A 497,178-nucleotide genomic window follows, 5' to 3' on the forward strand; every position below is an offset into this window, starting at 1 on the left:
GTTGTTCGTGTGGGGCTCCCGCTATATATGTAATATTTTACTCATTAATAAATTTTTAATCAATTTTAAACAATACTTCCCCTTCACCTCTCTTCTCACAATTCCTTGGTATTTCAAACCTTTGCTATCTATCATGTTAAGGCATGTCCATCTCATCAATCCAGGTAGAAAACAGAAAGAAAGTCATATTTTATCAATATATAATCATAGAGTCCAATATTGTTAAGAGAAATAGTAAAATAAAAATAATAAACCCCCCTCTTGTTAATATTGTTTAAATAATACACATGATTCCTCCCCTCTATTTTATGGGTTGTGGCCCAAGCCACAAATACACACATGGTTCGATAGAAATCAGTCCATATCAACTCCAACCTCTCCCCCCACCCCCGACCGATGTTCACTATTATTCTGAATCCATTATTCACTTAAAGAAATAAAGTAAATAGAAATTACTCTTTATTAATCAAAAAAAAGCTTCATATTCCCACTTGTTGAACCACCCCCTGTTCAGCCTCCTGTCGAATAGCCGGTAAAATGTCAGCATATTTTTGCGCATGAACAGTCTGCAAAGAACTTATTTGCTCCTTCTTGCACAAAAATCTTGAGAGTCACAGGATGGCATATGATAAATTTATAATCTTTTTTCCAGAAGGTGTTTTTCACTGGATTAAATTATTTTCTTTTCACAGTTCAAAACTTATTATCAGGATAAAAGTAAATCATATTTCCATGATATTCCATTGCACTTTTTCTCCATTTCCATACCAAGTTCCACATTTTTGACTCTTTTCTTCACAACTTTTTTGCATTATATTCTCCTTTTCATAATATTTTTTAATATTGGATCTTACTTGCTTCAACTCATTCATTAACATTAGTACATAACCCCTGTGTTCTTACTTGTATTTTAAATTTGCTACCTCCTTTAGTAGAAACCATTGTATCATTCCTTCTTCTTCTTCCTCTTGATTCTCTTCTTCTTCATCACCTTCTTCGCTGAGCTGAAGTTCAGCTTCATACTCTCCTTCTGTGGTAGCGTTTTGTAAAGGCTACCTTCTCCACTGAGTTCTTCATAGTCTTTTGATCTGCACATGAGCGACTGCTCAGGCATGTGCAGTACCTCGTCGACATCTCTCCATAACTGCAGCTGGGATGGCACTGCAGATCACTTGGTAGCAGTCTTAGGACCCCCCATTGTTCGGCTGGGAGCTTGTGGCACAGCGCCACGATCCATTTGTATGGTTGGCCTTACTTCTTGTTCTTGTCATTTTTCTTGTTGCGTTCCAAGTGGGCCAGTGATGTTTCTCCCCCCTCTTTGGTGACATCGAAAAAATACTTCCTGTTTGTTCTTAAACAGTTTCCGATACGCTGGTTTCGGTCTCTTTGTCAAATTTATACTTTTTTAACTAATTCTTGAGAGTCCAATTTCCACTTCCTGACTCTACCTCATCACGTGACATCCCCCGCCCCACTATATCCTGGTTTTTGAGTCTGTTTTATACCCAACCACCAGCTGGTTTATACTAGTGGTCATACTGTAATGGTTTATTCATGGACCAAGTCAGGTGTATATATTATGAAAGGTTATTTATGACCAGAGTCCAAAGAGTTAAATGAACCCAATGACCTGGCCTGCACAATGGCCTATGACAACAAATTCCATAGATTTACACCATCTGGCTGATGAAATTCCTCTGGATCTCAGTTCCAAGCAGATGCCCTTCAATCTAAAAGTTGTGCCGACTTGTCCTAAACTCTCCCACCATGGGAAACAATCTTTCTACATTTACTCTGTCCACTCATTTCAACATTCAAAATGTTTCAAAGAGTTAGCCCCTCATTCTCTTAAATTCCAATGAGTACATGCCAAGAGCTGCCAAATGCTTCATTTCCAGAATCATCCTTGTGAACCTCCTCTGAACCCTCTCCCAACATCAGCATGTCCTTACTTAAATGACAAGCCAAAAATAAGAAGAGCCCAAATAGGAAGAGGGCTGCTAAAGTTAATATGAGAATGACCAGAGAACGCTACACCACAGAAACAGTCTGTGATGAACTATTTTTCTGCCTAGTCCCACTGACCTGTACATGGACTATATCCCTCCATACCACTCCCATCCAAGTACCTGCCAAATTTTTCTTCAATTTCAGAATTGAGTCCATTTCAGTTCATGTTCAGGTTTTATCATCATTCAATTGTATAGTCCACAGTTGTTTTCATTTACAAATGAAACAGCGTTCTCCGCTTCTCTGTGAAAAAACATGCAAAGACATAACATACATACAGACAAGCAATACATATATTCAAATAAATAAATATTATTTTATAAATTCCAAAACTAGTAAAATAAATTATCAATTGAGCTGGCAGCTTATTCCAGACTTCCACCACTCTCTGTGTGAAGAAGTTCCCACTTATGTTCCCCCTAAAATTTTCCCCTTTCACCCTTAACCCACATCCTTTAGTCTTTATCGCACCTAACCTCAATGGATAAAAGCCTGCTTGCATTTACTTCATCTATACGTCTCATAATTTGTATACCTCCATCAAATTTCCCCTAAATCTTCTACAGGGAATAAAGTCCTAACCTGTTTAACCTTTCCCTGGAACTCAGTTATTTATATCCTTGCAAATCTCCTATGCAATCTTTCCATCTTACTGATAATCCTTCCTGTAGTTAGATGACCGAAACTGCACACAATACTCCAAATTTGGCCTCACCAGTGTCTTACACAACTTCACCATAACAACCCAACTCCTAAAGAACCATAGACCCATGGAATATTATAGCACAGAGACAGGCCCCTTCAGCCCTTCTAGTCTGTGCCAAACCATTTTTTTTGCCTAGTCCCACTGACCTGCACCCAGCCCACAGCCCTCCATACCTCTCCCATACATGTACCTGCCCAAATTCTTCTTAAATGTTAAAATTGAGCCTGTACTCAATGCTTTGATTTATTGTCCAAGATGCCAAAACCCCTCTTTACAACCCTATCTAATTATGATACCACTTTCAGGCAATTATGTATCTGTATTCCCAGATCTTTGTTCTACTACACATGTCAGTGCCCTACTGTTTATAATATATCACATTGTTCTACATTAAATTCCATCTACCATTTTGTAGCCCATTTTCCCAGCTGGAGCCAGATCTCTCTGCAAGCTTTGAAAGCCTTCCTCACTGCCCATGATTCTTCTGTTCTTTGTGTCATCTGCAAACTTGCTGATCCATTCTCATCCAGATCATTGATATAAATGAAAACAACTGTGGACCCAGCACCAATCCTTGAGGCACACCACTAGTCACTGGTCTCTAGACAGAGAGGCAGAGGCAGTCATCCACTACCACTCCCTGGTTTCTCCCATAAAGCCAATGAACCTTCCTGAAAAACTGTCCATATGAGGTCTTGTCAAAAGTCCTACTAAAGTCCATGTTGACAATATCCATGGCCTTTCCTTCATCAACTTTCCCAATAACCCCCTCAAAATCTCTAGAAGATTGATTATGGATCCATTCAAATTTGCCTACTGCAGCAACATGTCCACAGTAAATGCCATCTCACTGGCTCCCCATAAAGCCCTAGAACACATGGGTAGCAAAGATGCATACAACAGGAGGTTCTACAGCTTAGCATTCAACACCATCATCCCCTCAGAACTGATCAGCAAACTCTAAGGCCTAGGCCTCAATACCTCATTGTGTAATGGATCCTTCCTCACCTTCAAACCACAATCAGTGAGGTTCAGTAAAACATCTTTTCCACAATTTCCATCAGCATCGGAGCACTACAGGATGTTTTTTAGGCCCCTTCTCCACTCTATACCTACAACTGCGAAGCTTGGAAAGACAACAATACAATTTACAAATTTGCTGATGATACCACAAAAGTGGATTGTAAAAAAAGGGGAAATGGGTCAACATACAGAACGGAGATTGAAAACTTGGCTGAATGGTGTACTATCAATAACCCCTCATTCAATGTTACCAAAATCAAGGAGCTGATTGTAGACTTTTCGAAGGGGAAACCAGAGTCCGTATGATCCAATGATCATTATGGGAATCTAAGGTGGAGAGGATAAGCAAACTTAAATTCCTGGGAGTCATTATCTTGAAGGATTATTCCTGGACCAACATACTAATGTAATTGTAAAGAAAGCACGTCAGGGCCTCTACTTCTTCATGAGTTTTCAGAGGTTGAGCACATCATCAGAAATGTCGGCAAATTTTGACAGATGTGTAATGTGTGCCTGGAATGGGGGACCAAAACCTCTGAGTGGAAAGCCCTGCAAAAAAATTGTGGTCACAGCACAGTATTTCACAGACAAAACTTTCCCCACCTTTGAAAAAATCTACACGAAACACTGCCGTCAGAGAGCAGCAGCAGTCATCAAGGATCCACACCACCCATAACATGCTCAGTTCTCACTGCTGGCATCAGAAAAGAGGTCTAGGTACCACAAGACTCATACCACCAGGTTCAGGAAGATTTGCTACTCCTCCACTGTCAGACTCCTCAACCACAAAATCAGTCAGAGACTCATTTATTGACTCTTACTTTGCATATTATTTATTTTTTCTGTATTTGCATAGTCATTTTGTTTACATTTCTTTCTTTTGTAGACATATATTTTTCTTGAGTACAGTTTAAGTAGAAATTCTGCCTGGCCCACAGGAAAAAGAATCTCAGGGTTGTATGTAAAACTCAATGCTGGAGAAACTCAGCAGGTCAAACAGTGTACTTTATATAGCAAAGATAAAGATACATAACCACTTTTCAGGTTTGAACCCTTCAGCATTGTGTTTTTAAACCAACCACAGTGTCTGCAGAATTTTGTGTTTTACTCAAGGTTGAATGTGATGTTCTCTGACAATAAATTTGAACTTGAACTTGAAACACAACTCCTATGCATAAAGCAATGTGGATTATCCATATTCAGTCCTTGTCTATCCAATCTTTTACAACAACTTTCAATAATTTACCCACCACTGATGTCAGGCTCACCAGCCTATAAGAAATAGGAACAAGAGTAGGCCATAAAGGCTGCTCCACCATTCAATGAGATCATGGCTGATCTGATGATAGGCTCATCTCCATCTACCTGCCTTTTCCCCATATTCTTTAATTTCCCCAACTTTGTAAAAATCAATCAAATCAACCTTGTCTTAAATATATTTACTGAGATAGCCTTCACTGCTTCAATGGGCAGTGAATTGTATAGATTCACCACCCTCTGAGAAAAGCAGCTCCTCCTCAAATCTATCCTAATTTAATACCCTGGATCTTAGGGTTGTGTCCCCCAGTTCTAGTCTCCCCCGCAAATGGAAACAACGTATTTATTTATGCCTTTATTTATGCCTTTCATAATTCTATACATTTCTATAAGATCCCCTCTCATTTTTCTAAATTCCAGAAGACTCAATCTTTCCTCATAGGTTAACCCTTTCATCTCTGAATCAATCTGGTGAACCTCATCTAGACCACCTCCAAAGCCAGAGCATCCTTTCTCAAGAGACAAGAAATGCAAGCAATACTTCAGATGTGGCCTCACCAGCATCTTGTAAAGATGCAGCTTAACCTCCCTGCTCCTAAATTCAATCCCTCTAGCACTGAAGGCCAACATTCCATTTGCCTCCTTGACAGCCTGCTGCATTTGCAAACCAACTTTTTGTGATTCATGTGTAATCACATCCAAGTCTTTTAGCACGACAGCATGCTGCAATCGCTTGCCATTTATATAATAATATGATCTTCTATTTTTCCTTCCAAAGTAGATTACCTCGCATTAACCAACATTGTACTCCATCTGTCAGACCCTTGCCCATTCATTTAACCTATCCATATCTCTCTGCAACTTCTCCATATCCTCAGCACAATTTCTGGATTATTTCAAAGTCTTTTTAATCAACAGAACAACATGAGCTATCCTCCAATCCTCTGGCACCTCACCATGGCTAAGGGCATGTTAAATATTGTATATCTGCCAGGGCCCCTGTAATTCCTACTCTCACCTCCATTAAGTTCTAAAGGAATACTTGTTCTTGCCCTGGGAATATATCCACCATTTTTTTGCCTGAATTGTTGGTGAATTAATGACAAACTAGAAATAGTAAATATGTTGAAATTTTTTGCAGTATTCTTCACTGTGGAAATATTGCAAATATCCCTCAGATATCAGATGGTCTTTTTTTTAACAACTGACAAAATTCCCAATGGAGAATCTCAGAGAGTGAAAGATGTGGCTGGGGCATTCCACATTAAGGTTTTAAGGGATGTGGCTGTAGAGATCGTGGACCCATTGGTGAAATTTCTTTTATGATGGGGGAGGGTCCAAAAAGATTGGAAAATAGCCAACATGACTCATCTGTTCAGAAAAGGAAGATAGCAGAAGCCAGGGAAATGCAGGCCAGTCAGTTTAACAGCTTTTATTGGCAAGAAGCTAGAGTCAATAATCAAAGAGGAAATAGCAAATCATTTAGGAAAGCTGAATTTAGTTTAATCTAATCAACATGATTTTATGAAAGATAAATCACATTGAACAAATTTACTTAAATTCTTTGAGGATGTAACAATGAGAATTGAAGGAGAAGGATCTGTAGATGTAGAATATTTAAAATCCCTGAAGGAATTTCATAGTGTCACAAATGAGGCTGGTTTATAAATTAAAAGCCTGTGGTAGCAGAGCATGTGTGTTGGAATGGATGGAAAACTGGCTGTCTCAGAGAAAGCAAAGAAATAAATGGGTCCTTTTCTGCCTGGAAGGAGCTAAGTAGTGGTGTACCACATGGGATCAGTTTTTTGGCCTGCATTGTTCACCATTTAATTCATGTCCTGAAGGAAGGAATAGCATCCAAGGTTTCTAAAGTTTCCAAATATTCAAAAATAAGTGAAAAAGACATGTTATGATAAAGATACTATGATTTTGCAATGGGGTTGAGTGAGTGGCAAAAGATTTGCAAAAGGAATTTGGTAAGAGGAAGGCAGATTGTTACTTAAATAGACAGACTGAATGAAGTAATATGGGGTCTAGGTGTTCTAGTTCATGAATCACAGTAACCTAGAGAAAGGTTCAATAAATGGTAAAGAAGGCAAGTAGCAATTTGACTTTCATTTCAGAGGGGTTGAAGTTTAAAAATAGGGAAGTTTCATTGCAATCCGGACGGATACTTTTGAGGCCTCTCCTGGACTACTGCATAGAGTTTTGTAACTTTGTAGGCCAAATGTAAGCCTGGAAATTATAGACCTGTGAGTCTGACGTCTGTGGTGGGTATGTTGATAGAAAGTGTTCTGAGGGATGGCATTTACAAATATTTGGAAGAACAGTGATTGATAGGTGGTAGTCAGCATGGTTTTGTCAGGGGTAGATCATGCTTAACAAACCTTATAGAGTTTTTCGAGGGGGTTACAAAAAAGATTGATGAAGGGAAGGCTGTGGATGTTGTCTATTTAGACTTTAGTAAAGCTTTTGACAAAGTTCCCCACAGGAGGTTAAGAAAAAAGGTGGAGGCATTAGGTATAAATAAGGAGGTAGTGAAATGGATTCAGCAATGGTTGGATGGGAGGTGTCAGAGAGTAGTGGTAGAAAATTATTTATCAAATTGGAGGCCACTGACTAGTGGAGTTCCTCAGGGATCAGTCCTGGGTCCACTATTGTTTGTTATATATATTAACGATCTGGAAGAAGGGGTGGTGAATTGGATAAGTAAGTTTGCAGATGATACAAAGATTGGTGGTATTGTGGACAGTGAGAAAGATTACCGTAGCTTAAAAAGAGATATAGGAAAGCTAGAGGAGTGGGCTGAGAAATGGCTGATGGAATTTAATACGGATAAGTGTGAAGTGTTGCATTTTGGAAAGGCAAATCTAAATAGGTCATATAGATTGAATGGTAGACAATTGAGGTGTGCAGAGCAACAAAGGGATTTAGGAGTTATGGTAAATGGTACCCTCAAAGTTGATACTCAGCTAGATAGAGTGGTGAAGAAGGCATTTGGAATGTTGGCCTTCATAAATCAGAGTATTGAATTCAAGAGTTGGGATATTATGATGAAATTGTACAAAGCATTGGTGAGGCCATATTTGGAATACTGTGTGCAGTTTTGGTCACCAAATTATAGGAAGGATATAAACAAAATAGAGAGAGTGCAGAGAAGGTTCACAAGAATGTTGATAGGATGTCAGGGTTTGAGTTACAGAGAAAGGCTGAGCAGCCTGGGGCTTCTTTCTCTGGAGCGTAGAAGATTGAGGGGGGATTTGATGGAGGTGTTCAAGATTTTAAAAGGGATAGAGAGAGTCAACATGGATAGGCTTTTTCAATTAAGAGTGGGGGATATTCAAACCAGAGGCCATGGTTTGAGATTGAAGGGGGAAAATTAAAAGGGGAACATGAGGGGAAATGTCTTCACGCAAAGGATGGTTGGGATGTGGAATAAGCTTCCGGCGAAGGTGGTTGAAGCAGGAACATTATTTACATTTAAGGAAAGACTGGATAATTACATGGAGGGGAGAGGATTGGAGGGGTATGGACCAGATGCTGGTCAGTGGGACTAGGAGGGTGGGGATTTGTTCCGGCATGGACTAGTAGGGCCAAACTGACCTGTTCTGTGCTCTATATGGTTATATAAAAGAGATTCACCAGACTAATTTCTGGAACTAAGGAAGGATCAAGAGGGACAAAATAATTTGGGCCTGCATTCCTTGGAGGTTTAGAAAAATAAAGGGTGACATTATTTGCACATATAAGATTGTAAGGAGGCTTGAATGGGCAGATATTGGAATGTTTTCACTGGTGAAAGAGTCTTGAATAATGTGACTGTGACGCACTGTTAGCCAGAATCAGATACACACAAAGATAAAGATTGTACAACAGGCTTTAATCCACAAAGACTTGCACAGAGCCAGGCTGAATGTGGCTGCAGCAACTCTGAGTGAGGCCTCAGGAGGCCGGAACAGGCTTATAACCCAGAGGGTGATTGACACCCGACCAGGTGAGGCTTGATCCATTCAGGCTGACTGATTGACAGGTGGCCAGGTGTTGTCCTGTCCTCTTACACTCCTGTAGGTACAGGCATTACCCCCTGCAGTAGGCCAGTGATGTACCACCACATTCACCCCCTTCTTTAAAATTGTCCGAGGGCAGGGGGGCAGTAACAAGGATTCGCACCCACTATGTACATACAATATTTACAGGTTGAGATGACTCAGCGGCCACCGGGGTCACTGTGACTGTCGTAGGACTGGCTCCTGGTCACTGGTCAGAGGGGAAGTGAGGGGACTGGCGGCAGGGGTGTGTGCGGCTGGTGTGGTGCCGCTTGGAGGGGTGGCCAGGGGGGCCTGGGTCGACGTATGTGGGTCGTATTGGATGGGTGGGGGGGTGGGTTCATCTCCTAAGGCTGAAGCGGGCCCCTCGTGGTCAAGGAGGTCCTACGTGCCCCATAACTGCCTGGGAATGGGGATGTATGCCCAGTCAGCTTCGTCCTGGGTTGGAGGGCGGCGTGATGTGGTGGGTGCTTCTGATGGTGCCAGGTCCCTGGTTGAGATGGTGTCCCCCCTGCCACAGCTGAACCTAATGAAAGTGTAGTTATGGTTTACATGAAAGAGGAAAACCTACTCTACCAGGGCCATGCTGGGAGTGATATTCCATTCGCTAATCTCCTGGGGAATGAGAACAGGCATTCGTGAGGGGTCTCATTGGTAACTGTGCACAGCAGTGACCAAATGGCATGGACCGCATCGGGCAGGGCGTCCTGCCAGTACTTAACGGCCCACAATTTTGACCTGAGAGCCAGGAGGACTGCCTTCCAGAACACCCCATTCTCGTGTTCCACTTGCCCATTGCCTCTCAGGTTATAGCTTGTTGTGCGACTGGCGCGATGTCCCTCTCCATCGGGTACTGGCGCAGCTTGTCGCTCATGAAACTAGACCCCCAGTCGCTGTGGATGAAGGCGGGGTAGCCAAACATAGTGAAAATCTGCCCCAAGACCCTGATGACGATGGCCATGGAGGTGTCCGGACAAGGGATGGCGAAAGGGAAGCGTAAGTACTCGTCCACTACCATGAGGAAGTAGACATTTCAGTTCGTGGATGGCAGGGGCCCTTTGAAGTCCATGCCGAGATGCTCGAAAGGCTGAGTAGCCTTTACAATGTGGGCATGGGGGGGCTGGAAAAAGCAAGGTTTACATTCCGTACAGACCCGACAGGCCTCGGTCATGTCCCTAACATCCTTGATGGTGTACGGCAGATTTCGGGACAACGAAATGGTACAACCGGGTGATGCCCAGATGGCAGATGGACTCATGCAATGCCTGCAGCCTGTCATCATGCATAGACGTGCAGGTGTGAGTGAGGGCATCAGGGGAGTCGTTAAACATCCCGGGGCGGTACTGGATGTCATAGCTGTAGGTTGCCAGCTCAACTCTCCAGCGCAGGATCTTGTCGTTCTTGATCTTACTCTTGTGGGTAGTGTTAAACATGAACGCCACAGCCCGCTGGACTGTGAGAAATGGGAATCTCCTGCCAGCCAGCTAGTGGCGCCAGTGGGCGGACCACTTCCACAATCGCCTGGGCCTCCTTTTCAATGGCGGAGTGCCCTAGCTCGGACCTGTGGAGGGTCCTGGAGAAGAAGCCAACGGGGCGCCCCCCCTTGGTTGAGGGTAGCAGCGAGGGCCACCTTGGAGGCATCACTCTCCACCTGGAAGGGGGAGTCCTCATCCACAGTCTGCATTGTGGTGTCCGCAATGTCTTGCCTGATGCAGATGAAAGAGGAAAACCTGCTCTACCAGGGCTTCAGCCTTGTGTGTCCTTGGGTGGGTGGGGAAAAGATGTGGCTTGGGCCAGTGGGCGGACCTTGTCCGAGAAGCAAGGGATCCACTGTGAGTAATGAGAACAGGCCCAGGCACCTGCGGAGGGCCTTTAGCATGGGGGGGAAGGGTTAATTCCATTAATGGGTGCATCCTTTCTGGATCTGGGCCGACGACTCCATGGGCCACAATGTACCCCAGGATGGTGAGGCGGGTAGTGCTGAACACACACTTCTCCTTGTTGTAAGTGAGGTTTAGCTCCATGGCTGTCTGGAGGAATTTTTCCAGGTTAGCATCATGGTCCTGCTGGTCATGGCCGCAGATAGTGACATTATCCAGAAATGGGAACGTCGCCTTCAGCTTGTGCCAGTCTACCATGCGATCCATCTCCCACTGGAAAATGGAGACCCCGTTCGTGACCCCAAAAGGAAACCGGTGGAACAGGTACAAGCACCCATCCATCTCAAAGGTGGTGTAGGGCTTGTCCTTTGGGTGGATAGGGATTTGGTGATACGCTGACTTCAGGTGAATCATGGAGAAAACCCAGTAGCGGACTATTTCATTGACCATGTCAGCAATCCTCGGCAGGGGGTAGGCATCCAGCTGGGTGTAACGATTAATGGTCTAGCTGTAATCCACGACCATCCTCGGCTTACTTCCCCTTTTTACCACCAAGATTTGGGCTCTCCAAGGGCTGTTACTGGGCTCTATAATGCCTTCCGCCAGGAGTTCCCGCACCTCAGCCTTGATGAAGTCCCTGACTGCAGCGCAATAGCGCCTACTTCTGGCGGCGATCGGCTTGCAGCCTAGCGCAAGATGTGGAAAGAGCGCCGGTGGGGTGATGCGCAGTGTGGAGAGGCCGCAGGTTGGCTGGGACTGATAGGTTGGCGTGCTGTGCAATGTAAGTGGAGATTGGGGCCCCCCGAAGGCAAAGGTGACACTCTGCAGGTGGCATTGGAAATCCAGGCCCAGGAGGAGTGGTGTGCAGAGTTTGGGCATGACCAGGAGCCTGAATCCTGTGTAAGTCTCCCCTCCCACCGTTATATCGACCGAGCAGCGCCCGAGGGTACCAACAGTCTTATCCCTGGTGGCGAGGGCAATTGAGCAGGTCTTGGGGTGGACCTTTAACCTTAGGGAGTGGGCCACGCTCGGGTGAATGAAGCTCTCAGTGCTACCACTGTCCAACAGACACTTTGTTACCTGCCCGTTGACTCGCAAGTCCATCATCGAGCACCCGAGATCGTGGGGGATGTCCTTGGTCAGCTTGGTGGTGGCCAGGACTGTCTTGGAGTCAGAGTCATCACTATTCAGATGGTTGGGGTACATCGATAGGGCGGCCTGATCATTGCCCGTGTTGAGCACGTTGACATCGGTCGTGAGGTGCAGCGTGTGGCAGCCGATGGTCTCTGGAGGCATGGGGAGCATCGATAGGGCAGCCTGGTCATTGCCCATATTGACCACGTCGACATCGGTTATGAGGTGTGGAAGCTGATGGCACCCGGAGTCATGGGGAGCATCGATGGGGTGGTCTCGTCATTGCCCGTGTTGACCACATCAACATTGGTCGTAAGGTGCAGCGTGCGGTAGCCGATGGCCTCCGGAAGCATGGGGAGTGTCAATAGGGCAGCCTGATCATCACCCGTGTTGACCACGTCATTCTTAATGTCATCAGGGGCCCTCCGTGTCAGGCGCTGCCTGGCCCAAGATGGTAGTGGCATGTGGGGGGCCACTGCATAGCTGTCCTCCTTCCCCAGCTGTGTCTGTTGCACTGGGGGTAGTGACATCATCACAGCCGGCGGCAGTTACACCGTTACATCAGCCGGAAGTGACATCATGTTGTGAGCCAGAAGTGAAGTCACTGTAGTTCTCAGTGAGTGGCGTTAGTGAGGGAGAGAGCTGGTGCAGATGCTCGGGGCACACGCTGTGACGGTCGCTGGCGAGACCCGATGTTGTGCTGTCAAAGTCGGGGAAGGGGGAAGTCATCGCGGGGACAATGGCGCCGCCCAGCACGCGCACGTGGGGGGGTCTGCGGGGCAGGTTGGGATGTCATAGAGGGCAACTGAGCTGCCGGCAGGTTTAGAGAGGCACACTTTTGCAAAGTGGCCTTTCTTGCCACATCAGGAACAATACTGGTTCCTAGCTGGGCCGTTTTGGCACGGTCGTCGATCTGACCCACACCAGGACCCACAGTACTTACAGGGGCGCCGGGCGCTTGCTGGAGCAACCTTCACCTCCCCAGCTCAGCCTGGGGCTTCAGCTGCAGTGTGAGAGGATCATGAAAGAGCCTGGAGGAACCTGTAATTGAAGGCTTCAACGTGGAAGGCTGGTGCTTCCAGGGTTTGGACCACTTCCACAGTCCTCATTAGGGCATAGATATTGTCTTCCAGCAGCTTCTGCCGGATGGACCTCGAGCGTAGCCCTCGGACGAAGGTGTCCCGGATCAGCCTCTCAACCTCCCCCTGGTTCAGCCAGACACAGTCGGGCTAACTCTCGCAAGTATCCCAGGTAAGACTCAGCCGTCTCCCCAGGTTGCTGGGCTCAGGTGTTGAGGAGGTACCTGACACAGACCACATTCATGGGGGGCTTGTACAAGTTCTCGAGAGTGTCCATTGAGCTCTTGTACGTGGCGCAGCCTTTGGTTACCTGGAAGGTACGGGGACCCAGCTTTGACTAGAGTAGGACCAACCTCTTCCGATCGGAGTCTGGGATGTCACCCTCGTGTGCCTCGATGATTTCCTTGACTGCGTGCTGCCAGATCTCGAAGTGTGTCTGGGCTTCTGGGTGGCGTGCGTCGACCTCGAGGCTCCCTGAGCACAGGAGTTTTTCCATCGCCACCGTGGGAAAATTTTGTGGATTAAATTGTGGTGCACTGTTAGTCAGAATCAGACACACACAAAGATAAAGACTGTACAACAGGCTTTAATCCACAAAGACTTCCACAGAGCCAGGCTGCGCTGTGGCTGCAGCAACTCTGAGTGAGGCCTCGGGAAGCTGGTGCAGGCTTTTATCCCGGACGGTGATTGACACCCAACCGGGTGGGGCTTGATCCATTCAGGCTGACTGATTGACAGCCAGTCAGTGTTGTCCTGTCCCCTTACAGTCCTGCAGGGACAGAGGTTGCCTCCACAGTGACATAATTACAAGTCAAGGACTGAGTCATTTACAACATGTACAGAAATTTATTTTTGCAAAGTATGAAATTCTTTGAACTGGTGTGTGGTGGAAGCTGGGTCATTAGAAGTATTTCAAATGGAGGTAGATGAAGAGAGAGGTACAGAAAAATGGCAAAAAGAGGAGTTAAGGCCAGCATAGACAAGACATAGTCATGTTAAATGACAAGGCAGGCTACTCCTGCTCTAATTTTCTTGTGCTATTCTGTATCACTTCCTTAGATTACTAGGAATGCAACTTCAAATTGACAGAGTGGTTGCCATACTAGAAATATTATAGCTTGGAGAGGAATAATTTTATATTTGTGACTGAAAATAATTGCTGCAGGTGTTTGAATTGTAATTTTTTTTAAGAGTAGAAACTCATACAGCCATTTTTTTTCTCCAGTTATATTATGGGAAGAGCTGCTTTACAACTTGGTGCTATTAGAACACATTTAATTACATTGCTTCAAGCAAAGAATAGAGTTTTATAATATACATCATTATACAATTATAAATGATGCAGTTTAAAAGTATTACCTTTCTCACACAATATACGGTCAGCATATGCTTTGAGCAGCAGGTGCATAAACTGAATTTAAATATAAGTGAGGCAAATTAAATCTTCATTTGATAATAAAATATTAGGACTACAATTAAGTTTGGTTTTATTCCTGCTTATAAAGACAGAAATCATGTTACAACAGCAATTTCCCCATTGAAATAATGAAATTCTTAAGCAGACCACATTGTTTCTTTGTCATGTCGAAGCATGAGCCACCCTTGGTTTTGTGCTGGTCAAGTCCGAGGCTGCTCCTCTCAGACTGGATATATGGAGAATGTTTCCCCAGATGAGAAATCTAGAACCAGGGTCACAATCTATATATCAGCTGTTTAGTTTTGAGATAAGAGACATTTATTTGTCCTGAGGGTGGTGAATCTTGAAATTCCATCCTCTGGAGGCTCTGTCACTCAGTTGACTCAAAACAGAAATTGATTGCTTTTTGGATATTGGGAGATTGAGGGATATGGGCATGGTTCAGGAAACTGTGGCTGATGTCAAAGGTCAGCTGTGATCTTGAAGAATAGCGGTACAAGCTCAGAGTCAACTGACGAAATCCTACTCTTTTTTTCCTTTATTCGTGCATTTGTTGCACGAAGCATATTGGCAATGACTTGAAACATGAGCACATTCGAGCATCGTCAGTGCTCTGCAGCTTGACTCCTGAGGCCGGGGTGGACTTTGGGCCTCAACATGGTCTTGTAGGTTTGCTACTGTCCAGCAGGGAGCTTGTTGGATGTGAATAGTAGCGAGAAAGACTGAGAGAATTGTCAGGGCAGTGATGGAATTGGACTTACTGTGGAGCTGCTAGTTTTAATCATCCCTTCAATCCTATTATTAAGCAAAGATAATATGGAAATTTTTTTCAGGCTATTAAATACCAGAAGAAATTTAACTTTAATAATAGTTTATGCTGAAAGCTTTAATGCAAAATCCCAGTCAATTTACAACACATGGTTTCTTGATTACCATAAAGAAGCATGGCCATGAGTCAGTCAAATCTTTTGCAGTAACACTAGTTCCAGTATAAACAAGATTTTTAGCATACAATATCCCTAAAGAGAAATGTAAATAATTTACATAATAAATACAGCCACACTAATGTGTTAACAATCCTCTCAGATTTTCGAGCATAAACTTGTAGAACCCAATTCCAATGTACACAATTGTTATTAACCACAATCCAGTAAAATATACAGTTATTATGACAGTAATATTGGCATGTTTTTCTCTATAATGATTATATAGATGCAAGTTGGAATCGAACTGCACCTTTAGAATGTATGGTAACAGTGATCAAGTTATTGAACCATCAGTCAGAGTTCAGGGCTATTAGTATGGAGAATGGAGTTCAAATCTCATCAAGGCAGCCAGTCAGCATGGAAAAATGACAAAAATGCTGGTCTCGGTCATATAATACAGGTACATGATCCTTTATCCAGACACCTAAAATCTGGAAAGCTCCAAAATCTGGCAATTGGGGAGAGAGAAAGCAGCGCGAGTCAGGTGGCCAAGGTGGGGACGGACCGGCAGCACGAGTTGGGCAGGCGGGGGGGGGGGGGGGGTGGGGGGTAGACTGGGAGACTGGAAGAGGGTGTGGGTGGATATGGCAGCACAATTTGGATGGGTTTAAATCTGGCTTTCCGAAATTCGGAACACACTGTCCCCAAGGGTTCCGGATAAAGGATTGTGTATCTGTACTGAAATTATCAAATTGTGAAAGTAATTTGTCTGTTTTACCAGTGAAGGAAATCTACCAGGTGTACCTGGTATGGCCTATACTGATTCTGACCCAACAACTGCCTTCAACACGTCTGAAACAATTTGGAATGAACGATAAATGGTGCCATTGTCAATAAAGTCTACATCGGTCGTTCTCAATCTTTTTTGCCCTAGGCCCCACTATAATTTTTCAAAAAAATTGTGGATAGAAGTTATATATTCAAAAGAAGTTTTAATTAAATCATTTACTGCAAGAGTATTTTAAACGAATTAAGGTCGGGAATACACTGGAACACATATTACATATTACATATTCAACTACCACTTCAATATGTCAACCATCTCAAACACACATTCAACAATTGTTGTCACTTCAGTGGGAACCTTGCCCCTGACGCTGGCTGCAGGGAATAATTTTGTTAATTTCAACCTTAAATCTCCACGTTTTGTGATTTCCAGTTGGTTTCTCTTAGTTTGTAGCAAATCACTAACAGCACTGAAGCCACATTCTACTAAATAAAACGATGGAAAATGAATCAATAGTTCCCTTGCTAAAGTAGTCGAGTTTGGGTATTTCTTTTTGATCTCATTAGACAGCCACATCATGGTTCCTTTCACCTTGAACAGAGTTTTCACAGATTCATCATGTTGCAACTCAAGCCCCTTTCACACTTGCATCCCACTAAATCCCCCGATATAGGAATGGGGTTTGGCCTTTCACACTAGACCACTCCTAACTGAGACACTGAATGCTTTAACACTTGCAAGGGTTTATCCCCGGTATTTGGTTTGTTCTACCTTTAATCTGAATTCCCTGGCATGCAAAAGACGTAAGTGATGTATTCTCATTCTATACAATGGCAGAGAGATCACCTCAGACATCAGAAGATGTATGAATCCATCACCACACAATCAGGTCTAATCAGCCTCCTCATTTGCAAGTTGGTGCAAAGATTGACTGGTCTTACAGGCCAGTGAATTCCTGATCTCATGTGCCATAACTTTAATGATCTCTTGCATATAACCTGTGAAGTGTTGGAGGAAGAGAGATTGGCTGAGCTGAGAGCCCACTGTAAAAAGTGTTTGGTTTTAATGAAGTATCTTGAATGAATGCATGATAGAAGAAGGATGTGGAAGAGGGAAAGACCTTAGGGACCTGTATTCTTGGATCAAGTTTTTGAAAAATACGAAGATGCCCAGAGGCTTGAGAATCTACAAATGTCTTGTGCCACATTTGATTTCAGTCATGGCATACTGGGGCCACACCTGAGGTGTAAGAACACAAATTGCCGAAGACCTCAGAACCTCAGTCAGACTTGCACTAACATTGTAGTGGTATGCCACTCCTGGAGAATATTGCTCCATCAGTGTGCTTTTTGGTGTTGGTATCTCCACTATATTCACAGAGGTGAGGAAGGAAACTGCAGAGGTAAAAAAAGTTCCTCATGCCACATTTCATAGGGCTGCCAACTGGGAAGCTTCTTCAAGAGACTATCAAGGCATTTGAAAGAAGGGGTGGTTATCTAATGTGTTTACATATTCCCATCATTGCCCCACAGAATGATTCAGCATCCTACCACAATCGTAAAGGATGGCATTCCATCATTCTGCAAGCTGTTGTTGTCCACAACTGCTGATAAGGTTGATATTTCTATTATTAGCATTTATCCTCACTCAAAAATATAAGCATTAAGTGGTTCCAGCAGTGTTTACAGCTTCACAGATGTCTATGAGGACTGGTCAGGTTGCAACCATAATGCTTGCATACTTGTCAACTAACCGATTTACATAATTGCTGAAGATGCAGGTGGTCAGCTATTCCCCAGTGAAGCAAGTGATTTCTGACAGTGAATCATGATGCCTTAACAAGTGCATGTGACTCTTGTGAAATGTGTGATAAACCCCAGCTTTGCCACTGTTCCCTTCTGCTCCTTCTCACCCACACACTCCATTTGATTGTATCGCAGGTCTCCAGAAATGTAAATGGTGTGAAATACCATACATAAGGATCCTGCCTACCCACTGCAAAAATGGCTGATGAAGGAGTTCATGTAACATTACATCATTGATCACCGTAAGAGCACATTCAGCTTCAGCTAGAATGGTTGTAGAGAACGCATTTGGTCGTCACAAAGGTCGTTGGAGGCCTGTCAAGACGAATAGATATTAATACCACCTTTGTGACAGATGTAGCTGTTGCTTGCTGTGTCTTGCAAGCTTAACAAGGAGCACTTCCTGGAAGAGTGGAGGGCTGAAGTCTCCAACCTCCCTCTTCCAGAAAGTGTACCTTACAGAGGTGCCACAGGCCATGGTCTGCAGGCCATACATAAGACTATAATGACAGTCCTGTGTGGAAATGATGATACTGACTGAGTATAATCCTATAGAAATCTATAAAACTTTATTGCTCATCCTTGAACATAGTGCAACTGTTAAATCTGAACTTTAAAATAACAAAAGTATAAGAACCATTGGAGCATTATGTACAACATCAATGTCAACATGGACAATAATTTCAATAAAGGAAGTGCAAAAACATCTTTAAAACACATATTTGGAAGGGGAGTCATGTGATGGAGTAGTGGCTGGTAGGGTAAAACCAGCCCTCTCCAGAAAAAAAAGGAAAAAAAGTCAAGAAAAGACAAAGTTCAACAAATATAAAATATAAGAAATAAAAGATAAAGTTGCAGAGAAGAGAAAGAAGATGGCACCCAAGAAGGAAAAAGTAAAAACAATGGGAAAAAAAAGAAAAGTCACTGGAAAAGAAAGAAGAAGGCCTTACCTGCATGAAGGAACAGGAAGCCGTGGTGGCGAAGAACGCCCGTTCTCCGAGGTTGGTGTCGGCCCTGCGGAGTCGTGACCCCCCGACCGGTGGACTGCAAAAATGGCTCTCTGAGCCAAAATAAAAGTGCGCAACTGCGCAATCTAAGATAAAAGAAAACACAGATGGGAGGGGGGCCCAGACGAGGAGTGGGCAACCACGGCGCGACCAGCTGAGGGGCGCCTGACACCAGGGCTCTCAGCTGGAAGATGAGGAAGGCAGCAGGAGAGGGAGTGAAGTACCAGGCGAGAAAGAAAGTTGACAGGGTGAACAGCAAGAGAGGCAGCAGCAGGAGGCCCGACAGATGAGCAGCTCAGAAGGAGAGGACCAACAGCAAGAGGCCCACAAGAAGAGGCCCAACAAAGTGATACAAGCTATTCATCAGGAAAATCAGAAGAGACACAGATACGAAGAAGAGAAGAAGAAGACACAAACACAGGTACAGACACAGAAGAAGAGGAAGAAGACCAAGATCTTCACAGAAAAATAGAAGGTAAAACAGATGGACAGAATATAAATAAAGCTTTTTTTCAAGAACAAATGGTTGTCATTAGAATTTAGTGCAATTAAAAGAAAAATGAAAAGAACAGAAAATAAAAAGCAAAGATTAGAACTAGTCATGACAGAAATAGAGAAAAGAGTAGAAAATGTGGAAGAATGAGAAACAGCTGTAGAAATGTAAGTAAATGACAAGAGGAAAATTGGAAGAAAGTGACAAAAAAATTAAAGAGACACAAGAGTTGTTAGCTCAGAAAATTGATATGTTGGAAAATTATAGTAGGCGAAACAACATAAAAATAGTGGGCCTGAAGGAAGATGAAGAAGGCACAGATATAAAGGAATTTATAAAAGAATGGATCCCGAAGGTCCTGGGAAAGACAGAAATGCAGGAAGAAATGGAAATAGAAAGGGCACACAGAGCATTAGCTCCGAAACCACAGATACATCAAAAACCAAGATCCATCTTAGTAAAATTTTTGAGATATACGACAAGAGAAAATATACTGGAGCGGGCAAGGAATAAAATTAGAGAAGATAATAAACCATTGGAATACAAGGGTCAAAAAATATTTTTTTTACTCAGACACAAGTTCTGAACTCTTAAAGAAGAGGAAGGAGTTTAATACTGCAAAATCAATCCTATGGAAAAAAGGTTATAAATTCATGTTAAGACATCCAGCTGTGCTTAAAATATTTGCTCCCCGGGGAGCAAAACAGACTGTTCTCAGATCCGGAGGAAGCACAAGAATTCACAGAGTGTTTGCAGGACAGAAGGAGAGGTGAAGAGATGTAATAAGAATGAAGAACAGTGATAAAGAATATATATAAAGATGTAAAAACAATGTATATGTAAAGAACTAAAGAGGGAAAAGAGAAGGGAAGGAAGGAAGTAAGGGGAAAAAAATGGAGAACTTTGTTATATGTGTAAAAAGTAGTGTTTTTGGTGGGGGGGGGAGAGAATAACCGTCACTGCGAAATCAGTTGACGCTTGCAAATAGGATCCCAATCCAAATGGAAAGGGTAGTTGTGGTTGCCCGACAAGGGATAAGGGGCAACTCAGAGAGGGGGGTGCATTTGGGTTAAGGTAATATTGGATGTGGGAGGTGTTGGAGTATTTTATGTTTTAAATGTGTTGTCATACATTGAGTTTAAAAAGAGAAAACTGGGAGATGAAAATGGAGAAAATGGTGGTGAGGAAGCAGAAATGAGGTGTAAACAAGATATGAGATGGCCACATTGAACTATATGACAATAAACATTAATGGAATACATAACCAAATTAAAAGGAGGAGGCTATTAAATTTACTGAAAAAGGAAAAAAATAGATATAGCATTTGTGCAGGAAATGCATCTAACTGAAGTGGAACATAATAAATTAAAGAGAGACTGGGTAGGACACGTAGCAGCAGCATCATATAATTCAAAAGCTAGAGGTGTAGCTATATTAATTCATAAAAATGTACCAATCAAAATAGAGGAGGAAATAATAGATCCAGCTGGGAGGTATGTAATGATAAAGTGTCAGATATACTCAGAATTTTGGAATTTGCTCAATATATACGCACCTAATCAGGAGGATCAAAAGTTTATGAAGGATATTATTTTGAAGATTGTAGATACACAAGGAAATATATTGATAGGAGGGGATTTTAACCTTAATTTGGATCCAATGTTGGATAAAACTGGACAAAAGACAAGCAAAAAGAATAAAGTAGCCAAATTTATGGTTAAATCAATGCAGGAAATGAAACTTATGGATATATGGAGGAGACAGCACCCACGAGAGAAGGAATATTCATATTATTCAAGTAGGCATAAAACATACTCAAGGATTGATATGTTTTAGTTGTCGGCCCATATTCAAGGGAGAGTTAGGAAAACTGAGTATAAAGCTAGATTACTATCTGAACATTCATCCCTGTTATTAGCAATAGAACTGGAGGACATCCCACCAAGAACATATAGATGGAGGTTAAACTCCATGCTTCTTAAAAGGCAGGTATTTAGAGAGTGAATGAATGCAAAATTAAAACATATTTTGAAATAAACATGGAATCAGTGAAAGACGCAATGAAAGCCTTCATTAGAGGACAGATAAGTTATGTAACTAAGATGAAAAAGGACTACAATTGGGAAATAGAGCAGTTGGAAAGGGAGATAGTAAGTACAGAAAAGGAACTTGTAAAAAGGGATGATATAAAGAAAGAGAGCGAATTGGCGGACAAAAAAATAAAATACGAATTATTACAAATGTACAATGTGGAAAAGAACATAATGAAAATAAAGCAAAAGTATTACAAACTGGGAGAAAAAAACACATAAAATATTAGCCTGGCAACTTAAAACAGAACAAGCTAAAAGAACTGTATTGGCATCAAGGAAAAAGGACAAACAAATTACATATAACCCAATAGAGATTAATGAGAACTTTAAGGAATTTTATGAACAATTATACCAAACTGAGAATGAGGGGAAAGATGATAAAATAGAAGAGTTTTTAGCTAAAATTGAACTGCTGAAATTGCAAGAAGAGGAACAAAACAAACTGATAAAACCATTTGAGATAGAGGAAGTACAGGATATATTAAAAAAGCTGCCAAACAATAAAACGCCAGGAGAGGATTGATTGCCAATAGAATTCTATAAAACATTTAAAGAGTTATTAATTCCTCCTCTCCTGGAAGTAATGAACCAGATAGAAGAAACACAAAACTTGCCAGATTCATGTAAGACAGCAATAATGACAGTAACACCAAAGACGAGGAAGGATCCATTAACACCAGCATCATATAGACCAATATCTCTACTTAACTCAGATTATAAGATAATAGCAAAATTATTAGCTAACAGATTGGCTGATTGTATACCAAAAATAGTAAAACAAGATAAATCTGGATTTATTAAGAAAAGACGAACAGCGGATAATGTCTGTAAACTTATTAATTTAATTCACGCAGTTCAAAGAAATAAGAAGCCAGCAGTGGCTGTTGCTTTAGATGCAGAAAAAGCCTTTGACAGAGTAGAATGGAACTATTTATTTAAAGTATTACAGAGGTTCAATCTACCTGAAAAATATATTAATTGGATTAAAGCATTAGATATTGGACCATTGGCAAAGGTAACAGTAAATGGATATTCCCATTCCCAAGTCAATTTAAACAGAGATGTGCTAGACAGGGGTGTCCATTATCCCCCTCATTGTTCGCCTTAGCAATAGAACCATTGGCAGAACTGATAAGAATAGAAAATAAAATAAAAGGGATAAAAATAAAGGAGAAGGAGTATAAAATCAGCTTATTTGCAGATGACATCATAGTATACCTAATAGAACCAGAAATATCAATAAAAGAATTACATAAGAAATTGAAGGAGTATGAAGAAATATCAGGGTACAAGATCAACGCAAAGAAAAGTGAAGTGATGCCAATGAGTAACGCAGATTATACAGAATTTTAAAAAAGAATCACCATTTAAATGGCAAACACAAGCAATCTGATACCTAGATATCAGGTTAGATAATAACTTAAGCCACCTGTACAAACTAAATTATCAGCCACTAATAAAGAAATTGCATGAACACTTAGAACATTGGAAAGAATTATCGCTAATGTTGATAGGGAGAGTAAATTGCATTAAAATGAATGTCTTCCCAAGGATACAATACTTATTTTAATCTTTCCCAATTCCCTAACAGAGAAATTCTTTAATGAACTAAAAAAAATAATAAGGAAATTCTTGTGGAAAGGGGGGAAACCGAGGGTAGCGTTAGATAAATTAACAGAGAGGTATAAGCAAGGTGGTTTGCAGTTACCAAACTTTAAAAATTATCATAGAGCCGCACAATTAAAGTATTTATCAGATTTTTACCAGACAAGGGAAAAACCAGACTGGACTAAGATAGAACTAGATAAAATAGGGGAGAAGGTAGCAGAACACATACTTTATAAGTGGGATGAAAAGCTGGTGCAATATAAAAGCACACCAGTATCATTTACTTAATATATGGAAGAAGGTCCACTTAGAAAGGAAAAAAAACGAATTACCAAATACCAAAATTGTTATTGACACAAAACCCACTAATCCCTTTTACAATAGATAACCTTTCCTTTAGAGAATGGGAGAGAAAAAGAATCAAAAGAATAGAAAATTGTTTTTTGGGAAATAATTTATTAACATTTGAACAGTTGAAGTACAAATATGGAATAACTCATGGTACAATGTTTGCATATCATCAACTGAAAGCTTATTTAAAGGATAAATTGGGAAACAGACTGAGATTACCAGAAGGAAGCAGCTTTGAATATGTGATCACAAACACAATGATAATTAAAAGATTTATAACGAACATGTACATCAAGCTGCAAGATAAGGAAAATGATGAAGTAAGCTATAAACCTAAACAAAAGTGGGAAAAGGATTTAAACATAAAGATAAAAAATGAAGCATGGGAAAAGTTATGTTCTGGAACTATGAAGAATACAATAAACATGAGGTTACGCATGATACAGTATAATTGGTTACACAGGTTATCACGCCTCAAAAGTTAAAAGAATGGGATCCAACATTATCAGATAGATGTTTTCGCTGTAAGAAGGTAATGGGAACAACAGTACATACAATTTGGGCATGTATGAAAGTGAAAATGTTTTGGGAAGATCTTAATCAGATATTAAATAAAATCACAAAAAATAACATACCAAAAAAATCCATAGATATTTCTTCTAAGTAACACAAGAAGTAAGGAATTAGGCCTCAAATTGGATAAAGCGCAGAAAAGATTTATTATGATAGCCTTAGCAGTAGCAAAAAAAATGTATAATGCCAACTTGGAAAATGTAAGAGAGCATGAGAATACAGCAATGGTACATGGAAATGAATAAATGTATTCCATAGGAAAAAATAACATATAATTTAAAAAAATAAAGTCACATTATTTGAACAAATTTGGGAATCATACATGGAACATAACAGAGAGTGCTTGCCTCGGACCTCCACCCCTAAAATGATAAGAAGACAAAACGACTTGATTCAGTGTGTAAAAGTAGATGACACATTTTTCTTGTTTATTTTTCATTGTGTGAAGACATGGTTTTATTGTATTGTATATGTTGAATATTTATTGGTTTTGGAGGAGGGTGGGGAGTAAAAAAGGGTGAAAATGCCACTGTGTATATTTAATGAGAAACATTTGTATATATTTTGGTTGATATGGTTCACGGTGTGAAAAATTAAAAAATTATATTAAAAAAACACGTATTTGGCAACTTTTTGTTCATATTGATCTTCAACTTGACTTCCAACATACTACAGAATTGTAAACATTACAACTTTGGTGAAGAACAAAGGATATAAACTGATCATTCAACATCCTCATCATCTTGCAGGTGAATGTAGGAGCCGAGATAATAGCCAATAATGGCTTGATCAGCTGACCCCTCAGCACCTACCAGTGACGAGTGTATCCCACCTGAGGGGTTAATAAGGGTTGGGATGTTGGCTGGGTGTACCACTGGAACGGAAGATGGTCACGGGAAGGGGAATGCTGTGTAGGTCGACAAGAGGGAGGAGAATGGAATTGTGGGGTTGGGGCTGATGGCGGTGCATGGCAAGAGGGGTATGCAAAGAGGCACATGGCATCATGGTGGCAGAGATTGGTTGGAATGATTAGGAGGCTGGTGGGAAGGGGATGCAGGAGGCCTCCCAAGGGTGGAAGGAGACCAAGGTTAGACTTGCTCAATCACTTGGATTGAGGAGGCCAGTCTGCTTATAACTGCTGTCTGTGCCTGCATCTCCTGTCGAATCTCCGTTATCAGGCTTGTCAATCCTTCATTTTCAGCCTGGCACGCCTGTTGCAGTGCCATCCGTCGCTCCTGCATCAGCCTCTGTAACGTCTCATCCTGCCTCTACCATTCTCTTTCATGGTTCATCTGGTCTATTTCAGCTAAGAACACACGCATCTCATTTGCTGCCTCCTGCTGCTTCATGGGCTTCTTACGTCTCAGCCTCCTTCTCACACCGAGATATAGATGAGACAAGTGCGTGAAGTAAATGTCACGCCCTCACCTTTAATTCAAACAAGAAATTTCTTTGAACAGATTAATTACGAGTCTTACCCGCTCTTGGTACAGCAGGAGGTGTTATCCCTGTATTATTGCCAGTTGATGCCATGTCAGTTGCCATCTGCTGATCAGCTAAGGTAGTGGCAGGGGATGAGGCATCGGTAGAGCTTGAGGTTCTGGGGGAAGGGAAGGCACAAGGAGTAGATGAGGGATCAGGGTGGTTGATGGGTATGTGGGAGATGAGGAACAAGGGGCATACTGTTTGTGAATTTCACACTCCTCATGTGCCTCAGGTTGCAAACTGGGTTGAGGGCATTGCGCATCCCCTGAAAGCCTGAAGGTTGCCTACAATGGCAATTGGTATCGCCTGTCTGGTTGAACCCCAGATGTCATAAGCAAGATTAAAATAAAGCCAGTCCCAGCGGTCTGCGCCACTCCTCCCATTATGGTCCATGACCTGGTGCAGCCTCCTCCTGTGTGTTTTTAATTTGTTGATAACCTGTCTCTTGTCCTTTTTATACCCAGTTCCCTGAGCTTTGTGGAAATTCCCTCATAAAATTCGCCATCCTTAATTGTGCCTGTTAACTCATAACCTGATGCCTACTCCAACCTTAGTATTAGAAGCTGCTACACCTCCCCATCACCCCATTTGCAGAAGCCATTATTTTCGTTATATTTTATCCTTTTCCACTGATTTGAACTTCTTTAAAGTCAACCCAAATAAACTCTAATCTTGTGAATCAGCATTTAACAAGCCCAGCCAATGTGCCCAAGCCCAACAATAAAACTACAGAAGCAAATCGGCAGCAAGTCGGCAGCACACTTCCACCCAGACCTTGATTTAATCACACAAAAAATGATACCATTTCAATCCCACAATGCAATCACCCATTTCACACTTGCCTGATTGCACCGCTGGCGTCCGGAGACTCTGGGGATTGTACTGGGGTCAAGGCTGTCAATCCCCAGCGTGAGATGACATCATCTGATGCTGGTGTTGAGCAGATTTTGTTTTCACACTTGCCACTATGAAGGCCAATTGGTGTTTGATTCCTGGGATCACTTGCAAGTGTGAAAGGAGCTTCAGATAACTCCTCTTGGTATTGCACTGGAACGTCAGATAAGTCCACCAGCAATAGCTGAGTTAACCAAGAGAGAAAATCCATTGCCCTTAAAATCACAAAATCTATCATTGAAGTCAGTAACCAACATTTTCAAATGGTCAACAATGACTTTTGTAGCAGCATCAGTTACCTCACACTTATTCAACCAATAAAATTCACAGAAATTTCTTGCACTAGCCTCGTGCTTTACTTTCTGGGGTCCCTATTTTTTTTCTGATTTTTGGTGTCCCCCTCAGGCTGGCGCCTCGGGCAGACCACCCCCCCCCACCCCTGACCCCCCCCCCCCCCCCCATCAATATGCTAGTGCACAAAGATACATACAGATACAGGTCTCACTCATTACTGAACTGAAAAAGTAAAAGGGTATGGACAGAGACATGATTGTTGATATAATTTGGAATCCTCATCACCAATGAGATAATTTGGAATGGATGATAATAAGATTGGTCAGAAAAAATATAATTATAATGTTAACCAAGGATAACAACAGTTAAAAGAAACAATGGAGAAACCACAGAAAAACTTTGGAAGAGCAAATAAAAAGATTATGAAAATAAAAAGATCAGTGATTTTACTTGGAAGTTACCACAATTGTGTTGTACTGACCATGTTGCCAAGTCATATCTTTCACACCAACATAACGAGTTTACTTTTTCAAACTAACTTTTTAATTACTTTGCAAAATATTCCTTTGCCCCACTAAAATATTCTTAAGCCCCACACCCCACCAAAATATTTCCACGCCCCTCCTTGAGAATCTATAGGCCATTTCATGCCATGCCTCCGCCTGGAGGCCGGCTACAAGCACAGAGGGAAAACATAAAACTTACTTTTCAAAGAACAGCCCTAAAAGTCCACTCCAGCATCACATTCACATCAAGCAGCACCTCATCGTGCCCTCTCGATCCAATGGAAGCAGGGCGACTGGTGCTGTAGAGCCATCCATCATAAATACATGGCAGAGCAATGGCCGTCTTCCCTCCTCATAATCCCCCATGGAGCTGGAACCCTTCTGTTTCCCAGAACAGTTCCAGCTGTATAGGTGATTATGAGTAGGGAAGATGGCCATTACTCTGCAGTGTTTTGAGCGGCCCCAAAGGCCAAAGCAGTTCAGTGAGGCTGTCACAGCCTGCACCGGCCACCCCTGCCATGACGGTTCCAGCCAGCCCCTGCTGCCTGATGGCTCCTGCCTGCCATCCCTGCCTTGAGGGGGTCGTGGAAGGAGAGTGGTGTGTGGGGAGATGGGTCGCAGGCTGATGGCGTCATCAGCCTGGCTCTAACTAACCGCTTGCAGTTACTGTATATTCATGTTGGGTGGCGGAGCACTGCGCTCCGCTGATTATCCTTCCCCGAGAAGGGTTGCATTCGGCACCTCAGAGCCGGCTACGGCACATTCAGAAAGCTAAGTCTCTAGTTGTAAGGACAGAGAACCTCTGCCTGCCTTTACAGTTGGACATTTTCCTTGCTTGAAAGGGCCTAATGATGTAACCTGTGGGTTCAGCTAGCAGGTTTTAAGCTTTGGAATTCTCTCCCAAGTGTTTCTCTTCTTATTACTCCTTTACACCACCCTTGAAAAACTACCTCTTTGATGGAACATTTGTCATCTACCTACATATTTTATATTTATTCCTCAGTATTAAATTTAGTGCAAACCTCTTGTAATTTGCTGAATGAAAAAAAAATGTGTTCAGGTAAATCTTTGCTTCTCCTCTTGCTCAGGAGTATTTGAATGATGCAAGATCATTTGTTTCACTGCAAAGTGAAAACAATTCTGTGTCACTTTTAGCTCTATGAGAAATTTCATTTGCATGTGAATTGTAGGATTATCCAAGAGGTTTTTTTTTAACTTACATTGCACTGAGATAATCATGCACATTCTTGTACTATGGATAAAGAGGAAACTATTGCAAAGTACTGGCTGTACAAAAGCTTGATTATCCAGGGATTTGATGGCTACTCAACTAATTCACTAATGTAACAAACTTGAGTTTATGGCTGACAATTCATTGCTTGGATCTAGATTGATACCGGAAAAGCATAGTAAATGTATTTTGTTCTTGGAATATTACATAAATGTCTGTAAGCAAATATATGATAAAATGAAATCACATAATTTTATTCCTCCTTCATACTTGGAGGAGGGGCAGGACTGCCAGCTCCATGTTCTGAGATTCTGTTATTTCAGACTCGATAGAGCAGGAGGGATGAAAAGGGGAGGAATGGCTTTGCTTGTCATGGAAATTATTATTTCAGTGCTCATCTACTGAGGTTATATGGGTGGAGCTGTGGAATGAGAAAGTATGACCACACTCATAGGGTTGTATTATAGACTGCCTAATAGCGAGAATTGGAGGAGCAAATCTGTAGAGAGATAGCAGACGGCTGCAGGAAACATAAAGTTGTGAGAGTACCGGTCGGTACATTGGTTCTCAACCTTTTCGGTCTAAGGCCCACCTGACCTCCGGCCTAACATATCATAGCCCACTTGTGGCAATGTATTTTCAAGTCTGTAAGAAACACAACTTTACCTAATTTGAAGTATATTATTTAATACTTTAAAGAACAACAAAATACTGCAATCATACTCAGAATATAAAAACTCCCAATCAAAATCAAAGCCACTTTAATAAGACCCCTATTCCTGAAGTTTATTCACTAGCTTCCACATCCTTGGTTCTGTTGTGGATAATATACACCTGAGATCTTCCTCCACTTCAATGTGTTTCATGCCTTTGTCTTCAACTGCAGCAACATCGAAAAGCCTGATTCACAAAGATAAGTGGTCATGAAGGGCAAGATCTTCTGAAGACACTCCTTTGCACTGTTGCGGTAACTATCCATCATGTTGGGTCAAAACTCAGAGAGAGAGAGACAAAGTCTCAAACATATCTCTGCATCCAGAATCGTTTTGAAGGTCAATGAGTTCATCTTGCAGAAAATCAAGGACTTTGTTGACTTTCATAAAAAAGTACCAGTCCTTCTCAGATGATTTCTGGGAAATAGTGCAGGAATTCTTCTCAGAGGCAGCTGAGATGCGAGACAACTTCCTTTGTTATATCAGCATTCATTCCATTTACAGCTACTGCTGAAAGAAATTCAAACGTGGCAACATTCCCTCCCTCAGCCTTGTGTTTTCAGTTTTAAAGCTTTTATATAAATGCATTGAGACCATCACCAAACTGGATGATAGTTGTGTCCTTGCCTTACAGCCAGAGATTCAATTTGTTCAATTGATCAGAAATATCCACAAGGTTGGCAAGGTGAAATACTCACAACTTTTCATCAAAGTAGGTTTCCAGTTTGCACTTGTTTTGCATCTTCAAGAACAATGGCAACTCTTCTTATACATCAAATATTCACTCCACAATGTTTCCTGTTGATAGCCAATACACTTTGGTGTAGTAGACCAGGTTCTTGTGCTTTGAACCCATATCTTCAAACAATTGCTTAAACAGATAAGAGTTCAAGGTCCCACTTTTCACATCATCAACAATTTTAAAGACTTGACCAAGAACATCCTGAAGAGGAGGTGGAAGGGTTTTGAAGCAAGAGCCTGCCGATGTAACATACAATGAACATCAATGACTTTTGGAGATCAATCTCAAGCATGAGTTTGGAAGCCACATTTTGCTCCTCACATGGCAGAATCACTGTCAGTGCACACTCCACACAGACTCTGTCAGTTCAGACCCTCATGATCAAAAAATGTATCATCTCATCTACAGCTCTGGTATTTGTCTCCAATAAACAGCAAAATAGTATTTCTTCCTTGATGGATTTCCCCCTTTACATACTAAACAAAGGCAAGAAGCTGAGAACAAGATAAAACATTTGTGGATTCAGCCAGATGAAATGAGACGAACCCAAATGCAACATCCTTGTTTTCTACAATTACCCGTTCTTTTATATTGTTAGATAAATCAGCAATCCTCCTTTGCACTATAGAATTTGACAAGGTAATTTTTTCAGGTTCATTTCACTTTCCTTTCCAAGCACAATCTGAGCCATCTTTAGGGCACGTTGCTTGATCTCTGTGTGAGGTTGTGGTGGTACACCACCGGCCTACTGCAGGGGGTAACACCTGTACCTGCAGGAGTGTATCGCCGGCCTACTTCAGGGCGCAACCTCTGCACCTGCAGGAGTGTAAGGGGACAGGACAACACCTGGCCAGCTGTCAATCACCCTCTGGGATATAAGCCTGCATCGGCCTCCCGAAGCTCACTCAAAGTTACTGCAGCTTCAGCCAGCCTGGCTTTGTGGAAGTCTTTGTGTATTAAAGCCTGTTGTACAGTCTTTACCTTGTGGTGTCTGATTCTGGCTAACAGCGCACCACAATTTAATCCACAAAATTTTCCCACGGCTGCCATGGAAAAATTCCTGAGCGCAGGGAGCCTCGAAGTCGACCCATGCCACCCGGAATCCCAGACACGCTTCAAGATCTGACAGCACACGGTCGAGGCAATCATCGAGGGACACGAAGGCGGCATTCTGGACTCAGATTGGTTCTACTTTCAAAGCTGGGTCCCCATGCCTTCCAGGCAACCAAAGGCTGCTCCACATACAAGAGCACAATGGACACTCTCGAGAACTTGTACAAGCCACCCATGAATGCAGTCTGTGTAAGGTACCACCTCAACACCCGAGCCCAGCAACCCAGGGAGACGACTGAGTCTTACCTGGGACACCTGCGAGAGTTGGCCCGACCGTGTCTGGCTGAACCCAGGGTAGGTATAGAGGAGGTTGAGAGGCTGATCCGGGACGCCTTCGTCCGAGGGCTACGCTCGAGGGCCATCCGGCAGAAGCTGCTGAAAGACAATATCTACGCCCTAACCAAAACAGTGGAGGTGGTCCAAACCCTGGAAGCGGCAGCCCCGCACATTGAAGCCTTCGATTCCAGGTTCCCCCAGGCTCCTCATGGCCCTCTCACACTGCAGCTGCAGCCCCAGACTCCCCAGAGCTGGGGAGGAGAAGGTCGCTGCGGCAGGAGCCCGGCAACCCTGTAAGTACTGTGGGACCTGGTGTGGGTCAGACCGACGATCGCGCCAAAACTGCCCAGCTAGGAACAAGTATTGTTCCCGATGCAGCAAGAAAGGCCACTTCGCTAAAGTGTGCCTCTCAAAACTAGCTCGCAACTCAGTGGCCCTCTATGACCTTCCCACCTCCCCCGCGGACCCCTACATGTGCATGTGCTGGGCGGCGCCATTGTCCCCATTACGACTTCTGCCTTCCCCTACCTCGACGGTGCAACATCCGGCCCCACCAGTGACTGTCGCAGCGTGTGCCCCGAGCACCTGGACCAGCCCCCATCCTCGCCAGCGCTGCTCACCGAGAATTACAGCGACGTCACTTCCTGCTGATGGGGTGACGTCACTTCCGACTGATGTAATGATGTCACTGCTGCTGGCCCCAATGATGTAATTTCCCCCGGCACAACAAACATGGCTGAGGAAGGAGGCCAGCCACGCAGCGGGACCCACGTGCTGCCGCCATCTTCGGCCAGGCAGCGGCCAACACGGAGGGCCCCTGACGATGTTGAGAATGATGTGGTCAACACGGGCGGTGACCAGGCTGCCCTACCGACGCTCCCCATGCATTCGGGTGCCAATGGCTGCCGCATGCCGCACCCAATGACTGACGTTGACGTGGTCAACACGGGCGATGACCAGGCTGCCCTACCAATGCACCCCACACCTCCGAATGCCATCAGCTACCGCACGCCGCACCCCATGACCAATGTCAACATGGTCAACACGGGCGATGACCAGGTTGCCCTATCGATGCTCCCCATGCCTCCAGATGCCATAAATCACTGCGCACAACCGGAGAGCGATGACTCCGACACTGAGACAGTCCTGGCTGCCACCACTCTGACCAGGGACATCCTTCAAGACCTTGGGCGCTCTATGATGGACATGCAACTCAACAGGCAGGTAACAAAGTGCCTGTTCGACAGTGGCAGCACCAAGAGCTTCATTAACCCAAGCGTGGCCCACTCCCTGAGATTAAAAATCCACCCCACCACCTGCTCCATCGCCCTCACCGCCAAGGATAAGAATTGGTACCCTCGGGCGCTGCTCGGCCAATATAACAGTGGGAGGGGAGACTTACACAGGATTCAGGCTCCATGTCATGCCCAGTCCTCCTGGGCCTAGATTTCCAGTGCCACTTGCAGTGTCACCCTTGCCTTCGGAGGGCCCCAACCTCCACTCATGTCACACAGCACGACAACCTACCAGCCCCGGCCAACCTGCGGCCTCTCCACATTGTGCATCATCCCACTGGCGCTCTTCCCACATCTTGCGCTAGGCTGCAAGCCGATCACTGCCAGAAGTAGGCACTATTGCACTTCAGACAGAGACTTCATCAAGGCGGAGGTCCGGCAACTCCTGGCGGAAGCTGTCATAGGGCCCAGTAACGGCCCTTGGAGAGCCCAAGTCCTAGTGGTCAAAGGGGGAAGTAAGCCAAGGATGGTCGTGGATTACAGCCAGACCATTAACCTGTACACTCAGCTGGACGCCTATCCAATGCCGAGGATCGCTGACATGGTCAACGAGAAACCCGCTACCGAGTTTTCTCCACAATTGACCTGAAGTTGGCGTATCACCAAATCTCCAGCCACCTGAAGGACAAGCCCTACACTGCACTTGAGGCGGACGGGCGCCTGTACCAGTTCCGCCAAGTTCCCTTTGGGGTCAGGAACAGGGTCTCCCTCCTCCAGTGGGAGAAGGATCGCATGGTAGACCAGAACAAGCTGAAGACAACATTCCCGTATCTGGATAACATCACTACCTGCGGCCGTGACCAGCAGGACCATGACGCTAACCTGGAGAAATTCCTCCAGACAGAGGCCGAGCTGAACCTCACTTACAACAAGGAGAAATGTGTGTTTAGCACCACCCGCCTCGCCATCCTGGGGTACATCGTGGCCCATGGAGTCGTTGGCCCAGATCTGGAAAGGATGCACTCGTTAATGGAGTTACCTCTCCCCTCCCACCCTAAAGGCCCTCTGCAGGTGCCTTGGCCTTTTCTCTTATTACTCGCTGTGGGTCCCTCGCTTCTCGGACAAGGTCCGCCCACTGGCCCAAGCTACAACTTTTCCCCTCCCACCCGAGGCGCAGGCAGCCTTCACCCGCATCAGGCAAGACATCGCGGACACCACGATGCAGGCTGTGGATGAGGACACCCCCTTCCAAGTGGAGAGCAATGCCTCCGAGGTAGCCCTCGCTGCTACCCTCAACCAAGAGGGGCACTCTTCTCCAGGACCCTCTTCAGCTCTGAGCTAGGGGATTCTGCCATTTAAAAGGAGGCCCAGGTGATTTTGGAAGAAGTCTACCACTATCGCCACTAACTAGCCGGCAGGAGATTCACCCTCCTCACGGACCAGCGGGCCGTGGCATTCATGTTTAACACTACCCACAAGAGCAAGATCAAGAACGACAAGATCCTGCGCTGGAGAGTCGAGCTGGCAACCTACAGCTCCGACATCCAGTACTGCCCCTGGAAGTTTAACGACTCCCCCGATGCCCTCTCTTGGACCTGCGTACCTATGCACGATGACAGGCTGCAGGCACTGCATGAGTCCCTCTGCCATCCGGGTGTCACCAGGTTGTACCACTTCTTTAAGTCCCGGAACCTGCCGTACACCATCAGGAACATGACCGAGGCCTTTGGGGGTCTGTGCGGAGTGTAAACCTCGTTTCTTCCTCCCGCCCCAGGCCCATGTTGTAATGGCTACTTGGCCTTTCAACCGTCTCAGCATGGACTTCAAAGGGCCCCTGCCTTCCACAAACCGAAACGTCTACTTCCTCACGGTAGTGGACGAGTACTCACACTTCCCTTTCACTATCCCTTTTCCGGACACATCCATGGCTACTGTCATCAGGGCCCTGGGGCAGATCTCCACCATGTTTGGCTGCCCGTCTTCATCCACAGCGACCGGGGCTCTAGTTTCATGAGTGACGAGCTGCACCAGTACCTGACAGCGAGGGGAATCGCAACCAGTCACATGATGAGCTATAACCCAAGAGGCAATGGGCAAGTGGAACATGATAATGGGGTTGTCTGGAAGGCAGTCCTCCTGGCTCTCAGGTTAAAAGTGTACTGGCAGGACGCCCGTGCCGAGGAGCTTCATGCCATTCGGTCGCTGCTGTGCACGGCTACCAACGAGACCCCTCATGAATGTCTGTTCTCATTCCCCAGGAAGTGGGAGACTGGAATGTCCCTCCCAGCATGACTCATGTCCCCGGGACTGGTGCTCCTGTGTAAGCACGTATGGACACATAAGGCCGAAGCCCTGGTCGAGCAATTCATACAGCACGCATACATGTACTTTATGATGTATTGATCAAATCACTGTCCAAATGTTCCCGTTATCGTTTCTCTTCCATTACTGCGCTTCATTGAAACTCATTCCAACTATCACAAACTTTCACTTTCGTGATAATGCGGGCACGATTAGAAATATGGCACAAAATCTTCATATCGCTAAGGTGGTTTCCTGTCCCGTCTCGGCCTTCCTGCAATGCTACTGTCGCAATTTGGTTGTTCACCCTCAGCACCAGAAACACTGCTCGCAGCGGCCTCCGGTGTTTCTGGTACTCTGGCCACTTCATCGGAATGCTGGTAACGACCTCTGGAACATCATCTGGTCCCTCAGGTTGAGCATCTCGTATTGGACTTCCAACCATTTCACTCGGTGTCACTCTGGATTGGTACTTTTTGACACCAGACACGTTTCTTTTGTACAGGACTCCAGCTGGAGACTTGACCATCACCATACTGCCGCTTCTGGATACAACAATGTAAGGTTGATGGTAATAAGGTGTGTCTAGCTTACCACCACTCTCTTGCCTCACAAGAACATTATCTCCGGGCATGATGTCTGAATACCTGGCCCCACGTCTCGAGTCTGCATCCAGCTTTGCTGCTCCCTTCTTTTCAGCATCGTGGTCCCTCATCTCCTGGTCGTCCCTGATTTCCTTTATTTCGGGCATTTTTGTGCAGATTTACTCCAAAAAAGTACTTCTGCTGGACTTTGTCCTGTAGTTGCATGAGGCTTTGCCCGATAGACAGCTACATAGGATAGCAATGCTTCTCTCCAGTTCTGTCCGTCTGCATGAGCAATCCGTAATCATTTTTCGATGGACTGATTTTGTCTCTCAACTTCCCCATTGGCTTGCGGCCATTTAGGAGTTACTTTATGATGGTGGATACATGTGGTCCTCATATATTCAGCAAATGTCTCTGAAATGAACTGTGGACAATTGTCAGAGTATAGCGTAACAGGCAATCCATATCTCGCAAAGATCTCTGCCAATGCTTGTATTGTTTTTTCAGTGGTTGTTGACCTCATCACAGAGTACTCATAGTATCTGCTGTAGTAATCTACCACTACCATGATTGTCTCACCAGTTGATAAAGGTCCGAGAAAATCAACAGCTACATCGATCCATGGTCCTGTCGGGAGTTGCGTACTCCAGATCGGCTCTGGAGGATTACTCCTACTTGTGAGTTGACACCCATGGCAGGTTTTGACAACTTTCTCTACGTCTTTATCACAACCTGGCCACCATACTTTACTCCTGAGGTTTTGCTTGGTACCAACAATACCTAGGTGTCCTTCATGAGCTAATGATACGATCTTCGGTCTCAACCTCTGTGGTATCACCAATCTACACCCCCTCAATACAAACTGACCAATGCAAAAAAGTTCATCTCTAATGGGAATATATGCCTGTGAATGCACTTGTCCCATTGTCCACTTTGGATAACTTCCATGAGTTCTGAGTCATGTTCAGACTCTCTCTCGACTTCCCTCGTTGTCACAGCTTCCGGTGTCGACTGAATAGCTACGAAGCGTACAAAACTTTCTGCTTCTGTCCCCAATTCTGACTTGTATTGTGGGTATCCATCTTTCAACAATCTGGACAGCAGATCAGCAATGTTTTCTTTCCCGGCAATGTGAACTACTCTGTATTTGTACATTTGGAGTCTGAGCACCCATCATTCTATCCTTGCACACGGTTTGGACCTGGCACCATAAACCTCCAATGGTTTATGGTCCGTGATGAGTTCAAATTCAATGGCATACAAATATGCATGGAATCTCTCGCAGGCCCATACAAGTCCGAGTGCTTCTTTCTCTGTCTGAGAATATCTCCTTTTCACATCTGTCAAAGATCTGCTGGCATAGGCAATGATTCTTGGTCCCACATCACGCATCTGGACCAACACGGCTCCTAAACCAACAGGACTAGCATCCGCTATGACTTTGGTTGGTGCAGCCAGATCATAATACCCAAGAGTATCGGCATTCATCAGACTTTGTTTCAGAGCTGTGAATGCTTCCTTCTGCTCAGAGCCAAAATGGAATGGTACACCTTTCCTGGTTAGTTTCCTCAATGGTTCTATCAGTGTAGCAAAGTTAGGGATGAACTTTGCGCAATAATTAACCAATCCCAAGAAGCTCCTCATCTCCGTTGCATTCTGGGGTTCACGTGCATCTGCAACAGCTTTCACCTTGGCATCAGCTGGGTTCAGTCCTTCCCGTGTAAGCCTGTGTCCCATGAAGTCCATCTCTGAGACACCAAACTGGCACTTGTCTCCATTCACGGTAAGGTTTGCCCCCTGTAGTCTGGATAGCACACGCCTCAACCATCTGTCATGCTCTTCCTTTGTAGCCGCATGGACTATGATGTCATCAGAAATGTTGGCAACTCCAGGAATGCCTTGAATCACTCGATGGATTTCGTACTGGTAGATCTCAGGATCTGCATTGATGCCGAACGATAGTCTCTTGTACCGGTACAATCCACAGTGAGTCACAAATGTTGTCAGGTCCCTGGATTCTGGTTCCAGCTCTAATTGATGATAGCCCCATTTTAAATCAATTTTTGAGAACACCTGACTGGTAGTTAACTCCTGAAGTACTTCCTCCACTGTTGGTATGGGGTGTCGTTCTCAAATTATAGCTTCATTGGCCATCCTCATATCGACACACAGTCTTATGTCACCATTTGGTTTTGGGCACGATCACTACTGGGCTGACCCATTGTGTTGAATGTTCTACAGGTTCAATAATGTCTTGCTCGATCAACTCTTTGATTTTGGCCTCGACTTTCCCACGAAGTCCAAATGGAGTTCTGCGCACTGGTTGCGCCTTGGGTTTGACCATTTTGTCCACTGCTAGCTTTAGTTGTCGACCTTTCAGCTTTTTTCCTACTCCCTGAAAAACTACGGAGAATTCTTGCTTCATATCCTCGTATGACTGAACTGAATTAACACGAGCTCCAATATGAAGTATTGCCAGGTCTTGCGCCATGCGTCTACTCAGCAATGGTTCTCCCCTCTCGTCTATGACAACAAACTCTGCTTCGGTGTACTTGTCACCAGCTTCGACAATCGCAGTGAAACATCCAATCGTCTGCAATGGCTTGGTTGCTGTGTATGGATACAGTTTCTTTGAACTCTTCTTTGATGTACAAATGATCTTTTTTCTTTTCAATTTCTCCCATAAGTGTTGGTCAATTACATTACTGTCACTGCCTGAGTCTACAATGACCAGAACTGTCACACCACCAATTATCACTGGGACCTTCTCATGATGTACATCATTCAATGTAAACTGATAGTGTTTCTGCCCATCCTGGTTGTCATCATCATCGTCACTTTCTGGGTCACCTTCTATATGGCGAATAGTGCCTTTCTTTCCAGGATACTTTCCTTTCCTGCAAACTTTGCCCTTAGAAGCTGTACCCTTCCCATTCTGGTTTGCATTTGACTTGCTTTTGCAATTCTTTGCAAAGTGGTCCTTACCTCCACACTTCTACAAACTTTGCCTTTTACTAGGCAACATGGGTCTTTTCCAAAATGACCTCTGTTTCCACATCTGTTACACTCCAAGTCATATGTCGGCATATTTCTTGGCTGGCTATGAGCCTATTTACTTGTTGACCAACTTTGTCTTTACTGGGCTGGCTTGAGTTGTCTTTCAGTTTCATGGTATGAAATTGCCCCTCAACAGTCTCTAATGCAGCAGCCATTGTTAAAGCATTGGTAAGTTTCAACTCACCCCCTTTTTCCAGCAGTCGCCTTCTGAGTTTGTCTGATCTGCAGTGCTGCACAACTTGATCCAATAACTGGTTGTCCAAATCAGCTACCACGTAATTGCATCCCACAGCCAGTTGTCGCAATCTCGTCACGTACTGGGCAACCGTTTCTCCATCTTCTTGTTTTGTCTTGCGAAACAAATGGCGTTGAAATGTAGCATTCGGTGTCACCACATAGTGTGCATTCAATGCATCTACGGCTTTCTGGTATTCCTCCTTCCTTCCAGTATTCAAAAGTGTCTTAAAAGTTTCCCGAAATGCGGGTCCTGCAGTGAAGAGAAGTAACGCCCTCTGCTGCGCTTTCTGTTCCGCCGTACTGCTATCGAGAAATAGGCCATGTCTGTTGGCGTAGGCTTCAAATTCTTCCAGCCATACCTTCCACTTCACACTCACAGTGCTTGTATCACCCGTCGGGTCAAAATGAGGAACACCACGAAGTGCTAGAAATTCAGCTCCTGTGACTGCCATGAAGAAAACCTTCCAGCTCAAAGCCACCGATTCAAAATCCAAAATATTTATCACATTTAAAATCCAAAATGTTTATCACATTTAAAATCCAAAATGTTTATCCTTGTCGCCAATGTCACATTTGTGGCCCGAAATGTGAAATTAATAACACCATCACCACATGCTTTACCAGTTGAACCTCTCAGTGTCTTTATTTTCCTCCTTCCCTTATTTCATCATCCGGCACCTTCCACCTCCAGTGCATACCATCTGACTTCCGGTCAGGTTAATACATATCATGCATATTCATTATCATGACAAACCACACCAAAAAACCTGCCCCAATTTATCTGCCAAAAACATATCTATATACAATACAAACACAACATAATTTGTCACAATGGACTACAAGACATGTGCCTATGGACATTGCCCTGCATCACCTCACCAGACTTCATTCAAAAAAAGAGGGGTAAGTGTAGTGGAACACAGTACTGCAGGTATGTCCTCTCTGGGCTGGGCAGGCTGGCACGCCTATTGTACCCTTAGCTCCTCCCCATAAGATCCCCTAATAAAGGCTAAGTGTGCTAGACTCCTCCCTCATACCATTAAAGTTAATTATGGATAAGCAAAGGTCTGGATTCTAAAGTAGAGAAAGGCTCATTTTGAGGAAATGAGGAAGGACCTAGAATGCATGGATTGGGATAAGTTGTTTTCTGACAAGGATGTCAGAAGTGGAAGTCCTACAAAGGTGAAATTTTGAGAGTACAGAATTTGTGTGTTCCTGCCAGGTTTACAGACAAAGTTAACAGGCATAGGGAAGCTTGGTTTTCAAAGGATATTGGGGATCTGGTTTAGAAGAAAAGAGAGGGGTATAGCAGGTATAGGCAACAAATAGCAAATGAAGTTCTTGTGGAGCATAAAAAATACAAGAAAAAAACTTAAGATTCCACATGGAAGGTTACTCAGGAAGTGTAGAGCTTGTCGAAAGAACCAAAGACTTGTTGATCCAAACCAAAGCTTTTATTAGCAAAAGACAGGAGTTATTCACAGATGGCCGACCAGTCCGGAATGATCCGACTTGGCTAGGGACACAACCCTTTAAGGCCCAGACAGTAGGCGTGGCTAAGCTCTCAGCCAATCGCTGTAAGCACAGTCATTAAACTCTAGATACTGTAACTATATACATTGATGATAGGTCTGTACTATCACAGGAAGGTTCAGTCGCTAGGTATTCATGGTGAGGTAGTAAACTGGATTCGACTTTGGCTATAAAGGAGAAGCCAGAGTGGTAGTGGACAATTGCTTCTCAGGCTGGAGGCCTGTAACTAGTTGTGTACCTCAGGGATTAGTGCTGGGACCATTGTTGTTCATTATCTATATCAATGATCTGGATGATAATGTTGTAAGTTGGATTAGCAAGTTTGCTGATGACATTATGATTGGAGGCATTATGGACAGCAAGGAATGCTTTCAAAGCTTGCCGAGGGATCTGCACCAGTTAGAAAAATTAGCAAAAAAAAATGGCAGATGGAATTTAATGCAGAGAAGTATGAGGTGTTGCATTTTGGAAGGACAAACCAAGGTAGGACATACACAGTAAATAGCTGTTGGAAATACAGATGCATAATTCCCTGAAAGTGATGTCACAGGTAGATAGGGTTGTAATGAGAGCTGTCGGCATATTAGTCTTGATAAATCAAAGTATTGAGAATTGGAGTTGGGATGTTATGGTAAAGGTGTTTAAGACATTGGTAAGGCTAAATTTGAAGAATTGTGTGCAGTTTTAGACACCTAACTACAGGAAAGATATCAATAAGATTGAAAGAATGCAAACATTTACTGGGATGTCTCAAGACTTCAGGAACTGAGTTACAGGGAAAGATTAAACAGGTTAGGGCTTTATTCCCTAGAGCATAGAAGAATGAGGGGAGGTGAGATACAAACGTGGATTAAAGGTGAAAGTGAAAAAGTTTACGGTGAACTTGATCACACAGAGAATAGTTTGGAAACAGCTGCCAACTGAAGAGATGAATGCAGGTTCAATGTTCACATTTAAGAAAAATTTGGACAGGTACATGGATGGGAGGGGTATGGAGGGATATGAACTGGGTGCAGGTAACTGGGACTAGACAGAATAATATTTTGGCACAGATTAGAAGGGCCGAAGGGCCTATTTTCAATGCTATAATGAATGTCCTGTAGTTCTATGATTCTATACTGAGATTTTAATGTGAGTGGTTAGCTTGGCAGTTAATGCAAGTGACCCGGATTCGGCGCTCTCTGTTAGGAGCTTGTATGTTCTCCCTGTAATCTGCATCTGTTTCTTCCCACTCTCCAAAACATATGGGTTTGATACTTTAATTCGGAGTCATTGGGCTATTTGGGTTTCATGGAGTGGAAGGGCCCTCTACCACACTGTATCATTGATTTTTATTTTAAAATCTTAGCTTCCATTTAAAATGATACTGACATCAAAATATTAACTAAATTAATTAGCTGAGGATGCGAATCTTAAGAATGATGTTTGAAGTTCCTAATTATCATGTCTAGAACTGAAACATAGCACAACACAGTCCAAATTTCAGGTTGGTATTTAAAGTTATTACCTTGTTCCATTAGTCCCACAAAGGTGAAAAATGAAAAATACTGTAATTTTTAAAAAATATATAAATGGAATGGATTTTATGGTCACAGTGACTAAAGACTTGAACAATGTGAACTGATCAAAGCAAGACAAGGTGAATTTGTAAAAGCAGGTCTTATCTTGATAATCTAGTGAAATGATTTGCAAGCACCAACATGACAGAAAGAGGATCGTGGATATTGTTGGCAGAGATTTTTCAAATATTTAATGATTCACACAAGAACTTACAATGCAAACAAACTAGAAATTCAGCTAGTTGAAGGCTAAGTAGAATATAGAAAAATATCAACAAGGATAATTTAGTTGTATTTGAAGGAGTGTTCCTAGACAGCACTGCAAATTTCAAGATGAAGTATTAAAGGTTTTTCATCTACACGTGTAAAGAGTGAAATAGTGAATCAGCAAATTAGCAAATGTAGGCTTATGGTCAGCAATAAAAAGAGAAAGTTCACCAGTCGAGAAAATTTAAAAAAAAATCTGCAGATGATGGAATTCTAAAATAAAAAACAAAAATGCTGGAATGCATGCTCAGCCATTTTTAGGAGTTGACATGTGATATGCAAATGACTCAGCAATAACTCAGCAATAAAGCAAAACTCAAATCATGTCTCAGTTAAAAAATGTGGAGGGGGTTTATGATTGAAGACCTGTGGAGGGTTTTTGATATCTGTAAATGGTAATCATATAACTATATAACTGTTTACGGCGTGGAAACAGGTCATGTTGGCCCTTCAAGTCCACGCCGGTTCACTTGCCAATGCCCCGGGGCAGAGTTAGTCCCAACAGTGTTTACATAGAATGGCGGTCACTTCCGTGAGGCCTTGGCAGGCTGCAGGAGCCTTTGTGGAGTGCCCAGCAATGGGGGTCTGTGTGGCGGCTTTGGTGCTGGTTGATACTGCTGGCATTGTTCCATTTTTGTTAGCCAATTGTTAATGACTCATCAGGAAAGAGTATTACGGATGTCTACACTAACTGTAGCAGTTGCCATTTCATCTATCATCCATCTATGCATTATACATTTTCAATATTATTTCCAAAGATTATATTTCTTTAGTCATGGCGCTTTCCAGCAGAATTTTAAAACAATCCACTCCCAATGAGAATTACCATTATTTTCATGCAAATTGCATAAAGGAGGAGTAAGAGTAGATCATGTGGAATTTGAATGCAGTCCTTATCCTTCTTGATGGCCGAGGGTGCAGGTTTTGGAGGTACTGCCAGAGTTCATAGGGTAGGTTACAGAGTACATTTTAGAGATGGCGCACTGTGAGCAAATGGGTGAGGAATGAATATTTAGAGATGTTGATAGGGTGCCAATCAGGAGATTTCTTTGTCTTGCATAATGCCAAGGTTCTTGAATGTTCTTGATGTTATAATTGTGGAGTCCAGTGAAGTGTATTCCAGTGATATTTCTGACTTTTGCCTTGCAATTGAGGATAGGTTTCAGATGACAGGAGGTGAGTCATTCAGTGTAGGATACCCAGCCTCTGGCCGCCTTCTGTAAGCACAGTATTTATGCGCACTGTCTAATTTGATCTTTTGATCAAGTTCAAGTGCAAGTTTATTTATTGTCCAATTGTACAAGTACAACCCATCAAAACAGCATTCTCCAGTCATCAGTGCAAAAAATGTAAACACACATATAGACTTAACACCAACACAGCCAAACAATACACATGTACTGTACATATATACAAATATTTTAAAAAATAAATATTATAGTTTAAAAAATAGTAGATTCACAGAGGGTTTGTTGATCAGTTCATCAGTTATTTCTCAGCAGTCTCAACCTGGTGGTTCTGGCTCTGATATGCCTATATCTCTTTCTTGATGGGAATAGCTAGAAGATGCTATGTGGAGTGGCAGGGGCCCTCAATGATTTTGCGCACCCTATTCAGACTATGACCTAGTAGATCACATGAATGGGGGAGGGGTGTCATGGGAGAGTGACCCCAGTGATCCCCTCTGCAACTCTTATGGTCCTGTGCATTGACTTGTGATCTGATGTTGTACAGCAACTGTACCACACTGTGAAACAGTTGGCAGGATGCTCTCAATAGAGCTCCTGTAGAAAGTTCATAAGATGGTGGCGAGTGGCCTTGCTCCCTCAGTCTTCTCAGGAAGTGCAGTTGCTGTTGCTCCTTCCTGACAAGTTTATCTAGGATAGATCGCTTGTTAAGTGAACTCCAAGGAACTTTGTGCTCTCTACTGTCTCCACTATGAAGCTATTAATGTGTAATAAGTTGGTTGTCCCTTGTCCTCCTGAAGTTCACAATCATCTCCTTTGATTTGTCCATGTTTAGACTCAGGTGGTTATTCACACCATTTCACAAAATTTTCTTTTCTGTGACTCGTGGTTATTGCTGTGTCCATCCGCAGGATGGTGCTCAACGTTCTGGTACCAGCACAGACAGATTTGAGGTCTTTCCATTTGTAAGTTCAGAATTTAGTTACAGAAAGGGATATTGAGTCCCAGCTAGGACAGCTTCTCCACGAGCCTCTGGGTTATGATCTCATTAAACTGAGCTGAATTCAATGAACAATAGGCTGGCTTATGAGGGTTCATTCTCCAGGTGGGACAGGGCAGAGTGGAGGGACAAGGCTATAGCATCATGAGTGGAATGATTCTGTCTGAATGTGAATTGAAATGGATCCAGTGTCTCTGGGAGGTGCGCTTTGATGCATTCCTTTTCATAATGGTGGAGGTCAGTTACTTTGGGCAGTAGTCATTGAGGCCTGTTACTGCCACCCTCTTTAATACTGGGATAATGGTGGCTGTCTTGAAACCCACAGGGTTGATGGACTGCTGCAATGACATGTTGAAGATGTACTTAAGGACCTCTGTCAGCTAGTGTGAAGTCTTTCATTACTCAACCAGATATGTTGTCAAAGGAAGCCCATAACATGTGATGCCTGGATATTTAGTGATAGCAATACAATTGAATGTCAAGGTTAGGTGGTTGGCTACTGCTTGACACTTCTGTGGTATAAATGTAATGTGTATTTATTAGGCTGATTTCCTTGCTAACATGTCTGTCCATGGTCTCATGCACTGCCAGTCTGAGACCACCCACAAATTGGAGGAACAACACCTCATCTTCTGTCTGGCCACTGGATGGGATTAACATCAACTTCTCCCATTTCCGTTAACGCCCTCCCCCCAACTTCTCCTCCCGTCTACTTTCCTCTAGTTCTTTCTCTCTGTTTACTCATTTCTCTCTGTTTACTCATTTCTCTCTGTTTACTCATTTCTCTCTGTCTCCTTTCACAGAGCCAAAATTAATTCTCACCTTTCCTCATCATATGCAATTAACACCCTTTGTTGGTTGGTCTGGACTCCTCCCCTCACATTCCTCCCTCATTCTCTCCCCAGTCTTTAATTCAGACACATGGCTGTTTTCTGCTTATACCTTGAAGAAGGCCTCAGGCCCGAAATGTCAATAATTTATTGTGACAGAATATGTGTTGTTTTATATTGTATCTAGATATGATTTGGAGACAAAGTGTGGCAGGTTTTTTTTTAGTATAGATCACATACAAGCACTTCAAAACAGATCACATTTAAAATACTGGAGCTCTGCTCAAGCTAGACTGGCCAGCTCTGAAGGCCTTTGCAAAAGTTTTGGGGAGTGCCCAAGGGACTTCACTAATGGATTGTTGTTTTGAAAAGCAACAGATGAAAGAATTCGGAGGATTAGGTCTGGAGCTGTGGGCTGTCTGGAATGCAGCTTGCTGTTCTCAGAGGGTCATGTGCTTTTTGCTAGCAGAGAGAGAAAAAAAAACAGGCTTTTCTCTGAGAGAGAGAGAGAGAGAGAGAATTCAGTTCTGCAGTTCCACAGTCAGCAGCAGCAGCAGGTGGGACTGGAACAGGGCAAGCTGGCATGCTTGTAGAAAAACCCCATTTTGAAGATGTGTTGTGAGTGCTTAGTTCAGCCTGGTCAAAGCCCTTATGGTCCATACGTGAAGAGAGGACTGGCTGCCTAATGTTTCACTTGAAATAAGAGAAACAAAAAGGAACCCTGTGATGACCTGAAAGAAAGAGGTTATCATCTGGAAAACCAAGGTTGGGGCAGGTTTCTTCAGCAAGACACTGATGTGGCTGATTAAAAGGGATTAGTTTGTGTCCAGGAACAACAGATGTTTCTCTGAAAACCGACAAGAACCTTCCTGAGCAATAACCATTTATCTTTCAAGCACCAAAGTCTTGTGAACTTCATAAATGTTAAATTCTGTGGACAGGACAAGAATTGCCTGCAACCAGTGAACTTGGAGGAATGAGAAGTGAGATTGGACTGTGAATCAAATAACTTATTTGAACTTACATACTCGTGCACTTAGAATTAGAAGGGGGTTAAGTTAGGTTAGTTAATAGTAATAAGTTAAAGTGTGATCCTGTTTTCATGTTTAAATATAATTAAAAGCAATTTTTGTTTAAGCAGCCATTTGTCTTGATGAATATCTATTGCTGCTGGGTTTTGGGGTCCTTTGAAATCGTAACAATATCTTTACCTTCTATGGAAGCTGCAAGACTGGCTGGGTCCCTACAGCATTTCTGTGTGTGAACCTAAAGGTGATGGACCTCACGCTTCTGTATCTTCTTCCTGAAGGTCGCAGCAAGAGGAGGTTGTGAGCTGGGTGATAGGAATCCTTTTGGATCTTGGCTACTTGAAGCAGCCCCTCATGTCTTTGATGGATGGGAGATCAGAGCCCTTGATAGACTTGGCTATGTTAACTACTTACTGCAACTTTCTGTGTTCCTACAAACTCAAATTACCAAACCAGTCAGTATACTTTGCACAGTCAAAGTTTGATAGCATATTCATCAGCATGCCATTCTCCTCAGACTGCTTAGAAAGTGGAACCATTGATGTGCTCTCATAGTATTAATTATTTTAGCATATAACCTGAATTATATCTGCATTCCCTGTTGTATGTATTCTCCTTTAGCACGTTATAATTGAAAACTTAGATCTAATTATGGTTCCCTCTATATATTTCCTTGAGGCTTAAATAAACCACAACATTTGATGCTTTCTTTTGATTTGCTGCTATAATGGTAAATATCAAATATAATTTGTCATTTTATTGTTAACTGGGTGGGTCACGTCTCCACAATGGAGGACCATCGCCTTCCCAAGATCATGCTATATGGCGAGCTCTCCACTGGCCACCATGACAGAGGTGCACCAAAGAAGAGGTACAAGGATTGCCTAAAGAAATCTCTTGGTGCCTGCCACATTGACCACCGCCAGTGGGCTAATATCGCCTCAAACCGTGCATCTTGGCGCCTCACAGTTCGGCGGGCAGCAACCTCCTTTGAAGAAGACCGCAGAGCCCACCTCACTGACAAAAGACAAAGGAGGAAAAACCCAACACCCAACCCCAACCAACCAATTTTCCCCTGCAGCCGCTGCAACCGTGTCTGCCTGTCCTGCATCGGACTTGTCAGCCACAAACGAGTCTGCAGCTGACGTGGACATTTACCCCCTCCATAAATCTTCGTCCGCAAAGCCAAGCCAAAGAAGAAAGAATGAAGACACCATTGACCCTACCAATCAGTAAGACGTGTATATTGTTATTTTCTACCATCTAATTGCATTTACATACAGATAGTTATTTTAAAAAAGTGTAAGCATGAGGGATTTAAAAGATGGCTGGTGTGGCCAATCCAAAGGAGGACACGGTCATAGGTTACCATACATTACCATATTTTTTTTTTACATTTAAATGGTACTGCAAAAATAACAAATGTAAACACACACACACACACACACATGTTTATAGATTCATACACATATGCTAATATATAGTAACCTATGACCATGTAAAGGCCACCCGATCCATCTTGCTTGAAAACAAGCTTTGTTTTTGTATCCAAGAACAACATGACTAAAAACAAAACAGTTTAAGTTTAATGTACCACTTTAAAAAAATAAATGAAACAGGATTGTGAAGAAAGAAATAATTTATTTTAGAAATTTCAGCAATTTAATATCAGGAACAATCATGTTGTTGGGTTGATGCCGTTGACTGGAGCAAAAAATGAGGGCAGCAGGGGAGTGCAAAGTGTGCTGGCCTACAGGACTATGGCATAGACTCAGGATCAGTACCCATGGATTGGAGGGTAGCTAATGTTACCCCACTATTTAAAAATGGGGATAGAGAAAAAGCGGGGAATTATACGCCGGTGAGCCTTACATCAGTAGTGGGCAAAATGATGGAATCCATTATTAAGGATGTAATAGCGGAGCATATGACTAGCAGAGAAGGGATCGGACGGAGTCAACATAGATTTACAAAAGGTAAATCGTGCTTGACAAATCTATTGGAATTCTTTGAGATGGTGACAGGTAAAATAGATGGGGGAGAGCCAGTGGATGTGGTGTACCTGGACTTCCAAAAGGCCTTCGATAAGGTCCCGCATAAACGACTGGCTTACAAAATCAAGGCTCATGGGATTGGGGGCAAAGTATTGATGTGGATTGAGAACTAGCTGGCAGGTAGAAGACAGAGAGTTGGGACAAATGGCTCATTTTCTGAGTGGCAGGTGGTGACCAGTGGGGTGCCACAGGGATCTGTACTGGGACCCCAGCTGTTCACAATTTACATTAATGATCTGGATGAGGGGATTGGATGTGATATCTCCAAATTTGCAGGTGACACTAAGCTAGGAGGGGTTGTGTGCACGGAAGAGGGGGTCAGGAAGCTCCAGTGTGATTTGGATAAATTGAGGGACTGGGCAGATACATGGCAAATGCACTACAATGTGGATAAATGTGAGGTTATCCAACAATGTGGATAAATGTGAGGTTATCCACTTTGGTAATACAAACCGGAGGGCAGATTACTATTTGAATGGCAATAGATTAAGAGATGGGGAAGTGCAGAGAGACCTAGGGGTACTTGTACACCAGTCTCTGAAGCCAAGCATGCAGGTACAGCAGGCGGTTAAAAAGGCAAATGGTATGTTGGCCTTCATATCAAGAGGGTTTGAGTAGAGGAACAAGGATACCTTACTGCAGCTGTACAGGGCCTTGGTGAGACCCCACCTGGAGCATTATGTGCAGTTTTGGTCACCTTATCTAAGGAAGGATGTTCTTGCAATGGAGGGAGTGCAGAGGCGATTCACCAGGCTGATACGTGGAATGGCAGGAATGACTTATGAGGAAAGATTGCGCAAATTAGGATTGTACTCGCTGGAGTTTAGAAGATTGAGAGGGGATCTCTTAGAGACATATAAAATTCTGGCAGGACTGGACAGAATGGATGCACATGGGATGTTTCCAATGATGGGAAAATCCAGAACCCGGGGCCATGGTTTGAGGATAATAGGCAAACCATTTAGGACCGAGATGAGGAGGAATTTCTTGACCCAGAGAGTGGTGAATCTGTGGAATTCATTGCCACAGAGGGCAGTAGAGGCAGGTTCATTAAATATATTTAAGAGGGAAATAGATACATTTCTTCAGTATAAGGGTATTAAAGGTTACCGAGAGAAGGCAGGGACGGGGTACTGAACTTTAAGATCAGCCATGATCTCGTTGAATGGTGGAGCAGGCTCGAAGGGTCGAATGACCTACTCCTGCTCCTATCTTCTATGTTTCTATCTCTTTATGGCAAAATATCTTTGGAGCTCATTCTCTCAGAGTGGACAGAACTATTATGTATATTTGCATTATAGTTATTCAATTAACATGTTATCATGAGGCCCTTGCCTGACTGTGAAACAAAAAAATTCTGTTCCACATAAAATGGTAACAGACAGGAAAACCTAAATAATAGGAGACACACTACCTCCATTTGACAAGACCTGTTTTTGCACATGTGCAGGATTAAAATCAATCCTCAGGAAAATGATGGATTTGTTCATGTGTTGGCATAACTCAAGAATTTAATTACATAACTAGATTTCAGTTATTTTTCAGGACTCAATTATGTTTATGAATAAGAATAATCAATGCCATTTGCTTAATTACTTTATATAAAATACTCAGTTCATGACAAACCATGATGGGTGGAAGTGGTGGGCATCTGCTTCACTCCCCCACTTGATAACACCTAGATATCCAGTCATGATCTTGGCCATGTTTTTTTAAGACAAATGAGCTATTAATGTTGTTGACAGTCCTGGAATAGGGCTCAATATTTGAGAGAGGTTGGGAGCCAGCAATAGAACTACCATTTCAAAGCATAGGACAATGTGCATTTCCAAAGCTAATCAGCACAGAACATATTATTGAGACGGTATGAATTCATCCCCACCATAGGACATGAATTGTAGTGATAGGAAAAACTCTTTCTCTCTAATGAACTCTGAGCGCTGCATTAAATGTACTCACAGCAGTGAAAAGAAATAGAAAGACAGGATTAAATTGAAGAGATGAAATCAATTTAACAAGCCTACAATGACTGGTATCTCACTTGCTTGCCTCCCCCTCCCCCACATAGTTCAGCTTATCCAGCTGAGTTACAGAAATCCTTCCTTCGCAATCTTCCATGGCCTTCTTCCAGATATAATAGGACACTCACTGTACCTCATCCTACATGCAAAGACACAGGGAACACTTGATATTACCTTGGGAATTACTTTTTCCTTATTGCCCACACCTGCAGACCATCTCACAGGTCTTCAAACAGCTTCAAATGAGTACACACTTCCACCCACCTTGCAAGCACTTGTAAAGGGAAGTTACTGAGAATCACTTGAATCAGTGGAGGAGTCTCCCATCAACATCTTCCAATCCCTTCCTTTTCTTACTTTCTCTCTCATGCACATACACAGCATGACAACTTGCTACTGCAAAATAAAAACATTTACACTAGTTGGTATAAATGATGAGGTAGAGAGGCTTGCACAGTATGACTCATTGATAGTAAGCAAAAGGAGCAGGTAGCAAGAAAACAGCTCTGTGAAGTACAGTTTGTTTCTTGGGTCAGTGTGAGGTGCCAATGTGTAGATCTGAGGAAACCAGCCCTGGATCACCTTGCAAAACTCTATAGCAGGGGTGGCCAACCTTTTCATTTTCAAAATTTAATTTAGACATACAGCACGGTAACAGGCCATTTCAGCCCATAGGTCCATGCTGCCCAATTGACCCACACCCCCAGTACGTACTCCTGTGCAGAAATGGCCTGCTACTGTGCTGTGTGTCTAAATTAAAAATTAAAAGGTTGGCCACCCCTGCTCTATAGCATCAGGAATAGCATCTTGGCCTATTCATAGATTACTAACATAATTGGAAGATTTAAGTTGTCTGGATGCTCCAGAGGTTCCCTGTCTGGTGTCTGAAGGTTGCTATTCGATCCTTATCTTTACATCTTTACAAGTTAACCTTGGTTCGAGGGAGGGGTTAGATTAGTTTTAGTCTCAGAATTAGAATGTTTTTATTTTTTTAAGGCAACTACTGAAACACAAGTTGAATGGTGGTTTTTCATGGATCATATCCTTAATTAAAAGAGAATTGATCCTTTGTTTATATAAAGGGATTGTTAACTATTTTTCTACCCAAATCTTATTGGGATAACTGTTGAATATTACATTTGTAGAATTTGATATCATGAAGAAATAAGTGCAATAATTATGGATAAGCTTTTGACGTACATCATATGGTTAATATGTAATATGTATAAGATATGACCTATTGCTTGGTATTACTAGATTACTTCGTAGGTAGGAATTATATATTACACTCAATAAAATATTTTAAAAAGAAAGAAAGAAAGGAGTAACAATTTCATAGTGTTGATGTTGGAAGATTACATGCTTTGTGCTAGTACATTTAATGGAGAGTTGTGCAATCGGAATGAAAAGTGTTTCTTCTCTCAGAATGATGGCCTGCTTGGATCACTGTGCTCCCTTCAATCAATTATTATCCTGGTGCTGGCAAATGATGAGATACAGAGTGTTCTGGCAGTTGCTAAATGTTAGCATGCTGCAATCATTACTTTCCATGTTGTAAAACAGGAAAGTCTGCAGACACTGTGCAATTTGTAAAAGGGCTAGAGAAATTCAGCAGGTCAAGCAGCATTTATAGGAAGTAATGTTTTGGGCCTGAACTCTTCGTCAAGATATGAGCAAAATGCAGCCAGGCACCTGAATAATAAGGTTGGGGAAGGAAAATAACTTTCCACAATTTGTTTCAAGGCCCTTCGTGAAACTCTATTACTCAAGTCAAAATTACTGAACTGATTTAGTCCATTCACTTTGGCACATCAAGCACGTCAGTCAACAAAGAGTTGGTAGGGGTTGCTCAGATGGAGTGATCCTCAATTTTCAAAAGCTCTTTCTGATATTTTGGAGATGTTTATTGTTCAAGCTCAAGTTTATTATCATTTGACTGTACATATACAATCAGCCAAAACAGCATTTCTCCAGTCCACAGTGCACATACATACATACACAATACACAGCACATGATAATCACACAGATACATAAAGACATAATTGAAAATAAATATATATCAATATTTGGGGATTATTTACTTAGTAACTGGATACTGTTCATCAATCTCGAAGCCTGTGGTAAGAAGCTATTTCCCAGCCTGGCAGTCCTAATTTTAATGCTCCTGTACCTCCCTCTTCATGGTTGTGGGTCAAAGATACTGGGTGCTGGTTGGAAAGGGTCCTAAATAATTCTTAGAGCCCTTCTTAAGCAATGGTCCTGGTGGATGTCATCAATAGAAGCAAGAAACACCCCAGTGATCTTCTCAGCCATTTCTGATGCTTTGCAGCTACCATACAACACACTGATACAGCCAGACAGGATAATCTCAATTATGTTCCGGTAAAATGTCAAGATGGGTGCCAGTTGTCTTGCCCTCCTCAACCTCCTGAGGAAGTCTAGTGCTGCTTCATCTTCCTGACTAATGAGGAGGTGTGGTTTCAGGATAGGGTCATACTTTATATGCACACCAAGGAACTGTGTGATCTCCACGACAGAACCATTATTATGTAATGGAGAGTGGTTGTCCTTTATTTTCCTGAAGTCCACAATCATTTCCTTTGACTTTTCCACATTCAGACACAGCTGGTTGTTCTCACACCATTTTTTGAGCCTTCCAACTGTCTCTTTGTTGCTGATGAGACTAACTACTGTCCTATTATCCTCAAACTTGATGATTCTGTTTGAACTGAATCTGGCAGTGCAGTCGTGAGTCAGCAGCGTGAGACAATAAGATATAGGTGAAGAAGTAGGCCATTTGAACAGTAGTGAGCTGAGCACACTGCCCTGAAATACGCCAATGCTCAGCTGATGGGACTTATGATTTTGCTGCCAAATGAACAGACTGTCATCTTCAGTCAAGAAGTCCAAATTCTGTGGAGCATGGCAAGATGGCGTAGGGAGTAGATGTGTAATTCCACCTTTCCCCAGCTGAACAATTAATACCTGAAATGTAAAGAGGGTTTAATTTTTAAAATTATTTTAGACAAGGTTTTAAGGAGTTTGGAAAGCTACAATGAAGGGTAATAAAGCTCAAACTTCAAAAAAAAAGGCACAGTTTAAAAGAGCAGAAAGTGCAGAAGAATTGAGGCCTACCTCGTCAAAGGATCCACAGAAGTCGATTTTGGAGCAGCCAAATATCCAGAGGATGATCCAGGTGAAGTTAATGGCTACCCCGGCACCTGGCTTGCATCCCGCAATGCATGATGGCGCCGCTACATCCAGCTGCCCGACGGAGATAGACGGTGGCGCTCCCGACACCGATTGCACGCCCGTGGACACAGGGCCTTGCGGAGGCGAGAGCCCTGCCTCTGAAAGTGGTTGCAAGCTCATCGAACTGGTTGCTGACATGCTGAGCCCAACTGCCGAGGCAAAGGGCCTTCGAAACAGAGCCCTTGCTGAACTAGGCATGCATGAGGAGTTGCGCATGCACGTGACTCCCAATCGGGCCCAGACTGCCGGGGCGACTCTCTCCCGGCGGCCCGACCGTGGCGGGCCTGCATGGAAGAGGATGTTGACTCGGAGTCGAGGGGCCCGGGCTGAAGCTCTGGTCCGGGAGGTGGAAGAGGAGGAAGAAGAAGAATTAATGGCAGAATCTGAAGAAGAAACAGAAGCAATTTTGAGAGCAGCTAAAATTCTTCAATGTAGGCCTAAAAAATTGTTTTAAAGTTTCTAGAATTAAGTCTCCTACCCAGCAAATGTTCCAAACAGTGCAAGTGGAAGAAGAAACTACTTTATCTGTTTCTGAAGAATTTATGCAGCGTATGAATAATATGGCTGTTCAAGTTACTCAGGGTTTTAAAGAAAGTAAGCTTCAATTTATTGAATTGAGAGGAGAGGTGGAATCAATTTAGCAGGATGTGGTTAAATGTTTGAGAGCAGTAGATGTAGTTCAGTATGAATTTAAAGATATCAAACAGGCGTTTCGTGATTGTACGGATACTGAGCAAATGGATTACTTGGAACACTGTCTTACAGATTGGAATGTTCAGGAGTGTGAATTTTTGAAGAACATTGCTGGAAAATCAAAGTAGACATAATAATGTTAAAATAGTAGGTTTGCCCAAAGATTTTGAAGGTACTGATGAAGTGAAGTTTTTTTTCAGAAATGGATACAAGTGTTGGGAAAGGATGCTTTTCCAGAGGGATTGGAATTGGACAAAGCGCATAGAGCAATACAAAGAAAACTTTTTCCTGACCAGCCTCTGTGAACGGTCCTTATTCGTTGTTTAAGGTATCAAGACCGTGAGGTAATTTTGCGTTTGGCTGTTCAGAAGGATTCCCAGAATCAGGGCCCTATGATGATTCAAGGTAATAGAGTCTTTTTTAATGCAGATTTAAGTCAAGATGTGATACAACGAAGGAAAGAGTTTAGCCCAGCTAAGGCTGTGTTATGGAGGAAGGGTTATCAGATTGCCTTTAGGTATCCCGCTGCGCTGAAGGTGTTTTATGGAAATTTTCAGGCTCAGTTTTTTGATGATGAGGCCTTTGCTAACTCTTTGCCCAATTATCCACATAGTTCTGAGTTGCAGAGACAATCGAAATCACAAGGTTCTCCGAAGCGAAATGAGAATAGAAATGGCAGGAAGGATGTCGAAGAGCAATATTCGTCCCGGAAGGGAGATGACGATCAGTCTGCTGATGTTGTTGGTGCTGTTGGTGTTCAGGACCAACTGGTTGGAGTCATGGGTGTTGTAGATTGAATTATCAATGAGATATATGAATGTCAGCTGGGCGGGGGGGGGGGGGGGTGGTGGATGACACTGCATCTTCTGAAGTCATCTGCCACTAATGGTTTAGATCACACCCGGAATGTAGAGGTGGGGTACCACTTCGGTGTTTTTTTTTCTTTTCTTTTTTTATATATATAAAGGGTTGGGGGGGCAGTTTTTTAAGTTTTGTGTTAGAGAGGCAGGGTTTTTTTTGGTGCTTAAATTTGTGTGTGGGTTTGTGTTGGGCATTGTTTGTTAAGATAAAATGAGTAAATTGAATTTTGCAACATTTAATGTTAAAGGGATGAATCATCCAATAAAGAGGAAACGCGTGTTGGACTACATTAAGAAGATGAAGTTGGACATTGCTCTTTTGCAGGAGACAAATCTGATAGAAAAGGAACATTTGAAATTGCAACGAGATTGGGTTGGACATGTTTTGGCATCTTCTTTTAATTCTAAACCCAGGGGCGTGGCAATTTTGATACATAAAATCTTTTTCTGAGAATGCTGGAAGGGCTTTGAAAGTTAATTGTAAATTGTTTTTTGAAGCTTGGACTTTATTGAATTTGTACACACCAAATGAAGATGATGTACAATTTTTTTTACAGCTGCCTTTTTGCATTTGAATCAATCAAATGAAAATGTAATGGTAGGAGGGGATTTTAATTGTTGTTAGGATCCACTGTTGGATAAATCTCCAAAAATTGTTAAAAAAACTAAGATGGCGAAAAGGGTAATTGAATTGATGGAGGAGTTGAATTCATCTGACTAAGAAAGATTACTCTTTTTATTCTACTCATCATGAGTCTTTTTCCAGAATGGATTTTTTTTTAATGTCAGCTCATTTACAAGGTAGAGTTGACTGTGTGGAGTATAATAGTAGAGTCTTGTCAGATCATTCTTTGCTGATGATTTCTTGTGTGGTTACTGCTAAGGTGGAAATATCTTACCATTGGAGGTTTAATGAGATGTTGTTAAAAAGACCTGAATTTATTCCATATTTGAGAGATCAGATTAAATCTTTCTTAGATATCAATGAAGGGTCAGTACACAGTAAATTTACAATGTGGGATGCTTTGAAAGCATATTTGCAAGGTCAAATTATTAGTTATACAGCTAAAGTGAAGAAGCAATATAAGGCAGAGGTCTTGGAATTAGAAAAAGAAATTGCAGCTTTGGAGAAAAAGTTTCAGAAAAATGCAATGGAAGAGAATAAGATACAGTTATCCAATTTGAAACTTCATTATGAGAGATTGATTTTGAGATCAAAACAGCGTTATTATGAGTTAGGGGAAAGGGCACATAAGGTATTGGCATGGCATGGCAGTTGAAGACCAAACAAGTTTCTAGAAAGATTAATGCAATACGAGGAAATTCAGGTATTACCAATAAATCACAGGAGATTAATGCAGAATTTTGTGTCTTTTATAGTGATTTGTATGTATCTGAAGGGACTGTAGAAACTGAAAAGATTGATTCATTTTTGTCAAAGTTAAATTTACCTTTACTGGATGAGAATGATATAAAATTAATGGATAATCAATTTACGGATTTTGAACTCAAAGAAGCATTACAATCTATGTTGAGTGAAAAATGGGTTTACAACAGAGTTTTATAAAGAATTTCATGACTTGTTGCTTCCGGTGTATATGGATGTATTTTAAGAGGCTACAGATACAGGTTTATTTCCTGAGTTATTTTCAAGAACATTGATAACAGTTATACCAAAAAAAATAGAGATCCATTAAAGGTTGCGTCATAAAGACCTATATCTTTTACTCAATGTAGATTTTAAAATTGTAGCAAAAGTCTTAGCAAATAGATTAGCTAATTTTCTACCAAAATTGGTGCATACAGATTAAGCAGGATTTATTAAGAATAGATATTCGGCAGATAATATTACTAAATTGATTACAATAATCAATGTGTCAAGACAGCAACCCAACCAGCCAATGGTACTTGCACTAGACGCTGAAAAGGCTTTTGATCGTGTTGAGTGGGAATTTTTATTTAAAGTGCTGGAGAGATTTAAATTTAGTCCACTCTTTATTGGTTGGGTTAAGGCATTATATACTAATCATTCCGCATGGGTGGTGACAAATGATCAGGTTTCACAGGTATTTAATTTATTTAGATTAACTAGACAGGCTTGCCCATTGTCATCAGTCTTATTTGCATTGGTTATAGAATCTTTAGCTCAGGCAATTAGACAAAATGCAAATGTTAAGGGAATTATCATTGGGCAATGGGAGTATAAAATTAATTTATTTGGTGATGATATGTTGATATATCTGTCTCAACCTATAAACTCTTTAGAACCTTTACAGGAGTTATTAAAATTTCATGGATCAATGTCAGGTTATAAGGTGAATTTGGACAAGAGTGAAATGTTACCTATATCTGATGGAGATTATTCAGATTGTATGCAACCTACTAAATTTAAGTGGTCAGATAAGATTAAGTATTTGGGTGTAATTGTGGATAAGTAATATCAAAATTTATATGGTTTAAATTATTTGCCATTGTTAAATAAGATTCTTCTTTCTTCTTTGGCTTGGCTTCGCGGACGAAGATTTATGGAGGGGGTAAAAGTCCACATCAGCTGCAGGCTCGATTGTGGCTGACAAGTCCGATGCGGGACAGGCAGACATGGTTGCAGCGGTTGCAGGGGAAAATTGGTTGGTTGGGGTTGGGTGTTGGGTTTTTCCTCCTTTGTCTTTTGTCAGTGAGGTGGGCTCTGCGGTCTTCTTCAAAGGAGGTTGCTGCCCACCGAACTGTGAGGCGCCAAGATGCACGGTTTGAGGCGATATCAGCCCACTGGCGGTGGTCAATGTGGCAGGCACCAAGAGATTTCTTTAGGCAGTCCTTGTACCTCTTCTTTGGTGCACCTCTGTCACGGTGGCCAGTGGAGAGCTCGCCAAATAACACGATCTTGGGAAGGCGATGGTCCTCCATTCTGGAGACGTGACCCACCCAGCGCAGCTGGATCTTCAGCAGCGTGGATTCGATGCTGTCGGCCTCTGCCATCTCGAGTACTTCGATGTTAGGGATGAAGTCGCTCCAATGAATTTTGAGGATGGAGCGGAGACAACGCTGGTGGAAGCGTTCTAGGAGCCGTAGGTGATGCCGGTAGAGGACCCATGATTCGGAGCCGAACAGGAGTGTGGGTATGACAACGGCTCTGTATACGCTTATCTTTGTGAGGTTTTTCAGTTGGTTGTTTTTCCAGACTCTTTTGTGTAGTCTTCCAAAGGCGCTTTTTGCCTTGGAGAGTCTGTTGTCTATCTCGTTGTCGATCCTTGCATCTGATGAAATGGTGCAGCGAGATAGGTAAACTGGTTGACCGTTTTGAGTTTTGTGTGCCCGATGGAGATGTGGGGGTCTGGTAGTCATGGAGGGGAGCTGGCTGATGGAGGACCTCCGTTTTCTTCACATAACATTCATTGGTCGAGTAAATTGTATTAAAATGAATGTATATCCTCGTTTTCAGTATTTGTTTAAATCAATTCCTAGTCCCATACCGGGGAAATATTTTAAGGAATTAAATAAAGCGATACGTTATTTTTTTGTGGAAAGGAAAATTATCTCGAGTATCAATGTTAAAATTGACATGGAAGTATGATTTGGGAGGTCTTCAACTGCCACATTTTCAAAATTATTATCAGGCAGCACAGTTGAAGTTTATTAATAGATTGTTTGATATTGATTAACCACTGATGTGGGCTTATGTGGAAATGGATCAGATACATGAAGGATCAATATATAATTTTACATATAAATGGAATTCTTTGTTTTTACAAACATATAAGTTACCTGTATTGAATCATTTGTTGAAAGTATGGAGTAAGTGGAATCAATCTATAGGTTCAAAGGATGTATGTTCAATTAAATCCCCATTATATCAGAATCAATTAATTTATTTTTCTTATTTAAAGAATTGGGATTCTAAGGGTTTGGTATTAGTGGAAGACTGTTTCTTTCGTTTGATAGACTTAGAGAGAAGTTTGGTATATGTTGTTTGCTTATTATCAAGTACATGATTTTTTTAATGAAGTGTTATGGCCGAGAAATAATGTTGCCAAGCCAATCGAAGTTTGAGATGTTACTTACGGATAAGGGAAAAAAAGGGTTTGTTTCGGAAATGTACTCGTTGTTGCAGGCAAAAATGAAGAAGACAGGTGCATTGAGAATGAGAGATAAACGTGAGCAGGAGTTATCCATTTCTATTTCTGAGGAAGAATGGTCAGATCTGTGTTTGGAGAGTGTTACAAAATTAGTTAATGTACGTTATAATTTAGTTTATTATAATTTTCTACATCAGTTATATTTAACTCCTGAAAAATTAAAGAGATATGGTTTTAGTGATTCTGATATGTGTTTTTGATGTGACAATCAGACTTTTGTTCATTTGGTGTGGGATTGTGTGAAAGTTAAACCTTTTGGGAAAAGATCATTAAATTTTTGCAAGATTTATTTCAAATAGAATTTTATGTGGATCCATGGTTGTGTTTATTAGGTTATATGAATCCATTAGCAGTGCGTTTAGACCAACCTCAAATTGCATTTATTCGATTGAGTTTGGCAGTGGCTAGGAAATGTATAGCAGTAACTTCAAAAATGATGTGGAGTTATACAAATATACAAAGATGGCATAATGAAATTCAATCATGTTTACTTTCAGAGACAATTACATATAATTTACAAAATAATTACCCTTTTTTTGAGAAAATGTGGACTCCGTATTTGGGATGTATGAATTTAGATGTTCGATAATTTTTTTAATTTCTGCTTTGTGTGGGGAATTGGTAAATATTCTAATTCAACCCACTCTGACATTATATTTTATATTAATATTCTTTGTATGTATTTTAAGCTCCAAGTGGGGGGGGGGAGGTAGTTAGGGGTGGGATGGTGGAGTGGGGGGTGGGGGGTATAGGAGGTAGTTTAATTTTGTTTTCTTGTATTTTATTTTGTATTCTATATTTGTATTTTGTAAAATTTTAAATAAACTTTTCCAAAAAAAATGTCCAAATTCTTGGGGGAATCACATAATGCATGATTAGGGCTTAATGCACCCCTTAATAGTTCCGTTAAAATAATCTTTTCTTACCTTGTATTCACCAGAATGGGTAAAAAACAAGAAACTTACCTCAGATCCAAGCTCAACTGCTTGGCTAATGACTTCTCAGCAGCAGCGTCGAGATTCTGAAGAGGAGGAGGCCTGTATGTCAGAGAGAATCCAGAAGCCTGATTGGGTATTAAGAAATGATTCCAATGACTCCAGTGACAGCGACATTGTGGATGAGTTCCTGGGGATTTCCCCAGGATAAAGTGGAACCGACATTACAGACGATAAAAATACTGACTTAATACAGGCTGTCTAGGGTATAGCAAAAGCTGTGAGCTCTTTGATAAAAGATTTTGAGAAATTTCAAGGTTGACTGGACAGGTTTGATAATAGACTGGAAAGTATTGCTCGAAGATTGGAGGAGTTGAAACAAGTCGCTGAATACCCAGATAACAAATGTGGAGGACAATATGGAGGGCATAGAGTTCAGAGTCAAGAACTTAGAAAAAGATAAAGAAACATGGAGTGAAGGAAAGGGGAGATTATTAGAGAAAATACACCTACTTGAAAATTATAGTAGGAGAAATAATCCCAATAGAAGGCTTAAAAGAGGGCAAGGAGGGAAAAGATTTGATTGCTTTTCTTATGGATAGGATCCCTAAAGTCCCAGGTCAACATTATTTTACAGAACCTCTGATTATGGAGAGAGCTCACAGGACTTTGACACCTCAAACACCCCAGGACAAAGAAAGAGTGTTAAAAGCCACAGTTTCCAAAGCTAGAAAGAATAAAGGTCTCTTGGAATATGAAGGTCACAAAATATTTTTTTCTGATATGACCAGTCCATTGCTCAAAAGAAGAAAGGAATTTGATTTGGAAAAACGTACACTCAGAAATAAAGATGTACAATTTTTTTGTCATATGGTGGCCAAACATAAAAGTTATTTTATCGGATGGAGAATGGAAATTTTTTTAAATCAACCCTTGGGAAGCTTTGAACTTTGCTCAAAAATTACCAGACATGCACTAATTGTTGTTATTTAAATAGATTAAAACAAGTACACTTGTAATTTTTCACTAATAATTAAAAAAAAAAATCATAATTGACATATTTGTTCATTCCATTGGACAGGTAAAGTTTGTTGAATTTCCATGGATAAATTGATCTGAGATGATAAATTGGGAGGGTTAAAATTACCAGATTTATAAAAAATATTATTTAGCTGCACAAATTTGTTTTGTGGCTGCTTCTTTTAATGAGGTGATTCCTCCTTGGGCTATAATTGGCTTACACAATGGAGGAGAGGAGATGGCAGAAGAATTTATTTATAAATGGAATTTTAAATTAATTAAAGGGAAAACAAAGAACCCATTATTGAAACATATAATTTACATTTGGGATAAAATTAAACAATTTGTGGGATTAAAAGAGGGATTATCCTCAAAGACACCTCTACCTCAAAACAGTTTAATACTCATGACTTTCGGTAATAGAATCTTGGCTACCTGGGTACCAACATGATAACAGGTGCATTGAGGATTGTTATGATAAATAGAGCAATTTATGTCTCTTGAAAATAAATATAATTCACCATTCTTCTGCTATCTCCAATTGTGATCTTTCTTAAGAGAAAATTGGGGTCCATTAATGGTCCTACCAACCTGTTCAGTCATGGAAATTCTAATTTTAAAGGTGAATGCAACCAAATTTATTTTTAATATATATGCTCTGATCCAAGATCAAAACCCAAAATCTGGTCTACATAGATCAAGAGAGCGATGGAAATCAGATTTGGGCATTGTAATCGAAGCACAATGCTGGTCAGATCTATGTGTAGAGAGTATGACTACCTTAATTAATTCTAAGTATAGACTGATTCATTATAATTTTCTGTACCAATTATATCTCACACCTCAAAAGATACATAAAAATAAACCAGAATTTTCCAATAGATGCCTTAGGTGTGGTATAGATATTGGTATCTTTTTACTTTCCATGTGGTTATGCCTGAAATTAAGACCCTTTTGGATAGAATTGGGGGAAATGCTGACAAAAGTTGTGGGGTGAACTTCCCTCTAGACCCAGAATTGTTTCTTCTGGAGAATTTAGCAGTTATAAAAGTTAACTTCTCCAGAAGTAAATCAAAATTAATTAAAATTGCATTGTCAATAGCCAGGAAATATATAGAAGTAACATGGAAATCCGATTCCCTATTTCACATTGATCATTGGAATATAGAAGTGAAAAGTTGTATTCTCCTTGAGAAGATTACTTATAGTCTTAGGAAGAGATACAGTATGTTTGTCGAAATTTGGCAACATTATTTAGATTATTTAAATGCCCAGATTGTATAATTTATTTGATATTTGTCAATTAGTATACTCTTTATTAGAAATTTAATACTTTTAAAATGATGTGACTGTGAGATGTCAAACCTTGCTCCTGTTGCTTTTTCTTTTCTATTTTCTTTCCTTTTATCTCCCTCTGTTCCCTGCTCTCTGTCCTCTTTTTTGAATGTGGGGAGGGGAGCACTAGGAGAAGAGGGATTCTCCTTTCCTTTTTTTATTAGGACCTTATGAACTTTATGTTCAATGTATTATTGTTATTATATTAATTTAGTCCTATATCCTGTATTTTCTTAAATAAAATATTTTTTAAAAAGTCCAAAATCTGGTTGCAGAGAAGTGTGTTGAGTCTCAGCATGGGCCAACCTCTGAGGTCTGACAGTGTTAAACGCTGAGCCGATGTTAATTAACAACAGCCTGATATGTGAGACATCATTATCTAGGTGAGTCAGGACTGTGTGGAGAAAGCAGAGAGATTTAGATATTTTAGAAGAATGGGCAAAGAAATTGCAAATAAATTACAGTGCTGGAAAATATACATTCAGGCTCTTTGGTGGAAGGAATAAAAGGACACACTATTATTTGGATGGAGAGATAATTCAAAATTCAGAGGTTCTAGTTTATTTATATAGCACATTTAAAACAACTCAAGTTGACGAAAGTGCTGTACAGATCATAAATTACATCTTAACTTAAGCAGCTATTTAAAGTGCAGTATAAAATGGGTATCCCAGGTTCAGAATTATACATATAACATGGTAACAATCATTTTAAAACGCTTGAGAACAAAAATACAAATTCAGCCTAGATTTTAAAGAGTTAAGGGAAGGGGCTGATTTGATGGTAGGAGGAATGTTGTTTCACAGTTTGGGGGCTGCAAGTGATTTCCCCTGAGTTTGCGATTTGAGTGCAGAGCAACCAAGCGCCCTAAATTGGACGATCTCAGGGGACTTGAAGTGGAGTAGGGCGTTAGAAGATCGGTGATGTAGGAGTGGGCTAGTCCATTAAGGGCTTTGTAAACAAAGTAGAGAACTTTAAAATCTATTCTGAGCAGTATTGGCAGCCAGTGAAGGAAGGCCAGAATAAGGGTGATGTGGTCCCTCTTCTTGGCTCCTGTCAGGATCCTCGATGCAGCATTCTGAATCAGTTGTAGATGGGATAATGACTGACTGATTCCCATATCTCGAGAGTTAGAGTAGTGTAAATGGCAGGAAATGGGGGTGTGGATAACTTTCTCATGGTCTTTCAGTGACAGGAATGATTTGATTTTGGTAATAGTGCAGAGGTGGATAAAGCTGGCTTTTACTACTGCATTGACTTGTTTCAAAGGGACTTGGGAGTCCTCGTGCAGGATATCCTGAAGGTTTACCTCCAGGTTGAGTTGGTGGTTAAGAAGATGAATGTTATGTTAGCATACACATTTAGAGGAATAAGAAACAAGAGCAAGGATGTGATATAAAGGCTTTATAGGGCACTGGTGAGTCCTGACTTGAGTTCATAGTACAGTTTTGGGCTCCTTATTTACTGGCATTCAGAGAATATTTATAGGAATAATTCCTGGAATGAAGGAATTTGCATATAATGAATATTTGATGGCTCTTGGACTGTATTCCTTGGAGTTCAGATGAATGAGAGGGGACCTTATAGAAGTATTTAAAATAATGAAAGGCCTGGATATGGTAGGTATGGCAAAACTGTTTTCCAGGGCAGGGATACCAAAGACAAGAGAGCACAATTTCAGGATTGAAGGTGGGCCATTTAAAACAGAGATGAAGTGCTGAATCTCTGGAATTTGCTGCCACGGGAAGCTGTAGAGGCTAGGTCATTGAGTGTATTTAAGGCAGAGATTAATAGGTATTTAAATAGTAAGGGTATCAAAGGTTAGGTGAAAAAGCAGGGAAGTGAGGCTGAACATGAAAATGGATGTGTATAATAGAATGACAGACTCGATGGGCTGAATGGCCTATTCCTATTCTTATATCTTATGGTCTCATGGACCTGGCTAAGTGGAATGAAAATTGCCTTGGTGAGATGTGACACAGGATACTGTTGGTATGATTGATTGAAAGTCAATGGCCAGTAGTGTTCCACAGAGATAGCTGCTGGGGTGCTTGTTTGTGATATATAATTGACTCCTGGATATGAATGCAGAAGGTATGATTAGTACAGTATGCAAAAGGACTAGATGAACACAGCAAGTCATGTAGCATTCATGGAAAGAAATAGGAAACTGGCGTTTTGGGCCTGAGCCCTTGTTCAGCTATGCCAAAAATCAGGCAAACTTTCAAATAAGGTGGGAGGGGGAAAGGGAAGGAGCTCAGGTTAGCACACGATAGGTCAGTGATTCTCAACCTTTTTCTTTATACTCGCATAGCACTTTAAGTATTTAAGTGCTTGGTGATTAGTAAAGGATTGTTTAAGGTGAGATGTGAGTGGAAGGGAAGGTTGAGAATCACTGCTCCAGACCCAATTATTACTGAAATCTTTTTCTTGAGCAAAATTGTCATTGGCCCATTTCCTTTGGAGTTCTGAAATCATGCACATAACAAGCCAATGAGGTACGATTAAAACAGTGGTTTTCAAACTTTTTTCTTTCACCCACATAACACCTTAAGCAAAAAATATCAGCATGGAAATCATGGGACAAATACCCCATCTCTGCATTGTGCAGCATAAATTATATGACTCTAGTGCAGTAAGAGTGAAGGGCAGAAGACTCCTGCAAATTAAAACCATATACACTGTCAGACATAGAAATATATCTGGTTGATGCACTCCTGAACAGTCATGGAGTGGAACCCTTGGTAATGTTAGGCAAGGGAGTCTAGAAAGTGGCATGAGACCTCTGACTGGGGCTTGCAATTTGTATAAATGCCTGATGCCACATGTGCTTGTCAATATGGAAAGTGAACATGACAATGACCATTTGGGAAATGAACCAAACGACATTACTGAGTACCTTCGCTCTGTCTGCTGCAACAGCAAGGAACTCCCAGTAGCCAACTATTTCAATTCCACACACCAATGTCACACCGACATGTTTGTCTATGGCCTCGTATACTGCCAAACCAAGGCTACCTGCAAATTGAAGGAACAAGACCTCATGTTCCATTTTAGCACTCTCCAACCTGACAGCATTAACATCAATTTCTGTTAACTCCCTCCCCGTGTCTCTCTCTTTCCTTATCCCTCTCCTTTCCTGCAGCTCCCCACCCCTATCCTTTCCTTTCCTATGAGAGAGCTATCCTCAACCATCTTCCCCATCACTTGTTTTTTTCTCTTCTATCCTCCCATCTGTATCCACCTCAAGCCTATGCACCTCCCCTTCCTTCATCCTCCCATTTCTTCCTCCCCCTCCACCCATTTAGATGCCTGTCCATTTTTTCTTATACCTGACAAAGGGCCTAGCCCCGAAACGTTGGTTACCCTTTCCTTCCTATGGGTGCTGCATGACCTGCTGAGTTTTTCTCAGCATGTTTGTGTACTGCAGAAACATTCGTGTTTTCTTTATCTTAGCTGACTCTTAATTGATGAATAATAACTTGCTTCCATTCTATCCTGTCGGTCCTGATATAACTGATAGTTCTTCTGCAGGAACCATGGACTCTTCCATAAGTAGGGCAGGAGGTACTACAGGGGTTGATGAATTGCTTGGGAGGTTTTGCACAACTTGCATTTAACCAATATTCTGTGAATCCCTTATTGTTACAAAAGTTAAGATAGAGAAGAATACCTGTCTCAGGAGACTGATAATGTGGGTTACTAGTTGGGGCTGGCAGAGCAGAAATTCAGCTTCAGGTCATGGAATGTAGACCTAAGAGAGCATATCAATTCAGAGAATTTTTCCAAGATAGCACTCCAGTATCTCTCTGGTGTCTTGAAATGCCCACAGTGGATAGATCACATCTCCAAAGCATTAATGAGGGCTGATATCAATGCTGCCAGAAGATTGGAAACTTAGTGCAATGTTTGAGCTTTTGACCTACCAGCATTCTTTTCCTCAGATTATCAAAGAATGTGCTTGATGTGCTTGTGTACTGGCGCAAATGGTGAATTTATCATTATTGACTGTCTTTACTGAGGAGAAGATCCTGGATATGGAAATAATCTAGGATTTTGTCAAAGCCCTATATTGCTGAGGTTATTTTTTTCTCAGTAGAAGACCCTGGCCAATGGATGTTTATTGTAAGGTCAATTTTCTCGCATGTTTCCATGAACAAGTTGAGCTTGGCCTCTAAAGGAACTCATCTACAAGAACTAATTATTTGCATGCTATAACCTGAGTACGGGAGATGGAATAATAAGACTCTCGATGTTTGTTTTAACTGAAAACCTTACACCTCAATTATCAAGAATGACTCATAGAATCAGTCCATGTTAATATCAACAAATTATACTATTTTACCAACTGTAGGAAGCGAGGGAGGAGAATGCTGACCCACTGGTGATGAAGTAGCGGAGGATTGGAGAATTGCAAATGTTGTTCTACTGTTGAAGAAAGGGAGTAGAAATAACATAGGAAATTATATAATAGTGAATCTTACTTCAGTGCTGGACAAAATGTTAAAAATAATCCTGAGATTATTGGGGGAGTTTGAGGAGATTGATAGGTGTCTAATTAAGACTTTAAAGGATATGGGGAAAAGGCCAAAAATTGGAACTAGATGTGAGAACGGTTTAGCTCAGGGTGAAGATGCAGAGCAGACTCATGGGCTGAATAGCTTACTTCTGTTCCTTGATTTTGTGATCTTGTGAGATAGATTTACAAGCATTTAGAGAGGCATAATATGATTAAGGATAGTCAGCATAGCTTCATCAGGGAAAGATCATGTCTCACACATCTAATTGAATTATTTGAAGATGTAATAAAGAACATTGATGAAGGTAGAGCAGTGGATGTGGTATATATCGATTTCAGTAAGGAACATGATAAAGTTTCCCATGCAAGGCTCATTCATAAAGTAAAGAGGTATGGAATCCAAGGAGGCCTTGCTTTGTGGATACAGAACTGGCTTTCCCAGAAAGGCAGAGGGTGGTTGTAGATGATTTTTCTTCTGCAAGGAGGTCGGTGACCAGTGGTGCTCAGAAGTGATCTGTTCTGGGACCCCTTAGTGATTTTTTTTTTTGTAAATGACCTGGATGAGGAATTGGAAGGGTGGATTAGTAAGTTTATAGATGACACAGAAGTGGGTGGTGTTATGAATTAACTGAAGGGTTGCCAGATGTTACAAAGGGACAAAGGATAAGATGCAGAGCTGGGCTGACAAGTGGCAGATGGAGTTTAACCCAGACAAGTGTGAAGTGGTTCATTTCAGCAGGTCAATTTTGAAGGCAGAATACAATATTAATGAAAGGACTGAGTAGGGTGGACGACTGGGAGATCTTTAGGACACTCAAACCTGCTGCACAGGTAGAAAAGAAGGCATATGGTGTGTTGGCCTTGGGATTAAGTTCAAGAGCCATGAAGTAATGCTGGATCATGACAAGACCCCACTTGGAATATTTTGTTCAGTTCTGGTCACCATATTACAGGAAAGATGCGGATCCTATAGATAGAGTTCAGAGGAGATTAACAAGGATGTTGCATGGATTGGAGGGCATGCCTTATGAGGATAGGTTTAATGAACTTAGTCTTTTCTCCTTGGAGTGACACTGGATGAGGAGTACAAGATGATTAGAGACATTGATCGTGTGGATGATCAGAGGCTTTTTCCCCGAGACTGAAATGGCAAAATGAGGGGACATAGTTTTGAGGTGCTTAGAAGTAAGTATGGGGTGGGGGTGGGGGGATGTACACACTGTGGTAGGTGCATGGAATGCGATGCCAGAAATGGTAGTAAAGGCAGGTACAATAGGATTTTGGAAAGACTTTTAGATAGGTACATGGATCTCAGATAAATGGTGAGTTATGCAGTAGGGAAATTCTAGGCTGTTGTAGAAGTAAATTATTAGGTTGGTAAAACACTGTGTGCTGTAGATTTCTATGTTCGAAATTGACACATTTGGCAAATATTTCTTTTACATTCCAAGAGATGAGAGTGAAGAGTTATGGCAAGGATGCTAAGACTGACAATAGTGGTTTTTAAAGCAAATTTATCAGTACTAAGATTTTTCCGTGGGATAGTGTCAATATTCAAACTGTTAGTAATTGGTAAGTTAATTTTGGCTCAGAAATTCTACTGCATTGCATGACACCTATATTTATTGGAAAAGTGATCCCTAAACAACATTGGCTACTTACTATATTGTTAATATTCTACAATTTCTTCTAGGTCTTCTGTCCCCCTGATGCACTAATGCTCAGAGATACCCAGACAGATGCCTGTATGTTCAGATATTTTGATACTAGCAAACTTTTCTGCAACTCTAAGATCCATGGATGGCAAGATCACTCAAGCAGAATAGGAGGCCCAATGCAGTGATACAGTGAATATTTTCGAAGCCATGGAGTACACCTTCACCATTTGAAACTACTTCCTCAGGACCCTACTGGAGTACTGCAGATTGACAACTAGCACAACAAACAATCCCTGACCCCAGCACATCCTGATTGCAACCCTTTTTCATTCTGTCATGAGAAGACGTATCGTTTTGACACATGACCTTGATATTTGCAAATTGTAAATTCTGGCCATTACCAATCTGACTTCCTCTGTTCACTCCACAATGGTGAACCAGTGAAAGAGAATAAATTGGACACATTAACTATTGAATGCAATAGCATGATTCTCAAGAGAAAACAAAATTTTTAGCATAAATCGCTCGCACAAAGCATATCTCTGTATCTCTTCACTCACCTGATGAGTGCTTCCACAGTTCACCATCCTCTGAATCATCTCAGTCCTAAATAGCTTTCTTTTTTAATTGAGATATGAGCCCATGCCACTCAATTACACCCATGTGACCAATCAACCTACTAACCCCATATGTGTACGGAACATGGGAGGAAACTGAAGCACCTGGAGGAAGCCCACACAGTCACAGGAAGAACATACAATCTTCTTACGGACAGTAGCAGATTTGAACCCGGGTCGCTGGAGTTGTGATAGCATTTCACTAACCACTATGCTAACTGTGTTGCCCTTCTATTTTTCTAACTGGGCCTCCCATTTCTGCACTCCTCAGGCAGGGAAAAATATCCTTCCCACCTGTAGCTTGTCAAGCCCTTTCAGAACTTCATATATTTTCAAGAGATTTCCTCTCATTCTTCTGAACTCCACTTAATCACTCCTGAAGCAAACTCGCCATCCCTGGGACAAGTCTAGTGAATCAATGTTGCACTTCCTAAAGACAGGTATGTGGTGAACCGCGCCACTCCATTATCAAACCAGTGTCCACAGTTGCAGGCTGGGGCGCACAAAGCGTGGCTTTAGAGGTTGGGTGATTGTGATAGCGTGCCAACTGTAATTATTTAAACTCCTGCGAAGATTCCAAAAAAACAGTTCTGTTGGTTCATCTCACAGATAACTTCTGTTGTGCTTTATTCACTCTACCACTCACTACATTCAATTTCTTATGCCAGGCCTTTAGCCTTCATATGTACTTTTGGCCTTTCCCGATGCAACAGGAGAGTACAACTTCTCCAAATGGCCAGCTTGGGCAACTGCACTCCTTCCAAACTAACAAACGAGATGCTGGCGCTCATGGACAGACACAGGCCCTGTCTGCTTTTCAAGCAACTCTTTCTTGAGCAATGCCAGAAAACATCTGTTTGCTGCTTGCAGAAAAAGACTTTAATGACTCCATGGCATAGCAGTCTGTGCTGATGAGTTGTGGCATGCTAAGCAGCATGGTAGACTTTCAGTTGGGCATGTAGCCGTGTCTCAGAAAAGGGCATGAAGCCTGCCCACTCTGGATACAGTGTGGCGTCAGACTCAACCGGACGCAATGCAGACAGAGCAGTGGTGCTTGTAACATCAGAGATAGGGAGCTGCCACCTGCTGTTGCCATTCCCCCTGCATCAAAAGCAACCTCCTTTTCCTCTGGGATCGACACTCAGGCCATCGGTTCTTGGTCGACACTGGAGCAGAGTTTAGCGTGTTTCTCTCCTCCACCCCAGACACACGTTCAGGAAAAAAGGGCCCTCCTCTGATGGCCACCAAAAACAGCAGCATCCAGATGCACAGATCATGCACAATTCCATTCAATTTCGTCTTGACGCATTAAAGCTGGTCCTTCACCATTGATTATGTATCACAGCCAGTCCTGGGAGCTGATTTTCTTTGAGAGCACACTCCCTACTATCTTAATAGTACCTTGTATCTTAAAAGATCCCTACTAGATCTTAAAGGTCACCACCTAGTTAATTCGAGACTGCCAAAGTAGCGCTAGCGAGAGCCACTGTGCTCATGCACCCGAGGGTTGATGTGCCAACTGCACTGATGGTGGAAGGTCTTTTCATGATGGTAGGGAATTATGGCTCCATGTTATAGACATTGGCAACAGGCAGAAACTATTTTGGAAGATTGCCCAAGCTGGCACATGTAGTCAGATGATTTTGATAGCGTGCCAACTGTAATTATTTAAACTCCTGTGAAGATTCCAAAAGAACGTTCTGTTGGTTCAGCTCACAGACAACTTCTGTTGTGCTTTATTCACTGCACCACTCACTACAAGTACATCTTTTCTTGGAAAAGAAGCAAAAAAAACTACACAATATTGCTAATACATTCTCAGCTAAGCACTATAAGTTGCAATAAGGCATCTTGCTTCTCTAATCAAACCCTCTTGTAATGAAGAATAACATCAGTTGCCTTCCTAATTATTTGATGTACTGAATGTTGGCTATTAGTAGCTTGTTGCAAACATACCCATGTCCCTTTGAGTATCAACACTCTCTGATTTCTCACCTATTTTTCTCATGTGCTCCAAAGAGGACCTCACATTTTTTCCTATTATTTTCTGCCATGTTTTTGCTCAGTTACTCATCGTGTCCATATCCCCTTCAAGTTTTTTTACACATTCAACTTTACTCCCAATCTTACTTGGCTCAGTGTCATCAGCAAAAGTTAAAAATCTAACATTTTGAACCCTCAGACAAATATTGGTAGATTATGAATAGTTAAGTCTAAGCATCAAATCCACACAGCATCCAACTCATTGCGCTCTAAGACCGTGAAGGGACTACTTATTTCCACTTTGTTTTAAGTACCCAATAACCCATTCTCTACCCATGACAGTCAGTACATTCCCCACATATTCAATGTGCTTGGAGCTATAACCTCGTTAACCAACATCCTGCATGGCAAGCAAAAGCCTTGTAAAAATCTAAATACAATCCATTCATATATTTTCCCTTTTTCCACGTCAAAAATCTTCAAAAGATTTGACAACTGTGATGTTCCATTCATAAATTAATGCCAGCTCTGTTTAGTTTTATTATTTTCAAGATGCATGTTACTGCTTCATTATAGATACCAGTATTTTCCTTGCCTCTGACATTAGGAAGTGGTTCCCTAACTTTTTATTCTTTCTTCTTCAATTTGTTCCCCTTAAATCTATAGGAACAATTCCAGAATTTACAGCATTTTAGACGGTGATAACCCGAGCATCCATAATCTCTAAAACTACCTCTTTCAAAGCTGGGATGTAGTGTAATGGTGTAATGACATGGTGTAATGTTCTCATGCCATTATGGAAACATTCAGTATCCCCAAAGCTGGGATTTAAGTATACCAGAGTATTCAACATTTAGGAAGGACATTAAAGAGAAAAGAAGTGTTGTGGGACTGTTAGTAAAGGCAGGATATTAATTCAAGGGGAGGAAATAATTTTGGGTTGACATGTCATGAGATAGAATTGTAAATCAATTTTGGTGGAAATGGCAAAAGGCAGAATTCATTTGAAGTTATTTACAAGACACCAACAAGTGGTTGTAATATTGGACATGGCATAAATCAGGAAACTGGAAATCCATGTAACAGGGATAAAAGAGTAATTATGGGAGATTTTAACCTAAAATAAAGGCTAAACAAATCAAATTTATTTTGATGAGATATCTAAAATAAAACTTCTTTTGGATTTCAGTTTTGCATAGAGAAATAACTGAGTGATAATTCTGCTGTCAAGGAGACTTTGGGGAAGAATGATAATAATGCTGTATTTTTTTTTCTCGGGTTTGAAAGTGTCATGGTGTAATATGACATAGGGATCTTCCATGTAAACCAGTGGTTTTCAAACTATTTCTTTCAACTCACATGTGGTAATCACAGAGGGATCACCGGTACTTAAGGTGGTATGTGCACTGATCTAAACAAAAGAAACTGAAGGCATGAGATAAGAGTTGACTGTGGTGGACTGCATTAATTCATCAAAAGGTATTGCAAAAGATTGGCAAAGGTTATCATTCATAGAAATAATGCATCAGCTACAAAAAAAATCCTTCATGGTAGGAAAATCCAAAAGGACATGTGACTTATCCGTAGTTGGCCAGAGAAACAAAATAATTAGATGCAAAAGTTACCAAAAGTAGCAGTATTACTGAGGATTAGCAGCATTTTAGACTTCAGTTGAAGAGGACCAAGAGCATGATAAGGAAAGGCAAGGCAGATGCAAACTGGTGGGAAATATGAAAAAAAGGCTATAAGAGCTGTTCAGTTATGTAAAAAGGAAAAGCCAAGCAAGAACAAATGTGGTGTTCTTACAAATAGAGGGAGGAGAAATTATGAGAATAGAGAAACGGCGGAGGAACTAAGCAGTCATTCTGCAAATGTCTTCACAGAAGACACACATAACCTTTAACATACACTGGAGTAGCAAGGTACTAGTGGTCAATAAATAGAACCAGAGAAGATGCTAAAAAATGAAATCTGATGAATTCCAAGGTCTCGACAAACCCATTTGTCTTTATTTATGCAATATCCCTTAATATTGTCACTTTAACAGTTTTCTGCACTTCAACCACTATGTTACTCAACAGGTCTACTGTTAATTTATTTCACAAGCTAATTTTCAAACTTCTTCTTCTTGCTTTGTCTCTTTCCTTCCTAAATTCCCTTTGAGGTCAGTTCTTCTAGTTCACTCAGTGTATTTCCTCTTCTATTTTTCTGGTTAAACAAGAATAGTGCAAACACATAACCAAACGAAATACAGAAAAATAAAAGATGAAGGTCAGACACCTGTGCCAAAATGCATGCTGCAATTTTCTATTTGAATCTATTCACAATTATGAAAGTTTCTATACAATGTTACAAATGACATTATGGCCCCTTCTCAGTGCTACCATAAAAAAGGAGGTACAGGAGCCTGAAGATGAACACCCAATGATACAAAAACATCTACTTCCCCTCAGCCATCACATTTCTCAATGGATAATGAACCATAGAGGCTATCTCATTTGCACTAATTTATTTATATTTTGAATATCATTTATAGCAATTTTACACTTCTAATGCTGCCTCAAAACAACAAAGTTTGTGACACGTTCATGAAAATAAAATCTGATTCTGATCGAACATTGCTGACCAAGTGCAGTGCCTACCATATCCCTCTAAAATTCTGTGGTGCCAGTTCTGTGGGATTGCTCTGGGCCTGTGGATATGTTTCCCTTCACCTCCAACAATATATTTCCCACTTCACTCCACCTCATCATCCCTATGCCCATCTGACGCCTCCGCCTATCTAGCTTTGCAAAAAATGGCCACATGAGGCAATTACAAATAATACCTAAAATCATCAGAAAAACAACACAGAACCAAAATAATTCTTCTGTCTTGAATTCAAAATGTTTCCTAGAATATTTATTTCTTGATTATTTGGTGCATTCCCAAAAGTATTTCTATTGTGTGATCTTACTCATGTGATTCCCTGCACTTTTTGGAAAGTATTTCGATTTCTGATATTCTTTTTGTCATACCAAGAAAGGGTTCATTCAGGAGAAAGATTTTGATTTTCCAAACTGATATTTGCTTATTTTCCACCTCCTCTATTCATAGTTCTCCTGTATTCTTCATCCTTACCATATTCTGACAGTTTTCTTCATGCTGGCTGGCTGCATCATAGTCTGGCATGGGGACACCAATACCCTTGAGTGTAAAGCCCTGCAAAAGGTAGTGGACACAGCCCAGGAGATCACAGGTAAAACCCTCCCCATTATCAAGATCATCTACATTGCCATCAGAAAATAGAAGCCATAACCACCTAGTACACACTCTGTTTTCACTGCTACCATCAGGAAAAAAGCATAGGTACCACAATACTCACATTGCCAGGTTCAGGAACAGGTGGTACCCCTCCACCATTAGATTCCTCAACAACAAACTTAATCAGGAACTCATTTAAGAACACTTATGTACTTCATTGTTTGTTTTCTTCCCCTCTGTATTGCACACAGTTGTTTACATTTGTTTATGTGTACAGTTTTTTTTTGCACTGGTAATAAGTGGAGCTTTTGCCTGGTTTGCAGGAAAAAGAATCTCAGGATCGTATGTGATGTCATATATGTACTCTTGACAATAAATCTGAAAACTGAATCTGAAATCTAATATTCTTCTTATAATTACTGATTGACAAGGAAATAAAATTTATTAAAGATATCAGTATATGAATATGTGTGGCATCAAAGAGCCCTGTTAAAATAAAGTTAATAGATATCAAGAGAAAATACTCTAATGGTTCAGTAACACATCACACAAAGGATGATTGATTGGAAGTCAATCATCCCAATCCCAGAATGCTGGAATTCATCAGGCTGTTTCATCAAAGTCTTTCCTTCTAGATTAGAAGTGGGAATTTTTACTGATTACATAGTGTTTGATTCTGTTTGTAAGTTTTCTTCTATTTACATTCTATTCTTATCTGCAGCAAAATCTGGGCAATATGCAAGCATGTGTTGTCATGTGGCAAGTGACATGAGAGTCACTCAAATGACGTGATGGCCATCTCTAAAAAAGTCACTGCCTGCTTTTGACATTCATTAACATCATCATTGACCTAAAACTTGACTGTACCAGCCACATAAATATTGTGCCTCAACGGTTGAATATGTTGTAGTCAATGGCTCGTTTTCTCACCACTTAGTCTATCAGTCTTAGGCACAGATCAAAAATGTACCAGAATACTCTTCAATTGCCTGGATCTGTACATCAACAATTTTCAGGACAAAGCAGCCTATTTGAATGATAGTCTATCCACCACCTTAAAATTTCCTTGACATGTGGCACAGATTATCTACCAAATGAAGAGTATTTACCCCAACATCGCCTCCCAAATCCACAACTTCCATCATCATGGACAAAGGCAGAGGATGTATGGGAACACGACTACTCGCTTATTCCCATCCAAGTTGCACATCATCTTGACTTGGAATGTATCATCATATCTTCATGGTCCCTGGGTCGAGAGTCTCAATGTCATCATCCATTAAGCCAAAGCAGTACAGCTTCTGATTCAATTATCTCATGATGCTAATTTCCATGAAATAAATGTAAAGCATGCAAAATTTTGTCCTAATGTGTGGTTCTTGTGTTTCCTCTGTGGAATTGATAAGAAGCATCTTGTGCAAGATTTGTTTCTTATTGTGTTGATTCTCATCTTAAACAACTCTAGTTGCCTAAGCAGGCTCCAGGATCTCTAGGTAAAATGCTTACATTTTGGGATAAGAACAGAAAATGCCTGAAAGAAATACCAGGTCAGGTAGCATCTGTGGAGAGAGAAACTGCATCAAGCATCAAGTGATGATCTTTCATCAAACCAATGAAAAATCAGAAAACAAGATTGCTTTAAATTGCTTAATTTAAATTAACGTAAGATCCATGATCGGATGGAGGCTGCAAAATACCGAAAGACGCAAGTGGTGGTTGTAGCTCAGAAAAGCTGGTAAGGGCTTGTTGATCTCTGCATGAAATATCAACAGGAATCAGGGAAAATGCTGAGGAAAAAGCACTGGAACTGTACTTTTCTCCTGGAAAGTCAGTTCATCTTGCAGAAAAGGTTCACACGAATGTTGCTGGGTCTGGGGATTTGAATGATGAGCGACTATCTTGAAACTTTTCTCTTTAGAGTCGTGGGGGTAGGGTGGGGGGAGGGACCCTAAAATGTGTTTATATAATCATTAGTAAATAATGATAGTTATTTCCCCCCCCCTTCCCCCCCCCCCCCCCCCCTCCACCCCACGTAAGGAAGGAAAGCTAAAACCAGAGGGAGTTGATTCAAGGTGAGAGGAGAAAGATACAAAAGGGACCTTGGTCACACAAGACGATGGTGAAGGAACTACATAGGAAACGAGAGAAGTAGGGACAATTACAATGTTCAAAGACACTTTGACTGGAACATGGGGATGAAAAGGTTTAAAGGGATAGGAGCCAAATGCAGGTAAATGGGATTAGTTTGGTCAGCATGAACAAGTTGGGCTGAGCACTCGGACTCTAACAACTAGTAGCTGCTAGTTACCTCGATGAATCAGTTAAAATGTAATGAATTTAGCTAACCAAGGTACTCAGAATCAAGACGGGGGGGATGCAAATCAGCTATGAATTTGTGCCACAGGTTCCACACAACATGGCCCGCTTCTGCCCATGTTTTCTGTTTAGTCTCTCACAGTTAATTTACCATCTGTGGGGTTCCAGAGGGACCTTTGTTTCCACTCATTAAAAACCTCAGTGCATTTGTCGCGGGTTGCATCAGGATCATCTTTCATCGAACTGCTCCCACCTCTCAGCAAGCGCCAAACTTTCGAGAGGAGATGCCATGCCGAATAATAGAGCACCACCCAGAGAGTTGACTGCCACCTCCCCTTGTCAGGCACAGACGCGAGCCCAGCCCCTTTCCCACAATCCCCGCCGCGTGTCGCGGATGCAAGCGGCGCTCAATCAAGTGACATTTCCCACGGCCGCGGCGAAAGGGGGCGCTTTCAACACCCGCGTCGAGTGGAACATTCCGGAGCCCACGCGCCGCCGTGGAACGGCCCGGGGAGGAGCCCGGTGGCTGGTGCGGCTGCGCACTGAAACCCTGGCTTCCCTCGGAGACGGTGGGTGCGCGCAGGCTGCGGTCTCAGCCCTTCGCACTCGCCCGTTGCCCCCGGAGTTGGTGTCGTGCCGTGAGATGCGCTGAGGGACTCCGCCGGGATGCCGTCGGGTCGGAAGACCGTCGCAGATCTCCGCTCTCGGGCGGAAGGTAAGAGAACTCGTTCACTGGAAAGCTCCTCATCCGCACCTGTTCGTGTGTCCACTTTCGCACTCCACGGTGCCCGAGCTTCGTCGCTGTTTCTGGGACTGAAACCAAGGAGAATCCCGCTTCAGAAGGCGGAGGGGCTGGTCTGTGCCCGTGCTTGCTTCAAGAAATAGGTTCGGGTTTTGCTGCACTGCTTTGCAATGCAGCCAAAGCCATTGATTGAATTGGGGGGTGGGATGTCGATTTTAATTCCAATGTGGATGTACGCGTTTTACAGGTGTGCTCCCAAATGATGTTGTCCCCCTCCAAATCCGTCAAAGCCCCGCTACCTTCATTTGCTTTTATTTTGGTGTTCTCTTCCAAGGCTCTGACTGACTGGAAACCAATCGGGCAGGAAGCTTTTTCTCTCCCCCCCCCTCCCTCCCTCCTTTATGTTTCTGTTTGTTGGTTAACTACTTGAGTTCCAATCAATTATTGTCGGTAGAAAGAAAACAATGGGCATTGATGGCGTTCGTGCAGAACTCCGAGGAAATCATTACTTTAATAGACTCTTAATGGAAATGCATTTCGAGATCAGATCCCCCCCCCCATCTCTTTTTGAACCTTAATTAACGTCAAAACGGAGACTTCAGGTTTAGCAATTGCTCAATGTAACAAGTGGTTTGATACACCACTTGTATGTATGTATGATTTGAATATCAATTTGGGGTAATTAAAATACACTGATCTAAATTATTATTTTGTTTGCAATCGCACTAAAAAAGGCAAATTTAAGAAAGTAAAATTTACCTGTCAAAATATCTGTGGTTTATTATTGGAATCGACTGAAACGTGTCTTCTCGTTAAATCGGATATTATAATCTCAGGAGCTGAAGCGTACGAACTTGTCCATGACTTTGCAAAAGGCACAAGCGGGTGCCCAAGCTTAGAATTAACGCTGGCCATCCTGCTGTGACTTTAAAAAAAAACTTGGGGAGATAACAATATTGTTGTATAAAGCATACACCTGTTGCAGATAATGTTGGGTTTTTTTAATATCTTTTTGGACTTCGTAGAGAAAAAACACAGATCAGATGATTTTTGATGAATTTACACTCCAGTATTTCCAACTTGTATGATTGCAATGATACCATAAGAATTGTTTCTGGACTTCTCCGAGAGCTACCAGCAGCTGTTTCTGCTCCTGCTCCTGGTATTGAGCACAATTTGGTGAGAATATCACTTGTGTAAAAATTGCTTATTTGTCTTAGAAAAAAATACATGGATAGCACTGTGGAGACTTGCTTGAACACAAATTGTGTAACTAATTCTACTTTTGTTCCAACATTTAATGCAGTAGTTTGATGCTCTGAGCTCAGAACACGAATAGCAATGCATTCCTGATTCTGGTGTCAAGGTTCTGGCAGAGATTTATTCTATTTGAATAGAACACTGGTTTATTAAGCACTATTGGGAAGATGGCCAAGCATCTGAGTTGCCTAAAGTTAAAGTTCACTTTTTTTTGAAAATGAATGAATGGCATCTAATTTAGTAAGGCACAGGATAACTTGAAAGATGATGCAGAAGGAATAATCAAATTGACATCTAGTGGCACTGTTACTGCATTTATTCATGAACAATCTCTCTCTTAAATTCTGGCTCTGGCTTTCAAATTTGTACCTGGCCTTGTCCATTTACTATTTCTGCTGTCAAATCAGTACTGGAACCTCTTGCTCATCAATTCCTGGCCATTTGAGTATCTATGATTTTTGATCATTCATCCATCGGTTTCAGTGCCTTTAGATGCCAAGGCTGAAACCTCTGGAATTTTTCCCCCAAACATTGTGCTTCTTACTACCACATCCTCTTGAAACATAACCCTTTGACTAGCCTTTTGTCACATGAGACATACCATTCCATGTCAACCCAATGGTGTGGATTAACCAATTGTTGAAGCAATTCCACGATGCTTTGAATTTGGGATTCTTCCACAATGCAGAGGTCTGGTTATCAGAAGTTTACTTGGTAACCAAGTTAATTCTGCAAACCTGTTATTGAGGAGTGAAGAAAGGAAATGTTCCATAAGCATTGAAGACTTATACTGTTGCACTGAAGGTCACTGATAGTTTTAAGTGTACTGGAAGCCTTGGAATTGAAAGTTTCCTCAAAATGTTTGTAGTACATAAAAAAAATTAAAAATAGACCTAAACAAGAATGTCTGCAGACACTGTTGTTTAATACACTCAGAAAAGGTGAGAAACTCAGCAGGTCACACAGTGTTCTTAATGGCAAATGTACATAATTAATGTTTTGGGCCTGATCCCTTTATCAAAATATGATTTAGTAACTCAAGCAGTTATCTAAATGAAATCATGGGGAGGGATGCCAAGGGGGAGGGGCAGGTGGAGGAGCCAGACCAAAAGAGAAAAGGTTATAGGTCAAAATGGATGGGAGGGCAGAAGAGAAAAAAGCTGGGAAATGATGGGGGTAGGATAGCTCTCTGAATGGAGATGGAGGGGATAGGGAGCTGAAGGAAGGAGAGAGAGATGTGGGAGGAGCTTTACAGAAACAGGAGATCGATGTTAATGCCACCTGGTAGAAGGTGTCCAGATGGAATATTAGATCTTCTTCCTCCAATTTGTGGTGGCTTCTGTTTGCCAGTGCATCAGGCCATGGACGGTTCTGTGGGAGTGAGGCACTGAGAGGCTCCCACCATTGTAGAGGACAGAGCAAACAAACAATTCCCCAGTGTGCGTCTAGTTCCTCCAATGTAGAGGAGACCACAACCGGAGCACTGGATGCAGAAGATGACCCCTGCAGATTTGCAAGTAAAGTGCTGCTTCACTTGGAAAGTCATTTGGGGCCTCAAATGGTGATGAGGAAGGAGATGTGGGCACAAGTTCAGCATTTTCTGCGGTCATGGGTAGGTGAACATGAGGCGATTGGTGGGAAGGGAGGAGTACATGAAAGAGTCATTGAGTGGTCCCTGAAGAAGGTGCAGACGGGAAATTTTGATGGTGGGATCACGTTGGAGATGGTGCAAATTGTGGAGGCTTGTGGGGTTGTAGGTGAGGACAAGGGGAAACCGATCCTTGTTATGACTACGTGTGGAGAGGACCAGGGTAGATGTGCAGGAAATAGGAGTGCTGGTAAGGGTTAGGGTCATCACCACGATCAAACCACAAGACCATAAAATATAGGAGCAGAAATAGGCTATTCAGCCCATCAAATCTGCCCCACCATTCAATCATGAGCTGATCTATTTTCCTACTCCACCCCACTGCCCGGCTTTCTCCCCACAACCTTTGATGACTTGGCTGATCAAGAATCCATCAATCTCTCCCTTAAATATACCCAGTCTCTTGGCCTGTGCAACAAGTTCCACAGATTTGCCACCCTCTGGCTAAATAAAATCCTCATCTCTCTCTCTCTCCCTTTAATCTTGAAGTTGTGCCCTCTTGTCCTACATTCTTCCACCATGGGAACCACCTTTCTGCATCTACTCTGCCTTCACCTTTCAACATTTGACATATTTTGATGAGATTTCACCCTCCACCACCCCCCTACCCCCAACCATTCTCCTTAACTCCAACAAGTACAGGCCAAGAGCTATCAAACACTCTTTGTTTGATAACCCTTTTATTCCTAGAATCATCCTTGTGAAATTCCTCTGAATCCTCTCCATGTTAGCCCATCCTTTTTTAAATGAGCAATCCAAGCCGAAGTCTCACCAGTACCTTATAAAGCCTCAACATCACATCCTTGCTCTTGTATTCTATTCCTCTTGAAATGAATGTCAGCCTTGCATTTTGCTTCTTCACCACCAACTTAACTTGCAAGTTTATCTTCAGCCTATCCAACACAGGGACTCCCAGGTCACCTTGCATCTGGATATTTTCAGTTTTCTCCCCATTCAGAAAATAGTCTGCTTGTTTATTTTTTTCTACTGAAGTGCATGACTCTATAATTTCTGACATTGTATTTCATTTGCCATTTCTCGGCCTAGTTTCCTAATCTGTCCAAGTCCTCCATGTTTCCTCAACACTACCTGTTCCTCCACCTACCTTCATATCTGCAAACATGGCGACAAAGCCATTCATTCCATAATGTAAATCATTGATACACAAGGTAAAAAGAAGTGCCCCAACACTGACACTTGTGTGATCTTATAAAGTAGCCTCATGTGCAGCACCTTGTCAAAGGCCTTCTGAAAATCTGAATACACATCTTCTCCTGCATCTCCCCTATCTAGCTTGCTTGTTACTTTTTCCTAAGAATTTCCAACAGGTTTGTCAAGCAATATTTTCCCTTGAGGAAACCATGGCTGGGTTTGTCATGTACCTCCAAGAACTCCACAAGATGATCTTTGACAGTAAATGCTATCTTCACGACTACTGACGTCAGGCTAACCGATCTATAATTTCCTTTCTGCTGTCTCCCTCCCTTCTTGAATAGTAGGGTGACATTTGCACTTTTCCAGTCCTCTGGGATCATGCCAAAATCTATTGATTCCTGAAAGATCATTACCAATGCCTCCACAATCTCTACTACTACTTTCCGAACCAAAGGGTGCAATCTATTTGGTCTGCAACTCTTATCTACCCTTAGACAATTTGGCTTTGTGAGCACCTTTTGCCTTGCAGTAGTAGCTACACTCAGTTCCCTTCCCTGATACTCTTGGACATCTGGCACACTGCTAATGTCTTCCACAATGAATACTGATGCAAAATACTAATTTAGTTCCTCTGCCATTCCCATTATTATTTCTCCAGCGTCATTTTCTAGTGATCCTATATCTACTCTCGCCTCTTTTTATATACTTAAAGAAGCTTTCTGTGTCTCCTTTGTTATTTGCCATCCTACTTTCATATTTCATCTTTTCTCTTGAGATTTTTTTCTGTTAACTTTTGTAAGTTTTTTTAAAAACATCCCAATCCTTTATCTTTCCACTAAGTTTTGCTTCCTTGGGTGCCCTTTTTTGCTTTTATGTTAGCTTTGGCTTCAATTGTCAGCCACAGTTGACACATTTTTCCATTCAAATGTTTCCTCCTTTTTGATATGTGTTTATCCTGCAGCTTCCTCACTTCTTGCAGAAAGTCCATCTCTTGTTGCTTTGCAATTTCTCTATATTAGTGTCTCCTTCCAATCTATTTTGGCCAGTTCTTTTCTCATGCTACTGCCCCATGATGGCTCCCTTAACCTAACCTCTGCTGCATTACACAACATCCAATCCAGTTCATCTGATTCCCTGGATGGCTCATCAACAAGGTGCTCTAAAACACCATCTCATAGGTTTTATACAAATTCTCTCTTGAGGTCCAGTCCCCATCTGGTTTTCCCCAATGTAATTAGAACCAGAGAACATTACAGAAAACAGGCCCTTCAGCCCTTCTAGTCTGTGTCAAACTGTTATTCTGCCTCATCTCACTGTCCTGGACCCAGTGCATATCCCTCCATATGCATCCCGTCCATGTACCTAACCAAATTCTTCTTGAATGTTAAATCTGAGCCTGCATTCACTACTTCAACTGGTAGCTCATTCCACACTCCCACCACTCTAGGTTTCCCCCGATGTCCCCCTAAACTTTTACCCTTTCACCCTTAATCCATCTCCTCTGGTTTGTATCTCATTTAACCTCAAAAAAAAAACCCTACTTGCATTTATTAAATCTATACTCCTCAATTTTGAATACCGCTATAAAATATCCCCTCAATTCTTTTTTCATTCCAGGGAATAAAGTCCTAACCTGTTTATCCTTTACACATAACTCAGTTCCTGAAGTTTGGGTAACATCCTATTAAATCTTCTCTGCTCTCTCAATCTTATTGATATTTTTTCTGTAGTTAGCTGCACAAAATATTCTAAATTTGCCCTCACCAATGTTTTATACAACTTTACTATAATATCATAACTCCTATACACAATACTTTGATTTACAAAGGCCAATATGCCAAAAACTCACTTTACAACCCTATCTACCTTTGATGCACTTTCAGGGAATTATGTATCTGTATTCCCAGACTCCTCTGTTCTACCACACTCCTCAGCGGCCTGCCATTTACGGTGTTTGTCTTTCATCGGTTTGTTCTTCCAAAATGTAACATCTAACGCTTGCCTGCATCAAATTCCATTTGCCATTTTTACGCCCATTTTTCTAGCTGGTCCAATTGCTTCTGCAAGCTTTGAAGCCTTCCTTGATGTCCACAACACTCCAATCTTAGTGTCATTTGCAAACTTGCTGATCCAATATACCACATTATCATTCAGATCATTCAGATCATTGATATAGATGACAAACAACAATGGTCCCAACACCAATCCCTGAGGCATACTATTAGTCATAGGCCTCCAGCCTCACCCATATTGCCAATGTCGAATCCATTTTACTATCTCACCATGAATACGGAGAGTCTGAACTTTCTTGACTAACCTCCCGTACGGAACCTTGTCAAAGGCCTTAAAGTCCATGTAGACATCATTGCCTTTCCTTCATCAATGTTCCTAGTAATCTCCTTAGATAAACCCTAAAAGATTGGTTAAACATGACCTACTATGCTGACTCTCTGTAATCAATCTCTGGCTATTCAAATACTTCTATATCTGATCTCTTAGAACACCTTTTAATAATCTACCTACTACTGATGTCAGCCTATAATTTCCTGGGTTACTTTTAGAGCCATTTTTCACAACGGAACAACATGAACTACCCTCCAATTCTCCAGCACCTCACTTATGGTTAAGGATATTTTACATAATTCTGCCAGAACCACTGCAATTTCTATGCTAGTCTCCTCAATGTTAGAGGTAATATCTTGTTAAACTGTGGGGATTTATCCAGCCTTATTTGCTTTAAGACAGCAAGCACCTCCTCCTCTTTAATCTTTATAGTTTCCATGACTTCACTGCCTGTTTTCTTTGCTTCCCTAGATTCTGTGACAGTTTCCTAAGTAAATACTAATGCAAAAAAAAATTGAGATATTTATCCACCATCTCTTCTGGCTCCATGCATAGCTGACCACTCTGATCTTTAAGGGGACCAATTTTGTCCCTTAATCTCCTTTAACTCTTAATATGACTGTTGAAACCCTCTCTCTTCGTAACCAGGTCCCCAATATCCCATGAAAACCAAGGTTTCCTGTGCCTGTTAATTTTGCCTTTAATCATGACAGGAACATAAACTCTGTACTTTTAACATTTTGCCTCTGTAGGCCTTCCACTTATTGAGTACATCCTTGTCTGAAAGCAACTTATCCCAATCCACCCTTTCTAGATCCTTTCTTATTTCCTCAAATTTGGCCTTTCTCCAGTTTAGAATCTGAACCCAAGGGCCAGACCTATCCTTTTCCATAATTGAAAGTATTGGCATTATGACCGCTAGACGCAAAATATTACCCTGCACATACTTCTGTCACCTGCCCTGTGTGTTTCCCTGATAGAAGATTCAGTATTGCATTCTCTCTAGATGATACTTCTATACTGTACATTGATTTAGAAAACTTTATTGAACACATTTGTTGAACTCCAAGCCATCCAGCCCTTTTACAGTTTGTGAGTTCCAGTCAATATATAGAAAATTAAAATTTCCTACCATCAAAATCTTGTTTCCTACAGCTCTCAGCTTCCTCTCTACAGAATTGCTCCTCCAATTCTCGTTCGGCAATCAATAATACAACCCCATGAGTGTCGTCATCCTTTCCCATTTCTCAGCTCCACCCATATAGCCTCTGTAAACAAGCCCTCTGGCCTGTCCTGCAGCTGTAATATTTTCCCTGACGAGCAATACCACTCCTCTCACTCTATCACCTCTGAAACAATAGAAGCCCCGAAAATTGAGCTCCCAGACCTGCCCCTCCTGCATTCAAGTTTCACTAATGGCTACAATGACATAATTCTATGTGCCAATCCACACTCTAAGCTTGTCTGCCTTTCTTACATTACACCTTGCATTGAAATAGCTGCATAAGAGAACATTTCTACCACATACAACCCTTTTTATTTCTGACTTGCGTGCAGTCTTCACATTATCTTTTTCATCCACTATTTCACTCTGACATGCCTTTTCTTTTAACTGTTCTAATTTGTCCTCCACATCATGTCTACTGTTTGGAAGCCTGCCAACAATGTACTTTTACTCTTGCCATTGAACTCAACCCACAATAATTTTGTATCTTTTGATCCTATGTCACTTCTTTCTAATGATTTAATGTTAATCTTTTCCAACAGAGCATCACCGCCCCCTCTGCTTACCTGCCTGTCCTTACAATAGACTGTGTATCCTTGAACATTAAGCTCCCAATGACGTCCATCTTTTAGCCACAACTCCATGGTGGCCACATTATCTTCCTCTTCTGATCGTCCCTAGCTTGTAGCACTGCAAGTAATCCAGAGACTACAATTTTGGATGTCCTCTTCAGCCTCCTTCCTAACCCACTAAGGTTGCTTTTCAGGACCTCTGCCCCACTCCTGCCTATTGTCATTGGTACTAATATACACCATGACTTCTAGTTGTTCACCCTCCCCTTCTGCAACCGCTCAGCGACATCCTACACCCAAGCACCAGAGAGGCAACACACTGCAAAATCTCCCATTTGTTTCCCTATTGAGTCCCCCATGCTCTACCTGATTTCACCCTTCCCTTCTGAGGCTCAGAATCTACCACAGTTTTATTGGTCTGGCTGCTTGCTGCTGTACCCAGATAGGTCATCCCCCTCAGCAGTATCACTGCCTGCTTGTTCCCTTTTCACTCTCCTGCCTGTCACCCAGCTCCCTTCCTCCTGCATCCCTGTAACTCTTCTCTATCACATGCTCAGCTTCCAAAATGACCTGGAGTCATCCAACTCCAGCACCATTTCCCCAACAAGGTTTGTAAGGAACTGCAGTTGGATGCACTTCTCACAGATGAAGTCATCAGGGATACCTTTGGCTTTCCTGACTATCCATATACTGCAAGAGGAACATGTCCCTGCCCTGACTGCCATTCCCACTGTCTATGAAAATAAAATGAGAAAAATCTGTGCTTCCTTGCTGAATATGTTTGTTCCTCCACAAGATTGTCCTTGCCTCTACTCAACTCCTGCACCAGCACCATCAGCCTTTACTCACCAAAACCTCAAAATCCCACTCCCCAATAATCATTCTGCTTAAACTCCCCTTCCCTTTATTGGCTATAGCTAATCAGCCAATGGAGAGATTTAAACAAATTTCTCTTTCCCAGTGTTTTTTAAACTCTCATTCACAGTCCTGACAAGATTTATGCCGCATATAACGGCGTACAAGCGACTCATGTATTTTCTACCTAAATTGTAGTTTTCTATTCGCTGGCACTTACAGTAGAGTGATGCTGGTAGGCATATTTAATATACTAATTCACAATATTTTAAAAGCAAATTACCCAGTAAACGGTTTAAAATTTATTAGTATATTTTAAAATAAACCACCATTGGCTCCTTTAACAGGCTGTTTAAAGCCTGTACAGAGCTGACGGCAGTCGGACTGGGTGGATGGACCCCACGAAAGAACACTGAGACTTTGCTGTTACGGTTCATATTTTATATTTGTCATATAAGATAACCCTTGGTGGTTGGATGACATTTTTAATGTTCAAGGACCATGTTATTTGCCGGCATATACAGTATGCACCCAAAAGTAATCTGGCTTTTTTAGTAATGGACATGAAAGAACATGCCACAGGCAGACCAAAAATTGAATTTCCACCTTGGTGTAGCAACTAGGCAGGACTACCCTGGCATCAAGCACCAGGAATAGGATACAATAGATATGACAAAATGATCATGCAATTGATCAAGTCAAACCTGCAGACAAGGGTGGGTCATTTGTAGGCTGGCCTATGCAAGCAAGGCTCCTCAACTCTTCTTCTGCTACATTGCATTCTGGCTGGTTGCATCACTGCTTGGCATGGAGGTGCCAACTCTCAGGACAAGAATAAACCCTAGAGGGTTGTTAACTCGACCTGCAACATCACAGGCACCAGACTTCACTCCATCGAGGACATCTACATGAGGTAGTGTCTTAAAAAACCAGCCTCTATTTTCAAAGACCCTCATCACGCAGGCCATGCCTTCTTCACTCTGCTACCATCGGGAAAAAGGTACAGTAGCCTAAAGACGAGCCCTCAACGGCACAAGGACAGCTTCTTCCCTGCTATCATCAGATTCCTGAATAATCAATGAAGTAAAGACACTGCCTTACTTTTTGTGCAGTATTATTTTTATATTTTTTTATAGTTTGCACTATGATGCTGTCTCAAAACACTGAATTTCATGACACTAAATTCTAATTCTGACTACACCTCTTCACACTCTGTTCCCTGTTGAGGATTCCTTTCTCTCAATTTCCCCACCTCCATCGTGACCATTTCCAAGACAAGGTCTTCCATTCCAGACCATCAAAGATGTTCTCCTTCAAAAAAATGTGGCTTCCCTATTACCACCAACAACTTAACCCTTACCTGCATCTCCTTTATTTCCCATAAATCTGCCCTGGTCTCCTCTTCCCCTAAATGCAACAAGGACAGGATTCCCCTTGTCTTCACCTACCACACCACCAGCTTCCGCATTTGGAAGGGATGGAAGGTGAGGTGGCAGGGTTAGCGCAATGTGTCACAACACCAGTGACAAGGTTCGAATCAGGCGCTATCTGTAAGGTGTTTGTACATTTTGTCTTTGCCTGTGTGGTACTCTGGTTTCCTCCTACTGTTCAAAACGAACTGGGGTTGCATGTTAATTGTGTGTAATTGGGTGTCACGGGCTTGTGGATCAAAAGGGTGTATAGCATGCTGTCTGTCTAGGTTTAAATTTAAAATTTAAAAAATCCAACTTTTTTTTCAACACCTACAACACCACCAGACACATCTTCTGTAAGGACTGCTCCCTCTTTGACTTCCCACTAACCGGACCCTTGGTACCTACCCTGTGACCACAGGAAATGCTACACGTGCACCCACATCTCCTCCCTCACCTCCATTTAGGACCCCAAACAGTTCTTCCAGATGAAGCAACAAAATTTTTGAATCTGCAGGGGTCATGTACTGCATCCAGTTCTCTCGTTGTAGTCTGCTTTGGAGATGCTGGACACAGACTGGGAGATCATTTTGTAGAGTGCCTTCACTCTGTCTGCTGCAATAGAGGGGACCTACCTCCCAAGGGCCAACTATTTCCTCTCCCCCACTCTTACCTGACGTGTCTGTTCATGACCTCATGAACTGCCAAACTAAGGCCGTCAGCAAATTGGGGGAACAACAACTAATATTCCATCTGGGTGCTCTCCAAGCAGATGGCATTTACATCAATTTCTCTGGTTTCTATTAGCCCTCTCCCTATCTCTTTCCCTATCCCTCTAGCCCTTTTTACACTGAAAAGCTGTGTTATTGCCATATACACGACCTGTCTTTGGAAGCCGGCTTGCTTGTTCATACAGAACAAAAGAATAGCCGATTCCGTGAGTAATTTTACATTGCAAGCTAGCTTCCTGAAGCAAAAGAGGCAGGATGTGTAGCATATCAGCATGACAATGTGGCTTGCCCTCTTAGACTGGTCCAGCATCAATACACTCCACCTTTGATACTATCTATCTTGCTGGATCGATGCTCGGTAAGTTTAGACCACCAATCCGCATTCGATGTGTTCACACAGTACTGGAGAGGCAGGTAATCCTCTTCCCTGTCCATTCAGAGAGCCATCCCCTCACCCTTATCACCTCATCTTTTTTTCTCTTCTGCCCTCTCACCCCCTATCCACCTACGTCCCCTTGTTTGTGCTCTTTCCCACCCCCCCCCCCCGCCCTTCCCCTCACTATTTTACTCAGGTGCCTGCCTGCTTTTTGCTCCCTCCTTGATGAAGAGCTCAGACCTGAAACATTGTGTACATAATAATTGCTACGTCCCTCCTGAGTTTTCTCCAGCACTTTTACATTTTAAAATTTAAAAAGTTAGGATTTTTTTTGTATACAGTATATTGATTAAAGGCAAAGAATTTTAGCTTTTGTAGACTTTAAAATTTCCTTATTCTTCTCCTGTTACTACCAGCGTGTAGGCTTTCTTGAAACCTTACTAATATATGTGATTAGAGAAAGGACTACGTGAGATAGGTAACGTGAGAGAAGTCCCAATGAAATTCACTTATGCCCTTTTTTTCACTTGGGTTTTCAATATTATAGTTAAGCTGATTTTCTGTCCTGAGATTACTTTTAGGACATTCAAAATTGAGTAATTTTTTTTAATTTCAGGGATTTTAAAGGTTGGAGGCCGGTGACCAGTGGTGTGCCTCAAGGATCTGTATTGGGCCCATTGTTGTTCGTTATATACATTAATGATCTAGATGATGGGGTGGTGAATTGGATTAGTAAATATGCAGACGATACTAAGATAGGTGGAATAGTGGATAATGAAGAAGGTTTTCAAGGATTGCAGAGGGATTTGGGCTGCTTAGAAAAGTGGGCTGAAAAATGGCAGATGGAATTTAATGCTGATAAGTGTGAGGTGCTTCATTTTGGTAAGAAGAATCAGAATAGGACATATGTGGTAAATGGGAGAGCATTGAGGAATACAGAAGAGCAGAAAGATTTAGGAGTAACGGTACATCGTTCCCTGAAGGTAGAAACTCACGTGAATAGGGTGGTGAAGAACGCTTTTAGTATGCTGGCCTTTATCAATCATTGCATGGAATATAGGAGTTGGGAGGTGATGTTGAGATTGTATAAGACGTTGGTGCGGCTAATTTGGAGTTCTGTGTGCAGTTCTGGTCGCCTAATTATAGGAAGGATATAAACAGAGTGGAGAGAGTACAGAGAAGGTTTACCAGAATGTTGCCTGGGTTTAAGCATCTGGAGTATGGAGAGAGATTGGACAGATTGGGTCTTTATTCTTTGGAGCGTAGAAGGTTGAGAGGGGATTTGATAGAAGTATTTAAGATTATGAAAGGGATAGACAGAATGGATGTGGATAGACTATTTCCGTTAAGAGGAGGAAAGATTAAAACAAGAGGACATGAGTTAAGAATTAAGGGGCAGAGGTTTAGAGGTAACATGAGGGGGAACTTCTTTACTCAGAGAGTGGTAGCTGTGTGGAATGATCTTCCGGGAGAAATAGTGGCGGCGGAGTCAATTGTATTATTTAAGAAAAGATTGGACAGGTATATGGATGAGAAGAAGATGGAGGGTTATGGGCATTGTGCAGGGAGGTGGGACTAGAAAGGGGTGTTTGGTTCGGTGCGGACTAGAAGGGCCTAATGGCCTGTTTCCGTGCTGTAATTGTTATGTTATGTTATACTTGTATTTAAAAATGTTTGAATCTTTCTTGAATAAATCCAAATAAGCTCAATTCATTCTCTTACGTGCCAACCTGATTTGTCATACTGATTTGATTCATAGCTGCCTTGTGCTGGATCTATGTAGGTCCAGGCAGCTGAGGAGAACTGGGAAATTGTTACTAACCCTCGATAGTCTAGACTATAGAGAGCCGAATGATCTACACTTCTACAGGAACAAAATGCTGCACTTCAGTGTGTACTCAGGAATGATCCATGCATGGGCTTGTCTGCAGGTGTAGCTTGGTGGAACATCATCCTCCCAATATTATTTAATTCATTTCCGATTTAGGTCACAATAAAATATGGAAAATAATTATGTATGTAGTTAGAAATAAACAGTATCTGTTCAGCAGCTTGATGTAAATAAGTTACAGTTCTCATTTTTTTCAGATTACAATGCAGTATTGTCACAGATTGTAATCTTGTATTTTTTGACCATTTTGGGAACTGTTCATTTCATAATACTTATCAAAATTCTTGTATCTTACATGATTTTCAAATTAACATCTGGCCTAGAATTTGCAGGGTCAAAAGGGCATGATTCTCTTGTCTCTCTCAGCGCTCTCAATCTTTTCCCTGCTTTTTTTCTGCATTCCACAATAATGTTAAGAACATGTTTGCATTTCCCATGTAAAACTGTTCAAATTAAATTCTACCACACCCTTCTGCACATAAAGATTTTATTTAAATAGTACCGACTTGCTTGATGACTTTAGTTGGCCCTTGATTACATTCACAGTGCAAGGAAATGACGTTGACTCTTGGTCTATTTGGGTAGAGGGTATCAGGAGTCCTTTCACAGAAAGAGGTCGGTAGTTTAATTCAGCGGCACAGGTTTCAAAGACCAGAATTAGATTCTACCATGTTATAAACAAAACTTTTTAAAAAAATTTAAAAAGAACATTAAGGAACATGCTGGTCTTTTTTTATGCAAATTATTTTTTCAGGGAAAAAGAGTCACAAGTAATGGCATTTATGGAATTCACCTTTGCAGCATGCCATTCATTGTTTCGCAGCATGTGACAGCAGTGAATGGCTGATTACAGTTGACAATGGAAAAGTCAAAGCAGCTTTGTGATGTCCTAGATAAAAGTTCTGGATGAAATACAATAATGGTAGCTTCCTGAACGATGAAAAAGTATCAACTAAATCACTATAAGAGAGTCTCAAGCAATTTTTTTTTAAACTTTTCAAATTTCTCTATTGAGTAGATGAAAATGTTATGGAATCAACTACCTTGTTGATTGGATACATCTGTGGCCTTGTAAGTACCTTCCTGGATAGTGTGTATGTTTTTTTTTCTTTGTCTTTCTCTGCCCTGTATTCATTCCTCATTCCTCATTCACACAGCACACACTGCAGCAACTCAGATTGACAGGACTATTATGTACTACGGATGAGCCGTACTGTGAGAGTGTGATAATTTTCAAATTTACACCCCCCCCCCACAATGTTTCTGTGTAGTCCCATTATTTAACCGTAGAACCATAAAACTATAGAACAATAAAGCACAGAAAAAGGGCCTTCAGCCCTTCTAGTCCTTGGTGAATTATTTATCTACCTAGTCTCACTAACCTACACCCTGACCATAGCCCTGCATACTCCTCCAATCCAGGTACCTTTCCAAAATCTTAAAAATTAAAATTAAGACCATATTCAACATTTCAGCTAGCAGCTCGTTCCACACTCTCATCACTTTCTGTGTGAAGAAGTTTCCCCCTAATGTTGCCTTGAAACCTTTCCCCTTTCACAACCCATATCTCACCTTACTTTAGCTGATAATGCCTAGCAACATTTACTCTGTTCAGAGCCCCTCATAATTTTAAATACCTCTTTCAAATTTTCTTCATTCTTCTACGCTCAGGGGAATAAAGTCCTAACCAGTTTAACATTTCCCTGTTACTCTTTAAGTCTGGGCAACATCAAAGTAAATTGTTGAACTATTTCAATCTTGTTTATCTTTTCTGTAGTTAGGTGACCAAAACCACACACAATACTCCAAATCTGTCCTCACCAATGTCTTGTACAACTTTACCATAACATCCTAACTCCTATACTCAATACTTTGATTTATGAAGGCCAATATCCCAAAAGCTCTCTGTATAAATCTATCGACCTGTAACACCACTTTCAGAGAATTATGTATCTGTATTCCCAGATCCCTTCTACCACATTCCTTAATGCCCTACCATTTACTGTGTACGTCCATTCTTGGTTTGTCTTTCTAAAATGCAACACCTCACACTTGTCTGCATAAATTCCATCTGCCATTTTTCTGCCCATTTTCACAGCTGGTCCAGATCCCTCTAAGTTCCGAAAGCCTTCTTTACATCCAACAACACCTCCAGTCTTTCATCTGCAAATTTACCACATTATCAACCAGGCCATTGATATAGATGACAAACAACAATGGTCTGAGTGTCAATCCCTTAGTTACAAGCTTCCAGTCTGAAAAGCAGTCATTCACAACCACTCTCTGACTTCTCCCGTATAACCAATGTCAAATCCAGTTTACTACCTCACCATGTATACCGAGCAACCGAACCTTCCTGACTAACCTCCCATATGGTACTTTGTCAAGGCCTTACTAAATTCCATGTAGACAACATCCATAACCTTTCCTTCATCAACAATCCTGGTCATCTCCTTAAAAAAAACTCGCATTAGATTGGTTAAACATGATCTACCACACACAAAGCTATGTTGACTATCCATAATCAGTCCCTGGTTATCCAAATACGTGTGTATCCGATCTCTTAGAACACCTTGCAATAATATGCCCACATAGCCTTCCATTCTAATCTTCAAGTGGTCCAATTTTGTCTCTTACTATTCTCTTGCTCTTAATATACCTGTAGAAATCCTTAGGATTTTCCTTCACATCGTCTTCTAAAGAATATCTTAATGTCTTCTTTTAGCCTTCCTGATTTCTTTCTTAAATTTTTTCTTGCATTTTTTGTACTCTTCAAGTACCTCATTTGCTGTGTTGCCTTATACCTGTTACAAACCTCTCTCTTCCGAACCAGATACCCAATATCCCTTTAAAACCAAGGATCCCCATGCCTGTTAACTTTGCCTTTAATCCTGACAGGAACATACCAACTCTGTACTGTCAAAATGTCATCTTTGAAGGTCTTCCACTTATCTGGTACATCCTTTCAAGTGAAAAACTTGCTCCAATCCACACATGCTAGATCCTTTCTCCAATTTAGAATCTCAACCTGAGGCCGAGACCTATCCTCCAAATAACTTGAAACTAATGACATTATAATCACTGGAGCCAAAATATTCCCTAACACATACTTCAGTCATCTGTCCTGTCTCATTTCATAGAATGCTACAGCAAAGAAAACAGGCTATTTGGCCATTCTAATCTGTGCTGACCATTGTTCAGCTAGTCCCAATAACCTGCTCCTATTCCATAACCCTCCAGACCTCTCCTATTAATATATCTATCCAATTTGTTCTTAAAAATCAAGATCGAGTCTGCATCCACCACATCAGATGGCAGCTCATTCCACACTCCCACCACTCTCTGAGTGAAGAAGTTCTTCCTAATGTTCCCCATAAACCTTTCCCCTTTCACCCTAAAGTTATGTCCTCTCATATTTATCTCTCCTAATCTAAGTGGAAAGAGCCTATTTGCATTTATTCTCTCCATACCCCTCATATCCTCTATCAAATCTCTCCTCATTCTTATTTGTTCCAAGGAATAAAGTTTTAACATGTTTAATCATTCCCTGTAACTCAACTACTGAAGACCCAGCAACCTCTTAATAAATCATCTCTGCACTCTTTCAATCTTATTGATATCCTTCCTGTAGCTAGGTGACCAGAACTGCACACAATATTCCAAATTTGTCCTCACCAATGTCTTAAATAACTTCAAGATAACATCCCAATTCCTATACTCAATACTTTGATTTTTTAAAGGCAAAGATGCCAAAAACTTTCTTCACAACCTTGTCCACCTGTGATGCCACCTTCAGGGAACAATGTACCTATATCACCAGGTCTCTTTGCTCCTCCGCATTCCTCAGTACCCTACCATTTACAGTTTTCGAACCAATTATTATACAGGTAGACAATCCTTTATCTGTAACCCTTGGGGGACAGTGCATTCTGAATTTTGGATTTCGGAAAGCCAGATTTAAGACCACCCTGCTGCCATATCCACTTCCAATCCCTGGCCCGCCCGGCTCGCGCTGCCGGTCCCTGGCCCGCCCGGCTCGCGCGGCCGGTCCCTGGCCCGCCCGGCTCGCGCGGCCGGTCCCTGGCCCGCCCGGCTCGCGCTGCCGGTCCCTCTCTCTCCACTTGCCTGGTTTTTGGAGCTTTCTGGATTTTAGATGTCCAGATAAAGGATTGTGTACCTGTATTTCCATTCTTTCTACCAAATTTTAAAAAAGCATCTTGAATAAATTTTTCATCATCCGTATTAGGTGCGTCCAAGATTCTGAATAAATTTAACAATTCACCAAAACTATCTTCCCACAGAGTAAATAACCTTTGATTCTAATTTAAATGGTAACTTTTTATTAAGTAAAATAGCCACTCCTCTTGCTTTGGAATTAAAAGACGAAGCCATAACTTGGCCAACCCATTCTCTTTTCAATTTTTGCTGTTCATCCTCTGTCAAATGAGTCTCCTGCAAAAAAAGTAATGTCTACTTTCAACTTTTTAATACAAGCTAAAACTCTCTTCCTTTTAATTGGGTTATTGAGCCCATTCACATTAAACATTACAAACTATGTACTGCCATAATATAATATAATTTCAAAACTACTTGACTCCCATTTCCACCCTGGCACATCTCGATTCCACAGCAAATCTTAAAACATACAACGTCTCCAAGATAGAAAGTAAGAAACCCCAACAATAAAATAAAATATAAAAAAAAAGGAAAAAAAAATACAAAACTGCTGATTAGGTCAGCACTAATCCCCTTATCACGAGAAGTGGCTCTCGCCACTAGTGCTACGAGGCCTTGGAAGAAGAAAGCGGGAAGAATATCAAAAGTTAATATCAATCAATCAGGTATGATAAGCTTCTTCAAGGTCTCTATTAACTTGATCATCATCAATTTCAACTTGAATTTCCGTCAGCTTTTGACTCTCTGTTAAAACCTTTTTTCTTGATTTATCTTGACTCTTATCCATTTGCTGAGGTGAATGACGTTGCCTGGCAATTTGCTTGTTGTTAGGCAGTGAATTGGCAAATTCCAGAGCTTCAGATTCATTAGCAAAAAGTTGTGCTTGGTATTCTCCATAAAAGACTAAGAACTGCTGGATATTGAAAAGCAAATTTATTTCCCTTCTTTCATAAAACTGACTTGGCTAGATTAAACTCTTTTCTTCTTTTAACAATAACATTACTCAAATCCGCGTTTTTTAAAAAAAAACTTTATTATTCCAATCATTAAGGTGCTTTGTCGTTCCCTGGCTTTTTGAACTGCCATTTTCAAAATAATTTCTCTATCTTGATAATGTAAGCATTTAATCAAAATAGAGCGTGGTGTTTGTCCTGGATACGGTTTCTTTCTAAGAGCTCTATGTGCTCCATCAAGTTCCACTCCCAAAATTTCAGGCAGCCAATTTTCAAAAAATGGAACCGGATTAGTACCCTCAAAATCTTCTGGAAGACCAACAATTTTGACATTATTTCTTCGACTCTTGATTTTCCAACATGTCAACCTTTTGCAATAAATCCTTTTTTTGAATTTCCCACACCGTAAAAGAATCTTCTATTTTATTATCTTTACATTCTTCTACTCCATGTGACAATTTTGAAAAAATAAACTTAAAATTAAGGTTCTAAGTTTGAAGCATAAACAGTTTTAATACACTCTTCTATGTCTGTCTTCATTACAGTAATTTCTTCCTTAATATCTCCCAATTGTATATTAAAATCTGTTCTTACTTCGGCAAATTTTTCATCCATTTTTTTTCACTCATTGAATCAATTTTTTCAGAAATTTTATTAAAAATCTGTGGGTCATAGGGTTCCGGAGTAACATATTTTCCTTGAATATATTGACGACCTCCTCCTTCTTCTGCCTCCTCTCCTTTTGACTATGGTACATAACTTTCTTCTTTGATTCTGACCTCTTCTTCTGTAGATGTGGCTAATGGTTGAAACTGTGTATGGGCTCTTTGTCTAGCCATCGTCTGACTTGCGACAATGCTTGCTGTTGGGCCGACAGGCACCAAGCTAGTCAAGTCCATTGTACGCATGCACGCCGATACGTAATCGTCTCTGCTGTCTTCTTCCCGTGTTCCAGGGCCATCTTCTTCAGCTCTCTGAGAAGGTGGCGCTGGTGATTGAATTCTTACCTGAGGAGGTCGCCCTGAACGAGGCTGGAGAGGAATCAAAAATCAGAGGCTGAACTTTCAAGGTAGGCCCATCTTCTTCCATTTCAGTTACTTCTGTTGTAGCTGTTTTTTTTTAAATAGTTTGAGCTTTAGATTTCCTTGCAGCCATTTTTTTGAGATTTTTAGAAGAATTTAAAAATTATCCACTATTTAAAAAAAAATTAAAAGTCGGGTTTTAATTAATTCTGTCAGGAGAGGTGTTTTCCATGTCTTTCCCTTCTTGATTTGCTCTTCCAAAATGCAATACCTTGTAGCTAGCTGCTGCAAGCTAGGGCTCTGCAGAGCCTATAGCACAGGAGAAGTTATAGCTGCAGACAGGTTAGCTCAGAAAGGACACGCTGTTCCCAGAAAGAATGTCACGAACCCAGATGAGTGTCTTTAACACTGAGCTTTATTGGGCTTACAGTCCTGCTTTTATTCTCAAGCTGAGGGTTGTGGTCAAAGCCCTCTCTTTCCCTGATAGGCTAGTTGAGCTCTTTTGGTTGTGGCCAATTAGAGGGGTGTGCTACGGGTCTCGTGCAGCCTGCTGGATTGTCACGTTCGTCCTTCATTTGCCTGGCTGTGGTGTGGTGCAGCTGTGCCCCAAGTGCTGTTGCTAAGGCCATTCAAAGACTGGAGGTGAACTGGGCTCCCCGGTCTGCGGTAAGGTGCTCAGGGACCCCAAAACGTGCCACCCAAGTGTTGAGGAGTGCTCTGGCACATGTTTCAGTGGATATTTCAGGTAAGGGAATGGCTTCCGACCTGTTTACCATAGTGAGTAGGTAACGAGCGCCTCGGGAGACTGGTAAGGGGCCCACTATATGAACATGGCTAAACCTGTGGTGTGGAGGTTCAAAGGTTTGGAGTGGAGCTTTAATGTGTGTCTGGACTTTCGAAGTTTGGCACTGTGTGCACGTTCTGGCCCAATGGGTGACCTGTTTACGAAGGCCGTGCCAGATGTAACAGTTGGCCACCATCTTGACCGTGGTCTTGATGGCAGGATGGGCTAAATTGTGTATGGATTTGAATATCTGCCTCCTCCATGTGGTGGGGAAAATGGGACGGGGCTTACCGGTCGAGGTGTCGCAAAGTAAAGTTCTATGTCCTGTACCGAAGGGAACGACCTCGATGTGGAGGCTGGTTATAGCCGTTCTGTAGGCTGTAACGTCGGGATCGAAGTACTGTGTCTCAACCAGGGCCTTGTAATCGATGCCTGGAGTGGTATGGACAGCCAACACTTTTAGGTGTGACAGCGCATCTGCCACAACATTCATCTTGCCAGCAATATGTTCAATGTCTGTGGTAAATTCTGACCCTGTTGTCTGGCTGACCAAGGGTTCGAGACCTTTTTGAAAACAAGTGAGCAGTTTGTGGTCAGTAAACAATTTGAATCTCCTTCCTTTCAGGAAGTAACAAAAACGTCTTATGTCCAGATACAGTGCCAGCAGTTTCCTGTCAAATGCACTGTATAGTATTTCGGGTGGCCGCAGGTGTTTACTGAAGAAAGCTAGAGGTCTCCAGTGTCCGTCAATTAATTGTTCTAATACTCCTCCGACTGCCGTATTGGAGGCATCAACCATGAGGGCTGTGGATGCTTCTGATTGTGGGTGTGCCAGGAGAGTGCCATTTGCTAAAGCATCCTTAGCCTTTTGGAAGGCCTCTGAGGCTTCTGCATTCCATTTGAGATCTTTTTGGATGCCTGACATTAGAGATAAAAGGAGACGCATGATGTGGGCTGCTGCCAGTATGAATCTATGATAAAAAAATTAATCATCCCTGTGAATTTCTGAAGGCCTTTAACTTTTGTAGGCTGTGGGAAGGATTTACCTTTTCGGGTAATGGCCTAGCACAGTGTATGTCAATGCGGTAGCCCAGGAAGTTGATTACATGGTCTGTGTCCATTGCTGAGTCCAGAATGCCGTCTGGACCATCGGGGTCACTACTGTAGCTAACTGCTACAAGCTAGGGCTCTGTAGAGCCTATAAGCACAGGAGAAGTTATAGCTGTATGCAGGTTAGCTCAGAAAGAATACGCTGTTCCCAGAATGACATGAACCTAATTGAATGGAATGGAGTTAACACCCTGAGCTTTATTGGGCTCACAGCCCTGCTTTTATTCTCAAGTGGTCAAAGCCCTCTCAGCACTGATTGGTGTGTTTGTGATTCACTTTCCCTGATAGGCCAGTTAAGCTCTTTTGGTTGTGGCCAATTGGAGGGCAGCACTGCGGGTCTTGTGTACCCTGCTGGATTGTTGCGTTCGTCCTTCTTTTTGTGAGGCCCCGTGGGGGAGCTGCAAAGGGCTGCCACAACCTCACACTTGTCTGCATTAAACTCCATCATCCATTTACTGGCCCATTCTCCCATTTGGTCCAGATTCCTCTGCAAGCTTTGAAAATCTTCATCACTCTCCATAATGCCTTCTATCTTTGTGTCATCAGCAAACTTGCTGATCCAACTTACCATGTTATCATCCAGATCATTGATCTAAACAAAAAACAGTAATGGTCCCAACACAGATCCCTGAGGCCCACCAGTTGTCACAGACCTCCAGTCTGAGAAGCAACCATCCACTACCACTCTGTTTTTTTCCCCACAGAGCCAATTTCAAATCCAGTTTACAATCACTCTATGAATACCTAGTGTCTTAACCTTCTGAACTAACCTCCTATGTGGGAACTTGTTGAAGGCCTTACTAAAGTCCATGTAGACAACATCCATAGCCTTTCCTTCATGTATCTTCTTGGTAACTTCCTCGAAAATCTCTACAAGATTTGTTAAAAGTGACCTACCATGCACAAAGCCTATGGCTGTCCAAATATCTATATTTTCGATCTCTCAGAACTCTTTCCAATAATTTACCCACTACTGATATCAGGCTCACTGGCCTATAGTTACCGTGACAACATGAGCTACTTTCCAATCTTCTGGCGCCTCTCCCATGGCTAAGGACATGGGAGATCTTCAACTTCCTGGAGGGGAAGAAACACATGGATCAAATTCAACAAGCAAGCCACTATATTCTAGCAATAGGAATTCCCCATAAAATCAGTTCTGTTGCAATGAAAGCAACAGAAATGTTTGAAGGAATAATGCATCTTGCTGACATATTTGTTTAAAAAGGCAGATCAGGACTATTATAAACAAGAGGCCTTTTCACAATTTCAGCACTCTTCTCCCTCAAAATCCGAGGGAAATATCATATCTGGCCCAGGGGATTTGTCTACCTTTATTCCCTGAAAGGAAGCAATCATCTCCTCCTCCTCAATCTCCATATGTTCCATGACACTTCTATTTGTTTCCCTTCCTTCCTTATGCACTATGCCAGTTTCCTGAGTAAATAGTGACGCAAAAAAAGTATTTTAAGATCTCCCTCATTTTATGAGGCTCCACACATTCCCTAATAGTAGATCTAGTATTTCACTCTCTCTAGTTGGTTCCATGAAATATTGATGTAGAAAACTTCCTGAACTCATTTGACAACTCCAAGCCATCAAGCCTTTTTACAGTATGGAAGTCCCAGTCAATATGCCTGGCAAAGTTAAATCTGCCTTGATCTCAACTTTATGCATCCTGTAGCTGTCTACAGATTTGCATCTCCTTCTCATTGACTATTGGGCAGTCTATAAGATAACCCCATGAGTGTGGTCATGTGTTTCCCATTCCTCACCTTCATCCATTATAGCCTCAGTAGATGACCCCTCTAGTCTTTCATTCTTTATCCCCCAAAGAAGCTACTCACACTTCTGCTCCAGGTCCCACACTAGCCTTATTGGCCCTACTGAACAAGAGTAGAAGCTGTCCTTGATCCCAATGGATTACTGAAGAAGAACTTTAGACAAACAAGCAGTGAGAGAAGTAGAATAGCATATTTGCTAGATCATTAGCCTTTCTGTAGCCTTTGCACAAAATGTGTGGCCTGGAGGAATCAGTCATTAAGGCAACAAAGGCTAAATTTTCAAGGTAGGCCCAGCTTCTTCCATTTCAGTTACTTCTGTTATCGCCATTTTTTTTAACAGTTTGAGCTTTGGATTTCCTTGCAGCCAATTTTTGAGACCTTCAGAAGAATTTTAAAATTATCCAGTATTTTAAAAAAATTATAAGTGGAGTTTTAATTAATTCTGCCAGGAGAGGCATTTTCCACGTCTCCCCCTTATGCCATCATGCCACACCCCCCTGTATGTCCTTCCTTGATTTGCTCTTCCAAAATGCAATTCCTCACACTTGTCTACATCCTTTCTCCTTATTTGCAACTATCCATCACATTTAAAGTATGATATTGGTCACAAGCCCATCGGTTGAATATGAATTTCATCCAAACTTTAAGCAGTTTATCTGTATTTTGTCCAGACAGTGGAATAACCACAATTATTCTGCAACCACAATTTGGCAAGTGGAACTGTAGTTCAAACGTAATAAAGTCACAGTAGTAGATCATCTGGGGAAGGTTTTAACTAGTTTGGCAGGGGGTGGGGAACAGAGTGTGAGAGCAGTGTCCAGGGAGTATGGCCACCTAGATAGGAATAAAAAAGATAACAAAGGTAGGATGGAGATTAGGGTAGAAGGTAAAAAAGAGAATATATGTGAGGGTCATTCTCTGAGATGCATATATTTTAATGCAAGAAGCATAGTGAACAAGGTAGATGAACTGAGAGCATGGATAGATACTTGGGGGTCACGATATTGTGGCAATTAGTGAGACCTGGCTACAGGAGGGGCAGGACTGGCAACTTAATATTCCAGGATACATTTGTTTTAGATGTGATAGATCAGGGGGTAAAAAAGGAGGAGGAGTTGCTCTGCTTGTTAAGGAGGACATTACTGCCGTGAGGTGGCAGGATGGTATGGAGGGATTGACCAGTGAGGCTGTTTGGGTGGAATTGAGGGGTGGAGGAGGCAAGAGGGTGCTAATAGGGGTGTATTACAGACCACCAAATGGACCAAGAAAATTAGAGGAACAAATTTGTCAGGAGATAACGTATATGTGTGAAAAACACAAGGTAGTGATCATGGGAGGTTTTAACTTCCCACACATTGATTGGGATACCCATACGGTTAGAGGGCTGGATGGGCTGGAGTTCGTTAAACGTGCTCAGGATTGTTTTCTAAATCAGTTAGTAGAAGAACCGACTCGGGACGGTGTAATACTGGATCTCCTGTTAGGGAACGAGCTAGGTCAGGTAGCGGACATTAATATTGGAGAACCAATTGGGTCTAGTGATCATAATTCTGTTAGTTTTAGGGTAGTTTTAGGGAAGAGCAAGGAGAGGCCTAAAGTTGAGGTTCTGGATTGGAAAAGAGCAAATTTCGAAGGAATAAGAAGGGATTTGGGGAGTATTGAGTGGGACAGGATATTTTCAGGTAAGGATGTTAATGAAAAATGGAGGATATTCAAAAAAGAAATTTTGAGGGTACAGAGTAGTTATGTCCCAGTGTGGATCAAAGGAAAGGCTGGAAGTCATAGGGAGGCTTGGTTTTCGAGGAATATTGGAAATTTGATTAGGAGAAAAAGGGAGGTGTCCAAGCTGAGAAGTTGAAGGAGGACTACAAGGAGTGTAGAAGGAATCTTAAGAAAGAAATTAGAAAGGCCAAAAAAAGGCATGAAAAGGCTTTGGCTGACAGAGTAGAAATAAATCCAAAGGGTTTCTATAAGTACATTAAAAGTAAAAGATTAGTGAGAGATAAAATTGGACCCCTTGTAGATAGCGAGGGTAGGCTGAGTGAGAAGTCTGAGGAAATGGGGGAAATTTTGAATGATTCCTTTGCCTCGGTATTCACTATGGAAAAAAAATGTTGAACCAGTTGAAGTAAAGAAAAATAGTGGGGAGGTCATGAAGCATATAAGGATAACCGAGGAGGTAGTGATGGATGTGTTAAAAAAGATAAAGGTGGATAAATCTCCCGGACTGGACAAAATATTCCCTAGGACACTCAGGGAGGCCAGTGGACAGTTAGTGGGGCCATTAACAGAGATATTTAGGATGTCACTGGCCACGGGGGTGGTGCCAAAGGATTGGAGGGTGGCGCATGTGGTTCCTCTGTTTAAGAAAGGGTCCAAATGTAAACCTGGGAATTATAGGCCTGTAAGTCTGATGTCTGTGGTGGTCAAGTTGATGGAAAGTGTTCTGAGGGATGCTATTTACAAATTTTTGGAGGTACGGGGATTGATAGGGAGTAATCAGCATGGTTTTTTCAGGGGTAGGTCATGCTTGACAAACCTGATTGAGTTCTTCGAGTGGGGTTACAAAAAAGGTTGATGAAGGGAAAGCTGTGGATGTTGTCTATTTGGACTTTAGTAAAGCTTTTGACAAAGTTCCCCACAGGAGGTTAGGAAAAAAGGTGGAGGCATTAGGTATAAATAAAGAGGTAGTGAAATGGATTCAGCAGTGGTTGGATGGGAGGTGTCATAGAGTAGTGGTAGAAAATTGTTTGTCCAATTGGAGGCCGGTGACTAGTGGAGTTCCTCAGGGTTCGGTCCTGGGTCCACTATTATTTGTTATATATATTAACGATCTGGATGTAGGGGTGGAGAATTGGATAAGCAAGTTTGCGGATGACACAAAGATTGGTGGTGTTGTGGACAGTGAGGTAGATTACCATAGATTAAAAGGTGATTTAGGAAGGCGGGAGGTGTGGGCTGAGAAATGGCTGATGGAATTTAATACAGATAAATGTGAGGTGCTACATTTTGGAAAGGCAAATTTAAATAGGTCATATATATTGAACGGTAGACAATTGAGGAGTGCAGAGCAACAAAGGGATTTAGGAGTTATGGTAAATAGTACCCTCAAGGCTGATACTCAGGTAGATGGTGTGGTGAAGAAGGCATTTGTAATGTTGGCCTTCATAAATCGGAGTATTGAATTCAAGAGTAGGGAGGTTATGATGAAATTGTACAAGGCATTGGTGAGGCCAAATTTGGAGTACTGTGTACAGTTTTGGTCACCAAATTATAGGAAAGATATAAACCAAATAGAGAGAGTGCAGAGAAGGTTCACGAGAATGTTGACAGGATTTCAGGGTCTGAGTTACAGGGAAAGGTTGTGCAGACTGAGGCTTTTTTCTCTGGAGCGTAGAAGATTGAGAGGGGACTTGATAGAGGTGTTTTAAGATTTTAAAAGGGACAGACAGAATAAATGTGGATAGGCTTTTTCAATTAAGAAAGGGGGAGATTCAAACTAGAGGACATGGTTTAAGATTGAAGGGGGAAAATTATAAGGGGAACATGAGGGGAAATTTCTTTACGCAGAGGGTGGTGGGGATGTGGAATGAGCTTCCGGCAGATGTGGTCGAGGTGGGATCATTGGTTACATTTAAGGAAAGACTGGATCATTACATGGATAGGAGGGGACTAGAGGGGTATGGTCCGGGTGCTGGTCAGTGGGACTAGGAGGGTGGGGATTTGCTACGGCATGGACTAGTAGGGCCAAACTGGCCTGTTCTGTGCTGTAAGTGGTTATATGGTTATATGGTTAAAGGTTGAGCTAAGGCATGCAATTCAGTATGGTGAAAATGAAAGCTATTAACACCAAAGTTAAGAGATTTCGCCATTGGGTTCTGAAAGACATAGCTATAATGATTGTGAAGGCATTGGAAATCATCTTCCAGTCTCGGAGGACTGGAAAAAAAATTACCAATGTCACCCCACTATTCAAGAAGGGAGGGAGGGAAGCAGCAGAAGGGAAATTATAGCCTGACATCAGTTGGAGATGTTGGAGTCAATTGTCAAGGATCAGGTATGGAGGCACATGACAGGATAGGCTAAAGCCAACATAGTTTCCTTGAGGGGAAAAAAAATCTTGCTTGATAAACAAATTGGAATTCTTTGAAAAAGTAACAAGCAGGCTAAATAAGGGAAATCCAGTGGATGTTAGGGTAGTTTAGGGAGATTCAAGAGACTAATTAATAGCTGTTGGAAAAATGTCTCTTTTTGCTTGAAGGTAGCAGCAAGAAGAGCTCATGACCAGCCTGCACTGTTGTTTCAGCTGCTCGTATTAAAAAAAGAGACCCACCAAGCATTTAAAAACCCCTCAACTCTGCAAGAAGTGCATCCAGCTACAACATCAAACAGAGTTGGGCAACTGGAACTGGAGTTGGATGAACTCTGGATCATTTGAGAGGCAGAGGGGGGTTACAGACAGGAGTTATAGAGATGCTGTCACACCTGGGAGGAAGGTAGGTGGGTGACAGTTACTAATATTAGGTGGGTGACAGTTACTAATATTAGATTGGTGACAGTTACTACTATTAGGGAATGAGAGAGGACAGAAGATAGAAGTATAGGTTGAACATTGGCATCATTAGTTGTCTGGAACCAAGTCCCTTCAAATCCAGGGAATTGGCTAAATAGAATTGGGGCCAAACTCTGAGAATATTGGTGTGGAAGTGGATGTTGATAGTTAACTTGTATTGTCATTACAGTTCAGAGGATTTTCTTGGAAATAGAAGCAAAGAAGAGGCAGGAATTTTTGCTGCTTTATACACCATCTATTTTGTCTTGAATTTGAGGTATTGATCTTCAAATACTCATTTTCCTATATTGTCGAAGGTTGTGCTTGTGTACTGAATGCAATCATAATCTTATTGATAAAAGTTACAACTGTATAAAATTTTGGTTAGGTTGAACTTGAGACACCTTTGTGTTTTCTGAAGAAAGAAGTGTAGTCAAGATTTTTTTTCTTCATTCAGATGTTTGACATATGGGGTTTTTAGTAGTTTAGAAATATTATTTATGGTTGTTCGAGAAACACAAAGTGAAAATGCTAGTATCTTCAGGTTTCTACACTTCTCAAACCTGCCAAGGCCTTCCAGCATCTCAGTGTCGTTTCTTGTTGTTAGTTATAGTTTTCATAAACTTTAGTGACTACAGATAATGTTGTTAATGAACTCTTGTCAAAAAATTTCCAAATTCCATAAATGTTCTGCAATAACCAGGCTGTTTACTAATTTCTTCATGTCTGTCTCTTTAACCCTTTGGTTCAAGAGACTGCAGGTATTTTTTTAACCCCACTTAATCTTGTTCTTTTTTTAACTCTACTGCAATGGCAGTATAAAATTTCAAGATATATTTAGTTGAATGGAGGCAAAGCCAGACATTGTTGGATTTATTTTGTGTGTTAGTGTTCTTCAAGACTAATGATTTTTGGGGGTGAACAAAGTAAGATTTTAAAAGTCAATGACGTTTGCAATAAAGGCACACATACTGAACTAACTGGCTAACAGTGAGATGCAAGAGTGAAATGGGTAAATAATTTTCAAGAAATTTTGATTTCAGACCAATTGATATTTTTTCAGGTGAAGTTGTTTGAGTAACCAGAAGGATTTTCATAGATCTCAAGTAATTTGGTTTCTTTTCTTTGGCTTGGCTTCGCGGACGAAGATTTATGGAGGGGGTAAAAGTCCACGTCAGCTGCAGGCTCGTTTGTGGCTGACAAGTCCGATGCAGGACAGGCAGACACGGTTGCAGCGGCTGCAGGGGAAAATTGGTTGGTTGGGGTTGGGTGTTGGGTTTTTCCTCCTTTGCCTTTTGTCAGTGAGGTGGGCTCTGCGGTCTTCTTCAAAGGAGGTTGCTGCCCGCCAAACTGTGAGGCGCCAAGATGCACGGTTTGAGGCGATATCAGCCCACTGGCGGTGGTCAATGTGGCAGGCACCAAGAGATTTCTTTAGGCAGTCCTTGTACCTTTTCTTTGGTGCACCTCTGTCACGGTGGCCAGTGGAGAGCTCGCCATATAGCACGATCTAGGGAAGGCAATGGTCCTCCATTCTGGAGACGTGACCCACCCAGCGCAGCTGGATCTTCAGCAGTGTGGACTCGATGCTGTCGACCTCTGCCATCTCGAGTACTTCGACGTTAGGGATGAAAGTGCTCCAATGGATGTTGAGGATGGAGTGGAGACAACGCTGGTGGAAGTGTTCTAGGAGCCGTAGGTGATGCCGGTAGAGGACCCATGATTCGGAGCCGAACAGGAGTGTGGGTATGACAACGGCTCTGTATACGCTTATCTTTGTGAGGTTTTTCAGTTGGTTGTTTTTCCATACTCTTTTGTGTAGTCTTCCAAAGGCGCTATTTGCCTTGGCGAGTCTGTTGTCTATCTCATTGTCGATCCTTGCATCTGATGAAATGGTGGAGCCGAGATAGGTAAACTGGTTGACCGTTTTGAGTTTTGTGTGCCCGATGGAGATGGTGGGGAGCTGGCTGATGGAGGACCTCAGTTTTCTTCAGGCAGTTTCCGCAAAACAGGACGTCAAGCGCTGAAGAGCTGGCTCTGAATGGGCAACTAAAGCGGCATTGTCTGCAAAGAGTAGTTCACGGACAAGTTTCTCTTGTGTCTTGGTGTGAGCTTGCAGGCGCCTCAGATTGAAGAGACTGCCATCCGTGCGGTACCGGATGTAAACAGCGTCTTCATTGTTGAGGTCTTTCATGGCTTGGTTCAGCATCATGCTGAAGAAGATTGAAAAGAGGGTTGGTGCGAGAACACATCCTTGCTTCACGCCATTGTTAATGGAGAAGGGTTCAGAGAGCTCATTGCTGTATCTGACCCGACCTTGTTGGTTTTCGTGCAGTTGGATAATCATGTTGAGGAACTTTGGGGGACATCCGATGCGCTCTAGTATTTGCCAAAGCCCTTTCCTGCTCACGGTGTCGAAGGCTTTGGTGAGGTCAACAAAGGTGATGTAGAGTCCTTTGTTTTGTTCTCTGCACTTTTCTTGGAGCTGTCTGAGGGCAAAGACCATGTCTTTTTTTTTGGTTTATTAATTGGATAATATACACATACAAATCATTGATCCTTTAACAGCAGTCAGGTTTCATTTGTTTTTGCTTTTGTTGGTAGTACCTGTATATTTGTGCAAGTGCCCTCAAGTTTTGATTCCTGTTTGGACTTGGAAGTCCCAAACTTTCTGTTAGCTCTTTCTGGGTTTTTTTAAATTCTCTTCCCCTGCCCTCCCTGCTGCTAAACAAACATTTGAGCTTTGCCATTGGATTCCTCATGAAATCCGCATTCAGTCAGTTGAAGAAAGCTTTAAAAAATGGTTTAGTGTTTTGGTTAATTTATTTTTAGTTTCTTGCATTGAAACTCTTAATTCCTTTTGTTATTGGGCTAAATTGTGTGACTTGGCTTCCTCAGGCTGGAATTGTCACCCGTGTTCACTGCATTTTTGTAGGCATGGATGCAAAAAACTCTCTCGCTTCCCCTCCCTATCCTTGAGTCCAACAACATGGTTTGGATGGAGATTGGGCTACAGGTGGTATGCTGCAGAGATGCAGATCCAGCACAATCTTTATAGTTCCTGATCTGGTAGAGCTGGAGTAAAAATTGTTTCCATGTGTAAAAATGAATGCTATGGTCATTCAAAATGCAATTTTAAAAATTAAGGTAACCAAAAAAACAATTTGACATAAACATAATCAATAGCCCCTTTCACACTGGCACCTTATCCTATTAATTGACAACCAAAATACCGGTTTAAAGGGCCCCTGAGAACATTGTGAATTGGCATGCAGGAGTCGAATCATCCTGGGGATGGACTGCCTAGGTAGGATGTATTGTTCCTGGGTCATCTGACGCCTGTGTGCCAATTAGCTTAGTGTGAAAGGGACATGGACTATCCATGGACAAAGTAGTGACCGTTGATGACGCCTTTGCATGAGTGCAGGAATGTGAAGGTATAAATTTTGTGCTCAATTTACCAAATCCTGATCTTGTATTTAAACACAATTAATCATGCATCATTATAACATAATTAAGCTTTATGTACAGCACAGTATGAGCCCTTCAGCCCCTGTTGTTGTCCCAACCTGTATAAACCTTTATAAATTTATAAAGGACCATGGGAAAGTAGAGGCGACAATAAAATACATAGGGGAAAAGTTGCAGAGAGACTGATGGCGAACATGCCTTCCTAGAATTCCGTACGGTAGAGAAAGTGCTGTATGCACAGAGGGGTTTCTCTGCTGCTCAGAATTCTGGAAGGGCAGGATGCCATCATGGTCTTTAGAAATTGTGCGCCCTTGTGTTTTATTGCTGCTAACACTTTCCAATGGTCCTTTATAAATTTATATAGGTCGGGTCAATAACTGGTCAGGCATGATTAATTTTGTTTAAATACAAGATCATAATTAGCAGATGCATCAGTGGTGGAGGATAGGCTTCCCTCTCCCCAGGGATGCCTGGTGGTGAGTTCAAAAATGCAGAGAACCAGTTAAATGGTCCAGTGTGAACGGTAAAAACTGCTTCTTTAATTGGTTAATTGTACGGCCAATTTACAGGTTAGCCAGTGTGAAGAGGGCTAATGATTAAAGAGGCAGTTTAGTTTCCATTTTGCCTTCAAGTCCCTGCGAATCCCTTTGAAATTATTCCTGTCCAAATCCTGCTCCGGGCCACACTTCCATGATTCAAGTGGCAATTCACACTATTGTGTGAAGTTTACCTCAATTAAACTGCAATGTGCAGATGACACTTCCAAGAAAGCAATATTTGAGGACTTGGAGGTCAGCCTTCATTGATTGATTCACTGAAGAATATGAACAAATAAATGTACCTTGAACTTGCGCAAATCAAAATTCCTTCAACAACCTGTCCTTGCGGTGCAGCATTGCCCTCTGACAATAAGGTCCAACAAGTTCCCATGTTGTGAGAGCCACCACTCATCAGAGTATGACTGGTCTTGTTCTGAAGTTTATTATCCCTTTTTAATTTGCACAGTGTTTGGCCATCTGAGCAGTGTTTGGCAGCATTAATCCAGAAACTTTTCCTTGATTCTGAAACTGATTGTAAGTTCTGGACTTGTGCATTTTGCAGCATAATGTAAAATTCTTTCAGTTTCTTTAGTTTTAGTGCTAGCATTTCCATTTGGATCTGTCTGCTGTAGCCTCCATGATCCAGCTGCTTAATTCTGTGTTTAAAGCCATTGAGAAGCATTCATCATTCCTGCCTGAGCATATTATCTTGCTTTTGTGACTGGGATTTGCTCAAGCCCACACTTTGAAAAGTATCAAGGTGATGTATCAAGCAAAGCCTTGTCACTGTACCTGCCTTTCCATTTTTGGATTTGAAAAGCTAGGGATTCAAGTGAATGCCAATGGATCCTGAAAAGTTGCATCCACATTTAACTAAAAGTCCATGATGGTCTAGCCCTGAACTGAATATTTTTGGAAATATAATCAATGTAATGATCTTCTTTCATCTTCTATTACAGTGATTTTAATTCATTAACTGCAATGATAGATATTAATCTAAATATTGATTTTTGTTTTTCAGTGCTTTAAATACAAGTAACACGTTTTTGGTATGACTTCCAAAGCAATTGTTATCAACTATATATAATCTTGGTTCAGGGGTCATTCCTAATATGATGGCACTGAAGATTAAAACATGAGATTCATATTGTGATTCAGATGTTTAATGGACACTGGTAATGAAAACCCAGCTTTGATTACCAGTATCTTCTCTAGCTCCAATTTGCAGTAACATTTCATATTAGAGACTACAATGTACTGCAATATTTCCATGGCAACATTATTTGAGGAAGTGCAGTGGGAAATTGTTCAGGAAAGCAGAATAATATCTGATGGTGGTAGGTTTTGGTTGTGGACGCTTAAATGTACCTTACTGATTTTCAAAAATGATGGCAAAAGTTTTCAAAAGAAATATAATTTGAATTTTTATTATAAAATGTATTTACTCTGGCTTCGTTAATCCGGATCTGATTAGCCTTGAAACCACTCTTTTGAGTATAGAGATGGAATGACTATTAAGTGAAAATGAAAGGCAAATTTACTTTAGAGATGCTCGTTTGGTCTCACCCTGATGCAATTCGAATCTCGTGGTGACAGCTCCTATCAAGTTGTATTTGAATTTAACAAATTACTAAACCTAGGCATTCTGAACATCAAGAGATGTTGCATACTTTCCAGACTAACTATTACATCACAAATGTTCGAGAGATGTGACCACCTTGTTCTTTTCAATGGAATGCTTTTTTCTGTAACAGAAGATCAATGCAATTGAAAAGAGGCTGTCAAAATAGGAACAGGAAGGGCTTCTCAGAACACTGCAACTTGACTTTAAATTTATTGAGATAGTTAAGATATACCTGGCAGAATCCTTAGCCTTTTCACACCACAGATGATCAGTGCAGGACCTTTTGGGCCTTTTACACCGCAGTCCAAATTCCCTGGCAATTTTGGCGGGGGGGAGGGGGGGGGGCGGGAGAATCCCACTCCAGTGATGAAGTAGTGAGTGACACATTATGCACTCACAGGAAATCCTACTGGAAGTTGGAAGTACACACACACACACACACACACACACACACACACACACACACACACACATATGACAGAATGAATTGATTTATTGAAGACAAATTGAGATTGACAAGCTTAAATGCTGAAACGATGACACAGCACACAAGTGCAGATATCACGACACTTCCCCTGCTCAGATATTTGCCGATTCAAATCTCAGGGAGAGCATGGCCCTTCTGGGCCATGGACCTGTGTAATTTTACCGGGCCAACATTTTCACGCCGCCAGTTCACAGGAGGGTTTCCAGGAATCCCTATTTTACACGGCATTGTGAAAAGACCTCTTGTTTATAATAGTCTAGATCTGCCTTTTTAAACTGGCCAGTGCTTTTTCACCAAATATGTCAGCAAGATGCATTATTCCTTCAAACAAAAGTAATATTTCTGCTTTCATTGCAACAGAACTGATTTTGAGGGGAATTCCTGCTGCTAGAATATAGTGTTGAATTTGATCCATGTGTTTCTTCTCCTCAGGAAGTTGAAGATCTGGACATACTTAATCCATCTTGTGTTGAATGAAGCAGCAGTGTTATAATTATATACATTTTGCAGTTGGTGGTTAAGCAACACAAGCCTAGATGAATGATTTAATAATCTCCATACTCCCCCTTCTGACGAGAGTTCCTGCAGCTATGTCATTATCAAGCTGGTTAAGCAAACTAACCAATCACTTTAGAACTCCCTCAGACTACCAACTAGAAAAGCCACAATTTTTAGCATATTTAAATATTTTGTGAAATAAAGATTTCTTATGCTTAAAATAAAAGCAGAAGCCTTTCCAAGAAGCCAAAAAAAATCTTTGGATAATCTTCCTGCAAACATTTCTGTGATAACTTGTTGGGATAACTTGAAGCTTTTGGAAAATGATAGTCAAGAATCTTTGTGTTCAGGGTTTCAGTCGTTTAAGAAATGATTGTATATGAACACAGTTCTTTTTGACTAATATAATTAAAATGCTAAATTTAGAAGTTGAAAAAATGCATAACGAAAAATAAAATGTTTTGTGAATAGTTTGGGGAAAAACCTGACACGAGTTGTGTGATCTTTTGTGACATTTTTTTTAATTGACTATGTTAGTAGTTAAAATATGTTTGTCTCATTAACAATAATAATGGGATAATCTGGCAGTACCATTTTCCCTACCCTTCTTAGTATTTTATGTATATTGCCATTTTGTTAATACAAAAGTTTACCCAAGTGTTAAAAGCATTTTGGAACTTTTAGACAACATTAAATGTGATCTGCATGAGCAATGCATGTAGCCAGAACTTGCTGATTACCTCGATTTTCCTGCAACCTGCAGCTCAGTTTTTCTCTGCAAATTTCAGTAAGTACAGGCAATAACAATCTAACAAAACTAGTAGGTAATCTGGAAATGAGGTAATTTGTCTCCTTGTCAAGAAGATTTGTGGATTGAGAAGTGGAATAAGGACTGCAGGAGGATGAATTGTCAGTATCCAATGAGAATTGAGAAAGAGAAATTTCATTCAAAGCAAGAAAAACAGATGAAGGCAAAAGGGTACAAATGTGTATACAGTACTATCTTTAAGTATCTAATTTCTTTTCAAAAGGAAGGGATTTTATACTTCAAATTAATTATTAAAATAATAAAGTTATTACAACTAGTACTTTGAGTAACTAGTCTAAATTATGGGAATTTTTGGTGCAAATTAGCAACTTGAAGCTGATTCTGCTTGAGGGTGGGATGTCCTTTTCATGAAGCTAATTGATTAGCAATTTTTTAATTTGCCTGTACTCACAATAGGCCTTTTCACACCTCATTGTAAAATGGAGATTCCCTGGAATCCTCCTGCGAACCTGCGATGTGTCCAATGGGTCCAAGGCCTACCTCGTAGATGCACACCCTGGACCACCCTCTCCCTGCAATATGAAGAGCCAAATGGCCAAGGAGGGAAGCCTCATGACATTAGCTCTTGTGTGCTGCATCACATAGGTGATTAAAATTCAAGGATACTTACCACCAGAGAACAGCAGGCTGCTTTGGCCCGTCGCAACAACAGCACAATGTGGGATGAATCGCCATTCTTGTTAACCATAGTCCCTCACCAAGCTGTATTTCCCAGAGCAGTTCCAGCTGTGAGGGATTATGGGAAATGAAGTCAGCCATTTATTCGCATTGTGCCACCGTTATGATGTGCCGAAGTGGCCCAGAAGCAAGGGATGGGTGGGTGACCGACCTACCACAAGGGAGCGGGTGGGTGAGAGACTGACAGATGGGTGGGGAGGGAGCAGACAGGCAATTGATGGATGGGGTGGGGGGGGGGCACTTGCATGTCATTGGTTGGGGATAGGACTCCCTTAAATTGCCAGGTGGGGCAAATTCCCAGGAATTTGGACTGTGGTGTGAAATGCCTTGGAGATCCTGACTTCCTGGGAATTTTTCCAGGACAAATTAGGGTCACTGCTCATCTGCAGTTTGAAAATGCAGCAGGAAGGAAGGGAGATGTGAACATTAACAGTCATGCAGATCATTTAAAATACTAATCTAATACCATTTCCTCTCAGGAACATTTAAAAGATTTGTTCAGGTTTCCTTTTAATGACGTAAATCCAGACAGATTAAAATTCAGTGTTAAGTTTTCAAAATCTTTCTTCCTAATTTGAGGTCATGGGGAGGAAACAAATGTGTTATGAATATTGTTAACTTTTCATACACCATAATAAGATTCATGTTTCATTTTTATCATAAATGATTTCCAAGATTAGTTGATCATAAGTACAAAATGGAGACAGAAGATGCAGCAAATTTTGGAATCTGGATTTTTTAAAAAAGGTCGTTGCTGGTAGACAGAACAAGGTTGTTCTGCAAAATGAGTGTTTGAACACCCTTAAACTTAATGACATGAACATTGATTTTTTTTTCAAATTTAATTCCCCCCCCCCCCCCCCATATGCCATCTGAATCCACGGTTTCCATCTTATCAACTTTTGTACTTTCTCTCTGTCTTTCACATTTCTTGCCTCCTCCCCATGGTTTTGCCCTCCTCCAGTCTCTACCTCTCACAGCTTCTGTCCTATACTCTTATCATCTGAGTCCCTCCCTGTTTCTTTCCCCCTTTATAAAAGTAAATTCACCTTTTTTTTTAATCTGAGTTTTGATGAAGGGTTCAGATATGAAAAGTTAACTGGCTCTTTCTACCCATGGATGCTACCTGACCTGTTGAGTTCCTCCACCACTTCAGGCATCTGCCAATTTTGTTTTTCTAGTGTATGTTTGATTTCACCAATGTGGAGCATGTCACAAAAGATGCAGTAGTTCAGGTTGGAAGAGGTGCACGTAAATCTGTACCGCCTTTGGAAGGGCTGTTTTGCTTCCTGGATAGTGCTGAAGGGACATGTGTTACACATCCCATGGTTGGAAGGGTGGGTGGACAGAGACTCATGAAGGGAGTGGTGTTGGCGTAAAGCTGAAAGTTCTTTGTGGGGGAGGAGAAGATGTGAACTGGTAGGGGGAACCTGTGGTAGCTGGTGGAAATGAAAAGTTGCTTTGGAAGCAGAGGCTTGTGGGATGAGAGGTGAGACTTGAGAGAACACTACTGCTGTTATGACTTGGGGAGAGGGGATGTCTGGTGAGAATAGACATGGGGAAATTGAGGTGATGTGTGAAATGTCTGATGTGGCAGTAGGGTTTCTGGAACAAGGGCATATCAGAAGCCCTCTAGCAGAAGGTCACCTCTTGAGAACAGGTGCAGCAAAGAGTGAGAAATTAGGAGAAAAAGAGATGGCATCTTTGGAGAAAGTAGGGTGGGAGAAAGTGTAATGAAGATAGTTGTGAGAGTAGATTGGCATACAGAAGATGTGAGCAGCAAGTCTATCTCTTGAAATGGAAATAGAGAACCAGAAGAAGAGTCAGATATGGTCCTGGAAAATTTGATGGCAGGGTGGAGCTTAGTGGTAAAAGAAATGTAATTGACAGTTCTGCATGAGTGCAGGAAGCAGCATCAATGAAATTGTATGCAAGGAAGTATTGCGGGTGGGAGTTCTGATGGAACAGGCTTAATATAAGCACAAAGTGGGTCAAGCAAATTGGCCTTGAAGGATTAATGATGAACTTTTAAGCAATATAAATTCATCACTCCCAAACACAGAAATATTAGTCACTGTTTTAGGATTTATTTTATTTCCTTGTTGCAGAATTCATTTATTTTCTTTGCATCTCATTTAAATTTGAAGTGAGTAAATCTTGATCTCCAATTGATACTGCATAATTGATGTTGGATTATTTTTGGGTTGTATGTTCCACTTTCTGTTGCAAGTTGGTTTCTGCCTCTTTTGCATAGACTTTGCATTGCATTTGCTTTGCATTGATGTCATCTTGACAGTTTAAGTACACCATTACTTTTTTTCACTTAGCTTCACAGCAGTTAACAGCTATTAAAATGGATGCTCAGCATAAGATTACTGTGTCCACTACTCTGCAGTCTTCTTTAATATTTTGCATCTAACAACATTTGAAGAAGTTTACTCGACATGAATGTGATTTATTTTTCTCTGATTAGGGAGGAGTGGGTTTAATCAAGTTCAGATGTATTGTCATGTGTGATATTGTTTTGCAAGGCCACTAGATAACTCAGTACAACAATACAGACTTGTACAAGAAGACAGTGCAGGGTTCAGAAAGATCAATCAATTAGTCTGGAGCAAAGACAGCTGAAATTGTACTGTTTTAGCGTTCATTCGGGAGTTTAATAACAACTGGAAAGAAATTGTCATTTAATTAGTTGGTACGTGATCTCATACTTGTTAATCTTTTTAATGGGAAGGGTGTGAAGTCAATGAGGGATTGCCTGAGCCGTGTTCACAACCTCCTGCAGTTTCTTGCGGTCTTGGGTGGAGCAGTTCCCATTACCATGCAGAGAAGTGCCCAGATAACATGATTTCAGTGGTGCACTGTTTGTTGAAAAAGTGTCAGGTTCGATGGATTCAAAGAGAGACGAGTCTTGACACAAGGACACATAACTTTATTAAGAGATAATGTATAAGGGAGCTTGAGGATATACGCACACAATTTATAAGGGAATGTGGGAACTGATTGTAACGGGAAGCAAACAGGGAAGACAGTACACAAGTATTCATTTACACAAGCGATGCATTCATTCGCACCCTATAAGCAGGGGTTACATACACCCTCTCAGACCCATGAATAAGGGGAGGTGGATCTGGTACCCCTATACCTACAGGGGTATTCGTACACCCTCAGTTGAGAGCAGCATCTCTACTGCCAGTATAGATTTATAGCTATTTGAATTATAGCATAACCATGGCTCAGTTTCAGTGCAGTGTGCACCATATCTGCGTCCCTTCCAAGCTACATCTGCAACAGTGACCTGGCATGGAGTGGCGTCTGGGCCATGACCACAAGGCAGAGAGAGCAAGTGTCCTCTGAGCTGGTGCTGAGCCCAATCTTAACTGGCATCCTATCTGCAGTTTGTAACTTTGTCTGTAACTTTCAGTGGAGCAAAAAGTACACCATGTCCTGACAGGTGGTGTGACATCTGAATAAACTTGCAGAGGATTGGTAACATATCAATACTAAATTCAGCCATATCAAAAATATACAACCTAACTTCGATGCAAAAAGGAAATAGTTTCACAGATGGGGGAAATCCAGAACAAAAACACCTTCTAAAATTAGAGGGATCACTGATAAGTAAAAATGAGGAACTACCTCTTCCCAGAAATGGAAAAATTCGCAATTTTACTGCTTGCAGAACATTTCAAATGTACAATGGTTTCAATTGCAAAATTTCAAATGAGACACATTGATTAAGAGCATGGATCAAAAGTAATTAAGCATATCGATCTGCTGTCAAGATTTAAGTGGATGGTGGATCATACTCGAGTGAGTTTGATCTACCATCCACATATTTGCCACTATCATCATCGGCGGGATTTCAACAATGATGAAGCAGGGTATAGAAGAATAACAGAGAGACTTGTGGCTTGGTACCAAGATGACAAGTTCTCCCTCAATGTCAGCAAGACCAAAGCTGATTATAGACTTGAGAAGGGGCGGAGTTCACTCCCCAGTCCGCATCAACAGTGCCGAGATGTATGTATGTATATATTAAAAAAAATCACAGACAGCTTTAAGTTCCTAGAGGTAAACATTTCCAACAACTTTTCCTGGGCCACCCTTAGCAATGCGATGGATAGGAAATTCATCATACCTCTATTTCCATTATCTCCATTATGTTTTTGTAATGGCCACAAAATCATATCCCTTTGTACTGACTTTGTTTCAAAGCTTCAGGCATTCAGATAAAAAGTACTTATTTTCCATTTAGAATTTGGTAATCTTTTGCATTTGACTGTACTCCACTCTTTCTTTCCTCTTTTATAAAATCAGAATCACGGTTATTGTCATAAGCATGTGACATGAAACTTTTTGGAGGCAGCAGTATCATGCAGAACAATGTGCAAAAATTACAATAAAATTACTATTATGTAAATACAAGACTTAAGAAAAAAATAGTGCAAAATCAAAAGAGAAAAAGTGAGATAATGTCCATAGATGCATTATCCATTTAGAAATCTGATGGTGGAGGGGAAAAAGCTGTTTTTGTAACATTGTGTGTGTATCTTCAGGTTCTTGTATCTCCTCCCTAATGGTAGCAACGAGAAAGGGCATGACAAAGGTGGTGCGGATCCTTAATGATGGATGCTGCTTTCTAATGAAGACTAATGCTCATGATGGCACTGGCTGAATTTACAACATTCTGTAACCTAGTCTTGGCATTTCCATTCCAGACAGTGATGCAACCCGTCTGAATGCTGTCCACAATACACCTGTAGAAATTTACAAGTCTTTGGTGACATACCACATCTCCTCAAACTTCTAATGAAATATATGCCTTCATAATTGCATCAACATGATGGTCCAGGATGGGTGTTCAGAGATGTTGACCTGCCAAGTTCCTCAAGCAGTTCTGCGTTTTTACCCTAAGCTTAGTGGCCTTGGCCCTAGCCATACGTACACGGTCCTGTTGGCACTGGTTCCATCTCCCCCAGTGCTGGTAACAATGCCCCAGGATTCTGAACACCTCCTACTGCTCAAGACACATATTCATTAGCTATTTTGTAATTTCTACTCTGACTAGCACACTACATAAGTAGTAATGCCAAGATTATTACCTTTTGAGGTCCTCGCTCCCTAAATATGGCTTTTATGACTTCATCCTTTTTTCCTATATCATTAATACCAGAAGAGCTTCGCCTACTTTAAGTACTTGTTCAACTTATTTTATGCTGTTGTACTGGATATCTTTTGAATTTTATAATTTTTCATCTTCTGATTTTTAACGTAGTGTTACAGCAAAGAACCTTGTTTTTGAAGTTTCACATCTGCAACTGCACTTTTTCAGTCACTGCTTATTTCACAAATCTACCTTATCTATTTTTGTATTCGCTTAATTAGACTGTTCACTTTCTTCCTACATCATTTGCAGAAGTGGTTCATCTTCCTGGTTGAGTTGTTTTGAACAGTATGTATTGAGCACTCTCCCACTCAAAAGTTATGCATTTATTCTTCATGCTTGGGATTGGCAGACTTTGGAACAATACAATCGGCTCTGTTTATAAAGAATTTTGATTATTTTAAAACCGACCTTTTATCTCCCTAATCCTTGCTATTTCAGACTCTGATCATTTGTCACTTGTTGTCTAATGATCAATCCCTTGACTTGCAGATTCATACTTTCAAGAAAAAATGATGTTTATTACATAGATTAGGTTATTTTCTCAAGTGGAATACATTAACATAATTCAGCATACCACTTCTCCATCCCTAAATCCATATCTGATTTCCAAGTAATGGCTTTGCATTTCCGAGAAATGGCGAAAGCCAATCGTAACAATTCAGTTTGATACATAGTTAATCATAATTTAATACTAACCACTTTAGTATTATCCAACAAAAGGAACATTGGATCATGTGGGAGTTTAACTTTTAGTATTTTATCCAAAAAATCTTTAACCTGTAACCAGAAAGACTTTACTCTAGAACACTCCCAAGTAGAATCAAAAAAGGAACCAACTTCCTGGCCATATCGAAAACATAAATCTTGTTGGAGTCCTCAAAAAATGTTAAGTATTATTCAAGTATTAGGATGTTTTTGTGGAAAGGGAAAATGGCGAGAGTTTGTTTAGAAAAGTTTACTTGGAAATTTGAATTAGGAAGTTTGCAACGTCCCCATTTTAAGAATTATTGTAGCGCAGCTCAACTTAAATTTATTAATGGGATGTTTGATTTCGATAAATTTCCAAGCTGAATTAAAATAGAATCGAGTAAAGTAGAAGATTCTTTACAGGATTTTATTTATAAACGGAATTCAAAATTGTTAATAGGATTCACCTATTTAGAGACATTTGATTGAATTATGGAATAAAATACATTATGAGATAGGTTGAAAAGATTTGCTAATTCATAAAATGCCTTTGTATCAAAATAGGCCTTTTATTATGAACAATCAATTTTTAAAAATTCAGAATCAAATGGGAATTAAGAAAATAGAGTTTTGTTTTGAAGTTAATTAACAAATAACAGAGAAATATAATGTCCCTAACAATATTCTCTTTTGTTATTATTAAGTTTGGGCTTTCCTGGTTGATAAGTTGGGTCGTGATTTAAATATTACCTAGGCAGAACAAATTAGAACTATTGATAAAGGGGATATAAATAAGTTTATTTCAGATGTATAGATTGCTTAAAAAATTTGCTCCCAAATTAGGAATTCATAAATCCAGATTAAGATGGGAGGTTGATTTAAATAGATGAAAATGATTGGAAACATCTATGTAAAGAAAGTATGACAAATTATTAATTAGTTCAATATTTTTTTACATCAATTATACTTATCTCTTCAAAGATTAAATAAGTTGAATTCAACATTGTCTAATTAATGTTTTTGATGTGACCAGGAAGTTGAGAATGTATATTTTTAAGTAATAATGAACTTTATGGCTCTTGAGTTATTTAAAGAGCCCTGATCAATGCAAGGATGGATTGAAGAATTGTGTTACGTTAGCTTATCCTCTGCAGTCATGTGCACATTAGCTGCTGTTTGGACTTGAGCATTTTGTCCCCTGCCCACCCCCACCCTGCTGCATCTCTTTATCCTATCCTCTCTCCCATTAAACAGAGGTCTCCCTTAGCCCACACCTTCTCATTCAGCTTTTCAGATGACTTCGACACCCATAGATTTGGTTGATAGGCAACCGTCTGAAAGTTTTGTTACTCTGATAATAAAAACAGAAAATGCCACAAATACCCAACAGATTAGGACCATGTAAGGGCAAGACAAACAGTCTAACATTCCTGGATGATGAAATATTCTTTCTGGAGCAGTTGTTTTGGAGAGAACTCTGGTCTTTTGCCTCCCGACCAATTAAATGGCTAATCCTCTGGGTCATCTATATTTTAACGTTGTTCATGTCCTCACTATTTTTCACCTGTTTCTACCACTACAGTACAACTCCGATTATCCAAAATGTTTTTGGACCTGGAAGTGACGTCTGTTCAACTCCAAAAAATTTCATATAAATTAGGATATCTGAAACCATCAAAAATTTTCAGTCATCTGAAAATTTTTTGGAGCTGACTGACCTCACAGATTGGAAAAAAAAATTCACTCAACATGAAATTAGAACGACAGTTGTCCTCGTTTCAGGTAACTCCCTCCCCTCTCTCTCTCTCTCTCTCGATTTCTTCTTTATCTTCCCCTATTGACTTTAATCTCCAACTCTCCCTCTCAAACTGCGTGCCGTTGTCTCCCAGCCACAAGCAGTCAGAAGAATACTTTGTCCGGTTTTATCATGGAGAGTGGCCTCTCGGACAGGAGCAGGACAGGGATTCACTTTTCCCGTGTTGGCAATGGCAGAGTGGTTCCAACTGCGTAGGGGATTATGGCTAACCAGGACAGCCAATGATCCCGCATTGAGCCGACACCCCAAGTGCTGGAGCGGCCCTGAAGTGGCCCGATGAGGTGCCAAAGCGGCGGATGCGAAGCTGGAACAGTCCCTGCCAGAACGAGCCCATGGGGCGACAGGATCATGCTGACTCGCCAGTGAGTGTTCCACTGGCCCAGGAAGCCTTCCCAGGTATTGGCGGCAGTGGTGTGGATGTATTGGGATCTGTGGTGGCCAGCATTTATTTTTGATTAGAATTAAAGATTATTTTAATGCTTAAAAACTCTTCCCTTGTTGTTTGTTGTTGTTTAAATATTGATACAAGTGATTTGCTGTTGTGACTGGGCTGTTTTTTAAAAAATGAACAATTATCCAAAAATTCAGCCATCCAAAAAAGCGACCATTTTGGATAATCGGAGTTGTACTGTATCTGCCCACACCTATCGCACAAGTTTGACCACCATATCAGAATTTCATATCACATTCAAGTGTTCGGAAATTCACAGTTTCAACACTTGGCCAGATTTGAACCTTATCCTTTTCATGATTTTGCTTAGTCCTGTCTGTGGTTTCTTGAAAATTCAGCAAGTTAACTTTTTTCCTCTCCAGAGACACAGGCAGACTTGTTATGCACTTCCACCATTTCATATTTTTATTTTGATTTTCAGCATTTTTATTTTTGAAGAAAGTTGCATTCATTTGGAACCTGTCAAGTAAAACTGGGTGGTGATGTACAGATCAAATATGCACAATCTATATTCAACCATGAAATCATGAAGTCTACAACAAGGCATTCAAACCATTAGTTCTGTGCTGAATTTTAAAATGGTAAGTAATTTCCTTTAATGGACACATACTTATTCTTTTTACATAGCCCTTTCATTCTGGGATACTTTCTCCTTTTTCCCAGAACGTCTACTGTGTAAAAAGTACTGAGACAGAGTTGGGGAGTGGGAGTCATTCCAAACTCATCTTTTTTCCGCAAAGGGACCTAATAAAATTCCTGGAACGCCAGATGTGTAAAAGGTACCCCTGGCATTTCGGGACCAACTCGGGTAAGTAAAATTACATTTTGATGATGAGTTATGTGCACAACGTTCCAGCGTGAGGTTTGAAAATTTGAAGCCAGCAGTCAATCTGTTCTCAGCATCCAATGACCATGATGTCCGGCAACTGGAGTAATTCTGTGATCTGCAAGCTCCTCACCATATTCAACAGGAGGTGCAAAGAGCCTGTGAGGAGCAGATGCTGTATGCAACCTCTGAGAACGACACATACAGTGGAGTATATTAACTTGCTACACATAGGAAGAGGTACCCTCCTTGATCCTTAGCCTTTCTGCAGATGGGGAACTTGGCTAAAACGCAAGCATCATGGGTGCGACCAGGCCAACCCATGAAGCTGGAAGAAAATAAAAGTCTGTGTTTAGATAGTCATATGAAACACACTTATTGATAAAGAGCAATAATTGTAACTCATGGCATGATCCTTACCAATAGTTGTGGTCTACAACAGCCTGAAGAACAAAGGACTGTCACCCTTTCCAATTTTAGTAGGCTGGTGGGTCCTCATGAGGGGCTCTTATCAATGGCACCAGCACACATTGGATACCTCCATTCTGCAAATCTGTCCATTGTCTTCTGGAGTCATGCACCACTTGGCAGGTCAACAAAATGTTTAAAGAGGGCTCTCTTCAATGCTCCAGTAACTTGGTATACCAAACCACACATAGTCGCCACACCGACACCAAAAATATAACTTATGAATCGATATTCACATGGGGTAGCATGCCACCACAGACCAACAGCGAGTCTAAGCCAAGGTTTCAGAGGCTGTCGCCAGTTTATTGTTTTGTGCCTCAGCTGTGGCTCAATGAGTTCCAATACAAAGTCAAAAGTGTCCCGAGTCATATGGAAATGACCCCTCCACTCATTTTCATCGAAATTGTTCAGGACATTAGACCAGAACACGGTCCCGTGCGGTCGCTCTCTCTCTCTCTCTCTCTCTCTCTCTCTCTCTCTCTCTCTCTCTCTCTCCCCTCCACATTTTTTTATCCAAGAACAGTGCGAATTGACTCACAAGAAGGAAACTTCTCTGTCTATGGCGTCTAAGGTCCACGTATGTTTCTGCCTCACACTGCTCCCTGTTTCTCTTCAAATTCTCCTCTGATGTATTTCTGATCACATGAACATGTTGCTCACATGGATTCTTTGTCCATCTGCGCATCACGAGGTCATGTATGATGCGCAGGAATTTAGCCCCCACTCAAAGAATGGTAATAATGTTCACAGCTAGTGCCATAAGCACATCAAGATCTACTGCCATTTTGTTTGTTTTGAAGGATATGTCTGACATTTATGTTATACATCACAGTAGACGTCAATGTAGTGGAGTTACATATCCCGCCTCTTTTGCTCTCACAATGCAGGATTTGCACATTTTCAGTGTGAATGATCAAAGCTGGCATATTGGTGATTTTTCATTATATAAATATTGCGTGATTTGTTTTTTTTAAAATTGAATATACAAATCTTCATTGACTGTTACTATGTGCATGTTGTGTCCGTGTAACATTTTAAAAAATATTATTTTCATAAGAGCTGCTATTGCAAACAGTTTTTATTTGCTTGTGAAAAGGACTCTCATTGAAAATGATAGGCAATAATGCACAAGGAAACGTTAAGGAGGGAACATTTCAGATTTATTGTCAGAGTACATGCATGACATCACCTATGACCCTCAGGTTCTTTTTCCTGTGGGTGTGGGAAAATTACAAAAAACTCTAAACAGATAATGAATGTAAACAAACTGTGCAATACAGGAAGAACAAAAAGTAAATCGATAAAGTGCACAAGTAAGAGTCCTTAAATGAGTCTCTGAGTTTGTCATTGAAGAGTCTAATGGTGGAGGGGTAGCAGCTGTTCCTGAACCTGATGGTATGAGTCTTTTTTGGCATCTATACCTTTTTTCCTGATGGCAGCAGTGAGAACAGAGTGTGTGCTGAGTGGTGAGGGTCTTTGATGATTGCTGCTGCCCTCTGACAGCAGTGTTCCTTGTAGATGTACTCAATAGTGGGAAGGGTTTTGCCTGTGATGTCCTGGGCTGTGTCCACTACCTTTTGGAGGGCTTTACACTCAGGGGTGTTGATGCAGCTGGTCAGCACACTTTCAACCACACATCTGCAGAAATTTGCCAGGGTTTCTGGTGTCATACCAAACATCTGCAAACTCCTGAGAAATTAGAGGCCCTGACATGCTTTCTTCACAATGCCATTGGTGTGTTGGGTCCGGGAAAGATCCTGTGAGATAGTGACTCCCAAAAACTTAAATTTGCTCATCCTTCCACCTTTGATCCCCCAATGATCACTGAATTGTATACCTCTGGCTTCCCTTTCCTGAAGTCAACAATCAATTCCTTAGTTTTGGTGACATTGAGTGCAAATAACTAAATCAGCAAATTTGTAGATGTAAAGTGAGGGTGGTTGAGAACAAATTGAAGCAAAGATAGACTAAAGTGTCCAAAGCAACACAACAATGCCAAAATAAATTGAATATTAAATCACCAGGAAGGGTGATCATTTCAAACTCGTGTTTGGGGAATATAAATTTATAATATCGAAAATGATGAGGAAATTAAAATTTGGGGACATATTAACTATAGATATCTAAGTTGCGGAAGAAATCTCTCTGTGTCTTCTAAAATACTCACAAAATATCATTTGTACTCGACTGAACATTGTGAACTGTGAAGAGTATCTATCATTGAATGTGTATAATAATTTGGTTGAGAAACACAAAGGCTGCAGATGCAGGCATCTGGAGCAAACGAAGAATTTGTTCGCCGAGTTTCTCCAGCTATTCTTTGTTTGCTAATAATTGGGTTGGTGTGTATTTTCTTGTGCCGCAGTTTTGATTTAATTGGAAGATGAAGAATTTTATTGTAAGTGCAAATGAATAGGAGATGAAGATTTTTTTAAAAAATATTTATAAATTTAAAACCACAAAATTTTCACATATTTTACAATATTTCAAATCAATTTTAAATGCATGTGGTGTATATAAGAACAAATAGGAAGAACTCTCTTCCCCCCCCCCCCCCACCTCCTACAAAGCAAAAAAGTATAGGACAAGTGATCTTCCACAGGGGCACTCCTTACTATAAGGTTTCTTCTAATAAACAAAGACCTTTTGGAGAAAGGGAATGTCTGAGTTTATGTTCTTCCTGATTCACCTTAATACCAATTATCTTTGAATCCTGTCTTATTAATTCAGCTAAAGGTTCAGTTGCTAAAATAAATAAAGCTGGTGATAATGGACAACCTTGTCTACATTATCTAGTCATCCAAAAAGTTGTTGATACTTGACCATTAGTCACTACCTTTGTAGTAGGATTCATTTTTTTTAAAACTTTATTTAAAATTTTATGACATGAATAAAATAAAAATTACATTTAAAGAAATAATAAAAAATAAGATAATAAAAATTAGAATACTACATCATTAAACTACACAAATTAACCCCCCCCAATAATTATAACACAACATTAATCATCTAATTTAAAATTAGTCCAACCCTCCCCCCAAAATAGAGTGAAGAATTAATTAACAATGTTGTAAATAAAATAGAAAAAACCCCACTTACAAAAAAAAGGATAAAACTTAAACAAAAAAAATTACTAACAAAAAAATATCAATACTAAAATAATACCCTTAAACATATATTTAAATCAAACATAATACATGTATTTAACAAATGAAATCCACTTTAAAACTATGTTCACATATTAAAATCATATATCAACCACATATCTGTTATACAAAAAATCATAATTAATGGTACATATATACAGAATTTCCATTAATACCAAGTTTCCTTTATAATTCATCGAGAGAACAAAAACATCCCTTAGAAAAACAATCAGATAAACTTTTTATTCCCTTTCCCTCCCCTTATATAACAAAAAGAAAAAAAAGAAAAAAAAGTTCAAACTCTTATAAAATTCTCCATATTCTTCATTTATAACATCTTCAAAATTCTCTATCAAAATTAACTTAATTTTATTAAACTCTTCTCCCTCAATGTATTTGTACTTAATTTTATTCTTTTTCTTATCACCTTGCCCCTCATCTTCCTCTTCATCTAATTCAACATCCTCAATTTTTGACTTATTATCTTCTGTGACATCATCCTCTTAAAAAAGAAAGAAAAAAGAGAAAACCTCCCCCCCAAGAAAGAGAAAAAAAAGGAGAGAAAAAAACCTCCTAATTCCCTCTCAATTACAATCAGAAAACAAAAAGAGTTAAAAAAAATTATTTATTTTAAAAAATAATTTAAAAAAAAACCTTCACTTCTTAACCCAAAAATTAAAAAGAAAAAAAAACAGGTCGGAGGTCACAACTACCTCCTCCTGTTTAAACCGCCCAAAGCGGTAACTCCCCCAAAATATTGGGTGTGAGATAACTCACAGGTAGCTGATGACTTCTGGAAACTAGTGCCCACCCAGTTTCCTCTCCCAACTCCCATTTCATTAAACTATCATCATTATTTAAACTATTTAAACTCTTCTCAAAAAAAAATAAAAGATTTTTTTTTAAATCAACGTTACCACTTCGGTCACCATTGCTTCCATTTCTTTTAAAATAAATTGGATCCCACCTTACATCTCTACTCTCTTTGGAGACCTTGAAGGACTACATCGTTCCTGAAACTGCATGATTGGTAGAGACTGAGCAAAGTCCATAACCTCTTTAGGATTGTCAAAGAACTTTGGCTAATTTCCATCCTAAAAAATCTTCAGTACCGCAGAATACCTAAATGTTGCCTTATGTCTTTTTTTCCACAACCGTTCTTTCACAGAATTTAATTCGCGTCGTTGAAACATAATTTCTTGACTCAAATCTTGATAGAAGAAAACAGGATTATTCTGAACCATCAAAGGAGATCTATTTTGCAGGTCATTTCTAATAGCCATACGTAAAATTGTCTCTCTGTCACAATAGTTTAAACAACGGATCAAAACAGATCTTGGATTCTGTCCTGAAAAAGATTTTCTTCTTAAAACTCTATAAGCACGTTCCAGTATTAAACCGTCAGGGAATTTATCCTGTCCTAACACTCATGGAATCCATTCAGTAAAAAATTTTCTTGGATCTGGTCCTTCTATTGCCTTCTGGCAAACCAACAATTTTTATGTTGTTCCGTCGAGATTGATTCTCCAAATAATCAACCTTTTTTGCTAAATTTTTATTTTGGATCTGCAATGTTTCAATTATTCTATTTTCATCTTGCAGTTGATCCTGTGCATCGACTAAACCTTGATCACACATTTCAAATCTTTCAATGGTTTCAAGCTTAAAAGCTCCATTAATGACTTCCGCCATCGCATTAATCTTGGAAATAAACAGGTTCACAAAATTAGCTAAGTGACTCGATACAGAATATATCTTATCTTCAAGATCCTTAACAGACATTTCAACAGAAGTAGATTCAGGCATAATGGGGTCTTGCTGTTCCTTAGAGACCACGGGATCTTCTGTCCCTTCCCTTAATTTAGAATCTTTTCTAGCAGTTTGACTTTGTATAAAAATCCCTCTCAAATTCCCCCCAGCAATGCCAGGAGACTGAAAATCAGAGTTATCTTTAAGCCAAATCTCTTTAATCATCTTCACTGAATCGATGTCTGGAAAAACTGTTGTAATTGAAGATGCATTTTGCAGCGCCACCACTGTAGCAGTCGAATGACAGCTCTTTAACTCTCCAGCTGGTGGCGCCCCAGCTGATTCAACTGTCAAAGTCTCAGTAACAGCACTCACAGTGGCTGTTGTGTGAAATACTGGCACCCGTCCAGCCCCTTGTTCTGAAAGCTTTTGAGTGCGACCTTCAGAGAGCCTCACTGGCTTAAAATGGAGTTTCAGTGCCGAACTCTGTATGTCTTCCTCTGGATCCATTCTACGCTGAGTCCTGGCTTCTTGTAAACAAGTAGGGTCAGACAATTTCGGAAAATGTAGTTTTTTAACAGTCTGTTGATGTTTTCTTTTACCTTTTTTTGCATATAAACCATTAGGCACTAATCCAACACCTCTTATTATTTATAAACTTTTAATAGAATTTTAACGGGCACTTAAAGACAAAACAATAAATCAGAGTCAGGAGAGGTCTGGAAGGCACGTCTGTTCCCTATGCCATCTTGCCACGCCCCCCCCATAGTAGGATTCTTATATAACATTTTAACCTAATCTATTAATATTTATCCTAACCCATATTTTTCCAAAACTTTAAAGAGGAAATCCTGTTCTAACCTATTAAATGCCTTTTCTGCATCTTAAGCTACTGCGGCACTCAAATCTCCCCTCTTTTGAGCTAAATGTATTAAACTAATTAACCTTGCCACATTATCTGCAGATTTCTGATCATTAACAAATCCAGTTTGATCCATATCTATTAACTTTGGTAAATACTTTGTTAATCTATTTGCTAACTTTAGCTCTATCTTTTAATCAACAATTAATAATGAAATTGATCTATATGGTGCTGGTTTCAATGTGTCTCAATCCTTTGGTATCACAGTTGAAAAGGAATCTGGCAGATTCAATGCACTTTCAACGCTTGATCTCCATAATTGGAGATATCAAGAGATCTTTAAATTTCTTAAAAATAAACTCTACTGGAAATCCAGCTTCCCCTGGCAAATTTTTACTTTGTAATGAACTCATTATCCCACTAGTTTCCCTTGCCGTTAAAGGAAAATTCAAATCTCTTTCCTCCTGGCCATTTAAACTAGGTAAATTTATTTGAGATAAAAACATATTAATCTTGTGCTCAACATGAACTGATTCTGATTGATATAATTCAGAATAAATTTCCTTAAATTAATCATTTATTTCTTGCTCTTTATATGTAATAATGTCCAATTTTTTAACTGCATTAATTGTTCTAGATACCTGTTCTGCTTTCAATTGCCATGCAAGAACCTTATGCGCTCTTTCTCCTAATTCATAATGTCTCTGCTTTATTTTCAGTTCTGTATGTCTGAATGGTATTGTATTGGAATTTTTTATTAATTGTCTTTTCTTCAGAAGATTTATTTTGCAAATCCTTTTCCAACTTTCCTATGTCTTGTTCCAACTGGTTTGTCTCTTTCATATAATCTTTCTTTATTTTAGGTGAAAAACTTATTATTTGTTATCTTAAATACAATTTTAAGTGCATCTGATATAATAAATTTATTGTCTACTGAATTAGAATTTGTTTAAAAAAAAATTATATCACTAAAATCTACTCTTTTCAGCAACTAGTGTTAAACCTCCACCTATAAGGTAAGCCTTCTTCCTCAGAAATTGAACATACCAAGAAAGGTGGAGAGCAATCAAATAATATTCTAGCTTTATATTCAATACAATTAATTATACCCTGTAATTGCGCTGATATCAAAAAGAAATCTATTCTCAAATGGGAGTCGTGTCTATGTGAATAAAAAGAGTAATCTCTCTCTCTTTAGGATTCAGCTTACACCAAATATCTATTAAATTTAATTCCTTCATCAAACTTAATGTAATCTTTGCCGCTTTAGCTCTCACTACTGTTTTTATTTATTAGATCAAGACAACAATTAAAATCACCCCCTTTTCATGCGATTCTGCCAATTGTAAAATTGTATCCCTTTTAATATCTTCATCTACATTTGATGCATAAATACTCATCAGTGTCCACATTTCAGAGTGAATTTTAGCAATGAACCAGGATGTAATTCCCCACAGGATCCATTATAACATCTTGAATTTTCACCAGTAACCTTTTTTATTAATATTGCTACTCATCTTGCTTTTGAATTAAAAGATGAAGCTGCCACTTGACCCACCCATTCCCTTTTTAATTTTAAATGTTCTTTCTCTGTCAAATGAGTCTCTTCTAAAATGCAATATCTACTTTCATCTTTTTGATATGAGCTAGTATTTTTTTCCTTTTAATTTCACTATTCATCCCATGAACATCAAAACTAAGAAAATTTGGTGCATTATTCCCATCAATTATCTTAAATCCAAATCTTTTTCAGTCCCATTCTCCCAGGCCTCCTCCATCAAACTCAACCGATTCCTGTGAATGTCTGTCTCAAAGAAAAAAAGATATAGAAAAAGAAAATAATAACTATACATGAATTACTATGCATTAATCAGAAACATAATAAGAACTCCCCCCTCCCCAAAAAAGTGCTGAATAAAAAACAAACAGCACTACTCCACTCCACCATACGGGTTGTGGCACCTGCCATAATATGGCACATAATGCATAAGGCAAGAAAGGAAAAATGTCCACCTATCCCCCTCCATAACAATTACAGCACAGAAACAGGCCATTAGGCCCTTCTAGTCCGCACCAAACCAAACACCCCTTTCTAGTCCCACCTCCCTGCACAATGCCCATAACCCTCCATCTTCTTCTCATCCATATACCTGTTCAACCTTTTCTTAAATAATACAATTGACTCCGCCGCCACTATTTCTCCCGGAAGATCATTCCACAATGCTACCACTCTCTGAGTAAAGTTCCCCCTCATGTTACCTCTAAACCTCTGCCCCTTAATTCTTAACTCATGTCCTCATGTTTTAATCTTTCCTCCTCTTAACGGAAATAGTCTATCCACATCCATTCTGTCTATCCCTTTCATAATCTTAAATACTTCTATCAAATCCCCTCTCAACCTTCTACGCTCCAAAGAATAAAGATCCAATCTGTCCAATCTCTCCCCATACTCCAGATGCTTAAACCCAGGCAACATTCTAGTAAACCTTCTCTGCACTCTCTCCACTCTGTTTATATCCTTCCTATAATTAGGCGACCAGAACTGCACACAGAACTCCAAATTAGGCCGCACCAACGTCTTATACATGGAAAAATAAATTGATTACAGAATTCATGAAAGCCATCTGTCACCCAGTGCTTCAAGGTCAACTGTTTGACCTCTTTGAAACTCCTGTGGACAGCTTAAAACCTCCACCTGTGCGACTCTCTTCACTGTAAGCTGTTTCTGCACCACTTCCCTTTGTAGTTCTCATTGAGGACTTGAACTTTCCACTCTCACTTTGATCTTCCTTAACTGAAGGAAGAGATTCTGCAAATGCCACTTTTATCTCCTTCTTCCATGAAAAACCTAGGCTGGTTATTGTCCAGAAACATCTTTAATATAGCTGGATGTCTGAAAGTAAACTTGTAGCTTTTCTTCCAAAGGATAGCCTTAAGTGGATTGGGAATTATTTTCTTCTGTCCTCCACTGCCTTACTCAAATCCACATAAAATATAATTTTATTTCCATCAGTGATCTTGGGTCCTATATTTTATCTTGCATTTTGGAGTGCAAATCTTAAAAAAAATTATTTATCTTGATAGTGTAGACATTTAATCAGTACAGCAGGGGTGGGGTTTGATTTTGTTGAGGCTTCCTCCTTAAGGCTCTATAAGCTCTCTCCAACCAACTCTATTCCATTTGAAATTTTTCTTCTAGAACTTCTGCGTTTTTGAAAAAATTCCACTGGGTTTTCAGTTCCTTTAGAATCTTCTTTAAGACCCACAATCTTAACATTATTTTGTCTACTTTGATTTTCTAACATATCTATCTTTTCTGTAATTTTGTTCCTCTGCTTTTCCCAGGCAGATTCTGAATTTTCAACCTCCTCATTCTGTCCATGCAGACATCCACATAATTTTTAACCATCTGCACATTAAATTTGACTCTCTCAACTTTTTCTTTAACTTTTTTAGCTTCCACAACACATTTCATCATGTCACTTCTAATGTCCTTCATGTCTCTTCTGAAGTTCTGTATATCTCCTCTTAAAATCTGGAATTGACCCATCATTAATGAGGAAAGATCCTACATCATCGAACTTTGACCTCCAAAGAACCCCCTGCAGCCTCTTCTTCATCTGTTCCTTCTTGGTTTCCTTTTTCCTCTTGATCACTAGCTCTCCAAAACAACAGGTGTTTCTGACAGCATTTCTGTCTCAGATTGCAGTTCCTTGGTTCTGACAGCATTACTGGTAGTGACACTGTTGAGTCTCCATTCAGCAGCTTATTCTTGTTTCACACATGCGCAGGAAAGCGCCATCTTCTCCAGTTCCCCAGAGGAGTGGTGTTGTTGCTGGCTTCAAGTAAGCCATCATCGCTCACGTCATTCGTGGAGGCATCGGAGCCTGAGGCCCAGACTCCAATGTTAAAGTAGACCGCATCATTTTCTTCGGGTCTTTACTTACAGTTTGCTTGTTTTTTGCAGTCTTCTTTCCTCTACCAACCATGCCCAACACAATGCAGGTAGGTTCCGGAGGTCTTTGGTAGGTTTTAATTTTTTTTTAAAGTTTTTTTTTATATTTGGGTTTTCACTTTATTCCCCTGGGAGAGTTTTAGGTCACTTCCTTCCTTCATGCCTTTGTTCCGCCCCCCTCAGAGATGAAGATCTTCTCTCACTTTTTTTTTCTTTTGTGTTCATGCATCCAAGCAACTCAGTACTTTGGAAACATAATGACATGAGAATATATAGTTGTGATTTTTATCCCACCCCTCTAAGAATTAATCTTACCAGGACTTGTTCATTATTGTGACTGCTCCCGTGTCCCCACAGAAAGGGGAAGAAGAGAAAGGCACGTGAAATTCATTGGGTGACATGTTCCCAGTGTCTGATGCAGTACAATAAATACATAGCATAAGAATACAACATAAAAGTGGCAAAAGTTGTGGACAAAATGTAACCACACAAAATTGAAATCCAAGCGGAATACTAAGTAGCTGAGCACTCAAGGCTTTGCAGAGATTTGGAGAACTGAGATTTTAGAGAGCTAAGGAATACAAATTAATACAAAAATATAATCAAAACCGTGGAATTCAACTGAAACAGAAGAGAAATGGAAACATTAAGAATGAAAAAATATATAATGATGAGAAGCAATCGCATTGAAGAAACATATTCATTTTTTTTTCTATCCAGAATATTGTCATGGCAAATTATTGAATTTTCAGATGCAACTTATAATACTGATTTGGGAAAACAATTCTTTAATTTGCTGCTGAGATGCTTAATTTTTGTATGCAACTTAGAAGACATGCAATATTTTCTTGAAGCAAGTTTCGACTTCTTATTAGGACTGTGATTAAAGCAAAGTCCAAATTGTGGATTGTAAAATGACAACCATGGACTGTGACGTTTGCAACATTTTTGTGTTTGCTTAATACTACCTTACAAGTTGAGACATTTTTCTGGGCCTATAGGTTTGGAAAGGAATTTTGGAGTTTTCCCATAGAATAGGCTTAGTACTGTTTTTAGATTCAAGGTTTGCAATCTTGGTTTGGATACAGAATTTAATTTGAGATGGTCAATTCCTGGATATGCAATGATCTTCCAGGCTTTATTAGTCTACTTCATCTGTGGAAGATTTATCCTGCCGTAACATGGGGCTGAATTTTATAAATCAACAGCCTGAGTTCCTTGGGGAATTGCTGATAACCACCCATTCAACATCCAGTAGGCCACACAGATATTTTCACTAATCTTTGGAATTCCAAGACTAACTGGAGTCACACATTGTTGGATCTGTTTGTCTACTCATTGGTCAAATTGAGTAATGACAATAGACAATAGACAATAGGAGCTGGAGTAGGCCATTAGGCCCGTCGGGGCAGCACCGCCATTTTAGGCTGATCATTACCATCAGTACCCCTTTCCAGCCTTATCCCCATAACCCTTAACTCCGTTACCCACAAGAGTCTTATCTAACTCTCTTTTGGACATAGTCAGAGAATCCGCCTCTACCACCCTCTGTGACAGAGCATTCCACAGATTCACACTTCTCTGGGTAAAAAAATGCTTTCTCATCTCCATCCTAAAGGGCCTACCCTGTATTCTTAAACTATGCCCTCTAGTCCTCGTCTCCCCCATCATTGGGAACAACTAATCAGACTTCACCTTGTCTATCCCCCTGATGATTTTGTATACCTCAATCATGTTCCCCCCTCATCCTTCTAAACTCCAATGGATACAAGTCCAGTTTTTCTAGCCTTGCTGCATATGACAACCCTGCCATCCCTGGAACTAACCTTGTAAATCTGCGCTGCACACCCTCTATAGCTAGTATGTCCTTCCTCAAGTTTGGAGACCAGAACTGGACGCAATACTCCAGGTGGGGTCTCACCAGGGCCCTGTATAACTGCAGAAGGGCGTCTCTGTTCCTATACTCCAATCCCCTCTTTTTGAAAGCCAACATTCCATTTGCCTTCTTCACAGCTTTCTGAACCTGCATGCTAGCCTTCAGTGACCGGTGAACAAGTACACCCAGATCCATTTGCACTTCCCCACTCCCTAGCTTGTCTCCATTTAAATAATACTCAGCTTTCCTATTACTTCCCCCAAAATGAATAACCTCACATTTGTTCACATTGAAATTCATCTTCCATTTAGCCGCCCACTCCTCCAGCTTGTCCAAGTCCCTCTGCATTTTCCTTACATCCTCCTCACACCCTACACCGCCACCCAGTTTAGTGTCATCTGCAAATTTGCTCATGTTATTTATAATCCCCTCATCCAAATCATTTACATAAATTACAGACAACTGAGGACCCAACACCGATCCCTGAGGCACTCCACTCGTCACATCCTGCCATTCTGAAAAAGACCCATTTACTCCAACCCTTTGTTTCCTATCTCTTAACCAATTTCCTATCCATGTCAGCACCTTACCTCCAATACCATGCTCCCTGATCTTGCCCACTAGACTCCCGTGCGGTACCTTATCAAAGGCCTTCTGGAAGTCCAAATACACCACATCCACTGGCTCTCCCGAGTCCACCCTCTTTGTCACATCCTCAAAAAATTCCAGAAGGTTAGTGACTTGTTGAAGAAAATCTGACTGCACTTTGCACCAGGCCCCTTTCTCCTTGCATTCAGCTCCCCACCCCCTTCCATTTCTTCTATCCGAGAGCTACCCTTCTTAGTCCTCTGCCATCTCCCCTACCACCTCAGCTTTTTTCTCTTCTTTCTTCCCACTGGTATCCATCTATTCCCTCTTGCTCCTCCCATTTCCCCTTCTACCACCTTATGCCTGTATTTTCTTATTATTGATGAAGGGCTGAGGCAAGAAGGATTGGTTACCTTTTACAGTACTTTATATGGATTTTATTATACTTTATATGCTGCATGGCCTGTTGAGTTTCTCCTACACATTTGTGATCAAAGTAACAGCTTGTATTTTGAGCACTGTCCTGTCATGAGGCCCAGTCACTGCTTGTGTCCTGCTCTGGAAGGCACAAGAATGACTTTGTGGTGCCAAGGTTCAGTTCGACAGATTTTCTGTTTCTTGGTGGGGTTTGTGTGGGTTGCCATTGGATCTCGTTCCAATATCTCCAGAGTTCCTGCTAATCATAATCATACTTGTGCAGTTCTGACATTGCATTTCACCATTTCATATCCTCATACTTTTTCAAAAGAAATTCTTGTGCACAACTGTTTCATTGATACCTCGAAATCTCATGATTATCTGAATTGCCCTCAATTTATCTGCAAGAAATGTCTCAAAGCATTAGTTTGGAATTTTGTCATTGTTATATTGAACTGCCTTTTAAACTAACATAGTCCTTTTTTTGGTATGAAGAAGCAACAGTCAGTTTTCTAAGCTAATTTGTATTCAAACTAAGAGTTATTTAACATTTTTTTTAGATCAGATACTATTTACTGTCATCTAATAAAACAAAAATGTAATATGACATGAAATTGCCTTTAGTCTGCTATAATACAGATAAAGATTTGTCATTAGCATTGCCTGGCATTCCTTACAGTCAGAGAAAGAGAAGAAAAAGAGTCAACAAGTGTCCTTAGATTCACCTCCAGCGTTCCCGCAGCCTCTGCATCCACACAAGACTCCAGCTCAGTTTAAATCATCGGCAACCAGAGCCCAGATTCAAATCTCCAACACAGTGAGGAAGCATTCAATGCCCAGGGCCTTTTGGGAGTCGTCCTTCCTTCAGCATTCTCTCGTGTCTCCCCTTCCCGCTCTCCCAGGGACTGGACCAGCAGCAGCGCTGCCTTTACAGCAGCTCCAACAGCTGCATCGCCAATCATTTTATTATTTTTTGCCATTTTCTCCTTTCTAATTTTTACCAGCTCCAAAATTCCACCAACACACACATCCTCTCCTATCTTTTCAGAATTTAAAATAATTTGTTGCTCCTTTCTTGGTTGTCTCCTTCATGCCAGGAATCTGATTGTCTTCTAATCCCACTGACCCATGCAACTGCAGGATTTGCCACATTTGTTCTTTCTTTTTGTTCCACAGTCTTTCCGGGCAATGTACTGATTCACTAGCACTCCTCATTACAGTGTACTGCATTTGGTGTTTGCAATGTGCTTTCCTCTACAATGGAAGACATAAATGCACATTGAGTGCAGGACATCAGAGATCAGTCTGTAGGAGTGACCCTAAGCTTATGTCATTATGGAGTTTAATTCTCCATCCATCTTCAACACTGAATTATCTGACTGTGTTCGCATATGCTGTTAGAATCAAGCCCAATTTGAACTTGGGGGAAAAAAAATGCACCTTATCTATTTTGTCTTTGTAGTCTTCTGGGTTCAATGTTACATTCTCCAACTTTTTAGGTCATTTGCTCATTCTTTCTGTCTCTATATGACACCTGTCTGTGATCCTTGTGTGACGGGCACAGAGGACTCCAAAACCCAGCAGCAATAGAAATTCACCAAGACAAATGGTTACTTAAACAAAAGTTACTTTTAATTTTCTTTAAACAGAAAAACAGGATCAAACTTTAACTTATTACTATTAACAACATAACCTAACTTAACCCCCTCCTAATTCTAAGTGCATGTGCATGTAAAGGGTGTGTAAGTTCAGAAAAGTTCTTTGATTCACAGACCAATCTCACTTCTCACTCCGCCTTTCAACAGTATCAGGTAAATCTTGTACTGTGCACAGAATTTTATATTTATGAATCTTCACCAGGCTTTGCTGCTTGAAAGGTAAATAGTTACCGCTCAGGAAAGTTCTTGTCTGTTTTCGGAGAGAGAGATTTGTTGTTTGTTGGACACACACAAACTGATTCCTTCTGAACAGCTACTTCAGTGTCTTGCAGAGGAAACTTACTCCATCAGGATTTTCCAGATGATAACTTCTTTCTTTCAGGTCACCACAGAGTTCCTTTTCTGTTTCCCTTATCTCAGGTGAATCATTATGCAGTCAGCCATCTCCACAAGGACTTTGACAAGGCAGAACTTAGAACTCACAACCCGTCTTCAAAATGGGGCTTCAAAAGCCACTGCAGAAAACCAGCAGTCTCTCTCTCTCACACTCACACTCTCTCTCACACACACACACACACACACACACACACACACACACACACACACACACACACACACACTCTCTCTCTCTTTCTGACACACTTAGAGAAAAATCTGTTTGACTCTCTGCTTACAAAACCACATTTCCTTCCTAAAACAGCACACTCCACCAAAACAGCTTGTTGACTCCCCAAAGTCAATTCATGAGAGATCTTATCAGTTTCCTGAGATAGGCCCTTCCATTTGCACCTCATTGTGAAAATCTCCAGCACAGGAGTCCATTGTCTTTGCAGACTTGTAGGTACCACCTTATGCAAAACCCTTGCATTTTAAAATGAGATCTGTTTTGAAGTGTTTGTATCCTTTTGTGACCTAACAAACTCTACAATCTACCTTCCAAAAATATAAAAATATAAAATGTAACAATTCTGTCACAGTTGGCTCTATTTCTCTCTTTCCGTTAGGGTATCTTGGCCTGGTGGGCACATCCCACAGCCCTGTTAATAGCTATATGTGCTTCTAACTGCCACATTAACTGGCCCTACCAAAGGTTCTACACACATCACCCCCACCTCTGCTACTTGAAACTAATTTGTGTTGCCCTTCTTATTTTTGATGAAGGTTGTGTTAACCTGGTCTTTTCTTCTTGGAGTGATGGAGGATGAGGGGTGACCTGATAGAGGTGTACAAGATGATGAGAGGAATTGATCGTGTAGATAGCCAGAGGCTTTTCCCCAGGACTGAAATGGCTAACACTATTAAGGTGCTTGAGAGTAAGTATGGGAGGATTTAAGAGGAAGATTCTATACGCAGTGAGTGGTGGTGCCTGGAATGCACTATCAGTAACAGTGGTGAAAGCAAGTACAACAGAAACTTTTAAAAGATGATTAGCTAGGTATATGGAACTGAGAAACATAGCGTTATGCAGTAGGGTCATTCTAGGCAGTTGGTTGAGAAGGTTATTACATCAGCACAGCCCTGTGGGCTGAATGGCCTGTACTGCGTTGCACATTTCTATGTTCCATGTATTCAACCTGAAATGTTAACTCTGTATTATCACTGGTGCTGCCTGACCTGCATCTTTCTAGGTTGTTCTCTTTTTACTTCCATTTCCACCATCTGCAGTTTGTCTTTAGATTTGCATGTGATATTTCTCATTTAACAGGGGAGAAAACCTGGAGTTTTAGAAATAATATGCATTTTAAGGACAAGCATTTTAACTATTGAATTGTATTTTGAACAAGTTGCATAACTTGGTCTTATAAAATCCACATCATTTATTGAATCTCGATGTAATTCTAACTTGCTTTTCATAGCTTTGATAGGTTGCGTTTGACTTTCATTACAAACTATAGCTTGTGTTTCTTGAGCACATCCAGCCCCTGGGAACTTTTTCCGAAAATATTTTTGTCTTAAGGTTTGCCTATCTTCCATTTTTTTTTCTCTCTCTCTCTCTCTCTCTCTTGCTTGGAGGCAGAGGGTGTTCATGGAATTGTCAAGTTTCTTTGACTCCCGTTGAGGGGATTATGTCCCAACTCCAGTCCTCTGATTGCTAGTTATTACACTTCTTCCAGGGTCTCTCTCAGTTTTCCTTTGTAAAAAAAATATATGCACTTTTAAAGAAAAATCAAGTTAGTTATATAATAGAGGGCATGTCCTTAGATTGCCACAAAAACTCAAACCAGAAGCAACAATTTTTTTCTCCCCCTGGAGAATAACATCATTGTCCTTCATGCAGTTTGTTTCACTTTTCGTTCTGTTGTCTTCAGTGGCCTGGTGATTCAAATGCTGAATACCTTTACGTCAACAGTCATTAATTTGCCAAACTCTGACTAGTCATAATGGCTGACAAGTTGCTGTGAATGTCCCTCTGAAGTGTGATCTTTTAGGGTGGCCATTTCAAACTTACCAAAACGGAGGACATGCAGGGACTTTTGGTGGGGGGGTTCCGCTGTCACATTTCTCCCTCCCTCCCCCCCCCCCCCCCACTGCACATGCCTAGCTGGCACTTTGTGCACCGCCGTCATATTTCTCCCTCACTGCCCATGCGCAAGTCGGCATTTGCACATGCCTGTGAGAAGAAACATGGCTGTGCACATCGCATTTAACAGATAAGTGCCCATTCTCCCTCTTAATTTGTCCTCCATTTGGGGGTGTATGCTCAAAAGCCGGACTGTCTGGCCTAAAACTGGATGTCTGACCACCCTATCTACTGTTGACTTTTTTTCCCCACAGAGACTTTGGTGTTTCCTCTAGGGCCTGAAGAGAAAAGAGAAAAATGTAGAGTTAAACTATTGAAAGGAAAGATCCTAGTACAAGAAAAATAAACAGAGCCTAGTTTGAATTTAAACATGATAGTTGAAACCAGAATTCTTGGGCCTTGTATTTGATTATTTGAATTTATTTATAGGATATTAATGGCACTTATAGTTCACCTTTCATGCATTGATAGTTGCTGGATTGGTGAATCTGGACTAACAGCTTGGGTATTAAAGAAACTAGCTGTTCTTCACACTGATTAAATAAGAGAGTTTTGAGAGATTTGGTTTTTTTGTCTCATGTTTTGAAATGGAAAATATCTTGGGTAAAAAAGTTTCTGATAACCACACTCAGTTGAACTTCTCTTTACTCTGACAGAAAGTGAAAGATGAATTAATGCTTCTTCTGGCTTTGCGTGATTTCAAGAGTGACAGAACTTGTGTAGCAGTGTGATTGTTAAGTGTGACATGCATTGTGATTCTTTGGCTTACTATTATAGAATTTAAAACTTCCAGCCATTCAGTTGTATGCTCCAACTATTTATTATAAACAGGCATTGGGTGACAGATGAAATATGATTTAAAAAAAATCTGATTTAACAGTGATCAACATCTTTCTATGGGATGGAACATGGAAAATTGTTTGAATTTTAATGAAGCCTCGCAGGAGAGTCCATAAATTTTAATTTGACCATGCTGTATATTAGACAGAAATTATCCATTCCTGAGACAAACATTGTGTCCTCTTCCATTCAAGTGACAGTAGTGAAGTTAATGTTGCTTATTTCTGAGTATTTAATTTTGTCTGATGCTTGTAGAGGGAGATATTTTGCTGTAACTGGGGAATTAATGGAATAGTAATATACTTCAAGTTAATCTGTTAGTGGTCATTGGTTATGTCTGTCTGTGTTATTACTACTAGATCAAGCTTAATTCCTCAGTCTGTTTGTGGTCTGCTTTAGCTCCTCCTTTCACTGTTGATTTCCTGTGTGGTTTTACTCTCTTCCTCATTTTGGATTGCAGACTTACAGCAGAAGGTATTTTCTCTTCGTAATTTATGAGCTAAAGTTGATGGATTTGTACTTTTAAAAATATAATTAATTAATGTATTTATGTAGGACATTTAATATGATTCAGATGTTCCAGGGTTTTTTTTAAATAACTTTGTTCAGGTTTGGGACATCACAGGGCTCAGAGGGAGATGCAGCATGGAAACGAACCTCTCAGCCCACACTGACCATCCAGTTTACAGTAATCCAGGCATGCATGGATCTTCAGATCAATGAAGTCTTTGGCCCTTACTTCATGTCTGTGAATGGTCATTGATCATGTTCTTAATGAGGTGGTTGTCAGGAGCTGGTTCATTCTTTCTACTCTTGTCATGTGTATTGGGAGTAGGAGGGGAAACTAGAAAGTAAATTGAATTTGGAAAGGAAGCTGCAGAGAAAATGGTGGTTGCAATTTGCCGTTGAACACCATTAATTAATTCCTGCAGGTAAGGCCTCTGTCTCCATGTGAAAATTGGTTCAAAATGTTAAATGTTATGCCGGTGTTTGTAATGCAGAGTTGTTGTTTTTCTTGGAAAGAATACATTTTTAAAAATAATTCTAAGACAAGACAGGTCAATCCCAGAGGCTGTTCTATCTAAAGTCCATTTAGTCAATTTTGGAGTTTTATACTGAGACCTGCCTCTTGCTGCACTTGCTAATCTGGTTGGAGAACCATCCTTCCCTTCTCAGCCCTTTTCTCACTTTGTCAATCTCATTGTGATGGAATACTTTCCACTTGTCTTGAAGAGTGAATCCTGAACAACATTTAAGAAGCTTAATGCTGAATAAGATGTAGCAGCACCCTTGATAGGCACCACTCACTCCTCCACTGATGCACAGTATGTATCATCTAGAGCACACATGTCAAACTCAGGCCCGCGGGCCAAATTCGGCCCGTGATATAATTATATTTGGCCTGCAAGATCATATCAAATATGTATTAGAGCTGGCCCGCTGGCCGCCGCGCCAGTCTAGCGCATGCACAGCTAATACTAAAAATCCCAGAATGCTTTGCAAATGCGTTGGCGCCGGCCCGTCAGGCCGCTAATCGCCCCCACCTCCTCTCTTTACTTTCATTAGCCTCTGCCACCTGTCGCCTAACTCACATGTAATAAACCCCTTACGAAAAATGGCCAAACCAAAGACAGAAAACAGGACCTTTCAAGACAGGTGGGAGGCAGACTATATGTTCATCATTTTAAAAGACAAACCTGTTTGTCATTGAAGCAAGTTGTTATTTTTTTGACTTGTTGGCTTGTGAAAAAAAATACATTTAAAAGGAGCTTAAAGGCTATAGAGAAATATTATTTATTGAATATTTTATTTCTCATTTGTTAATGCTTCTTCTGGAAAGAGTTTAACCAAAACTATTATTAAACATTTATTTTCATAAGAAAAAGTTTAACATTACATATGTTGAAAGAAGAGAAAACATGCAGATGTTGTTGAAAATTTTCAATAAATATTTAGTTTGGCCCACGACTTAGTCCAAGTTTTTAATTTTGGCCCTCTGTGAATTTGAATTTGACACCCCTGATCTACAGGATGCTCTGCAACCGTTCACGAAGACTCCTTAAACCCACAACCTCAACCAGCTAAAAGGACAAAGGCAGCAAAAGTATGGGAACACCACCAACTGGAAGTTGCCATCCAAGATGCACATAATTTTAATTTGGAAATACATAGCCATTCCTGGGTCACAATACTGGAACTCCCTTGCTAATAGCATTGCAGGAATACCCATAGATCTAGCACTGCAGCAGTTCAAGAAAGCAGCTCACCACCATCTTCAGGGCAACTAGGGATTGACTCTGCCTGTGATGTCCATACGCCATGATTGCTGATTGACACTGGTTTAATGCTTTGTTTGGGCATCTGTTCCAGAGAGAATTATTTGTTTCTGTTTTCTAATCTTGTGAAATGTATCTTCTGGTCCTATGCTGGTTGTTAGAAGTAATGGTTGTTTGCATCCTCTGTATATCTGTTACCTTTGATTAAAAATTAAGCATTTTATCTAAATGGTGGGGAGTTGCATGTTGTTATTTTTTTCCAGTTGTTGAGAGGAACTACTGTTATTGGGCAAACAGTAGAAAATTGGCATTGCACATACTGAAGAAAGCCATTCATAATGTAATGATGAATCTTTTTATCTATAGGTTACAAGAAAACTGAAGATAACTCAGGAAAAACCTCACTGGCTGATAAAGAAGATATGAGGATAATATTTATCAACCGACCTCAACTTGTAAAGTTTTGTGGTAACCATGTCAGGTAGGAATAATTTTGCTCTTTTGATGAAAATATAAATGTGATTTTTTTGCTTTGGGGACTCATTGTTCTTCCTTTGAATACTAGTTCCCATTGTGTACAATGGGTGTATGACTTTACAAATCATTGTTAATTCACTTAATTAATACTTATGCAATTGATCAATGTTGTAATATGTTTATCATAAGAGAATGTCATACTTGTGGCCTATGTATGAATTGACAATTTTACTTGTTTCAATGAAAATTTATAAATGGGAAAATTTGTACTAATTAGAACTTTATCACTATAGCATTACTCAGCACAGCCTGTGAGCATGTTATGCTTAAACTGACAACTTTACTCAGCCGAATAAAAATCTAACTTCATTGCCCTAATTCTCTGAGACCTTTTGTGATTATCACACCCGCCACCCTCTTCCAATATTTTTCCAGTGTATGCTGTTATTCAACCCAGAATTTGGAGTTAGCAGTGTTGTCCTTGCCATTGACCTCCAAGAGAATTTCAGTTGATCTTTTGCACATCTTCCATTGAGTGCTGGAGTGCACTGAACCCTTGTTCCATGTCGGAGCCTTTCAACTGTAAGTCCCATTATAAGATGAACATGCTGGAAAATGTCATTGACAAGAATGGACTGCAAGCATCAGCAGGCCTCAGAAAGAACCAACTGACAAGCCACCCTTGGACCAACCTGATGGCCTTCTGTCAGTTGTTTCTGACAGGAGGCTTTTTTTTTACTGTTTCCAGGTGTCAGTGTTCATGGATGCATGGAAACTTTTGTAGGGGGAAAAAAATGATTAAATTTGAGTTTTAAACAAAATATTGTTAATTGTGAAGCTAAGGTTTGGTTAAATGTAGAAAAATAAATGTAAAGCTTATTTAAGTGTTCCCCGTGAAGTAAAGGTGACAAACCCTGTCAAATGAGATGAATCAGCTACTTAAAGCTGAGAGGATATACATGGTGTATCCAATCTCGTGGGTCAGCAGTGTACAGAGAGACCCTGAAAATGAGTCCAAGACGAGAGTGAAGTCAGAAGAGTACTCACCCAACTTGCTGTGTGTTCCTGACTTATGTACACTATTGCAAAGGTATGAATGTCCAGATGCTGTGTGCATTGCAGCAGGCTGATCATTCTCTATGGAACCATTAATTAGGATGTTCCAGACCAATGTTACTAGGTTTTTGGCAAAACTGGGGAATGTTTGCGGTAAAACAAATTTCAAGTTACAAATGTGTGGCTTTATTTCACTTGATATTTTTATTTATTTTTCATAATTGCTAAATTTCGGATTTTGGTTGTCAATTCTGAATGCTTTGATTATATGGGATATTTTAAGAATTCTCAGGAGATCTTTTACAACTAGTTGAAACAGCTTCAGGATGAGATATTTGAAACCACTTCTTCACCTCACTGTATGCCGAATGGGTTTGGCCTAGCAGTTCATCTTGTCTGGTCCATTCGGAAATGCAAATAAAGGCATTGATCGTAATTGGCATTTGGCCAACAGGCTGGATCCAGATCAGTCTGGCCCAATGGAATATAATCATGAACATGACGTTCTGTCAATGCAGACAGATTCATGAGGATGGAGCATTTCAGTTCTACGTAGAAGCTGGGTTTGTTTTCCTTGGAGTGGAGAAAGCCACAGGAGACCAAAAAGTAGACAAAATTAAGAGGTAGAGATGATAGGAAATGGCAGGGTATTTAAAACTAGTTTAGAGTCTTTTCTTTGGCTTGGCTTCGCGGACGAAGATTTATGGAGGGGTAAATGTCCACGTCAGCTGAAGGCTCGTTTGTGGCTGACAAGTTCGATGCGGGATAGGCAAACACGGTTGCAGCGGTTGCAGGGGAAAATTGGTTGGTTGGGGTTGGGTGTTGGGATTTTCCTACTTTGTCTTTTGTCAATAGGGGCAAAACATTTGGAGGAAATTGGAGGGTTTTATTTCCATCCAATCAACTTTTAGTAGTGTTTGTGAAATAATGTTTTAGACTTCCGTGATTCTCCATGATTTGACATGTTTCCACGTTATTCCTAAAAGTTGTTGTTCTAATTTTTGTCATGAGCTTTTTTAAGCTCCTAACCACCAGAACAGTTCTTTTTATACAGATCATCGATTTCCCTTGAGTATTATGAAACCAGATAAATTTACTTCTTTGGAACTCTTTCAGGTTTTGAATTCTGAACTGCTCAACATACTGCAGTAGGATCACACTCATGGGCTGTGTTAACTTTAGCCTAACATAAAAATGCATGTGGTGTAGCTCTATAGTTATATGGGCAAGCTTTCTTCTAACTTTTTTGATGCTTGTATCTTTTCATTGTGGTCCTTGCAGTCTGTTTGGCCTGGTTTTGTCCATTCATAAATCTGTTAAGGCTTTTGTTCCTATCTGCATTCTTATAATACTTTCTTGTATCATAGGAAATCAGATAAGAGTGTTTTTTTTTTGATGATCATTTACATATACAGTATTATATATGCATTGAGCATATATAGCATTGAGCATGTGCTCGATTCGATCCTTGTTGGGAGTCCTGCCCCCTCTTCCCTAGCCAAGTTGATAGTTTATCTTCAATTCAATGTAACTACCAGTCTGTTGTGTCCACTACTTTTAGGTATCGCTTCACCACAAAAGGTCCTTTCTGATGAACCAAATTGATTTAACCATTAGAAATTATCCTGCTTCTCCCAGAAGAATAAAAAACTTTTCCAATATATTAGATTGATCTTGATTTTTAATGGAAAAACTGTAGGTATTTCTGGATTACATGTTAACCGATTATTTTTCTCACTTCCATTCCTTAAATGGAAAAGCACCATTAAAGAAATAGCAAAATATGATTCTTGAATTGAGAACTTTTGAGATGTTACAATTCAGACATGAAGTATGCTTTAGCAAACCAATTGAATCACAAGGATAGAGAGGTACACATAAGTCGGGGAGAAGAGTTTAAAAAGATGCTCTTTAGCAGACGCTTCAAATCATTATTTGTTAGTAAGAACAAATAAAAGAAAAATCGTGTAACTATGTCAGGATAAAGGCAGAGTCAATAGTTTGAGAGAGCCATGGTTTTCAAGGGATATTGGAAACTTGGTTCGAAAAGAGAGGATACATGTGGATACAATAAGTATAAGAAACAAGGAATAAAAGAAATGCATGGAGAATACATTGAATGTAAAAAGAATCTTAAGAAAGAAATTAGAAAAGCTAAAAGAAGGTAGAAGGTGGCTTTTGCAAATGGTGAAAATAAATCCAAAAGCTTTCTATGTTTATAGCAAAAGGAGATAAAATTGGACCATTAGAGAATCCAAGTGGACAATTATGTTGGAGCCAAATGAGATGGGGGAGATTTTTGAACAAGTTCTTTTCTTTGATATTCACTAAGGAGAAGGATATTGAATTGTGCAGGGTAAAGGAAGCAAAGAGGGTAATTATGGAAACTGTAGTGATTAAGAAAGAGGAAGTACTGGAGCTTTTGAAGCATATTAAGGTGGATAAGTCTCCAGGTCCCAACAGGATTTCCCCAGGGCCTTGAGAGAAATTAGTGAGGAAATAGCAGAGGCTCTGACCGTGATTTTTAAAATGTCATTAGAGATGATTATAGTGCCAGAGGATTGGTGTATTGCACATGTGGTTCCGTTGTTTAAAATGGGTTCAAGGAGCAAGCCTAGCAATTATTGGCCTGCAAGTTTGACATCTGTGGTAGGAAGGTTAATGGAAAGCGTTCTTAGAGATAATATATATAAGTATCTGGAGAGACAGGGTCTGATCAGGAACACTCAACACGGGTTTGTGCATGGAAGGTCATGTTTGACTAATCTTGTTGAATTTTTTGAAGAAGTGACTAGGAATGTTGATGAAAGGAAAGCAGTGGATGTTGTCTATATGGACTTCAGTAAGGTCTTCGATAAGGTTCTGCATGGAAGGTTAGTTAGGAAGGTTCATACACTAGATATCAACTTTGAGATAGTCAAATGGATTCAACAGTGGCTGGAAGGGAGATGCCAGAGAGTCGTAGTAGATAACTGTTTGTCAGGCTGGAGGCCCATGACAAGCGGTGTGCCTCAGGGTTCTATATTGGGTCCATTGCTGTTTGTCATTTACATTAATGATCTGGATGATGGGGTAGTAAATTGGATTAGTAAATATGCAGATGATACTAAAATAGGTGGATCTGTGAATAATGAAGAAGGAGTTCAAAGATTGCAAAAGGATTTGGACTGCTTAGGAGAGTGGGCTGAAAGAAGGCAGATGAAGTTTAATGCTGATAAGTGTGAAGTGCTTCATTTTGGAAGGAATAATCAAAACAGGACATACATAGTAAACGTGAGGGCATTGAGGAATGCAATGGAGCAGAAGATTGAGGAATAATGGTTCATCATTCCCTGAAGGTGGAATCTCATGTGGATAGGGTGGTGAAGAAGGCTTTTAGTATGCTGGCCCTTATAAATCAAAACATAGAATACGGGAGTTGGGAGGTGATGTTGAGACTGTTCAAGACATTAGTGAGGCCAAATTTGGAATATTGTGTGCAGTTCTGGTCGCCAAATTATAGGAAAGATATCAACAAGGCAGAGAGAGTTCAGAGAAGATTTACGAAAATGTTACCTTGGTTTCAGAATCTAGATTACAAAGAAAGATTGAGCAGATTAGGTGTTTATTCCTTGGAGCGTAGAAGATTGAGAGAGGATTCGATAGAGGTATTTAATATTATGAGGGGGATAGATAGAGTTGATGTGAATTGGCTTTTTTCCTTGAGGGTAGTAAAAATTGAAACAAGAGGTCATGAGTTGAGTTAAGGGGAAAAAGCTTAGAAATAACATGAGGGGGAACTTCTTCACTCAGAGAGTGGTGGCTGTATGGAATGAGCTTCCAGGAGAAGTAGTGGTGGGTGGGTCTATTTTGTAATTTAAGGAAAAATTGAATAGGTGTATGGATGGGAGGGGAATGGAGGGTTATGAGTAGGTGGGACTAGAGAAGTGTACCTGGTTTGTTGTGGAGTAGAAGGGCCAAGATGGCCTGTTTCTGTGCTGTAATTGTTATAGGGTTATATGATTATATTTTTCATTATCAAGAACAAATAGAAGTAAAGCAGGCAAAAGCGGAGCAGCCATTGTTGGAGCGGCCAGTGTGAGCGTTGGGAGTGGAGAGTTTGAAGCTTCGGTTCAAGAGGCTTCAAGGGATTGTGCTACAGTAAGGTCAGATAAGATCTCTTCATCATAACCCAAAGTAGGTAGTGTAGATGGTAGCTAGGGGAGTGAAATGCTCCGACTGCAACATGTGGGAAATCTAGGATAGCACAAGGGTCCCTGATGATTACACCTGTAAGAAGTGCATCCAACTCCAGCTCCTTATAGGCTCTGTTAGGGAACTGGAGCTGGATGAATTTTGGATGCTTCAGGAGGCAGAAGGGGTGATGGACCAAAGCTATAAGGAGACAGTTACATGCAAGAAGCAGATGACTGTTAGAGGAGTGTGGATGGGCAGTCAGTATAGGGCACCCCTCTGGTCATTTTCCTCAACAATAAGTATACTATCTTGGATACTGTTGAGGGGGATGAACTGCCAAGGACAAATCATAGTGGTCAGGGAAGTGGGGGAAAGAGGAGAGCTGTAGTGATTGGAGATTTGATAGTTAGAAGAACAGATTGGATGTTCTGTGGAAAAAAAGATTGAGATTTCTGGATGGTATGTTGGCTCCCAGATGCCAAAGTCAGGAATATCTCAAATCAAATCCATGGCATTCTCAAATGGGAGCGTGATAAGCCAGATGTTGTGATCTAATGACATGGATAGGAAAAGGGATTAGGTTCTGAAGAGGGAATATGGGGAGTTAGGAAGGAACCACAAAGCAGAACCTCAAGGACAGTAATCGCTGATTACTGCCTGTGCCATGCACCAGTGATGGCAGGAATAGAAAGTTATGGCAGACAACGAGTTGGTGCAGGGAACAGGAATTTAGATAGATCAATAGAATCTTTTCTGGGGAAGATATGACTTGCACAAAAAGGAAGGATTGCACCTGAATGGGAAGGGGACTAATGTCATGGCGGACAGGTTTGCTGTTGGGGAGGGGGTTAAACCAATATGTTGGGGGATGGGAACCAGAATAAAAGGGCAGTGAATAGGGCAGAAGATACACAAATATATACACTAAGCATGATTGAGGCAGGATAGGCAGTCAATGGGGAAAAATTACAGATTTAACTTGGGGTACTTGGGAAACAAAATTGAAAAGGGTAATGAATACAGCACTGAAGGTCTTGTATTTAAATGTCCACAGTATAAGAAATAAGGTGGATGATCTAGTAGCGCAGCTGAAAGGTGGCAGTATGACTTCACTGAGTTGTGGCTGAAAGAAGGGAACTAAATAACCATGTATCTGAAGGACAGGAAAGTAGGCAGAGGAGATGGGGTGGTTCTGCTGGTTAAAAAAATTAATTAAATCTTTGGAGAGAGGAGACATTAGATCAGAAGACATAGGGGGTAGAATTAAGGGTAAAAAGATCCTGTTATTGTATGAAAGGCCTCCAAACAGTAGCCAGAACATGGCATGCAATCTACAGAGGGAGATAGCGAAGGCATGCTAAAAGATCATTGTTACTTTAGTCATGGGAGATTTCAATATGCAGGTCACTTATGAAAACTATGTTGATACTAGAACTGAAGAGAAGGAATTTATCAAATGCCTTAAGGATGAATTTTTAGAACAACTTGTAGCTGAGCCAACCAGGGAAATCCAATTTTAGATTGGGTATTGTTGGGTATAATAGAATTCATCCTACAATTTGAGAGAGATAAACTAAAATCAGATGTGTCAGTATACCAATGGAATATGAGCAAGGAACTGGCCAAAGTTGATTGGAAAGGTACACTAGGTAGGGAGGACAGCAGAGCAGCAATGGGCGGAGTTTCTGTGAGAAATAAGGAAGGTATATTCCAAAAAAGCAATACTTGAATGGAAAAATGACACAACACTGGCTGACGAAAGAAAATCAAAGGCAACGTGAATGCAAAAGAAAGGGCATGTAAGGAATCAAATATTAGTGAGAAGGGGCAAGATGAGAAGCTTTTAAAAACTAAGGTAATTTGGAAGGAAAATATGAACTTTGAAAGAAAGCTAGCAAGTATTATCAAAAAGGATATCAAAAGTATTTTGCATCAGTTCACTGTGGAAGACATTTGCAATGTACCTGACTTTCAAGGTGAGTTCAGTCATGATGACCAGAGAGAAGGTACTTGGTCTAAGAGTAGATGAATCTCCTAGACCAGATGAAGTGCACTCTTGGGTTCGGTAAAAGGTAATTCTTGAGATTGTGGAGGCATTAGTAATAATCTTTCAAGAATTGATAGGTTCTGGCATGGTTCTGTAGGACTGAAAAATTGTAAAGGCCATTCACTTTTTAAAAAGGGAGGGAGGGAGGAAGAAAGGAAATTGTAGACCTGTTACCCTAACATTAGAGTTGAGAAGTTGTTTAAGTCGATCGTCAAGGATGAGGTTACCTGGAGGTACATGACAAGATAGGCCAAAGTCAGCATGGTTTTCTTGATGGAAAATCTTGCCTGACAAACCTACTGCAATTTTTTGAGCAAACGATAAAATGGCTAGATAAAGGCGATTATAGTGTATGTTGTATGTTTGGATTTTCAGAAGGCCTTTGACAAGGTGCCGCACATGAGGCTGCTTAACAAGTCGAATTACAAGAGAGATTACTAGCATGAGTGGAGCATTGACTGATCAGCAGGAAACAGAGTGAGAATAAAGGGTTCCTAATCTCATTGGCTATTCCACAGGGGTCAGTGCTGGATCCACTTTTTCCTACATTGTATGTCAATAGTTTCAATTGTAGAATCAAAATCCTGTTTATTGTCATGAGTGTGTATCACAAAATGTGTTGTTTAACGTCAGAAGTATTGTGCATTACAGGTGCAAAGTTGCTATAAATTACAATTCCATAAATACAAGATTTTAAAAAATAATTAGTGCTAAAAAGAGAAAAAATGAGGTACTATCAATAGGTTTATTGTCAGTTCAGAAATCTCAAGAAGTTGTTTTTGTATCGTTGGGTGTTTGTCTTCAGGTTCCTGTACCTCCTTCCTGATGGTAGCTGTGAAAAAGGAGAATAGTCTTTGATGATAGAAGCTGATTTCTAGAGGCTCTGCCTCTTGAAGATGTCCTTAATGGAATGAAGACTAATGCCGTGATGGGGCTAGTCAAGTTTACAAACCTCTAGCCTTTTCCTGTCCTGTCCATACGAGACAGTGATGTAACCAGTCAGAATGCCCTCCACTGTACACATGTAGAAATTTGCAAGAGTCGTTGGTGGCATACCAAATCTCAAACTCCTAACAAAATATAGCCACTGGTGTGCCTTCTTCATGATTACATCAACATGATGGCCCCATGATAGGTCAGAGATATTGACACCCAGGAATAAGTGGCTTTGTGGCTAAGTTTGGAGAGGGAAAAATAGTGATGAGGAAATTGAGAGACTGCAGAGAGGCTAAGATAGATTAGGACAATGGGCAAAGAAGTGGCAAATGAAATAGTGTTGGAAAATGTATGGTCTTGCACTTTGGTAGAAGGAATAAAAGGGGAGACTATTATTTGGGTAGGGAGAAAAAGTAGTTTACTCCATAAAAGCTCATTGAATTTTAGTGGGGCATTAAGCCACATAGAACAGAAATGTTTTGAAACTCTATTGTAGCTGTGAATTAATTATTTGGAGACTGAAGGTGGTAGTTGTAATAGATCTTTTATGTGGTGCAACATGCAGGCGTTGTGAAGGAGACCTGATGGAACACTGACTCCTGGAAGAAACACAGTAGAATCACTCCTCACTGAAAGTACATTGTTTTTGTACTCCTTGGAGAGAATAACAGCAAGTGCTTGAATGCAGATTTAATGGGTGCAATGGGATACTTTCCTTAATGTTTTCAGTCTGACAAATTGTTCCATATATTTATAATGAGAGCCCATATTTACTTTCAGGACTCTGAATTCAAAAGCTTTTGCTGGGACAAATAAATTCATTTATGTGAATGATCTAAAAGCTTCCGAGGATCCCATGACACTCAAAATAGTGGGCTGGTTCACTGGGTTTCCAGATGTTCCAATTATTGACAGACAGCAAATTGCCTTTGACCATGTTTGATGTGCTGAATGACAGAATAAGTCAGGTCCAGAAGTAAAACTAAGTCTGTAGACACCGTGGTTGAGCAAAAACAATGCTGGAGAAACTCAGCAGTTCAAATAGTGTCTTTTTTATAGCAAAGATAAAGATGCAGAACCTTGAAGGTTCCTTGATCTCTGACAGGATGCAAAGCAACTCAGCCTGATGCCTACTTAATGTCAGCCAATTAACAAAGTCCCTTTGATTTGTGTTTGGCTGCTGCAACAGGTAGGAAAAGCAAGCCAATTCGGAACCTTTATTGGCTTTTGCACCTAAATGGTACTGTAATACATTGCTGTCAACAATGCACTGTATAAATGAGAGCAGGTCAGTGGGACTAGTGAAATAGTGGTCGGCACAGACTGGAAGGGCCAAATTGCCTGCTTTCTGTGCTGTACCAAATGCTGCAGCTTGAAGTGTACACCCTCACGTGAAGACATCTATCTCTTTTCGCTCGGACAAAACTTTTTTACACAGAGGATTCAAGCCGGGTATAATCCGCCTTTCGAACGGTTCAGCTACCTGTGTGAATGTGTCGAAGGCGGACTGGGATGTCAGAACTAGCCCAGCTTGTATCCTCCAAGCAAGGTAGTGTCAGAGGCAAAGTGGGGCGAGCGTGTTGTCGGGTCAAAACGAGAAGGAAAGATGATGTCGTGATGATGTCTATGCTTGCAACGTAAGTGCGGGAATGATCTCACTATGAATCTATTGATTTCTGATCAATCCGCTAAAGTCCTCATCACCTTAGGTTCTGTGACAAATCATGGAGATCTCACATCACAGCAGTCAGCGCACCGTCAACGTCAACCGTTGATGCTCAGGTCTCGGAACCAGCAGCTCGACCACGTTTCCAGACCCTTCCCATCTTCTGCTAGCTCCACATGTATCCTCATTCTCTCCTTCACAGACCCTCGCCTCATAATTTTCTCACCCAAACCCTCAGAATCCTTCTTTCCACACCCACCTCTCCCTATCCCTCCTTCAAAACTCCACAAACCCTTCCCCCACTCCCTCCAGAACTTCACCCAAACCCTCCTTCAGAACTCCATGTGTTTAAGTTTTTCAGACATTTCTCTCTCCCAACCTTAACCCTAACATGATATGCCTGGTGGGCATAGAAAACTGGAGTTTATGCCTGAGTTGAATGCTCACCCCATACCATCTCTCACACCTTCCCCACACAACCCTACAGCCTTCTCCACACTATCCCTCACAACCTTCCATAGACCTACCCTCATACCATCTCACATCACATCATACCCCATCCTCAAACCTTCTTACCCAACACTCCTTCAGCCAACCCTCAATCTCACCCCCTTTTCTCAACCACATCCTCCATCCTGCATTTGCCACTCGGTACCGGCCTTGGCTCCTCTCTCCGTTCCCCACGGAGGGTGGAACCATTCAGATGAACTGTTGTCCCTGGGTAGGATGGTCGCGCTTGCTCTGTGCGAACTCCAGCAATATCCAGGGTGGACTGCGGAGCAATTACCTGAGGTTCATGTAGCCATTGACCAGACGGGTCATGATGTTGGAGGGGTTGTCGCCACGGTAGCAGCCTTATGACAATGGCTGACATTTCAGGGGGCGGGAAGTCCAGGGCGAGGAGGAAGGTCACCGTGGACATGATCGCAAACTGTGCGATGACAGCCAAAAGGAGTCCTTCCAACCAACTGACCTGACCTCCCTGGTGCTGCATTTCCATGGTGCAGCCTATCCCAGCATGGCGAAACATAGGGACGCTGCCACTAGCCACATAAATGCTTTGGTTCAGTTCAGAGACTCTGGATATAATTTTTTTTTGTACAGTTTCATAAACTCAATTATTTTTAGCTGGAGATAGGTTTAGGTTAGAAAGTAGATTTTCTGATTTTCATAGGAAAGTCTGGTAAAATAACAGACCAAAACAACAAGCACCATATAATTTCTTTATAGATTTCAATAGCGACCCTGTATCTGGTCAAGTAAAAAGCCCAAGCAACTTCGGTACAGTCAATAAAATGATGAATTGTGTAAATTGGTTTTGATATTGAAAGGTCCTCACACTGATTGTTTACACACCTGTATCGGTGCCAATTTGATTGTTGTTCTTTTCAACACTTATCTGTACTGTCTCCTTTAAAGTCTTTCTGCACCAATCAGTATGGGCTTTCATTTGGTGCTTTGTCTTGCAGCCAAAGTACCTGGTTTTTAGCCTGTAAATTTCTGGGGGTCGAGAATATCTATGATGGAGAAGGATATCTTGTGAGTGGAGCTCATCTCTTCCCCACTGTCTGGATACTCGAAACATTGCCCTCTTCCATTTCAGATACTATCCAATAGGTAGAGCTCATGTATAGATGAGAGCGATTTCATCAAAGGTTGGGACGACTAAGTTGTATAATTATGTGAATAAATCTTCAAAAATATAGTTGACTAAACTTTCACTTTTGATTTTAAATGATGTGACTGAAAGGGGGAAGTCGATCTAATTCAGAAAGTGTTATTTCATTTAAGCAAAGATTTGCATTTAAATGAGTGGTTGGGTTACAATATATTGTCAGGTTATAACATTTTAAAGTAGCATCAATCTGTCAGAACTGCAAATTGCCTGTATCAATGATGTGATTCACAGGCAACAAAATCTTGAATAAATTTCATTTGCGTTCAGGAAATGTGCAGTAATATTGCAGAAAGTAGGTCTGCTTAATAGAATGTAATATAGTCGTGGATTAATGCTATTGTTTGGAATTCTATCGGAGAATGAATTGAAGATTGAATATTGTGGCTCATTGAGTGAAAAGCTTAAAAGCTTAAAAATTGAAAATTGCAGATTCTACCCAGAGCAATCAAGCCTATAATCATCCTCTGGTGCTTCACATTTGTTCATCTCTTGAAATTATTATGAAGACTTTGTGTCTGTATGCTTATAGAACTTGTTATGTTAGAAATATCCCAGAGTTCCCTGCTGGCAATTCATGGAATGATCAGCTTTTTTAGCTGCTCCAAACTCTTTTTAGTTTTCAAACTCCCATATCTTTATTTTTTTTTTAATTACTTTTTTTCTTGTTTTTGGTTTCTTTTTTCCTCATTCTTTATAATACTTTCTTTTCACAAACGTTCATTATTACTGCTCGTAGAACCAAATCTGGAAGGAAAGAGGAAGAAGCTTCTACCTTTGGAGATTTTACCCTTACTATAATGGAGTTTATTAAGGACCTGAGGAAGGATGCTAAAGAATACAAAAATGATGGAAAAGCGATTAAAACTTCTCTTCCTCAGGGTGCCAAGAATTTTGAAGAACTATGGTCTACCATTGAATTTCATGATACCAAAAACAAGGAATTGGAAAAGTCAGAAGCTCAACTTGAAGATTTACAACAAACTCATTCATTGCTAAGTAGATCCAATGACATTTTACTGAAGAAAGTAGTAGATCTGGAGGTGAGGAGCAGAAGAAATCATTTAAGAATTATCAGTTTAAAAGAAGGAACTGAATTGGGCCATCTTTCCAAATCCTTCGCTGAATTTCTCCGCAAGGTGTTTGGTCAAGATTTGTTGCCTACAATGCGTGAAGTTGACAGAGCACATCGATTGCTAATTTCAAAGCCTGCTCTTGGTGGCAAGTTTCATTCTATTATTCTCCGTCAACATCGTTTTCAGATTCAAAGATCAACTTTTAAGAGAATTCCATCAAAGAGGAATGCTATAATATCGTGGACAGAATATTCAGATCATGGATGAGTCCTCTGCTGAAGTTATGAAAGAATTGTCTCAATTTTAAAAAGTTACGTTTCAGCTGTACAAAGTTAGCCTCAAGCCTTCGCTACTTTTCCCAGCCTGACTGCAAATTTCTTAGAATATCTTGGGTTTGAACCATTCAATTAAATGTCATATAAAGTCTTTTCATATATTAAAAAGTTTCAACCTGGGATAATCTTTTTACAAGAAACTCATTTGCGTTTATCTGATACCTCTTGTTTCTTAAACTTTTGGAAGGGACAGCACTTCTACTCATTATTTATGGCCAAGCCTAGAGTCGTTCCAATTTTGGTTGACCAATATATGTTCCATTTATCAAACATAATGTTATTGCTGACACTAATGGATGCTTTTTGATTCTTTCTGGTAAGCTTTATAATAAACTGTTTTTGTTAATATTTATGGAACCAATATCGAAGATCCAAATTTTTTCGAGTGTTTCTGCTCTCTTTTACCATATTTGAATTGTTGACTAGACCCTGTGCTTGACCATTCATCTCCCAAAACTGTTACTTTAACTAAGTCCGCTATACTTATTAACTCATTTATGCTGCAATCTGGTATTCTAAATATTTGGTGATTTCTCCATCCTAGTGATGAGGAATTCTTTTTTTTTCTCTAATAAACATCATACTGACTCAGGGATTGATTATTTCCTACAGACAAACAATTAATTCCATTTGTTGATTTTTGTAAATATGAGTGTAGCGGGCAGAGCGGGCGCAAAGCGAGGCAATGCGAACTGTTGCCGGTGCGGTTCTACAGGTGTGTGAAACCCTAATGCGAACATCTGCCTACTCACCAGGACCACACGCAAGAGATACTGAGTGCTGAGGAATGGCACGTTGAGCTGTTGAGTCTCCTGCCAGAAAGCACAGAATACTTCCAAGGCTAGATTTAAACTTTCCGGTCCCGTGGATCGGCAGCAATTTCACTTTCCACCTTGTCCCGTGGAGCCCGGGACATGCAGTATATAAAAGAAGCCTGTTAACCCTGAATAAATCAGATTTCAGTTGACTAGTCTGGTGTGTGTTTTTGTATTATTTCAGTAGCTCTACCGTAGTAGCCGCTACAAGAGTATAATAATTTCAGAGCATTCTCTAGTGATTTTATCTATTTAATATCCCATGAAGCAGTGGCGTTTGAATCTCATTTTATTGTCTGATCCTGATTTTTTTTTAATTTATGAAAGATCAAATTGCCTTTTTTTTAAATAATCATTCCTCTTCTGAGGTCTCTGGTTTGGTAATCTGGGATTCCTTTAAAGCACAGAGGTCAAATAATCTCTTTTTTTTAAGTGAAAAAGAGTGGCAATTCAGAGAGATGAACAGGCCAACCAGTTGAAATGTATTGCTCAACAATACCTGAGCTTCTTTAAAAAAGAGTCGAACTCAAAAATGATTTGCTTCTTGCTTACCCAATACAAACCCAGCTTTTAAAAACTAAATCTCAATTTTACATACATGTATTTATGACTAGGAAGCTTTTAGCCAGCCAAATTTAAAACTATACAGCTAAACGGATTATTACAGAAAACCGTAAAGATGATGGAGTGACCACAATCCTTTATCTGGACATCTAAAATCCGGAAAGCTTCAAAATCCGGCAAGTGGGGAGATAGACGGCAGTGCGAGTCGAGCGGGCCGGGGTGAGAGACCAGCAGCGCGAGTCGGGCAGGCGAGAGACCGGCAGCGTGAGTCAGGCGGGCGAGAGAATGGCAGCACGAGTCGGGTGGGCGGGAGACCGCCAACGCGAGTCAGGCGAGCAAGGGGGAGAGACCGGCAGCATGAGTTGGGTGGGCTGAAATCTGGCTTGTAAAAATCCGAAATTTGGAACACCCTGTCTCCCAAGGGCTCTGGTTAAAGGATTGTGTACCTGGACTACTGATCATGTTGAGATAAATGAAGCTTTGTCAATATTCTAAGCTCCATAGTACTGAATCAATTAAAGATTCATCTTTTCTAGTGAAATTTTTGGATAATTTAAATATTTCTTCATCATCATCAGAGAAGCAGATACTGCCGGAGAAGCCTAACTCTTTTGAAGAGATTGCTGCAACAATGAACTCTTTGCAGTCCAGCAAAGTTACCAGTTCCAATAGTTTCCCAGCAGAGTTTTATAAGACTTTTTCCTATTTATTGATATCTGATTTGGATTTGGTTCTTTCTGAGTCCTTGGCTGCTGGGAAATTGCCAGATACCTTTTATGAAGCTTCAATTTCTCTTATTCCTAAAAAAAATAAAGATCCCGTCTCCCCAGTCACTGGATCTCCTGACGCCCAAGCCCCGACTCCGAATCCTCCCCTCGACTACCACACATGCACACGGGAAAGTAGGCTGAGGGGAGGATTCGGAGTCGGTGTCAGCATCCGGTATGCCAGGGAGGGACGTAAGGGTATGGGAGGGGAGGGAACATCACTGAGCCTGAGGTTGCGCTCCTGCCCGGGAGGCCGCTCTCCTTGATGACGCTGGGACAAGGGATTCTTCCGACTGCTTGTGGCTGGGAGACATTGACATGCAGTTTGTGAGGGAGTTGGAGAGAAAATTGGAGCGACTTCATCACCAACATCGAAGTACTCGAGATGGCAGAGGCCGACAGCATCGAATCCACGCTGCTGAAGATCCAACTGCGCTGGGTAGGTCATGTCTCCAGAATGGAGGACCATCGCCTTCCCGAGATCGTGTTATATGGCGAGCTCTCCACTGGCCACTGAAACAGAGGTGCACCAAAGAAGAGGTTCAAGGACTGCCTAAAGAAATCTCTTGGTGCCTGCCACATTGACCACCGCCAGTGGGCTAATATCGCCTCAAATCGTGCATCTTGGCGCCTCACAGTTTGGCGGGCAGCAACCTCCTTTGAAGAAGACCGCAGAGCCCACCTCACTGACAAAAGACAAAGGAGGAAAAACCCAACCCCAACCAACCAATTTTTCCTTGCAACCGCTGAAATCGTGTCTGCCTGTCCCACATCGGACTTGTCAGCCACAAACAAGCCTGCAGCTGACGTGGACATTACCCTTCCATAAATCTTCGTCCGCGAAGCCAAGCCGGAGAGAAAAGTCAATAGGGAAAGGTAAAGAAGAAATGGAAAGAGAGAGAGGAGTGAGTTACCTGAAACAAGGACAATTGTTTTAATTTCATGTTGTGAATTTTTTTTTCAACCTGTGAGGTCAGTTTGGCTCCAAAAAAAAATTTTGGATAAATGAGAATTTCTGATTTGTTTTGGATATCCTCATTTATCCAATTTTTTTTTATTTTTTAAATCCAGGTAAATGAGGATTTCGGAGAATATGATTTCAGATAATTGGAGTTGTACTGCATTACTTTTTGGATGCTACAAGTTGGATTAATCTAGAAATTGAATCTATTAAGAAGTATTCTCTTATTTTGATAGTTGGAAGTACCATCACCTTTATCTGCTTCTAAATTAACTGATAATTTTGTTGTTAGACATATGTTGAGAATTTGGTTTCAATTTAGAAAACATTTTGGATACCATAGGTTTCTGCCAGACAGTCTCCTTTTAGCTATTTTTTTTTACCTTCAGTACACAATTTTAGTTTTCATGAATAGTGAGAGTTAGGTATCCAATCCTTTCAAGATCTTTTTATTGACTAAAATTTGGCTTCTTTTGAACAGTTATCTTCTAAGTTTAAATTATCTAAATATTGTTCTTTGAGATATTTTCTGATTAGGATCTTCTTGAATCCCTTGATATTGAGACCCCCTCAAGATCTAGAAAAAAATATGATAGAGAAGGTATATAATTTTAAACCGATGATTGAAAAAAAAAATTGATATCAGTTCTTTATGAGTCATTATTATTTTCTAGTGGTAATTCCCTGGACAAGACTAAGAAATTACAGGAGCAAGATTTTCAACAATTATTTTCTGATGCTACATGTGATTCTATTTTGAAGTAAATTCATCTTCTCTAATTGAGCTTACTTCTCCAAAGTTCAATTAACTAAATTTTATTCTAACATTTCTTCCAAATGTGACAGGTGCAAGACTGAAGAAGGTTCATTGTTTCCTCTGTTTTGGTCGTATTCTTCTCTCCATCTATTCATACCTTGTTTTTAGTTCTTAATATTACTTTGACTCCCAAACCTTGCCCTATTTGGAACAAGTAAGCTGGACTGACTTGAATTTGTCTGGACTACAATCCCATGTAGTTGCCTTTGCTCTCCTTATCACTTGAAGAGCTATATTAATGAGATGGAAAGATGCTGACCCTCCTATTTGTATTTAATGTCTACTGACTTTGGGAAACATTAAATGTTTGACTACTGAAATGAACTTTAAATTTGTATGTTTATGGAGCTCTTTTATTAATTATTTTCTTAATTTATAAGATTATTTAAATCCCTTTTTGTGGTTTGGTTGTTTTCCCTTTTACAATAATGGAACACATATGTTCAACCAATAACTTCTCAAGGGAGGGGTTAGATTATTAGTATGATTTTTTTTTCTTTTGACATTTTTTAATGTTTCGTAGGTTATTTGTATCCATTACTTTGTTGGCTACTTATTATTATCTATGTACGATTTACTTATAAAACATTTAAAAATATTGAAAAAGTTAGATAAAGTTTAAAAAAAGCCCCATAAACCCTTTTAAGTTGATTACAATTGATGGATATTTGTTTAATGACTGATGTTTTTGCTTCTCTTTAGCACTGCAAAATATAACCTCCTTACATTCCTGCCAAGGTTCCTTTACTCGCAGTTCAGAAGAGCAGCCAATTCGTTTTTCCTCTTTATAGCCCTTCTCCAGGTGAGTTTGCTTGATTGCACAGTGTTTGGTTGAATAATTTCAATACATTCTCCATTTTTAGAAATTAATTTTACCCTCAAATGAAAACTTCTTACTTTCTCATCTACTTATTTTCCACACCAAGATATTCAAGGTCATCTTCCTGATATTTGTGCTAGACTGACAAGATCGTTTAAAAAAAATCTGTCCTGCTCAACTACTTATTCTAAGGATGCCATTCTGAACGGGGTAGCTTGGGGTAGTGACAAGATTGTGAGAGGAAAACTGCAGTCCCTGTACACATCTGGATCAAGAATGTGATAAAACAGCACAGTTAAAAATTAAATGTGGGAAATTAGCTAACTACGTATAAAAAGTTCTATTGTAAAGCAGTAAATGCTTCAGTTCCCTGCTCTTAGTTTTCTGCTGTTCACACAATTTATAATTCACATTACTTGTAGTCATAATGAAAAGAGCAATTGTGACATTAACAGTATTACAGGCAAATAGATTGGATGAGGAAATATTTACCCAATTAAATGATGCTGAAATGATTATGCCACTCTGAATGGACATTAGCTGGGGTAATGACTATGATTTATTTTGGAGGGGGTGTGCTAAAGTCAGAAATGTATGGGACTACATTACTTTCCAATCTAGAACTCACCTAATTTGAAATCTAAAGTATATATTTAATTGCTATGAGATATATATTTCCCCTGGTGGTTGGACATGTTTCAGCCAGAATGGTAAATGCTTCCAGAAAGGTCCTAAAGGAATGCATCATTTATATTTGTTCCACAAGGGGAAATTGACCTACACGTTTCTTAGTAAGCACAAAACCAAACCACATCAACTGATGTTCACACTTGTGATGTCCTTGTGGACTTATATATTCTCTCTGTGACTATGTGGGTTTCCTCAGACTTCCTATAACTTGTGAGATGGTATGTTAATTGGACTCTGTGAAGTGTACATAGTATGTAAATGAAAGGTAAAGTCTTGGGACTTGATGGAAGGTGAGGATAAATGTAGGAAAGGCTTGCTTGATAGTTGGACTAGACTTTAGATAGAGGGCTGTGCTGTAAAATTGTCTCTTTGCTCTGATTGGGATGGTCCTATGCACCTAATCACTGTTAACAGAATAACAACCAACTTTCTAAAATTAATTTAATGGATTTGGGCTGATATCGCCTCAAACCGTGCATCTTGGCGCCTCACAGTTCGGTGGGCAGCAACCTCCTTTGAAGAAGACCGCAGAGCCCACCTCACTGACAAAAGGCAAAGGAGGAAAAACCCAACACCCAACCCCAACCAACCAATTTTCCCCTGCAACCGTGTCTGCCTGTCCCGCATCGGACTTGTCAGCCACAAACGAGCCTGCAGCTCATTTACCCCCTCCGTAAATCTTCGTCCGCGAAGCCAAGCCAAAGAAAAAAGTATCCTTGAGTATACACATGGTCCTGCTTTCCATGACTAAAGCCCCTTTCACCCTTGCATCCCACTAAATTGGCTGTTCATTGTCCTGGGATAGGAATGGGGGTTTGGCTTTTCACACTTGACCACTCCTAACTAGGACACTAAACGCTCTCACACTTGCAAGGATCCATCCTTGGGGTTAGGACAGTTCTACCTTATACTGGTGACATCATGACACATTGAGCGATGGTGGATCTGCCCTAAATCCTGATCAATGTATTATGATCTTTTATTTGAACAAAATTAATCATGTATAATTAAGCTTTATGTACAGCACAGTATGAGCCTTTCACCTCCTGTTGTTGTGCCGACCTATATAAACCTTTATAAGGGACCGTGGGAAAGTGCTAGCAATAAATAGTAATAGAGGACAATTTTTAAACAGGGTGGGAAAAAGTTGTGACAATGAGGTTCCCACAGAGGCCCAATTTGTTTTTAAAATTATTTCCCACTTTTGTGAAAAGTGGAACAAAGATGTTCAGTTCTCTTTTGAAATTAAATCTCAAACCAGTTTCTTAACTAAGATTGAGCTGAAAGAAAGAGTATATATAGCACAAGGATTTATTCAGAGAATAGCTTGATTAGTAAAGACATCAAAGATTATGGGGGAAAAGGCACCAGAATGACTTTTGAAAAGTTCTTGTTTTATGAACTGAGCTGATATCATTAACAAATATCTTGACTCTCCTAAAGTGCATTTCACATTTATGCTTCACAATATTAAATTTTATCAATAAAATCTACTGTCTATTTTTTTTACTCTGATACCCCCTAAGATTGGAAAGATGTTGAAATGGTCAGGTCCATATTTAAATCTCCCCAATCACGAGTGCTATTCACGGTCATCAATAAAACCCATCGTGAACATGATGACAGTCCAGAGCCCCTCAACCTTAGTGATCTGTTTGTAGCTTTTCTCACCGATTTCTACATCATCCTCTTCCAATATTTTTTGTCTCCAGCTGAGTTGTGGGGGTTTACGAAAGTATGTTTTCTGTCATAATCCCACATCATCTCCAGATACCAATAAAGATTTGTTTTCTTGGATCCAAGTTCTCAATAATACCACCTAAAGATGCAAACTCAAGTTTCAGTTCCACAGTAGCAGTACCTGATATAACACCCCTCCACTCAATCTGATGTCAAATTTCTGCAGTTAAGTTCTGAATATTCGTTATGTTCATTACTTGTATGTGTGATATTTTGTATAACACATTGGGATGTTTTGTAGAAAAGTAATGCATATATTTGCATTTGATTTTCTTTTATCCAGCAAATCCCTGATGTTTCACCAACTGGTCGTTATACAACATTGGTCCCACTGTTGTTCATTCTTCTTGTGGCTGCGGTCAAAGAAATAATCGAAGATATTGTAAGTGATCATATTTTTAAAAAAGTTTTACTGTGCATTTGAAACTATTTAAGGCAAGAATGTGTTTATTTAGACCAAGGTGATCCTGAAGGCAGTGTACAGTTTAAATATTAAATATCAAAATCTAAGGTAATAGGTTAATATTATTAGATTGCAAAATATTTAAAGCACATGTCTGAAGATAAATTAAGCTTTCTTGAAATATGGTAGTCACTTTATCCAGTGATGTCATCAAATCTCTGTAGCACTCATTTGCTATTAACAGACATAATGACTCCAAGAGCAAAAGGAACTAGTCAACACAGCAGACCTCTTGGGCTAATTTGTTTCAATGTTCTATCAATTTAAGAAATAAGTCAGCTTTACCTCCTCCAAGAAATAAAACACGAAGGCCTGCAGACACTGTAGTTGAAGTAAAAACACAAAGGTGGAGAAACTCTTTCTCCAGCATTGTGTTTTTACTTTATTTGCTGCAAGTTGGTGATCAGCGATTCCTCTTCATAGGTACCATTCAATGGGAGTCACAGTGGCTTGCATCAGAACCTGCTAAATGTGAAAAGGATATTCTCTCAAGCACCAGTTGTGTTCAGTTCAAAGCAGATATTGTTTGTTAGCTGTGGTGGAATATTTAAATCCTTTGTTTGATCAACCATGAAGGTTTTTTTTAAAATTAAAAGTCACAAATTGGAACTACTGGGCAAACGCTGGCATGGATTTTGGGGTGGAAATAATTGCAAAATTATTGGCATTTATTTTACGGGCAATGTAGAATTTTTTTTGAATATTTTATTTTAATTTTCATAGACTCATAAAATTCAAACCAACCTCAGTGAAGATTTCATCAAAGAAAGTAACTGAAATTAACATGAATTGTAAGGCTTTACAATTCTTTTACTTGGTTGCACAATTTTGTCAGCTCCTGCAATAATTCTGAAACACCAGGAATTCTGTCATTGCTAATATTCATTAGCTTTCGACAAAAATATTACAATGCTTATCCTAACCTTAATCCTTTCATTTCTAAATTATCTTCAGATGTATCCAACAGTAATTGCTTCATTCTTTGGGCCTTGTATTGCACATTATAATGTTCTAAATCTATCAGCCTTTCAAAAGAGCTCAACACAATTTCACAGAAATTCTAATCAGTAAGCGACTACAATAGAGTATGCCCATTTCTCATGCACAAAACAGGCCATTAGCTTAACTGTGACCACAAGGAGACTAATCACAAGGGGATGAACTGCAGGTGGTGACGGATTATTTATATTGTTCAAGATAAATCTGAGCTCTTTGATTATCCATGTGTCATTAAGATGATATTATTAAGTAGTAGGAATGCATTTGTATTTAAGATGAAAGGAGTATCTGGTTTGCTTGACCCTGACAAGAGGCAACATTTTCAAAAATAATTGACCATCTGCTATTCACTTGCGTCATGTACAGACACCAAAGCTTCAGCAGTTTGCTTCAAGATTCACTATAGAAACATACTTGCTCTGAATATCATACTTTTTATAGCTGCTTTCCTTTCAGGAAATAAAGATAAAATAGGAGAATTCACTTTCAGGGATTGAAAGACACGATTTGCTGAGGTTTTTAGTATGATACTGATTATCTTTGTAAATATAACATTTTGCTTTGAGCAGAAATAATTATCATTTTTATTTCCTAAAGCAATATTTTGAGAACTTTAGTCAGTTGAACATTTTCAGTAAAGAAGCTATATCGATTGAAACCCACAAAATGTCACTAAACACCAAAATCTCACGTTTGTTTTCAAGATAACTGCATCTTTAATGAAGGAAACAATTAAACTTGATTTTTTTTTGTGTTAGTTGCCTGATGTTAGCAGCTAATGTATGTTTAGTAAGCAGCTGGTGGACTGGAGTTTGGACTGGTAGCTACATGTGTGGCAATTGACTTTGTGGTTGATGGGTCATTCCGGGAAGAGAGAAGCAATTGACTTTGTGGTTGATGGGTCATTCAGGGAAGAGAGAAGCAATTGACTTTGTGGTTGATGGGTCATTCAGGGAAGAGAGAAGCAATTGACTTTGTGGTTGATGTGTCATTCAGGGAAGAGAGAAGCAATTGACTTTGTGGTTGATGGTCATTCAGGGAAGAGAGAAGCAATTGACTTTGTGGTTGATGGGCCATTCAGGGAAGAGAGAAGCAATTGACTTTGTGGTTGATGGGTCATTCCGGGAAGAGAGAAGCAATTGACTTTGTGGTTGATGAGTCATTCCAGGAAGAGAGAAGCAATTGACTTTGTGGTTGATGGGTCATTCAGGGAAGAGAGAAGCAATTGACTTTGTAGTTGATGGTCATTCAGGGAAGAGAGAAGAAATTGATTTTGTGGTTGATGGGTCATCAGGGAAGAGCGAAGCAATTGAATTGTGGTTGATGGGTCATTCAGGGAAGAGAGAAGCAATTGACTTTGTGGTTGATGGTCATTCAAGGAAGAGAAAAGCAATTGACTTTGTGGTTGATGGGTCATTCAGGGAAGAGAGAAGCAATTGACTGTGGTTGATGGGTCAATCATGGAAGAGAGAAGCAATTGACTTTGTGGTTGATGGGTCAATCATGGCAGAGAGAAGCAATTGACTTTGTGGTTGATGGGTCATCAGGGAAGAGAGAAGCAATTGACTTTGTGGTTGATGGGTCATTCAGGGAAGAGAGAAGCAATTGACTTTGTGGTTGATGGGTCATTCAGGGAAGAGAGATGCAATTGACTGTGGTTGATGGGTCATTCAGGGAAGAGAGAAGCAATTTCTTCAAAGTCTAATGAATTTTTGAGATTCACAATCCAAGATGTATGCTGAGCCTAATTTCTTGAGAATATTTTATATAGATTAATATTTTTTCAATATTAAGTGCATCAAGAGGTGTGTTTAATGCAAGAAAGTGGTGCTGAAATAAAATATTAATCTTAATCCTTTTATAAATATGTTGTGAACGTGAAAAGCATTCAAGAAGCTGATCCAATGTGAAAACCCACTTGGAGTGCCAAATCTAGAGCCTGTTGGATCGCAAAGTGCAGGAAGAAGAGAATAAGAGCACATGAGTGCTTATTGCATCATAAAGATGAAATAATTTAGAAATTATAGAACAGAAATTAGGGGTGCCTAGAGATTGAGGAAAAAATCTAACAAATTATATTGGGAAATGGTGGCAATGTGGATTACCATCGATGTACCCAGGCTTTTTTCTCGTTTTTTTTTAAACATTTTGATCCAAAGCTTAACTTTTTTAAAAAAAGATCTATTAGTACATAATGCAACAGTTGATTTTACATGTTATCTTTGAAATTTTCTTTTACATTTGTAGCTGTTTCTTTGAGTCATGCTACTGTCATTAGTGTATCTTGGCATTGACGTACATTCAACCATTCAATATACACCTTGTGTAGTTGAATGACAGCAGCTGCTTCTGATGGCATAAAAATTGAAAATTTCCAATTGTTAACAATGGCCTGTACATATGGATGAAGCAAATTTGGAATCTATGGGGAAGAAAAGGTATTAATGCAGAGTGGGGGGGGTATCATTTCTGTGCCATCATTGTTGGAAGGGTTATTAAGACCATGTAGGGGAAAATAAAGTAACCATTATCATCAGTTTTCAAATACAATGCTGGTGTGAGAAGAATTGTATTTGCTTTGGATGAAATGAATACTCAATTTGCAATGAATGCATTTAGAAAACGTGCTGTTGAATTGAAAATGTGTAACATACATTATTTTGGAGAAGGCTTGTACTTTCCTCCCAATAGCTTGTGGTCTTACAATTTTGAAAGTCTCCTTAATTTTTTTTTCATTGCTAGTTAAGAATGTTTTAAAGACAGGTTTTTAAAAAATACATCCAAAAAGCATCATGAAGCAGTTAGATTTTCATTGCCAAAAATGTCTAAATGTTCTTTGCACCTCCTAGTTTTTTGCCTAGCTCTTCCAACATAGCATGGAATTTATTTCATCCAGAAACCTCCAACTCTTGCTAGGATTCAAATCCAATTTAATTGCTCTACCTTCCCACAATAATTTGCTCATAATCAAGGCTGAAATCAATATTAGCCAACTAACCTCGCATGTGAATGAAGATTCAAGAAATTGGGTGAATATTTGAATCTTATTATTATGTGAGAATTTGTGAAGCTGATTTGTTTATCAAATGATGAAAAATATTCTTTCTTTCCAGAAAAGACACAATGCTGATAGTGGAGTGAATAAGAAAAAGGCACAAGGTAGGAACTATGGTATTGTGTCTTAGATTATATGTGGAATCAGACAAGTCTTAACCCTAAACCTAACCCTAACCTTCAAACCCTTTTGAACATGTAAAAGTGTTTTGGAAGCTTGCAATGATCCACAACAGTTATTCTATAAACCTTGTATGAAATATGGCACAATTGGTATAGTGGTTAGTGCCAACGTCAGTAATCTGGGTTCGAATCCGGTGCTATCTGTAAGGAGTTTTACATTCTCCCCATGTCTGTGTGGGTTTTCCCTGGGTATTCTGGTTTCCTCAAAACCTTCAAAACTTAAGGGGTTGTAAGTTTATTTGGTTGTATTTGGGCAGCATGGGTTTAAATGGCCAGAATTGGCATCTACTATGTTATAAAAAAACATTTAAAATTTTTTTAAAAATTTAAAAAGTATGGCAAATTATTAGTGACTTTACTACTCTCTGGAAATAGATTTTACTGCTGTGTTTGAATTGGTGGCTTCTTTAGGTGTTGGAACTTTAAGAAACATCTCTCTAGGCATGAGTTGAGCATTGTGAAGATTTTGCCCAATTATGTGAGGAATGCCTTCCAGTGAAATTTTGTTGGTTATGGAATGCATGCATTGCATTCTCTTTTGGAATACTAACACTTCACATTTTGCATTTTTATTATGCATATTCATACATAATGCAACAGTGAAATTTCATAAATGTTAAATTAATTTGTTTCATGATTCACAAGGTACTAGAAACTTACAAAATAGAATTGTAAGACCACACAATTCCATATTGGGATATTGGCGTAAATAATTTTTCACTTGTGTGATTGGAATCTTTTGCTCACACATAGCCTCTAAAAATTCTGAATTTTTTTATTGCTTCGAGCACCACATGGTAATTTCATTTTGTGCAAGATTTTCTGGGGTTACTTAATGTAGGGTAATTTTACCCGTGAACTGAGCACTACCAAGGTAAAACTTACAAAATGAGCAGAAAATTAACATCTTAAAATTTGGGCAGGGTTTGAGCCCATGGGGAAAATGATTAAAGGTTGGCAGAATAACTCAACAATTGTGGGAGAGAAGAGATGATTGAATTATACCTGGACATCCAGACACCAAGGAAATAATAATACTGTTCAAATTTATCAAACTTATTGTTTCATAACTTGATCAACAGCTCTCAAATAATTAGTTAACTTATGTACCAACAGAATTCTCATGTGCTTAGTGCACCTCAACTTGTACCCAAAAACAAAATTCATGTTTTATAAAAGAATAGAACTTTGACCTTTGATAGAAATAGCTGTCAGACATGATGGCAGCAAGATGTTAAATAACTAACCAATAATCTAAGGATCTTTGCTAATAATTCAGAGACCCTGTTTAAAATCACACTGCAGAGTTTAAACTCTTAATTGTTTGAAATAACAGTGACACAGTGTCTTGTTAATGATGACTACAAAAGCTTCCAGATTTCTCTGAAAACCCATACTTTATGGAAGAAAATGAGTTGTTCTTGCCCATTTGGCCTATGAGTGACTAGTTTGTTAATGTACCAAAATGCAGAGGTTGTTTTGTGAACAGACAAGTACAATAAGGAAGTATGTAGTTCAGAAGTTCAGAGTTGCAGGGAGAGATCAGTTGGTACAGAGCAAAGGTGACATAATTTACTCTTCTAGGGTTCATTCAGAAGTCTGATAATGGGAGGAAAAAAAATGTCCTTGAATCTGGTAGTGTGTGATCTCAGAGTTGTGAATCCTTTTTTCCTGACTGAGGCGGGGCCGGGGGGTGGGGGGTGGTGGGGGGAGAGGATGAAGAAAGTATGACTTGTGAGGAATGAGCCTTTTAATATATTGTCTTCTTTACCGAGGCAGATGGAGTTAGTGCAGGAAAGGGGCTTGTGTGTGATGGCCTGCGCCATGCTTACAACCCTCTATGGCCTCTTGAAAGACCTAGAAAGCCACTACCGTTACTGCTGCATTCAACCATCCTAAGTAATACCAATTAAAGAAAGACAATAAATACTGATCTTCACAAAAATGTCCAGAGCATGAAATATGAATAAAGATGTATTTGTAGAGAATGGTGGATATTAAAATACCAACTTTATTATTCCATTAATATTTCATGCAAATAATGTGTCTGTAGTAAACAAAATCATTCAAATAATTATTGTAGTAATAGAGGAACAGAAGATGTGTGTTAATTTGGATTTGGCATCATTGATAATGTATTGAAATAAATACTTAGCATTCTTGAAAAGTGGTGTTCTGGGTACTCGATGTTCATTAAATTAATATATAGTTATTTTTTTCATGAAACCTCATTCTTTTGTCACTGTGTCCTATAGGAATCATTGTATATTTTTGTTCTACTTTGCACAGAATAATTAATATTTGGTCCTCTCTCTGTCTCTCTCCAGAAATTTAGAATTAAGCATCGTAACCTTGTATTTAATAAGTTCCTTGTACTTTTGAATTGTGAGCCATTGTGGATTTTAATTCTAAAATTTCTTTTATTCAAAGTGCTGAGAAATGGTGCTTGGGAAATTGTCCATTGGGAAAAGGTATGAAATATTGTTTTATCTTCACCAAATAAAATAAAGCCATTTTAATTTAACAGACACATTTATTATCAATGTAGTCTGTGGGGAATTGTGCTGATCCCTTGATTCTTTGTGGTACTTGATCCATTCTGAACTAATAAATGAAGGTGTGAATAATAATGCTGGAGTCTTGCCTAGGTGTCCAAGAAATAGTAATTTGACGAACTGGATCAAATTGGTATCCATAATGCGTTACTCAAGTCTGTATTGCAAAATTATTACCTTGGCTACATTCATTGTGATAATAGATAAGAATAACTTGCAAAGAGGGAATATGATCAAAGCAGAAAAGAATGTGGATAATTGGAATAGGATGCAGAGTTCTAATGGTCTTTTGCACATCTTTATTTTGCAGACAGTAAAACCACCTTTTTTTTTCGGTTTTGTCAACGTGACTAATTGCACTTTCATTTTTGTCTTTATCAATGGCTGCTATTTTATTTACTCATGATTTTTATTAAATACAGATAGCCTAAGTATCTAAGGTCACTAACCTATTAAGAATCATTGATAGTGGTTGAAATTTAGTCTCCGAGAATTAAGGTGCACGAGGACATGCTAAAAACTAAGCCTTGCCGTGATTGATTCAAAACCCTGCTGGGTTCCCATCACTTAGAAGGCTTGCCTGTTTAAGGTGATGTGACCTTTGCATTTTGAATCTTGAGTTCTCTAAGCTGACGTGGATAGATTTCTGTACTATAGTCAAGTCAAGGGTTATGGGGAACAGGCAGGAAGGTAAAGTTCAGGCTAAAAGCAGATCAACGATGATTTTATTGAATGGTAGAAAGTCTTCAAAGGGACTCTCAGCCTTCTTATTTTTACATAGGTAAGGAAGACTAGGTTCCTCATAAAGCCTGGAGTTTCATGATAAATTGTTCTTTTTGGTTAGTAAAGTATGAAGTATGCTATTATGCTGGTGTTGGCATACCAACTATTATTCGATTAATATTTGATGCAAATAATGTGTCTATAGTAAACAACATAATTCAAATAATTATTGCAATATTACAGGCAAGAATTTGGATTTGGCAGCATTGATAATGTATTTAAATAAATACTTAGCATTCTAGACAAGAGATGTATGAGGTATTTCATGTATATTTAATTAATGTATAGTTATTTCTTTAATAAAACCTCAGATTCTATTGTCCTAAATGTCCAAGTGAAAGATTTGATCATCTTTGAAATCTTTTAAAAATAAGAGTGGCTTTGATTCCTTATTCATACTCTTCACTAGACTTTGAACAAATCCCTGGAATAGATTTTCATGAACATAACTGGATTTAATGTTACCTGGAGTATTGGATGTTATCTGCAATAAAATACATTCATTAATGGCAAAGTATATTTCATTAACTTAATGATTTGTTATGCTGTGCATAAATGCCATAGACTATCCTCTTTTGAATAAGAGAATTTGCTGTTTGGCATGTTTGATAGAATTACATCCTTGTGTAGCATCACTATGCAAAACTCCAGCTTTATTAATGTCTTTTTGCTCAACCTTATGTTAAATCTGTTATGAGACAGCACAATTCAGTGGGTCATGATTTCAATTCAGTGGGTCATGATTTCAATTCAGTGGGTCATGATTTCAATTCAGTGGGTCATGATTTTAATGGTATGTTCTGAGGGGAGTTCTAAAATGTTCTCAAGTAATCAAATTACATATCTTAGGGTTGCATTTCAGATTTTATTCCAAAGTAATATGTGTTGCTGTTAAAGTTGTAATAAAGTACGTGACTTGACGTTGAAAGTTTTAATGCTCATTCTCCATATGCAGTGTTTCAACAGTATTTTGGTGGCTATGTGCTCATAGAATTGTGGGATATAGGTGGACAATCAAGTCTTGATCTCAATGCAGGAGTAATCATTCCCTCTCCCCATAGTCCTGCAGTTGCAATAAAAGATCCTTCACCAAGGAAAGGATGTTGTCTGCAGTGGCATATCTAGGTAATGGGCACTCCTCGTTTATATTAAAAAAAAAAGGATTAAAATACCGCCACACACCAACCATGTCACCAGACATAGTTTCCATTTTAAGCATTGGCATATGGGGACTCTTTGGTTAAGGGTGGCAAAGGGATTGATTTGCCTGAAACTTTACATGGGGCCCACAAGGCAGCCCTGTACCCTGGACCTGGCCAGTGCAGCCCTGGAACCTGGTCCCAGTTAGTGCAGCCCTGGACCCAGCCAATGTACCCCTTGCTCTCCATATGCCCCCTTAGTTTTGACCAGAACCAGTGGTCCCTGCTGTTCAGACACCGCACACTGATACTCAGACACTGCACGTGTGCAGGACAGGGCAAGGAGCTTGACGCACCCCGCTCCCCTCCCCTTCCTCCCGGGGCTGACCTGCTGAGGACTGGAGGGGGTCGTGGTTCATCGCTAGAGGGCTGAGGGTCCCTCTCTATGCCTGCACACAGCGGCGAAGATCAGCCCTGTGTCAATGTGCCAGCGGTGACAGAGCCGGCCCTGCCCCGGCCTCCCCTTCCACACTGCCCATGTCCACCTTTCCTGCCCAGGCTGCTGCTGCTCTTCCTCTGCCCAGTGCTCTCCATGAGTCTGGCTGCTCACCATATTGATGGAAGCCCCCTTGTCCAGCACCCTGTCCTGCTAAGTGCTTAACCTAAAGCGGACAAAGGGGATTCCCCTTGAATGAGACACGGACTGGAGAGGTTAACGTGGCCATTCAACCCATTGCATCCATGCTTCACAAGGAACTCCCTTGCCTTATCCCACCTCCTCCCCTCCCCTCCTTCTGGTTCTAGTGCCCTTCTGGTCATAATTCTTGGCAACCTCATCCAAGTAAGCATTTTTCCTCTAATCCACCCTACAGAACTATTGCAGTCTGAATCTGACTCTTCAATCCCAGTAAGATCCTCGGTGTCTTCAAATTATTAAATAAAAAGTGACCAGAAAAGTACAAGTTAAAATCATTATTCCATCTAGCAAATTAGTATGAATTAATGTAGACGTTTGACACCCAGAAAGTCTGGTAAAACATTTTGAAATGCAAAGAATAAATAAATTCATATTTGAGGAGTTAGTTCTTTAATTTTATTGGATGCTTATCAATGCTATAGATCTAAATTTTCTGCCTCAAAAACACCCTTATGGTTGGCCTTAATGATGTAAGTGGCACAAAATTTAATTAAATCCTAATTAATGAACAATGATATTTAAGAATACACATCCTCAATTCCATATGTTAGTCTTTGATTAAAATCTACAGGTTCTTATAAAAGAAAAGTATCCAATCCTACGTTTTTAAGCTTGGATTTTTTGTAATATAAAAGCAGAATTTCGCTATATTGTTCATTGGTGCTTTGTGCACTGTTGACTAAGCCAGGTAATAAAAATAGAATTGTGAGCAGAATTTACTTTTATTAAAGATTTTCACACTCATTCAGCAGCAATGTCTGGTGTTACAGTGCATTAGAAGTCCTATAAATTTGGCTGAAGTTTTCATATACAACAGACAATATTAAACTTCCATAAAGGAACAAACCCGGCTAACCTCATGTTTTAAATTGCACAACAAACTCCTCATTACAAAATAACCTCAACATCTCTCCCATATTTACTCCTGTTACGGATAATCCCAATGGATCATGTATGCCTAAACTCATACCCAATGGTATAATTGTTCCTTTGTGTCAGATTACAATCCATGATATTTAGAAATAATTAAAACCTACACAAGCCAATATACCCATTAGCTGCAAAATAAGTTATAGTTGTACAAAATTTCCAACATATTCCTATATACAGTAAAACCCCTGTAATCTAGAATTCAAGCAATCAGCCAAAAACAATCGCAGAGAATAAATAGGTAAAAAAATATGGGTTTTCAATTGGCGCAACTTGCTGTTAGTTCATCAATCCATGCAACACACAACTCAAGCAACTGGAAAATTTATTTATCCACATCTACCAATCCCCATCGGTATTGAATGGTGGGGTTTTATTGTATTATAAATTTAGTGTAACATTTTCTAATTGAAAACATCAGGCCTTCCCATGCCTTGCCTATGGCAGACTGATTTGCTGCACTATAAATAGACATACAAATCGTGGTATTCTATTCATGTGCTGTTAATGACAGTCTGTTCAGAAGGACAGTAAATTCCATTCAGCGTACATATCATCTCTGGTCCTAAGGAATGGTTATCTGACCGTGTCTGAGGCTAATGAGGTCTGGTAGTTTGGCCACCAGTTATCTTCAGGGACTTTTACCTTGTGCTAACCAAAGATATTGAGGACTTGTAGCTTCTCATTCCTCCTTGGCAAGCCTTTCACATATATGCTCCCACCTGGTTTTCGGTCTTCCTAAGCTTGTGTCTTTAGACCCTGGTTAGACTGGTTTCCTGCCAAGCCTTCTTGTACCATTCATGTTACTTGGCTACCAAGGCAGTAGCCATGCTGCCAATACCATTTTCATGGCTTGTTTCCCAACCTAAACCTTGAACTTTGAAGGTAAATACTAGAAAATGCATATACAGATCTTTTCTTGGCAGTATTCTATGGAGGAAGTGCATTTGGGGATTGGGTTTGTGGCAGGAATTGTATTCTGTAGAGACAACAATAATTGGACAGAATATTATAGGTTGGGAAGGGAAACAAGAGGGTAGTGCAGAGAGGACTGGGGTTGGTGATAAATGTGGAAAGAAGATCCCAAAGTTTGGGAAAGAGTGGAAGAAATTAGGGTTAGTGTCAGTGTGGTCAGGGAGATGATCAGTGAAGGTGAAAATTCTAGGAAAGATCCTGTGGTGGATGGGTGGGCATGCTGGCAGCAGCCCAGACAAGTATAAACTTTGTAATGAATGCCACATTTGGCCCCGACCCTCTTTCAAAGATTTTGCTTATCTGTTTAAGAAGCCTTACTTGCAGCCTTGTAAGTCCAATAAAATATTGATTCTGTGACATCAACTGATAATAAATGCAATTTGACAAGAAAATTGAATGGCTAGACTAGCCATGTTTGTTGAATGCAAAAAGGACCCAGAATTGCACTAAGAATGTTTGAAGTAGCTGATTGCACTAAATAGGATAAGGATTTTTAATAAAATAGCCATGCCACCAAATGTTAATGTCAAAACATTATTTAAATTTATTTTATTTAAATTTAATTTTAACCTGAAAAATTCTCTTGGATTTCTGGTTCCAAAATTTGTGCTCTGTGCTTCAGAATATTTCAGATCTCCTCTGTTAACACATCTGAAACCTGAAATCTTTTGAATGGAGTCCAATAGACGGATTATGAATTAATGTCAAATCAAAGACCTCAATCACAGTTTGCAGCATTCAAAATTTTGTGTTAACCATTTAATAGTTTCTTTCTTGCAGATAGAGGTTGGCGATATAGTTAAAATAAATTGCACAGAATACATACCTGCTGATACTGTACTACTATCATCAAGGTAGAGATGACTGCTGATTCTTGAATAGAGGATGGCCCCTCTACCTCTTGCACCATCCCAGTACTACTCCAAGAAAATGGAATTCTTGCACAATAGAACTGGACTATGCATTTATCTTGTATCATGAGCAATGGGTTTGGCCAATTATGACCGTACTTTCTGAAGGATGTCAAGACCTTAGAAATCTCAAAATTTTACCAGAATTGTACAGAGTTGAGAGCCTATGGTAATGTTGAAAGATTAGAAAAGCTGAATTGTTCTTCATGGTCCCTGTGGAGAAAGCAAAGGGGATATTTGACATGATCTTGAAAAGTTCTGGATGAGAGTACCGTATATACATGTTATAGTCAATGCCATATAAAAGTTCTCCCGCCCCCCCCCCCCCCATTTTTGGCCCCAAAATCTAGTATTTTCCATATGTCACATGTAAAGGTCAACCCCCCCCCCCCCCCCCCCCATTTTTGGCTTCAGCTGCCTTCCCTCCAGAGATCCCGATACCTCGACTGCGGACTCTTGCATTGGCCCCTGCTGCCCACCCACCAGGGCATCCAGTGCCCCAAACGCAGACTTGCCACCCAGTCCTGGCCGCCCACTTGCCCATCAGAGCTCACGGTGCTCCGAATGCAGACTTGCCACCTGTTTGGTCCTGGCCACCCGCCCGCCCGTCCAAGCTCCTGACGCCTTAAACGATTTAGGCACTTCTCTATGTGTGTAATAGTCGACTCCTTAAATTTTACACTAAAAATTAGTCCACAAAATTCAACTATTGCACACATATATACTGTTTCTAATGATGATTGTTTTGGTGGGGAGAGAGAGAAAGGAAAAGGGCAGAAACCAGTTAAGATAATTTGAAAATGATATAGAAATGAAACTGAAATAATTTTTATAGTGCATTCTTATTAGCTGGAATGTATATTTCAAAAGGAAGTGGAAGTGGGAGGCAAATAATTCTCAAGAATAGGATAAGAACATGAAAAGAATTTTCAGAAGAGAATGAAGAGTGTTTTAATTGGTGACATAGTGGGGTGACAGGTAGTGCAGCTGTCTTACAGCTGCAATGACTTGGGTTCATCCCTGATATCCAGTGCTGTTTGTGCTTTGTTTATTTTTTCTCCCTTTGACTGCGTGAGATTCTGCACAGTCCTCCAGTTTACAGTCACATTCCAGAAATATTCTGTTGGGTAAATTAATTGGCTTCTGTAAATTACCACTAGCGTAAATATGGGGGTAAGAGGATCAGGATGGAGTTAATGGATTGAGAGACTTGGGGAACAGAGTTAGCGTAGACGTTATTGAAGCGCTACTACAGCACCAGGGATAAGGGTTCAAATCCTGTGGTCTCTGTAAGGAGTTTGTACATTCTCCCTGTGACTGTGTGGGTTTTCTCCAGGTGCTCTAGTTTCCTCTCATCCTTCAAAAAAAGAATGGGGTTTAGGTAAATTGGTGTCTTTAGCAGGGACACAGGCTCATGGGCTGGAAGCTCCTGTTCCTATGCTGTATGTCTTAACAACACATAAAGTGGGGCAGAGGAATGATTGAATTGCTCTGGGAGCTGGTATAGGCTCAATGACCCAAATGACTATCACAATTTTTGTAGGAAATATGAAATAGCAATTTCGTGCCAATACTAGATCTTTAAAGGAACTAAATGGATGAGCGAATCCATACAAATAAAGTAGCAAGATCTCAGAGTAAATGTATTATTATTAGGACCCATGCAGAAGAAGCCGTGTGGTTGTGGCCAGGAAAGCAGGAGAATGGTTTACAGTGCACACCTGAGATTCTTTGAGAACTATCAGGCCAATGCAAAGAAGATTGTCTCTGACATATTTTCCTGATGGATTATTGGCAATGTTATTGACTGATTGTGTCTCTCACAGTGAAATCAATCCTGCAAACAAGACTTTCTTGCAGGCCCATAAGCAATGCCTCCAATTGACTCTGCCAGCACCACTGCAAAAATCATACAAACTCTGAGCTCCCAGATGATCTGCTTCTCCCAACCTGTGAATCCCCGTGGGTTTGTCAACTTTACAGTCATAGCTACAGGCAGTCATTTCAACTCAGCAGACTCATTTCCCTGATTTTTGAGCTTGTAAATTAGGGAAAATAAAACAATGCATGGGTAGATTGTTATAGCTCAAAATTAGAGATTACTAGTCATGTTTCATTTATTTATAGGGCTTGATTGTTTTTGGAAGTGTAGGTAATTTTTCAAATTTTGTTTTTATTGCACCATACTCATTTTATTGGCATGATTTCAGACTGAAGACTTGCTGTTACCATCAAAGGAATTTACAGAAGATGTAGTTATATTTACAGTCAGAAATGCCCAAATTTTATGGGCATTAACTTTCAAAATATTAATTTCAATGTCCATTTAAGCACTAATTTTAAAATTTACTCAAATTGATATCTGACAAAATGCAATATGGACTTTTCTTTTGCAGAGCCATTTTCTTGGAGACAATTTCTTTGAAACTTTTCAAATGTTTTCTTTTACAAAATCCATTTTCTGCTCAAGTCAAAAGGCAACAGCAATTTTGCTGAAAATATCCAGATTTTCATTCAAAAAGTGTACATGGATATTAATGTGCATTTTATTTTAGCAGTATTTAAGTTCCAGTCTTACACAATGCGCAATCTTTCCTTTTAATTGCTGTACTGTTTTAAATTGTAGGCAAAAAATGGTTTTGTTATATTGCAGTTTAAATGAAAATCATAATTGTGTAGATGCAACTTAATACAGTAACCATATAACCATATAACCATTTACGGAGCGGAAACAGGCCATGTTGGCCTTTCAAGTCCGCACCGGTTCACTGATTTTGTGCGCCCTCTTCAGGCATTGGTCCCGGTAGATCTTCATTCAATAACGATGGGCATGTGTGAACCTTGAGGTTGGCTCACGAGCTTGGGCCTAGCACAGCCTCAGAACTTTGGTGGGCGCTGCCCGAGGCTCGAGAACTGGAGTCACTTCTGGGGGGGAGTGGGGTGTTGACCAACGTCTAATTGCTGGGAGATGAGGGTGGGGTGGGAGTGAATGACATCCACTTGTACAGTAATATGAAGTAATGTTAAATATTTTTTATTTTAACCTCCTAAATTTACAAAAGTATATCATGTTGTGGAACTTACTATTATTAAGCTTTGTCAATTTTTATATTAGAATATAACAAAAATATTTTTTCTTGATAACGGTTTGAAATTGAAGATGTTTCTGACCCTTTAGGATGAGGTGGTTCTGTCAAGGCATTGTACTTTACAAATAAAAGCTAAATGGGGAAAAGATTTCTGCATGCCCAGATTTGTAGGAGAATTATCTTTCTATTGAAGTATTCATATCTTGGGAGAAATGTTGCACACATTATTTTTGTAACCTGATTAATGTTTGAAATCAAATGATTGCATCTGACATGAATGAAATGGATTTTGGAAAAATATATTGCAAATAAATTTTGATTGTTTTCTTTAATTTTCTGTATAACCAATCAATTTTGCTTTTTACCTTTTTCTCTACATTTTCCATCATTACCTTATCCCTCTGCATTGTGTGCGTGTGTGTGTTTGCGCGTGTGTGTGTGCCCTAACCCTCTATCTGCTGGGATTAATATAGGTGGCAGTGGGGGAAATTGTGAAGGTGACCAATGGGGAGCATCTCCCAGCTGACCTCGTCATTCTATCGTCAAGGTCAGATTTAATTTGGGGAATGTAATACAACAGCAGTGGGTCCTCAAAAGTAGCACCAAAAAAGTAATTTGATAGTTCTCAAATGTACCTTGATCAACATTCTGCATCAGATTCATGAATAAAATTTGATTAATGACAAACTATGGGGATTTTAATAAAAAATATCAAACACTATCAAACCCCTCCTTTATCCAATGTTAGTTCATTACTCACTGAAGGGATGCTGTGAAAGTTTGCCTGAAGGCCACATCCTGTATAAAACACCAAAAAGAAATTCAACTCTATTGTCCATCCTGCTAGAAAGCAGCTGGCTTTGGCCACATTGCATGCTGGCACTGATATGTTTTGTTCCATAATTCTACAGAGCACCACATTTGTGATAGAAAATTTCAAGCCGGTATGAAGTAATTTTAATTTGCTTCAAAAGGCGCAATCTATTTTCCCTTCATTTTTTTCCCCCCTTCATTGATGCAGAAGCAGTAGGTGAGGAAGTTGTATGAACTTGAATATTAACAAAAAATGCCACATGTTGTGCTTTGTTCTCTATTTCAAGCTGAATTGTTCAGTTTTTTTCATTATGCCTAATGGCAGTTGAGTTTTTAACACTAAAGATGCAAATAGCCATTTTTGGATTATAGTTTTGTAAATGTCCAGAAAGCCATTTACAGAATAGGTAATGAATGGGTTGAAGAATAATGATGCAAAGAGTGCCCATATGCAAATAAACAATGTTAACATTGTGCCTTTGAATAGAATGTTCCACCGTTTTTACATAAAATCAAAACAAAGATTTTCAGATGACTTGTGATTGACACATTTTTATGTGAAACAAAATGTATGATGTTTGTGGATTAATTGGTGTATTTGGGCAGCATGGGTCCTTGGGCCAGGAGGGACTGTAACCATGCTGTAATTCTAAAAAAAAATTAAAAATTTGACTGCATAAAATGCCCTGTTCAAAACTTTTTCATGGTGGGTTTACGAGCTTACTGGAGGACCCACTGTACTATTCTGACTTGCATTTTGCATGCCTTTAAATTTAGATTTACTTTATTATGTGACAAACTGCATGTTGCTCAAGCAAATTTAATTATAAAATTGCAACTGCACTTTGTGTTCCAAATAATTGTCCGGATGCTTGTTGTGCAATTTTGTGATGTGTGTGTTAATTTTGCTGTAGCCTTGCTGGTGTGTTGATGAATGCCTTTATGAAATGTGTTTCTAATTGTTTTACCTATATTATTTTGCCTCTGGATAATGCTTCCCTTGCTCACTGCCTCTTGATAAATCTTTTCTTGCACACTTTAACAGGCATGAGCTATATCCTTATAGCAGAATGCTTATGTTCCCAGGGCACATCTTTCTGAACATTCATGGAATTAGTACTTCAATAGCAATTGGGCTTTTATCAAATTAAATGTGTTTCTTTTCCTTTCACTGTTAAGTATCAGGAGTAAAATCTGCAAGATGTGTTTGAAGGAATAGGTGCTAAATGTTTTGGCATTTGCAGTGCAATTTTTTTTTGTCATCTTTAGTGTGTTCACCAAACCTTTTGTATAACCATTACTCACGTTTTGCATAAATATTTTATCCAAAATTTAACTTTTACATTATCCTTAAATTAGGTAGTTGGAAATTACTCAGTTAAGTACACCCACCTCTGTAAATATATGTCTGATATAGACTAGCTGAGTCAAAATCTGATGGATTTGAGTAGATCAGAACAGTTGAATAACTTGGTTCTTAAAAATCCATAATGTTGCACATTAAAGTTTAAAGAAATAAATTAATGCATTGTAAATACTTGCATTCACACGTTTAAAAAGTATTTTATTTTTTCATGTCACCACAACTAAATGAATTGGGATACAAAATTTTATAATGGTTACCTTTGAGTTTGGTGAGAATTAAAGATGTATTTTTATTTTAAAAAATGCTTTAATGACTAGTGAACACAAAGTAATTCATCTGCTCGAATTTAAGTTTGTCATTAAAAGTTGTTTGGGTTTTGGAAATCTAAGTAGACATGTTTATGTTTTAAATTTTATTCTCTTTCATATCAGTGAACCACAGGCAATGTGTTACATTGAAACTTCTAATTTAGATGGAGAGACAAATCTTAAAATCCGGCAGGTAGGATTTCCATCCATTTTGATTTACAGTATGTTTAATACAAATTTTAATTCAATAAATAGTATATTAATCTTGTGCATTAGTTTAATAGTGTTTGGTATACTTGTAAGGATCAGCAAAACTTTACATTCCCAGATTCTTTATTGTCGCGAACATGTAATATTACTTGAAATTTCTTTCTGCCTGTCATAAAGCAAACAAAGCATCACAGTTGGTGTTGCCCAGCACCTGTTACAGTACAAGAGAAAGAGAAGCAAAAGAGAGTCCCTTCAGAGTCACTTATAGTTCTTGGATTAGCCTTCAATGCTCCCGCAGCCAGGGGAACCACACAGGCTCCTCTTTGATCCATCGGCAACCTGAGCTTCAGACCCAGATCCACAGTCAGAAACCTTTCAGCACCCAAGGCCCTCAGAGGCCCTTTTTGCCCTCAGCTCCCTCTCAAATCCCGGCTCCAATACCTGGTTCCCATGAGCCAGTCTCCAGCAGCCCATAGCCATAGGGGTCCCCCAATGGCAAATCCCCCGCAGCCTGTCCTTCAGCAGCTGAGCCCATTACTGGTCCACTTGGTCTTCTCAATGGGGAGTGTTTTCCCTGTTTCTGTTGCTTTGTGCTGGTCTGGTGCTCTCCAGAGTCTGCAACCCCTTGTGGTCACCGTCAAACACAGGTGCTGTCATCTTGGACATAAACCTATGGTTGCAGGATTTTAGTTCAATGACACTGCTCCTTTAACAGGCCATTTAATGTCTGTACAGAGCTGCTGGAGTTAGAACCTGGCAGTTTAGCTCTTCAGAGCACTGCTGTGTCTCCACTCTCCTGGGTCCACACCAGCAGCAATGCTGCCATAACAGTAGCTCCAGCAGCACCTTCATCTTCTGGCACTTTGAATGCAGTTTTGTGAATTTTATTTATGGTTGTAAAACGTGCATTAGCCAGTCAGATATATATGCTGTTTTATTTTTTGCAAGCAATTGTTTGCAGCCCCATCTGTTTGGATGAATATTATTTCATGATTGATCAATCAAATAGTCAGAAATGACCAGTTACATAATAGAAGCAAGACTAGACAGCAAACTAATCAAGGGACTAATCTGAGAGAATGGATGATGAGTACTTCCACTTCTCATTAATCAACTTCACGGGTATCTGAGGCTAGCCACTGCATTAAGAAAAGGGCTGCTCCATCTTCTGCTCCTTGAAGCATATTACCACTGGCTTATACTGCATTCATTTCTAACTTATTTTGTTCATGAATCTACCCGGGACAGATTTTTAATGAATGTCAGTAGTTTCAATACTCATGCTGTAACCTGCCAACAAAGTGGGGTGTTTTTGCTTAATTAGCTTTTGCCAGTGAATATCATCTCTGATGGAATGTCTTGTCCAAAGAGTCATACAGCACAGAAACTGGGCATTTAGTCCACCATGTCTAAGCCTACTGTCAAGACCACAGAAATTCCATCTACTTGCACTTGTCCGTAGCCTCTTTTGCCATAAGATACAGGAGAAGAAGGCGGCAATTCAGCCCATCACATCCACTCCTCCATTCTGTCATTAGCTGATCCATTCTTTGACAGCCCCACTTCCCTGCCTTATCCTCATAACCTTTAATACACTGACTATTCAGATACCTATCAGTCTGCCTTAAAGACACCTTTAGTGGGTTTGGGCTTTGTAATCTGCCTTTTATCTTGTTCTGTAGTTTTAAAGAATAGGGTTTTATCTCTCAGCTTCCTAAAGAATGTGACTGATTTGAGATGGACTCCCAAAGAACCTGGTGTTTAGCAATTATGTTAGCATTTGATTTAAATCAACAACCAAATTTAAATTCCCTCCACTTTGGCTCATTATGGAGGGTACTGTAGATGTTCTCTGAAGGTCATGTGTGATTGATAGCACTTGAGACTGATTCAAATACATTTCAATCATTATTTGAACACTTTAGCCCCTTTCATACTTCCAAGTGTTCCCAGGAATTAACGGCCAATTGGCCTTTAAAGTGTCTAGTGTGAAAGCAAAATCAGCTCAATGCCAGCATCAGATAATGTCATCTCACCCCAGGGACTGATGACCTCGACCCCTTGTATAATCCTTGCCAATGTTGCGATCATGCAAGTGTGAATCGGGCAATTGATTTGTGGGATTGAAATGACCCAAGTTTTTGCATGAGTGCAGGATCGTGAAAGAAAAAAGATTAAAATGAAGCTTTAAACTTTGTTATTGGAAAGTCACAGCAGGAAAGAGAGAGAGGCAATAAATAGCAAAAGTGGACAATTTTTAAACAGCACTATAGCACACAATTTATAAAGACCGTGGGGTAAAAAACTACTGACTTTCCCATACTATACAAGTTGTGCACTACAGTACTACAACTTTCCCACGCTGTTTAAAAATTGTCCGCCATTGCTATTTATTGCTAACACCTTCCCATGGTCCCTTATAAAGGTTTATATAGGTCGGCAGAACAACAGGGGCTGAATGGCTTGTACTGTGCTGTACATAAAGCTTAATTATGTTATAATTAGACATCATTAATTATGTTCAAATTAAGATCATAATAAATTGATCAGGATCTAGGGCAGGTCCACCATTGCTCGATGCATCATGAAGTCCCTGATAGAGGGTAGAACAGTCCTAACCCCGGGGATGGCTCCTTGCAAGTGTGAAAGGATTCAGTGATCCAGATAGGAGTGGTCAGGTGGGAAAAGCCAAAACCCCATTCCTATCCTGTGACTCTGAACGGCCAACTTAGTGGCAAACAAGTGTAAAAGGGGCTTTTAAGATTAATAATTCTTGTAATAATGCATTATAATAAAATAAATTCTGCATCAATGAATGGGATTGCCATTTGTTTGCCACAAGCTCTGGGGCGAGGCTGAGGAACCAGTTGCAAAGTGCATTTGGTCCCACTGCTCACACATCATCGGTGCTGGGTTCAACAGTGAGTTCTACAGCCAAGTGGAAGGGTAGTCATACCAGCTTCTAATTTTCAACTCCCTTCAGACTTCTGCCTTTGCCATAGTATGAATAGAATTCATGGACTTGCTGAGGGCCAAACAGCTTGGATTCCTTTCGAAGCCCCCCAACTGTACATTAGCTTCTATACTTTTATTCTACACTGCTGAATCCTATCAACAGTTGAGGTGGCTAATTTCTAAAAAGAGGTAAATATTTCCAGCTGCTGTTTTATTTTAAGAATGCCTAAATAAATTGTATCCAATTTGCCTAAAATGATCCTTTAAAGTAAACAAATTATTTACAGTTAATCTGTTGAATATAGATTGTTTTTCTCATTCCTTCTTCTCTCAAGGGTCTACCCGAGACAGCAGACATAAAAGACATTGAAAATTTAATGAACTTTTCGGGCAAACTTGAATGTGAGAGTCCCAACCGGCACCTTTATGATTTTGTTGGCAACATTCGTTTTGATGGAAAAAGGTAACGTTGGTGGAATGGGGAAAAAAAACAGTGACAAATGTATTTCTTTTTCAAAAACTGGGGAAATTTCATGAGTTTCAAATTTGGTCCGTGGACCATGGGGAAGGAATGGAAGTGTGTTTTGACCATGAAGTTTGATCATTCTCAATTGTAATCAACTATGATTATCATGCCTGAATCTTGTCTGAAATTCAGCATTAATTTTCATCCCTTTATCACCATTTTTACTTTGCACTGCTGCACTTACTCATTTGGAATATTTTACGGGTTAGTATTAACCCTGCCCAATGATTCCTGTCATTTGTGTTTTGGATCCTTTTCAATGTGAATAAAGTTGTTCTTTTCATAATTTTTCTCCTCTTTATTCCTGCAACTTCAACATTCAAGCTAGATGGATCTTTGCATGTAAAATATTTAATCTATTCTGCGATATTATTTCAGTGCATTTAAAGATTTGTTACACTTGAGGATCCAGTGTGTTGCCCTTCTTTGAGCAGGTATTTAGAGTTAAGGTTGTACTTCACCATTATTTTTAACTGTTGCTCCTGACTTGCCAGGACCCAATGAGTCATTTGCAATTAATATTGCAAGGAAATTTCCTCCTTTCATCCAGGCAAATAACCCAAGGCCATATGAAGTGAATTGGCTTCTGAAGAGAGGCATTCACTACCAAGGCATTGATTCACATCAATCAATTTTAGGTAGCATTTTTCCATTTCATGTTCATGCAATTATATACCATCAGAGATCTTAGAATGAGCTATCCAATTATTCCTGCCTCCTTGCTCTTGCCTAATGCTACTAATTTTCATTTTTAAAAGAGAATAGGAGATTCACTTAAATATTATAACTTGATCATAACATGCTGAAATGTAAAAAAAATCATATCCTCAGTTCTCTGGTCTTTTGGGAATTATTATGAACATGTGTGCTTCATTGCTAACTGTCCTCAACTGGACACAATTTCTTTTTCTGATTTGCTCTTCATGATGTTGAATCTTTAAATTTCTCCTTATGACGTGTTTTACGGACTCTTCTTCCCGCACTCTTTGTATCACTGAAGTTCTTCATCGCTAGTGTAATTATTATAAATCTCATCTGAACCCTCTCCTAAACATTAGCACCCTTTCTTAAGAATGGTGAACTGAATATGGTACTCTAAATGAAGCCAAGCAAGTGTTTTATAAAGATTTATTGCTTTGTTTTTCTTTTGCTTTCATATGCTTTAAAAACCCAAGATCCTCCTTGCTTTTATAAACTTAATCTGAGTTAAACAAGAAAATCTATAGGGCGATACGCAAATGTGCTAGAGAAACTGAGCAGGTCAAGCGGCATCCATAGAAAGTAAAGAGTAATCAACGTTTTGGGCCTGGCCCCTAAGTCAACGTATAGGAATAAAGTGTTCAGCCCCGAAACGTTGGGTACCCTTTACTTCCTTTGGATGGTGCGTGACCAGTTTATTAACTTAATCTGAAAGGACTGAGTGTGCAAACACCTCACTCTTACGAATCCTGCAGCCATTAAAATGTATTTAGTTTGTCTCATTCTTTAATCTGACCTAGATCACTTCACACTAATTTCACGTGTTTTTTCCAGAATTATATTATCCATTTTGTTTGCAATTTTTCTAATAGTGTCATTTGTAAACACGGTTATGTATGCTTAATTATCAGCCATGTCAGATTATTTGTTTGCAATTTTTCTAATAGTGTCATTTGTAAACATGGTTATGTATGCTTAATTATCAGCCATGTCAGATTATTTGTTTGCAATTTTTCTAATAGTGTCATTTGTAAACATGGTTATGTATGCTTAATTATCAGCCATGTCAGATTATTGCCACATGTCATTTTGAGATATTTGAGCACATAGTTCAGTTTGACATAAAATACTTCAGTACAATGCTTGTGGGGTTGGGGATCATGTTGGAAAGAGAGACGGCCTTAAATTGAAATCCTTGTTGATGGATATTTTTTTTTAAAATTCATGGCACAATAGTCAATAAGGTGGTGTTTTATGTGGATAAACTGTCTGGTTTCTTAGATGAAGCAGTGATGATAATTTAAAGTTATCTGTAAAGTTGGTTTCAAAAAGTTCCCTATAAATGGGAATCCTGTCTTCTCTTGGTTCAAAAAAATACAGCTGTTCCATTATCAATTTTCTTTTCAAGTTGTTGCTGCTCCTTTAGTTTTGTTATATTTCTGATCAGTATCAATTATGTCTATTATGCAACATTTTATGAGACAAATGTAGAAAGCCCTTCCATGTATATTTTTAATAATTAGTCTGCACCCACACTTATTTCCAACTGAGAGAACTGACCATTTATTATTAAATACTTCTAAGGCAGTGGTTCTCCACCTTTTTCTTTCCACTCACGTACCACTTTAAGTAATTCCTATGCCATCGGTGCTCCAAAATTAGTAAGGGAATGCTTAAGGTGGTTTGTGGGTGGAAAGAAAAACTGAAAAATTACTGTTTTAGCCGTATAAAATTGACTCATTATGTGCACGGTTTCATAACTCCAAAGGAAATGGACCAATGATACTTTTTCTCAAACAAAAGATTTCAGTAACAATTGGGTCTAGAGCGATGATTCTCAACCTTCCCTTCCCACTCACATACCACCTTAAGCAATCCCTTACTAATCACAGAGCACTGATGGCCTAGGGATTACTTGAAGTGGAATGTGAGTGGGAAGAAAAAGGTTGAGAACCACTGGGCTAGTGTTACTGACATTAGCAATTTTGGATTCACTGAAATTTTCCTAAAATTGACCATCATTTTGAAGTAAACACTCAACCTCCCATTCTATTCACTGTTTTCCAAGTGTTTTTTTAAATCTATAGTGACCTAATTGAAGCAGTTATTACCATATGAGACTCATGCACAAAAAAAATCTTGTTTATTTATTTGTATAGATGATATACTTGTCCTACATATATATTGTTTGTCTTGTGTGTCTTATGACTGATTATGTGTCTGCATGTTTTGCACCAATGACCAGAGAACTTTGTTTCATCAGTTGTACTTGTACAGTCAAATGACAGTAAATTTGACTTGGTTTCTGATTGTTCTTTTTTTCAAATTGAAATCAAATGTCTTGAAATTTAACTGACCTGGATTTTTATTAGGTGGACACATTAAAATTTGTGTGCTGTGTGAGCACAATGTGCAGACAATGAATATTGTTTTGGTCCACAGTTCTTGGATTTATTATTTTTAATGCTATTGTTGGAGAATTGTCAATTAAGACAGGTTTTCCTGCATTAATAATATTATTGTTGAACCACCATACTTTCTATGAGTTACAAAATGTGAACAGATGTTTTTGAACATTAATTTTAATTAAATAAAATTATATTTTCATTAGCATCGACTGTGGTACAAGAATAATCCTATTAATTATAGAGACATCGTCTTAAACTAATGGTTTTTGAATCTAGTGTTAGAGAATGATCTGCAAGAGCTATGGACCAAATGAATCTTGGTCAGCACAACATTGTCACATTAATGCTGCAAACTCGCTTTTAAAGTTGCTGCATTTAAATAAAAAAATTCCAGTTGAATTTTAAGATATTCAATTAAATCTCTCAGATTTTTACCAACCTAAATTTTTTAAAATCAGGCCAATATGTGCTCCCTTAGGTTTTAGGAGTAAAATGGTCTCATTTTTGTGACATTATGCTGTGCATGGTTCTCAAGTTAACATTTTGCCATTTTGACTTGTCTCTTTAACAGCATATTCCCCTTGGGCCAAGATCAAATTCTTTTGCGAGGTGCTCAATTAAGAAACACTCAGTGGGTTCATGGAATAGTGGTTTACACTGGACATGACACAAAACTCATGCAGGTATGTTTGTCCCATACAATTTGAAAATGAGCAGGATAAATTTTGAGTTGGAACTCGTTTAGTTTTCTGCTGGATGGGATGGAAGAGGATGGCTAAATGAAGAAATGCTCTTTCCCTTTTTCAGGGATATATATGTTGTGGCCTTCCTAAGGATGCTACTGTAGTGAAGCGAGAGCAAAGGGAAATAGAAGGAGATAGACAAAATGCTGCTTTCATTTTTTTTGCGTGTTTCCTTCAAGTTGAAAAGTGCCAGATCGCTTCTTAATATCTATCCAGCAAAATGGAGTCCACTGAAAAATGGCCTTTCTATTGTGAATTTTCAGTGCCAAATGTCACTCCAAGATGAATCATTTATTACTGATGGTTTTGGTATATAAATGCCCAATTTCAAGCTTTCACAACTCAATAAATAAAAGTTAAATGTGCAATGAGAATTTTAATCGAGATATCAAATTGCTCAATTATATCCTTTTAGTTGCACCATATGGGATCATGAGGTAGGCATAGGCCTGTTGATGACACGCTGATATTTTGCATTGTGGGTTCCCAAGAATCTGTGCAATAATAGAATTGGCATGAAAAGTGGTGATGGATTGTCCTGTTGCCTTGCTCAATCAATGCCTCTCTTATGTCCCACAATTTTCTCCAAAGGTACTGAAGTGTATGCTAATACAATTTTGACTTCATTTTGTAATAAATGTTGTTCCATTAATCCTTTTCCCTGGAGAAGATTGAAATAAATAAATAGGATTGCTCCAACATAGTTCCTTAAAACACTACAAACTCAAGGTGTTTAATTTGTAACAACATCACCTTCTAGAAAAAAATAATATTTTCCCAGTGACTGATATTTTTGTTGCCATGCATATCATTTGTTAGAAGTTTATGGCAAGAATGAATCACTTCCCCTATGCTCATCACAGTTTCTGTGAATCAAAAAGTTTCCAAATACTGAAATAAAAACAGAACTTGCTGCTAATATTCAACAAGTCATGCAGCATTTGCAGAGAGAAAGAAAAATAGAGTTAGCATTTCAGGTCAACAACCTATCATCAAAACTTTTGTTTCTCACTTAATTGCTACTTGACCTGCTGATTAATTCCAGCATTTTTTATTTCTATTTCAGGTTTGCAGCTTCTGTAATATTTTGTGTTTTGACATTTTCCAAAAATTGTTGTGATAATTAATTTCCTCTACTGTCAGTAAAGTGGTCATAGAAAAAGAAAATGTTTGTCAATCATAGGTATCTAATTATGAAACATTGACTTTGTTCTATTATTTCCATGACTAATTTTTTTTCAGATTCTCAAGAAAAATTGTCAGTTGTTATGCTATTGATGTGCTGGATAGGTTTATCACCCATGATGGATAATGATTGAAATATCTGGTGAAAAGCTGCTTATGAGCATGAGGCTTGATTTTCTCAAACAGAATCCAAGAATGTGGTTAAAGTCCGCGAAGTGTTGTAATTGTATTGAAATTCTTTTGCAGAATACTACACAACCTCCTCTGAAATTGTCAAACGTAGAACACATCACAAATGTGCAAATTCTCCTCTTATTTGGTATTCTCCTCTTCATATCTTTGGTATGTGCCATTGGTTCCACAATTTGGAATAAAAGACATGCTGAACAAGACTGGTACCTTCACTTCAGTGGTAAGAATCAAAAGTAAAATACTTGGCTATGTGCAATAAGATTCAAAATCTACATTATTGTAGAACGTAGAATAGGACACAGTATGTGCCCTTCAGCCCCTGATGTTGTGTCAACCTATTATCTGCTAAAAATAGTTCTACAGGTATCTAGCAATATGTTGAGTTGGTTGGTTGTTCATCGAAATCCATTGAGAGAGCTTTCAACATTCTTGATCACTTAAAACTTTAATAGACAGCTTTGTAACCCATTTTTTCCAAACAAAGTCAAAGGCTAATTCATCTGGAAAAAAAAGCCCATTCTCCTTTCTCTTTTGTCACTATCTCTTTTCCTGTTTTGTTTTTTTTTGCCCACTGCCTTCCCCTTACTTTCCTCCTCCACCCTTCCCCATTCTGGTTGATTTCCCACTCTCCCCTTACAATATGCCAGTGAGTAAACACTCAATAGAGCAATTTTTTTTTAAAGTACTGCTAATTTTTCTAAATAGTTTGAATTATTTGATCTTAAAGTGTGGAGTTTTAACAAGACTGCATTAATTGCCTTATCATAATTGATTTTTTTTTTTAAATAGCAGTGGACCTTTGTGTGACTTGAAAGTGTACAGAGTCATCCTGTGAGTGTGGACAAGAAACTTCCTTCTGGCAGGTTGTTCACTTGAAGAATGCAATGAACCAGTAGAGATTTGCATTAGCCTGGATGATTATGGGCTGCTGTTCTGCTAATGTTAGCAGACAAATTAACATCAGTAATGTACAGCACAGTTCCTATTTGCTCTTAAAACAATTGTCCTATTCAGTCTCAAAAATCTTCTTATGTTACTGACTTCCTGAAAAATCTACTGTGGGGAAAATTCAATGAACCGTCCATCTAAACTGTTTTTGTTGAAACCAAAATGTAAATGTTTACTCTTGGTTTCCTCTGGTTCATTTTATATCGGAGCAGTTTGTGTCCCCTAATGATTCTTGGATCATTAAACAGCAGCATGTTAACTAAAGGAATATTTGTGAGATCTGAACAATGGTGCAAGTCTTAATGGTGAACCTCATCCTTTAACTGTTGTGATAATGATGCTTCCACTTTGGATATGAGTGAGAAATTGTAAGGCTTTAAGAGCAATAAAATTCCCCTTCAGAATTGTGTGCAAATTAGAAGTGAATTTGGAGATAGTGCTATACGAGAGACACTGCTGCTTTATTCTTTTATGATAGAAGGAGAAAGCTTTACTGAATTAATTTTGATGCTTTGAAGTGGTGGAGGCTGTGAATGTCAATTTCACTCAATAGAATCACTGATTACATAGACTGGTCTTGGCTAATCCTATTGCTTTGGTTTGTTGATTACACTCATTCAGAAGAGGTTGGCCTTGAAGTTGTTGGAAGTGGCTTTTGAGGAGTAGGCTTTCAGTGAGAAGGTTGTGTGGAGCACAGTTAATTCTCCAAGCTGGTTGTTGGTCATTTTTGGTTTTCTTCTGTGACGAGGGGTGATGGTGTTCCTCCATGTTTAGCAATTGTTCAGCTGAACAAAGTCATGGATTGGATCATGAATTTGTCAGTCGTCTCAGAAACCCAATTTGATGTTAGCTGGAAGATGCAGTGTACTGCATTGTATTTTACTCGTTAAGATGGCAGTGGACCAGCGGTTGTCAACCTCTAAAACAGCTTGTGCTCTATAAATAGGGATCCTTTTCAATGAAACTGGTGGCTTCTTCCATTAATAGGCCACCAACTTTGAAAAAATTAGATTGCTGCAGTCCTAATTTGAAAAAGAAAATCAGTCTCTTACTTTGGTTGGGTCCAATGCAGACTGCTTCAATATATCAGAATCTCAATATGAGAATACACAACTTTAAGAGTTTTTATTAGGAAATCTTGAAAAGATTTCCAACGCGTATCGGGCAGAGCCCCAACCCCACCTCGGATACTCAACCACATCTCTGTGATGCTGATCCCAGCGTACAGACTGCTTATCAGACACTCCAAACCTGGCCAGTGGGGGCCATTTATGCACTTTAAGACTGTTTTGAGTGCACTGACTGGAGCATGTTCAAGGAAGCAGCAATGGATGGCAACTGCATCAATCTGAAGGAGTATATGGTATCAGTGACCAGCTACATCAGTGACCAGCTGCATGAGTAAGTGTTCGGATGACATCACTGTGCCCATGACCATCATTACACACTCCAATCAGAAGCCATGGATGACATTGGAGGTGTACGTGCTGCTCAGGAACCAAAACGCAGCCTTCAGAGCGATTGACAAGATATTGCAAAAGCCAAGTTGTCTAAGGCCATCAGAAAAGCAAAACGTGCATGTGGCAGCAGATTCACAGTCACTTCCTGGACAGCAAGGACATGTGACGCATGAGAAAGGGCATCCAAGACATCACCAACCACAACACGACACCATCTGCCTGAGCTGGTGATGCCTCCCTCCCAGACATACTGAACAACTTCTGTGTGCACCTTGGGGTGAAAAGCGACGTTGCAGTGAAGAAGACCATCCCTCTTCCAAATAACCAGGTGTTGTGTCTTAGAGTGGCCGATGTAAGCGAGAGCTAAACAAGGTAAACCCACAAAAAACTGCAGGACCGGATAACATTCCTGGCCGAGTGCTCAGGGGAAGTGTGGCTCAGCTAGCAGATGTTATCACCAACATCTTTAACATCTCCCTGAGAAGTGCCGTGGTCCTAACGTGCTTCAATGCTGCCACCATTCTCCCCGTGCCGAATGAGTCATCTGTGTCCTGCCTCAATGACTACCACCCTGTCGCGCTCACATCCATAATCATGAAGTGCTTTGAGAGGCTAGTCATTGGGTGCATCAAGCTCCTGCTGCCCTGGTACCTTAACACCAGCTCCATTGTTAAGAAAGCCCAGCAGCGCCCTTACTTCCTGCGAAGGCTGAAGGAAGTTCATTACCCACCCGCCATCCTCCCTGTATTCTACAGAGGCTGTATCAAGAGCATTCTGTGCAACTGCATCACCACCTGGTTTGGAAGCTACCTCCTTGGACTGTAAAACCCTTCAGAGGATAATGAAGTCAGTGGAGAAGGTCATGGGGGGGGGGGGGCTCCCTTCCTACCATGAAGGAGATCTACAACACTTGATATAGGTGAAAGCCAATAAACATTGTGAAAGACTCCACACACCCCTCATGTAAACTGTTCTCCTTTCTGCCATCAGGTAGCTCTACAGACTATGCCATTGCCACTGCCCCCCATCTAGCACTCACCCACCTGGAAAATAAGGACTCATATGTTCAAATGCTGTTTATTGAGGTCTCCTCAGCATTCAACACAATCATACCTCAGTACCTGATAGAAAGGTTGAGCCTCTGGGCCTAAACACCTCCCTCTGTATTTGGATTCTTGACTCCTTGTTTGGGAGACTTCAGGCAGTCTAGATTGGTAACAACATCTCCAAGACCATCACACTGAGCACAGAAGCCCCCTATGGCTGTGTGCTGAGACCACTGCTGTTCACTCTGCTGACCCATGACTGTGCAGTTAATCACAGATCGAATAACATCACGTTCACTGAGAACATGACCGTGGTGGGCCTAATCAATAAGAATGACAAGTCATTGAACAGAGATGAGATGCAGTTGCTAACGAACTGGTGCAGAGCCAACAACCTGTACTTGAATTTAAAAAAAAAACAAAAGAGATGGTTGTTGACTTCAAGAGGGCCCGAGGGGGACCACTCTCTGCTGACCAATTGATGGCTCCACTATTGAGATCATTAAGAGTATCAAGTTCCTTGGAGAGCATTTGGTGGAGAATCTTCCCTGGTACCTTAACACCAGCTCCATTGTTAAGAAAGCCCAGCAGCGCCCTTACTTCCTGCGAAGGCTGAAGGAAGTTAATTTCCCACCCGCCATCCTCCCTGTATTCTACAGAGGCTGTATCAAGAGCATACTGTGCAACTGCATCACCTCCTGGTTTGGAAGCTACCTCCTTGGACTGTAAGACCCTTCAGAGGATAATGAAGTCAGTGGAGAAGGCCAATGGGGGGGGGCTCCCTTCCTACCATGAAGGAAATCTACAACACTCGATATAGGCGAAAGCCAGTAAACATTGTGAAAGACTCCACGCACCCCTCATGTAAACTGTTCTCCTTTCTGCCATCAGGTAGCACTCTGGGCCTTGCATCCAGATTGGCCAGCAGTTTTTTCCCCCCCCCAAGCCACCAGACTCCTGAACTCCCAGAACATTTGTGGATAGGATATCGTGGACTGTTACTGTATTCATCTTAATATATAATTCTAACTTATGTGAATATGCTCCGTGGACCTAGAGAAATGTGATCTTGTCTTTATTATGTGAACATGATATGAATGATAAATAAAGATGACTTGACTTTTCCCCCCCACCACCCCAGATTTGTATTGTAAACAAAGATGATATCATGCCCACTACTTGTGCATCTATGTCATTTGACAAAGATTATCAATAATTGGGGCCCAATACAAAAAGACCAAAGAATATTTTTACTTGGTGATATACATGAAGCAGATTTAAAATTGAAGTTAGATAAATATTAAGTACAATTTTTGAGTATAGCAATAAGAGTAGCAAAAAAAATGTGTGGCAGTAATGTGGAAAACAAAAATTTTTTAGAATGATGGATAAATGGAATACTGAAATGCAAAATTGTATACCATTAGAAAAAATTACTTATAGTTTAAGGAATCGGATTGGGAACTTTTATAAGATTTGGGAACTGTATATGGAATTCGTTCACAAAAGTCCCCACATCATCCATATCACCAGCTCCTCTCAATAATTAAAAGATACAAAATTATGTTAGGAAAATATGAATAGTGATTAATATATAGTTTAGGTGGGTTTTTTTCTTTTAAGGGAGTGGATGGGGGAGAATTTTTTTTTTAAATTGTATCATTTTGTATTGAATAGTATTATAATGTACTGTTTGTATATAATGGAACAATTCTTTGCCGTTGATACAAGTGATATATAAAATTTTCAAAAAAATAATAATAATTGGGTCCCAAACATTGATTCTCAACCCACAAGTTGCAATTTGTGAACTCAAAGTGGCTTATTCATGTGCATACTATCCATTTAATAATCCTAAATCCAAAATTTGCATATTGCTTCTGGTGGCACAAGCTCTGATCCAAATATGAGTTATTAACTTGTTCCTCTATAAAGGGCAGATGACCAGAGGCTGTTCAAAGTAGTAGGTTTTGGGATAGAGGATATGGCAAGTCTAGTAAGGAAATTCTGGAACCTTAGGTCACTACTTTGTCACTTCCTGATTTAACTTTTCTAATATAATAGTTGGTTTCCACATTCTGTCTCCTCTGTAAAAATGGGGCTATTGAAAATTTGCATGTGTCCTAACTCAGATAATGATCATTTGCAGATCACGCCTATGCTTATGTGCATTGAGTCACAGTTGTAAAACACTGAAGCAAGCCCGCTTGCTCAACTTGCCAATGCTGACCAATTTATCCACCTGAGCTGGGCTATTTGACTGTGTGAGGCCCATATCCCTCTAAACCAGTGGTTCTCAACCTTTTTCTTTCCACTCACACACCACTTTAAGTATTCCCTATGCCATAGGTTCTCTGTGATTAGTAAGGGATTGCATAAGGTAGTATGTGGGTGGAAAGAAAAAGGTTGAAAACCACTGTTTTAATTGTACCTAATTGACTCGTTATGTGCATGCTTTCATGACTCCAAAAGAAATGGGTCAGTGACACTTTTTCTCAAACAAAATATTTCAGAAACAATTGGGTGTAGAGCAGTGATTCTCAATCTTCCTTTCCCACCCACGTACCACCTTAAGCAATCCCTTACTAACCACAGAGCTCTGATGGCATAGGTAATACTTAAAGTAGTATGTGAGTGGAAAGATCAAGGTTGAGAACCACTGCTCTAAATGCTTGCTATCCATGTACCTGTCTAAAAGTTTTAAATATAAGAATTGTACCCACCTCTACAGCTTCCTCTGTTTTATAATGTTTTTAAATTGTCACCTTTGCTTCAGATCCCACTGTGGCTTCACTGTTCCCAATATTTGTCATTCCTTCTGCCTATAACCCTTGAGATGTGTGTTCTTCTTGATCATTTTTGATGATCTTCCAGCCTTCAGCTACCAGGATCCCAAAGTTTGAACCTTGTCTTCTTTAATACGTTTAAAGAACACTACCATTTTCACCAAGCTTTTAGTTGTCTGCCTTTTGGAATGGTTTACAACACCCTCATAATTATGTGCAGCTGTGGCTCCTTTAACGCAGAGATGAATGAATGGTTCTCAAAACATAATTTTTTCCTTGCACTGTTGTACAATAAGATATGCAAGAATACTCCACTGAAAAACATAATTATATGCACCACCTCCATGTCCTTTATCATTGCTGTCTCACTCAAAATTGAGGAGGACAGTGATGGAAAGTTTAGGAAAATTGGTCAGCAAGCTAATTTTTGTCCCTTCAGTTTGATTTCAACTTTTCATTTTGAACATACCTGCTTGTAAACTGTCGGAAAACTGGATAGAGATACTGGAATACCATCTACCTGCATTAGCTGTTGCTCCTAGCTCCTAGCACCTGCCTTATTATTGTGCCCTTAGGATCAGAGGATCAATGGTACTCGTCGACAACTTCAGGAGTAAGAATTGAGCTTGGAGGGCATTTGATGAATCACTGATTGCATTCAAAACTGAGAATTCTCGATTGTTGGATATTAAAGCAATGAAGCATTTTGGGAATGAAACAAGAAAATGGTGTTTGAGAAGAGAACGGCCTTGGTTTTGTTGAAAATTGGAACACATTCAAGGAGCCAAACAGCCCATTCTTGTACCATTTGCTTATATGCCTATACAGGTCTCAATCTCAGTTCAAACACATAACTATTGTTGCTGCCTGTTCAGGATTTATTTTATGCCTTTTGAGATCTGCTGCCACTTCTAGTGCTATGTCAATGTTGCAGCATTCCCACAGTTTGCTTGTCAGTACTGGCAGTTTGTCGCGGTAGAAGGGCATTTGTCTTGCAAGGAATGAGTTCTGGTTGGCAAGTGGGGCAAAAGTCGTGCATTGGATATTATTGTCAGAAAAAAAAGCAACTCCAATTGAAGTAAGTGGTCTACAGTCTAATGAGTCACACTTACGGAAGCTGTAGTTGGAGAAGTATCAGTCATTAAAATCTGCTGGAGTTTCCTTAGAACTGCTCACCAACCAATTAAAAATTTGTTCTGGCCTCGAGCAGGTTCCTTGGCAAGAACTTCCTTTAGGAAGCTAGTCCTGACCAGTTCCATAAGGCCATGAACTGCAGAGGAGACCCATCTACCATCAGGGCTGTCAAACAGCAAATGTTTATCTGGTTAAAAGTATTTTTAAAACAAATTTAAAAATAATAAACATTTTGTTCATAACTGACATTAGCAAGTGCAAGGAAACATTTTCAAAGCAATTAAGTACATTTAAATTTATTCAATTCAACAAAGTATGAATTGCCAAAAATTTGTGCATCTCCCTTTTGGCTGTTCCTCTCCATTGTGAAATGAACTGTGTGTCTAAGATTGGGCCAAGGTTTAACTGGTTGCAAGTTTAGTGAACCACTTGCTTAGTACAACTCCTGAATACATGGCAGACATTTGCATTTCATTGCTGAGCTCTGAAGTCTAGTGGATGGAAATTGCTAGCTGTGCCGTTATTTTGGACTTTTGTGTGCACAAATATTTCCCAAATACAGAAGTAACTGCCAGCTTTTCTCCAAATATTTTAGTCTAATTCCTCCTCATTGGAAAAATCTGATCGTTACGTTTTCTTGTCACATAATACTTTTTTTAAGCAAAAGGAAAATTCAGTAACTTAGTTTAATATGCTGTTAACTTGTCAATATACCTGTATTAACTTAGGAATATTAAAACAATTACTTGTTAACTTACCAATACTTTTCAGCTTTGCAAATACATTTCGGATTCCTACTCCCTACTTAATAAAAAAAAATGACTTTGTGCTTAAATTGTTTTTTTTTGTGCAGAGAGTGGAACTGCTTATTTTGGACTGAACTTCTTAACTTTCATCATCCTCTTTAATAACCTGATTCCAATCAGCCTTTTAGTTACACTAGAAGTTGTGAAGTTTATCCAAGCATTTTTCATTAATTGGGTAAGTTTGAAATATTGTTTTGCAGTAAAGTCTAAGACAGAGGAAAAAAAAATACATGCAAAATTTATGGAAGTCCTTCAAACCGCTGTGTGTTGTTATTGTATGTTTTACCTTTTACAGCATGTTTTACGTTGATTTGGAACATATTTCTTTACTCTGCTTGCTTCTGCTCAAATCTTTTGTCATTTAGAAGACTTTTGGACTGTAACAGGCTCACATCATTGATTTTGATTTGGGTTTTGGGGGAGTTTGGCTGTTGAATGATCAGGAACTGACTGAGTACTGCTTAACATTTTGCTTTGAAACCATGCAAGATACTGAGAGCTTGTGGTGAATATTGCACCTTTGATGATAAGAAAACTTTTGGAGGTTTAGTCTTTGAATTTATCTTAAAATGTTCTCTGGAGTGAACATCACTTATGTGGTAAATTAGAATTTCTGTACTGAAATGTCAGTTGTGAATTTTTAATTTTCATTGACTTCATGGGCAATCATTACACCCTGGATTGCAATTGCTAATTACTGTCATATCAATTGACCTACAATTTTGACAGGATTTATGTGTATATTTTAGAAAAAATCTCCAACACCCATTCAGCCTCTAAACTATTATTTGAAGTTTTTCACACTTAATGATAAGTATCAATACTTTTAGCATTGAATGTTGAAGAAAAGTAAAATGAATCATTGCCATCAAGTCAAAATATTTCTCTTCCCTCTCTTAGGATATTGATATGTTATACGGACCAACCAATACTCCTGCTATGGCCAGAACTTCCAATTTAAATGAAGAACTGGGACAGGTATTAGTTCCTCTATTTGCATTCAATGAAGTGTACACTTTGATAGAGTAGAGAATTTTAGCATTATCCACTTCGTCAATACCTACCCACAATTCAACCTCTCAAACTCCACTATGTTTTCAACCAGCTTGTAGCTGAGATAAGATTTCCTCCAATTAAATATTGGTAAGATTGACTTTTTTTTTGCCATTGTCATCCCTCCTTCTCCGGGCTACCAAGATTCAATTTATTTTCCTGTGCATAAGATGCACAAAAATCTCTAGAGACACAGCTGAAACCTGAAGCTGGCATAGTTAATGTAGCGGTTAGCACAACACTATTACAGGACCTGTGACCCAGGTTCGAATCTGCCGCTGTTTGTAAAGAGTATGTATGATCTCTCTGTTTCTGTGTGGGCTTGCTTTGGTTTCCTCACATGTTCCAAAGACAGGAGGGTTAGGTAGGTTGGGTATGTAGGTGTATTTTGGTAGCGCTGGTTCATGGGTTGGAAGGGTCTGTTGTCATACTGTATCTATAAATAAAATTAACTCAGCTGGTTGTGCTGCATCAGTGGGAGAGAAAAAAGAATGGTTGACCTTTCGGCCTGGAGTCCTTCCTCAAGACTGGAAATGTAAAGAGAAAAGCTAATTCAAAGAGGGACTGGACAGGGGCCCATGTGGGACTCGTCTCAACGAGGCAGAGTCAAAGTGTGATGGACTATGACTATGTTCAACCTTAACTTTTATTGCAATATCACAAAATAAGCATTACCTGTGTGTGTGATATATCAATTTAAATTTCAACAGGTAAAATATATATTCTCAGATAAGACGGGAACTTTAACCTGCAATGTTATGGAGTTTAAGAAATGTACAGTAGCAGGAATTGCTTATGGGTAAGTATATTTCTGAAGATTTTCCAAGCAGTTCAGTTAGATAATTTAGCTCTGTCTCTACAGAAGCACAAGGTACTACATTTGTCTGAATCAATACAAAATTTACTAAGAATCCTACTGAAACATTATTATTTTTTTTTTCAAGTGTCAAATTAATACTTGTATTCCAACAAACATTTAAGTCAGAAATGTCTCATTCTCCTTCCTTCATGATCCTCAGTACCAGTTCCTGTTCATCAATGCTTTTTTAACACAAAGGTGTACTTGTAAGTACCAAGAGCTGAGGCAAGGATAGGATTCAAAAACTGGCACTGATCCTAACCTTTTAACGGGTGCAAATGTTTCTGCCAAATTCTGCATGTGGATGCAGAAAAAAATGAGCCAACACAAACTATACCATAGCATTTCAAATCAGTATTCTTGGAGAGATTTAGTCCCTGAAAATGCTTGTCATTTATTGCTTTTCAACATTGCATGTTTCCATTACATGGCTAATATCCTTGGCAATTAATTCAAACAATAACAAATCATGGGATGTCAGGTCCATTTACAAAATGCCAATCAAAATTATAATTTTGACAGTAAAATTATAGAATGCATTTTAATAAATTCTCACTAATTTTGTATTTATTCTTTTGTTTCTGATGTGAACTAAGGCTTTTATTTTGGGAAATAATCAACCAGATACTAACAATTCAGCATTTTAGGTATAACCACTTAGAACCTTATGCGTTGTGATAATTTTAACATTCCTTTTGGATTAATAATTAGATACCTGCTTGTAGGTTTCCTTGTTCTTCTCTCCTTTTGTGCTTTGTTCCTTATTCCTTTTACTTTTTCCATTTCCACTAGTCATTTTCCTAATCATGAGGATTTTAGATACTCTGAAGATTGTGGGTAAGACTAGTTAGTTTTCTTTGCATTAATATAATTAATAGGAATTTTAGTTATCATTGCACAGTAATCCAAAAATCCTTGCTTACTTTGAAGTCTTCTCTGCATAATTGTGCAAGCATCAATGTTTCAGAGTATCACATGGGTGAAACGGTTTATTTGAATAGATATACCCTGTATAACATGCATTCCAAGCCAGTTCAGTGCTTTGGAAAACAGCACTGTTCAAAGCATCATTATAATGCACTTTAATGTAAGGGATTCCAATCCTATAAAAGGGATATATAAAACTTATCTTTATTGACAATAAGTGAACATTGTTTATTTAAAAAAATATTGTCTTATGTAGATTTGTGTCAAATCGCTCACATGAGAATTTCACCAAAGTTAGATCAGTACCACTGTGCAAGGAGCCCAATAACAGTGGGTACAGCAATAACTTTCAACGCAGTCACTTAACTCTCTCTATTCCACAGCAAATTTCATGGGTTTTCCTCCATACAAGCTGGCGTTGTTCAGTGGTTTGGAAACTCGTTGCTCTGCCACATCAGAGCAGAGACAAAAAGAAAAGATTCCCATCAATGTAAGGCAGTGTGCTGCCGGAGAGTGCAGGATAGTCCTGATTACAGCAGGGACAGCAATAACTTTCAACTTGACTCCCTCTATTCCACAGCTCAGTGCCCATGTTTCAATTATTGATGAGGTGGTTTAAATAGAAACAACAATAACACTTTAACGTTGCAAATTTAAAATTTCGGGTCAGAAATCTCAAACTGTGTTATGTCAAAACTCATGCTTTTGAAACTGTATAATACAGGGTATATCAGTAAAGTTCTTTTGGAACCCATCTAAGGAAGTACTTGCATGAGTCATTCTGTAACCTAGAAACCCTTCCATGTTATCTTTGGTTTTAAATCAATGTTGTTGGTTATCCTAATGTTGGTTTTGGAAATTGCACGAGTACAAACTTGTCAGGTTCACAGAATGCTCCTGTTTTCCTATGCAACTGAGTTGAAACTGATTATTCTCTGTTGATTTGTGCTTCATGTACTTGTTAATGTCAGCATGTAGCCCAGCTGGTGCAATCCTTTTCATTAACTTTCAAAGAGACAATGCAAGCAACACTGAACCTGCTACAGGGAATGAATGAATGGATAATGCTTGAAGAATGTGGTCCCATCTGGTTAGAGGTACCTGGTAGGGTGCTTAAAAACTTCCTGCAGGAAGGCAGTCATAGAGACCCACCATGGCTACAGCTAAACATTCTTGGCAGGAGATTACCAGGGAGATGTCTAAGGACACAAGTACTGTCTCTGGCTATCTGGAGAAGCCAACAATGAAGACAAATGCTCATTCACACTTGGTCTTCAGTGCATAGGTGCAGGAAAATTAAATGTAGTCTTCACTTCTTGAGAATGGAGCTTGGTGACTCAAATGTAGTAACGTGGGATATAGAAGAAATCTGCAGCAACAACCAGGAATTGATCTGACCAGAGCCTGAGAATATCTTTGATCCTGAGCTTCTCTGGCAAAGCAAGTCACTGGGAGCATTTGGTACAGTTTCAAAACCCCGTTTCATGAAAATGGAACCTGCTCATTCTAAAACTAGAGAAGCCATTTTTCAGACCAGTGAAGAATGCTACAGTCCTGTTGATGTAATTTGGAGTAGTTTAAGATTGGGGGCAAAATATGTTCAAGAGAATTTTTTTTAAATGATGACAAATTAAAAGGCTTAATTTCCCAATGGGTGAAAAGATAGAACATTTAAAAAAAAAATGTTTTCCAGGTTAATCTGATCTATCAACAGTCCTTTGTGTATATATTTTATTTATATAGTTTAGACCTCCAACTGTGTGGGCTGGGGGAAAATGTTCTTTAGACCATTTATGATTAATGATATTGTGTTGAATGTTTTTGGAAATGAATTACAAGTAATTCTTGACTTCCAGCTCTATTAAAACTACTGTACAAGTTCATATTTTGTATTAAAAATACTGTATACAGTTGTTTTTCACCCCCCCCCCCCAAAATGGCAGCCTGAGGTCCCCATTTCCCAACTTATGACCAAACCCGAGTTACAACCAATCCTTCTGTCCCCATTATGGTCGTAAGTCTGGGGCTACCTGTATTGTAGCCATATGTGTAGTGACTCGATCAATGAAATTTTCCAGTGATTATGGCTAGTTCTTCCTGGTTGAAGATTTTGGATGTACAACATTGTTTCCTGATGGCTTTCTGTATTGTTATTTTAACATTTATTTTTGAAATATACTGATGACATGAATTGGATGCATATTGAATGGTTTCTAATATTTTCTTGTTCATTCAAGGCAAGGTGATTCAACAAATGGGGAAAACATATTTCAAGATTCTTCTCTGCTGGAAAATCTTCAGGGCAATCATGTGAGTTATAGAAGAAAGTCTGCAGATATTAGGGTCAAATTTAATACACAAATGTGCTGGAAAAACTCAGCCGGTCATAGCATTATGGGAATTAGGCAGATCCTGTATGACCTGATGAGTTTCTACAGTACTTTTGTGCATTGCAGTCAGAACAAAATAAGAACAGGAATAGGCTTTTGAGCTGGTTAATCTTGCTGTGGACTCAGTTCCACCTACCTACCAACCAATAACCCTTAATTCCCCTACTTTGCAAAAGGCTATTGATTTGCATTTTAAATATATTCATTGAGGTAACCTCGACTGCTTCGCTGGAAGAGAACTCCAGATTCACCACTCTCTGGGCAAAACAGTTCTTCCTCATCTCTGTCTTCGAGGGGGAAGAAGAGAGTGTGACTGTGGTGGAGTGAGTCTTTTAACATGTTGACTGCTTTTTGAAGGCAGCAGGGAGTATAGACTGAGTCAATGAGGGGAAGCTTGGATTCCATGATGGTTTGAGCTGTGTCCACATCTCTAATTTCTTGATATCAGAAGGGCAAAAATACGAAGCAAAGGGAAAGTTAAGTTGTATTTCAATTGTGCATTAATATTTTTAAGAGGTGTATAACTTTTTGACGATTAGATATCCAACCAAGAATTTCATTGCATATGTACATTGTACTGATAATTCTGAAAGAAGTTGTAGAGATTGTGGAAGCATTGATAATGATCTTTCAGGAATCAATAAATTCTGGTATTGTTTTGATGGAGTGGAAAATCTCAAATGTCAGTCCACTAATCAAAAAGGGAGGGAGGCACCCGTAAGGCCATATAGACTAATGTTAGTGGTTGGGAAGATGTTGAAGTCAATTGTCAAGGATGAGAGTACTTGGAGGCTCATGACAAGATAGGCCAAAGCCAGCATGGTTTCGTGAAGGGAAAATGCTGCTTGACATACCTATTGGAATTCTTTGAAGAATTGACAGACAGGTGAGACAAAAGAGAAGAAGTGGATATTCTGTATTTGGATTTTCAGAAGGCCTCTGACAAGGTACTGCACATGAGGTACTTAACAAGGTAAGAGCCCATGGTAAACAGGAAATAATCTAGTGTGGGTAGAGCATTGGCTGATTTACAGGAAGCAGAGAGTCGGAATATAGGGATAATATTGTGATTGGCTGCCAGTTGCTAGCAGTGTTCAATAGGGTTGGTGTTGGGGCAGCTTCTTTTTATGTGGTATATTAATGATTTGGATTATGGAATGAATGGCTTTATGGCAAAGTTTGCAGGTGGTACTAAGGTAGGTGGAGGAACAGATAAAGTAAGGTCTTTAGGAAACAGGGAGGCTGCAGAAGGGCTTAGACAGATTAGGAGAATGGGCAGAGACGGTTAGGGTGGCACAGTTGGTGTAGCGATTAGCACAATGCTGTTACAGCGCCAGCAATCGGAACTGGGGTTTGAATCCTGTGCTCCTTACAGGAGTTTGTATGCTCTCCTTGTGCCTAAGTGGGTTTTCTCTGGGGGCTCCAGTTTCTTCCCACCCTTTAAAATGTGCTGGGGATTGTAGGTCAATTAGCTGTAATTGGGTGGCATGGGTTCATGGGCTGAAAGGGCCTGTTCATATTTGCGTCTAAGTGCCAAATGAAATATAATGTTGGAAAGTGTAAGGCCCTGCACTTTGGTAGAATAAGAATAAACAGGCAGACTATTTTCAAAGTGGGGAGAAAATTGAAAAATTTCAGAGGGAAAGGGACCTGGGAGTCTTTGTACAGGATAGCCCGAAACATGTTGAGTCAGTGGTGAAGAAGGCAAATTCAATGCTGGCATTCCTTTCAAGAGGAATAGAATATGAGCAGGGATGTGATGTTGAGGTTTTATAAGGCACTGGTGAGACCTCATTTGGAGTATTATGAGCAGTTTTGGTCTCTTCATGTAAGAAAGGATGTGCTGAAGTTGGAGAGTGCTCAAAGGAAGTTCAAAAAGATGATTCTGGGATTTAAAGGGTTATCATATGAGGAGTGTTTGACAACTCTTGGCCTGTACTCATTGGAATTTAGGATAATATAGGGGGATCTCATTGAAACATTTTTAATATTGAAAGGCACAGACAGAGTAGATGTGGATAGGTTGTTTCCCAAGCTGTGTGAGTTTAGGACAAGTGGGTACAACTTCAGGATTGAAAGGTGCCTGCTTAGAACAGTGATGTGGAAGAATTTCTTCAGCCAGAGGATGGTAAATCTGTGGAATTTATTGCCACAGGCTATTGTGGAGACTAGGACATTGGGTGTCTTTACAGCAGAGTTTGACAGGTTCCTGATTAGCCAGGGCATCAAAGTTTAATGGGGAGAAGGCCAGGCAATGGGACTGAGTTAGAAAATAGATCAACTCATGATTAAATAACAGGGCAGACTCAATGGGCTGCATAGCCTATTTCTGCTCCAATAGCTTATGGGTTAGAGGGAAAAGAAGGGAATGGGGTTAATTGATGAGCTGACGTATGCTTGATGGGTTCAGTGCTCTCCTATATCAAAAAGGGAAAATAAAAATCTGACTTGGTTTTAGTTCAGAAACAGTTATTTGGCATATTCCTGGTTAATGGTAACCCTAAGGCTGTTGATGTGGTTATTTCAACCATTGAATGACAAGGGCAAGTGGTTTGTCTATCTTAATGGTTTGGTCACAAATGTTTGAATGTTGGCCAATTCTGGTTGAATGTAAGCACAGAATGCTTTATTATCTGAGGAGTTGTGAATGGGAGTCAACATTTCCTAATCTCCAATGAACTTCCCTATTCTAACAAAGAATGATTGTCTAGCAGATGGTTAGGGCCAGAAACAATCCTGGGGAACTCCTCCAATGTTGATCTGAATTGAAGCAATCAGTTGCCAATAACCACCAAGAATTTTCATTTCTCATCTCATCTCCAATGGATTTTGTTTGGTTTCAATATCACATAATCCTTGATGCCATACTCGTTTAAATGCTGGCCTCATGTTAAGGTCAATTACTCCGACCTTGCCTCTGTGCATTCTTGGATCAAGGCTACAGTAAAGCCTGGAGTTAAATTGTTACCATTGAGTAAATGTTGTTTCATAGCATCACTGGCATCTTATATTTGGTTGGTGTATTAGAGCAAGCTGATAGGCTACACCTTGAGGAAGGGAGGCCCAAAACATTGGTAATATATAATTATCTCCTGGATGCTGCTAGACTGGCTGGGTTCTTGCAGGATCTCTGTGTTTTTACAACAATCACACCATCTGTAGACTTTTGTGTTTTGCTTAATAAGCTTTATCCAGCATTTTTGGTCTGAAATTTATTTAAATTTATTGTCTGTACAATTTTTTGAGAAGAAACTTGCTAAAGTTGTGATGAGTTTTTCTTCAGCGTTGAATTCAAATTGCTATTTGGGATCCATGCATCTTATATATTCAATATGGTCAACCCTTCTTTAATAGTACATGGAGTGAACAGAATTGGCTGAATACCAATCCTTGGAATGATGTGAACCTTTGGGGAAAGCTTTTAATGATATTCCAGTCAACATCCTGTCTGAACATGGTTGAAAGATTCAAGATTCATTAATTGTTATGTAATAATACAGAAAATGTAATATTGCATGAAATTTCCTTCTGTCTGCCATTTCCTTTGTCTGTCAAACAAAGAATCACCTGGCATTCCTCACAGAAAGATAGAAAGAGTAGCAAAAGAGAATCCCTTTAGAGACACTGAGTGTCTGTGAATTTGCCTCCAGCATTCCCACGGCCTCTGTAACTGCACAGAACCTCTTTCGATCCATTGACAAACCGAGTTTGAGATCCAAACCTCTGACACAATTAAGAAGCCTTCAGCATACTCCATTAAAAAAAAATCAATACATTTACTTCTTCCTGTAAATTGTAAACATATTGAATGTTCTTCCACAATAAATGGAACAAAAGCAAACTACCAGTGCATACAATGAAGTGTGCATAAAAGGAAAGGATGAAAGGGGAAACTATGCAAAAGAGACAGTTACATATTTATATTTGCTCAGTCTATTCTCATATTTTTAAATTAATTGTGAAATTTATTACAGTAGGACAGTCATGTCTGAATGTCTTGCTCTGCATGATGTACTTGATGTACATCCCATCTTCCTAATACCAAACTTCACGAGTTTTAGTTAGAAATGAGAATTCAATCAACTTGATGGTATTTCTAGTTGTATCAAAGGCTGGTTGACTGGGGAAGGAAGACTGGATGCCCATTAGGCAGCAGTGATAAGACTTCTGGATATGAAGCAAATATCAGATTAATAGATTTATATTGCAATCCTGTAATATTGTTCTTTTCATTTTCATTGGGACATGCAAAAAAAATTATTTGGATGCAAGTTAAACCTCTGATGCCAATAAATATTTATTACACTGAAAGTATACTGAAATAATTAATAATTGGAAATGGACTCTTTTTGGTAAAAAAATTGTTTTTTAAGGTGTGCTTCAACTGGAATTCAACAATTATAGTCTCAGGCTGTTCCAACTTCCCATAATGATGTTTAATTGATTTGCAAATTGATTGGAAAAAAAGATAATTTCAAGAGGAATTGAAAACTGTTTTAACCCTATATAACACATTGGTAAAATCAAATGTGTAATATTATGTGTGTTTTATATAGCCTCATCTCAGGTGGATACTAATGCATGGAGAAGCATTCATGGAATAATTATTATACCTAGAGTTGTTCTGAATTAACTTTTTTTCTTTTCACACTGAGACTGACAGTGACTATTGATTAGATTTCACCATTGCCCCTGCCCCAGATTATTAAACCAAAATTCTGGCTTCCTGAAGTACGGCGGCATGATCACACTGTTATAGAACTAGAGTCATAGATTGCAGCAAAGTTGGATAATGTTTTCTTCCTGGCATTTGGATTCAAGATTGATAGATTAGTTCTAAAACACACTGAAATATTAGTTTTGTGCTCTGACTACAGTCAATTTAACCAAAGTCTTATCACCTGTCAAAATAGAAATTCAACCATATTTATTACTGAGCACTAAGATCAAGGAAAATGATGATATTTTGGAGATTAGTTGAGTCAGTCAGCAAAAATATTTAAATGACATTGCCTCAGGAAATTAGTTTTGTGGTTATCACACATTTATAATTTGCTGTTGTTATTCAGTGACTGAATCTCTGGAGCCTTTTTGACCAAAAAATTCTAAAGATTCACAAATTGGAGTAAAGGAGTTTTGTGTACAACTCTGCTATGAATAATCCATCCCTTATTTTGAGACTGTGACATCTTGACAACATCCAAGGGAAATATAATCTCTGCATCTTCCCCATACAATACTTTGAGTTTTGTGAATTTTCATAAGATTGCTTCTCATTCACCGACTCTCTGAGAACCTTCACGGTATTCTGTCTATCCCAAGTAGAGGAGAAGACAAGACTGGTGTACAATATTCAAAAAAATGGTTTCATCTTGACTTGTCCTGATAACTGAAACTAGGAGTCACCACTTTGTTATTCAATTCCTTTGCAATAAAGGCCTTCCTAATTGTCTAGTTTCAATGAAGGTTCACATACAGATAATTATGCGCAAGGACATTGAAGCTTCTCTTGAAACCACAGTCAATCTTTCACCATTTAAACAAAATAATACTTTATGGTTCTATTTTTTTTGGACTAAAGTAGATAACTTCCCATTTTACTTTTTATCTGTCATGCACTCTGTCCAGTTACTCAAACTATCTTCACCTCAAAACTCAAAGATCCCTATGTCGCCTTTAATCTTGACAGTAGCTTACAAACTCTGCACTCTCAAAATATCACCTTTGAATACTTTCCACTTAACAAACAGATCCTTGCCAGAAAACAACTTTTCCCAATCCATACTTTCTAGATCCTTTCTCATTTCTTTAAAATTGGCCTTTCTCCAGTTTAGAATCTTAACCTGAGGACCAGACCTATCCTTCTCCATAATTAACTTGAAGCTAATGGCATTATGATCACTCAAACCAAAATGTTACCCTGCACATACTTTTATCATCTGTCCTGTCTCGTTCCCTAATAGGAGATCCTATATTGCACTCTCTCTACTTGGTACCTCTATACATTGATTTAGAAAACTTCCCTGTACACATTTGACAAACTCCAAGCCATCCAGCCCTTTAAAGGTGTAGGAGTTCTATTCAATATGTGGAAAGTTAAAATTTCCTTATGTTTTCTACAGTTGTCTGCTCTCTTTCTACAGATTTGTTCATTTAATTCTCATTGACTATTGAACAATCTTTGATTCAACTCCATAAGTGTGGTCATACCTTTCCATTCCTCAGCTCCACCCATATAGCCCGTGGTTACTGTATTGAATGTTCTTGAAGTCAATACACCACATCAGGTCATTTACTGTTTTCAGTTCTGCTTAATGCAAGATGGGCATTCCTTCTCGATAAAAATTTCACCAAATGGGTGATGTAAAATGTCATTAATGGCGATGATTAAAAAGAATTGAAAAGATGAGCGGGTTCCATTCAGAAAGAATCTAATCATGAGAATAGGTGATGGAACACTACCAGCTTGCACATCTTTGGTTGCAGGAGGGAGCCATAGTTCCCCAAGGAAAGCTGAGCAGTCACGAAGAATGTGCAAGGTCAGGATTGAACCCGGGTCTTCGGGACTGGGAGGCAGTTGCTTTACTTGCTGTTCCTCTGTGCTGCTCCAAAGTCACTACCTTGAGGATTAGAACAGCACACATTCAAGCAGGTTGAGATTATTTCAAGTTCTTGATGTTCTTGTAGAAAATAGAACAATTCTGGCAAATTATGAAGCGAGCCACTCGACAGGATATGCAGCCTGTGTAGAGAGAGAGAGATTATTTTCAGGACTTGTCATTGCCGTGGTTAAGTGGTTGGATACTCTTCTATGATTATCATTGCCTCTTGGTGAAGAGCACAGTGTGTCAGTGTAGGCAGGTCAGCTGAGGACTAATGATAATTGGGGCACAATTCCTATGTTTGATTTGATGTCATGCAACTTTGTGCATTCTGAAGTAATATTGAGGAATATCAGAGTTGTTTCATACTGACCATACCTCAGCCTCTTTTGTGGAATTGATTCCCCAAATCTTCATGAATGGATTGTACAAGATTTCTAGGTTGGGAATCACTTTGCTGTGATTGAATCTGATGTGTCAACACCAAGTCAAGTCACCTTTATTTATCATTCATACCATGCTTGCACAGTAAAGATGTGATGGCATTTCTCCAGGACCATGAAGCATATAAGCATATTTAGTTAGAATAGAAGGTAACACATTGAAATATTAAAATATTAAGACGTATACATTATCCACGCATGTTCTGGGAATTCAGGAGCCTGATGGTTTTGGGTGGGGGGTGGACGGGAAGAACTGTTGCTCAATCTGAATGTAATGGCGCAAGTGCTGTGGTACCTCCTATCAGATGACAGAAGGGAGAAGAGTTTACATGAGGGGTGTGTTGAGTCCTTCACAATGTTTATTGCCTTTCGCCTGCATCGAGTGTTGTAGGTGTCCTTCATAGTAGGAATCTTTTCCACTGACTTCACTAACCTCTGCAGGGTCTTGCGGTCTGAGGTTGTACAGCTTCCAAACCAGGCAGTGATGCAGTTGCACATGATGCTCTCAATACAACCTCTATAGAATATAGTGTGGATAGAGGGTGGGAGTTGAATTTTCCTCTGTCTTTGCAGGAAGTATCTGTTTTATCTACATTGTACTGTAATGTAGTTGTTTTGATTCAACCAGCTTGCTTGGACATGTGGCACAGTTAATAATTGACTGTATTGTTGTACATATGACTTATCATAAAGGTGCCTTATTTCCTTTTCCAAAGGACAGCAGTCAACCAAACAGATGTTTATGGAAATCTTTTGAGTTTCCTTTCTGCTATTGAGACCTGATCATTAAACAAATTAAAGTACTGTGGCAGGCTTAATGAGTCTTGAATATTTCCTCAATTGTTTACACGGCTTGCTGGATTATTGGTTCTTTAATTTAATCTTGATTCCCATATTTCACCAAAGGAATACAGTTATGGAGCCCAAGTTGTTGGGAGTATTTAAGGCAGAGTTTGATACATATCTGAAGAGTCAGGGCATCAAAGGTTATGGGAAGAAGGCAGAGGAGTGGGACCGAGTGGGAGAATGGATTCGCTTACGATGGAATGGGGGAGCAGACTCGACAGGCTGATTGGCTTACTTCTGTGGTCTTATGGTCTAATGATTGTTGTTGAATGTATTCCTTATCTTCAAAGTATGCTGTAGGATTATTAGACATTCATTTGCAATGACAGACTGGACCTTGGTTTAATGCCTTATTTCAAAGATCCAGGTCAGATAAATACTCTAATGGATACAAGAAGTGTATGAGAATGTTTAAGAGGAAAATCAGAAGGGCAAAAAGAGGATTTGTGAGGTAGACAGGATAAAGGAAAATCTCAAGAGATTCCACATAAAAGGATGGCCAGGGAGTGAATTGGACTTGTGTCATAGTGGAGCTCCAGGAGAAGGGTGAGATTTTAAATGTGTATTTTCCATCAGACTTTACTGTGGAGAAGATCATGGAAATCAAAGATTTGAGGGAAACAAATCCAAGGTTATGGACCATACAATCAACTGCTGAAAGGTGGTATTGGCAGCTTTGGAGAGTATTGTGGTGTGGGCCTAATGAAATGCACCTCACAATCTGTGGGAAGCTAAGGAAAAAATGGCACAGACCCTTGCAGCGATATATTCTTCATCTTTGGCCTCTGATGAGGTGTCAGAAGATTACAGAGTGGCTAATGTTGTGCCATTATTTAAAATGCACAGCAAGGAAAGTCAGGCAACTACAGGCCAGAGACCTTGATGTTGGTGAGAGAGGATTTTGAGGGACAGGATGAACCAGCATTTGGAAAGGCAGAGACTGAGAGGAAGTAGTCAGCGTGGCTTTGTGGTGGGAGATAGTGTCTCACAAATCTGATGGATTTTCTTTTTGATGAAGTAACAAAAAGAATTGAAGGCAGGGCAGAAGAATAGATATCTTCTTTAATTTCATGTCATTCTCAAAACTATTTAGCCAGATTTATAAAGTTAAATTGATTGGAAGCTTCATTAAAAGTGTCAATTAACTTCAAAATATTGCACTTATAGATACCATCTGTGTGAAGCACAGGATTTTCTTCATTTGCCAGAGACATCTGATTAACTGTTGAATGAAGTATACCTCTGGAGCCTGACATGTTTTAATTTCTCAAATAAAAACATTGAACCAATTTTTGGTGAGATGCATTATACGATTTGCTACCGATCCAACTTTCTTTTTTGTGGGCATCGCCGTTTTCTTATTCAAACTCACAATGATTGCAAAAACATAATGTTGTAGACTCGGTGGTAGAATCTATGCAACCCTAAATGTTTTCTTTTATCTTTCCATAAAAAAAGATAGATATAAAATATGTGTAAAGATTTATTCATTACCATCAGAAGTACTGTATGGTATCAAAAATAGGATCAATATTAAGGAAGACCAACCAAGCTGAAACTTTCAATGATAGAGATGGTTGTGAAGTCACCAATAGGTGATCTGATAAAGATTTTCATAATAACTTTAAAAAAATTATTGCGGAAATGTACATAACATTTCCACATCAAAGAATTATCCAGAAGAATTATGAGAACGTAGAACTTGCTACCTCCAGGTTTGGTTAAGTTGCGGAGTTACTTTTTCTGGAAAAATTGGATAAACGCTATGGAGAAAAAAAAAGATGAATATTCTTAATGGGGTAGTTGAGGTGGGACTAGATCACCATTTTCAGCACAGTGGATAATGCAATTTATAAGCCATTTTCTTTTGAGAAATATATGCATGCCTTTTTATAAATCCAATTGACAGTTTCCTTTCCTGATGTGTTAATCTTGTTAATTTAGCCCACAGCACCAGTCATCTGTGAGTTTTTAACGATGATGGCTATTTGCCACACAGCAGTACCTGAGAGGGATGTTGACAGGATAATCTACCAAGCCTCATCCCCAGGTGAGAATTAATACCAAAAGGATCATATTAAATATGATGAATAGTTGTTTAATAACTAGTTGTCATCCAGTTTTGAAAATAAATGTTTGCAGTATGGATATATCGCTGTCATATAAATTGATGCAACGTGATTTGTTGGCACACTGTTCCAAAACATAATCAAAAGCTAAAATCTCTTATTAGGCTATTTAAACTAAGTTTATAGTGGTGATATTGCAATTTAAGCATATGGAGCAGATAAATTGCATCCCATTTAGGATGTTGTAGCAGTTTGTACAAACACTCATTTACTTTAATTTCAAGTATCTGTGAGTTGTGCCTGAATTTGTATGACTGAATCCTGTCTGGTTCTTTTTGGCATTAGAATTGTCTGGTCATGTCAAATAAGCAGAGGGAGACTCGCCTATTGATTATGCTGGAACAGTGTTGCAGAAGTCTAGTGCAACAGATCAATTTGCTATTGAACCACTGAAACCAAGTGTATCGGATGTAATTATGACATAGTGTAAAGTTGGTGTCAATCCAGAATGTAAGCTTGTGATCCCACACACAAACCACGGATGTGGGTTGTATAAAAAGGGATGATGAGTCAGCATACAGGAAGGAGATTGAAAACTTGGCTGAATGGTGCATCAACAACAACCTCATACTCAGTGTCACCAAAAGCAAGGAACTGATTGACTTCAGGAAGAGAAAACCAGAGGTGTACGATCTAGTGATCAATGGGGGGATCAGAGGTGGAGAGGGTGAGCAAATATAATTCTTAGGAGTCACTATCTCTGATGATCTTTCCTGGATCCAACACATTAATGGCATCGTGAAGAAAGCACGTCAGCATCTCTACTTTCTCAGGAGTTTGCAGAAGTTTGGTATGACATTGGAACCCCTGACAAATTTCTACAGATTGTGGTGGAATGTGTGCTGACTGGCTGCCTAACAGTATGGTGTAACATCAGGTGCCATAAGACTCATACCACCATGTTTAGGAACAATTGCTACCCCTTCATCATCAGTCACCTCAAAAACAAACTCAATCAAGAACACATTTAAGGACTCTTGCACTTTATTGATTTTTTTTTTCTCTCTGATTTGAACAGTCAGTTTGTTTAGATTTCTTTATTTGTTTACATGTTTATGTTGAGTACAGTTTTTTTTTGCACTATCAATAACTGGTAATTTTGCCTCACCTGCAGGGAAAAAACCTTAGGGTTTTATGTACTCTGTCAATAAATATTGAGATATTGCAGCGTCATTGGAGATGTTGCCTTTTGAACAAAAGCACATGAAGGAGAAATTTGGGATTGTGATAAATATCTCAAAATTTGAAGTGGAATCTTTAGAAATTGGCTGCTGTATTTAGCTGAATAACATGTAATATCATTTAGTACAGTGGTTTTCAATCTTTTTCTTTCCACTCACATACCACCTTAAGCAATCCCAATGCCGTAGCTGCTCTGTGATTAGTAAGAATGTGCATGCAAAGAAAAAGTTTGAAAACCACAGTTTTAATCGTACCTAATTGACTAATTATGTGCACAGTTTCATAACTCCAAAGGAAATGGCCCAATGACAATTTTTCTCAAGCAAAATATTTCAGTAACAATTGGGCTTAGAGCAATCGTTCTCAACTTTTTTCCCCCCACTCACGTACCACCTTAAGTAATAGCATAGGGATTACTTAAGGTGGTATGTGATGGAAAGAAAAAGTTTGAAAACCTCTGTTTAAGTGGAAAATTATTTAATTTTTAAATTTTTATTTAGAGATACAGCATGGTAACAGGCCCTTCTAGCCCTTGATCCCATGTATCCCCATTGCATCCATGTAGCCAATGAACCCATTAGCCCCCGTACGTCTTTAGAACATGGGAGAAAACCAGAGGAAGGGAGAATGTACAAACTCCTTATAGACAGCATTGGATTCGAACTGAATTTGTCGCTGAAAATTTAAAAAAACTGTAGATACTGAGAAGCTAAAATAAAATAAAAGCCAAAGTCACTGGAAATCCTCAACAAATTATGCAGTATCTGTGGCGAGATACAGTAAACTTTTCAGGCTGAAGACATTTCATTTGAACAACTTAGGGCCGCTTTGAGCGGCCCTGAGAAGGTGAGAGCTGAAAGATCAACAAATTATTTTGTTCTGGGAAGTGAAGAATATCAATTTATTTTATAATGAAGGCATCCAGTATGTCCTGAAAAGTTGCATTTTAATATTCACTCCTTCCTTGAAAACCTTTGACTTTAATCATTAATTCCTTTCCAACATTTCAACATAGAGATGCTGTTGTTGACCCAGAAGGTGTAAAGGAGAGGAGACTCTTCTTGCAGCGCTCCTCCGTGGGGCCCTACGTCCCGTTCATTCTGTCTGTTGGTCCCATACAGGCTTAAACTGCCTGTAGAAATGGGACTGGGAGTTTATTTCATAAAAGATTCAGAGATCTGTCCCAAAGGTGGCAGCTCCTGTGCTTGATATCCAAAACCTTGAAGGTGTGGTTCTGGGAACTTAGGAAACAGTACAGGACACCAGAATAGGAGAAGATCCAACAGGGTGGGAACCTACAGCAGCAGACCAAGCCCCAGCATTGCACCAGGAGGCAGCGCGGGCATCAGACTTCTGCTGGCATGCTTGTCGGAAGTAGGTATCGGAACTGGGATTCATGAGGGTGTCGATGGTGAACAGGGCTCCTGAAAAGCATTGGGTACTGAAAGCTCCTAATTGCATCACTGGTTTGGATCCAGGGATCAATTAGATGAGACTTGGATGCCTGGAGCTTGTGTTCACCACTGAACCAGACCAGGAGGCTATGGAGGTCACAGGAAGTGCAGAAGGGCTCTAGCTTTGAAGGAGGTGACAGGATCCATGGACACTCATTGTCACCAAAGAGACTCTGTTTTGTGTTTCTTTCTCATCTTGATAGGGGGGAACTGGACTAGCTTTACTTCTTTCTGTGCCTTACAGGGCAAACAAAGGAAAACAAATTATCTGTATTTTGTGTGAATCTGAAACCTCTTACTATTTATGCTGAGGATATTTCAATCTTGATGAGGAATGGAGTGGCAAATGAGGTCACCAACTCGATTTAAGATACACAGGCTCAAGTTTATTTATAACATTGGTGCCTGGAAGATCATAAGGTCTCTATTTACAACTTGGAAGTTTTAGACAAAGTAAGATGCTTAATTTCCTAATTTCTTTCATTTATGTCATTTAGGACTTGATTCCTTGGAGCGTAGAAGGCTGAGGGGGGGATTTGATAGAAGTTTTAAAAATTTTGAGGGGATAGATAGAGTAGATGTGGATAGACATTTTCCATTGAGGATAAGGGAAATTCAAGCTAGAGGACATGAGCTGAGAGTTAGGCGGCAAAAGTTTAGGAGTAACCCAAGAGAGAGTTTCTTTACTCAGAGAGTGATGTCTATGTGGAACGAGCTTCCAGTGGAAGTAGTGGAGGCAGGTGCAATATTATCCTTTAAGAAAAAAATTGGATAGCTATATGGACGGAAAGGGTATGGAGGGTTATGGGCAGAGTGGAGGTCAGTGGGACTAGGAAAATGTAAGAGTTTCGGCATGGACTAGAAAGGCCATAATGGCCTGTTTCCATGCTGTAATTGTAATAAGTAGCACTGCAGTTTAGATGTGCTGCATGAGATTCATCCAAATAATTCACTGTCCTGATTTAGAGTTTGACTATATGCTGGAAGGTTTTCTTTTCGCCTTGCATCCTGCGTTATCTACATGATGCTGGGTTAGGCTGTGGGTTGAACTTTAGGCCAAGTAGGGAACTTTTTGTCTGATGGAAACTTCTGCTCATCTCTGTTCCAAAGAGATGTCCTTTTATTCTAAGGCTGTTCCTTCTGGTCCCAGGCCCTCCCACAACTAGAAACATCTTCTCCACATCCACTCTATTCATCCTTTTCAGTGTGGTAGTTTTTGATGAGATCCCCTCCTCATCCTATAAAGTCCAAGGAGTACAGGCCCAGAACTATCATACTCTCCAACACCAGCACATCTTCTTTCGATCTGAGGCCCAAAACTGCTCACAATACTCCAAATGCAAAATGACTAATTCTTGGAAAAAGCCTTAGCGTTACATCCTTGCTTTTATATTCTAGATCTCTTGAAATAATGCTAACATTGCATTTGTCTTCCTTCTTACTGACTCAACCTACAAGTTAACCATCAGGGAATCTTGCATAGACTCCTAAGTTCCTTTGAACCTCTGCTTTCTGAATTTGCTCCCCATTTAGAAAATATTCTACTCCTTTACTTCTTCTACCAAAATGCATGACCATGCACTTCCCTGTGCTGTATTCCATCTGCCTCTTCTCTGCTCATTTTCCTAACTCTTCCACGTCCCTTGCAGACTCCCTGCTTCCTTAACACTACCTTCCCCTCCACCTGTCTTCTTACCAACCACAAACTTAGCCATAAAGCCATTAATTCCATATTCTAAATCATTTACAGCTAACATGACCCCTGCAGGACGCCCATAGTCATTGACAGCCATCCAGAAAAGGTCCCTTTATTCCCACTTTTTGCCTTCTGCATTAGCCAGTCTTCTCTCTATGCTAGTGCCTTTTCCATGAATCCATGCGCTTCTCTCATAGTTAGCAGCCTCATGTTAATCACCTTGTCAAAGGCCTTCACAACGTCCAAGTAAACAACATCCACTGACTCTTCTTTCTGCCCTGCATGTTACTTCCTCAATGAACTCCAACAGGTTTGTCAGGCAAAACTTTCCCTGACTTTGGCCTATTTTGTGATCTCTGGTACCCTGAAGCCTCATACCTAATACTAGACCGTCGAATCTTATGAACATTGTAGGAGAGCCTTCATCCAAATTACTGCAGCAGGATGGACAAAAAATTGCTGGTTTTGCTGGCAATGCACAGATACCAGAAAAATAAATGCAAAGAAGCTGGGAAATTGGGTGCATTTTTAGAGATCTAACATAATCAGGATCTGTTTCTCAGCAATGACATAAAAAATTTGTAATACCATACTCAGCAAGTCAGACAGCATTTGCAGAGAGAAAAACGGAATTTAAGTTCCAAGACACTGATCTTTCATCTGTTTCTCAGCATAGAATTTGATTCCTTTCTTAGTCCTTTTAACCACCTATTTAAAATCATTCTAGTTGTGTCTCATTTTCTGAAGTGTGCTAGCTTGCAATCAGATCTTGAAATGTGTGTCTTGTATTGATTAATGACCTAATTTTAAAGTAAAAATAAAATTGGCCTAGAACTGGTTCCGGTCATAACATGGCAAGTCAGCATTAGCTTTGCAGATGATCACTTATTAGTTTACATATTATAAATTAATAAATAGAAAAAGAACAGATTTGTTGAATTCCATTTTTTAAATTCTAGCTCAAAAAAATGAGTCTGAATTTTGACAAAATAATTATATCAATTATTTTCTTAAAATTAGACACTCAGCACAGTAACAGGCCCTATCGGCCCATGAGCCCAGGCCACCCAAATGCACCAATTAACCTACAAACCCCATACATTTTGAAGGGTAGGAGGAAACTGGATCATCTGCAGGAAACCCATGCAAATGTAGGGAGAATGTATAAACTCCTTACAGGCAGCACCGGATTCAAACCCGGGTCTCTGGTGCTGTAATAGCATTCCATCAACGGCTGCACTTCTCTCATCCAGTTTATTCCAAAATGCAACAACCTGTCTGTGGTAGGCAGTTAATACAATGAAAAGAGAATGTTCCAAGTCTAATTAACCTTAGCCACTTTCAGGTGGCCTGATTACCCGACTGTAAAGCCACCATTTCTACCCCAATGCAGCTGTCGGGTGGTCACCTGAAAGTGAAGAACCCGGCCGGGAGGAGCACATACCTCACCCTCCTCCTGTAGGTATATTCTCCAGCTTGGAGAATCCCCCATTGCACCTGAAAGCAGCACCAGGCAAAGCGGCTTGCAGCTTTCAGGTGCCTAGCAGTCCCCGCTGCCTGACAGTTCCCCGGCGCGGGACGTCAAGGCTGGGGTGGGCGGCGCGGGACGTCAGCTGGGACGGCCCTGACATCCCGCACCGGCCCCCCCAGCCCTGACATCCCGCACCGGCCCCCCCAGCCCTGACATCCCGCACTGGCTGCCCCAGCCCTGACATCCCGCGCAGGCCGCCCCAGCCCTGATGTCCCGTGCCGGCCTCTGCAGCCCCATAGTCCTGCACCAGGGGGCTGTCAGGCAGTGAGGAAGGTGCTGTCAGCAGCGGGGAGGCAAGCTGTCAGACAGCTGCCCCTGCCCTAACTCAGGAGCCGGCATTTGCTCCGTGGCACCTCTCCCCACTTCGGACTTTTCAGGTGGCAGAACATCGCCTTCAGTGTTGCCACCTGAACGTCCCTTTGCAGAGACCCGCAGCCGCATTCTCCAGGTGATTCCACCTGAAAGCAGCTCTTGTGTAATCTCTGGGACCACTCTTGTCTAAGATTTTTTAAATATTCATAAATAAAATTATTTAGTCTTGTTGCATTAAAGATAGGAAAGTGAGTAAATTTCCATGTGGTCCGATTTTGTTTAATGCAAAATACCCGTGTTCTCTCTGATGTCTCCGAACATTCTTCCAATATGCAGAAGGACTCTGGATACCAATGTTAATGACTATGTTACTGGGCTATTGGGCTAATGACCATTTTGCTTTGAATTAATTGCTACTTAGACAAAATACCAAGTAACATTTGAACAATTGAATCTCACTGAACATACAGAATCTCTTTGTGTGCCTTTATGGGCAAATAGAAGTAAATGCATTTTTTGCATTTATGTCCATGGGAATAAAGTAACCTTAGTTTGAACTTTGAGTGGTTGATAGAGTAAAATATGGATTTAACCCAAAGGCTACTTAATTTTGACATTACTTCACCCTAAAAGTATCAATGTACATTTTAAGAATCAATAGTAGATCAAGATGCAAGTACAACAATAATACCATCTACAGATTTGCTGGCAATAGCACAGTAGTAGCTTGTATAAAAAGGGGCGATGAATCAGCATACAGGAGGGAGAATGAAAGCGTGGCTGAATGATAAACTAACAACAACCTCGATATCACAAAAACCAAAGAGCTGATTATGAACTTTAGGAAGGGAAAACCAGAGGTATATGATCCAGTGATCATTGGGAGATCAGAGGTGGCAAAGGTGAGCAAATTTAAATTCCTAGAAGTCAACTATGTCAGAGGACCTTGCCTGGACCCTGCACATGAATAATGGAGAAAGCACGTTAATGCCTCCTTCCTCTGGAGTTTTCAGAGGTTTGGTATGACATCAGAAACACTGGAAAATTTCTACATGTGTGTTGAGGAAAGTGTGCTGAACAGCTGCATCGTGGCCTGGTATGGGAGCACTGATACGCCCGAGCGCAAACCCCTGCAAACAGTAGTGGAGATAGCCTGGTACATCACAGGCAAAACCCTTCCCACCATTGATAAAATATACATGGAACACTGCCATCAGAGAGCAGCAGCAATCATCAAAGACCTTCACCACTCAGTACATGCCCTGTTCTTGCTGCTGCCATCAGGAAAGAGGTGCCACAAGACTCAGACCACCAAGTTCAGGAACAATTGCTCCCCGCCACCATCAGACTCCTAAGCAACGAACTCAATCAGAGACTCATTTAAGGCCTCTTACTTTGCATATTATTTATTATTGAAGAATTATTTTCTGTAATGCACAGTCAGTTCATTTACATTTTTTTTATTTACATTTCTCTCTTTGTATACGCATCTTTGCATGGTTGCAGATTTTTGCACAACAGATAAGTAGAAATTCTGCCTGGCCCACAGAAATAAGAATCTCACTGTTGTATATGATGTCATGTATATACCCTGACAATAAATCTGAACTTGAGATAAGTGTATCTTGAAAAGTTTTTTCTTCCTAACCGCAAATGTTGATTTCTAATATTGCGTTCTCTGTCTGAGAAAATCTGACATCTTAAATTATAGATGAAATCCTAGATTTTTCCTGCCCTATATGGCTCAAGTACTCATCAGAAGAAATTTTGAGATAACAAAATGTGTTTTGTTAGGGTAATTATTTACTGCAAATTTTCCCTTGTTGGTGGAGGTGAGGGGAAAGAGTTGATGAGAATGAGTGAAAAATAAAAATAGTATTGGTAGTTTGATAGTTGCCATGGACTTGGTAGGATGGAAGGCCTGCTTTCATGCTCTGACTTCATGCCTGTTACCCAACTGCTTTGAATTAATGCATGTGTTTTTACATACTTCTAGAATTGTTAACTCTGATTTGTGACTCCTCTCAAAATTTAAACGGGAGAGTCTAAGTTTTTATGTTGTACCTACAGTAAAACCTCATTAGAACGCGATTCGTTAATCCGCGGAATCGCTTAAAGTGCGAGAGTCTGTGGTCCCCAAACATTGCAAATAAGTTGATTAAAATTCAGAATACCAAAACTGAAAGAATGCACTTGCTTTCTTTCATTGAAATTGTTAGTTATAGATAGCAGATCCTTCAAAAACTGGTAATATTTGGGTTTGATTATCCATGGGCACTCGTCAGAGTACATGCATCTGTTCCGCGACTTGGCTGTAACGCGGTATGAAATCTTACAAGGTTTTACTGTATTTCTCTTTGAGCTTTTCAGTATGTAATATGATTTACAGGTAACTTCAAGTGCATTAGCTGGAATAACAGGGAAAATGCTGAAAGGCATTGTTAGGTATAAAATAAAAAAATATTTGGATAGAGATGGACAAATTGTGGGGAATTTACATCATGTCAGGAAAGCTTGTATAAATTTTACATATGATTTTTTTAAAATTTAGACCTATAGAATAGTAACAGTCCCTTTTGGTCCACGAGCCTGTGCCACCTAATAACTTCCAATTGACCGACAACCCCCAGCATGTTTTGATGTTTTGAATGGTGGGAGGACACCAGAGCGCCCCCCCCCCCCCCAACCCGGGGAAAACCCATGCAGACATGGGGAGAATGTACAATCTCCTCACAGGCGATTGGAACCCCGGTCCCAGTCGCTGGTGTTGTAACAGCGTTGTGCAGACTGTCACGTTAGCCACGCCGCCCAATTTAAGTGCCAAGGTTTTGGATGAGGGGAAAACCCAAATGTGTTGTCTTCATAGATTTATTCAAAAGCAAGGATTCTTCACAAGGGTAAATCTGGATTGGAACTGCCTGGAAGGACTTCAGCAAGCAGGAAGAAAGTACTTAGAAATAGATTTTGAATTACCCAGACTGGTCCTTTATGTTTCACAAGGGTTTGATGTTTGTACCATGTTTTACTTCTGCTGGTGAGAAATTTGTTTCAAAAGAGGACAAACTAACATCCTCCTCTGCCTCTGTAATTTGCAGGGAATTATCCTGAGATTACACAAACCTTTTCTCACCTCTAATTTTGTTGCTGATAATGACCACATGCTGCATCTTTGAAAGTGGGAACAAAAAAAATTTAGAAATAATTTACATGTCCCTTTTCTGGAACATTGCATTAATATACTGAACAATGATTTGTGCACATTAACTGATATTTTATGTGTTCACGAGATCGGTTGGCAAATATATCTATGGAAATATTTAGCAGGTTAGGCTGCATCCACCGAGAAAGAGGTCATTGACCTCAAGGAGGTTTTGATGCACAAAAATAAGAAAGCAGCAGATTAAAACAGTCAACTGCCAAGATTTTCAAAGATTTTGCCATGAGTAGCAATTTGTAAAATTAGTGGGCTTTTTTTATATGTCACCTGCAAAACATTTTTTTAAACAACAATCTCAATTCTGTCATGTGAAGTTCTGTTCAACCCTTTTCATGCTCCAAAGCAAACTGATCAAGTATTCTGGAACAGTAATCCTTTGATTTATACATAGGCACATTAAGTAAATCGTTCATCCAGTGAAGTTGTCTTTCTCACGTTTAATTTTGGATGTCTTCAGTGCACCAAAATAATTTCAGATATGTAGCTTGAACTGTATAAAATCTGATTATTTGCACATTGTTATTGGTTGTTCCATTGCGCAAGTCAGTTCTATAACATTTTTATCATTTATTAATAAAAATATCATCACTTTATTTTATAGATGAAGGAGCACTAGTAAGAGCAGCAAAACAACTGGGTTTTGTGTTCAGTGGACGAACCCCAAATTCTGTCATTCTAGAAGCTGTAAGTTTATTGCAATATCTGATCTTTCAATCAAAATCCTAACGTTGAAGATTAATTGAAGGGGTCAAACTCCATTTCCATAGTTCAAAGCTGTTCTGTTGATACTGATGCTGTCTTATCATGAACAATTATTTGGGATAGAAGTGTGCACAACCTCAAAATATTTTAACCTTGCACGGTTTATTGGGGCTTTTTTTAATTGCTGAATGTAAACAAAGTCTGCAGATGTCATCCCATTTTGGAGATGATTGAAAATTTTCATTCTTTGTGTTAGTGCCAGATAAATGTTCTCTAATGTCTTGGGCTCAACAAGACACATGATTGTAGATCTGTTCTGTGGAGTTTAAGTTTTACTGATAACATTGTGTAAAGAACAGATATTTCTCTTTTATATTAAATTTAAATGAGCATACAGCACTGTAACAGGCCAATTCAGCCCTACGAGTCCATGCTGCCATTTTACACTCCATTAACCTAAACCTACAGCCTGGTACATTTTTGAAGGGTGGGAAGAAACTGGAGCCCCTAGAGAAAACCCACACAGACACAAGGAGAACGTACAAACTCCTTACAGACAGTGCAAGATTTGAACCCAAGTCTGGTCCCGATCGCTGGTGCTGTAAAAGCGTTGCACTAACCACTATGCCAATCTGGCTTTTATTCAACGATCATTTCTCGAGTCAATATGATTAAATATATTCATATGTCATTTGTTTAGTAATTGATGTAAACAATATGCAGTGCCCTCCATAATATTTGGGACAGAGACGTTTTTTCATTTATTTTCCCCTGTTCTCCACAGTTTAAAACTTGTAATCAAACAATTCACATGTGATTAAAGTGCACATTCCAGATTTTATTCAAGGCTATGTATACATTTTGGTTTGACCATGTAGAAATTACAGCCCATTTTATAAATAGTTTCCTTATTTCAGGGCACCATAATGTTTGGGACATTTAGCTTTACAGGTGTTTGTGAGAACTTGGGGTATATTTAATTGCTTTATTGGTGCAGGTATAAAAGAGTTAGGCTTGCTTCTCAGGTTTTGTTCATCTTTGGAGTCTGTAGTTGCCATTTTTCAACATGAGAACCAGAGTTGTGCTAATGAACACCAAAGAAGCCATTATGAGGCAGAAAAAAAAGAATAAAACAGAAAGAGACATCGCCCAAATCTTATGATAACTAAAAGCAACTGTTAGGAATGTCATTAAGAAGGAAGATTATAACGGTGAACTCAGTGATCATAAAGAATTACTCCACTGCTGATAACAGAAAAATTCTCTTCATAATGAAGGAAAATCCCCCAAACGCCTGTCCGACAGATCAGAAACACTCTTCAGGAGGCAGGTGTGGATGTCTCAATGACTACTGTCCACTGAAAACTTCAAGAGCAGAAATACAGAGGCTACACTGCAAGATGCAACCACTAGTTACCCACAGAAACAGGATTGCTAGATTACAGTTTGCCAAGAAGTATTTGAAAGAGCCTGCGTAATTCTGGAAAGAGGTCTTGTTAACAGATGAGACCAAGGTTAACCTGTGAATGAGTGATGGCATAAAGGAACCACTTTATCTGTGAAATGTGGTGGTGGGGGTGTTAAGGCCTGGGCATGTATAGCTGCCACATTTACTGGCACATTTATCTTAATTGATGATGTAACTGCTGATGACATTAGCAAAATGAATTCTGACGTGCATAGAAGCATCTTATCTGCTCAGGTTCAAGTAAATGCCTCCAAACTCATTGGACAGGACTTCATCCTACAGCAAAGCAATGATCCCAAGCATACAGCTAAAGCAACAAAGGAGTTTTTTCAAAGCTAAAAATTGGAAAATTCTTGAATGGCCAAGTCAATCACTGATCTAAATCCAATTGAACTTTCTTTCCATATGCTGAAGAGAAAACATAAGGGGACAAGCAGGAACTGAGCATGGCTGCAGTAGAGGCCTTGCAATCCATCACTAGAGAAGATACTCAGCACTTGGTGATGTGTATGAATCACAAACTTCAAGCAGTCATTGCATGCAAGGGATGTACATCAAAGTACTAAACATGTCTACTTTAATATACATACCATTGGTATGTCTCAAATATTATGGTCCCCTGAAATGAGGGAACTATGTTTAAAAAGTGCTATAATTTCTACATGATCAAACCAAAATGTATACAAATAACCTTGAATAAAATCTGAAATGTGCTTTAATCACATGTTAATTGTTTGATTATAAATTTAAAACTGTGGAACCCAAGGGGAAATAAAGGAAAAAGGTGTCTTTTTCCAAAACATAGAGAGCACTGTAACTATTGCATTAGTTAGGAATTTGGGAGATCCAACATTTGCTTGCACTCAAATACTTACACCATTGAATTAAGAGTTTTGCTGTATGTTCTTCTCCAAGTTTGCTTATTATCGTCTCACTGTACATGTACAATATACATGTAGAGATTCCTGAATGATCAATGAACTAAAGACACTGCCTTTCTTTGACTTTTCATGCACTATTTTTAATTATTTTTGTGGTGGTTTATATGAATGTTTGCACTGTGAGGCTGCCGCATAACAGCAAATTTCATGACTTGTTCATGACCATTGATTCTGATATATAACCCAACAAAACAGTGTTTCTCCAGACCACGGTGCACACATATACACACAATACGTAGCACATAATAATCACATATATAAGTAAAGATATAATTTAAAATAAGTACAAATATTTTGGGGTGATTTATTCAGTTGCAGGACACTACCCATTGATCTCACAGTCTGTGGGAAGAAGCTATTTCCCAGCCTGGCAGTCCAGATTTTGATGTTCCTGTACCTCCATCTTGATGGTAATGGGTCAAAGATAATGTGTGCTGAATGGAAAGGATGTTCGATAATGTTTGAGCCCTATTTAAGCGATCCAGGTAGACGTCATGAAAAGAGGGAAGGGAGATCCCAGTAGTTGTCTTAACCTCATTCAGGTACCTAAGTAACAAGTTCGATACAGTAAATCTCTGATAATCCACTATCTCACTGTTCAGAACTCCCTATGGTTCGGCATCTGGCTCACCAAGTGATGTTTCTCGCTCTCCCTTAAAATTAAGTAGGTTCAGTGGAAAACTTTGTAGTACTGAGTCACGTTTTTTTTTTAAATGATTTCAAAGTATGTTGAGGCATTAATTGGAATCACATTTCATACTTCAGAAAAACTTCCAGTCCAGCACCACCAGTCCTGAACTTGCTGGATTTTTGGAATGTTATTGGGTAAAATTTATTCTCATGATGTTTCCTGTCATTGATAATCTTGAAAGAAAACATCCATTCACTCCAATATTTATTGGAACTACACTGAGGCAAAATCAATCTACAAAACAAAGCAAGTGTGTTTCATCAGCTAAGTCACTCTGTACATCATTCAACATGTAACTGTGTGGTTCAGAAAGACATAACTGAAAAGTGAAGATCAATTGCTTTAATTTTGATCCTTTAATAAGTCTATTTTTTTCTATTATAGCTTGGGCAAGAAGAAAAATATGAACTGCTTAATGTTCTTGAGTTTACAAGGTAATGGTTCTTCAAGATGTGTTAAAGTTAAACAAATCGATCTTTTGTGGCATATAATGAATGTGATCACTCTCTTCCAATGCCTTTTGTAATGCATTTCCACTTTGGTTAGATCTTGGATATAAGCATGCTGCAGCACGAGTATATATTGCCCTTCCCTAATTGTTGTTAAGAACTTAATTGGTGATGGAAGCACTATTCTGTGCTGTTAATTTGAAATATCCAGAAACTTGATCCAGCAACAATGAATTAATGCAGATTTCCATGACAGTAAAGTGTGCGCATTTATCCTCCTCATTGGTAGCAATGGTCAATTTTGGAGAAGCTCTCAAGAAAGCTGATGTTGGATCATGTGGATGCCACGTACTGCAGCTAAAATGGAGTTAAACAAGAAAACTGCAGATGTTGGGGTCGAGTGTAATAAACAAATGTGCTGGAGAAACTCAGGAGCAGGTCACATGGTATCCACAGGGAGTGAAAGGTAACCAACATTTTGAGCATGAGCCCTTCACCAGGAATAGGAAAGAAACGGTAGATGTCTGAATAAAAAGGTGGGGGTAGGGGGAGAGGAGGGAGGAAGGGGAAGGTGGAGGAGCACAAGCTAACAGGTGGGAATAGGTAGGAGGGTAGAAGAGAAGCACACTGCAAAGTAATGGAGCAAGAGAGCAAAGGAAGGTAGCTCTGATAGAAGTAAGCCTAGGGCTGGAGAGCTGGTGGAAAAGAGCCAGAGGCATAGGGAAAGAGATCGACCGGGGAAGGGGTTTAATGGAAATAATCCTGGCTAGTTGGAGACTGCCAAGATAGAACACAACGTGTTGTTCCTCCAGTTTGTGAGTAGCTTCAATGTACACGAGGTCATGGACAGACATGATAGTGTGGCAATGGTGTGTGGAATTAAAATGGTAGGCCACTGGCAGGTCCTTGCAGTTTCATTCATTATTGCCACGTTGATATGTCAGGCCATGTCCTCGTGTATTGTCAAATTGAGGTCGATCACAAATTGGAGGAGCAACTTTATATTTCAGCTTGACAGTCTCCCCAGACAGCATCAAAATTGACCTCCAATTTCTGTTAACCCCTTCCCCCATTCTTCCTCTGTTTACTTTCCTCCAGTTCCCCACACCTTTTCCTCCTCCTATCAGAATGATACCCTTATTAGCCCTCTGTCCTCTCCCCATCACCTCAATTTTGTCTTCTACTTCCCCCCTCCCCCCACCACACACCCATTAGGTCTTGCCTGTTGGCCTATGCTTCCCTTTATTCTATCCTCTCCTCCTCCACCTCGTCCTTCACCCCCCCCCCCCACACTTTTTTATTTTTTAATTTAGACATACATCACAAAACAGACAGTTTCGGCCCACAAGTCTGTACCGCCCAATTTACACCCCTCTAACCTACACCTCCAGTACGTTTTGAACATTGGGAGGACACCGGAGCCCCTGGGGAAAACCCATGCAGACACATAAAGAACATACAAACTCCTTATAGACACCATGGGACTTGAACCCATGTTCAAGGTGTTTATTCCTTATTCCTGTTGAAGGGCTCAGGTCCAAAATGTTGGTTACCTTTTGTAGTGCGCATCGAAAGAATCAAAGGCTTGTTGATCCAAACCAAGACTTTTATTAACTAGAAGACTGGAGCATATCACATGAAGGTCGACCCAGTTCAGAATGATCTGGGTCTGGCTAGGAACTACCCTTTAAGACCTACCAGTAGGCGTGGCTACGCTCTCAGCCAATCACAACCATCCTACACCACAATATATACATATACACATCGGTGATAGAATCCGTACTGTCACACCTTTAACTTCCTTTGAATGCTGTGTGACCTGCTGAGTTTCTCCACACTTGTGTATTACACTGCAGCTATAATGCCATGGCAGTGAAGGAATCAGTTGCTTAAGGTTCTGAATGGGATAACCCAGTGGTTCTCAACCTTTTTCTTTCCACTCACATACCACTTTAAATATTCCATATGCCATAGATCTCTGTATTAGTAAGGGATTGCTTAAGGTGGCATGCGGGTGGAAAGAAAAAGGTTGAAAATCACTATTAATCATACCTAATTGACTCATTACGTTCACGGGTTTCATAACTCCAAAGGAACTGGGCCAATGACACTTTTTCTCAAGAAAAATATTCAGTAACAATTGGGTCTAGAGCAGTGATTCTCTGCCTTCCCTTCCCATTCACATCCCACCTTAAGCAATCCCTTAACTAATCACAGAGCACCGATGGCATACGGAATACTTAAAGTGGTATGTGAGTGGAAAGAAAAAGGTTGAGAACCACTGGGATAACCAATCAAACAGGTTCCTTTTGCTTTTGTACCTTTTCATCACCATGTTGATGGTGAAAGATTTAGCAATTTTATAAGACCAATAAATGGCAAGGGAGGTGGGTGAGCATTTTCACAAAGGAAAATTGTTTTCCCATTGTCTTCTTTGCACAGCTTTTCTTATTTGCTTCTTTCTCTGGCATTCCACTTCCATTTGTCTCTCATGCCTCGTGGGTTTAATTGGAAACACTAGTTACACACATGTCATTCTCCAAGGCCACTTCTGTCAATAATGTATAGCTAATTAATTGGCTATGAAATTTTATTTGTAGATTTCCTGAATATGTAAGTGATTTTAAATGAAAATTGTTTTTGTCTGTCTTTTTTTCTCTCCTTTGTCTACTCACCCCCATGTCAAAGGTTTGATTTGATTTAAAGAAAACATCAAAAATGGAAACTGGTGATTCATTGGAAGATTTGATATTATTCACTCGCAGTTGTGTATTAGTAATTCACAGTTACAATTATAAATTGATGTTTTGAGATATAAAAGTAATTACAGAAAAGATTTTAAAATGTATTCTTAAGTTTCTTTCATTTAAACTGTAACTCAACCGATGCATTCCATGAAAATAGGTGTACTCCACAACTTGCCTTTACTAAATTTGGCTCTGTGATACTTCAAAGCCAACACTTGCTCCATCAAAAGCCAGCAAATTCAAATTTTTGTGTACATCCTTATGCACAATGACCAACTATGGAAAGTGGGTTGTAACTAATATGAAGATATCTGTCATGCTCTGAGAAATCCTATAAAAAAAACAAACTTTAAAAAAATTTTTAACAGTAATTTTTGAACTTATTGTTACGAGCCCAGAGGATCCCAAAACACAGCACCAATAGATATTCACCAAGACAAATGGTTACATAAACAAAAGTTGCTTTCAATTATCTTTAAACATGAAAACACAATCACACTTTAACTTATCTCTATTGACTTACTTAACCTAACTTAACCCCCTTCTAATTCTAAGTGCACGTGTGTGTGTGTGTGTGTGTGTGTGTGTGTGTGTGTGTGTGTGTGTGTGTGTGTGTGTGTGTGTGTGTGTGTGTGTGTGTGTGTGTGTGTGTGTAAGTGTAAGTTCAGAAAAGTTCTTTGGTTCACAGTCCAATCTCACTTCTCATTACTCCAATTCACTGGTTGCAGGCAATTCTTATAATGTGCACAAAATTTAACATTTATAAAGTTCACCAGGCTTTGGTGCTTGAAAGGTAAATGGTTACCACTCTGGAAGGTTCTTGTTGGTTTTCAGAGAGAGATTTGTTGTTCCAGGACATCCACAACTGACACTAGTGTCTTGCTGACGAAACTTGCCCCTTCAGGGTTCTCCAGATGATAACCTCTTTCTTTCAGGTCACCACAGAGTTCCTTTTTGTATCTTCTATTCCAAATGAAAATTAGACAGCCAGTCCTCTCCTCTTACATGACCACAAGGGCTTTGACCAGGCCGTCTTCAAAATGGGGCTTTCCACAAGCTTTCCAGCTTGTCCTGCTCCAGTCCCAGCTACTTCTGCTGGCTGCATCACTGTTGAAGTGATATCTATGTCTCTCTCTCTCTTTTAGAGAAAGCCTGTTTGACTCTCTCTGCTTGCAAAACCACATGACCCTCTTAGAACATTTACAATCTGCGGCACCAACAATATCTTTCATCTGTTGCCTTTTGAAAACAACAGTCCATTAGTGAAGTCTCTTGAGCACTCTCCAAAGCTCTTGCAAAAGCTGTGGGGCTGATATGTCTAGCATTAGCAGAGCTCCAGTATTTCAAATAAGATCTGTTTTAAAGTGTTTGTATGTAATCTACTCTAACAAACCTTTCCCAATTTATCTCACAAAAACATATCTATATACTCTGTAACATTATCCACAACTAAGACCTTAGTGGTTGAATAGTTTAAACATTTCTATCAAATAGGTTTCAGAAGTTTATTCACAACTGACTAAGAATGTATAAAAAAATATTGCAAATGTGAAAGAAAAAAATGAATGTTTGTCATTCAGTGAAGCTGACTGACTAAACTTAAAATGTACCTCCTCTACAAACCTTGATCTGGTCTTTGTAATTAATTCTATCTGGAAACCTTGCTTTTTCCCTTTTTGATTAACATTTGGACCTGGAAAAAGATGGAACTGGACAAGTCTGAGCTCGTACAATGATAAGCACGAACTATTCCATTGGACACATTTTTAACTCCACAAAATTGATCTCCACATTGGACCACCAATTTATTTACTCCAAACTAATCTTCTACTTTCCTAGTCATCCCCTTGATTACCATCTTTCAAAAAAATAATCTCATCCAGAATTCCACCACTGACCTATTTTCACAAGTCTACAACAGTATACAATATTCAGTGACTTCTCTTGAAAATATTTAAGTTCAGAATATTTGTCCATGGCATACATTTTCTTAGTCCACATCTAAACCAATTCACTCTACAAACCTCTATAACCTCTGTGTTAAAATTCCACAACTCAAGAAGATCATAATATTCTGAATAGCACAAAATAACCCTTCCTTCTCTCACCTCTATGTGTGTGTGTGTGTGTGTGTGTCTCACATTCACTTTTCTTTTCCTGCTCTCTTTTCCTCATAGTTTCTACCTGACTACACACCTCTCACTCCTTGTGCCCTCTACTCCTCCAGCTTCTTTCCCCATTTCTATGGAGAATTTCACCAATTATCTCTTGGTCTTGACAATGTTCTCATCTGGAACATTGACTGATCATTTTGATGCATGGTAGCTGTCTGATCTGCTGTGTTCCTCCACCAGTTTTTTTAAATCTGCTCATAATAATATTTTTCCTGAATTAATAGCCATCTTGTCATATTTGTGTCCAGCCTGGTCATCAACTTAAAACTTTCATTTTAAAATGGAAAACAGTGAATGATAGCCCAGGTGTTCAGTACACATGTTCTGCAATTCTTCTTCTTTCTTTCTTCTTTGGCTTGGCTTCGCGGACGAAGATTTATGCAGGGGTAATGTCCACGTCAGCTGCAGGCTTGTTTGTGGCTGACAAGTCCGATGCGAGACAGGCAGACGCGGTTGCAGGGGAAAATTGGTTGGTTGGGGTTGGGTGTTGGGTTTTTCCTCCTTTGTCTTTTGTCAATGAAGTGGGCTCTGCAGTCTTCTTCAAAGGAGGTTGCTGCCTCCCGAACTGTGAGGCGCCAAGATGCACGGTTTGAGGCGATTTCAGCCTACTGGCAGTGGTCAATGTGGCAGGCACCAAGAGATTTCTTTAGGCAGTCCTTGTACCTCTTCTTTGGTGCACCTCTGTCACGATGGCCAGTGAGAGCTCGCCATATAACACGATCTTGGGAAGGCGATGGTCCTCCATTCTGGAGACGTGACCTACCCAGCGCAGTTGGATCTTCAGCAGCGTGGATTCGATGCTGTCAGCCTCTGCCATCTCGAGTACTTCGATGTTAGGGATGAAGTCGCTCCAATGAATGTTGAGGATGGAGCGGAGACAACGCTGGTGGAAGCGTTCTAGGAGCCGTAGGTGATGCCGGTATAGGACCCATGATTCGGAGCCGAACAGGAGTGTGGGTATGACAACGGCTCTGTATACGCTAATCTTTGTGAGGTTTTTCAGTTGGTTGTTTTTCCAGACTCTTTTGTGTAGTCTTCCAAAGGCGCTATTTGTCTTGGCAAAGCCCTTTCCTGCTCACGCCATTGTTAATGGAGTCTATTGTCTATCTCGTTGTCGATCCTTACATCCGATGAAATGGTGCAGCCGAGATAGGTAAACTGGTTGACCGTTTTGAGTTTTGTGTGCCCGATGGAGATGTGGGGGGTGGGGGGGGTGCTGGTAGTCATGGTGGGGAGCTGGCTGATGGAGGACCTCAGTTTTCTTCAGGCTGACTTCCAGGCCAAACATTTTGGCAGTTTCCGCAAAACAGGACGTCAAGCGCTGAAGAGCTGGCTCTGAATGGGCAACTAAAGCGGCATCGTCTGCAAAGAGTAGTTCATGGACAAGTTTCTCTTGTGTCTTGGTGTGAGCTTGCAGGCGCCTCAGATTGAAGAGACTGCCATCCGTGCGGTACCGGAAGTAAACAGCGTCTTCATTGTTGAGGTCTTTCATGGCTTGTTTCAGCATCATGCTGAAGAAGATTGAAAAGAGGGTTGGTGCGAGAACGCAGCCTCGCTTCACGCCATTGTTAATGGAGAAGGGTTCAGAGAGCTCATTGCTGTATCTGATCCGACCTTGTTGGTTTTCGAGCAGTTGGATAACCATGTTGAGGAACTTTGGACTCTACATTAACCTTTGTTGACCTCACCAAAGCCTTCGACACCGTGAGCTGGAAAGGGCTTTGGCAAATACTAGAGCGCCTCGGATGCCCCCCCCCCAAAGTTCTGCAATTAATACTTCTTGTAATCGATTACACACACTTAATTCCTATCGTCGAGAAAATTGTGATTTATATAATTACTTCTGTGACATGCTGAACATTCTATTGGTGTTGTGACTGATCCTTTCCTGCATTTCCCCCCACCACCAGCACCACCGCTACTCATTGTTTTAGTATATTGGTAGAGTGACTTGTTTTGTCTTTTTAGATTTTTCATACTTTAACTGATATTCCTCTCACTAACTCAGGATGAAAATTTTAAAAGCTGTGGATTTCCTTTTCCTGCAAAATGTATTTTAAAATCAGCCATTTCCTAAATAAATTATTATCACAATATGCCTATTGTATTAAACTATTCATATCCTCTCTGTCTTAACTCCAGTCAAGCCCATAGTTTTCCTCCCTCATAGTTGCATGAACCCTGTTCTAAACATGCCAAATTATTAACATCCTCCCCCCCATTGATACAGCAAGTGAAGTAAAAGTCATCCAGTGATACTGTGGTTTTGACAAAGAAATTAGTAATTAGTCAAACAACATGAGCACAAATCTCCTGTTGCAAATGAATTTCTGGCCCAACTGACATATGAAAATATTTTGAAATACAACTAGACTGAAGTTTGAAATTAATCATTTTTAGAAAGTCGAGTTGAAATTCATCCTTGTTTACTATCACCCAATAAAATGTAAGGACATGTGCTCTACTTCTTAAATTTGTTTCCATTTGAATTACTAGGGATATAAACATAACTAGTGTTCCAAAATTGAACTCCCTTTGATTTAATTAAGATGCAATTTAATTTCTTCCCAGTGTAATGCTCTTTGATACTACTACCCGTTGTGTCGAGAGTGCTGATATATTTTAATGTTATTACTTTAGAACAATCTCTAATTTGTTGAAATCTGCATTAAGGTTGACCCTCTCAAAGTTGCTATTGATAAATTTGACAGCACAGTTGGCAGATGATGGTAAACCTTCCCCCAAAGTAGAGATGTCCAAAACCAGAGAGCATCGATCTAAGTTAAAGAACAAGAGGTTTAGAGGGAATCAAAGGAACATTTTTTTTCCCAGCCAGCAGGTGGTTGAAATTTGGAACTCCCTACCTGAGTGGATGGTGGAGGTTAATAACATTTAAGAAGCTTCTAGATGAGCAATTGAATTGCCATGATGTAGAAGGAAGTGAGAATCGAAAAACACAGAATGTGCAGATATTGGAATCTTGAGTGAACAAAGAGAAGCTGGAGGGACACCGAGGATCAGGCAACCTCGGTGGATAGAAATGGTCAGTCAGGCTTTTGGATCTGGAGCCTTTGTCTTGATGAGGTGTTCTGACACAAAAGGCTGACTGATCCTTTCCCTGCCTAACCTACTGAGCTTCTCCAGATTGTGCACCAAGTACTAGTAAATGGTATTAATTTCGATGGAAGTTATGCTTGAATGGCCTCAAGGGGTTCTCTTCTCATCAATAGGATTAGTCATTTCAGTCTCATGTTAATGGGATAATGATTTTCTTGCTCCACCCTGAACACAACAATGAAAAGTAAGTGAGAGTGCTGTTACTGACCTGAAGCTATGCATTTTAGATTATCTTGCATCCCAGTGCAAGCAGAAGACTGGAATTATTTTTTATGATAATCATTAGAACATCATTTTCAAATGTAATGAGGGTCTTTTGCAGTTTTTTTCCATTAATGAGAGAGTTATATTACATTGCATAAGGAAGTTGTTGATCCGACATACACATCATTCAATTATGAGATTGTTCATTGCGGTCTCTGCTTGCTGGGTTTTTTTTTAATGAGGGCAGACAAACATTTCAGATTGAACCTATTGAAGTTAGTGCCTTAACTTGCCAGGTCTCACAACCTTACTAAATGAAAAGTAGTTGGAATAGTTACAAGCATGGTCATCATCTAATATCCCAACATAGCCAGTGCTGTAGAGCTCCCTATAGACTACTGAATATTAAGAGATGTTTCTGTCTTTGTGAGATACAAGCAAGATGCTGCTGCTTCCCTGAGCCTCCTCGTTATCTGGCAGGAGGATATAATAATGGAACAATTGCTGTGCCTCTGGCACAGGGTCATCCCCTGTGGTTCAGAAGAGTAGGGAAAGGAAGAGGAGGGGAATAGTCATAGAGGACTTGATAGTTAGGAGGACAGATAGGGGATTCTGTGGATGCAGCAAGGAGAACCGGATGGTGGTTGCCTCCCTGGTGCCAGGGTCTGGGATATTGCTGCTCGTGTCCAAGATATCCTAAAGTGAAAGGGAGATGAGCTAGAGGTCGTGGAACAAGTAGGTACCAATGACATAGGGAGGAATAAAGAGGTCCTGAAAAGTGGGTGCAGAGAGTTAGGTAGGGAGTTGAAAATAAGGACCACAAAGGGATTACTGCTTGTTTCACGTGACAGTGAGAGCAGGAATAAAATGAGGTGAAGGATAAATGCATGGCTGAAGGGGTGGAGCAAGGGGCAGGGATTCAATTTTCTGGATCACTGTGACCATTTTTGGGGTATGTGTGACTTGTATAGAATGGATGGGTTGCACTTGAATCCCAGAGAGACCAGGATCCTGGCAGGGACATTTGCCAAGGCTACTCAGGAGACTTTAAACTAGAATGGTTTGGGGGAGGAAACCAAATGGAAGAGAGCAGCAAGGAGAAGGTTAGATTGCAAACAGAGAAAGCTTGTAGACAGTGAGTGAGGAAAGGCAGGTGATAGAGAAGGGAGATGCTCTGTACGAAGATGGAGGGGAGATGATAGAAAAAGAGCTTAATAGAGTTGTTTGTAAAGATAGAGGCAAACAAAGTAAGAAGTGGGAAATCTCTGAAATGCATATTTAATGCTAGGAGCATTGTAAGGAATGTGGATGAGCTGAGGGTATGGATTGAGACTTGGAAGTATGATGTGGTAGCGATTAGTGAAACAGGTTGCAGGAGGGGTGTCATTATCAACTAAATATTCCTGGATTTTGTTGCTTTAGGTGTGATAAAATCGGAGGGGCAAGAAGGGGTGTTGTTGCACTGCTTGTCAGAGAAAATATTGCAGCGGTACTTAGGCAGGATAGATGATAGGGCTAATCCAGGGAGGTTATTCAGGTGGAATTGAGGAATGGGAAAAGGGTAGTTACACTTATAGACCACCTATGGACCACTTATGGACCACCTAATTGGGAACGAGAACTGGAGGAGCAGATCTGTAGGGAGAGAGCAGATATTTTTAGTAAGCACAAGGTAGTGGTTTTAGTTTTTAATTTTCCACATATAGATTGGGACCCATTCTGTGAAAGAGCTGGATGGGTTGGAGTTTGTAAAATGTGTGCAAAATATATTTTTACAGCAATACATAGAGGTACCAACTAGGGAAGGGACAATGTTGGATCTACTGTTGGGAATGAGGTAGGTCAGGTGATGGTGGTATGTGTTGGGGAGCACTTTGGATCCAGTGATCATAGTGCCATTAACTTCAATGTAATTATGGAAAGGGATAGGTCAGGGCCTAGGGTTGAGGTTTTCGATTTTCAGGGAAAAGCTAGATTTGAGGAGATGAGAAAGGATTTATGAGGAGTGGATTGGAACAATTTGTTTTATGGGCAGGATATAGTAGAGAAATGGACATCTTTTAAAGGTGAGATTTTGAAGGCACAAAATCTTTATATTCCGGTTAGATTGGAAGGTAGGGTCTAAAGTTTGAGAGAGCCATAGTTTTCAAAGGATATTGGAAATTGTTCGAAAAAAGAGGGATACCTACAATAAATATAAGAAACAAGGAATAAAGGAGATATTCGGAGTAAAAAGAATCCTAAGAAAGAAATTAAAAAAGCTAAAAGAAGGTATAAGGTGGCTTTAGCAAGCAGAGATTAAAATAAATCCAAAGTGTTTCTACAAATATATTAATAGTAAAATGAGAGTGAGGGATAAAATTAGTTCCTTGGAGAATCAGAGCGGACAATTGTGTGTGGAGCAAAACGAGATGGAGGAGATCTTGAACAATTTCTTTTCTTTGGTATTCACTAAGGAGAAGGATATTGAATTGTACGGGGTAAAGGAAGCAAAGAGGGTAATTATGGAAAATGTAGTGATTAAGAAAGAGGAAGTACTGCAGTTTTTGAAGCATATAAAGGGGAATAAGTCTCCAGGTCCCGACGGGATTTTCCTCAGGTCCTGGAAAGAAGTTAGTGAGGAAATAACAGAGGCTCTGACAGTGATTTTTAAAATGTCATTCGAGATGGGCAAAGTGCCAGAGAATTGGCATATTGCTAATGTGGTTCCTTTGTTTAAAAAAGGGATCGAGGAGCAAGCCTAGCAATTATAGGCCTGTAACTTTAACGTAAATTAATGGAAAGCGTTCTTAGAGATAGTGTGTGTGTGTGTGTGTGTTTGGAGAGACAGGGTCTGATCAGGAACACTCAACACACATTAGGGTGGAAGATCATGTTTGACCAATCTTGTTGAATTTTTTGAAGAGGTGACTAAGAATGTTGTTGAGAGTCGAGCAGTGGATGTTGTCTAGATAGACTTAAGTAAGACCTTCAATAAGGTTCTGCATGGAAGGTTAGTTAGGAAGGTTCAGTCATTGGGTATTAATTTTGAGCTAGTCAAATGGATTCAACAGTGGCTGGAAGGGAGATGCCGGAGAGTTGTAGTGGATAACTGTTTGTCAGGCTGGAGGCCCATGACAAGTGGTGTGCCTCAGGGTTCTGTATTGGGTCCATTATTGTACTAATGATCTGGATGATGGGGTGGTAAATTGGATTAGTAACTATTCAGATACTAAAATAGGTAGAATTGTGGATAATGAAGGTTTTCAAAGATTGCAGAGGGATTTGGATGGCTTAGAAGAGTGGGCTGAAAGATGGCAAATGGAGTTTAATGCTGAGAAGTGTTAAGTGCTTCATTTGGGAGGGAATAATCAAAACAGGACATACATAGTAAATGGGAGGGCATTGAAAAATGCAATGGAGCAGAAAGATCTAGGAATAACAGTGCATTGTTCTCTGAAGGTGGAATCTCATGTGGATAGGATGGTAAAGAAGGCTTTTAGTATGCTGGCCTTTATAAATCAGTGCATAGAATACAGGAGTTGGAAAGTGATGTTGAGACTGTACAAGGCATTGGTGAGGCCAAATTTGGAATACTGTGTACAGTTCTGGTCACCAAATATAGGAAAGATAAGATTTACGAAAATGTTACCTGAGTTTCTAGATTATCTAGATTACAAAGAAAGATTGAGCAAATTAGATCTTTATTCTTTAGAGCACACATGTCAAACTCAGGCCCGTGGGCCAAATTTGGCCCGTGATATAATTATATTTGGCCCGCAAGATCATATCAAATATGTATTAGAGCTGGCCCGCTGGCCACTGCGCCAATATAGCGCATGCACAGCTAATACTACAAATCCCAGAATGCTTTGCAAATGCCTTGGTGCCGGCCCATCAGCCCGCTAATCGCCCTCACCTCCTCTCTTTACTTTCATTAGCATCTGTGACCTGTCGCCCAACTCACATGTAATAAGCCCCTTATGAAAAATGGCCAAACCAAAGACAGAAAACAGGACCTTTCAAGACAGGTGGGAGGGAGACTATATGTTCATCATTTTAAAAGACAAACCTGTTTGTCATTGAAGCAAGTTGTTATTTTTTTGACTTGTTGGCTTGTGAAAACAAAATACATTTAAAAGGAGCTTAAAGGCTATAGAGAAATATTATTTATTGAATATTTTATTTCTCATTTGTTAATGCTTCTTCTGGAAAGAGTTTAACCAAAACTATTATTAAACATTTATTTTAATAAGAAAAAGTTTAACATTACATATGTTGAAAGAAGAGAAAACATGCAGATGTTGTTGAAAATTTTCAATAAATATTTAGTTTGGCCCACTACTTAGTCCTAGTTTTTAATTTTGGCCCTCTGTGAATTTGAGTTTGACACCCCTGCTTTAGAGCGTAGAAGGTTATGAGGGGATTTGGTAGAGGTATTTAAGGTTATGAGAGGGATAGATGAGTTGATGTGGATAGGCTTTTTTCATTGAGAGTAGGAGAGATTGAAACAAGAGGTCATGAGTTAAGGGGCAAAAGTTTAGAAGTAACATAAGGGGGAACGTCTTTACTCAGAGAGTGGTGGGTATGTGGAATGAGCTTCCAGGAGAAGTAGTGACGGCAGGGTCAATTTTGTTATTTGGATAGGTATACGGATGGGAGGGGAATGGAGGGTTATGGGCAGGGTGTAGGTAGGAGGAACTAGAGGAAAGGACTTAATTTGATGTGAACTAGAAGGGCCAATATGGCCTGTTTCTGTGCTGTAATTTTTACATGGTTAACATCAAATAATACTGTTGCCTCACATTTCAAGTAAAGCATGTTTGATCCTGACCTCCACTACTGTGGTAGCATGTTCTTCCTGTACATGTAAGAATCTGGCCAGTTATTAGATACTTCTATCTTTTAGAAAACTAAGCCATTAGTGCACTGGAAGGAACTGTATATACTCAACTAGCTATTTTCAGATCAACCTCACAATGAAGACAACAGCATAGAGCTTTTATAAATAGCATTGTTTGATTGTTATCAGAAAGCTTGTGATCTGCATGTTTGATTCATTTGTATAGAAGACCATAACTGGATGCTTAGCTCTGAGGTATCACTGTTTTGCTTGATCTGCCTTTAAATTTTTATCAATATCATCTTCCAATGCTATAAAAGTATAAAAATCACTCCCTGAGACAACATTTCCCTGTGAAAAGTTTGCCTCATTGTTTTTCATTTGCTAAGGAAAATTTTAGAAAAAGTTTTATCCTATTTAAGAGATTTCTGGTTCGTCATAAGAGCAGTTTACAAACGACATTAAAATCGGTATCTCAACAATATTATGGTTATCATCTGTAACCAAGAAAGATTTCAAAATAAATCAAATTAAAACTTATTAGAAAATAGATAGTTTGCACATAACTCCAAAGCATCTCAGATATTTTTAAAATGCAACTTTGCATGAACAAAACAATAAAAAGGTAAAAGCATAAAATGGGTTGTAAATTGCACCAAGTAATTTGTTGATTTTGCAGGTTTTACATCCCTTTAGAGCTAGAAAGGAAATGATCAAAACAGCAAGAATAAAATTAAAGATTTTGGCTCAGTCAGGACTTTTTTTGAATGGGAACTAAAAACTGTTTCGAACCTTCAGATACTAAAGGCACGTTTCAGCACTCAGAGATTAACAGTATTTGAGGGTTAGGAGTCATTTGGCTGCAATAACAGAACCTTGTATTTACATAATATATAGTTCAATGTTCTGGACTGTTGTCAAAACAAATTTTAGCACAGAATCATATGAATGGACATTCCAGCAGATGATAATTGCTGGGAAATTTTTCAAGAATGTCATAGAAGAGTGGAGATATTGAGAAGGTTACTGAGGGGTATCTGGTCATGTTCTTCTAAACTGTGTGGATACTTGCTGGATTTTTGTATACATATTCAATTTCTGTTGTGGTCAGAGGTCCCTACCTGCTTCAAAAGGACATCCATCGTGCCAGTGCCCAAGAAGTCCAAAATGACCTACCACAATAGCGACTAGCTAGACCCACTTCAATTCACCTATCATCACAAATGGTCAACAGCAGATCCATCTCACTGGCCCTTCATTCTGTTAGATCTTATTGTGGATCAGATGATCTCCATCGGACTCTTGTTCATTGGCTACAGTTCAATGTTTATTACCATCGTGGCAAGAGATTTGAGACTCTATAGTCTTTTTTTCACTGGCATCCCAGTTAGTGTCCCAGGATAGAAAACTGTTCGTGCTCTTTCCACTGGGCCACCTTTAACCGGGACACTGACTGCTTTTCCACTTAACACAACTCATTCCCAGGGATCAGAGAGTCTACTTTTGAATGGATGAAAGTTGTCCTTTTTACACTGGTTTAATCAGCACGCTGGCATCAGCTGATTGTTTTCCTTTTTCACTGGATCCTTAACTGGTTAATTCCTGGGACAAATTGCCAGTGGAAGAGAGGCTTATTTTTCCCTTTCCAATTGAATACTGGATTTCCTTGTAGGAAGACCCATCAGTGAGGATTGATAGCATCACCTCCTTGTTGTTGACTATTAAGACAGCCACCTCAAGTCTGCATGCTTAGTCCCCTGCTCTGTTGCATCTACACTCAGGATCACGTAGCCAAGTTAGTCCAACACAATCGATAAATCCGCTGACAACAATACTGTTGTTGGCTGAATAACGAATAATGTTAAGTTGGAATGTAGGATGAGATCAAGAATCTAGTTGGGTGATGGCAGATCAAAAACCGTGCTCTCAATGCTGAGGAGGTTATTATGGACTTTAGGATGGAGATGCCAAGGGTCCACACCCCTGGAGTCACAAGCAGGATGACAGTGGAGGCGGTTAGTACCTTCAGGTTCCTGAAAGTCCACATATCTGAGGACGTCACCTGGAACCAGCATTTTTGGGCAACTGAAGAAGATGCACTTATGCCAGGTAGTCTGAGAAAATTTGGCATGTCATTGAGTACTCTATCAAACCTTTGCAAGTATGCTTTGGAAAGTATCCTAACTTGTTGCACCATGTCCTAGTTTGGAAACTCAAGTCCCCTGGAATGCAGAAGGCTGAAGAAAGTAGCAGGCCTAGCCAGGTCCACCACAAGCACCAATCTCCCATCCACTGAAGACTCTGTGAAGTACTGCCTCAAGAAGGTATCCATCACAAAAGATCCCCATCACCCTGTTTATGCTCTCTTCTCACTACTACATTCAGGTGGAAGGAATAAAAGACTGAAATCTGGTTCAAGAATTCTTTTTCCAACTCTATCAGGCTCTTGAACCTTCCTGTACTACCCTCACCATAACTACTCCAGATCATTAAATCTGTCTGCACTTTTGCAACATCTTTTGTACTTGCCACAGCTGAGAATGAATGTTAACATATTTATTATCATTTTTATCTTGTGTTGTAATTTGATTTATACTTGTTGCTTGTGAATTTTGCATATTTATGTAGCCAAGGCAAACATGAAGGCTGGTGCATCTGTGCATTGTGCTAATGTGTACACTGTTTCAATAAACTCTCATTCATTCAATGATCATTAGATGCAACAAACTTGCAGTACCCTGTACTTGTGAAAGATATGCAGATTAAAGCTGGGTATTTTCAAGAATAACTATGCTGTTAAGAATATTTGCATTAATTACTGGCAATCGATTCCTGTGGCATCAAAAATTAGCAGTTTTGAACTGATTTGGGAGATTTTGGAAGAAGTGTGATCTTAATTCTAATTCTTCCCCTTTCTTAATGCAACTTTTACATCATTCTGACTTTTTATGTCTGATTTGGCATTAAATCTCACTGTTTTAATTCATCTCCTTTGTCCTTCCACTGATTCTCATTGAGAAGATTTCCGTCTACTGAGATATTAGCATTCTGCAGCCATAGTGATGGGGAAGATCTTTGAGTTGAATTACAAATTTCATTTGATGTTTTACTCCAGCAGATTGTGGCTGAGAGTTGACAACTTGGGCTGATAGTCATCTGAATTAAAAATGTTTTTGAGATGAGATGGGGTGCAGGTGTGACTAAAATAACACCAGATAAGGGGAAATGTAAAATGAGTTGATGAATGAACAACATGGACAATGAAAAGTACTTTAGGTTTTAAGTAATCACAAATTGCTTGAGAGGAAATGGAAGTGAGAATAAGTTCTAAAGTTGTTAAGAATAATGTCAAGTTTAAAAGCCTTTGATAATTTATTTATTGAATATTAAATATAATTTTTTTAGACTATGTTCAAGAGGTCTATTGCTATTATTTATGACAACCTAATAGAAACTTGGCCCATTTTTTTTCCAAAAATTGAGTTGGATGAGATTTTTTTTAAGCCTATTACAAGGAGTCATCCTGTTTGTAACCTGTTCTGCAGCAACAGAAAACGCATGTCTGTGATTGTCCGTACACCATCAGGAAAGCTGCGTCTTTACTGTAAAGGAGCGGTGAGTCTTCAAAATGTTTTTCTGAGTTTGGATTATTCTGAACTTTTATTTGCAACTTTCCCATTTTTGTGAATCAAAATGAAGGTTAATTTTTCAGTGCTGGAATTCTCTACTTGTTGATCGCCCATTTGCTTTGCTTTATAGTCTCGCATTTCTTCCTGCAAAACACGCTGCACAATGTGAATGTTTAATCATTACTGTGTATTTCGCAAACTCTTCACACTTTGGAGTAAATGGAACTCTTTGTAGATGATGCTTAAACTTGAATTTCAAAATTTGGTGATGAAACTCCAGTAGCTGGATTTCATTTCTTCCACTTCCCTGAGATGCAAGTTTCTCCAGCTTTTCAAATGCAAGTAATTTTACCACATCTTGATATTGTATATATTATCTTCTTGAATACAGTCTTTTTTGCACTAACAGTAAGTGGTAATTCTGCCTGGCCCACAGGAAAAGAATCTTGGTGTTGTATGTGATGTCATGTACATACTCGGGAAGTGAAATCTATTCTAGAAGTTACCATTTATGGGTTTTATTACATCATGCTTTTGAACTATTCTCAGTCAGATTTATCTGTTTGGTTACATCAGTAATAACATAGCCCAACAAACAGGCTGTTTATATCCTCAGCTTATCCTATGCTTCCAATCACCTTTCAAAATATTTAAGAAGTTGAGGGTACTAGTACAAAATCCAATTTAGGGTGCGAGCAGGAAAGTACTCAAGGAAGGTCAACGGCTTGTGCAGAACTTGTCAAGAACTTGTGCAAAGTTTTTTTTAACTTCCAAATGGGACTACAGCAGAAACAATCACTGGTCAACAGCACAAAGAGTTTTCAAAAATGTGCTATTTTAATGGTGAGGTTTTATTAATATTTTGGCTAATTTGGCTTGGAAACCATTTTAAACTGTAGTAAATTCAAGCAGCTTTGGCCACTGCCAACAGAGAACTGTCACCAGAGAACACACAGCAAAGTGCAAGGGAATTCAGTGAAGGATGAAACTCTGTGTAGTAGAAACCCATGATATCCTTTTGAGCCCTGAAGGAAGATTCCTATTCCTGTCCCCCAATTCCTTGTTCCATAAAGGGGAATGTGATAGAGCAAGTCTAGTATGTAGTGAAACTCCTTTGATGGCATGATTGAGGAAACGGGAAGCAATCAGTTTTGAAGTTTGGGCAGATTCAGATTATCTGGTAGTTTGATCTAGAAATTGTTCACTTTATTTTTTGATGGCTCGTGGTGCCATTCTATTGGGTAACCAGCAGAAACCACCCCCCCCCCCATCCCCAGGAAATTGGTGAAAACCCACTGAAAATGTTGACCATAGTTGTTTCCCTGTGCTGAAATTTCATCTACATATTTCTGAATTGCATGTCCTTGGCATTACACTACTTGAGAGGGAGTCAGACTTTGGACAAGGCACTCCATTGCAGCTGTGATACAACAGCACAGAGGTCTGCTGTGGAAATGCAGAGAAATATGACTGAGAAGAGAGGGCATGGTATTTGCTTCAAATCTGAGCACCCCCATGCCCCCCTTCGCCCCCCTCCCCCATTGCTTTCAGAAACCAGCATCCCAAACTGAGGTGATTAATTTGGAGATACTGCATTCAAATGGAGCACAGGAAAATAAGAAGGGAAGAGATGGTGGGCAACATTTTCTCTAACAATATGTAGATGGCTCGACTTGAGAAGGTGCAACACTAGATCTCCTCTTGGGAATTGCAGCAGATCTGGTGACTGTGGTGAGAGAACACTTAGGAACTGGTAACCATAATTCCATTAATTTTAAAATAGTGAAAAATATAGAACTTTTCCACAAGTTAAGGTACTATTTTGGGGCAAGGCTAACTTTAATGACATTAGGCAGGATCTTACAAAGACTGAGTGTGAGAAGCTATTTGCAGATATAGAGAATCCTTTGAGCAATGTTGTAGAGGATGTAGAAGTTCACTTAAGAGGGGAATAAATGTAAGGAGTGGTTTGGAGATGTTCTAACAGGTGAGGTTAAGATATTCTCCAAGTATAAAGGTAAAAGACTAACTAGGGAAATTATTGGGTCCCTTAAAGAGCAACAAGGAGATGGACAAGGTCCTAAATAATATTCCTTGAACTCATTTGCTGTGGAGAAAGATATCGAAGTTAGGAAACTTGGGTAAGTAAATCACCATGTTCTGAAGAGAGTTCTGAAGTTACAGAAGAGGAGGCCTTAAAAGGCATTAAGGTAGATAAAATGGACTGAACAAATGCATATTGAGACATCGTGGGAATTGGGAATGAAATTGCAGGAGCCTTGACAGAGATGTTTGCAACATCATTTGGCACAGGGGAAGTGCCAGAAGACCGGAGAGTGACTAATGCGGTGCCTTTATTTAAAAAATGCTGCAAAGACAAGCCAGGAAACAACAGGCCCGTAAGCTTAATGTTAGTCATTGGAGGGGATTCTTAGAGACAGGATCTACGTGCATTTGAAAAGGCAAGGAAAGATTACGGATAATCAACATGGCTTAGTGCGTGGGAAATTAGCTCTCCCAAATTTTTGAAGAGATGATCAAGAAGATGGATGAGGGCAAGGCAGTGAACTTTGTCTATATGGACTTTGACAAGGTCCCGCATGGTAGGCTGGTCTGAAAGGCCAGATCCTATAGGATTCAAGGTGAGCTGATCAATTGAATACAGACTTGTTTGATGGTTGGAGACAGGATGATAGTGGAGAATTGTTAACCTGATAGGAAGCCTGTGACCAGTGGTGTGCATCAGGAACCTGTTTTGATCCACTGTTGTTTCTCATCCATGTTAACGATTTGGATGATAAGGTAGTTAATGTGGTTATAAGTTTGTGGATGACTTCAAAATTGGTGATATGGTGGACAATGCTGAAGGTTACCTGAGATTTCAACAGGATCAAGTTGAAGTGGGAAAGTGGGCCAAAGAATGACAGATGGAATATAACTTGGACAAGTGCAAGCTGTTACACTCTGATAGACTAAACCAGAGCAGGAGTTGTATGGTGATGGGTAGTGTGCTGGAGAGTGTTGCGGAGCAGTGAGACTTTGGGCATAGGTATGCATTTCCATGAAGGTGGTGCCATAGATAGATTGGTGAAGAATAGCTATGGAAAAGGAATAAAGAAGAACCCCAAGGTGTTCGATGCATATGTGAAGAACAAAAGGATGACAAGAATGAAGATAGGGCCACTAAAGGATAAAATGGGTAACATGTGCCTGGAGGAGGAGGCGGTTGGGGAGATCCTAAGTGAAAACTTTGTATCAGTATTCACAAGAGAAAAGGACTTGATCACAGTGAGGTTGAAATTGCACCAGCCTGTGTGCTGGACAATGTGGGGATTAAAAAGGGGAAGTGAGAGAAGAGATAGCTGGAGCAGTAGCTATGATCTTTAATCCGCTTTGGCTGGAGGGGAGGTGCCGGACGATTGGAGAATGGCAAATGTAGTCCCCTTGTTTACAAAAGGTAATAGGGAGAATCCTGGGGATTATAGTCTGGTGAGTCTTACATCAGTGGTGTGCAAACTAATGGAGATGATACTTAAGGATAGGATCTATGAGCATTTGGAGAAGTACAGTGGTAACAAAAGAAATTGATGAGGGTAAGACGGTAGATGTGGTCTACATGGATTTTAGCCCAATCCTCTATTTTTCCTTCCAAAGTGGATGACCTTACATTTACTGACATTGTACTCGATCTTCCAGATCATTACCCACTCACTTAACCCAATCATTAATGTACATCTCAAACAGTTGTGGGCCAAGCACCTACCCCTGCAGCGCACCACTCACCAGAGAAACAGCCATTGATCCCAACTCTGCTGTGTATTGGTTATCCAATCTCCTTTGCCATAGACAACAGATGCAAGAGTAGGCCTTTCAGCCCTTTGAGCCAGGACCACCATTCACTGTGATCATGGCTGATCATCCACATTCGGTACCCTGTTCCTGCCTTCTCCCCATATCCCTTGACTCTGCCATCGTTAAGAACTATCTAACTTTTTCTTGAAAGCATCCAAATTGTCCTCCACTCCCTTCTGAGGCAGAGCATTCCACAGATCCACAACTTTTTGGGTGAAAAAGGTTTTTCTCAGCTCCGTTCAAAATGGCCTACCCCTTTTTATTAAACTCTGGCCTCCAGTTCTAGACTTCCCCAACATTGGGAACATGTTTCCTACCTCTAGCACGTCCATTCACTTAATAATCTTGTATGCTTTAATCAGATCCCCTCTCATCCTTCTATATTCCAGTCTCTACAAGCCCTGTCACTCCAATATTTCAACATTGCAAGTCCCGCCATCTTGGGAATTAACCTTGTGAACCTACGCTATACTCCTCAAATTTGGAGTCAAAAACTGCACACAGTACTCCATGTGCAGTCTCACCAGGACCCTGTACAAGAAGGATCTCTCTGCTCCTACACTCAACTACCCTTGTTATGAGGCCAACATGCCATTAGCCTTCTTCACTGCCTGCTGTACCTGCATGCTTGCTTTCAGTGACTAACGAACAAGGACACCTAGATCTTGTTGTACTTCCCCTTTTCATAACTTGACACCATTCAGATACACAATCCTTTATCTGGAACCCTTGGGGAACAGTGTGTCCCAAATTTCGGAAATTTACAGATTTCGGAAAGCCAGATTTAAACCCATCCAAATTGTGCTGCTGTATCTACCCCACCCCCTTCCAGTCGCGCTGTCATCTATCTCCCTTGAGCTACTGGTCTCCCCCCAACCCCCCACATCTGCCCGACTTGCGCTGCAGGTCTCCTCCCCCCCCTCGTCCGCCCAACTCGCACTGCCTGTCCCCCCAACTCGCCCGTCTGACTTGCGCTACCTGTATCCCCCCCCCCACTCGCCCATCCGACTTGCGCTGCCTGTTTTTCTCCCCCCCCCCCCCCCCAACCCCTTGCCCACCTGATTCACGCTGCTGTCTCTCTCCCAACTTTCCGGATTTTAGATGTCCAGATAAAGGATTGTGTACCGTCCAGTTCTTGCCATCTCTCTTTTAATCACATTAAACTTAATCTGCCATGCATTTGCGCACTCACCCAACCTGTCCAAGTTGCCCTACATTCTCACTAATGTGCTCCTCACATTTCACACTATCACCCAGCTTTGTGTCATCTGCAAATTTGCTGATGTTTCTTTAATCCCTTCATCTAAAACATTCATGTATATTGTAAACAGCTGCACTAATACATCACCCCCAGCTTCAAGCATCCTTATCATATGGAGAAGTCTTTTGTAGCATTTTATCATTTTCCTTCTGGCATCCAAGTATACAACTTCCACCTGTTCCCCTGTATCCACTAGGCTCGTTATTATCCTCAAGGAACTCCAATAAACGTGTAAAGTATGTCCTGCTCTGCAATGCTACATCTGCCTGATGGAAAAAATTTTAATCAGATGTCTTGCTATTTCTTCTTTAATGATAGCTTCAAGTATTTTCCCAACTACAGACATTAAGCGAGCTGGCCTACAGTTAGCTGCTTTTGCTTACGTCCATTTTTTTACCACTGACATGATATTTACTGTCTTCCAATCTATTGGAAACTGCTTAGAGTCCAGAAAATTATCACGAACATTTGTGCAATAACTTCTGCCATTTCTTTTAATACCCTGGGAGGTATTCCGTTATGATCAATGAACTTATCTGCCTTTAGTCCCACTAATTCATTCAGCACTACTTCTTTTGTGATGCCAATTGTACAGAGACTCTTACCTCCCACCACATCCTTAACATCTCCCTGGCACATTAGACCTATCTTCTACCATGAAAACCAACATAAAATATTTGTTCAAAGACACATCCATTTTCACATTACCCAATATTAATTCCACCTTTTCATCTTCTAAGAGACCTACGTACTCTTTAGTCACCCTTTTCTGCTTTACATAATTATAAAAACTTATACCCTCTGTTTTTATATTTTGCTCTGGTTTAAATTTAAACATCTGTCTGTTCACCTTCCATTTTCAGAATATCCTGCAGCATCTTCGAGACATTCCTGATCCATGCGAATGAGAGCTAACACACCAACAGGAAAGCCCATTTGCAGACACAGAAGCTCCTGTCTATTTCCCTTATGGAATCCCCAACATTGTCACTCTTTTTCCTGGCCTCCTGTGTAACAGAATCACTCATGGTGTCATGAATTTTCCCATTTCATCCTTCACCCGATGAGCCATCTCCTTTCACGGTATTCAAAAAGGTATATCTGTTTTGGAAGGAGATAACCATAGGGGACTCCTCCACTACCTTCCAGTTACTGCTCTGCCTGTTGGTCATCTGTCCATATCTTTCCTTCTAAACTACTCCTAAAGGGAACCTGAGGATGCCTTCACACAGAGGGTACGAGAGGAAATGATAGGGGAGGAGACAATTGTAAAGTTTTAAAAGATATTTTGACAGCTATTTGGATAGAAAAGATTTATAGAGGTGTGGGTGTAGCTTGGTCAGCAAGAACAAATTGGGCCAAATAGCCTTTTTCTATCCTATAAAACTCTAACTCTAAAACATCAATGTCCTAATGGATACAACCAAATTGCTCTAGGATTTGTTTCTGGTTTTACTGTGATTTAAAAATGGCCATTGATTACTGGTTTAAAGACAGTTGAGGGATTGACCATTACATGTTAGATGTGGGCCTGCAGATGAGATTGGACATTGCACATTAGATGTGGGTCTGATGCTGGTCAAAAGTAGCAGCACTGATGTAAATTATGCCTGCAAGTACCTGGGCCAACTTCCCAATCTACCTGAAAATGTCTGAGCTGCTGTGTGCAAAACAGACTGTATTGTTAACAGCACATAACAAACGTGCACACATGGGTTTCTGCGATTTTGCTGTTGGGGCAAGTGTCAGGTGCAGCTGTAGCAAAATGGGGGAATATGCTGGTAATAAAAATTCAGTCAGAATAATTATCCTAAAAAATAATACTGGGGGGAAAGGTTTTTTCTCTTAAAAGAATTATGTAGTAAAAAGTAGCAGACAGCAGAGGCATTCTAGACAACATATTTGTGAGGAACGGAGAAATACTGCAGAGAAAACGGGAGAGACAAATCATGTTAAGTATCAGAGTATTAAGTAAGATGGAGACATTGGTGAAGCTGAAATTATTTAACATAACATAACAATTTACAGCACCGAAACAGGCCATTAGGCCCTTCTAGTCCGCACCGAACCAAACACCCCTCTCTAGTCCCACCTCCCTGCACAATGCCCATAACCCTCCATCTTCTTCTCATCCATATACCTGTCCAACCTTTTCTTAAATAATACAATTGACTCCGCCGCCACTATTTCTCCCGGAAGCTCATTCCACACGTCTACCACTCTCTGAGTAAAGAAGTTCCCCCTCATGTTACCTCTAAACCTCTGCCCTTTAATTCTTAACTCATGTCCTCTTGTTTTAATCTTTCCTCCTCTTAACGGAAATAGTCTATCCACATCCACTCTGTCTATCCCTTTCATAATCTTAAATACTTCTATCAAATCCCCTCTCAACCTTCTACGCTCCAAAGAATAAAGACCTAATCTGTCCAATCTCTCCCTATACTCTAGATGCTTAAACCCAGGTAACATTCTGGTAAACCTTCTCTGCACTCTCTCCACTCTGTTTATATCCTTCCTATAATTAGGCGACCAGAACTGCACACAGAACTCCAAATTAGGCCGCACCAACGTCTTATACAGTCTCAACATCACCTCCCAACTCCTATATTCCATGCAATGATTGATAAAGGCCAGCATTCTAAAAGCCTTCTTCACCACCCTATTCACGTGAATTTCTACCTTCAGGGAACGATGTACCATTACTCCTAAATCTTTCTGCTCTTCTGTATTCATCAATGCTCTCCCATTTACCACGTATGTCCTGTTCTGATTATTCTTACCAAAATGAAGCACCTCACACTTATCAGCATTAAATTCCATCTGCCATTTTTCAACCCACTTTTCTAAGTAGCCCAAATCCCTCTGCAATCCTTGAAAACCTTCTTCATTATCCACTATTCCACCTATCTTAGTATCGTCTGCATATTTACTAATCCAATTCACCACCCCATCATCTAGATCATTAATGTATATAACGAACAACAATGGGCCCAATACAGATCCTTGAGGCACACCACTGGTCACCGGCCTCCAACCTGACAGACAATTATCCACTACCACTCTCAGGCCTCTCCCTTTCAGCCAATGTTCAATCCATTTGACTATCTCAAAATTTATACCTAAAGACTGCACCTTCTTAACTAACCTTCCATGTGGTACCTTATCGAAGGCCTTACTGAAGTCCATATAGACAACATCCACTGCGCTACCCTCATCCACATTCCTAGTCACCTCTTCAAAAAATTCAATCAGATTGGTCAAACATGACCAATGTTTTTAGGTAAGAGCAAATACAGGTTAAATTATTCAGATTTTCTGATAAAACAAATTAAGAGAAAGCTTCTCTTGCACAATCCTTGTTTTAAAAAAAATGTTGGAAGCAAATTGCTTTTTATAAAAAGTTTCTGAAAGCAATTGGACATTTGCTTGAGGAGGATTGACTGTCAAAGTTGTGGGAGGTTTTTGATTAAACTGAACAGACCTTTCAAAGACCTGTGAAAAGGATGAGAGTCAGATGCATGTGTGGTGTGAGATCTTTCAAGACCAGGTTGGTATTGGGTTACACAACTGAATCTTTCAGTGCCTACTGAGCAAGGCAATCTGGACTCTGATCAGTTGGACCTCAGGAACACTATTTCCACGGTCTACCCTCTTGAGTTGGAGCTGAGTGTTGATATAATTTGTGAGCAGCACTAGACGGAGTGGACACCCAGACCCACATCTAATGTGCAATGTCCAATCTCATCTGCAGGCCCACATCTAACATGTAATGGTCAATCCCTCAACTGCCTTTAAACCTGTAATCAATGGCCATTTTTAAATCACAGTAAAACCAGAAACAAACCCTAGAGCAATTTGGTTGTATCCATTAGGACATTGATGTTTTAGAGTTAGAGTTTTATAGGATAGAAAAAGGCTATTTGGCCCATGAATCCATCCATGCTTCAGCAGTAAGGTCCCTACCTCTGATCTCCTTGACAGCAGCAGATCATTTCTTTGTCAAAACAGGTGCTGCTGAAGGTGGGTGTGTGGAGGTGAAAACTTCAATGGGAAGAACTCAGCATTGCTTTCCACATCCTTGGTTCAAACCAAACTGTTGCCAGGAATTGGATTACTTACCTGCTGTCGTTCCCTCTGTTCGCTGAGTGTATGCAGCAATAACTCCCTTCCTGACTCTTGTGTGATCTGCATTAGAATAATATAAAAAGTAAATGATGAGATTATATTTTGGAAAATATTTTACAGGATACAGTTATTTATGAACGGTTATCTGAGAGTTCGCGATACAAGGACATCACATTGAAACACTTGGAGCAGTTTGCTACTGAAGGTTTGTATAAACATTTATTTTAATTAAGATATAATATACCTCAAAGATGGCCTCAAATTTCTGCTCATGTTGTTGAAAGGTGAGAAGAATGAATTGAATAGCATAAAAGATCACAACTTCAGAACTCACACAAAAGTTATTCTGATTAAATAAAAACATTGTAATGTTAAAAATATCTTATGCTAGGTCAAAAGCCAATACAATGACAACGCTGCCAACACACAGAACTGGCCGCCCAATCAGGTTCATGTGCTCCATGCTCTTGGGTCTCTCAGATATTGTTCACATGACATAAATATTTCAGTACAGAGACACCAGTTGTCAAGATGATTCACAATTTGTTAACAGTCATTGAAATCATACTCTAAACTGTTCCTAGTACGAATGCAACAATCTCTTTTGAATTTGGAGTAACCGAGGTCATGTTCACTTGGTTCATGTCCTTGGTAAACAAAAGCTGTGGCTCATGGGAACCCATGATGATTCTCTTTCTTTGACTTAACAACTGTATTCAAAGATATGGATTTGCATAGCAAATTTTATTGATGCTAAAGGAAAGCGGGATCAAACTCCAGCACCAGCTATTTGCATTCATGCTACAAAAGCGTTTGACAAACATTACACATAAAATACCTCATCAGAGTTCACAGTTCATGATTGTGATAAAACCTTGCAGAAATTTTAGTACCTTTATCCCATTTCATAAATTATCAAAAGTGTTAAACAAAAGTCAATATTGTCTGATCCTAAAGCTACTTGTATGGCATGCGAAACTCGTGGTTGAATTGGCGTTTCTAAGATTACAGTTCCGCACAGATGTTTGTTGCATATAAGCTCCATGTTGGAGTGATGGTATTCATGAGACTGGACTCGTGCATTCTGCTCACAGTTGCGTGACCCCTAAGGAACTGGCAACATTGGTGGAGATTTTGAAGAAATGTAAACGAAAGCTTTAAGTTGGGAAAGTGTAAAATTGCCTTGATCTGACAGAGCGATGTGAGGTTAGGGATGAACATTCGTCGTGTTAAAATGTGGAATGGCAGGTCATTTTGCAGGCCCTCATCTTTGTACTAAAGGTTTTGCAAATTGGCAGGATACATTGGTTGAGAACTCTAATATTTCTTGATTTGCCTGCTGAATACTTAAAATCTGTCAGTGTTTCAATTTATTGGTAACATTAGGTATCAGAAGAAAGATGTCTGTGTGGTGAGACAATGTCTTAAGATGTGAATATTCACAAAGGAAATTTCATACTTCAATGTGAGAGATAATTTTGTGGGAAAAGGATGACACTGTCAGGTGGAGATTGATAGCCAGGTGTTTATTGACTTTTTAGTGGGTGGAAATGTCAAATGTTCGAGGGTTTAAGGAGAAGAGGGCCCAAGTTTAAAGGACATATCTTAAAGTCAGCCCGCAATGTAATAAAACAAACAATGCAGAAAACAGCAGAACCAATTAAGCATACAACAGTTTCTTTATTTAACCTTGCTAAGGCTAGTGGGAGTGAGGGGTGATAAAAGAAAGAGTTCAGTAACTCGTTCTCTATACTGAGCCTCACTCAAAGCATCGAAGTATTCGATGTACTTATACACCTGGCAATTTTGTGGTTGCAATAACATGTTCCCCTGTGGCGTCTGTAAATGTCTGGAAAATGTCAGGCTATTATGTTCCCACCATCTTACAGGCAGCTGCTTTATTTTCTCACCTAATTTGTTAACCCTTCATTAAACCTATTCATGAAATGTATTCTTCCACAGATGTACTGTATGAGGCTTTTTTTTTTGCACATTATGTGATGAATGCCTGGATCGCTCGACAATGGGGATGGTGGAAGCAAATATGACAACAAAATTTAACAGGCCTTTAGACATACATGTGAGCCAGCAGGGAATAGAGGGACATGAACCAGTGCAGGCAGAATGGGTTGGTCAGGTTGGTATCATGGTGCAGATGTGAGCTGAAGAGGCTGTTCTTGTGCTGTGTTCTGATGCTTAAGATACTTTTTTTTTTAAGACATACAGCACAGTAACCATGCTGCCCAATGTTACCCAATTGACTTACAACCCCTGTACATTTTGAAGTGGAGAGGAAACTAGAGCCCCTGGAAAAATCCACACAGACACAGGAAGAATGTATAGTCGGCACGGGATTTGAACCTCTGTCTCAATTGCTTAAGCTGTGGCAGTGTTGCGCTAACCGTGCCACCCATTTGAGAAACAGCTTTTTGAAGTGTGGCCATGTTTAAATTAAAGGCTAACAATTATTTGAACCCTTATCTTACAATGTGCGATAGGATATTTGGTAATTTCAAGATAAATGTGCATTGATGATGGGCCTTGACTGTTTCAGGTTTGAGAACCTTGTGCTTTACGGTCGCTGAAATTTCAGAAGTGATGTACCAAGATTGGTTGGAAGTATACCAGCGAGCTTCCACTGCATTGCAGAACAGGATACTCAAGCTTGAAGAGAGTTACGAATTGATTGAAAAAGTAAGCTCCAGATCAAATGCAGTGGATCATAAAAGAATACTTTCAGTTGATGGTATAAACTAAAACAATGAATCATTATTTAATATCATTTTAACTGTGTCACACTAATTATTAGATGGAGAATATTCCAGTGTCATCTACCAAAACAAAGGTCCCCATGTTGTTGAGAAACCTAAATGATCAGTGGTTGATTTGTGCAACCAGGATTGAGCTGTGGGCAGATTGTATTAGTGGTGGTCTTATCCTCAAAGTGTCCATGAAGTACATACAGTTAACTGTTAACCTTTATTGATTGTAGCTTGATGTATGTGTGCAAGATAATGTGTATAGCACATTTTCAAAATAGCCATCAGTGCTAACCTTGGTCATTCCACACACCAAAGACCCTCCAGCTGTCCTGCTAAGGAGGCAGAACCTGGAGTTTTCAGGCTGTAGTAAAAACACAAAGCTGAAGAAACTCAGCAGGTCAAACAGTGGACTTTATTTAGCAAAGTTAAAGATACATAACCAATGTTTCAGGCTTGAGCCCTTCATCAAGGTACAAAATGTAGGCATTCACCTGAACTTCTGGCACCTGCCTACATTTTGCTCATCCCTTGACAAAGGGCTCAAGACCAAAATGTTGATCAGGCATCTTTGCTAAATAAAGTCCACTGTTTGACCTGCTGAGTTTCTCCATCATTGTGTTTTTACTTCAGCCAGGGTGTCTGTAGGCTTCTGTATTTTACACCTTTCAGGCTGACATTTACACTTGCATTCCAAGAGCCAAAGAATGTAATGAGAAGCAGGACCAATCTGACTCGAGCTGTTCCTCGGGAAAGCATTGTAATGCTTTTCTGAACCTTAAAAATAAGTTCCAGATAATTTAAAACTTGTTTGAACCTTTCTGTACTTTGGACATTGAATGAATCTGCCATTCACACAAACTTGTTCCCTCAATTTCATGACTAATTTACACAGTGGTTGGTACAGGTTCTGCAAGGATCTAATCGGACAGTTTTGATTGCAAATGCCAAAATTCATTTCCCTGTTTGTTACTCAAGCGCTACGTACAGAAATTAAGTAGTGTGTCACTGTTAGAAACAATATCTCTTTCCTCCCCTGGAGCCTGAAATTAGTGTCTGCAAAAATCATTCTGATAACCCCTTTGGTTTGATCAGAGTTGATTAAATTTTTGAATATCAGGAATGGGATCATTCCAGATTTTGTAGCCTGCTTTAAACAAAGCAGGCTCATAGGAACATAGGAAGTAGGAACAGGAGTAGGCCAAAAATGGCCCATCAAGCCTGCTCCGCCATTCAATATGATCATGGCTGATCTAATTTATGACCTAACTCCACCTAATTCCTCATCACTAACATGTAACAGAACAAGTAATTCAACCAATTTAAGAGTAGAATAATTAATAAAAGAATTAACTTGCCCTTCCCATTGCCTCATTGAAAGGGGATCTGACTCGGCAGGGGTGGTGAGGAGCTGATCACTGACATAGTCGAGTCTAATGCCAGATTCAATAGATCGAATGAATGAATGCACAATGGCTGAAAATGAAAAGAAGCGTTGCTTGCAAAAACAACAACAAAAAATACCAGTTTTCGAATACATAAATATCAGAAGTAATTGGGGAATACTGTAATTCGTTTTTATGTGTAGTTCTTATGAAAGGTGAGTTATGTAGCCTGCAGTGAAAAAGATTTGAAAAAAGATGCAATTGGTTAGATGTTTCATTTTCAATGCATTTATGCAGTAACAAGTGCCAGCCATTGTTATTTGCTGAAAGGGGTGAATGATTTGAAGAAACATTTCAAAAAAATGTTCTTTAAAAGAAAAAAAAAATCAAAATACTTGGTTTAATATTTGTGAACGATGTATTTTAAATGGTGTGTTGTCCAATTTATTTTGATCAAATTCACATTGGATTTACACTGCTGAATAAACTATAAATCACCTTTTTAATTTCTAATCTGGACAAGGTATAGACAAATAAAGAATATATAGTACCAGTGAATGTGATTAGAAATAATGAGCTTTCGACAGGTCTTCCTTCAAGGTACTGACCTTTCATCAATGAATGAGCGCTGATTTATGGAAATTTATGCACAAGCTCTAACTAACAATTTAAACTTTTTTAGAAAAGAAATTCAGATGTGTTGATTGAAACAGACAGTTTTATTGATTACAACCTTTATCGTCATTTGAGATTATTTAATGTTTTCCAATTTTTCTCCTCTATGCTTAAAAAAATGTGCATCACGTATATCTTGAACTCATATTTATTGCCATTAAAGTCATTCTCATGGAGAGTAATAAGAATTGATTTAAAATATGAAACGTTCCATTGTGGCTAGTTGTTATCCCCAGCAGGGGGCAGTATTGCACCATTAAAACCCAAAGTTAGTTGGGTTCAAAGAGGAACAACTATTTTATGAATCAGATAGATCTGACGCTATTGAAAATAATGCTTTTCACAGATATCTGTCAAACATTGATAGATGTTGTAGACTGTGCATCTGTCATAAATTAAATGTATCATGGAGAGGTAAAATGCTATTGATAATGGGCATGGATTTTCAAAAATATTTGATAAAGAATCCAATGAAGGATTGTTGATTAAAGTTAAGGACATGCCTTTAGAGGCAATTGTGAAAACTCAGTTCTGAAATCTTATAAAGATTACCTTCTAAGATTAGGTTGCGTGTAACAGTCAATTCCACATTAAAGTCGATCCCCAATTTTTAGCCCCAAAATCTAGTATTTTCCATATATCTTGTGTAAAAGTTGACCTTCCCCACTCCCCCATTTTTGGCTCCGACTGCCCATCCACCAGAGCCGCCAGAGCTCCCAAAGCCTCGACCATGCATTCTTGCCTGGGCCCAGGCTGCCCGCCCACAGGTGATCCCAACATCCTGATCCAGGATTCTCAACACAGGTACATACCACGGTCAAAAGTAGTATGCATGTAATAGTCACCCCCCCCCCTTAAATTTTACCCTAAAAATTGGTCTTCAAAATTAAACTTATACATGTGTTTCTACAGTATGTAATAATGACAATGGAGGAAAAGACTGAAACAATGATGTTGGAAACAAAAAAGGAAAATGTTTTAGAACTTAGCAGATCAGGCAGCATCTGTGGAAATAAAAATCCATCTTTATTTCAGATCTGAGTCAGAATTCCTGATCTCTCTTGAAAACATAGGAAATGGATATGTAAAAGACACAGTGGAAAGGGATGGAATATTGAAACCAGACTGAGAGTGTATTGCCTGGCACATGGGAAAAGTCCCCAAGACTCGTATTGTAAAATTAAATAACATTAGTTATAAGTACAGTGTATTCATTCAGTTTTAATGAGGTTCTGAAGATTTGAAATTGTTTCAATTTTTAAGTAATTGAAAATTCACTTTTCAGAAAAGTCAACATGAAAGAAATGCTCAATGAAAAATTGGGCCTACATTACATACAATGTGATAGAGTAACTTGATTTTAAATATTGGAAAATTACTTGCATACGAAATAGAACCATGTAATAGTTTCTGTAATGTATCCCAGTAAATTTCTTCATATTGATCATTTTTAATAATGCAAAATATGTTAGAAATGTAGCTTGAAATGTGCTTAATTTCTGTAGCCTCATAAATGAACTGAGAGAGGTGTTTGGAGATGAACTAATTGCAGGCCCAGTTTAGTTGTGTGGACCACAGTCATCTTAATGAGCTGGACACAAGTCAGCACTGTTTTCATTTCAACATATTACCAGTACTCTCAATTGCATTGGCATGACATTCTCAAAATTCCACCAAACTTTGCAGCCACTTTGACCAGCCCATCCTTGCAGAGGTTGTATCCAGGATTATATTGCAAACCGATATTAACGAAAGTCTATTTGGCAAATGCTCTATGGGTAAGCCACTGGGCGTTCCTTGGACAACTGACACTTTTTCAATCATGTAGTGAGCAAGATTTTTTTGGTTTCTCCCAGCCTCCACAACCTAACTCAATCCAATTGTGATGTAGTGCTAAACTCCAATGGTGTAGCTGGCTTCTTTTTTCAAATCCCTGCTGGAAGAGCCACACAAAGTAAGTGGGAGCTTTGGGTATGGGTCTGTATTGGCAGAAAATTGTCAGGTTGTCAGGATAATTGTAGAACTTCACAGCAAAGCCATGATCATGAGTGAGAAAGAAAATTTTAACATTTTGGGTAGAATTTATCTTTCCTCACATTTCCTTAAACATAACAGATGTGCATCTCTTTTAAAAAAAATAGAAAGGAATGTTAACTTTACCCAGTCTCTGGTGCTTTCTAATGGATCAGAGTTGGCACAGGTCAAAACCTGGAGGTGGTTTTCTCAAATGCCAGGGTACTGCAGAGGAGAATTCCTGCAGATTTTTGAATTGGAGCAAACATTATGGTAGTCTGGGCTCTAAATGAGATACAATTACAAGTGGCACCGTGTGGGCAGAGAACAGTCCACACGGGTTCCTAATGCATTGCACTCAACCCCGGTGTGGGCCAGTTTTCTTGTTGAACTAACAGAGTGAGCAGAGGACTTTTAGTCCTTTGGTGATGCAGATTCTTTGAAAGCATTGTTCAGTTAGTTCCACTCTCCTATTTCCCTGCATCCCCAGAAATAATGTCCCCTCCAGAATTTATCTAATTTCCTTTTTAAAGATATAAATGAATCTGCTTCCACCACCCTCTCAGAGATCCTTCCAGATAATCATAATTTACTTCATGAATTTTTTTTTCCACTCACGTGACTTCAGATTCTTCAGCCAATTATCTTTAAAACCTATTTCCTCAGTCCTTTTAACATTGCAAAACATCTCAAGAATTCTTTGAGAAGACGTATCAAATGGTCTTTGAGTGGAAATGTCCACATGCTCAGAAAAATCAGAGGGAACATGAGAAGTAAGAGCAGGGTGGGCCATATGGTCTGTTGAGCCTTTTCTGCCATTCAATGAGATCATGACTGATCTGGCTGTGGACTCCGGCCCACTTACCTGTCAAGCCCCATAACCCTCAATTCCCCTCTTATTCAAAAACCGATGTTTTAAATAAATTATATGAGATAGCCTTGACTGCTTCATTGGGCAGAGACTTCCACACATTCACTACTCTCGGGGAGAAGTCATTTTTCTCATCTCTGTTTTCAATCTGTTCCCTTGAATCTTGGGGCAGTGTCAGGAAAGTGTCAGGCCTTGGGACAATTTAAAGTGAAAGATGAGAATCTTAACATTGAGGACTTGCCTTGAGCATGGACCACCAAGAGCAAAAATACATGGCAGTGAAGGTAGAATGAAGGCCAAGCAGGAGCACGTTACAGTGGTTGAATTTGGAGTGAAGAGAGATGACTGAGACTGGAACGGCAGCTGGGCTTTGTTAAGCAGGTAAAAGTGAGCCAGTTTTAGTGTGGCTCAGAGGCTCAAAGCTCTTGTAATCAATATAAAGCGGAGGTCGTGAATTCTCTGCTTCAGTGTCTGTGACTTTGTCCTGTTATCTTAAAGGCAGCAGGTTGTCGTTCAGATCTGATATCGAAGTAATTTGATGAAAGATTGCTTCCTTCAAATCATTAAGTTTTTCCCTTCATTCCAGTTACCTAATGTTGTAACTAATAAATGATCAAATGATTGTAATCAAGAAATAAAGAGGTGTTAATATTGCTATTATATGTTTGGGGTAGTTTGGGAGCAGTAAGCTGATCTAAGATGTGTTTTGTGTTAAATGGGACTAATCAATGAGTATTAGTCAACTAGCTAAAAATTGGGACGTTAACAAGTCAAGTTTGACGACATGAAATCCAAGTCTGAAAATAGCAAACTTTCCTTCCCATGTGGTTGTACTTAGTGCAGTGATCTCCAAGATAAATCCTTCGACAAACTTGTCTCTCTGTTCTGCTGCTAATTACTTCTGGTCATTTTAATAGAATCTGCAATTGCTTGGAGCTACAGCAATTGAAGACCGACTACAAGACAAAGTTCCTGAAACGATAGAAACATTATCCAAAGCAGACATCAAAATTTGGATTCTGACGGGAGACAAACAGGAAACAGCGATTAATATAGGTACAGCCGGAGAACAACGAATAGTGTTCCACTGAGGGTTGGAGTTAACTTGTGAATGCATATCCTTGCACAGTATTGTTCTACATAAACATGAAAAGTCCAATGTTTTTATTTGAAGTCAAATAATCTATGAATGGTTTAAATTGGGAGGAAAGTAACTGCCCAAAGACTAAACAAAAAAAGGTATCTGATTTTAAAAAGAAAAGTTAACAAGAATGTACAACGTGATGAAGCAGTATCCTGTGCAGTTTTATTGGTTGGAACAAGAGTCTCTTAAGATTATCACACATTGAGAAATCTATGTAAGGCTGATGGGCAGTGTAGTTCTGATTCATTGTATTAATGCCCAATCTAATCCCAATCGTATTCCATTCCTTGTATGTGTCTTTTCTTAATATTTTATTTAATATAAAACCACTAGCAAACATATTACAATATTTCAAACTTCATCCAAATATATATGCATTTTATAAAAATAAAAAGTAAAGAAATACAAAAGAAAGAAAATCCTCCTATAAATTCCCTACCCCCTTCCTCCTAACCTCCTACAAACTAAGAAAATGAAAAGGGACAATAAAACCACAACAGGAGCACTTCATTTTCTGATACTTTAAAACATATTTATAGAGATCAATAAGAGAGGGGGAATGTTCGAGATTCATTTAAATTTTAATACCAACAGCTTGTAAATATGGGCTTCATACTTTACAAAATGTATGATATTTATCTCTTAAATTGTAAGTAATTTTCTCAAGTGGAATACAACTCCAAATTTCTGCATGCTACCTATCCATTCCCACATCAGGATCTGACTTCCAAGTTATAGCAATACATTTTCTAGCTATTACAAAGGCAATTTGAACAAATTTTACTTGATACATATTCAGTTTTAATTTGCATCTCCCAGTAAAAATATCATTGGATCCTGTTGGAATCTTACTCCAGTTATTCATTCTAATAAATTACCCAAGTCAAGCCAAGAAGGTTTAATTGCCAAGTCGAATGCAAAAAAAGTGACAACACTTTGTATGTGTCTTGTAATAGTATGAAGATTTCAGGTCAATGATCTTTCATGAGGAAATTTGAACAGAGAAATGTAAATTGCTGGGGGTAGTAGTGGAGGCTAGTAAAATAGGGGCATTTAAAGGACTCATTGTGGCACATGGATGTAAGAAAGATAGAGGGTTATGGACTGGGTTAGATTGATGGTGTAGACTTGTGTAAGTTGGCACCACCTTGGGGGCTGATGGCCCTGCACCTTATTTTTCTATGTATGTGAGTTTGGTAGGTAGAATGCAAAGAGGCAAGATCAAGAAGAGGCCACAATCTTGAAGGGGGTAAAGAACTGAGGCCAAAGGAGGTCTGTTCAATGATCATTGGAAGCAGCTGAACAAATTAGAGTGTGATTTTTAAAGGAATCACTTGGGCTTTATGAATGGAGGCAGAGTACAAGAGAAAGGGCATAATGATGAACTTCTGAAGCAAAGTTGGGCACTACTGGAGTGTTGGATTCGAACCCGAGTCCACCAGTGTTGTAGCAGATTTGTGTTGACTATTATGCCAACCATGCTGCCCTAAGTTAGTGGAGCACCTGAAAGATGGCGACGATGTGGGATAGACCAAACCTCCAATCTCTGTAACTGCTTCATCACCAGTTTATGGTGGGGCCTTGTTGCAAAATAAACAAATGGCCTACTGTGATGTGTCTCAGACAGAGTAAAATTCCAGATGCATTCGTGAACATTGACATTCAAAAAGCCACATTCTAGTTGCCGTTTACTTAGCAGCAGTTAGGTTAGTGGAACAATTCCTTAACCAAAAGAGAAGTGGCTGCATTATCGTGTCAAGAACTCAACCTGGAAATTAGAAGACAACTTGAGAATACAACAATGGTACATAGAAATGAATAAATGTATTCCATTAGAAAAAATAACATATAATTTAAGAAATAACATTACAATATTCGAACAAATATGGGAGCCATACATGAAATAAATAGAGAAATCCTACCATGGACTTCCACCACCTAAAATGACAGAAGGAGAAGATAACGAAAAGAACTGACTCAGTAAAATTTCTTGTTTATTTTTATTAAGTGACAACATTGTTTAACGGGTTTAATGTATCTTATAGATTGAACTTCAGATAAATGGGGAAGGGGCTGAGGGAGGGAGGGAAGGGAGGGGGGAAAAAAACGACACTATATATTTAAGAAGAAAAATGTCTGTATCTTGGTCAATATGGTTTATAGTGTGAAAAATAAAAAAAATTTTAAAAAATTTTAAAAAATAACTAAAGGTCCCAAATGAAAATCAACAAGTTATTAACCAGCCATCCATTGGGATGCAATCAGATGTCTGCATATCTGTAAAATAATTTCCATTTTTTGTATTCTGGCCCATCAAGATAAAACAAATAATCAATTTTCCTGTTTATCGTCTTTTCATTCAGTTTATTTGTTTTAATAATTTCTGTCCTTGAACTTTCTGCTCCATATTTCCATCTTATCATTTGAAAAATACTTTCAAGTATCAGATTTCCAAGGTTGAATTTATCAGTGTCATTCCTCATCCACTGTAGTTAAAGCACCACTAGGACATTGAATTCTCTCTTGGTTATTTTTACTTAATTAGATTCTATGTAAAAGGAGAAAACTAATTTTTTTTAAAAATTTCTGTTGATTCCTCAAAGCCATTCAGTAAATGGACTGAATTACTTCAAGATTTCAGGCATCCCATTCTAGAGCAAAGCCTTAACAATTCCAGAGGTTTTGCCTGCACATCACAATTGTCCAAGTATTGTTCGGTCTGTGTAAAAAAAAAAGTATTCTGTTTGGAATCCTTGTTACTTTTTATAGCAAGTAGGTCCTTATTTTAAGTTCCAAGTAAATTTCTCTGTTTGCACAATACTTGAATATTTTGTCTACTGGTAGGTAAACATTCTGGGATTAGAAATTTTGGAAAAGAAATCAAATCCTCCTCGTAACTCTCACTTTGGAGACTTGACATCAGCATGCTACTTCTCTTCCCAGCACTTTCAGTGCCTCATTATTTTCCTGTTCAATTTTTAACTTCCAACAATAATGCCATCAACTTTAAATTACAAGATTAGATCCATATGTTCTATCTAAATATGAGATAATAGGGAAACTATTGGTGAACAGCTTTCCCACATCCTTCCTGCTTTGAGTCAGTATGTTTAATTTTTTTAAAAATATCCTGTCTTATAAATTTGCTTTGGGATTTTCAGATGTCAAGTTGTAGAAAATGTAATGATTTCAAATCTTTCCAACATGTTTAACTCAAAGAGTTATAGTAATTTGTAAAAAAATGATAAAGTATGCTAATCTCTGCATTTTGATGCATTTTCTTGATTTTTCTGGATTTTTTTAGTTTATCTCCCTACCTGCAATTATTTTCATCTTCCTGTTAGAATGTAGGGGCTGCAAATCTAAAGGCAATAATCTTTGGCAAAATATTCAGGTCCACAATTCATTGGTATTTATAAATGGCTCTTGTTATATTTGCACTTAGCTAGTTTATCCAGCATTGAGCAAGTAAATTGGTGTACAAGCAGTCCTGGGTTACCTTAAAGACCCATTCCTGAGAACTGTCTATCGCCCAATTCCTTCCAGTCAAAAGCATCCATTTTCTGTAGTAACCCAAGTCGTATCTCTCTACACACACGGATTCTTGGTATAATTCTTTAATTTCATTGAATAATCACCTTTACAATTAAATGGTCTCCATTCATCCATGAATACCATGAAACAAATTATTGTTGTTTTTATCACCTTGGAAAATGCTTTAAGTCAGATCATCCATAACTTGGGGAGCTCATTATACTGAAAGAAGTACTGAAACAAATAATGTTTACATTCTTCAGGTCTTTGTAAAATTTCCATTTCAAATATGCAAGTTAAAAATATGTGTCTGTTCATTTTTTGTCAATTCACTGTTATTTGCACCTGAGTTTTTGTAATGTACTGCATTAAAGAAATGCTTAATTATCACAATGGTAAAACTCTGTTCTACTGAAAGCTTATATAATAGATACACACATTTATTTTTTAACTAATGCTAATGAATGTTTTGCTTTTTTGTAAATAGGACATGCATGTAAACTATTGACCAAAAACATGGGACTTATGGTTCTAAATACACATACCCTTGATGTAAGTATGTAATGTCTTTATAGTTTTTTTCAGCTACTGATAAACAAAATTACTTGTTCTCCTTAATTTTTAATTATCTTTGGCATTAATGCAAAATATATGATTTTCCAAATTGGGAATTTGCTATGCATTCTAGCTCTTATCCATTGACGTTACCGCTCATGCTTTCAGATCAGCGACTCTACAGGATTTAAGGTTTGAATGCTCTGAAATAAAGAAAAAAGCTGCAAAATAAAGCAATATCAAATGTCAGTACAACCTATTTGCCCCTTTCACATTTGCAAGTGATCCCAGGAATTAGTTGCTAATTGGCCTTTAAAGTGCCTAATGTGACGCTGGCGTCAGATGACATCATCTCATGCCCAGGATTGATGGCCTCAACCCCTAGTACAATCCCAGTGTCTGCTGACGCAGGTGTTACAAAGTACAAAGTGTGAAATGGGTAATTCCAATGTGAGATTGAAATTGCCCAAGTTTTTGTGAGTGTAGAAACGTGAAGGAAAAAAGATTAAAATGAAGGTATAAACTTTGCCATGGCAAAGTCGCAATGTGGGAGAGTGAGAGAGAGGAAATAAATAGCAATAAACAGCAATAAATAACAATAGCGGACAATTTTTAAACAGCATGGAAAAATTGATAGCGCTATAGCACACATTAATAATGACCATTGGGAAAAAGGAATGGTGGACCTGACTTCCTAGAATGCCATGCAGCAGAGAAATCCCTCTATGAATACTCCATGCAGGCAGCAGGGGCTACCAACTTTCCCAAGCTGTTTAAATTGCACTCGATAGTGCTACCAACTTTCCCACCCTATATAAATCGAGCGCTATAGTGCTACCAACTTTCCCACCCTGTTTAAAAATTGTCCACTATTGCTTTCTATTGCTAGCACTTTCCCATGGTCCCTTATAAAGGTTTATATAGGTCGGCACAACAACAGGACTCGTACTGTGCTGTACATAAAGCTTAATTATGTTATAATTATACATGATTAATTTTGTTCAAATATAAGATCATAATACATTGATCAGGATCTAGGGCAGCTCCACCATCACTCAATGCATCATGACATCACTGGTAGAATGGCTCCTTACAAGAGTGAAAGGGATTATTGAATACTATCAGAGTAGTTGTGGAAATTGAGATAGTTGTTTGGAGAACATGTTTTGCTCTGCTTAGCTTAGTGACTAATTGCGATTACTGAATTGCCAATTTAATTTTTATTCATATTATGTTTTAAGGAAAAAGAAGATCCTTTTATTTACAATGATTGGTGAAAGCATGTAAGGAAATGTAGCCCTGGGAATGTAGCATGTAAGGAAATGTAGCCCTGGGAATGTAGCATGTAAGGAAATGTAGCACTTATTGTTTGTGAAAGATGCAAACACAAACTTTATTTACTAGTTCTTTCCTCCTCTATCCAAAGGCATTAGCTCTGCTGCTAGAGTACATGAGCACAAGTCATTTTCCAAAACCGAACCATTTGACAACTAACTTGGCCCCCAGGTTCACCTTAGAGGAGCCCAATACTGCACTTGTGTGAAGGTCACTTCAATCCGGGGACACAGAATCGTGAAAGAAACCTGAATGACTTTTACTTCCTCTTCACTCTTCTATTTGACAGGGGTGGGGAGGTGTTGGGGATCGGCAACGGTGTGGGGAGGTGTTGGGGAATCTGCATTTATTTTATTTTGTAAGAAATCACATTGTTTTTTAGGTAAGAATTAAACATTTATTTCATGATTGAAAACCCTTCCATTATTTTTGGTTGTTGTTTAACCACTGATAACAAGTTTTCTGCTGACACTACTGGGCTGCTTAAAGCCATTTCTCGGTTATCCGAAAAATCCAGTTAACCAAAAAATGTTTGGTCTCAAGCTTTTCGGATAATCAAAAACAAACTGTAACACCTTAAAGTCACGAAAACCCTTATAACCCAAGAGATTGCATAGGTACTCCAAGATAGGGAATAGTGTTAACGGAGGCATTAAGCTCAATGCTAATAAAATTCCTGATCTTTTAGTCTGTCGTTTGAAGCATTACCAACAGCTGAAAAGCATTAGAACTAGAAATGGTCTTTGCTGAATTAAATGATCTCAAATAGAAGAGTATTAAATAATGCAGAGGAAGTAAAAGTCATTCAGGTTTCTTTCACGATTCTGTGTCCCCGGATTGAAGTGACCTGCACGCAAGAACAGTATTGGGTTCCTCTCAGGTGCACCTGGGGACCAAGTTGGTTGTCAAATGGTTAAGTTTTGGAAAATGACTTGTGTTTCTGTACTCTAGCAGCAGAGCTAATGCCTTTGGATAGAAGAGAGGAGAACTAGTAAATAAAGTTTGTGTTTGCATCTTTCACAAACAATAAGTGCTACATTTCCTTACATGCTACATTCCCAGGGCTACATTTCCTTACATGCTACATTCCCAGGGCTACATTTCCTTACATGCTACATTCCCAGGGCTACATTTCCTTACATGCTACATTCCCAGGGCTACATTTCCTTACATGCTACATTCCCAGGGCTACATTTCCTTACATGCTACATTCCCAGGGCTACATTTCCTTACATGCTACATTCCTAGGGCTACATTTCCTTACATGCTACATTCCCAGGGCTACATTTCCTTACATGCTACATTCCCAGGGCTACATTTCCTTACATGCTACATTCCCAGGGCTACATTTCCTTACATGCTACATTCCCAGGGCTACATTTCCTTACATGCTACATTCCCAGGGCTACATTTCCTTACATGCTACATTCCCAGGGCTACATTTCCTTACATGCTACATTCCCAGGGCTACATTTCCTTACATGCTACATTCCCAGGGCTACATTTCCTTACATGCTACATTCCCAGTACACCAATCATTGTAAATAAAAGGATCTTCTTTTTCCTTAAAGCATAATATGAATAAAAATGAAATTGGCAATTCAGTAATCGCCAATCAGTCACTAAGACGAAATGAACTGTATCCTGAGGAGGCTAGACAACAGCTCCCAAACACTTTGTACTTCCCCAGGATCATGATCCCACCAGCAAACATCAGCCTACCATCTTTCATGCCATCACAGATGACATCTGGAGATCTCCCTTCTAAGGTGATAGTTCCCCAGCCCTGAATTTCTCTTGCTCATTATCCAGAAATGGGACCATCAGATTGGTCTATTGTTTCTGCCTGCCTTTGACCCACGGAATTCATCTCCTTATACTTCAATTCTCTTCTGTCTCCCCTTATCCAGTCCCTTCCTACCTCTGCTGGGACACCTTGCATTCCCTTCATTATTTTGACAACTTCCAATTCCCTGGCCCACATGGCTTAATTTTCACCATGGTTGTTTTGTCCCTAGGCATCTCCTTCAGAATGGACCTGGGGCCCCCTGTTTCTTTCTACAACAAAGATCCAACCAGTTCCCTTCCACCAACATACATATCTGTATAGCCAAACTTGTTCTTGCCCTGAACATCTTTTCTGATACCTCTCTCTTTCAAAGCTGAAGCCATTAGCACTCAAGTTGACCTCCAGTTATACCTGCCTTTTTGTTGGCTAGTGGAACTGCCCTTGATCCAAACCTACCTGGGAACCACCCCAACTCTTTCTCCACGACATCAATAACTGAATTGGTGCTGCTTCCCAGCATCAATTTTAGAAACTTCACTACTGATTTCCATCCCACCCCCATATTCACTTAAACCATTTCTGATTCATCTCTCCTTACTCTGGATCTCTGTCTCTATTTCAGGAGTGAAACTACCCACAAACACTTGTTATAAACTGCATGACCCCCCCCTCCCCCTCCCCCCCCCCCCCCCACTGCCACCTTCACTGCACCTCTTCCCACCCAATCTCTCTCACAATGGTTCTCTCCCTTTTCACCAGTTTCTCTGTTGCGTCTGTTCTCATGATGAGGCTTCCTGCTCCAGGACATCTGAATTGTCCTTTTCAGGAAATGCAGCTTCCCCTCATCTGTGGTCGATGGAGCCCTCATTTGGAGTGCCTCCATTTCTGGACATCTGCTCTTTGCCCCTTTTCCCACACAGCTCAGAGTTTCTTGGTCGTCAGCTTTCACCCACTAGCCTCCACATCCAGCATGTTATCAGCATTTCTGCCAAACTGTGATGGGATCCCATGACCAGCTACATCTTCCCCTTCCCTTTCTGCTTTCTCTATCCATGGCTCTCTCAGTTTTGCTGAGTGCCACCAGCAGTTTGTATGTTTGAATATAATTCCTTCTCCTCAATGTTGGACTTTTCTCAACGTTTAATAGTTTTCCTTTTTGTGCTGACCATCTCAATGATTCTAAAATTTGGAGAATTATGAACCAAACTAACTACTAATGTATCCTTGTACACACTCTTCAAATAATGTGTTCTGATGAGTTCACGTCAAAAGAACTTGAAATAAAGGTTGTACAGGTAGAATTAAACAGGTCAGATTGCATCTATATTTTTATTTTAATTTTTATATTAAAATTTAAAATTAGGCCTACAGCACAGTCCCAATTAACCTACAACCCCCGTGTGTGGAAGGAGAAACAAAATGTAACATTAGAGCCTGAGATTGCCAACATTTTTTTTAATCAGTCTGACATCTGTTTAATTTCCACCATGAGGTATTTTGCTGCTGAAGAATTTGAGCTGCACACTATTTTGAATTACACCAACTCTGCTCTTGACAAAAAATAACCAATCAATGAAACAGTGCCTCTCTGCTCTCAAATATATAGTTATAAATTCTCTGGTAGATAGGGAAAAAATATTAAATTTCATCCTGCTTAGCTGTTTGCTTATTACCAGAGTTTCAGTCCAAGGTTGACTTGGTGCCTTTTGAATAAAATAACAAATTGCAATTAAAGTTTTCCACTCGAAATCTCTGATAAATCATTATATTTTTATTTTTAAATTGACTGCAGTTAAATTTATTGCAATATTCCAATGCCAGTAGTTGCAAGTACTGTAAACCCTTGATCTTTCATGTGAGTTCCAACAGATCCTGCCTCACACTCTCCCTCACAGAGCCAGTTATTAATTATTGCAAAGAGTACTGTCAATTTAAATGGAAATGAACAAATTTAGATAAGCCCCTGTAGGTTCCTAAGGTTTTTCACCCCACGTAGTACAACAACGGAACCAGTGATGTGTGACAAGCCCCGCAGGAGGTTTGCATTACATCCAGTGCTTCTATTGTGTTTCACATCAGCTTTGTCTGATGAAGGGCAGTCTTTTATCATGTGAGTGTTTAGCTGAAGCACGAAATCCATGTGAACTTTTATGTTATTCTCTTCAGAATAAGAGTATATTTCCCTAGTGTTGCTTGTCCCTGTTAGAGTTTTTCTGTGGATGGTGATGAGACGCCTTGTTGCTTTCTTTCCTGTTCCTTTGGGTGTCTCCAAAGTGCAAGTTACTTTGCGGCTGAAAGGGCAAGAAGAGAAAATATTTTGCTGACAGCACCATGGGAACACTTTTAAACACACAATGCAGCTGTTCCCTGCCATCTTCTCAAGGGTAACTACGAATAAGCAATAAATGTTGGCTTTACTGGACAGTCTCCTTTATTGAGAATTTTCTTTTTAGAATGGAAAATCATGAAAATTTCCTAAGCACACAGATTGGAGTCTGAGATTGGGTTTTAGGCCTAAATAACGTTTATCCCATTTCAACTCCAGTCAAAGTGATATGCATTGAGGAAAAAGGATAGATTTCCTGGAAAAGTGCTGGTTGAGTGGGAAATTATAACTTCTCTTAGATTTTTATAGTTTCTTACAAAAACAAAGGACATTCTGTCATTCACTAGAGTCTGATGCACATCGATCTCATTAGTTTTGATGATCAACACAGATCGCAAGTCCTGTATTGCTTGCATTGCTAACAAGCAGAGATAAATGATTGGAAGCTAAAAAGCTGCACGTTCTATGCTAAAATGTTGAAGTAAAAACAAAGTGCTCCAAATACTTGAGTGCGCAGCATTTGTGGAGAGAGAAAAATACTTAATGTTTCAAGTCAATGACATTAAGAACTGAAGAAGTGAGAAAATAGCCAGTAAAGAGTGTGAATGGGCCATCTTTTTTTTCAGACTGTGATATTGAATACCAATGTGTGAGCTCCAGATATTCTTAATCTATGTGAAAAGTTCAGCTGAGAGGACCAGATGCAGCTGAGGTAGAGAATTTGGGAGCATTGAAGCCCTCCTTATCGAACGTACAGTGAGAGAAGGTGTAGTTGAGATGTCTATGGGATATTGATTGCTTGGCCTTTCCATGAGATGGAAAAGTCAAAAGCCATGTACATGTAGGAGGTGAATATAAATTGGCAGAAAATTAATGACATTTTTATGGTACATAAGATTCTAGGAAGTAACACAGTGTATTCATCAGTGTTAAGGCAAAAGCAATGTAGGAGGGTGAACTAGGAAGAAGGGGTATTGCTTGCACCCCAGAAAGAGACTGGCACAGCTTAAGTTTGTGCAACTTCTCTGATTTTTTTGGTATTATGTTACAGTAAAATTTAAATGAAAATTATTTTGCTTTTTTCTTGTATATTGGGCAAGAAGAGCCAGCTTCCCACTTAGAGTGACAAAGGCATTAAGCTGCAAATGGAAAATATTCTCTACTGCAGTGCACTCATTGTTTATTTCAAACAAATCTCTTGCTAAGAAATTCTCGAATTTTGAATTGGATGGAGAACTTGTTATTCCTCTATATGGACGAATGTTGTCAGGTAGAAGGTCCTGTGACTTTTGAAAGTGTGTGTGGTGGGGGGGGGGGGGGGGGGGTGGAGAGAGGGGGAGAAGCTACTTAGAGTAATTGATTTTATTATCAATTTTTTTTTCTCATCCCAGTGACGATCTATGATTCACATGTTTATATGGTAGATTTTCTGATTACTGTTGATTCTGCTACCATGCTTTTAAGCAGTGCATTCTCAACACAGTAACTTTGCATTGGGAAGAATCCTTGTGTTGCCTTTCGTTCTTTTGCCAATTATCATAAATCATGTCCTTGGCTTACGGGCTCTCCTGCCTGTGGAAGAAGTTTTTCCCTAGTTAGTCAAACCCCTGTCAACAACTTCATCAAATCTCCCTTTAACCTTCCAAACTACAAAGGGGACATTGTCTTTCCACAGGTTTGATCGATGTTTTACACACAATTAATGTTAACCCAGGTACTATGTTCCTGAATTTATAATGCCAAGGATTCCACATGCTAGCTTTTAATTTGCATTTGATGGAAGAAATGGCCCCAATTTACTTTTCCATTTTTTAATATTTTCCAAGACTTATTCCTTTGTCTAAAAGTTTGTGTCATCTCATTTTTAAAAAAAAACTTTTTACAGAATAGACAGGTCGGACAGTATATGAGGAGAGAGAAACAGATCAATGATTTCCAAATTTTTTGTCTGATGAAAGTTCTTCTCTCTGAAATGTTACCACTTTTCCTCTCTCTAACATTTTCTGTTCTACATTGTTTATTGTCAAGTTTGCTGAGGTACTCTGAAAAGGTTTGTTTTGTGTGCTATCCAGCAAGTCAATCCATTGACAAGTACAGCATAGTAAATCACAGTGCTGTGAATAGAATTAAATTGGGAGATTGATTTGAACAGAGAAGGGCAACATTAGTGTGAGGTTCACTTAGGAATCTCTTAGTGAGAAAGAGACTGTACTTGAATCTAGCAGTGCATGATCTTACATTTTTGAATATCCCTCCTCTGAAATCAGGTTTGTTGTCATGGGCATCTGTCACAAAATTTGTTGTTTTTGTGGCAGTAGTATTGTGCATTACATGTGCACAATTGCTATAAATTACTGCTCTGTAAATACAAGATTTTAAAAATAAATAAATAGAGCAAAAAAAAGGAAAAAAAGTGAGGTAGTGTCCAGAGATTCATTGCCTGTTCGGAAATCTGATGGTGGAGGGGAAGGAGCTGTTTTTGTAACATTGGGTCTGCATCTTCAGGTTCCTGTACCTTCTTCCTGATGGTAGTAGTAAGAAAGAAGAGGGCATGGCCTATCTATCCTTGAGGATAGAGGCTGCTTTCTTGAGATACTTCTTAAACACATCCTTAATGGAGTGAAGACTAATGCCCATGATTGCTCTGTCCTGTGCATTGGCACTTCCATACCAGACAGTGACACAACTTGTAAGAGTGCTCTCCATGGTACACCTGTAGAAATTTGAAAGAGTCTTTGGTGACATTCCAAATCTCCTCAAACTCCCAACAAATTATAACTGCTAGAATGCCTTCTCATGATGGCTCCAGAATAGATGTTGACACCCAGCAATTAGAAGTTCTTTACCCTCTCTATGGCTGACCCCTCGATAAACACTGGTTTGTGACCTCCTGATTTCCCTTTCTTGAAGTCTACAATCAATTCCTTTGTTTTGCTAACATTGAGTGCAGGTTTGTTGTGACACCACTCAATTCTTGACAGGAGGAGGGAGAAGAGAGCATGGTTGGGGCGTGATGAATCCTTTAGTATGTTCGCAGTTTTTCCTAGATATCAGGTCAATGAAAGGCGTGTGTAATGGTCTGAGTTGCATTCACAATGCTCTGCAGGATCTTGTGGCCTTGGGGAAGGGATGAACAACTCTCTTATCATGTAGTGATGCCACCTGACAGATCTCTTTCAATGGTGCATCTGTAGATGGGGGATGCCAGATTTTCTCAGGCTTCTGAGAAAATAGAGGTGTTGGTGCTCCTTCTTGGCCATCGGCCCGATGCGGTTAGTTCAGGTCAGGTCGTTGGAGATATTTACTGCCAGGCACTCAATTCTAGAATCCTCACTCATTAAATTTCCAACTTATAGTATTTGCTCTGCCAAATTTAAGCAAATTCCCACTTCTGGGAGTGCAATGTTTAACTTGTAAGGAATTCATTAATATTTCTTGTTAAAATATAATTTGTTCTTAAAAGCTCTAAGTAAAGGATTTTGTGCCTCTGGTTATTTTGTCAATTAGTATAAATCAAGTTCTCTGTTAAATCTGTGAAAGAAAAAGATATGTGAACTTGTGGAGAAATGGGAGACTATAATAGCAGAGCAATTAGACAAATACTCTGGTCTGTCTTTACTTCAGGGGATATGAGTAACTCTCCAGATTTGTTCAGAAGCCAAGAACCTGATGAAGGTGAGGAAGGAAAGGACATTAGTGGTAGTAAGAAAATGTTTCTAGAGAAATTAACTGCTGTAAAAGAGCCTGATAATTTGTGTCCCAGTTGGTTTATTATTTTGAGGAATGTTAGAGATTATAGAATTGTTCCTGCAGATTAAAGTGTGGCAATTTAAAATTGGAAGAAGCGAGAAAAGCAGAAACTGTAGACTGGTTAGCATTGCATTGTAATGGGGAAGTTGCTGTCGACTGTTTAAAGAATGAGATTTTAAAATACCACAGGATTTAACTAAAGTCAATATTTTATAGTGACATCCTTAAGTCAGTAAAAAGAGAAATGCTGGAATGTATAAGAATGGATATAATATCAGAAGAACTTGTGGTGGTAAGAGTAAGGCAGTTAGCTTGCATTTGTGAAGGGAAAATTATGTTTTGCTGATCTGGCAGCCAAGTAAACTGACAGATTTAGCATTTAGAAATTTTTCAGTGAGTCTGGTACTTTGGTGTTTGAAAGTACTGGTGCTACACTTAAATAGCTAGACATCGATTATTCCATTCAAACTATAATCTTTAACCAGTGCACGGCTCCAGCTGAGAAATATGGTGCCTTTCCTTTTGAAACTCCAAAATTACAAAATCTTTTTTTTGGCAAGTTTTTCATGGCATAATGTGGAAATCCAGGGGGTTAACATTGACCTGTTCAATTGATTTGTTCTGATCATCTCCAAAATATAAAATGAATTGTGTAAATGCTACCCATTGCCCCCTTCCCCACTCCCCGCCCCCCCCCCCCTCCCAACACCATAAAGTTTGTAGGAGCTTGGTTAAATGTCTCAAGGAATCCTTTCATAATGATGTAAAATCTCATAAATGCTTGCTTACAGCATGTTTTATTACAGCTCTATCACATAAGTAAGCTGCATCTATTCTATAATCTGCCCATATTTTCTGACGCATCTTAAGGACAAGAAGAGATAAGAAATCTCTGACAGACTCCACCTATGCAAGCAGATTATATAATTTTATAGTAGAATGAAGTATTGCTTTCCTCAGAGTAAGGGGGAAGTTTCATAATTGTGCACACACAATGTAGTACACTTTTAATACCTTCCCCTGTTCCTTTATGCGGGAAGAAATGAAGTTTGCAATAACTTTAACCTAACATTCTTGAAGTAAGAAAGCCTCAGTGTGAATTTGTAAGTTTTAAGCCTCCTGCGTTATTGGGTGATTGCAATAAAATTCTGTAAACATTATGCTTCTGTGGAAACTAGTTTATTTTAAAACAATTAATTTGCAGACAACAAGGGAAACACTGAGCCACCACTGCAACACTTTGGGTGATGCACTCCGTAAAGACAATGACTTTGCATTGATCATTGATGGAAAAACCCTCAAATATGCCCTAACTTTTGGAGTGCGGCAATCCTTTTTGGATCTAGCATTGTCTTGCAAAGCTGTTATCTGCTGCCGGTAAGCTAGAATTTGACCATTTTTGGATTCTATACTGATTAATTAAAAATTAAAACTGATTCTAAATGGATTATTATAATAATTCTAGATTATTTTGTCAGTTGCTTGGAATTATCATGTATTGAGCCTCTTGACTTTTCAAAAGATACACAATGTGAACAAGATTCATCTCTCTTGTATTTCATGCGATACAACTGAAAAGAATTTCAAACAAGCAGAAGAAATAATGAAGTATGATATTTTAATTGTACATTTTATGACACGTTTACTGAGCCAGATGTGGATTATAAGGGCCACTGAAAAACCTTACAAGTGATAGAGGTCTTACTCCAGTAATTTTTGTTCTTTGTAAAATTTATGTTAATTCCCAAGGGCAAATTTTCCAATTGAAATTTTGTGTCCTTTAAGATGAAGTCAGAGTTGGAAAATTTATTTCTTGTTCATGAGCTTATCTTCCATGACACTTCTGGACTTCGTTTATTCTCCAAACATTTCTTAGGTGGATTTATTACTATTTGTTTTTTTTTTAAATCAAAGTAATACTTTCCAATTTCAAAAGAATCCAAATTCCTCTTCATCAGGCCAAAATTCTGACCTCAAAAATAGCCTTCAGGACAGTTGCTATTTTTGCCTTAGCAGTATTAAATACCGAGACAACAAAAGTATCAAACAGTGATGTTTCATTCATCATGTTGTCTACCTTCACCTCTGGCAGTAAATTAGGAAATTATGTAACGTGTTTAACTTAAGCAATCTCCCTGAATTTGATTATGAAATCAAACTTGTACAATGGATTCAGGATAATTCCACAAAACAAGTTTAAATATTTACCCTGTTTTGGCCTCAGTGGAGAAGGTATTTATGGATAAATTGTTCAAAATCACAGTGTTAATGTAAAGAAGTTCTGAACTGGATTCTAATTATCTGAGGGCACCCTATATTAAAACATTCTTGGGCATATTTGCTGTTTTCAAGCTAGTTATGCTCATTTTTTACTACCTGACTCAAACTCTGCAATGATGTTAAAATCAACACTGTTTAAATACTATCCCCACCTGTTTCCACCCCCCCCCCCCATTCCCCCCTACCCTGACATGCAAAACTAAATCCACATCTAAACTTAAGGTTAATGAGCTAAAAGATACTTGCATCTGAGTGTTTCCCTTGGTCGCATGAGGGACGTTTAGACCTCCCCTCCTTGAACTTGCACCCTTTACCACCACTACGTGCTTCATTCTCTGTGTCATCTCACCGACCTTGGAAAGTGAAACTTTGCTTTGTAATTCCTGTTAAATGTCCCAATTTTTTTTTTAAAGCAAAATGAAGCACACAGCCGTTCAATGAATACTGCCTTTTTCCTAATGTACCTTGGGCTTTCTGCAGCTTGTGAGAAAATGGCAATAGAAGCAAAATCAGTTGGAACAGGTGGGGGTGGGGAGGAGATTTTTTGGGTCGAAGATATTAAAAGTAGCAGATAAAAATAGGATTTTTCTTGTTTTTCAGGTGCATACAAATGCAGTTTCTAACTGTCAAGGTCTCATTTCTCTGATTTTTCTTGTTTCACTTTATTCAGAGTTTCACCTCTTCAGAAGTCAGAAATAGTTGACATGGTGAAGAAACAGGTGAAAGTTATAACACTAGCAATAGGTGATGGAGCAAATGATGTGGGAATGATCCAGACAGCACATGTCGGTGTTGGAATAAGTGGAAATGAGGGTCTGCAAGCAGCAAATTCTTCTGATTATTCTATTGCGCAGGTAACATGATATGTCAAAATCATTTAATGTAATCTTCAGTACATAGATTCAATTTGACAGATGTCATTATCGCTGACATTACAAATTATTGCAAATTTAAATCATTTCTTAATTATTCAACCAATGGTGTCTTGATATTCTTACTTTGCAATAATTGCTCCAAAAATCGTATGACTGAAAATATTGTCAGCCCTACAAAAAAGCATTACACATAGTGTAGACCTGCTTTGCAAAATCAAATAACTTGCAATAAAGAATTCACAAATAAAATTATTCACCTACCAAAATGATAACTGAGGGATTGAACTTCAACTAATTAATGAAATGAAACTGGAATAAAAGGCTGATATCACTTTGGATGTCTGAGAAGCTATGGATTGCCTGGTTCATTATGTCTTTGGGAGGGAAACCTGCTTTTGGTCTGTCTGAGCCGCATACCTCTCCAGGCAAACCAATCTCCTTGACTCTGTACTCTGGACATAGTGTCATAGGTACAGGAGAATGCCATTCTGCCCCTTGAGACTGCTGATCACATGACTTTAGGACCCTATTCCTGCTTTCTCCTCATTCCCCTTGATTCCTTTCAGGATCACATCCAATTCTCTTTTGAATATACTTAATGAACTGGCGTCAACGCTTCCTGTGGCAGGGAGTTGCACAAATTCACAGCTCTCTTTGTGACAAAATGGCTTCTCTTGTCATTTATGACAAAATGGCTTGCCATTTATCCTTAGTCTGCCACTCCTTGATTTGGACTTCCCCAGCATCATGGGTCACCAGGCCTCTCGATTCAAGAGTAATTTGTGATAAACAGTAAATACTATGCTGACCAGAATGATCAGAATTATTTTTTTCTGTTCATACTTACATTTAATAATACTTTCAAAAGTATTTTCCAACAGCTATCAGGCTCTTGAATCTCCCCATGTTATTTTGGCTAGGACTACCAAAGACCTGTTTGCACTATGGAGCAAAACCCAGCAGCACAGTGCAATAGTCCCCAGTAAGTGAATCGTGTTTTTCAGAGATGGAAGAGAGTAACAGGCCCTTCTGGCCCACAAACCTATGCCACCCAAACACACCAATGTGACCAATTAACCAACTAACCCTGTACGTCTTTGGAATGAGGGAGGAAACCGGGGCACCTGGAGGAAACCCATGCATACAAACTCCTTACAGACAGTACTGGATTTGAACCCAGATCGCTAGCACTATAATGGTGTTGGCTAACTGCTACAGTGAACATGCTGCTGCTACACTGAGCCAAAGGGGAGGTGACAACCACATCAATTATTTCAAATGATGTTACACCCATCGTCACTGTACCAAAGTAAGAGCAACCTTCCAGGGGTGAATTCTTGGAGATCAATTGACCCAGATCAAATCCTGGGATATGTCCTGAGATCCTGTGCAGATTAACTGGCAGATGTATTCACATCCATATTTATCCTCTCCCAACAACATACTAAAGCTCCACTTGCTTCAAACAGGCCATCATCACACCAGTGCCAAAGAAAAGCACAGTAATGGATCTGAATGACTGCCGACTGGTGGATTTGATATCCACCATCATGAAGAGCTCTTAGAGGCTGGCCATGACTGTACATACAAAATCAGATGAAGCAATATTTCTCCGGACCATGATGCACACATATACATGCACAATGCACAGCACCTAATAGTCACATATATATACATAAAAATATAATTTAATAAAATTTATCTAAATATTTTGGAATAATTTACTCAGTAACAGGATATTTTCAATAATCTCCCAGCCTGCAGGAAGAAGCATTTTCCAAGCCTGGCAGTTGTAATTTTAATCCTCCTCTTTTTTGCACTACCAATAAGTGATAATTCTGACTCACCAAAGAAAAAGAATCTCAGGGTTGTATGTGATGAAATGATGGTGTTCTGACAATAAATCTGAAATCTTCCTTGATGGTAGGAGGAAAAAGATACTGTGTGCTGGATGGAAAGAGTCCTCTATAATTCTTTGAGCCCTATTTAAGCCATGCTGTGGGCAAATGCCATTTATAGAGGAAAGGGAGAACCCAATGACCTCGGTTGTTTTGACGATCCTCTGTATTGATTTTAGACTGATGCTTTGCAGCTACTATACAGGACATTCTCAATTATGCTCCTTTAAAATGTTGTCAAAATGGGGCCAGTATCTCGCCCTCTTCAACCTCCTTTGGAAGTGTAACTCTAGCCTTCCAGCCAAACTTAACCCATTTCAATTTGCATATTGGGCAAACAGATCCATGACAGATGCCATCACCCCATCTCCACTCAGCTCAAGAACCATATAATCCTATAAACCATATAACAATTACATTATGGAAACAGGCCATCACAGCCCTTCTTGTCTGTGCTGAAACACTTTTACTCTCCTCGTCCCACTGACCTGCATTCTGCCCATAATTCTCCATACCTTTTACAACCATATACCCATCCACATTTTTCTTAAAAGATGATATTGTACCTGCCTCCACCGGTAGCTCATTCCACACAGACACTGCTCTCTGACTAAAGAAGCTTCCCCTTGTGTTGCACCTAAACTTTTACCCCCTATCTCTCAGCTCATGTCCTCTTGTTTGAATCTCCCCTATCCTCAATGGAAAAGTCTATCTATATCTACTCCTCTCAAAATTTTAAAGAGCTCTATCAAATTCCCCCTCACCTGAATGCCAAGGACACTTGAGTTTGACAACTGTTCATTGACTGCAGCTCTGCCTTCAATGCCATAGTCCCCAGCAAATTATCCCCACACTTCAGAATCGAGGCCTCTGCACCCCTCCTTCTGCAACTGGATCCTTGACTTCCTTTCTAACAGACCACAATCACTGAAGAGAGGTAGCAGCATCTGCTCCACAATCACATTCAATGTTGATGATCCTACTTTTCTTGCTCCACACCCACGACTGCTCATTTAAATTCCGTTCCAGCTCCATCTTCAAATTTGCTGCCAACTCTACAGTAATGGGTAAGGTGTCAAATAATGATTAGACAGAATACAGGAGAACAGAATTGAAAGTCCGATGGTGTGATGCCAAGGCAACAAACTCTCTCTCATCAATAAGATTTCAAGAGGGGAAGGGCGGAGTCCACATCCTGTCTAAATGAATGGCACTGTTAATAGAATAGATAGCTGGAATAAATATCACCAATGACCTGACCTGGGACAAGCATGACAACACATCGATCAAGGAAATGCACTAATACCTCTACTTTCTTCGAAGACTCAGGAAGTTTGGCATGTCCCCTGCCTCTCAACAACTTCTACAGATACACCATCAAAAGCATACTTACTAGATGTGTCAGTGTGCTCATGATCGGAAGAAATTACAAAGGTGATGAATGTAACTCAAGAGCATAACACAAACCTCCCTCCACTCCATGGACTCCCATCTACATCTCCCGTTGCCTAGGAAAGGCAGCCAACATATTGGGCAGCCATCACACCCCTGACATACTTTCTTCTCCCTCCTCCTGTCAGGGAGAAGGCTGAAGACTTGAAAACACTAACAGGCTTGAAGCTGCTTTCTTCCCTGCAGCCATCAGCAATACTCTCATGCTGCCCTTGCTTGCTACAAATTGATCTGCCTTTTCATTTTAACCCTGTTCTCTGAATATTGTGCTCTGTAACATAGATGTATGCAACATTAGATTAAAACCTTTTTGGCTACCTGCAAAAGAACCATTCTCTTTGTACTAGTTTATTTTGACAAATAAACTTAAAACTTGATATCACTTTTTTTAAAAACAAGCTGCAACTGTAAATAGCATTCATATTTATCTTTTGAGCGGTAAATTATACTTTGTAGCGGCCGGCGGCCTTCACCTCGGGCCAACACCGGAAATAGCCATCAAACGCAGCAACTGGCAAGACCTTGCACAGTTGAGACACCCGTTTCCATAGGCTGCCGATGGAATGGTGAAATTGGCCATTCACCGCCGGTAGATCCCAGGGGGCCCAATCGGGGCCAGGATACTGGAACCGACAAATCGGTGGCTGGCCCCAGCCAAGCTCACTATAAAAGGCAGAGCTGCCCCTGAATAAACTGTGTCGATTACATTCTATCGACGTACACATCTAATTCCTTCTGCGAGTCTTGAGCCCCGCTACAACTTTTTACTTGTTCTTGTGCTCTACAGAGCTGTGTTGATGCAGCAAACAAGAATTCCTGTGCATAGTCAACATCCCATCGAGTTCTACTTGTCCATGCTGATTAAGCTCCCATTTACTGGCATCCAGCCCTTAACCTTCTTGAACTTTACCTTTCCACATACTTATCTCAACATCTTTTGAATGTTACAACTGTCCCCACATCTACTGCTTCCTCATTCCATTTACCTACCAGCCTCTTGAAGAAGATGCCCCACTAGTCCTGATTCAAATCTTTCCCCAATCTATGTCTGCTAGCTTTAGATTCTCTCTCCCTAGGGGGGATAAAGAAGCTTTGACTCTTTGCCTTATCGATGTCCCTAATGATTTTATAAACCCCCTTAACCTTCTACATGCCAGGGTGAAAAATCCCACCCTATCCAGCTTCTTCTTGCAATTGAAACCTACCAGTCCCATTAATATTCTCATAAACTATCTGCACCCTTTCCTATAGCCGAGTGACAAAAACTGCACATGCTACTGCTAATGCGGTCTTGCTTGTTCATTGTGCTTATGTACATCACAATAAACTCTTATCTATTTATTCTAATCAGTTTATCCATTGGTGTGAGAAATACCAGTGTAACTCTAATAGCTGATACTAAGTCTTTTTCTGTAAAACTGGAGGAAAATTGGTTGTCATTTTGGTTCTCTTTCCCTCTTCTGGTATTCTTCCTGCAGGTTTCCCTCCAAGTAGAGGAGAAAGGCACCAACAGTACATTCCTATTGGCATTTGCTCACCTCTGGCTTTCCAGTATTTCAATGTTTACTTTGCTATTCTGCTCCACATTTTTGAACCTGGTTCCTCTTGGTGATCTACTGATCTTTACTATGTGTACCTCTTCATCTGGGTTTACTCAAGTTGAAATCTGCCTAGAATGACCAAAAATTACATTTGCTGTGTAAATATGCAGACAGAAGGTGCATAATTAGACACAGTGGAAATGTGCCAAAATCAGGGAAAGAGTTCCTGCTAATTCCCAATTCCATTGTAGACTCCTGCTTCCAGTCTGGCAGGTAAAATATAGCGTGAGAATTTTTAATATCAACAGCAGGAGGTGGGACTAAAATTTAGTGAGCTGCCACTTAAATGGCAGGCTGGAGAAATGGATTAACTCAGATGTGAATAAGCTGACTAAAATGTGATGGTTAGATTTTTACAACAGTCTGACAATTTTGCTGATATATTTAACAATACGAGCTTTTATTCCCAGATTTTTAAAACCAAATTCAAGCTCTCAAGTGGAACACAAAAGTCCACAGTTGTTGTTTTAGAGTAAAAACACAAAAATGCTACAGAAACTCACAGCGTCCCTAGGAGGTAAAGATATATTACCAAAGATTTGGGTCATATCTTTACCTCCTAGGGACGCTGCGAAACCTGCTGAGTTCTTCCAGCATTTTTGTGTTTTTACTATAATCACAGCGTCTGCAAACTTTCATGTTTCGATCCATTCAGTTGCTCCACTGTGAAATCTCTTCGAGTGATGCCTAACCTGAAGTTCTCCTCTCTTCAAAGGGAATTCTGTGAGAGCCTCTCTCACTGCGCCCCCTCTGCACTCCCTGCAGCCCTAAAGCTTCACGTCTTGAAGAGCTCAGGCCCGAAATGTTGGTTACATATCTTAACTTCCTATAGGTGCTGTGTGACTATTAAGTTCCTCCAGCATTTTTGTGTTTAGACTCAAGCTCTCAAGTTATCATTTGAAATTCAAATGTGCATTTTGTAATTCAGAGCCACACATTGCAAATAATGGGAAAATTCAGGTGTACAAGAAAATCTACATATCAGGGTTCTAGTCTGGATACACAAAAGTGCTGGAGAGTAGAAGGCATAGGGTGTAAAAAGGCAGTCCAAGTTTCTGGCCTGAGCCTTTCTTCAGGAATATTGAAATTCTGGCAGACGCTATAATGGGTGGATACAGATGGTGTGGGGGAGGAGGGGAGTTTAGAACAGAAAGAAACTGAGGTGAGAGGAGAGGACTAAGAAGGTTAGATCTCTGATAAATAGAAAGGGGAGATGGAGGACGGGAGACAGGGGTAGGGAAAGGGAGAGACTTGGGGGGGTGGGTGGGCTCATGAAAATTGGAGTTGATATTGGTGTCTTCTGGTTGCCATGACAGATTACAAGGAACTATTCCTCCAATTTCAGAGTGGCCTCAATTTGGCAGTGCATGAATTCATGGACAGACATATCAGTGTGACATAGGTGTGTGGAATTGAAGTGGTTGGCCACCGAGAGGTACTTGCTATTGCAGCATTCCGAGTGAACCTGCTCATTGTAATGATCTCCCAGCCTGCATCCACTCCCCGATGTAGAGGATCCAACATCGGGAGCCACCTCAGACTATGTTTGTGCATGTGAATTTTTTGCATTACTGCTTTGGCATTTTACAATAAAAATGTCAAAGATGTTAATTAGTTTGTATATTATGAGCTATGGAAATAAAAATATCAAGTCTAAAGCTTCAACTTGTTTTTAAAAAAAAATTGTTAATGTCTTTTTGGCTTAATGGATAGTTGTAATCCTTGTGTTGTTTCTAGTTCAAGTATCTGAAGAACTTGTTGCTGGTTCATGGAGCCTGGAACTATAATCGAGTAGCAAAGTGTATCCTGTACTGTTTTTACAAGAACATAGTCCTGTACATTATTGAGGTAAGCTGTTGGATTGTCTTCCTGATATCATTTCTTTTATTCAATCTCTTCCCCAAACATCTGAAAGAGAAAAACTCATTTATTGATGCCAAAAATTCTTGTTCAGTCCATCTTTGATAAGCTTGAAAGCATATTGATCTTCCAGTTGAAACTGATCAAAAATCACTGGAAGCCAGCAAATTTGTTGAACTCCTGCAAAGAAAAGCTGCGTTTGTTGATGCCTGTGACTCTTGAGGCATTCAATACTACAGCCATTCCCTTCTGTTGTGAAATTTGTTCTAAATCATCCAGCTATTTGTCTTGAACTGCTACAGCAGGAAGCATCTGGATGTTGTTAAATTTTTGCCTTTTCTGTATCTTACTTGCTATAGATGATTGAAAATTGCAAATAACAGGTATGAAGAAAAGCTTTAAATTTGGTCAGGCACAGCAGTGTTGCAGCTTGTACCATGACCTCACATCACCAGAAATTGGGTTCAGTTCTGACCATGGGCACTGTCTGCATGGAGTTTGCAGGCTCCCCCTGAGATCACATTGATTTCCCCAGAGTGCTCCAACTTCCTCCTGTGTCACAAAGACACATAGGTGGGTAGCCTAGTTAGCCACTGTAAATTATCCTGACTGTGTAAATGAATGTATGAGGGAAGTTGGTGAGAATTTTAAAAATGGTATTAATAAAAACAGGTGGTTCAAAATAAGCATAGACTTGAAGTGCCAATTTCAGTGATTGATATGAAGCACCTTGCACATATTCGATGTCACAAACTAATTTGCAGCTATTAATGTACTTTTCTAGTGTGAAAAGTAGATTAACTTGCAAGCACCTACTTGTGGAGAGCAAGCATAGCACTTGGCTCAGCAACCATTCATCAGAGCTCCTGTTCATTTTGCATAGAGAACAGAATAGTGGATTGACTAACATGAATGAGCAGAGTGAAATAAAACAGAAATGGTTAATGTCGCACTGAATTTGCATTGAGAAGGATTGGAGAGGGTATAATTTCTGAAAGTGAAAGCGTCTGTTGCTTTGAGGCTGAGGAGTTTTGATATGGTGGTTGGAGAGAAAACCAAAAGTCAGGTGATGGTGAAGAGAACAAAAGACCTCAGTCATATTTGAAATTCAGTGAAGTGGAAAGAGATAAATTGAGATGGGAATGCGTGGACTTGAAGCTGAGGACTGAAGGATAGATGTCATAGAAAAAAATGAGGGTATAGCGAGAGTGAGACAGGTGAGAGGGTTCAGAACAACAGGAAAAATTCTTATTACCTACAAAGTTTGATTTACTTTTAATTTAACTATACAGCGTAGTGACAGGCTGACACTGTACGTCTTTGGAATGTGGGAGGAAATGGGAGCACCCAGAGGAAACCTGTGTGGGCACGGGGAGAATGGACAAACTCCTTACAGTGTTGGATTTGAACCCAGATAGCTGGCACTATAATTGCATGGTACTAACCACAACACTACTGTGCCACTCTGACGTTGAATGTATGCCATTAACATGGATGTCAGTGAGGGGTGAGGGTCATTGAATGTTCAGGAGTTGTGATGTTTTGGATGAAATACATTTGCACATATGTATGGAAGAAAAGAGAGCTAGAGCTGGCCACGATGGAAAGATCTGACTGTGATTCAGTTTTATAAAGACCTGATCAAAGATGAGAAGAGAAACAGCAAACAACAAAGTTGAAGTTGACAATGGACAAGTGAAATCTTGTTGGAGAATAGTTGAGCTTATTCAAGGGCTGTTCTGGAAAGAAATAGCAGTGAACTGATGGTAGCGCAGATACTAGATACAAAAACATTGAATGCTGCAAAAGCTCTCCGAATCAGGCAATATCTGTGGAGAGAGGAACAGAATTAACACTGTAACATATGTAGTTGAATCATTGAGGTATTGCAAAAGAAAAAGTACCTGGTATGCAAAGCAAATCCCACAAACTGCAACCAGATAATCAAATTTTATTTTTAAACTATTTTGATTGAAAATTTTTAAAAAATGATCAGCATATTGCAAGGTTTCTGGATCTTCTTGAAATTATTGCCTTATGATCTTCTATGTCCAGTTGAGAGGACAGATACAACCTCAGTATTTTGTTTCATCCAATGTACGGAAACTCCAACGGTGCAGCACTCTCTTAATAATACATTGAAGTATCAGCCTAGATTATGTCATGTCTCTAGAGTGGGACATGAAACCAGTGCCTTCTGACACAGACAGGAAATCTATCATTCAGCCAGAGCTGACACTTATTAGGTTATTAATAGTGTACTCTGCAAAATAATTATTAAGAAATATTAGGTTGAAATTTGTGACCATAAATTAGCAAAGGGGATAATAAAGTAGTTTTCTATCCTGTGTTCTGGCAGGAAAATAATTATTCACTTGGTATTCTTTTTTAACTATCTTTATACATCCATTATTACAATGTTAACTCCCTTAAGGCATGTGTGCATCTGGTTATACAATCTGCAGGATTGTTGCTGTTCTCAACGAGTCTACAATGAATCTTTTACAAAATGCATAATGGCTATGTTCTGTGCAATAGTGGCATTATGCAATTAACAATTTAGAAACGAACATCACAGAGGATGTAAATTCTGTCCTAATATTGTTATTTCAGTTGATAGATGATGTTTAGAAATAAGTTTACTGAAAAGTAAAAAAATAGCCTTGCATTTTTGTGGCATGGTTGGCTTAGTGGTTAGCGCTATGCCTTTACAGCACCAATGATAGGGACGGGACCTGGGTTCAAATCCTGCATTGTCTGTAAGGAGTTTGTACGTTCTCCCTGTGTCTGTGTGGGTTTTTCTCCAGGGGTCCTGGTTCCTCCCATCCTTCAAAAACCTAATTGGGCAGCATGTACTCGTAGGGCCAAATTGCTATATGTCTAATTTTTTTCTTAATTGCTGAATTTCTCATTGCTTTATGGATAATTAAGTACATCTGAATTTCTGAAACAAGTCCATTCTCCCTTGTATTTATCCTTTAATTTGAATAACCAGCAGAAATTCAGTTGGTTATCCAAATTAAACGATAATTAAATTGTAGAGAGAAAATTGACTTGTTTTTACATTATGTAGTAATTACATGTTCTGAAAGCTGGTAAACAATTTTCTTTGTCTTTATTGATTCTGCTTTGAAGCTAGCTGTGTTAAATATCAATTGTTTCAGGAAAAAAAAAAACATTTTCATCTTTAAACAGACAGTCCAAGGTTACGAAGACAAATTTATGGCATCCCTAATATTATGCTCCATAACATTATTAAATTCTGAAGTCTGACAATCATTTGTGCATTCCTTCCTTCATGTGGCAGAATTGGTTTCCTTTCCTCACCTTTAGAAATTCTTCAAGACATCTTGTATGCTTTTGATGCCATTCACTTCCAGACATACATTACCATGGTTACTATACTAAGTGATATTTTTTCTGACTTGGGAACAAAATTAACTGATGGGCTTCCATAAGAATGGCACCAGTTTCCAATTTTGGTACCAGCGACATTTTTGTTTTTAATTATCTGAAAATGTTCCTGTCAGTTGCAGACCATTTTGTAAAATGAATAATGTAATGCATAAGAAACATAATACCAGTACTTTTTATGAATATTTTATAAAATGCCTCCAAATCATGTCCATTCTACCTTTTTTTATTAGAATATTTAATGAATATATCCTATTTCTTAAACTACTAAAAATGCCATGTTGTTACAGAATGGAAAATGTAACTTTTCACTGGCTGATTATTGGTGATTTGAAGGTAAGACTAAAGAGAGGTGACTAGTGTACAGATTACAGGAGCTAAGTATAGAGGTACTTCCTCCACACACCATGTCGTCATTTTGGTTGTGCTCAAGGCCACTGTTCAAACCTGCTGGCCACCTGGTGGCAGGAAATGCCTTCCCTTCTGGAACATACAAAGAAGCTTTGAGAGTTGAACTGTGGAGCAGTCTTCAGTTCTGTTTGCCTCCTGTTCCAACTCGATGGTAATAGAAGTGAGATGAGTACATATGAAAGGGAACTGGATTAAAGAAAAATAATCCATGCATTGATTGGATCCGATGACATCATAGGCTGTTTCCCTTTCCTTATACAAGATCACATAGGTTTTAAAACCATAATTTTAACCCAGGGTTACATTTAGAGCAGGAAATCAAAGAGTGGAGCCAAGTTAACTCCCAAACTTTATTGTATGTGTGGACTGGCCAGACTTTGCTAAGAAATCAGATAGCCCTAGTGCTCAATTTCAGCAGCATGGTTTACCAAGCTGCTCCCATGATGGCTCTTGGCTTTGATTAACCAAAATTTTTAGATGTGATTGATGTGTAATTATCAACAGGAGAGGAAAAATATGTTCTCATTTATCTTGTCTCATTTGATCTATGATGCTTTGTTACAAATTTGCTGAAAAACAGGCAGCGCCATTAGCACCATTACATATTCAGAGTTTCTTGTACTGCTTTATAGTACAGTCACATACAAGTAATAGAAATCAGGGAATTGTTTTAAAAAAAAATCACATGATTTCACTTGCATCCTGAGTAAGAACCATAGAACACTACAACACAGAAAACGGGCCATTTGGCCCTTCTAGTCTGCTGAAACATCATTCCACTAGTCCCACTAACCTGCACCCATTCCATAACCATCTAGACCTCTCCCATCCATGTATTTATCCAATTTATTCTTAAAACTTAAGATTGAGCCCACATTTACCATGTCAAATGACAGCCCATTCCACACTCCCACCACTCACTGAGTAAAAGTTCCCCCTAATATTTCCCCCTAATATTCCCCATAAACCTTTCCCCTTTTACCCTAAAACCATATCCTCTTGTATTTATCTCTCCTAATCTAAATGGAAAGAGCCTACTCGCATTTACTCTGTTTATATCCATCGTAATTTTGTAAACCTCCATCAAATCTCCCCTCGTTCTTCTACGCTCCAAGGAATAAAATCCTAACCTGTTTAATCTTTCCCTGTAACTCAATTCCTGAAGACCCAGCAACATCCTAGTTAATCTCTGCACTCTTTCAATCTGACTGATAACCTTCCTGTAGTTTGGCAACCAAAATTGCACACAATACTCCAAATTTGGCCTCGCCAAAGTCTTATACAACCTCACCATAACATCCCAATTCCTATTCTCATTACTTTGATTTATGAAGGCTAAGATGCTAAAAGCTTTCATTACAACCCTGTCTACCTGTGACACCACTTTCATGGAATTATGTATCTGAATTCCCAGATCCCTTTGTTCCTCCGCACTACCCAGTGTCCTACCATCATGGTGCTTTTTAAAGTTATGTGTAAAATATGTTTCATAGGAACATAGGAAGTAGGAACAGGAGTAGGCCAAAAATGGCCCATCGAGCCTGCTCCGCCATTCAATACGATCATGGCTGATCTAATTTATGACCTAACTCCACCTACCTGCCTTCTCCCCATATCCCCTAATTCCTCTATCATGTAAAAATTTATCTAACCGAATTTTAAATATGGTTAATGAGGCAGCCTCAACCACTTCCCTGGTTAGAGAATTCCAAACATTCACTACTCTCTGGGAAAAACTATTTTTCCTCATCTCTGTCCTAAATCTACTCCCCCGAATCTTGAGACTGTGTCCTCTCGTTTTAGTTTCCCCGGCCAGCTCAAAAAACATTCCTACATCTATCCTATCCATACCCTTCATAATCCTATATGTTTCTATAAGATCTCCTCTCATTCTTCTGAACTCGAGTGAATACAATCCTAGACGATTTAATCTTTCATCATAAGTCAACCCCTTCATCCCAGGGATCAACCTAGTAAACCTCCTCTGGACCGTCTCCAAAGCCAGTATATCCTTCCTCAAATATGGAGACCAGAACTGGACACAGTACTCCAGGTGCAGTTTCAGTCTAAAATTAAAAAATTCAGGAAAATTTGCTTATCACTTTGATCTGTAGTTTTAACAGATTAATATTTTTAAACCAAAGCTTTTGCCTGTTGTCATTATCTTAAGGTTTCTATCAGATTTACGTCAGTCTGTTAAAGATTTCTTGTTCCACTTGGGACACTGAAAGTTTGCAGTAAATGGGGGTATATTGGTCTAAGAAGCACTTAGTTAGATCCAAGGGCCCTGCTGGGATTTTCCTGGTTTCTTCCTATAAATTTTTTTAAGTTATTTGAATAAACCATTTGAATTGTGGGAGCATTGAGGAAGAGCAATAGAGAGAGAGAGATGAATCAGAGGGAGTTTTAAACAGGGTTAGAAGCAGGGCCTAGCACAATTTGAATTGCGGGAGCATCGAGGAGAGAGGAGTGACAGACGGGAGAGAGAGGTGAGTCAGAGGGAGTTTTAAAAAGGTTTTCGAGGGCAACTGAAGGGTTAAGCAAAGTGTTGATTTGTGGGAGTGAGTAATTGAGGTAAATGGCAGAGACAAATAAAGGGAGGGGTAGCTAAAGAGGAATGGCCAGTGAGGAGTGAACCAGTGAGTGGCTCAGGGTAGGAGTGGAGCTTAGAGGCTTTGGCTTGAGAGGCTTCAGAACTGAGGAAGAACTTGCTCCCAGAGAGGTAAAGCCAGTTTCTTTAATAAATTTAATTAACTTTGGATTAGGTAATGGAGGCGGTGGTTAGGGCAGTCCAGTGCTCCTGTCGTAGGATGTGGGAAGTCCTGATTACTATACCTGCAAAAGGTGTATCCAGCTACAACTCCTGACAAACTGAGTTAGGGACCTGGAGCTGGATTTGGATGAACTTTAGATCTTAAAGGAGGCAGGGGTAGTAAGAGACAGGAGTTTCAGGGAGACAGTCACCCCTAAAAGTCAGGAGACAGGTAACTGGGTGACTGTCAGGAGAGGGAATGGGAAGAGGCAGACATTGCAGAGCACCCTTGTGGCTATTCCCATCAACAATTTTCGATACTGTTATGGTAGTTATGTCACTGGCACAGACACTGGTCCTCCGGCTCAGAAGGGAAGGGGGAAGAAGATAAGAGCAATGGTGATTGTGGACTCATTGGTTAGACAAGAAGATAGGAGGTTTTGTGAATAAGATTGAGGCTCCCAGATGTTATGTTGCCTCCCAGGTGCCTGGGTCAGGGACATCTCTAATTGAGTTCATGGCATTCTGGAGGGAGAGGCGGAGCAGCTAGGTATCATGATCCACGATGGGACCAGTTTCATAGATAGGAGTAGGGATGAAGTCCTGAGGAGGAAAAATAGGGAGTTAGAAAAGTTAAAAAGCAGGACTTCAAGGGTGCTAATCTCAGGATTGATGCCAATGTCACATGCCAGCGAGGGTAAACAGGAAGATGTGGCAAATGAATGTGTGGCTGAAGAGTGGTTGCAGGGGGCAGAGGTTCAGATTTGTAGGTCACTGGGGAAGGTCTAAACTGTACAAAATGGATGTGCTGCACCTGAACTGGAGGGGGACCAATATCCTGGCAGGCAGGTTAGTTAGAACAGTTGGAGAGGGCTTAAACTACTTTGGCAGGGGGGTGGGAATCAGAATGTGAGTGTGGAGATTAAGGTAGAAGAACAGAAGCATGATGCTGTGTGCTCTGAGTTGGTGAGGAAGGACAGGCTGAGGACTAAACATAAAGGTAGATAGAGGTTGAAATGTGTCTATTTCAACGTTAGGAGTATTAGGAAAAAAGGGATGAACTTAGAGCATGAATCAGTACGTGGAACTACAATGTTATGACCATTACTAAAACTTGGCTGGAGGAAGGGCAAGATTAGCTGATGCAGGTACCGGGGTTTAGATGTTTTAAAAAGAATAGGATGGTAGGTAGAAAAGGGGAAGGAGTAGCTTTACTAGTCATGGATAGTATCACAGCTATAGAAAGGGAGGATGCTGCAGAGAGAATGTCCATTGAGTCAGTATGGGTAGAAGTCAGAAACTGGAATGGACCTATCACCAGTGCTGGGAGTAGACTAGAGGCCTTCAGGATGCAGAGGAGCTGATAAGCAGGCAGATTTTGGATTGGTGCAGGAAATACAGGGTTGTAGTTATGGGTGATTTCAACTTCCCTAATATTCACTGGCACCTACTGACTGCAAGAGAGATAGATGGGGTTGAATTTGTCAGGTGTGTACAAGAGGATTCCTGACACAGCTGACTAGAGAAGAGGCCAAACTGGATCTGGTTCTGGGGAATGAATCTGACAGACCTCTCAGTGGGGAAGCATTTTGGTGACTGACCACAACTCCCTTAGCTTCAACATAGGTATGGAAAAGGGTAAAAACATTCAAACTGAGAAAATATTTAATTGGGGAAGGGCTAATTATGAAGGGATGAGGCAGGAACTAGCAAGAATAAATTAGAAACAGATGTTTAAGGGTGAAAGCACTGAAATAATGTGGAAGAAGTTCAGAATTAACTGAACAGGGGTCAAGATATGTTTGTCCCAATGGGACAAGGAAAAGATGGTAGGAAAAATGAACCGTGGCTGTCGAAAAAGGTCAGGCAACTAGTTAAGAGGAAGAAAGAAACATACATTAGATATAGGAAACAGGAAGGGCTCATGAGAAGTATATGGTAGCCAGGAAGGAGCTTTAAAAAGGACTTAAGAGAGCTTGAAGGGAGCATGAGAAGGCCTTGACATGTAGGATTAAGAAGAACCCCCAAGACATTCTATATGTATGTGAAGAACAGAAGGATGACGGGAATGAAGGTGGGGCCTCTTAAAGATAAAGGAGACCACATGTGCCTGGGGGCAGAGGAGGTTGGGGAGGTTCTAAATGAATACCTTTCGTCAGTATTCACAAGACAAAAGGTCCTTGTTCACGATGATGACAAAATTGAACAGGCCTGTGTGGTGGACATTGTGGAGATTAAGGAAATGGAAGTGTTGGATCTTCTGAAAAACATCAAGCTGGTTAAGGCCCGAGGGCCGGACGTGATATACCCCAGGCTGAAGTGAGAGAAGAGGTAGCTGGGGCAGTAACTATGATCTTTGAATCTTCTTTGGCCGCAGGGGAGGTGCTGAAGAATTGGAGAATGGCAAATGTAATCCCCTTGTTTAAAAAAAGGTAGTAGGGAGAATCCTGGGAATTATAGACCAGTGAGTCTTACGTCAGTGGTATGCAAACTAATGGAGAAGATGCTTAAGGTTAGGATTTATAAGCATTCGAAGAAGTGCAGTCTATTCAAGGATAGTCCGCATGTCTTTGTGAAAGGTAGGCCATGCCTCACGAGCTAATTGAGTTTTTTGAGGAGGTAACAAAAGAAATTGATGAGGGTAGGGTGGTAGATGTGGTCTTCATGGATTTTAGCAAGGCATTTGACAAGATAGTCCACAAGAGACTCATCTAGAAAGTCATGAGACACGGGATCAGTGGAACCTTGGCTGTGTGGATAAAAGATTTGAGAGTAGTAGTGGAGGAAAAATATTTTTCCTGGAGGTCAGTGACTAGTGGAGTGCTGCAGTTATCTGTTCTGGGACCCCTGCTCTTTGTGATTTTTGTAAATGGCCTGGATGAAGAGGCAGAAGGATGGGTTGGTAGGTTTGCAGATGACACGAAGGTTGAAGGAGTTGTGGATGGTGCTGAAGGTTGTCGAAGATTATAAGAGGATATCGACAGGATGGAAAGTTTGGCAGAAAAGTAGCAGATGGATTTCAATCTGGATAAGTGTAAAGTGATGAATTTTGGAAGGACAAACCAGAAGACTGAGTACAGGGTTAATAGTTGGTTACTTAAGAGTGTGGATGAACAGAGGGACCTTGGGGTTCAAATCCATACATCCCTCAAGGTCACCGCACAGGTTGATAGGATAGCTAAGAAGACCTATGAGATGCTGGGATTCATTAATAGGGGGATTTAATTCAGGAGTAGAAAGGTCATATTGCAACTCTACAAATCTCTGATAAGACCACACGGATATTGTGTTCAGTTCTGGTCACCTCATTATAGGAAGGATGTGGAAGCTATGAAGAGGTTGCAGAGTAGATTTACCAAGATGTTTCTTGGACTGTAAAATATGTCTTATAAGGCATGGTTAGCAGAGCTGGGACTGAACTCTTTGGAGCAAGAAGGATGAGAGGAAAATTAATATAGGTTTACAAGACTCTGATAGGCTTATATAAGGTGGACAGGCAGAGCCTTTTTTCAAGGCAGGAATACCAAACACAAGGGGACATCTCTACAAAGTAAAGGGATGAAAGTTTAGGGGAGATATCAGAGGTAAGTTTTTTTACCTAGAGAGTTGAGTGTGCCTAGAATGCCTTGGCAGGGATGGTGGTGGAGGCTGAAACATTAGGGGCATTTAATAGACTTTTAGACAGGCACATGGATGAAAGAAAAATGGAGGGTTACAGAAGGACGCATCTCCCAACTTGTAATGAGAGACCTGGATTATGGTGCCCATTATGCTATGAATGTACCCAAAAGTTGAATTCAGACTTGTTTCCAGTGCAGTCCTTTGCATTTTACCAGTATTGAAGATTCTCATACACATTCACTTCATGGCACTCAAAACAATCTCCAGCTGGCACCATTCTTTGTGGGATCTAATCAGTGAGCACGACCAATATCATGTGGAATTTCAGTAGTTGCACAGATTTGGCCCCTAAGGCCAATAACTCCACGAACCCAGCTACTGTTTGAACAGATATCCAGTCATTTTGCAGCCAAAACTGGTCCACAGGGAAAGGGCAGAAAATCAATGGGCTTTACCTTTTAATAGTTTGCTTGCTGGTCAGCAGTCAGTTGATGGGAGGAAGCAGTTAGAGATGTGGGTGTTGAGTCTTATGTGAAAAACTGATGAGAAAAGGAAATGGCTGCAGAAAATGTCTTTGCAATCTTGCTGAACAGCTTTGATTTGAAATGAAGACTCCTCACATTTACTCCCCTCCAAACACTGTAAACAAATCCTACCTGGCTCTGTCACTCTTAACTTGTAAACATGGAACCACACATGTCCAGCAGATTGCAGGAAGGAATCTGTTAATAACAGCCTCCCGAGCTATGGCTCAATAGTTTCACTTCATGATTCGCTATTAAGTCTATTTAAATAAAATGCAGTAATTGTCACACCAGTTTGTTTGCTTTTCTATCTTGAAATACAGGCATTTGTTTTTCAAATATGTTCACTCATTCACTCTGGCGATAAAATAAGGTTGATTTGTTCTCAGGATCTATTCATCTGGTGACCAGCTGGGTTATAAATTGGTAAATGGGGAATTTGTAGCAATTCATGCTTCTGTAGTCAGATTTAATGAACCATGGGGTGTTACAGAGCTACCGTGACATGGTGACACTTGGACAGATTTTACATTCATTTGTGAGGTCCATCAGATTTTCTTTTCAAGGATCTGCCAGGATGCTGATAGCAGGTTGTGTGAAGTTGTAGCTTGTGTAAACTATGCAAAAATAGCTAAATCCAAAGTATTAACAATAAGTTGTTTTAAAATGAAGTAGTGGAAGTTTTGGTAAATGCCGTTCACTATGCCTAGAAAACTACATTTCAACTCTTCTATCAGTAATATACATGAAGTCCTGTAAATGTACATGTTAACAACATATTTGAAACCTTTTCTTTTTCATATTCATTGCTTTTATTTGATGACATTTATCAAATTATATGGCAATGTATCTGATAAATAATATGACCTCAACGTCAAATATGCTGAATTACAGTTTTTTACAATTTTGATTGGCTTCAATATCGACTTTCTAAAATACTAATAAATTAATGTTCTTAATTATAGAAAATGTTACAAAAATGCATCTTTTAAAGAAAAGTACACATTTTTATTGTATTTATTAATTAGCCATCATGTGTTTTTAAGGATATGAAATAATCAAATCCTCTTAACAGCAACCTAGCCAAAGTACTAGACATGAACACTGGGAATCTTCAAATACTGGGTCTGTCAGAATTTGTGGGATCAAGGGATGTTTCCATAATTCTGGTGTCTCTGGTATCTAACCTCTAAGGATGCTTCTCAACTGTTCGTTAGTAAAATCTGCCTGGAATCAAGGTGGGAATCTGTGTTGAGCTTAGGGAGAGAAAATAGGAAAATTGTGTTAAGGCACAGCCTTCAATCGATTGATTGGAAGTGTATTTGAAGAGTGGGTCTAAATGCATGGTCTCCCAGCAGCAGTGATCTCCATTTGTATGCTTCTGAAACCTGGCCTACCTTCAGCAGGTAGGAGAAGGCACTGGAAAATACAACCAACCCTCTCTCTGTGAAATCCTTGAAAATCACTAGAAGTCTTGTACAATATTCTTCTTGACCCACATTCTCAATGGTGCGTTGACTGTGCTGTAATTTAAGTTGATGCTTCAGTAAATGTTGCATTGCCAGATTTGTGGTCCTTCAGCTGTGTTTTAATCTGAGCAAAATATGAAACATTCCTAAAATTTGAGATTGCTAGGTTAGCCCCATGGGGAAGAATAAAATTAGTCTAAACATGATATTAGAGAAGTCATTATTGCACATTCACAATGAAACAATGTTTAGGTTCACCGTGAAGAAAACGGAACTAAAACTTAAAAAACATAAACCCTTTCATAAATTCTATTTTCTACTATGATTTGCTCTTTAAACTATAACTATGGGCCATGACAACTAAATCTTTGTAGATAATATTTATTGTACTGACCATTCTACATGTTATACATTTGTATTAGGGTACTTAATACAATAAACTTCTATTAATTATAATGGGAAAAACTGCATTTCAAATGGTCACTGGTCCCATGTACTGTTGGCAGGTGCAGAATTCTGTCTGCGTAAGATTTCAAGATTGATGAAAGCGACTAAAGCAAAAAGGCATAACACCGGAACCCTATGTATTCAAATCAAATTTGCAGGTCATGCAATTAAAACTAAAATTGGCCTCATAAAATACATATTGGATGTCTGAAAATTAGTAGAAACTGAGATATTGTCTCTTGAAATTTATCTTGGTTCATCGTATTTAAGGCAATGATAAACTTGATTTGTTGTTGGTTTTTTCCACTTGTTAAGGATGTGTTTGTCACAAGTCAAAATGTAGTTGTGTATTGTAATTATATTGGGTCTTCCACAAAATTCTTGTAGATTTGTGCCCTGAGGGCTATTTGGGGGTCTATAGACTTTATTAAATCACGAAAAGCACTAACTCTTCAAAACATTTCAAGCATAAAATTGAATTTTACTAATGCTCAGTGTATATTCATAAACAAGGCATTCTAAAGGAAGTAAACACTGTGAGGAGTTGTTAACAATGAAATAACTACAACAAATATACTTGGAAATTATTACTGAATATAAATTGTTCAGAGTTGTTAACAAAAAGAAGTCTGAGGAGATGTGGCATATCATCAAAAACTTCCACAAGTGCACTGTGAAAAGTATACTGACTGGTTACATCACAGTGTGGTTTGGTACTTCAAGTGCTAGAAGTGTGCAAAGGTAACATACATGCCAAATCTATCAGGCTTCAATCTCTCATCTATTGAAGTCATCCATGTGAAGTGCTGACTCAAGAAGGCAGCCAACATCATAAAGGACTCCATCAGCCTGATCACAACCTCTTTTCATTGCTATCTTCAAGAAGAGGTACAGAATTTTGAAGATCAAATTCACTAGGTTCAAGAATAGTTTTTTTCCACAGCAGTCAGGCTCTTGAACCTCCCCTTGTTACACTAATCATAATCTACTCAGACATCACAAAAAGACTTGTCCACACTATTGGAGTGCCACTTTTTTCTTGCACCATGATAACTGAATATTTATTATTTTTTTCTCTTTTATATTATCTCTTGAAATGAATGTACATATTGTAGCTTCTTTAAACAGCGTACCTGTTTAGCTGCAGCAACTAAAAAATTTTGATGTATACTGTATGTCTGTCATACAGTGTATATGACAATAACTTCATTATCATCATCTTTTCTGAAATGTGGGCCAAATCTGGTAGAGAAGAATTTATGAACTATCAAATAAAGTTACCTGGTATGCCAGTGGGATTTGTTGGGGGTGGTATATAGGGGAATCCCAAGCAAAATGAATGGCTGGCAATTATTAACTGTTCTTTGTCTTGGTCAGCCGGTAATGAATTGGCTTTTTGACCAATTGGACAGTGGTTTCAATGCCTTGGCAAATCCCTTCAATAAGCATTTAATAATCCAAGCATGCATCTTTTTTAGGGCAGAAGCAGAAAAATAAAACCGGTTTCCTTCCTTGAAAGATAATGCTGGACAACATTTTTTCCCCCCAGAAGGTTTGCTTCCTGTAAAGAAATAGGGGATTATGATAGACAACTTCAAGATAATCATAAAGATAATTTCAGATTTGCTGTATAATGTGGGAAGTTGGATCAACATTAAATAAACTTTTATTGAATTTAACATATTTAATCGCATAATGATGCTGACCTAAAAATATTTTGCTGCTGATTTTTGTTTGTACTCAGCATCTGATGCCTCTCATGACAGTGTCCAACAATAGTCAGCTTGCATTGAGAGATTCCAGTTGCCATGATACTGCTTTTCCATGATTGCCTACACCAAGATCATCAGGACAGAAATCAAAGTGTGAATGCAGAAAATTAATTTTCAATGACATGTTAAAATTCATGTTTTTTTTATATACATGGTGGGTTTAAAATTTTACAGGAAATCACAAAAATAGATTATATCTAAAAAAACAAATGATACAAGAAAGGAAATGTTTAAGGTGATTTTCATGATCACATGCTCAAAATCCATAAAATATGCCCAAAAGTGTTCAAGAAACAAAATTTTCATTGTCCAGTGTAATGGCAAAGTCATGTGATTTTGCACATTCAGGAAATGTTGGGGTCGCATCAACTTTTTTTTTAATTTGAATTCCCAAAATATCTTGGCTTACTTTAAACACTAGACACTGATTGTTGTTTGTAGCTTTATACTCATGGTTGTGGACTATTTTTCTTTCTGTTGACTATTTTAATGTTGCCTTTTTACTTTTATAGCCAAGTAGTTGGTATATCCTGCTCCTCTGGTTTGAGATTAGCAGGAAAGTATTAACCAATTGTTGACAGAAGGATAGTTGTGAGAACCGGATTTTAGTTAACTATTATTATATCTACCCAGTAAATACAAAATCTGTTTTAAAAATCTTGTCTATTTGACTTGACACCACCACCCACCCTAAACCCACAACAACAAGAATAGGATTCTCTGTACGCTCACCTACCACCCCACCTGCCTTCCCAGTCAACATGTTGTCCCCTGCAACGTGATCCTACCAGACACATCTTCTCCTCTTTGCTTTCCATAGGGACCACACCCTCCATCCACTCATTCCTTTTCACTAATTGTCCCCTCTACCCCTCTGACTGCAGGAAGTGCTACCATTAAACCCATACCTCCTCCTTCACCACCATTTGGGCCCCCAGTCTTTCCAAGTGAAGTAACACTTCGCTTGTGAATCTACGGGGGTCATCTAGATCTGGTGCTCCTATTAAGGCCTTCTCTACATCCGACAGACTGAACACAAACTTGGAGATCGCTTTACTGAGCACCTTTACTCTGACCGCATCAATGACAGACATCTCCCAGTGGCCAACCTTTTCACTTCTGTGCCCCATTGCGCACTGACATGTCTATCAATGGTCTCATGGATTGCCAGTAATATGGAGGAGCAACATCTAATATTCCGTATGTACACTCTCCAACCAGATGGCATTAAAATCGACTTCTCCAGTGTCTGCTAGACCACTCCTCATTCTCCCTCTCTTTCCTATCCTACTGCCTTCTCTCCTCCTGCTCACCACCCTCTTCCCTCCCCATTCACAGAGCTATCTCTCCTTTCCCCTTTTTCTCTTGTGCCCTCCCCACCCACTTTATCCACTAATTATCTCTTTCCTGTGAGCCTCTTCTCTTCCCCACCCCCCCCCCCCCCACTATTTTATTCAGGCACCTCCCAACATTTTGCTCATATCTTGATGATGGATCTCTATATTTGCTATATAAAATACGCTGTGTGATCTGCTCAGTTTCTCCAACAGTTTTTTAACTACAATCACTGTTGTCTGCAGACTTTTTTGTTTCATATCGTGCTCACTGAGCAGATACTTGCAATTCGTGACAACATGTTAATTCTTTGTGACCTCTGAAACAAAAAGATACTTTTAGGTTGTCTGGCAGTGTGAACTAGTGAGGTTATTGGAGTGGAGGGTGAAGTTTCATCTACTTTTGCTGGCTAGATTTCATTTTCAGTCAGCAACAATGTATAAAAATCCATGAGGCAAAGTGAATGCTGTAATCCATGAGCTTTTGGCAACAATTTGAAATATAGTGAGCCATAAGTGATCAAACTAATTATTCTCTAATTTTGGAAGAAATAATATGATTACCTATTACTCTTCCAAAGATATGCAAGAATTAGTTGTGATCCTAGCAGCACAATTTCATGGAATTTGTGATAGGGGCATATCAAACATAATTATAACTCCCAGCATAGATCCCTTTTACTCTAGTTTCTATCTTTAAGCCAGACTTTAGTATAGAGTGTATTACACAATCTTCACTTACAAATACTTGGAAGAAGGTGACCTTCAGTAGGTTTATTTGGCATCCATTAGCAACCTTTGCAGATTTTTTTTTCTGCAGGGATGGTTTTATATGTAATGAGCATTAATTACAATTGCTGTTTAAGCATGTGCCAAATAATAGTTGTGGCATCTCATAAAAAGAGAGAGAATAATAATTATTATTAACTTCCCTCACTTATCTCCAGTAATTTGTTGCACTTTTTTGAACTTGCAGTGAATTACGTTGTCTGTCATTGTGGGGCAAATGTGGCAGTAGCAATTAGATGAATCTGTTTTCACTCGGTTCACAGGAAAATATTGATCAAGACTCTGGGAGAGCACATTAATGGATTTAAAATTTAAAATTTTCAGCTGTGTTGTCATAATAGGAAGATAAATGTTAACACAAAATGACAGCACATTTGACAAAGAAAAATGACTTCGTGAATGGACTGCAGAATAATTACATTCTGGATTTCGGGAGTGGTGATTGAATTCACCATATGCCAGGGGATGTTACTAATTATATTTTTTATTAATTCAGGAGATGAGCCAGCATTTAGTTGCCCGTCGTTATTAGCTCTTGAAGGTGAGCCACCTTCCTGACTGTTGAAGTTTACCGACAATATTGTTAAAGGAGGAGTTCCAGGATTTTGACTCAGCAGTGGGCGAGGGAATAGCAGTATAGTTCCAAGTCTGAAATTGTGTGGAAGGAAACTTCTAGGTGCTATTATATATTTGTAAAGTATTGACTAAGAACTCTTGATGAGCTGCTGCAGTGCATCCTGTGGGTGGTGCAGTCTGTGACTGTACATCAGTGTTGAAGAGAGTGATGCACGATTGACTGGCGGGATACCTCTCAGAGCCAATGGACTTCAAAGCCACATTCTTTCATACAAGCAAGTTCAGCTGAGTTTGAATAATGCAAGTACTTGGGCAAGATTTGAGCAGATAAAGAAGTAAACTTCAATTATGATTAGGAATTTATAAAACATACGTGGACTCGATTTGTTATTACATAGAGAAGTTTCTAAAATAAAATAGTTGTCATCTCAATTCATCCATTTGAGAGCCAGAGAATGGTTGGTGGGAGCAGAAACGAAACTGAGTATAAATCTGAACTCAGGTCATTATATGCTAAAAGGATCAAATTACTTTTTTTTAAAAAGTGATTGTGATTTCTTCGTTCCATTGATTTAGCCTCTCCTCCTTGAACATGAATTGTATTGCATTTTTTGGTGACATTGGAAACTAAAGAGAGGAAGTAGCTCATTGTTTTAGGGTGTAGGTGAGTATTGAGGTACTAACTTTCACTGCAACCTGTAGATTTTATACACTGGATATTTAAAATGCAATAAGAGTTCTCTGTTTACATTATGCATTTCAAATCTAATTCCAAAGCTGTACATTATCCCTATATACTTCTTGTTTCAAATATTTATCCATTGTCCTTATGGTGCCTACTTTAGTTAACTTTTTGCCTTGCAACTCCATAACTCTTGCCCACAGTGAAGGTACAACAGGGTAGGAATGAGAGAGGTTTGTGTGGTATAGCTCTGTCAAAAATATCTGTACCAGATGTTCCAATCTATAAAATATTTATTCCATCAGCATATAAAGGATGGCTGAATATTTTGAGTAAAGAAGAGTGAGAGGGAATTGCAAACCTTATTCATTTTTATTAACAAAAAAGCTCAAACTAATTTTTTTTCTATGCTTTATTTTCACCTTCAGATCTGGTTCGCTTTTGTGAATGGCTTCTCGGGACAGATTCTCTTTGAAAGATGGTGCATTGGTCTCTACAATGTGGTAGGTGTACATGCTAACTTGAACTCAGTTAAAGTTCTTGATGTAATGTCAATTCCCCGCTTACGATACAAATAAATTAATTCCCTTTTCCACCTCCACCCAAACTATAAAATAAACTAATGGTCTATATTAATTTTGTCATAAGTTATGACTTTGTTGTCAATGCTTCTGTGTTTCTAATTACACTGAAGCCTCATGACACGTGGCATCCTGCTTGTGATGAACATTGGCATGCAAAAACCTGACGCCGAGGCTAGTGCTTGCTGCCAGGTTTGTTTGAGTTGGTGGCCATGGCTCTTTATGGCTGAATGCCAGCACTGATGGTGCCTACTGTGGGATAGGAGAAGGCAATTCATTGTATCAGGATCAGGGATACAGACTTCTGTGATAGTTCTTCTTTGGCTTGGCTTCGCGGACGAAGATTTATGGAGGGGGGTAAAAGTCCACGTCAGCTGCAGGCTCGTTTGTGGCTGACAAGTCCGATGCGGGACAGGCAGACACGGTTGCAGCGGCTGCAGGGGAAAATTGGTTGGTTGGGGTTGGGTGTTGGGTTTTTCCTCCTTTGCCTTTTGTCAGTGAGGTGGGCTCTGCGGTCTTCTTCAAAGGAGGTTGCTGCCCGTCAAACTGTGAGGCGCCAAGATGCACGGTTTGAGGCGATATCAGCCCACTGGAGGTGGTCAATGTGGCAGGCACCAAGAGATTTCTTTAGGCAGTCCTTGTACCTTTTCTTTGGTGCACCTCTGTCACGGTGGCCAGTGGAGAGCTCGCCATATAACACAATCTTGGGAAGGCGATGGTCCTCCATTCTGGAGACGTGACCCATCCAGCGTGGACTCGATGCTGTCGACCTCTGCCATCTCGAGTACTTCGACGTTAGGGATGAAAGCGCTCCAATGGATGTTGAGGATGGAGCGGAGACCACGCTGGTGGAAGCGTTCTAGGAGCCGTAGGTGATGCCGGTAGAGGACCCATGATTCGGAGCCGAACAGGAGTGTGGGTATGACAATGGCTCTGTATACGCTTATCTTTGTGAGGTTTTTCAGTTGGTTGTTTTTCCAGACTCTTTTGTGTAGTCTTCCAAAGGCGCTATTTGCCTTGGCGAGTCTGTTGTCTATCTCATTGTCGATCCTTGCATCTGATGAAATGGTGCAGCCGAGATAGGTAAACTGGTTGACCGTTTTGAGTTTTGTGTGCCCGATGGAGATGTGGGGGGGCTGGTAGTCATGGTGGGGAGCTGGCTGATGGAGGACCTCAGTTTTCTTCAGGCTGACTTCCAGGCCAAACATTTTGGCAGTTTCTGCAAAGCAGGACGTCAAGCGCTGAAGAGCTGGCTCTGAATGGGCAACTAAAGCGGCATCGTCTGCAAAGAGTAGTTCACGGACAAGTTTCTCTTGTGTCTTGGTGTGAGCTTGCAGGCGCCTCAGATTGAAGAGACTGCCATCCGTGCGTTACCGGATGTAAACAACGTCTTCATTGTTGGGGTCTTTCATGGCTTGGTTCAGCATCATACTGAAGAAGATTGAAAAGAGGGTTGGTGCGAGAACACAGCCTTGCTTCACGCCATTGTTAATGGAGAAGGGTTCAGAGAGCTCATTGCTGTATCTGACCCGACCTTGTTGGTTTTCGTGCAGTTGGATAATCAGTTGGATAATCATGTGCAGAGAACAAAACAAAGGACTCTACATCACCTTTGTTGACCTCACCAAAGCCTTCGACACCGTGAGCAGGAAAGGGCTTTGGCAAATACTAGAGCGCATCTGATGTGGTAGTTGAGTGTCAAGGAATTTCACAATATAAAGGAACAAAGTAGCCATTCGCCCCATCGAGTCTTATCTGCAACTACACCCTGAGCTAAACTGTTCTCACACCTAGTTCCAAATTCCAACCTTTTCCCCATATCTCTTGATACCCTGACTAATTAGATACCTATTAATCTCCTCCTTAAACCCCACCCCACCCCAGTGAATTCCACAAATCCATGACCTTCTGGCTAAAGAAATTTCTCTTCATCTCTGTTTTAAATCGGTACCTTCTAATTCTAAGACTGTGCCCTCTTGTCCTGGATTCACCCACCAAGGGAAATATCTTATTCACATCTACTCTGTCCAGTCCTTTCAGCATTCAAAATGTTTTTATGAGATCTCCTCTCATTCTTCTGTACTCCAATGAATACATATCAAGAGCTGATAAATGATCCTCATATGTTAGCCCTTGCATTCCAGGAATCATCCGAGTAAATATTCTCTGTACTCTCTCCAAAATCATTACATTCCCTCTAAGATAAGGGGCCCAAAACTGCACACAAATTTGAAATATTACAGGAAAGGTATCAACATTTAACCATTGTAAAATGTTGGGGACTGATCAGCACAGTTTATTGGAGTCTCACAATTGCCACTTTTGAATGAAATAGTTTTGAGTTGTTATTTTTTTTAAATTATCACTAGATGCATTACACGTATAGTTGGCATTGGATCATGAGTCATCTTGTCTAGAACTCCCTGCAAGTTCATATACACAAAGCAATCCCAAGAAAATGGATAAAATTATCATGCAAACTTGAGTCATCAGTAAAGATTATCTTATAAAACATTAGATTTTATTTATTTTAGTCATTGTTAAGAATTCTTTAACCATTATATTAATTTATCGTTGATCTGAACCAACCTCCCTTCCATTGACTGTCATTTCTCATAGTCTTTAGAACGATGCCAAAGATGCATGAGCTTCCTAACACAAACCTCCAGATTTAAGGACAGTATCTTTCCTGCTGTTATCATACTCTTAAATGGGGCCCTCATTGCTCTGCTTTCAAATTACTTGTCTCTATCCCCTGCATATTAACGTTGCATCACTGTACCCTTTAATTTACTGTAGCTCTAAACTTTGCACTTTTATTATTATTTTTATTATATCTGCTTAAGTATGAGTTGCAAAACGTAGCTTTTCACTGAATTTAAAAAGTGCACGTGGCAATAAGCAAGTCACTTTGATACAATGCAATTTAATTCATCACTTCATATTATTCAGGAGGTAACTTGTTGGTTTGAATGGTAGATGAGAGATTGTGCAAGAGATCAGTGAAATTATTGCTAAATTACACGAGCCAAAATGAATAGCCATCTCCTGCACAGCTACTATCAGCTAGGTAATATTCAGCCCATGTTTTTCCATCTATGTTTATATTTTGTGGTACAACTCTAAAGTTCCTAGTGAAAGAAAATATTTGTGTCTGACAGATTTTCACAGCTTTGCCTCCCTTCACTTTGGGAATATTTGAGAGAACATGTCGAAAGGAAAATATGTTGAAATATCCAGAGCTATACAAGACGTCACAGAATGCACTGAATTTCAACACAAAGGTAAACGACTTGAATCTATTGCTTTAGAAGTGTCAATAGTTTAGTTCATACTGCTGTAAGAGACTCTGGCTGGATGAAAAGAAAAATTGCTGAATTAATTTTTATACGTGAAGCTGAGTTGAAGAGAAAATCAAGATATTTCAAGAGGCAATGGTAAGCTCAAACTTTGTTTTGAAATTGAACATCACAAGAATTGTTTGAGTGATCGGATTCCATACGATCATTTTGGCAGAAGGCCTGTGTCAAATTTGGCACTGGGTTCATTTGAATTAAAATGAATTATCTGTACCCCCATTCAGGCAGTCCAGTGCAGATCACTGGAAAATTTTTAACTACTTGACAAGTCCCCAAGTAGTTGCTAAGATGGGGAAAGGCCAATGAGCAGCAGGTTCATTGGACCCAGGAGTAACCTCCTTCAGTTGATTTAAGAGCCAATGATGTTAACAAAACAATTCAATCGGATTAAAGTAATCTCTTCATATCGATCACTTAATAGTTTGTAAGAACTGAAATAGGATTGTTGGTGATTTAGAACAAGTTAAACCATTCCATTTTTAGTAACATGGAGCAAAAGCACACTGCTGCAGGAACTCAGTGGGTCAGGCAGCATTGAGGAGGCAGAGGGCTAGTCGACATTGGGGTTGAGACCCTGCATCAGGACTGATGCTCAGTGATGTTTTCATTTGGTCGATTGAACTTTGACACTAACTTTCAAGGGCATATTAAATTCTGCATTAAATTTGTTATGCTATTTTGCTCTGGTGCATTTTGATCCATCTGAAGATGTCCTACAACCATTCACAAAATATCCAATTATCACCATGCGGAAAACTGAGCAAGTTTTACATCCTCCAAGCTAACCATATTGTAGCTGTTTGAAAAAGGTATAAAGCAGTGGATCATGCAATCTTTTGATGTGAGTACATCACACATAATGTATAGCCATCATCATTATTTAAATGCTGTAATAGACAAAAAAATAATGCTGGAAATAAAAGGCAATTTGCTTTCCGATTAAATGTACCTAATGAGAATATATGTAAATGAGTTTTAAAATTTGAATGTTGCTTTTGCTTTTTATCAACCCCTTTTTTGAAAAACTACATTTAGAGCAAACAAACTTAAAAATAAATGAGGAATAAGTACTTGATGCCAAATTATCATTGAGAAAATGTAATTTGTCTTCACATTAATGTCTGACCAATTCAAATGACCAGGTTAATGGCCTGCTCAGCCCATCATTGCCAAAAAAAAGAAATGTATACATTTGAATTGGATTTCTGATTATTACATTTTACCCCCTGTTCCTCTTGCTGTCCTCGCACCAACCATGTGCACTTCAAAGCTACTGGATTGGCTGGAAATGATCACAGTGGGTTCACAAGAAATTTGCGATGTCAAAATGCATCTAATCACAAGTTGCTTAAGTTTCAAGAGAAAGCTGATGAGAAATAAACTGTTCTTGCCTGTTGTAAATAAAGCTGTTGTATGCAGGCAGGAGTGGTTAAGACCAGTGGTTCTCAACCTTTTTCTTTCTACTCAAATAAAAAGTTTGAAAACCACTGTTTTAATCGTACCTAATTGACTCGTTATGTTCACGGTTTCATAACTCCAAAGGAAATAGGCCAATGAAAATTTTTCTCAAGCAAAATATTTCAGTAACAATGGGGTCTCGAGAAGTGATTCTCTGCCTTCCCTTCCCACTCACATCCCACCTTAAGCAATCCCTTACTAATCACAGAGCACTGATGGCATAGGGATTACTTACAGTGGTATGTGAGTGGAAAGAAAAAGGTGGAGAACCACTGGGTTTAGACCTTCTGGCTGAGACATCTACAGGTCTTGTGTAATGGTAATGTGTGGGAATAGACTATTAACCCATGCGGAGCACCAATATGAACTGCCATTAAATTTGTATGGGTGTGAGAATTTACACCTATTGTGTTGCCAAAATGTTCTTGGTTTATAAGAGATAATATTTTACCAATATATAATTTTTTTTAAATACTGGACACATATTTAATTTGGATGATCAAATATTTTACACTTTTTAAATGCTGTAACTCTGATAACCCCATCTAGGAGATGCCATAATTTGCTCTTGATACTAATTTTGGTAAAATGTCATGGAGTTTACAAAATTACTTTATACAAAGAAGCAAATGATTAGAAACTAATCAGTTATAAGCTATATTTGTGAGGAAAGAAAAATATAACTCAGATTGTTGAACAACATTTAAAACTATTTGAATATCTGCAGCTTTCTTTCCCTATTTTTTGAGTCAGATTTAAATATTACTGCAAGAGTGAATGCATGTTGATGGTTGTTTTTTTTAATATTTCCATTTATTCCATCATACTTCATATGTTTTTGAGGTACAGGTTAAAAATGTAATGAACAACCTTTCTTATCATCACTTCTCCAATGAACATACTGCTTCATGACTTTTAATGCCATTGCAATGGTATGGTCTTAAAGAATCAATGTAAGTAAAATGACTTTGATAATTTTTGAGCCCCTGGACAGACATTATGTTGTGTCATTACAACAATGCCCATGGGTAAAATATATTTGTGCAGACTGGCATTCACAGCAAACATGATATAACAAGCATAATGCTTCGGAAAAATGAGTCTGATTGGTACTTTCAGACTTCCATTATTGCTAACTTGGATTCTGACTGATACCGTAAATAGTTTTCTTCTGATAAGAATTTATAATTTTCTGTTGGAAACCAGTCGTGGAATAAGGTTTCACCAATCCAGACAGCTAGAAATTTGCAATTCGTATCAATCTACTGACTATTCAACCAATTCAAAAGTCCAGAGGCCCACACAAATCTGACTGACGTTGTGATTTAACATCACTATAGGGTCTTGTACTTTTCCAGACCATTTGGACTGATTATGTCTGACAGTATTCACCATTCAGGTCAAAAGAAATGATTATTTTGGACCCAAAATCATTATTTTGCAATTTTGTTTGTGGTTGGTTTAAAATAAAGCTGAGAAATGCAGAAAGCACCATTTATTCATTTATTATTGCATTTGCAATTATAATTCTATATAGAGTTTCAATGTTATTATTATTTTTGTTTCATCCAGTTTATGAGATGAGACATTCCAGTAACTGGTCTAACAATTTGTCACTGGTGTCATTACAGTGTTACTATTGCATTAATCTCAATTTTAATTAGGCTCTTGCCGTTCTGCAAGTGTAATGCAGAATCCACACAGGTGGTGTAGGTGGGTTGTTTATTGAGTTAAATATTTGGGCTCGGCCTCCTCAAGTCTCTGAAGTCTAAGTGGCTGCTTATTCACTCTTTCTCCATTTGAAGCAGTCATAGATAATAGGGATGCAGGAATTAATAAAGATATTGTCTTTTTATTTTAAAAAAGAGCCGAGAACATTCTTGAATTTGCTGTCCTTGCAATCTCCTGTAGAAACACAATGCTAGAGATACTTAGCAGGTCGAACAGCGTACTTTATACAGCAAAGATAACGAAACTTAATCTACATTTTGGGTTTGATCCTTTCATCAAGGTACAAGATCTCCTGCCCTTTTTGAGCATGGCGCACAATCTTTGTTTCAGGAGGCCAGTGTTGAGTGCTCAGACACTGTGACCTGACCAATGAAGTTGATTGAGCATGATCAAGGTCATTATACTGGCAATGTAAGCCCGAGAGAGAACATTAACAAGGATCCACATGTCCTCCCTGTGGTACCTCTTCGAGCTACTGCAGGAGTCTGTGTCTCTAGCATACAGGAGGGAAACAGACAATGGGCTTGGCATTGAGCTTATGCTCTTCTATATCAAACACGCCTCTTCTCAGCTAGTAAAGATCATACAGTACTTGAGGTGATTGTGAATTTCATCATCAATATCCTCCTTTGCTGAGATATGGTTCCCAAGATGAGGAAATTTCACACGAGTAACTGTACTTGGAGCAGCTGTTCGGGTACACAAAGGTTTAGCAGTTGTCTGGGAGTGGATACTCAAACAAACATGATAAACCTAAAGGCTTGGGTGGGAAGTCAGGGAAAGCACATTGAAGCTGTACTTTACTGGAATACCTGAAATAGGAAGGAGTAACACATGAAAAATGGCAAATTGTGATCTATATGCCATGTTTGTTTGATGTTTTATTGGAACAATGACAATTGGTTGAGCAGTTTGGATTTTATTTTTGCATTTGCAAATGGCTATGGGGGGATTTGAATGTGAGCTGGAAAATGGCCAATATGCCAAAAGATTTGCAGGCCTAAAAATACCGACAACATACTGAACAGGACATATCATTACACTGACAGTCCTGTTTGATTTTTTGTTTACACTTGCTCTTCATCTTGAATTTTTTTTTCTGTGACATATTGATGGATGATGCTCAAGGGTCAGAATCTTAAAATATGTTGAATAACATGACCTGCAGGATTGGGAAAGAAAGTGCAATGATGTAGAGCAGGAGAATGAAAGATTAGGTTAAGAAAATGAATGGAAAAAGCCACAAAAAGATGAGGAATAATGTAATTTTATATTTTAAAACTAGCTGTAGAATTAAGACAACTGTTTTCAGGGTTGCTGCAGTTTGGTTGCATTGCATGAATTTAAATCTTATTCTTCACGTTCATACATATGCCAAGTATGAACTGTATTTACTGCATCAATTTCTTCCAACTCTTGTGAAATTTGAACAGAAGACATTAGAATGGAAGTGGAACTTCTGTCACCTTGTGCCTCCTTTGCCATTCGCTCAGATCAAAGGTCATCTTTTATCGTCTACACCAGTACTACTCCACCTTAACATCTAAAAATCTGTCTTGAATCCTCTCAGTGGCTCATCCCACTTCGGTGAAGAATTCTGAAGATGCACTACCTCTCAGTAAAGAAATGTTCTCTTGTCTTTCCTAAATAGCCAACCTCTTAATTATGAGCATGTGATCCACAGGGCAAGCATCAACTCTGCATGGTAAAAGCACTTAAGAATTGTGTCTGTTTCGATGAGATGTGACTCATTTGAAAGTGCAGGGCCAGTTTGCTTAATCTCTCATTCCATGGATCAATCTGGTGAATGTTTACTGCTCCTTTTACAAGAATATCCATCCTTGTGTGAAGAATTCAGATCTGTATGCACTATTCCAGATGCAGTCTCACCAGGGTTCTATGTAATTGGACCAACAAGTCCTTGGTATTGTACTCAAATCCTTCTGAAATAAAATCCAGCATACCACTTTCCTTCATAATTACTTGCTATGGAGATGTTAATATTTTTGCAGGGATTGATGGGTGTAGTTAAAGTCATCCAGCAGCATGTGGCAATTCACATCACATGGAGCAATCTCTTTGCCAAAAATTGTTCTATGATTCACACACTAGAAATGGTGAGCACATTATTCTGCCCATAAATGATGCTCTCAGAACTGTGAAGTGGAATGAAAGCCACCTCTGCTCTTATCTGAGGTAGGCACGAAACTGAAGCCTGTTCAAAATGTACAGATTAAATATCTTTTAAGGTTCATCATACAGACTGGGACTACAAATAACTTGCCAGATTTTGTGATTGATTTCTTCTATAAGCCTTTGACTAGTGTTTGAGGTTTTTTTTAAATTGTGACTCTAAATTTCTCCATTGAGCAGTTTTATCTACAAATGTAATAACCAAAAGATACATTTAACCAAAAGAAATAACCAAAAATAACCAAATAAATAAAAATTTATTTGGTTACAGGAATATGGTAATAACCAAAAGTTTGTTTGTTGTTTTGTTCAATAAGAGATGAAATTCCTCAAGTAAGAGTTGCCATTGGTTATACTTGAGGTGATAATTAAAACGACAGCACATTTGGCCATCAAAGCAAATATTCACTTGTACATAGTTGTCAGTAGGAGTAATATAGGATGTACAGCACAGGTAGCAGCCAAATCAAGTGTGTACCTGCTCAGAACTATTGAGTCCTTAACTGAGACCAAAAGACTTCCCAGATTCTGATAATTTTCTAGACATTTTATTTCCTGAGCCTTGAAGAGTTTTCATTTCAATTAAGGGCCTGGGGTCGCAAATATGAGGTGGGAAAAGGGTATGAAATAAATGGAGAGGGATGTGGATGTGTGTCTCAATTTTTAAATTTCCTTTTCCCACCTCCCCTCCACTACATCTTGGAAAGGCATAAATTGACTAAACTTTCCCAGGTTCTATATTTGGCTGTAACTTTATCCAAAAGAAATTGGTATTTTTTTTTTAAAGAAAGGTACTATTTTGTGCTGGTTATTCAGTTAATTCTACAAAGAACAAAAGTCTACCCTGCCAGAATAGCTCCTAAACTGGAATTCTCATATCTGTCAAGAGGGCTGTCAGACAGGTTGTTGTTTTGTAGTAAGAGATCAGGCCCTGTATACACATTAAATAAGGTTATTGCTGTGCACAGTGGAGTCCTTGAAGGATCAAAGACATGGAGTTCTTATTCATAGCACCTCTCTAAAACTGTACTGCCTTTGTACAATCAGTTTATTCATATTCTTGGTTTGGGGTTTTTAAAACATCATAATCATTTTAATGTGCAAGTATATGTTTGTGTGTTTTGTCATACACCCGAGAAGTCTGAGAGATAATCATGTAAGTCCAATCTTCATTTATTGAAAATCGAAGCTTTTTTTAAGGACGAATATAGTAGTAGTTGAGTATTTAACCAGAAAATACCTTCCTTCATTAAATGTTCAATAAATCTTTCATCAGTTCTTACTTTTTTTAAAAAATTACAACATTGAATTTTTGGAAGGTGATTGCCGTGAAAGTGTACAAGGTGAACAAATAGCATTTGTGTACTGCTGATAAACTGGGGCAGTTATTTATTTTTCTATCTCAAGGACAGTCTTCCTTTGTAGATACTGCCTGAATGAAGACAATTTAAATAGTTTTCATTATAAACTTCCCAAGGGCGATGCCAGTTTTCTGCCTTTGCCCTCTTATCAGGTCTTTATCTTAGAATTAGCAACCTTACAGTTGACATTTTTTTAAAACTTCCAATTTCTTATGAATACACCCTGATTTAATGAATGCTAAAGTAATATGCATTGGAAACATTCTAATATGCTGAAGTTTTCACACTGGTTTCAAATCGCACAGACAACCATGCTCTAAATAACGCCTGCTGAGCAATCTGCTGGAGAACTCTGGGTAAAGCAGTAACCGGGAGTGAAAAAAGAATAGTCACCATTTCAGGCCAGAACATTAACCATTTATTTTTTTCCCCCCTCACTGATGCTGCTCAACCCATTGAGTTCCTCCAGCAGATTGATTTTTTTTTGCTGTAGATTCTAGCATCTGCAGTCTCCCGTGTGTTTTCAGTCCAGCATCTGTTATTTATTTCAGTGCTCTTTATCAATGCTGTGCACAAAAGCATGCTAATCATAAGTTATATCTGGAAAGTAACTAGCTTGCTCATATTTATTTCCTTCAATGCCACCCTCAATTCTCATACATATACGTTTATATTTTGATTGATTACTTTGACTCACTTTATCTCTGCTATTTTCAAGAGCTGTGGCGAAGTGCGTATTTCATGTAATTAATATGTATTTGAACATTGTATTTGCAATGGCTTGCCAGGATCACTCTCTGCTGTTGAGATTGTTTGTACTTCCACTTTGGATTCTCACCTGCCCCATTTCCTATCCTTTGGAATATTTTCCAATCTTCATTTTCAAGCCATGATGCCTAATTCCTGAGTTTACTTCCTTGTTCACCATGGACAAGCTGGGCACATGGGCCTTTTTCCATGCTGTATTACTATTAATTCAGCAATTAGAACCATAGAATGCTACAGCACAGAAGAAAGGCCATTTGGCCCTTCTAGTCTGCGCTGACCATTATTTCACTAGTCCCATTGACCTGCTCCCATTCCATAACCTCCAGACCTCTCCCATCCACGTATCTATTCAATTTATTCTTTAAACTCAAGATCGAGCCCACATCCACCACGCCAGATGACAGCTCATTCCACACTCCCACCATTCTCTGAATGAAGAACTTTCCCTTAATGTCCCCCCCTAAACCTTTCCCCTTCCAGCTTATGACCTCTCATATTTATCTCCTCTAATCTAAGTGGAAAAAGCCTACTTGCATCCACTCTGTCTAATCCTCTCATAATCTTATAAACCTCTATCAAATCTCCCCTCATTCTTCTTCACTCCAAGAAATAAAATCCTAACCTCTTTAATCTTTCCCTGTAACTCAACTCCTAAAAGCCCGGGAACATCCTTGTAAATCTAGTAAACCCAGATCATTGGTGATTGTCCATTTCTGCTTCATTTTTCTGCATTATCTCCTGATATCCAAAAATCTTTCAATTTCTACGTTAAAACAATTCAATGATTGAGGTTGATGCTCTGATATTTTACTTTTGAAATAGCCCAGGTCTTATTATGAAAGTGTGACCTATGGTTCTAGATTTTACAGTTGGAAATATCATCTGTGATCCATCCTGTCGAGCCTTGTTGATATACTTAGGTTTCAGAGAGTTATTCTTCTAAACACTGGAGAACATAGATCCAATCTACTCACACTCTCCTCTCACAGTTAGCTTGCCATCCCAGGAATCAGTCTGGTGAATCCACATCATACTGCTTTCAAGATGCAAATTTCCATTTTGCTAAAACTCGTGAAATCTTCAAAAGAAAATGTCTTCCTAATTGCTTACTGCATCTTCATCTTTTCAATGACACAAACAAGAATAGGCAAGATTTCCCAATCTGTCACTATTTGATTTAAAAAAAAAACTTTTGTGTCCTTAGCAGAGGGCTTGTCTTTGTACCCCTGCGCCTGCTCCTCAGTGAGTTCTGGCTCAGTCATGATGTTGAGCACTTTGTCCGTCACTCCACCTCCGTGTCTATTTCTTTGTTGAATTTTCACCCTGTCATGATGACCCCTTCTCATGTTTATTGACTAACATAATTTCAAGATGTAAACATTAAATGATGAATTCTGCAAAATTCAATACTATCAAGTTAAGTCCAATTTATTGTCATCTGTTTGCATAAGCAATGAAACAGCGTACATTGGTCCTTGGTCCTTGATCCTTGATACACAAGCACATAACACACATACAGACAGACAATACATAATGCAGACTAGTATTCATATATACAATAAATAAATAAATTTTGATTTGTAAATATGAGAGTCTCAGTTGGTTAGTGTGAGCAGTTTCTTTGGTCATTCAGCATTCTCACTGCCCCCGGGGGGGGGGGGGGGGGGGGGGTGGAGGGGGGGAACACTGTTTCTCAGCCTGGTGGTGCTGGCTCTCGTGCTCCTATATCTTTCCCAATGGGAGTAGATCATAAATGCTGCATGCAGGGCGGAAGGGACCTTCAATGTTTTTGCGTGCCCTCTTCAGGACATGATCCTGATTGGGGGGAGGGAGAGTGCCTTTGATAATGAATGGAAGCCAAAAGTGGAAAAAAGGACGAAACTATAAGTGATCAAGGGAAAAATTAAACCCAATTTAAAATAAATTACTCTTGAATTGGTTGACATAACTCCTACATTGTGAATCTTCCATCATGATTTCTTTTTCTGATTTCGATGATTTTTTTATATATTTAGTTGGATTGAGCATCTTAAACAAGCTAAAATTGTGAGGATGTCAATAAGTATCAGATCAGAGATTTTACTGAACCTTCTACCTGCTGTAATATTCAGAAAACCATGAAATGAACAGAAAAGTCTTGCTTGAGGTAATTTTCACTTGTATATTGACAGATTTATGATTGCTAGATCATATGCACGTTATCGCTTATGGGCAGTACTGCTGTCTTGTGTTCTTTAATTTAATGCTGTGTATACAATTTGAAATTCCCTAGAGCAGCCACTCTCAAAGAGGGCCCCACAGATCTTCTGGGGGCCACAGCATATTGAAGTAAAAGCCTTGTTTTGTATTCACCTCACGAAACATAAATATGTTTTATGTAGTGTGACAGACTTGTGTGTTTATTGGGTCAATATTTCTGATTTGGCGAGGGCACAGGCCGTGGACCCGGATGTTCAGGGCTACAGAACTGCCATCACAAACCTAAACATACAGCATGTGGCACCACAACTGTGTGGGCCAAGTCTGCTTTGCAATATGTCTATGGGCTACCCCAGGGCAGTAGTCCCCAAGTCTTGGAAACGGCGCCATTTTGACGAAGTTCACAACCTGTCCCATCCCTCCATCAGAGCAACAGTCAAGCTCATGGCAACCAAATATATATGGCATGGAGTTAAGATAGATGTTGCGCAGTGGGCCCAAACATACACCCACTGCCAAACTTCCAAAATACACCAGTGCACCAAGGCACCTCTCCAGTCTTTCCCAGAAGTGTGTCGGCATTTTGAGCATGTACATATAGACCTGGTCGGACCCCTGTCAATGTCTCAGAACATGAGATACGTCCTCACAATCATAGACCGATTCACACGATGGCCAGAAGCCATCCCACTGCCATCTAGCAATGCTGAGACATGCACCAGAGCATTCATTGCCAACTGGATCTCAAGATTCGGAGTTCCCACTCACGTCACCTCAGACTGCGGAACACAATTCACCTCCACGTTATTGACTGCCCTTGTGCACTTTAGTGGCACACGTCTGCATCACACCACAGCGAACCACCTGCAGTCCAGTGGTCTTGTGGAACATTTCCACCAGCAACTCAAGAATGCATTCAAAGCCAAACTCACCAGGCCCAACTGGGGAAACAAGTTGCCATAGATTCTGCTGGGAGTGCGCATCACCCCGAAGGACAACATACCAGTGTCGTCTGCAGAAATGGTTTACGGTTCAGTTCTCTTGGTTCCAGGTGACATTCACTTTTCATCGGACTTCTGCCCTTCCGATCAGCAGCTTCGACACCGCATTGCAATAGGAAAACCGATTTCAACCAACTGGCATGCAACCTCCAAACAGCATGTGCCTCCAGCCCTCCTTGACACTGACTTTGTGTTTGTGCATAGACAGGCCCCAGGAACACCATTGCAACGGCCGTACCATGGCCCTTTCCGCATGATCAAAAGGGATGGGGTTGCGTACACTTCAGACATTGGGGGAAATTCTCAACTGTTTACCATAGACAGTCTCAAACTATCACATCTGGACCTTACTACCCCTATTCACTGTCCCCAGCCCAGGAGACAAGGGCATCCGCTCTGCCAGTTCATCTCCTTTGGGCGACGATTCTGTGGTGGTGGTGGTGTAGCAGACCAAGCAGACGCATAACACAGTGGGCCAAACTGCCGCCCATGCATTTGGCCGAAATGCTGCACAGCGCTGCAGTTAGGTACTCACCTGCAAAATGGCGTGGGAATCCCGTCATCTTCACTTTAAGCCACACACCCTTTGGGTGAGTCACAGGCATGGGGTGACGTTACTTCTGGTCCTGGGTGTCCAGGCCGGAAGTGATTTAAAAGAGGAGGCAAGTTTGAATAAACAGTCTTTGCTGACTAACCACTGCGTCTGGTTAATTGATTTAGTAGCTCTACTGGAGTAGTCACTATTACTTGCTTATCTTAAATTATCCTTAGTATAGATGGGTAGTAAGAGAATTGGGAACGAATGAATGAACGTGTGAGAGGGATTAGTTATGAAGAAATAAGTGAAGGAAAGTGATCAAATGATGTTCTCTAAGACATAGGCTCACAGGTGCACCCCAAGGATATGTGCTTAGCTACTGCTCTACTTATTATATACCCTTGACTGTGTGGCCATGTACAATTCCAATGCCATCTGCAAATTTTCCAATGCCATCTGCAAATTTTCCAGTGACACCACAGTTATCAAGCAGAATCACAAACAGCAATGAGGAAGTGGACAGGAGGGAGATAGATCAGCTCATTGAATGGTGTATCGACAACAACCTTGCGCTCAACGTCAGCAAAACCAAGGAGATGATTGTCTGGGGAACATGACCCAGTCCTCATTGAGGGCTCAGTAGTGGAGAAGGTCAAGAACTTCAAATTCTTGCGTGTCAACACCTCTGAGGATCTGTTCTGGAGCTTCCATGTTGATGTTATCACAAAGAAGACTCACGAGTGACTATACTTTGTGAGGTGTCTGAAGAGATTCAGTATGTCTCTGAAGACCCTTGTAAACTTCAACATGTGTACTGTGGAGAGCATTCTGCCTGGTTGCATCACTACCTGGTATGGAGGTGCCAACTTTCAGGACAAGAATAAACTCTAGAGGGTTGTTAACTCGGCCTGCAACATCACAGACACCAGACTCCACTCCATCGAGGACGTGTACATGAGGCGGTGTCTTAAAAAAGCAGCCTCTATCCTCAAAGACCCCACCACCCAGGCCATGCCCTATTCACTCTGCTACCCTCAGAAAAAAAGTACAGGAGCCGAAAGACAAGCACTCAGCAGCACAAGAGCAGCTTCTTCCCCACTGCCATCAGATTCCTGAATAATCAATGAACCAAAGACACTGCCTTACTTTTCTTGAACCATTTTTATTTGTAGTAATGTTGTAAGATGTTTATAATATGAACGTTTGCTCTGTGACGCTGCTGCAAAACATCAAATTTTAAGACTTGTTCGTGACAATAATTCTGATTCTGAAATAACTCTGATATCATAAAAAAAACATGATCTGAATCAGAGGTAATGGCAATGCACAGATCAGCAATAACTACCAGATGTAACTTTCATCTTTTAAAAATAAGAGTAGTACAGCACAAAAAACAGGTCCTTCAGCCATCCATAAGCTTCACAAATGTCCTAAAAGGAAAGAAATCTACCATGCATGTGATTCAACAATGTAGTGGCTCTTACTTGCCCCAGAATTGCTACATGTAGTTCAAAAGGGCTAACTCTCAACATCTCAGATTAATCATCAATATTCAATAAATGTTCAAATGCTTCTTGAAAACCAATGCAGTTGGGTCAAAAGTTTTTTCTAGAAATAAGGAGCTTGGAATTTAGTCAATTTCTAGCAATCTACAATTTTTAAAATTTAATTTAGTAAAATGAAAGGTATTAATGTGGGATAAGATAAACAGACTGTGGCAGGATGGGATAAAGAATACAAATTCAAGGAAGTTATTTGATGAGTCTGGAATGTACAAAAATCAAATGAAGGACATAAGTAAAGGCATCCAGAGGATCCGCTCAGCGTGGGGGATTGAGATAGAGGATCGGTATGATTGTGTTGAGTGGCAGAATGTACACCTGCTCGTCTTCCCATGTTTTTGAAAGATTTGTATCTGAATACTCAGCACATTCACTAAAAAACTGATGAACTGAGAGTGCAAATGTAGAAATGTATGATCTGAAAGACTTTGCAAGATTGGGACTGGAATGATGGGCAAATTACTTTTAGAATGAATAGGAAACTAGCAAAGGGTGGATGGTTCAGTTGGTGGTGGTCCAAGTACAACCGAGGGATGACCTAAGTTCAAGAGAAAAGGGTGCAGAAGCAGATTAAATGTAGATGAGAAATAATAAAGGCAAGAGGTTATTAATGAGAATGGTGCACAAGCTTCCAAACAATAACTGCACTATAAGGCAACTTGTATATATATATATATATATATATATAAAAATAATGGAAGCTTGTCAGAAAAATATAAGAGGGATTATAGACCGGAAAAGGCAAAGAAGGGCGAGTGTTTTTGGAATAGTTTTTCAGAGGAGCACCTTCTGAAGCCAACCAAAGAGTAGGCCTTGTTAGACATGGTATTGCGTATCTTTCTTTCTTTGGCTTGGCTTCGCGGACGAAGATTTATGGAGGGGGTAAAAAGTCCACGTCAGCTGTAGGCTCGTTTGTGGCTGACAAGTCCGATGCGGGTCAGGCAGACACGATTGCAGCGGTTGCAAGGGAAAATTGGTTGGTTGGGGTTGGGTGTTGGGTTTTTCCTCCTTTGCCTTTTGTCAGTGAGGTGGGCTCTGCGGTCTTCTTCAAAGGAGGTTGCTGCCCGCCAAACTGTGAGGCGCCAAGATGCACGGTTTGAGGCGTTATCAGCCCACTGGCGGTGGTCAATGTGGCAGGCACCAAGAGATTTCTTTAGGCAGTCTTGGTACCTTTTCTTTGGTGCACCTCTGTCACGGTGGCCAGTGGAGAGCTCGCCATATAACACGATCTTGGGAAGGCGATGGTCCTCCATTCTGGAGACGTGACCCATCCAGCGCAGCTGGATCTTCAACAGCGTGGACTCGATGCTGTCGACCTCTGCCATCTCGAGTACTTCGACGTTAGGGGTGTAAGCGCTCCAATGGATGTTGAGGATGGAGCGGAGACAACGCTGGTGGAAGCGTTCTAGGAGCCGTAGGTGGTGCCGGTAGAGGACCCATGATTCGGAGCCGAACAGGAGTGTGGGTATGACAACGGCTCTGTATACGCTTATCTTTGTGAGGTTTTTCAGTTGGTTGTTTTTCCAGACTCTTTTGTGTAGTCTCCAAAGGCGCTATTTGCCTTGGCGAGTCTGTTGTCTATCTCATTGTCGATCCTTGCATCTGATGAAATGGTGCAGCCGAGATAGGTAAACTGGTTGACCGTTTTGAGTTTTGTGTGCCCGATGGAGATGTGGGGGGGCTGGTAGTCATGGTGGGGAGCTGGCTGATGGAGGACCTCAGTTTTCTTCAGGCTGACTTCCAGGCCAAACATTTTGGCAGTTTCCGCAAAGCAGGACGTCAAGCGCTGAAGAGCTGGCTCTGAATGGGCAACTAAAGCGGCATCATCTGCAAAGAGTAGTTCACGGACAAGTTTCTCTTGTGTCTTGGTGTGAGCTTGCAGGCGCCTCAGATTGAAGAGACTGCCATCCGTGCGGTACCGGATGTAAACAGCGTCTTCATTGTTGAGGTCTTTCATGGCTTGGTTCAGCATCATGCTGAAGAAGATTGAAAAGAGGATTGGTGCGAGAACACAGCCTTGCTTCACGCCATTGTTAATGGAGAAGGGTTCAGAGAGCTCATTGCTGTATCTGACCCGACCTTGTTGGTTTTCGTGCAGTTGGATAATCATGTTGAGGAACTTTGGGGGACATCCGATGCGCTCTAGTATTTGCCAAAGCCCTTTCCTGCTCACGGTGTCGAAGGCTTTGGTGAGGTCAACAAAGGTGATGTAGAGTCCTTTGTTTTGTTCTCTGCACTTTTCTTGGAGCTGTCTGAGGGCAAAGACCATGTCAGTGGTTCCTCTGTTTGCGCGAAAGCCGCACTGTGATTCTGGGAGAATATTCTCGGCGACACTAGGTATTATTCTATTTAGTAGAATCCTAGCGAAGATTTTGCCTGCAATGGAGAGCAACGTGATTCCCCTGTAGTTTGAGCAGTCTGATTTCTCGCCTTTGTTTTTGTACAGGGTGATGATGGTGGCATCACGAAGATCCTGAGGCAGTTTACCTTGGTCCCAACAAAGCTTGAAAAACTCATGCAGTTTGGCATGCAGAGTTTTGCCACCAGCCTTCCAGACTTCTGGGGGGATTCCATCCATACCTGCTGCTTTGCCACTTTTTAGTTGTTCGATTGCCTTATATGTCTCATCCAGGGTGGGAACCTCATCCAGCTCTAGCCTTAGGGGCTGTTGAGGGAGCTGGAGCAGGGCGGAATCTTGGACTGAGCGGTTGGCACTGAAAAGAGATTGGAAGTGTTCTGACCATCGGTTGAGGATGGAGATCTTGTCGCTGAGGAGGACTTTGCCGTCTGAGCTGCGCAGCGGGCTTTGGACTTGGGGTGAGGGGCCGTACACAGCCTTTAGAGCCTCGTAGAAACCCCTGAAGTCGCCAATGTCCGCGCTGAGCTGTGTTCGTTTGGCGAGGCTAGTCCACCACTCATTTTGGATCTCCCGGATTTTGCGCTGAAGATGGCTGCATGCGCGACGGAAGGCTTGTTTCTTCTCTGGACAGGACGGCTTTGTAAGGTGAGCCTGGTGGGCAGCTCGCTTCTTTGCCAGCAGCTCCTGGATTTCCTGGCTGTTTTCGTCAAACCAGTCCTTGTTTTTTCCTGGAGGAGAAGCCCAGTACCTCTTCAGTGGATTGCAGTATGGTAGTCTTCAACTGATCCCAGAGGGTTTCAGGGGACGGGTCCGTGAGGCGGGTTGCAACGTCGAGCTTTGCTTTGAGGTTTGCCTGGAAGTTTCCTCTCGCTTCGTCTGACTGCAGGTTTCCAACATTGAACCTCTTTCTGGGGGCTTTATTGTTCCTGGGCTTTGGCTTGAAGTGAAGGTTGAGCTTGCAGCGAACCAGCCGGTGGTCAGTGTGGCATTCCGCGCTAGGCATGACCCTGGTGTGGAGCACATCTTGTTTGTCACTTTCTCGCACCAAGATGTAGTCCAGGAGGTGCCAGTGTTTGGATCGGGGATGCATCCAGGTGGTCTTAAGGCTGTCCCTCTGCTGAAAAAGGGTGTTTGTAATGACAAGTCGCTGTTCTGCGCAGAGCTCCAACAGGAGGCGCCCATTGTCGTTGCACTTGCCGACGCCATGCTTGCCCAGGATTCCTGGCCAGGTTTCTGAGTCTTTGCCGACACGAGCGTTGAAGTCGCCCAGGATGACAACCTTGTCGGCTGTAGGGGTATGTTGGATGAGGTTGCGCAGGTCGGTGTAGAACTTGTTCTTTTCTGCTGGTTCCGCCTGGAGGGTTGGAGCATAGACACTGATGAGGGTGAAGTGACGCTTGTTTTGAAGTGGGAGTCGCATGGACATGATTCGGTCCGAGAGGCCTGTCGGAAGGTTTTCGAGTTTGGAGGCAATGAAGCTCTTGACCATGAAGCCTACACCAGATAGGCGTCGTTCATCCGAAGGCTTGCCAGACCAGTAGAGTGTGTAGCCCGCGCCGCGTTCTTGGAGGCTGCCTACATCTGCCAGGCGGACTTCACTGAGAGCGGCTATGTCGATGTCAAGTCTGAGGAGTTCATGTGCAATGAGGGCAGACCGACGTTCAGGTCGGTGGCTGTCAGCCTTGTCTAGCATGGTTCTGATGTTCCAGCATGCTAGCTTGAGTTTGTGAGCATCTTTTGAGGGGGAGGACGTGGGGGGGGAGGACGTGGACCTGTCCTCGGGCCTGCGCAAAGGAGCTTTTAGGTGGAGTGCAGTGCGCGCAGTACTGGCCCCACCCTTTACACCCATGGTTCGTGTGCCGTGGCCAAGCAAGCTGGGACGTGGCAGCGAGGTCCTTGGGTCGTAGGTTTTACATCGGAGTGGGCTTCTCCTATGCAGGTTTCTTACCCGGGCTGGAGGGGCCTGCCTCCCCTCCTAGGTCGGTCCATACTGCCCGGACCGGGGCCGAGGCCGCCACAGCTCACCCTGTGCCTGGATTGGGGCCGCCGCCTCCCACTCTCTGCCCGGATCGGGGCCTTCGCCTGCCCCACTCGACCGAGGCTGGGGCCGCCGTCTCCCCCTTGCTCCTGCCCGGATCGGGCCGCCGCCGTCTACCCTTCGCCCGGACCGGGGCCGGGGCCGCTGCTGCTCTCCCTGTGCCTGGACTGGGGCCGCCGCCTCCCACTCCCTGCCCGGACCGGGGCCTCCGCCTGCCTCACTCGACCGAGGCCGGGGCCGCCGTCTCTCCCTTGCTCCTGCCCGTATCGGGGCCGCCGCCGTCTACCCTTCGCCCGGACCGGGGCCGGGGCCGCTGCTGCTCTCCCTGTGCCTGGACTGGGGCCGCCGCCTCCCACTCCCTGCCCGGACCGGGGCCTCCACCTGCCTCACTCGACCGAGGCCGGGGCCGCCGTCTCCCCCTTGCTCCTGCCCGTATCGGGGCCGCCGCCGTCTACCCTTCTATGTCTATGTCTCAAAGGTATTGCGTATAAGATGCAAGTAATTGATGACATTATTGCGAATATACCTCAATGTGGTTAATAAGACTGATTTTTTCCTCATTGGCTAAGGAAGAGACAAGTATGTCCAAGACTATTATTTTAAATTTAAATAATGAAAGGCACAAAAGCAGAGCTTGCTGAAGTGATCTGGCAAACTAGTTTAATGAATCGGTGAAGATTCTGTGGCAATCTTATAAGCAGACCTTACAGAAAAGATACATTCCAAGGAAGAACTAGTCAAGGGTGGTTAACAAAAAAAGTTAAAGCACTAACATAAAGAAAAAACTGTTACATAAAGGCAAGTGGCAGGTCAGAATATATTTTTAAAAAGATAAAGATGATGAAATTAATAAGGATGAATAAGACTGCGTGATAAAACAGCATTTTTTTTAAAAAACATAATAAGTGTTTCTGTTAATGCCTAATGTACAAAAGTTAACACAGTAGATCATGGACTTGCAGATAATGAGCCTGAACAATTTGTAATGATAAGCAAGGAAATGACAGATGAACAGAACAGGTATTTTGCATTGGTAAAGAAGGAGATAGAAACAAAGGAATTAAGGTTAGTGAATTGTGATATCTTGGAACAAAGACATATTGCAAAAGAACAATTATTAGATGGCTAAAAACACATTAACCATATAACCATATACAGCACAAAACAAGCCAGTTTGGCCCTACTAGTCCACCCTTCTAGTCCCACTGACCAGCACCTGATCCATACCCCTCCAATCCTCTCCCCTCCATGTAATTATCCAGTCTTTCCTTAAATGTAAATAACGTCCTTGCTTCAACCACCTCTGCCGGAAGCTTATTCCACATCCCAACCACCCTTTACGTGAAGATATTTCCCCTCATGTTCCCCTTATAATTTTCCCCTTGCAATCTCAAACCATGGCCTCTGGTTTGAATATCCCCCACTCTTAATTGAAAAAGCCTATCCACGTCGAATCTCTCTGTCCCTTTTAAAATCTTGAACACCTCCATCAAATCCCCCCTCAATCTTCTACGCTCCAGAGAAAAAAGCCCCAGGCTGTTCAACCTTTCTCTGTAACTCAAACCCTGACATCCTGTCAACATTCTCGTGAACCTTCTCTGCACTCTCTCTATTTTGTTTATATCCTTTCTATAATTCGGTGACCAAAACTGCACACAGTATTCAAACTTGGCCTCACCAATGCTTTGTACTATTTCATCATAACATCCCAACTTTTGAATTCAATACTCCAATTTATGAAGGCCAACGTTCCAAATGCCTTCTTCACCACTCTATCTACCTGAGTATCAACTTTGAGGGTACTATTTACCATCACTCCTAAATCCCTTTGTTGCTCTGCACACCTCAATTGTCTACCATTCAATGTATATGACCTATTTAGATTAGCCTTTCCAAAATGCTACACTTCACACTTATCCATATTAAATTCCATCAGCCATTTCTCAGCCCACTCCTCTAGCTTTCCTATATCTCTTTTTAAGCTACGGTAATCTTTCTCACTGTCCACAATACCACCAATCTTTGTATCATCTGCAAACTTACTTATCCAATTCACCACCCCTTCTTCCAGATCGTTAATATATATAACAAACAATAGTGGACCCAGGTCCGATCCCTGAGGAACTCCACTATTCACTGGCCTCCAATTTGACAAAAAATTTTCTACCACTACTCTCTGACACCTCCCATCCAACCATTGCTGAATCCATTTCACTACCTCCTTATTTATACCTAATGCCTCCACCTTTTTTCTTAACTTCCTGTGGGGAATTTTGTCAAAAGCTTTACTAAAGTCTAAATAGACAACATCCACAGCCTTCTCTTCATCAATCTTTTTTGTAACCCCCTCGAAAAACTCTATAAGGTTTGTTAAGGATGATCTACCCCTGACAAAACCATGCTGACTACTACCTATTAATCCCTGTTCTTCCAAATATTTGTAAATGCCATCCCTCAGAACACTTTCCATCAACTTAACCACCACAGACATCAGACTCACAGGTCTATAATTTCCAGGCTTACATTTGGACCCTTTCTTAAACAGCGGAACAACATGAGCCACCCTCCAATCCTCTGGCACTACCCCCATGACCAATGACATCCTAAATATCTCTGTTAATGGCCCCACTATCTGTACACTAGTCTCCCTGAGTGTCCTTGGGAATATATTGTCCGGACCCGGAGATTTGTCCACCTTTATCTTTTATAACACTGCCATCATTACCTCGTCAGTTATCTTTATATGATTCATGATCTCCCCACTATTTTTCTTTACTTCAACTGGTATAATATTTTTTTCCCTAGTGAATACCGAAGAAAAGAAATCATTTAAAATTTCCCCCATCTCCTCTGACTTTTCACATAGCCTACCCTCCCTATCTACAAGGGGTCCAATTTTATCCCTCACTAATCTTTTACTTTTAATGTACCTGTAGAAACCCTTTATTCTTACTCTGCCTGCCAAAGCCTCTTCGTGCCTCTTTTTGGCCTTTCTAATTTCTTTCCTAAGATTTTTTCTACACCGCTTATAGTCCTCTTTCAATTTCTCATCACCCTGCTGTTTATACCTCTTGTACACCTCCCCCTTTCTCCTAACCAAATTTCTAATATTCCTCAAAAACCAAGGCTCCCTATGACTTCCAGCCTTTCCTTTGATCCTCACTGGGACATATCTACTCTGTACTCTCAAAATTTCTTCTTTGAATATTCTCTATTTTTCATTTACATCCTTTCCTGAAAAAAATCATGTCCCACTCAATACACCCCAAAGCCATTCTCATTCCTTTGAAATTTGCTTTTCTCCAATCCAGAACCTCAAATTTAGGCCCTTCTTTGCTCTTCCCTAAAACTACTCTAAAACTAACAGAGTTGTGATCACTAGACCCAATTTGTTCTCCAACATTAATCTCAGATACCTGACCTATCTCGTTCCCTAACAGGAGATCCAGTATTAGACCGTCCCGAGTCAGTTCCTCTACGTATTGATTAAGAAAACTATCTTGCATACATTTGACAAACTCTAGCCCATCCAGCTCTCTTACTGTATGGGTATCCCAATCAAGTTAAAATCTCCCATGATCACTACCTTATGTTTATTACACATATATGCTATCTCCTTACAAATTTGTTCTTCCAATTTTCTTGGCCCATTTGGTGGTCTATAATACACCCTATTAGTGCCCTCATGCCTCCTCCACCCCTCAATTCTACCCAAACAGCCTCACTGGACAATCCCTCCAAACCATCCTGTCACCTCATGGCAGTAATGTCCTCCTTAACAAGCAGAGCAATTCCTCCCCCTTTTTTACCCCCTGTTCTATCACATCTAAAACATTTATATTGAGGGACATTAAGGTATCTAAAGTCCCTGGGCCTGATCAAGTGTATTCTGGGGGATTGTGGGAAGCTTGAGAAAAAATTGTAGCGACTCAGAGACATTTATATTATCCTCAGATGCTGATAAGGTTCCGGAAGACTGGAGGATGCCTAATACTGTGCCTTTATTTAATAAGGACTACAAGGTCAAGCCTGAGAACTACAAGCTGGTGAGCCTAACATTAGTGGTAGGAAAGCTACTGCAGAGGACTCTGAAGGACAGGATCTATCAGCATTTGAAAAGGCACGGTCAAATTTGGGGCAATCAGTATGGCTTCGTGGGTGGGAAATATGTCTCACAAATTTGATCAAGTATTTTGAAGAGACAACAAAGAGGATTGATGGGAGGAAAGCAGAGGACGTTGTCCACATGGACTTTATCAAAGGTCTTGACAAGATACCTCATGCTAGGACGGCCAAGAAGGTTGGATCACATGGAATCCAGGGTGAGCTGACCAATTGAATACAGAATTGGTTTGATAGTAGGAGTCAAGGGTGATAGCAGAGGGTTGTTATTCAAATTGGAGGCCTGTGGCCAGTTTCCTTAGCCACTTTTTTGTCATCTATAATACAACTGGGTTGACAAAATAGTTATCATGGTTAATAAAGTTGTAGATGGCAACAACATTGTTGGTATGGTGGAGAGTGAAAAGGATGACCTTAGGTTACAGTAAGATCTGGATGAACTGAGAAAGTGGACCTAGTAATGGCAGATGGAATTTAACTCTGAAAAATGTGAGTTGTTGCACTTTGATAGATTAAACAAGGGCAGGGCTTGCATGCTGAAAACTTGGATCCTGGGAGTCGTAGATCAGAAAGAACTAGAAGTACAGGAACATTGTTTCCTGAAAGTGACAACACAATTAAACAGGGTGGTGAGCAAGGCACTTAGCACAGGGCAGTGAATGCAGAAACAGGGACGTCATATTACAAATGTACAAGTTGTTGATAAAAACACACTTCGAGTATTTTAAATTTAAATTTAGACCAGTGATTCTCAACCTTTTTCTTTCCACTCACATACCACTTTTAAGTAATCCCTATGCCATAAGTGAGCTCTGTGATTAGTAAGGGGTTGCTTAAGGTGGTATGTGAGTGGGAGGAGAAGGTTGCGAATCACTGCTCTAGGCCTAATTGTAACTGAAATATTTTGCTTGAGAAAAATTGTCATTGGCCCATTTCCTTTGGAGTTATGAAGAAATCGTGCACATAATGAGTCAATTAGCTACAGTTCAAACAGTGGGTTTTCAAACTCAGACACCTCCCAAAGTATAGCTGCTGACAAGACTTCTTTGTGATTGCATCAGCATGGAGGTTCCAGGACAGATCTTCGGAGGTGCTGACACCCAAGAATTTGAAGTTTTTGACCCTCTCCACTACTGAATCCTTGATGAGTACTAGGTCGTGTTCCCCTGACTCGTTTCCAAAGTCCACAATCATCTCCTTGGTTTTGCTAACATTGAGTGCGTTTGTTGGTGTGACACCATTCAACGAGCTGATCTAACTCCATCCTGTACGCTTCCTCATTGCCATTGTGATTCTGCCGACAACTGTGGTGTCATTGACAAACTTGTATATGGCATTGGAATTGTGCCTGGCCACACAGTCATGGGTAAATAATGAGTAGAATAGTAGTCTAACCACATATCCTTGGGTGCACCTGTGAGCCCATGTATTTAGAGTATAGTCAACATGGTTTTATGTGTGGTATGTCGTGTTTAACCAGTCTTACAGCATTTTTCAAGGAGGTTATCAGGACATTTGAGGAAGGAAAGCCTGTGGATGTTGTCTACATGGAGTTTAGTAAGGCCTTTGACAAAGTCCCACATGGGATGTTAGTCAGGAAAGTTCAGATGCTCAGTATTCATAGTGAAGTTGTGAATTGGATTGAACAATGGCTGGAAGGGAGAAGCCAGGGGGTAGTAGTGGATAATTGTGTCTCAGACTAGTGGACTGTGACTAGTGGTGTGCCTCAGGGATCGATGCCGGGACCATTGTTGTTTATCATCTATATCAATGAACTAGATGATAATATGGTAAATTGGATCAGCAAGTTTGCAATTGACACTAAGATTTGAGGTGCTGTGGACAGCGAAAAAGGTTTTCAAAGCTTGTAGAGGGATCTGGACCACCTGGAAAATGGGATTAAAAATGCCAGATGGAATTTAATGCAGACAAGTGTGAGATGTTGCATTTTGGAAGGACAAACCAAGGACATACATGGTACTGAGGAGTGTGGTAGAACAGAGGAATCTGGGAATACAGATACATAATTCCCTGAAAGTGGCATTGCAGATAGATAGGATTGTAAAGAGAGATTTTGACATATTGTCCTTTATAAATCAAAGCACTAAGTACAGGAGTTAGGATGTTATGGAAAAATTGTATAAGACATTGGTGAGATCATATTTGGAATATTGTGTGCAGTTTTGGTCACCTAACTACAGGAAAGATATCAATAAGAAAGAAAAAGTGTAGAGAAGATCTACTTGGATGTTGCCTGGACTTCAGGAACTGAGTTACAGGGAAAGGTTAAACAGTTAAGGACTTTATTTCCTGGAACATAGAAGAATGGGGGGAGATTTGATAGAGGTGTTTAAAATTCTGAGGGAGATACAGAGTAAATGTACGGAGGACATGGGTTAAGAGTGAAATTGGAAAAATTTAAGGAACATGATGGGGCACTTCTTCACACAGAGAGTGGTGGAGATGTGGAACAAGCTGCCAGCTAAGGAGGTGAATGCGGGCTCAATTTTAACATTTAAGAAGGATTTGGACATGTACGTGGATGGACGAGGTATGGACTATGAACTGGGTGCAATTCAGTAGTACTCGCCAAAAAAGATGGTTCTGCTAGACTAGAAGGGCCAAAGGGACCTGTTTCTATTCTGTCATGTTCTATGGTTTTAAGAACCTGCCCTGGTCCAACCACACTGATGCTCTGGCCAAGAAAGCACATCCACGAATCTACTTTCTCAGAAACTTGAGCAAATTCAGCATATCGCTGAGTTTTAAATATTACATTTTTTAATTAAAATTTAATTTTTTTAATTTAGAAGACATTCAGCACAGTGATGGGCCCTTTCAGCACATGAGCCCATGCTGCCCAATTGATCTACAACCCCCAGTACATTTTGAAGGCCCAGAGGCCCTGAGGAAAGCCCATGTAGGCAAGGGGAGAATGTACAAACTCCTTACAAACAGCGTGTTATTCGAACACTGGTCCTGATCACTGACCCTTTAACAGCAATGTGCTAACTGCTACACCAACTGTGCCACCCATTTCTTTCCATCTTTTACAGGTGCAACATAGAAAGCATCCTGCCCAATGCATCACAGCTTTGGATGGGAACTGCTCTGCCAGTGTCCACAAGAAACTGGAGAGAGTGGTAAACGCAGCTCACACCATCCCACAAACTAAATTTCCCTCTATCGACTCTGTATATATCTTCTGCCTTCTCAGGAGAGCTGCTGACGTAACTTAGGACTCCTCTCACCCAGGCATGTCCTTCTTTTCCCCCTCCCCTTCAATCAGGCAAAAAATACGTGCTTGGAAACACACCTCCAGATTCAAGGAATTTATTTCCTAATCTTATGAGACTCTAGCATGATTCTTACACCGGTAAAAGATGGTGCCCTTACACTATATTTTATAACTATAATTTCCTGCACTGTTTTGTCCTTTTGACCCTGCATATTTGACTATTATAACACTACTCCTGACACTGTCTTATTTATTGGTTATTATTGCACTATCTGCTGTATGATTTCATGTACTTTGATAGCATGCAATACAAAGCTTCTTGCTGTATTTCAAGCACTTCAGTTTAATTATTGTGTTTCTGTTGCCATATACAGGGCAGACCAAGAATAGAATGAGAATTGCCTTCCTTGAGAGGATTAATGGAAAGATGAACAGTTTTTTTTTGAACGTCTGGTATCTTCATGATTAGTTATTGATGAGGCGTTTACATTAAGTTATTGAATTAACTGATTTTGATTTCCCCATTGAATGATTTGAACCCTGTCTTTGAATAGTTCTGGCTGTTGGTTTACCAGTCCAGTCATTATGCCAAGTTCAAATTTATTGTCTTGAGTATGTACATGACATCACATACAACCCTGAGATTCTTTTTTTCCTATGGGCATGGCAGAATTTCTCCTTACCTGTAGTGTAAACTGTATTCAAGAAAAAGATGCATATACAAACGAGAAAAATGTGAACAAAGAAGGAAATGTAAACAAGCTGCAAAATCAGAAAAAAATGTATATTCGCTAATAAATAATGTGCAATGTAAGAGTCCTTAAATCTCTGATTGAGTCTGTCCTTTAGGAGTTTGATGGTGGACGGGTTGCAACTGTTCCTGAACCTGGTGGTATGAGTCTTGTGATACTGATACCACAATGAGGACAGAGCATGTCCTGGGCTGTGTGAATCCTTGATGATTGCTGCTGCTCTCCAACAGCAGCATTCCATGTAGAATTTTTGGATGGTGGGGAGAGATTTGCCTATGATGTACTGGGCTCTGTCCACTACCTTTTGCAGGGCTTTCTGTTCAGAGATATTGGTGCCCCTATACCAGGCCATGATGCAACCAATCAGCACACTTTCCACTACACATCTGTAGAATTTTGCCAAGGTTTTTGATGTCATTACCAAATGTCCGCAAACTCTCGAGAAAGTAAAAGTACTAACATTCTTTCTTCACGATGACATTAGCGTGTTGGGTTTAGGAAAGGTTCTTTGAGATAGTGACTCCCAAGAATTTAGATTTGCTCATCCTCTCTACCTCTGATCCCCCAATGATCACTGGATCACACATCCTCTGCTTTTCCTAAAGTCTACAATCAGCTCCTTGGTTTTGGTGCTATTGAGTGAGAAGTTGTTAGTACACCATTCTCCCAAGTGCATGTTAACTTGTTATGCAACCTACTACTGTGGTATTGCCAGAAAATTTGTAAACTGTGTTGTCATACCAAGCCACTCTGGTGTAGGTATAAAACGAGTAGGGCAGTGGGCCAAGTACACAGCATTGTGTTACTGATGAAAATTGTGGAAGGGATGTTCTTACTAATCTGCACTGATTTGGGACTGGAGGTGAAGAAATCCAGGATCCAATTACACATTGGGGTTATTGAGGCCCAGGTCTTGGAGTTTGCTGATCAATTTTGAGAGAATTGTGTTATTGAATGTTGAACTGTAGTCAATAAAGAGCATCTGATGTATGCACCTTTGCTGTCCTGGTGTTCCAGGGTTTTGTGTAGAGCCTATGAAATGGCATCTGCTGTGGATGTGTTTCTATGGTAGACAAATTGCAACTGATCCATGTCGCCACTCAGACAGGAGATGATATGTTTCAACACTAGCTTTTCAAAACACTTTGTGTCAATGATCAGTGGTCATACTTCTTGAGAACTGGTACGACTGAGGCGTATTTGAAACACGTGAGTACCACGCGTCGGAGTGAAATGTTGAAGATATCCATGAAAACATTGACTAGTTGGTCAGCACAATTTTTCAGTACTCAGCCGAGTACTCCGTCCAGACAGGATGTTTCCCTTGGATTCACTCTCCTGAGAGCAAACAGCACATCATCCTCAGATTCTGATTTGAACTTGAAACAGTTTTCATCAACTGCAGAAAAGGGAACTAGTGAATCTATTAAGATCTAATCGTATTACAGTAAAGAAAATCACAGCAGGATTTTCCATGAAGATTATATTGATTTATGATATTATAAAAGAGGAAAAATATATCTGCAATTGTCATTTGGATGTTAAAAATTAATTAAAATCTTCCTTTAGTGATTAAAGAGATGAAGAGGAGATGGTATATTGACTGTTTAAGAAGATTCATTCTCTGGTGTATTAAAATCATAGTTTTACACCGCAGAACAGTTCTTTGGTCCAACTTGTCCATACCAGCCAAGTTGGCATTCTGGGCTAATCCCAAATGTCTGTATTTGGTCCATATCCTTCCAGGCATTTCCAATCCACATATTTGTCCCAATGTCTCTTGACCATTCTAATTGTACCCACTTCTTGAGCTATTCGTCCCAGATGAACTACACTCTGTGTGAGAAAGTTTCCCCTCAGGTTCCTCTTAAACCTTTTCTCCTCTTACCTTAAAACATATGTCCTCTGCTTCTAGAATCATCTACCAAGGGAAATAGACTATGAACATTCACTTTAAACATCTTTCTCATCATTTTATCAGCTCACCCTTCCACCTCTTACATTATTAAGAATGAAGACCTTACTTATTGAACCTCACCCTAGAACTCTAGTCCTGGCAAAATTCTGGTGAATTTTTTAATGTGCACAGTAATCCAAGTGTGCTCTGACAAATGCCCTGTACGGCTATATCATAAAGTCCCAACTTTTCTACTCAGTACTTCACGCAATGCCAAAAACCACCATCTCCATTCTGTCCACTTGAGTTATCATACTCAGGGAATTATGCATCTCTATCCTGGATCTCTGTTCTACAACACTCTCCAAGGCTCAGCCATTCATCCTGTGTCCTACTTATTGAAATGCAACACCTTACTCTTTTCAGATTAAATTCCACTTGCTACCCCTTGACCCACCTTCCCAACTGATCTGGATCCTGTTGTTCTCTTAGAATCCTAACCCACTGTCCACCACACTAATTTTGGTGTCATCTGCAAATTTGCTAATCATAAAAATGTAAGAAATAGGAGCAGGAGTAGGCCATCCAGCCCATCAAGCCTGCTCCACCATTCAGTAAGTTGATGCTGATCTGATGATGGGCTCATTTTCACCTACCTGCCTTTTCCCTATATCCCTAAATTCCCTTACTATGTAAAAGCATATCCAACCTTGTCTCAAATAGATTTACTGAGGTAGTCTTCACTGCTTCAATGGGTAGCCAATTCCACCAGCCTCTGGGAAAAGCAGTTCCTCCTCATCTCTGTCCTAAATCTACTACCCTGAATCTTGAGGCGATGTCCCCTAGTTTTGCTCTCCTCTACCAATTGAAACAACTTACCTACCTCTGTCTTACCTATGCCTTTCATCATTTTATATGTTTCTATAAGATCCCCTCAGTCTCTCCTCATACACTAAACCTTTCATCTCTGGAATCAGCCTGGTGAACCTCCTCCAAAGCCAGTACTACATCCTTCCTCAAGTAGTGAGACCAGACTGCACACAGTACTAATCGTGATGTCCTCATCTCATCTCATCTCTGGGTGTACACACTGCCAATTTTGTTATAACCCTTTCAAGTAGCACCAGCAAATCTCCCTGCCAGAATAATAATGATTTATTGTCATATACATGGTGCAATATACACATGCATCAAATGTCTTGCTTGCTGCAGTTGAACAGATCCTTGAAATGTTGTGTCAATAAGTTATGCTATAACTGTGTTTGCACCATAACAGTCTACTTGCATATACATTTCAAAGGTGCTTCACTTAATTAAATAGAAACTACAATAGGAGATAGAATATTGGTTCTTCTCCCCCCACCCCCCGCCCCAGCTCAGGAACAACCCATCCCTTTCATACAAGATCACTTCTGCCTCAGAAGACATCTCTTTATTCTGTGGCAGGACTTTAACAAGAGTATTTATTTGATTGTTTCTATTTTTTCGAATACCATTTCAGCCTTTCGCTTGAAGTAAATAGTTCACTGTTTTTATTTAATGTTCTTTGCTTGCATAAAACTTCTGTTCTGAAGTATTTTTGAACACTTCACAACTTGATAAATATTTCATTCTTCTTGTGTGCAGTAAGTTATGCTATAACTGTATTTGCACCATAACAGTTAACTTGCATATACATTTCAAATTTTTTTCATTTAATTAAACTGGCAAAGGATCTGAAACATGTCGAGACTAGATGAGTCTACCATAGAGGTAACAGGCATGCATTTAATGGATTTCATATAATGCTTCATAAATCAGTAAGGTATTCAAGACTGTGCATTAAGAATGTCTGGAGATAGTGTACGATATGGAAGTTGGCAGAATAATTTGAGTGTACAAACCCAGCTGTTGGTTTAATGGTGAGTATAATAGAGGGCAGTTAGTAGTAAATCAGTCAAACATGAAATATTTAATGGAAAACTATGTGACATCAAGAAAGAGTAGGGCAGGAAAGGAGGAAGGGTGTAAATAAGAACGTAATAAATAAATATTGTTGTGGTGAACTGCTGTACACACTTTAATCTGGCTTCGCCCCACCCTGTGACTGGACCCATGGCTTCTCCCTGTATAGGCTCCAACACCATAACCCAACCCCTGAAAGCCTGGGTCAGTCACAGCACAGGATGCTCTTCAAATTTATGGTAAATAAAAGCCTATCGTTCCATAACTCTAGTCGTTTGAGGTATTGACAGGGCTTCAATTTTATTCACAATAGTTTTTTTTTCCCAACGATGGAACAACTCTTGAAGTCTGATAAGCTGAAGATCGACCCACAATCACCAGAAGCCTCAGACTGCTTTGAATGCTGGCTATGTTGCTTTGAGGTCTTTCAACAGAACTTCACTGGAGTTGTGGCCATGGAAGCAAACATGCTGCACCTCCTCTTCTCCCGGGTCAGACATCGAGTGTTCCCGATGATCAGGGACGCCTCAACATACACAGAGAGACAATGAATATACTCAAGGACCAGAATAGGGAGAAAGTTAATGAGGTATACACCAGGCACATGCTGGCTACCTGCAGATAGCAACCAGGTGAATCGAGCGGCAAGTTCCTCCAGGCTCTGGGTGGACGCGCATGAGCTTGCAAATTCCAGTTGGTGTCAGCTGCCCAAACCACAGAGGACGTAATCCAGAATGCCTATGTTGCAGGCGTCAGGTCGGACTATGTGAGCCAGAGGCTACTTGAGCAGGGTAAGTTAAACCTAAGAGAGACTCTTGACCTCGTGAAATCACTGGAGATTGTCCTCTGTAACATGGAAGCATACTCACCTAATGGCGCGGGGACCACATGAGGGCCGCCACCTTGGGTCTCAGGTCCACATGCTACCAGCCTACTACAGCATTTGATGAGTGAACCCACCACAGCTGCAGTCTCCCAGGAGCACCCAAAGTGCTACTTCTGCGGTCAACCAAAGAATCCCCGAAAACGCTGCCCGGCGAAAGACACTACTTGCTCGAAGTACAGAAAGAAGAGGCACTATGTAAAGGTATGTCCATCGCAGCCACCTTCCAGTTGCAGTGTCGCCCTGTCATGGGAGTTGCCATTTTGGCCACCATCAGCTTCTGGGGATGACCATGCCACTGCTTAGGCATTGCCATTATGTTCCCAGACTACGACTGGACCAAAACAGCCTATAACAACTCTCCCACTCTATGATGGACATCTCAATCAATGATCAGGTGACAAGATGCCTCTTTGATTGCAGAAACACAGAATTTTACCCATCCAATACAGTGCAATGTTATTCCCTTAAAGAAAAGCAAGTAAGCTGTAAAGTCACCCTGGCCTCAAAGTCCCACTCAACTGAGATTTGCAGCTTTGCCACTGACGCTGACTGTGCTGGGCATGACTTATAAGAACTTTAAACTCTTCATCATGTGCGCCAGTGCTGCTGGGGTTGGATTTTCAGTGCCACCTCGAGTGTCACAATGCAATACAACAGTCCCCCGTCCCGTCCCCCACCAGCCCAACTGACATGCGGTCTCTCTATTCTATTATTTGAAGTGCTGGGCAATGTTCCTGGTGACTCTTTGCCTTACGGCAGACAAAAGTTGATGTACTGTATATTATGTATGTTTTTTAATGTATTATTACAAGACAATAAAAGGAACATTGAACCTTAATATGGAGCATGTGCAGGCAGAAGAGATTTAGTTTAATTTGGCATCACGTTCAGTGCAAGCATTATATTCTGCTGTTCGATGGTTTAACTGTTCTGCATTTGCTTCAGCCCTACAAATTATTAAATGAGCAATTTCATGAGTTTTTAATAATTTAAATAGAAAAAAAATCAGTTGTTTATTAATTTTTAGCACATTATTGGGATAGTTACAGTATGTATGTGTGTACATGTGTATGTATATATGTATATGCATGTGTATGTATTTATATATGTGTGTGTACGTATAAATGGTAAAGAGAGATGGTGTAGCGGGCTGAGCAGCTGAGTAACACAGAGGGCTGAACTGCCGCCTGTACAGTTGAAAGAACAGCCGCGCAGCACCGCAGGCCTAATCGTCACTCACTCACCTGGTCAAAAGGCTGTGCAGCACTATGGACCAAATTGCAGCGCACTGCAGAGTTGGGTGCTCACCTACAAAATGGCATGGGGCACCCATCGTCTTCATTTTAAGCCACGCACACTTTGAGTGCATTTCAGGGACATGATAACATCACTTCCAGTCCCGGGTGTCTAGGCCAGAAGTGATGGAAAAGCGGAGGCAAATTTGAATAAATTGTCTGCTGTCTAACCATTGATTTAGTAGCTCTACTGGAGTCACTACAATAGAATAATAAATCAAAACATTTATTTAAAATGGGTGTTTTTGCTACATTGGTCAAAATTTATATTACTCACATAGTTTAATTGTTTGAGTTTGTAACGAGGTGGTGCTGGTTTTTAAAATATTGTTTATTAAGTGGAAATCTAATTTCTATCTTTGAGAATTAGTCTTCTGGCGAGGGATTTGTGCAGCCATGCCAGAGACTGAAAATATAGCAATCATATCAAAAGATGCTGCTGTAGGCAAAAGAACAGAGGGAAATAAAGGCCCAAGTACTTAAAAGATTAAAAGTGGTTGTCAGTAAAAACACCACACAGTGGCGGTGGGACAAAAACACACTTAGTGAATTTGAAACTACGATAAAGAGAGGGGGGTTAAAGTTCACAGTGCTGGTTTGTCGTAAATGGTTCTCATGGATTTTTCTTTTCCCATAGGTTTTCTGGGTTCATTGTTTGAATGGCCTGTTCCACTCGATTATTCTGTTTTGGTTCCCACTGGAAGCCCTCAAGCATGGTAAGCAGCATAAGGCAAACAGTAATGTAGAGCTGGATCTTTTTGGGTTACTTTTCTTTCATTCTTCATGTAATCCAAGACTTGATCGGTGCATCAACTTTTACTTCTAAACTATCAACTGCAGAATTCAATATTTACCCTTCTATTCAACTGTGCTATTCATCTGAAGTCCAATGTTTAATTGATTGGAACTGGAAACTTCAAATATTTGCATAATTGAGATACCAAATGTACAATGCCTTTAGTCAAGAAACCATTTTTGTATTTGTTCTTGCTGGCGGGGAGCTTTGCATTTTTTAAAACAATGTTTTGAAAGCATTACATTTGTCAGACAAATTAATCCAAAGTAAATTTCCATCCAGTGAAAACATCTGCACTTTACCTCACGAGGGTAAGGAAAGCTTGGTGTCGGAGTGCTCATCCTCAAGATATAGACTGCTACAAGGTTTCCTAACCAGGGCATGTACATTTAAATGTCTACTGTATTAGTGAATTTTATGCCAACAGCATCAAATGTGTTTGGATTTAGAAAACTGTTCAGCAAAATATCAACAGTGCTCACTTCAGCTTTGAACGATACATAAAAGGTTAGTATCTATAGTCATCAATCACCATGGATAGGTTCTGTGATCCCTCATTTATCCTTCCATGTACTACAAAGTTGTTAATAATCTGTAAATGTCAGTGATTCATTTACCACCCTCTTGTATTCTGCTGCACTGCCTTGGTTGTGGTTTTCAGAACAGCAGCTGGAATGTCCACTTGTTTCATACAGGAGACTACTTTTAACACATACGTCTCTGTCCAAGACACATGTAGGATCCTGTGTGCAACTTTGAAGTAGTAAACCTTGGAGTACACACTGCACACCCTCTGGCCACTTCTACTGTTGTTAAATGGTTGAACCGTCAATCCTCAAAGCAGCTTGAAACTATTTTCTTTGTGTAGACAGTGGATACCCCACTCATCCATCAGCCTTCTTTGCAGGCACAACCCCCACCAGGCTTTGATTGGTCAGCGCTACATACTATGAAGCTGAATCTCTGCCTTCCATACCTAGTAAAGACTCCTAGGCCCTTGCAAATGAAGGCTGAGCTTCCAAATAACATAGTCTCAGCCTTGAGAAAACAATGAGAATCTGAATAGGCTCAGCAGTTAGGTAGCATCCATGGAGAGAAATAGTCACTGCTTTGGGACTCATCCATCCACTACCTTTACACAACTATATATTTTTTAATATTTTTTTTTTAAACTGCAGATTCTTGGTATCTGAAAATAGAGGGAAATTGCTAGAAATACTCATATGGTCAACCAGAATCTGTAGAAAGAGTTTGTCCAGACTTGAGAATCAGAAAAGATGGTGGTCAGATCAGTGGTAAAAAGTAAATATCTCTAATATAATGAGACCAAATAAATTGGTGTTGGCAAAGAAACTAAACCTCTCCCATTTTTTTCACCCTTTATAGTGATTTTCTTGCCTGTGTCCATCCCTTTTGTGACCAAAAATAAGTACTTTTTTTAAGCTTTTGCCCTTTTAATAAAGTGTCAGACCAGAATCATGTTTCTCGTTCCATAAATGCTGCCTTGCATGCTGAGTGCTACCAGCACATTTTCTTTGCTTTCAGACAACAGGGTAGTAGTCTATTGTTACCAATATATTTTCAAATACATGTTTGTGGTTAACTGAGTGCTTTGTATCACTTGTTCAATTCCAGAACACAGTGATATCATATTTTGTTTTAGCCTGTTTTCCAGACAAATTAAACCAAACTGGGCAATCATTAATCTTGGGTTTTCTTTTATCAATGGGTGTAAACTGTGAACCCTTGAGCGAACATCTCAAGCTTCTTGCTTAGGTGTCCACTTCATACTTTGGAGCCCAACTTGTCATCATCAGCCTAAGGGCAAATTCAGTGGGACATTGGAAGAAATAAATAGGGGAGGGAGGTGACTGGAATCCTTAGGCGTGATCTTACATGAAAAATATGCCTTTGACAACCACTGAATTTGCTGGGGAAATATTTATGTTGCACCTGATGCATCACTATCCAATTTTCTGAAATGGGTGTACTTTAAGCATCAGACTGCTTGTTCGAATTTGGTGGGGTGCATGAGCATAAAATGGGGCATTCGGCTCCAGAATTAGTCTTTTTTGGTTTTGTGCACATAGATACATCCAAAATCAATTCCCTTTTTGCATACAAGGTCAGAGGCAAAGTTGACTGCAATTTGCTGCAGCAGATTTTGGGGTGGTGGAAAAATGTTTCCTAGCAGTTTATACTTCAGTAGGTTTAATTTCAGTCTTCATGACTTTGCTAAGCAACCTTGTCTGGGTGCTGCTCACTTTGCCTCCTCAGATACAGTGGAAAGGCATAGATTTGGCGTGATCTCAGACCCTGCTTCACTCTCCTCTCACCCACCTCCCAACCTTTGCAGGTAATGAAACTTCCAGAAAGGCTGCAGCTCTTGTGGTTCACTGCTCTAATGTCAGTTGTTTTTGATAGTGGAGTTGCTCTTCAAAGGCCACTTAGACAGTCACCTCTTCAAACTCATCTGTTCTCCACTTCAACAACCAAACTACTTTGAATCACGCTCGTTCTTTCAATAAAATAAGGAAACTAACGAAGGAAAGATGAAAATGAAACTATCACAGATATCTGAATTAGATAACTGTCCAAAATACCTCATACAAAAAGGAGGCTTGGAATCTGATCTACCTGGTGAAGGGCTATTATTGTTAAACTTTATCTGCAAGATCACATCACTGTCAACCACATCATGTGGGACTAGTCACATGCAGGCAAACCAGCGAAAGGAAAATCACTTTGAATTTTCTGGTCTTTGTCGGGTATAACCCACAAATGTACAGATTTATTCAATTCCTAACCACTGTCAGTTTATATGATAATCAAAAAACACTGCGGATTCTCAGTCTGAAATCAAAACAGAAAAGGGCTGAAAATAAGATGCTGGTATCAAGATGGAAAAAGAAAGGATTAATATTTCCCATTTTTTTCTCTTTTACCATCTGCATATCCTTTTGTATACTGTAGATTAGCTGAATGAAAAGATGAAATGCATCTTTGTCATGTGCTGCAGCAGTATTTGAGCAATAACTAATTGAATGCTGCAATTCAATGCTGGGATGTGCTGCCTTGCCAGAGGTGCTCTTTCAGATGAACCAAAGTTCTCTTGACCTTTCTCAAGGGGTTTGGATCTTGTGGTAATGTTCAAAGAAAAACAGGAGCTCTCACAATCTGCCTGCACTGGACTGTTCATCTTCTTGCTATACGAGCGATCTGGTGATGTGTAGGAGTTTTCTGCTGTCACAGTAATTGTTTGATTATTTTATTCAAAGTGTCTTGAGTTATTTCTCTGAGATTTTTAAGAGCAGGCATGATTGAATATGTGAATACTTGCTGAGACTGCACTTTTCCCAGTCTGATTCCATACAGAATGACTTGTTATTTTTGCAAACTGAAAGCTTTTAAGTGATTAAATAGGGAATAAGTGGAGTAGAGTAAGTCACTGAAGTGCAGACTGTACATCAGTATATTAGCACTTATGGATTACATTCTGCCAACACCACAACATCAGGCTCAAACATCTGATAAGAAAGGGGTCCAACATTACAGAAGTCCTGAGACAGCAAGTATCTGGCATTCTTCAAATTTCCATCATTCTAGTGTCCCTGTTGTAATGTTGATACTTGCAACTATTTGCTGATCCATTCCACTTGGAGTTTCCCTTCATCCTTTGGTAGACCATATTTTACAATGTCATCATTTAGTATACTATTATGTTACCTTGTACCTATGCTTTGGATGCTTTAGTTCCCACATCCTCTGCAGTCTTTCAATGACTCCGATCAGAATTCCCAGTATTGAAACATTGCTATTTCTGTTATCACAGCCATCCATGTGGAGCAGTTACCATTCACTGCTTCTCTTTTTAATGTTTTTGTATAACTAATTCATTATCCAGGGTCTAACTTATAATTTGCCTCCCATCCCAAGAGCATTCAGTTTAGTCAGAAAGGCCTTGATCAGATGTTTTTATTTTAAAGTTAAGATAAATCATACCAACCATGTTAATGTCATCCATTTCATTTATTGCAACATAAAACTCCCAGTTAATGTTTTTGGCCTGGGTATATGAAAGTCTTTGCCTTAGAATTATTATTTTTATGCTCACAAAGTGTTCTCAGCTTGCTACTTATGGAATCGACTCACAATTTTTCTCCCACAGTAGATGTCAAGCCACCTGGCCTAAATTTTCTAAGGTCATTCTTCTCACTTATTTTGAAAGTTTAGAAAGAAATTAGTTATGTGCCGTGCATAAGATGTACCCCAGAGCACAGTGATGGTTTTAAAAAAAAATCTGCTGCTATTATATCTTTCTTACAATAATCCTGGAGGAACAGTTACTCACAATAACCTAGTTCTTTTAAATATTAGCTCATACATTAACTTTGAAAAATCTACTGCTGCGATATGACAAGCAGATGTGGGATTATTTTCTTGGAGCTTTCAGCATCTAATAATTTGAACTATTGAACTCATGTTAGTGTTTTTACTTCCTGCAGACATTGTATTTGGAAATGGAAAGACGCCCGGCTGCTTGCTACTGGGAAATATGGTTTACACAGTAAGTCCATAAGTACTCATCATCTTAAAAATCTTGTGATATCATTCAATGATTAATTACAACATTTCTCCTCCTGTAGATCAAAATACTTCTGCAAATTTGGTGAATAAATGTAAATACTGCTGTCTGCTTTTTGTTGCCCATCTGAAACTCTCTTGAATTGAAATTTGGTTGGGTTATTGAAAACGATTACAAGAGATGACATATGATTAAGCTTGGCTTCTAATTAAAAGCTGAGTTCAAACTAAGTTGTCATAGGATCAGTGTGGACTTTATTTTTGAGACACTGACTCAATAATTAGGAAGGGAAGTCCATTATACTTTAAAGAAGTCTGAAGACCACTCCACCCATTGAATCTTGGTTCACTCACCAAGACTTCATTTTCAGCACCCCTTTTTATAAGTAAATATGTGCTTTATTGCTGTATTCATCTCTTTTGGTCTTGTCTTTCATTGCTTTTCTTTTTGGTTCTAGCCTTAACTGAGAAGTGTTTAACTTAAAGAATATAATCTCATTTCTATCATTCTCCCTTTTGTGCGGAATTTATAGCCATCCTTCAGGTTAAGCTTTTTATTGTCGTGTTTCTGTCATCATTTCTTGCCACATCTTCCCTCAACCATTTCCAAATATTTCAGATACAGTGACCCTACTATGAAATGTGACCACTGATATTTACAAGGCAGCTTCATATTCTCACCACAGGATCCTATGCAATAATATAATTTCCGTTACTTACAGAACTCCATCCAAAACTAAATGTAGTCAGAGCAAAACTATTTTCACCAATACTGATCATCAAGATTTGGAAAGAATTGCAAGCATTCTGTAAGCCAGAATTCCCAGAACAGAATTTGCATGATACAAATTTAAGGGCTATGAAGCATGCCATGAGCTAAATGTCCTATTAGAATTCAATTTGAATCCAGAGACCTTTGGCAATTACCCTGAAAAATAAATGGATGGTGTCAAATGGATCATCTTTAGAGGATCATATCGCTGAAAATTATCTGCAACAAAAAAGATGGTCCACAGCTGATTAAATATTAAATACATAAATTGAAAGATGTGCAAATATCCTCAGTATTAAGGATTGTATTAATGTTAGATAATCTTTAACTTTCCAAGTTTATTAATCATAGAAGAATATTTAAATGAACAGCACCCATATTTTTCATTGTTTATGTGCATTTTATTATTTTCAATACTGAGATTCAAACCTGGATCATTTACTATTAAACATGCTGTTAAAATTGGTTATTAACACAAATTGTAACCAACATCAAACACCAGTTGACCCATTAACATGGTAGCCTGAAAGGAACATAGCATCTGTGAGTTAGTTAGAGTATGGAAGAATGCACAGCAAAGGGAATACACTGGGCACAAGATTGTGGTCTTGGTGATGGTTTATTTGTCACGTTATATTTAGCACAATGAGAACAATTCTTCTACAGCCAGTTAAACACATTACCTCAGCTGTAGAAAGGAGAAGATTACAATTTACAAAGTATGGAGTTACAATAGGGGAAAAAAATCCAATGCAAAGCAAGTCCATCATGTTGTGGGGTTCATTCAAGAGCTGATGGGTACAGGGAAGCAACTGTCTTTAAGCTTGTTGGTGCACAGGTTCACACTCTTGAGCCTTCTCCCTGATGGGAGGAGGGAGAAGAGAGTGTGTCTGGGTGTGATGGGTCCTTCAGTATGTTGACTAGGTAAAGACAGATATAGATGGTTCATGGGGGAGAGGGAAGTTTGAGTGATATACTGAACTGCTGCAGCTTCCTATCTTGACAGAGCAGTAGCAACATACGCAAAGAGTAGATCAGAATGAATTAAGCAGACCTAAAGGCGTGGCCGAGCACCATAAATGGATGTAATGCATCACTACAGGATGCGTTGAACACCTTTTATGCTTGCTTTGAAAAGGATAACCCATCACTGCCTTCGAGAATCTCTATAGAGGCTGATGACTGTGTGATATATGTCTCTGAGGCTGACTCAGAGCACTATTCAAGAGAGTAAAACCTCGCAGGGCATCAGGCCCTGATGGCATATCTGGGAGGGTACTGAAAATCTATGCCAACCAACTAGCCAGAGTGTTCACGGACATTTTCAATCTCTCATTGCTGCAGTGAGAGGTTCCCACCTGCTTCAAAGGGTATCAGTCATCCCGGTTCCCAAGAAGAGTAGAGTGAGCTGCCTCAACAACTATTGCCCAGTAGCACTCAAATTCCTACTGCGATGAAATTCTTTGAGAGTTTGATCATGGCCAGAATTAGCATGTACCAAAGTAAAGATCTGAACCCACTGCAATCTGCCTACTGTCACAATTACTCCACAGCAATATCACTGGCTCTCCACTCAGCTCTGGATCATCTGGACAACAGCAACTCATCGACTATAGCTCAGCCTTCAACACCATAATTCCCTCAGTGCTGGTCAACTTTGGCTTCTGCAACTGGATCATTGACTTACTCACCAGAAGACCACAGTCAATGCAAATTGGAAACAGTGTCTCTGCCTCACTGGCAATCAAAACAGACACACCTCAAGGATGTGTGCTTAGCCCATTGCTCTATTCACACTGCACCCATGACTGTGTGGCTAAGCACAATTCAAATGCCAATGACACCACAGTTGTCGGCAGAATCAGAGACGGCAATGAGGAAGCGTACAGGAGGGAGATAAATCAGCTTTTGAGTGGTGTCACATCAACAACTTTGCACTCGATGTTAGCAAAGCCAAGGGGCTCCTTGTGGACTTCAGGACGAAATCAGGAGGGGTCAGCAGTGGAGAGGGTCAAGAACCTCAAAGTTCTGGGTGTCAACATCTCAGAGAATCTGTCCTGGGGCCTCCATGATGAAGAAGGCTTACCAGCAGGTATACTTTGTGAGAAGTTTGGGAGATTTGGAATGTCACCAAAGCCTTGCAAATTTCTACTGGTGTACTGTGGCGAGCATTCTGACTGGTTGCATCACTGAATGGTATGGAGGTGCCAATGCACAGGACAGGAAAAGACTACAGAGGTGAATATACAAGAGGCAATGTCTTAAGAAAGTCACCTCTTTTCTTAAGGATGCTCACCACCCAAGCCATGACCTTTTCACACTGGTACCATCAGGAAGGAGGTACAGGAGCCTGAAGACATGCACGCAATAGCCCAAGGACAGCTTCTTTCATTCTACCATCAGATTTATGAATGGACAGTGAGCCAGAGACACTATCTCAATTTCTCCTATTTTTATTAAACTATTTATTTATTTTGAAATGTAATTTATACAGTAGCAATATTTGCACAGTGATGCTGTCACAAAATAACGAAATACATGACATCTTCATGGCAATAAATTCTCAAATACTCAAATACCATTGAAGGATCTTTAAGGAATCCTTAAACCTCTTAAGGTATCTTCAACTTCAGAATGGCACGGCACTCAGTGGGTTTCACTACAGAGGATGAGAGGATAAAATACGAACAGCGACTTTCACCTCGGCTCTGGCCACCTGCAGAACGGGGCTCCTGATGTCACAGACACTTACCACAGTCCTGACCTTGCTGTTGGATCCCACAGGCTCATACCCCCTACCAACATTCCTTACCTTCTCTATCCCCCCTGCACCTCTCCCTAGTCAACCCCCATCTCCCCCTTTGAGCTCCCCTTCCCACCTGCATCCCTCAGATCCTCTCATCTCCCCCTACTCTCCAGTGCATCCCCACAACCTCCATCTCCTCCCTCTAACCTCCCCTACTCACCACCTTCCCCCTGACCATCCCTACCCTCCACCTTCCCCCTCTGACCTCCCCTATCTACCGTCTCCCCCTCTGACTTCCTCAACTCTTCGCCCCCCCCCCCCCTCCTTTTGATCCCCTGTAGTGTGGATTGTCAAGGGTCATGTGTCCTCTCCATCTGGAACCCAGTGGGAGTGTGGATTGTGAGGATAATGTGGCCTCTCTGGAATCTGGTGAGAATGTGGATTGTGGGAAATCATGTGATCTCTCTGGCTGAAGCCTAGTCGGAAGTCACCTCACTTGCCAGTCAAGTGTTAGATCTGCCCACAGGAGAGGTTGATGTGTAATTGGTCCTCACAGGTCATATTGACAGGTCTTGCGTTGAAAAAGCTGAGCTTGTACAGTCTCTTCCCTCTCTCTTTTTGTTTGCTGCAGCTGCATGGAGACCATCACTGAACTCCAGGGAACAGGTCACGAGCAGCTTCAGAGGGTCAAATACAATGGGGCGCATCCCAGATCCTGAGCCGTAGACAATGCTGGAGGCTAGGTTCATTTGAAATACTTGTTAGTTGTAATTAATTTACTGTTTCTTAGTGTGCTGTGCCTTCGAGAGATAGAGAGAGTTGATGGTACTGTGTGTTTAGCCCTCACATTCCCAATCAGGAGTTGAGAATGTTTAGCAATGATTTATTCACACCTAATATGTAGTTAATGTGTTTGTTAGTTGTAACCATTGCTGAACAGCAGTTCCGGAGGGCTGACTGCAATAAGCCCGCCCCATATCCTGATCCAGCAGTGACACTGGAGATCAGGTTCATATGTATACACTCGTTAATTACGCAGTATACCTTACCTGTGGGTGCTGAAAAAGTTATGCCCTCGTTTCTGGGAATACCATGACTCTGGGTGGTGGGTGCTGAAGTAGTTAAACCCTCATTTCTCAGTATACCCTGTCTGTGTGCTGTGTATGTTAATCTACATGAGTGTGTCAATTCCCCTGTTGATGACACATCCATCCTTGATTCTCTTTGAACCCACTGAACCTATTCTTGAACACAACATCTCCCCCATCCTCCTCTCCCCCAACACTGACTTTCACTCTGTCCTCTGGTCTTTATACCATCCCTTCTGACCTTCCCCTCTCAAAGACGGAATGCTCTGTCCCCCTTCAGTTCGTCTTACAATGCCTTGAGTGAGTTGTGCACAATGATATTGCCACCCCATTCTATGTAATAACCTTTTATGTTGTACCTTATCAAAGGAAATCCAAATGTACAATATCTACTGGTTCTTCTCATCCATTCTACAGCTTGTACAGTCTGAGAAAACTCCCAACAGAATGGTCAAACAAGACTTTGTTTTCATGAATCCTTATTGATTCTGCCCATTCTCATTAACTTTTGGTCCTTGCAACCATGTCCTTAATAACAGATCTGAGCAGTTTGAAGTCCTCAGGTTCCTGCAGATGCAGCAGGAAACAGAGTCTTACATCCTCAAGATGAGGACCACACCTATTCCAAAGGTCCTGTGGCTGGGGAGCAACATGCTAGATGGAGTACCATATGGAAAAAATGTGAAATTATCCACTTTGGTGTGGGAATTAAAACATTTTTTCATAGATTGGGAAATGTTAGTGTTCTCTATCATCTACACAAGGTGCTGTCACCAAGAGGCCACAAATGTCATCAAAGTGTGACAGAGTATATAGATATATTTTTGTGAGATAAATTGGGAAAGGTTTGTTAGAGTAGGTTATATGCAAACACTTTAAAACAGGTCTTATTTGAAATACTGGACCTCTGCTAATGTTAGACATATCGGTTCCACAGCTTTTGCAAGAGCTTTGGAGAGTCCCCAAGAGGCTTCACTAATGGATTGTAGTTTACAAAAAGCAACAGATGAAAGATCTTGTTGGAGCCACAGATTGTCTGGGGCTATTCTAAGAGGGTCATGTGGATTTGCAAGCAGAGAGTCAAACAGGCTTTCTCTCAGAGAGACACACACAGAGATCAGCCAAAAACAGCAGCCAGGACTGGAACAGGACAAGCTGGCAAGCTTGTGGAAAACCCCATGTAGAAGACAGGTTCTAAGTGCTTGATTCAGCCTGGTCAAAGCCTTTGTGGTTCATGCAAGAGGAGAGGACTGGCTGTCTAATGTTTCACTTGGAATAAGAGAAACAAAAAGGCACTCTGTGGTGACCTGAAAGAAAGAGGCTATCGTCTGGAGAACCCTGATGGGGACAAGTTTCATCAGCAAGACACTGAAGTGGCTGGTTACAAGGAGTCAGTTGTGGGTGTCCAGTGAACAACAAATCTCTCTCTGAAAACTGACAAGAACTTTCCATTTACCTTTCAAGCACCAAAGCCTGGTGAACTTCATAAATGTTAAATTCTGTGCACAGTATAAGAATTGCCTGGAACCAGTGAAATTGGAGGAATGAGAAGTGAGATTGGACTGTGAACCAAAGAACATTTCTGAACTTACACACACTTTACATACATGTGCGCTTAGAATTAGAAAGGGGTTAAGTTAGGTTAAGAAAGTCAATAGTGATAAGTTAAAGTTTGATTCTATTTTCATGTTTAAAGATAATTAAAAGCATCTTTTGTTTAAGTAGCCACTTGTATTGGTGAATATCTATTGCTGCTGGGTTTTGGTATCCTCTGGGCTCATAACAAAAGAGACCAGTTTCCACCATGACGCGCCTCCCCCCATCCCCAACACCATCAAAATCACTCTGGCCATAATCTCTTCTTGCTTCTCCCTTTTAGTCAGAAGATACCGAAACCTAGAGTAGGTTTACGCACATTTTTTTTCCAACAGCTACACACATATGGAGGAACTCAAAATATCAGGCAGTATCCATGGAAAGAAAAAGACAATCAGCATTTTTGAGCTCTAATCTTTGATCGGGATGGCTAGAAAGAAGGCATAAGTCCAAATAAAAGAGTGACTAAGCAGAAAGAGCATGACCTGGCTGATGATTGGTGAATACGGTGGGAGATAGAAGAAATGGGTAAAAAAGAAGAGGGCTAAGGAGGGTGCACTCTAATTGGAGGTCATGGAGAGCATGATCCAACAACTATCAGGCTCTTGAACCACCACACATTACCCTAACCATAACACTACAGCACCACTGACTAACTGTGAATATTATTTATTTGTTGAGTTATTTATCATTTTTTGTCTTTTTTCTTGTTAATTAAATGCATTATTTGTGTAGCTTGTGTTAACTGGGAAGCTACAGTGGGTAAGACTTCAGTAGCATCAAAACAATTTCCTTATACATATGAAAATAAACAATTCATTCAGGCTCAAATCACTGAGAGCAAACATGCAAGTGCAGTAGACATTTAGGAAGGCAAATGGAGTGTTGCCCTTGATTCCAAGAGGTGATGAGTACAAGAGTAAAAAAAAATTCAATTACATAGGACCTTGGTGAGACCACAACTGGAGTATTGTTTACAGTTTTAGACTCCTTCTCTAAAATTGCACAAATCACTCAACTGCTTCCAGGGATGGCATGCCTATCACATGAAGAGAGATTGAATAGGCTCGACTATTTTCTGGAGTTTAGACAAATGAGAATTGCCAAACTGAAACAAATAAGATTCTGAACATAGCTCAACAGGGTGGACATTCGGACCAAGCTAAAAGGTTTGGAACTAGTGGTCACTTAAAATATGGATGGGGTATTTAGTACTGAAGTGTACTCGGAGTAGTGAACCATCAAAATAATCTGCACTTTCAGGATTTCAAGGCTCATTTGTTAACTACATTCAAAACAGAGATTGATGAATGTGGGGAAAGCCCTAGAAAATAGAGTTTTGGTAGAAGATCAACATTAGCAGTGGACAAATCAAGTCGCAGAGTGAGAATCCTACACTGAGATTGGGGTGGTGTTTAAAACAATGAGTCTTTCATGGGTTTTGGCACATTAGCAGCAGACCGATCAAGTCACAGAGAGAACACTACATAAGAGCAGGAACAACTAAAAATATAGCAGGGACACAGCGGAGCAGCCATTGTGGGAGTGAGTAGGAATTTGAGGCTTTGGTTTGTGAGGCTGAGGAGAGGAATGGAGGCAAGGTAAGGACAGGTTTTTCTCACTTTTTTGTTCTATTTGATAGATAACCAGGGCAGGGACATACTCCTCCTGTAGAATATGGGTATTCAGGGAAGCCAACAGTATCCCTGATGACTTCATCTGTGTGAAGTGCATCCAGCTGCAGCACCTTACAAACCGAGTTAAGAAATTGAAGCTGGAATTGGATGAACTTTGATTCATTCGGGAGGCTGAGGAGATGAAAGACAGGAGTTACAGTGATACTATCACACCTAGGAGGCAGGAGGAAGGGAGCTGGGTGACAGTCAGGAGAGGGAAACGGAACAGGCTGTCAGTCCAGTCATTGCTGTAGCTGTTTCCCTCAATAACATGTATTGCATTTTGGATACTGATGGGGATGATAGTCGTCCAGAGGCAAGCCATGGCGGTCAGGTCTGACACAGAGTATGGCCTAGTGTCTAAGGAAAGGGAGAAGAAAAGGTGATCTCTAGTGATAAGGTTGAGAAGTCAGGTACGAGGTTCTGTGGAAGAGATCAAGTACTCCAGATGGTATGTTGCCTTCCTAGTGCCAAGGTCCAAGATATCACAGATAGAGTTCACGGCATTCTCAGGAGGGAGGGTAAGCAGGCAGATTGCCTGGACCATGTAGGAAGGGTGAGGAAATTCTGCAAAAAGAGTTCAAGGAGTTTGGTGCTAGACTGAAGAACAGAACCTCCAGGGTTGTGATCTCAGGATTGCTACCCGTGCTAGTGAGGCTAGAAATAGGAGGATAATGCAGCTTAACATGTGGCTAAATACATGGTTCAGGAGGGAGGGCTTCAGGTTTCTGGATCATTGGGCTCTCTTCCAGGGAAGATGGGACCTGTCCTGGCGGGACGGTTACTATCTCAACTGAATGGGGATTAATATTCTTGCAAGAAGGTTAGCTAGTGCTGCTCCAGGGTTTGTTGGGGGGAGGGGGGAAGGTTAAGATAAATAGACTAGATTTTCAGGGGGATGGGAACCAGAGTGCCAGAACATAGTGGAGTGGAGGAGGGAAAAAATGATGTGAAGACTGCATGTAAATTCAGAAATCAAAGGGTTGTATGTGGTGAAATTGTTTTCAGGTGCATCTATTTCAATGCCAGCAGTATTGTAGGAAAGGTACGCGAGTTTAGAATGTAGATGGCAGGTCGAATTATGATAGTGTGGACAAGAGAAAACTCCAGAAGGTTGTTAAATCGCCCTGTGACATTACAGGCACCAGTGTTCTCTCCATCGAGGACATCTACATAAAAAACCAGCCTCTATCCTCAAAGACGCTCACCACCCAGGCCATACCCTCTTCACTCTGCTACCATCGAGAAGGAGGTACAAGAGCCTAAAGATGTGCATTCAGCGGCACAGGGACAGCTTCTTCCCCGCTGCCATCAGATTCCTGAATGATCAAAGACACTGCCTTACTTTTCATGCACTACTTTTTTTTAATATTTATTATTATTGTAAGATGGTTCATAATATGAATATTTGCACTGTGACGCTGCCACCGCAAAGCACTTAATTTCATGACTTGTTCATGACAATAAATTCTGATTCTGATTCTTCGTGAAACTTGGTTGCAGGAGGGGGTGGACTGGCAACTCAGTGTTCTGGCTTCCATTCAGTTACAATAGAGTGGGAGGGATGAAAGGGGAGGAGTGGCATGGCTTGTGGGGAAATATCACAGCAGTGCTCAGGCAGGACAGATCAGATGGCTCGTCGACTGAGGCTATCTGGGTGGAACTGAGGAACAGGAAAAGTATGGCCACACTAAAAGGGTTGTGTTTATAGACTGCCCAATGGCCAACGAGAATTAGAGGAACAACTCTGTAGAGAGATAGCAGACAGATGTAGAAAATATAAAGTTGTAATAGCAGGAGATTTTAACTTTCCACATATTAACTGAGACTTCCATACTGTAAAAGGGCCGGATAGCATGGAGTTTGTTAAACGTGTTCGTGAAAATTTTCTAAATCGATATATAGAGGTACCCACTAGAGAGAGTGCAATACTAGATCTCCTAATAAAGAACGAGACAGGGCAGGAGACAGAGTATGTGAAGGGTAACATTTTGTGTCCAGTGATCAGCATGTAATTAGTTTCAATTATAGATAAGGATAGGTCTGGTCCTCGAGTTGAGATTCTAAACTGGAGAAAGGCCAGTTTTGAGGAAATGAGAAATGATCTAGAAAGCATGGATTGGGACAAATTGTTTATTGGCAAGGATGTGTTCGGTGAGTGGAAAGCATTCAAAGATGAAATTTTGAGAGTACAGAGATTGTGTGTTCCTGTGCAGATTAAAGGCAAAGCTAACAGGCATAGATAACCTTGGTTTTTGACGGATATCGGGCATCTGATTAAGAAGAGAGAGTATAGCAATAATAGGGAACAAGGAACAAATGAGGTACTAGAGGAAAAAAATGCAAGAAAAACCTCAAGGAAGAAATCAGGAGGCTAAAAGAAGACACAAGGTTGCTTTGGCAGACAATGAGGAGGAAATTCTAAGGGTTTCTACAGGTATATTAAGAGCAAAAGGATAGTAAAGTACAAAATTGGACCCTTTGAAGATCTGAGTGGTCAGCTATGTATGGAGCCAGAACCATATAACCACTTACAGCACAGAACAGGCCAGTTCGGCCCTACTAGTCCATGCCGTAACAAATCCCCACCCTCCTAGTCCCAATGACCAGCACCCGGTCCATACCCCTCCAGTCCTCTCCTATCCATGTATCTATCCAGTCTTTCCTTAAATGTAACCAATGACCCCGCCTCGACCACGTCTGCCGGAAGCTCATTCCACATCCCTACCACCCTTTGCGTAAAGAAATTTCCCCTCATGTTCCCTTTATAATTTTCCCCCTTCAATCTTAAACCATACCCTCTAGTTTGAATCTCCCCCACTCTTAATTGAAAAAGCCTATCCACATTTACTCTGTCTGTCCCTTTTAAAATCTTAAACACCTCTATCGTCCCCTCTCAATCTTCTACGCTCCAGAGAAAAAAGCCCAAGTCTGCACAACCTTTCCCTGTAACTCAAACCTTGAAAGCCTGTCAACATTCTTGTGAACCTTCTCTGTACTCTCTCTATTTTGTTTATGTCTTTCCTATAATTTGGTAACCAAAACTGTACACATTACTCCAAATTTGGCCTCACCAATGCCTTGTACAATTTCATCATAACCTCCCTACTCTTGAATTCAATACTCCGATTTATGAAGGCCAACATTCCAAATGCCTTCTTCACCACACCATCTACCTGAGTATCAGCTTTGAGGGTACTATTTACCATCACTCCTAAATCCCTTTGTTGCTCTGCACATCTCAATAGCCTACCATTTAATGCATATGACCTATTTAGATTTGCCTTTCCAAAATGTATCACCTCACACTTATCTGTATTAAATTCCATCAGCCATTTCTCAGCCCACATCTCCAGCCTTCCTAAATCACCTTTTAATCTTCCTCACTGTCCACAACTCCATCAATCTTTGTATCATCCGCAAACTTGCTTATCCATTTCTCCACCCCTACTTCCAGATCGTTAATATATATAACAAACAATAGTGGACCCAGGACCGATCCCTGAGGAACTCCACTAGTCACCGGTCTCCAATTGGACAAACAATTTTCCATCACTACTCTCTGACACCTCCCATCCAACCACTGCTGAATCCATTGCACTACCTCCTTATTTATACCTAATGCCTCCACCTTTTTTCCTAACCTCCTGTGAGGAACTTTGTCAAAAGCTTTACTAAAGTCTAAATAGACAACATCCACAGCTTTCCCTTCATCAACCTTTTTTGTAACCCCCTCGAAAAACTCAATCAGGTTTGTCAAGCAAGATCTACCCCTGACAAAACCATACTGATTACTCCCTATCAATCCCTGTACCTCCAAATATTTGTAAATACCATCCCTCAGAACACTTTCCATCAACTTACCCATCACAGACGTCAGACTCATGGGCCTATAATTCCCAGGTTTGCATTTGGTCCCTTTCTTAAACTGCGGAACCACATGCGCCACCCTCCAATCCTTTGGCACTACCCCCATGACCAGTGACATCCTAAATATCTCTGTTAATGGCCCCACTATCTGTCCACAAGCCTCCCTGAGTGTCCTTGGGAATATTTTGTCCGGTCCCGGAGATTTATCCACCTTTATCTTTTTCAACACAGCCATCACTACCTCCTCGGTTATCCTTATATGCTTCATGACCTCCCCACTATTTTTCTTTACTTCAACTGGTTCAATATTTTTTCCCTAGTGAATACGGAGGCAAAGAAATCATTCAAAATTTCCCCCATTTCCTCTGACTTCTCACTCAGCCTGCCCTCACTATCTACAAGGGGTCCAATTTTATCCCTCACTAATCTTTTACTTTTAATGTACCTATAGAAACCCTTTGGATTTATTTTTACTCTGTCTGCCAAAGCCTCTTCGTGCCTTTTTTTGGCCTTTCTAATCTCTTTCTTAAGATTCCATCTATGCTCCTTGTAGTCCTCCTTCAAACTCTCAGCTCCCTGCTCTTTATACCTCTTGTACACCTCCCTTTTTCTCCTAACCAAATTTCCAATATTCCTCGAAAACCAAGCCTCCTTATGACTTCCAGCCTTTCCTTTGATCCTCACTGGGACATTTCTACTCTGTACCCGCAAAATTTATTTTTTGAATATCCTCCATTTTTCATTTACATTCTTACCTGAAAATATCCTGTCCCACTCAATACTCCCCAAATCCCTTCTTATTCCTTCGAAATTTGCTCTTCTCCAATCCAGAACCTCAACTTTAGGCCCCTCCTTGCTCTTCCCTAAAACTACCCGAAAACTAACAGAGTTATGATCACTAGACCCAATTTGTTCTCCAACATTAATGTCCGATACCTGACCTAGCTCATTCCCTAACATGAAATTTAGTATTACACCGTCCCAAGTTGGTTCTTCTACTAATTGATTTAGAAAACAATCTTGAACAAATTTAACGAACTCTAGCCCATCCAGCCCTCTATTGGGTATCCCAATCAATGTGAGGGAAGTTAAAATCTCCCATAATCACTACCTTATGATTCTCACACATATACGTTATCTCCCTACTAATTTGTTCCTCTAATTTCTTGGCCCATTTGGTGGTCTGTAATACACTCCTATTAGCACCCTCATGCCTCCTTCACCCCTCAATTCCACCCAAACAGCCTTACTGGACGATCCTTCCAGACCATCCTGCCACCTCACGGCAGTAATGCCCTCCTTAACAAGCAGAGCAACTCCTCCCCCTTTTTTACCCCCTGATCTATCACATCTAAAACAAATGTATCCTGGAATATTAAGTTGCCAGTCCTGCCCCTCCTGTAGCCAGGTCTCACTAATTGCCACAATATCATGACCCCAAGTATCTGTCCATGCTCTAAGCTCATCTACCTTGTTCACTATGCTTCTTGCATTAAAATATATGCATTTCAGAGAATGACCCTCACCTATATTCTCTTTTCTACCTTTTACCCTAATCTCCATCCTACCTTTGTTATCGTTATTATTCCTATCTAGGTGGCCATGCTCCCTTGACACTGCACTCACACTCTGTTCCCCACCCCCCTGCCAAACTAGTTTAAACCTTCCCCCACACCTCTAGCAAATCTGCTTGCCAGCACATTGGTCCCCCTCCAGTTCAAGTGGAGTCCATCCCTTTTGTACAGGTCCGACCTTCCCAAGAAGAGATCCCAATGATCCAGAAATCTTATCCCTTCCCCCCTGCACCATCTCTTTAGCCACTCATTCATCCTCCACATCTTCCTATTTCTACCCTCACTGGCGCGTGGCACCAGCAGCAATCCAGAGATTACTACCTTGGAGGTCCTGTTTTTTAACTTCCTACCTAATTCCACATAATCCTGTTTCAGGACCTCATCCCCACTTCTAACTAAGTCATTGGTCCCCACATGGACCATGACTTCTGGCTGTTCTCCTTCCCCTTGCAGAATGCTATGAACTCGATCAGAGATATCCCTGACCCTGGCACCAGGGAGGCAACAGACCAACCTGGATCCTCGATCTCGTCCCACAAACCTTCTATCTGTCCCTCTGACTAATGAGTCCCCAACTACAAGTATCCTGTTCTTATCTCTCCTTCCCTTCTGAACCTCAGGGACAGCCCCTGTGCCAGAGACCTGACCCCCACAACTTGTCCCGGGTAGGCTGTTCCCCCCAGCAGAGATGGGAGAACTCTTAAATAGTTTTTTTTTGTATCAGTATTTACTCTGGAAACTGGTACTTTAATAAAGTTCGGAAAACAAGCAGTGAGATCGTAAAGCCAATACATATTGAAGAGGAGGAGGTGCTTGCTGTCTTAAAGCAAATAAGGGTGGATAAATCCCCAGGGCCTGACAAGTTGTTCCTTCAGACCTTGAGGGAGGCGTGTGTAGAGATTGCAGAGGCATAGGCATAAATGTTTAAAATTTCTTTAGCCACAGGTGAGGTATCAGAGGATTGAAGAGTTGTTCTGTTGTTTAAAAAAGGCTCCAGAAGTAACTCAGTAAATTATAGGCTGGTGAGTCTGATGTCAGTTGTAGGTAAATTATTGGAAGGTGTCTTAAGAATTTGGAAGTACAAGTATTTGGATAGCCAGGGACTGATTAGGGTTAGTCATCATGGCTTTGTGTATGGTACGTCACGTTTAACCAATCTTGTAGGATTTTTGAGGAGGTTAGCAGAAAAGCTGATGAAGGAAAGGCTGTGGATGTTGTCTAAATTGATTTTAATAAGACCTTTGTCAAGGTTCCACATGGGAGGTTTCTCAGATGCTCAGTACTTATAGTGAGGTAGTAAACTCGATATGATATTAGTTGTACGAGAGAAGCCAGAGAGTGATAGTGGATGATTATTGCTTCTCAGGCTGGAGGCCTGTGACTAGTGGTGTGCCTCAGGGATTGGTGCTGGAACCATTGTTGTTTGTCATCTAAATCAATGATCTGAATGATAATGTGGTCAATTGGATCAGCGAGTTTGCACTAAGATTGGAGGTGTTCTGGATAGCGTAGAAGGCTTTCAAAGCACCCCTTTTCCCGAGTTGCAGATAAACTCTGATAATGCTGCGGACAGGTCCACTTATATTGTTCTATCACAGGACCTAAAGAAAGGTTCCGATTCACATTGATGGAATCGTAAGAGGGGTCTTGGAACTGAATTCATTATTTTTATTATTCATTTTGGAGGCCTTAAACAATAATGAATAAATGCAACTGAGAGCATTCAACAGTTAAGAGACAAAACAAACATTGTTCACAATAGGACCCAAGCAACAACTGGAAATATTGGCACAATTGTGTCCTTGAAATCACAATGGGAAGACATTAATGAGAGGTCAGAAATTTTGTTCGAATGCTCTGAAATTTGAGAGACCACAAATTGTTATCCTCCCATCTCCATAAAATGTCATCCCAAGTCTCAATATCCATTTTGCACTTGGTCCATTTTACCCCATGAAACAGCTGAAAGTTTTGAATGATGTGCTAAAAGCACTGCCAAAAAATGAATAACAGAAGGAGTCACTGAGGTCATTTAGTGCCTGACGTAATGAGAATCCGTCCCTCAAAGGTAAATGATGTTGGCTGTTGAGGGGGCTCTGTGCTCTAAGGTTACACAAAGTGCTGCCTGTTGGAATAGATTCAGTCAATTATGATTAGTGTACAGATAAGTATCTTAAAGCCCAACAGGATAACACCACCAGCAATACTGAACATGCAGAGCAAAATAAAAATCCATGGACAGGGACAAAAAAAGACAAATGGGCCATTTAAATACCTGGAAAAACACAGTTAATCAAAACACGAACAGTGGTCTTTATTTTGAATGCAAGTTCTATTATAGGCGGTTTATAAGTTTTTATGTTCATTAGATTAAAATATCTGTTTAAGTGTTTGCTGTGTTGGCTTTTGTTTGAAAAATAATGATAAAAGCAACATGGCTATAAGATTGACCGTGGAAATTAATATTTCTAGTATAGTTCTCAGCTTCCTCAATCAGACATGCAGGATTTGACATATTAGTTGAAAATTCATCTCTCCCTTATGTTTTCTGCTACTGAACACAAAAATAAAACAGGGAACTGGTTAGAATTGAGTTAGTCCAGGAGGAGAAATACTGCTTCACATCTGGAAGGGAAATGTCGGCACTGTGCTCAGGAGATTTTAACCATTACTTATAGGTCACTGTTGGTTGAAGTGTTCAGTTTTCAAAGGATCATGCTTGTTTTGAATTGGACACTTGTTTTGAAGAAGTAAATTCAGATTTTTGAGTTTTATAAGGAGTGTTTGAAAACTACCTGCCGTAACATCAGATCGAGACCAATGGAGCCTTGTCTGTCAACATTCCTAGTTACACTGAGTTGTTGATACTTGTACCATGACTGTAAGAAATAAGTGATCTGTTCATTTCAAAGGCAAATATTGGGATGGGAATGCTCTAGTCCAAGAAATTCTGAGTGCTGGCTGATGAGAGCCACAGGCAGGTCTGGATGTGGAAAGAGAAAATTAAAGTTTGTGGTCAGCACTGGGTTCCATAGAGTTGCAGGGAAGAACTTGGGCTTCCAAAGAGCCCAAGGGGAATACAGAGGGCTGTGGGCCTTGGAAATCTTCACCCATCCCAAGGAGGGTATTTTCTTACCTGTAGTACTTTCATCAGCTTGTCCCATCCTAAAACTCACAAATAACTAAAATATGCCAGTGGGTACTCACCCAGCAGCTACGTGGGGGTTATATTTCAAGAATTGTTTATTTTAGCCAAAATTTTACCTTGAGCACCTATAGTTTAATTTTTTTTATTCAATAATTCCATTAAATGTTGTACAACAGACAAATTATAATTACTTAATAACTGAGAATTCTATCAATAAATAAATTGATCCATCTTCTTCTCACCAATCTGAGATCATTCATATCAAAGGTTTACCCACTTCAAACATCCTACTAATGAATTTCAGCTGCGCTGATTGATAATAATTCTGAAAATTAGGAAGTTGTAAATCTCATAATGCATACTTCCAAGTTAACTTTTGTAATGACACCCTCGCCATTTTGTCTTTCCATAAAAGCTTCCTCACCAAAGCATTCAAATCTTTTTTTTTTAATTTTGAGGAACCCTACAAGGAATAGAATGAAAAAGATATTGAATTCAGGGAAAGATATTCATTTTCATACAGTTAACATGTCCTATCAATGTTATAGGTAAATCCTTCCACCGATTCAGATCATATTTAATTTTTAACGATAAAATAATTTAATTCATATAAATGGTTATAATTACTATATATTATAATACCTAAATATTTGATCCGATCAGACCACTTAAATTTTGCAATATGCCTACAAAGCAAATAATCCATTTCAGCTAAAGGCATAATTTCACTTTTTTAAATTATTCCTTTTTGGCTAAAACTTGGAGCCCGTGTATGGAAAATATGTAGTTGAATCATTAATTTTTTTTCTCCCACACACTGATGGTGTTGCCCAAACCATGGCAAATAATTGAAGGGTGTTATGTTATTTGATCTCCTCTTCTTTCTTTCTTACTTTTGAGATAGTTTAGAGGGGGGGGGTTAGGAGGGGTGGATGGGTTGGAGGAGTGGGGGATTGAGAGGGGTAAAATATCATGTATTTGTTTCTACTGGTATGATTTATTATGATTAATAAATAAAATTTTCCAAAAAAAATTTTCACAGCATTCTTTAAAAATGCAAATATTAGAAGTTACAAAATGTATTGATATAGGTTTTTTTTATGTAGTGTCACTTACCATTTATTTCTTACTCTTCACAGTTTGTGGTAATTACGGTTTGTTTAAAAGCTGGCTTAGAAACCTCATCCTGGACCACAGTAAGTAGTAATGACCCAATATGTAATTTTGTATCTGTAATATATTTATAAATCTTCTTTCTTGTTGCTTCTATTATCAGTAATTGTTTGAAATGTTGACTTGATTGAGTCCCAAGGAGCTCGAATAAATTTGAGGACAGTCAGAATAGAAAAATGTACTCTCCATTGACTGGAGTCAAAGCGATCAGAAAGGAAGATGGGTCTTGGGATGCCTCTGCAGGAAATACCCAGGTTTATCCATCCTCACCTGCTTCATCAGTCATAAGCTTTTCCTCTATCTTAACTTCAGAAGTCTGGGTGATTGCTAATAATTCCAGATTGTTCAATTCCAACTGAATTCCTCAGCATGAAGCAGGTCGTGCTTATACACATGCATAATAGTCCTAACAAATTTCAGTCTGGACTAATACATAGCAAATGATGTTTGTGTCTGCAATGACCACCTCCAGTAAGAGAATCTAACTAATTCCCCTTTCAATTTAACAGCATTGCTTTTGCAGAGTCCTTATCAGTAACAACCTTGGAATCAGCAATGTCTAGAGAGTTAATTTTGCCGGTCAAACACAGAGTAAGATGAAGTCAAAAACTAAGTATTATGTAGTAAACAACTTGTAGCAGGAAAATGATGCAGTGTTTACCAGATGTCTGTATGGGTGCTGCTTCAAAGACATCGGCTGACAGTACACAGACCACAAATGTTAATTCCTTCTGATTCCAGTGCTCTGTGGCTGCATTGAATACTCTACAAGATGAGTGACATCAAATCATCCCGTTGCCTTCAGTGGCACTTCCCAAATGCATAACCTTGAAAACCTAAAGAGATGCAGGGAACGTTGCAATCTTTAAATCCCCTGTGAGTTGCGCATTATCTTGGAAATGTGTTATTCTTCCTTTATCATCACTGCATCAAATCCATAGCTCTTGCCTTCCAAACAGAAGACTTCCTCAATCACAGTGTGAGTTCAGAGTGAAACCCAAGGCTTGCTACCAGAGTTCTGAAGAAAAAATTACATTTAAATATTGTGTATTTAATTATTCTCGAGTATAAACGCCTATCCCTTTTTACTCAGGAAATTGCTCACAGTGGTTTGGAATGATGTCAGCATACCACTTACACCAGATAAGCTCTTTAGTTCTTTTCCTTTCTTGTGCCATTTGAAATACACATGGTTTCTTTCAGTCAGGAATTCATATCTGTCCTTCCCAATAATAGATTTGAAAATCTAAAAAACCGCAGATGCTGGAAATCTGAAATAAAAGTAGAAAATTCTGGAATAGCATCTGTGGAAAGAGGAGCAGTCACTGATGTGTATCTCTAGCCATTTGTGTGTCTGGGAAAGAGAATAATGGCTGTAGATTTGAGACAGAGGGGAAGGGATGCACAGAATAAAGAAAGTCCCTGTGATAGGTTGTTATAGTGAGACGGCAGCAATAATGTTGAATGACTGCTAAAACAACTGTGTGTGACTCCACCATTAAGAATATGTATTTTAATATATGTACTGTGCATATGTATCATTTATCATTTAACGTAAACAATGTTTGTTCACTTGTTTTTCACTGTTATGCACCATGGAAAATGCTGTTTCATTGGGTTACACCGGTATAATCAGATGATAAATAAACTTGAACTTGTGTCAAAATATCTTAATGGGGACAGTTATCAGCATATTAAATTATTAGACCAGTGTAATGATTCATTAATGGTAAGGTGGTGGCAGGTAAGACGTGTAGGATAAAAAGGAAAAAAAAGAACAATTAGAAATGTTGGAAAATCTTAAGCAGGTCAAGCACCATCTATGGAGAGAAAAGTGGTTAATGATTAACCTTCCATCAGACGAGAATACAAGAGAAAGAAATTTGTCTGGAAGGCAAGAAAATGTGAGTGAACCAGGGAAATTTCTTGTATGAAGTGAATGCATGTTGCAGATGGGATCAGATATTATAGTGTGTAATTTGTGCCTGATGTATTGTGGTGCGCTGGGACATGACAGCATGCGGTACGTTTGGCATAGCGGTTAGTGCAATGCCTTTACAGCACCACCGATCGGGAATGGGTTCAATTCCCACAATATCTGTTAGGGGTTTGTACATCCTCCCCATGTCTCTGTGGGTTTTCCTTGAGGGATCCAGTTTCCTCCCACCATTCGAAATGTACCAAGGCTGTAGGTTAATTGGGTGTAAATTGGGCGGCATGGACTCGTGGGCAAAAATGGTCTGTTACCGTGCTGTATGTCTAAATTTAATTTTTTTTTAAATTAAATTAAAATTTATGGCAGGCTAGGTATAAATTGTTCTCATGTGCCCAATTTGTGTGGTTGTGGAAATAGATTTCTTTTTTCTATTTCCTTCAAGAGCTTCCCATTGGAATTTCATAATGGAACATAGGAACTCCTTGTCATTTTTTCTTATCCTATTCCTGGCCATCATGCCTTGCCATTGCTACCTCCTTCCTCAAACCCATTCTTAACCTGAATTACTCTAAAAGCCGATCGCGATCTCCTGAAGATTCAGGAGGAAGCACCTGTGACAGCAGTAAATACAAACTAATATGCCACATATTTATTAGAGTTACCTTGGAGGCTCCACCTTGGGATTTTCTTCATCTCTATGGTCATGAGAACCCATTATTGATTCATCAAACCAACTTGAATGCAGATATGCCATGCTGAATTAAACAACATTCTTCTTCCATGCCTCTTGATAGAGTAGGGCTTAACTTCACCCATGTTTGCATAGAAATATTGCTGGGCTTAACCATCAAATTTCACACACCTTACAAGTTCTTGTGCATGTAAACCTCTTCAGGTGTGATGTGATGAGGTGCAGACCATATTGGGTCTGTACTTCCACAGTTGAATTGGCTGCTGGTGATATTGTAAATCTATGGGCTCCAAGTAATGAAGTTTAGTTGGGCTCTGAACTTCTATTGGGCTCACTCAGTTCTCGGTCTTAATCAGCACCCTGAGTGGGATCTACTGGCCTGCAATAAAGTATAGCAATCACCAAAGAGAACTGAGCAACAGTGAGATAAGGTATGAGCTTCATCAGTTTGAAGAACCTTAAGCAATTTAACTAAAATAGGTAAAAATAAATGAAGGAATTGAAAGGGCAGCGGGATTTCTTTTTCCCTCAGCAATGGAATTTTTAAAAACTTCAATTTGGACAAAATAAACTTAAAGAAATTATTTTAAAAATCGATTTGCAAAAATGACAATATATGAGGAAACCTGTGCTTGACTGTTGTAAATAAACAGATTAAAATAAAGCTTTCTAGAGAATTAGAACTAAATAATTATGTTGGATTTGGCCCCTTCTGCAGCATTGCATTTATTACATGTTTCAAAGAACTGGTTCCTCTTCTTGCTTCAAAGAGCATGATTGCTTTGTTCCAGCCCATGTTAGCTATAGGTAGATTCCATTTGGATGCTCACTCTGTGGGCTAATTTCAAAATCTCAAGGAGAAGCACAGTCACGGGAATATGGATTGGGGAATTAAGGCTACAATATTGCGATTGTCAGTTTAATCGTGACTTCAGGATTGTGGAATTAGCTGTCTCTGTGGGCTTTTTCCATTTATGTTAATCTCCTGCCACAAAGAAGGCTTGGTGTAAAGAAGCAAAGGTTACATCAATGCCCCATACTGGTTAAGACGGCCTCATTTATAAACATTTGGCAACTCTCCAAATAGAACATTATTCTTCCTAGAAATAGGAATTTGCCCAACTAGATCAAGACAATATGCTCTTGGCATGGGTTAATGAACTTCTGCCTTTATTTAATTCACATTCCCTCCAGGAAGTGTTCTACAGAACGAATTTGTAACAAGATTTTGGTTTTTGGTGCTAAAAGCTATTCTATCAGCCTCTTAAGGCTGTTGCTTGATAACTTTCCACTCAAAAACTTTACAGTATTCACATCGCCATCATTTCAAAACAATGCTAAAGCTGTTTAATCCCTTTAATTAAAGAGGACATAGTTTATGAACCTATATTAAAGCATATTTTCATGCATGAGATCTATTTTCGAGTAGTGCATTTATCTTCCACATTTTCCCTAGTGTCGATGCTCTGTTATGTAATAGTAAGGATGAGCTTCAAGTTGAGACTAATTTTTCACTGCAAATGAAAAATGGAAAAACTCATATCTAAAATCATTTTACTACCAAAATTGCACATTAAATATTAAAGATTAACTGGAAAAACTCATATATCATAGATTTCCTGCATCTTGAAAAGAAACACAAATAACTGGGACAGTCAATATTTCTGGAGGTATCGTACAGGTTCCTGTTTATTATTGTCCAATTGTACAAGTACAACCTGACGAAACAGCATTCGGTGCAAAAGCATGCAAACACACATACAAGCAATACATATGCAGTACATATACCTGCATACATATAAAAATAAATTATTATTGTTTAATAAAGAGTGGAGTCTTGGAGGGTTAGTATGAGCAGTTCATTCAGTCGTTCAGCATTCTCACAGCCCATGAGAAGCTGTTTCTCAACCTAGTGATTCTGGCTGTGATACTTTTTCCCGCCAGGAGCAGCTGAAAGATGCTGTGTGCGTCGTGCCAGGGGTCCTCAACGATTTTGCGTGCCCTCTTCAACATTAGTAAAACTTTATCAGGACCAGTTACAAATAATTTCACAAAAATGTAAATCAAAGGGCATTTTACATTCAAGACAAGTGATCGAGTAGCAATGATGATTATTTTAGACAATAGGAGTTGTAATAAGGGAAATAACGCAAATTATATTGGAGTCACTGAGGGATGGGACAGTTAGAAGTGGAAGTATGACCAACAGCAAAAGATGCACTCAGGTATTCTAAAATGTTGGATAAGAACTTCAAGGATTTGGATCCATTGATGATGAAGGAGCTGGAATGGGTCTCCAAGATAGGATTGACTAGGAGGCAATCTTGAAGAATGAAGTTCCCATATGCCTGCTACCCTTGTGCTTGGTCATGGCATTTGCTCATCTGGGAGCATCATTTAGAGTTGACTAGCTAAGTAAATGTAATGGATATTGAAATAGTTCACATGGCAGCCATCTTGTATGATGGATATTTCACAACATCACAAGATAAAGGAACAGAAGCTGGCCCCTAGCCCATTGAGTCTGTTCTGTGACTCTGCACTAAGTGAACTATGCTCACACCTAGTTCCAATTTCCAGCCTTTTCCCCATATCCTTTGATTCTCTTACTAATTAGATACATCAATTTCCTGTTTAAATTCACCCAATGGTCTGGCCTCCATCGCTGTACACGGCAGTGAGGTGATAAGAACCAGTCAAGTAGGCTGCTTTGACCTGGATGGTGTTGGGGCTGCATTCATCCAGGCAAGTGGGCACTATTCTGTCCTGACATGTGTTTTGCAGATGTTGGCAAAGCTTTGAATAGTTGGGATGCGAGTCCCTCAGCACAGGATAACCAGCCTAGCAGCCTGCTCTGGTGACGTGCTGTTTTAGTGGTCTGTCCATTTAAGTGTTGGTTTCATCCTCCCTCACTCCCCCTCCCAGAAGGAGGCAGAGATGGATTAACCACTTCTGTCTAAGGTTGTTTTCTTGGACTTCAATTATGATATTAATGCTGAAACCCCATATTAGGAATCGAAGTACAGAAGTTCCCCATACAGCAGAATTTACTGTCATTAACCTTAGTATTAAAAAGCATGTCGGTCTGTGGATCTTTATATTTAAATTCACTTAACTTACAAAATGATGTGTCAGAGGAGTAAATGTACAAGACAAAGATTTTTGCACTGCCTCTGTATATTTTACCAGTAAACACTATTATTGCTTGAGGCACTAAAGCTTTGAATAGTTCCCATGAGTGTTATAATATTACTTCTCCCTCAAGGCATCCTTGACTAGGGTCAACTTCAGTGGTTGAAACTATCTGTTAGTTTTTAACAAGATTTGTGAATAATGGTTAATTATCAGCTATATGAATTTGTTGCCAGGATTTTGCTTGATTTTGTTTTATGCACAATTGGGAAATTGCTTGTAAAATTGCCCTGATTATGTTATAGTTCAGGTTTTCAGAAAATTAATTTGTCATCAGTAGTATTCCTTAAGAAATAGATGCAGGAGTAAATTGTTTAGCCCCATCGTTTTTTCTACCATTTGTGGCTGATCTTTTACATCGATAGAATATCATTCCCTTTCATTCCTTTATTATCTAAAAATCTAATGATCTATGTCTTGAAAATGCTCAGCATCTAAGCCTCCACAGGTTGCCAGCGTCGAGAACTCCAAAGATTAATCACCTGCCTGGGTGAATACGTTTTTATGAAATTAAATTGTAATTAATTTTAGGGCAATTCTGCTCAGTGTTCCAGGAAGTCATCTCATGAATCTTCATCAGAAGTATATTCTGAAGTAGTGAGGCCAAACTTGGTCACAATATTTTGGGTTTGGTCACAGCTCAAGTGTCGGTATTGCCTATTTCAGATTCTATTTCTTCTGTTCTCGATAATCTTTACTGAATGCTTAATATTCTTTTCCCTCATCAGTTCAGTCACGTGGCCATCTGGGGCAGCATTGGAATGTGGGTGGTGTTCTTTGCGATCTACTCATCCCTCTGGCCAGCGATTCCATTAGCTCCTGACATATCTGGAGAGGTACTTTCTTTAAAACATATTTAATTGGGTGTGTTTTCCTGTCCAATACAATGTCATCGAACTGCTCTGGCTATTAGGTTTAACTTGTCAGATTAGTGTTTAATTATCCCTCTGTGAAAGGATCTTTTTCCATATCTAAATTGACAAAAATAGAAGTTGCATGAAAACTATGGTAATCCAATTACAAGTTGACCTTAAGAGTTGTGGGATTAACAGGAGTAATGGATACGTGTTTTCAGTGGAAATTATGATTTTCTTAAAGCTTTTGGTAGTAAAATGCACTATATTTAACTGTGCTGGAGTGTGTTAAATATTTAGATTCAACTAATTAACCAGAATTTTTATACAAAGTTTAAACTCCAGCATAGCCAACCTCAAATTGTACCACCTTTTCAATTCCGCTGAAATCTTTAAACTGCCAGTTTCCCAAAAGGCACTTTAGTAACTTGGATTTGAAATCATATGTTTGTAGCAGATTACATCTTTCCTTTAGTGCCCAGTGTTTTTGTCACATTTGAAAAGCTTGGTTCAATGCTGACAGTTATCCAGTAACTATTAACATGTCAGGTGGGCCAAACCAGCTCGGTGCTTGGATCCTTGCTCAGTGTTATTTTAGCTCATCTTAGCCAATTGGTGCAATTGTATGCAAACTGAGAAAGAAGAAAAAAGTAACGTTAATTTTCTGATCGTGAGTCCTACCCCATGATCCATGCTCTCAGATCCATGCATGTACTTCAAGATGAATACACATTTGTTTAAACTGATGGTCACTTTGTGCGTTGTTACAAAGTGGTCATGTCACATAGAGTGGAATAAAATCTATTAGAATCAAAATATAAGTACTGTACCATAATAATCAGATGCATGTGAAAACTGGAATCCTGAAAGTTGTGAAGTTTAAATAAATTGGAATGCATATTAGCTGTAAAATATTTAGTGGAGTCAGTATTCTGATTCTATTATTGGATTGTGACAGCTGCAAGCATTGTATATCCTGAAATAACATACACCAGGCTTACCCTTGTCTTTTTGGACTTGTTTAATGAAGTGTTTAACTGTTTAGGTACTCCTGCATGTAGATAACTTCTTATTTTGTTGCATTCAAGAGATATTTTGTATTTTGGGAGGTAGTCAAGTGGGATGATTTATATCAGAACCATTAAGGCCAGCACAGTTGACATAGTAGTCAGCGCAACATCTTTACCGTGCCAGTGATTGGGACCCTGGTTCGAATCTGGTACTGTCTGTAAAGAGTTTGTACTTTCACCCCATGAATGTGTGGGTTTTCCTCAGGGGGCTCTGGTTTCTTTCCACCATTCAAAAAAAAACGTAACTGGGTTTGTAGGTTAATTGGGTGTAAATTGGGCGGCACTGAGTTGTGGGCCTATAACCACGATATATATCTACATTTAAATTTATAGCCAGGACACATTTGAAGTGAAATGCATTGGTGTAGTCAGTGGTATATTGTCCAAACAATATCAATGTTTGTCCACCATGTACAGTGTATCAATTGCAACTTAACACCATGAATCATGTATTCCAACAATGTAATTTAAGATCTTCGTTATTGATGCATGTATTGTTATGCCTATTGAAGATAGAGAATTGTTTAGTGTTACTATGCAGAGAGGCTCAATATTAATTTTGCACTAATTAGCTTTTTACCTTAACTTGGGTGGCATGGCTAGCATAGCAGTCAGCGCAACGCTAGCAACCTGGCTTCGAAACCAGCACTGTCTGTAAGCAATTTGTAAGTTCTCCCCATATCTGTGTGGGTTTCCTCTAGGTGATCCGGTTAAACGACAAATGGAGATTATAGGTTAATTGGTGTACTTTGGGACCATGGGCTCATGGATCAGAAGGGCCTGTTACCTTGATGTATGTCTACATTTTAAAAATTAGGTAATATATAAATATATATGTATTTGAACTATTTAGTATGGCAGTGGATATCAGTTAAGCATGTCATAAATCAAGCTGATTTAATGAGTGTTAGATTACATCTTGTTCTAGCCATTTAGGTCTCTTGCAATTATCCAATAATTTTAGTCACTGAATCTCCTGCCCTTGATCATCTCAAAGTGACCCCTGCAGTTCATCTCAAGCAGAACAATTTGATCAAATATTTATCAGAATTTTTTCTCTCTATTAACAAAATCTCAGGTTTGGTCTGGTTGAAAAAGTTGCTGAATTCCAGAGCTGAGTGAGACACGTGAAGATTTTTTTTAATTGTTGAATTTTTCAGCGGTAAATTAGAGGTTGGAGTTTTTGCAAAAGAAAAATGCTGATGGAACTGAACTATCCTCTTACAAGTGTCCATGACGGCTAATTATAAGGCATCATTGTTAATAGATGGAAGGAGATGAATTCAGTTTTCCATGGCTAAATTTAGGAGCACATCCCTGAGAGGTGGGAAAGGCAAAAGGATTAAAGTAAAGGATCAAGTTAACTTCATCTTCAAGATCAGTGTAAAAGATCAGCAGTATAATGTTGAATCGTTTATGTCATGCCCAGTGCATGGGTGGCTTCAGATATTTTATCCACATTGTAATACTGTATCTCAACAACTAAAACAGTCATTTCAGATTTAAAAGATGTAATCATAAATTTCAAATTCCAATCTGCATATGTACCCCTGTCTTTTCAGTATTTTACTGACCCTGAGGAACACAGAAATCCATCCAAGATTTTTATAACGTCATAAAATGCAATAGGTTCCAGAGAATCAAAATCTGGCAAAACTGTTAATTAAGGATTCGTTTTTCACTCTTCAGAATGAGCTATATGGGTAACATTTCCAAAGTCCTGATGATCAATTGTACTTTGTATTGAAGAGTTTGTTTGTTTTGATTTATTCTCCCAATGTGTAAATATTCCCTCACAGATATTTAGTGCTCTCCCCACATGGAAAATGGGAAAGAGAAAAAAAAACATGCTAGAATCTGAAATAGAAGCAGAACTTGCTGGAAAATGCTCAGTAGTGCAAAGAGAAATAGAGTTAACGTTTCAAATTAAAAAATCAATTAGATGATCGTTTTGTATCAATTTTTGTTCATAATACTTATAATTTCTGAGAAAACCATTATGAATAAGAATTTCATTGACTTTGTTATTCAGCTTTTACACTCAAAATATACTTAGCATTAAAAAATTATTAGGTTTGCATATGAGCTTTTCATTTTTATGCTGTCTGAAGTAATCTTCAAAAGTAAGGTTTTCTGTGTCTAGATTTACTAAGGAAACCAGAGTGATAATCTCAACCTGCATACATTAACCTTTAATGTGGCCTTTGATTTTTTAATATATAATCAATATTTCATTTCATTTAACTTGATGTTTTATAATCATACTGATAAAATTAAATGAGGAAATTTGTTCTAATTGGTATGGTTGCCTCCATCTTCAAAAATGGTTGAAAATGTACAAGATTGAAGTTAAAGGGTTACAATCCATGTATGGAGATGACAAGAATGTTTACTACTAAGGTCGCAGTCCAGCATAATGCATGGTTTGTAAATGCAGATCAGTTTCTCCCCATCGAGCAGTTTTACCAGTCACAATGAAAACTGGTAATGAGGGCAAAGGACCAATATACTCCCACACTTCTACTGAAGCATTCACATTTTTTTAGCTCAACTAAATATCATGTTTCTGAATCTCATATGTTGAAGGGCATATGAACATGCTCCAACATTCTCAGAATGGTGGTTAAAAAAAACATGCCTACAACTGAGAAACTTCAGGATAAAATCATTTGTATGTATGTGGAAATAAAATGTAATTTACGTTAATTGTTGTAGATGTGTTTTGAGGAAACTCCAAACCAAGAAAAAGAGCTAAATTCCTAATCTGGGCAGCTGTCAGGTTGTATAGACAACAGAGTTGTTGTTTTCCCTCTGGGGCTGTTGGGCCTTCGAAACATCAAGCTTTGTGACTCTCTGATTTCTGATCCCTTTGAATCCCCCTGGGAGCTACTTTGTGACAGGATCCATTTAAAGGGGCTGAGGCCTAGAGAAGAAACTTGGCATGGGCCGCAAATCTCACACATTAAGAACAATTTGTAAACTGCGCACAGAGGCAGTCAGGACCTGTCTATCGAACAGGCTGCTCCTGTTACCGGCATCATTTCAAAAGGATCGCTTTGCAGTTTCCCAGATGATGTGTCTGTGTGTGGAGGGATGTGAAAAGTTAGAAACAAAAATGGTTTCTACACAGTGTTTTGGATGGGGGAGGGGCTGGGTGGTGGGTTTGCTTTTGTACAGAAAGGAAGGAAATACCTCTGTGGGATTTTATTTTTCCTCGTACAAAACACAAAGAAGCTCTGTTTTCAATACAAATGTGGGCTTTAAATCTTTGAGCGTTGGATTACCTCTGCGGCACAAAATCTGACAGGCTTTCAAATATAAAATGAAAACTTTGCCTTTTAAATTCATTTTGATCATTTCAAAAGGCACCAAGGTTTGAATAGCAGGTCCAATTGTCCCGACTTCACAATTGAAATTAGAATAGTTGCGATTAACTCAGCACAGACAAGTTCAGTGTTCTTCAGCTTAATCTAAGAATCAAATTATCAGCTCGTTGTAAGCGACATGAACATTTTTGCATTATTGGTAAAATATCTGATCTAGTTTCCCAAAAGCACATTTTCTGCTCAAGTCAAGATTGAAATTGGGATGCTAAATTCAGATTGGTAGAACTACGAAAAGCTTCTAATATGCTGCAAGTGAGTTGCAAAGAACTATCTAATGCCTTTTGTCATGCAAAGTCTCTTAAAGTGTTTTAAAATCATTTTTAATTGGGGTAGTTTTGGAGTCCAACAACTAATCTGAAAAATCTTCATTTTTTTTTGCCTGAAAATATGCATACACACCCAAATTGTTATTTTAGTAAAATATTTTATGATATTGATTAGTATAGGTCAATAATACAAAATTTGGATTTGTAAGGTTAATTATAGTAAACATTTTTGTTTATTTTGTCTGTGTTTAGATTAATAAATACAAAGGTAATGACGTGTATTTAACATTAAAATAATGGATTTATTACCCATTGCTATCCGTCAGCAAATTTTGAAAGAAGACAAATGAGGTGTTGAAGATTCAGAATAAAGTTCTAGCAAAAATATTCACCATCTCACAAAGTGATCAAGCATTTGATCTCCCTGTCCAATTTCCAACTTCACTTCCGAAGTGTTTAAGTAGAATGCCTGAATATGGTGAGAGGATGGACAGATGGAACTAATGTTTGAAATGTGATAGGTGCCTATTGGGTCTGTGTGGTCAATTTTTTTTTGTTTTCCTTGCATTGTTTTTTGAGAGTATTCTGGAGTGAGTGAGGAAATGTCTTTGAAAATTATTGTAACTGATTAATGAATGAAAGTTGTTTCTATATTAATAAAAAGGCACCTGATCAATACATTTGTGTCAAAAGGATTCCTTAGTAATACTTGCATATTCATTGCCTCCCAACAACAAGGATAAACGTATTAGTCATAATTCTGCTGTGCCCACAGAAAAAAGGAATCTCAGAGTTGTATGTGGTCATGTATGTACTCTGACAATAAATCTGAAAAGTAATGGAGCAAACTTCTTGACTGATCGATTAAAAATAATGACATAAAAGACCACAAATACAACTTAATCTTCCAAACTACTCTGATCAGAATGACTTTGAGTAAGTGCTTAAAACTATAACTTATTTCAGAAACATTGAGATTTATGGGGGTGAGAGGAAGGAAACCTAGTCGATCATTGGCCCTTAAAGAGGTCTTTTAAAAACAAACTTGTCACTCATCTGTGGGCTTTAATGACTTAAATCATCCTGTCATGTCTTAAATGAGCAATGAAAGAAGCTGTTAAGTTGACTACGAATGTTCATGTCACTTAATAAAAGCAAATGAAAGTTCATGAAAATAATTATAATTATGCCACTGTGGATTTGTTCATTAAAATGTGATAAAAATAAGTAATTGCATTTTCACTCAAAACTTTTCATGATTACTCAACTATTGTTAGACACATCTGTCAAATGATTTGATACTTGTCTGGACCAGAGATACACTTGGGTATCCCACACAGTTGAAAGCTGAAAATTTACAGGCACTGTCAAGTTGAGCACCTAATGATTAATCTGGTGGCTATCAGTTGGGAGAGCACCAGCTGTTTTAATGTTACCTGTGGGATCTTGGGATTTAGAGAGAATATCTTTTGTATATCTGTTATGATCAGTCTTCATCTAAACACATTCAGATGCAGATCAGTTAGAAAAATACGTTATTGTTATACTAAGTTTTCAAGTTGTTTTAGAATGCAAGGATAAAGGGAATTTCTTGCTGAAATAACATTATACTGAACTAAATTAGTAAGCAAAATAATGTTGCTTTTGGGGATGTTAATTTCACTTCAGTCTTCTATCACACATTGACTAAAATTTTAACTGATTGTTGAAGTAAATTTTTTTGTAGGGTGCTTGATGGTATTTTTTTTAACCAGGTGAAACAGAAACTATGCATTGCTTGAGAATTAAATGGTTCTTGCAGGAAAGCTGATCTGTAGTTGATAAATTTGGAAAAAAGTTGGAAAACTTGAACCAAACATGAGAAATTCAGTAGGTTATTCAGTCTTCAAAGAGTCTACATTTCTAACAAATCCTTTGCTGCTAGGAAATAGAATTATACAGCACGTCAAACTTGACATGCAAAAAACAACAGAGAAATGGAAATAAAAACACAATTCTGGAGAAACACTGGTCAAACAGCATGTATGCAAAGATAAAGATACATAGCCAATGTTTCAGGCATGAGCCCTTCAACAAAAAAAAGGATTGGAAGTAACCGCTAAAAGTCAAGTATCAAGCCATACAATAAGTTAAAATGTAAAGGAAGAATTAAATAAAGAAACAATCTATTCTGATGGTTAATTATCTTTCGAACAAAATTCTAACGATCTTGCTTCCCAATTGCAATCAGCCTAGCATCCAGAGTGAGTCTATCACAACATTTTGTGACAGAAGTGAAAAGCAAAGTCTCAGTACTTCATTCCATACTCTCTTACCCCAAAATATTAGCTACGTTTCACAAGGTTACTTGAATTTCCGTGTGGTCTCCATTTTGCTGATCCTCTCATACAAAGTCTCTTCAATTTCCTCCAAAAACATCCACATTGTGAGGGACATTTTCCAATCTATGGTGATGGTAACTATTTAAATCAGAAGTTGTCGGATACAACCAACCTATCCATGCTGTTTGATCAGTGATCACTCAGGCACTCTAGACACCAATGGGCTCCCCACAGTAAATATGGTATGAGAGTTCTGTAATTTACCAGTAGCCCCTTCCCACCACCTTAAATAATCAGTTTGTTGTTACTCCACAGTTCCTGAAGCTGGTAAAATTAAAATCAAACCACGTGCAATTTCTTCATGCATATTTGATGCTCAATGGTGAAAATCATCAGATTGACACAATAAGCCTATCATAATCCCATTATTTTCTCCACAAACTTTTTGTTTTCATGAAATCTACTAAATTACTTATTTGACATTGTAGACTCCTTTATGAACTATTATTTTGTTGCCCTCATTCATTTGAATGACTAAATTTCACATACCTGCAATTTCCTTGTTCCTTTTTTTAAAACTGCCTTCCTCTATATTTTATGGGCTTTCATTATCCTTTATTGCCTTTTCTCAATAAATTTTTAAAGCTTTGATATATTTTATTTTGCTTTTTTGCATGCACCACTTATTTGGCCAAATGGCTGTGGTCTGGAGTTCCTAAAGGATTTACTGTTTTTCAGCTGTTTACAGGAATTAAACTGAATTTACAATTGCAATAGAACCTCTGTCTGAAAGATGAAGTCCCAATGGTGGAGTCCAATTGTGCATGATGTCCAAAAGCACCATTGCTTCACATGATCCCATCCATTGTACCTGCCTGGGGATAGAACCAGGTGTTCACTTCCATAGACAGCATCCCATAAACAGAGAATTCCATTTCGTAAATCACTTTGAAGATCTCAGCACATACAAAAACTTTTTGTTTAAACAGTGATTATAGCTAATGAATTACATTTAAGTGCAAAGGCAGCAAATGGTTTTCTTTTAGCAAATAGCAGAAACCAAATAACCTCTTGACACTTCCTGCCTAGACTTTCTCATGAAAAATAACTCCTCCAGTCTGCAGGCTCCCCAGAAATCATATTTCAGTGTGAGTTGCTGTTTTGTAAAGAGGAAATAAAACTGGGTTTGAGGAAGGAATTTGGATATTGATGATATTTACTTGAGCAGTTGTGTCACCTAGAATTCATCAAAATTGGGAGGGTGAGCTAATATTTGGAGTAAATGTGACAGAGAAGATATGGTACAGAAGTGGATAATTTGGCCCAATGTTAGTGCAGGTGTTTATGTTTCAAACTATTCATTTCCATTCCTTTTGGTAATGAGTTACTGAATCTAGGTGAAAACAATTTTTTTAACTCTGTTTGATTTCATTCTCACAATCTTCCCTTGATGGCTTCTAGCTTGCTATCCCCCAAAATGGAAGCATTTGTTAACCCTATTAAAGCTTGATCGTTTTAAGAGTCTCTGTTAGGTAAACCCACAGCTTTTATATTTCAGAGAAAAGATCATCAGTCATTTATGAATATAATTTTCAGTTCTGGTGTCATCATTGCAAATACTTGCACCTTTTTTTTCCATTGACTTTATGTACTTTCTAGCAGTGTATCGACAGGAATTGTGTTTCATTGTTCAAAGGTTCCTTTTATTGTCACATAAAATGTAATATACATGATATACTTCAATGTTTGTCTGCCCAGCACAGATGGTGCTATCTTGGATACAGACCCAGTTGGTGCAGGATATTTTTAAAAAGACACCGTTGGCTCCTTTAAAAGGCCATTTAAAGCTGTCGACATTAGGATTGGGCACTAGGACCCTCCAGAACAGAAATGTGTTGCAGTTAAATTTTAAACATTGTATGCATAACTTTGAAAATAATTATTGATGTTATAAATACAGTATTATTTACCTCTGCTTATACTTTGAAATCTGTATCTTGTTTTATCTCTACAGGCTGTAATGTTATTCAGCTCTGGTGTTTTTTGGATGGGCCTATTCTTCATTCCAATAACTACCCTTCTTTGTGACTTGGTTTACAAAGTGTACGTATGGCAAAAATACAAGTGCAAATCCTTGTAAAAGTTTGAGCTCTGAGAGAAAGAGAATTCAATGTTATAATTGCTTTGACATGGACAAAACAATAATCTGAACTCTTATTGTGACTAACGTTAATTTGTTGGTGGTAAGCACTGTGGCCATGGGGATCTCAAGCAGGGACTTAATAGGGAGTATATTTTTAAGTGTTTCAGTTGACATCCTCATCAATGGTTCTGTGGTGTCACCCAAACCTAGTATTTTTGGCATATAATTGTAAATAGGCTATCCTTCATTACATCGAAAAAACATTTGAGGTCATAAAGTTGAACAAGGGTTATTTTAAATTAAATGAAGTTCATTATATTTTAGGAAATGGCAAACTGGTGCATTAATTTTAGCAATCTTTTAGAACAGAAAAAAAGTAATTGGTGTAGAGATAAAATGTAATTAACAAAATCTTAAACTTTTGAGAAATATAGATTGCACTACCAAATAATAATGAAAACTGCAGAAGACAAGATAATAAGCCATTCATTCTCAGATGTTTATGGTACTTACCTCTGTGAGTCTGGATCCTCTGCATTCTCCACATCAATGCTGCACTCCTGCTTTATTTGTAGATAGTGTGTTGAAAAATGGACAATCTAAACATTGTTGCTGAAATCGTTCTCTGGAATGATTTATTAAAATAACCTTTTATAGATACCATACATTTTCCTTCAATACCGGTTTCACTGATTACATACACATTTTGATAAGCTTATATGCTTTAATGCACAATTGAGAATGATTTGCCATTGAACTAATGATATGCAGTACTATTGAGGAGTCGCTTTATGTGTGATTTCTCTCCAAGTGCACACCAGATACATTTTTGAGAAATACACACTTTGAATCATCCTTAATACTTCGGCACCCTTAAAAATGCATTTAATGTTTGTTTTTAGCATGAAGAGAACGTCCTGCAAGACTATGGTGGAAGAAGTGCAGGAGTTGGAAGCTCAGTTTCAGGATCCAGGTGTAGCTGTATATGGCAAAAGGTACACTACAAATTATGCTTCACAGTTACTGTTTAAATTTAAAAGAAGATCACTTATTAGAGATATGAGCTGTTGTTTATTTTAGTGCTGTTGAATTGATGCTGTATAATATAGAATGAAAAGACATCAATTTCAATGGCATTCCTTATAGACAAAGATTGCTTTATCAGGCAGTGGGCATTGAGTGAATTCTGGGAACTGTGAGAGTGACATATCGATAAAATGGTGGTGAGAGATCTTGAACATAAAAACACATGGAGAAGAAATTATAAAGCAGAGATGTTAAAGGTTTCTCAAACCCTAGGCTGGAAAATAACCACAAACTGTGAATTTGAGGAAGTGAAGAAAAACATTAGGTTCGTTTTGGGCAGGCTAAGCAGGCACAAGGAAGAAGCTGAAGGAGGGGGTAGGTGGCAGCAAGGAACAAAAGTATGGACAATTTGGAAGATGACCCAGGAATCTGTAAGACCAAAAAATGCAAGAGCAGTATCAGGCCATTTGGCCCATTGAGTCTGATCTGCCATTTGAATCATGGCTGATGCATTTCAACCCCATTTTCCTACCTTCAAACCATAATTTGAATCAATTCCTTGAGCACAGAGAACCAATGAACTTTGCCTTGGGAGAAAGTAGGATTTAAATCTGGGTGAGTTGAAGACTGTAATTATTATTTTGAATATATAAGATCCCAGCTCATCCCTGCAGCACCTACCAACTATAGCCTCCCAACTTGAAAATGTTCTATTTATTCCTTCTGTTTCCTGACCATTAACCAATTTTCAATCCATGTTAATGCATTAGTGTGTAGGTGGTGGGCATTCCAGAGGTCCTAGCTCCGACGGACTGGTCAACTTTGTTGTTTTCTGTTTACACAACTTAATGTTGCAGTAGTCATTAGTCACCATAACATTAATCTTCTGGTGATCTTGTCCTGGGTTAATTAGATATAATATTGTAAGTGATTAAGTTACTGCATTTTTTTTCTATATTTTATCTTTTTATCCACCTAGTCAGGTTCTACTGCACCAAACCTACCTCCAGAAGCCAGATAAGAAGGAGCACAAAGGCAACACACTACTTGTACTTCTGTAATTCCTTTTCTTTGCTGTTACTTGTATCATTGCTAAAATTATAAAAATAACTTCTTCCATTTATTTATGCAGTGCTTTCACATCCCCAGAATGTAATTAAATGACTGATTACTTTTGAAGTGCAGTCAATGTAACTCCACAAACAAATTCAGCTTGCAATTTAAAATGAAAATAAAGTCATAAGTTGCTCTTTTTCCACCAGTTCTGGAAGTTTTTTTTAACTTTGTTTATTATTCCACTGGTTAAACTTAGATCACTTAATGTATATTGGAGCCGGTGTGTTTACAAGGGCCGCATGGTTAGCATAGCAGCTCATGCTATCCTATTACAGTACCAGCTGTCCGGGTTCAAATCTGCTGCTGTTTCTTTGTACGTTCTCCCCATGGCCATGTGGGTTTCAAGTCAAGTTTATTGTCATCTGATTGCACAAGTTCAAACAATGAAACAGCGTTCTCTGGTCCTCAGTGCAAAACATTGCAGACACACAACCAGACATAACACACATTCAGACAAACAATGCATATGCAGGACAAGTATTCATATATGCAAATAAATAAATATTGTTTCGTAAATTATGAGAGTCTCAGATGATTAGTGTGAGCAGTTCCTTTGGTCGTTCAGTTTTCTCACTGCCTGTGGGAAGAAACTGTTTCTCAGCCTGGTGGGGCTGACTCTCATACCCTGTATCTCTTTCCCAATGGGAGTAGCTGATAGATGCTGTGTACAGGATGGAAGGGGTCCTCAATGATTTTGCATGCCCTCTTAAGACAACAATCCCAGTAGATCACATTGATGGGGGGAGAGAGTCTCCTGTGATTCTCTCTACCACTCTGTGTATTGGCATCCAATCTATTTCTCTGCACCAACCATACTGCACGGTGATGCATCCAGTCAGAACACTCGCAACAGAGCTCCTATAGAAGGCCAGTAGCCTTGCCTGCTTCAGTCTTCTCAGGAAGTGCAATTGTTGTTGCGCCTTCCTGACAAGTGAGAAGATGTGTCACCACAATCGGTCACTTTTTGATGGTCTCCAAAGAACTTGGTGCTCTCTACTCCCTCCACTACCAAGGGGTGGCACGGTTAGCCTTATGCTGTTACAGTGCCAGCAACTTGGGTTCAAATCTGGCGCTATCTGTAAGGAGTTGGTACATTCTCCCCGTGAGTGCATGTGATTCATCCGGGCACCCTGGTTCCCTCCACCGTTCAAAACGTACCGGGCGTTATAGGTCAAGTGGTGTAATTGGGCAGCACGAGGTTGTGGGCTGAAAGGGCCTGTTTCCGTGTTGTATGTCTAAAAATAAATAAATAAATAGATCGGAGTTATGAAATACAGAGTTATTGATGTGTAGTGGGGTGGGGGTTGTCACTCCTGGTCCCTCAGAAGTCCACAATCATCTCTTTCATATTGTGGACGTTGAAACTCAGGTTATTACTCTCACACCATATCACGAGATTTTCCACCTCTTCTCTGTCATCCAACTTAATAGCACTGTTGGAGCTGCATTCCAAAGAGAGATAGATGAGGCGAGTAGATCAATTTCTCAAATGGTTGTAATTGGTCAACACAGGGTCATGGACCGGAAGGGCCTGTTACCGTTCTGTATCTCTCAATTTTTTTAAAAAGCTTTGACTCATAATTTGTTTTCAATCTAATTGTTCATCCAAAAGAAGTTCAATATTCCGTCAGGAACAGCAAGTTTGGCATTAATTTCCCAGAGGAGAAACTGCATTGCACTGTTGTCAATGTTAGACTAGTGAATTTAAAAAACTGAACCTATTAGGAAATGACAATGCATTTGTCATCATTTGAATAAGTGCAACTCTGATCATTTTAGTATTCAAGGTAATTTAGTCAAATATTTCTTTAATTTTTTTATTGTGCTAATTACCCCATCACAAATAGTCCACCAACTTTTGAAATAAATATTGCTTCGTGAATATATATTTGACTAACTTGCAATGAAGAGTGAGAAATATATTTTCTTTTGAAGGAAAGACATTGCAGTCTGAAACTTGATTACTGCAATGTTCAGTAAATTATGTTCAAAAGAAAAATATATTTCTATACTTTGTTACAATTTTACATGATTTATATGCACATTCAATAATTATAATGAGTAAAATAGGGGTGAGAGTAGATATAGGACCACTAGAAAATGACACTGGAGAAATAATAATGGGAGACAAGGAGATGGAGGAGGAACTAAATTAGTATTTTGCATCTGTCTTCAGTATGGAAGACATTAGCAGTGTGGGGGACGTCCAAGGGTATCAGGGAAGAGAAGTGAGGGCAGTTACTATTTCAAGGGAGAAGCTGCTCAGAAAACTGAATGGTCTAAGGATTGCACCCTTGGGTTCTGAAAAAAGGAGCATAATTCTTTCAGGAATCGTTTGATTCTGGCATGGTCCTGAAGAAATGTTGCCCCACTATTCAAAAAGGGAGGGAGGCAACAGAAAGGAAATGATAAACTGGTTAGCTTGACATCAGTGGTTGGGAAGATGTTGGAGTCGAATGTCAAGGATGAGGTTGAGGAGTACCTGGAGGCATATGACAAGATGGGCCAAAGCCAGCATATTTTTCTTAAGGGATAATTCCTTGCTTTACAAACCTATTGGATTTTCAGAAGGCCTTTGACAAAGTGCCGCACATGACAAGATAAAGAGCCTATGATATAACAAGGAACATGTAAGCATGGGTAAAGCATTGGCTGACTGGCAGGAAGCAGAAAATTGGAATACAGAAATCATATTCTGGTCGGTGGCTAGTTGAGTTCCACAGAGGATGGTTTTAAGGCCACTTCTTCTTCGGTTGTATATCAATGATTTGGATTATGGCCAACTTTGCAGATGGTAGGTGGAGGAGAAGATAGTGTTGAGAAAATTGTAAGGCTGCAGAAGGACTTGACAAATTAGGATAAAGAGCAGAGAAATGGAAAATGAAATACAATGTCAGAAAGTGTATAGTCATGCACTTCAGACAAAAAAATAAACAAGCAGACTAAATAGGTGAAAATTGAAATACTGTACCCAGATTTATTGTCAGAGTACATATATAACATCACATACAACTCTGAGATTCTCGTTCCTGCAGGCGAGGCAGAATTACCACTTGACTGGTTGTGCAAAAAAAACTGTACACAACATATACATGTAAACAAATAAAGAACTGTAAACAGATAACAACATGTAAACAAATGCTGCAACCCAAAGAGAATTAAAAATATCAATAAAGTGCAAAAGTAAGAGTCCTTAAATGAGTCCCTGATTGAGTTTATTGTTGAGGAGTCTGATGCTGGAGGGAGTTTTGTGGTGCGAGTCTTGTAGCATCTATACCTCTTTCCTGATGGTAGCAGCGAGAACAGAGCATGTGCTGGGTGGTGTGGATGTTTGACTATTGCTGCTTCTCTCCAGCAGTAGTGTTCCCTGTAGATGTTTTTGATGATGGGGAGGATTTTTGCCAGTAATGTCCTAGGCTGTGTCCATTACCTTTTGGAGGACTTTATGCTCAGTGGTATTGGTGTCCCAATACCAGACCATAATGTTGCCGGTGAGCACACTTTCTACCACACCTCTGTAGAAATTGGCCAGGGTTTCTGATGTCATACCAAACCTCCACAAACTCCTGAGGATGTAGAAGAACTAACGTGCTTTCTGCATGACGCCATTAGTGTGTTGGGTCCAGGAAAGATCCTCCATGATTGTGGCTCTCTAGAATTTAAATTTGCTCCCCCTCTCCACCTCTGTCGCCTCTGGTTTTCCTTTTCCTGAAGTCAACAATCAACTCCTTGATTTTGGCGACATTGCAAGATGATTTATTGGTTTTGAATTGAAGCTATCTGTGAGGAAGATTATTTCAGTTTGGTTCAGAATGAGATCCCATGCTTTGAGTTAAAATATCATTGAACAATGTCATCTCATTATTATATCTGAATAAGACCATAAGATGCAAATGGATCTGGGAGTTCTCATGCAGGACAGTCTGAAGATAAACTTGTAGGTTGAGACAGCAGTGAAGAAGGCCAATGCAAGGTTGGCATTTATTTCAAGAGGAATTAGAAGACAAGAGCAGGGATGTGATGTTTGGGCTTTATACAGCACTTGTGAGACTTCACAGAGTATTGAGAGCAATTTTGGGTTCTTCATTTTAGAAAGGACGTGCTGATTTAGAGACGGTTCAAAGAAGGTTCACAAGCTCTTGGCCTGTTCCCATTGAAATTTAGAAGAATGAGAGGGAATCTCATTGAAAGATTTTGAATATTGAAAGGCATGGATAAAGGAGATGTAGAAAGGCTGTTTCCCATGGTGGGAAAGTCTAAAAAAGAGATCACAACTTCAGGATTGAAGGGCGCCCACTTAGAAAGGAACTTCCTTAGCCAGATGATAGTAAATCTGGGAAATTTGTTTCCACAGGCAGTTGTAGAAGCCAGGTCATTGGGTGTATTTAAGGCAGAGATTGATAGGTTCTTGATGAGTCAGGACATCAATTATGGGGATAAGGCTGGGCATTGGGGCTGATTGATCAACTCATAATTCAATGGCAGGGCATACTTGATGGGCTGAATAGCCTATTTCTGTTCCGACATCTTATGGTCTCAGATACAATAAGATAAGATTGTGCAATGCCCATTTTAACTCAAAACATGGATCTCATTCTGAACCAAACTGAAATAATCTCTCACTAATAGAGTCAATGCAAAAACCAATAAATGTTCTGACAAATCAGTCTAGTTGTAATTAAATAGCAGTTTGCAACACTTTTAAAATTTGACATTCTTCATTCAAAAATACCTTGGAGGATTGGGAATATCCTTTTCTCATTTCACATGTTCAGTAAAGAGACAGGTATTTTAAAATGCACCCTGCAGCTGCAGTTCTCACAGCCAACTTGTTACCTGATGTTTCCAATCTGTCTCTTATTGTAATTTTCACATTGTCCTTCCAAAAGAGTTTGGTGTAGCCCTTGAGCTTGAAATATGCAACAACTAAAACAAATATAAGTTTACACTTTATCCTAAAGCAAAGCATAACCTGAAAATTAAAACTTTCATGCAAGAACTCAACATATTGAATGTCAGCAGCCCAAGGGTGGTGTGTAATGTATCTCACTACTTTGCTCAAATGTTCAAATGATTTTCTCCATTTTTTAATATATACACGTAACTATATACTTGTGAGGAATACCAGGTGAACAATGTTGTTGTATGGTTTAATATAACAGTTTAGAATAACCTTAGCATTTAGAAGAAGGTTATTTATAACAGGTAAATGCTGACAGTTGACAAATAAAAAAAAACAAATTGTGCCATGTTTTCTGTAGACAACCAATCAGTATTTAAAAATTTCAAATTGAGATATATTTAAAGAAAAGTCACATTGCCACCAACATGGTAATTACTGTTGAACTTGCTTTAAAGTATTTCAAATAATTCTTTTTCTCTTTTCTGAAAAGTTTAAGTGAACGAGCTCAACTCTTAAAGAATGTTTTTAAGAAGAACGCTTTCACTCTGCACCATTCTGATACATTGCAGCAAAGCTCATTACGTGAGTATCTTTCTCCCCAGGTGTTTTCATTTTGTAGCTCCCACATGTAGTTACGAATTATACTTGAATTCTAATGCTTTAAGTTAACTGTGTGGTTCTATTAGTTCTTCTTTGTTCCCCATTTTATTTCCAGTCATTTGTTGCAAGCAGATACGTAGCATTGCAGATTCCTCTCTCATTTCTGATCTGAGTCGAAATAAGGGGAAAAGAATGTATGTGTGTTTGTGTGTCACACAGTACTCCATATCTGAAATGGTTATTGATTATTTTTCATTTTTCGGAACAATACAACTAAGCAGCACAGTAGCATCACCAGTCCCAATGATTCCCCAGCGTCACCACCGATCCCTGATACCTCCCCACCACTACCAGTCCCGAATACGGTCCCCACTCTTGCCCAGGTGCCCAAGGTCCCCGCTCATGCCCGGGAGGCCACTCTTCTTGACGACAACGGGACAAAGAATTCTTCCCACCACTTGCGGCTGAAAGAGAGTGGCACACAGTTTGTAAACCAAGTACAGCAGAGAGCACAACTTTGTGCCGTGATTGGGTTGAAGGCAGAAACTGTTCCCTGTGCCACAGCAGAGAGATTGAAGAGATAAGATACATGCCTGGAATCCACAGCCCACGGGAATGTGTGCGCACCCAAGAGCGGAATGAGGGCCGAGGGTGTCGGCTTCTAACCCGGAGAACACAGTTCATTCCCTGGCCTGACATCAACGAGCAGTTGGAGGGACTCCACGGGCCAGGCAGTGTCCGTGGGCATAAATGGGCAGGACGAGAGGCTGTATCAAATAAAAAGGGATGGATGATATTGCCTACATATATATAAGGGGAAAGAAGGTGGTAAGGGCCATGAGGTGAGATGGTGCAGGAGAGGTGGGGATACAGGAAGAGGGAGAGTTGGAGACAAAAGTCAATAGGAGTAGCTAAAGAAGAAATGGAAAGAGAGGATGGAGTTACCTGAAACAAGGACCATCTGCATTCATACCCTTCGATTTAAGGGCTGAACCTTGCACCTAATTTCTCCCCATGTACTGCTTGACCCACCAACTTCCTCCATTCGCTCACTGATGGCTCAGGATTCCACCGTGCTTATCTGAGCTGACATCCAGCCATTCAGTGTCTGTCTTCCCGGCTGGTTCTGAGCTCTGTGGTTACCAAACTGGTGCCAACACAGAGTCAGAGCCCCATGTGGGCAAGTCAGGTGATGAATTTTTTTCAACTTGTGGCATCATGTCGTTGCTAAAAAAAGTTTGGTTTTTGAATCTTTTTGGTATTCAGACTTCAGATACAGGGTGCTCGACCTTAATGAAAGAAAAACCATTCACCATGGACTATTTATTTTATTCATACTCGGGTGCAAGCATCATACATTTAGGAGTTCCCTAATTTGTTCTTTCATAGCTTCATGATTTTTTTTAAATCAGACTTTATATGGCTGCATTTTACCCTTTTTTTAAAGAAAAAGATTGTATAATGGTTATGATGGCTAAAAAAAGCAGCTGTCCTTGTCACTTTCAAATGCTAATTTTGTTAACTGGATTTTATCAAAATAAATAATGCATTGTAAATTAAAACAGACAAACTTTTAAATGAAATGATAGTTCATCTTGTCTTTTAATTTTCATGTCTGCTAACCTTCAGGAAAGAAAATAGAATTAACTACTCTAAACTCTAATCATTCCTTGTATGTTGAAATGCCATCTGCTTCTGTATTGCCTGCTGAGAATAAGATTTTTTAATTATTGTTAATAAAGTGACAATGTCCACAAGATGCATCATTAATCCATTCCTTTCCATTCTAATAAAGTCCTAACCATGATGTGCCATTTTATTTGTATAGATGGTTATGCCTTTTCCCAAGATGAGAATGGCATTGTGTCACAGTCTGAAGTGGTCAGAGCCTATGACACCACAAAGCAAAGAGAGGATAGCTGGTAAACACCTAAAATGGGAACGTGAATTCCGAAAAAGTACTTTCAGCTTAGAATGCAACTTCAAACTTTGAGGAATCCAACTTTGCAAGATCTTTACGGCATGATTTTTCGAAAGCATAGAGAGGTTGGATTTTATGTTTGTTGAAGGGGAGAAGTGCTAATCAGTTTTGTTGTGCACTCAATAGACATGAACGCTGTGCAAATGCACGTTATTAAAAATTCACTTTTAGAATGCCAATGCAACATGCGTTAACTACTGGATTTGCTGGACTTGAAATTTGTCACTTGATACGTAATGGGCTGGCTTTTGACATTTTAAAATAGTGTATATATAAATTATTTCCAAATTTAAACTCTGTTATGAGCATTAATTTAATGTCTTTATTACAGTAGAGTACCAATTCCTAAATTTCAATTTTGTTTAAAAATTGAATGTGCACTGATTAAGCCATTAAATGGATTTACCACTTTTTTCCCTGTTGGATATTTAACCTTTGTTGCCATTGCCAAAATACATTTTGGTGCATTTTATTACTGCCTTGTATATTCTTTATTTTGAATGGTTCTGAGGGAAACATTCCAAAATCAAAAATGACACAAGTGTCCAAATAAATCCACAAAAGCAACCAAGGGGGATTCTTTAACTGGTCAAGACACTGAATAAAATGTAGAATTAATAATATACTGTTCAAACCCTAAACACACTTTATTTAAATCTCGTGTTAAATATAATACTGGTGCTACTCTTCTAATTGCCAATATTTGCCAAAAGTAAGACTGATCTCTGGACACCCATATTGTAATCACATCAACCGATATAATTTGCCACCAGCCCCATTCTTCAATGTACAACCATAGGAATGGAGAAAGTTTCAAGTCCTATTTGCACCTTTCCTGATTCATTCTAAGAAATGTTGCTTGTACAGGTAATGACTCGTTGAAAGATTTGACTACTTACTGCCTTTTTGACACTTGTCTATCTCCGATTATGGCCTTGAATATGCTTTTCTCTATATTCAGTTTAATTTCGGATTGAAAACATGTTGCATAGTCTGTGCCTGGCTCTGCTTGTGAAATTAGTGACTTTCTAACGAATTTAATACTGACCAAACATTTCCAATGTTTTTAATTTTCAAAACAACAATCTTTGCATCCCAAATAAGACAGAGTGTAGGAGAGAGCATTTCTGGTCTGTAGTACTTTTAGATTGCTGTGGTTCTAAAAATAACTATGACTGGAGAAAATTTCTATAATTCACTATTTTGTACCCATAGAAATGGAAAATTACTGTCTCGATTCTCTTTTCCCTCTGACTTGTAGCTTTATATGGGCATGAAGGATCTTGTAATTAAAGAGAAAGAATTAAATAAACTGCTGACATTATTTTGTTACTGAACACCACCTCTAACAGGTTCAGCAAATTTTATTTTACATTTATCTAGATTATTTAATTTCATTTGTAGACCTATCAATTTCCAAGTTTTAATTTCATTCTTGTTTTAATGAATATGTAGCCATTTCTAAAGTTTATCTCCAAAGAAGATTTTCAAGATTCATTTTAGCAGTTTTGTTGAATCACGAAAAACAATCTCTTACCACATTATTGTATAAAACTCTCATATTTTCTAAGTAATTTGATTGATTTCCCACTACAGGTTAAATTATGTTTACCTGCACTATCTGTAAGTTCCCGGTTATCACACTCTATGGTGGCATGACAACCATAGGTAGGATTTTAGGTTTTGAGCTCTTGGAGGAATGTCCTTATCAGGTTTATTTATGTACACTAACATTTTACTTTTAACTGCATTAGTTCCAAAACTACAAACCTTATTTTAAAAACTCTTATCAGTATTCCAAACAAAACTTACCCTTAATAAATCATTTGTGATTACATAAATTGTGCGGGACACACACACTTGCGCACACGTGAGACGCACCCACCCCCCCCCACCACACACACCCACACACACACACACACAATGTGAAGGGTATTTTAGTATTCCAGTTTTATCATTGACTGTCCACCACAAAGCACTTAGATATGACTCCGAATACTGAATGTAAAATTGAATTTTAACAACTAGAATCAAGAACAATGGAACAAGCTCAGATACGAGTACAGCATTCTTCCTATTTTGCAATGTTAAAAACAGCAAATCAATGTTGAATGCAAAGATCCAAAAAAAAAATGATTTGAGAATCCAGTTACTACTATCTCCTTTTGCAGCTTGGTGTGTCTGTATGTTCATTTAATATGTCACTTGTTCTGTATTTGTCAGAAAGAAAAACATTGAATGTTAACTAAAAATTGGAGGTTTCAAAGTACAGTATGTCATTGCTTTGTGGTGTTTTAGTCAATGCTCCTTTTTGAGAGGGTGCTGTGAAATCTCTGGTTTTCCTTTGTGTCGTCGTCCAGCTGCATGCATTTGAGTATTACATGTATGTTTCAAGTGTGCAACATATGTTTTAATCTTGCTACACTTACAGTATAAGATTAGAAACAAATGATGCAAATTAATGAAAGGTTACACCATTCAATGAATTTTCAGTTTGAAAAGTAATTGTGGTATCTATTGCCAGCTGTGTGTACTCAGTTTTAGAATAAAACTGTTGTTATTTCATACTTTTGAATTTCACATCAACTTAATAAATGTTTTGTTCTGTCAAAGTTAAGTCTAAGTAGGCAACAAAATGTGTACTTTGTTTTACTTAAGACTGCACAATAAAAATAGATGTAATATATTCTGATGCATTTTGAACGAGTGGAGCATAACTACACCAAGAAATCAATTCAAAATGAATATCAACTTTCAAATGTTGCCTTGGCTAGTTTGTTGAATGTGATGGTGATTTGTTGTTGTACTGCTGTTCATCAGTAATATGTAAACAACTTCCCTTCCCATTGTTGCAAGTCTTGTATATTAATTTAAATTAATTTAATTTAAATTTGGAACTTGCTTTGAATATTGTATGAAGATGAAACATATTCTGAACATTGGATTAAGATGTTTCTTCCAAACTCCCAGAATGATATTTTTCTGTCGTTTGGTTTTGCACTGCATGAATGATGATCTTCAAATTCAGTGTTCAAAGTATTCCTTAGGATTAGTTTTAACTTGCAGTAAGGACACACCTTGTGTTTTGTATTTAGTTCTAAATCTTATTCTTTTTTCTCTCTATTAACTTACACTCAACACTCGTGAATTGCATGGTGGCATTTGCATCTCTTAAACGTTCTGTCTTTTGATTGGCATATTGATCACATAATAAAACTACATTTACAAACTTGGCTCAATCATGTGTTCATGTTTTAGTATCTAATCTGTCACGTTAGAAAAACTGGACGGGCAAGATTCACAAAAATGTTAAACGTGTCAGCATGAACATCTCCATTGGAAGGAATTGTGAAGTGAGACATTTTGGGTAGGAAATGTATCTTGAAAGGTAAAGATCACCAAGAGTGGAGAACAAATAAAAAGGAAACAGGCACATGGATTTTTGATGGGGTGGAAATATGGGAGACAGGATCCCTTGACCTTAATCGGAGAAGTGATTGTTGCTTTCTTACAAAGGTTTAGACTGAGTAATTGCACGCAGTTCTAGGCACGAAAAGGGATATTTTGGCAATCAAATCATAGTGAAAAAATGAGTTTGAACAATTTATTTCCCCTCAATAGATAATGAAGAATTGAATACAGATTTTCCAAATTTTTAAAGCACTTACAAGTAGTTCACAGTGGCTAATTAGATGTTAGGAAGGAGAGTTGGACTAAGGATTATAGCCAAGTAAAATTAGTGGAACTTTAAATGTTTTAAGCAATGGATAATTAAAGATGTATCAAAAATCTTAGATTTAATAAGGGATTAATGTTATGTTTGGAAAGAAAAAAGATGGAGGGGAATAAGATTACTTTTAATAACTTGGTTAAAGTGCTGATACCACAAATATGTAACTCCTGAACTCCTTTTCTATGGGTTGTGATTCAACTCTAATTTCAATGAAAACTTATTTGATACTTTAATTAATTTCTATGTAAATAAATAATGGAGTAGGTGGGCAAAGAAAATGCCCACCAAAGAACATGATTGGCTGCAAATAAACTCCCTGTGATTAAATGGCAAGTCTTTCAAAGATTTATTATTAATATAGAATGCCACAACACAGGAAAAGGCTCCATCCCATCTAGTCTATGCCAAATTATTTATTCCACCTCGTCCTATCAACCTGTACCCAGGTCATACCCTTCCTATCCATGTACCTCTCTTAAATGCCAAAATCAAACTTGTATCCACCACTTCTATTGGCAGCTCATTCTACACTTTTACTACCATCTTGAGTGAAGAAGTTCTCCCTAATGTTCCCAATAATCATTGCACCTTTCAACCTTTTTCCATGTCCACTCATTCATGTCTCACCCAAACTCAGATGAAAAAGCCTATTTGCATTAACCCAATCTGCACTCATAATTTTCTATACCTCTATCAAATCTCCCCTCATTCTCTGATACTCCAGGGAATAAAATCCTAACCTACTCAGCTCTTCAAGTCTTGGCAACATCCTTGTAAATGTTTTCTTCACTCCTTCAATCTTATTCATTTCTCTAGGTAGGTGACAAAAACTGCACACAAACTCCAAATTTGGCCTCACCAATATCTTGTACAATTTCAACATAACATCCCAACTCCTGTACTCAATACTTTCATTTATGAATGTCAATGTGCTAAAAGCTTTCTTTACAGCTTTATCCACCTTTGATGCCACTTTCAAGGAGTTACATGTCTGTATTCCCTGATTCCTCTCCAACTGTACACCACAATTCACCGTGCAAGTCCTATTCCTAGTTCATTGTCCCAAAGTGCAACACCTTACACTTGCCCACATTAAATTCCATCTACCATTTTACAGCCCATTTATATAAATGGTCCCGATTCCACTGCAAACATTGAGAGCTTTCTTTGCTACCCCCAATCATAGTACATCTGCAAACTTATAGAGTGCCGTTCAGATTTTGGAATGGGCAGGAATCAACAAAAATGGTTCTCTAATTTGAAAACCACTCGTTCCTCTTAATTTTGACAGCAACATCCAGTCCAAATTGTAAATGTTTTGTTTCATAAACTCTTCCTATTGCTTTTTTGTAAAATCTTATTTTTAATTGTCTCTTTAGTCCTTCAATGTGTCGTTGAATGGTGCCATTCTAAATAGGTATCACATGCTTCCACATATCAATTAATCTAACAATTCTGCAGTGTGATTAAGGAGAATGAAGAGCTAGATTCTGCATTAAGCAGTGAGCCACCATCCAATTATCTTCCTACTGCAGCTGAACTTAACCCATCTTTGATAGAATTTGCAGCATAAAAGGCATCTGAGTTATCGTCAGTGAGGCATGGCATAGCACACACTATTTCCAGGAGCAAAACCCATTATGAGGTGCAGGCTGGTGGCTTGGAGTAAACGTAGTCATTAAATTGCTGTTCTTTCTTTGGAAAACAGTTGACCTATAGCCTCAGTGTATCTGTCCATTTAATTTGTCAAAATTTGCTATTCTGCTACATTAAGAGTTATTAATATTTATATTTTTGGAAAATCATTTTACAAAAAAAAATCAATGAAGATCAAGCCCCTACACCAGATCTATTCAGGGCAGATTACTGGACAATTTTTTTCCAAAAAGTTAGCTGAAAGATCATTTCAGATTTGCTGTATCACATAGTAAGTTGGAGACACATTAAATTAGCATATTGTATATGTCATCCAAAACAAAAAATTCACCTTAAAAATCAGGTCATGTCTAAAATCCGTACCTTAACAGCAAAGTCTCAACACCGATGCCATCTTCCCACTGGCTCCGACGCAATCTTGTGCATGTCCTCTTAGTTATTTGCAAAGTCTCAGAGCTCCTCCGTAGGGTCTATCTGCCCAGGCAGATTGCCATTGACTCTACAGGCTTTAAACAGCCTGTTACAGGAGCTGACAGTGGTTTATTTAAAATATTCAAAAAAATAAAAATGTTTACATGGTAATTTGTCATTAAAATATTGTAATTTGCTTTTAACAGCATCCACTGGTCAGCAGTGAATGCCAGATTTTTTTTGGGGGGGGGTGTCATACAAAGGGTATCACTCAAAACCAATATTTGAAGTGGAAATTCTGGGGTCGTCCTTTACAATGGTATAAACTGAAATGATGCTGAACACATTGCATTAGTTCAACTGATCTAAAATTGTTTTACCATTGATTTTCATTTGTACAGCATCTGATGCCTCTTGTGTCCAACAATAGCATTGATAGATTCCAGTTTCCCTGATACCGCTTTTACATGGTCACAACGTCCTGGTGAAACCTTTCACCATGTTTGTGTTGAGTATCAGGTTCAATGGGTTCACAGAGAGATGAGTCTGAACACAAGTGTTACAATCACATGTAACTATATTAACACATAGGAAACAAATGGGAGTGTTAAGAACTAACAACCCTTTTAATTTTTATTTGGGACTAAAGAGACTTTGTTAGCACTAACAAAGGAACAGCAATGGAAAATTCACCAGACAATGGTAAATTCAAAATAATAGTTTTTTATTAAATTATCAATAACATTTCTTGCATATCTCTAAGCTTAACTCTAAATTTAACCTCATTATGCATAAATGTAAAATGTATGTGTGTGTATGTAATTAAAGTCCCACTCATTTTTAAAACTTCAGTATCATGTTAGTCTTGCTTAAAGGTCTTAAATTCTCAATTCAGAAATAATTATAAAGTGCATTTAAACATCATATCTTCAGGCCTCTTTCTTCACAATTCTTTTGATGAGATGTCTTGAGAGATATTCTTTAAATAGAAGTGACCATTTTTTGAACCAGTTTAAAGTAGGATACAATTCCTGTCTTCCCAGGATCAAATCTTTTTACAGAAGATTTTGGAATCTCTTTTCCACACAAAGAATCTTCCCTCTTTTCAAAGAGACAGCAAATGTGGCTATTTTCTTCCACGATGAATTCACAAACCCAGACAAGGGTTAAATGAAGTGACCATACAAAACGAACCCAGGATAAATCTGTTCACTTTTCCAAAGAGACAGCGAAGTGGTCTTCCTTATTTCAAAAACCAGGTTATTCTGTATTCCTTTTCCCAGGAGTAACAAATAACAGTATTAATGTCAGAATTGGATAATATTTTTCCAGCCCATTTCTCACGCCACATGGTATGAGACATCATTTCTGTCTTTGAAGATTATAAGGTCTTTTGACATGAATGTGCTAAAAGCGTTTAAGTCCATTTATGTCTCTGAGAAGTCTGCTTTTATCAGAACTAAAATGGCCGTGCATTTATACAGGTGCTTCTGAAATAACACCTATTGTTTCCAATATCTCAAGAGCCATCACAAATCCTTTTCATCTTCTTGGCTCTAACTTCAATCAGGATCCATTTTCATCTCAAACTGGCTTCTGTCTTCTATCTCAAACAACCATGTCTGTGTAAAATGCTAATGTGTTGTCTTTGTGTCCCTGTAACCACTGTGACAGAGTATATTGAGGTGATTTGGAAGGATTTGCTAGAGCAGCTTGCACACACACACACACACACACACACACACACACATATATATATATTTTAAAACAGAATATTTGCAGGACTTTTGCAGGGTGCTTTTTGATAAAAATGCAACAAAGTAGCAACGGCAGCAGCTTCCCTGGGAGAGCATGTGATCCTTGCAGGCAGGGACAAAACAGTTTTGCTCTCAGAGAGGGATGATGTGAGAGAGAAAGATTCACAGAAATCAGTTGCAGAGGGACAGCCTGGTAAACTTTGGAAGGCTGCCTGGTCAAAGGAGAAGGCTGGCAGTCTGAAAGGTGACCTGGAAGAAAGAGGATCATGTGGAGAACCCTGAAGGGGACAATTTTCGTCAGTAAGACTGATTGAGAAGGAATCAGTTGTGGATGTCCTGGACAAGGAATCCCTGAAAACCAGCAAGAACCCTCCTGAGTGGTAACCATTTGCCTGTTAAGCACCAAAGACTGATGAACTTTGTTAATGATAACTTCTGTGCACAGTACAAGAATTGCCTGCAACCAGTGAGATTGGACCATGAATGAAAGAACTTTTCTAATCTTAAATATACATTACACACACCTGCGCTTAGTATTAGACGGGGGATTAAGTGGGTTAGGTAGGTTAAGTAATAAATTAAAGTTTAATTCTGTTTTCTTGTTCAAATATAAAAAACTACTTTAGTTTAAGTAACCCTGTGTTGTGGGGCATATCTTTTGCTGTTGGTTTTGGGGTCCTCTGGATGCCGTAAAACCACCTAAACTAACATTAAACCATATCTAGATAAAATATAGTTTTAACATTAAGGATTTATATTGCACAGATCCATGACAGAAAAACGTTAAACAGTATACCATTACAGATATTCACCTCGGACATCTGTTAGACTCCAACCCCACACACTCCACACACACTTTCATTTGAGTGACGATATTGACATTGAATCAGACATCAGTTGGATTCCAACAACGGTAAACCTATATTCGAATCTGCTCACACACTATAATCATGGACTCCTACACACGTTCCCGGTTTCCTGATCAACAGACGTTGATTAAACATTGCTGCCTTACAGTGTTGATTTATTGCAATACTGCAGTTCAGCTTCAGTGTAGTGCACACCTTACCCACTACCCCTCCAGCGACATCCACAGTAGTGACTTGGCATGGACCAGTGTCTGGGGCTTGGACCACAAGGCAGAGAGAGCGAATGTGCTCTTCAATGGTGCTAAGTTCAGTGCTAATCTGTGCTGCTAGCCAATGATGACCCAAGGTGATTTAAATTAGCCAATGGCAAGGTGTGCGCTAATGGGTGGCCAGTGTCCAACCTTGACTAACAGGTAATGATTTCAGAATAATTTTCAGACGGGCAGGTCACGCGACCACCCACAATATACACATTCCAGACAGGAAGGAAGCTACGTTTCCTCCACACACAACATTCCACCCGTCGGAAACCACAACACTCTGGAATAACTAGGATGACTCTGTGTACGTGTTATGTCTATTAAAACAGGAAAGGAAAAGAACAAAAAGACCTATTTTTAAAAATCGATACTAATTAAGTGGATCAATATATACACAAGTTCCTTTCATATGCAAGACAAGGCACATAATCAAATACAATGCAGCACATCACCAGCTGACCGCCATTCCCCCCCCCCCCAACCAAACAGGTGTTACGGATTGAGCAGGGTGCTGAGGGAGCTGCTCCTTAGTGTGAGAGGGGAGGGTAGTAAAAGGAATTTGGAGACCCACTCGCATTTCTCTGGCTTGCTTGGCAAATGTGAACACCCTGACCACTATTGTCCGTGAGCAAGCAGTACAAGGTCATCCATCAGGTGCCAGCACCCTCTCTTGCAGGCCCAGATTAAGCTATTGCGGGGCCTGGAACCGTAGAACACTACAGCACGGAAAATAGGCCTTTCAGCCCTTCTACTCGGAGCCAATCATTGTTCAGCTAGCCCCAATAACCAGACCTCTCACATTCATCTATCTAATTTATTCTTAAAACATAAGATCGAGTTTGCACCCTCCATAACAGATGGCAGCTCATTCCACACTCCCACCACCTTCTAAGTGAATAACTTTCCCCCATTGTTACCCCTAAATCTTTCCCCTTTCACCCTAAAGCCGAGTCCTCTCATATTTATCTCTCCTAATCTAAGTGGAAAGAGCCTATTCACATTTACTCTGTCTATACCCCTCATAATTTTGTAAACTTCTATCAAATCTCCATTTATTCTTCTTCATTTCAAGGAATAAAGTCCTAACCTATTTAATCTTTCCCTGTAACTCAACTCCTGAAGACCCAGCAACATCTTAGTAAATATTTTCTGCACTTTTTCTATCTTATTGATATCCTTCCTGTAGCTAGGCGACCAGAACTGTATACATTATTCCAAATTTATCCTCACTGATGTCTTAAATAACTTCAACATAACATCCCAATTTCTGTACTCAATATTTTGATTTATAAAGGCAAAGATGCAAAAAACTTTCTTTACAACCCTGTATACCTGCGATGCCACCTTCAGAGAACAATGTACCTGTATCCCCAGGTCTCTTTGCTCCTCCACACTCCTCAGTTTCTATCATTTACGTCCACAGCCTTTCCTTCATCACCTTCTTGGCAACTTCCTTAGAAAAATTCTACATGATCTATTAAACACAATGCTGACTGTCCTTAATCAGCCCATGGCTGTCCAAATACCTATATATCCTATCTCTCAAAACTCCTTCCAAAAATTTACTGTTATCAGGCTCACTAGCCTATAGTTACTGGGACAACATGAGCTACTTTCCAATCCTCCAGCACCTCTCTTGTGGCTAAGGACATTTTGAATCTATCCTTCGGGGCCCCTGCAATTTCAACACTGGTCTCCCTCAAGGTCCGAGGGAATATCATCCAGGCAGGGAATTTGTCTACCTTTATTAGCTGTAAGGCAGCAATCATCTCCTCCTCGTTGATCTCTATAGGTTCCATGACGCTTCTACTTGTTTCCCTTCCATCCGTATGCACTATACCAAATTCCTGAGTAAATACTGATGAAAAAAAATCTAAGATCTCCCCATTTTGTAAGGTTCTACACATAGTTGGCCACTATGATCCTCTCGGGGATCAATTTTGTCCCTTGTTGTAAAGGTTAAAACCTTGTGGTTTTTGATTCTTAGTTAATTTTGTGCTTGTCTCTTTAAGAAAGTATTGTTTGTAGTGTTACCATGGTGAATGATGTAATATGTCATAATATCTGCACAGACTAAGAACTTGCATCTCATTCTTTGATGAACTATGAAGGGGACGTGAGCTCTAGATAATTTTCTTTGAATTCATCTTATTTCTTCTTGTTTATCTCTTTATAGTTGAATATCCTTATACATTTAAATATGGCCGAATGCTTTGTTTATTCATCATTATGAAAATCTTAATGTGAAGTTATGCAAAATGTTTATCCATTTTATCAAAGAATTAAAGCTACATGAAGCTGCATCTACAAAGTTTGGTTTATTGGATTAATTGGATACCAATTTGGAATATCATCCTGACATTTCTTTGAAGATGACATGTTTGAAATTAGGAAATAGTACAACCTGGAAAGTGTTGTCTATATTTTGATTCAAAGAAAGTTATAATTGTGAACTTTGTTTGGAAGAATGGCTCGTAAAATTTGTCTGAAAGAACTCAACTTGTTAAAAGCAAAGAGACATTCTCACCGGAACAATAGAATATTCCAGAAGCCTCTCTGAGAACATGTCTGTGAATTGCGCAGTTTAAAACCAAGCTAAAGTCTTGGAAGATACCTGTGACCTTTGAAAGATAACTTACATCTCTGGTTCATAGAATCTGGCAGGAAACCCAGAAGAATGTGTTCTTAAAGTTTATAAACAACCAGAGATAAGGAACGTTTGTGTGCATATTCACAGATTCAAGACAATTCAGAGCAATTCTCTTCAAGGGACCACACAAGATACAAATTTGTTTACAGTTCCCAAGAACCAGGAGAAACCAGGTTGCAGTGTGATGAAACCAAGATGGTTAAGAAGAAGTCTCATCGGGGTAAAGACCTTGAGCAATCAGCTCCTCTCAAAGAACTGTTTGGTTGTGAGTTGAGCCAGCAAGGCAGATTGACAATGCTTGGCAGGAGGTTGGAGCCAGCCACCATAGAAAAAGTGGCTTCAACTACCAAGCAAGAAGAGGACACCATCAAGGCACTGCAAGCCTCATTAGCTGGCTTAAAGGTTTGTGTAACTAGAACAGATGAATGTACCTTGCAAAGTCCCACTGGTGCTATACTGAGTGAAATGCGGTCGATAGAGACTCAATCAGTAGTATCTGAATGTTCAGATGTGAGATGTGATATTTCCATGGTTATGAGCATAGGAAGATCTTCAAAGTCTTCAAAAGCATCTAGGGCAAATACAGTTTTGCGTGCTTCAAGCATATTAGCTATGCATGCTAAGGTGCAAGCAGACTTGGCTACTACCTGTGCACAACTTTAGTGGTTGGAGAAAAGACAAGCTTTGTAAGACATAGAAGCTGAAATGAAGAATCAGGAACTAAGACAAGAAGCTGAAATGAAGATTCAGCAACTGAAACAAGAGGCTGAAATCAAGAAACAACAATTGGAGCCACCAGTGTCACTGCTAGTGTTCAATTGACAATGACCAATCCTATGGAAAGAGCTAGTGACATTCAATCTCTTCAAGTTGTCAATATATGAAACCAGAACAATGTTTTAAAAGGGCAAAAGAATTATTGTATCATCATTATGAAGATGAAAATATTGCAAGGTCCCACATAGACAAGATTCTTTCTTGGTCATCAATAAATTCAGAGGATACAAAGGCTTTATGAGAATATGCACTCTTTCTGAGAGGATGTAGTAATGCAATGGGAAGTAGTGTACATTTGCAAGAGCTGAATTTACTTGCTAATTTGTCAATTATTCCAAATAAATTACCTTATAAGATGAAGGATTTATGGATAACCAAAGCTGCAGAGCTTAAAATGCTTCCCGGAAGGGACATCAGTTTTGAGGATGTTGGACAATTTTTTGGAATGGCATGTATATGTTTACACCATACCAGCATTTGGAAATATTAAGGATACTTCAATAGTTCCTAAAGATGTAAAGAAGTCTAAATCATCGTCTCAACAGAAATCAAAGGGAAGTACCTTTGTTACTGCTGTGTCAGATACAAGCACAAGAAAGAACAAAGAAACAAAGGAAAAGAAAGGTCAGACTCTTCGGGGAAACCTGTTTGCAAACCTGGTTTAGAAAGATGTTCACAATTGGAGAAAAAGTCGTGTGAGGAGAAATTAACCTTTTTAAAGAAAAATGGAATATGTTTCAGTTGCTTGTGTAAAGGACTCATCAGCAAAACTTATAATAAGCGACTCAGTTGTGATATATGCATTTTAAAGCATTCCAAGTCACTCCAAATTCAACAAAGTAAAGTTGAGAAGGATGCCAAACAATCTGAATCCAAGACTATCGAAACAGTCAGAGAGGATGCTTCAGCTTTGGTTCAGACAAACAGTTTTACTGGGGCTGGAAACAAAGCCCTCTCAATAGTTCCTGTGTAGGTTAAAGCTAAAAAAGGGAGCTTCATACTGAAGACCTATGCATTTCTTGATCCAGGAAGTACCACATTTTATACTGTTGAATTAATGAATAAACTTAATCTTCATGGTAGGAGGTTGCATCCAGGAGCCCCGTCATAGAGGTTGATGATAAGGGCCCATTCCCTGATGACCTTCATGCCCTTGTAAACTGTGTGCCACAACAGTTGGCACATCAGGACCTACTCTAACAGCTTTTGAAACTTGGCCCACACTACAGTTACTACCCAGTCCCACAGGGTGCTTCCCTCCTCAATCCATTCAGAGTGCACCCAGAGGGAGTTGTTCACTGACTGCTGTGGACTGATTACTCACAAAGTGCCAACATCTAGATGGGACAGTCAAAAATTGGGGGCCCCTTCGTCCCACAACCGGAGTAACCAGATGCTCGCCTGACCTCTGGTGGTATCTGTCTACCATCACAGCCAATTCTTTGGTGGAGTACTCCCTCGCTATGACCTCAAATTGGTTACTGGGGAATCTCTCCTATTCACTTTGTCCCTTGCCATTCAGGCACTCCCCCCATTTTGGAGAGCTTCAAAGTGTTGCTGGGATCGGGTGGTCACCAGCAAGGGTCCAGGATGTTGTGTGGTGGGGGGGGGGAAACACGTGTATAATCAGGCCCTGCCTCTGCCACATCATCAGTGTCCAACCACACATCCCCATCCTCCAAACATGCATCAATCTCCTCCCCATGTATAATGATCTTAACCATGTCAAGGTGCTTTGACCACCTGACATCTTTAGTGGCGCTTCGGCCAGCAGCTTCAGTGTATTTTGCTTCTACGTGGCTTGTGCACGCCCTAGCAGCAAACAGTTCCTCCTGCATGGACGCTCGCTCAATGGTCATGCATTCTATCTGCTCGATGTTCTGAGCACACTTCCTGCTTAATTCCAACATGACATCCTAATTCCTCCAGAAGGGAGACCACGTGAAACCCTATTTTCTGTCCATGGAGGTCCAACCTGTCGACCCAATCAACTGGTATGACAAACAACTGAACCCCTGTTGGCCATCAGTCCACCTGGGGATTTTATACTCCGACCCCAGGGTCCCTTTCCTATCTTGTGGGTTTCCTCTGGTGAGAAGGTACATAATAAACCATGCACCTGACAGGACACCCACACACACAGTTATTAATACAATCTCCTACACGGTTAAGACAATTTCCCACTCCCACATGGTTAAGACTCCACATATGTCCATTCGTAACTCTTTGAACCCTGTTTGCAGTACCAATTGTTGTATTGAGAAGAAAATCAAGTTCAGTGGGTTCACAGAGAGACAAGTCTGGACACAAGTGTTACAATCACACGTAACTTTTATTAACACAAGAATCAAACAGGGAGAATGTTAAATGGTAAGCAATTACTAATTCATGTAAGCGATGATATAGACATTCACCTCGGATATCAATTAGACTCCACTCCGATAATGGTTAACCTATGTTCAACCCCACTCACACAATATAAACAGGGACTCCTACACATGCTCCTGGTTCCCTGATCAACAGGGATGCAGCTCTACTGCAAATATTGATCTAATACAATACTACGGCTCAGCTTCAGTGAGGTGCACACAATACCTGCAACCCTTCTAGCAACTTCCACAGTAGTGACCTGGCATGGAGTGGTGTCTGGGGCTTGGACTGAGGCAGAGTGAGTGAATATGCTCTGTGCTGAATATACAGTGCTAATCTGTGCTGCTAGCCAATGATGACCCTAGGCAATTTAAATTAGCCAATGGCAAGCTGTGGACTAATTAGTTGCTGGAGTCCAACCATGACTGACAGGTGTTATAACTTCCAAATAAGTTTCAGACAGGGAGGACACGTGACCACCTGTAATACACACATTCCAGACAGGCAGGTAGGCCACGCTTCCTCCACACATGTTCATTACTGACTGCACCAAGGTCAGCAAGGAAGAAGTCTAAGTGTGAATGCATAAAATGAAATTTCCATGACATATTGCATTTCATAGTTTTGTATACTTGAAGTAGACTTGTAATCTATTTTTGTGATTTCATATCATATTTTATCTAAAAAAAGTATGTGATGGGAAATTTTAAAGGTGATTTTTATGATCAGCTGCCCAAAATTCATAAAATACACCCAAAAGCATTCAGGAAGCAAAATCTTTCTTATCCAATGTTATTGGAGCAAGTTCACTGGACTACATGGTGTAAGAAAGTTTGGGTCTTCTGGTTTTTGCACACATATGTACATTCCCTGAAAATGTGCCCCACCATTTCTTATCTTCACTTTACTTGCAAGGCCCAGAAATTGCTAAATATCACACTTTGGGTTAAGTTCAGAGGACAATATATGGTGCAACATGGCTACTGCTGGTTGACTAGCCATTGAAATCACATTAACTTCAAATTAATTTTGAATCTTTAATATCATCCGAGGCTCTAAATACACAGTACAAGTATATTTTAACTCATTCCACTTTTCAGTTTGTAATGAAGTGGATGTTTGACTAGTTATATAATGAAAGTGTAAAAGGAGACCAGGAAAAAAGTAATGTTCCCATGTAAATATGATGCCATATTCATTAGAATGCATCTTACCAATATACCTCAAGCCATGAAATCTCAAAGGAAAGACAAAATAAAGACTCAGTCCAGATCAGCAAGATCACATGCCAATCCTTTTAGAAAATCAAGGCTAGTCTACAGAATAACATTGCCACACTGTTTCATTTATTTCTGGAATGAAGCAATCTCAATCCTAACAAAAAAAAACAGGTTCAAGTGACTTGAAGGAATTGTGAGTCACTCCCCCATCTTTAATTGCACATTTTTGTCATCAGTAACTTTTGGAAATTTACTAACTTTGTATAGGCGTCAGTAATAAGGTTCCTCTTCCCAGCCATAAATAGTACATTCACTCAAGAAGAATAATACCTTGATATTTAGCCTGTAATGAATGGTGGTCCCATGAAGCTAAAGAAAATGTACCCATCCTGTATAAAGTTCTTTGTGAGTTTTGTTATCTGATAACTAGGAGGCCTTTGTCAGAGCCAATTTGATGTTTGGTTCACACAAACCTGAAGTAGAGCAACTTAAATGAAGCAGCTAATTGGTTCACTGTTTGAAAGACCAGAGCATATTATTTTTAAATTCAATATAATTGAAATTCAATATAATCAATATTTCTAAATCTTTACAGTGCTGTTCCTCAAAATATAAATCCAAATAATGATAGCTTAATTGTACAATTATGCACGAATTTGATTCTAATTTCTAAACTATATCCAGCAGAAAAGGGTCTCATCAAATTTACGCACACACACTTAACAGACAGCAGTGGTTTTGAATCCAATCACTGGTGCTGTAATAGTGTTGCACTAACCCACTTCTCATGATCACATGACCTGTACAGTTCCTTCAACTGCAGATGGTCAATAGGAACTGCACTGTTTTGTAAAGCCAAACATTTTTGATGCTAGAAATTTGAAATGAACACAAAATGCTGTGAATACATGGCTGAACAAGTAGCAACTGTGGTGAGATTCTTTTCCACAGATAGCCAAAACAACTTTTTTGCATCCATTCCATGTCAATTCTAACTATCCCGTGAAGATTTAAGTTTGGTTTAACTCCATATGGTTGCACAGAGTTTTGCCATTTTAAATGAAATGTACTTTCCATATACACAATGTGCTGAAGTTCTTTAGAATTATTAGGTTTGATTTATAAAATGAATGCTTCTGATCTATTCGTGACTGTCCATCTTTAGTGTGAAAGAGATTACGATGGTTTGTATGACTTTGTTAACTGCTTTTTTACTAAAACAAAATCTGGTGTCCTTCAGCCGGTTTAAAGGATTTGGAAGATCAGTCCCTGTGCCTGTGGTCATGTAGTCAGCAGGTTGTGAGGTATTGACTGCACTTAATAATATCAAACTTTTCATCCCTACTACAAGCAAGATATTCCATGGCCAACGTAGAATTCTGGAGGAACTCTACAGCTGAGTTAAAAATGGGTAGAAATGGTCAGTCAACATCTAGGGTCTGGACCCTTTGTCGAGACTTTCCCATTGTATTCAAATATTCCAAGGTGAGAAGGAGTAAGTAACCTGATAATGATTTGAGTCTGAATACTTGATCATTTGGTAGGATGGGATTTAATATTTCTGAGGATTATTATTGAACTGCCGGTAACATAAATCTGTGTAAATTTCTCAATAAAAACTGCAAAATATTCAACTCCAATGTCAAGCATAAGAGATCAAAGAGCAGGCACCTGACTGTACAATTCTATTTTGCATAATGTTTTATTAAAACAATTTTAATTTCAAATCTTTAAGTTAACATGATTTTGGAATAGACATTTTATAAAATATTCCTATGCATTTCCACTATAAATTTAGTTTAGTCATTTAATTAAAATGATAACGTGATTACTAAAATTATTAGTCATTTTGATGTTCTGTATATTTGTGCAAGATGGATCAGAATCAAGAATAATCAACTGCTCAGTACCTCTATAAATTAATATTTTAAATTGTCAATATTTAGATAATGGATTCAAAAAGTAAAACTGTAAATATGGGGTCAAATCAAGAGAAATAAGCCTTGAATTGATTTTATTTTCAAGTTCTGCCGATAATCCCACTGAGCCCAGTATCACCCAAGAGCTCAAGACTTCTTTTCACCTCTTTATGCGTGTCTGTACGTTGAATTTAGTGGCAGGGCTGAGAATCATTACTCCATGAATTCATTGTAGTGGTCGTAGTTCAGCAGGTTTCCAGTCGTCAATGGCAAACGCATTGGAGAGGAGGAAATCACGGTACCGTCCCAGGGCTATATTTCCAAAGTGAGATGGGTGGCTGGTTGAAAGATTATTTTAGTACCATTGCTAATGCTATATATCTTTGACAGAGTTCAGTTATCCGTAAAAAATATCGCAGTATAATATGAAAAGTAACATGATAAAAGGAACAAATTAAAAAAGTTGAACCAGTTGATCCCCTTGAAGGAATTGGCGTGGCTGGCGATACCCTTCAAGCATCTGTCATCTTCTTTGATCGGAGCTGCAGTGGATGTGATCTGCTCGGAGTAAATGCTCCCAATTGTTTAGCTGGCTGGAGACTGCACCCAGCACCAAAACTGCGAAACAACTCTCTCCAAAGGGGGGAAAGGGTTGCTTCACGCAGTTTATAAACACGATCCTTTTCCAAAAATGCCCTCTTACAACCCCGCATTGTATATCATTTGTTCAACGTTCTGTGAAGGTGTATTCTGAGACTTCAAGCGGTTCTGCGTAAATTCGTTGAAACTTTTGGCCGTTGCGAACGGTTCTGGCTGCAGGGTGTAGGCGAAGTACTGCTGTGGAACCAGGAATCCCTGACCCTGGCTGAGGTGCAAGCCCTGTCCGGCTTGTAAGCAGCCGGGGGAACTGTAAGCCGGCGGAGGAGATGGCACCAGGCAGCCGTGCCCCGGCTCCGACCTGTTGACGGAGAATCTGTGAATGGAGCCTCCGGTGGAGCTGGAACTGGTCGCGGTGCTGGACCTGGACTGCCTGGAGGGGGTCCTCAGGTTTGTGAAAGTTGAGATCATGGGAATCGTCTCTGTCTGGCGATTCCGCATTGAGAAGCGCATCGACTGGGGGTTTGGTTGTTTGGGCCTGAGGCAAGTGCAGCAGTAAACAGCCACCAGCGAGCCCAGGATGATGAATGCAAGAAATATGGAACCTACAATGAGGAACGGCACATAGATGGGCTCTGCAGAGGAACAGAATAATATGGAATTAGTAATATGTTCAGGGATTGGGAAATATCATCTACGAGCACTACATCCAAACCCCAGTTAGATTTGGAGCGATGAAACATGAGGATCTTTAGAGACACCAAGAGATGCAGACCCGGGGGGGCGGGAAAGAACTCATTTTGGAAACTCCGCTTTAGTCCCCTTGAACGCACCTTGATCCCTGAGCCCCATCTACCAGTATAAATAACAACGTATTAAATAAAACGTAATTTACATATCTTATAGCCTGACGAAATAGATTGGTGCACTAAATAATTTCTCATCATCGGTTTTATTGAGCCTATTTTGTAGAAGTTATGAACAATATTTTCGAAATTTTTCCATTTTCTTCTCCGACTTTAAATCACAGAATCAGCGAGAGATGCTCCTTGCCGCTTTGTTTAATCGAGGCTCGTTATTCTACGGTGAAATTTCGCATCATAGGGTTAATAACTAAAAAAGCAGAAACTTATTAATCACCAGTATAGATCGGGCGTGTGTCAAATAACTATTAGGTAGAGTGACAGAGTGGAGTGGGAAGGAATCGAAACTATGATCTATTATCTGCAAGTTTTCGTTCGACATAACCCATCCAATGCAAGCTGCTCGCTCGCACACAGCGTTCATGTCAACCAAAACATGTGGTCCGCTGGAACACAACTAGAACCTTTATAAGGTAGCTAGCTGGTTGATGGATTGTAAACGGACACTGCCTGATAAACTCGTCAATGACAGAATAGTATCTTCTTACAGGGCATAGAAAGATTTGTCCTGCAAAATATTCCAGGCAGTGGCACGTGGATCATTTTCAGAAATGACTGAGAAGGAATCCAAAATACATTCTGCATACTTGGCTCCCACGGTTTAGTGCAGACACAATTTATATTGTATCAATCTTCAACAAAATCTCCAAAAAAAAGCAATCCTGCTTTCCCTAATAATTTATATTAAATTAATAATTTTTTTTAATTTTTCTACTTTTTATTCTAAACTTTAAAGACTTGATTTTACGTTTCCAAGTTATTACATAACATGCTGTACTTGTTCAAATGTGTCTTGAATTATTTTATCCCTGTTGTTCTAAAATGGTATCTATTTTACTTATAGAATAAAACGAAATGATTACAAAATGCTAAAATTCAGATGCTTTAAATTCCAGCTTTTCTAAAACAAAATGGGTTGAAGTTTTTAAGCAGAATTATAGCATCCAGGGCGGAAAAATAAAGAACCCTCAGAAAATCAGAAAATCGGTGAGTGTATTTATTTTTATTTCAAGCCACTCCTGATAGACGTTCTCCGACATCCGGAATTCAATTTCAGGGGAACCCCTAAGACTGGTTTACCCTCAATGAACAAGGTGATTGGATCATTGGGAGATGGCAAAATATTTTTATGACACCATACACTTCTTTCCCATCAGCACAGCCCGAGATACCTTGCAGAAATATGTAACTAAGAAGCAAAACCAGAAGAAAAATCTATTCTAATTGTAATATTAAGCGTCCATACGGGTAGACATAAAATGTCATTTACAAATCCCAAATAACCTCCGACAACTCCGCTGCCAGTGATATTTTTAAAATTTCCATCATGAAATGATGAATTAAACAGATTGTGGAACGCAAAAGTTGCAAATGTTGGAATCTTGAGTAGACAAGAAGGACTCAGTCGGTCAGATTTCGAACAGATTGGTGCTTTGAATTAAAATGTCCAATGTGCTAATAAACGATTTTCAAATCTAGTTATTCTTTACAATAAAACGCACAGCCCGCACTTAATTCCTCCGGCCTCGCTACTCTCCGGCCAAGGGGTAAATTTGGACTGGCAATTATAAAGTAAGAAACGCGAAAAGCGGCATCTCTTGAACATGGACCGACAGGTTTGCTGCAATCCTACTGCCCAACACTTTCCCACTCTATCCACAGCTGAAGTTGAAGCGCCGTCCGTGACGACGGGTTCGGCAACAACTGCCATCCAGTCTATTCCTCGGCGTAGAACCCGCCGAGTTTTTTTCTCCGCAGAGAATGAATTCCTCTGTATTAATTCCATTCCTTCGTGCCGGTTATTAGATTTCGGCTGATATCGTGTGCTGGGCGGAGCTGAGAAAGTTTGAAACTGTCCCGGAGATCCCAAAAGATCCATCAGTGTCACGTTCTGGGGATTGTGGTTGTATTTGATGTGAGGAAGGAATGTAAGACGAGACTGGATCTCCGAGGTTATCAATACAGAAGCTGTCATGCAGACACTCGTTTATCGTGGCTTACCTTTCTCTCCCTTTATATGAGGTTAATGCAATTTCATGCTCATCTGGTTCACTGAAAATTCACATCACAAGATGGCACACCACTTAAAGAGATCCTATCTCTTTCCCATCTCCTGCTGTAATACAATCTGGCAGACTTTTAAATCTATTTCGATTGACACCCAAGGTTCGCACAAACCCTTTCAAAGTCTAGCGTGGTTCGGTTGAACTTGAATGCCAGTCGGGAAACGAATACTCTTTAGATTACGGACTGAAAATCACGGCCTGTAGCAGATGTTAAGTAACTAATCTGTTAATATAAATAACTGCAGAATAAACTGTATTCGAACGCCCTCGGAAATGTTTGCAAACAAGACTTCAAACGAGTCTTACAGGGAGAAAGCTCGCCACTCCAGTGTCCAAGCCTAATGGCCAAATTGCAGGGTTTTCTCCTGCTGGTTCGCAGCGACTCACGGCCGCCACCCCCCCCCCCCCCCCACCCCGGCTCTTTGAGTTGCAGTTCACGGAAAGTCCAAGAGTGAATCCACCAAATATTTCTGAGATCTTACGGAAACTTCCCTCACCAACACTTCCAATGGAGACTCCCTCCGCGTGCCATAAATGAATTGTTTGCATTTGTGAGTGTCTGTTTAGGGGGAATGCTCCTGGTGATTTATGGAGCCGCAAACAACTATAACGTCCACAAGACAGAAACCGATTATAAACAACGTACAGCTTAAAAGTAAACTCATTGCAATGATTGAAAGGGCGAATTGCTTAACAACGTGCTTCAAGTGGGAAAACCATCCTTGCTTGTGCAAAAATCCTGTGGTGCAATGAAGCAGTGGAACGAGTTGGCAATTCGGAGGCGAGTTGGATCTTTGGAAGTGATACTTTTCTGTAACCGTGGAAAAGAAACAGATGGTACCACGAAGAAGAAAATCCCAATCTTCCCAATGCAGGTCTGATGTGCCCCTCTTGACTACAGAGGGCCCAGATGACTGAGACTAATGATCACTGGACATGCCCCGAATTCACGCTGGTCTCCGAGGGCGCGATCGTCCAAAACGCCCTCATTTAAAGCTCACAACAAATAAAAAGCCGTGTCGACAGCGGGCTCCAGAGTGCCACTTACGTGCCGCCAGATTGGCGCCATGCCGCTCCCTGTCGTTGGTGCAGCGGCCCTGGGCCAGCCTGGCCGCCGCCGCCGCGCAGCAATAGCGGAGGGAGCATGAGCCGCAGCAGATGGCCGCGTCCGCCCGGTCGTAATCCTCCGGACACTGGAAGCCGTCGTGCCACTTGCCGGCGCCGTCAATCCAACCGTGGCAGAACTCGCCCCGGCCAGCGCAGATGGCCACGCTGCAGGTGAGCGAGGCGAGCAGCAGGCATGGGAACACCCCCGTCACCATCCCGACCGGCTGAGCTGACGGGATCGGATCCGGATCAGGACCCTCTCCGGCTCGGGTTTCACTTCAGGGCCACGGTTTCGCACAGATTCGGTGTTTGCAAGTCCTCTCCCCGCGAGCGCACTGTTTCATACTCGTCCCCCGGTGTTTCGTTTCTCCTGGTGGAAACAAAGTCCCAACAAGGGCACCAAGTTTTGTGTCTCAGTTGGCTGAAGCGACGTGGCGGGCCGTGGCCCAGACCGTGACGAGTGGGCGCTCGGTGCCGCGGTGGGCTGCGGGGAAGGGTCCCCGCGGGCTGGGCGCACGGCTCCGGGAGAGAGCCCCCGCCAACACTCAGGGGATTGACTCACTTCGGGACGGTGGCGAGCCAACCTGAAGCGAGAGCCTTTGCGTCAGTGCATTGGAAGGCTCCGGCATCTAAAATAAATCAGTAGCATTATTCCACCGTGCAGAACATTATTTGGGGATCTGATTTCTTGCAGCGCTTGATGGTATTTTTGACGCATCGAATTGTCCTCTTCAGCCACGACGCTCAGTTTTAACCATTAACCGTCTGACAACTCGTGGTAAAAATGTTCCTCCAACGCCCGCCCCCCCCCCCAAAAAAAAATCGAGGTAATTTGCTGATGCAGTGAGGAACGGGGTGGGTGGGGTCGGTCATACGATGTCATGGACTCGTCGGGGGTCGGTTGGGGGTGCGATCTCCGCCGCACCCGGGTCTCCGGATGCGCCACCTTCCCCAGTGAGCCAAGGCGCGCGCGCGGGTTGGGGTGGGCGGGCAGGGGTGAGGGGAAGACGGGACTGGCATCGAGCGGGAGAAGTGGTCACCGACTTCTGGCAAGATGAGGATTATAATCCCCAGATCCCGTCACCTTCCCGCTGGAGATACTGCTCCCCATGCCTAGAACTGTTATCCCTTTATTGGGCGTCAGGGGTATGGCCAGTATTTATTGGCCCCTGTTGCTACCAGCACAGCAGGGGAGGTGGTGAAATGGCTTATCCCCCAGAGCCCTCTTGCTTCCCTCTAATTCCTATCTACATACTACTTACTGATAAATAGAAATTAATGCCTGGCCCCCTAGGAAAAAGAATCTCAGGGTTGTATGTGATGTCCTGTGTGTAATCTGACAATACATTTGAACTTGAATTTTGTAATATTTTCTAAAAACAGAGCATCAGGTCCCACAGCCACACCAGTGATACCCAGCTTTATCTCACCAATCAGTCTCGTGAGCTCGCCATTGTCTCTAAATTATTTCTCCAACTTCCAGTGATGCTTGAACAATAATGTCTTCCAAATGAAGTACAGGTGTAAAAAAATAGTGATTCTCTTGGTCCCCAACTTAGCTCCTTGCATCACTGGCTCCATTAATTTCCTTGCCAACTATTTGAAATGGAATTAAACTATTGAAATAGCTGATCCTGAATTTGGACCTTTTATCTGTACAACCTGCAGGGTGACCCATTTCCCTCTCTGTAACATTGCCTGGCCCTGTCCATGTTTCAGCTTATTTGTGTCTGAGACCTTGATCTATGCCTTTGTCCTGTTTAATACTTCTGATGTTATTCAGAACTGCTTTTCTTTCTTTTTCTTTGGCTTGGCTTCGCGGACGAAGATTTATGGAGGGGGTAAAAAGTCCACGTCAGCTGCAGGCTCGTTTGTGGCTGACAAGTCCGATGCGGGACAGGCAGACACGGTTGCAGCGGTTTCAGGGGAAAATTGGTTGGTTGGGGTTGGGTGTTGGGTTTTACCTCCTTTGCCTTTTGTCAGTGAGGTGGGCTCTGCGGTCTTCTTCAAAGGAGGTTGCTGCCCGCCAAACTGTGAGGCGCCAAGATGCACGGTTTGAGGCGTTATCAGCCCACTGGCGGTGGTCAATGTGGCAGGCACCAAGAGATTTTTTAGGCAGTCCTTGTACCTTTTCTTTGGTGCACCTCTGTCACGGTGGCCAGTGGAGAGCTCGCCATATAACACGATCTTGGGAAGGTGATGGTCCTCCATTCTGGAGACGTGACCCATCCAGCGCAGCTGGATCTTCAGCAGCGTGGACTCGATGCTGTCGACCTCTGCCATCTCGAGCACTTCGACGTTAGGGATGAAAGCGCTCCAATGGATGTTGAGGATGGAGCGGAGACAACGCTGGTGGAAGCGTTCTAGGAGCCGTAGGTGGTGCCGGTAGAGGACCCATGATTCGGAGCCGAACAGGAGTGTGGGTATGACAACGGCTCTGTATACGCTTATCTTTGTGAGGTTTTTCAGTTGGTTGTTTTTCCAGACTCTTTTGTGTAGTCTTCCAAAGGCGCTATTTGCCTTGGCGAGTCTGTTGTCTATCTCATTGTCGATCCTTGCATCTGATGAAATGGTGCAGCCGAGATAGGTAAACTGGTTGACCGTTTTGAGTTTTGTGTGCCCGATGGAGATGTGGGGAGGCTGGTAGTCATGGTGGGGAGCTGGCTGATGGAGGACCTCAGTTTTCTTCAGGCTGACTTCCAGGCCAAACATTTTGGCAGTTTCCGCAAAGCAGGACGTCAAGCGCTGAAGAGCTGGCTCTGAATGGGTAACTAAAGCGGCATCGTCTGCAAAGAGTAGTTCACGGACAAGTGTCTTGGTGTCTTGTGTCTTGGTGTGAGCTTGCAGGCACCTCAGATTGAAGAGACTGCCATCCATGCGGTACCAGATGTAAACAGCGTCTTCATTGTTGGGGTCTTTTATGGCTTGGTTCAGCATCATGCTGAAGAAGATTGAAAAGAGGGTTGGTGCGAGAACACAGCCTTGCTTCACGCCATTGTTAATGGAGAAGGGTTCAGAGAGCTCATTGCTGTATCTGACCCGACCTTGTTGGTTTTCGTGCAGTTGGATAATCATGTTGAGGAACTTTGGGGGACATCCGATGCGCTCTAGTATTTGCCAAAGCCCTTTCCTGCTCACGGTGTCGAAGGCTTTGGTGAGGTCAACAAAGGTGATGTAGAGCCTTTGTTTTGTTCTCTGCACTTTTCTTGGAGCTGTCTGAGGGCAAAGACCATGTCAGTAGTTCCTCTGTTTGCGCGAAAGCCGCACTGTGATTCTGGGAGAATATTCTCGGCGACACTAGGTATTATTCTATTTAGTAGAATCCTAGCGAAGAATTTGCCTGCAATGGAGAGCAACGTGATTCCCCTGTAGTTTGAGCAGTCTGATTTCTCACCTTTGTTTTTGTACAGGGTGATGATGGTGGCATCATGAAGATCCTGAGGCAGTTTTCCTTGGTCCCAACAAAGCTTGAAAAACTCATGCAGTTTGGCATGCAGTGTTTTGCCGCCAGCCTTCCAGACCTCTGGGGGGATTCCATCCATACCTGCTGCTTTGCCACTTTTCAGTTGTTCGATTGCCTTATATGTCTCATCCAGGGTGAGAACCTCATCCAGCTGTAGCCTTAGGGGCTGTTGAGGGAGCTGGAGCAGGGAAGGACCATCGCCTTCCCAAATATCCTAAATAACACAAAATCCTGGTTCACTCACAAACAATAAAAGGCTCCAGTACTGATTCCTGTATACATCACTGGTCACACACTTCCAAAAACAAAAATGTCCTTCCACCTTTGTCACCTATCACCAAGGCAATTTTGGATCCAGTTAGCCCCCCTCGCCTTTGACCCCATGTTCTTTAACCTTCAGATCCAGCCTACCATACTGGATCTTGTCAAATCCCCCACTAAAGCCCATTTAGTCAATTCCATCAATATGCCTTCATCAATCTTCTTAGTTACCTCCGCACAAAATTCCATCAAATCAGTGAAACAGAATTTTGTGTAGCACAAAGCCATGCTTTCTTTCCCTGATCAGACCCTGCCTCTTGATCAGCCCTTGCCTTCGAAATGTACATAAATTCTATCCTTTAGAATATTCTCCATTTGAGATCTCACTGCTTAACACCCTGCTCTAATATTCAGCAGAGGATCTCCCCATCTACTGGATAATGTTGGCCATGTGCCACTGGACTTCATGCCACTGGACTTCCATCTCTGCCACTCCAACACTACTATCCTCTCAGTTCCTTCACCTCTCTTGACAGACTCCATCTCCTCAAGCACTTATTGCCCCTAGTTGCTACTGTTACAGAGTTCTGTGTTGTGCATTGGGCTATGTGTTGTGTGGTTTTGTGATGAAAAGTGACAGTTAGCCTTCGAGAGCCAAGGTGAAGGTGGACTGCTGAGAGAGTGGGAGATGGACTGAGCATGTGCAGAAAATGATCTAAAAAAAATTCTGGACTTGGACGATAAACCACCACTGGGTGGAGCTGTGGAGTGGAAGAAGGCCCAGAGCATGAGTCATGGTGGAAGACAGTTTAGAATGTTGGGATTTCAAAAAGGGATGAACATTCCGAAGGCAGCCAGAAGGATCCAGACCAACCCAGTGGTTCCTCCCTCTCCAAGCAACACAAGACAACTTTGAATTTTGTGCTCTCTCTCAAAGATCTTTAGGATTTTGTTTACCAAAAAATCCGAATTTTGTTTTTGATCTTTGCTTCGGTTGAGATCGAAGTTTTGTGAGTTTTGTTTTTCTTTGTCTAAGTTTTTCTGTGTGCTGGTTGGAACTGTAGCTTAGACTTTGATTACTTCTGTTATATTTAGGCTGGGAATTTATTAGTTTTACACTGTTATAAAGATTTGCATAGTAACCAGTGGGCATTGTTATAAAAGGGGGGATTTTGAATTAAAGTTTGAAGGTGAATTTTTGTTAATAAAGTAATTGTTCATTTTTACCCCTGTGTGATATGCATTCTTTGTGGTTGCTGGTTTGATCTTGTAACATAATTTTGGGACATCGTCCAGGATCAAACCAATTTGGAAGCTTTAAGGACGATTGACTTGTGCTTAGTTATCAGTCGTCTGAGTTTGACTCAACCTCCAGCTTGAAATTAAAAATAAATGGTGAGTGTATAAATCACCAGCAGAAAAACCAGCAACAATGAATATTGACCAGTTCATAGCTAACCCTTCAGTGCTTAATTTAAAAATGGCTAAAAAGTCAGAACTGATGGTTATAGTTGGCAAGTTTAAACTTCTTACAGTAAGAACTGGGATGAAAAAGAAGGAAATTGCCCGAAAAATTGTTAAGCACTATGAGGGAAAGGGGGGTATTTGAAGAGGCTGCATTAGAACAGTTTCCAAAGGAGAAAACTTCAGAGGAAGTAAAGTTGGCTTTGAGAAAACTAGAGTTAGAGGCAAAAAGAAGGCAGGCAGAAATGGAGGAGAGAGAGGAAGAACAGAAGCATGAGCTAGAACTAACTAAATTAAAGCTGTCCACAACGCAAGGAGAGGGAGAAGGCCAAAACCCACGTGCTGGTCAGGAGGAGAGGTTTCTGGTCAGTAGAGAAGTGAGGTGAGTTCTTCCATTTGAGGAAGCTGAAATACACCAGTATTTTCAGCATTTTGAGAAAGTAGCTGTAAATTTAAAATGGCCACCAGACCAGTGGTCAATCCTGCGACAAAGTGTTCTTAAAAGGAAAGCCCAACAGGTGTATTCGTGTCTCTGTACAACAAGCAGCTAATTACGAATTTGTAAAGCAGGCTATACTCCGATCTTATGAACTAGTCCCAGAGGCTTATAGACAAAAGTTCAGGAGTAAAAACAAAGCAGCAACCCAATCTTACCTGGAATTTTCTTATAAGAAGGTTGTGTGTTTTGTTCGGTGATGTGCTGCAATAAAAGTAGAAAATAACTTTGATTTATTGAGGGAAATCATTCTGATGGAGGAGATTAAAAATTGTGTTCCTGACAATATTCAAGTGTACTTGGCAGAGAAAAATATAAAAACTTGGCAAGAATTAGCTAAATTAGCAGAGGAATATGCTTTAACCCACAAGCCTAAGTGGACACCAGGGAAAACCTTTCAAAGGAATACTGCTGATAATCCACGTAGAGTAGAAATAAAATTGAGAAGTGAGGGTAAAGGAAGAGAAGAAGTGAAATGGGTGAAGGAAAAATTTTCGAGTGTTATTTGCCACTATTTTAAGAAGCCAGGGCACATAATAGTAAGTTGTCCTGTACTGAAAAGGAAGAAAGAGAAAGGGGTGGTACCAATTGCCTGTATTCAGAGTGAGAAAGTTAGGGATATTTTTAAATCATTAATGACTGAAGGTTTCATTTTGGTTAAAGAAGGATCCAATCAAGTGCCAGTTAAAATCCTGCGGGATTCTGGAGCAGCCCAATCGCTTATATTAAGCAACGTTTTGAATTTTGGTGAGGAGACTGATGCTGGAGATGTGAAGTTAATTAAAGGCATTGGTGGTGAGCTTATATCTTTGCATAGAATAGTTATGAAATCAGACTTAGATAATGGGCTGGTTACGATAGGGATAAGATCAAGTCTGCCGGTGGATGGAGTTTCTCTTTTGTTAGGGAATGATTTAGCAGAGGGTAAAGTCAAACTGACAAGTAAGCCATTGGTTTATGAGTCCCAAAAGAATTTTGAAATCTACCCTGTGTGTCCCATTACTAGAGCCATGTCCAGAAAAAAGGTAGAGGTAGAGAAAGTCTGTGATGATCCTGTAGTGGAGGCAAGCATTGAGGACAAACCTAAGGATCCAGCTTTGCTGTTGTCAAGAGAAGAATTAATAGCTAGACAAAAGCATTTTCCTGATCTTGCTGGGATAAGAGATAAGATTCTGTCTAACTAGGAAATTGAAACTGTGCCAGTAGGTTACTTTGTTCAAGATGGAATATTGATGAGAAAGTGGAAACTGCCAGTGAAAACTGGGCGGTAATAAGGCAAGTTGTAATTCCCAAAACTTACAGGAATGAAATATTAAAGTTGGCTCATGGTACACCTTTAGGAGATCATCTTGGAGTGAAGAAGATGGTAGAAAAGGTAAGGAAACAGTTTTATTAGCCAAAATTAAGAAAGGATGTTGTGAACTTTTGTAGAACCTGTCACACTTGTCAACTGGTGGGCAAGCCTAATCATGGATCACCAGTGGCACCTTTACAACCCATCCTTGTTTTTGGGGAACCCTTCTCAAAAGTGATAGTGGATTGTGTTGGCCCATTGCCAAAAACCAAAGCAAGATATGAATATTTGTTAACACTCATGTGCACAGCTTCAAGGCTTCCAGAAGCTATTCCCCTGAGAAACATTAAAACAAAGATGATTGTGAAGGCTATGCTAAAATTTTTCACACTCTTTGGCCTAACAAGGGAAATTCAATCAGACCAAGGGAGTAATTTTATGTCTGAAATATTTCAATAGATGGTGTATGAATTGGTAGCCCATCAAATTGTGTCGTCTGCCTATCATCCTGAAAGTCAAGGGGCCTTGGAAAGGTTCCATTTAACTGTGAAAAATATGATTGAGGGCTTATTGGGTGGAAAATAATAAGGATTGGGATGAAGGAATCCATTTGTTATTGTTTGCTGTTAGAGAGGCAACTCAGGAGTCTCTTGGCTTTAGTCCATTTGAGTTGGTGTTTGGTCATGAAATCAGGGGTCCATTACTATTGTTGAAGGAACAGTGGATACATAATGATATACAATCATATCTGTTGAATTATGTTTTCAAATTTAAAAACCAATTACATCAGGCTTGTGAGATGGCAAGGAAAATTTTAAAAACTGCTCAGGGATAAATGAAAATTCAGTATGATCAAAAAGCAAAAATTAGGGACATTAAACCTGGCGACAAAGGTTTCCAATGCAGTCAAACCCTTTGATAGCTCAGTTTTGAGGACCATATAAGGTGAAATAAAAAATTAACTAGGTTACCTAAGTCATTGAGATGCCTGATCATTGAAGCGAGATATAGGTCTGTCATGTGAACATGCTTAAAAATTACTTTGAGAGAATGACTGAGGAGGAGACTAGGATTCCAACCAAGGTGCTGGTTATAGAGGAAAGTAAGGAGGAGATAAGTTTTGAGGAAGATCATGGAGCACAAAAAGTGATAAGCCCCAGGCTGGAAAATTCTATGGTTTTGCAAAACTTAGACACCAAGTTAATTCATTTGACTAAATCAGAAAGGGAAGAAATGAAGACATTACTTATGAAATTTAAGGATATATTCCCAGATGTTCCAAGGAGAACTATTGTGGCTTGTTGGTGATGCTAAGCCTATTAAGCAGCATCCTTACTGAGTTAATCAGGAAAAGTGCAGATTGTTGGATCAAGAGGTGGATTATATGCTCAAAAATGACATCATCCCAAAATCGTTCAAATTGGAGTTCACCCTGTGTTCTGTTGCCTAAGACAGATGACTCAATTAGGTTTTGTACAGATTATCGAAAGGTAAACATGGTGACAAAGACTGATGCATTCCCTATTCCCAGAATAGATGATTGTATAGATAAGGTGGGGAAGGCTAAGTTTATTACAAAGATTGATCTCTTAAAAGGATACTGGTGTGTTCCTTTGACAGAAAAAGGCAGGGAGATTTCTGCATTTGTTACACCTTTGGCATTGTATGAGTATAATGTTATGCCTTTTGGGATGAAAAATTCACCTGGCACATTTCAGAGAATGATTAATGCAGTAATTCAGGGTTTAGAGCACACAGGAGCCTATATTGATGATTTAGTAATTAGTACGGATACATGGGAAGAACACATGGTTGAATCAGAGCAGTTATTTCAGACACTGGTGGAAGCACACCTCACAGTGAATTTGCACAAGAGTGAGTTTGGACATGCCACTGTAATTTTTCTGGGTTATGTGGTAGGACAGGGACAGGTGGCACCGGTTGGAGCAAAAGTATTGGCTATCACTGCATTCCCAATCCCCGGTAATAAGAAAGCTCTTCAGAGATTTCTAGGTATGATTGGCTACTATCGTAGATTTTGTAAAAACTTGGCAGAAATTGCACTCCCATTGACAAAACTACTTGGAAAGAAAGAAAAATGTATCTGGTCAGATGCATGCCAGGAAGCATTTCTGAAGTTAAAGGCCATTTTATGCCATCAGCCTGTACTTGTGTCCCCTGGCTTTGAAAAGCCATTCTCTTTAGCCATGACGCCAGTGACAAAGTGGTTGGTGCTGTACTGTTACAGAAGAGGGATGGTGATGGAGTAGAGCATCCTATTTCGTACTTCTCGAAAAAGTTTGATGACCATCAACAAAGTTATTCAACCATTGAGAAGGAGTTATTAGCGCTTGTTTTAACATTGCACCATTTTGATGTGTATAATTGTACTGTTCAAAAACCATTAATAATATATACGCTCATAATCCATTAGTTTTTTCTGTCTAAAATGAAAAATAAGAACAGATGGTTATTGAATTGAGCTTACTATTACAAGTGTATTATTTAATATAAAGGGGATGGATAATATAATAGCAGATTGTTTGTCAAGATGTTAATCTGGGTAGATATGAATCTAATCACATACTTACTGTAAAAAAAATGGAGTGTTTATTTTATTTATGTAATACTTCCATTAATTGTTAAAAATTTGTTCTTGTGGACCAATTTTGTTTAGCAGGGGAGGGGGTTATAGACATGTGTTGTGATTTTTCTTAAGTGTTGTATGGTTTTGTGTTGAAAAGTGACAGTTTGTCTTTGAGAGCCAAGGTGAAGGTGGACTGCTGAGAGAGTGGGAGATGGACTGAGCATGTGCAGAAAATTATCTAAAAAATTTCTGGACTTGGACGATAAACCACCACTGGGAATGCTGTGGAGTGGAAGGAGGCCCAAAACATGAGTCATTGTCTGGAGGACAGTTTAGAATGTTGGGATTTCATAAAGGGATGAACATTCCGAAGGCATCTAGAAGGATCCGGACCAAGCCAGTTGTTCCTCTCTCTACAAGCAACACAAGAAGACAACTTAGAATTTTGTTCTCTCTCTCCCTCAAAGATCTTTTGGCTTCAGTTTACCAAACAAACTGAATTTTGTTTATGATCTTTACTTCAGTTAAGATCAAAGTTTTGTGAGTCTTGTGTTTTTTGTGTTTGTTTTGTGTCTAAGTTTTTCTGTGGGCTGGTTGGAAATATAACTTAGACTTTAATTACATATGTTATATTTAGGCTGGGGAATTTATTAGTTTTACACTATTATAGAGATTTGCATAGTAACTAGTGGGCATTGTTATAAAAGGGGGGATTTTGAATTAAAGTTTGAAGGTGAATTTTTGTTAATAAAGTAATTGTTCATCTTTACCCCTGTGTGATACGTCTTCTTTGTGGTTGTTGGTTTGATCTTGTAACACTACTAGAACGTTGGTGGAGCTAGTGAAATGGTTTATACCCCAGAGCCCTCTTCTTGCTTCCTTCTAATTCTGTGTACATACTTGCTGCCCCTCACAAGTTCACAGGTTCTGCCAGGACACTTACAGGCACTGACTTCCTTCTTATTTGGCAAATTGGTGCAACATGAAAGATTGATGTGTCCCACTGAGATGATTCAAATGAGGTGGTGTTCCTCAAGCTTGCATTGAACCTCATAAGAAGAGGGCAGCAGGCCAGACTGAAGAGTAAACAGAGGCACTCAAAAAAGCAATCATCATTATGTAATTGCACCTTCCAATCTAGTGTATGGCATTTAGTGCTCGCAATATGGTCTCCTTTGTGCTGGAGAAACTAACCCAAATTAAGTGATTGACCATAAGACTACAAGACGCAGGAGCAGAATTAGGTCATCGGTCCATGGAGTCTGCCCTGCTTTTTAAATCATGGATGATATGTTTTTCACCCAATCCAATTCTCTGCTGGAATACATTGTGAGGATAGTGGTGGAGGCTGGTTCAATAGGGACATTCAAAAGATTCTTAGATAGACCCATGGATGTAAGAAAAATAAAGGATTATGGATGTGAGGTAGGGAAAAATTAGATTGTTGTGGAGTAGGTTTACTTAGGTCAGCACAACATTGTGGGCTGAAGTGACTGTATTGTGTTGTAATTATCTATGCTCTCCCCATAACTTTGATAGCCTTACTCATCAAGAACTTATTATCCTCCGCTTTAAATATGCCTACACAGCCATTTTTGGCAACAAATTACAGAGATTTACCAGCCTCGGGTCAAAGAAATTTCTCCTCATCATGGTTTGAAAGGGGAGTCCTTTTATTCTGAGGCTGGGTCGTCTGGTCCTAGACTCTTCCACTGCGAGAAACATCTTCTCCACATCTACTCTATCTATCCCTTTCAATATTCAGTGTGTTTTGCAGAATATTTCCCTTCAGTTCACAAGGCACCCTGGGCCTTCAATTTCTGTTCTCACTCTGACTTATCTGCCTGTGGTCTCCTGCATGGTTCCAATGAGGCCCAACTTGAGCTTGACGAACAGCATGTTATGTTCCAACTGGACATGTTGCAGCCTTCAGAATTCAATGTCAAAATAAATATTACATGCACACTTGGTGTTTCAGCTTGTTTCTAAACTGGCGATGGAGTCATAAAAAGATACAACATGGAATTATGCCTGTCAGCCAACAGAGTCCATCAAACATCAATTTTTACACTCATCCTACTCATTCCCAGCAAATCCCTCCACACATCAACATGCAATTTTGAGTGGCCAGTGAATTGGCAAAACCACACTCTATCTTACAATCTACTTTGAGATTGGGAGAAAACCCAGGGTCACAGAGATAACACATAAATTGCATGCAGATACCATCAGAGATCCTGGATTAAACCCTGATCATTAAAGCAGTGTGGTATCGGTTCTAAAATATGCACCACTCTCCCACATTATAAGGCTCAGTCGTTCTCTCTTCATAGTTACAGCCTAATTTAATGCAGATTTCCAGCATTCCCCTTTGGATTTCAGGATTCAGTAGCAGCTCTGACTGGCATTTTACAGTTTTTACATTTCATTGTTTTCTCTCAGAAAACAATATAACATAACATAACATAACAATTACAGCACGGAAACAGGCCATTAGGCCCTTCTAGTCCGCACCGAACCAAACACTCCTCTCTAGTCCCACCTACCTGCACAATGACCATAACCCTCCACCTTCTTCTCATCCATATATCTGTCCAGCTTTTTCTTAAATAATAAAATTGACTCTGCCGCCACTATTTCTCCCGGAAGCTCATTCCACACCGCTACCACTCTCTGGGTAAAGAAGTTCCCCCTCATGTTACCTCTAAACCTCTGCCCCTTAACTCTTAACTCATGTCCTCTTGTTTCAATCTCTCCTTTCTTTTTCTTCTTTGGCTTGGCTTCGCGGACGAAGATTTATGGAGGGGGTAAAAAGTCCACGTCAGCTGCAGGCTCGTTTGTGGCTGACCAGTCCGATGCGGGACAGGCAGACACGATTGCAGCGGTTGCAAGGGAAAATTGGTTGGTTGGGGTTGGGTGTTGGGTTTTTCCTCCTTTGCCTTTTGTCAGTGAGGTGGGCTCTGCGGTCTTCTTCAAAGGAGGCTGCTGCCCGCCAAACTGTGAGGCGCCAAGATGCACGGTTTGAGGCGTTATCAGCCCACTGGCGGTGGTCAATGTGGCAGGCACCAAGAGATTTCTTTAGGCAGTCCTTGTACCTTTTCTTTGGTGCACCTCTGTCACGGTGGCCAGTGGAGAGCTCGCCATATAATACGATCTTGGGAAGGCGATGGTCCTCCATTCTGGAGACGTGACCCATCCAGCGCAGCTGGATCTTCAGCAGCGTGGACTCTCCTACTCTTAACGGAAATAGTCTATCCACATCCACTCTGTCTATCCCTTTCATAATCTTAAATACCTCTATCAAATCCCCTCTCAACCTTCTACGCTCCAAAGAATAAAGACCTAATCTGCCCAATCTCTCCCTGTACTCTAGATGCTTAAACCCAGGTAACATTCTGGTAAATCTTCTCTGCACTCTCTCCACTCTGTTTATATCCTTCCTATAATTAGGCGACCAGAACTGCACACAGAACTCTAAATTAGGCCGCACCAACGCCTTATACAATCTCAACATCACTTTCCAACTCCTATATTCCATGCAATGATTGATAAAGGCCAGCATACTAAAAGCCTTCTTCACCACCCTATTCACATGAGTTTCTACCTTCAGGGAACGATGTACCGTTACTCCTAAATCCTTCTGCTCTTCTGTATTCATCAATGCTCTCCCATTTACTACGTATGTCCTGTTCTGATTCTTCTTACCAAAATGAAGCACCTCACGCTTATCAGCATTAAATTCCATCTGCCATTTTTCAGCCCACTTTTCTAAGCAGCCCAAATCCCTCTGCAATCCTTGAAAACCTTCTTCATTATCCACTATTCCACCTATCTTAGTATCTTAGTATCGTCTGCATATTTACTAATCCAATTCACCACCCCATCATCTAGATGTTACAGTAAACTCCCCATTATCTGGCCCTCAATCAACCGTAAATTGAAACAACCATCAAAAAAACATGAGGAAATAAATAATTTTATGAGAATAAATAGTTTTAAATAAAAGTTTAAAATTGTAAAAGTAACGCACAACCCCTTGGGAGCACACATTCAGCTAGCAGAGCGTTCTGGTCGTGTCCCCGCAGCAGGTGTTTGAATAAAGTTGCAGTCAATGCTGCAACCCAAAGTATCTCCCCATCCCTGCCTGATAAAAGAGTCTTTATTTGAATATTATGAAGTAAATTAGTAATGCTTTATCATAAGACTTTGGGGGGTGGGTAATTATGATGGCGGCATGGTAAGTATTAATGTAATCCTGTTAAAATGCTTGTGAATGGGGTTTGAATTTAAAGGAAGGCGCACCAAGGGTCTGATCAGGACATTAATGTGGAGGTGAGTAGGGTTGCGCTGAGGGCTTGACTGGGACATTGGTGTGAAGATGAGTCAGGTTGAGGGTCTGACCAGGACACCAGGATGAAGTGTTGATCAATCCCACTCGTTGCTGGGGCGAATTTCCCAAAGTCTCACTCTAATCTCTATCCCCTCCTGGCAAGAATCTACATTAGTATTAGGTATATTAGTAAGTTTTCCTCTATAAAATTGGAGGTGGGGGTGGTAACTATGACAGCGGCATGGTTAGTGCAATGCCTTTATCGCGCGAGTAATTTGGGTTCGAATCCTGTGCTGTCTGTAAGTTTGTACATTCTCCCTGTGTCTGTGTGGGTTTTCTGCATGGGCTCCGGTTTCCTCCAACCATTCAAAGCATAGTGGGGTTGTAGGTTAATTGGGTTTGATTGGGCGGCGTGGGCTGAAAGAGCCTATTTCTGTGCTGTATGTCTAAATGTAAACAAAATAATGAAAATTTTAAAATTAACACTTACAGTACCAGCCACCGATTCAATTTTAAATTTTGTGAATTACTTGATTAAAGTGAACGTTACATAATTAAAGACTACAATATTTTTTTCAAATTACATTTTGTATTTTCTTTTGTCTTCAAACAGTATATTCTTAATGCAGGTGTTAGGCATTATAAGAATGAGTCTCAGTCAACCGGAAAATTTGCATGTCCAGCACGTGCGATCCCTTAGGTTCTGGATAATGGGGATTTTGCTGCATTCTGACCCATCTGTTAAATCAGCATCTCCTGGCAGCACAGATCTCTCCCAATCAGAGACAACCTATTTTTCTTGTGTCCCTCTCCGCTTTCTGCAACTTAAAATTGATTTATTTCCTCATTATTTCAGTATGAATGAAGATACTTTGATCTGAGGAGTAATGTTTACTTCTCTTTCCACAGATGCTGTGTGATCTGCTGTTTTAATTTGGATTTCCACATTTAACTTTGCACATTCAGATGCTAGTCCTCACTGTCAGTTTCAGTGCATAATACTCAAATTGTCATGGGATGACCAAGGGAGATCAGTTAATATTATTTAAATAATTATATACATTATGTAGGGTAAACCAAAAATATCAATCATTTAACTGAAAGTTTCAGACTTTTTAAAGTTAATATTTCAAAAGCCATTTTTCAATTAAATCTTTTGTTCTTTATTTACCAGAGCAAATTACGTTATTGAGGATATTGCACTGTAAACGAACTGCAAATTGACCGCACTTACACTAATAAAAAGATAACTCCAAGAATTGAAAGCAAACGGCTTTTATTGAGCCCTTTGTCCACAAGGTGATGCTGTATTCCATCAAATATTTTCCTTACATTATGGCTATGTAATTTTAACTGAGGATATCCTTCTTTGAATGACTTTGAATTTTCACAGAGATCTGTGTTACTTTAATAAGTATCTTTAATTATTAATCAGGAGTTAAAATGTTATTTTTTCTTATTACTGTAGTTATGTGAAAATACCCTTAAGAAATTGAGAAAATTTTCTTTTGAAAAACAGATTCATTCATCAAATAATAAAAACAATTAATTTAATGTGTGAAATATGATTTTGCTTCATCTGGGTAACTATGATTGAACCTACCCTGAGTTATAACAATCAAAATTTAGTTTATTTTTCTGCAAAGAGTTAAGACACAAAGGTACTTGTATACAGGGACTCATTTAAGGACTCTTACATGTGCAATATGTTGCAAAGACCAGCTGTCAGCTTTAATTATTAATAATCTGTACTTAGAAACTAGTCAACTGAAAATGAGCTGGACAGTTTTGTGCATTTATTAATTATTTGGCACAACTAACTTTTCAATTATTTTAGAACCATAGAACATTACAGCACAGAAAACAAGCCATTTGGCACTCCAAACTGCTGAAGTCTTATCCTGCCTAATCCTATTGGCCTACACCCAGTCCACAGCCCTCCACACCCCTCCCATCCACGTACATGTCCAAAATGTTCTTAAATGTTAAAAATGAGCCTGCATTCACCACTTCAGATGACAGCTTGTTCCACTCTCCCACCACTCTGTGTGAAGAAGTTCCCCCAAACCTTTCCCCTTTCATCCTTAACCCATGTCTTCTGGTTTGTATCTCATCTACCCTCAATAGAAAATGCCTATCTACATTTATTCTGTCCCCCTCATAAATTTAAATACGTCTATCAAATCTCCCGTCATTGTTCTGCACTCCAGGCAGGTTGTTTAAAGAAAGGTGATAAGAGACAAAGGAGGAAAAACCCAAAACCCAACCCCAACCAACCAATTTTCCCTTGCAACCGCTGCAACCATGTCTGCCTGTCCCGCATCGGACTTGTCAGCCACAAACGAGCCTGCAGCTGACGTGGGCATTACCCCTCCATAAATCTTCGTCCGCGAAGCCAAGCCAAAGAAGAAAGAAAGATAAGTCAGCACACAGAAGGGAGATTGAAAATTTGGCTGAATGGTGCACCAACAACAACCTCACACTCAATATCACTAAACTAAGGAACTGATTGTTGACTTCTGGAAGGGAGAACCAGCGATATAAAATCCACTGATCATTGGGGATCAGAGGTGGAGAGGGTACATAAATTTAAGTTCTTGGGAGTCACTATCTCTGAGGACCTTTCATGGACTGAACACATTAATGGCATAGTGAAGAAAGCACGTCAGCGCCCCTACTTTCTCAGGAGTATGCGGAGGTTTTGTATGACACCAGAAACCCTGGCAAATTTCTACAGATGTGTAGAAATAACTTCTGGCTAACTTCTGGCTCACTAGCCTAAAATTTCCAGGGTTTTTTTTGAGACTTTTTTGAGCAACATGTGCTACCCTTCAAGCCACAACACCTGTGGCTAAGGACATTTTAAATATTTCTGTGAGGGCTCCTGCAATTTTTACACTAGCCTCCCCCAAGGTCCACGGGAATATTTTGTCAGGCCCTTATTTGCTTTAAGACAGCAAGCACTCCTCCTCTTTAATAACTTTAACAGAATTTTTTTCCTTATTGAAGACAACTATAAAATACTCATTGAGTTCCTTCCTCTGCCATCTTTCCTGCTTCCCTAATCAGTTCTATATCATCTTGTGCCACTCATTTATTCGTTACTTGGTGATGAAATACTTTCTGATTTCTGTTTTATGTAACTGCCTGTCCACCCCCATCTTTTCATTTTCACATTTGAATTTCTTTTGCCTCCCAGCATATTCAGGCTATGTCTACTGCAATTTTCCCTCTGGTGGGTGGGAAGAGAGTGGAAAGATACTCAGACATCTTCAAATTTTCTTCCATTTGATGGTCACCCATTATAGTTTCACCTGGCTGTCTCTGCCAGAAATTTCATGTAAAGATATTGGCACTAACACAGTGGGCAAACAGCCTATTTTGGTGCAGCGCAGAGACCTGGCTGGTTGTGTTCACCAAGACATTATTTGGAAGCTAAGTTTTAGCCTTGACAATTAGACAAAACCAAGGTTTTAATTTAAAAAAACTGTCGTCAAGGTCGAGAGATAGTTTGCACAGTTTTTAATGAAATGATGTAATTGTAATAGCTTGTTTGTCTTTCTGTATAAATATAATTGCTTATAATGGTAGACTTCAGAGTCGTTAAGTAATTGAGACTGTTGCCTGCTCTCCATACCATGTGAAATAAAGTCTGTAAAAGGATACTCAAGGTCTCAGAGAGTTTAATTTCATTGACAAGTCTCTAACCCTAAATTTCCAAGGCTGGATATATTTTCAATGGACTGAAATTGGCATCTTACTAATCAAATACTTTTTCTCTAGATTCCCTGTCCTTTTCTGTTGTTAATTTAAATCCTATTAGATAACAAACATGGTTCACTGAATATCCTGACATTTTAATGATGAAAGGGTTTTTTTTTGCCAGTTACTTAAACCAGGTCTTTTTATATATGAATGGAATCTAGTGATTATGTAACCTTTTGTGTTTGAGTTTCATCAACCTTGGTTGCAATGGAAACAGGCAGATTATGGAGCATGACTTCTCCTTTCCTCTCCCACTGACCTAGAATTCATTTGCTGTCCCAGTTCGGATGATCATTTGTCTTCCCTCTTTTGAGGTGGTTGTTCCAGGATTGAAACGTTTGTAATTCTTTTTCAACCTTTTGCCAAATGCCAACACACTTAGATTAGTTGATGTTACAGCACTGGAGAGATAGACCATGAGTAAACCTTGTTCCTTTCTATTTCAGCACTATGTAGTCTTGCTTTGGACCCAGTTGAAACTTTGAGGAATTTTCTGAAGCACTTTTTCTTTTTAAAATATTTGTATTGAGTTTAATATTAAAAAAATCTTTATACATGGTCTTCTCATTAATAACGTAAATCAAATCATATCATACATATCACACAAAAATTGTAACTCAAAAGTGTACCCATTTAAAACATCAAATTCTACAATTATATTGAGTTAACTGTTAATCCAGTCTTCATAATATAGCCAGAATTAATGTTGAATAGAAAATATGTAATTAAGAATTCCTTAAAAATAAGGGATTTTATTCTTTAAGGTATTTTTGTCTTATTCTGTGACATGATCAATAATGATCCATGGTTAAACCTATCTTTATCTGATTTATCTATACTAAAAAAAAAGAAAAGAGAAGAAATCCTAATAATCCAACCTCTCCCTCTAAGTAAGGTTAACGTGTATAAATTATATAGATATATAGACATCTGCAGCAATCATCAAAGACCCAGCACACACTTTGTTCTCACTGCTGCCATCAGGAAAGAGATATAGATGCCACAAAACTCACTCCACCAGGTTCAGGAACAGCTGCTACCCCTCCACCATCAGACTACTCAACAACAAACTGAATCAGGGACTAATTTAAGGACTCTTACTTGTGCACTTTATTTATTTTCTGTGCTCTCCCTGTATTGCACAGTCAGTTTGTTTACGCTTGTTATCTGTTTACAGTTCTTTCATTTGTTTACATGTTCATGCTGTGTGCTGTTTAATTTTTGCATTAACAATTAGTGGTAAACATAGAAACATAGAAGATAGGAGCAGGAGTAGGTCATTCGACCCGTCGAGCCTGCTCCGCCATTCAATGAGATCATGGCTGATCTTAAAGTTCAGTACCCCGTCCCCGCCTTCTCTCCGTAACCTTTAATACCCTTATACTGAAGAAATAGATCTAATTCCCTCTTAAATATATTTAATGAACCTGCCTCAACTGCCCTCTGTGGCAATGAATTCCACAGATTCACCACCCTCTGGGTAAAGAAATTCCTCCTCATCTCGGTCCTAAATGGTTTGCCTATTATCCTCAAACCATGGCCCCGGGTTCTGGATTTTCCCATCATTGGAAACATCCCATCTGCATCCATTCTGTCCAGTCCTGCCAGAATTTTATATGTCTCTATGAGATCCCCTCTCAATCTTCTAAACTCCAGCGAGTACAATCCCAATTTGCGCAATCTTTCCTCATAAGTCATTCCTGCCATTCCAGGTATCAGCCTGGTGAATCGCCTCTGCACTCCCTCCATTGCAAGAACATCCTTCCTTAGATAAGGTGACCAAAACTGCACACAATACTCCAGGTGGGGTCTCACCAAGGCCCTGTACAGCTGCAGTAAGGTATCCTTGTTCCTATACTCAAACCCTCTTGATATGAAGGCCAACATACCATTTGCCTTTTTAACCGCCTGCTGTACCTGCATGCTCGCCTTCAGAGACTGATATACAAGTACCCCTAGGTCTCTCTGCACTTCCCCATCTCTTAATCTATTGCCATTCAAATAGTAATCTGCCCTCCGGTTTGTATTACCAAAGTGGATAACCTCACATTTATCCACATTGTAGTGCATTTGCCATGTATCTGCCCAGTCCCTCAATTTATCCAAATCACACTGGAGCTTCCTGACCCCCTCTTCCATGCACACAACCCCTCCTAGCTTAGTGTCATCTGCAAATTTGGAGATATTACATCCAATCCCCTCATCCAGATCATTAATGTAAATTGTGAACAGCTGGGGTCCCAGTACAGATCTCTGTGGTACCCCACTGGTCACTGCCTGCCACTCAGAAAACGAGCCATTTATCCCAACTCTCTGTCTTCTACCTGCTAGCCAGTTCTCAATCCACATCAATACTTTGCCCCCAATCCCATGAGCCTTGATTTTGTAAGCCAGTCGTTTATGCGAGACCTTATCGAAGGCCTTTTGGAAGTCCAGGTACATCACATCCACTGGCTCTCCCCCATCTATTTTACCTGTCACCATCTCAAAGAATTCCAATCGATTTGTCAAGCACGATTTACCTTTTGTAAATCCATGTTGACTCCGTCCGATCCCTTCTCTGCTAGTCATATGCTATTACATCCTTAATAATGGATTCCATCATTTTGCCCACTACTGATGTAAGGCTCACCAGCCGATAATTCCCCGCTTTTTCTCTACCCCCCTTTTTAAATAGTGGGGTAACATTAGCTACCCTCCAATCCATGGGTACTGATCCTGAGTCTATCGAGTTCTGGAAAATAATTCTTAAAGCATTTGCTATCTGAATGGCCACTTCGTTGAGTACCCTAGGATGTAGATTATCAGACCCTTGGGATTTATCTGCCTTCAATCCCATCAATTTCCCCAAGACCATGTCCTTAGAGATACTGATTTCTTTCAGTTCCTCCCTTGCATTAGTCTCTATGTTTCCCAACATCCTTGGGAGGTTATTTGTATCCTCTCTTGTAAAAACAGAACTAAAGTAAGAATTTAATTGGTCTGCCATTTCCTTATTCCCCATAATATATTTCCCTGATTCCGACTGCAAAGGACCTACTATGGATTTCACCAATCTTTTCCTCTTGACATATTTATAAAAGCTTTTGCAGTCGGTTTTTATATTTGCCGCAAGCTTACTTTCGTAATTTATTTTTGCTCTCTTGATTAATCCCTTTGTCCTCCTTTGGTGCATCTTGAACTGCTCCCAGTCTTCGGTTGCGGTATTTTTTTTGGCCAATTGATATGCTCTCTCTTTGGACCCAATGCTGTCTCTAATTTCCCTTGTTATCCACGGTTGAGTCACCTTTTTTGGTTTATTTTTATGCGATTTTTGCAATTTCTCCATTAGATCTGTGAATGCTTTCCATTGTCTATCCACAATCAACTCCCCCATAAACACCACCCAATCAATCTTACTCAACTCCCGTCTCATACCATCATAATTTCCTTTATTTAAATTCAGGACCTTAGTCTCGGTTTTAATTTAATCACTCTCCATGTCGAGTGAGAATTCGATCATATTGCGATCGCTCCTACCCAAAGGGCCTCGCACAACAAGATTGTTGATTAGCCCCTTATCATTGCATAATACCCAATCTAAAATGGCCTGCTCCCGAGTTGGTTCCTCGACATATTGGTCTAGATAACCGTCCCGTAAACATTCAAGGAATTCCTCCTCCTCTGTATTTTTACCAATTTGACTAGTCCAACCTATATGCAAATCAAAGTCTCCCATGATGACAGCTGTTCCCTTATTGCACGCTTTTCTAATTTCTCTTTTAATGCCTTCTCTCATCTCTACACTACTATTTGGAGGCCTATATACTACCCCCACTAACGTTTTCCGCCCCTTGCTATTCTTCAGTTCTACCCATATAGATTCCGCATCTTCTGAGTTAATATCCTTCCTGTCAATCGTGTCAGTCCCTTCTCTCACCATCAATACTACCCCACCCCCTTTTCTTTCTTGCCGATCCCTCCTAAATATCAACCACACCTGCAGAAAAAGGGAATCTCATGGTTGTATGTGATGTCATGTCATGTCTGACAATAAATCTGAAATAATTTATTAATGGGCCCCATATCAAATTGAAACTTTACATCTTTTATGTTATATCTAATTTTTTTTCCAAACTTAGGTAAGACATGATATCATGTAATCATTGAGTAGGTGAAGAGCTATATTTCCATTTCATCAGAATTGTTCATCTAGCTATCAGCAAGGTGAAAGCCAAGATGAAACTGATATTCATGACTTCTGTCATTCCATCAAGATATGACTCTCAGACGGTGATAGGCTCCATCTTGGTTGTGGTCCTCTTTTTTTGGATTGTGTCTTTCAACATTATTAACTTCCTTTCCACACTCAAAGGGTCAAGGTATGATGGGACTAAAGGAGGAAAGAAATCTCACAATGTTTATGTCCTGTTGTAGGCAGAAAAGCACAACCCTTTGGTTATGACCTTTAGTGCCTGTTTAAGATTCACTACCAGAACACAATTCAAATAACTTTAATTCAACGTTAATTTGTATTGATCGGTTCATTTCACTCAAGGCTACAGAGGAAGTTTAATGTGGGAAATGTCAGGTAGCAGGGGAAGCTCATTAGGGACTCCAAATGCCACAGTTTATTAATGCAATGTTGTGAGTGACTTAAAATATGCAACCGTGTTGTATTTTTCTCTGAATGAAAATTGAAGTAGTTTTGTTTTCCAGTTATTGCAAATTTTGAAGGACACAAACTATATAAAATGCAAAAAGTAAGAATAACAGTGAAAAGGGAAGAAGGAAAATCACTGGAGAAGAAAGAAGAAGGCCTTACCTGCACATTGGAGAAGAGAGTCACCGTGGAGAGGAGTGGCTGATCTCCGGTGTTGGTGAGTCCCAAGAGGAGCGGTGTCCTCCCGACCGGCAGACTTCAAAAATGGCTCTCAGAGCCAAGAAGAGGTGCACAACTGCGCATGTGCATGCACAGTGCGCAAGTAAAAGAAAAGGTTAACGCCGGCGGGAGGGGGACTCAGCTGAGGATCAGCCAGCTGCGGAGCGGTCAGCTGAGAGACACCCAATATCGGGGCGTTCGGCTGGGAGAAGTAAACAAGAAAGAAGAAAAGAAGAGTGGTGAGAAAGAAAATGAAGGGCTGGAAGAGGGTGAGCAGGAATGGGGCGACCAATAGGGGGACGACCTGTGGCAGGAGGCCCAGCAGTGGGTCGGCCTGCAGCAGGGGGCCCAGCAGCGGGTCGACCTGCAGCAGGAGGCCCAACAATAGGAGACACAGCAGCTGGAGGCCCAGCAAGGATACAGAAGCAGCTCACCAGAGAAGGATGAAGATATTCAGATTCAGAGAAGAGAAGAAGATGACACAGACAAAGATACAGACACAGAAGAAGAGGAGGAAGAAGGCCAAGAAATGCAAAGGAAAGAAGAAGGTAAAATAGAAGGACAAAGTTTAGATAAAGCCTTTTTCGAAGAACAAATGAGGTAATTAAAAGAATGGCTATCATTAGAATTTAGTTCAATCAAAAGAAAAATGGAAAGAGCTGAAGACAGAATGCAAAGCTTAGAGTTGGTCATGACTGAAATAGGGAAAAGAGTAGAAAATGTGGATGAACGAGAAGCTGCTGTAGAAATGGAGATAAATGATTTAAGAGGGAAGTTGGAAGAGAGCAAAATAAAAATTAAAGACAAAATTTATTGTCACAAAAAATGGATGTATTGGAAAACTACAGTAGGCGAAACAACGTAAAAATAGTGGGCCTGAAAGAAGGCAAAGAAGGGTCAGATATGAAGGAATTTATAAAAGGATGGATCCCGAAGATGCTGGGAATGACAGATTCACATGAAGAAATAGAAATTGAAAGGGCGCATAGAACACTAGTACCGAAACCGCCACCACATCAAACACCAAAATCCATATTGGTAAAATTTCTAAGATATACGACAAGAGAAAACATACTGGAGCTGGAAAGAAAGAAGGTTAGAGAAGACAATAAGCCATTGGAATATAAGGGACAAAAAATATTTTTTTACCTGGACGTAAGCTTCGAACTTTTAAAGAAGAGGAAGGAATTCAACACGGCGAAAACAATCTTATGGAAGAAAGGGTATAACTTTATACTAAGACATCCAGCAGTACTCAAAGTATTCATTCCTGGGGAACGGAATAGACTGTTCTCAGACCCAAAGAAAGCCCAAGAATTTGCTGAACATTTGCAGGACAGGAGAAGAGAGGAGGAGGAGTGACAAGAAGGATGACCGTCAAGAAAATATACAAAAATATGTAAAAATATAAAGTAAAGATAATGTATATATAAAGATTTAAAGATGGATAAGAGAAGGGAAAAAAAAAGAGAGAGAGAGCTTTGTTATAAGTATAGGAAAATAGTGTTGTCAGTGGGGGGGGAGAATAATGGTCACTGCGAAATCGGTTGACGCTTGTGAGTAAGTTCGCAAACTGAATGGAAAGGGGAGTTGAGGTTGCCGTCAAGGATCAAGGGGCAATCCAAGGAGGGGAGGTTCATTTGGGGTTAAAGGGTTATTGCTTGTGGGGATTGTTGGGGTATTTCATGTCTTAAGTGCATTGTCATATATTGAGATTAAAAAGGAAAACTTAAAGAACAGTAATGGAAAAAAAGGGGATGGAGGTGGTGAAGAGGCGGAAAAGAAGTGAAAATAAAGATATAAGATGGCCATGTTGGGCTACGTGACTATAAACATTAATGGAATATATAACCAAGTTTAAGTGTATCCCATTGGAAAAAAAAATCACATATAATTTAAAAGACAAAGTTACAATGTTTGAATAAACCTGGGAACCATATGTGGAACATAACAGAAAGAGCAGGCCGAGGACCACCACCACCAAAAATGATAAGAAGATAAACACGATCAGATTTAATGTGAATAAGTAGATGATACGTCCTTTTTGTTTGTATTCCTTTTGTATAAAGATATTGTTTTATTGTATTTTATATGTTCAATATTTACTGTTTATGGAGGGGGATTGTAAGGGGGAAGGGAGGAATGGGGAAAAAAAGAGAAAATGTCACTGAGAATATTTAAAGAGATGCATTGTAAATATATTGGTTGATATGGTTCATAGTGCGATAAATAAAGAATTACAAAAAATATATATAAAATGCAGTTAACGTTAACGTAAGCATCTGTGAGAATGTACAATACAAAATCAAGCAAGCACTAATGCCCACTAATGCTATATTCACTTTAAATTTAAAACCATTTATTCAGAGATAACCAGACTGGAAAATAATACTGAATATTCCATTTGAATTTGGTATTATTAACCATTTGGATCAAGTTGGATAATTTGGGGTAAAACACAGGATTCTGTTGACACTGTGATTAAGTGAATAAACACACAGATGCTGGAGAAACTCAACAGGACAAACAGTGCCTTTATGTAGCAAAGGCAAAGGTACATCACCAATGTTTCGGGCTTGAGCCCATCATCAAAGCAAGCTCTCAACCAAATGGATATGCAATACTTCCTAACACATTACCTTGACAGTATCCATGTAAAAATTCTTTGCTATTTCATTGCATTCAACATATTTAAAATTTCTATTTTTTTTGTTTATTTCTTTCTTTTTCAATATTTTTATTAACGTGGAAATTTCGCATCCGAAAATACAGAGTACATATTAAAAGTCAAAAAGATACGTGTAAATCGTGTCATTTCATCCAAGGTACCCCACATTTTAATCAAACAAATTATATTGATATTTAATTATTTTATTATTTTTTAAAAAAGGAAAATCTAAACTCACTGCCAAGAAAGAAGCAATTTGGCCAAAAAAAAGGAAGACAGAATTCTTATCAGAGAGATAAATTACCTCATTACCTTCATAACTAATCAAAGATTATAAAAGTAATTCGAAAAGGGTCCCCACAGTGTATGAAAATTTGAATTCAAATCTGAAATTGAGCATCTAATCTTCTCTAAATTTAAACCTGACATGACCATGAATAGGCGGGGTAATGTCCCTCCATCTGAGCAATACCATCTGCCTAGCCTAAGAGAAATAAAAGCTAATACATGCAGATCCGATGTTGTTAGTTATGTCATTGTCCTGGGTAAACTTGTACCTCTCACTTTGTTCGTTTTAGATTGGTCACAGTGTTTGAGCTACCAAAAGAAAACAGACACCACACCAAGAGCACTTCAGTTTATACAAATGTTTATTACAAATTTAAAAGCTGATTTCAAACTACAATATGCTAGCCCTTCCCAACTATACTTATCAACGCCTGGACTGGTCCCAACTGCCGAAGCGAGGCAACGACTGCACACTTGTTAGGTTGCCGGGGCGCCGGTAGCAGCTTCTCCACCTCCCTCGACTGGGATGTTGGCTGGACTCTAGAGGTTCTTCTTCTTGCCGAGAGAGGTTGCCACCTCTCGGAGAGTCTCAAACTTCAGCAGCGGGACTACAGCTTATATTACCCAAAAACTGCTTACCCAAGCATCTATTCCCAACACAGTAAGAAAGATAAGTGAGCAAGCTAGCATGCTAGGCTTCTATCGAATAACGTAATTTTCAGCTTATCACTTTGAAATACAATGGTTTATTTTGCATCAAGGTTAGGCCTCTGACAGTCTGTGACCAAAATAAGCAGGAATATTAAATGTTCTTGGTACACAGATGTCCTTTCGTCAGATAACTGCATCTCTGGCCCCTCGGTGGAATTTAGCTTATGTCTGCTGATTCTAAAAAAACGAGCAGGTTCTCAGCCTTGCAGAAGCAAAGGCTGCAAAAGTAAAAAAAACGCGGTTTAAATCTTCCATTACAGTCATTCTTTCCAACAATACCAAATAAACCAGTAAGGGATTAGTCTTAAAATTAAATTGCCAGTCGCAATTTAAAAGCTGATTTCAAACTACAATATGCTAGCCCTTCCCAACTATACTTATCAACGCCTGGACTGGTCCCAACTGCCGAAGCGAGACAACGACTGCACACTTGTTAGGTTGCTGGGGCGCCGGTAGCAATTTAAAGTAGTCCATAGGGGTCACGTATCCAAAGTCAAACTATCTTATGTGGATGTATCTCCTCATTGTGACCATTGCAGCAATGGGGATGGTTCATTCATTCATATGTTCTGGACATGTCAGAATGTTGAGAAATGTTGGAACAAATTATCTCTGCACTTTTTAAAGCTTTTGTTTTGTTTATTTCAAATCTGATATTATATTGTTGGGAAACTAATTTGGTTGAGTTTAAAGCCAAGCTAGGTTTGGCATTTCAAAAAATACACATTTTTGCCGTATTCAGAAATTAATTTAGGAGGAGTGATTACTAATACCAGCCGTACACATGCAGGTTTAATGTGGTTTGCTCCTTTATGAAGCATCCTGTAGATAATGATTTACAACAGCATCCAGTTTGCCAAGATTTCTTAACAGTCTTTCTAAGATGGCAGATGCTGGAGCTCTAAAATGAAACCTGGTGTTCTTGTCTATTTGTTTTCAGGAACTAGGTATGATGGACAGAACAAACAGCTATTGCCTATCCCTAATTCCGCTTGTGATGAGAGGCGAGCAGCCGCCTTTGACTACTGCAGCCTTTCTGGTACCGCTGTACTGTTGATTATGGAGTTCCAGGATTTGGACCAGCAGCAATGAAGCGCTGACTGCACATTCTCAAGTCAGAGTGCCATGCAAAGTGGAGGAGAACTGGTTGTTGGTGGTGTGCAAATAACATAGCTGGTGAAGCATAAAAATCATTTAAGATTAATGTCATTTCATCATTCCTTCTGTTACCATGAGTAGATTTGTCCTTTTATGATATTGAGCTGAGTGACAAAGTGACCTGTTTGCATGTTCTCCCTGGGTTTCTTTTGATTTCCTCCCATATTCCAAGACATACATTTTGGTGGGTAACTTGGCTGCTTTAATTTGTACCTAATCTACAGGTGAGCAGTAGAATCTGGGGAAGCCGATGAGTAGGTGGGGAAAATAAAATAAAATGGGATTAATGGAGGGATGGTATAAATGGGCATTTGTTGGGCAGTGATGATTCGGTGTCTAATGGGCCTGTTTCCATGCTGTATGACTCTCAATAATTTAGGTCAAATTCTTCTTAAGGCTAAGTATGGGTTTGAGTTTAGATGGGTTTGGCATCTTCTATACCAGAACTGAAGATACTTGTAGCATTTCACAGCCTTCTGCCCACCATTGAGTGAGAGATGACTGAGGTGTTCTGTTGAAAGGAAGTCAACCCACTTTATTTTCTCTCATCAACGGCCAGTAAGCAAAGAGTGGTACATGTGGCTTTGCATGGGTTACCAGCTTCCCTATGGGCCAGTGTGCGAGTGACATTGTTTGTGGGCACCAGATGTCAATTCTTATATAGGATCAAAATGGTGTGTGATCACAGGCAATAAACAGCTGACTAACCTATGCCCCCTTTGAGCACAGGCTGGTAAACTTCTCAAAAATATTAATGCTTGTTAAGGTCTCCAATGTTCATTAACAGTCAACAGCTGTTATAAATCTTGAATTAAAAGATTAAAAAATATAGAGAATCTTGATTGTAGGTGGAAAATTTCTATAGTACTTAAAGAAAACCTAAAAGCAATAATCTCTGTTAATCGTTACACATTAATCAAAATCACACATAGCTACTCAGTCAGGTTATCTCAAGGGTTCAGTGAAATTCTGGTAATAGAACTTGTTCAAGATATTTTCTTATTCAGTGAGCATGCTGTTTGGTTGTAAGCAGACTATAATTCACATTCAGCCTCACCCTAGCCATGAAAGAGGCCGAAGACAGACAGGTCAGTGAGGGAATTGTGTGTGTGTGTGGAGGGGATGGATTTATAATGGCTGACAAAGGGGAGCTGCAGCTGGCAGATGAGTACAGATTCTCAGCAAAGTAGTTGTACCAATATAATGAAGGGCAAATCAACAGCACCAAATGATGCAGACGATTCTAGAGAAGGTAGATGTGAAATACTGCCTCACCTGGGTAGACTGTTTAAATTCCTGGATAGATGTGAGTGGGTGGTGTAGGGACAGTGTTGGCCTCCTACTGTTGTAGTGGGAAGTCCTGGGGAGGAGGAGTGCTGGAGGGGTGAGTGGGAGGGAACAGTGAACAAGGGAATCATGAAAAGAATGGTCCAGACACAGAACAGAAAGGGGTGGGCTGATGGAATCAAGTTGTAGCTGGCAGGTGTCAAAGAATAATGTACTGCAGTGAAAGATAAGAATCAAGGGAAATCTCACTCTTGTGTTTGGAATAGGTAGGGTGAAAGCTGGTGTGGGACATGGAGGAGATGTTCATGAGGATTGTACCAACTGCAGGGAGGGGGGAGCCTTGTTTCCAGAAGAAAGAGGACATTTCAGATGTCCTAGAGTGGAAAGCCTCATCTTGAAAATAGATGCAACAGAATCGGAGAAACTGAGAAGAAGGGATGGTGTCCTCGCAAGAAACAGGGTGGGAAGAGGTGAATTGAGGGAGGCAGTGGACTTATGATAAATGTCAGTAAATAGTCTCCTGAGACGCAAGGATTCAGTAAGTAGAGAAGTGTTGAAAATGGTCCAAGTGAATTTGACAGTAGAGAAGTTGTTAGTGGTAAAGTTGATGAAATTGGCGTGTTCTACGTGGGTGCACAATGCAGCACCAAGGCAGTTGTTTAGGTAATGGAGAAAAAGATAATAGTACCAGAGTAGGTTTGGAATGTCAGATGCTCTACAACAAAAAGACAAGCATAGCTGGGGACACTAGAAACCACTGACTCTGTGTTCCAGAGAGAAATAGAGGCCTCTAAGGCCAGTTTGAAGGGAAATGAAAGTGTAAAAGGACTGGACATCGTGGTGAAGATATGGCATTTGGGGCCAGAGGAGTGGAACTTGTTAAAATGGTGGAGAGCATGCAACAAGTCACAGATGCAGGTGGAAAGGGACTGGACAGGAGAAACAATATAGAGTTGAGGTATGAGGAGATAAGTTTAGTGGGGCAAGAGCAGGCTGAACCAGTTGGTCTGCCAGAGTAGTCTTGTTTGAGAATTGTCGGGGGAAGATAGAAACAGGTGGTCTGGGATTAATAAACTATCAAGTTAAAGGCTGCAGAGTAATGATCTCGTGAAATGATGAGATGTGTTGGTGGTCTGATGATCACTGGTGGAGTCTTTCCAGGAGTGGATGTGATAAAACATCTAAGTGCTGCTGTCTGGTCTCTGAAAGGTAGAGATCAGTCTGCCAGATTATAATGCCATTGGCTTTGTGTGCAGAAATGATGTCTAAATTGGGATTAGGGCAGAATGAGTGTTTGGAGTGGGTGGGGTGAGTGGAATAATCCTGGTGGTTGGTATCACAGCAGCAACTAGAAATGAAAAAGGTTGAGAAAAGGCCAAAGAACAAGGTGACTAAGAGGAGGAGGAAGTGATGAAGACAGGACTTAGGGTCATATATAGGAAATGAAGGTCCCTTACAAAGAAATAGGTGTGGAGGCAGTGGAAGAAGAACTTGAGATCATAGCAGGACAGAACCTCATTGAGGTGTGGGCACAAGCATACAAAGATCAAGCTTCTTCTGAGGACAGACCACTTAACATCAGATAGGGAAGATCATAGAAGATGGTGAAGACAAACCAGGGGTTGGAGATGGGGCCGGATATGGGGTCAGGAGGGTTTTGTGACAGAAGGCTTGGGGGGAGCAGGAGTTTTAATGTGGTGGGGCAATAGTCTCAGAAAAGAGAGGGAAGGAGAATCAGAAGGATTCTAGTGTATCAGTGAGAATTGAAGAGACATGGCAGGATTTGCAGCAGGAGAAGAGCAGCTGGGAGCCCCATGTGATGTCTGGGCTTTTGGCCTGAGGAAGAGGCTAGAACTTGGATCTCCGGAGCTTCCCACTGTTTGGGTGGTGGCTACATAGCCCTAAATTAATACTTACTTTCTATCTAGCGCACCACTTAATTCGCTTCATAGAGATCGACAATTCAAAACCACCAAGTTTGTCTTCACAATACAAGCTTATTTACCTCTGTAAAGATTCTGTTACTACAAGCATTGTACTCACAAAGTCATGATGGGCAGACTCATTCATTACTGGGATTGTCCAAGAGACAGGTTGGACTGGATGATGAATACTCCCCATTCCAGCCTCCATGTAACTGTAAAGCCTACTTCTTTCTGGGGTAACTAATTATCCCTTCAGCTGCACCATTATCTCATTATGTTCCTACATGATCAGTCCCCATTAGGTTAACCTTTCTATTTAATGCACAGTAATTGGTCAGTAGGTCACTAGTAAGTATATCACGTCTACCTCCACCACTTGTTGATCTGCAGGTTGCGTGATTGTTTTGTTAAGCGCCTTCACTCTGTCTGCTGCAAGAATAAAGATCTTCCATTAGTCAGCCAATTCAATGCTATTCACCATCACCATACAAATATGTCTGTACATGGCCCCATATATTGCCAGGTTGAACCAAACATAACCTGAGGAAAAGCACCTTGTATTCTGTCTCAGACGGCATCAACTTCGAGTTTATGGTAACCTACTGCCACCATTCTTTTGCTTCCCCACATCCCCCAACTCCCCTCTTCCAGCTCCCCAGTCCTTTCCCCCTCTCCCACTTTCTCCTATCAGAAAGAACATCTTTCTCAGTCTCAGCCCTTAGTCCATCGTCTCTCACTTACTTTCATTTCTTCCCCCTCCAACCTGTATCCACTTATTGTCTGCTGGCCTGTGCTCCTCCCATCCCTCTGTACATGCACACACACTCACACACAACTGCCTGATTTTCAGCATACTTGAAAGGCTCAGGCCCGAAACATTGACTGCCTATTGCTTTCCATGGATGCTGTATGACCTGCAGAGTTTCTCTAGCACCTTTATGTACTGGAGCCTGTTGACCTTGGGCCTTACCTCTCAAGTAGTTGCTAGTTCCTTTCTCCTTTGTCTCTCATATTGGCTCATTTGGTTACCCCTCAGAAGTCCAAGCAACAAATTCAATTTCAAGTATATTCTCAACTATACCAAAGTACAGTGAACAAGTTTGTTTTGTGGCGCATCCAGCATGTCAACCCATACAAACATACCACAAATAAAACACAATAACAAAGAAAATAGTTAAAATAAAGCAAGGGCAACATTATTGGTGTGAGGTGCATTCTAAAGTCTGATAGCAGCAGAAAAAAAATTGTCCTTGAATCTACTGGTGTGTGATCTCACACTTGAGAATATTCTTCCTGAAAGGTGGAGGGAGAAGAGAGTGACCGGGATGGGATGAGTCCTTTAATATATTGGCTGCTTTTCCAAGACAGTGGGAAATGTGCATATAATCAGTGAAGGAGAGAGACATTTATGTGACAATTTGAGCTGCATTTACAAAATTATTACCATGTCTTTATTGGACCAACTTATTCTGCCCCATTCAGTGCCCCATTCAGTGTACGTATCATCTTTCACCCTGCTTCAGTTCAATCCTATTTATGATTCCTCTCTGAACTTAGGTCATATATAGTCCATGAGTTTTATTTTATCTACAGCTAATACACTCGAGCATGGAGAAACTGTGAACACAGATGGCCTGTGGCAGCAAAACTTGGGACAGCCATTAATTTTAACAAATCACAATTTACCATATACAATCAACAATCATTATTTTAAATGGGATATGTTTTGTGCATTACACAATTGTTGAAAATGCTGCTGCTTTCTGTCCTTATAGGTCAATGCCATTTGATATTTTGAACATTTTCTGCAGATTCTGACAGTTTTGATTTGTACACATGGTGTAAAGCAGAATAAATCTAAAATTTTCGGATGCCAGGTTTGGGTTCATTTTGAATTCAGAAACCTGTCAATTTAAATATACTGCCGCTGACAAGTACTGTATATGTCTTTTTATTGTCATTTCTGAAACACTGATATAGAACTAAATTTGTGTGAATAGATATTATTTTCTGTAATGTTCCCAATGAAAATACATTATCAGTATAAGAACGCCTCTGATAATGACTGGTATAATCATATTTTGGCATATAGTAACTTTAAATGTCAGAAAAAAAGTCTGTGACAAGTGCAATGAAATTGCTGTAACCAAAACACAGGGGAAGAAGGTATATTTTACTCTCAGAAAGATATGTTTTCCTCTCAATATCAGAGCAAACAATTATGCAAAATGTCATCTGCACATTTTTTTTCTTATTCTTTCATTGCTTGAACTGGGGCTTTGAATCTCTAAGAATGTGTGAAATTCTTTATTGTGAATAATTATCAGTCAGCCTCTGCTTCAGTGGCAATTGTTTTCCATTCTGATTAAGTGGTGAAAACCAATGGATGATGTTAAGCAAAGTCAAAGCAAGGGCACTCAAGCTTTTTCCAAAGGCATTTTTTTTTAAATTTAATTGAGGAAAATGTTGATGCTTTTAGTTCCTGTTTTAGTTATTAGTACCAAGGCATTAGTGATATTCTTGTTACCGTGATTCATGTGGTCAAAGTAGTTCTTGGCAGGTTGGGAAACATCTGTGGAAAGAGAAACAATAGCTCCTTTTACACTTGCATCCCACTAAATTGGCCGTTCAGTGACCTGGGATAGGAACGGGGGTTTGGCTTTTCACACTTGAGAACTCCTAACTCCTAACTGGGACACTTGCAAGGAGCCATCCCCAGGATTAGGACTGTTCTAGTTTCTACTGGTGACGTCATGACACATCGAGCGATGGTGGATCTGGCCTAAATCCTGATCAGTGTATTACGATCATATATTTAAACAAAATTAATCATGCATCATTATAACATAATTAAGTTTTATGTACAGCACAGTATGAGCCCTTCAGCCCCTGTTGTGGTTGTGCCAACCTATATAAACCTTTATAAGGGACTGTGGGAAAGTGCAAGCAGTAAATATCAATAGCGGACAATTTTTAAATAGGGTGGGAAAGTTAGTAGGGCTTTAGTGTGGGAAAGTTGGATAAAATTTATAAATACTGTGAGGAAAAAATGATGGTGGGCCTGCCCTCCCAGAATGCCATGCGGCAGAGAAAGGGCTGTACGTCCAGCTGCATGCATGGAGCATTCATAGAGGGGTTTCTCTGCCGCACGGCATTCTGGAAAGTCAGGTCCGCCATTGCTTTTTTCCATAGTCTTTATAAATTGTGTGCTATGGTGATACCAATATTCCCACGCTGTTTAAAAATTGCCCACTATTGCAATTTATTGCTATTTATTTTCCCTCTCTCTTTCCTGCTGTGGCTTTCCAACGCCAAAGTTTATACCTCCATTTTAATCTTCTTCCTTCAGGTTCCTGCACTCATGCAAAAACTTGGGTAATTTCACTCCCACAATGCAATTATCTGTTTCACACATGCCTGATTGCAATACCGGCATTTGCAGACACTGGGGATTGTATTGGGGTCGAGGCCGTCAATCCTTGGCATGAGATGACATCATCTGATGCTGGTGTTGAGCTGATTTTGTTTTCACACTAGGCACTTTAAAGCTGGTTGGCAGTTAATTCCTGGGTTCACTTGCAAATGTGAAAAGGGCTATAGTTACCATTTCAGGTTGAAGTCCCTTTGTTGGAACTGGAAGAAAAAAAAAATTCTCTGCAACTTAAAAAGCCAATTTCTTGTTTTCCTCACTTCCAGTTCTTTGACCTGAAATTTTAACTTTGTTTTTCTCCCATAAATGCTGCCGGATCTGCTGAGTATTCGCAGCAAGTTCTGCTTTTATTGTAACACTAAATGTCTACTCCAAAGTCCATAAGAAGGGACCAAGACTGGAAAAGAATTTTAGAAAGTGTGGATGAAACCCACAATGATTTACTAATACTTTCTCTTTTATCCCTTCTCAATTCTACCGCATTATGATACATTCACTGAACCATGGGATCAAGCAGATTCATAAATAAATAATTCACTTTATGTTCTGATCTACAGTGCCCTCCATAATGTTTGAGACAAAGACACTTTTTCCTTTATTTGCCCCTCTTCTTCACAGTTTTAAATTTGTAATCAAACAATTCACATGTGATTAAAGTGCACATTCCAGATTTTATTCACAGTTATTTGTATACATTTTGGTTTGACCATGTAGAAATTGGTATACATAGTTTCCTCATTTCAGAGTACCATAATGTTTGAGACATTTGGTTCCACAGGTGTTTGTGAATACTTAGGTATGTTTAATTGGTGCACGTATAAGAGAGCACAAATATCCCTGACAGACAGAGGCTTCAGGGAGTAGAGTTGGATACAGTTAAGATTACTCGAGAAATTGTGCTAGGTAAATTGAATGGATTAAAGAGAGATAAAGCTCCTGGACCAGACGAGACACACCTGCAGGTTTTGAAAGTGGTGGCTTTCATTGGTGAGAATCTTCCAGAAATCTATAATCTCTGGCATGGTTCTAGGGGATTGGAAGGTTGCGAATGTGGTCCTGTTGTACAAGAAAGGTGGGAAACAGAAAAAAGGAAACTTGACCTATAAGTCTGACGTCAGAGGTTGGAAAGACATTAGAATCAATCCTCAAGAATGAAGTTATGAAATTCCTGAATAGTCCTAGTCAGCATGGTTTTTTAAAGGGTAGATCATGCCTGACAATTTTAAAGAAATCTCAGGTAGGATGGACAAAGGGGAGGCTATGGATGTTGTACATTTGGATTTTCAAAAGGCTTTCGATAAGGTGCCACATGTTAGGCTGATAAATAGATGGTCCATGCAAATACAGGGTGGCTATTCGACTGGATAGAAAATTGGCTGATAGACAAAAAGCAAAGGGTTGAAATTAAGGGATCCAGTTTAGGATGACTGCCTGTAACAAGCAGTGTTCCTCAAGGGTTGGAGCCGCTGCTGTTTACAATTTATATTAATGATTTGGATTGTAGAATGAATGATTTTGTGGCCAAATTTGCGGATGACACTAAGATAGGTGGCAGAGCAGGAACTGTTGAAGAAACCTAAAATTGCAGAAGGGAGACTGGGAAAAAATATGGCAGATTAAGTACAATGTTGAGAAGTGTTCGGTTCAACATTTTGAAATTGCAAAACAAGGACCTAGCAAGGCACCGACACACTCTATGTCGCCAACAGCCAGGAGAGACCATCGATCACTACCTGCTGGATCTGTGAATGCTTGCCAAGAAGTGCAAGTACAAAGTGCTCATGGGCCATGTTCATGAGGAAGGACAGATCCAGGACACTCTAGTTGCAGGGGTCTGTTTGTGGTACATGAGGTAGCGATTGATCAAGTTGCAAAAAATCGATCTGGCCAAATAGTTGTAACAGGCCAAGCTCGAGAACGATGACCTCGAAGCCAGGAGCTCAGGTGACCCCTTCCAAGGACCAGTTGCTCCTGCTACCCCTGCCCTAATGGCTGCCGCTTCCCATACCAGGGAGTGCTTTTTCTGTGGCAAGAGCCAACATCCCTGATCTCATTGCCCAGCTAAAGACTCATTGTGATCCAGCTCTGGCAAGAAAGGACAAGAGGGTTTGCAAAAGCTCCTGCAAAAAATTCTGTGTTTTAAAGTGTTTGTGTGTGACCTGCTCTAATAAACCTTTCCCAATTTATCTCCAAAATACCTCTATATACTCTGTCACAACCTATACACACATGCCTTATGGAATTTCAGTAGCAGCTGCAATTTTTCAAGCAACAATGGACAAATTACTACATGGACTCTCACTTGGGTATTATCTAGATGATATCATCATGGACCAAAATGACAGTGAACACTTACAAAACCTTGAAAAGGTTTTAACCAGACTACAATGGGCTTTTCTACGATTGCGAAAGGACAAATGTGTCTTCATGCGCCGCTCAGTAACATATCTTGGGTTTATTATCAACAGCGAGGTGGTGCGAATGAATCCAGCAGGATCAGAAGCCATTCGCAAGACCCCATACCCAGCCAACAAATCAGTATTACAGTCCTTCCTAGGACTTGTTAATCACTACCAACAACATATCCCTAATATGTCTATACTATGCAGCCCACTGAACCAATTATTCAAGAAAGATCAAACATTGTATTAGAACACAGAAACTAAGAACATAGTCGATTAACTAAAGGAAATCCATCAACAAATAAGGTGCTGATCCACTATGACCCTAGTAAAGAAGTTACATTAGGTGTGGATGCTTCACCAGTGGGATTAGGAGCTGTACTATCCCAAATCACAGAAAAAGGTGAGGAACCAGTAGCGTATGCTTCTCGAACATTAACCACAAGCGAACACAATTACGCTCAACTAGAAAAAAAAGGATTGGCAATAATTTTTGGTGTAAAAAAATTCCAACAATATCTTTACAGAATAAAATTCACCCTGATCACAGACAACTAGCCTCTTAGTTTAATCCTGGTGCCACACAAAGGTATAGCAGTATTAGCTGCAGCCAGAATTCAAAGATGGGCCATGCTACTAGCGGTGAATAACTTTGATATAAAACATAAACCAGGAACACTCAACAGCCATACAGATGCCTTATCACGCATGCCACTGCCCGAGACAGAACAACAAGAAGAAATTATTAAATGGACCGCAGAGGCAGCAGACATCAACCAAGAACAACTTGGCCCATTACAGCCTAGGTGGTCGCAAAGGAAACCAGAAAAGAGGCAACATTAAGAAAGATCCTAGACTTCACCCTTAATGGGTGGCCCAAATCTGAAGTCATCCCAGAGATATAAAACCTATATATATATATATATATATATATACCACACATGCCACCATGAACTATCAGTCAAAGAAGGATGTTTACTATGGGGTACCCATACAATTATTCTAGCCAAATGGCAAACTACCATGTTATCAGAACTGCACCACAACCATCTGGGAATGGTTCGAATGAAGGCACTGGCCCGGATGCTGGTGGCCCTCCATAGTCAGAGACATTAAAACATTAGTAAGAGAATGCAAAGTATGTCAGTCAATGTAGCCAGAAATGCTGCAATCCAAAGCTAACCCATGGAAATGGCCATCCAAACCCTGGCATCAGATTCCTAATAGCTGTGGACGCACACTCCAAATGGCCAGTAGTTTCACAGCTGAAAAATGCAAAAGCAGATCCCACGATTAACTGTTTACAAGCTATCTTTGCCATTTACGAATTGCTCATGAATTAGTTACGGACAATGGGCATCAATTTACATCAGAACATTTTTAAAACTTTATGCGTGACAACAATATCAGACATATTTTGTCTGCACCCTATCACCTAAGTACTAATGTGGAGGCAGAACATTTTGAATAAACATTCAAAAAAGTAATGAAAACCATAAAACTTCTAAATGCCTCCTGGACCCACAAAATCACAGATTTCTTATTGGGGTGCAGAAACATGCCGCATTCTATCACAAAACACACCCCAGCAGAACTAATGTTTGGCCGTAACCTGTGGACCAGGCTGTACACAGTTCATCCAGATCTGGGTCTCCGATTGCAAAAAACAGCATTGCCACAGACCTCACCTAGAACATTGGAAGTGGGAGAGAGAATTCTGGTATAAGATTATAGACAATATAAAGACCCATGGGTGGTAGGAGTAATCTTACAAAAATTGATTCCCTACTAATAATCTGTTCTAATGGAGGACAAATTATGGAAACGAGACATTGACCAATTATGAGCATTGACTGACACGAAGGCCAATGAACTGCCTCATGAACTGGAGGAGGTGGAACCAGACGTGCTGTGGTCTGCCCTGACCATTCCACCCCTCAGGCTGAGTGAGGTGGGGGGCAGAGATGGTCACAGAGCCGAGGAGTCCAGGGAGGAGTCCAGTAACTGAAACATGCAGCCAAGAGGGCAGCAATGGCGGGCAGTCGCCACTGACTCAACTGCTAACTCGACTATCTATGGGTCCCAAGCAAGGACCGACAGAGCAAACCACACTGAGGTGGTCCAAAAGAGAAAGAAGACCACCTGAATGCTTTAAGGACTATGCGCCCTAATTATTATTAAATACTTTCCCTTTTATAATTATAATTACTTATGAGATGTATTCCAATTCTCACTTGTAGTCCTGGGCCCAATGTAATCTTATTAGTTCGAAGGGACCTAGTTAGCATTTGTCACACAGGGGGTGAAGAGTGTTGGGTATCAGCCCGCCCTCTGCTGGACATCATGACGCCCACGTCATTATATCACCCTTCCATATATATAACCCTATGTTTCAGTATCCAGGTTAGTCTAATAGAAGTAAAGGATGAAAAAGCATCACATCTCTGAGTCTTAACTGTGTGAGTGCATACACAACAGTTCCATTCCTACCTCACTCTTTTAAAGGCCCTTTTATGAATACTGAAGCAATTCATTTAGGAACTCCCCAATCTCCTCCACCTCCAGGTGCATGTTGACTCCTTTATCAGCCCCACATTAATTCTCGACATCCTTCTGTTCTTCAGATAAATGCCTTGGGGTTCTCCTTAATCCTACATATCAAGGCTTTCTCATGCTCCCTTTAAGCTCTCCAAAGTCCTTTATTAAACTCCTTCCTGGCTACAATATATTTCTCATGAGTCCTTCTTGTTTCCTGCTTCCTACATCTAATATCCTACATCTAATATATACTTCCTTCTTCCTTTTGACTAGGAGCTACATCTTTTTGTCAGCCACGGTTCCCTTTTCCTACCATCTTTTCGTTGTCCCAATGGAACAAACTTATCCTGAACCCAGCACAAATGGTCCTTAAACCTTTTCACGCTATTTTTGTGAATTCTCCCAAGAACATCTGTTCCCTATTTACTCTCCCTCATTCTGTGCATTCACCCTTGAACATAGGTTTCCAATTTACTCTTGCTAGTTCCGCCTCATCCCTTTGTAATTAGCTCTTCTCCAATTAACTACTTTCTCATTTTGTCTTTTTTTTACCCTAAGACAGACAAAATGCTCCCCCACTGAGAGGTCTTCCACCTAACCAGGTTCATTATCTAAAACTAGATAATATGGCCTCTCCTCTCATCAGCTGGTCCACATACTGTGTCAGGAATTCTTCTTGAACACACCTGACAAATTCAGCCCCCTCCATCCCTCTTGCAGTCAGGAGGTGCCAATCAATATTAGGGAAGGTGAAATCACCCATAACTACAACCCTATATTTCCCGCACCATTCTAAAATCTGCATGCTTATCAGCTCCTCGGTGTCCCAAAGGCTATTTAGGATCTATTTGAGGGCCTATAGACTATTCCCAGCAGCGTGATTGTTCCCTTCCTATTTTTGACTTCCATCCACACCAACTTAGTGAAAACTTCCTCTCCTTTTCTATAGCCATAATAATATCCCTGACCAATAATGCTACTCCCCACCCCCCTCTCCCATCACCCATTCTATTCCTTTTAAAACATATAAACCCCAGTAGTTGCATCAGCCAATACTGCTCTTCCTCCAGCCAAGTTTCAGTAACAATGAGGGAGAGAACTTGGTTCCAAGTACTGATCAATGCTCTAAGTTAATTCCCTTTACTCCTAATACTGCTACCATTGAAATACATGCATTTCAACCTCTCTAACTGGCTACAGTTGTGTTTTGTCCCCTGCCTGTCCCTCCTCACAAACTCAGAACACATGGCATCATGCTTTTGACCTCCTGCCCTAATCTCTGCACTCACATTCTGATTCTCACCCCCCTGCCAAACTAGTTTAAACTCTCACCAACAACTCTAGCAAACCTGCCTGCCAGGATATTGGTTCCTTTACAGTTCAGATGTAGCCCATCCTTTCTGTACAGGTCAGACCTTCCTCAGTATAGATCCAATGATCCACAAATCTGAAGCCCTGCCTGCTGCACCAACTCTTCATCTACCACAACTTTCTATTCCTACCCTCTCTAGCACATGGCATAGGCAGCAATCACAAGATTACCACCCTTGAGGTGTTAAAAGTCGAGCTGCTGTCAAGATACTGTTATGAGCCCAGAGGACCCCAAAACCCAGCAGCAATATATTCACCAAGACAAATGGTTACTTAAACAAAAGTTGCTTTTAATTATCTTTAAACATTAAAAACAGAATTACACTTTGACTTATTACTATTAACTTAACTAACCTAACTTAACTCCCTTCTAATTCTAAGTGTACGTGAATGTAATGTATATGTAAATTCAGAAAAGTTCTTTGATTCACAATCCAATCTCACTTCTCATTCCTCCAAGTTCACTGGTTGCAGGCAATTCTTATACTGTGCACAGAATTTAACATTTATGAAGTTCACCAAGCTTTGGTGCTAGAAAGGTAAATGGTTACAGCTCTGGCAAGTTCTTGTCGGTTTTCAGAGAGAGATGTGTTGTTTGCTGGACACCCACAACTTATTCAACTTTTAATCAGCCACTTCAGTGTCTTGCCGAAGAAACTTGCCTCATAAGGGTTTTCCAGATGATAACCTCTTTCTTTTAGGTCACCACAGAGTTTTTGTTTCTCTTATTTCAAGTGAAACATTAGGCAGCCAATCTTCTCCTCTTGCTTGAACCACAAGGGCTTTGATCAGGCTGAACTAAGTACTCACAACCCGTCTTCCAAATGGGGTTTTTCTAAAAGCTTGCCAGCTTGTCCTGTTCCAGTCCCACCTGCTGCTGCTGCTGACTGTAAAACTGCAGAACTGAATTCTCTCTCTCTTCTTCTCTCAGAGAGAAAGCCTCTTTTTTTCTCTCTCTGCTTGAAAAACCACATGACCCTCTTAGAACAGCAAGTTCTACTCCAGACAGCCTGTGACTCCAACGAGTTCTTTCATCTATTGCCTTTTTTTAATCAACAATCCATTAGTGAAGTCTCTTGGGCACTCTCCAAAACCTTTGCAAAGCCCCTTGGCTCCAGACTGTCTAGCATGAGCAAAGCTCCAGTATTTTAAATAAGATCTGTTTTAAAGTGTTTGTATGTGACCTACACTAAAAAAAACCTGCCCCAATTTATCTCACAAAAAACATATCTATAATCTGTAACAATACAAAAGGTACAACCAAGCCACACAGTACAATTCACACAGACTTTATTAGAAGAACACTAGCGGAATGAGCAATCTGTAGTGTTGGGTAGACAAGGTAACCTCACTAACACTGTTTGGTCTCATTCAAAGAACACAATCACAGGGTACAATATTTAAGGCATTTTCCTGCATGCAAATTGGATAACATTTCTTTGAAAGTATTGCTACAGCTTATGTTGTACATTTTGCCTATCCTCTTCATAAAGACAGGGAAATGATTTGTTGTTGGTCATTTAATCTCATGTACCATGGTATACAAAAAATCAACGGAAGCCTGGAAGCGTTGCTCACATTACACTCTTCTCTGCCTTCCTAATCTCTGGTTTCCAATTTACACATATAAATGGCTGGTTTCATAGCAATCTTAAGCTGCTTTCAGGTGCTTGGACTCAGATAATGCACTGGCAAGTGCAGATGGGGGAGTGCAGCTGGAACGTTCAGGTGGCCATAGAGAAAACGCCTTTCTGTCACCTGAATGTGCCGGCTGAAGGAGAGCCGCATCAGAGCGAATGCGGCTCCTGTGGACTGTCTGTGTCCTGTGAGCATATTTAGGAAACTTGCTTCTGTACCTAGAGAGAAACACTTCACTGATCTCAATCCTTGACATGTACCCAACAGGGAGACCACTTTAAGAAAGCATACATAAATACATTTGTAGAAAGCAAAGGATGGCAAAAGAGACTTTAAAAAAAAAAGAAAATACAAACTTTGTTTGAAGTGCTGGCTGGTGCCGCGGGTGGGAAAATTGTGATGGGGGGGTGGGGTCTGCTAATGAATTGCAAGCCTCTGTATTGCGTATATCAGAGTACTTCTGTTAGTGTGGTAATGGATGGATGGCCATCACTAACGTAAGAAAATCAAATTACATTGTAGAGAGTTAATTTCTTGACTGTTTTCCTAATTGCGTTGAATTGTCTTTTTCGTACGTGCACCATTCGTAGACTCCAGGTTTCTGTAGTCACTGCTTTGTTCGCGTTCAGGTGCAATGGGGGATGCTCCGAGCCGGAGAATATACCTACCTGAGAAGGGTTAGGTAAGTAAGTGCTCCTCAGGGCCGGGTTCTCTACTTTCAGGTGGCCACCCGACAGCCACATTGGGGTAGAATAGGCGGCTTCACAGTTGGGTATTCTGGCCACCTGAAAGCAGCTTTAGATTCTTGATGTTGACAATGGTGTCCAAAAGTTTAGAACTGAAACAATGCTATTCAGGGACTGAGTGATGCTGGATGCTTATTGCACCCTTCAGATTGCGCTCCCTCCCCAGCTTACTGGCAAAGTCTGTGTGATGGTTTCTTCATCATAATTCCCATAACCAGATATTCTATAGCTAATATTCTACAGAGGTCCTGGTTTTTCACTTTTTTTCTTAACTCCTTATATTCCCTCGTTAAGACCTCATCTCTATGCCTATCTATGTCACTGATCTCCATATGGACCACGACTTCTGGCTGCTCCCCCTCCCCCTCTAGTGAAAATCAGAGATGTTCCTGACCCTGGCACCTGGGAGGCAACATTGCATCTGGGAGCCTTGATCTCGTTCACAAAACCTTCTTCTGCTCTTCTAAACAACGTTCCCAATCACCATAGCTCTCCTCCCCATTCCTTCTGAGCCAAGGGGCCAGCCTATACACCCAAATCATCTCCCCCCCCCCCCCAAGTATATCTAAAACAATATACATGTTGTTGAACAGAATGGCTCTGCTCTGTCTGACCTTTTCCCTATCCCTTTCTTGACCGTCCCCAGTTACCTATCTCCTGACTGTTGGGAGTGACAGTCTCCCTGAAGCTCCTCTCTATCACTGCCTCTCCCTCCTGAATAATCCAGAGTTCATCCAGCACCAGCTCCAATTCCCTAGCTCAGTCTCCCAGATGCACCTCTTGCAGGTGTAGTTATCAGGGTCAATTGTGCTGTTCCAGATTTCCCACATCCTGCAATCAGAACATTCCACTGTCCTAGACTGCTGTCTTTGGATATTATTATGGAACAGCTTCAACAAACAAAGAAATCTCTGATGAACTTAAACAATTCAAAAAGGAGTTTATGTCTCAGGCTGAGTAATTGTTTCTCTAATTTTCTGTGGACAAGCCATTTCTTAAATTTGTTAATGTTTAATTAAAGAATAAGGTCTCAATGAATTAATGCCTTATGCGTTTACATTTGATTTGAGTTTTTTTTCTGTAATATTTTGATACTGTATTTTCTTATAATCAATTCATTTATAATGTTTAGCTGTTTTAACCATTTAAATCAATATTTTAATTTGTATTTTTAATTAAAGGTTTTTCTTTTGTTATCAATGGTTGAAAATGCAGTCTCAGTTCTGTAAAAGTCTGACCTTGACATTAATTGCAGTAAAAATATTTTGTCTCATTTGGAACACATTTTAGATTTCATTATAATATTGGAGTTTTGCCAGCAGGAATTTTAGGGGAAGGGTACATTATTTATTAGCATGCTGTCTGTCTTTTGGGCTGTGGGGAGGGGGAGGTTGTAGTCGAGGTTAACTCTTTCTTGGAAGCTGCTTTGGCCATGAAGAAACATATCTGTTTTTGGTTAGCTTATTTTCAACTTCTGTTAAATCTTAATGAAATTAGTTTTTTACTTGCTCATTTTTTAAGTCTTTAAAATGAGTCAAGCTATTAATTTAATTAGTTTTAATGTTAACAGTTTGAATCACCCTGTTAAACAAAATAAGATTTTTGCTTATGTTAAAAAAAAAGGTTCCAGTTATATTTATACAAGAAATGCATATACGTAAAAGTGATAGTGGGTGGAATGGGCTGCAGTATCACTCTTCATTTCAGTCTAAATCTAGAGGGCTATTGATATTTATAGATCATACAATTCCTTTGTTCAACACAATTTGATGGAAGAGAGGAGCCTTAATCAGTGAAAATTGAACTACACAAAGTTGGAGAGAGAGTGGCAGAAGACTATATATAAATGGGATTCTTAATTTCTTTCTGTTGAAAAAGAGGCACCATTAATAAAGCACATTTTGAATATCTGGCACAAACTGAATAATTTAATTGGTTCCAGGAAAAAACTCTAAAAACGCCCTTGATTCAAAATAGAATAATTCCTTAACTATGGATAATTTAATTCTACATGCCTGGTCCCATAAAGGGATCAGATATGTAGAAGATTGCTATGTACAAGGACAATTGATGATGTCATTTGAACAGTTAAAAAAATAAAGGCAATATCCATAGTAATACAATCTTCTACTACTTTCAAGAGTTTTTTAAAGAAATATTTTAGGACCGATTATGATTTTACCAGAGTGCAGTGAAATGGAGATTCTAATTCGAAAGGGGATCACAAAGAAATTTACATCAGTAATGTACTTTCTACTTCAATCAGGCACTCCTAAGCGGGAGTTATACAAATCAAAACAAAGATGGGAATCAGACTTGAATATTAGTATTAGTGATAAGATCTGGTCTGATTTATGCCATGATTGCATGACTAATACAATTAATGTAAGATATAGGTTGGTGCAATATAATTTTTTTCATCAGTTACTTGCTCTGCAGAAACTGCAATATATCTGATATCTGTTTTAGATGTGGGGAAGAAGCAGGTACCTTTTTACATTCTATCTGGTCAAGCTCTAAACCGAAACCTTCATGGGGGAATTTAAGAATTTTATTAAACCAGATTATTGGGAAGTAATTGCCACTAAGTCCGGAATTGTTTCTTCTAGGGAATATTATGGACATAAGAGCTAAAATGAGACTGTCCAGGTACCAATTAGAATTTCTTAAGATTGCATTACCTGAAAGTCTGATTGCCTTCTAGGCATAGCCCGATGGAATGTGGAAATGCATAGTTTGGTTCCCCTGGAGAAAATTACTTACAACTTAAGGAAAAAAAACAAAATGTTTTTGCAGGTATGATAGCCATATCTACAATTACAGGGTTGAATACTTGAGGTACTCACACTATTTTTGAATGTTTTAATCCTCTTTTCTCCCATATTTGTGATCTAGGTAAAAAGGAATTGGACTTCCTGAGCTGGAATCCGAATTCTAACGGTTCCATTTTATCTTTCTTTCTTTCTTTCTTTCTTTCTTTCTTTCTTTCTTTCTTTCTTTCTTTCTTTCTTTTTCTCTCTCTTTCTTTCTTTCCTCTTTTTTCTTTTTTTTTCTTTTATTTCTTCATGATTTCTTTTTCTGTACTTTTTTCTTTTCTTTTCAAGGCGTTTTTGTTTGGAAAGAGGAAGGATGGGGTCTTTTTTTTTAAATTGAACAATCTGTATCATTGATTACTTTTCATTTATGCACATATTTGTGATGGTTAATTATTGATATTAGTTTGATCATAAAATTAAAATAAAATATTTTTTTAAATGTTGTCTCAGACACAAATGGTTGTTTTATTATTGTAACAGGGAAATTATATAATAAATTGGTGGTGTTCGCTAATGTCTATGTTCCAAATATGGATGACCCTGGATTTTATGAACTTTTTTTTCCCACTCTTACCTGATTTAAGCCTTTATTCATTAGTGATGGGGGTGGGGGGAGACTTTAATTGCTGGGGTTTTTTTAGTTCATTCATATATTTTTAATTTTTTAACACTATGAACCATATTAACCAAAATGCACACAAACATTTCCCTCTTGAATATACACATTTTCTCCCTTTTTTCCCCCTCCCTTCCCTCCCTCCTTCCCATCCCCCACCCTACCCACTAAATGTTCAACATATACATATTAAACGATGTCATCACACAATGAAAATAAATAAGAAAATTGTGTCATCTACTTTTACATACTGGGTCAGTTCATTTCATCTTCTCATTCTATCATTTTAGGGGGTGGAGGTCCACGGTAGGCCCTCACTATTGTGTTCCATGTATGGTTTCCAAAATTGTTTGAATACTGTGACTTTATTTTTTAAATTATATGTTATTTTTTGCAATGGAATACATTTATTCATTTCTATGTACCATTGCTGTACTCTCAGGCTCTCTTCTGATTTCCAGATTGACATTATTCATTTTTTTGCTACAACTAAGGCTATCATAATAAATCTTTTTTGTGCTTCATCCAACTTGAGTCCTAATTCTTTACTTCTTATATTACTTAGAAGAATGATTTCTGGGTTTTTTGGTATGTTGCTTTTTGTGATTTTATTTAATATCTGATTTAGATCTTCCCAAAACTTTTTCACTTTCTCACATGCCCAAATTGCATGTTGGAATTGTTCCCGTTTCCTTCTTACAGCGAAAACATCTGTCTGATACTGTTGGGTCCCATTTATTTAACTTTTGGGGCATGATATATATCCTATGTAACCAATTATATTGTATCATGCATAACCTCATGCTTATTGTATTTCTCATAGTTCCGGAGCATAGCTTTTCCCATTTTTCATTTTTTATCTTTATGTTTAGATCTTGTTCCCACTTTTGTTTGGGTTTACAACTTATTTCATCATTCTCTTTCTCTTGCAGCTTGATGTACATGTTTGTTATAAATCTTTATTATCGTTGTTTCTGTAATCACATATTCAAAGCTGCTTCCTTCTGGTAACCTCAGTCTGCTTCCCAATTTGTCCTTTAAGTAGGTTTTCAGTTGGTATGCAAACATTGTACCATGAGTTATTCCATATTTGTACTTCATTTGTTCAAATGATAATAAATTATTTCTCAAACAATAATTTTCTATTCTTTTAATTCCTTTTCTCTCCCATTCTCTAAAGGAAAGGTTATCTATTGTGAAAGGGATTAGTTAATTTTGCATCAATAATAATTTTGGTAGTTGGTAGTTTGTTTTTTTTTCCTTTTTACATTAATCTTCTTCCATATGTTGAGTAAATGGTGAAGTACTGTCGAACTTCTATATTACACCAGTTTTTCATCCCACTTATAAACTGTATGTTCCGGTACCTTCTCCCCTATTTTATCTAGCTCTTTCTTGGTCCAATCTGGTTTTTCCCTTGTTTGATAAAAATCTGATAGATACTTTAATTGTGCACTTTAATTGCTGGTTTGACCCCATTTTAGACCGTTTTCTCCTAAACTAGCGAATTTGAACAAATTGGATTTATTAATTCAATCCTTTTTATTAAAATGTGGTATTTTTTATGTCTGCCATTTTTTTAAATCCAGTGGACAAGTAATATTCTTTTTTTTCTTCTGTTCATTGTACACATTCACAGGTTGACTTTTTTTATTGACAGTCAAATGATTCCATTAACTCAGTGGTTCTCAACCTTTTTCTTTCCAATCACATACCACTTTAAGTAATCCCTCGGCTATCAGTGCTCTGTGATTAGTAAGGGATTGTTAAGGTGGGATGTAAGTGGGAAGGGAAGGTTGAGAATGACTGCTCTAGTCCCAATTGTTACTGAAGTATTTTACTTGAGAAAAATTGTCATTGGCCCATTTCCTTTGGATTATGAAACCGTGCACATAACGAGTCAATTAGGTATGTTTAAAATAGTGGTTTTTCAAAGTTTTCCTTTCCACCCACATACCACCTTACTAATCACAGAGCACCTATGGCATAGGAAATACTTAAAGTGGTATATGAGTGGAAAGAAAAAGGTTGAGAATCACTGCACATTAACTCATTCTTGTGAATAAAAAAAATTGTTATTTATGATAATGCTCCTGTGTTACTATCTTTAAATTTTGCAGCTCTTCCTCAAATAAATAAAGTTTCACTTCAACTTTACCATCAAATAAGATATTTTTAAAGTTTTGCCTTATCCTGATGACTTATTGCTTTTTATTTCTAATCTTCAAACTTCATTGCCTCCTATGTTTTTTATCATTTCAATCAATTTTCAGATTATAAGTTAAATCTTCATAAGAGTGAACTTTGTCCTTTGAATAATTTGGCACTGACAAATACTAACCTTCCTTTTAAGTCAATTTACCTGTTTAGGTGTAACAATAAATAAAAACCATAAAATACTATTCAGTGAAAATTTTCTCATCTTAATCAAACGTGAAAGGGGCGCTATCAAATTGTTCGCTCCATTCTTTATCATTGGTTAGTCAAATCAACTCTATTAATACTGATATATTACCTAAATTTTTATACCTTTTTTAGGCTTTGCCTGTGTTTATTTCTAATGTAGCCACTGAAAATACAGTGGTGGCTGATGAATGCAAAATAATGACACACACAGTTGCAGGTAAATCAGATCTACTTTACTCAAGCCACATGTGTATTCTTTTAAAATACTGACCCATGTGCGCCACGTCATGACATTATGACATCCCGTGCCAGTTTTCTAGACTTTTGGGAGTTGTAGTCTAATTCTAGCGGCACTACACTAAGTCTTTTTTTGATTCTCTTCACTCAATATTATCTTATATATGGAAGAATAAACATCCTCACCTAAATAAAGTTCACTTACAAAAACTTAAAAAAGAATGACCTTGCCAAACTTTAGGTTTTATTATCAGGCAGTCAATATATAAAATCTTATGTTCTGGTTATATTATATGTTAACCATGAAAATTGTCCAATATGAGTCTCTTTGGAATCTAATTCGGTTACAAAATTTTCTCTCATCTCTCTTCTTGGATCCTCACTTCCTATATCTTTAAATAAGTAAACAAATAATGTGGTGGTTAAACATATTTTGAGGATATGGATAAATATTGGTTTAATGAGATTTTCTCCTCCTAGTCCTATTTTTTTTTAATTATTTATTTAAACCATCCATGATTGATGTAACTTTTAGAGAAAGGTATAGATTGGGCATTAAATGTTTTTCAAATATTTTGTTTTGAGAATTTCAAATCAACATGCAGTCAAAACAAAGAATAATCAAAAGTAAAATGTCAATATCCATAATGTTAACAAAATAATTCAAATATCGGTCCGCATGTCGTTATTAGAGAAACTGAGAAAAAAGAAGAGACAACATGTGATTCAATTATTAAAAATACTACAAAAATGCAAATTCAATGTCCATCTTGAACCAGAGAGAGAAAAAAATAATAGAGAGAAAGAACAAAATAAGAAGAACCACCCCCCCCCCCCAGAAACAAGAAGAAAGAAGAAAAGAATAAAAAATAAGAAAAGAGAAAGAATAAGAAAAAGAAAAGTTTGGCTTCACCTCAGATAAACCCCACTCCCATCAAGGGACAAATAACATGACTTGTCTAGGGTCCTCAGCATTGTGAGCACTAGGGGGACGAGTCAGGAGGGAGGGAATCATTAAAAATTTACCCTGATGTACCTTAGGTATGAATTCCATATTCTTGAAAATACATCTTACCTGTTTTTGAAGTTATAGGTGATCTTCCAGCGGGCTAAACCTAGTTGGGAATCTGATTTCTGAATAACTGCTATGCATTTCCTGGCCACTGCTAAAGTGTGCTTAACAAATTTTACTTGATATTTTGACAGCCTAATTTTAGGTCTTATTTCACAATAAATTCCACAATAAAAATAATTCAGGTACCTGAGGGTATTAAATTCCAGTAATTTTTTTTTCCAGGAAATTACCCAAATCTTCCTAGAAAGGCCTCATTTTAGGACATGACCAGGATGAGTCCCTATTCCTTCATCACATTGAAAACATTGATCTGATACTTCCGATTTGAATTTATCTAATTTTTTGTGGAGTAAGGTATAGCTGATGCAAGAAATTATATTGCCCCAGCCGATACCTTACACTAATCGTGTTAATCATGGTGTCCCGACATAAGTCAGACCAGCAAAATGGATCCATTTCTTTTCCTAATCTGATTCCCACCTTTGTCTTGATTTATCAAGCCCTTGCTTAGGGATTCTTGCCTGAAGTAAGGAATACATTTTTGAAATAAATTTTTTGTGCTCCCCTTTCGAACCAGAATCTCTATTTTGCTTCACTGGGGTAAGGTTAGTGCTGGATCTAATTTGTACCTAAGATCATAACTGAAGATATAAAAAAAAAAGATATATTTAAAATGCCATATTTATTCCTAATTTGTTCAAATGTCTTAAATTGACCCTGTACATAACAATCCTCAATACACTTGACCCCTCTCTGGGACCAGGATTTTATTATCAATCGTTAATAGAATTAACATATTTTGAACCAGGGGTGTTTTAGGTGAAAGTTCCCCCATGTCTCCAATTTGACCATTAATTTTATTCCATATTGTAATTATATGCTTTAATAGGAGGGCCTCTTTAGGGCCAGATAATAATTTAGAATTCAATAAGGTTTTCTGCTATCCTCTCACCAACCTTATGCAACTCCAATTTTACCCATGAAGACTTGTCTCCTCCATCATATGTGTGCTTAGAATTAGAAGGAGGTTAAGTTAGGTTAGTTAAGTTAATAGTGGTAAGTTAAAGTGTGATTCTGTTTTCATGTTTAAAGATAATTGAAAGCAACTTTTGTTTAAGTAACCATTTGTCTTGGTGAATCTCTATTGCTGCTGGGTTTTGGGGTCGTCTGGGCTTTAATGCCTTAGAAATAACCATCAATTCCTCTTTTCTCTTGCTCTGCAGGTGATGGTTGTGACAAAAATGCATCAACATCCATTGATGCTGTTTTTCCACTCACAAGCTTTAAATTAGCTTGAACAAAAACAAATGAACTAATAAATCACAAAAACTCAAATTTTCAATCCAAAATGATGAGCCCCCAGAAAATGTTATGAGCTCAAGAGGACCCCAAAACTCACACCACCAGGTTGAGGACCAACTGCAACCCCTCCACCATCAGAGTCCTTAACAACAAACTCAATCAGAGGCTCATTGATTAAAGACTCTTCCTTTCACACTTTATTGATTAAAAAAAAATTCTCTCTGCATTGCACAGTCAGTTTGTTTACATTCATTATTAGTTTACAGTTATTTATTTATTTATATGTATACACTAGGTACAGTTTTTTTTTGCACTACCAATAAGTGATAATTCTGCCTTGCCAGCAGTAAAAGGAATCAGGGTTGTGCGCGATGTCATGTGTATACTTTGACAAAAAATCTGAAATCTGAATCTCCAACTATTAATCCAGTTACTTTTGCCCCACTGCCATCTGCAGAGCAGGATGAGGATCACCATGATTGTCTGCTCATAGTAGAAGCCACTACTATTCCCCAGCTAGATCCAAAAATCAAACCTATTGGTAACCCTGACTTAATTATTTTTACAGTTGGCTCTTCACACTACCCAATAGATGATCTGCTGTTCACAGGATACGCTATAGTAACACCACACAAAACAATGGAAGCCTATGCATTGCCAGTAGGAACATCATACAGGCAACAGAGCTTTATGCAGTTACCTGTGCCTGCATTCTGGCAGAAGGAAAAACTGCCAGTATTGACTCATTAGGATTTGGGGTGACTTTGGAGAATTAAGGAAAAATAAATTATTTTATTTATGACCTAATCTTGAAAAGTGATTCAACTCGCCTCCCTATCACTGGACCTTTTGGAAGCTACTGCATACATTTGCTACAGACTTTAGCAATAATCAGATGTGAGGCACACACCTCAACTGAGGATAAAGTCTCAAGGGAAATCAGTTTGCAGACATAGTAGCTAAACAGTAGCAACCTGCACTACAAGCCCCTCGAGTTGAATCGCAAGGGAAGAAACTCCCTGCGTGTATGGATGTACAGCAATTTCAGGAAGCCCAAAATTAGCCTCACTGCAAGAAAATAATGCCTGGATCAAATCTGGATACTACCAGGGTACAAAGATATGGCATCACCCAGACAGCACCGAGGAGTAAGAATCATATGATTGGGGAGGAACTGATTTTACCTGCAATATCATTGTTTCTCAAAACAGTTCTGCAAAAGGATGACAGAGCAGTCTGAGCAATGCCCTTGAGTAATAGTACTGCCTGCAACAGAATAGTTGACATGGGTCAAGATGTTGAAAAACAACTTATTGAGAAGTTAAAATCATGAAAGTTCTCAATGCAATTGGTTGAATCTATCCTACAGTTCAGTGAAGCTCTGTTATTGGTTTACATGAGATATATTGATCAGGGAGAGTTTCAAGAAAAGAAGATGTTTTATGAATTATTAGAAACAACCACTACTGCAGTTGATATGTTCAGCAAGCTCAAAAATTATTTGGATGAAAATGAAATACCAAAAGGAAACATTGTATCTTGTGCTGCAGATGGTGCAGCTGCTATGATGGGTAAAAAAACACAGGATGCTTAAAATTAATGAAGAATGAAAATCCAAACATGTTGGTTGTGCATTGTGTTATCCACGGAGAAAACTTAGTTGCCAGGAAAGTTTCCCCTGTTCTACACGAGATACTGTATTCTGTGATCAAGCATATCAATGCCATCAAAGCTAATGTCAAATGTGAACATCTGCTTAGACAGTTTTGTGTCAATAAAAATGCAGAATATGTGAGATTATTGCTTTACACTAAAGTAAGGTGGTTGTCAAAGGGAAACTGCTTCAAAAAGCTTATGGAACTCTTTGATCTCCTCAGCGAGTTTTTGAAGGACAAACCTGAAATGAAGCTCTTGCTAACAACAGATGCAAAGCTTATGTGAGTTAATTGATCGACATTTTTAAGAAACTAAATACATTGTACAAGCAACTCCAAGTAGCAAATATAATGCAAAAACAAAGATTTCCTCCAACATTTCTGTGATTTTAAATACAAGTTCAAACTATAAATTCAACACCACAATAAACTGAATGTGACTACCAAGGACAATGATCTGCCTGTCTGCCAGTTCAGTTCTGATAAGTTTCAATAGGTGCTTTTAAGCTGCAGTACCCAGGTAGCCTTCCTGGGATGCAGGTAAAATTAGCGGAGCAAAGGTGCCTCCAGCACCTTTTAAGCTGAGGGAGGATAGCCCCAGTAAATTGTCAACCCGGCGATTTAAGGGGGATCCCGCCGCTGTGATGATGCCGTAAGTAATGCATCAAGCAAACTAATCTCCCCCAGCTCCCCTACCAGCTGTCAGTCTCTCTCCCACCGTCAATCGCATTCCCCCAACCTGGACCCCTTTGCCCCCGCTGATCGTGGAAACACCCCCCTCCACCACGACATCAACCTCTCACCCCATGGCAGCAACCTCATTTCCCCTCGATTGTGGCCCCCGTTTCTACACCTCACGGCAACGGCCTTTCATCACCCCCCCCACTTCTCCACCCCAGCCCTGGCAGTGACCCCTCTCTCTCCCTCCCTCCTATCATTGCAGATACTTCATCTGGGATTTCCCTGTGAAGCCAGAGCGTAAGTGCTGATGTCACACAGGAGTAATCGGATTGGCCATTTTGCTGTTCAAGCCACCAGTTGATGCATCCTGGGTAAGTTTAACTGTGTTCCCTGACTACCTCTGAAGTAGGGCAGGGACCCGGTTGACTTGACGCTGACCGGATCCAACCGTTTCTAGCTGCCTTGTGAGTGGGGCACTAACTGGGCAAATTGCCCGGTTAACCTCATTTTGCAAGGTAGTTTGAAAGCACCTAGTGAGTCAGTCAGCATGGTAATTTACTTCAGAGTTTTGGGGACCTCAACCAGACTTAAGATGAGAGTGATAGGAATTGATAGATTGACTGTGACTAATGGTCAGATGGGCTGAGAATATAGTCACAATGCAATTGAAAACAAGGAAGGCCACAATATATATACATTGCTATGATTATCTAGCTGCCCTTGCTTCCATTCCATTTTCATTGTAGAACTTGCAGATTTGGAAATTGAACACTGGCTTGTTAAAGTCACGTTTCTGTCAGGATACAAAAAGGTACAGTAACAAACCACAAAGTCCAAAACACAGTCTTTATTGAGTCACGCCAGCAGGAATGAAGGGTGCCAATGGTGGGTAGACAGAGTCATCTCACTAGTACTGTTTGAACCTCATTCAAAGAACACGGTCACAGGGTACAATATTTAAGGCATTTTCCTGCAAACAAATTCTTTGAAGGTATTGCTACAGCTTATGTTTTACATTTTGCATAATGTTACCTTACACAATATTACACTTGAGCCCAAACTCCTTCACTCACCCAGGGTAACATTGTGGTCCCTCATACGAGGTTGATCTGGTTCTCTGCCGAGAGTAAAAGAGCCACACGCATAGCCCAAGACACAGTGGTGAGTTAAGAAGAATTTTGATTGTGATTTGTGAGCAAACTGTCCTGCTGGTTGCGAGTCTATGTGCAAGGCTATCAACCACACTCGGGTAGCATTTTTGAGCAATTGGTTGTAGCATCAACAGATCTATTTAACCTATTTGAACTAGTTGAACAGGAGAGGTTCCTAAATTACAATACCTGACCACTGACTACGGGATTGACTACAGGGATAGTCTATAACCCTGTCTTGCCAAATGCAAATGTCAGTTCGTAGATGAAAAAGATACCTTATAACCGCTGGGGAAGGTTTGGCCCATACAAATATCTCAGAGGCTGGTAGTGAAAGGTTACATTCTGATACTTGAGTATCGTTTTGGGCAAATTGTCTATTTAACCTGATCTATTTAACCTATTCGGAATCGGTGTTTCACCCCATTCAATTATGATACTTGACTATTTGGAATCAGGATACTTTGGTAACTTGCGCTAAATTTTTCCTACTCGTTGAAAGGGTCAGTTGGCAGATGATTTAGTCAGTACAGTATACCTTGCCACAAGGAAATACCATCTGGGATCATTTGGAGCTAAGGCTGGGAAATGGGTCGGGCTATCGATAAAAGCTAGGATGGTACCCCAATGAGCTATATTAATCTTCACCATGGTAAACAGCGGTGAGAACTAAAAGACTAGGATCTGAATCATGGCCAGTAGGAAGGACATGGAATACCAGTACAAATGCCAAGGCAGAACAGTTTATATGGGAAAAAGATGGATCTAAGAAATGGAAAAAACTTTGGAAAGAAGAAGCTCACAAGAAAATGGGATGAGGAAGAAAAATCTTTGGCAAGGTTACATTAGCAACAGAGACCTAGTAGTTTAGCACTCAAAATGGACAACAAAAAACGTGGCAGGTATTGCAGTCGGAGTGCGACTGGCATGATAAACAACAAGAGAAGAGGGATGAGGAAAATAAACAAAAGCACTTAATGATGAATAAAGAAACAAGAAAACAGAATGATGTATTAGAAGAAAAAGAGGGGGATGATGTAGGGAAATGGAGCAACAGCAAAAACGGTAAAAGCTTGTCCAAAAAAGGCACTTTCAGGTGCATTCTCCGCCAAGAATGGGCCTGCAGAAGCAGAATCGGACCTGTGGAATTGTTGTTCAGGTGGCAGCGCTAAAAGTGCAGCGCTGGCCACCTGAAAGGGACGGCTGCATGGAAGGCGCCTCGGAGCGCACTCCAGCTCCTGTCCAGAGTCAGCTGTACACCCGTTCACTGATGTGATGTCAGTTTGAGCCCAACTAGAAGGAACACAGGATTATACCGGACCTGGAGCAAGCAAGAGACATAATGATGATGGTTTCAGCCTTTCTCCGTGTTCAGAACAAGATACATCAAATCCTCGGTAAGTCCATTAATGCTGTTGAAGTTCTTCACATGTCCTTGAGATCTGAAAATCGTATAGGTGCAATCAGAAGAAGGTTCCTGCAAAGGTTGTGGGCAAGAAGGCGGCAGTTAGAGGCTGAAAGGCGCGCAGAACATAGGCGCCACAGATGAAGGCAAATGCTGCTTGTCAGTCAATTAGCTGTAGTGACACATCGGTCTCTCTGGAGGTTGAACCGATCCCAGGGTTCTGGAGTAATGTCCTCACCAAATATGATGCTGCTGAGTGGAGGAGACACTTTCGTATGTCGCATGTGTGATAGTACAGATTCTATCACCAATGTGTATATGTATAGATGGTAGTGTAGGATGACTGTGATTGGATGAGAGTGTAGCCACACCTACTGGCAGGTCTTAAAGGATTGCTCCTAGCCAGACCAGGTCATTCTGGACTGGTCAACCTACTTGTTATATGCTCCAGTCTTTTAGTTAATAAAAGCCTTGGTTTGGATCAACAAGTCTTTGGTTTTTTCGACGCGCATTATAATTTTATTAACTAAAAATAAATTTGAAGGGATGGAATGTATGCTACGGCTGGAATGCCTTGACATCGACCCACAGTCAGCTACAGCCTCGAATGACTTTAAGCACTGGGTGAGGTGCTTCGAAACATGCTTACAGCTCTCTAATCCTGCCGTGATAGAGGACAGCCATCGACTACTAATATTGATGACTATGGTGTCCCCAAGAGTCTACCAGAGTGTCCAGGACACGACCACTTATGCCGCAGCCATGAAGGTGCTGAAAGGGCTCTATGCGCGACCAGTGAACAGGGTCTATGCTCAGTACAAACTTGCTACAAAGAGGTAACAGCCCAGTGAGTCCTGTAAAGCTTATATTCAGGCACTAAGGGCAATGGGCAGGGACTGTGCCTGCACAGACAGAAATGCTGAGGAGACCATAGATGATCACATTCGGGATGCCTATGTGGCCGGGGTTCGATCGAATGATGTGAGGCAGCGCCTGCTAGAGCATGAGGGAGAAAACATAGAGGACGTGATCCGGATCGCAGAGACAATGGAGGCTGCGGTCTTAAGTATGGACATGTACTCTCGGGGCTGGACCCCACACTCTGATGTAAGTAGGATGCTCTCCCTCTACCCTACTACTGCTGCTACGCTGCCCGATGCAACCCCAAAGTGTTGTTTCTGCAGGAGGAACAAGCACAGCAGGTCCCAGTTCGCGGTGAGAAAAGCCAGGTGGCAGAAGCGCCTTAAAAATGGCCAGTCTGAAAAAAAAGGGCCACCATCAAACACCGTGCCTCGTGTGAAGCCAAATTGCCACTCTCCATTTCAAACACTTCTTCCTCAGAGCTCTCGTCTAATGAGAGTGAGGACTCCACTGCGCGGCAGCGCCTGACATCATGGGGAAGACGCCGAGCGCGCAAGGTACAACTCAACCACGCCGCAATTATGTTCACCCTAACATCCGACCAGGCCCCAGCCCCGACCTCAACGCCCGCAGCCACCGCCGACCAGGGACCCGTTGCTGCCAACTGGGGACCCACCACCACTGCCGACCGGGGACATGCCGACGCTGCCGACCCGGTACCCGCCAATGCTGCCGAACAGGGTCCCGAAGCTGCCGTCCGGGGATCCGCCACCACTGACCGCCTCCCCACTGACTGCCCCACCACCAACGGCAAGGAACGACATCTTTGGCTTCAGGGAGCAGCACCACCTCCCAGACACTGTTTTTTCAGGCCACACTGTTTGCGTGATGTCATCACGCAGGACTCCACTGTCTACATTACAAGTCTCTGCATCAATAACCCTTGACCAGGACTTCCCCCAACCCCTCACAAAAGCAATGGAACTGATTAAAGTGCATGGACACTATACCACTTGCTTATTTGACTCGGGGTCATCTGACAGTTTTATTCACCCGGACCTGGCCCACCGTTGCAGACTAACTATTCTCCCCACTACACAGAGAATTTCATTGGCGACCAGATCGCTCTTGACTGGGGTAAAGGGGTACTGCATGGTGACCCTGAAAGTCCAGGGCATCACATTCACAGACTTCAAACTATTAGTCCTTCCCCAATTGTGCGCCCCTGCTCTGCTGGAACTGGATTTTCAGTGTCAATTTCAAATAATTTCCCTGCACTTTGGGGGGCCTCACGCTCCGCTCTCTGTCTGTAACCACTCCAGCCTGGAAAACTCATGCCAGCGGCAGTCCGAGCCACCTGTCCCCGCACCCCAGGGCCTCACCTGTAGTCTTTCTACTGTCGGACTCTGGCTTTACCCTACCCTCAATTTAGTCTATGTGTCGTCTGAGTCCAGCGTGCTCGTTGAATGAAGTGATAGGAGAAGGTATTCGGTTTCACAATCAGTTCGGATTCACAATAAAGCTTAACAGAGCTCAGGTTCAGTCATTAGTTCATAGGTCACCTGCTCACCTATTGTCCAGTCTCTTCTGCTTATATAGATCAACCTTATTACATTGACCAAGAGTTGTCTTTCTTTGCTAGATTCCTTGCATAAGATTTATCTCAAGCAATTTCCTGCTCTGCAGTTATTTAGGGTGTAGACCTTTTATCCTAATCCTCAAGGCCAGAACATCCTGTTGTCTTGATCAGAAATCAGTCATACCCCAGATATTTCTAATTATTTCTTTGTTCTCGTCTGCCATAGTCTCTGTTCTACTCAACACCTCCTTATGCCTTAGCATTCCTACTAAATTGGTTTATACATTTTCTCTCTTTTGTATTTGGAGGCAGCAAATTCTACACGTACTATACTCAGCCAACTTTGCTACATCAGTGGCTGTTACTTAATTGCATTACTATTTCCCTTAAACTGTATAATTGAAGTAAATAGTAAATTGTTGCATAGTAATGGATTAATGAATACAAAATGAATATTACATAGGCATATTTTCCATGATTACTTAACCCCTTGGTTCCAACAAGTCCCCCAACCAATTAAACTTCTCCCTCGTATTTTAAAGCGAGTAATTCGGATCGAATTCCTACTAACTTAGTACGATCCTTTACTTCAGCAATCAAACCTGTTACTGTGGCAATCAGCCTTCTAACTCTAATTCCCAATATAAATGTTATCCCGCTGCGCACGTCAAATTTCTATGGGTTCTATTCGTATTCTGTTTGGCCCACCCGAATCTGGACGTGTGCCGACTTGGGGTCGGTGTCAGCGTTGTGGCTCTGACTAGGATCGCTGTTATCAGGACCAACATTATTATAATCACATGCGTCATTCTATCAGCTATATATATCAATGTCCAATAGACAATCACAGTAATTCAATAATGCCCTTCATAAAATCTGTAAAAGTTCTTAGTTCAAAGTCTCTTTACTGGGTCTCAGCCATCTCCGTTCAAGTCTGTTCCAGGGTCCGAGTAGGTGCACACTGACTCCAGTGAAACCAAGTCTCTCCTTTTCCTTGTAGTCGAACTGCATGGGGCGTTCTTTCCACCACTCTGTAGGGCCCTGTCCACCTGGGCTCCAACCACTTTCTCTTGATCACCTTTAGCAGAACCCACTCAACAACGGATGGTATCGGTGTTTCACCTTTCCGTTCGGTACTTGCAACCTGTTGTGAAAAAGCTGATACCAGAGCCGTTAGTTTATCATAATAAAGCTTACATCTCATTGGGCTTACCTCTTCCTTCGTGGTCTGAATCCCGGCTCCAGGTCCCAGATATTGGAGCCCCGTTTGTAGTTCATACAGAGTAAATCCTGTCACTGAACTTACCGAACTCCTTATTGACATCAATGCCAGGGTCAGCGCATCCACCCAATTTAATTGCCTGCACTTTTCCGATCTTACCTTTTATTGTTTGGTTCATCCTCTCCACTTACCCTTGGAATTGTGGATGATACACCATTCCAAAGGCATGTTTTAACCCCAACATCGCTTCTACCTCCTGTAAATCTTTACTCTTAAAATGACTCCCATTATCTGACCTGATCTTCCCAGAAAATCCATGTATAGGAATATACTGGTTGATTAGGAACTTAATTCCCGTCTTTGCATCTTCTCTTTTGGCAGGGATTGCCTCTGGCCAACCTGTGTACACATCTACTGCTACTAAGAGGTATCAATATCCCCTTGCCCTCTCTATCATGTCCGTGTAATCAATTACAATTTCCTGCCCTGGTAACTTAGGCCACGGAAACTGTCCTTCGTGAGGTTTCACAGTCGCCTTGACATTATATGTCATACATACCTTACACTCTCTGATATGATTCTCCACCATCGCGGGCAGGAAGGGGTGCCACCAATGTATCAAATACATTATCATCTGTTTCTTCCCAAAGTGGGTTAACCCATGCACCTCCTCCAGGAGGGGTTTCATGAGTCCAGATGGTAATACTGGCCTACCATCCATTGATCTCCACAGTCCCTGATCTTCGGTTGCCCCTCTTTCTTTCCATACCATCATTTCCTGGGGTGATGCCTTCGCCTGTTCCTGAATTATTACTCCTACCTCACAAGGTGGCAATAAGTCATGTGCCGTTCTGTCTGCCTGTGTCATAATAAACTGAGGGCCATACCCTGCTGCCCTTTTTGTGGCCGTGTCTGCTTCCTGATTTCCCCGAGCTACCATCGTATCTGTTTTATCATGGACCTTACATTTAATAACTGCTAATGCCCTTGATTTCAGGAGGGCCTCAGCCAATTTCCTAACATCCTTCTCGTGTTTAATTGGGGTCCTTGCTGCTGTTAAAAACCCACTTCTAATCCATTGACTAAGCTCAACCTGTAGTGCCGAATCTGTATATATATTTACCTCCTTTCGTTTTTCCCATTCTAATGCTGCTTTCATTCCCTGTAGTTCGGCCAGTTGTGCTGACTCCTTTCCTCTCACTGTCCCTGTAATAATTTCTTCAAATCCTTCTGTAGTTTTCCATAATACCGCATAGGCGGCTTTTAATCCGTCCGTGGGGTGTCTGTAACAACAACCATCTGTAAATAAGGTTTAATCTGGTTCTCTCAAAGGTGTAGCCTGTAAATCAGGTCTTATTTTAATATCTCTTACAACCCTCTTTTCACAACAGTGTGGTTCTCCCTCTCCCATATTGTCTGCCATGTTAATGCTTTCATGGGTAAACGTAATATTTGGAGCATTCAGGATCTTTTCCAGTCTTGTCTGCCTCAGTAACGTCATTGTAAACTGTGTCGAGCTCACAAATGCTACAATACTGTGTGTTGTTAATACCGTCAGGGCATGTCCCATCACTATGTGTGCTACCTTTTGTAAAATGTTTGCTACTCCCGCTGCATATCTCGTACATAGTGGGTGTCTGTCTTCAGTCGGATCCAGTGTGATACTCACATACATGAGCACACATCTTCCACCCCCTTTTTTCTGAAAAAGGACACCATTAATTGTGTGTGCTTTTTCAGAAACATCCAAAAAGAAAGGGTCTCTATAATTTGGAATTGCCAAGTCTATGGCAGTTGTAAGAGCTTGCTTAAGTAAAATAAAACACATCTCAGCCTGTGCAGTCCAATCAAGTGTAGCCCCCAGATTCCTCATCCCCTGCTCATTCACCAAAGTTCGCAGTGGATGTGTCAACTCACCATACGATGGGATAAACTGCCTACTCTATCCCATCAAGCCCAAAAAGGAAAGCATTTCCTTAACTGTCTTTGGTTTTGGATGATGTAGTATCACTGTTCGATGCACAGGGGATATCTCTGTACCTTTCGCTGAGACCATTCTTCCTAAAAAGGAGACCACTTGTCTGCAACATTGCAACTTTAAACGAGAGACTTTAAAACCTGCCTTGAACAGCTGCTTTAGCAGGAGCCTTGTGGCCTCCAAACAGGAGACAGGCTCAGGTGCTGCCAATAAGATGTCATCTACGTACTGGATCAGAACTACCCCACCTGGCAGTACTAGCCCCCCCCAGCTGTTCTTTCAAAACCTGATTGAAAATCCCTGGGGATAAGATAAAGCCCTGCGGGAGTTGAGTATAATGTAACTTTATACCTCTATACGTAAAGGAAAACATATCTCTAAACTGTTCTGCAAGTGGCAAACAAAAGAAAGCATTTGCTAAATCTATACAAGAGAACCACTTGTGGTCTGGAGTTAAAGCAGTCATGGAGGTATATGGGTTCGGTACTGGAACTGTGGGTGTTCGCACAATACCATTGATGCGCCTTAAGTCATGGCCCATCCGATATTTGCCTGTGTCCTGTTTCGGAACAGGTAAGATGGGTGTATTCCAACTCGAACACAAATGCTCCAGCACCCCTGAATATATTAGGCCATCAATGGTATCTGCCAGACCAACCTCAGCCTCGGGTTTATAGGGATACTGTGTCTGCCAAATGGGAGTATAATCTGAAAGTTCAAAGGTTATGGGATCAACCTGCTGGCAAAAACCCATGTCTACTGGTTCCACTGACCAAAGTTCCTCAGGGAGAGAATCTAACATAGGGGCAGAGTCGGGATGATCCATCTTTTCTCTACCATGAAAGCGTTCAATCTGTGTATGCTCAAGGAGGACCCGATCATTTGAAGGGTTCAAAATCCTGTACGCCTGACCAGATGGAGAGAACTGCACTATAGGTATTTGAGTATTGGACCAGTCCCTCAAGGACATCAAGTTCTGACACATCGGTCCCAAATCTTTTGCCTGGTGATTAGTGCCAATTGCAAGAGTGACATGAGGAATAGCCTCACCGGCCATCACATACCATTCCAGCTGCTCAGATGTCAGTGAAACCGTAGCGGCCACTCCCTCCTTTCCTAACACTATGTAGTCCGAATTAATCTCCCATTGCATGCCCTCTACCTCTTCATAAAAGGCATGCTGATAAATTTCATCCCCATCTCTATCGTAAAAGAGGATAACATGGAGGGGGTCCAAGGGAGGGGTATACGGATGTAACGTCTGGATCCACGGCTTCCATTGATTATAAAGCTTTAGCAGCCCTCCCTTCTGTGGGTCCTCTGGTTCCAGCAGCCCCAGTAAATGTTGGCCCATCGTCCCTCAGACACGGATCTGCAGTTATCCAGGGTGTAGACCTCTTATCTTAATCCTCAAGGCCAGAACATCCTGTTGTCTTGATCAGAAGTCAATTATACCCCAGATATTTATAATTATTTCTTTGTTCTCGTCTGGCCATAGTCTTCTGTTCTACTCAACACCTCCTTATGACTTAGCATTCCTACTAAATTGGTTTATACATTTTCTCTCTGTATTTGGAGGCAGCAAATTCTACACGTACTATACTCAGCCAACTTTTCTACATATTGTGTCTGTTACTTAATTGCATTACTATTTCCCTTAAACCATATAATTGAAGTAAATAGTAAATTGTTACATAGTAATGGATTAATGAATACATAATGAATATTACATAGGCATATTTTCCATGATTACTTAACCCCTTGGTTCCAACACTACCCTTCGAGTTGCTCCGCCAGCACTTTTCGCAAACCTCACCTCTGACTGGAAGCCTGTGGCCACCAAAAGCCGGCAATATAGTTCTGAACACAGGAAATTTATCACAAATGAGGTGCTCGAGTCCATGGAGGGCCCAGGTAGTAGTTGTTATAAACGGGGAGAAGCCGCAGATGGTGGTTGACTGCAGCCAGACAATCAACCGCTTCACGCTCCTGGATGCGTACCCCCTTCCACAGATCATGGATGTGGTGAATCAGATTGCCCAATACCATGTATTTTCCACCATTGTCTTACGTTCGGCCTATCATCAGCTCCCGATCCGCCGAGAAGACTGACCTTTCATGGCCTTCGAGGTGAATGGCCGGCTGTATCAATTCCTCAGGGTACCCTTTGGGGTCCCGAATGGTGTCGCGGCCTTCAGGCGGGAAATGGACCAGATGGTGAACCAGAACAGGCTGACTGCTACTTTCCCGTATCTGGACAATGTCACCATCTGCAGCCTTGACATGCAGGATCATGATGCCAACCTTGAGAAATTTTTTCAGACTGCAACTCAGCTGCACTTGACCTACAATTTCGACAAGTGTGTCTTCCGGACCACTCGGCTCGCAATTCTGGGCTGTGTGCTGGAGAACGGGGTGGTCATGCCGGAACCTGACCGCATGCGTCCCCTTATGGATGCCCCCATCCTACACCCAGAAGGCACTCAAACACTGCCTGGGTTTTTTCTCTTACTATGCCCAATGAGTTCCACACTATGCCGACAAGGCACAGCCACTCATCAAGACCACCTCCTTCCCCCTGTCAACCAAACCCAGAGCGGCCTTCAACCGCATCAAATCGGACATCGCTGCTGCAAAGCTGCACGCCATCAACGAGTCCATTCTGTTCCAAGTTGAAAGCGATGCGTCTGATTTTGCACTGGCTGTCACTTTGAACCAGGCCGGCCAGCCAGTAGCCTTCTTCTCCAGAATCCTCCAGGCTCCTGAGAGCTGACACTCCTCTGTCGAGAAGGAGGCGCAGGCCATAGTCGAAGAAGTATGTCGTTGGAGACACTACCTCACTGGCAGGCGCTTTACGCTGCTGACTGACCAACGCGCGATCTCCTTCATGTTTAGCAATTCCCATCGAGGTAAGATCAAGAATGACAAAATTGCCAGGTGGAGAATCGAGCTCTCCACCTTTAATTATGACATACTGTATCAGCCAGGTAAACTCAATGACCCGCCAGATGCGCTATCCAGGGGGACTTGCACCAACATGCAACTGGACAGGCTACAGAAACTCCACAAGGAGCTCTGTCATCCAGGGGTCACTAGGTTTGCGCACTTCATCAAATCTCACAACCTGCTCCACACGGTCAAGGAGATTCGCTCCATGACCCGGGCCTGCCCAGTGTGCGCTAAGTGCAAGCCCCACTTCTTCCATCCGGAGAACACCCACATCATCAAGCCACCCGCCCCTTTGAGCATCTCAGCGTAGACTTCAAGGGGCCCCTACCGTCGACCAACCGTAACACCTACATCCTTACGGCCATCGGTGAGTATTCCCACTTCCAGTGTGCTGTGCCCTGCTCAGACATGACTGCCTCCTCAGTTATAAAGGCCCTGCACAGCATCTTCGCCATCTTCGGGTACCCCAGTTACATCCACAGTGACAGGGGGTCCTCGTTTATGAGCGCGGAGCTGCGGCAGTACCTTCTGGAGCATGGTATTGCTTTAAGCAGGACCACCAGCTATAACCCACACAGTAATGGGCAAGTCGAATGAGAGAATGCCACTGTCTGGAAAGCGGATGCGCTTGCCCTCTGGTCCAAAGGTCTCCCCACCTCTCGCTGGCAGGATGTGCTCACTAGTGCCCTACACTCCATCCGCTCCCTCCTATGCACCGCAACCAATACCACCCCCCATGAAAGGATGTTCTCTTTCCCGAGGAAATCTGAGTCAGGTACGACCATACTGGCATGGCTCAAGGTTCCCTGTCCAGTCCTTTTACGATGCCACATCCAGTACTCTAAGAAGGACCCCTTGGTTGACTGAGTGACTCTGCTCCATGCAAACCCACATTATGCCTACGTTGAGTACCCAGATGGACGGGAGGACACAGTCTCGGAAAGGAACCTAGCCCAAGCCCGGATCAGATGCAGCAGTGCCTTTAACCCAACCTCCCCCATTCCTTCTCCCCCAGATCATGTGCTTGAACAGATGGACCAGCAACACTCCACCAGCTCAGGCCAGACTGTTGACAATGGTGTTGGGGAATTGAGCGAAGCAATGGCCAGACCCTATAGGCCTTCTGGTGATACGACTCTGGCGACCCCAATCCCGGCGCCACAGCGGTCACACCGGATGGTCAGACCCCCTGACCGGATATGTACATATGTACAGATGGTAGTGTAGGATGACTGTGATTGGCTGAGAGTGTAGCCACACCTACTGGCAGGTCTTAAAGGATTGCTCCGAGCCAGACCAGGTCATTCTGGACTGGTCAACCTACTTGTGATATGCTCCAGTCATTTAGTTAATAAAAGCCTTGGTTTGGATCAACAAGTCTTTGGTTCTTTCAACGCGCATTATAGCGTGGCACCTTTCACTTCGTGCTGGAACTCATAGAACCTCACCTGAAGCCAGATAGACCAGACTTGCAGCTACCATTGGAGTCAGGACTTCGATTAGCTGTGGCCCTGTGGTGGTATGCCACCCCTTGTGAGTATCAATCCATCAGTACCATCTTTGGAATAGGCGTCAGCACAGTGTGCATGGTTGTACAGGAGGTGACTGCCACCTTGAGGAAGTTCCTTGGTAAACGCTTCATCTCCCTGCCAAGTGGAACACGTCTCCAAGAGACCATTGATGGCTTTGCACAAAGGGGATACCCAATGTGTACTGGTGCCATTGATGGGTCACACATTCCCATTATCACACCCAGCGTGGATGCTGCAGCCTACTACAGTCACAAAGGGTGGCACTCGGTGGTTCTGCAAGCGGTGGTCGACCACAGGTTCTGGCGAGTTAAAGCCATTGATCTTTATCACCTCCCGTCTCAATGTCTATAACTTCAATGCGCTTTCCATTCATGTTACAGCTTCTCAGATGTGTTTGTGGGTTGGCATAATGCCCGAGTGCTTGCCAACTCTCCTCTATATAGAAAGGCAGAGGACCAGGCCGGATACCTCTTCCCACGTGATGTGAGTATTCACCCTTCAAAGCTACATGTCAACGTTATGCACGCTTATTGTGTCAATGGGCAGGTGTACAAATTAATTACATTTCTGCATTGTTGTACCCACAGGAGTGGAGGTTCCAGCGCATCTTGTGGGTGATGTGGCATACCCCCTAAGAACCTGGCTGATGAAGGGGTTCACACAGCACCGAGTACTGGATCCAGATCAGTGAAGATTTAACAAGGCCCTTAATTCTGCAAGGATAGTGGTGGAACATGCGTTTGGCCATGTAAAAGGCCACTGGAAGTGCCTGTCCAAGCGTCTGGATATCTCTACTGCCTTTGTCCCAGTTGTTGTGTTTGCCTGCTGTGTACTGAACAATATATGTGAGATTAACAAGGATGACATCCTGTCAGAGTGGACATTAGTTGAAGCAGATGGCCCTGCAACCAATAGCCCAGATTGTCACGATCAGCAGGCCCATGGCCACCAGGCCACCCATTTTGCGATTATGTCCAGCCTGTAAGGGGGAGGGGTGAATCTCAGGGGTAGCGACTGCCACTCGGGTTTGTCCCTGCCACCCAGCCCCCCAATTCCCACAACTTGCTCCCCCCTCCACCCTTCCCCCCCCCCCCCCCCCCCCACCACCGAATGCGGCGACATGAGCCTGCTGCCTGGCATCTTATGTGACACTGTGTTCTTGGGAAGGAACAATTGCATATAAATGAAACCTGAGACTTCAGTGCTTGTCAAAAATTTAATAAAAATTGTTTTCCAAGAAACCTTATTGCTTCATAAATATCTGAGGTAGATAACACGATATAACAATTCAAAGTATGCACCAAACTACATGTAAACCATGGAATGGACAAAACACAGTGCAAATCCACTCCACACTTGAACACCACAGAACAAACACAAAAACGGTAAAAACAACAAACACCTCCACCCGGCACCATAGCATTTCACTGCTGAGTGTTTCAATCCTTAACGTGCTGCACAGAAAATTACACATTTCAGGGCTTTACGAACAACAAAAATGAACAGTGAGTTAGCAACATTAAGGAAGTTTAGTTGGATGCACACCTCATTCCAGCATTAAGAGGAATGAAGTGGGGGGGGGGAGGTGGAGGAACCTGTCCTGGACCCCAGCATCTCAGTCATGTCCAAGTGTCCACTACTGTGATGCACTGGTGTGGAATGAAATGGCATGCTGGCTGGAGGGGCTGAGTACATGGGATTAGGGAGACCATATGACTGTGGGAATGGGGACAGACAGGCCTCCATTCACGTGACCATTCTGTTGAAGATGGAAGACTGCCTGTCCATTGCGGCACTGAGTTCCTGCAGGGAAGCTGACAACCCAGTCACTGACTGGACCTGCCTATCCACTTCAGACCAGTGCATTGCTTCCTCCTCCTCCCTCAGGTCGGCGAACAGGGCTCTTTCCTGCTCCAGCGACTCCTCTGCACGCTGGCGGTCCCCCTCTCTGTCCTCCCTGTCAAGTGCCGTCATCATCGCCTGCAGCTCCTTAGCGAGAACCTGATCCTTAGTCAGCCGCTGGTGCTTGCGTCTGGGACCAGAGGCTGTGGGTCAAAACAGGAAAAGTGCATCAGTATTGGAATTATGTGCTTCTCCATACGCACAACCTCAATGCTACTGTACCTGTGTTCTGTAGTGAGAGTGCCACCTCGCCATTTCCAGGGATGGTGAACTCTGCGCTGCCTCTCTTGGGAGCATCCAAATCCATGCCAGCGGAGTCCTCCGTGGCAGCCTGCACCTCCTGGACCTGCATGACTCCTCCACCATTACTGTTGGTTGATGCCTGAGATCCCTCAGGGATGAGCTCTGGGGAATCAGGGTTCTCCAGAGCACTGGCTACATTCAAGGGAGTAGCTGAGCAGCTAGCCCCCCAGATAGTGTGGCACTGATCAAAGTACTGCCACTCCTTGCGCCCACTGCCGCTCCTCCTGTTGTGGTCCACGACTGCATGGAATTTCTTCCTCAGGCTCTTCAGCTTTGTAACCACTGTTGGAATATAGGGGTTAATTAATCATAGAAAATATGTAGAATATATGCTTATGTACTATTCATTTTGTATACATGAATCCAGTACTATGTAACAATTTAATATTTACCTCATGGTGAAGGGAAAGAGTAATGTAAGTAAGGGGCAGCCACAGTATGTAGCAAAGTTGGCTGATTACAGTAGGTTTAGAATTGTCTGCTCCCCAAATACAAAAGAGAGAATATGTATGAAACTATTTAGTAGGAATGTTAAGGCAAAAGGAGGTGTTGATTAGCACAGGAGCCGATGGCCAGACAAGAACAAAGAGAATCCTGACAGAGACTGTCAGAAACAAAGAGAATGGAATAACTCAGTAAGAAGGCAGAAGGAGGTGTTGAGTAGAACAGAAGAACATGGCCAGATGAAGAAATAATTAGAAATATCTGGGGTATGAATTGATTTCTGATCAAAATAACAGGATATTCTGGCCTTGAGGATTAAGATGGGAGCTCTATACCCCAGATATCTGCAGAGCAGGAAATTACTTGTGATAAATCTTATGCAAGAAATCTAGCAAAGAAAGCCAACTTTTGTTCTGTATGATAATGAGATCCAGCAAAGGAAGCCAACTTTTGTTCTGTATGATAAGGTTGAGCTATATAAACTGTAGAGACAGGACAGCAGAGGTCAATCTTGGGGAATAGCTCACTGTGCAGGTGACCTATGAACTAACGACTGAACCTGAGCTCTGTTAAGCTTTATTCTTGTGCTGTGTAATAATCTGATTGTTGAACCGAATACCTTCTCCTATCACTTCATTCAATGAGCACGCTGGACTCAGACGACACATAGACTAAATTGAGGGTAGGGTAAAGCCAGAGTCCGACAATTTGTTGACCCCGACGTGATGAAGATGGAGAAGTGACGGAAGAGAAAGAGACGAAACAACGGTCGATTGTGGTGTGGAGATAACAACAAGTGGCCACTCAACAAAAGGAGGTAAAGATAACTATGAATAAGATTTTGAAACAATATTTCTTGCCTGGTTTGAGGAAGGATTTTGTAAATTGGTGCCAGACATGTCACTTTTGTCAGGTGTGGGGAAACCTAACCAGGGTCCTCCAGTAGTTCCATTGCAACCTATTCTTGTTGTTGGGGAACCTTTCACTAGGGTTATTATTGTGAGAAACAGAAGTATCTTCACAGAATTTGCTTGAGACTTAAATTGAGAACAAAGAACATTTATTATACAACAATGCAAAGTTGGGTGCTTTCCCTTTCCCTGGGAATACACACACATACTGGGGCTCACCCAACTTTTATACAGTTCATTTCAGTGTAGAGGTACCCTCCCCCCCCCTAACATTCTTCTGCCTCCTGGATAAGTTTGGCATTAGGAAATCCTGTCTGCCTATGTGCTGTTTCTGTGAACTTGGGGGACAAGGGGGTATCCTGTCTGTGTCCCATCATGTCATTGTCCTTATTCACAAACCTGCCTTTGTCCTTATTCACACCTTCCCAACCCTCAGGGCTACTAACTCTTATATGCAGAACTTGCTAATTCTATCTAAGCTTACTAATTACATATGCGGAACTTGCTGACTCTCTCTAAGGCTAGAAGACTAACTTTACTTCCTACATTCTATTATCTACCCTTATCCTATTCATACTGGCTTTATTCATTACACATATTTTCATATTAGTTTTACTCATCTCTCACATTATAGGTTGTGTAAGGTCCCCTGCCTAAAACTAAGTCTGGGTATAAGTACTTATTAACAATTACGTGTCTTCTTTGGCTTGGCTTCGCGGACGAAGATTTATGGAGGGGTAATGTCCACGTCAGCTGAAGGCTCGTTTGTGGCTGACAAGTCCGATGCGGGACAGGCAGACACGGTTGCAGCGGTTGCAAGGGAAAATTGGTTGGTTGGGGTTGGGTGTTGGGTTTTTCCTCCTTTGTCTTTTGTCAGTGAGGTGGGCTCTGCGGTCTTCTTCAAAGGATGTTGCTGCCCGCTGAACTGTGAGGCACCAAGATGCACGGTTTGAGGCGATATCAGCCCAATGGCGGTGGTCAATGTGGCAGGCACCAAGAGATTTCTTTAGGCAGTCCTTGTACCTCTTCTTTGGTGCACCTCTGTCACGGTGGCCAGTGTAGAGCACGTCATATAACACGATCTTGGGAAGGCGATGGTCCTCCATTCTGGAGACGTGACCTACCCAGCGCAGTTGGATCTTCAGCAGTGTGGATTCGATGCTGTCGGCCTCTGCCATCTCGAGTACTTCGATGATAGGGATGAAGTTGCTCCAATGAATGTTGAGGATGGAGTGGAGACAACGCTGGTGGAAGCGATCTAGGAGCCGTAGGTGATGCCGGTAGAGGACCCATGATTCGGAGCCGAACAGGAGTGTGGATATGACAACGGCTCTGTATACGCTAATCTTTGTGAGGTTTTTCAGTTGGTTGTTTTTCCAGACTCTTTTGTGTAGTCTTCCAAAGGCGTTATTTGCCTTGGCGAGTCTGTTGTCTATCTCGTTGTCGATCCTTGCATCCGATGAAATGGTGCAGCCGAGATAGGTAAACTGGTTGACCGTTTTGAGTTTTGCGTGCCTGATGGAGATGTGGGGGGGGCTGGTAGTCATGGTGGGGATCTGGCTGATGGAGGACCTCAGTTTTCTTCAGGCTGACTTCCAGGCCAAACATTTTGGCAGTTTCCGCAAAACAGTACATCAAGCTCTGAAGAGCTGGCTCTGAATGGGCAACTAAAGCGGCATCATCTGGAAAGAGTAGTTCACGGACAAGTTGCTCTTGTGTCTTGGTGTGAGCTTGCAGGCACCTCAGATTGAAGAGACTGCCATCCGTGCGGTACCGGATGTAAACAGCGTCTTCATTGTTGAGGTCTTTCATGGCTTGTTTCAGCATCATGCTGAAGAAGATTGAAAAGAGGGTTGGTGCGAGAATTACAGCGTAAAGATATCCAGAGGCTATACCATTAAGGAATATTAAAGCCAAAATGGTGGTAAAGGCTCTGAAAAGATTTTTCACAGTTTTTGGATTGCCTAAAGAGATCCAGAGTGATTAAGGATCAACTTTATGTCTGGGTTGTTTCAGAAGTTGATTTATGAGTTGAGAATAAAACAGATCACTTCATCTGTAAACCATCCTGAGACTCAGGGAGCTTTGGAAAGATTTCATTCTACTCTTAAAAATATGATGAGGATTTATTATCTGGAGAGTGGAAAAGATTGGGATGAAGGTATTCATTTATTGTTATTTGCAGCAAGGGAGGTTGTGCAGGATTCATTAGGGTTCAGCCCTTTTGAAATTGTGTTTGAACTTCAGGTTAGAGGACCTTTAATGTTGATAAAAGAACAATGGGTTAATGAGGATGTTCAGTTAGACTTGCTGGATTATGTTTCTATATTTATGGATAGGTTACAAAAAGTGTGGACTTTGGTTCAAGAGAATTTAGAAATGGTTCAGGGTAAAATGAAGAGTTTATTTGACAGGGAAGTTTAAGTTAGGAATTTTAAGACAGGAAGTAATTTTTTTAATTTGATCCCAACACATGACAATCCTTTGAGAGCTAAATTTTCTGGTTTGTACATAGTTAAATCAAAACTGAATGATGATAACTATGTTGCTAATACTCCAGATGGAAGGAATAAAAGTCAGGTTTGTCACATAAATATGTTCAAACCTTATTATGAGGATAAGGGTAGTGGAGAACAGTCTGTATTGGAGGTGTTAGTTGTTGACAGGGTTGACAACTTATGGATCATAAGATTATGGAAACAGAATCTTGTGAGGGTAACATTAAAGAAACCATGGTTCCTGTGTCCCTATTTAACTCTGCAATTTTGGAAAATTTTGAGATAAGGTTAGGCCATCTTAAATCACAAGAACAGATGAAGTTGAAAGAATTGATTTTGAAATATACAAATTTGTTTCCTGATGTACCAAAAAGGACATCGGTGATTTATCATGATGTAGACGTGGGAGAAGTGTTGGAACCAAGGGGTTAAGTAATCATAGAAAATATGCCTATGTAATATTCATTAATCCATTACTATGTAACAATTTACTATTTACTTCAATTATACGGTTTAAGGGAAATAGTAATGCAATTAAGAAACAGACACAGTATGTAGCAAAGTTGGCTGATGATAGTACGTGTAGCATTTGCTGCCTCCAAATACAGAGAGAAAATGTATAAACCAATTTAGTAGGAATGCTAAGTCATAAGGAGGTGTTGAGTAGAATAGAAGACTATGGCCAGACGAGAACAAAGAGTACCATGACTGAGAATGTCAGAGATAAAGAATATGGATAAACCAATTTAGTAGGAATGCTAAGTCATAAGGAGGTATTGAGTAGAACAGAAGACTATGGCCAGACGAGAACAAAGAGTATCATGACTGAGAATGTCAGAGACAAAGAAAATGGATAAACCAATTTAGTAGGAATGCTAAGTCATAAGGAGGTGTTGAGTAGGACAGAAGACTATGACCAGACGAGAACAAAGAGTATCATGACTGAGAATGTCAGAGACAAAGAAAATGGATAAACCAATTTAGTAGGAATGCTAAGTCATAAGGAGGTATTGAGTAGAACAGAAGACTATGGCCAGACGAGAACAAAGAGTATCATGACTGAGAATGTCAGAGACAAAGAAAATGGATAAACCAATTTAGTAGGAATGCTAAGTCATAAGGAGGTGTTGAGTAGAACAGAAGACTATGACCAGATGAGAACAAAGAAATAATTAGAAATATCTGGGGTATGATTGATTTCTGATCAAGACAAGAGGATGTTCTGGCCTTGAGGATTAAGATAGGAGGTCTACACCCTAGATAACTGCAGAGCAGGAAATTGCTTGAGATAAATCTTATGCAAGGAATCTAGCAAAGAAAGCCAACTCTTGGTCAATATAATAAGGTTGATCTATGTAAACAGAAGAGACTGGACAATAGGGGTCAGTCTTGGGAAATAGCTCACTGAGCAGGTGACCTATGAACTAACGACTGAACCTGAGCTCTGTTAAGCTTTATTCTTGTGCTGTGTAATAAACTGATTGTTGAACCAAATACCTTCTCCTATCACTTTATTCAACGAGCACGCTGGACTCAGACGACACATAGACTAAAGGGTAGGGTAAAGCCAGAGTCCGACACCACCTGGTTTTTACTGCAGCTATGACCATGTGCTGAGAGTACTCCAGACAGCCATTCAAATATGGGACCATCCTTCACTGTCTCAGTGAGCTCGCTTTCCTGGGATTCCTGAGACAGATGGTCTAGAAGTCTTATCTCTGCTTCACACCAGTTTGAAGACTTTTTTGCAGCCATAGTTCGATTATAATGTTATTCTGTAAGGCTGAAAAATACGTCTGACACTGTGTTTCAAAATTCGCACCAAGTGTCTCGGGCTGACGACATCACTGCGATGTCATCAGCCCGCCTTTTTCAGTCGGCTGCATTCAGATGCCTGGGGGAACCTCAGTGCTCCGGCAATGATCCCTCCCAGAGGAGGGTTACAAAGTGTGCCTCGCAGGCACGTCCTGTGCTTTCCAAGTGGCCTCCCGACAACCGCATAGGTGTATAATATGCAGCTTTACATCGGGGTATTTTGGCCACCTGAAAGTGCCTAAAGGCACACATTGAACTTTTCTCCAGCATATCAAGCTAGAAGGTACTAAGTGGAGGCTCTCAAGTGTCAAAACAGAAGCCCTGTAGAGGTCATTACATTAAATGGGATATTTAAAGACCACAAATTATCATTTCAGATTAAAAACCTGATCGTTACTATTAAAATATTAATGAGTTTGGGGAAAAAAGCACACAATTTAGTGTGGGAAAATACAGATGGAAATGATTTATAAAAATAAACAGGAGCAGAACACAACAGGGTTAAAATATATTAAGTTCTGTCCACTTTTACTCAAACCCAAACTCCGACCTTTGAGAGAGAGAGAGAGATACACTTTTGCAGTTCCCCTAACTGATTTACTCCTTTGTTGTTCATACGAACACCATTTTAAGCGTTGTTTCAAGACCTACGTTAAATTTTCTACTGACAATATCCGAAGATGAAACATGTTATCGACAAAAGCAGGCTTGTAATTAGCAGTTCTTAAAATACATGGAGAAAATTTAGGCATCAAAGAGAAATAATTTATCAGAGCACATTTTTCATATATTACTTCAAGTTAGCAGGGAAGCCCCATTGCTGATCATTTTTCCCATTTACATATTGCTTTCAGAAGATTAACCACTTTCCACTTTAGAACCCTTTTTCAAATGGACCCCTTCTTGAATAGGTGCGAACAATCCTGGCTAATTAGTTTACTGCTGGGTCCCATCCGGCTGGATGGGGCTTTTGTCTCAGGAGAGTGACTGCGGAAGTAGGAGGCTGCTCTAATAGCAGCATGGAGTAAATAACAACTTTGTGTCTTAAATCTCTCATTTTAAATCAAGCTGAAAAAGGTCACCTGCAAATCGGAACAACAGCAAACCCACCTTTGAGGACAAATTAAACTTGGTTCTTTTTTCAATTCAATTCTAAATGCATGCTGTAGCATTTGATGGTTCAAAAGCCTTGCAAGAAATACCTTATTATATATATTACCTTATGTAATGTGTATGTAAGTCCAGAAAAGTTATTTGATTCACAGGCCTTATATTATACCCCCAAGTAAAGATGTTAAGAAGTGAGCCATACATGTGTGTTATAACATTTGTTTAGAAAACAGCACTTTAAAATGCTTACTGCAGGTGTACATTTTTACTGCTACCTTTTTAAATCAGAATATTCACTTTCAAACCATCCTTATTTTTGGTAAAAACACTCCAATTCTCTTTATGAGAATGTGATGCACTGTGGTGACAGTAAGCAGACACAAGATTCAAAAGAATCTTTTATTCTACTTAAAGTCTTCTGTTGTAGTTAGCTACAACTCTGTGACTGGCCTCGAGGGATCGGATGTGGCTCATATCCTGGCGGATGATTGACAGCCGGCCAGGTGTGGTGTGTCCTCCGGTGATCTTCCTGCAGGTACACAAGTCGTCCCCTGCAGTAGGCTAGTGATATATCACCACAGAGGAGGACTCTTTAATCTCTTTTTTTTTTAACTTTATTTAAGATTTTTATAACATGAATAAAATAGAAAATTACAGTAAAAAGATTAAACATAAGATAATAAAAATTACAATACTACATCGGCAGACTAAATAAACTAAACCCCCCCCCCCAAATTAGTACACAACATTAATAACCTAGCTTAAAGTTAGTCCAACCCCCCCAAATAAAGAGTGAAAGAGTGAAGAGTTAATAAAATGAACAATAATTATATATAAAAAAAACCCTTGCACAAAAAAAGATAAAACATAACAAATAAAGATACTAACATCAAAAAAAAGAAGAATTTTTTTTTAAAAATTATCAATACTAAAATATCAAACTTAAAAACATATTTAAATCAAACATAAATTTAGCAAACGGAGTCCACTTCAACCTATAAAAAGACAACCTATCCTGAATTGAAAAAGATATCCTTTCCATAGTCAAACAGAACTTCATCTCCAAATACCACCTATCTAAAGCTAATATATTTCTATCTTTCCAAGTAAGAGCTATACATTTCTTGGCCACAGCTAAAGCTAAATAGATAAAAGAAATCTGATAATCTTGTAGGCCCAAATCAATTAATGATTGCATATTCCCTAATAAAAATATACCAGGATCTAATACAAGACAAATATAATATAAACTATTAAATATAGATTGAATACCTTTCCAAAACTGTTGCAATCGATCACAAAACCAAACAGTTTGCAAAAAAATATTAGCCGTCTGGTCACAACGAAAACAGCAATCCGACTTACTAAGACCAAACTTTTTTAGTTTCTCCGGTGTTAAATATAACTGATGTATAAAATTGTAATTAATCATCGCTAATCTAGCATTAACCAATTTCCTAATACTATTCTGACAAATTTCCATCCAAGCTTCTTCAGCTATTATAAAACCTAATAGCCATTTCAACTTATCCTTATCCCAATCTTTTTTACTATCAATTTCTTGTAAAATACAATACAAATCAGATATATATCCCTTTTGAGGAATATATATTCCTCAAAATTAGAATCAGGCAATAAAATCATATGTCGACCACATATCTGTTTTACAAAAGATCTTAATTGATAATACACAAATACAGAGTTTCCACTAATACCAAATTTCCTTTGTAATTCATCAAAAGAACAAAAACATCCCTCAGAAAAACAATTGGATAATTTTTTTATTCCCTTCCTTTCCCTCTGTTTCAAAGTAATATTATAGACTGTAAAAGGAACAAGTTGATTGTTATATAATGGCAATCGTCCAGACCATTTATTTTTGAGCCCCAATTTATTAATTTTACTTGTCCATAAGTTTAATAAATGCTTCAATATTGGGACATCATAAGTTCGTAATAAATTTTTATTCCATCGAAACAAAAAATTATGAGAAATTTTTTCTGAAATAACGCCATTTCTATCTTTGCCCAGCTGGGTGGATCGTCCATGTTCATTAATGCACTAAGAAATTTAAATTGAGGTGCTTCATAATAATGTTGAAAATTTGGTAATCTTAAACCTCCAAATTGAAAATCCCACATCAGCTTTCTCATCGCTACCCTCGGAAATTTTCCCTTCCATAAAATGTCTCTAATTGCTTTATATAAATCCTTAAAAAAACTTTTATTTAAAAAACAAGGAATTGATTGGAAACAAATATTGTATTCGGGGAAAAATATTCATTTTTATAGTATTAATCGTCCCTAATAGACCCAAAGGCAAATCCTTCCACTTAATGAAATCTAATTTAATCCTTTTTATTAAAGGAAGATAATTAATTGAATATAAATCTTGAAATTCCGTATTAACATTAATTCTTAAATATTTAATTTGTGTGGTCCACTTCAAATTTGTAATACTTTTATACATTGAATAATCATTTTTACAAATTGTTAAAATTTCACTTTTAGTCCAATTTACTTTATAACCAGATAATTGACCATAAATTTCTAAACATTCTTGAATTGCTGGTAAAGAAATACCCGGATCCACCAAATATAATAAAACATCATCAGCAAATAAATTAATATTATATTCCTCATTCAAAACTCTCATGCCTTTAACACTTTCATTTTGATGTATTAATTGTGCCAAAGGCTCAATAACTATAGCAAATAAAGCAGGTGACAATGGGTATCCTTGTCTAGTAGACCTTGTTAAATTAAAAGAATCTGAAATCTGCTCATTGACAGCACTTCTGGCCTTCGGACTATTATATAAAGCCTTTATCAATCCAATAAATGAAGAACCAAAACAAAATTTCTCAAGTACTTTAAACAAAAACTTCCATTCCACTCTATCAAAAGCCTTTTCTGCATCCAGTGAAACCACTATTGGATAATTCATCTGAGATTTAGATTTATTTATCAAAGTTATTAAACACAAAATATTATCTGACGCATATCTATTTTTTATAAATCCTGTTTGATCACTATGTATTATTTTAGGCAAATATTGAGCTAATCGATTAGCCATAGCTTTTGCTACAATTTTATAATCTACATTTAACAGCAATATTGGTCTATAAGAAGAAACCTGTAAAGGACCTTTATCTTTTTTTGGTATAACTGTAATTATTGCATTAGAACAAGACTCGGGTAATCAAAAAGTATCATAAATTTGTTGTAGAACATCCTTATATATAGGAAATATATCAGCATAAAAAGTTTTATAAAACTCTATAGAAAATCCATCTTCACCAGGTGCCTTTCCATTTGGCATATCTCTTATCGCCGTTTCTATTTCCTTTTCTGTAAAGGATTTATCTAATTCCTGTCTATCTTCTTGATTCAATTGTGGCAATTTAATATTTTTCAAAAAAGAATCTATAGCATCCTCAGTTACATCTTTACATTCTGAAGTATATAATTTTTTATAAAAATTACAAAATTCCTCATTAATTTCCTTTTGACTAAAAGTAATACCCAATTTCTTTCTAATTACTGGTATAATTCTAGATAATTGTTCCTTTTTTAACTGCCATGACAAAACTTCATGAGCTTTCTCAACCCATTCATAAAATTTATGTTTAGTTCGATTCATTAAACATTCAAACCAATAAGTTTGTAATTCATTATATTTAAATTTTAAATTAGTTAACTGATTCTTTTGCATTTCAGTAGCAATTTTTGAAATTCCTTTTCAGTAACAGTTATCTTTTTCTCTAAATCTTCAATCTCTTTAATTCTCTCTTTCTTTACTTTAGAAGCATAACTAATAATTTGACCTCGTAAAAAATCCTTCATTGCATCCCATAAAACAAAATGACTAGAAACAGAATTACTATTATTACTAATAAAAACCTCAATTTGTTGTTTTAAATAACTAATAAATTCCGGTTTTTGCAGTAACATAGTATTAAATCTCCATCCTGGAGCTCTCTGAACATCCTGTAAACTCTGATATTCTAATAATAATAATGAATGATCTGAAACCAATCTTGCCTTATAATCCACAGATGTAACCCTATCCTGCAAATGTGTTGAAATTAAAAAATAATCAATTCGTGACGAATAAAAAGAAAAATCTTTCTCTGTAGGATTAAATCTTCGCCAAATATCAACTAAATTCAAATCTGACATCATATTAGTTACTTGAACTGCCATCTTCGATTTCTTAATTACTCTTGGATACTTGTCCAATAAAGGCTCCAATACCACATTCAAATCTCCCCCAATCATCACATTAGAATTTGATTGTCCAAGTAATAAAGACATATCGACAACAAAAGCTGTATCCTCAACATTCGGAGCATAAACATCAAGCAAAGTCCAAGCTTCATTAAAAATTGTACAGTTCAATTTTAATAATCTTCCGCCATTTTTCTCTTCATTTTGTAACTGAAATGTAAATCCATGTGCACCAAAATTGCCACTCCTTTTGCTTTTGAATTAAATGAAGAATAAAAAACTTGTCCAACCCATTCATGTTTGAGTTTCAAATGTTCCTTATCTGTCAAATGAGTTTCCTGTAAAAATGCCACATCAAATTTTAATTTTTTTAAGTAAGCAAGTACTATCTTACGCTTAATGGGATTATTTAAACCCTGGACATTAAAAGAAGCAAACTTCAATTTAGATATTCCTTACAACAACTCAACACAAGAAAAAAAAGAAAAAAAAAGAAAGGAGAAAAAAAACCCCAAAAGAAAAAAAACCCTTTCTCTTATTCCCTCTTAAAACTACAATCAAAAACAAATTTTAAAAAAAGAGATTTTTTTTAATTAAAAAAAAATGTAATAAAAAAAACTTCACTCCTTAACCCAAAAATTAAGAAAAAAAACAGGCAGGAGGTTACTACTACCCCCTCCTGTTTAAACCGCACAATGCGGTAACTCCCACAAAATACTGGGTGTGAGATAACTCACACGTAGCTGACGACTTCTGGAAAATAGTGCCCACCCAGTTCCCTCTCCCAACTCCCATTTCATATTAAACTATCATCAATGATTAAGATCTTCCAAAAAAAAATGTATTTTTTTTAAATCAATTTTATCACTTCGACCACCATTGTTTCCATTTCTTCTTGGAATCTGATTCCCATCTTGTATCTCCACTCTCTTTGGAGACCGAGGAAGACTACATCATTCTTGAAATTGCATGATCGGTAAAGATTGAGCAAAGTCCATAGCTTCTTTAGGATTATCAAAAAACTTTGGCTGATATCCATCCTGAAAAATCTTCAATACCGCAGGATACCTAAAAGTTGCCTTATATCCTTTTTTCCACAACAACTCTTTCACAGAATTAAATTCACGTCATTGAAACATAATTTCTTGACTCAGATCCGAATAAAAAAAGACACGATTATTCTGAAACATCAAAGGAGATCTATTTTGCTGAGCGTTTCTAATAGCCACACGTAAAATTGTCTCTCTATCACAATAATTTATACAACTGACCAGAACAGGTCTTGGATTCTGTCCTGAAAAAGGTTTCCTTCTTAAAGCTCTGTGAGCATGTTCCAATATTAAACCTTCAGGAAACTTATCTTGCCCTAACACTCGTGGAATCCATTCGGTAAAAGATTTTCTTGGATCTGGCCCTTCTATATCTTCTGGCAAACCAACAATTTTTACATTGTTCCGTCTTGATTGGTTCTCCAAATAATCAACTTTTTTTGTTAGATTTTTATTTTGAATCTGCAATGTTTCAGTTGTTTTGTTTACATCTTGCAGTTGATCTTGTACATCAACTAAACCTTGATCACACATATCAAGTCTTTCAGTGGTTTCAAGTTTAAATGCTCCATAGTCTGCCATCTGTTGAGTATTGATATTCACCAATTCATTAAGCTTAGAATGGACGTGAGTTATAGAGCTACCTAGCTGTTTCATTGAAGAATACATCTTAAATTCAAGATTCTTAACAATCATATCAGCAAAAGTAGATTCAGACATGGTAGGATCCTGCTGTTTCTGAGAAACCAAAGGGTCTTCTGTCCCTTCCCTTGGTTTAGCAGCCTTTCTTGCAGTATGGCTCCGTGTAGAAACTCCTGCTACAGCCCCCTCAGCAACATCAGGAGGCTGATAGTCAGGGTTATCCTTATCCTTAAGCCACATGTCATCAAAAGCTTCCATTATATCCATGCCTGGGAAAATGTCATGACTGGTGGTGCATTTCGCAGCGCCACCGCTATATCAATCGGAGGTCGGCTCTTTAACTCTCCAGCTGGCGGCGCCCCAGCTGATTCAGCTGTCAAAGTCTCGGTGACAGCGCTCACAGCGGTTGCTGTTTGAAATACACGCACCCGGCCAGCCCTTTGTTCTAAAGCCAGCCGAGTGCCTTCTTTAGAGAGCCCTACCGGTACAGAGCGGAGCTCCAATGCCGAATCCTGCGCTTCTTCTCCTGGATCCATTCCACGCTGAGTCCTGGCTTCTTGTAAACAGGTAGGCTCAGATAATTTCGGGAAATGTAATTTTTTAACAATCTGTTGGTGTTTTCTTTTACTTTTTTTTAAACAAATGTACCATTAGGCATTAATTCAACTACCCTTACTATTTTTAAACTTTTTAAAGAATTTTAACGGGCACTTAAAAACAAAACAATAAATCAGAGTCAGGAGAGGACTGGAAGGCACGTCTGTTCCTTACGCCATCTTGCCACGCTCCCCCTCAGGACTCTTTAATCTCAATCATAAATTAACTTAGTGTGGCTGCAAACTGAAAAAGAAATTCAATCAATAAATGGTTAAATTGAAAATTGACAGAGAATGCTTAAAAATTTCCATTCCATTGAGCTGCAGAAACACACTAACAGAGACAAGATTAGCCAAAAGAGCAGGCAGACAGAAAGTTTATGGACAACTGGGACAGTGAGAAAATTAAAAGCTGTTTTTTAACAGTAGAGGGATGCCTCTGTCATTGAGACCCAACCCTGGGAATAGAGGGGTCGTGCCCCTACATCCCAATACTTAGTTATAAATTATGCCACACATGTGTATAGTACTTGATATCTTTGTTACTTGCTTATGTGAACAATTACATCCACATTGGCAAGGAGGGAATGATAAATATTACTGTAGTGACAGATTATAGATATGTTTTTGGGAGATAAATTGGGGCAGGTTTTTTAGGATAGATCACATACAAACACTTTAAAATAGATCTTATTTAAAACACTGGCGCTCTGCTCATGCTAGACAGTCCGGCTCCAAGACCCTTTGTAAAAGCTTTGGAGAGTGCTCAAGAAACTTCACTAATGGATTGTTGTTTACAAAAAGGCAACAGGTGAAAGAAAAAAAAGGCTTTTCTCTGAGAGAGAGAGAGAGAGAGAGAGAGAGAGAGAGAGAGAGAGAGAGAGAGAGAGATTTGGAAGATGGGTCATACCTGGTCAAAGCCCTTTTTGTTCATACAAGAGGAGAGGACTGCCTGTCTAATTTTTCACTTGCAATAAGTGAAACAAAAAGGAACTCTGTGGTGAACTGAAAGAAAGGTTATTATCTGGAAACCCTAAGGAGGAAAGTTTCTTCGGTAAGACACTTAAGTGGCTAGTTACAAGGAATCAGTTGTGGGTGTCCAGCGAACAACAAATCTCTCTCTGAAAACTGACAAGAACCTTACTGAGTGGTAACCATTTACCTTTCAAGCACCAAAGCCTGGTGAACTTCATAAGTGTTAAATTCTGTGCATAGTATAGGAATTGCCTGCAACCAGGAATCTTGGAGGAATGAAAAGTGAGATTGGCCTGTGAATCAAAGAACTTTTCTGGACTTACATACACATTACATAAACATGCACTTAGAATTAGAACTAGGTTAGTTAAGTTAATAGTATAAGTTAAAGTTTGATCTTGTTTTCATGTTTAAAGATAATTAAAAGCAACTTTAGTTTAAGTAACCATTTGTCTTGGTGAATATCTATTGCTTCTGGGTTTTGGGGTCCTCTGGGCTCGTAACATTTTTCGGGGCTTGACCTTTCAGATTGAAAATTGGAGTTTTGGGATCTTTTCTTTTGGAGTTTTTGTAATTTATTAGTTAATTGGGTTTTTTTTTTCAAGCTCATTTAAAGCTTGTGTGTGTGGAAAAGCAGCAGCAATGGATGCTCATATATTTTTGTTACAACCATCACCTGCAGAGCAGCAGAACAAGAGGAAAGAGGAACTGATGGTTATTTTTAAGGCATTAAAGCTGACTGAAGTCAAGCATTGGATGAGGAAAATACAAATACAGAGGATTATAATGAAATATTATATAGGTGAAGGAAAATTTGTTGATAAAGACTTAGATAATTTTCCAGAGGATAGATCTTTTCAGTAGCAATTGGAGTTGAAGAAAATGAAGGTGGAAGAGGAAAGAGAGAAATGGAATGTTGAGTTTCAGAGACAACAATATGAGGTTAAAAAACAAAGAGAAGAGGCTGAAAAACAGGATATATGAGGCAAACGGAAAAAAGAAGGAAATATGAGTTAGAGGTGGCTGAAAAAAAGAGGGAGGATGATGAAAGACAAAGAAAATATGACTTGGGAAAGATTGAAAGGGACAGACAGTTTCAATTAGAGAAGTTAAAATTGAAATGGAAAGAGGTAAGAGAATTTAGGCTGTAAATCCTGGGGAGAGATTTTTAGTTAGTAGAGAGGTAAATCTAGTTCCTCCTTTTGATGAGGGAGATATAGATACATATTTTCAGCTTTTTGAAAAGGTTGCTCAGAAGATGCCCCAAAAATGCCCTCTTATGCTCCAAAATGTATTGAAGAGAAAAGCACAAATTACATACTCTAGTTTGACTACAGAACAAGTGGCAAATTATGATGCTGTTAAACAAGCTTATGAATTGGTCCTGGAAGCATATAGACACAAATTTAGGAGTTTGGTGAAAACATGGAACCAATCTTATATGGATTTTGCTCTGGGAAAATCTGCATGTTTTGAACGTTGGTGCGCCTCAAAAGGAATAAATAATGATTTTGAAAGATTGAGAGAATTGATATTAATTGAGGAAATTAAAAGGTGTATTCCAAATGAAATTAAATTATACCTGGATGAGAAAGATGTGAAGATGTGGTGGCAAATGGCTAGATTAGTGGATGAATTTGCCCTGATTCACAAAAATACACTTCAGAATAGTAGGGCATTTTCAGAGAGTTAATGTGGAACAGATTAGTAAGCCTGAAATTAAGTCTGGTGAGAATGTTAAGAGAAAAGATGAAGGTAAGGTGGGAAAGGACAGAACTTCTGGATTTGTTTGTAATTTTTGTAAGAAACCTGGTCATGTTATTGCAAGTTGTCTGGTGTTGAAAAAGAGATGAGAAAAGGAGGTTTTACTAGAAGCATGTATTCAAACAGTTGAATTTAAGGAGAGCAGATGTTGCAAACCTGGTGAGCGTGTCATGGATGTTTTTAAACCTTTTGTGTCAGAGGGCTTGGTTTCAGTAAACATGGGGGATTCACAGATTCCAGTTAAAATTCTTAGAGACACTGGAGCTGCTCATTCACTGTTGTTGGAAAATGTTTTGACTCTTAATCAAAAGACTGACACAGGGGAGATAACTTTGATTAAGTGTGCTAGAGGTGAGGTAGAGTCAGTGTCTCTTCACAACATAGTGCTGAATTCAGAATTGGTTAAATGACCTGTTGTAGTCAGAGTAATTTCAAAGTTACCCATCCAGGGAGTCTCATTTTTATTAGGGAATGATTTGGCAGAGGAGAAAGTTGGGTCAGTTTGGAGATTAATAAATCAGCCTGGAAAGGATGATTTTAGGAAAATTGTGAGATATATCCTGCATGTGCTGTAACAAGGTATTTGTCTAAGGAAATGATGAGAGGTGAGGAAGATCCAGTTGATAGAGACTGCCTAGTGCATCTGAAATAGACTTGAAAGAGCAGGTTAATTGTGAGCGTCAGGATTTCTCTTTGTGAAGGAAAGAGTTAATTAAGCAAAGAAAACAGATACAGATCTTCTTGACTTAAAAAAGAGACAAAGTAGTAAGTGAACAGGAGATTAAAGATATGGCTTGTGGATAAAGGGTGAATTGTTGATGAGGAAATGAAGACCTCTTGATATTCCTGCTAATGAAGAATGATGGGGGGGAGGGGCGCAGGTGTGATTCATCAGCTGGTCGTTCCTAGAAATTACCGGAATTAAATTTTAAATCTAGCCCACAGTACACCTTTGGATGGTCATCTTAGTGTAAAGATAACTATGAATAAGATTTTGAAACAATATTTCTTGCCTGGTTTGAGGAAAGATTTTGTAAATTGGTGCCAGACATGTCACTTTTGTCAGGTTGTGGGGAAACCTAACCAGGGTCCTCCAGTAGTTCCATTGCAACCTATTCTTGTTGTTGGGGAACCTTTCACTAGGGTTATTATTGTGAGAAACAGAAGTAACTTCACAGAATTTGCTCGAGACTTAAATTGAGAACAAAGAACATTTATTATACAACAATGCAAAGTTGGGTGCTTTCCCTTTCCCTGGGAATACACACACGTACTGGGGCTCACCCAACTTTTATACAGTTCATTTCAGTGTAGAGGTACCCTCCCCCCCCTTACATTCTTCTGCCTCCTGGATAAGTTTGGCATTAGGAAATCCTGTCTGCCTATGTGCTGTTTCTGTGAACTTGGGGGACAAGGGGGTATCCTGTCTGTGTCCCATCATGTCATTGTCCTTATTCACAAACCTGCCTTTGTCCTTATTCACACCTTCCCAACCCTCAGGGCTACTAACTCTTATATGCAGAACTTGCTAATTCTATCTAAGCTTACTAATTACATATGCAGAACTTGCTGACTCTCTCTAAGGCTAGAAGACTAACTTTACTTCCTACATTCTATTATCTACCCTTATCCTATTCATACTGGCTTTATTCATTACACATATTTTCATATTAGTTTTACTCATCTCTCACATTATAGGTTGTGTAAGGTCCCCTGCCTAAAACTAAGTCTGGGTATCAGTACTTATTAACAATTACGTGTCTTCTTTGGCTTGGCTTCGCGGACGAAGATTTATTGAGGGGTAATGTCCATGTCAGCTGCAGGCTCGTTTGTGGCTGACAAGTCCGATGCGGGACAGGCAGACACGGTTGCAGCGGTTGCAGGGGAAAATTGGTTGGTTGGGGTTGGGTGTTGGGTTTTTCCTCCTTTGTCTTTTGTCAGTGAGGTGGGCTCTGCGGTCTTCTTCAAAGGATGTTGCTGCCCGCTAAACTGTGAGGCACCAAGATGCACGGTTTGAGGTGATATCAGCCCAATGGCGGTGGTCAATGTGGCAGGCACCAAGAGATTTCTTTAGGCAGTCCTTGTACCTCTTCTTTGGTGCACCTCTGTCACGGTGGCCAGTGGAGAGCTCGCCATATAACACGATCTTGGGAAGGCGATGGTCCTCCATTCAGGAGACGTGACCTACCCAGCGCAGTTGGATCTTCAGCAGCGTGGATTCGATGCTGTCGGCCTCTGCCATCTCGAGTACTTTGATGTTAGGGATGAAGTCGCTCCAATGAATGTTGAGGATGGAGTGGAGACAACGCTGGTGGAAGCGTTCTAGGAGCTGTAGGTGATGCCGGTAGAGGACCCATGATTCGGAGCCGAACAGGAGTGTGGGTATGACAACGGCTCTGTATACGCTAATCTTTGTGAGGTTTTTCAGTTGGTTGTTTTTCCAGACTCTTTTGTGTAGTCTTCCAAAGGCGCTATTTGCCTTGGAGAGTCTGTTGTCTATCTCGTTGTCGATCCTTGCATCTGATGAAATGGTGCAGCCGAGATAGGTAAACTGGTTGACCGTTTTGAGTTTTGCGTGCCCGATGGAGATGTGGGGGGGCTGGTAGTCATGGTGGGGAGCTGGCTGATGGAGGACCTCAGTTTTCTTCAGGCTGACTTCCAGGCCAAACATTTTGGCAGTTTCCGCAAAACAGGACGTCAAGCGCTGAAGAGCTGGCTCTGAATGGGCAACTAAAGCGGCATCATCTGAAAAGAGTAGTTCACGGACAAGTTGCTCTTGTGTCTTGGTGTGAGCTTGCAGGCGCCTCAGATTGAAGAGACTGCCATCTGTGCGGTACCGGATGTAAACAGCGTCTTCATTGTTGAGGTCTTTCATGGCTTGTTTCAGCATCATGCTGAAGAAGATTGAAAAGAGGGTTGGTGCGAGAATTACAGCGTCAAGATATCCAGAGGCTATACCATTAAAGAATATTAAAGCCAAAATGGTGGTAAAGGCTCTGGAAAGATTTTTCACAGTTTTTGGATTGCCCAAAGAGATCCAGAGAGATCAAGGATCTA

At 40.0% G+C, this 497,178-nt stretch overlaps 4 protein-coding genes and 2 long non-coding RNA genes across 26 annotated transcripts; 3 read left to right on the forward strand and 3 right to left on the reverse strand.

Annotated features, from left to right (window-relative positions):
- Positions 1-39,690: 39,690 nt before the first annotated feature.
- LOC138756189 (uncharacterized) lies at positions 39,691-60,535 on the forward strand. Its single transcript, XR_011352840.1, has 2 exons — positions 39,691-39,769; positions 60,225-60,535. It is a non-coding gene; the product is annotated as an uncharacterized lncRNA (long non-coding RNA).
- Positions 52,262-60,337, reverse strand: LOC138756188 (uncharacterized). Its single transcript, XM_069922803.1, has 3 exons — positions 60,250-60,337; positions 53,482-53,932; positions 52,262-53,331 (listed from the first exon to the last, which is right to left on the reverse strand). Exons 2-3 carry the CDS (start codon positions 53,812-53,814, stop codon positions 52,570-52,572), a joined length of 1,095 nt encoding a protein of 364 aa, XP_069778904.1. The 5' UTR covers positions 53,815-53,932; positions 60,250-60,337; the 3' UTR covers positions 52,262-52,569.
- Positions 60,536-77,349: 16,814 nt separating the features above from the next.
- atp8a1 (ATPase phospholipid transporting 8A1) lies at positions 77,350-390,649 on the forward strand. Of its 17 annotated transcripts, none has more exons than XM_069924770.1 (41): positions 77,354-77,625; positions 97,205-97,318; positions 122,173-122,332; positions 122,415-122,559; positions 143,300-143,414; positions 161,004-161,103; positions 163,835-163,933; positions 168,127-168,172; positions 170,681-170,721; positions 176,110-176,183; positions 181,940-182,009; positions 185,317-185,444; positions 189,186-189,297; positions 190,789-190,954; positions 198,962-199,089; positions 199,815-199,892; positions 200,678-200,766; positions 201,619-201,663; positions 203,991-204,063; positions 213,979-214,084; positions 224,157-224,239; positions 227,742-227,791; positions 244,416-244,485; positions 253,858-253,942; positions 256,292-256,431; positions 262,358-262,496; positions 266,606-266,670; positions 277,078-277,250; positions 278,824-279,007; positions 285,717-285,827; positions 304,059-304,133; positions 307,373-307,495; positions 331,957-332,043; positions 339,550-339,628; positions 344,214-344,275; positions 361,902-361,958; positions 368,483-368,590; positions 377,666-377,754; positions 378,697-378,789; positions 385,330-385,421; positions 387,268-390,649. In XM_069924770.1, exons 3-41 carry the CDS (start codon positions 122,330-122,332, stop codon positions 387,363-387,365), a joined length of 3,681 nt encoding a protein of 1,226 aa, XP_069780871.1. In that variant the 5' UTR covers positions 77,354-77,625; positions 97,205-97,318; positions 122,173-122,329; the 3' UTR covers positions 387,366-390,649. The 17 variants fall into 17 exon arrangements, 15 of the variants coding, with proteins under 15 accessions (XP_069780882.1, XP_069780876.1, XP_069780884.1 ...); XM_069924771.1 differs by lacking the exon at positions 77,354-77,625 and adding an exon at positions 92,123-92,191; XM_069924768.1 differs by lacking the exon at positions 97,205-97,318.
- A 14,257-nt stretch (positions 390,650-404,906) lies between these two features.
- Positions 404,907-410,427, reverse strand: shisa3 (shisa family member 3). The gene is made up of 2 exons (XM_069924785.1): positions 409,677-410,427; positions 404,907-406,274 (listed from the first exon to the last, which is right to left on the reverse strand). The coding sequence occupies exons 1-2, from the start codon at positions 409,948-409,950 to the stop codon at positions 405,742-405,744; spliced, it is 807 nt and encodes a 268-aa protein (XP_069780886.1). The 5' UTR covers positions 409,951-410,427; the 3' UTR covers positions 404,907-405,741.
- On the forward strand, positions 409,677-437,871 carry LOC138757464 (uncharacterized). Of its 5 annotated transcripts, XR_011353621.1 has the most exons (5): positions 409,677-409,906; positions 413,146-414,469; positions 416,760-416,794; positions 424,805-424,929; positions 436,864-437,871. It is a non-coding gene; the product is annotated as an uncharacterized lncRNA (long non-coding RNA). The 5 variants fall into 5 exon arrangements; XR_011353622.1 differs by lacking the exon at positions 424,805-424,929; XR_011353623.1 differs by lacking the exon at positions 416,760-416,794.
- Positions 437,872-477,188: 39,317 nt separating this feature from the next.
- LOC138756706 (uncharacterized) lies at positions 477,189-483,696 on the reverse strand. The gene is made up of 3 exons (XM_069923094.1): positions 483,537-483,696; positions 478,008-478,370; positions 477,189-477,928 (listed from the first exon to the last, which is right to left on the reverse strand). The coding sequence occupies exons 1-3, from the start codon at positions 483,694-483,696 to the stop codon at positions 477,630-477,632; spliced, it is 822 nt and encodes a 273-aa protein (XP_069779195.1). The 3' UTR covers positions 477,189-477,629.
- Between the last annotated feature and the right edge of the window lie 13,482 nt (positions 483,697-497,178).

Source organism: Narcine bancroftii, chromosome 3 (genome assembly GCF_036971445.1).
Source record: "Narcine bancroftii isolate sNarBan1 chromosome 3, sNarBan1.hap1, whole genome shotgun sequence".
NCBI classification, from domain to species: Eukaryota; Metazoa; Chordata; class Chondrichthyes; order Torpediniformes; family Narcinidae; genus Narcine; species Narcine bancroftii.

Coding starts and splice junctions, on each gene's coding strand:
- LOC138756188 (XM_069922803.1), bottom strand. CDS start 53,814: ATGCGCAACTCCTCATGCATGCCTAGTTCAGCAAGGGCTCTGTTTCGA. Junction 53,332..53,481: donor TCTGTGGATCCTTTGACGAG/GTAGGCCTCAAT, acceptor TTTACATTTCAG/GTATTAATTGTTCAGCTGGG.
- atp8a1 (XM_069924770.1), top strand. Junction 227,792..244,415: donor AATGTTCTTGAGTTTACAAG/GTAATGGTTCTT, acceptor CCTGTTCTGCAG/CAACAGAAAACGCATGTCTG. Junction 378,790..385,329: donor GTAGCTGTATATGGCAAAAG/GTACACTACAAA, acceptor TTTTCTGAAAAG/TTTAAGTGAACGAGCTCAAC.
- shisa3 (XM_069924785.1), bottom strand. CDS start 409,950: ATGGTGACGGGGGTGTTCCCATGCCTGCTGCTCGCCTCGCTCACCTGC. Junction 406,275..409,676: donor TGGCGCCAATCTGGCGGCAC/GTAAGTGGCACT, acceptor GTTCCTCTGCAG/AGCCCATCTATGTGCCGTTC.
- LOC138756706 (XM_069923094.1), bottom strand. CDS start 483,696: ATGGCTGCAAAAAAGTCTTCAAACTGGTGTGAAGCAGAGATAAGACTT. Junction 478,371..483,536: donor AGCACATGGTCATAGCTGCA/GTAAAAACCAGG, acceptor ATATTCCAACAG/TGGTTACAAAGCTGAAGAGC. Junction 477,929..478,007: donor ACTCTCACTACAGAACACAG/GTACAGTAGCAT, acceptor TTTGACCCACAG/CCTCTGGTCCCAGACGCAAG.